Raw genomic sequence first — 576716 nt, forward strand, 5'->3', positions numbered from 1 at the left:
AGTCCTAAAACTCTGGATTATCAGCTAGAATATATTTCTTAATGAAGAAATTATAAAATACTGTATTTGCATGTTTATTTTGAAAACATATCAGGATTTGAAATAAGGAATTGCAGCCAATCAGTGTTGCCTTTAGTTTCTGAATCCTCTTGAGGTTATTTCAGTCAACATGCACAAGTCGTGGGGGTCAGATTGTAATGTATGCATTATTCTTATCAATTAAAAAAATGCAAATACTCTTGATTCTATATTGCTTGTATTCTTTCATGATCACATAATAATTACAGTATTTCTGAAAATATTACATTCACTGTAGAAGGGAAATAATATACATACGGTATGTTCAGTAAATAATGGGTACGAATTACACTTAACACTCATGATGAAGAGGGAGATAGAGGTTCTGTCTTATCCAGAAGCCAGAGGCGATCCTCACCAAGATCTTGACGATTCATTTCCTCACCCACAAGTTCCCGAATCTTTTGGTGATAGTCATTGAGCCACTGCAGCTGGAACAAAACAATTATTTCTTTGTATGCCAAATTAGTTTACAAGATGCATGCAATAGAATGCAATAGAGACTTTCTGAAAGATTGACAGACATTTCCATCATGAATATGAAACTCTGTGGGGCTCTTTCATATGGATTTGACCTGCATCGAGTTACCCAATTGTTCTTCCTCGCGTAACACCATAGCGTTGAAATGCATACCAGTTTCATGACAGGAATATGGACTCTAAACAATCAGTACTGTTCTGGCTATGATGTCACATGTCTCGTAATGTGCTTGCAGTAATATACACTCATGTTCATAAAAACCAGAACACCTTGAAAGACTAGAGGTAGGAAGTTCATATTCACAGGACATGTGAATTAGTATGTTCTGAAGAATTGATTAGCATTTGAACCATGTCGGCTCTCAGGTTCAAGGTCCACATCAATATCTCAGCACACCACCACCGACTGGTAAAATGTGCCTGCAGCTCTCATTGTCGCTATAAACCAAAGGTAATGGATCAGTGTGGCTTGAGCAGATGTACAGGATGCCTCGCAGATCTATGAGAGAACTGTACTGTCAAATGAGTGAGTTTGAAAGAGGGCGCATTATTGGCATGAGAAAGCATGATGCATCCATCCGGGAAATTGCTGCTCATGTGGGACAAAGTGTGTCGGCAATGCAACGGGTGTGTAAAATTTACAATCTCATATGCACATACAGTAGTGTGTCCTCTATGGTCAGCCTTTAATCTTGTGAGAATGATCAGCCCTACTTATATATTATGGATTTGCTAGCAGACTGTTCAACTCTCTCTAGGCTGGTTTGCTTGAATAAACATTTTACACCACATGACACATAGCCATGTTTATTTTTTTCTTTTTTTACAGTTACTCCTATTCGTGTCTCTCTGTCGTTCTTGTTGCACTACTTCTGTAGTAGACATCGCTTAGTATGAACCTTGCCACTTTTCTCTGTACCATCCCTGATTCACTGAAAAGCCTCATTTAATGAGGGTGCCACATGGCTGCTCCATATTCCAGAATTGCTCTCAAAAGAGATAGTTCTTTCACCTTGTTATTTCTGTCCTTCATCACAAACTGCAATGGTTGAAGTGTTCTGTTGGCTGACAACATAATTGCATATGAAATTAGCAACAGGTTAAAACAGCTTCAACCTTTTACAGTTCTGTTCCCCACTATTATGTGACAAAGCTTTCCCAAAAAGCAAAGGTGTCACTTTACAACACCTATTTGCTACCCCTTCTGACTTATGGACTACAAGCTGCAACTCTGACCAGTAGGGAAAACAATTGACTACAAGAAACAGAAATGAAGTTCTTCAGCTTCAGTATACAGAAGATCAGAAAAAAAAATATCAGAAACAAATCAGTCCACCTCCAACTAGGACTACAACAAAGTGTGCTTGATATTTTAGAAGAACCATGACTGAAATTGTTTCTTCTATTAAAGTGGAAGCCATTTTATTTTCAGTTTTGACTTGGTTAACATATAACCTTTAAGATTTTAAGTCTGTCAAAAGTGGTGCATAATTAAGAAAATTCTAGAAAATACCTAGAAAGGAAAACATTTCAATAATAAGAGTATCCATTAGAAATTTGACAGACTGAGAAACTTACAGGTGAAATGGTTTCACCACATTATAATAATATAATGTTATTTTGCTTTACGTCCCACTAAACTACTTTTTACGGCTTTTGGAGATGTCGAGGTATCAGAATTTTGTCCCATAGGAGTTCTTTTCTGTGCCAGTAAATCTATCGACATGAGGCTGACATATTTGAGCACCTTCAAATACCACTGGACTGAGCCAAGCCAGGATAGAACCTGCCAACCATCTGAGCCACTCAGCCCAGCTCACCACACTATAAGAATGGGATCAATAAGAACATGTGCGGAGGAAAGGGAACTAGGGTAGAGTGTTATCCAGGAATTATATTGAGGCAGATGTTGAGGAAAGTAGAAGAGAAGGAAGAGGGAAAGGAGAAGGTGATAGTGTTTCATGTTGGTACTAACAATGTAAGACAAGCAGGTATAAGTACCATCATAGTTGGGGATGTGTGGGATCTGGTAAATGCAGCACGGGTGAAGTTTAAGGAAGCAGAGTACTGTGTAGGAGGGATACTGAGTGGAAGGTGATTGGGGATTTAAATAAGACTATGGAGTGGGTATGTGGGAAACTGGGAGCGAGATTTCTAGATCCTAATGGGTGGGTAGGAGATAGGGATCTGCACTCATATGGCCTTCACTTAAACCGCAGTGGTACATATAAGTTAGTAAATTTGTTTAGAAGGGTTATAGAAAGGTACATTCAGGGAAATGGAGTAGCCTAGGGAGTGGTGATAAGGGTACAGGGAAATGGAAGTCAAGTAGGGATGACATAAAAATGTTAGTGCTGAACTGTAGAAGTACTGTAAAGGAATCAAATTAAGTAATTTAATAGATATATACTTACCAGAAATTGTAATAGGAGTTGAATCATGGCTGAGAAATGATATAATGGATGCAGAAATATTCTCACGGAACTGGTGTATCGTAGATATAGGATAGGAATAGTAGGAGGGGGAGCATTCATTCTGGTGAAAGAAGAATTTGTAAGCTACAAAAAAGTTAAAGATGACAAACATGAAATTCTAGGTGTAAGGCTCTTTTTTTTTTTTTTTTTAGTTGCTTTACATCGCACCGACACAGATAGGTCTTATGGCGACGATGGGACAAGGAAGGGCTAGGAGTGGGAAGGAAGCGGCCATGGCCTTAATTAAGGTATAGCCTCAGCATTTGCCTGGTGTGAAAATGGGAAACCACGGAAAACCATTTTCAGGGCTGCCGATAGTGGGGTTCGAACCTACTATCTCCCGAATACTGGATACTGGCCGCACTTAAGCGACTGCAGCTATCGAGCTCGGTGGTGTAAGGCTCATCTAAAGATAATAGGCAACTTGATGTCTTTGGAGTGTACAGACCAGGAAAAGGTAGCGCTGACACTGATTCAGAATTATTTGATAAGATAATCAGCTATGTTGGAAATGATATGGAAAGGAATGTGATAGTAGCAGGTGATCTCAATTTACCAAATGTGAATTGGGAGGGTAATGCAAATGACAGGAAGCATAAACAACAAATGGCAAATAAGTTAATATGGGAAGGGCAGATGATTCAGAAAGTGATGGAACCAACTAGAGGGAAGAATATTTTGGATGTGGTGCTGGTAAAGAGAAACCAAAGTATTAGATGGTATTAGTGATCACAAAGCTGTTTTTGTCGTAATAAAAAATAAATGCGAAAGAAAGGAAGGTTTTAAAATTAGGACTGTTTGGCAGTACCATATGGCTGATAAAACAGGCATGAGAGAGTTTTAAAAAAGTAACTATGATTGGTGGAAAGCCGTAAATAAAAATGTAAACAGACTCTGGGATTGGTTTAAAGCAATTATTGAGGAATGTAAAAATAGGTTTGTACCTTTAAATGTGGTAAGGAATGGTAAAGTTCCACTATATTATAACAGAAAAGTAAAGAGACTAAGAAGGAGGTACAGGTTGGAAGGATAACATGATGGCAAGCATAATTGGTGGTCATGTAATTTTAGTGAAAAATGGAAGGTTATGTATAGGTACTTTAAGGCAGAAACAGGTTCCAAGAAGGACATTCCAGAATCATTAATGAACAAGGGTTGTGTTTATGCGAGGATCTTCAAAAGGCAGAATTATTCAATCAGAACTATTTAAGATCATTGGTTACAAGGATAATGTCCAGATAGAGGAGGTGACTAATACTAAAGAAGTATTAAAATTTACCTATGATAACAATGCCATTTACAGTAAGATAAAAAAGTTGAAAACTAGAAAAACAGCTGGAATTGATAACGTTAGCGAATTCAAATGGAATATATGATTGTAGAACCACACAAGTTTGGGCATTCCGTCAGAGAGATTTCATGGAGTTACATGTACCCAGGTCCACTGTTAGTGAAGTTATTGTGAAGTGGAAATATCAGGAAAGCACTGAACCCAGTCATCACTCTGGCAGGCTTAAGAAATCAGCTGATAGGGACCGCCAAATTCTAAATTAAAATAACTGCATGAATCAATTTCAGACCTCCTGTTGGGAGGCAAAGGGCCATGCTTCTGCTCAGAAGCCACTGATCACATGAACAAACACATTACATTGTTTAGATTGGTGCAAAGAATGTCATCATTGGGCTGTGGAACAGTGGAAGAAAGTTTTATGAAGTGATGAGTCATGGTATATGCTGTGGCACTCAGTTGGATGTGTGTGGACCTGATGGATACCTGGCGAATGTTATTTACCTGAATGTGTTGTGGTAACAGTGAAATTTGGTGGAGGTGGTGTGGTGATCTGGGGCTGTTTTTCTTTGTTTGGGCTTGGACCATTATTTCTGGTCATTGGAACAATGAATGCAGGTGTTTATGAAAACATTTTAGACAATAGCATGCTGTGACAACATTTTAGGATTGGAGCTTTTCAGAATCAGTATGATAATGCTCCTGTCCACAAAGCAAGGACTTTGCATCATGGTTGGAAGAAAATCAGATAGATATGCTAGACTGGCCTATTCAAAGCCCTGACCTGAACCACATCGTACATCTTTGGGATGCGTGCCAGATCAGTTTGACTAACAACCCAACAACAGCTATTAGTCAGGTGGTGGTGGTGAATTTTTGTTTTAAGAGGAAGTACAACAAGGTAATCATCCTCTCTGAACAAATTAGTGGAAAATAAATTTAAAATAAAAACAAATTTATTCATCAAAGGAATTTGGAAATGCAATACAAAGTAAAACAAAAAATAAATAAATTAGGCCAAAAATTACTAACGAATCAAAAGGGAACGTGTGTTCCCTGAGTAACAGTACACTTGTAATTTATATACCCTTGATTAATCCACTGTCGCACATAAAGTGGATGACGAGATCAGCAGTAGTCGCGTCATTGGCTAGTATGTGTTCGAGTGTTTCCATCTTAGGCCAGAGAGATCGGTGCACTGTGTGAGGATGTGAGCCACGGTGAAGTCGGCACCACAAGAACATACTGGGGGGGGGGGGGTCTTCTCTGTTTAGGAGATAAGAGTGGGTAGATTGTACATGACCTATCCTCAGCCTACACAATACTATGGCCTCTCTCCGTGAAGGCCGGAAAGAGGACTGCCACATGGTAGTTGTCTTCTTAATTGATCTCAGCTTGTTGGGAGTTTGGATAGCTGGCCACTCTGATTCCCAGGACGCCAAGATGGTTCAGCGTAGCTGAGAACAAATATCTTTAGCAGGTACATTGATAGGTCTTGGAGGTAAAAGTACCGCTTCCTTTGCAGCTTCATCCGCAAGTTCGTTTCCTGCAATCCCAACGTGGCTTGGAAGCCACGCAAAAGTGATTCTGGTGCCAGCACTACTTAACTTGGCTAGAAGGTCATGAATCTGCTGCACCAGTGGGTGTTGCGAGAAACAGGCTTCAATAGACTACAGAGAGCTTAACGAGTTGGTACACATAAGAAAGTGGCTTCTTTCGTCACGCAGTGCAAACTGCAGAGCCTCTAAGATGGCGTAAAGCTCCGCAGTATACACGCCACATACACTAGGAAGCAAGATCTTCGTGCTCATATCATCGGTGACGAAAGAGCAACCAACAGCTATTAGTCATGCTTCAGGAAGAATGGAAATAATTCCACCTTCAGTATATCAAAACTTACTGGAAAGCCTTCCGTAAAGATTAAATGCTGTAACAGTAGTAAAAGGAGGTCCTACATGCTATTAGTTACATGGCTAGCATCTTTGGAATGAATAGCAAAGGGTGTACTTTGGATATAATTCAGCAAATTGCTCATGGATGTCAAACAATAATGTCCCAATGACATGTCTGCATATGACTCCTGACATTGTAGCAACGGAGTGTTTGTTTTCTAGTTTTATCCTTTGTATGGAGGTCATTCTATAAGTATACCGTGTGAATATGTGGCATCACTGTAATCGCAGTAAATATATTTGAAGGCCGGCGGCAAAGAATACCGAAATTAACTCTACCCTTTGATAGTAAATTGCGACTGCATGAGAGCTTGGCCATGCTACAAGATGGATCTAAACAGAGTGGAGCAGTGAGCATATGTGAAAAATTGCTTTTCTTGCTGGCAGAAATGCTACTGTGTCATGCAGAACTATGACCACCTGTGGATGATGAGGCATTGCCCTTTTGAACAGTTGCACATTGGGTGGAGGCTTTCTGACATGGACGCACAGCATCGGCAGACTCGCTGCGAAGTTGGCGACCCACGTCTGCCCGTACTGACCTGTCCGTGGCTGTAATTGAACAGTGTTTAACAGAGGACCGATGTTGGACTGTGCAGGAATTAATGTCATGGATGGGTATGTCAAGGGCAACAGTGTTCCACATTTTATGGCAGGACTTGAAGGTGCACAAGAAGTGTTCAAACTAGGTACCACATCAGTTAATAGAGATGCAGAAGTGGAGTGATATGAGATCAGCCGTATCAACCTGTAGCGACTTGAGCAGCAAGGGAATGACATGCTCAGTCGCATTATTGCAATTGATGAAACTTGGGCATGAGCATATGAACCAGAATTGAAGACACAATCAGCAGAATTGCATTATCCAGGTTCACCATGACAACACAAGAAGTGACAGAATCCATCACCCACGAAGGTCATGCTCATTCTGGTGTATGTCAGCCACAATATTCTTGAATGTCACCCTGTTAGGGAGGGCCACACTGTCAATGCCCAATACTACTGCAACTTTCTGCTGTACCATCTGCGACATACACTTCGGCGCAAATGTCCAGCACTGCTGGATAATGCAATCATACTCCATGATAGCACTACAGCACACACTGCAGACATCATCAAGATTTGTGTACAGCAGTGTGGGTGGGAAATCCTACTCCACCCACCCTACTCACCAGTGCTCAGTCCATGCGACTCTGACCTCATTCAACAACTGAAAAAACCATTGCGTAGGAGGCGCTTTGCAAAAACAGGGCAGATATCATCACGGCATATTGGCGACAGGTGACACACACTGTTTAATTTCAACCTTTGCCGTGAGACTCTGTACTGGAACCCTATTTTATGTTGACATTCAGATACACATTGCCTTAGCAGTTCAATGTACATCATGGAATCCCCATGTTGTTGCATTATCGCAAGATATACCACAGTTGTCATGACTTATGGACTGACCCTCGTATATGACCTGATAATAACTCTTGGAACCCCAAAACTTTCCTTTTATCCACCTTGGTTTCTGCTAGTTTTTGGATAAGAATATCAGGTACATTAAAGGCTCTAATTAAATTTATTACAACAGCATCAACATGAACTTCTACGTCAAGCAATTTTCTAATCTCCTGAAAGAGTAACAGCATCTGACACAAAATCCTTCTTTCCTTAGACCATGTTGCTTATCTTTAATTCACACTATTTTCTTGTTCCTTTATGTATTCTGAGTTAAGGTATTCTACCTGTTTGCATATAATAGACATCAGACAAATGTCCTGGAAATACAAAGAACCATGATTTAGATTATTTGATGCAAGTTCCATGTTGCAGAGAATTTGTTGAAGAGAGCTAATGTTTTACAATACCGTAACTGAATAAATGAATAGTAATATTGAGGCTAGAAAGGTTATTCATTGATTCTTCAAAGAAATGCATACTAAAATCATTTTCAAATGTTAAACTAATTTTTAAATAATATTCCTAAAGTGAAAGAAATTAAACATACCTGATGAGGAGTTAAATCAGAAATATTTATCAATTTCCGTTCATATGGAACTAGGGTGACTGGTTCAAAGGTGAAGAATTCTTTTCCTTGATACTGAAATAAGATGGAAACATTGTCAGTTCTTGGTGTTAAAATATGAGTAACCAATATTACTTAAATTAGTAGAATTTAAGCTCACCGTCAGGTTGGCTGAAACAACTGTAACAATATTCTCCAGCCTCATTCCAAAATTGTTGCTCTCATAGTAGCCAGGCTCTGCCAACATGAAACAAGAAAGAGTAATTTACTGTAATGAAACAAAAGCCCTTTTTTGACCTTGTTACTTTACTGATGTCTGCCTCCATAGCGTAACGGTTAGTGTTATTAGCTGCCATCCTTGGAGGCCCGGGATCGATTGCCAGTACTGCCCGAAATTTAAGAATGGTAGGAGAGCTGGTATGTGGTTGAAATGGTACATGCAACTCACCTCCATTTGGGGGTGTGCCTGAAAAGAGCTGCACTACCTCGGGATGAGGACACGAGTTTACTTTACTACTTTACTGATTCAGTAATCTTAGAGAAATATTGTATTATACATAATCTATCTATATATATGTTGTTGTTTGAGTCATCAGTCCATAGACTGGTTTGATGCAGCTCTCCAAGCCACCCTATCCTGTGCTAATCTTTTCATTTCTACGTAACTATTGCATCCTACATCTGCTCTAATCTGCCTGTCATATTCATACCTTGGTCTACCCCTACCGTTCTTACCACCTACACTTCCTTCAAAAACCAACTGAACAAGTCCTGGGTGTCTTAAGATGTGTCCTATCATTCTATCTCTTCTTCTCATCAAATTTAGCCAAATCAATCTCCTCTCACCAATTTGATTCAGTATCTCTTCATTCGTGATTCGATCTATCCATCTCACCTTCAGCATTCTTCTGTAACACCACATTTCAAAAGCTTCTATTCTCTTTCTTTCTGAGCTAGTTATCGTCCATGTTTCACTTCCATACAATGCCATGCTCCACATGAAAGTCTTCAAAAACATCTTTCTAATTCTGATATCAATGTTTGAAGTGAGCAAATTTCTTTTCTTAAGAAAGGTCTTCCTTGCTTGTGCTAGTCTGCATTTTATGTCCTCCTTACTTCTGCCATCGTCAGTTATTTTACTACCCAAGTAACAATATTCATCTACTTCCTTTAAGACTTTGTTTCCTAATCTAATATTTCCTACATCACCTGCCTTCGTTCGACTGCACTCCATTAATTTTGTTTTGGACTTATTTATTTTCATCTTGTACTCCTTACCCAAGACTTCATCCATACCATTCAGCAACTTCGAGATCTTCTGCAGTCTCAGATAAAATAACAATATCATTGGCAAATCTCAAGGTTTTGATTTCCTCTCCTTGGACTGTGATTCCCTTTCCAAATTTCTCTTTGATTTCCTTTACTGCCTGTTCTATGTAAACATTGCAGCTCTTTTCAGGCACACCCCCAAATGGAGGTGAGTTGCATGTACCATTTTAACCACATACCAGCTGTCCTACCATTCTTAAATTTCGGGCAGTACTGGCAATCGATCCCAGGCCTCCAAGGATGGCAGCTAATAACACTAACCGTTATGCTATAAAACACTAATGTGTATGTTTCACAAAACTCAAGCTCTTAAATCAGAAGGAGTTAAAAGGTGCGGTTTGCACCAAAATTTTCCAATTTGTCTCAGTAGTACAGGAAAAACCTTGCATTTCTTGAAAAGACAATAGAAATATATTTATTTAATTCATTTCATTATAAATATTCTATATACATAAAACGCTAACGTGTATGTTTCACAAAACTCAAGGTTTTAATCCAGAGGGAGTTAAAAGGTGCAGTTTGTAATAAAATCTTCCAAATCGTCCCAATAGTACTAGAAAAATCTTGCATTTCTTGAAAAGCCAATGGAAATATAATTATTTTATGTAATTCATCTATACTAATATAATAGAGAGTGCAAATTTTGTGAGTTTGTGTATATCTGGAGGGTAATCTCAGAAACTACTGTACCGATTCTAAAAATTATTTTACTAATGTAAATAAACATTATCCCTGAGGGACATGGGCTGCATTTTATTTTCAAAACAATTTGAGGGGGTTGGGGAGGGGGAGATATAAAAATACTAGGCTACTCTAGGCAAAATACTGTTGTTGTACAAGGACGAGACAAAGCTCATTTTAAGCCCCTTGATGCAAAGAAAACAACTCGGTAAGCCCTATGGGCCTAAAAACCATGTTTTAAGGCCCTAAAACCAACCATTATGGAGATATTGGTCCCACACTAGCCCTGCTCTAGGAATAGGATAAAGAAATGAACTGCTGTAACCATGGCAATGTCAGCTCCAAGATTCTACAGCAGTGAGATTATGTATTTATGTTTGGGCATAGCTGCCAACCAAAATTGGTACACATATGACACCATCTGGAAAAAAATATACTGTTGTGTAAGGCACTCATAGGGCTCCTTTGGGCTGGGAAGGAGAGGGTGTGAAGTATAAAAATAATAGAAAACGACCTGTATTAATGCAGAATCCATAGTTTTTGGGGTCGCTGAGGTGAATAGTCACACTCCAGATATAATTTAAGTCCAAGATCAGCTCCATTGGCATGGTGGTGAGAAGGGGCGCAAAAGAATATGTCCAAAATGATCGAGATTACGGATGAAACTACATATATTCCAGCATAGCTCTCAACCAAACTTGGTACACATACGACTTACTATCTGAAACAAAAAACACTAGCATCCAAATATTAATGTTAAATCCATAGTTTCCAAGGTCCCCGAGAGGAACTGTGACAATCTGGATGCCGTTTAAGTCATAGTTGCCTCAGTTGGAATGTCCAATATGACCAAGATTATGGATGTATGCGTGTATGCTCAAGCATACGTTTTTCATCAAGTCGTAGCAGTCGTACGACTGAGCTTGGCGTGGTCTATCGTGTTGTGTTGAGTGTAATCAGCAGTACGGTAATGTAGTGAGTGCCTCGAAACTTAGCCAGATAGGTTAAGAGGGGAGGACTTGGGTAGGGGGATATGAAAATTCATGGTTCACCTTATTTTCCGACCTGTGATTGAGTGTCCGCGAATATTTGACCGATGCTTGGTTTGGTGCGGTTTGATATTCTTATGGAAATAATGACTTATGTTTGTTTTAACGCATAAGGCATGCATAATAAACCGGGGTAGTTACAGTTAACGATACTACATCACACATTACAAGATATTAGAATCATTCCGTATTGACGGTTTTCACTTTACAAAGGAAATTTAATATGTCCTCCTATTCAATACATACAAATCTCCATCATTAGACAGAGTAATAATAGCCATACATGTTTCAATTCGTTTGAGCCATCTTCAGTGAAAAGAGAAGCTTAATAAGTCAGAAATGAATTCACCCTTTACATGGATGTGGGGAGACAGTGGGGGTCGGAGTGGGGAGGCGGATTTCCACATGCGAGAGTTCTTGCATAGATATGCTAGTAATCATTATTAATTTACTATCAAGAGTATCTTTTTCTGACTGTACATCATGTAATCTCCAATGTAGCTTAAGGCTGTGTACAACTTTTATGTTTACTGATGTTTTCATAGCAAGTGCAGCTGGCAACCTTGATATCACTCCTGATAAACAACCTAAGGTACATACTCTTCAAGAAGAGATTTGAGAAATGAGCAGTTTAAAACAGGGGAAAGCCTATCACACTGTGGAAAAGGTATCTTGCATTTTTCAGAATGGACACAATCAAACACCTGGATTACAACCAAGAAAGGATTTTCAACTTCCCAAAATTTGTTTAGATGGTTTAAGTAATTCACAGTCAATTGTAAATCACCATTTATATGGTATATATAAATAAAATATTCCTTGTTGGGGATACGGGATAGCTGTACGACAGGGGGAATTTTAGAACTAAAAATATTTTTATCCTATAAATACTGTACAAAAATTTGAATGGCATTACAATACATTATGATCACTTTGATGCTGTTACCATATGGAAGCCCTTGTTCTAGGGCAGCTAAACCTTGTGGATCCCTCTTCCCGGATTTCTATATGAATAAGGAGTGGCTGTAAAATCAGGTTTATAGGCTTTGGAAGGAAATTCTGATATTGTTATATACTGAACCCATGACCTTTGTTCCCTAAGAATATTATGCATTAAATTGTCAATGGGATAAGTTCGATTCTTCATAGCATGGAATTGACACGTGGCAAGGGGGTGATTACCTTCGGTCCCACGCTCTGGGATACGTGACGTCAGTCGCACGTGTCAACGGCGGAAAAATCTTAAGTCATTTTTGTGAACTATTTCAAAGCGTGTGTAAATGGCGTGCCCAAGCCAAGTCGAAAATATAGTGCCTATCAAATGAGGTCATTTATCCCACAAATCGAACATGAAATGTCCATGAACACTACTGCCAGAAATGTAGCGAGTATGTAGTCACCTTCAAAACACCTGTAATTACAGTTTAGTTAAGTCAGAAAAGTTATAGATATTTTCTTGGCGGCAAAAGGGAGATGCCCGGAGAGAGGGGGTAGCTGCTATATATAAGAATTGACGCCATGACGAAGCCCCTGCATTTTGTGTTACGAAGCTAACGACAGAGGGTTGAGCTGCTCTGTGAAATCGAACGACAAAAGTAGACTAAGTCCAACCAACATATTTCAGTGATTGTGGCTGGGGTCTTGACTCCATGTGGAGATAGTTTTCTTGAGTGGAAATAATTGTACCAGATAGGACGGTCAAAGTACTGAATAAATTCTTATGTGATAAATAAAGTAATTTGTGTGCGGAAATAATTACAGTCCATCGTGTGCGCTCAACAAGAACAAGTGAAGGGCATTTTCTTTTTTTATGCTTTATTTCCAGGAAAATGGAAGAATAAAATGATCTGTAAAGCCAGAAATGTAAAAATGGGTAAATAAAAATGCCAGGGTCGCAGGTGAGCCCTATGATGAATACTGGTGTGACCACATAAGGTATGTGACTTACCATCTTACTACCTAGTATATCTTGTTTCATGATCTCTAAATATGTGTATTTGAATGGGGTATATACGACGCAGTTGGTCACCCCTATGTGGTTTTTGTAAATGTTAGAATATGACTAAAAAAGGGTAATTTGTTTTATTTTCCACTTGGATAAATTTTTGAAGTCTTGCGAGTGCCGTATCATGTTGTAAAAATTATTAAATAGGGTTTCGAAGTGATATCACGTCCAATGTAGATCGTCATTTCCGTGTGTTTATTGCCTATATTTTGTGATTCCAAATTAAGATGTTCATTCGACGTAAAATTTTTCTGTCTGAAATTTTGACGTAAATAATATAAGAAATCCATAGTTACCCATTGTTAATCGAGTGGAAGCGCGCTGTCGGGTGAGAGTATAGTGTGATGAATTTGGCCACGGAATGAAACGTTTTTCTAGGCCCATTTAAACTGTGTCTGACTGACAATAAAAAAAGATTTAGTAGAATTTTTCAGTCATTTTCGTGAAAATCCAGTTATTAAATTACGATATCATTTTATGCGAAGTTATTCATTATTAAAGCACTAAGCATTATTATTAGACATCGTGGATTCTAGTAAGGATTTTATTCCAGTTCTTTTGTCGGTGATAGTCGTGAGTTGGGAAACAGAGGTTAGTTTTGTCGTGTGAGTCGAGATGAGATTTGTGAATCAGGTTGGAGACCTGTCAATGAAGCTGGGACTTGTGGAAGCCCGAGGAAGATTTTATAATGTTTGGGGATGGAAAATAGAAGTAAGGAATCCATGGCGGTATTAATTTGCGACGTGTATAATTATTGTGGGCATCTTGAAGTATAATCTATGTGCATTTTGTTGGTTAGAATATCGTATTTGTTTAATTATGTCGGCAGAGTTTAAAAGGGAGCATTCTGAGAAGCCAGTCAGGTAGAACGGAACAGATGTATCATATCACTGCCAAGCAGGCTTGGGCGAGAGGCCGTCAGCTGATAGGGGAACACAGCGGGGATAACGGGACATGCAAAATGTTACGCGTGGAATTGAGATTGTATTTCTTGGCAAGGGATAACGTCAAAAGTTGGATTTAGTTGAAATTTTCATCCGGTAATAACCTGAGTGTTATTAGATACTGTAAATTTGTTTAATTGGGGATGTAACGTGCATTTGATACGACGGACTTAGAGTATAATGAACAAGATTAGCCAAATTCAGGGTTGTCCAAAATATAGAGCGATGGTAGTGATGATTGTTTGTCTGTGAAGGGTGCGCAAACTTTATAAAATGTTATGATGAGATATGACATCGTAATTATATGGCGAGTTGCTTTTGGTTTGTACGTAGATTATTAGGGTTATCCAAGTGTTAATAATGGCTAGGGTTAGATTAGATTTAAAGTGTAAGGTCATGAAACAAGATATAAACGGGACATGAATGATGTAATAGTTCTTTTCCAGACATAGAAATCAACAGATAAACATCACAGGATTAAAATTTTGAGTCACAACTGCGTAGAATTTGTGAAGGAACCATTAGTCCGCGGAGATAGAATTTGTTGTTCTTTAAGATTTCATTAAATCATTTAAATTTATTTAATTATTAAATTCAGTGAAACCGCATTTTGGAAATAACCTTAAATCAAACGAATAACTTGGAGATGCATTCTGGAAGTCTTAGTTTGTTTTCTGGGGAATATGTGAATGTTAACGTAACAATTAAGGGGACATATCCGAAGGTAATGGATTTTACTGCCACAAAGTATTGTGAGCATTGCTATTGTTGTATTATTTAACTTTGATTGATTGAGCAGTGAATGTGCTGGGGATAGTAAAGTGGAAACTTTGGTCATCAACCGATGTAATTTAATTGTGTTTAGCCTTCAGCTTAGAAACTTGGATGGTCTTGGGGTCATCAACCTCAGTGACTTAGATTAGGGCCATATGCCACTGTATTGTCATTTTCCTTGCGGTCATCATCCACAATGACTTTAAAGTAACTTAGAAGTTTAGATGTCGGTCCATGACATAGACGCAGGTCACATCGATTCAATTAAGGGTCCATGTCATATCACCACTGTGTGGCACACACTGATTGGACTGCCTTAATTATACCCAGAGTCCAGAGTTCGTGTTACGAGGGCTGGACCATAACGAATCACTATGATGGTACATGTAGTCTCACATGGAAGCCGAATTTAAGGATTTCCAGACTTTCCTTTCTTTAATAAAAAAATGAGACATTGGTTTCTAGTAAGAATGCCCATCAGGCAGACACGTCAAAGGCTCACACCAGTGTTCTGACCTTCTATGTAATAAAAATGATTGTGGTGTCCAGTGGACATGATTAATTTCAATGATACCGTTGACAAATCAGAATGCTTCAGAATTTCATGAATAAATAGGAATCTTTTAATCATACCTTTCATTTGAGTAGATAGATTAGAATTACTGAACCCTACCTTTACCTCAGCAAGTGACGAAGAACCCGATATGACCCAAGAGACAGATCTCATTAACTTTGCTGATAGGTAAGAAAGGTAGGTATCCCTCAATATGGACCAAAAGGGTTCAATACCAAACCGACCGACCGACCGACCGACCGACCGACCCCAGGTGATTATTGTTTTAAGGGGAATACAGCTAGCCAAATAACGTCACGAACACTGTCAGAGGAACAAAATGGGAAAGTTCTGTACATTCAAAGAAGTAATGTTTTTAGTTTCCAAAATAAGGTTGGTATTGTAACAGTTGAACTTGGAGGTTTTCAACATTTGATTTGACAGCATATATTATGTTTCCTTGAGGAGTTTTTTTTTTTCTTTTCAAAATGCTGCAAGGCTAACATTTCTTCTCTAATTCAAACTACTAAACCTACTTATTTAATGTTTTGACTAGATGACTCAGCAATGAGAAATATATTATGTTATAATAGTATTCAGTCAATAAAATTCTGGACATCAGAGGTAGACTATCATAATTGCAAAAACAATGATTTTGAGTTGTCTATTGTATGTGACTTGTTTTGGTCGTGCCTTCTTAGGAGAACACTACTGTATGTGCATGTTTCACAGGAACGAAGATAAGCTATGTGATACTATTGTATGTGCAAGGAGAACCCAATGGTAAACAATGGTAAGTGATCATACAGTAGTTCAACCTTATGCCTTTCACAATGACAACGTTACACATAGAGACTAGCTGGAAAGAATATAAAAAGTAAGGTTATTCAGAAATGTTGATTTGACTTGCCTTAAAGATTCATCTCAGCAGCTACTTTCTGCTCTCCTGTAAAGTTAGTGAAATGTCACTTATTATAGTTTACCTCTGGCATCCAGAATTAAGAGTGTATATCTTAGGGCTGATAGGAGAATTTCCATGCTTGTGTTAGGGCTGATTGGAAAATTTTCATGCTTGTGTTGATATCTGCATATGTGTAGTAAATGATTGGAAATGCAGATTATCTTTGGCATGTTCTATATATCTGTCTGTGTAACATGAATTGAAATGCTGGGTGCTTGTGTTGTGGTGTGTTGGGTGGTTTAAAGCAGAGCTTAAGGTGGGGTGGGATGGCATCTTGTTACATATTAAAATACTTTCAAACCATCCTGCTACTTTTTGATAATGACAATACCATCCCAGAACTTTTTAACATTATTTGTTTCAAAACATACTGAAATTTCTTTTACATGAATGAATACTTAGTAGTTAGTAGAAATATAAAGAAAAAATATTCCAAGTTCATGGCAAATCTTCAAAACGACAAACTGTGATAAAGGAACTCTGAAAAGTGGTGGCAAAAGGGGCTCTGGTTAAGACGCAGCAGGTCGTTATGCTACTTAGGTTCCAAAATGGGTAAAATATAAATATGTAAATAAATTCAATGTTAATTTTAATCTTATACCAGTTGTATAGTATTATAAGAAGTAATTTCACATACCGTACTGTATATGAGTTGACTATGTTTGTAAGATATTATAAGTAGAATTTTGTAAACAATATAAATTTATTAAGGATGATGTGTGTGTTTAATAGAAAAAATTATTAGCGTAAATTGTATAATATTGTATTCTAGGAAAATTTTCTTCGTCTCCTGTTAATTTAAAATTTAGTGCTTGACAATAATGTATTTTAGTGTACCATTTGCCACCGAGGTAGACACCTCATTTGCAAATAAAGAGATTTTGATTTGATTTTGATGTGTGTGTCTAGCCCCCTACTGGTTGGTGACTGAAGGTCAAAGGTCTGCTATCCGAGTACCTAATCTCCCTTTCCTTAGCTTTAAACACCTGTGACAAGGAAATCGCCTGGAAAATATTTTTCAAGACATGCTGCATTTATACATATATTAATATAGGCTATTTTATTAATGCTAGATTTCAGTATATGGTATTTTATGTTTCTGATTGTTGTCCTCATGATATTGAAGTCTATTGCTCCAACATGGCAATTCTTATTTACCATTAGAAACAGTAGAGAAGTCTTACTGTTCTTTGTTCATTTTTACCGTCACTGTGTAATGGACATGAAAATTGAAGAAAAGTCCTTAATATATTCATTTTATGATCTTCTTTCAGCAAGTCTCAGCCTTGATGTTTCTGTACAGTTGACATTACACTGACTGATTGTTGTTATACTTCAACAATAGCGTGATAAACTTCTCTCCCAGTTCCCATACACTTGCAATTGCCTGCGGCAGGCACCAGGGCATCTGGCTGAAACTATAACATGGAGTTCACTAGCTGATTTAGTTGCTAATGCAGTACCTTGTGTTGCATGCCAGAGTTCAGTTAATTTTTAACATTTATGGATCTGTGAATGTTCATATGACATTCCCCTGATTGAAAATAAAGCTTCAGATCTCCACACAGAATATTGTGTATGCATTTTGAACAGTCTGAATCTATTACAAACACCAGCTCACTACTTAAAAACCTCCAGAGTTTTCAATAATAATAGTGATGAATAAATTTTACTTCTATGAGCCTCTTCAAAAAGGCTAGATTTGCCGAGATACCACTCACTTTGACAGTATTAGGTATGGCACTTCGGCAACATAAGGATTATTTTATCCATTGAGCATAACATAAAAACATTTTTAACCTCATTCTCACCAAAAGTGTTTTAACAATATGTCTCAATTTTCACATTTAAGTTTTCATCCATTGAGCTCTAAATATTGGGAAGGTAGCAGCCATGGCCTTAATAACATTGAGTTACAAGAGACATGGTTTTGAAATGGACAAATTCTACTTGGTTGAAAGAAGAATCTCACCTTCCAGTACTTAAATGTTTTCATAGCTGGTTTATAGCTGGTTTTGAAATGGACAAATTCTACTAAGGTTGAAAGAAGAATCCCACCTTCTAGTACTTAAATGTTTTTATAGCTGGTGCATCAAAGTACAAACATAATCCAGCTTAAAGTCTAACCACTTAACTAAAAGATTGATACATGTTTCGTTCCTAAAATGTGGAACATCTTCAGCTAAACATGTAAATGGGAAAATTGACACATATAGTTAAAACAGTTATGATGAGAATGAGGTTGAAAATGTTTTTATGTTATCCTAAAACACATAAAATATGTCATTGTTCAAGTTTATAATAAAATCTACGTCCATGAGTGAGACTTTTTTGTGCAAAGTAGTCATCCATTCTTAAATGCTGGAACTATTGTTGCTTTACATAACTTAAAGCTGACATTAATGGACTTGAGATTTAAAAAAATTTAAGATGAAGACTGGGGAAACTTAGTCAGCTGATGCACAAGGAAAGTCAGCATAACGGGATTGGCAGGGAGACTCCTTTACAGCACCTTACCAACAAGTTTACTCAAGACCTAACTTCAACTTTGGTTTCTCAAGGAGTTTTCCCTTATGTGACTGAGATGGCTGTCATGGACAAAAAGTATAAAGAAATTAGCTACTGGTGAGGGTGAGTACCAAGAATGAACCCACAGTAATACAGTGTGCATACAATCATGTTATCTATTCATTGAAAGTAGAAGTGGAACTGGAGCAGAAGTTCATGCAATGAAGTGAATATCTCGGAAATTTTCCTGAACACTTTCCCTGGGTTTGATCTTAAAAGTTAATTCAGACTTACAGGAACCTTTTAAGCCCATTGAAACTCTAGGTCATCGTTTTAGAAAAAATGGTTTCCCATTGTGCAAAAACTGCTTGCATGCGGAGATAATAGTATGTATACTGTATTTTATTTTCTCCATATCTGGAGCTGAATGTAACATTTGGAATGTGCTTTAAAATGTATAATAATAATATTATTATTATTATTATTATTATTATTATTATTATTATTATTATTATTATTATTATTATTATTATTATTTTGTCCATTTCACTCACTTTGGGGTATGATAGAACAATCAATGGTTAGTGATTTGTGTTTTCCTGTCCTCCCAGTACTTTTTCATCCTTTCAGATCTTGCCTTCCTCTCTTCTTCAGAAAATCTGTACAGTTGTTTGGGCTTCATCCTGTCCTGAAACCTCTGTATTTTATCATTGGTTATTTTCTTTGTGGATCCATCTACAAGCATCTCTTCTGTAATACTTTTTCATTCGTTCTGATCATAATTTTCTCATTGTCTGAAATTGCTATAGCCCTTCTATGTGTCATTTCTGCTGAAAATTTGTGAGTCTTAAGAAGGGTGATAATTTTATTTTTGTTCTCTGGATCTGCTATCTCGAGTCCAACTGCTTTGAGATCTTGCTGAATTTTGTGGTTTCATTGTCCTCCTGTCTCCTTTTCAAGATTTCTTATCTTGTGAAAGAAATATAAGATTCTTTTCTTCTTCATTGTTGGGTCAGTCTCTTGATAGACAGTTTCATTAGGAAGGATTCTCCAGACTCCTTTGACCTGATATTTTTATTTATTTTTGCAAGTTCTGATGACTCTTTTTTCAGTTTTGAGGACCTGATCAGTTCTTTCATTTTCAATAAGGAACATGGTTTCACAAGCATAAGTGGCTTCTGGGAGAGTTATTGTTTTATAATGTTGGATCTTAGTGTCTATTTACAGGCATTTCTTATTATACATTGACCAGGTTAGAAATTGGGCTTTTTTTTTTTGTTAGTTCTATTTACCCATGTTTTCCTCTCATTTAAGTTGTGTATGATGATTTCTCCAAGATATTTAAATTCCAGAACTATGTTAATTTTCTGATCATTTATGAAGATTTTTATTTATGTTCAGGGGTTTCATGGGCATGATCTCAGTTTTTTCAAAGGATATTTATAATCCTATTTTTAGGGCATTTTTTTAGGACTGTGGAGATCTGGGCACAAACTTCTTCCAGGTCAAGGGCTAAGAGAGCTAAATCATCTCCAAATGCCAGTCAATTTGTACTTATTGAGAGTTTTGCTCCAATTTTGATTTTAGATGGGTTTTCCTTTAGGCAAAATTTCATGACTTCATTGAGAGCAATATTGAGAAGCAGAGGAGATAATCTGTCACTTTGTCTGAGACCAATTTTTATTGTAAAAGCTCTTGACATTTCTACCCTGAACTTTACCTTGGAATATGAGTTGGTTAAAGTTATTTTTATTATTTTTATTAATTTAGGATGAAGACCATATGATTTGAGGATTTTTAAGTCTATGGATTCTATCATATGCTTTTCTGAAATCCATGAATGATAAAGAGCTGTTTATTTCTGCACTTGTAATATTCCATTATTAGTTCCAGGCTGAAAATTTAGCCAGGGCAGCTTTTGTATGGGCAAAATTCTTCTTGACATTTATTTGTTTATGTGTTACATTGATAAACAAATTACCTAGGGTGCTGCATAAGAAAGGCTGCAAGTTTGTACAAAAATTGCTCACAAATATAACTTCTTTTGTGTATCATCTTACATTGCAGAGCACAATACTGTGATTAGCTAGCATAGTTAGCTATAAATTTCATCTTGATCCGTGGTGGAGTTATTATATACAACAAATTCCATCTTGTACATTTTGGAAGTTCCACCTTTCCACCACTTTAAAATTTTATGATTTTCTTAGATTAAAATAACATTAATTTATTAAGGTTTTTTTTTTTTTTTTTTTTTGTTGGTACATGTTTCATTTTCCATGGAAGACATCTTCAGCTGTGATCTTGAGTGACAGTTAAAATATTCACAAAAACAACACAAGTAACATATGTAAAACACAATATTAAAAGCAACTTGTCCTTGACTAAATAAAAAGTTTAAATGTCTAAAGAGTCAATGGTTTTCTCATTGTTGTCACTGTTTGGCATCTCTTGATGTAAAAGATATGTTCATGAAAAGTCACTTAAAAACTATCTTAAAATAAAATATCATAAAATTTCTTAATAAATATTAATTAAAACAATTTGGTTTTTGTTAACCCAAAAAACAGTAATTATACAGTTTCAGGTATTTACAGGCTTAATTGTGCTAGTTGAGGATCTGCATACATCAGACAAACCGGGCGAGACTTCGCAACTAGATACATGGAGCATGTAAATGCCAGTAAACACCAAAAATTCTCTGCTACAAGTAGTCACATGGAGGAATCTGGACATGCACATACTTCAATTGAACAAGATCTGGAGGTAATAAAAAGAGTGAAGAAAGGGCGCTTCATGAATACATTTTCCTGAACAAATTCTACAATAATCACAATCTGAATGAAATCACAGAAAATAGGAATCCTTTATTTGATTCAATACCTCCCTTATTAAGTCTATTCAGCATCAGTAGGCTACAGAATGAAGGTTTTTCCTCCACCTAGAAGGAACATTTCCCCTCCCCCTCCTTCTGCAGCTGTTGTTCCCCCTCCCTCCCAGACCATGTGAGCACACACAGATACAACATTAAGAGGAAAGCAGCATTGAGCGCAGTAGGAGGCCTGGTGTGCTGCGATGAGGGGTGTCAGTTGGTGAGTAAACTCAAAATCTTAATAAACATGACAGCTAAATCGCTTTCACTAACAAGCTCCAAAATTTATTCTCCTTTCCAGATTTGGACGCAACCACACCACTAAGAGTTGCTTTCCATCTTGAATACAATTAGGCCTAGTCTATTTCATCAGGCAAAAAAAAAAAAAAAAAAAAATCCCTTTTCCATCACATAAAGGTTGAATGTTACAAGAACTTGCATAGCTACACACTACTATTTTAATTATTTAGTAAGAAATTTTAAGAATCCTTTATTTTAGGACAGTTTTTTAAGTGACTTTTCATGAACACATCTTTTACATCAAGAGGTGCCAAATATTGACAACGAAGGGAAAACTATTGACTCTTTAGGAATTTAAACCTTTTATTTAGTTAAGGAAAGTTGTTTTCAATATTGTGTTTTTGCCTATGTTACTTGTGTTGTTTTTATGTATACTCTAACTATCATTCAAGATCACAGCTGAAGATGTTTTCCATGGAAAATGAAACATGTGTCAACAAAAGAAATTAATAAATTAATGTTGTTGTAATCTAAGGAAATCGTAAGATTTTAAAGTGATGGAAAGGTGGAACTTCCCAAACTCACAAGCTGGAATTTGTTATATAGCATAGCAAGCACTGCTCTGTGGAAGAACTAGTGAAACAGATGAAGTTAGCACACTTTCTTCTCTATAAGCTATGGTTCAACTAACAACATTCAGTCAGTGTAGGTTAATGTCATTGCTGATTAATTTTAGAGACTCTGGAATGCATGTTTTACATGTACAAGTGTAATTTCCTGGAGAACCATTAGAGTTACCAGTACAAAGAAAACAAAATTTTCAGTGCACATGGTGGGATTTATTTTGTGATAGGGCTAACCATTTTTCCATTACTTTGGTCTTTAGCAGATGAGTCACACACAAGATCCATAAATACATACATATTAATGGCTGCCATTTTGAAAAATCAACCGAGTAACAGCGGCTCTACATTTGGGAGGTGGAGGGACTGGTCCCCACTGTTGGCTGTCCTGAGAATGGTTTTCTGTGGTTTCCCATTCTCCTGCACTAAGGAAAATGCCGGAACAATTCCTTTTATAGGCCACAGCCGCTACACTGTCACCTTCTCCACACCTCCAATCACCTCGTCCAATCTCCTTGGTCTGAGAGAGGGCGTTACGCTTTAGGAGGCCCAGCATACCGCTTCAGGGTACGTAAAGAAAGCTTGATTTTTAAAAATGAATTATTGAACAATCAGAATAGGGTTGTATTTGAACTAAATATCTGAGATACATCCATACAGAGTTTCAACTGCCTGTAGTTCATGTGTGATTGAACAAGAAAGAAATGGACACTATCTCATTTTTGGCTATTGCACGATTTTTCTCAAATAATTTCCCAGAGGATATAATTTCAGTTCAATATTTTGAAATAAAACATAGTCATGTGACAGTTCCCTCTGAGATTGTTTGTGCAAAATTTCATTCAATTCCAGCCAGCAGTTTAGACATGTTGTTTCAGACGGTGAATGAAATGATGCCCATTTCATTTTTATACAAAGAGAAGATTATGTACTACTGCCTCTCAACAGAGGTAACCCTGAGGACTCAATATTGTTATTGTAATGATACGTGAAGTACGGTATTTAAATATATGATAAATGAATTCTCTATAATTCATTGAGCACTCAGATGGTGAAATAATGTCTGACATGATCATTGCTCAGGACACAACACAAAAAGAGAAGGATTGTAATCACTATAAATGAAATTTGTACAAATTATAGTCTGCATAAATCCCCTTGTGGATGAAGTCGTAGAACACTACACCTACAGTATCTCCTGCCTGTATAAGAAGGAGATTAAAAGGGACTCTCAATTTGAGAGTGTCTGATCCTTTGAATAATGAAGTTATTGGTAAGAATACAGAATGCCATGAAAATAGAAGACTTCCTAGACCTCACAAACCTAATACTGTTAGGATGGAAGAGAACAAGAGTTGATCAAGGAAGGTTGGATAGGAAAGATTAAAGTGAGAAAACTGGCACAAGTAAGCAGAAGCAATGTCAGACTCATTCATAGTCTTGGCACAATTCCCCTAATTGCTTTGGAATAGCCACAAAATACTTTGATAAAACTAAATATATATTTAAGCTAATCAGTGTAACACTGACGTAAAGTACGCGAACCTTTTCTTGAGCCCTGGTTCTCATTCAGCACTATGGAGCTCAGCGCTCAAGAAAAAGTTCACGTAAAGTACTAAAATTTCATGATGGAGAGAGCTAAGTAATATTCACCTTGAGATCCAAAGAAATTTTTATGATATGTAGTGTTGAAGGCTGTAAACAAAAAACAAAAACAAGTTATTAAAGAATATGTTAGAGGTAAAAGCAGAGTTGCTACTGTTATAAAATGATATATGGCCACTGACCTTCATGAACTCCCAAGAAAGCTCCTATTCCATGTGTGCTTCCATGACCATAGTCCAGACCTTCATAATACAAGGGTTCTCTTATAAGGACTTCTAGCTTGGAGAGAGTCTGACCTTCAGGAAAGCGAGCAGTTACTAAGTCAATACACCCCTTAAGTAATGCCGTGTAAATCTTAATTTGAAAGTCTGTTGGCACACCTAAATGTATAGTTCGAGTCACATCTGTAGTGCCATCTGAAAAAATAAAACATGCATCCTGATTCAGATGCAAAAGGAAATGTTCAATGGCATATTAGGGTTCGTATTATCAAAATCAAGGACAAAGAAACCAGTTATTGTTCTTCTTCTCCAGACCTGGGACAGCTGAAAAAAAGAATACAGAAGCTTAGCTATCTTTGACAGAAGACATTAGTGTAGTTTCCTTGCTAATAAAGATACAAGATGGCATGGAAATGAGGAAGAGCCAGATGTATTCTAAAACTGGGCTAATATTTTCATTTGTGATAAGGATGTCCTTTCTGAATGAATTAGTTTCTGGTGAGGGTGAGTACCGAGAATGAACCCACAGTAATACAGAGTGTATACAATTATGTTATCTATGCAGTGAGAGTAGAAGTGCACCTGGAGCAGAAGTTTGTGCAGTAAAGTAAATAACTCCAAAATTTTCCTCAACACTTTCACTGGGTTTGATCTTAAAGGTAGTTTAGACTTACAGGAACCTTTTAAGCCCATTAAAGCTCTAGGTCATCATTTAAAAAAAAAGTTTCCCATTGTATAAAAACTGCTTGCGCTTGCTGGCCCATCCCTGCTCAAGTGATGATTAGTGTTTTAAGAGGAAGTACTACTGGGCACCCATCTTCTCTTCAGAGGGAGGGAGGAAGAGGTCAGATCTTTTGAATAATGAGATATTGGTAAAAGGAAGAATACAGAATGCCATGAAAATAGAAGACTTCCTAGACCTCACAAACCTAATACTGTTAGGATCGAAGAGAACAAGAGTTGATCAAGGAAGGTTGGATAGGAAAGATTAAAGTGAGAAAACTGGCACAAGTAAGCAGAAGCAATGCCAGACCCAGTCATCAACATACACTCTCAAATTGAGAGTCCCTTTTATCTCTTCTTATACAGGTAGGAGAGACTGTAGGTGTAGTGTTCTATGACTTCATCTACAAGGGGATTTATGCAGACTATAATTTGTACAAATTTCATTTATAGTGATTGCAATCCTTCTCTTTTTGTGTTGTGTCCTGAGCAATGATTACATACTGGTAATTGATTTATTATGCAGGGTAGAGAAGAACAAGATGAAGCTGAATATCATTCTAGATGTTGTAGTCGTCATGAAAAATGCTCTAAACCAAACAAACCAAACTCCATGGCACAATAGCCCCGAAGGGCCATGGACTACCAAGCGACCGCTGCTCAGCCCTAAGGCCTGCATATTATGAGGTATCATGTTCACCACGACGAATCCTCTCAGCCATTGTTCTTGCCTTTCTAGACCGGGGCTGCCATCTCACCATCAGATAGTTCCTCAGTTGTAATCTTGTAGGCTGAGTGGACATCGACCCAGCCCTTAGATCCAGGTAAAATCCCTAAACTGGCCAGAAATCGAGCCCAGGGCCTCTGAGTTAGAGGAAGGCATGCTACCTCTGCACCATGGGCCTGGCTGAAAAATGCTCTATGGTTCCTAAATAGCTACAAAATATTTTATAGAACTTGGTTTTTTTAATAATGCTATTTGTTCGGGGCGTCACCTATAGAGATCTTTTGCCCCTACTTGCTCCATATGATATGAACCTGCATGTAATTGGAATTGCAGAAGTGCAGAGTGTTGAATGTGAGGAAAGGAATATTAAGGACGACACAAACACTCAGTCCCCAGGACAGGGATATTAATCATTTACAATCAAAAACCCTGACTCGGCCGGGAATCGAACCCGGGGCCGCCAGGTGACAGGCAGATGCGTTGCCCCCTACACTGTGGTGCCGGACTGATTCATGGAATAGTTTATGATTTATATTTGGGTATCAGTAACCAATTTGTAGAAATTTTTAGGACACTGTTCAAAGTCAGCAGAACTGTCACAAATGAGTTTTTGTAAACTAAAATTTGAGCAGCAGCAGCAGCAGCAGCAGCAGCAGCAGCAGCAGCAGTAGTAGTAGTAGTAGTAGTAGTAGTAGTAGTAGTAGTAGTAGTTCATAATACAGGATGTCCAAAAGGTACCTGTGCAGTAGAAAATTGTTTTCTCTACAAGAGATGTTGGAAATATCCCCCTACGGCCTGCAGACATGTCTATATATGATGCTGCATATTGCTGAACACTTTTTGGAGGATGCATTTGGAACCAGTCCTTTTGAATCTCACTCTCATTTAGTTGGGTGATGAAAGGTTCTAGAACTTCAGTGGTAACATTCTGCATTGATGGTTTCATCGAACATTGCCTTATAACTTGCTACCCTGTTAAGGTACACTATACCCCGATACTAATCATGTAGAGGCATACTCTTCCAATCATGAGGGTTGTCAGTGTTCCAGATATGAGTCTTCTAACTGTTAACATATCCAGACAGATGAAATTACCATGTCATTCCTAAATTTTCTCTACACGACACTTGGTTTCCCCTACCTGTCGTAAGGGGCGACTAAACAGGGCCCCAGGGGCTCTTTAACTAGAGAGAGAGAGTGGTTTGGAGTGGCAATCGTATTGAGAGGTAAATGGGTCCACAATGTTGAGAACACTTATCATATTAATGACAGAATCCTAATGGTGACAGTAAAAGCCAATCCAGTAGACTTGGTCTTAATACAAGTGTATTTCCCCACTACTAACAGTAAGGATGACGACGTAGAAGATATTTTGAAAACATCGAAGAACTATTTGAAATTGTGGACAAGAACTCCAATGTTATTTTCATGGGTGATTTTAATGCTTCTGTAGGTTCAAATGAAAATGTTAAATACAGTGGTAAATTTGGTCTGGGAGAAACAAATTCAAGAGGCAGCAGACTGTTAGAATTTTGTGAGCACCACGAGAAGGTTATATCAAACACATGTTTTGAGGTTCCCAGAAGAAGATGTTATACTTGGAAGGCTCCTGGAGATACAAGAAGATACCAGATTGACTATATAGTGGTTAAACACAGGTATAGAAATCAAGTGAAATCTGGTCGTAGTTACCCAGGTGCTGAAATCAACAGTGATCATAATCACACTCTTGTTACAACTAAATATGATGTCAGATTCAAGAAGTTCCAAACACTCAGTCAGAAGAAATAGTGTCTAAATAAACTTCGGGATTCTAGTGTGTTACAAACATTCAATGATGCAACCAAAGTGAAGAAAGGTAACTTGGAATGGGATGATATAAAAAGTGGCCAGCTATCTAGACTTATTAAAGAATGGTAATTAGCCATCTTAGCTAAAGGAAATTGGTATTATGACTATGGATGTTGGTATTATACAATATATTAGCTACCTAATTTTAGGCAAAAGTCTGATTCCACTGAAAAGAAGAAAAACTGTAGGCTACATAATATCAAAATTTGCAGAGTAAATAACTTACAAAATTAAAGAAAGTAAGCTTCTACAGTTAGAAATGTGCCATTCAAACAATTAAAATTTGTAACATTTATATGTTAAAGAAATCATTTCCCATAATTATGAATTTATATCCATAGTATTTTAATAGTTTTAATTTATCTCAAATTCAGTGTAGCAGACTGACGGTCAGAAATATGTAAGACCAACGCTACCCCAGAGCAACTCATGTTAGGAAACATGACAATGAAAGCAGAGTGTAGGATGGCAATAATGCCAGCGGGAGATGATAATTGCAGCATGGTTGTGACTATGTGGATGGGGCCAGCATTGAACAAAACAATAGTGCCAGGGAATTGTTGTGGCTCATGATAAGGAAGCTTTATCATAATATTCAATTGATTTATCTGTCATTGTCAAAAACTCTCCAGGTCGCCCAGAAACATATGCCGAGGGCATGTCTGGACGATGTGCTGAACAGTTTGACGTTCAACACCACAATCAAAGCCAATAAAGTCATCTTGGGACTCAACGCGCTTTGGGTTTATGAAGTGACCATTGACATGAGATGATATGTGCTATGGTTGGGTTGTCGAGAAGTTATGCCCCAATGCTCTAGAGCACATCCTGGAGTATGGAGGGTAACGCTAATCAACAAAAAAGTGATACTAGCCCTTAGTGGAGTGGTGGTGATGGCATGACTGGAAGAGCCTATTGAGGATAGCAGCAAAGTGGAATCTGGACTGACAACTACTGAATATGGACTTCACCTAGCGAAGAAGCTTGTATTGGTATGAAGCTGCGTGCCAGTATGAGTTCTGAATGCAACATTGTGGGGCCGATGGATACCCAGCAGGACTGATCGCGGATTATGTGAACTGGTTGATTGTGTGATAACAACAGAGAATGAGGACACACAGAAACAAGGGAAGCAGATGACAAACTTCAGAGGGTGATATCAGACAATGGAAAGATACTTAGAAACAGACCAGTTCCAGAGGCTGATCATGTAGTTCTGGGACATCTTCACGATAATGGGAGGTTACTGCAGGAGGACCGACATGGTGTTCTATTGCATTAACATCGGTGATGCAACCCTTTTCTATCAACCACTCCAGTACCATTGGGTGCCTCTGGCTAGGAGGGATAGACCAGATGCTGAGCGATATGAAGCAGTGTGGGGTAATGGAAGAATCTAACAGTCCATGGTCACCCCCTGTAGTGCTGGTTAAGAAGAACAGCAAGTTTCATTTCTGTATCAATTATTGGAAGCTAAATGACATCACCTAAGCAGGACTGCTTTATGTTGATGACACATTGGACACCTTATCCTCAGCCTATTGGTTTTCAACGCGGGACGTGGAGTCTGGACATTGGCAAGTGAGGCTGCACCTGGAGGATAAGGAGAATATGGCATTCTCTACCAGCCAGGGGTTCTGGCAGTTCACTATTATACTCTGGCCTGTGTAATGCACGTGCGACTTACAAGCAACTGATGGAGACTATATAAAAAGGCCTCACACACAACACCTGCCTAGAAAATTTTCCAGAGACTACATGGTGTTCACCTAAAACCGATCTCTGGGAAGTGCAAACTATTCCAGCAGGAGGTATATTATCCAGGCCACACTGTATCAACAGAGGGAGTAGCCCCCGATCTAGAAATGCTAGATGCTGTTAGAGAGTAGCTAACACTGAAAGACAAGTGAGAGTTGAGGATTTTTCTTGGCCTGTGTACCTAATGCAGGAGGTTCCTTGCTGGCTTCCCCAACATCTCAAAGTCACTCATGCAGTTCATAGAGGAGAAGAGGCTGTTCTAATGATCATCAGATGCAAAGGCCACATTCTAGTCACTCAAGGAGTCTCTGTGGTCAGCACCTATCTCAGGTTATCCCAAGCATGGAGAGAAGTTTGTCGTCAACACCAACGCCAGCAGTGTAGAAATTGGTAGGGTGCTGTCACAGATCCAAGACAGACAGGAAAAGGTGATAGCATACTACAGTGAGTTGTTATCCAAAGGTAAAAGGAATGACTGCGTTACCTACCATGAACTACTGGCCATCATGAAGACGCTGGAGCACCTCCACAAATATTTGTATAATCAGTAGCTCTATCTTCACAATAACTATTATACCTTGACGTGACTCCTGAACTTTAAAAAACTGAATGGACTGACAGCTCAGTGACTGCAATGTCTGCAAGAATATGACTTCACCACCAAATACTGACAAGAAATGAAACACTGCAGTGCTGACATCCTGTCCATGAGACCATGTTTTGGGAACTTCATCCACTGTCAGAAGGTTAAAAGACAGGTACAGTGGACATCCAAGCCATAACAACTGTGACAGTGGAAGGCTGGGATTGTGACACCCTGAGGTAGGAGCAGCCTGAGGATGAGCCTGTTGGACAAATCCTGTGAGAAGTTGAGTTGGAACAATGACCAGCATGGTAGGACATCACCAAGCATAACTCAACTTTCAAGGCATATTGGACTCAGTGGAAGTCCCTAGAGGTTAATGATGGTCTGTTGATGTACACCTATATGGGAGTTGGCCGATGGCAAAAGGAAGGTTACCTAGCCAATAATTCCCTGGGACAAAAGAAGGGAGGTTGTAGCTGAGCTACACAGAGGCACCACTGCAGGCCATCTTGGGGTCATTAAGACCTTGGATCAGGTCCAGCAGCAGCATGACTATTGGGTGCACCTGAAAATGGACATCAAAAAATGGTGTCAAATGTGTGAAACCTGTACAATGACCTGAGGCCCTCATACCGAGACTAGAGGCCAGATGCAGCATTACAACATCAGAGTGTCCTTTAAGAGGATATCTATTGACATCACAGAACCATTTCCCAAGCTTGCTGAAAATCACTACGTACTCACTTCTAGTCATGGCAAAGTGGTCTAAGGTCTACATCATCCCCAATCGATGGTCTACTGTGCATCCACTCTTGAGATAGCAGGCATGACAGCCACCAACATGGTCTTCAGAAGAAAGCTATTCCTGCCATGTGACTTGATTACAAGATATTAGAATCATTCCGTATTGACGGTTTTTACTTTACAAAGGTGAAAAAGTGAGTACTGGTATCCTCCTATTCAATACAATAAATATTCCGTCATTAGACGGAGTAAACAAATTCAAACATGTTTCAGCTTGTTTGAGCCATCTTCAATGAAAAATGAGGGGGGTTTGAAATAATTTACATAATATATGTTGAAAAAAATACTAAAAAACATAATGAAGGAGCAAATGAAAAAACAAACAAAAGAGAGCCTAGATGGAAACAAAATTAGCACAAATATACAATATTTACATCAATATGCGGAGCAAAAAAAACTCACTGCGACAAAATTCAGTGAAAAGGTATTAATTTAAAGTAATAATTGAAAGTAAAAACTGTGTTAACCTAAGAAAACAAAGGAATGAAAAAAACAAATGATGCAGATGGAAATAAACACAGGTTAACACAGTTTTTACTTTCAATTATTACTATAAATTAACACCTTTTCACTGAATTTTGTCGCAGTGAGTTTGTTTTTTGCTCCGCATATTGAGGTAAATATTGTATATTTGTGCTAATTTTGTTTCCGTCTCGGCTCTCTTTTGTTTGTTTTTTCATTTGCTCCTTCATTATGTTTTTTAGCATTTTTTCAACATATATTATGTAAATTATTTCAAACCCTCCTCATTTTTCACTGAAGATGGCTCAAACGAGCCAAAACATGTTTGAATTTGTTTACTCCATCTAATGACGGAATATTTATTGTATTGAATAGGAGGATACTCTCATTTTTCACCTTTGTAATGTGACTTGATGTTCGGGTGACCCTAGAGTAAGAACAACCGGCGACAAACTATGCATGGGAGCTGGTGGAGGGGCTTAGTAACATCCACGAGTATGCCCAATGACGCCTGACTAGAGGAAGGTCTGGTATGACTTGTAGGTGAACTCGAGATTATTCCAGGAAGATGATCGAGTGTGGCTATACCAACCCGTAGTGATAAAGGGAAAGTCACTGAAGCCTGATTTGCTGTGGGAAGGTCCCTACACTGTTATTACCAGGATTAATGATTAATCTGCAGTATTTGCCGGCCTCTCCGAGGGAAAACAAGCCTTGACTGGCTTATGCCTCATCGTGAAGCCACTTGGGGCGAGCAGCTTTAAGGCGGGAGCATTGCGACTATGAAGGAGAAGTGCAGGATGGCCGGCGATAATGTCATTGAGAGATGATGATGGCGATACAGTTGTGACAATGTGGATGGAGCCAGCAGAAAGCATAACAATAGCACCAGCAAATTGTTGAGGCCAGCAATAAAGAAGCTCCTAGAAGAAGCTGGATGCTGATAAACAGTGAACCAGACACTCAGAATGATCCAGATGTGGGAACTACTAGAATCTTTTATGGGCCTTAATAAAGAGCACAACTGGTGCATGCCAGTCAGTCTCAAGTAAATCAGTCATGAATACATCTACCGAAATTGAAAATTAGCAGATGGGCATGAATCCATAACGAGTCATTCATTGGGAGCGAGTCCATCAATCGGTTACGCGGAGTTCAGCAAGGCTTGCTAGCTATGAACTGTTCTGGAATGACACTGTGCTGTGAGAAGCTGTGTGGAGAACAAAATTCCAAAGCACTGGTGTTTGTGCGTGTGCTTGTGACAGTTGTGAGTAAAAGCTGTGTCAAAATGTGAGTGATGTTGTGATTAATTGTAAATAGGTTAATAAATCTAGTGGTTAATAAAAGACACTACCTCTCTGTGAATTATTTTTAGTTTTAAGGATTCTGTAACCTGCGACAATATATTTTCATTTTAAATATCTGTCTGTGATATTCCTGATTAGTGTCATATGGATATACACTGAATTAATTTAGTTTAAGTTCATTGGCCATATGCCAAATTAATAAAATAGCTTAAATTGAACTGCATTTAATATATTCTTAACGTTTTACAGCAGGTTAATAGAAACAAATGCATTTTTGGTCATGATTATGAGGTACCGGTGTAATGTTATAAAACCACAAGGTTACTTGATTTGTTGAGTAGTTGATATTTTCTAATCTCTACAAAATATGTATGTAATACTCACCAAGGTACTGGCCACCTGAGTCTAGCATGAAGACACTAGATGCATTTATTTTCAGATTAGTATCCTGTGTAGGAACATAATGTGGAAGTGCAGCATTAGGTCCAAATGCTGCAATCGTGGAAAAACTAGGTCCTCTATTGAGAACTTGTTTTTTCCTTAGTTCATCCACTGTAGTTGCAACTCTTAATTCATCCCATACTTCATTATCTATCCCCTGAAAACATTAAATGAAATGTTTAAAACTATAAATTAAAAATTGAAATACTATATGAATGTAAGTGTAAAGTGTAATAGGATGAAGATGATCATCATCTCTGCATCTATTCCTGCATTACATCACACTTTTGTCCAGCCAGCTCCATGGATTTTCTGCAGCTCTCCCACTTACCTTTCTGTATACTGTACATTTCCCTTCTTCAGTCATTTTACATTGTCTTGACCATAGATTGCTTAGTAATTTATTTCACTATGCTAGTGCATTCAATAGGTATCTTTACATTCTCTATCTTGCTGACAACATTTCTTATGATAATGGGATTATCTATTTTAAAAAAGTAACCTTGAATTTTTATGTGACTTATGATGAAGATGACAGGGGTGATGATGATGATAATTCCATGTGGCTATTGCTAGCCTGATGCAGTCCTTGTAAGGAAGACTCTCCAATGAGGGTGAGTGGCATCTGCTGTGTATAGGAAACTGTGTGTTATTGTAGTGGAAGATAGTGTTGCGTGTGGTGTGTGAGTTGCAGGGATATTGGGACAATACAAACACCCAGTCCCCAATCCAGATGAAATAACCATTTAAGGTTAAAATTTCCAACCCAGCTGGGAATCAAACTCAGGGTCCTCTGAATTGAAGGCAGCTACTCTGACCATTCAGCCAAGGAGCCAGATAAACTTGTGTCCTCGTCCCGAGGTTGGACAGCTTTTTTCAGGCACACCTCCAATGGAGGTGAGCTGCATGTACCATTTTAACCACATACAAGCCCTCCTGCCATCCTTAAATCTCTGGCAGTACTGGGAATCAAACCCGGGCTTCCAAGGACGGCATCTAATAGCGCTAACTATTACGCTGCAGAGGCAAATACTGTTGATATCATGATCATAGTCAAAGGGCCTTCAGTCTTACATGCTATCTGAACCTCCAAGACATGACTTCTCATTTTTTAAATCCCACAACATTGGTTGAACTGCTGAACTGCACTCTTACTGTCTTGGTAAGAAGCCAGAGACTACTTCACTCAGCTATCATGTCTCAGATAATCTATTTCCTCCCAGCAATGTTTCCTTATGTGTACATGATCATATTCTTACTACAGTCAGTGACATATGGGAAGCTGTTTTCGTTCATTTATATGATGTAAAAGTATTTTGGCCTGGCGCAGCAAGTGATTTTGAATGCAGTGAAATTGTGACGGAGCACAGCACATTGAGTAGGTAGGATAATGCATCAACATGCCAGCCTCTTGATTGGACAATTTTGAGTAACTTCTTGAGCCAAAAACCCTTCCCAGTTGACATAGACTATAGTTGCGTGTATCCATTCTTGATGGGCTGACAGTAGAAATGTCACTGATTTTGTTTGAGCAGTATTTGCTTTTGCTTCTGAACTGGATTTCAAACATGGGTATTGTTGATTGTTACTGTGTTTATAAATTACTGGAATGTAAAATGTATATATTTTTAAGGAGGAGGATTTGGCATACACTGTATGTTCTTCCTGTATGCAAAATGTTATGACCTAGTGAGTTGGCTACACAGTTCAAAGTGTGTAACTGTTAGTTTATATTCAGGAGATGACAAGTTTAAGCCCCACTGTCACCAGACCTGAAGACGATTTTCTGTGGTTTCCATTTTCACGCCACACAAATGCTGGGGTTGTACCTTAGTTAAGGAATGATCGTCTTCTTTCCTCTCCTATCCCATCATTGCCATAAGACCTCTCTGAGTCAGTGCAATGTAAAACAAATAACAAAAGAAATGAAAAAAAATAATATTATGCATTTGAATAGGGTGAACTAATACTTTTGTCCGACTCGTTGGCTGAATGGTCAGCGTACTGGCCTTCGGTTCAGAGGGTTCTGGGTTCGATTCCTGGTCGGGTCGGGGATTTTAACCTTAATTGGTTAATTCCAATGGCTCGGTGGCTGGGTGTGTGTGGCGTATTCAACATTAGAAATCATCCTAGGTAGGGCCCTCATCTTCACAGACATGCAGGTCGCCTAATAGGCTGTCTACTAGAAAAAGACCTGCACCAGGCCTCTCCGGAGGCCATACGCCATTATTATTATACTAATACTTTTAGTCAGGAAAAACTAACTTATCCAGCAACAGGTGTCTATGATACATTATACACTCATGAGCAATTTAATTAGAGGTAGCTGCTATAGTGTGGAAAGAATGCTGTGCTTGGATGAAAGATTAAAAAATAAAAAATAAAAATAAAAAAATTGACACATGCTAACTTCTAATATTTAACAAGATGTAACCCTTCCACCATACAATTAATTTCTACCAAACTGATAGCACTGACAGATTGTACCACATACTATACACGATTCCTTACAGTTGCTTGGTTTGCTGTGACTCCTTACTTAGTTCCATTGTTTGCTATGCTGTTACGTTATGACAAAGGGAATCAATCACAGAATGTGCGGACTCTGACCCTGACTGCCTCCTTCCTTTCTTTATTACCAACTCAGTTTGTTTTGGCTCTTTCATTTGTGTGCTAGTAATTCTCTGTGTAGTGGTGATTGTACCTTTTTGCAACTGTGCATCATGTCAAGAAAGCAGAAACGGGTCGTGATAATGATAGAAGAAAAATTAACAGCAGTTAAAAGAATTAACAATCCTTTGTGTACTGTGGCAGCTGATTTTGATGTTAGTGTTTCCAGTGTTTCTGATTGGCTCAAAATGAGAAAGTAAATGAGGTTGTGATTTTATGATTCATGCTAGAGATTGGCAATGGGCCAGGAGTCTTAACCCAAAACACAAGATCATCATACATATGGGAGAGCTTCATGCTTCACTGTGGAAAATGCTGGAATGGTTATTCAACACTATTATGCTGGTGTATTTGAGCTTGGATACCTAAAAGTCAGGAGTGGCTGTCATGACAGCCCAGTGTTTGTCTTGTTGTCAGTGGATCCAAAACATCAATGGTCTCTTTCCAGATGTGAGCTGGCTATGTGAAGATAATTCTACAAGGTCATTAAATGGCACTGGAAAACAAAGAACAGGTGAAAACAAAACTAAATGAAAATATTTATATTTTACGAAATGAACGTGCCTGATGGCCATGATCGTTAAAACATCAAGTCTATAATGATCTGACACTGTGGTTAGCTGGTTTGAGTCCTGTTGGTTGAAAAGATTTTCACCATTAGAATGTTGATCAGCAGGATAAGAGAGATGGTGGTATAGAAGTCACTAGATTGTGTGCCAAAAGCCTAGATTCAATTTCAAACCTCTTTGCAGTGTTCATACGGAGTGAGGGCATACAGGGATGGTGATGATGATGATGATGTTATTGGCTTTATGTCCCACTAACTACTTTTACAGTTTTCAGAGATGCCGAGGTGCCAGAATTTTGTCCTGCAGGAGTTCTTTTACATGCTAGTAAATCTACCGAATGGAGGCTGACGTATTTCAGTTTTTTCAAATATCACCGGACTGAGTCAGACTTGAACCTGCCAAGTTCGGGTCAGAAGGCCAGCACCTCAACCGTATGAGCCACTCGGCCCGGCACAGCACTGTCGATGGGAATGTTAACCCTTGAGTAGACTCCTTGGTACTATTTGACAGGAGTAGGCTATGTTCTGGTAGCAGGTTTCACCCTCTGCCTTCCTACTACAGTAACATATTCATTTCATCTCATTAACTCCGGTTGACGTCTAGAAGGGCATCTGGTCATAAAATATCACCACAAGGACTCAGTTAATACCTGACCCCGTAGAGAAGCGGGATAAGGGGTGGACAAACAGAACAAAATGTTTCAAATAGATCAAATTCAATTTGGGCAGAGTTTTCCCAAATTGTGGATCCTGCGACAAATAAGTATGTTGGTTATATTCAGTGTATTAATTGATTTACCATATTAACATACAAAAGCAGTTCCACTTTGTCTCTCGGAAGACAACATTTTGAAGGCAATGAATATTGAATTTTCATGACTGCATTGCACTCAAAATAAACTTTCAACGTATTTGCTGTATTTAGTACATACGGTATGCATGGAAGATATGTTAAGTACCAAAAAGAATTTTTAAAATGGCAAACCGGACACCAGTGGGATCTAAATCTACAACCGTATGATTTTGCATCAGATGCTCTTGCAAGTTGTAATATTCTCTCTCTAAAATTATGCAAGTTTCAGCATAATTCTACATTCGTACCTTCTGCTGCCGCTTCTTTCTTCAACTGCTGTGCCGCTGCCTTCACTACGTACTGCCTTGCTTGCCTGCTGCATCTTCTACCCATGGACAGGTGACTGTGATACCACTGTTCTGGAAAACACTGGCTCTCTCTTACCTATGCTTCTAGATTTTTCCATTGTGCTATATAACCCGGGCTCCACAAGTCAGTCTCACTTCATTACAGAGTGGTAGAGCACCAAGGACCTGTGTGCCATATTATTATTTGGCCATTACCATCTTGGCCTTTTTACATTGTGCAACTTGGTGAGCAAGAAAATTAGTGATGTGCGCGAGTGATGCCTGGAATCGCGGTACTCGACACTTTCGAGTCCAGGCTCGGACTCATTTCGCTTGCGAAGACTTCATGACAGCATGACGTCACATGTTCGCTCTCTCGCCTGCTCTTGGATGGATGGAGCATAAATTATTTACAAGTGGTCGCTGAGGTTTTATGGGATTGCGATAGAACGGTATGATGTAAATATTCTTAATGAATGAGCAAAATAAATAATCTGAATTTGATGATGCCATGAGAACGATAATACTACAACTATATATGCATAATAAAGTATGAAAATATCCGTTCACGGCGTCTCTCACCCACTCCACTGAATATGCCATCTATTCTAATATTGATAACATAGCTTACCTGGCCTTCTGAGCCCAACTTCGCAGGTTCGATACTGGTTTAGTCCAGTGGTATTTGAAGGTGCTCAGATACGTCAGCCTCATGTCAGTAAAATTGCTAGCACATAAAATAACTCCTGGGGGACTAAATTCCGGCACCTCGGCATCTCCGAAAACCATAAAAATGTATGTAGTTGGACGTAAAACTCATAACATTATTATTATTATTATTATTATTATTATTATTATTATTATTATTATTATTATTATTATTATTATTATTATTATTTAAAATCACTGTCACGGTATGTATGTTGTAACCATAGCCTATTGGTAACCGCGCCAAAGCCTACAATCGTCCGAGGTGACAGGTGAAAAGTTTATATTTACATCATACCTTCGGCAGATATAATGTAGGGTATTAAGATTAGGCATCTAGAATGTGATGTATGTACACGCAGCAAATCATCAGACAGAACGTTATTCTGTTCTAGCTAAACAGCTGATGGAACGCAACGAACAAAATACACACTCCATTTTGACATTTATCATTGCAACACATGACTGTGCAAAGGAACAAAAACGAGTGTAGTCTTTAGAAGTTGAGTGAAGGTCGAAGAATAGCAGCAGGATGTAAGCAGTACTGTAAACATTAACAATGTCAAGTAGGAAGAGATTGGCTGTATGGGAGTACTTTGATGTCTCTGAAACTGTTCCCAATAAAGCTGCATACAACATACAGTGTGTAATAATACTTTAAGTTAAAACAGAAGTACAAACACCATGAAATGAAATGAAGTGTCGTATGGCTTTTAGTGCCGGGATATCCCAGGACGGGTTCGGCTCGCCAGGTGCAGGTCTTTCTATTTGACGCCCGTAGGCGACCTGCGCGTCGTGATGAGGATGAAATGATGATGAAGACAACACATACACCCAGCCCCCGTGCCATTGGAATTAACCAATTAAGGTTAAAATCCCCGACCCGGCCAGGAATCGAACCCGGGATCCTCTGAACCGAAGGCCAGTACGCTGACTGTTCAGCCAACGAGTCGGACACAAACACCATGCTTAAGTACCTTAATGAAGCACATGAAATCAGTGTGAGAATGCCTGAAGGGCAATTACGTCCCCATCATGGGATTGACAAGAATCATAGTACATACCCACGTAAATACTGTAACATACTTATGTAAACAATGTAAACGTAGGTAGTTTAATAACAGAAAATCAATTTTGTAATGTATTACTTAAACCAAACCAAACCCCATGGCACTGCAGCCCTTGAAGGGCCTTGGCCTACCAAGCGACCGCTGCTCAGCCCGAAGGCCTGCAGATTGCGAGGTGTCGTGTGGTCAACCTGACGAATCCTCTCGGTCGTTATTCTTGGCTTTCTAGACCGAATGTATTACTTACATAAAACAATCTATTACTTAAAATAAATATTTTGTGTACTGCTTTTCTCTAGGTCAATGAATATCAATATTTTTCTTCCTACAGCAACAAAAATATATACTGTAGTTACGTTGCTGGTCAATGGTGATCGAAGCGCTCACAGTTGTAACAGGGTTCTGTAAATACAGCAATTCTCTCTCACAAAGGAAACATGACGTAGAGCAACAATGATCGACACCCACAACCCCAATATTGTCATTTAAAGGTTGATATGAACCCAAACCTTTGTGTGTTGTCTGAAGAAATATACATTACAGTACTTGTTTTTGTTTTTGCTAGTGGCTTTACGTCGCATCGACACAGATAGGTCTTATGGCGACGATGGGATAGGAAAGGCCTAGGAGGTGGAAGGAAGGGGCCGTGGCCCCAGCATTTGTATGCTGTGAAAATGGGAAACCAAGGAAAATCATCTTCAAGGCTGTCGACAGTGGGATTCGAATCCACTATCTCCTGGATGCAAGCTCACATGTGCCATATTATTATTTGGCCATTACCATCTTGGCCTTTTTACAATGTGCAACTTGGTGAGCAAGAAAATTAGTGATGTGCACGAGTGATGCCTGGAATCGTGGTACTCGACACTTTCGAGTCCAGGCTCAGACTCGTTTCGCTTGTGAAGACTCGACGACAGCATGACGTCACACATTCGATCTCTCGCCCGCTCTTGGATGGATGGAGCATAAATTTATTTATATATAAATCAGGTGCCTGATTTTATTTCAAGGTTAAGGCAAGGCGAAACGTACCATTTTAATTAACGTATCAATGTAAATCAACAAAGACAAGACTTATTGTATTGATTAGGTGGTCAAATTAATAAATTAACTTATTGTTATTATTTCATTCAAATATCATCAATACGGATCAAAAATGATATTTATCACATGCAAGCTCACAGCCGCGCACTCCTAACCGAACCGTCAACTCGTCCGGTTTTTCAGGTATTTAAGGGAACACCCCACTTAGCCACTGGTCAGTGAATGTTAATGTGATTTAATCAAATAGCAATCAGGTAAGATTTGCATGTTATTTATGCAGAATGCGTGAATACAATACCAATAAGTGATACGTCTTCTTCTTCTTCTTCTTTTTTTTCTTACGCTTTTCCCACACCTGTGGGGTCGCGGGTGCAAACTGCAGGGCACATGTGGATTTGGCCATGTTTTACGGCCAGATGCCCTTCCTGACGCCAACCCTATATGGAGGGATGTAATCACTATTGCGTGTTTCTGTGGTGATTGGTAGTGTAGTGTGTTGTGTAAATATAAAGAGGAGAATTACAGTAATCAGAACTGATTAAAATCCCCGACCCAGCCGGGAATCGAACCCAGGACCCTCTGAACCGCAGGCCAGTACAGTGATCATTCAGCCAACGAGTCATACAATACCAGTAAGTGATACTATAGCACATATATGTTTCTGAACCCCCTACACATATATCTTTGCAATAAATTTCTCTGGCAGTAATATTGTCATTATTTCACACAATATTATTACACGTTTTCCTACAAGGACGTCGCAGGAATAATATTTCATAACTGTCAACAAATCCCAGGTGTCTACTTCCAGGCTGCACAGTAAAAATAATAATAATAATAATAATAATAATAATAATAATAATAATAATAATAATTGAACGCTGCCGTTATCGACATTAGAAAAGGTGGGGTACACAGTGTGGAAATTGACCCCATCCCCCCGCTCATCTTCGGTCCTACTTGTCTATCTTTCAAGTTGACAGCTTGCTAGTAAGTCATAAATTTTTTGCCTATGATGATAATTATCGTAACAATCAAATTATTGTCGGCCAATGACTCAACAAAACCAATCATCAGCAGCAAACATATTGCAATACACATCACAAAAATATTCTGTGGGTGACCCTGAATGCAGTGCACTCCAGATTATAGTTCTAAGACTTGTCCACAGATAGCAACACTAGTATGCTTGGACTCGAGTCTGGAGTCGAGTATACCGATTCTAGGAGCACATTACTCAATTCTACTTGTAGACCTGGCTTCTTATATACTTTTTCATTCAGTCAGCTAGTATCAGTGTTAACTATCGAGATGCAAGATTTCTCTTTTTTAACTTAAGTGTACTACTGGAACTGTACTCTGAACAGGGGAACATTATTTGTATTCACCTATTTACGTGCTTGTGATACCTACTGGTTGTTCAACACTCGTATTTCTCAAACAAATAAGCTACCCGGCGAAGAATCTCTTCCTCCTAGCATCCATCTTTACTTCTCTCTTCCCCCATTTTCCTCGTATTTTCATCATATCATTCTGCTTCTTTCTTTTTTTCTTTTTTGGAGTTCCTTCACCATTTTGTATATCTTAATTATATCTGTGTCATGACTAAATTTATATTTGCCTATTGGATGTACTCCTACAATCTATGTGATATTTGTAAATGTGGCATATTCTTGCTTTGTAACTACTGATTTCCGAGCTGTTTCTAGTATTTTCATTCCTGGCTTCATTATGTTGGTGTCCTAAATTTAACAAAAACTTATATTTCTTGTTGACCATTAAATATATTTATCTGTTTTGTTAATATTCTGCTTCTCTCTATTCTAACCCTTTTTATTCCTCTGGGGCTCATCACCTTCTCTCTGCATATCATACTTGCTGTGTAGTGTATTTGTTTACCGCACTATTAATCTACTATGTTATGGCACATGCTACTACACAGTTGAGCTATGGTGACAGAGGTCATATTTGTTCTGTTGGAAGGGATCTTACAACAGGTATGTGGATTGACAAATACAGACAATTATATCCCATCAGATAGATGTCAGTTGGGCCTTTCAAAAAATGTGTTTTTCATGGCTAAATTTCTGGAAAATTAGATTAAATGTTAGAGAATAATATTGGAAACCATCATGGCAAGGCTCAATATTCATAAGAATGAACTAGGGAATGTAAAATTAGTCTCAGACCAGTGGGTAGCATTCTCCACTTACTTAAGGCTAGCCTGTTCTGCCCATTGGATCAAACCATTCTACAGCTCATATTTGAACCAAAGAAGGAAAGAAATCAACCAGAAAGTGAGAGCCTTAGAAAGATATATTTGACTATAGAAACATCCAAACACACCTTGACTCGTTTGAAAAAAAAAAAAAAAAAAAAGTGTTATGGTAAAAAAAATTGACTATAGACACGATACATTATAGGCTTTTGGGCTTATGCCGTATCAAGGAAATAAGGTGAAATTCTTTATGATTCGCAGAGAACTGTGCTCTGCACAATGGCAACCGTTTACCAACAAACAGAGATCAGGTAGAATAGCCGTGTTTAAATGTTGGAATCCCTTAATGATCAGTACGATGAAGTACAAATATTACTGTACTAGCCAGCAAATAGAAAGGATCCTTAATGAACGACTTCAACCAAGGTCTTGCCTAATGGGTGCTTTGTTTTCTGAGACTTTTTTTAAATGTTGGGAGAGATATTTCAGAAGGCAACAATTAAATCACATTGCCTGAATAAGATAAAAAAAAATAAAAAAAAATAAAATAAAACTATAACCGTATTAGTATAAATCACATGTTAATGGCAATTTTCAAAATATGACACAGAAGATTCTGACATATCTATAACAGTTAGTTAAAACCTATAGCCATTAACACCACTGTGAGGATGCTGAAAAGAAAAGCACATTATTTCCTACCCCTTAAACTGGAGGTGACAATGACCAACAAAAAGGCAACATTTCTGTAGCCAACTTCCCCTCATTTAAAAATATTGTCATCTGAGGAGAAAGATAACTTCTTTTTTTAAATGTTGGGAGAGATATTTCAGAAGGCAACAATTAAATCATGTTGCCTAAATCTATATATATAAAATAGCTTGTCCTGACTGACTGACTGACTGACTGACTGACTGTCTGATTCATCATCGCCGAGCCAAAACTACTGCACATAAAGAAATGAAATTTTGGGGATATATTCACATTATGATGTAGGTGCTCGCTAAGAAAGGATTTTTGGATATTCCTTCGGTAAGGGGGTGAAAAGGGGGGGTGAAATTTTAAAATGAGTGTATCTATATCTCAAAACTTTAAACGTTTATAGATGTGAAAATTGGTATTTAGAATCTTCTTTAAAAATAAGAAAACACGTATTTTTTTGTTTTCAGAAAATCCCAATAGGAGGAGTGAAAAAGGTTGAAAATGGGGGAAAATAGGTTGAATGCCTTTAATCAGGATACCGGTACTTATATATCAGAAAATGAAGATATTACAGACCTCAAAATTGGTACTTTTGATCTCTTTTAAAAATAAAGAAACACGTATTTTTTTGTTTTTGGAAAATCCAATTAATGGGAGGGTGAAAAGGGGGTGAATTTTTAAAATGAGTGAATCTATATCTCGAAACTTTTAAAGTTTGCTGATGTAAAAATTGGTATTTAGAATCTTCATTAAAAATAAAGAAACACGTATTTTATTGTTTTCGGAAAATCGCAATAGAAGGAGTGAAAAGGGGTTAAAAAGGGGTTGAATGCCTTTAATGAGGCTACTTATATCTCAGAAACTGAAGATATTACAGACCTGAAAATTGGTGTTTGGGATCTCCTTTAAAAATAAAGGACCACTTATTTTTTTGTTTCTGGAAAACCCAATTAAGGGGGGGTGAAAAGGGGGGTAATATTTTAAAATGAGTGTATCTATATCTCAAAACTTTTAAAGGTTATAGATGTAAAAATTGGTATTTAGAATCTCCTTTAAGAATAAAGAAACACGTATTTTTTTTGTTTTCGGAAAATCTCAATAGGAGGAGTGAAAAGGGGTGAAAAATGGGTTGAATGCCTTTAATGAGGCACTTATATTTCAGAACCTGAAGATATTACAGACCTGAAAATTGGTGTTTGGGATCTCCTTTAAAAATAAAGAAACACGTATTTTTTGTTTGTGGAAAATCCAATTAATGGGGGATGAAAAAGGGGGTGATTTTTTAAAATGAGTGCATCTATATCTCAAAACTTTTAAAGTTTATAGATGTAAAAATTGGTATTTAGAATCCTTTAAAAATAAAGAAACACGTATTCTTTTGTTTTCGGAAATTCCCAATAGGAAGGGTGTAAAAGGGTGAAAAATGGGTTGAATGCCTTTAATGAGGCTACTTATATTTCAGAACCTGAAGATATTACAGACCTGAAAATTGGTATTTTGGATCTACTTTAAAAGTAAAGAAACACGTACTTTTTCGTTTTTGGAAAATCCAAATATTGGGGGGTGAAAAGGGGGGGGTGAATTTTTTAAAATGAGTGCGTCTACATCTTAAAACTTTAAAATTTACACATGTAAAAATTGGTAGTTAGAATCTCCTCTACAAATAAAGCAACATGTTTTTTTTTGTTTCCTGTGAATCCTAATAGGAGGAGTGTGAAAGGGGTGAAAAATGGGTTGAATGCCTTTAATGGGTATACATATATCTCAGAAACCAAAGATATTACAGAACTGAAAATTTGTATATGGGATCTTCTTTAAAAATAAAGAAACACGTAATTCTTAGTTTTTGGGAAATCCAATTAATGGCGGTTAAACAGGAGTGACAAATTGGGGTGAATTTTTTGAAAGACTATATCTACAGAATATCTTGGAAACGTAAAATGTTACAGACGTAAAAAGTGGGTGTTTGGAATCTCCTGTAAATGTAAATAAACATAGGTGATTTGTTTTTGGAAACTCCACTTAAGGGGTACTCAAAAGGGGTGAAATTTTAAAATGAGAATTTTTACAGTATATCTAAAAAAAACTTAACATGTTACAGAAGTGAAGTTATTTTTTATCTCTATTTAACATAAAGAAACGTGTGTTTTTAGTTTTCGGAAATACCACTTGGGTGGAGGGGGGTGGTAAAAGTGACTGAAAATGGTGTTGAATTCTTTTAATTAGGCTACTGATATCACAAAAATGAAGACGTTACAGACGTGAAATTTGATATTTGCAATCTGCTTTAAAAGTAAAGAAACACGTATTCTCGGAAAATCCAATAAGGGGGGGGGGGGGAAGAATTGAAAAATTAATTGGCTTAATTGTATGAGAATACATACATCTAATAAAAACTAAAGTTGTTACAGACGTGAAAATTCGTATTTGGATTTCCTTTAAAAACAAAGAAAAGCGCGTTTTGGTGGGGAAACCATCTTGGAGGGCGGGAGTGTAAAGGAGTTGAATTCCTTTCATGAGGACACATAAATCAAAAACTGAAGAAGTTAGAGTCGTGATCATTGGTATTTAAGAAGATCCTTTACTATTAAAGAACAAGTATTTTTTGCGGGGAATTTCAGGTGGGGGGGGGGGGGAGTATTGTGATATGAAGTGCAGAAAGTAAATTATTTTTATTGGGATACTTATATCTCAAAACTGAAAGTAATAGACGTGAACATTGGTGTTTGGAATCTCCCTTAAACATAAAGAAACAAGCATTCTTTAAATTTTTGGGCCGGGCTGAGTGGCTCAGACGGTTAAGGCGCTGGCCTTCTAACCCCAACTTGGCAGGTTCGATCCTGGATCAGTCCGGTGGTATTTGAAGGTGCTCAAATACGACAGCCCCATGTCGGTAGATTTACTGGCACGTAAAAGAACTCCTGCGGGACAAAATTCCGGCACCTCGGCGTCTCCGAAGACCGTAAAAGTAGTTAGTGGGACGTAAAGCAAATAACATTATTATTATTATTATTATTAAATTTTTTGGGGGGGGGGGGGTGGCGGTAAATAAACTTAACGGCGGTGGGGTGTAGAAGTAGGTGAGACCAATTGATTTTAGCTGTTATTAATGTACTTATAAGGATCCTCCATTGCTCAGGCGGCAGCGCGCCGGCCTCTCACAGCTGGGTTCCGTGGTTCAAATCCCGGTCACTCCATGTGACATTCGTGCTGGACAAAACGGTGGCGGGACAGATTTTTCTCCGGATACTCCGGTTTTCCCTGTCATCAGCCATTCCAGCAACACATAATAGTAATAATAATAATAATAATAATAATAATAATAATAATAATAATAATAATAATAATAATAATAATAATAATAATATTCCGGACCGTCGTCAAATGTGCGGACCGCGCTGGAAACGGCTCCTGGACGGGTAATGACTAAGAATGCAGTCCGGCCGCGGGTTCAGTGCCGCCAAGGCACCCAATATGACACCACGCCAGATCTCCTGAAGGATTTTATCCATATTAAAAATGATTATAGGGAAAGATGGCAAAGATTTACGGACCCATCTGACCGGGAGGAATACCTGAGCCTAGCCCGGGAAGTACGAAATCGATTGCTGGAAAGGAAGATTGAAAAATGGGAGGAAACGTGTCGTAAAATAATAGAAAACCAGTCAGATCGGGAATTTTGGTGGATTCTTGCAGAAAACGAGTCAGATCGCGAAATTCGTCGGATTATATATCTAAAACAATAAACATTCAATTATAAATTTCAGTATAATACCGTAGCGAAGCACGGGTATCTTGCTAGTAAGATATAAAAGAATTACAAAACTATAACCGTATTAGTATAAATCACATGTTAGTGGCAGTTTTCAGAAAATGAGACAGAAGAACCGTCAGAGAAATAACATGAAATAACATAAGTACCCAAAATTAGTGATGCTGGCCTAAATAATTTTTCGTATTCCAACCACCAGCACTTCCAGCAAAATAAACTTTAGTAACTGTTGTACAAGAGAGAAGAAACCGTGGATGCCATTCTTATCGTGCACAAATCTGAGTCTGAATCAGTATATTTCAGAACCACTTCCTTTGTGTTTTGGTAACTATGAGCATGGTATTATTGCTTATGATAGTTGCAACATATTGATACGGAAGAGGACTTTAGGTTTCTTACGAAATTAATTCTATTTCCTATATTTGTCAATACTGTACAGTGCTGATATTATTTTTACATTTCCTCAGGTTTAATCATCAGTTTATTTTATATATATTCATCACATAACAACACTTCCTGAATTTAGAGGTTGCCTAAAAGACAAAGTATACTTGATACCAACTGATATTGTGTAACAGAGTAAAATACATAGAAGTCTATTGAGTGTGAAAGCAAATCACCGAAGGAGGTTTCTTAAAATACTTATTGATGATTTCAAAGCAGAAAGTCCAATATCAATACTCAAGGATATTGGCATGTGGAATGCCTTGCAAAACTCAACAAATTTTCTAGGTATCGTGTCCCTACTCCCGATTAGCAAGCCCATGACTCCAATCATTTTTAACTTGGTATTCTTCCTTTAGGTGAAAGTAAATTAAGACAGTACTTATTTTAATAAACCCAAACTACCGTACTCCCTTCTCTCCCTGTTGCATAAGCCAGGGAATGTCAAAAAGCAGCTGATACTCACGCTTGTCAGTATGGTACCTAGGGAAACATTAGCAATGGGTGAGAGTTGCAAGAGTCGCAAGTTGCAATTTTTGTTTGTTTATAATGTCAAATGTAATTCACTTTGTGGAAAGATGTGTTAGAAGTAATACTTTCCTTTGTATTCTTGTATCTATGTGAATCATATGATTGCTTATGATAGATTCAATGTATTGAGTATAATGTATATTTTTCAGAATACAAATAATTTAATTTACTCCATTTAGCAGCAATTTACAGCTCTAAAATATAATCTATACTTTTTTAGGTTATAAATTCACCTGTTCAATTTAGATGTTTGTGTATACAGTTCCGAAGAATAATATATGATTTATTATTTATGGCCTTATATGTAATTCTCTTTGAAGAAGAGAGAGTAGAATAGTGCTTTTGGAGTTAACAGGAATATCATCCATTAAATGAAACTGTCTATTTCACTTGAGTTTCAATTCTTGCTGCCTGAAGCAAACTTCCCTCTGACATGTCCCCTTTGCATTGATTTTTGTTCAGATAGCTCATTCACAATCAGCATTTGGGAGTGCGACTTCCACTCGTTGCTAATGTTTCCCTGGGTGCCGTACTGGCAAGCGTGAGTATCAGCTGCTTTTGACATTCCCTGCTCATGCAACAGGGAGAGAAGGGAGTATGGTAGTTTGAGTGTATTAAAATAAGCATTGTCTTCATTTACTTTTGCCTAAAACATCAAAAAACATTTCTCAACCTCTAAAAATGATGACAGTTTAATTATCATCCAAAATATTTGTAACTGAAACCACCTTTCCCCCTCCACCCAGTTCATTCTGGTTAACAGAGATTCTCCTACACGCACACACGCACACACACACACACACACACACACACACACGCACGCACGCACGCACGCACGCACGCACGCACGCACGCACGCACGCACGCACGCACGCACCCATCTTAAGCGATGGGTCAGAAAACGAGGCTTCTCCACCAGTTGCGGTCCCTGAACTTCTCTCCTTCTTCAATGCTTTCCAAAGTATGTCCTCTCTGTTGAATGTCAATCTTCACCATGTCCTTGTACCTGAGTCTTGGTCGCCCTCTTGGTCTTTTGTCTTCAAGTTTTAGATCGTACATTTTTTTGGTAATCTGTTATCACCCATGCATCGCATATGTCCATACCATCTCAGTCGCTGCACTGTTATTTTGTCCTGCAGTCTTACAACTTGAGTCTGCTTGCGGATTTCCTCATTACGGACTCTGTCCCTCCGTGTTTTGCCGATCATGCTGCGGACAAATTTCATTTCTGCAGAGATTCTCCTATCCAAAATGTTTTTCTTAGATTACCGGTATCAAATAATCAAAAAATAATAATATTTTTGAGTTTTCAAGAAAGGAAATGTTCCCCTTCTCAATGATTATTTTGTTACAGAGACATTTAAAGCTCATTGGGAAAGAAAATGTGAATAAATGCAAACTTACTTCTTCAAGCTTTCTCAGTATCTGACACACAGGAATAGCATCTCGTATGTGAGCATTGCGCATGCCCTCTGCTTCTATATCATTCTTAATATCCTTCATAGTGAGGAGTGGAGAAGGTGTGAAGCTTACTTTCTTTGCTGGCAACTGAAAAAAAGGAAAGTGCAACATATTAAAGGATATTCTAACCCTCCCAGGTACTCTCAGCTTGGTTGGGCCACTATAGTCTGTTTTAGGTTTTACCTAGGCTTTTGAGACCAATACTCTGTCTGATACAACATGCAATTTCCCATCATATAGTCACTGGGATTCAAACCTCAGTCATCAGTGTGGAAAACTTATAACAAAACCATTGAGCACTTCATACTCCCAGGAGCAATCTAGCTACAGTAACTGGAGTAGACCTTACAGCCAGCGACTCAACACCGAGTTTATTATTTTAGCCATTATGGTTTGATTTGAGTTAAATATAATACACCATTGAAAGTCATTGTAAAAAATCCACGTTGGAAGAAAAATAGCTTTGGGCAGAAGAGCTCTTGTAGAAGGGACAGTGCAGGAATACCACTGAAATCCGCAAACAAGACCTCAACAGCATCAAAGGCGGAGAAGATGGGCTGTGGAATGGCAGAAATGGTGGAAGATGCATTCCACTGCTGAGAGGTTAAATATGAGGACAACCTACTGTCTTGCAGGATGGTAGGAGACTAGCAAAGACTAAGGGTATACACATACATACTGCACCCATATGGACATTAGCATATGGTAAAATAATATATATTATTAATTTCATATATTCATTATGTAATATGAATTCTCGGATGTACATTTCCACTTGGAGAGCTGGAGACCACACATTGTGTTAAGGTGATTGATCCCTAGAACTCGCCAAAAGACACAAGTGTTGTTGTCGTAAAATGATAAAGCTTAAGTTTGCTCGCCGCCAAGAGAAATTTCTCTATCTCGTTCGCGTGGGAACATGAACTCAACATAAAGACAATGACATGTCTTTGAAAAGAAAAATGAGATGCACCATAAAGGACAGAGCAATATTCACTGCCCCCAAAATAATAATGGATTCGTCCAAAACGCTCTAACCGAACCAATGAGATTTTGGCATTTGGAGAAGTGCAAACCTGAGCAGCGAGGCTATTGAGTTCTTTCCAGAATACCACGTGATATTACATGCAATTCAGAGGAATTATTACTAAATAAATTATTACATAATTTACGAACAATTAGTATATTCGGGTGTGATCTCAGTGATATTATTTCAAGACTTCTGCTGTAGTGTGATTTGGGTTTGAGATAAGTAACACTCCACAACTATTGACACCCAAAGTCCATGCCTGCATGCATCATCTGGAACAACCCAAGCTCTTATTATAAATTGGAACTATATGATCGAATTTCAAATTTTACTTCAAGTGTGTGAGTGCTGGAAATTTGTGAGCAAGGACACCTGATAGTAATGTGATTAGGCACTGGACATAGGAGAGTGAGCTCTGACAGTTTCTCCTCCCATCATGACTGAAAATAGTGCCAGGTCAAGCTTTATAACCGAGGCAAAGACTAAACCCTTACCCCTGAATTATCAGTCTCGTCAGTCACTTCAAAGTGTATAGCTGTTCCGTCCATCGTGGTGAAGAAGTGTGAATCTGTTGAATACCCACACTGTGGTACTGAGTCACCAACAAGGCAGCAAAAACATTAAGAAGTAAGTTAAACTTCATAAACATTGGTTAAAACTTTGCTACAGTAAATTAGGAGCAAAACAGTTTAGTATTGCACATGTTAACTTTGATAATATCCAACTACAGTATTCATTCTAGATGGTAACAAAGAAGGCAGTAGACAGTTACTTATTGACAATTAGAAAGACATTTATTTTATTCTGCTGAAGTGATGGGAACAGTAATTTAAGTGCTAGTTGAGGAGAAATTCGTTCTCACTAGAAGTAGCCAGCTACGCAAAGAGAGAAAATTCAAGAACATAGTTGAAGAATACCCAGCACACAAGAGGACCAACAGGAATGGAGAAAGGATGAATAATCTGTGCAGAAATTACAACTTAGTCCTCAAATCTACAGCTTTCTAACGCCTTCCTATGAAAGCCATGACTTGGAGATGCCCTAACCCAATGCTCAGATATTCCAAATGGACCATGTAGCCATCAGTAGGAGGAACAGCAAGGAAGTGCTAAATGTCAAAGTATTGAGAAGTGCAAACATTGATTCAGACCACTTTCTTTCTTTGATCAAAACCAATTTCATCCCTATTAAAAGAAGCTGAGAAAACCACTTCATCAAGTCACGAATTCCAAGGTTCAATCCAGCCAAGCTGAAAGATAACAATAACTTCACCGAGACCCTGGCTAGAAACAAAGACAAAAATGATTGGCCCCAACTACAGAAGGCACTAACTGATGCAGCAATAACCACCGGTGGTTAGAAAGAACAAACATCCATGATGGACAACTACTTGTGAAAAAGCAATCAAAGAGAGAAAGCAAGCATGGCTAAAATGGAACAACAGCAAAAGTTTGGATAACCATAAAAACTTTTTAGAAGCTAGGAAAACTGCTACTAAAATGATCAGAAACACCAAGCGGCAATACAATAAAGAGGCCATTGACCAAGCAGAGAGAGATTTTCACAGAAACAACACTAGAGACTTCTGCCAAACTTTAAAATCTCAAATAACATCCTATTCAGCCCCTACACTTGACAGAAAGTTGAAATTGAAAAATGAAGAGTGCACCACAGTTCTAACAGAGTATTTCAACAACCTTCTGAAACCAAAGGAACCCAAGGAGAAACTGCATTTCGAACCTCAGAATGTTATTAAGTCTGCTCGATGGCTGACTTGTCGACGATAACAAATATTTTTAAATGTGAATGGCCCAAATAGAGAGGGAGAAAATATTTGAGTATGTAGTACGATTGCTATCCTAAATAACTGAAATGTAAATCCCCATGTGAGAGGGAACTGAGAAGTCATGTCACGAGATTAGCGGATAAATGCTAAGTCCAATTTGAAATGAAACATTATGGACAAGAAGCATAGCATTTTTCATTTACCTGGTGCATACTGAAATTCTGATCCTGACAGCCCCTCTGTGATCTGAAATCACATTGGTTTTCATTCAACTTACTCTCAACCACTGATTGCACCCTCCATTCCAAAATGCCAGTATGCCTTGCCTGGTATATTGATCAATGAAATACCTTGATAACTGTTGCAATCCTTCCTGTTCCCTTGCTTATATTTTATTTATTTATTTATTTATTTATTTATTTATTTATTTATTTATTTATTTATTTATTTATTTATTTATTATTTTTCTCCAGATCTGCAGTAACAATACCCATTTGATCCTTTAAAAGAGAAAAATAACAATGTCCAGCCTAAGCCAATTCACACTCCATGTACGGTACAGAAAAAGAAAAGAAAATAATACACGTAATGAACAGAAAATGAATAGAACATTTTAGTAAAATAATGATATTCCTTGGACAAGGCATGAATCCCCTCGGATACTTGGGAAACGTGACCCCCAAATAAAGGTCACCACGGTAGTCATCCTTGGCCTCTTTATGTCACGTCCAACTTCTCTCCTGAATATTACTATTGTCTTCCCAGAATATGCAATTTAAGCGATATTATGAATGTCACAGACCTTCATGCCCCTGCAGAGTATACACGCAAACCTTTGAACATTCCACTCCTCCTACATTTCCTCTACTTGACTCCCTCAGGGTTGCTGATTCCATACTTCCATTGCACTCACATTCTGCTACTACGTCTATTCCAGGCCACATTTACTTTAACCGTTACAATACACATACAGACACCATCACTTGAATAAATACCATCTAAACTTCGCTACCTCTCTTATCACCAATACCGTTAAAACTTCGCTACCTCTCTTATCATCCATCCATCATCGTCACCTTTCATACTCAACACTTCAATTCCAGTCCTCATTTAATTTACAATTACAATCATCTAAACTTCGCTACCTCTCTTATCATCCATCATCGAACTCCGCAATCCATCCATCTTATACGTAAAGACACCATCTAAACTTCGCTACCTCTCTTATCATCCATACAATACACATACAGACACCATCACTTGAATAAATACCATCTATACCTCGCTACCTCTCTTATCACCAATACCATTTAAACTTTGCTACCTCTCTTATCATCCTTCCATCATTGTCACCTTTCATAACACTTCAATTCCAGTCCTCATTTACTTTACAATTACAATCATCTAAACTTCACTACCTCTCTAATCATCCATCTATCTAACTCCACAATTCATCCATCTTATACCTAAAGACACCATCAGTTGAATAAATACCATACAATTACAATACACTTAAAAAACACCTTATCACCTCGCCACCTCTCTTATCCTTCATCCTTCATCCAACATACAACACACATGCATACACCATCACTTGAATTTAACCATCATTACATATTCACCGACCCACACATTAAACTTCGCTACCTCTCTTATCATCCATCATAGAATACACATGCAGACACCATCACTAGAATCTAACCATCGTTACATATTTACCGACCCACATATTCTTTCAACCTCCCTTAACGCTTCTATTCCAGGCCACATTTACTTTAACCATTACAATCATCACTTGAATAAATACCATCTAAACTTCGCTACCTCTCTTATCACCAATACCATTTAAACTTCGCTACCTCTCTTATCATCCATCCATCATCGTCACCTTTCATACTTGACACTTCAATTCCAATCCTCATTTACTTTACAATTACAATCATCTAAACGCTACCTCTCTTATCATCCATCATCGAACTCCGCAGTCCATCCATCTTATACCTACAGACACCATCTAAACTTCGCTACCTCTCTTATCATCCAACTATCGAACTCCACAAATCATCCATCTTATGAATAAATACCATACAATTACAAGACAGACACCATCACTTGAATCTAACCATCATTACATATTCACCGACCCACACATTCTTCTAACCTCCCTTAACACTTCTATTCCAGGCCACATTTACTTTAACCCTTACAATCATCACTTGTATAAATACTATCTAAACTTTGCTACCTCTCTTATCACCAATACCATTTAAACTTCGCTACCTCTCTTATCATCCATCCATCATCATCACCTTTCATACTTAACACTTCAATTCCAATCCTCATTTGCTTTACAATTACAATCATCTAAACTTCGCTACCTCTCTTATCATCCATCATTGAACTCCGCAATCCATCCATCTTATACCTAAAGACACCATCTAAATTTCACTACCTCTCTTATCATCCATCTATCGAACTCCACAAATCATCCATCTTATGAATAAATACCATACAATTACAATACACTTAAAAACACCTTATCACCTTGCTACCTCTCTTATCCTTCATCCATCATATAATACACATGCAGACACCATCACTTGAATAAATACCATCTAAACTTCGCTACCTCTCTTATCACCAATACCATTTAAGCAAACCAGGTTACTTACTACTGTTACTTGTCTTTTTACTTCTCGTAATTACTCCTTCTTCCATTTTTCCCTTTTTACCCCATAACTACTTCAAACTCAAGCTTCTCCCTTTAGCCACGGCACTTCTTACTTCTGCTTCCTCCCTCAAACCATTATTTTCGTTCTGATTATGTCCACTTGTCATCCCCCGTGTTTCTTCTTCCATCTTCTCTTCCTGCATCCTGCTTTCTTCTCTAACGCCGAGCTCCGTCACTAGTTCATTCATTAATTTCCTGACTTCTTCCATCCTCCTTGCATTTACTCTTTCCTCAGCTCTTTTTATGATCGCTTTCCAGGAATCCCTTCTGCTCAGTACTCCTCCTTTGATAATATGCACATCAGCACTGCTAGTTTCTTCTTGCCTCAAACTCTCAGCCCTGCTAGTTTCTTCTTGCCTCAAACTCTCATCCATTAATTTCAGTTTCGATACTGTCCACTTTCGGGTCCAATTCCTGTCGCTCACCACAAGTATCTGGCCACTAATATACGCTCTCAACCCCTGAATTTTTGCTTTTACGAAATGCTTCTTAAGAATTTTGAAATTCATACTCTCTTCTCTTCCAAAATCCCTCTTAACTCCAATTTTCTCACACTGTAGATTACCAGCGTTCCTTATCACTATATCTGCCATCAATGAAGATAGCAGCGACACTTTTATGGGCCTGTGCCCTCCCACCTTGCCAACTCTCTCCACATTGTCTATATCGACCTCACTGAAATTAATTTTCATTTTATTTTGTATGACATCTACCACTTTGTAAATAATGTCCACTTTAGATTCTGCCTTTTCTTCCTCCACCCCGTAAATAAATATGGATCTCTTCTTACGCTCCTGTCTGTAGACTGCTATTTCTTTCTTCAGGTTTACCAGCTCCTCTTCCATATTTTTTATTTTCTCTCTTAGTGACACCAGTTCTTTCTCGCTGTCTTCCATCATTGCCTTCATATTTTTCATGTAATCCTGGATCCACTGTCTCGTCTTTTCGTGCTCCTCGACTTGCTCCTGAAGCATCCTTTTTAATTGCTCAAATGGACATAACTCCTGTACTACCTCTTTTACCACTTTCCTCATAACTTCTACGTCTACCCAGCTCATCCTATCTATCTCCTTGCCGTCCACTTGACCCTACCGCTTCCCCACTCCTACTCCACTCCACTCAACAGGCGCACGCCACATGACACGTCTGTCCTTCTTACTGGCTTAAGCTAGACTGCGATCCCTTGCTTATAGATAGGTGCAATTACTGCTTTTGTCCAATCAGAATGTTACTATCATTCTATGCTAATCTTATTACTCCATGAAGCCATTTCATCATTCCTTCCCACTATATTTCAGCATTTCAGATCTGACTTCATCTATTCCTGCTACTTTATGACAATGGAGAGGGAGAAAAGTGAGGAGGATGTAGGTTCTGCAGGCATCAGGGAAGTTATGGGACACCAGGAAATGATGGGATCTAATGAGGAGGGTGGGGTTGAGGCTCTGGTCATGGGTGACTCTATTGTTAGGCATGTGGGGAAAGTGTGTGGAAGAAAAGGAACCAGGGTAGAGTGTTATCCAGGAATTATGTTAAAGCAGATGTTGAGGAAAATAGAAGGGAAGGAGGAGGGGGTGGTAATTTTTCATGTCGGTACCAATAAGGTAAGGCAAGCAGGAATAGGTACTAACAAGTTGGGGATGTGTAGGATCTGGTTACAGCAGCATGGAAGAAGTTTAAGGAAGTAGAGATTGTTATCAGTGGGATACTGACTGGAGGGAAATTGGGAATTTAAATTATACTGAGTCAAAAACACAAATTTACAGTTAATGTACAAGTCAGTTTGAAGTATACCAACATAAAACATGTAAGATCATATTACACATGCCCAGTATTTTCCAATGTCCAATGCACTCGGAGTGGCTTATAGAAGATCCTCCTTTGTGCAAGATGTTGGACATAGAGGGCACTGAGGCATGTGGCTCATGGTTTGTTTTTGTCCACATTCACACCTTGCATCACTTGTGCTAAACCCCCATTTCTTCAAGTTATCCCTGGATCTTCCTCTCCTGATCGTAGCCTGTTCAGGGACTTTCACACTAGCCAGCTTTCATGTCCAAGTGGTAACTGCTCAGCTGCTGGCATCCATCCATGGAGGTGAGGCAACCTCTTCTTCTACAGCTCCAGGCTTGCCTTCTCTGGTGAGACAGAAACCACTTCAGATGTCCTCAGGAAGTTTTTCCGGGATCTCAGCCATTGCTGAGGAGCACTATGTCCATTGGGTGGGTACTGTTCTGTTCCACTTTATGCCTCTCCCTGTTGGCAGTTACTTCTCTACGTACTCAGGATGGCACTATTCCAGCCAGGCAATAAAGCTTATCTCTTGGAGTAGACTTTAAGCAACCTGTGATCAACCTGCAGGGATCATTGAGAGCCGTATCTACCTCTCTGGCATGAGATAAATTGTACCAGACTGGGGAAGCATATTCAGCAGCAGAAAAACACAGTGCCATTGCTGAAGTTCAGATTATTTGAGGATGAGAGCCCCATTTTGACCCTACCAATTTGTGAATAAGATTGTTTCATGTTGAGATTTTCATCTTATTACTCTTACAATGGGTTTTGAACGTAAGAGCTCTATCAAGGGTCACTCCCAGGCATTTTGGTGTGTGACAGCACTGCAATTCGATACCTTACCATCCTAGATGTAACTCACGATGAGCTTCCCTATTCCTTAAATGGAAGACACACACTTGTGTCTTAGAAGGATTGGATCTGAGTTGGTTCTGATTGTAGAACCTTGACAGATTTCTAAGGGTAGTTGTCAGATTTCTGTTCATGGATTCAAAGCTAGAGCCTTGTGTACTAAGGGCTAGATCATCTGTATATGAGAAGCTTCTTGTATTTAGGGTCAACGGCTGGTCAATGAAGAGAACTGGAGCCATGACTCTCCCTTCAGGTAGGCCATTTTTCTGTGCTCATCAACGACTGCAATGACCTTGGAAGTAAAAAAAAACAAAAACCTGCGGTCTTGAAGAAGAGTGCTGATAAGTCTAGTTAGATGGAAGTTCTTGAATAACTTGACATGGAGTAACCGGTGATTGACAGCGTCATACGCTGCTGTTAAATCCACAAAGACCTCCCCTGTCACCTGGTGACTTTCATACCCATCCTCTATGAACTGCGAGAGATTCAAGAGTTGGCCAGTGCAGCTCTTTTTAGGCCTAAATCCTACTTGTTTGGTTATGAGTAGGGGGTTATTTACAGGTATTATTCCATTCAGAATCATACTCAAACAGTCTATAGAGGTGGTTAAGAAGCCTTTTTTTTGCTAGTTGCTTTACGTCGCACCGACACAGATAGTTCTTATGGCGACAATGGGACAGGAAAGGCCTAGGAATGGGAAGGAAGCGGCCGTGGTCTTAATTAAGGTACAGCCCCAGCATTTGCCTGGTGTGAAAATGGGAAACCACGGAAAACCATCTTCAGGGCTGCCGACAGTGGGGTTCAAACCTACTATCTCCTGGATGCAAGCTCACAGCTGCGCGCTCTTAACCGCACAGCCAACTCGCCCGGTGCTAAGAAGACTAATGAGCAAGTAGTTATTGGGATGGTTTCCTTCCCTGCCATGTTTCAGGAGAGCTATCACTCTGCTCTTTTGCCAGATCTTCGGTATTTAGCACGTGCTCATGCAGGTACTGAAAATCTGCAAGATCCATCCTCTTGTTGATGGACCAAAATTCTTAATTTTCTCCATTCAGATGTCATATAATCTGGGTGCTTTACCAGTTTTGCTCTCTTTGATAGCCTTGCCTAGTTCTGTTAACTTGAATGGGATAGTAAATTCACTCCTCTTGTCCTGCAACTCATGTTGAATGTCAGGTACTTTGATTTTGTGACTAACTTTCCCATTCAGGAGCAGCTCATGAGCTATCTAGTCTGCAGTGGATCTGGTTGGGTCGTTATTGAGATACCTCAATAGTCTCCATGCTTTGCGGCTGTTTCTAGTTTCAAGTTCTTCTATATTTTAAATCCAACAGTCCCTTTTTGATGCTGTCAGCAATGTGACGAGTTTAATCCCAGCTGCCAATGTTGCCTAGTTGAGTGGATCTTCTTCAAATAGTGCCTTATACTCTGTAAACCGAGTAGCAATCTCTGAAGTAAGACCAGGGATAGATGATGTACGACAACCACGAGTTACGGCCCTTCTCTTCACAGTCTCAACAAAAGCATCGTATGATTCAGGTGTGGGTTCTATGGTGCAGCATCCAGCATGTCTGTAAACTTTGGCCAGTTGGCTTTCCTGAAATTGAACCTCCTTTGAAACAGAACTCTCTTGTGGCCTGACTGCTGCATATATTTCACACATGATAGGTCTGTGTTGCATATTTGGAATGGAATTACAACTGCTGAGAGATTTTTTTAATTGCTGAATATCAGGTCTGGATTGTAGTCATTTTCCATCTGCCACTGTTAAATGATGCAGGTAGCTTAGGATCATGGATAAGGCTCAGATGATTGACTTCTGCACCTTCTTGCAATGCTGTTCCATTCTCATCATCATGTTCATATCCCCATGTGGTCCTATGGCAGTTACAATTATTATTTGTATGTGTTGATTGTAAAAGTTAGCAGGTACCTTGACTATGAATTCAGTATCTGGTGGCTTGTATATGGATGTGATTGTACAGCCTTTGATTTCCAGATTTCATCAGTGAAGGCTGTTGATATAATCTGTATATCTGATTGGACAAATATAACACTTCCATATTTGTGATGGGGTCTTTTGATAGCCTTTCCTTTCCCATCATTGCCATGTGTCAGTGCAACGTAAATAAAAAGCTTTATTGGAAATATATGATTATATAAAGAATGTAAAGCTGAGAAAACTTTTTGACAGATATGTAGGACATGTGCAGGGAAGTACATTCAGTAAAACAAGGTGGTCTAGCAAGTGGTTATGACACTTTAGGAAGCAGGATGTCAAGTAAGAATGACATAAAACTGCTAGTGTTAAATTGTTGAAATAATGTAAGGAAAGGAATGTAATTTAATACATCAGATATAGTAAAAAGAAATGAATCATGGCTGAGAAGTGATATTATTGATGAGGACATTTTCTCATGAAACTGGAGTGTTTATCATAAAGACAGGTTTGGAACGATAGGAGAGGAAGTATTCATACTGGTGAAAGAAGAATTTGTAAACTATGAAAAAGTTAAGGATAAGAAACACGATATTGTAGGTGTAGACTTATCTCTACAGATAATTGGCAACTCAATGTTTTTGGGATGTACAGACCTGGCAAAGCTAGCATTGATGCTGATGCAAAATTATTTGATAAGATGCTCTGCTGTGTGGGAAATGACACAGAAAGTAATGGTATTGTAACAGGAGATCTGAATTTTATATTACACTAGCAAGATACCCGTGCTTCGCTACATTTTTTTTTTTGCTACTTGCTTTACGTCGCACCGTTGTAGATAGGTCTTATGGCGACGATGGGATAGGAAAGGCATAGGAATGGCAAGGAAGCGGCCATGGCCTTAAATAAGGTACATCCCCAGCATTTGCCTGGTGTGAAAATGGGAAACCACGGAAAACCATCTTCATTCTAGATGTGGCACTGATAAAACCAAATAAGCTATTTCTTGTATTGAATAGGTGGATCTCCATACCTAACAATTTTGAATGTAAATCTCAATTCAATACGGAACCTGAAAATGAAATTTTTGACACTAGATAATCTGTTTTTGTCATAGTTAAAAATAAATGGGATAGAAAAGAATATCGCAAAAGTAGGAGTATTTGGCAATACCATATCATTGATAAGAGAGGCATAGGGAAATGCTTAGAAAGCAATTATGATCAACAGAAAATGTTAAATAATAATGTAAACAGCATATGGGATACGTTTAAAAAAATAGCAGAGGAGAGTTAAAACACGTATGTAACTAACTTTAAAAGAGGTAAGAAATTTAAGTACCTATTACATTATAACAGAGAAATAAAGAGATTAATGAGGTACAGATTAGAAACAAATAGAGTTAGGAATGGTTGCAGGAGTAAAGAGAGATTGAAGGAACTTATTAGGAAATTGAATTTAGCAAAAAAAAAAAAGTCGCCTAAGGATAACATGATAGCAAACATAATTGGTAGCCATATGTTTTTTAGGTAGCAATGGAAGACTGTGTTTTTTTGATGAGTGCTCAGGCCAGAGGCTGGTTTGGACCTTAACAGTTCAGCCACCAGCCGATAGGTGGCCCAGGTGTCACTGAAGAGGCATACTAGGGAAATGAGGAGTGAAGTAGTTTCCCGTTGCTTTCTTCACTGAGCCAGAAGTTGCTATTACATAACAGTCTACCAAGCCCACTGAATGCCCCCATCAACCGACCCTATGAGCAACATTTTCAAACCATTCATAACAGGGACTGGCTGCAGAAGAAATGGCATTACTAGCATCACTCATATCTCGGTCACTTTTGTGTTGTTGAAACCAAGGATGAGACTGAAAATAACAAATTTGTTCTACCATACACCAGAAGACACAGTGCACTGTAAACACTAGATCTTGCCTGCAAAGGCATGAAGAATATGTATACATACTTTAAAGCAGAAATAGGTTCCAGGAAAGACGTCCCAAGGATCATTAATGAACAAGTGGAGTGTATATGCGAGGTCTTGCAGAAGGCAGATGTATTCAGCTTGACGTATGTAAGGGTAGTTGGATAATGTCCAGATAGAGGAGGTGACTAATACTAGCAAATTAATGAAATTTACCTATATGATAATAAGTCATTTCCAAAAATTATAAAAGTTGAAATCTAAAAAAGCAGTTGGGATTGATAAGATTTTTAGGGATATATTAAAGGCAATGGTTTGGGATATAGTGTCATATATGAAATATTTATTTGATTACTATTTGCGTGAAGGAGTGGTACCAAATTAATGGAAAGTTACAATAGTAGCCCCAGAGTATACAAGGGAAGGGTGACAATTATAAAGTGGATAATTACAGGCCAGTCAGCTTGTCATGTGTTATTTGTAAGCTCTGGGAAAGCATTCTTTCAGCTTATATTAGACACATTTGCAAAATTACTAACTGTTTTGATGGAAGGCAGTTTGGGTTGAGGAAAGATTATTCTACTGAGACTCAACTTGTAGGATTCCAGCAAGATATAGCAGATATTTTAGAGTCAGGAGGTCAAATGGACTGTATCACTATTGACCTATCCAAGGCTTTGGATAGGGTAGGTTATGGGTGACTACTGATGAAAATGAACGTCATTGGACTAGGCAAAAAGTGGTTGAAGGGGTAGCTAAATTTCTAGAAAACAGAATTCAGAGAATTAGAGTAAGTGTTATCTGATCCTGCAATGATTAAAGGTGCATAGTGCATGTTGCGGAGGTTTACTTGACCATGATTTGTAAATGTTGCCTCCCCTAAACAAGATTGATAAATCTGGTATATCTTGTCTTAATGCCCATGTACAGAAGTTAACAAGATTCTCAAGATTGTTTCCATGCAGGTCTTGACAGAGGGAGACATGATATGGATGGAACTTACGATGGTGGAGAACGCATAGTACACTTGCTTGACTCATGCCACTTGTAACAACAACAGTTATAACATTAATTTCACCTTTTTCTCCAATCACTCATTTGTTTCTATTCATTTTCTAGGTGTTATACTTCTGGTTTCACGTAAGTTGTTGAAGAGGTTCACAAATCAACACTAGCTGAAATGGGTGACATCTAGTTGGATACCATTTTTTGTACAGAGCATAAGAACAAACAGCATCCTTTATACATTCTCCATAAGCCATTAATATGTCTTTTTCTCAGCATTGGTAAATACCATCCTCCACCACGTCCTACTTCTTGAAATATCACAAAATACCTGACAAGGAAGTTGCAGTGCAATCAGTGTAGGCTACTGTAAGGGAAACAGAACATCATAGTCTTATAACTATGAAGCAAACAATTGTCGTTATTTACAATTTTCAATGTATGATAGCTCATAAACTACCTGTATATGAATCCTGATGAAAAAGAACCCCATCTTTGAGATTCTAATTTACTCTAGTTTTATTTTCTCATTGTCAATAGGCATTGTTCCTTTTGAAAAAAAGTAACTTTCTAAAATAATACACATTCTAATTATTATTAAAATCTGTGTATGGGCTACACTTATGAGCCCTTGGTTACATTTCATTTCTGTGAAAGCAGCACGGCAATAGCATCTTCCATTTCAGAAATATTTTTGGTGCAAATTTTAGGCAATTCATCCTGTATATATTTTTAAAAACCCATAAAAATTCAATAATATTGCCTTGCAGACTCCCTCCTACCCCCAACACACCACCACCATTTAATCATTACATGATCAGATATTCACCTACTCTAATTTTCCTATTTGTTGATAGATGCAGAGTGGGTCTTGGCCCACAAGTGGCCACGGCTGGTCCGTGGTCCCAACAGCTCTGTACTCTGACCGGCCAACCGAGCAGAGGAAGGGTGGCCTCAGCTCTACCATGGCTCTATGCCTTTGTATTTGGGTGACGGGAAAGGGCCGGTACTCCCACTGTCGGCTGTCCTGATAATGGTTTTCCGTGGTTTTCCATTCTCCTGCACTAAGGCGAATGCTGGAACAGTTCCTAGTATAGGCCACAGCTGCCAAACTCCTCACCTTCTCCGAGCATCTCCTTCACCGTAACAAATCTCTCGGCCTGAGAAACGGCATCACTATCTAAGCGGCCCGCCTCCCCCTTCAGGGGAGGAATGAAAATATTTTGGTAGTAGTAGTAGTCTCCTATTTTCTAGAAAATTAGCTACACATTCAATTATCCTTTATTCAAGTCCAACAGACCTCAATTTCATCAGTAGTCTCCCATGAACTACCATATCAAATGCCTTGGTTAGGTCAAAAGTGATGTAGTCAGTTTATCCTCCTGAATCTAAAATACCTGCTATATCGTGCTGACAGGAATCCTGCAAGTGCAACTTCACGAGAATAAATTTTCATATATCCAAACTGCCTTCTGTCAAACCAGTTAGTATGGTAACATGTCTAATATAATCACAAAGAACCCCAGAGTTTTCATGCAATACATGCCAGCTGACTGGCTTATAATTATCTGCTTTATGTTTATCACCCTTTCCTTTGTTCACTAATAAGGCTGCTATAGCAACTCTTCATCCATTTGGTATAATTACTTATGCAAACAGTAATCAAATAAGCATTTGGTATGGTTCTATATCCCAACCTAGCCTTTAGTGTACCAGTATCCCTGGAACTATTATAAATTCCAGCTGTTTTCTTAGCTTTCAACTTTTTATATTTTTAAAAGATATTTATTGTCATAGATAAATTTAATTACTTCACCAGTATTAATCAGCTCCTGTACCTGGACTCTATACATATGTCCAAATTACATACTGCTGACTAAATACTTCTGCCTTATGTAAATCCTCACACATACACTCCCTTTGTTCATTCAAGATTGCTGGAACATGTAGGTACCTATATATACTATTCCAATTAAAAATCATATGACTGCCAATTATCCCTAGATGTCTTTTTTATCAAATTTAATTTCCTTGTAAGTTACTTCAATAACCATTCCTCTTCTCTGTTTCCTTTTAACCCGTCAACCTGAGCTCAGAAGGCCAGCGCTCTACCATCTGAGCTACTCACCTTGGCAGATTACAGTAAAAGTATCTTACTTATAATGGAAAGGAAGAGACAAATGATGAATGAAGTCATTAGTACAAACAGATGATCTACAATATAAATATATATTAGAATAAACACCTCCTACTTAATCTCTTCATTTCTATTATAATTTAATGAGTTTTTACCAATCCTTATTACCTTTAAAGGTACATACCTGTTTTCACATTCCTCATCAAAAGTAAATGAAAATCCACAGCTTGTTTCCAGTCATCCGACCGGGTCAGGAATGGAATGAATGAAGGCCTCATCCAGCGGTGAGGATAGGAAATGTGCTGGCTACCGAAGCCTGTCGCACTCCCCTGGGGCAATGATTAATGAATGACAGATAAAATGAAATGATATTGAAGAGTGTTGCTGGTATGAAAGATGACAGGGAAAACCGGAGTACCCAGAGAAAAACCCGTCCCACCTCTGCTTGGTCCAGGACAAATCTCACAGGGAGTGACCGGGATTTGAACCACGGAACCCAGCGGTGACAGGCTGGTGTGCTGTCACCTGAGCCACAGAGGCTCTTCACATTACTCATCAGCTGCCTTAAACCTATCCAATAGGCTGTTTACATTTTCCACCAATCATAATTACTTTTGAAAACTTCCTCATGACTCTCTTATCAACCAAAAGATACTGCTTAAGAGTTCTACTTTTATAATCTTCCTTTCAATCACATTTATATTTAACTATGACTAAAACAGCTTCGCGGTCATTTGTATCATCTGTCACTTCAGTTTCTCTACAGAACTCATCTGGTTTTATTAGCACTTCATCTAGAATATTCTTCCCTCTATTTGGTTCCATCACTTTCACAGATATGTGACCCGAACCACACCGTGTACATTACTTCTTAGACCGCCTCCGTAGGATAGAAGTTAGCACAATTAGCTTCTGTTCTCAGGGGTCCGGGTTTGATTCCTGGTACTGCCAGAATTTTTTTTGCTAGTTGCTTTACGTCGCACCGACACAGATAGGTCTTATGGCAACGATTAAGCCAGAAATTTAAGAATGGCAGGAGGGCTGATATGTCCTTGGTACATCCAGTTCACCTCCATTGGGACTGTGCCTGAAAAGAGCTGCACCGCCTCAGGATGAGGACATAAGTTTACTTTACTATTACTTCTTTAGCTTTTTGTAGAATATAGTAAGTTATGTAGATTGCATACTGTGGGTTTGAAAGCGCCAACCAAGTTGTGTTCATCTGATGGCTTCTATATCGAGTAGTGGCTTTTCTATTTCACTTCCTAGTTACTTGAGGATCTCCAAATTTCATGATGTCAGGAAGGATCTGGTCTTAAACCCTCTGCCAAAACCAAAATGAGCCTGAGCAGCTCCAGCAAGCCCAGAAATACCTGGGATAAGCTGAAGAAAGTTTTAAAAGTATATGTTATCTCCTATCTCTTTTCTGTTATAAGAAATAAAGAGGCTAGGGTGCTAGTTCAGTTTTCTTTAATGTGGGGTATCTACGCTTTCAAGTTTACAGTTTTTATACTTAGAAACTGATGATTTCATTGCATCCCTCATATGGGTCCATTTCCACTTAACCCCAGAGACAATGAGGTAGACCTTCTAATCTACTTCTTTACTGTCTTACCCCCTGTGTATGGAGGGGGTGTAGAATACAACCATAGTATCCCCTGCCTGTCGTAAGAGGTGACTAAAAGAGACTCGGAGGTTTTCATTTTAAGAGCATGGGTTGGTGACCATAAGTGTCCTAGCTGAGTCTGGCATTGTTTCAACTTACTTGAGTCAAACTCTTTGCCTTCATTTTTCCTATCTGATATCCTATGGTCAATTCTTGCGAGCCTTTCATTTTCACCCCCTTCTTGGCCCTTTCCTTTCTTTTACTGATAGCTTCATTCTTGGAAGTGTCAGACCTCTTCCATTTTCCTTTTGATCAGTGTTCAGTTATCCAGTTGTGCCTCCTCTTAAAACAATAATCACCACCACTCTTTTCTGTCTGACTTTATTAACCTTAGGATGGCCATACCAAAATAGTTTACTGAATATAGAAGAGACAAAAACAGATACTTTTTATTAAATAACCATAGGATGTAAATCAATAGCTGAAGTACATTTTGAGGTGGTTAAGAATAGAACTTATTTAATTGTATTTTTTTTAACAAAACTTTTTAAATCTTAAATTTTAAACGATATACCATTGACTGTTGTACACATTCAAAGACCCGAAGCACATGCTGTAGAGGGTACACAGCTATAAGCACCAGAGCGATGAGCTCTTCCTTGAATTTAATGGAGCCTCATACACTCTTTCGCTCTGCTCTAAATGAACAAAAACATACTGCATATTGTCACAGCACAGACATTGCAGAGTTTCTGATTTTTCCAATCAATAATTCATTCCAGACCCATGATTATTTCCCAAATAAAATGTTTGTTTCTGTCTCTTCTATCATGCCTAGAAGTTGCAGTGTTGAATTTTGATACATGCTGTATTTCTTGTACTTACCAGATGGTATACATAGTAGCTCACTCCTTTTGCATAGCTCATTGGGGAAGGAAGAAGAATTTTTTTAACTGTCTTTGGCATGCTACTCAAGTCATTCCAAAATTCGTCATATAATTTCACCCTGTAAAAAAATTCCAACATTGCTGTTATTATCATGATTTATTTTCAGACTGAAAGACAGCTCATAAGATGTTATGCTTTGTGATCATACAGACTAAAACTACTGATATTAGTTAATCATAATACTCTTTCCATTAAAAATATGGTCATTTGGTAAAGTCCTTCATTACTCTAAGCCATTTGAATTTCTTCAAATATTTATAATAGCCAGATGGTTATACTGTGTTGTAATAAAGGGGTCATATTATCAAGCAGAGCAAGGGGAAAATAGGAAATACGAGAACACAGGCTTCTAGACAAGAACACTGCATTTCATAATCTACAGGATGAGTCTCTCCTCTATTACAAAAATGCAGGGAGGTGACTGGGATAAGAAAAATAGTAAGCCAAGAAGTACAGTCCTAATACTCTACTACTGTTTGTTTATTACAGTTTATCAAAGTTAGAGGAGAACGTGCATCGTGTTCCATTGCCTCTAGCAAGCAAAACAGATCTACTCAACTTCTGCCAACCTTTGTTCATTGTAGTGTGTGTGTGTACTGCCAGTTGTTAATAAAATTTGATCTATATTTGGTCATGAACTGCAGAGGAAGATTTTAAAAGTACATGAAGAGTCTATGGTACATCATCTGCTGACAGCACAAATTGTTGCCATTGATGCTTTCACGGCCCATACTTATAGACATGATATAGGCTTTTGGGCTTATGCCGTGCCAAGAAAATAAGTTCTCTGTGAAACGTAAAGAATTTCATCTTATTTTCTTGACACGGCATAAGCCCAAAAGACTATCATGTCTATAAGCATAAAGTGTATTGATATAATAGCTTCCAAGAACAACAAGAAAAGCTACATAATTGACCCAACCATCTGATTTAGAAAATCATAGAAGATGGCTGAAAAAGTGAATGCTGAGAAAAGGAGGGCATATTCCTACAGTGCTTTTCTACAAGGGTAAGTACCATCTAGAGGATATTGAGATTATTGGGCTAGTACTGTCCATCTTCGTGCAGCTTATCACAGAGACCATCTCAGACATCATGGTAGCTGCCACATGTGGATCAGTGGGAATGGTAAGGGCCACCTACACTCCCAATGAACATAGCAATGATTTTTCTAGCTGGAGTACCCGTCGTTGACGGGACTATCATATATCATGTTCAAAGTTATCTAACTCCCCAGTTACTTTTCACCAATATTCAAACATGCCATTTTACAAAGGATACAGTGGTAATCCCATCTTTCGGGGATGAATGGCAACAGAAGAAACAAATCACGTCACAACAATGGTCAATGTTATGTTATTATTGATCATTTTTATGACTTTTCGATATTGTAGGCATTCACATTTGATTTTCTTCCCACTTTGTGATATTAGGGCATCTAATATAAAGGCAGTCCTTCCTTCTTTCATGACTCCCTCTTGTCTTATTCTTCAAGCAATGCTTCCTTTACAATATTTTTCTCATTGTTTATAATCATCTTCACAATTTTCCTTGTCAATGTGGACCGATGACAAAAACCATTGCCAGTAAACATGATTGAGCAATATATCCATGTTAGCAATGCTCGGTATTGCTATGGACTGAGCAACAAAAGTCTAAATTCATGAATTTATCATTACTCTCAGATACCTTTTTTTGCAAAATATACAGAATGAAAGTAATTATTTTAAAACCCCAAAATAGTACAAATAATTGTTGATGTTTATCAATCAACATGCAAAATGGAAGAATAAAAGTAATATAACTTGCTGAGAAGAGATTTTTGATGTACCGGTACTTTCAATATCATGTGACTATGGAAGCTAAATGCACTAATGTGCACATAGATTAAATGTCACCAGGTTATTGGAATGCTGTGCAGTAAGAAAATCCCACTGCATCTACACAGATTAGTGCAAAATAGGTATAGATATTTTGATAAGCAAATTAAGATGCATTGAAATGTACTGATGTAAACTGAAATTACAGTTATTTTGATACATTATGCAATGATTTTTCAAGTTGTGACAATGATCAGACCGGTAGTTCTTTATGGAACTAAATGCTGGTCTACAACATTAAAACATGAACAGGCACTTCATGCAGTGGAAATATGATCCACTGACTTGAATTGACTAGATTATGTGAGGAATGATAATGTGTGTAAGACATTCAATGTGGGAATCATGCATATGGAGGTAAGGGCATGTACTTCACAGTGCTGATACCTCAGTTACAAAGACTGCTCTTCAACTCAACATTGAGGGTCACTGTTCTCAAGGACAACCACAAACACATTGGCTGGAGGAGGCGAGGGACGATTTTCACCTCGTAAAACTCAACCTTTTGGATGCTATGGATTGTCTGAAGTGGAGAAAAGGATGCAAGAATGCAGACCCTCACATAAGTGAGAAAATGCAAAGACGATGACATGGAACCTTAAAGCAAGTAATGTGTGTCACTCCTACCTTATCATTAGGGTTTGGAAGTTATGACCTAAAGAAGTACTCTTTTTTGGCTTTACATTCCACCAACATAGATAGGTTTTATGGTGATGATGGGATAGTAAAACGGCTAAAATTAGAAGGAAGCAGCCAGGGACATTCCGGTATTTTCCTGGTGTGAAAACGCCCAGAAAACAATTTTCAGGGCTGCTGACAGTGGGGTTTAAACCCACTATTTTCCGGATGCAAGTTCACAGCTCCGTGCCCCTAACTGCACGGTCAACTCGCCCGGTTAAGTAGTACAAAATAGCAAGCAAATATACCCTAAAAACTGGCTAAATATGACCTAAATGTGGTAAAATATCACATGCATTTTAGGGATAGGTAGCAAGTATTAGAGTATTACTAATATTAAGCATCTTAAGTACCCAAAAGTGACTAGTGATAATACAGCAGATTCATAAGATTGTGCAAACTGACAGCTACAGTAGGCCTATGTTAAAACTTTCAACATTCATCATCATAGCCTTGAGGTGCATTTCTCATTCAGTTTTCCTGAAGAAAGGATCAATAAACGAAGTACTAGCATGTATTTTGGTATCTGTCAGCTGTCTGGTATCTGTCTAGTATCTGTCTGCCTAACAGAAAGTTTATTGAGTTCATTATCATATGTACCTCTTAATCTTCTTCTATCAGCATTGCACGCCATGACCATGTGCATTCTCAGGTTGTCAAACAGAAATCTCCTCCAAAGGCCACTCATTATTTCCTTACAATGGGAGAAACTCCTTTCTACATCAAATGATGTCACAGGCACGTATTTAAACATACAGTAGTCAGTTCATTGCTGCTTAGCTCTCAGTCGTATTTGTCTAAGCCCTCTAAAATGACACTAATTCAGCAGATTTTTGCATATGCCTCATTTACACTCAGTACCTTACAGAATTTGTTCTTTACCATAAGTGACATATTATCCCCTTGCTTGTTCTACTTTGGACACCATGCCCTTTACTATTCCCAAACTTTCACATAACTCTAAACCAGTAGTTTCTAGGTGAGAGATTGTTTTCAATAGATTTCTATAATTTTCCTGAGAAATCATTGGAAAACAGTCCCAGTACAACTTTGATTGACAATGCTTCACTAATATCAAAAGCAGAACAATTTCTTGCACAGTTTTATGGTTACTAACAATAAGATTTGTTCTCACTTAACCTCACCATCCCACAAAAGCTTCATGGCATTTTCAAAAGTACTGCAATTGTGAAATGGTTAGCAGCATCTAGAACAGAGTTGCTCAGTTGGACACCCATTGAGGCTAAGCTGGGCTCATTGGTCTGAAATACGGGCAGCTTACGTACCAACTGGATGTCACAGTCAAGCAAGGGAGTGAATGCACTTGTGAGCCACTCTTGTGTGGCTCTTGTTTCTTTCATTGGTTCTGATTCCATTGAATTACTTTCTTTTACTATACCCAGCTGTGACATTTTTTACTCTCTGTAAATAATACTACTTTGTCCTGCTGGATGGCGATCAGATCACTCTTGTGACATACACCTTCTTCACCAAGAGTCTTAGATTTTGGTAGCATTGTTAGCAGACTTGCCTTGTACTTGGATTGTGTATAGTACGCAAACCTTTTCTTGAGCCCTGAGCTCCATAGTGCTGAATGGGAACTAGGGCTCAAGAAGAGTTTTGCATACTACAGTAACATTTTTTGCTTTAATCATTCCCTCTTACTACTATGCTGCTTTCTGGCATAAATGGAGACCTGTAAGTGAAATGTTTGTAATCAGTTAATATGTGCTTTCAATTAATGTTTTCCTAATGAACTTTCTTGAGAGGCCATGATATGTAATTTATAGGTTTCCTTATTTTGGGTGTCTGGTGAGCATTTCTTTCTCTCTCTCTCTCTCTTGTTTGAGCAATCTCTCCATTTGGAATGATGTTTCTGTTTTATTAGTATAATTTTATTTTTTCTTTCTGTGTGTGGCCAGATAGTTCAAGCAACATTTTTGTTTTCATACTACAATAATTAACTTTTCCTTTATATGTTACTAATAATGCAAAGTACCTGAGTATGAGTACTGTGTGAATGTGTTTTTCATCTGTGGTTGAAATTTTGCATATTGGAAGCCTTATTCTATATTGTGGATGATTTGGTAATGCAGTCTATGCATGAACTAAAACTGATTTCTGCTGGTGCAACTTAGTAGAATTCCACATATTCACCGCAGAAGTATTATGTTCTCTCCTACGAAAAGGTAAGTGATTCCTCTTGAGGTGAGGATGAAGAGGTGTCCATTGTGCCAGGTTATGGCACATGATATTATTCTGTCTGCATAAACTGCATTTACTGTGTCCAATGGTGGATAAAGAGGAGTTTTTCAGTGACTTGTCACATTATATTGCTATGCCTCCAGTCCTATCTATACCACGTTGTCTCTGTGTGTATTCATTTTCATACTTCACTTTTATTTGTACCATTTTCTGTTTGGTGTTTGTGTTCTATTCCTCCTTATGCTTATTTCATTTTAAAGTCAAGTTCCTTTATGATGTCAGGCATCCAGAAGGAAAGGTTGAAAATTAACATATATCTTATAAATAAAAGTTGAACTTCTCATGTTATAATACATATCAGGTGTACAGAATTTGAACAGATATTATAATATTTCCTTATAAACCATTCAGAGTATAATTGTAGTTGGGAGATGTACCTTGACTTTGACATCTATGGATCTAACTTTCCCAAGGGTATGCAGATCGACAGAATTTCTGCATGAACAGTAGTTTTGTCTAGCTTCAGCACAGCCTATCTCATTGCACAAGCTTTGGTATTTAAATAGTGAAGAAGTATTACCCAACTACTTTTAACCCTTAATTAGTCGCTTACGGAGATTTCCTCCGGGACGATTACATTTTGCACGGTACTGAACTTCCCAGTTAAACTGTTGGTCTCCCCATCCTTATACCTTTCTCCTTGTTCATTTGGACTCATCCTGTCAGCATTTCAGCGCGATCGTGCATCCTGTGTCCAAGTGTGGGATCATTGTTTTGACGAGTGTCATCGCCTGGACGTTTCCTCCATGTGCGATTAAGTAAATTATCTTATATTTTAGTGCATCATTTTTTATTTTGGAGGTCGATGACCTTGTTGTTTTGATGTTCTAAACTTATTTTAGAAAAATATCATTTCATATTTCATATGATGTGATCGTCGTAGGTAATGGCGAGTCTCATGAATTTAATATCATAAGATCATTCGACATAGTTAAGGTCTACAGTATTCTGCTTTTACATCAAACAAACTGTGTAAAAATAACCTACAAGTACTTAAAAGGGTTTCTTTTGATTATACCAAAGGATACTGCAAACGAATATGCCAAAATAACATCTCAAAGGACGAAAATGACGCGCATTTTTAACCCCGGAGGTTACCTCCGTGCGTGACTAGTAACGTAATAATGTTGCGTGACTGGAGGAGGGTTAAGCATAAGTCATTAGGTGGCATGTCTGAAGGATGAAGGAATTTAAAAAATAAACTTTTTTAAAAGTGTCATCACATTCTGCGGAATCAGTACTAATATAGGTTGCTTTCAAAATGATCAGATCTTATTGGTTGCTTTCAAAAAATTTGAATTCTCACTTGGATCCAAAGAAGAACCGAAATGTAGAAGCCATTCACTGTAAATAGAATCTGCAACTCTTTCATTCTTCTTTAGTTTTAAGACATATTTGGTCAAAACGTTGAATATTTGAAAATTGACTGAACAGAGCTTGGGAATATTCTAGATATAAACTTCATCTGGCTCTGAAGTTTGAACTTGTTTGAAGTGGTTCAAAATTTGTGCACCTAACTTGTCTTTCAGTTTCAGATCCCTGTCATTTATATGTACATTTCTGATTTTGTTTCCTAAGTACGTCCCTTCAATTCTGTTTCAACTTATTTTCATATTTCAGTAAACTCAAATCATGATGTAGAATTCTCATGTTTACTTCAAACTTCACACAATTATATAGACAGCAAACCAGTGGTTAATGTTCTAGTCCAAGCAATATAGTGTATATGTGTGTCCTTTGTCTTTGACTCTGGCAGCACAATGGCAACTCCAACTTCAAAGCATGTGGTAGGTCACAATTCATTTATATGTCCATAGATGATGTTTATGTTGTCACATGCAACAAAATGACAATTTCAACTCGCTGGATGAGAGGCATTTTATCTAAAAAGAAACAAACATGTGAAATTTCTACCTCATCTGATTCACATATCTAGAATGGAAATACATACAACGAAGCATTCACCATCAAAACTTGTAGAGGTCATTCCCCAAACCTCAGTGGTAAGAGTTCCATCTCATGCTTGTAGGTGGAAGTAGTACCATTATATACGGTATGCCAGGATGGTAAAGATTATTAATTCATTTCACTGAAAAAAAGGTATTTTCCACTGGTGGTGAGGGTTGTTCTGCCCGAAGGCAGGTCCGAACCTCTGCAGAGGTGTTCCTGAGCCGGAGTTTACGTGCGGTAGGGTGGCCAGTTCCTTTCCGCTCCTCCATTCCCTTACCCCCCACCAACAGCGCGTGGCAACCCATCCAACTCCTGACCACGCCCAGTGTTGCTTAACTTCGGAGATCTCACGGGATCCGGTGTTTCAACACGGCTACGGCCGTTGGCATTTTCCACTAAACAGCTGAAATATGATGGTCATCATTATATTGTTCTTGTAACCTGTATCTGGTGCCAATATCAGCCTTTCAGACGTTCTCGTTTTCTCAGTATCATAGAATATGAAAGATCTTACGGTTGGGTGTAGTTCAAACTCACGTCTATATGGAACTGTGCACATCAACATGGCAAATATGGCACAATCAATTCTCTGTAAGAAAATAATTTTTCTTTTAAAAGTACCAAAAATCATGGTCCTGAGAAGTTTGCTGTATTTTTAATGTAAATGGGAGGTAAGAATGTACATATCTGGTGCCAATTTCAACTGTTGAAATATTGTTCTTTTCTCAATAATAATAATAATAATAATAATAATAATAATAATAATAATAATAATAATAATAATAATAATAATCGATTTGGTCATGTGGTTTGGGCCGCACAGCTGTGAGCTTGCATTCGGGAGACAGTGGGTTCAAACCCCTCCCTCAGAAGGCCTGAAGTTGGTTTTCTGTGGTTTCCTATTTTTACACCAGGCAAATGCTGGGGCTGTACCTTAATTAAGGCTATGGTCACTTCCTTTCCATTCCTATCTCTTTCCTATCCTATCATCGCCATAAGACCTATCTGTGTTGGTGCAATGTAAAGAAAATTGTAAAAATAATAATAACTTAAGGGCCAATAACCTAGATTTTAGACCTCTTGAAACAACAATGATCATTACCATCCTATACATACAGAGATCTACTGTTCAGGATTCAGTCTACAAGCCTCTCTCAATGAAATATGTGCCTTCACAATCCTCTATTTGCAACTGGATCTGTGGTCTTTGCCATTAGATTATTAAAAACTGAGTATAATCGTTGTAATCTTGGTCTCCCTTTGCTTCTCTTCCCCTCTTTATCTGAACCTGTTATTCTCCTAGTTAACCCCTATAGTTCTTCCAATTGTCTCACAAGTCGCCACCACCAACTACCAAAGCTGGATAATACACACAGCTTTATACACCAAGTTTATGCCTATTATAGCCTTATCTTCTAATTCAACTACTTCCATGTCTATTACTTCCAACTTAAGTCTTTAAACCTGATCCTGGATTAGTGGACAAAGTTTGGCTGACATATATTGAGCAGTTTGCCTGAATTGGATAAATATTCCAAAGAAATACCAAGAAATTGATGTATGGAGAGCAGACCCCTTAAACTTTTCTCAAAACATTCTTTATTGACTTAATGGATATTGCATACTGTATCTCCTTAAACAGAGATAATTCAGTCAATGAAAAAAGAAATGTTTGACCCTAAGATTGTTCAATATCCTTTATTAATTTGAAGTATGCAATAATGTGTGTTATGTTTGATATGCATATACTTACTTGACAGTCTTTGCACTGTCAATATCATGGATGTTGAGATGATCCTTAATTGGTTTTGTAATCTTGTATTTTGGTAAATATAAAGTTGCATAGGAATGGCCTATAATAAGATAGGACCTAAACACTGGTGTGTAAGGCACATCTTCTCCCCTCAAGTTTAGTGCCCAGGCTATTTCATCAAGGGCTGTCACCACCAATACATCTGCATCCTGCTCACTCATGACGGAGCGGACAGTGGTAAGCTTATCTTGCCAGCTTACTCCTGAAAAGTGGAGATAAAATTAATAACATCCAGAATATTAACAAATTGTAATAAAATCAAATTAATCTCCTAGTTATGACAAAATGTTTTCATGGTAAACATAAATCATTATTCTAACTTGCTGCACTTTCAGCCAGTTTGTGATTAATCCTAAGAAGTCTAACATGACTTACAAGACATAATTAAATGAAAACTTTCTGGGCCCCATGCTCTTTTCATTGTGTTCACTGAGCTATCATAGGAGGGGCTACTATATATCAGAATTTTCCAGCAGTAGTTGGCATTATGGCATGCATTGTTTGACTGTATGGGCAATGAGAAAATATGGTAGCAAAACTGAACCTATCAAAACAGGATCAATGTGTTATTGTTCAATTTTTGACAGTCAAAGGCTGTCAACTGAGTGAAACTCAATACTGCATGACTGCTATGTATAGTTATAAATGTCTGTCAAAGATTACAGTGAAGAATTGGGCACACATGTTTTATGCAGGATGTCAGCTACACCCTTTGCTGACACAATGGTGGTTGGAACCATCCAGCAAAGCCACCACTAGGTAATATATGGATATCAGCTCTCCAAAATCCAAGAAATTCAAGGCATAACCTTCTGTTGGTGCAGTGATGATGGCCCTTTTAAAAAAAAAAAAAAAAAAAAAAAAAAAAAAAAAAAAAAAAAAAAAAAAAAACTGTAAAGGGCAGCTATTGATGGAATTTAAAGAGTGTGGCACCACAGTAAATGCTCAGCACTACAATCAGACACTGGACAATTTGTATCAAGCCATCAGGAGGAAGTGTCTTGGCATGCTGTTGCCTGATGTAATTATTCTTCATCACAATGTGCATCCACATGTTGCAAAGGTCATGCAAGAGGTGTTACTATAGAAACAATGGGAGGTTCTTCTTTTACAGCTTCTTCTCTAGAGATCATGGTCATTTCTGAAAGCAGTTGACTTTTCCTGTATTGACAGTAAACACTTTCATGTCTACTGCAACAAAAAAAAAAAGGTATGTTCAGTTCATTCACACAGGTTGTTTGCTTTCCTTTAGCATGACTGCCAAAAATATTTTTAGTATTAATAGCTATTGCAAATCCTTTTTCTAGACCCCCATTCCTTATCTCAGTGCTCTGAATAATGGAAAAGAAGTTTAAAAAGAAAGTGCACAGTCGTGATCGAGAAAGTGGAGAGAGCGGATGTGCTGAGTACAGTGCTGAATATGGGCAATTCACTACTGCAGTACAGGGCAGCTATTTCAATTTTTAATTTCGTGTGGCTATTTCTAGCCGAGTGCAGCCCTTGTGAGGCAGACCCTCCAATAAGGGTGGGCGGCATCTGCCATGTGTAGGTAACTGCGTGTTATTGTGGTGGAGGATAGTATTTTGTATGGTGTGTGAGTTGCAGGGATGTTAGTGTTGGGGACAGCACAAACACCCAGCCCCCGGGCCATTGGAATTAACCAATGAAGGTTAAAATCCCCGACCCGGCCGGGAATCGAACCCAGGACCCTCTGAACAGAAGGCCAGTACGCTGACCATTCAGCCAACGAGTCAGGGCAGCTATAGGAAGGTGGAATGGAGGAGTGAAATGTGAAAAAGTGGGAGGAGAGATGAAAAATGGGCAGCAAATGGGTGTATTGGTAACCTTGTTGGTAGCCGCAGTGATAGCAATCTTATTGGAAATTAGTGGAGTTGAGCTAAACCTGGGGCCTGGACCAGTTGGTGCAATTGGATGGGAAGAATTCAAAATGATTAAGGAACTGATCAAAGAAGTATGTCAGGATGAGCAAACAAGAGACCTAATTAGAGAACAAGCCAAGGAAATAAATAAGGAAATACAAGCGTTAAAACAGTGTGTTAAAGAGGAGATGAAGGTGATAAAAGAGAGAGTGGCTCATAACACGGAGGAAGTAGAATGACTGAAGACCAAAGTCAGGGATTTAGATGAGGAACTGAGTCAAGAGTGGTCTGAAAACAGGAATAACCACCGGGCTCGATAGCTGCAGTTGCTTAAGTGTGGCCAGTATCCAGTATTTGGGAGATAGTGGGTTCGAACCCCACTGTCGGCAGCCCTGAAGATGGATTTCCATGGTTTCCCATTTTCACACCAGGCAAATGCTGGGGCTGTACCTTAATTAAGGCCAGAGATGCTTCCTTCCCATTCCTAGCCCTTTCCTGTCCCATCGTCACCGTAAGACCTATGTGTCAGTGTGACGTAAAGCAAAAAAACAGGAATAACCAAGAGCATAGGAGGGAAAACCTTTTTATTTATGGTGTGCTGGAAGGAGACAACGAAAGCAAGGTGGAAATAGTATTTAAAGTGGTAGAAGTAATAAAAAGTAAAATGAAGATAAACTTTAGTGAGGTGGACATAGATGATGTATATTGAGTGGGGAAAGTGAAAGGTAGGAGACCAATCAAGGTTAAGTTGAGTGGGAAAAGTGAAAGGTAGGAGACAAATCAAGGTTAAGTTAATATCAACCCTAACGGCAGAAATAGTGCTGAGGAATACCAGCAACTTAAAAGGTGAGAAAATTTGGGTGAGAAGGGACATGGACAATGGCATCTTCAAGGAACAAAACATTTTACGCAGGCACCTAGGCAGAAAAAGATTTCAAGGCTTTAAGGCCTACATTAAAGGGCAGCGTTTGATCATTGCAGACGGTCGCTGGTGGCGCATGTGGACACCAGCTCAGCTACAGGAAATAGACGAAAAACACCAACATCAGCAAAGTGTAACGTGTGAGGAAGGAGCAGAAGTGAGCAAGGCAACGCTGATGGAAGTCAGTGATGATGTAGGTGGAAGTGATACGGCAGAAGGAAGAGGAGCGGATACAGGAGCTGCAGTGGTGTATCCTGGGATCAAGGCATGGGCTACCACTAGACTTAGGTTACCCCTTTTCGATGGTTGGTTTAGTGAACGTCAAGCTTGAAGCGTTTTGAGCTGCAGCCAACGGCGAAGTCTGCTGTGTTGTCAAGGCTGCTTCACAAGCTACTTCCCTGGCCTCTGCTACTGCCAATGCTCAACCCCTGATCAGTGGAGATGGTACCCTAAGGTTTAGCAAATCAAAGTCTGGCTTTGCAGCTAAATGGATAGAATGCTTGCCTTTAGTCCGATGGTCACAGTTCAGTTTTTCAGAATCAACCCCCTCATACTGTTAATTCCCCTGGCTTGGGGACTGGGTGTTTATGACGTCTTTGCCATTCATTTTATCCTCATTAGGTCACCACCAAGCCTATACAGATGCCATGCCCCATCATCATCATCATCATCATCATCATCATCATCATCATCATCATCATCATCATCATCATCATCATCATCAAAATTAAAGTAGGCTGGCTATACTGCAGAGTAAGAAGGTGGGCCGTAGTTCCTCGGTGCTTTAGATGTCTTACATATGGGCATCAAGTACGAAACTGTAAAGGAGTGGACAGAAGTAAACTCTGCTTTAAGTGCGGGGAAGCTGGTCACAAGGCAGTAGGATGCAAAACGAATCCATGATGCATAATTTGCACAGATATGGGCGTTGAAGAGTCAAAACGACATCATGCTTTTGGCTCAGGCAAGTGTATTGTGTTTCGTGAAGCGCTAGAAAGGCCAAAAAGCAGTGGTGAATGGTACAGATCCTTCAAGCCAATATACACAGGAGTCGAACTGCCAATGATCTATTGACACAGATGATCTATGAGATAGGAACAGACATCTTGATTCTTAGTGAACAATATCAAGACAGAGATCAACCAGGCTGGTTTTCAGACAATCTAGGGACAGCTGCGATATGGGTATCAGACCTTGGAAAATATTCAGTTATAAATCAAGGATGCGGGGATGGGTTTGTCTGGGTCCAAGTTGAGAAGGTAATTTTTGTCTGCTGTTATTTTACCCCAAATGAGGCTATTTATGACTTCCAGGTAAAACTAGATGGGCTTGAAGATATTCTGCAAGGGATGAACACTAACCTAGTAGTTGCTGGTAATTTTAATGCTCAAGCAGTTGAATGGAACATGCCTCAAACAGATTCTAGAGGGTGGCGTACAACGGAGATGCCGCCAGATTGGGATTAATGGTTATCAATGTTGGTAATGTGACAACTTTTCAGCGACCAGGATGTCAGGGAACTATACCAGATGTAACCTTTACTTCTGAAGACATTGCATCTAGGATAACTGAATGGCGAGTAATTGAAGAATATACTGGAAGCGATCATCAGTATATCACTTTTCGTGTACTTCAAGGGACTCCGCATCTAAGGATTACCACACGCAAGCCAGAAAGATGGAACATAGCCACTATGGATAGAGAAAAATTTCATGAAGTAATACAGAATGGAATGGACTGTATGACGGATACATCTCACGGAGACAAAAGAAGCATAATTGCTAATAAATGCGTGGAACACACCATGAGACTCCTTCAGCAAGCATGTGATGCATCAATGACCATAATCAAACAATGGAGAGGCAAGCGTCCAGCATATTGGTGGAATGAAGAAATTGCTGAGCTGAGAAAACAATGCCTGCGATTCAGACGAAGGACACAAAGAACATGACATAACGATGAAACTCTCTCAGTAGTGTATAAGACTATGAAGAAAAGACTGCAAAATACAATTAAAAAGAGTAAAGCTGACAAGTGGTGGGAAATGTCTAAGGAAGTGGATGAAAATCCATGAGGATTAGGGTATAAAATCGTTATGAAGAAATTCAGGATGCTACCGAGCCCTATAATGGATCCACGCACCATGGAAGAAATAGTACACACACTATTCCTTGATCATGCAGAGAGGATTGATGTGAGGCCGAGAAAGAACTAGATAATGTACCAGCTTTTACAACTGAAGAATTGATAACAGCAATTAATTCCCTAAGAAATAAGAAAGCCCCTGGACCAGATGGTATTCCAACAGAAGTACTAAAGGTGGCAGTTGAATTATGTCCTCAACTGCTGTTGAGAATGTATAATCATTTAAATCTAAGAATTTCATTTTTGTCCGTATTGAACTGAGAATGGAAGATAGGAAACTTAAAAGGGTCCACATTTTCAATACAAATAAATGTTATAGTTTATTTACAACATATATTTACACTTGGAACTAGTTTCGACACTGTTTGGCGTCATCTTCAGCCAAAATGTGGGAAATAGGCTAGCATGTAGACATTTATATTACACAAGGTGTTACATCAGTGTGAATAAATGAGGGAACATGAAGACGCAAAGTACAATGTCAGTTTCAAAGTGGTCATGAAAGGTGAGTCAAAATTGTATAAACATGAGATAACATAATCACTTAAACAATAAACATATAAACATATAAACTGTAACAAAACCATGCGTAGAAACCATGCGTAGAAACCATGCGTAGAAACCATGCGTAGAAACCATGCGTAGCATGGTTTTGTTACAGTTTATATGTTTATATGTTTATTGTTTAAGTGATTATGTTATCTCATGTTTATACAATTTTGACTCACCTTTCATGACCACTTTGAAACTGACAATGTACTTTGCGTCTTCATGTTCCCTCATTTATTCACACTGATGTAACACTTTGTGTAATATAAATGTCTACATGCTAGCCTATTTCCCACATTTTGGCTGAAGATGACGCCAAACAGCGTCGAAACTAGTTCCAAGTGTAAATATATGTTGTAAATAAACTATAACATTTATTTGTATTGAAAATGTGGACCCTTTTAAGTTTCCTATCTTCCAATGTATAATCATTGTTTGAAAGCGGGAATTTTTAGCTTTTGTTGGAAGATAGCTAGATTAGTTCTGATCAGTAAAGGGAAAACTGGGGATTACAGACCTCTATGTATGCTGGACACTGCCGGGAAAGGTTTAGAGAAGCTACTACAGCCGAAAATACTAGCAGCAGTCCGATTAGCTGGTGACCTATCTGACCAACAACATGGATTTCGCAGAGGTCACTCAACGCTAGATGCTGAGAAGGAAGTGGTGAAGACAGCAGAACGAGCCCAAATGGGTAATCATTACTCTAGAAAGCTGACGCTTCTTGTGACTCTAGATGTTAAAAAAGCTTTCAACTTGGCAAGATGGAGTGATATTTAGGAAGCTCTACAAGAAACTTTCAAGCTACCAGAATATCTCATGTATATACTGCGAGACTATTTGAAAGACTGTACATTGTTATACGACATGGAAGATGGTCAGATAAGAAAACGCCTCACACTGGTGCAGTGCAGGGCTCAATTCTTGGACCACACCTCTGGAATATCATGTATGATGGTTTGTTACGGCTGGAGATGCCAGAAGATGTAAAACTTGTGGGTTATCCTGATGATGTGGCTGCTGTGATAGTAACCCGTAATCTAGAGCTGGCTCAATTTAAATTGAATTAGGTGATGTGACGTATTAAAGAATGGATGATAAATCACAAGTTAGAACTCACAGATCATAAAATGGAAATTGTCATCCTGACGAGGAAAAGGATTAATAATACTGTACCGATGCAGATTGGGCAGATAACCATCGAAACGACTAGGAGCACAAAATATCTTGGTGTAACGCTTGATACTAAGCTTACATATTGGGACCACATCCAACGGGTAACAGATAAGGCAGCGAAAACCATGACTGCACTGAGTAGACTCATGAGAAATATCAAGGGGCCGAAATCTGGTAGAAGGCGGCTTCTCATGTCGACTGTCCAATCGATACTGTTATATGGTTCGGAAATTTGGGCTGAATCATTAAAAATTGTGAAATATCGGACAAGAATTGCGGCTGTACAACGGAGAGCAGCTTTACGAATTGCTTGCGCATATCGTACAGTATCAGAACCTGCGATTCTAGTAATAGCAGCAGTAGCTTCTATTGACTTGTTAGCTTTCGAAAGACAAGAAATTTGGCTCACACAAGAAGAGCTAAAAAGGAAAAAGGCAAAGGCTTTGGCTCTTAGTCGCAGAATGCAATGATGGCAAACAAGATGGGAAGGTGATTCTAGGGGGAGATGGACAAAAAGACTGATACCTTCTCTGGGTGTATGGGTTGGCCGAAATCATGGTGAAGTGAACTACTATCTCACACAGTTCTTGACAGGTCATGGATACTTCCAAAAATTTCTTCATAGACTAGGGCTAGCAACTAGTCCGGTGTGCATATACTGTGGTGATATTGATGACGTATTACATACTTTCTTTGTGTGTGTTCATTGGCTGCCACAAAGAAGATGCTTAGAAGTTATGCAGGGAGAATTGACGCCAGAAGGGATCATGTCAGTAATGCTACGAAGTCAAGAATCTTGGGACCAGGTGGCAGTCTACGTAGAAAATATTCTGCGTCAGAAGAAGAAGGACGTGGATGATTACGACAGACAGTAAAGCAGAAGAAGGAAGATGAAGCACAAGATGCATTAAGCACAACATCCGTCCTGAAGTAATGCGAGAGCGGTTTCCAGGGCGGAGATAAACGTCGTGGGAAAAGAGAGTGAGGTTTTTAGTGGGTAAGAATCTCCACACACTTGTTGAGTGTGGACCCTCACAAGCGTCTTATCAAAGATTTTCTACACTCCCTCGCAAAAAAATTATTATTATTATTATTATTATTATTATTATTATTATTATTATTATTATTATTATTATTATTATTATTATTATTATTATTATTAAATAAAATGTTGAATTTGACAGCGGTTGTACCCATCTTTCACTGGTTAATTAGCTTCCTCGGGAGATCAGTGGTGGTGTTTGACCCATGATCACAGGTTCGATTCCAACCAACAAAAGAGAACACTAAACCTGAAAGATGGCATTTCATTTTAGCAGATCTACCAATAAAAAGAAAAACTATATTGCTCCTATAACAGCAGCCCTGCAGTGTCATCCTACAAGGATGTAGAAGTAGGCGGGAGTGAAACAGCAAGTCGCGTGGAGCGAGTAGAGGGGAGAGGGACAAAAGTCTGGGCTTCAATATCAGTCTCCGATGCCTTGCTCTCAGAAATACGTGCGACGTTTTTCTCACTGCTTTCATGTTTTCTAAATGGAACAATGTGTCAGATGATTACATTATAATGTGCTTTAGACTTCCATCATTCTCAATTGAGGTTTGGGTTTCACCGATGACCTTGGTAGCCCTCAGTATATGCCACTTGAGGAGCCGACCAGTCAGCGGCGCACGCGGGAGTGGAGGGCAATGCACTGGAAGACAGCCCTATCAAGCAACACCCAGTGGTCAGCAAGGGGATTGAAGAAAGAAGACGAGAGACAATGGTAAAGGGTAAAAACTTAAGTCTAAAAGATTTATGGGCAAAGAGAAATTAGACTGATAAGGGGGGAAAGAGAATAAGGCAGAAATAGAACAAATGGAAAGATCTAGAATGTCCAAAAATAAGTCAGGGAATTTATAATATAAAAGTAAAATATAACTAGAGTTAAAGGTATCATGTGTTAATATCGAAGGAATATGGAACAAAATAGGTAACGAAGACTTTAAAGAGCTACTGGAAGAAATGGATATTCTTGGACTTGTAGAAACTTGTGCTGATTACAAGAAAGACTTAAAGATAGAAAGCTGTATTGTATGGAGTCAATATGGATCAAGGATATCCAATAGAGGAAGAATATCAGGAGGAATTTCAGTGGTAATCAAAAACAACTTAAAAGATAGGATACAGCTCTTAGAATCTGAGTTTAAGGAATTAATCTGGATAAGAATATTAGATAGGGTCAATTGGAGGAATGAAACATGTATAGCTTTTATATATAATCCACCTTTGAGCTCCCCATTTTCATACAATGAGTTTTTTGAGAATTTAGCGACAGAAATTAGACGAATGAGAAGTACGTATGATCAGGCAAGCATTATTATTATGGGTGATCGTAATGCGAGGATAGGGGACAAGAAGCCAGTTTATAGTCAACATGAGGATGAGGTATTAGTAGTTAATAGAAACAGCCAGGATAAATAATGTAACAGAAATGGAGAAAAACTACTAGAATTATGCGCAGTAGAGGAGCTTTATATATTGAATGAATGGTGGTTCGGAGATGAGCAGGGAAAACTAATCTTTAAAGTAGAAAATTGGGGCAGTACAATTGACCTAGTTGTATGCTGTAGGGATAGTTTGCAAGTTATCAAAGAGATATGCGTTAGGGATTGGGCGGAGGCAAACCATATGCCAGAATCTATAAAACTAATAATTCAAGATATAAGAGTGCAGGAGATAGTTTACGATAGCGTAAAGGAGAGGAAAATACCCAGGTATCATTGGAGAGAAGAATTAGGGAATGAATTTAGAGAGTACTTCAATGGAGAGAATTTTGAGATCTGGAAAATAGGTATTGAGAAAGTGATAGAAGAGAATAGAGTTGAAGAAGCCCTTACCAGGATAGAAAATGTAATTGGAATGGCAGGAATATGTATGAGGCAAAATCCAGGTGCAGATAAAATGCGGATGGTATAATACAGAATGTGCAAAGAAAAAGTCACTGGTTATGAAGGCACTTAGGAGATACAGGGAGGATGGTGCTCAAGTAGCTAGAAACAAATTTTGTAGAAAAAGGAAAGAATACAGAGAATTGTTAAGAAAGACAAAGTCAGAATGGCAACAAAAGATGACTGCAGACATAAATAAAAAGTGTAAGGAAAATGACAGTAGGAAAGTATGGGATAAAATAAATCAGATGACCAAGAAGAAATCAGGTTCAGGGGGGACCAATATAAGTCATAGTACATGGGTCCAGTATTTCTAGAAATTTTTGAATAAAGAAGACAAATGCAGAGCTCATCATGAGGGGATTATTGTCTCGGGGAGCTTGAGTGTCATTCTGCCTGAATTAGATGAGGCTATTTCGACTCAGGAAATAAGGAAGCTGTTGCAAGGAGCTAAAAAGGGAAAATCAGGAGCTATTTCGGGTATCACATATGAATTTTGGAAAGAGGTGAGGAAGAGAAACGGCACGTGGGAAATTTTGACAAGGATATTCAATAACATCTCTGAGAAAGGGGTATTCCCAAAAGCTTGGAAAGAGGGGATAATATGCTCTATATACAAAAAAAAAAGGGGATAGATTAAATCCTGGAAACTATAGTGGAATTATAGACTAAGAAACTGGGCGGAGAGACCTTCAATCCTGTCAAGATTTCAAAGTGGATTCTGAAGAGGGAGAAGAACACTAGATAATGTTTTTATAGTGAGAACTCTTATTGACAAATATGTAAAGAAAAAAAGAGGTAAGCTCTATATAACATCAATAGATTTAGAAAAAGCATCTGATACTGTGAACAGGGGGGCAGTTGTTACTAGATTGAGACAAGTTGGAGTGTCATCTAAAATGATAAGAGCTATAGAAAAGATGTATGCTGAAGTAAAGTGTACTGTGAGAGTGGAAGAAGGTGTAGTAGTAGGAGAGATTATCTCCAAAATGGGTCTGAAACAGGGGTGTAAATTGTCACCGATTTTATTCCTATTGTTCATTAACGATATACTAGAATTTGAAGTCGAGGAAAGATTAGCACTGCCATGTTTAGAAAATCAGGATATTCCTGGTCTTGTCTTCACTGACGACATACTTCTGTTCACACTAACGCCAGTTGCAATGCAAAAAAGTATTGATGGCATCGAGAAGTACAGAAGACTTTTTTTTTTTTTTTTTGCTAGTTGCTTTACGTCGCACCGACACAGATAGGTCTTATGGCGACGATGGGACAGGGAAGGGCTAGGAGTGGTAAGGAAGCGGCGAAAGTAATACATGATAAATTAACCAAAAGAGAATACAGGGGATTTATATGGTGGCTGATGGGAGTTTATAAAAATAAGGCTTTCATAGAAGTGGCAAATACATGTTTATTGTGTGAGAAGGCATTAGGAAATGCAGATTTCTTGAGACAGTGTGAAAGTATAAGAGCATTATGGGTTAAATACTTGGAAGCGGAAGAGGTAAATAAGATGGAAAAAGAAAGTGGCAGAGAGATTATGTGAGTTTTTGGTTTATGTCTTTCCTACCAATGCTTAAAAAAAAGAGTGACTGAATGGGTGGCTATATTTCTAGAAAATATAACTTGGAGAATTAGAGTAGGCGAAGCTTTATCTGACCATGTAATAATTAAGAGGGGAATTCCTCAAGGCAGTATTATTGGACCTTTATGTTTTCTTATATATATCAATGATATGTGTAAAGAAGTGGAATCAGAGATAAGGCTGCTTGCAGATGATGTTATTTTGTACAGAGTAATAAATAAGTTACAAGATTGTGAGCGGTTGCAAGGTGACCTTGATAGTGTTGTGAGTTGGACGGTGGGCAATGGTATGATGATAAACTGGGTTAAAAGTCAGGTTGTGAGTTTCACAAATAGGAAAAGTCCTCTCAGTTTTAATTACTATGCTGATGGAGTAAAAGTTCCTTTCGGGGATCATTGTAAGTACCTAGGTGTTAATATAAGAAAAGACCTTCATTGGGGTAATCACATAAATATGATTGTTAATAAAGGGTACAGATCTCTGTACATGGTTATGAGGGTATTTAGGGGTTGTAGTAAGGATGTAAAGGAGAGGGCATATAAGTCTCTGATAAGAGTATGGTTCCAGTGTATGGGACCCTCACCAGGATTACTTGATTCAAGAACTGGAAAAATCCAAAGAAAAGCAGCTCGATTTGTTCTGGGTGATTTCCGACAAAAGAGTAGCATTACAAAAATGTTGCAAAGTTTGGGCTGGGAAGACTTGGGAGAAAGGAGACGAGCTGCTCGATTAAGTGGTATGTTCCGAGCTGACAGTAGAGAGATTGCGTGGGAGGACATCAGTAGACAAATAAGTTTGAGTGGTGCCTTTAAAAGTAGGAAAGATCACAATATGAAGATAAAGTTGGAATTCAAGAGGACAAATTGGGGCAAATATTCGTTTATAGGAAGGGGAGTTAGGGATTGGAATAACTTACCAAGGGAAATGTTCAATAATTTTCCAATTTCTTTGCAATCATTTAAGAAAAGGCTAGGTAAACAACAGATAGGGAATCTACCACCTGGGCGACTGCCCTAAATGCAGAACATTGATTGATTGATTGATTGATTGATTGATTGATTGATTGATTGATTGATTGATTGATTGATTGATAAATGCAACACTAATTTCAGACACACTTAGTGCAGAATTAGTTCGCTCTCAAGAACATCTCTATGTTGCTTCATATGTTGCAATCATCATCTTAATAAACTTTTATTATCCATGTTGGCATTTGCTAAAACATCTCTGTTAGAAGCACTCCATAAACAATGTTGAAAATTCTCATAAAACCTTCATTTGCTGTGTATCTTCAAGATGGTTGTGGAATATTAACCTTTTCACTCTGGCAAAGTGAGAGTGGATGCACGTGCAAAGCTCCCCATCTTTCTTTTAGATCTGTAGTGTTGGACACAACATTGACAGATTTAAATCCTGCCTGTCTTCATTTTCTTCAAAGCCACTGCCCAGTATGAGAATAAGAGCTTCATCCATGGTACACAGTTGCTCATGAATGATGAAATATGGTACCACAATGTGTTGAAGCTACCTGAATAAGCACTAATACATTGGCAGTGAACAGCAATATTACACGGCAAATGCAAATGACGAGCGTGAAAGTCACTTGCACTCGCTGATTGTTCCTCATATCTTGTGCCTCTACTAGTAACTATAGACTCGCAACACAACCGCTAGATATTGTGACAGTTGAACTTCTCCAGCAGTCTACCATAAAAAACACAAAAAGGCAAACAGCACACAATTGCTACAGCAGTCCACCAGCTACCCGGCACAACTCTCCTCCGATTCCTACAGCAGTCCACTGGAGTGAAAATGTTAAAGGAGAACACAACGCAAAAATCAAGTTGCCTCAGAATCAAAGAGTGTATCGAACAGTGTTCAACTATATATTTGCTTTTGCTGTGCGCCGCTCCATAAGCCGGTGAACTAAGGAAACACGAGTAGCTGTGACGCCACTGCACTGTAAGCGCTGAACGAGCCATCCAGTTTATTATTGCAGTACGCACTCAGCCGCTCTTCCGTTTACTTGAAGTGTTGTTTATTATAATAGTGCGGTGACTGTTTGTCAAAATGCCTTCCTGTAGTGTGTACAGCTGTAACAACACAACGAGTAGAAACCGAAAGTGTAGAGAGAAAGAAATACATTTCCATAGGTTTCCAAATCGAAGTAAGTCGCCTCGAAGGTTTAGCAGTTGGGTACAATTTTGCAAGAGGAAACACTTTTCTCCCGGTAAGGGAGCTACTGTGTGCTCAGTGCATTTCAAAAATACAGACTATGATGAAACACACCTTTTGAAAATGAAGGTGATGCCTACGGAAAGGCTGCAAGCTCCGAAATTGAAGCCAGGGTCTGTTCCTTCAATAAGATGTCTGGCGTCGACAGATGGAGATACTTCTCAGGCAGCAATGCTAATTCATATGGAAGCCACTTCACAAAATACACTGTGGGAGTACTCGTCAGAAACTAAAAAGAGCAGGACCGAAAGGTATGAGGCTAAAAGATGAAGGGAGTTTGTTGACACAGTATTAAACGAAAGTGATAACGATAATGATGTGCACGACATTCAGAATGATATGAGAGAAAATATTTCACCAGACAGACACGAATGTAGTATAGAAATATAGTGTGAGTTAGGAAGTGAAATAGCTAGAAAATACTTCGACGTTGCAACTTCCGGCACAGCCTTGAACAGTGACGTAATGGGAGAACAGTCGAATGACAGTTTCTATGAAGCAGATGAAAGTGACAGTGAAAGTTATATTAGTGATACTGATAATGAACACACTCAGAACGATGTACATATTACAGGTTCATATTTCTTTGTAGCGGGGACAAGTTTGCTCACACTCTTTGAAATTTGTTACATTTGTAAAAGTAAAGTGAAAAACATTTCACATTACATTAAAGGGACTATGTTGTGCGTAAAATCACTTTGTGATTGTGGTAATAAAGTCCGTTGGTATTCTGAACCTATGGAAGGAAAGAAACCGGAAGCAAATGTCCTAATATCATCAGCATTATTGTTGTCAGGCATTCTGTTTGAACCATTTCGGTCACTCTGCAATTCCATTAACTTACATATGATGTCACAAACTGTATATGATAGAATTATTCATAGAGTAACTAATGGAAGGTGCTTGGGATCAAGAAAGGACTAATGTTATTGATTGTTTGAAAAGCAGTGCCAAACACATTTGGTTAGCTGGAGATGGCCAGTATGATTCTCCCGGCTTTTCAGCCAAATATTTAGTGTATTCACTAATGGATATAAATACAGGCAGCATAGCTCATTTGCAACTTGTTCAGAGAGTGATGGTGAAAGGTGATCTTGAAAGGGCTGCATGTGAAATCGCAATGAGGAAGATTGCACAGGAAGAAAATTGTAATATAAAACTCTTCCTTTCCGATAGACACAAAGGAGTAAGGTATTTACTGAGAATGCAGTATCCTGATATTGAACATGAATTTGATGTTTGGCACATATCTAAAAGTCTAATGAAAAAGATGAAAGCTCTAGGTAAAAATCATTCAGAAGTTCAAGCGTGGAAGGCCAGTATAAATAATCATTTATGGTGGGCAGCACAAACATGTAATGGAAACAGTTTTGTGTTAATTGATAAATTTACGTCAATTTTGCACCACTTAAAAATGAGCATAAGTGGTTAGAAAACGGTGAATGGAAATCCTGTGAGCACGATACATTAACGGAGGAGGAAGAGAGAAAGAAAATGTGGATTAAAGGAAATTCAAGTTCATATGAAGCCTTGAAGAAAATAGTTTTAGACAAATCTTTTTTTAAAAGATGTGGAACATATAAAACACAGAAGCCTAGAAAGTTATCACAACCTTCGTTTGAAATATGCTCCTAAAAGAGTTCATTTCTTGTACAGAGGCTTAAAGCTTAGGTCAGTGATTACTGCATTGGACTATAATTGGAACATCAATAAATTGAAAGCTGGTATCAAAACTCAGTACTCAAAATCAACAGGAGCCTGGGTGATAAAACAGAAATATGAAGCGTCAAGCGATAGATGGAAGAAGGCAATAATGAACAAAATAAATCTCTTGCAAACTAACTATAGTAGAGCCTCACCTGAAGATCAAGCAATGGATCTATCACTGCCTAAAAACAACGCTCCAATACCTCAACCTTCCAATGACGACCTGATCAAGAAGCACTTCTCACGATTTCACTCGCAGCAATAAATGAGGTACCGTACTTCATGTCAAAATTATACATTATCTATATTTATCATACAAACAAGCTTAGGAAACTCTTACATAATTCTACTGTTTTAATTTCATTTTTTCATTTACAGCTTGAAGCCCACATAGGTGCCATCGGGTTCCGGAAATGTGTTCCTTATGGTGTTGTCAACACATGATGGTATGCCAACTCTGTTCTTTTTAACAATCGCAGTCCATGAATTTACCCACGAAGTGAACTGTTTGTAACAAATAAAATGCCAAGTTCTATTTGATGGATTTAAAGCTGTCAGTAAACGTTTCCTTGCCATATTCTTTGTTTTTAAGCTCATATTATGCCTTGTCATTGTCAGTACTTCACAGTCTAAAATAAGCCTTGTAAATGAGGGATTTCTTGTTATACACATAAATTTCTCAGATTTCACTGCTTTTACATTGTCTAATTCACAACAGCATACACTTTCTTCATCCGTATCCATGATGGTACACTCATTACATTTACACCAAATTCGCGTGCCGGCACGGCCTGTAGTGTTTAGCATATCCATGTCAAGATCGCTATCTGAATGGACATCAGCAAACGTCGTTTGTTCTGGCTCCTACTGATATGGACGAATTATATTTACATCCATTATAAATAAAAATAATCCCACTAACACTGGCAACAGAAGAACACGGCAGTAGCAGATGGAGTGCGGGAAAAGACTGCGCGAGGTTACTCCCAGCGTCAAGGCCACCAGGTAGACTCTACAGCGCAGTGACATCACGACCAGTTACTACTTCCGCACATAACTTGAGAATGGTTGGACATAGAGGCATCAGATTAATGGCATTGTTATTACATTCCCATAATACATCTTTAGCAATGAATAACGAAATACTTGTTTTTGTGTTGTGTTCTCCTTTAAGAACAGGAGTTAACTGGTATTATGATCAATCAGTCACCACTGATTTACATTTAGGTCTGTTGCCCAGGTGGCAACTTCCATATCAGTTGTTTACCTAGTCTTTTCTTAAATGATCTCAAAGAAGTTGGAACGTTACTGAACATCCCCCTTGGTAAATTATATCAGTCCCTCATTCCTCTTCCTGTAAATGAATATTTGCCCTAAATTGTCTACTTGAATTCCAACTTCATCTTCTTTATATTTCCTACTTTAAACTTATTCATCTACTAATATCATTCCACACCATCTCTCTGCTGAAAGCTCAGAACATACTACTTAGTCAAGCAGCTCCTCTCCTTACTCGCAAGTCTTGCCAGCTCAAAGTTTGCAATATTTTTGTAACACTAGTCTTTTGTCAGAACTCATCTAGAACAAACTGCACTGCTTCCCTCTGGATGATTTTCAATTCTTGAATCAATTAATCCTGATGAGAGTTGCACATTGATTCCTCTGGAGGTGGGGGTGGTAGAATACATCCATGTATTTCCTGCCTGTCATAAGAGGTGACCAAAAGGAGATTTTTATCCTTTGTTTACAACCTCATTTATGTGATTGCCCTAATTAAGATTTTTCGTTATATTGAGGCATAAGTACTTATAGTGATCCCCAGGAGGCATTTCCACACTACCAATATAGTAATTAAAACTGCAGGACTTTTCCTCTTGGTGAAAGTAACAACCTAGATTTTCACTCCATTTACTATTATACCATTGTTTGCTGTCCATCTCACAACAGTGTTGAGGTCTTTTTGTAATCACTCACTATTCTGTAACTTATTTATTACTCTGTACAGTATGACATCATCTGCAAAAAGCCTTCTGTGATTCCAGTTCTTTACTCATATCATTTATACACATCAGATAACACAAAGGTCCAATAACACTGCCCCGAAGGACCTCCCTCTTATTTGTTACAGGATCAGGATTCTCCTACTCTAATTCTCTGAGTTATATTTTCTAGAAATTTAGCCTCCCATTCAACCACTCTTTCATTTATTGTCGCAGCCACCAAGTTAGGCACGTCAGAGAAATTACGCTGTTGCCAAGGTTATGTAGCAACTGGCGAAGAAATATCTAACTGAGCACATCATTACATGTAATAAATATCATTTTTGGTCCGTATTGATGATATTAGATTGAAATAATAACAATAAGTTATTTATTAGACCACCTAATCAATACAAAATCGTCTTGGATGATTTACATAAATTTGTTAGCTAATAGTGGGACATGTTTCGCCTTCCCTGAAGGCATCATCAGCCATAGTCTTAACCTTAAATTAAAAATAAGCGTCTAAATGACATGTAGTAATGAAATGAATTTTAAAATCTTGAAGAGATTTGAAGTAAAATAACATTAAAAATAACAATGATGGTTTGAAAATACAATGTGATGAGATACAATAGTGGAAGTATTAACAAAATTAACATTAGAAGGCTGCTAAAATAAGTACAATGGATAAAACAACAGATTGTTATACAACAAGTAGTAAGATTGCATAAAAGTAAAGTTGATAGTCATGGCGGTTATAATTAGACGATGGCGAAAAATCTTATATAATCAAAGTAAAGAGGAGAGAATAAAAGTCAAAGTTAGTCGAGAGATCCGAAGTTCATCATGATCTTGAAGATAAAAGACGAAAGTCAGATGCATATGGTGAAGTTGTAGAACACGTTGAGGATATGAAGTTGATGAATAGAAGTTGAAGAACAGTTTCAAATAGGATCACTATGGACCATCTCAAAATTTGAAGTGATGTTCAAATGTTGTAAATTGTGAGTTTGTAGATATTCTAGTTGAAAAAGCATATAAAAGTGGAATCATTTGACGGTGACAAAGATAGCTTGTAATATTATGAGTTAGAAGTATTTGCAACAGTAGACTTCTTTCAGAGCACGAGGCAGGTTGTTCTCTCTCAAGCTCCTGATGTTACTTAATACAATGTTTTGAAACAATAATTATACTACAAGCTTCAGAAAAGACTCCTGATTTCAGTGGTATAACTATTTTCCATATAAACCACTTTAAATAATTATTAAAAATAAAATCTTGAACGAGTAAATTTAAATCCGTAGAATCATGTATTGAAAATTTCAGTAAGCGGCCAAATTTTTATTTCTTCAGCCAATAAAATTTAGTCTGGGGGAAAAATGTAAAAAATCGCCTGACTTACATTTTTTATCTGAAACATATTTCTGTGAGTCTTGTAGGTTTCCTGGATAATTGCCCGGAAAGCAATCATGTAAATGACACAGACGATGGCTTCTGACGTGAGTTTTTCTACGTCCTTTATTTTGAATGTCTTGTTCCTCTCTGCCACTTCTCTCTTGACTTGAGCCCAAATTATTTCAATTGGGTGGTACTGACAGTGGTAGGGTGGCAACCTTACTATCTCATGGCCCCAAGAGAGAGCTAATTTATCAAGCTTTCCTTGGAGATGAAAGTATTTTATGGTTGGGTGAATATTTCGCTTCATGAACACATCTCTGGACCAAACGAAAGCTAACATTATACATTGTTGCAGTCAATTCTTGGCTTTTCTTGAAGCTCACAGTCTGCAAAATATTTGAGTCGGCCACTAGCTTCTGCACGTATTGCAATACATTCACAATTACGGATTTTGTCTGGCTGGCTAAATCCTTCTTCTTTAGCCCTTCCAACCGACGACGCTTCAGAGGAGTTCCTTGTTAATTTCTTGCACTTACTTCGTCCTCTTAAGATAATAGACCCGAAGAAACACCAGGCTGAACAAATTCACTATCCATCTTTAACTGCACTTATGGTGCGAGCTCAAGAGCCGCATTACAGGGAACGACTTGGGTAAGGTGGACTGGAGCGGATGGGCTTCAACTAGACAGCACTGCACGATTAGCATTGCCAATCCGTGCTCGGAGGTAAGCGACTCTCGACCATCTGTCGCTTCGCCGTTCCCATATCTGACGACAGTGCAGTTTTCCTCACCCGCCTAATTTGGTGGCCGTGACAATAGTCCAATGGTCCTCATTTCTGTATGTAGTCTCCCCTGATCTACCCAACAAAAGCCTTGGATTGGGCAATAGTGATGTAGTCTATTTGACCTCCTGAATCTAAAATCCCTACTATATATTGCTAGAATCCTACAAGTAGAGCCTCATCTGAATAACCTTTCCTAAACTTGAACTGCCTTCTATCAAACCACTTAGTAATTTCACAAACAAGTCTAAAAATAATAAAAGAGTACTTTCCCAGAGCTTACATGCAACACATGTAAAGTTGACTGCCCTACAATTATCCACTTCATCTTTATCACACTTTTCTTTGTACACAAAAGCTACTATAGCAACTTTCCATTCATTTGGTATAGTTTTTTCAAACAAACAGCAATTATATAAGTACTTCAGATATGGTAGTATATTCCAGCCCAGTATATTTCTAAAACACATATCAATTACAGTTGCTTTTCTAGTTTTCAACTTCTGTATCTTTTTGTAAATATCTTTGTTATCATAGATAAAATAGAACACCAAATAGATAAGGAGTCTAGTGACCTCACTAATAATATCACCTTAGAGGAACTAGAAAAAGCCATAAACAAATCCAAAAATGGCAAGGCTACAGGTCCGGAGCAAGGAAGTAGGTTGTTGATTTTCTAAACAATTGCCTGCAGAGTAAACGGATACCTAAGGTATGAAGGAAGTCTCGAGTGATGGCTATTTTGAAACCAGGTAAGGATCAATTAGATCCTAAGAGCTACAGGCAAATATCATTACTTTGTCACCTGTATAAGATATTTGAGAGGATCCTACTTGAGCGCCTCACATCTAAAGTAGATCAACATCTTATTCCAGAACAGGCGGGCTTTAGATCCAGAAGGAACTGCACTTCACAGGTGCTCAATTTAACTCACCACACAGAGGCTGGGTTTGAAAGATGTAAAATCACAGGAATGCTATTCGTGGACCTTACAGCAGTGTACGACACAGTGCATCTTAGAACTTTGATCACCAAGCTCTATTTAACTTCACCAGAGACTATGGTTTCATGAAGATTGTTGAAACTCTCCTGCAGAATTGCCACTTCTTTGTTGAGTTTCAAGGAAAGTACAGTAGGTGGAGGGATCAACGGAATGGACTACCCCAGGGCAGTGTCCTCTCACCAATCCTCTTTAACATCTACACAAATGACCCGCCGAGGCCTTCCCTATACAAGAAGCTTCATTTATGCCGATGACCTGGCTTTAGTGATCAGTGCGACGACTTTCAAACCACTGAAATGCAGCTCTCAAATGCACTTAAGGAACTTTCAGTGTACTATCAGAAGAACCGGCTACTGCAAAACCCGACTAAGACCCAGGTGTGTGCATTTCATCTTCAAAATCAAGAAGCTACTAGACAGCTGTGCATGATGTGGGAGGGTAAGCAACTGAAGCATTGTTTTACACCAAGGTACCTGGGTGTCACTTTAGACCGGACCTTAACATACAAGAAACACTGTGTTAACTCTGGGCAGAAAGTCTCAGCCCGAAATAACATCCTCTGTAAACTTGGCTCAAGCAAATGGGGAGCCCATCCAACTTTGTTAAGAACCTCAGCTCTTGCTCTGAGTTTCCCTGCAGCTGAGTATGCATGTCCTGTCTGGTTCAGGTCAGCCCATACAAAGCGGGTGGATGCAGCCCTTAATGAAACATATAGAATAGTAACTGGGTGTCTGAAACCTACTCCCACTGACAAACTCTACTGCTTGGCTGGTATTTCTTCTCCAGACATTCGGTGAGAAGTTTTTGCAAGGCAAGAGCGGTCGAAGGTGGATCTCACAAGCAACCACCCGTTATTTGGACATCGACCTTCACCCAGAAGACTGAAGTCCAGGAAAAGTTTCCTCAATGTCTCCAAGGCTCTGGATAAACCAACAAGAACAGCACGTTGTGATATGTGGTGAGCAAAAATGGAGCATCTTTCTGATTGGATGGTGCCTTCTGAATCTCCACCCCCTAGTCATCATTTGGAATGGACAACCTGGAAGGCACTGAATCGTTTGAGGAGTGGAGTAGGTAAATCCAAGGATAACCTAAAAAAAATGGGGTTATCTGAAAGATCAGTCAGACTTCTGCGATTGTGGGGAGCAACAAACTACCTAACACCTGTATGACTGTCAGTCCTGCCCTGTTCGTTGTACACTTCAAGACTTGATTCAAGCCACTGAAGAGGGAATTTCTGTTGCCCATTTCTGGGAAGACATTGTGTGAAACATGTTTTGTGACATAAAATGTACTTTGTTTTGTTTGTATAAAATACCTTATTTATATTTTAAGTTTTTTCAACACTCTGACACGAAATAAATAAATACGTAAATTTCAGCACTTCACTAGTATTAGTCTCTTTCTTTACCTGGACATTATTCTTATATCTATCTATCTCTGTATACCAGTACTGCTGGCTAAATATTTCTACCTATAGTAAATCCTCTCAAGTACACTCCCCATGTTCATTAATGATTCCTGGAACCTATTTCAACCTCAAAGTACCTATACATAACTTACCCTTCTGCTTTTTCCTAAAATTCGTATGACTGCCCATTATGCTTGCCATTGTTATCCTTAGCTCACTTCTTTGCTAAATTCAATTTCCTTGTGACTTCCTTCAATCTCTCTTTACTTCCATACCCATTCCTAACTCTATTTCTTCCTAATATGCACTTCCTTCTTAATCTCTTTATTTCTCTGTTATAATGTAGTGGGTTTTTACCATTCTTTATCATCTTTAAAGGTACATACCATTTTAACACTCCTAAATAATCAGTTTAACCTGTCCCATAGGTTGATTACAATTTTTTTTACCATTTTCCAATGATCATAATTACTTTTTAAAAGCTTTTTCACCCCTGTCTTATCAACCATATGGTACAGCCTAATAGTCCTACTTTTACAACTTTAGTTTCCATCACATATTTAAACTATGACAAAGATAGCTTCATGATCACTTATACCACCTATCACTTCAATTTCCCTATAGATATCACGTGGTTTTATCAGCACCATGTCTAGAACATTCTTCCCTTTAGTTTGCTCCATCACTTTCTGATTCAGCTGTCATTTCCAGATTATTTACCATTTATGGGTCATGCTTCCTGTCATTCATATGACCTCTTGAGTTCTGATAAATTGAGATCACCCACTACAATTCCGTTCCTTTCTGTGTCGTTTCCCAAATAGCTGATTATCTTATCAAATACAGTAATTCAGTGTCAGAGTCACCCTTTCCAGGTCTGTACACCCCAAAAACATAAAGTTGCCTGATATCTTTAGAGATGAGCCTTACACCTAGAATTTCATGTTTCTCATCCTTTCCTTTTTTTTTTTTTTGTAGCATCTTTTTTCACCAGCCTGAATACTCTTCCTTCTATCGACACTGTCCTCTCTATGTTTACCCTCCAGTTCTGAGAGAAAATGTCCACATCCATACTATCACTTCTTAGCCATGATTCAACTCCTATTACAATATCTGGTAAATGTTTGTATACAATTACTTTTGCTCTACAGTTTAACAACTTTATGTCCTCCTTATTTGACTTCCAGCTCCCTGTCTGTTCTTCACCACTCCCTAGTCTACCTCATTTCCCTGAATGTACCTCCCTATAACCCTTCTATTTAAACCTCCTAACTTGTACATATACCTGCAGTTCAAGAGACTGCCATCTAAGCACAGATCTTTATCTCATACCCACCCATTATGATCTACAAATCTCACACGCAGTTTCCTATGTACCCACTCCATAGTCTCGTTTATACCCCTGATCACCTTCCAGTCAGTATCTCTCTTGCACAATATCCCACCACTAACCATCTCTGCTCCCTTAGACATCTCCCTCACTGTCATAACCATATCCCACATATCCTCAACAATAGTGATACCTATTCCTGCTTGTCCTATGTTGTTGATACCTTCTCCTTACTCTTCTCCTTCCCATCTACTTTCCTCAACATCTGCCTTAACCTAATACCTGGATAAAACTCTACTCTGGTTCTCTTTCCTTTGCACACTTTCCCCAAATATCTAACAATACAGTCCCCCATGACTGGAGCCTCACCCTACCCATCTTCACCTCATTACATTCCCTCCATTCATCTCCCTGATCTTCCGTGACAGCTGCAGTACCCACTTCCTTCTCCCTCCTCTCCCTGTCATGACCCTCTTCCACCTCCCTCTTTCTATCTTGTACTCTACATGTCCATTTCTTACCTCTCTCCTTCCTCTTACCATTCTCCTTCTCTGGTATAATTCCCTTTTCCTTATGTTCCCTTTGCTGTTCTGCCTGCAGTGACTCATACCGATTCCTCACTGTTACCTCTTGTGAACTCTCCCCCAGACTAGAGCATCTGACCTTCATTTTCCTTCCACTTAAGACATTATCCCACGGTCTTTCACAACTTCCCCTCACCTTCCTTTTTCCTTCTTCTTGTATACTAACTGTACCCTGTACATTGTTTGAGGGAGACCTACCTTCATTCCTGTCCTCCGTTCTCTCTCTTCCCTCATATTTCTTAATGCCTGCTCATATCCACAGTCCCTACATCTGCATTCCTCAGCCATTCTTTACTGAAATATGAAATATTATGAACATTTTACAAAAATGTGCTCGGTGAATTAAAAAAAAATATAAAAGGCAACAAATGATGTATGCTACACAAGGATTAAATGACAGTAAAGCGAGGAAATACTAACTAATAAAATAACTACCCTGGAGTAGGCCTACTACTCAGGCATATCCTAATTATAAAATAATAGGAATAACAGGGTAACTGAAACTATACAAAAATTGTTTAAACTGAATACATAGATGGATTATTATTATTATTATTATTATTATTATTATTATTATTATTATTATTATTATTATTATTATTATTATTATTATTATTATTAACCTACTATGCTCTAACAGAAATGAAAACTACCATTAAGTTAAATGGTTAGATATCAAAAGGATTACACACCAATACAGCAAGCAAGATACTACCTAATATAAATATATTATTATTATTATTATTATTATTATTATTATTATTATTATTATTATTATTATTATTATTATTATTATTATTATTATTATTATTATTATTATTTTCACTACATTTCTAAATAGCACTTACATGAATCCTAACTATAACTGGTTAACACTCGTGAATGGTTGGTGCCGGGCCCCGAGAATTTTTTTAAAAATGCACCTCAAGTTTTCTTGATTCCTGCCACAATCTCTTGATGAGATTATAAGCTTCAAATGGTGTAGTCATGGAATGGAATGGAATAGAATGGACAGGTACCAATATTTATGATCAATTATGTGCAGACTGGTTATCAGATGTACTGAGTGACAGTGCGTTGGGTATTTGTAACGATGTTAGTGATTCTAAAAGTGATTTTGGAACTTCTACATCAAATCTTGGACTACAATTTCATGTCTTGGAATACAACAGTGACTGATACAGCTGACAAAGATGTAAGCATAGGTAGTGTAGGTCCCTCTTCATAAAGGGTACTGCTTTAAAAGGCATGGCACCGTACAGAATTACTAAGCAACCTAATGAGAATATGTTCCATGTTTGAAGTAGATATCTTGAATACTTTTTGAATTACAATAGTTTGAGTACAGCAGTTTGGAGCCTGTCAACATTGTGTTAGTAGACAAATAATTATTTTTTTACTATGCACAAACAGAAATCAAAATTGCCCTTAAATGCTGAATTATTGGAAGTGCAAAGGGAGTAGTTTAAAACAGTGACTCAATAACTTATCTCAAAACTATGCTGGAGACTTCAACAACAAATATCAAAATTTATGAATTGGCTGATTTACTTGACTGTAAGCTAACAACAGAATATTTGAATACAAAGAGCAACAACAATCACCAACAATGCTAAGACCATTAACCCTAGAATACTAACATGCATAGAATTCACGTGTATACGTCATATAACTGCGCACTGCTCCTTCCCGCATTACCTGCAACAGACCTCCTCCATACAGTGCTTCCACTGATCAATGTGAATGATGTCACTATAGTATTTAGATGCATGTGAGAGGAGCGAATGATTTTTGGTAAGTCACTGCACTTCATTTTTACATATTGTTAGTACTGGTACTGTTCCATTACATTATTCCCAAAATGAAACATCAGTTGATTCCAAATGAGCATGATTACTTAGAGCAGAGTCAAGTAAAATGAATTACTTCATATAAAAACCATAGAAGCTAAGATTGATGCAATGTCGAAGTAGATATAATCATGAGGGCAGTGAAAATAGACAAAACAAGGGAGTCAGATAAAAAAAATAAAAAAAAGGATCCAACACTGCAGAAGACAACTAAATGACTAGCCATCTTAGCGAATAGACATATCATGAATAAGCAGCAGATTGAATCGCAGAAGAGAATTAAAGAAGAAGATTTCTTAAAAGGAGATATCAGATAAAATTCTACGCAGATAAAATGCTAAATCCAGCAATAAAATTATGAAACACCTCAATTACAATTAAAGTATTTACCAATACTTGAAAGTCAACCAGACTAAAGGCTTCAAGGGAATAGAACCCACAAAAGAATTAAGAAATCGCAAGAACGCAATATCATTGCTAGAAGAAATTATAAAACAATCATTTACCACATACATATTTGAGAATTTCGCAGACATATTGGGAGTCTGATATATAAAAACCATAGATTAACCAAAAAAACTCTAAAGGAGGAGATTAATATCTTTTAAATTAGAAGGCTTTGCTTATACTAATATATATCGACTGACTGCATGTATGTTTTGTATTTCCAACATTGAGCAGGATGAGATGATGAATCTTTAAGGAGACGGACCACAGGCTACTCGGAATTACCTGAGTGGAGCTATGATCGACCATCATTGCAGACAACGACCGTATAGCCAGCCGTGCTGTATGGAGATCGTACCCTGACAGCGCAGAATGAACCAAGCATAAATCATCCCAAAGGCAACGGAAAAAGAGATAACTTCCATAAATAAATACGTAGGTTGGAAGAAACATTATATAGATCATTGGTTATCAAAGTGTTGAAATTGTGCTGTTTAATCATAAAAAATAACCTATATCATGTTAGTTTCTCGCAAGAGTTTCTTCATTAGATCGATATAAAGGGAGATAGGTGGCCATCTGCAAAAATAATAAAATCCTAGTTAGATGTACATGTGATGTTTTATCTGGATATGTTATGCCATAGCTGATATGAAGTTCTTTTAAGAAGATAATTTTTGAGTGTTATATAGATTTCAAGTGATAGGTTAAAATATAAATGCAGAAGACATGGTTAGATAATAGGAATAGATGATACGTTTCTATAATAAAGAGAGATGTACTGAAACGTGGAAGTATCAGCTGACAGTAGAAATGATGTTTTAATTCAACAAGATTTAGATCCAATGGGGAGAAAACATGAGAGTAAACTACTTATGCGTCAAAAGGAAGTTATTATATGAAGTGTTGAGAATAGTAAGAAGAGATGAGAGTTGAAATAAGTAAATGAAGGAAATATAGAGAAGTTATAGAAGGAAATATAAGATGAATTGAATAGAAATATGTATGCCACATCAAAATAAAAGAAGAAATGGAATTATTTTGTAAGCAAGAAAGGAGGTAATTGACGCAGACTAGAATCACTTGTGTTTGGGATCTAATAACATTGCATTGGTCAAGAATTCATGTATAATATGAATTGTAACGTATCATAACCTTTTGTAGAATAGGATATTAACACTTGGTCTTCGAAAGATATTCTTTATAAGAATGAATATGCATTATACTTGGACATATTATCTTACGATTTTCTTCTGAAAAGATGCTCTCTCTTAAATTATGCATGACATATGTAGAGTAACATGTAGGGTCATGGCTATTATAAATGAGAATAGAGATGAGTTAATACCGTACTGTATTTCAATGGCATTTCCCTAATGCTGTAATGAATTTACACAAGATCACATAACCATATAAACTAATTTAAGGTTGTAGATACCATTATAGATTTAATGGCTACTTTGTATATATTGGAAGATTATTTTCAAGTATGAATGTGAATGAATAGGTAATTACAATTGATCTAAAGCAGAGTTGTGCTAAATAAAATGAAACGTATAAATTTTTCCCGATGCTTAGGAGGAAGTAGAGTTAAGATATTATGAGATAACCCATTCCTACATAATCCATAGCTGCAGATATACATGCATACATGTAAATAAATCTTAACAAGCAATATTTTATTAATGCATTCTGTAAATACTTAGGAATATTTACAACAAATAGAAGACCTAGCTTCGAGGAATATGACCTCGATATCACAGAAGTCTTCCCATGAACAATTTGCATTTGTTATTAATTTTGTTGGCAAAGACTGTAAATAATATGAAAGTATAGCAAATATCAATAATGAAATTAGGAATCAAGATGAAGAATACAATTGCTAACCGAGAATTTCAGTCAACGAGATAATAGTTAATTAATTGAATATAAATTGTTATTATTATTATTATTATTATTATTATTATTATTATTATTATTATTATTATTATTATTATTATTATTATTATTATTATTATTATTATTATTATTATTATTCCATTTTTCTCTTCCAAGATTTCCCTTGTATCAATAAATCATAGTAATTAAGGTTTATTTGATGTTTATTTATAGCTTGTTGTAGAAGTATAAGGTACCAGTGAGTTAAGGCAATCGAATCTTTGGATATTCATGTGCACCATAGATACGTTGGATGGACACGTCCACTGAATGTACAGGGAGATACAAATAGCACTCGGCGTATCAATTCTCTTTTCTGATACCAAGTAAAACATTTTACCATTCAAAAAACCCTGAGAGAATGGTCAGAATTTCTTTTACGTGACCCAGCCTGGACGCAGGAAGGGCGTAGTACGTAAAACTTACGTATTATTAGTATGTAACAGATACTTGGATGTTGTCGTAGGCGGGTAGGTTGCTCATTCCATTAATAAAGTTATTGGCTGTATGTCCCATGAACTACTTTTACGGTTTTTGGAGATGCCAAGGTGCCAGAATTTTGTCCTGCAGGACTTCTTTTACGTGCCAGTGAATCTACCGACATGAGGCTGATGTATTTGAGCACCTTCAAGTATCACTGGACTGAGCCAGGATCGAACCTGCCAAGTTGGAGTAAGAAGGCCAACACCTCAACTGTCTGAGTCACTCAGCCTGGCTGCTCATTCTGGATGGTCGCTTTATAGTTATTAGGCATGTGGCTTTCCATCAGTACTGCCTGAATTTGACATAAAAGCAGTTCTGGCTTAAAGCAGGGAGGTATTTAGACTGTCTGCAGCATCCTTGTAGCAATGAGAGTGATAACATTATAAGCCAGAATTTTTTAACAGCACTCATAAAAATGTGGTCCGAGTCTGGTGCGATGTCCATGTGGAAACTTCTAGCAGCTGCAGTGACTTAATCTTTCATGTTGATCTGATTATATGTATCATTAAGTACTATTCTATGTACTTGATATCTAAGTTCTTGATGTATTCTTTACACATGTTTGTCATTTCAAACAGAATAAATATTAGAAAAGAACAAATACACATCTTTTGTTTCTATCTCGCAATTCACTTCATTGTTATAAAGTACCATCCGAATGGCTTACCTCTGCTGGTTTTAAAATAGATATTGGGCAAGCTCATACATGTACTCGTTTTGTCTCTTTTCTCTGACATGGTGTGTCGCTCTTGAAGATTGGTAAGAGTGAATGTAACTTCTCTGCATATTAACACATTTCTCTTGACATGTCAGCCCTTGATGTATTTCCTTGCCAAGTGCTTAGAGCTAGGAAGAAGATCAACTGTGTTCACCAGAAAAGCAGAGAATTCATCAACACTTAAAAAACAGTCGTCAAGCATTGCACAGAATCTATTACTCCACAATTTTAACAAATTTTTGTAACTATTAGTACCGCAAGCAATATTTGCTTGGTCTTCAGGTTGATTATTTTTGCCTAACTCAGATTGTCCAGGACTGCGAGAAAATGGTACATGATGGGCTACTGATGTGTCACTATCCATAGAAGCATCTTGACAGTTGAATGGTATATTTGGAGATGATTGCTTGTCGGTGTTCGGCAGGATGGGCTTTACTGACATGAATGTTTAAAGATTTGTACAATTTTCCCCACATGATGCAAGGTTGTCATATTTCTGACTGATTCTTTTGACCAGAAAATTCACTCATATGAGCAGCAGGTATAACTGTTTATCAGTGAGAGAACCAGTTCTAGCAAGATTGTTTATAACCTCCATCTATATACTGTATATAAAGTAAAAGTTTTGTCTGCATAACACTCAAGATTTAAAAAAAAAAATGGTATTTCTGCATTGGCCGTGTCCACAGTAAGAAAATGCCATTTTAAATTGTGTGTGTGTGTGTGTGCGCGCGCGCGCGTGCGTGCGTGCGTGCGTGCGTGCGTGCGTGTGTGTGTGTGGCCTGGCACATCATTTATAATTCATCATTTTGTTAAAGAATTGCTAAGCTTAACATTGGAAACAGCCTGCAGAACGAATGTTCTCAACTCAGCTGCTTGCTACAGGAGTGAGAGAGACAGTGCAACGTCACAGGGCAAGGAACCGGCTGAGTGACGTAATCGCCATGTGCTGTAGACCCACCCATCTGGAATGATCTAGAAACATTTTAATATCTACCAAACAGCTTAAGTTACAAACATATGATCTACACCAGTGTGAAGCCCGCATTCTGAAAGGAAAGTAGCCAAAATTTGAAGTAAATCCATCCAATACTTTCAGAGATATCGAAGTGGAAATGAAACCACTTTTTTTGTCGCTTCGAGCAGCGTGCTGGTCAGCCACAGGTATAAAAGGTCAACGACTCGCCGAGTATAACCAGTTAAAATCTGCAACTCGACCATGTAAGGTGGTGATAATGTTGTTGTGTCGTGCTACGCGAAGTTGAAGTGATAAAATTGTGCCGAAATACTTAGAAGGTTTGCCGTATAAGAACGCGATACTTATAAATTTCAGTTGCTTCGTGGACTTGCAAAAATTTCAAAGTGCATCTAAGTCAAACTTTGCGTAACTTAGGAATTTTCTACCGAGTTGTGGACTTGTAAATTTTCAAGGTGCATTTAAGTGGAACTCAATACAGTGCGAGATTTATAAATTTTTACCGTGTTGTGGACTTGTCGATTTTACAATATGCATTTAATTCGAACTCTGTCATTCTTAGATACAGCATTACGAACATTGAAAGGACTGTGTGTGATAATTTGAACTTGTTATTGTTGATGCATTTCCAAATTTAATGATGTTTCTACGTGTGTTCTCACATTTGAACTATGACTTTGAACTGTTTAAAGCAGGTCCTCTCACACGCCCAAAATCTCACGTGTGCAAACTGAGGCGCAGAGAGTCTGTGCACAGTGCATCGATCCCACTCAGCTCAACTTGGACCAATGCTTCGTCTCTGGGCTACTCGGCTAAGCTCGGCTCAACTCGGCTTGGATTTGGAGTGATACGGAGCAAGTGAGGAAGAAGGAGACAGGCGTGGGGAAAGAGAGAGACAGCGCTATTGCTCCAAATCGAGGACTGGGAGCCTGCACTCTGGTCATCCAAGCAAAGTCGTCTTTTGCACCGTGCACCCAGAGAGGCCCTGGTTTAAAGTGTTATAATAGTCAGAAACTCAATGATCATTAGGATCGAACGTGGACAATTTTCACAGATTTAATTAATCTTTGAACAGTGCTATTAGACAATCGAGTGAAGGACATTTTACATCGTTTATAGGAAGTACGGATTTTAGTAAGGCTAACTTACACTAAAAATTTACTTAAGACATGTGTTTGAGACCTCTAGAGACTGTTGAATGCGTCGTGTATGGACTGAATTTATGCTCGATGTTCCCACGAACTGTGAACTTGACATTTCATTCTGAACTTATTACTATGTGTTCTAAATGTCATGAACTGTGTCCATTATTAATATCTCACTTTATATGAACTGTGCATTTAGAAACACTTGTGATTTAAGAAGTGAGAATATTTTACTGCTAATACTTCAAACGGAGACCTGTGTTTCTAACATTTTAGACTGTGTAAAAAGCCATTATTATTTTGAGTATTACGTTGAATACTGTGTTACGAAGTGCAATTGCAGACTGTGATTTAAGACTCACATAATTCTAAAGTGCAATACTAGTCACCCTTAACTTTCAAACATCCAGTTAACAGATAGTGCTACGTTTTCATTCTACTGTGTCAATTGAGCTTTCTCATGTGTCAATTATATTAGATGACACCGGAAATCTTGACCAAATGTTTAAACCTCGTATTCACTCGAACATCTAATTCAACTTGGGACAGGTTATGACGTTGGAGGAGATAGGTGGTACATCGAGGGATAATTCATGGTACGTCGAGGGATATGGAATATGGTACGTCGTGTTGGCGCTTGGTTTGACCTCATGCTGATCACATAGTGGGAGTTCCAGTTGCCGATCTATGGAGCTGCATTTCATCAGTTCCAGCTTGCAGAACTCAGGTGATATGAGTGCACTTTACAATTTTTACTGTGGTGAATAACTTCAAAATGGTGCATAGACAATCACTGACTCATTGCAAAGGCACTTTTTACAATCATAATTTTGAGTGCTACGTTAGTAAAATACAAGTGCCAAGTTCATGAAAGTTTAATTTTCATGTGAATTTCAATTCTGCAATTTAAATAATCTGTAGGAATTAATTTGGATGAACTGTATGTCTATTTATGAAAAAAAAAGTGAATTTAGATGGACTTTGAGGTTTTCTGAAACGGTGTTTATTTTCTGAAATCTTACTCAATCTGCGAATTTCAATTTAAAGACTGTAGGATTTCACATGAGTGATTTATGAGAATCATTGTTTAATTTTGAACTTTTGAAAACCATATTTAATTTATGATTTATGAAGGATTCATGAAATAAGTGTTTACTTTGAGTCATATTCAATTTATGAATTACAAGTCAAGATTTTCATTGGACTTTAGGAACCAACCTAGGTAAACTGTAGGATTTATTTGAGTGTAATTGTTGAGAATAAGATTTGATTTTCAAGCCTCAGGAAAACATATTCGACGAAAGGATATATTTCTGTTCAACTTTATCTCCATTAAAGAGTTTTGAATTTTAATTTTGAACATGTCAATGAAAGAATATATTTTCAAGATGATTTCAAGAGTTTAAATGTGAGATAGAAGCCAGGTGATTTTCATTCAGATCTTGAATAAACTCGTCAGAAAAAATATCCATTAATTCACCCTGCGAAATTCCTTCTCTGTACTGGCTCCTACGTACCGCACACTACCTGAGACCTTTCCCGTACTCAAGAGCCCAACAACTTTTCCTGGTACAGTATGTATGTATGTATGTATGTATGTATGTATGTATGTATGTATGTATGTATGTATGTATGTATGCATGCATGTCATGAGAAAATGGGTGAAGAGAATGTAATGAAAATGGGTACATAAAGTTGGGGAATAAGGCACTACAATCTAGGCGATAAATAATTTTATTCATGCTGGTTGAAATGGTAGCTTGAGGGAAGGCCTAAAGTTGGGGGATAAGGCACTACAATCTAGGGTATAAATAATTTTATTTAGACTGGTTGAAATGGTAGCTTAAGGGAAAGCCTATAATTTCATTCTCAAATTGTTATTAGTGGTCTTACCAATATAAATGGTCCGTTATTGGACATTATAAATTTTCCAGCTAACTCATTCCCGGTTGCCAGCGTTTTGCCCTCGTGTGCCGGGCTGGGCTCATCAGTTGGTACCTAGCACACCTACCTGCGTAGGCTAATTGTAGCACGGTATGCACTAGCCAGCGTCTTGGTAGGTGTGCTAGGTACCAACTGATGAGCCCAGCCTGGCACACGAGGGTGAAATGCTGGCAACCAGGAATGAGTTAGCTGGAAAATTTATAATGTCCAATAACGGACCATTTATATTGGTATTATAAATTTACTCATTTGGAACAAATATTTCATATTCCCTATGGGAATCAACATCTATATCATTAGTGGTCTTATCGATAAACACTACATATCAACAGAAAAAATAGTTTTCTATCATTTATGTATAATGCAGTCTTACCATACCAGCTATAATAACAGAGATATTCATGAATTTAGACTTTCGTTGCTTAATCCATGTCAATGCTGAGCATTGCTATCATGGAAATATTTTTCAATCATATTAACTGGCCAAGGTAGTGGTTTTTGTCATGATTGTATTAAGGTGAAAACTGTGTGGTCGTTAGCTCATATCAGCAAAGAAAATTTTAAAGACTGTCGAAACTGGAAAAAATTGTGAAGAAACATGAAAGAAAGAAGAATGACTACCTTTATATAGGATATCCTAATACCACAGAGTTGGAAGAAAACTAAATATGAAGGCCTACAATATCAAAAGTCCATAAAATTGATCAACAATAACATTACATTGACTATTGTTTGTTGTCATGCGCTTTGTCTCCTCTTCTCCCACTCATCTCTGATAGATGGCATTACTTCTGCATGTCCAGTAGAACAGCCTACTTGAATAGTGATGGGAAGTAGCTCGGAAGTTAGATAACTTTCATTTTTAGCATGCCATTCCTCTGGTTCATACGTGTTGGTATGTTGGGTATTCAGCCTGAAGGCTGGTTTGATCCTCTGCAGCTCCGCCAACAGGTGTCATAAATAGCCTAGGCACCACTGAAGAGGCGTACTAGGGAAATAAGGAGTGAGGTAGTTTCCCGTTGCTTTCCTCACCGAGCCAGCTGTTGCTATTACATATCAGTCTGCCAAGCCCACTGAAATGCATGCACCAACTGACCCTATGAGCAATATTTTCACACCATTCATAGCAGGGACTGGCTGCATGGTTCATACATGTTCTAATAATTACTGGTATGTGATATACTGGTTCATCATAGTATTCCAGCTATTTTATTCCTGCTATGAGGTGCTGATAGGAATGGGCAGAGTGCATGCTTAACGGAAAACATCAGAGCAGTGTTCATCACTGTCTACGGTGGGGTCATTCCAGCTCTAGAAGTTATCACTGTTTGAACGCCACCAAAGTACTGTTCATTAAAAGGGAGAAACTGTGCTGTTTTTCATTTGATTATCACATTTATGAACTTAGATTTCCCATCTAATCAATACTTGACTTATTTCTGATGTATTCACATTACAAATACATTTAGCAGTACTGGTTTTGGTCTCTATTAGAGGCCACCTTTAGATGATGAAAAACCTTATTTGATAAAACATATACAAAAATATTAAAAACACTACTTATTTTTAAGTTTATATAATACAGTTTGTAATAAACTTATATAAGATTGGAGTTGTAAAGTTTCAGGTCGAAAATAAGTCTAAAAGTTCATTTGCACTGTTCTCGAATAGATTAGATATATTCTATCAAATAATGCTTATATTGGTCATGATCACTAGTATGATAGCATGATGTGTCACTGGTATGGCCTTGTTGCTCTATTTACAAACATTTGCTGAAATATACAGTTCTAACTTATATCAAAACAGGTGCATGTTCTTTACATGTTTTAAATGATGCAAACTTTGGTAAAATGAGTTAAAATCTTCTTATCACTCTAATTAAGTGTTTGTCAACATCAGATTTGTCTTGTGGGTTTAATTGTTCCATGTTTCGAAGTAAAATGGTGAGAAAATCTGAGATGTGTTGGGATGTCTAAAATAAAAGTGAGAGAAAAATGCTTTTGTGTTAAAGAATGTCTATATGATATGCGTTGTGAGCACAAGTATGTTTTGATTTATTCTCCTGTTGTATCCAGCCAGTCGCTTGCGTGCTTGTAGGGAACATGTCGTGTACTGTTCCTTGTGTGGTGAGGACTGGTGTTTGTAACAATGGAGGCGAGAGGGGCAGAGCAGAGGGGAGGGTTTGGGTAGGAAGAGGTGTATTCTGCAGATTCTTGATTGCATGTTTTTGTTTCTGTTTATTAATGTTCTTTAAATAAATATTTTTTAACAGAGGAATAGTGGCATCAAAATGAATGTTGGTTTTGTCCATTATCTCATTGAGGTTAAAGTTCAGATTGGCAAACTGGTCCATGTTGATGTACATTCTTCAAAGATATTGAGCAAAGGGTCATTGGAAATTGTTTTCAGGGTTTCTATGTCATCTTCAATGTTGGAAAATTCATGTTTGGATTCTTCTATGTGTTGCCCTACAGAAGAAAATTTGTTGTATTTAACAGCATTTATATGTTCATTGTAGGGGGTAAAGAAACTTCTGCTAGTTTGTCCAGTATAACTTGCTTCACATTTGGTGCATTTCATTCTGTATACTCCTGAATAGCTGTTTTTATTGTTTTTGTTGACAGCTCTGGTGTTATGTAGAATAGTAGTATAACTTACTTAATACAGGAAGTTTTGAAAGGTATTCTTAAGTTACGTCTTTTGAATATGTTATGAGATGGACATCGGCATTATTGAATTGTAATGGAGTTATAGGATGTACAGTGGCCACATCACAGGAGATGCTCAAAGTGTATACTATGAGCAGCTTTTACTGTGCTGTTTACATTAGATGTCTGCTATTTATTGAGAGGTTAATATTTATGTACACTAGCTCATAACTAACAAGGTCTGGAAAGGCTGCTTCATCACTAAAACATAAAATTAAAATACTGTATTAAAAAAGAGCAAATTAGCTATTTTTACACAATAGCATATTCTTACCTGCATATGCCATATCATGGACAATAATTTCTGCATCTGAGTAAGGTTCCCGGCCCTGATTTTCACCCCAGATCTTGTCCACTAGATTATCTGTGATCAGCTTCAGAGTTATTCCAGATGATGCTGCACACAAAAATATATACTAGTAAAGTTCTTGTCTAACTTTGGAATGATGTAGCCCACATAATGTTCCTTAAAGAGAACACTTTGGCAGACCAGACGAGGAGACAGGTTGACCAGACACATTGTAAGCAATTAAATCTGGAGGGTAATGGGAAAGATAGGAAATGCTGAGAGGTTAAAGGCATGCAAATGTTAAACAGACACATGCTATAAAAGGTCTTGAATTGTGTCTGTCTTTGGAATAACACATAAGATGAGGCTGATGTTGAGGTGAATAGATTAACACAGGGTAAGGTAAGATGGAAGAATACATCATTCAATCTATGTAACCAACAGAAACCAACAAACAAACATGATACTGGTGCAGTACAATATTCCACTCAAGAGATCTTACCTCTTACGGTATTTGATAGTGCTGTAAGGCAATATAGTTGTATTTAAGTGATCACCTAGTGATCTGGTATGAACACTTAACATTAATATATCTACTGAAGTCAAGACATTTATTTCTGCATCACTTTGAAAATGTATGAAGTAAACTCAACAGTTGTTGAAGAAAATATTTGTTTTATAAAGCAAATAAGTTGATGAGATGAGTATAAACAAAGAGATAAGTGGCAGACTATACAGACACTTGCATCTATCCTACAAGTATACAATAATCAGTGATGGGAAAAGTATATGAAAAAAGTAATAGGGGTAATAATTTTGTGTGGCTATTTCTAGCCGGGTGCAGTCCTTTTAAGGCAGACCCTCCGAAGAGGGTGGGTGGCATCTGCCATGTGTAGATAACTGTGTGTTATTGCGGTGGAGGATAGTGTTATGTGTGGTGTGTGAGTTGCAGGGATGTTGGGGACAACACAAACACACAGGCCCCAAGCCATTAGAATTAACCAATGAAGGTTAAAATCCCCGACCCGGATGGGAATTGAACCCGGGGCCCTCTAAACCAAAGGCAAGTATACTGACCATTCAGGCAATGAGTCAGACAGTAATTGGGGTGAATTACAGTTATCTGCAAAATATTTTACTAGGTATTTAAAATTTTGGTTTCTTTGCCATTACAGTTAAAAAACAACTTTTTCAAAAAGTTATCACTAAAATTACAATAACAATTACTGTATGGTACTTCACAGAATACAGATATTAAGAAAATCACTGATATTTCTTTTCACATGGGGTTGAAAAGATATGATAGTTTGCAAGGAAAAGGATATAACTTCATTTTGTGTATTTTCTTTAGCATAAGTACATTAAGCGACTATCATCACTAAGTGAGACTATACATGATACCTTGGAACTTTCAAACCTTTTTTTCTCCATAATATTTATTTTAATTCAAATAAATGTGCCATTTGAGAGGTGGTCATATGGAAACAGAGCAACAAATTTAAAATTAAATTATTTTCCCTTCAGGTCCCTTTTCACGTGACCACTCACAATAATTTTCAAAATACTTCATTCTTAAAATTCTCATCACTTGCAGGATTTTCTGAACAGATGCTTTACAGGGACATGTCAAGGAATACCTGCATTTAATTTTAAGAACATCCCCAGCAGTGATGGATATTGTAGGATATGTTTGATGTCTTAGGAAATACTGGTGAGGTAAGTACCTCCTCATCCAGCACTGGTGAAGCTACAGCTTCTGATTTAGTAGTATTGAAAAGTTACCTTAACCACTTAATTTCTTCCCATTTCTGTTTCAATGGGATGTAGGTAGCAGGTAGGGACCCTTTTCGGAGGCAGTCCTACCCAGGGAGTGGCGCCCCTGCCTATGTGAGTCCCAGAGCACAGTGACCCGGTGTTTAACATCTCGTAAGGGTCCCAGCTCAGGGTTACGAGTGAAGACCTCAACGACTTCTACAGCGGAGAAGGTGGACTTCGGTATGGTGGAGATGGCGTAAGAGGCAGCCCTGTATTCAGGGATTAATAGGAGTACAACCTGCTGCCTTGTAGGTTGAGGTGACTGGACACCAAAGGCTAAGGGAGAAAACCCTGAAAGAAAATCTCCGTCTGTTTTAGGCTCAGCAGGTCAACAGAGGGAATACTGAAGAAGTTGCTTTCAAGAATAATACGAGCCTCGGATGTAGGAATTCACGACGAAGACATCAGTTTGGTATGAATGACGGTTTACAGCCCGATGTTACACCAGCTACCCAAACCAAACGAAGACAAAATATCAGAGTGGGAACATTAAACATCCTGACATTGACAAACAAAACTGAAGAACTGGTCAGTCTCATGGAAAGGAGGAAACTTCTGATCATGGGCCTGAGTGATACAAAGTGGAAGAAAACTGGGAAAATGAATATCAGATTGGACTATAGTCTCTACTGATCTGGAAATGAAGTAGAGTCTAAGAATGGAGTAGGATTTTTAATACATAAAGACATAGATGCTTGTAGTGATGTTGAGTTTATTAGTGAAAGGTTAATTAAGTTATCTGTGAACTTAGGAGGGAAAAAGTACAATGTGATCCAAGTCTATGCACCACAGGTAGGATGCTCAAAAGAGGAAAAGGCCAACTTCCTTAATAACTTGGAAGAACACACTGAGTATGACAATCTAATTGTAATGGGTGATTTTAATTCACAAGCTGGCTCACAACGAACAGGATATGAATCCATACTGGGCCCTCATGGAATGGGAAGCAGAAATGAAGAGGGAGAATATATGCTAGATCTATGCATGAGAAACAACCTGATAGTGAGTAACACTTGATCCAAGTCTATGCACCACAGGTAGGATGCTCAAAAGAGGAAAAGGCCAACTTCCTTAATAACTTGGAAGAACACACTGAGTATGACAATCTAATTGTAATGGGTGATTTTAATTCACAAGTTGGCTCACAACGAACAGTATATGAATCCATACTGGGCCCTCATGGAATGGGAAGCAGAAATGAAGAGGGAGAATATATGCTAGATCTATGCATGAGAAACAACCTGATAGTGAGTAACACTTGGTTCAAGAAAAGGGAATTCCATAAAATCACAAGATATAGCTGGGATGATAAAATAGGTACAGTAATAGATTATATTCTGATAGATCAAAATGTATGGAAAAATGTCAATGATGTTAAGGTCATTCCAAGTAAAGACCTTGATGGAGACCATAGACTGTTGGTTGCAGTTATTGCAGAGGAAAGACCTCCCAAAGTCTGTAACAAAAGAGTCCCAAAAATAAAAACTTGGCGACTAACCGAGCCAAGTGTAAAGGAAGAATTCAGGGAAGGTGTTCGCAGGTTGTTGCCGAGAGAAGAACTGAAATTGGTAGATGAAGAATTGGATACTCTAAAGAAGGTTGTGGTTGGTACAGCAAAAAAAGTATGTGGAGGACAGAGTCAAATAAGGAAACCTAGAGAAACTGTCTGGTGGAATGATGATATTAAAAAGGCTATCAATGACAGAAACCATGCAAGAAGATCCTTGTATTAAGCAAGAACATGGGGAGATCAACATGAAATAGAGGAGAAGCTGTCACTTTACAGAAAGAAAATATTACAGGTCAAACAGTTGGTTGTAGCTGAAAAGCAGAAATGCAAGGAAGATCTGGCTACCAAAATAACGTAGGATGGAAATAAAAAACTGTTATACAGTATTGTTAAGAATAGAAGAACTCAAAATGAATCTATCCAATCTCTAGAACTTCCTAATGGTGAGGTGACTAGGGATAAGACCAAAATATTACAGGAGTTCCAAAGGCACTTTGCTGAACTGTTATTGAAAATGTCACTCCATTAGACGACGAACCTAATGATTCTGAGAGCACAAATACCACTAGTCTGGCATGGTTGGAAGTAGATACAGCAATATCTAAACTGAAAAACAACACATCAACTGGATCAGATGAATTAAGTGTTGAGATGATCAAAGCACTAGGAGAGGTATGACAACAGCGGATGTACAGGGTACTAAATAGAATCTGGAAAGAGAATGTAATACCCAATGACTGGAAGCAAGGAGTCATCATCCCATTGTTGAAAAAAGGTATAGAAAGAAATGTACCAACCACAGAGGTATAACTCTGCTGTCACATGGCCTCAAAATCTATGAATCCATCCTTGAGAGCAGGATTAGAAAATATGTTGAACCTACACTTGAGGAGGAACAACATGGATTTAGACCTCACAGATCAACTATAGACCTCATTTTTGCCACCAGAATGCTCTATGAGAAGTATTGGGAGAAAGGTGAAATACTTGTAACTGTTTCTCTGGACATTGAGATAGTATATGACGATGTACCACGCAGGCATATATGGGAATGTTTGAGACATAAGAAAGTGCCCGATGACATCACAGCACGAGTACAATGATTATATGATGAAACCAAGTGTTGTGTCCAGGTCCAGGATGGAAGATCAGGTTGGTTTGAAACAAAGAGTGGAGTCCAGCAAGGAAGTTGTCTTTCACCACTTCTCTTCATAATCATAATGGATGAAGTTTTAAAAGTGGTCTAGAAAAAGGATCCAACAACTAATGCCCTGGTTTTTGCTGATGATGAAATGGTATGGGATGAGACAGAAGCAGAAGTACAAATTAGACTAGATCTCTGGCATGAAGCTTTTACAACCTTAGGTCTCAAAATCAGCAAAATGAAGACAGTTGGCTTGGTGATGTGTAGAAACTCTCCAACTGTTCATCTAAGAATTGGAGATGAGGAGGTGGATATTGTAGACAACTTCCAGTATTTAGGTAGTGTTCTGTCATCAGACAATACCATACATCAAGAGATTAGTAACAAAATACAGAAAGCTTCCAAATTCGATCATGCTGTACCGTCAAATACTTTGGAAGAAGCATTTTCGTTAGTTTCCAAGATTTGCTTGTACAAAATATATCTAGTACCTATATTGATGTATGGCCTGGAAGCAGCAACACTTACTGGACCAACAAAGAATTGTCTTGAGGCAACAGAAATGAAGTTCCTCCGTTCTTGTCTACAAAAAACAAAAATGGATAAAATAAGGAATGTGGATATCCGACAACAGCTTGGATTGGAAAGAAGCTTGCTGGAGACTCTAGAAGTGAAGAGATTGCAATGGTATGGTCACATGAAAAGAATGAACCCTCACAGGACTCCTCAAACATACTTTGACCACAATGTTCCTGGGAAGAGACCAAGAGGAAGACCTCGTGATGTTTGGGAAAAAACAGATAATGAAAGACCTTGAAATTAGAGATGTGAACTGGTGTCACATATATGAGCAGCATCTGTGGATGGATAGAACAAACTGGAGGAGGCTCGTACACAACCACACCCGGCTTGCTGGAGCGAAGAAATGATGATGATGATGATGATGATGATGATGATGATGATGATGGGATGTACGAGGACAAGTCAGAAAGTACCTGCAATTTTGCTCTAATTGTCTTTAGGTTGGTTCTATAGCATTGTGTGCTCACCAGCCACTAGAAGGCACCGTTGTCTATGTCTGTGGTAGGCTTCAGTGATATCAGATCAGTACAGCTTGCGCTGTTGTGACATAAAGATGGCTGCGCCACTCTCTGTTTGCACCAAGGAAGGAAGAACAGCATTCCGTAATCAGTTTTTTCTGGTCTGAGGGTGCATATGGTTTGCCACGTCATCAACAGTCACTCAATTGTTGTTCAGGATCATATCACGCACTTGTTCAATATTGGCATCAGTTACGACTGCAGATGGACGATATCGATGTTGATTCCCATGGGGAATCTGAAATATTTGTTCCAAATGAGTAAATTTATAATACTAATATAAATGGTCCGTTATTGGACATTATAAATTTTCCAGCTAACTCATTCCTGGTTGCCAGTGTTTCGTCCCTGTGTGCTAGGCTGGGCTCATCAGTTGGTACCTAGCACACCTACCAAGACGCTGGTTAGCGCATACCGTGGAGGCCACTGCGTAGGCTAATTGTAACTACCAGCAGTGCAAATGCACTATGAGAGACTTCAATTGATGCCTGCTTGGCCATCAGATGATATCGATGTTGATTCCCATGGGGAATCTGAAATATTTGTTCCAAATGAGTAAATTTATAATACCAATATAAATGGTCCGTTATTGGACATTATAAATTTTCCAGCTAACTTATTCCTGGTTGCCAGCGTTATTCATTTGGAACAAATATTTCAGATTCCCCATGGGAATCAACATCGATATAATCTCATGGCTAAGCAGGCATCAATTGAAGTCTCTCATAGTACATTGGCACTGCCGGTGGCTACAATTAGCCTACGCAGTGGCCTCCACGGTATGTGCTAACCAGCATCTTGGTAGGTGTGCTAGGTACCAACTGATGAGCCCAGCCTAGCACACGGGGGCGTAACGCTGGCAACCAGGAATGAGTTAGCTGGAAAATTTATAATGTCCAATAATGGACCATTTATATTGGTATTATAAATTTACTCATTTGGAACAAATATTTTAGATTCCCCATGGGAATCAACATCGATATCATCTGATGGCCAAGCAGGCATCAATTGAAGTCTCTCATAGTGCATTGGCACTGCTGGTGGCTACAATTAGCCTACGCAGTGGCTTCCACGGTATGCGCTAACCAGCGTCTTGGTAGGTGTGCTAGGTACCAACTGATGAGCCCAGCCTAGCACATGGGGGTGAAACGCTGGCAACCAGGAATGAGTTAGCTGGAAAATTTATAATGTCCAATAACGGACCAGTTATATTGGTACTGCAGATGGACGCCCAGAGTTTTTCTCATCCTTCACGCTTGTGCGACCTCTTTTGAACTGTTCAATCAATCAATCAATCAATCAATCAATCAATCAATCAATCAATCAATCAATCAATCAATCAATCAATCAATCAATCAATCAATCAATCAATCAATCAATCAATCAATCAATCAATCAATCAATCAATCAATCAATCAATCAATCAATCAATCAATCAATCAATCAATCAATCAATCAATCAATCAATCAATCAATCAATCAATCAATCAATCAATCAATCAATCAATCAATCAATCAATCAATCAATCAATCAATCAATCAATCAATCAATCAATCAATCAATCAATCAATCAATCAATCAATCAATCAATCAATCAATCAATCAATCAATCAATCAATCAATCAATCAATCAATCAATCAATCAATCAATCAATCAATCAATCAATCAATCAATCAATCAATCAATCAATCAATCAATCAATCAATCAATCAATCAATCAATCAATCAATCAATCAATCAATCAATCAATCAATCAATCAATCAATCAATCAATCAATCAATCAATCAATCAATCAATCAATCAATCAATCAATCAATCAATCAATCAATCAATCAATCAATCAATCAATCAATCAATCAATCAATCAATCAATCAATCAATCAATCAATCAATCAATCAATCAATCAATCAATCAATCAATCAATCAATCAATCAATCAATCAATCAATCAATCAATCAATCAATCAATCAATCAATCAATCAATCAATCAATCAATCAATCAATCAATCAATCAATCAATCAATCAATCAATCAATCAATCAATCAATCAATCAATCAATCAATCAATCAATCAATCAATCAATCAATCAATCAATCAATCAATCAATCAATCAATCAATCAATCAATCAATCAATCAATCAATCAATCAATCAATCAATCAATCAATCAATCAATCAATCAATCAATCAATCAATCAATCAATCAATCAATCAATCAATCAATCAATCAATCAATCAATCAATCAATCAATCAATCAATCAATCAATCAATCAATCAATCAATCAATCAATCAATCAATCAATCAATCAATCAATCAATACTGATATGAATTTAGGACAGTCGCCCAGGTGGCAAATTCCCTATCTGTTGTTTTCCTAGCCTTTTCTTAAATGATTTAAAGAAATTGGAAATTTATTGAACATCTCCCTTGGTAAGTACTCCAATCCCTAACTCGCCTTCCTGTAAATTAATATGTGCCCCAATTTGTCCTCTTGAATTCCAACTTTATCTTCATATTGTGATCTTTCCTACTTTTAAAGACGCCACTCAAACTTATTTGTCTACTAATGTCATTCCACGCCATCTCTCCGCTGACAGCTCGGAACATACCACTTATTTGTTGCAAGTGATAAATATCATTATGGATCCATACTGAAGATACTATACTGTAGGATGCTCATTAGTTTATTAATAATACCACCTATTCAATACATTAAATTTTTAAACAATTAGGAATTTATCATTATTACCATATTAATGTGAGACATGTTTCACCTTTCATAGAAGGCATCATCAGTCACTGTACCTCCTCAAGGTTAAATCAGGTTCCTGATTTATATTTAAATTATAATTACTAAGAATTAATATTTACATATTTACAGTAGGAGCAGTCTAATGAGAAAAACATGTTTGGTATTAATATGAATAACAACATATCAGCCATTGGCTGTTGATTACTAGCTGTGTAAGGCATATAACAGCATCATCAGCAGAGGTCTGACTTAAAATTCTGACACTACACTATTTGAAATGTTAGGAAATGTAATTACAAAGATTTATGTTAACATATTTACAAGGGAGCAACTAAGGAAAAAGATACAAGTAATCGGCACTAATGCGTAAAACCACAATATCAGCCATTGGCTGCTGATCATTAGTGGTGACAAAGGTACAATACTTGGTATTAATGTGTATTACAACTTATAAACTAATTAGCATCCTACATACCACTTAGTCGAGCAGCTCGCCTCCTTTCTCCCAGTTTTTCCCAGCCCGAACTTTGCAACATTTTTGTAACGCTACTCTCTTGTCGGAAATCACCCAGAACAAATCAAGCTGCGTTTCTTTCGATTTTTGCCAGTTCTTGAATCAGGTAATCCTGGTGAGGGTCCCATACACTGGAACCATACTCTAGTTGGGGTCTTACCAGAGACTTATATGCCCTCTCCTTTACATCCTTACTACCCTTTATTTACAATCCCATTTATGTGATTACCCCAATGAAGATCTTTCCTTATATTAACACTTAGATACTTACAATGATCCCCAAAAGGAACTTTCACCCCATCAATGCAGTAATTAAAACTGAGAGGACTTTTCCTATGTGTGAAACTCACAACCTGACTTTTAACCTCATTTATCAACATACCATTGCTTGCTGTCCATCTCACAACATTATCGAGGTCACGGTGCAGTTGCTCACAATCTTGTAACTTATTTATTACTCTTTATCATTACAGTTACAAATCACTTTTTCAACAAGTTATCAGTAAAATTACAATAACAATTAGTGTATGGTGCTTCACATAACACTGATATTAAGAAAATCACTGATATTTCTTTTCACATGGGGCTGGAATGATACGATAGTTTGCAAGGAAAAGGATATAACTTCATTTTGTGTAATTTTTTTAGCATAGGTACATTAAGGGACTATCATCACTAAATGTGACTATACATGATACCTTGGAACTTTCAAACTTATTTTTCCCATAATATTTATTTTAATTCAAATAAATTTGCCATTTGAGAGGTGGTCATATGGAAACAGAGCAACAAATTTATAAAAAAAATTATTTTCCTTTCAAATCCCTTTTCACATGACTACTCACAATAATTTTCAAAATACTTCATTCTTAAAATTCTCATCACTTGGAGGATTTTGTGAAAAGATTTTTTAAAAATTTTGTGTGGCTATTTCTAGCCGGGTGCAGCCCTTGTAAGGCAGACCCTCCGATGAGGGTGGGCGGCATTTGCCATGTGTAGGCAACTGCGTGTTATTGTGATGGAGGATAGTGTTATGTGTGGTGTGTGAGTTGCAGGGATGTTGGGACAGCACAAACACCCAGCCCCTGAGCCACTGGAATTAACCAATGAAGGTTAAAATCCCCAATCTGAATTGAGATTGATAAGAGAGCCTATCTATATGAGGACAGCAGTGTATGAAGGTGTGGTGATCGTCCTTCTCCTTTCAAATTTTCATGTTTGTTCTTGTCTCCTTTCCTGTAGTTCCCTCTTCCATGATCATTGTGGCTATGCTATTATGTGTTCTTGTTTTCTTATCTTTCTAAATATGACTTGAAAAGTGAAGAAAATTCAGGATGATAATGGCATTTGGTCTCTGAAGAGGCCTGGTGCAGGTCTTTTTAATTGATGGCCATGAGCAACCTGTGCATCTATGAGGATGCCATAGATGGCCATGGATGTTGATGATGATTTGGAGGGAGAAACCAATGAGGTGCACAAGTATGGTATTTATGACAGGTTTTTGGATATGGTATCCAGATAAGTAACATTGAATAACTTAATTCTCAAAGTTCGATTACAAAGTGATTTCTAACCACAACACTGATAGTGGGCACAGGATATTAAGTTATCTCGAATTCAAAGTTGGAATTAAAGAGGAAAAATTGGGACAGATACTCATTTATAGGAAGAGGAATTAGGGTTTGAGATCATTTACCAAGGGAGATGTTTGATAGATTTCCAGCTTCTTTCAAACTATTTAAGAAAAGACTATGTAAACAACTGATAGGGAATATGCCAACCCTAAATGAAAATCAGTGATGACTGACTGACTGACTGACTGACTGACTGACTGACTGACTGACTGACTGACTGACTGACTGACTGACTGACTGACTGACTGACTGACTGACTGACTGACTGACTGACTGACTGACTGACTGACTGACTGACTGACTGACTGACTGACTGACTGACTGACTGACTGACTGACTGACTGACTGACTGACTGACTGACTGACTGACTGACTGACTGACTGACTGACTGACTGACTGACTGACTGACTGACTGACTGACTGACTGACTGACTGACTGACTGACTGACTGACTGACTGACTGACTGACTGACTGACTGACTGACTGACTGACTGACTGACTGACTGACTGACTGACTGACTGACTGACTGACTGACTGACTGACTGACTGACTGACTGACTGACTGACTGACTGACTGACTGACTGACTGACTGACTGACTGACTGACTGACTGACTGACTGACTGACTGACTGACTGACTGACTGACTGACTGACTGACTGACTGACTGACTGACTGACTGACTGACTGACTGACTGACTGACTGACTGACTGACTGACTGACTGACTGACTGACTGACTGACTGACTGACTGACTGACTGACTGACTGACTGACTGACTGACTGACTGACTGACTGACTGACTGACTGACTGACTGACTGACTGACTGACTGACTGACTGACTGACTGACTGACTGACTGACTGACTGACTGACTGACTGACTGACTGACTGACTGACTGACTGACTGACTGACTGACTGACTGACTGACTGACTGACTGACTGACTGACTGACTGACTGACTGACTGACTGACTGACTGACTGACTGACTGACTGACTGACTGACTGACTGACTGACTGACTGACTGACTGACTGACTGACTGACTGACTGACTGACTGACTGACTGACTGACTGACTGACTGACTGACTGACTGACTGACTGACTGACTGACTGACTGACTGACTGACTGACTGACTGACTGACTGACTGACTGACTGACTGACTGACTGACTGACTGACTGACTGACTGACTGACTGACTGACTGACTGACTGACTGACTGACTGACTGACTGACTGACTGACTGACTGACTGACTGACTGACTGACTGACTGACTGACTGACTGACTGACTGACTGACTGACTGACTGACTGACTGACTGACTGACTGACTGACTGACTGACTGACTGACTGACTGACTGACTGACTGACTGACTGACTGACTGACTGACTGACTGACTGACTGACTGACTGACTGACTGACTGACTGACTGACTGACTGACTGACTGACTGACTGACTGACTGACTGACTGACTGACTGACTGACTGACTGACTGACTGACTGACTGACTGACTGACTGACTGACTGACTGACTGACTGACTGACTGACTGACTGACTGACTGACTGACTGACTGACTGACTGACTGACTGACTGACTGACTGACTGACTGACTGACTGACTGACTGACTGACTGACTGACTGACTGACTGACTGACTGACTGACTGACTGACTGACTGACTGACTGACTGACTGACTGACTGACTGACTGACTGACTGACTGACTGACTGACTGACTGACTGACTGACTGACTGACTGACTGACTGACTGACTGACTGACTGACTGACGTTGAAATATTAAGTTCTGGGAGTCAGTGAAATTGCTTGAAACTCTGGAAATCCTCTCTGGTTTATGACCAGTCTAGAAATGATGGGTTTAAAGAAGCTGTCTGCAAAATTTTTCTAGGCTATCTCAAATAATTTTCAAATAATTACCTTGAATATTCACTACTATTGGTCTTAAGATCAGAAAAGTCAAAGGCAACATTAGGGATTTCCGAATAACTTTCAGTTATTTATTGATCATCATGTTAATCATGATTGGGGGTGTGATTAGCTCAGTAGCTTTTGGTGATCAACCATCCTGCATTTTAAAGGTATTCTGTAAATGTCCTACGTGGAACATCATTTGTCCTGCAATTATTTTGTTTTCTGTTTGAACAAATTTTTGTGTTATTGTCTTCGGTATGAATTTTCACAATATGCAATTGTCTTGCATAGCATAACCATTGGCAACAGTATGATATTTGAGAGGGCAAGGAAGCAGGTTATAGCATCTTTGCAGAAGCATTCCAGATGTAACTTCCGAGTTACCATAGTCCGTAGCATGACCTGTATAGCCATTCTGTAGCATAAAACGCATCAACGTACACATGTTGTATTAACTGGTGTTTTTCCTTAAGTTGTTGTGATTTGTGAAATGGATTCGGCATCGGATAGTGTTGACTGTACTGCTACCTCATCACAAAAAATTGAAAGCCATCATTTAAACCTAAGAAGGCAAAAGGGGAATATAAACACGCATGTGCATAAATAATGAAAAGTGGGAAACTAACACGCCATACTTATCTCCTGAAATTAATGTCCACAAGGCATTTTGTAAACTTTGCAAGAAGATTTTCAGTATATCTCATGGTTGAAGGGTCTTCAACCCACAGAATGGAAAAGAAATTGTACAATAAGATTAAATGTATTTTTCTATGGTATTACTTCACTAAGAGTACTCTTGGTCAAAAAGGGGAGGGAATGTGGCAACACATACTTTTGGAAATGTTAACATTTTTGTTGTTTTAAAATGACTGCTTAAAATGTAGGTGTCCCCCAAAATTGTGGAATGTTTCCCTTTCCTGACTGCTTTGTCCCTCATTCCTGCCTTCAACCTTGGTCACCCTAAACCCAGTCAATCCTGGATTGAGATTTTCATCTCAAAAATCCTATGGTGTGTCAGGAAGGGCATCTGACCATAAAACCCAAGCCAAATCAAACAAATGAGCCTGGGTGGCTCCAGTGAACACAGAAATACCTGGGATAAGCTGAAAAGGATTTTATGTTAATCATGGTTCTATATACAGTAAGGTACTGGTACACAATATAACCTTTGAATACAGAATGTGTACCCTTTGTGGTGGTAGAAAGTGGGAATACAGAATGAACAAAGTATGAAACGTTCTTCATAACATTGCATAATTAAACTAATCATAACACTATGTAATTAAACTAAACATTATTTATGACTATAGTTATGACTACACAATTTATCTGACAAATGTACACTAGAGTAAAATTTGAGATTAATCTTTGTACAGTACTTCCCTTGCAAACTGATATGTATTGCTAAAAAATATACAGTAGATGAAGAATCAAATAAAAATGATATGACTATTCAGAAAACAAAGTCTGTAGAAAATATAGAATGCAAATTTGGAGGTTTTTCAACTTACCAAAGCTGGAATTCCAGGATATCCAGTCAGTGTAAGAGATTATTTTTGGATCAGCAGACACATTATTCCCTCTCCCCAGTTCTGCTGTTATCCATTCCCTAATAGAAGGAACCTGAAAAACATCATTATTAGGCTGTTTCCTGCTTTGGTCACAATACATACTTAGGTTTATCACCAATTTAAGAATGATGGGTTGTTCAAAGAAGCTGTCTGCATATGTTATAAGAAGGTTATCTCCAATAATTACTCCGAACCCCCAAGGCTGTTGGAGAAGATATCCTTGTTAAGATCACATGTCTTGAAGTATCTTTGCTGACATCCATTTTGAAGCATCTTGTAAATTATAATTAAGAATATAATATGGAATTTGGAGTAAAGCTATGTGTGCTCTATATAGAAATGAGATGACAATCTTTGTCTTCCTCAGATAAACAGCCCAGATCTATTGATTGCTGGTAAATCATCTTAAATACTGCTCTCTATTGGTGAACAAAAGGAAATGTGATAATACTATAAGACACAGTACAGTACAATAAAAGATAAGGCTATTGTTGAGTCTCATGAACTATTCTAAGAGCCCTTTTGTCAGTCATTGTTAGAAGTCTGACTAAATCAAAGAATGGGTGCAGATATAGTTAATATACTGGTACTATTCCTTTATAAGCATAGAACTCTGGCACAGTAATGTCTAAAAGTTGTCACAGATGTATTTTCCTGACAGTTTTTATTTTAAAACATCACATCGCAAGACATTACCTCTTGAATATTTTCTGTATCTCAAAGACACTAAACAGACACTTGAAGTACACCTGAACAATTATATGAGAATGTATTGTGTAATATTATTTGGTTGCTTTTTTTTTCTGGTTCTGTATTGACCGAGCTCAATAGCTGCAGTTGCTTAAGTGCGGCCAGTATCCAGCATTCGGGAGATAGTGGGTTCGAACCCCACTGTCGGCAGCCCTGAAGATGGTTTTCCATGGTTTACCATTCTCACACCAGGTAAATGTACCCTAATTAAGGCCACGGTCTCTTCCTTCCCATTCCTAACCCTTTCCTGTCCCATCATCGCCATAACACCTATCTGTGTCGGTGCGACGTAAAGCAACTTGCAGAATAGAATGCAGGTTCTGTATTGGTTATATATCCCTCCTGTTCCTTCCCCTTCCTTTCTCAAATGTAGTCTTGGTGGCTGGCTGCGTCCAGTGTTTCTCCATTATTTTCCCTTTATTTCTCAGACAACTTACTTGTCTAATTAGGAGTTCTTGTCGAACCCAAGGCTGCTGGGCTGTGAGCACTTGGAATGTAAGTCTTGAGTGTATGTTGAGTGAAAGGTTGATTATTGTGGCAGTGAATTGTTATGTAAATGGATAAATGTTTATGATCTTTGTGTGTGCTGTATATATATGCTGGGATCATAGCCCAGAACGGACCCTTGCTCTGATTGCCAGTATGGCTTTATTACTTTAAACTTTGTTCTTGGTTGGGCAAGTATATCCTTTATTCTCTTTATTTTCTGTATGATTTATGTGAGAGAGGTGAAAATATGTTTGCCAGAACATCAACTATGTTGAATAGTATATTCAAAATTAACTTGGTGGTTAGTTGTTATCATACCAATATAAATGTTCCGTTATTGGACATTATAAATTTTCCAGCTCATTCCTGGTTACCAGCGTTTCGCCCCCATGTGCTAAGTTGGACTCATCAGTTGGTACCTAGCACACTCATCAAGACACATGGCTAGTGCATACCATGGAGGCCACTGCGTAGGCTACTTGGAGCCACCGGCAGTGCCAATGCACCATGAAAGACCCCGTCTCACCACCAAAAACTGATGCCTGCCTGGCCATCAGATAATGAGCCAACTGATGAGCCCAACTTAGCACCCGGGGACGAAATGCTGGCAACCAGGAATGAGTTAGCTGGAAAATTTATAATGTCCAATAACGGCCTATTTATATTGGTATTATACATTTAATCATTCAGGACAAATATTTAAGGTTCCCTATGGGAATCAATATCTATATCATAGTTGTGATCAGTCAGAATATGCTCCAGTTGGAGAATTTTCTTTTGGGAACTTTATTGAACATTAACTTACTTGTCTCCACACCTATGTTGGTTCTTTACAAAGTTCAAAGTTTTGGTGCTGTATTGTGTAAATATGAATTACAGATAATAAACTGGTTGTTATACACTTTCGATCCATCTTCACTTCCCCATCTGGTGACTTCCTTTCCCAAGGGCCTTATGCTAGTACCTTCTCAGAGTTCTGGCAAAGAATGACAGAGATTATCAGGGATAATTTATGTGAATGTACATTTCCTTCCTTGCTGAGACTTCTAATATGACAGAAAGAAGTAACTGAAATTAACTTGTTTGAAGATGTACTGAATGTCATTTTTTCACATGAAGAAAGACAAACAAATTAGTTAACAAGGGAACATATTATGCAAATATTCAGCTTGTAAATTTAAATTTCATGGTGAAAGCTCGTAGTGGAGTAATTATTCCTTTTATAATATTCTCAAGTTATTTTTCCATTTTGATCTTCCATACTGTTAGAATTTGGGGTGCCATTTTTAGTCTTTTTTGAGGTAGGACTCTTAGTTAACCTCAAAATAGGACTGCTAACTCTACATACAGTAGTATAATGAAGTCCTCAATTTTATCTGTCTGTGACAGCTAATCTCAAGGACCATTGGATGGATTTTGTAGTGGTTTTCACCATTCTCTCGAGAAAGGTTTGTATATAGAAATATTCATCTATGACCGAAGAAAGCTGAGCCATGATGATTTCAGGGAAGCAAGTTGAAGGAAAAACAACCATCTGTGCAGCTTTTTAGCTTATGCTGCCTAAACCGTTAAAGATATATCTATACTAGGAGGGCAAAAATTGTTCAGCATAACAGGTTCTGCAAAAAAGTTGGTAACAGCATATATCTATGTTTAGAACACTGCCGACTATAAATGTTGCTATGTTATAGTTTACAGAAAAAAACCCCATCAAATTTAGAAAAACTTTTAGAAATTAATCACTTAATCCTTATGAAAACTTGTTTATTCACTTCAAGAACTAACGTAGATTAAAATGTAATTTATAAAACTTTCAACACTATACTTCTCATTCTTGTACACAGTCTCCATTGTTCTCTGTCAGTACAGCAGGTAGCAATAAGTAAGTCAGCTGTGGGAAGGAAGCATAGGATTATGAGCAACTGCAAAATGACTTTGATAATGTTGTGAGATGGACAGTAGGCAATAGTATGATGATAAACAGGGTTTAAAGTCAGTTTGTAAATTTCACAAATAGCAAAAGTCCTCTCAGTTTTAATTACTGCATTGATAGGGTGAAAGTTCCTTTTGGGGATCATTGTAAGTACCAAGGTGTTAATATAGGAAAGATCTTAATTGGAGTAATCACATAAATGTGATGTAAATAAAGGGTACAGATCTCTGCACCTGGTTATGAGGGTATTTAGGGATTGTAGTAAGGATGTAAAGGAGAGGGCATATAAGTCTCTGGTAAGACCCCAACTAGAGTATGGTTACAGTGTGTGGGATCTTCACCAGTATTACTTGATTCAGGAACTGGAAAAAATCCAAAGAAAAGCAGCTTGATTTGTTCCGGGTGATTTACGACAAAAGAGTAGCGTTGCAAAAAATGCTGCAAAGTTTGGGCTGCGAAGACTTGGGAGAAAGGAGACGAGCTGCTTGACTAAGTGGTATGTGATAAAGATGTTGATTCCCATAGGGAACCTGAAATGTTTGTTCCGAATGAGTAAATTTATACCAGCATAGTTGGTCCGTTATTGGACATTATACATTTTCCAACTAAGTCATTCCTGGTTGCCAGCGTTTTGCCTCAGTGTGCTAAGTTGGGGCTCATCAGTTGGTAAATAGCACACCTACCAAGATGCATGGCTAGTGCATACCGTGGAGATGTTTGATAAATTTCCAATTTCTTTGCAATATTTTAAGAAAAGTCTAGGATAACAACAAAGGGAATCTGCCACCTCAGCGACTGCTCTAAATGCACATCAGTAGTGATTGATTGATTGGGATTTTGGACATTACAGTAATCCGCAAAACTTTTAACCTCTTTCAAGAATTATATGGTCCATTTTGTCTAACGACAACATAAGAAATCTCCTTTGATTCACAGCAAGTAGACCGTTGATACGAGGGTCGAGTCATAAGTCGAGGAGACAACACAGAAAATCTAAGATATGCATTTGGAAACGTACGGTATGTACTTGCGTATGATGCCACTAGATGGTGTATGTAAACAACAATATATTCCCACATTTTGAACAGATTTTACATAAGTTCTAAATTCAAGTTGTTTAAAAAGAAGGTATTTTTAAGGTTCAAGACTTTTTTGCTAGTGGCTTTACGTTGCACCGACACAAAGAGGTCTTATGGCGACGATGGGATAGGAAAGGCCTAGGAGTTGGAAGGAAGCAGCTATGGCCTTAAATGAGGTACAGCCCCAGCATTTACCTGGTGTGAAAATGGGAAGCTACGGAAAACCATCTTCAGGGCTGCCGACAGTGGCATTTGAACCCACAATCTCTCGGATGCAAACTCAAAGCCGCGTGCCCCTAACCGCACGGCCAACTTGCCCGGTAAGACTAGTATGAAGAATACAAAGCAACGTGTATAAGTGCAATTTTATTAGTAACGTGTTATTTAAAGAAACAAGAGGTACTACATATCATAAGAAAAATTTAAAATTACAAGACTCATTGACAAGAATAACATGTTTTAATTATGTGTTTGTTGATTGTGTAGTGGTTTTTAGGAACTATTCTTTGTGTTAATTTTAATCTGTACAAAGGGAATTTAGTAGATGATGTCCACGTAAGGCAAAACATGTCTCGCAATTCACGAGAATATAGAAATAATCAAAGGATTATTTGTTGTGGTGAAAAGGTGGATCTGTAACGTAACTTTTTATTTCTAATATTACCACTGATGTGTGCATGGAAATTGTGTTTGTTGAGAATGGAAGTCTGATGGCCCACCAGTACATCGAGGAGATTTTAGTGGATCACATAGTGCCTTTTGCAGCCGTCATTGGCAAGAACTTTATCCTGATGCATGACAATGCTTGCCCACACGTTGCTGTGTACAGTATATGTATACCTGGATGAATTCGGAATTAAGCACATGGTGTGGCCTGTTCATAGTCCTGACCTAAACCTGATATAGCGTGTCTGGGATATGCTTGGGAGGTGTGCTAGGAGTCATTCACCTGACACACTGGCTCAACTTCATGCTGTGCTCCAGGCAGAATGGGAGATCATACCACAAGAGAACATTTGAGATTGCATCATGAGCATACCTGATCCAATCACAGCTGCAACTGCAGCTAGAGGTGGTAATACTTGATACTGTGGCAATGGAAATGTGTTGAAAGGATGTGGACAAATGGACTGCATACAAAACAGTGCAGAGCTCCAGATTTTGACATTTCCAAATTCGTGTTGGTGGACTGTTGTGATTATCAAGATAATAATCTTTATCAATTATTGCATTGGAACTTCTCAAATGGTAGTCCATGATACTTATGATACATTGCCATATTGTTGTAATGTCATAATTTTTTATTTTTACCAGGTTTAAAATGGACTAATTAAATTTTATCTGTAACATATAGTGTTTCACTTTTTTTTGCCAGTGAGTGTATTTAAGAAGACTGCACCTAAAATTTACCAGGTGGTGTGATGAAAAAGCTATATCTCAGCTTACAAAGACTATCCCAAATGACCTGGGCCAAAAAAAACCAGTTACTAGCCCCAATCTTAAAACCCAAAAAAATCCTTTGAGTCTCGCCAAAGAATATATTAATAAGAGCAATCTGCAAATAAAACCTGAACCACTCTGTATGCCAGTCAACCCCATTGAATGTATGCAAATGACTGCAGATCTTACTCTGCTGAAAGAGGCCTGCAAGAAAGACTGTTCACCGTATGATCTAAAACAATAATCTGTACAATAAAAGAAAGATATCCATCTAATCAATTGCTAAAAATATATACAGATGGCTCACAGGACAAGGAAAACAGAACTGGGGCAGGAATAATTTCATCTCTCTTCTCACTCCACTTCCCAGTAGGCCAAAACAAAACAAATTTTGATGTAGAGATAAAAGCAATTTCCCATGCACGACAACAGTTATTAGGCAGAAACAATGATTACTAAAAATTTGTTAGCCTTACAGATTCAAAAGCAGTCATCCAAGCCATCTTGTCAAATAATGTCTCAAAATAAGGAACTGAAAGAAATTCTATGTATGATAGAAACCCTCCAAAGACTCCACAAACAGATCTCATTTCAGTGGATTCCTTCTCATGTTGAAATAACAGGTAAGGAAGAGGCAGACAGATTAGCAAAATAGGTACCACACTACAACAACCTGCCAGTCAGACTGATTTTATGTCAGCATAAAGGATTCTGAAAAATACTATTAAAAACAGGCATGAAGAAATGGCAAAGAAAACAGCAGAAACCAAATTATGGAACGATATTGATGCTAAATGGAATCAGTATAAAATAAAACCAAGAAGAGAAGCTGTAGCCTTCTTCAGACTTAACACTGGCCATGGCTGTCTTGCAGCTCATCTGAAATGAATAAACATCCAGAGATCCGAAAAATGCACACTTTGACATGACCCTGGAAGCAAAATGGATAAGGAACACCTGCTACATTGCAACAAACTTAATTTGACAGCCAGAACTTCAGGAAATCTCACTTAACTATACTGGAATGCAAGAAAGCTGATGGATTGGAATCCAGGCTAGCCATAAGGAACAACAATATTTTGAAAGTTCTATTTGCATAAATCCATAACAAAGGTTGTAATTAACTTACCAACATGATCTTTTTAAAAATAAACTTTTCACATGATATGCAAAATAAAAAATATTTCAAATAAAATCATTTCTTAAAAACATGTTTATTCCATCAACAAAATATTTCCAGCTGGTCTCCTTGGCAATATACCCATTGGCAATATATCATCAGCTGGTCATTTTTTTGCAAGGGCAGCTAGCCCTATAAAAATTAAGAGGAAGTACCACTGGACAATCATCCTCTCTCAACATTATAACCAGAGGTAAAAATGGAAGAGATTCAACACTTTGAAGAATGAGGGTATCGGGGAAAGAAAAGAGAGGGCCACAAAGGGTGCAGAAATGAAAGACACCTTAGGCCTCACAAACCTAATATCATCAGGGTTGAAAAAGAACTAGAGTTGACGAAGGAACATCAGGTATGAAAGATGAAGGTAAGGAGCCTAGCACAAGTAAGTGGAAGTAATGCTATATTCAGCTAGGGGTCTCTTGGTCGTGAACCCATGCTCTGAAGATGGTAGTTCCTATGGGTTACCACCTTTAATTCACCTCTTACGACAGACAGGGTACACTGTAAATGTGTTCTACTGCACCCACCTCTACGAGGAAAATGCTACACCTCATAGAACAGGGATCTGAGATCCTACCTTTCACTACCCATCTCATTCTTTCTTCAAAAGTTCAATGCCCTTCTTTGATGTTATGAGTGACTGATAATTTTGTTACTTTACTCATTATAACAATAAAAGTGCTTCATATGAAGAAACTTTATTTTACAGGCAGATTTAAGGATACACAGTAGTGGGCCACTGATATTACTGTTTCAAGCACTTGACCCAACGGTACACCAAGACATCGGTGATGGAATGGAAAATATCTGCGTCCAGTATCTAAAGCCATGTCATGATGGCATGTTCAACAACCTTATCATTGCTGAATTGCATACCACCGGGTGCTTCTTCATTGGTCCAACGAGATGGAAATCACTGTAGGGACTGTAAGGAGTATGGTTCAGAAGGTTGATTTCTTCACCAGGAGAGCAGTAGGGAACAAGTGCTTGGACAAGAATGGTGACTACATTGAATAGTAACTAGTATCAATGCCCTACTATTGTGTATCATTATATCTGCCTGTAAAATAATGTTTCTTCATACAAACTCTTGTGACGTTATTTTTTGAAGCTACCTTAAACAGTTACCACTTCTTATAACTAATTCTTCGCTGCAAAAAATTTTTTATTTTCTGACTCACCCCGACTACACCATTCTTCATGAGTAGCCAGTTGCAATCCAATTGATTGTCTGCCTGAATATAATACCGGCTATCAGTCCATAAGGCTGCTTTCTCTAATGTGATAACTGCATCTCCAGCACTGCCACTGAATCCAGAGATGTATTCTCGTCGCTTATCATGATTGGCAATGTATTCACTCTGTACAAAAACAATAACAGTTTTGATAGAAATCGCCATGGATAAGAATTTATAATAAAGCATAACATTTCCAACAGAGCTTATATGTCCATATATGTCCATAGATGTATATAATGTTCACTTCATCAGAATCAATATTTGAGAAGTCCAGGTAAATAAAGGATCTAGTGCCAGTCTGAAGAAGCAATGTGTGTCCACAGATTTCTTTATCTTTCAATTAAAACTGTTAACTTGTAGCATAATGCAGTTCTGATGAAATGATCACTGGACCTGTCAAGAACTGGGTAGATTCATGTCTGGAACATGACAATCAGTATTTTCAGCTCAATTTCATTTAAAACTGATTTTTATAATTTATGGCTCATTTATTCTCCTAAAATGGAAATGAAACAGAACTTTCACTGTAAATTTGAAAGTGTTGAAACCTAGAAATTTGACAGTTTGCATTTACATAGTAGTTTCATAATATTTCTACAAGTGGTTTGATACACAATAATAACATCTTCATATTAGCCATCCTCTTGAACAATATCATACTTCTATGAGGGGTGTTCAATTAAGGCTGAGACTGCATGCTTACATATACACATATCTAGATCCTCATTATAGGTTCTTATGCCTTTCAGCACTTTCAGCATTCGATCTGCAAGACTCAGTAAATTGACCAAATGCTGCCACAATCCTGTATTTGTGACTAGCCCTGTGGCCTCTTCTATACCTCTGCATTTCTAATCATTATCTTCATCTCCCTTTACTTCTCTTACCCTCCATGGTTGAGTCTATTATTCTCCTAGGTACCCTGTACTCCTGAATTTGCCTCACATGACTCCATCACTGAAGCCAGTTAATGCTTACAGCTCCATCAGTCCAAAATGTTAAAAATACTATATACCCCAGGTCTAGGCCCCTCCTCCCCCCCCAAAAAAACCTGTCATATGGGCGCCCATGTCTGTACATTGCTCAGAATTTAAAAAGAATGGTATTTCTGTATCGGTCGTGTCCACAGTAACAAGGAAATGCACTTTGCAATTTACCATCATTTCTGTACATACGTGCATCACGAGGAAACGGCTGACGAGAATTTAATGAAAATCATGACGTAAAGTCGGGGAACAAGTTGCTCAAATCTAGGCCATAAATAATTTTGTCCATGCTGAGTGAAATGGTAGTTATGGGGAAGACCTAAAATTTAATTCTCAAATATTTATGTTATTAGTGGTCTTATCGACAAATACTACATAACCAAAGTTATAGTATTAAATTTCCGATCATTTATGTCTTATGCAGGTCTGCCATACCGGCTATGATAACCAAGATATTCATGATTTACACTTTTGTTGTGTAGTGCATATCAACGCCGAGCTACGAGAAAGTTGCTTGATAGAATTTAATAAAATTTGGTGTGTAAAGTTGGGGATAAGGCACTACAGTCTAAGCTATAAATGAGTGAAATGGTAGTTTAGGGGAAGGCCTAACATTCAATTTTCTGGTGAACTTAGATTTTTGTTGCTTAGTCCATATCAACACCGAACTCAGTTAACCCGGAAATGTTGTTAAATCGTTTCAACCGGCGATGATGGTGGTTCCTCTTGTGATTGTCTTAAGGTTAAAAGCTGTGTGGTCATCAGCCCATATTAACAAGAGCAATTGAGAAGATGACTATCAAAATGAGAAAAAAAGTCGTGAAGGAATGATCACTTGAAGAATAAGACAAGAGGAATTCATGAAAGGAGGAAATATTCCCTTTATATTGGATGCCCTGATATCAGAGAGTCGGAAGAACACTAAATGTGAAAGCCTACAATATCAAAAACCCATAAAATTGATCAACAATAACATTAAATTGGCTATTGTTTGTTGCAATGTGCTATTTCTCTTCCGCTGCTGCTCATGTCTGATAGATGACATTGTTGCTGCGGGCCGCGTGAGCGAAGGGAGTTAGCTACCCAAGTAGAATGACCTACCTAAATATTGGTGGGAATTAACTGGGGAGTTAGATAAATTTCTTTTTATACCATGGCATTCCTCTGGTTCATACATGGTCTGATAATTACTGACATGCGGCACACTGGTTCATCACAGTATTCCAGCTATTCTGTCCCTGCTATGTTATAGGAATGGGGAGGTTGCTCACTTAACAGACAGCACTAGAGCAGTGTTCAGCACTGTTTGTGGCTGGATCCTTCCAGTTCTGAAACTTGGCACGATTTGAATGGCAGCGTAGTACAGTGCTCTTCATGAAAAGTGAGAAATTGTGCCATTTTTAACTTGAGCATTTTTATGAGAGCATTGCTTTTAACCGCAACATTCCAGTTGGTTAACATTATATTTTTACAAGAATACTAACGTCATTGTCTTACTTTAGTTGGAATTAGCCTTGGTGTACACTACTTCATTTAGAATTCTGTATACAGTGTAGGATTCTGTAGATAAACATGGGTACATCAGCTAGTATCTAATAAATGTGTGATTATCTAAATAAATACTGTTGTTTAGTAATTTTGTTGTTGGATTGTTTAGTAATTTTTATTCTGTGATCTTTCACAATAAGTTATGTCACTGTGATACCAAAGTTAAAAAATACTGGTCTTCTAGCATCCCATATTTAATAATTCATATTTTATACTCTTGTTTGTTCCATTTTCATTAATCAGAATTGTTGGGTTCCTTTCTATTTCCATATTTTTCCTATGTTCTTCTTTTTTCACTACTTATTTTTAACCCTCTTCTTTTGCTTCCCCTTCCAACCTCAAGAAAGACTCCCTTCAATTAGTGTAGATGAAGCTGGGAAGTTGAAATGCTTGTCAGTGGCTAAGAAAGGTTTGACAGAACTGGGACTGATGAGGGGAGAAGCCATGTATGAAGATGTGAAATTTGTTCTTGTTCCTTTGTGTTTTCATGTTTGTTTTGCTCTCTCCTATCTGTTACTTCCTCTGCCCTCACTAACCTGTCAATATGTTAATATCTTTCAGATTCTCTTGTCTAAAATCATAACCTTTACCTATATTTATGTACCTAATTTTTGTTCCATTTTCATTACAGTTACAGTACCTGGTGTTCGTCACCACTGCTCACAATGTACGCAGAAATATAGTAGTTTCTCATTTCCTGCCGCAGTCTTTCCAGTCTTTGTGATGTCTCCACAGCATAGCGAGAGGGCTTTCCATTAAGACGACATGACGTACGATCTAAAATAGACACAGGCCTGATGGAGCGGACACCAATAGAATGAGTGCCTTGAACTGGAGATACTGCATCTCCAGAGCTCAGATTCAGCACTGGAAAGAAATTCTTTAACATTAATATCCATTGGTAATAACAAAGTGTCAGATTCATATGCCCTAAGAAATGGAAAAAAATATGCATGCACATACCCACTTAAAAACCAGGCTATAGGCACTAAAAATATCAAAATATGCACTATTAAGACTTGAAAAATGTATTTATCTTTATAAATTTGCTATTGTTGATGGAGAAAATATAAACATCCTTTAAAGTTCTATTGAGTTAAGTTCTCATAATTTACACTAAACTGTGGTCTAATAAATATTATAGACTATATATTTTCAGTGCAACACAGTTCCATTATTACTGTGTATGTTACTGTATACACAAGAATATTTGAGACATAACTTTATTTCTGTTGTTGTTGCAATAAACAGCTACTTAAGTTATTTTTCTAAATTCTAAGGCAACAAGCTTTCTTTACAAGAATGATTTTAAGTGACGAGTAGGTCCTTTCAACATCGCAGGTTGTTACAGGATAATATTTGACAAAGGTGGATTAAAGGTCCCTCGTGCTAGTTACTAGATGCTCCACCTGCACCATATGCAAATCGCTTTGGCATACCGGAGCTCGATTGTCTTTTGTTGATAATTCTCAAGAGCTCCACTGTCTTTTGTTGTTGTTGATTTAGATGCTTGACCTCACATCGGCTTGCAACAAGCGGTTTCCAACTGAACTATCCCAGAACTATGGTTATGATACACCATTTCTTTATTAGTTTGCACACTTCCTGACTAGTGACAAAAATCCATTGGTATAACACATCAGGAGTGTTTAGCAGAGAGCCTTTCAAAAAGAGTAAGCCCCCCGCGTAGTGGGTTTTCTGTCTTGTCATCTGTTGGACCACATTCTTTAAGATTTTTTTTCTTGTGCTGCTGCTTTTCTTCAGTGGTCTGCACATGGCCTAGCTAGTGATTAAAAGCCATTCATCTAACATGTCAGGAGTCATTAGCAGAGAGATTCTAAAGGGATGAGGCCCGCTCATGTCAGCCATTGGCCCAGATTGTTTAGGATATTTTTTATTACGGTGGTTAATAATGAAATCTAGCCCTTTCTTTTTTTCTTTTTCTGGAAGTGATGGCATATTCTACCCAATTGCAGTGGTAGTAGCTCCAGAAAATATGGAGGATGATGCATGATTATTGATCTTAGGTTATAAAAGTAAACATACTATCATAGCTGGGTTGGTGGGTCTCTGGCATTAATAAAGAACACATCTCTCCTCCACAAGTAATACAAGGTAAAATTCCCATTATTTAGCTTTGGGATAATGTCATTTATGCTGAGGGACCTTTATTCAACCTCTACCCAATATTTAAGCACCGAAATGAATAATTTTCTTGTGACCAACAGTACATACTGGTGAATTGTTTTTCAATAACAAGTATTTAACTTTGAAAGATATAATGTTAGAAGACAAATTAAGTCATGTACTGAAGAACAGGATGCGGTGGTGATTACTGTTTTAATAGGAAGTACAACTGGGCAACCATCTTCTATTAACACTAACCAGAAGGCAGAAATGGAAGGAGTTGAAAAAATGAAGATATCGGCCAAAGAAAGGCAAGAGAATAAAAATGAAAGACTCCTTCGGATAGGATAGATAAAAGTGAGAAGTCTCGCACAAGTAAGTGGAAGCAATGCCAGGACTCAGCCAAGATCCCCACAGTCACGAACAGATGCTATGACCCCTGTTTAGTTGCCTCTTATGACAGACAGGGGATATCATGGATGTTATTATATCACTCCCACCCACAGGAGGTTGTAGTGTTGTAATTTTCATTTTTCTATGATTTTCTATGAAGTACATAAATGTTTAGGACATGAAAAGGAACACAGAATGACAGGTCAGTGTGGGAAGAGGGAGCAACACAAAGAGAAGAGGACAAACATGAAAACATGAAAGATCAAATACAACCTCTACATCTTCATATACTGTAGGTAGGCTCTCTCCTCATCAATCCCAGTTCTTATATATCCACCGAGTGAGCTGGCTTTGTATTTTGGGACATGTAGCTGTGAGCGTGCATTTGGGAGGTAGTGGGTGCAAATCCCAATGTTGGCAGCCCTGAAGATGCTTCTGTGATGCTTTGGTACCCAGTAGTGGTAGTGATGAATTTTTTTTTAAAGAGGAAGTAGACCTAGATAACCATCATCTCTGAACAAATTAAGTGAAGGATTTTTTAAAAATAATTTAGTAAATGAGGAAATTTGAAACTGTTTAAAAATACTTTTTAGGCCAAAGTTGATGCAAACACATCAGAAGAGAACACAAGTTCCCTGAATAACAGAACACTTGAAATTTATATGTGCTTGATTCACTCTCACATATAAAGTGAATGATGAGATCAGCAGTATTCTCATCATCGGTATTCTCTGCATCTCCTAAAAGCCAAGGTTCCATTTTAAATCAGAGAGATCCACACACTCTGTGGGGATGTGGGACACAGTAAATTTGGCATCACAAGAACACTAAGGGGTTCTTCTTTCTTTAGGAGGTAAGAGTGCGTAGCTCTTCCATGACCTATCCTCAGCCTTCCGTGAAGGCCAGAAAGAGGACCATCACACAACAGTTGTCTTCTTAATTGGTCTCAGCTTGTTGGGAGTTTGGGTACCTAGCAATTCTGATTCCCAGGATGCCAAGATGGATCAAAGTAGCTGAGAACACTATCCCTAGCAAGTATGTTCTTAGGCCCAGACAGTAAATGTACTGCTTCTTTTGCAGCTTGATCTGCAAGTTCATTTCTGGCAATCTCTACATGGCCTGGAAGCCCTATTAAAGAATTCTGGTACCAGCATCACACAATCTGGCCAGAAGGTCATGAATCTACTGCACCAGTGGGTGGGAAACATGTTCTGGTACATATGAGAAAGTGGCCATGTTCGGGCATCTAAGATGGCAAAGAGGTCCACAGTACTCACGCTACAGACACAAGGAAGTGAGATCTTTGTGCTGTCACAATCAAAGACAAATGAGCATCCTACATTCTCCCCTATCTTAGAACTGTCTGTGAAGACAAACTGGACATCCACTGGTGAACAAAGTTCTGGAAATACCTCCGATGAGCAGAGGCAGCTGTGTTCACCTTAGGTCCTCGGACTAGATCTAGCCGTATATCGAGTCACAGAACTAGCCATGGAGGTACCTCACTAGGGGTTAACTCATGACAGCCACCAACAGCCATATCCAATTCATGATACAAGTATCAATTTGAATTCCAACCAGTCGGGTGGCATTCAGCTGGTTTTCACATCTCTGCTGGTATTAGGTATTAAAGAGACATTGGTAACTTGGATGTTGCAGCATTTCATGAATTTTGGCAGTGATGAGGAGTATCTGCTGTCACTTTTTATTGCAAAGATGAACCTCCTGATTCAGAGAGTGGCTGGGATTCGGGTTGGTACGGACAGCTCTGTTTGTCAGTTTAACTTCACTTGGCTTATACTTTTTAAATGGTTCAGCATGATGCTGGGTATGTGGGAAACTGGGAGTGAAATTTCTAGATCCTAATGGGTGGGTAGGAGAAATTGATCTGCGCTCTGATGGCCTTCACTTAAACCGCAGTGGTACGTATAAGTTAGGAAATTTGTTTGGAAGGGTAATAGGGAGGTACATTCAGGGAAACGGGGTGGCCTAGAGAGCGGTGATAAGGGAACAGGGAAATGGAAATCAAGTAGGGATGACATAAAATTGTTAGTGTTGAACTGTAGAAGTATTGTAAAGAAAGGAATAGAATTAAGTAATTTAATAGATATATATTTACCAGATATTGTAATAGGAGTTGAATCATGGCTGAGAAATGATATATGGATGCAGAAATATTCTCACGGCACTGGAGTGTGTAGGCTATCGTAGAGATAGGATAGGAATAGTGGGAGGGGGAGTATTCATTCTGGTGAAAGAAGAATTTGCAAGCTACGATAAAGTTAAAGATGAGACACATGAAATTCTAGGTGTAAGGCTCATTTCTAAAGATAATAGGCAACTTGATATATTTGGAGTGTACAGATCGGGAAAGGGTAGCACTGACGCGGATTCGGAATTATTTGATAGGATAGTCGGCTATGTGGGAAACGACATGGAAAGAAATGTGATTGTAGTGGGAAATCTGAATTTGCCAGATGTCAATTGGGAAGGAAATGCGAACGACAGGAAGCATGACCAACAAATGGCAAATAAGTTAATATGGGAAGGACAGCTGATTCAGAAAGTGATGGAACCAACCAGAGGTAAAAGTATTCTGGACGTGGTGCTGATAAAACCAGATGAGCTCTATAGGGAAACTGAAGTAATAGATGGTATTAGTGATCATGAAGCTGTTTTTGTGGTGGTTAAAAATAAATGTGATAGAAAGGAAGGTCTTAAAAGTAGGACTATTAGGCAGTACCATATGGCTGATAAGGCAGGCATGAGGCAGTTTCTAAAAAGTAACTATGATCGGTGGAAAATGGTAAATAAAAATGTAAACAGTCTCTGGGATGGGTTTAAAGAAATTGTTGAGGAATGCGAAAACAGGTTTGTACCTTTAAGGGTGGTAAGGAATAGTAAAGACCCACCTTATTATAATAGAGAAATAAAGAGACTAAGAAGGAGGTGCAGACTGGAAAGAAATAGAGTTAGAAATGGCTGTGGAAGTAAGGAGAAATTGAAGGTACTAGAAAATTGAATCTAGCAAAGAAGGCAGCTAAGGATAACATGATGGCAAGCATAATTGGCAGTCATACAAATGTTAGTGAAAAATGGAAGGGTATGTATAGGTATTTTAAGGCAGAAACAGGTTCCAAGAAGGACATTCCAGGAATAATTAGTGAACAAGGGGAGTGTGTATGTGAGGATCTTCAAAAGGCAGAAGTATTCAGTCAGCAGTATGTAAAGATTGTTGGTTACAAGGATAATGTCCAGATAGAGGAGGAGACTAATGCTAAAGAAATATTACAACTTACATGTGATAACAATGCCATTTACAATAAGATACAAAAGCTGAAAACTAGAAAAGCGGCTGGAATTGATAAGATTTCTGGGGATATACTAAAGACAATGGGTTGGGATATAGTACCATATCTGAAGTACTTATTTGATTATTGTTTGGTTGAAGGACCTATACCAAATGAATGGAGAGTTGCTATAGTAGCCCCTGTGTATAAAGGAAAGGGTGACAGACATAAAGCTGAAAATTACAGACCAGTAAGTTTGACATGCATTGTATGTAAGCTTTGGGAAAGCATTCTTTCTGATTATATTAGACACTAGCAAATGTACCCGTGCTTCGCTACGGTACTCTACATTGTATACGGATTCCTCCGTAAATTACTGTAAAGGCAGTGAGTAGGCCCGTAACTTGGCAGGGTGGGCTCGCGACCACGGACCCTTAGGTGAGTCTCCAAAGCGACTTCAATTTATTAATATATATATTATATTTCACCCCCTACCGAGGGGTTCTAGGGGCGTCTTGCTCCCACAGTACTTTTTCCACATAGTAGGTTATATTTGTACGCCCCCACCGCAAAGGGGGCTGAAGTTGAACTTTAAAAAATCCGAAGTGTCAGTATTCATGTCAGCGACCCCGAAATCTATGGATTCGACACTATTTTCGATTATTTGTATATATCACTCCCCCCCTCGCCACAAAGGGCGTGAAAATGAAAGGCCTCCACACGTAATACCGTGCGAGTTGAAATAGAACGAAAGTTGACCAAGGGAGGTCGAAAAGGATAGATGAAAGTGAGAAGCCTAGCACAAGGAAACAGAAGCAATGTCAGGACTCAGCTAAGGCCCCGCGATCGCCAACCCATACTCCCTACTTAACAGCCCCTGAGGTTGCTTGTAGTCGCCTCTTATGACACGGCATCATGATAGCACTCGAATTCGACTGCGACTGACAGTAGTAAAGGGAACGTGCCATTATAATGAAAATACCTTCCCTATTTCCAGTCATAGTGTAGTTGGGGAAGTATCATGAAATCGCAGGTGGCCTTGGGTGTTAGCAATCAAAAACGTGATGGAGTTTTACCGTTTTAATGCCAGGCCACCGTGTGTACTTCCAGTCGCTGTCGAGTTGGAGAGTTCCCATTACAATGGGATATCTTGTTTCCTTTTTCCAATGATAATCAGTTGGGGAGTTTTAACTATAATGGCAAGCGGACTTGTCTACCGACAGTATTAGTCCAATTGGGGAGTTCGAGTAGAAGTCAGAGTCGAGTTGGGAGTTTTAATTATAATGACAGTTCTGCTTACTTATTTTTTTGCTATTTGCTTTAGGTCGCACCGACACAGATATGTCTTATGGCGATGAAGGGATAGGAAAGGCCTAGGAAGTGAAAGGAAGCGGCCGTGGCCTTAATTAAGGTACAGCCCCGGCTTTTGCCTGGTGTGAAAATGGGAAACCACGGAAAACCATCTTCAGGGCTGCCGACAGTGAGGCTCGAACCCACTATCCCCCGATTACTGGATACTGGCCGCACCTAAGCGACTGCAGCTATCGAGCTCGGTTGCTTACTTAGTGCCGGTCACAGTCGAGGTGGAGGGTTTCCGTTATTACGGTAGATCATTTTTGCTATTCCCAGTCAGATGAGTTGGAAAGTTTCGGTTAGAAAAGAAGGCCCATTTGTCTACTGTTAGCGAAATGTATTTAGGGTTCTTCAATATAATGGCAGGCCCACTGGTGGGCAGGCGGTCACAATCGAATTTCAAGGTTCCCATTATCATTATAGGTCGTCTTTGCTATCCCCAGTCACTGTTGATTTGCGAAGTTTTCATTGAAATGGCATTTCCGCTTGCCTATGGCCAGTTAGTATCAAGTTGGCGACTTTTCATGACAATGTCAAGCCTTCTTGCCTATTACCAATCAAAAATGTGTTCGGGCGTGTGGGTTATAAAAGTAGGTCCCCTTGCTACTGCCAAACCCAGTCAATTTGGGGGTTCCCATGATAACGGCAGATCTTCTTTCCTATTTCCGGTTATCGTGTTTTGATTATATTGCCAGGCCCCCTTGCGTATTGGCAGTCACAACGAAGTTGGACAGTTTTCATTGTAATATTATTCCAGTTTGTCTACTGCGAAAAACATTGAGTTGAGGAGTTAAAATTATATTGGCAGGCCCCCTTACCTTCTGCCAGTCACAACCGACGTGGGGTATTTTCATTACAGTGGCAGATCCTCTTGCCTATTGCCAGTCACAGTCGAGGTGGAAGGTTCCCTACCGCTACAGACAGTAGATTTGAGCAGCTTTGGTTATGATGACAGCCAACGGCCGTAGCCTTGTTGAAGCACCGGATCCTGTGAGATCTCCGAAGTTAAGCAACACTGGACGTGGTCAAGATTTGGATGGGTTGCCACGCGCTGTTGGGTGGGGTTAAGGGAATGGAGGAGCGGAAAGGGACTGGCCACCCTACCGTACGTAAACTCCGGCTCAGGCACACCTCTACGGAGGTTCGGACCTGCCTTCGGGCAGAATACACCCTTTAGTTATGATGTCAGGCATACTTTCTCTTATTGCCTGTCACAATGGACTTGCGCAGGTTTCATTATAATGGCCGGCCCACTTGCCTATCGATAGCCACAGCCCTCTTTCCTATATTCAGTCATAGTGTAATTGGCGAGGTTTGGTTATAATGGTAGTCCCGCTTGCCTACTGCGAGTCAGAATCGAGTTGAGGAGTTTTAATTATAGTAGCAGTTTCCCTTGCCTACTACCAGTCACATTCAAAATGGGGAGTTTTCATCATCAATGCTGGTAGAGTTTACCAGTGCTAGTCACAGTCGAGTTTGAAGTTGCTATTATAACGGCCGATCTCCTTTCCTATTTCCAGTCATAGTCGAATTGGGAAGGATTTTTATAATAGCAAGCCCCTTACCTACTGCAATTCACAATCGAGTTGAGGAGTTTTAATTATAATAGTACTCCCCCTTGCCTACCACCAGTGTCAATCAAGCTCGAGAGTTTTCATTTTAAGGGCAGACCCCCTTACCTAGGGCCAATCGCAGTCAATTCGGATAATTCCCATTTTAACGTAGGTCTTCTTCCCTATTCCCAGTCAGTGTCGATTTGGCCAGTTTTCATTATGTTGGCATGCCCCCATTTCTACTTCCAGATAATCAACAGTGTGCTTGGAAAAATTAAGTAACACTGATGATCTTCCCATAATTAGGAGTCTATTCGTTTATGGGATCAATTTCATTTAATTTGTCACCAGTACACGTACTGAAGCGAAGGAAGAACAGAGTCATTGAAGAACCTCTTGATAAACAATGTTTCGTGTTTTATTTTCTGGTGCACATATAAACAGGGACTTGCTGCTGCTGACTCGGGAACATGCGACGTACAGTTGCCCGTGGGAAAAGCAGGGTGATCTGAGGTCAAGTCCAGCAATACTCAACGTCTGGCCCTGGGATTTATTAATAGTCATCGCAAAGCAGAGGCTGACTGGAAACTGCAGACGCTTGAACTCAAACGGGTAGTTGGTTGGGATTAGTGGTATCCGCGGGATAAGAACTGACTCTCCTTCACCGCATCCAGTCATGATAGTTGCCTCTATCACATGTTTGTGGAGGGCGTTTACCTGAAGTCTTGTTCCATTGCACAAATTAGGTGGGCTGAGATTGCGCATGAGTATGATTGGTGCGCCGATCTTTAAGGTAATTTTGTGCGATGGAAGCCCCGGAGCCGTTATAGAATTCAGGAACTCAGGAGGATAGTGAACTGCGTCGTCAGAGTTGATTACTTCATTGACAGACGTATAAACTGTCTCCTCGCCGTGGAACATTGTGAGGATAGTCGAATTAATGTACGCCGCTTGTTCATTAGTTGGAGTTAAGATCGCTCTGCAGCAGAGCCATGAGATGGGTTTGCTCCTAATATTTTCTACGTCCGGGTACACCGATGAAATGAGAGCTTCAAGGTTAGAAAGCGACAAACAAAATTCATCAGAAAGAGTAATGATCCCGTTACTGTCTCCCAGTGAGCCGTTCCCAATCGACAACAATATTTCAGTGAATGTATGTATGTTTTCATCACCACCTAGATGTACCCTCATATTCTGTGTCAGAGACAGTTTTTTGATATTTGGCCAAAGTGATGATCTCCTTAATGAAGCGTTCACTTCATCTGCTCTGCTCCCTCTTGGAACAACCGGTAACGTTTGACGAAAATCACCAGAAAAGAGGATAGGGACACCTCCAAAGAAGTTATCACTGTTTCGGATGTCCCGCAGCGTTCGGTCAACTGCTTCAATCGCCTTTCTGTGAGCCATAGTGCATTCATCCCAAATTATAAGACTGCAGTCTTGCAGAACCTTGGATATGTTACTTTGTTTTGTGATGTTACATATTGGTGACTCTGTGCAGTCAAGATCTATAGGCACTTTAAACATCGAGTGATCCCACTATCGGCAGCCCTGAAAATGGTTTTCCGTGGTTTCCCATTTTCACACCAGGCAAATGCTGGGGCTGTACCTTAATTAAGGCCACGGCCGCTTCCTTCCAACTCCTAGGCCTTTCCTATCCCATCGTCGCCATAAGACCTATCTGTGTCGGTGCGACGTAAAGCCTCTAGCAAAAAAAAAACATCGAGTGAGCAGTTTTGCCACCGGGTAAAAGAGTGGCTGCGATCCCCGAAGAGGCTACTGCTACAGCAATCTTACTATCCTGTCTGATCTTAGACAACAGTAAGTTAATCAGGAATGTTTTTCCAGTTCCGCCCGGAGCGTCTAAGAAAAACATTCTACTTTCCTTATTTCTAACACAGTTTAATATTTCCCGATATACTACAGTCTGTTCATCTGTAAGTTTTGGTTCATTTAATAGAACAAAAGACCTTAACGCTTCTTTATTGTAATTTGTTTCCCTGAGATAGTCAGCATTTAACGTTTGTAAGATCTGAGGGGAAGGAAGGCCGTAAATGTTCAAAGGCTGACCGCCAATCGATAGAACGTATTCTTCGAGGTCTTGAAGACATCTGTCTTCCACATGGGCGATCATTTCATGAGCAGTACCGTCGTTACAGGGGGAAAGTTGTCGTAAGAAATCTTCTGCTAGGCTCTCCTTATATTTGTTCCACAGATCCAACGGATCAGAGAGACTGCAAAAGACTAACAATATGCCAAAAAGCCGGCGAAGTTTTGCTGGGCTTTGTGAAACTATCGCCTCCTTCAGTGTCTCTTCCCATTGAGAGTCATCCAGGAGTAATCCATGGGCTTTGCATGCACTCCGATATGTAGGGTGAAGTATGCCATTGACGGTGCGAAGGTCAGTGAAGGATGTTGGTCCCCTGACAGTGAACAGAAGCATGCGTAAATAGAAGCACTCGGAATTATTAGGATGGACTGCATACACTCGGCTAATTACGTGCTGCTTTCTAACGCCCGAAAATGCTACCACAGGTACTCCTTTCTTTCTTCTTACAAATGTACCTTGCTGTTTGTTATACGTATAGTAAGAGGGAACGTCTTCATACAACAGTGTCTTAGCAAAATCATCTGTCTGACATAAGTTAAAGAATGCCATTAAGGTGGTGTTACGTGGATTTTCTACTATGTCATGAGCCGTTTCTGCAGTAAAGACAATTCTTTGAAAATTTTGTAGATGAACATCTAAATGCATTACTGGAGGATACCTTTCATGGATAGGAAATGAAAGAATTCGCCAAACTGCTTCTGAGCTGGATATGTACCTTCCGCTCTGATACTGGCACACTTCATCATTTTTGTCTTGCAAACCTAAGACTGCCTGATCGCTTCCTTTGTTGATGTACTTACAGATGTATTTGATGGACTTAACACTGCTACAGTATTCAACATTGATGTGTGTTTTGAATACCCTAGACAAAACAGGACAGTATGGCACTATCCATCTATTATCCACTTCCATATCCTGTCCATTTATCATAAGGCGTGCAGTGAAGCCACCCATAGAAGGAATCCTGCGCTTGTAGGATGGGTACCCATCGTTCCCTGTGACAGTTTCATTGACGAATGCTCGTGGGTATCGTTTTGAGCATCGTCCACCTTTCATACATGGTGAGCCTACGTTGAAAGATCCGCATGGTCCATGGACCATGTGACATTTAACTATGTTAAAAAGCTGTGGATCTTTATCAGGATCTGGAAATTCAGCACTAATAACCTTATCAATATCGACGGGTCGTATCTTGTCCTCAAGCCATAATAATATGTGGGCGTGAGGCAAGCCACGCTTTTGCCATTCAACAGAGTACATAAAACAAAGAGTTGGCCCAAATATTTGTTCTCTGGTTAGTAAGTCCATGAGAGATTTTAATTTCATGTGAAATACACGTGTAATAATGTCGTGACGATCATTCGCTGACTGACCATTATATACGGCATTACCAATTTCTTCCCATTTTGGATTAGTTGTAGCTGTAATAAAAAGATCTGGACATGAGTATTTTCGCACATAACAGAGTGCATCTTGAGATCGCTCGTGCATATATCGGGGTCCTCCAGTGAAAGTGGACGGTAAAATGACTAACCGTCCCAAATCTGCCATGTTACCCTCGTCCTTCCTCAGGGCGTCTTTAAGGTGAATGTAGCTCCCAGCCCTTAATTCCCTTTGGTGTGTTCTGATATAGACTAACCTTTCAGTCTCTATTTTAGCATACATGTCTACCCAGAACTGATTGGACAGTTGACGGTAACAATGTAAGTAGTTTACCTCGCCTTGTCTTATCATTATACGATAAGAATAAAACTGAAGAGAAGATGTTTTCTTGAGAGGGGTCTTTAGTTCTCCGGTTCGTGGGTCTACGTGGTACAGTAGGAAGTGGTAGCCATCATCTCCACGAGGGAACATCAGGGGATATTGAAGAGCGTCGTATGATCGGTGGGTTTCAGATATTCGTCTCAGGCCCTGGTCTCTTGTCCGAAGCACGATGTCTCGCTTATCACATTCGTGTCCAACCAATATGACAGCTATCTCGTTTGTTGTCGGCTGATTATAACAGCCTCTGTGCTCACCAGCAGGAACTCGGTCGGCGTGGATCACAATCTTGTGGGTGTCACCGTCCGGCATTGTCTCTAGAGTTGTCTTCAGTTCCTTGACATATGGGTTCACATCATGTAACATGCCCTGCAAATCATTAACTAAATGGGTTTTTAAATTTGGTATTATTGCTGTTCTTTGATCTACCTGTGCTTTGTGGTCTGCAATGAAATATATTTGAAGATATTTAGAATTTTCATTGTTTGCAGGGAGAAGTGAACCTATTAAGTGGTATACTTGTCCTTGAATTTTGAATGTTGGCATAAAATTTCCTTCCACTACTTTAGTAGCTCCGAAGCTTGTCATTTGGAATGCGCTGTTGTAGGCTCGCACAAATTGAAGAAAATGGCGAGAGTCAGTATGCGTCCCATTTAACAGAGAAATAAGAAGTTCCGGTAGAGGAGTTAGATGATTTAATTTAATTTTTCCGGAAGAGCAGCACATTCCCTCTGGCTCTTGCTTCCATTTGAGAGCCCTACAGAAAGGGCACACTTTACTCAAAGACCCTATATGGGCTCTTGGATGGTAGTCGATAAGAGGGTTATAAGCAAATGCACTTCGCTGCTTTTCATGCCATGGAATCATATTAGGACACCTAGATTCAATTGACGTTGAATGTAATTCTCTAACATTGGCATGTCTCACTCTATCTTCATCTAACCGTCTGAGATATTCATCAGTGGTCTCTGATGAACGTCTTTCTGCTGCACGTTGTCTTTTCTCTTCCTGCTGGACATTTTGCATTTCGTTTAACGATGCGTAGGTACTTCGTCGTTGTGTTAACGCCTGAGAATATTCCTCCGCAGCTAGGTTTTCGCGTGTGAGGGAATGGTGCTCTCTGTCATGCTCCATTCGAGCCATCCGCTGATCCTCTGATTCTGTTTCTCTTAAACGCATCTGTCTAAATCTTTGCGATCTGAGTATTGCCTCGCGGTCTGAAGCAGTCTCAGAAGCCCTAGATGTGGACTGGCGTGCTCTCTGTGAGCGAAGCCTGGCCTCGCGCTCAGAAGCAGTCTCCGAATCACGGTCAGTGCTCTTCCTCAGTCTGTCTGCATTGAGTCTGGCTTCGCGGTCTGAAGCAGTCTCAGACGCCCTAGATGTGGATTGGCGTGTTCTCTGTGAGCTAAGCCTGGCCTCGCGCTCAGAAGCACTCTCCGAATCACGGTGAGTGCTCTTCCTCAGTCTGTCTGCACTGAGTCTGGCCTCGCGGTCTGAAGCACTCTCAGACGCCCTAGATGTGGACTGGCGTGTTCTCTGTGAGCTAAGCCTGGCCTCGCGCTCAGAAGCACTCTCCGAATCACGGTGAGTGCTCTTCCTCAGTCTGTCTGCACTGAGTCTGGCCTCGCGGTCTGAAGCACTCTCAGACGCCCTAGATGTGGACTGGCGTGTTCTCTGTGAGCTAAGCCTGGCCTCGCGCTCAGAAGCAGTCTCCGAATCACGGTGAGTGATCTTCCTCAGTCTGTCTGCATTGAGTCTGGCCTCGCGCTCAGAAGCACTCTCCGAATCACGGTGAGTGCTCTTCCTCAGTCTGTCTGCACTGAGTCTGGCCTCGCGGTCTGAAGCAGTCTCAGACGCCCTAGATGTGGACTGGCGTGCTCTCTGTGAGCTAAGCCTGGCCTCGCGCTCAGAAGCACTCTCCGAATCACGGTGAGTGCTCTTCCTCAGTCTGTCTGCATTGAGTCTGGCCTCGCGGTCTGAAGCAGTCTCGGAAGCCCTCAATATCTTAACTTTTTTAGCTTTTGATATGGACCGTCCAATGTTAATTCGCTTCCTAGCAGGCATGGTCAAAGGAACAGTCACAAAAGTGTCGAAACCCAATCAGTAACTCTGTAATGGGCAGCAAAGTGCATGTGGTGGTGATTATTTTCTGTTGGTGACGGTGGTGTTGGTGATTATTGTTTTAACAGGACGTACAACGGGGCAACTATCCTCTATTAACACTAATCAGAAGAAAACTGAAAGAGATCCGATACTTCGAAGAATGAAGTTATCGGCAAAATAAAGGGAAGGACCGCAATGAGCTCGAAAATATCAAAAACAGAAACCCCTCCCAGAGCAGAAACTGGGAAGGCAGGAAGTACTAAGGGGTAATAGTCAACAAAATAGAGGTAGTTGTGATTATTGTTTCGAGAGGTAGTACAAATGCGCAACAATCTTCTGTTAACACTAATCAGAACGAAATATGAAGAGATGCGATACTTCGAAGAATGAAGATATCGGAAAAGGAAGATAAAGTCCACAAAGGGGTTAAAAATCGCAATCAGCAACAGAATTGAAATGGCCGTATTGGTGATTGTTTCAAAAGGAAGGACAACTCCTCAACAATCCTGCCTTATCACTAATCAGAACGAAATTGAAAGAGATCCGATACTTCGAAGAATGAAGATATCGGCAAAAGAAAGGGAAAGGCCGCAAAATGCTTCCAAATAACAACCACAAACCCCGCCCAGAAAAGAATTTCAGATGCAGTGGTTCCCAATGAAATTAGAGTATCCGAAAATTTCTAAAGTGGAAATAAATTAACGTACCGTCGCAACACTTCTGAAACAGGAAACAATATTTCAGATATTTTTAAACGCAATAACTGACATGAACACTCACATAGATATGTTAACAATCTCAGTTAGAAAGTAACAATGTAATACAGAGAAGAACTAAGCGCCACCAGTGTGAATACCATTAAGCAGTCAAGTTCCTTTTGCTCAGAGCAATATTGATTTCGGTTACGCTTATCGACATGGATGATATAGACTGCTGAAGCTGACCGAAGTAGCTGTTGCCTGTGACTCACGGGTGGCCCAGATTGGTTGCGCAGTAGTGTCGTAGGACAGGTATCCTAATTAGGATAAAACCTTCAATACTGGTATTTTGAAGGTTTATGATGAGCCGAAATTATTATGTTATTATATTTATGTTTCGTGTCCATGGACGTATAACGTGCGGACGTACGGCACACAGATTTCCAATATGGCGTCAAGGAACAGCACCATTAGATCTCTGATGTAAAACATGTATAAATTCTATGTAGATTGTTTTAGAGAGCGATTGTTTTCTTTTTTGTATTCCGAGAGAGGCACTGAATGTTTTCTTCTATCTGACAGGATAAGTTCGTAGCGATAATAAAGTTGCTTTTAGAATACGTAAAAGTGTTCTCGTGTGATATTTTTATTGCGTAAAATAGAAAATCGCATATAGAGAACGACAGTAGATGTTGGTTTTCCCCACAGGAGCACCGTGACTGTGTAGCACACAACCGCACGTGTATCTTATTTCTTTGTTTATAGCTGTCTCTCTTATAAAGGAAAGATTTCCATGTAACATCTGTACGTAATTTCTTTCCTTATATTGCTGTTGGTGTATATAGTGACCTACTGTATTTTGCGTAGCGTGTGCATCGTAGTTCGTTTCTGTGAACCGCCTGTTGCGTGGTGAAGGTGGGAGGGGGGGGGGGGGAGGAATACATCCGGGTTATTCCCTGCCTGTCGTAACAGGTGACTGAAATCGCCCCAGGGGTCCTTAACTTGGCAGGGTGGGCTCGCGACCACGGACCCTTTTAGGTGCACTTACTTATGCCACGCTCCTCACTTTAGCTATATTATCCGAACTTCCGTGGTCTATTCTTGTTCTTTGCAGACTCCGACGGCATAAGAACATTCGAGGCCTCATTTCCACGCCCTTCGCAGATAACTTAATTTCGGAAGAGTCGGATTCCTCCATTTTTGTCACTGATTACTGTTAATATAGGATGGTTGCCCCGTTGTAGTTCCTCTTGAAACAAAAATCAGCACCATCACCACTCTCTTCTCTCATCCGACTTGTGTTCTTATGTTTGAGAGATCTCGGGAGTTGGCCCAATTTTAAGATCGTATGCCGTTCCTGAGGCCAACCGAATGTGGAGGATTGTATTGAACAATTACGCCTTTCTGCTGGGATTCAATCAATCAATCAATCAATCGATCAATCAATCAATCAATCAATCAATCAATCAATCAACATACATACGGAGTAATTAAGGAAGAAAATAATAGTTAAGAAATCTGACATTAATGGAAAATAGATTATAATAACTGAGGAGAGCCGGATGACGACAAATATGTAAATACCAAGTGAATGTATTGCTCTTACTTATGCCCCTCAATAAATTATGCTGGTGTGAGTTATGGATATAAGAAAGCCGTAACAGAGGAGCAAATTAGGCGCAGGGATTCTTAGGTAAACATATAAGATGACTAATGGTGTTATTACTGAAGCTGTTCGAGAACGGTTATAGGCCTAACCTCCAACGATATTCCGCCATTATCCCGCAGAATGGCCGATTGACACCTCTCTTGTTATTCTACCGCCCCCACCCACAGGGGGACGTTGTCGGTCTGTCGGTCACTCAATGCAGAGCATGGTACCAGCAGAAAATTGTAAATTTCTCCGTCATGTGAAGAGTAAGGTAAATTATGAACATAACGAAAGTTGTTTATAATGAAGAGACGTTTCACGTACGGTAAACGAAGTTTACAGAAAATCAATAGTATAAGAGAAAAAGGAGGAAAACCATTCTGGTTTTCCTATAAACCCCCCATCTATTGTAATATTTTAAAATGATATGCACATAGAAACCTTCCCCGGGATGAGCATACTCTAAATATGAAGTTTGGTTGAGATCTATTTAGCCGTTTCGACGTGATGGCTTTCGTATAAACACCCCGTGTATTGAAAGATTTTAAAATGATATGCATATCGAAACCTTCCCCGGGATAAGTATACTGTAAATATGAAGTTTGGTTGAACAGACAAACAGACAGACAAACAGACAAACAGACAAACAAACAAACAGACACGAAACGTAAAAACCACCGATTCGGTCTTGAGTTGACCTAAAACGGATAAATATCTGAAAAATTGGCAAAACAAAAGAAATTACAGACAGCGGACCCCCTACAATTTTATTTATATAGATAATTTCGCTGCTGTAGAATCCTGGAGCTGACGTTGCCATGGTACGGTATTCTACATTGTATTCGAATATCGAAGTAAATAGTGTACATGCAGTAAATAAGATAGTTTTAAAATTGCATGTCTCTTAGCGTTATCCGAGAAAGAGCATGGGGAGGTCCCCGTACGTTTCCCATGTAAAGTGTTTGTTACGGATTTGTGATATAACGGCAGGCTCACTTGCCTACTGGCATTCACAATCAGGTTGGGAAGTTTACATTATAATTGCAGGCCCCATTGCCTACTATGCGGACAGAATCGATTTGGGGAGTTTTCGTTAAAATGGCAGCCCCCCTTTCCTACCTCCAGACAGATTACAGTTTTTATTATAATGGCAGGCAATTACCCTACTATCACTCGAAATTGAGTTGTGCAGTTATCATTATAATGACAGGCCCCTTTTCCTACTGCCAGCCAGCGTACTGCCAGTCACACCAAGTTGGTGAGTTTCCATCAAAATAGCAGGCCACTATGCCTAATGCCAGTCACATTTTAGATGAGTACATTTCTTTATAATGGCGGGCACCCTTGCCTACTGCCAAACACAATCGGGTAGGGGAGTTTTAAACAAAACTGCATGCTCACTTACCTTCTGCAAGTCAAATCGAGAAGGGAACTATTCATTACAATTGTAGGCCTTCCTTACTAATGACAGTTACACAGGAGTTGGAGAAGGAACCCTTTCCTACTGCCAGTCAAAGTCGGTGTGGGGAGTACTGATTACAATAGCAGACCGACCCTTTCTCGATCGCTAAATCGACATCAGTGAATATATATAGATCGACATACGAAAGTATATGCGTGTTTACAATATTGAAGACCTTCATTTACAGATTAACTGCTACTAAACGTACGTCATATCGACAAAGGATTATACCATAAGACACGCCGGATTTAGTGGCCTAAATGGCTGGTCCAATGATATGTCATCTATTCTTGGGTCAGATTTAGAAACGTGGAACAGGGTAAAGGTTTTGTAAGATCATCTCACATTACATTACTTTTCGGATAATAATGTGACAGCTACATACGTAGCATTTGGCTCACATATGGCTACTGAGTGGGCCAATTTTCGTGAAGAGTTTGATGATTCTGTATTTCATATAAGTAATTGAAAGTATGAATAATGCATGTGAAAATTCCAAATTGACTTAACATCGATTAATAGAGAAAAATCAAACGTAAAAGGGATACAGATACGGCATAAAGTCATAAGACCAAGGTTGTAGATCATTCCAAATTGAACGGAGATTGTGCAATCCGTTACGTGATAGGAATTTCCGAAGGTCTGCACCATCATTAAAATTGCCTGCATATTTCGATATTCTTCGGGGATAAAAAATGAAAAAATTAATGATATAGGATTTTTCATTCGTTACAGGCTAAAACGTATAATTTTGTCAAATTTCAATTATCTTCTTATTCTTCTGGCAGATTATGCTGCAATCTGGATTTTGGGCGAGGCGGGTAAAAATTAGGACTTTCAGGAAATCAAAAATTATGGAGATTGTTATTATTACCCCTTAAACGGAAAGCTGTACGAAAATTTCGCCAAAATAGTCAGTGTAGAGGTACACAGTCGTTACGATTTGATTTATATAGATAAGGAATCTGCTCCATGTAAAACACCTTTTGGGCTATGTCCGCTGGACTTAACCTGCAAAAGTGACCATTCATGATATCTCCCTTATTAATCCTCCTGACGAAAAAATGCACATGAAAAAAAAGGTTTAGAGGTGGAATTCCATCAGGTTTGGTCGATTTCCAGTCAGGTTGGTCTTGTTCTGTATATATTGTGGAAGAGTAAAATCACCATTTCGGTTCCTTATAAACCGCCAGTCCATTCCGGAACATGAAATGTTATTTACGTTTAAAACCTACCTTTGGACAGGTGGATGCTAAATATAAATTTTGTTTCGAATGTCTTCAGTAGTTTTCAAGTTGTAAGGAATACGCTTTACACGCACCCGCTCGTGAGTTAAGTCCGATGGGACTTGTACAGAAAAACGGTCCTTTAATGATATCTCTCTTATTGATCCTCGTATCGAAATGATGCACATGAGAAAAAAAGGTTTAGACATTAATTTCTACCAAGGTAGGTAGACTTCCATAAACTTTTGTTGTGTATATTTTTTGGAAGTGCAAAATCACTGTTTCGGTTTCGTATAAACCCCCAGTTAGTTCAGGGATTTAGAAACAATATTTGCCCTGAAACCTATCAAGGACAGGTGTATTCTAAATACGAATCTTGGTGGAAATGCATCCAGTAGTTTCTAGCATTCACGTACATACGGCGTAATTAAGGAAGAAAATAATACAGTTAAGAATGTTGAAACTAATAGAAAATGGATTATAACTGAGGACAGCCGGATAACGACAAATAAATAAATGCCGTGAGTTATGGATATAATAAAGCGCTAACAGAGGAGAAATTTAGGTTCAGTGATTCTTAGGTAAACAAATATGAAGATGACTAATGGTGTTATTACTTAATCTTTTCGAGGGCGGTTATAACCTCCAACGATATTCCGCCAATATCCCGCAGATGAGCCGATTGATGCCTCTCTTGCCATCTACCCAAGGAACAACCACGAATTTAAAAGCATGATGAGGAAAATGGCAATACGTTACTTCCCTACTGGCATGCAGTCAGAGACGTTGCCATGGTAACCTGTAGGTTCGTTGTCGGTCACTAAATGCAGAGCATGATACCAGCAGAAAATTGTAAATTTCTCCGTCATGTGAAGAGTAAGGTAAATTATGAACATAACGAAAGTTGTTTATAATGAAGAGACGTTTCACGTACGGTAAACGAAGTTTACAGAAAATCAATAGTATAAGAGAAAATAGAGGAAAACCACTGTGGTTTTCCTATAAACACCCCGTCTATTCAAAGATTTTAAAATTATATGCATATCGGAACCTTTCCTGGGATGAGTATACTCTAAATATGAAGTTTGGCTGAGATCTATCCAGCCGTTTCGACGTGATGGTGGGAAAACCACTCTGGTTTTCCTATAAACCCCCCGTCTATTCAAGGATTTTAAAATGATATGCATATCTAAACCTTCCCCGGGATTAGTATACTCTAAATACAATGTTTGGTTGAGATCCATCCAGCCGTTTCGACGTGATGGTGGAAAAACCATTCTGATTTTCCTATAAACCCCCCATATATTCAAATATTTTAAAATGATATGCATATGGAAAACTTCCCCGCGATGAGTATCCTCTAAATATGAAGTTTGGTTGAGATCTATCCAGCCGTTTCGACGTGATGGTGGAAAAACCATTCTGGTTTTCCTATAAACCCCCTGTCTATTCAAGGATTTTAAAATGATATGCATATCAAAACCTTCTCCGGGATGAGTATACCCTAAATATGAAGTTTGGTTGAGATCTATCCAGCCGTTTCGACGTGATGGTGGAACAGACAAACAGAAACAATTTTATTTACATAGATTTTTACACTCGTTCTTCACCCCCTTTCCATCCCCGCCCAAAGGAGTCCTATGAGTGCCTTACACAACAGTATATTTTTTTCCCAGATATTAAGTCTTATTTGTACCTATTTTGGTTGACAGCTATGCCCAAACGTACATGCATAATCTCACTGCTCTAGAATCCTGGAGCTGACGTTGCCATGGTTACGGCAGTTCATTTCTTTATCCGATTCCTAGAGCAGGGGTAGTGTGGTGCCAATATCTCCGTAACGGTTGGTTTTAGGGCCTTAAAACATGGTTTTCGGGCCCGTAGGGCTTACCGAGTTTTGTTCTTTGCGTCAAGAGGATTAAATTGAGCTTTGTCTCGTCCTTATACGACAAATTCGATATTTTGCCTATAATAGTATAAGAGAAAATGGAGGAAAACCGTTTTTCCTATAAAACCCCCGTCTTTTCAAAGATTTTAAAATGATATGCATATCGAAACCTTCCCCGGGGTCAGTATACTCTAAATATGAAGTTTGGTTGAGATCTATCCAGCCGTTTCGACGTGATGGTGGAACAGACAAACAGACAGACAAACAGACAAACAGAAACAATTTTATTTATATAGATTTTTGCAAAATTAATAACTGGTTTTATAGAAGGCAGTTCAGTTTTAGGAAAGGTTATTCCACTGAAGCTCAACTTGTAGGATTCCAGCAAGATATAGCAGATATCTTGGATTCTGGAGGTCAAATGGACTGTATCGCGATTGACCTGTCTAAAGCATTTGATAGGGTGGATCATGGGAGACTACTGGCAAAAATGAGTGCAATTGGACTAGACAAAAGAGTGACTGAATGGGTTGCTATATTTCTAGAAAATAGAGAGAATTAGAGTAGGTGAAGCTTTATCTGACCCTGTAATAATTAAGAGGGGAATTCCTCAAGGCAGTATTATCGAACCTTTATATTTTCTTATATATATATAAATGATATGAGTAAAGGAGTGGAATCGGAGGTAAGGCTTTTTGCGGATGATGTTATTCTGTATAGAGTAATAAATAAGTTACAAGATTGTGAGCAACTGCAAAATGACCTTGATAATGTTGTGAGATGGACGGTGGGCAATGGTATGTTGATAAATGGGGTTAAAAGTCAGGTTGTGAGTTTCACAAATAGGAAAAGTCCTTTCAGTTTTAATTACTGCGTTGATGGGGTGAAAGTTCCTTTTGGGGATCATTGTAAGTATCTAGGTGTTAATATAAGGAAAGATCTTCATTGGGGTAATCACATAAATGGGATTGTAAATAAAGGGTACAGATCTCTTCACATGGTTATGAGTGTGTTTAGGGGTTGTAGTAAGGATGTAAAGGAGAGGGCATATAAGTCTCTGGTAAACCCCAACTAGAGTATGGTTCCTGTGTATGGGATCCTCACCAGGATTACCAGATCAGTATTGATTGATTGATTGATTGATTGATTGATTGATTGATTGACTGATTGATTGATTGATTGATTGATTGATTGATTGTTTGATTGATAAGCCACACTATCATACTCTGTATGGGAAAGAACCATAGCTGTGTAAAAATGAAGCAGCCCCCCCCCCACTGTGCCACTGAAACTTAAGCATGTTAAGTCTCTTCAAGCAAGCAACCTTCAGCTGACAGATGTGAGGTTGCTATGTTAATCTCTTATCAAAACAGAGACTTGTAACATCATAATGTCATTCATTCCACTCACATTTTAAGCAATTTTAATGGTCACTATTTGTTTCAATAGAGATAGTCTTACTGATTATTTTAAAATTGTTAAAATTCGTATTGTATCAATGTATTATTAGACGTTTTTTTGTTATATATACCGGGATCAGGGCCCTGACCTACCTTGGAGTAAGTTATTTCTAGCTGATGATGCTCACTTAGCATGAGCGAAACATATCCTAATTATAATATCTATTAATGGTTTTATCCTAAATACACTGACTGACAGAGCAAATGCAACACCAAGAAGGAGTGGTTCGAAAGGGATGAAAGTTGGGGAAAAAACAGAGACGGCACGGACGAATAATTGACGTTTATTTCAAACCGATATGCAGGTTACACAATGCGCACGGCATCGACTCAGTAGGATGTAGGACCACCGCGAGCGGCGATGCACGCAGAAACACGTCGAGGTACAGAGTCAATAAGAGTGCGGATGGTGTCCTGAGGGATGGTTCTCCATTCTCTGTCAACCATTTGCCACAGTTGGTCGTCCGTACGAGGCTGGGGCAGAGTTTGCAAACGGCGTCCAATGAGATCCCACACGTGTTCGATTGGTGAGAGATCCGGAGAGTACGCTGGCCACGGAAGCATCTGTACACCTCGTAGAGCCTGTTGGGAGATGCGAGCAGTGTGTGGGCGGGCATTATCCTGCTGAAATAGAGCATTGGGCAGCCCCTGAAGGTACGGGAGTGCCACCGGCCGCAGCACATGCTGCACGTAGCGGTGGGCATTTAACGTGCCTTGAATACGCACTAGAGGTGACGTGGAATCATACGCAATAGCGCCCCAAACCATGATGCCGCATTGTCTAGCGGTAGGGCGCTCCACAGTTACTGCCGGATTTGACCTTTCTCCACGCCGACGCCACACTCGTCTGCGGTGACTATCACTGACAGAACAGAAGCGTGACTCATCGGAGAACACGACGTTCCGCCATTCCCTCATCCAAGTCGCTCTAGCCCGGCACCATGCCAGGCGTGCACGTCTATGCTGTGGAGTCAATGGTAGTCTTCTGAGCGGACGCCGGGAGTGCAGGCCTCCTTCAACCAATCGACGGGAAATTGTTCTGGTCGATATTGGAACAGCCAGGGTGTCTTGCACATGCTGAAGAATGGTGGTTGACGTGGCGTGCGGGGCTGCCACCACTTGGCGGCGGATGCGCCGATCCTCGCGTGCTGACGTCACTCGGGCTGCGCCTGGACCCCTCGCACGAGCCACATGTCCCTGCGCCAACCATCTTCGCCACAAGCGCTGCACCGTGGACACATCCCTATGGGTATCGGCTGCGATTTGACGAAGCGACCAACCTGCCCTTCTCAGCCCGATCACCATACCCCTCGTAAAGTCGTCTGTCTGCTGGAAATGCCTCCGTTGAAGGCGGCCTGGCATTCTTAGCTATACACGTGTCCTGTGGCACACGACAACACGTTCTACAATGACTGCCGGCTGAGAAATCACGGTACGAAGTGGGCCATTCGCCAACGCCGTGTCCCATTTATCGTTCGCTACGTGCGCAGCACAGCGGCGCATTTCACATCATGAGCATACCTCAGTGACGTCAGTCTACCCTGCAATTGGCATAAAGTTCTGACCACTCCTTCTTGGTGTTGCATTTGCTCTGTCAGTCAGTGTATAAAGGACTGTCATGTATTGGAAAGGTGGTTTTTATTAATATACAGTAATAACTTTCTTATTGTGAAATCCAATACGGTTTTATAATGAGATTCATAACTTGCAAAGTGGTCTCATTTCCATGGACTATCCAGGGACTGTCCGGGAATTATCCATAGCGGAATCCGTACTCTGCGCAACAGAGGGCTCCATCACTGTCAATGCTCTCCAACAGCTTCCCGACATGTGGCATGTGACTACACTGAGGGAATGTAATGCAATTCTACTAGTTAGTTCATTAAATATTGCTACTACTTTATTTACAGCCCACGTATGTGCAATATATGGATGTTCAATGGTGTAAAAAATCGATCCAAACCTTATTCTCATTTTCTACGGGGCGTGAACAGGTAGGCATATACCTACTTCACGTGCATGATTTTATACTCAACTGACTGATATTGGATTGTATTACATTTTATGCACTTGTGCACTCCTTCTACTGGCTCCTCGGTTTAGGAGTAATGTTACTACTTTTCACTCGGAGGCCCCGGGTTCGATTCCTGGCCAGGTCAGGAATTTTTAGCTCGACCTGAGAGTTGGTTCGAGGTCAACTCAGTCCACGTGATTACAGTTGAGAAGATGTCTAATGATGTAATGCCGACCCCGAGCTAGAAAACCAAGCAAGAACGCCAAGAGGATTTGTTGCATTGATCGTGCCTCACCTCGTGAAATGTAGACCACCTGGCTGAGCAGCGGTCGCTTGGTAGGCCAAGACCCAGCAAGGCCATGGGATTTGGAGTTTGTTTATTTGTTTCCTTTATTTGCTCTTTCAGATGTAAACAGTGAGTAACCTACGGTACATTTATGTTTTGTTGCGTGTCTCTGTAATGATTTGTAGTGTGATGTGTTGTATGTATTTAATTAAACACATGTGTTAAGATGAACACTAACAACTAGCCTCGAGTTCAAGGAATTAATATCAAAATTAAGATCCCAACCCGGCCGGGAATCGAACCCAGGGCCCTCTAAATCGAAGGCCACTAACCTGACCATTCAACAATTCCGACTTTTTCGTATTCGGTGAAGTAACAGCACATTCCGGAAAAACAAAGGCGAGTAGGCCTAGGCCTATTGATTTTACCACTGTAGAAATGAATATTGCCTTCCCGTTACTTTGTGATTATCATTTGAAATTACAGTGAATAAGGTAAGGTAAGGGTTATTCTGCCCGAAGGCAGGTCCGAACCTCCGCAGAGGTGTTCCTGAGCCGGAGTTTATGTGCGGTAGGGTGGCCAGTTCCTTTCCGCTCCTCCATTACCTTACCCCCCACCAACAGCGCGTGGCAACCCATCCAACTCCTGACCACGCCCAATGTTGCTTAACTTCGGAGATCTCACGGGATCCGGTGTTTCAACACGGCTACGGCCGTTGGCACAGTGAATAAAATACGGTATATTTGTAATACCATACCCCTCAGTCCCTTATAATGAAATACCTGTATAACAAGGAAACATATTGTAATTAACATCCGAAAATTGTTATGAAAGAAAGCTTTCAGAAGTTTCCATCACTCCACATCCGATACATGACAGCACCGTCAGTCTTCCACTTTGCTGTGCCTTAACCTATTCGCTTTAACATAGCACTGTCCCGTCTTGTTCTAGTACGAAGTATTTGGCCACAATCCTATCGCTAGGCTCTTTTCTACGGCCGCGGTGCATAATGTCCGCACGGCAAGAAAAGAAAGTCATTCAGTTACTATGCACCATATAATGTGGCGACGTTGGAAAGCCTGTTGAATGCATTGTGAGGTCGTTCGAGCTGCGCCAAGTTGGATCTCTAACCTATGTTTCACGGAAAGGGTACCAAAGCTTTACCGATGGTTTTTCATAGTTTGCCCACTTTCATACATTCATTAAGGCCATGGATACTTCCTTCACAGTCCTAACCCTGCCCAACTTCTATCGTTGCCGTAAAACCTACCGGTATCGAAGTCGGTGCGACGTAAAACTGCTATCGAATGTGGAGTGATGTAAATTTTTTTTTTTTGCTAGTTGTTTTACGTCGCACCGACACAGATAGGTCTTATGGCGACGATGGGATAGGGAAGGGCTAGGAGTGGGAAGGAAGCGGCCGTGGCCTTAATTAAGGTACAGCCCCAGCATTTGCCTGGTGTGAAAATGGGAAACCACGGAAAACCATTTTCAGGGCTGCCGACAGTGGGGTTCGAACCTACTATCTCCCGAATACTGGATACTGGCCGCATTTAAGCGACTGCAGCTATCGAGCTCGGTAATGTAAATTTCTGAAGGCTTTCTATAATGACAATTTTCGGGTGTTAATAATTGCAAAATATTTTAAGTTCTTCAGTCTTGATGAGGGAAGTGTCGCACAAGGGCAAAGCCGGATAAATAGAGATTAAAAAAATAAAAAAAAACCCGAATGCAGAGGGTAAAAGTCTAGGAACATAGGACAAATGCAGAAACAACAGGTCACTGTAATAAATAAAGTAACAAACAAATAACTTGTTTAGAGTGCTCCAGTAAGGTAAAATAAAATGTAAAAATGCAGTAATGAAAACTTGAAAATTTACGGCACAGTAGACTACAATAATTCAGTACGGTACGTACGTACCGGTACATAGGGGCCTACATACATATGTATAAAAGTATGTATAGAAGTAAACCTAAGATTTGATTAGTGTCAATTATTGTCAACTGTGTTATGTGTGTAGAATTTCTTTGCATTAAGCTCTTTCGTTGTTGTACACAATATGTCTTCCAAGAATTGTACCCGTGTTTTATAGGTTTTTGAAGTGCATTCCGAACATTTGGTGACCATGACAGGACCGTTGGACAGGTAGACTACGGTATATAACGATAGAAACACTTTCGCAAGTACCGGTAGCATCGGAAACATAGAAGTTAATATAGCAATGACGAAAAAATCAAGAACTGCATTACGACGGTGAATTTAAACTAAGATCTGTGGAAACTATTAAGTATGAAACCTTGGCACATCCCAGACAATTAGCAGTAAAATAATATTTACGTGTGATTCGAACCACCGTACCCTCGAGCACTGAATAGTATCACATCTGGGACCGCGCCCCTGCCAAGTGAACTATGCAGCGGGCGGTTCATGGTCTGAGTGTGCACTTCCTGTTGTAAGATGTGTGTTCTTCGTATCTATGTTCGTTTTGCGGGTTTTTCAGGGTACCCATAATGTATTAATAGTCGAACTCACGATTCCTGCTGTCTTCTAGCCCGTAAAAACACCTCTCTTTTTATTACCCCGCATTGGAGAGAGTGATCGATGTATTTCAGAACTGTGGTAACATGGCTGGTTGCATAAAACTAGATCGCAAGGAGCGAGTGGACGATTCGGTATGTTTAGGCTTACAGTGAATCTGTCGTGACGTCAGATGGCGGCTGGCATCCTCCGACTTCATTAGCACTAATTCTATTTATACTATTATGTTCGTAGTATTTATACATCGTAAGGCAATATTGTGACATGGCCTTCGATTTGTAACTACTTTCTTTGCCAGACTGATTTCGTGTGCATTCTTATCGGTACCAACTGAGTGCAGTCGTTTGGCCGATTAAATAAATAAATAAATAAATAAATAAATAAATAAATAAATAAATCAATCAATCAATCAATCAATCAATCAATCAATCAATCAATCAATCAATCAATCAATCAATCAATCAATCAATCAATCAATCAATCAATCAATCAAAAAACTAATATGAACCTTTCGTGTGTCCATCGTCTTCAAAGCTCAACTAACCCGTCCAGAGAGCGGAGATTTCGTGCGAGTCCCGAAAGCGGTTAACATTTTCAGTCTTACGTCCTATATTATTATCCTTTTATTTTATAAACTGTCCTATGAGATATGACATATCTTTCTAGATTGTTATGTGATGTTTACCAGAAGATTATAATGGTTGATGTGTTAATATCACACACCAATGCTAGCATGATTTATATGCTGGATTTAAGATAATGCAAGGCCGTATTTTACTGGTAACTCCGATAATAATTTTATCACATGTATGAGACTTCGCTCGGACTAGCCAGCAGATATTCTGATTGCACAATAGAAGCAGAGAGCTATAATTATACAGGACAGATATACTGAGAGACTGCATTGCTGTTGCTTACTATCGAAAACCTGCGTGGCTGTGGTGTTTGTATTAATGAATTCATTTGCGATCGACTGTGGAGATAATTGTGTAGGAAATTGGGCTGAGTGACACTGACAATACAGCGCTGGACTTCTGAGTCCAACATGGAGGGTTCGATCCAGGTTCAGTCCGGTGGTATTTGAAGGTGCTTAAATACGCCAGCACGGCACGTAAGAGAACTACTGAGAGATAAAGTTCCGCTTCCTCGTCGTCTCCGAAATCAAATAAATCAAAAGAGTTATTTCATTCCCTCACCTCATACGAGGAGGGGGCGGGCCATCAGCTCAACTAAGTAGCTCTTCGGCCGTAGAAAGGAAAGAATCCGTGGAGAAGAGAAAACGTAGGGGTATGTGTCGTACATACCAGAGAAAGGAGTGACGTAGTGAACTGGCGTAAGGAGACCGGGACAACAAGCCGGGACTCCGGGGAGACCCGCAAGGCACCCCGCACAGGTAAAACCCCCGCGAATACGAGAAGGATTGGAGAGGAGAAATTTATTTATAGCAACATCTCGGGCGCGCATTCCGAAAGAGACAATGCTACATAGAATGACAGAGAGTTACAGAATTACATTACATATATTGTGTTGGTACAATGAGTGGGGTCGGTAGAAAGTTGGAGGAAGGAGTAGGGTAGTATGGAGATAGGAAGTAATAGAGGGTTGTGGTCATGTTAGTGATGGAAGTAGCGAGTAAACGAAGAAGGTCCAAGATCGGGAGGGGCGGTAGGAAAAAGTTGGGTTGTGGAGTGGGGACGTTAATAGGTGGCGGTGGTGGGGTGGGTGGCGGGACTGGAGGGGGGCAAGGAGAGGGGGTGTTAGGAGAAGAATGACCATGACGGGGCGGGGAGCGGGAATGTTCCACTCTGTAAGACCTTCCGTGGAGACGGACGCCAGTGGTGATCAGCCGGTCGACGTCGGTGACAGGCGAGAGTTGAAGGCGTACCATGAATGTTGGGCCGTGATCGTTGAAGATCCGGAACGCTCGACGGGCCGGGATACCTTCCAGTTGAAGTTCATGGAGGATATCTTGTTCCGTGATGGCCGGGTCAATGCCACGAAGGACACAGCTCAGAGACGATGGGAGTTGCCGCGTTGTGGCGTCGGATGATGGTCCTTGATGAGCAGGTGGAGCCTGAGAGGTGGTAGTCTGGGGATTGGCAGGGGATTGCAAGGAACTCGAAAAAGAGAGAGGGAGGGAGGTGGTGGCAGTAGACATGATAGGAGAAGAGTGGCTAGACGTGGTAATGACGGACTAAGTAGTCAAGGGAGTGGAGGCAGAAGTGGTGAAGGTAGAAGTAGTGGTGGTAGACGTAACGGAGGTGGGAGGCGATGGGGACGGTATGTTGCGAGAAGAACGGGGTTGGACAGTGAGAGGGGGATCAGGAAGGTAGCGCAGGTCATGTAAAAGACACTCTGGAGTAGGCACCACTTCATGGAGTCTGCCGGAGATTAGGGCGCCACTAGTGATGAAACGAGCCACTTCATCTTGCTCTCGGAAGAAGGCCAGGACATCCGGTGAAGTTTGACCAGAGGACTTGTCTTGGAGCCGGACAACTTCCCATATCCCGATGTAGGCACGGTGAAGTTTGAGACAGATGAATTGGTCCGAGAAGGTAGTGTCAACGCCTTTAATGAGACAGGTGTACATGGTGGAATGGGAAGGCGACAGCCAACGAGGCGTCTGCCCGTTAGATTATTCTTGGGCCGACTGAGCTGCAGCAGAGAAGAGCGCCACCCAGCCAAAAAAATCGTGGACATGCGACGTACGAAGAGGATGTCTCCGAAAACCGTAAAAGTAGTTAGTGGGACATAAACCGCATACATTATTATTATTATTATTATTATTATTATTATTATTATTATTATTATTATTATTATTATTATTATTATCGTAACAACAGTGGGACCTCTCCCTGGTGGGAGGCAGCACTTTCAACACCCGAAGCCAGTGTAGTCTCTCGAAGACAGGTAGAACATTATGAAATGCACTTAATTTTCAATTTGATTAATAGATGTCACTACCTTTAATTCTGAGTGTCACGCAGGGGCTTGGAATGTATGAGCATTAGTAGAGTATTGTGCCCATTCGCGGATTGGCACTCGTTAACTTAAGACATTTGTTTCTAAGTTGCCACTACTGTCAGTTCAATTCAAATCAACCAAGTAGCGTCCAGCTCGTCCCTATAAATACTGACAATCTTGGACCTTATCATCGATCTGGATCTTGAATTGTGCGGCGATAAGTGAGGTTCTCCTCACAATGACGGACGAGCTGGGGCAGAGTGTAAGGTAGGCGGCAATATTGGATCTAACTTGTGAACTAATTTGCGTGCGGTGGCTGGAAGACACCAGCGTTCCCCTCTGGCATGTACCAATTAGGGTGTGCCGCATTTACTTTTGTTTTGAATGTAGACTTCTTAAGGGCTGTTAGTTTGCAATATGTAGATTTCTAGGCTGCCTACAGACTGAGTGTCATTACCCAAAGGGGTATTATGTAATTTCATAATGATCTACGAGTGTAGACCCTCATCTCCCTTGTTCACTTTGCTTGTGATGGACAAGTTTCCTATTTTATAAATTTATATCTTGAATTTTGATCTTTAACATTTTCTTTCTTGTCTTAGTCACTAACATAGTCTATGTGTGGCTTATCTTTCAGCCTCATTAGGTTTTATGGCAAGCCACGTTACGGGATTGCTTGAGTTGGCTCAGAATCCTATTCCATTTGGTTCTCAGCTTTTCTATTAACCTTTTGTTTTTCTCCTTCTTGGCCGTTTACTACGAGTAGTATGAGCTTCGGCTCCTGTATTTTTCTGGATTCTTCTGATCCATGGGTTGTGTGTTGCTACTCTCTGAATTAAGAGCAACGAATGTCACGTGGTGTAAAAGGTGCTAAGCGTTTAAGTGTAATAAGAGGTACCGGTATCCTGATGTAGATTCATCGCCCGTTTGGCCATCGAAAGTTGAAGTTGAGGGTTCCAATCCCCTCTGACGTGCGACTTTTGCCCTGGAAGCTTTGGCTTTGTTCCTCCTTATTCATGCAAAATCACAGTTTAAGATTCTATTTCCCTTTGAAGGGAAGCATTTGTTAGTAGAGGCCCAAACCTCTGTATCAAACCAAAGATAGTTTAAGACTATACGTCTTGTAACAAATTGAGCTACTTCTCCCCCGTTAACTATTGTTGATTAAGCTCTAAAGCTTATGACCGTAAATATCCCTTTGTAAATATTGTTATTTTCACTTGTAACTATTTGTGGTCTCTTTGTTCAGCTGCGTAGCCCTACCGGTTCTTCCCCTCTACTTCAACGGAATTCAGTAACAATTATTATTATTATTATTATTATTATTATTATTATTATTATTATTATTATTATTATTATTATTATTATTATTATTATTATTATTATTATTATTATTATTGCAATAAATCTATCGACACGGGGCTGACGTATTTGAGCATCTTCAAATATCACTTGACTGAGCCGCAAAAGAATCTGCCAACTTGGGCTTAGAACAGCGCTTCCACCACTTGAACCACCCAGACCCGTCTTCTTCTTCTCATCATCATTAATAGACAACCGTCGGTTTCTCATCCTTGCGGTAATAATAGGCAAGATTTTGTATGTTTGATACAGCTCATGTGTTGAAACTTGTTTGGAAACCGTAAGGAGAAATGGCAGTTCTTCTAGATGGTAAAATTTTATTTTTAGTGCAATGGGAATATCTTAGTAAACTTATTAACTTACAAGAGGAAGGACTTCATGCTGCAAACAATCTTAGGAAACAGCATGCTGCATTTGATTTCCAGAAAATAAATATAGCTTTATCTGCACAGACTCTTAGTTATTCTTTAGGAATATTATTTTCTATAGAGAGCTATAGGTTTGGAAGAATATTTTGGTTGTGAATATACAATTTTCTTAAGCTGATCAATATTGCATGTGATTTTCTCAGTTCTTGTCGTGCTGTGAGCAAGCGAACTGAATGAACAATTTCGAAGGATAATATGGCTAATGTTACGGTAATAAAAATATTGAATATGTTAATTATTTGAAGATCTTATGTGTTCGTGATGGAATCCATATTTACAAATAAACAAGAAGAATTGGTGTAACTGGCTTCATTTCACATCTAATGAAAGTACACGAGCTTCCTAATTTGTATGTATTGCAGGAATGTCCAATATTGAAATTTATGTTGACCCATAGAATGAGTCAAGATCACCTAGGATTCATCTTTGCTAGTATTAGGAGTAAGGGGCACATTTTAAACAACCCTAATGGACTACAGTTCAGAACGGCATACAGAACATTCTTGGCGAATTTGCTTTGCATCGCACCGACACGGATAGTTCTTATGGCGACGATGGGATAGGAAAGGGAAAGAAGCGGCCTTGGCCTTATTTAAGGTGAGACACCTCATTATGTTTCCCTAATACAGTAAATATTCTTTGAAACAAAATTTCAACTGCAAACTAATATTATTTTAAGGTCAATAAAACCCACCATGTCTTCAATTTTTAAAAATAATAGAAAGCGAAGAACATTATCTGTTCTGAGTTTTTATGACGTAAAGGTTTTTCATACTGCACTGTGTTTATACGAGTATTTTTACTTGTGCCAGGATGTGACTGGTGTGAAAAAGGGAAATCATGGAAAACCATCTTCAGGGCTGCCGACAGCGGGGTTCGAGCCCACATCTCCCGGATGCAAGCTCAAAGTTGCGCACCCATAACCCCACGGTCAACTCGCCCGGTCAGATAATTCTTAACAGACCAGGGGCCTGTTCCACAAAAGTATGGTCTTGTACATTACAAGTAAATTCTCTAGTAACTTGTACAAATACCAGAGTTTCTGTTCCACAAAAGAATTTTCTACAGTTGTACTTTACTACTCCATACTTACAAATTACTAGTGAATTTTTATAGGCATGTTCCACAAAAGTACTAGTACTTGTAACTTACTAGCGAATTGAGAAGAATTCTCTACCAGTGAAAGGACAATAATATATAAATGTACTAGTGCTATTTAAATACGCTTATTTTGGATACATTTTGATAAATATGTGGTCTAGCAGTAGTGATAGTGATGGTGATGAAAATGAAAACTATCGTCTGTACAGGGAAAGAATAAACTTCCAGTTTAACACTGTATTTGAATACAATGAACGTTTTAGGTTAAGCACAATATAGTGGAAGAACTTTTGATAGATATTGGCCATAGCTTAAAATATCCTACGAACAGAAATAAATCTCTCTCTGCTAAACATCATTTACTAACAACATTACATTGGCTAGGAAATGGTGGTCAGTACCATGGTACTGCAGATATAATATGCTTGGGATGGCAAAATCTTCGGTCTGTGGTAGCTGCAATAAATGATATAAAATTTCCTCAAATTGTTTGTTGGCCTGAAAATACTGAAAAAAACATATTCCAAGAAGGACATTCCTGGAATCATTAATGAGCAGAATATCTCTTACATACGTCCAACTTTTCCCCTCAAAAGCTCCATGAGCTTTTCCCAAGTCAAATATTTCCATCCAACCATTTATTTTGTCTTGTTTTTTCAGACTCTCGCTGAATCCACCGAAACGAATATCTTTCCTACCTTCTATTTCCTTCAAAATGAATAACTTTGTTTCTCTTGACATCATTTTAACAATTCATGCAGAGTTTGCAATTTCGTAACAATTAAGTTTGGCGGCCGAATATCGTTATTAGCGGCATCTGATTCCTAATGACAGACCAAGGTAGGTACTGTATGTTGGACTCTCGTAGAACATACGCGAGGATCGCGGAAGAACAGAATGGGTGATAATAACGGAGTAATTTCCTATCATCAAAGAAATAAACTGAAAAATAACATCGTAGCATTAAAAAATTCACAGGAATATTAGTTCTTTCAATCTTTGCTGCATAAGTTACAGTAAAATACGATATACGATAAATGAGGCAAGCATAACCTAATTCAACGAATGGAATACGAAGATAAACAGCTGATTCATGCTATGACGTAGTATGTTTATTGATATGTCGTCACTTGTAAAACTTGTAACAATTCACTGGTAATATACAAGAGACTATCAATCTTTTGTGGAACAGAAATGTACAACTCCATACATTACAAGAACCCACACTAGTAACTTGTAATGTACAAGACCATACTTTTGTGGAATAGGCCCCAGATAGCACCCCCTTCACACTGCACTAATTCAAACAGCGATGACATTGAGATTCTTACACCTGACACGATTCATAGCATAAGTTCAGTAGATTCCAGGATAAATTTAAGTGTTCATGATTATATTCATCCACACAGGTCATTGATTCTACTGTATTTGCTGAGAGTGCAATGCAGTACATGGCAGGGAGTGTTGTACATCAGGTGCCATGAAAACTTAATGTACAGAACTGGTATTAGTTGTCTTGAAAGACTGCTTGCCCCCAAAGATTCAGAAAAGACAGGTCTTATTAAAAGTGAAAGATGTGAAGGACAGTCTCCTCAGTCCATCAGCTTATGTGGTTTTATTTAAACTAGCTGAAATAAACAACAACATCAAGGCACAATGAGCATTAACTGAAATGAAATGGCGTATGGCTTTTAGTGCAACAAGCATCCTCGATTCAGGATTGTGCTTTAGACGTTGTCTCTTGGTCAGTAATACTATTTTTTATGGTTGTTTTTGGGTAGGATCCACTGATTGTTTTACATTCATATCCATCCATTCATCCTTCATGCCATTTTTTATTTTGGTCAGTGGATGATTTGAAACTTTTGTCATTTCATTTTCTACCACCAGGGGCCGATGACCTAGATGTTTGTCCCTTAAAACAACAAGCATCATCATCATCATCATCATCATCATCATCATCATCACATTTAGCCACGGAACCGGACAAGAACTGACCAGGTCATTCAGAAGGGTTCTGTTGAAACTTAACATATCTGCTGCATATGTTGCCATCTAATTTGTTTAGGATTACTGATCACTTGTTCACATCCCTCGAGGTCGGCGAGGCGCCTCATTAGGTTTCCCTAATTCAGTAAATATTCTTTGAATACAAAATTCCAACTGCAGAATTCAATGCCAGTCAAGATCTCTTAAAATGAGAGGGGAAAATGAGATTAAACTTCAGGAAACTAACATTATTTTAAGGTCAGTATAACCTACCATGTGTCAGGTACCGATATTATCCTCTTCAAGGAATTCAAAGTAATTCCCCATTATATAGTCTGTAGGTCTGCTTCCACCCTAACCTAACTAGCATTAATGTTCCAGTTTAAGAATTACAATGTTTAGTTTATAATGTAGATATTGCGAATATTATATAACACTGATTGTGTTATGTATTGTGTGTAACATTTGTAACCTACATGTGCCTTAATATTAACCGCTATACTGACATGCGACAGTGAGAACAGTCTAGTCTATTACAAATTGACCGGGCGAGTTGGCCGTGAGGTTAGGAGCGTGCAGCTATGAGCTCGCATCCAGGAGATAGTGGGTTCGAACCCCACTGTCGGCAGCCCTAAAGATGGCTTTCCGTGGTTTCCCATTTTCACACCAGGAAAATGCCGGGGCTGTACTTTAATTAAGGCAACGGCCGCTGCCTTCCCATTCCTAGGCCTTTCCTGTCCCATCGTCGCCATAAGACCTATCCGTTCGGTGCGACATAAAGCAACTAGAAAAAAATTACAAATTTTCATCCTTTCTGAGACCATGGCTCCCCTGACCAACAACATTCATTCTGCGGCTCCCCTGTGGGATACTCCGTAAAAACTTGACATTTACTCTAAGAATCTGTGGAAAAAAATACTAACCAACGTACAAGTAAAAAAACATCGTATAAACACAGTGCAGTATGAAAAACCTTTACGTTATAAAAAATCAGAACAGATAACGTTCTCTATCTAATATTTTTAAAAATTGAAGACTAAAACTAAAATGAAAGGAACATTATAAAAAGCAAAATATTATAGATAAAGTACATTTTCATCGCGGAAACCTTTATCAGTGTGAAATTTAAGCTTGCTTGTTGTTAGACTGCTCGCCAAATATTGGCACTAATTGAGATACAGATACTCTCATTTCCTTCTCGACACACAGTCTTGATCTGTACATGGTTTTATGATAGCCACTGCTGAAAACCCTCACTCACAGAGAGGGGAGGTTGCAAAAGGAATCAACATTTTCAGTGATCTCTTGCTCAAGCTTGGGAATTCCTATCGTACAGAATACAAACATTTTGGAAATGCCATGCGCGGTAAGCTCACTTTCAGTGAAGAATCTGATGAAAGTTCTATCAGTTTTTTCCCTTCTGCAGTACTAAAGTCCGCAGGAGCATCACAACAGAAATGATTTTGAACCCACTGATACTTCCCCTTTCAGGAAAGTACATTTCAACATAAACACTGAATTGAGATAAGTGTCCAACAATTGTGGAAATAATATCTGCAGTAGAGTCTATTTGATTTTCTGTTATGAAATGCTGCAAACATGGGAAATAGTTCATTTCTCCTCCTTCGCTGATTTTCCCTGTTCCAAAGAAGCAGCTTCTTTTTTGAAGGTCGATACTTTGTCAATAAGCTGAATCAAATGGGTTGCACTCCTTGCAGAGACTTATTCAGAGAGTTCATTTTTACAAAAGGATCACTTAAATACGCGCCCTTCAACAGAAAGTCAGTATCCAGAAACCACTTAGCACTGCCATGGTTTTCTTTTTCTAGATAAGGATAGATCTCCCGCCTAAGTTAAAAAACGCGCAATAATATATTTCCTCTTGAAGGATGAATGCTTAGCCCTCATATCTTGACACACTTTACTAAAAAACTCGCTTTAATCGGTAGAGTTTTAATGAAGTTCACCACATTTATGACAGTTTGCAGGACTTGATTCAAATCAACATTCAAATGCTGTGAAGCAAGTACTTCTCTGTGGATCCAAACTGCTTCAGGAGCTTTGCCATGGATGAGTACTTGTAGGCCACTGTAATAGCCCAACATTGAACGGCCACCATCGGTGCTCACACCAACAGAACGAGTCCGATATATTTCATTTTCAGCCATGAAGTTGTCCACAATTTCCCCCGAACAAATCTTTGCCTGTCGTATCTGCTCTTATCTACCATTTTGTATGTTTTATTGTAAAAAAAAGCTCACATAACATATCAGGCTAAATTAGCATCTCTATTGCAGTCAGTGGCCTCATCAAGCTGCAAACCATAGTCCATGCCCCTCATTTTTCTATAATCTGTTCATGAAGATCCTCTCCTAAATCTTGAATTCGACGGCTGATCTTACTGTCAGACAAAGGAATGGGTGAAAGCTGTTTTTCCCAGTAGCCTATACTGAGGGCTACCAAGGTATCGGTGAAGCCCTAACCTCAAATGAGAACGATGGAAATCTAAATCACATTATATTGTAAGCATCTGGCACATTGTTCCATTTACAGAACTTGATGAGATAAAACGTCGCTCGCATTCCTGAGTGCAAAGCATCGGAGAAAGATATTGCAGCCCAGGCGCTGCGTCCCTCTCCCCTCGACCCACCTCGTACAGCTTGCTGCGGAATGCCCGTTAGGTGCGGGGACCGGGGGGATAGTGTGCTAGGCTTCGGTCCTTGAGATCGCTACTGCCAGGGCGAGTGAAGTATTAAGTGGTGGAACTCTTGTAGTTCAACGTTCCCACCGCAAGGCGGAACTAGTGTTAGTTGGCCTTAAATGCGACTGCAATACTGCATACCGTAACATGAAATAGTTGGAGCTTCTGCACATAAATACATATTAATGTAGTTATTATTGGGAGCACTATATAACGCAGTGAACTACTGTAATGCAGGACACACAATTAAAAATGCTTATCTCTAATTGGAAGAAACTTTCAATACTTTCCTTGCTGCTTTAGAAGATGACATGAACTTCGCCACTATTGATATTTCCCGTACCCGAAAAATAAATCTACACTTAATGTAATGAAATACAATTTTGGGCAAATACACTGACTGACAGAGCAAATGCAACACCAAGAAGGAGTGGTCAGAACTTTATGCCAATTGCAGGGTAGACTGACGTCACTGAGGTATGCTCATGATGTGAAATGCGCTGCTGTGCTGCGCACGTAGCGAACGATAAATGGGACACGGCGTTGGCGAATGGCCCACTTCGTACCGTGATTTCTCAGCCGACAGTCATTGCAGAACGTGTTGTCGTGTGCCACAGACAACGTGTTTAGCTAAGAATGCCAGGCCGCCGTCAACGGAGGCATTTCCAGCAGACAGACGACTTTACGAGGGGTATGGTGATCGAACTGAGAAGGGCAGGTTGGTCGCTTCTTCAAATCGCAGCCGATACCCATAGGGATGTGTCCACGGTGCAGCGCCTGTGGCGAAGATGGTTGGCGCAGGGACATGTGGCACGTGCGAGGGGTCCAGGCGCAGCCCGAGTGACGTCAGCACGCGAGGATCGGCGCATCCGCCGCCAAGCGGTGGCAGCCCCGCACGCCACGTCAACCGCCATTCTTCAGCATGTGCAAGACACCCTGGCTGTTCCAATATCGACCAGAACAATTTCCCGTCGATTGGTTGAAGGAGGCCTGCACTCCCGGCGTCCGTTCAGAAGACTACCATTGACTCCACAGCATAGACGTGCACGCCTGGCATGGTGCCGGGCTAGAGCGACTTGGATGAGGGAATGACGGAACGTCGTGTTCTCCGATGAGTCACGCTTCTGTTCTGTCAGTGATAGTCACCGCAGACGCGTGTGGCGTCGGCGTGGAGAAAGGTCAAATCCGGCCGTAACTGTGGAGCGCCCTACCGCTAGACAACGCGGCATCACGGTTTGGGGCGCTATTGCGTATGATTCCACGTCACCTCTAGTGCGTATTCAAGGCACGTTAAATGCCCACCGCTACGTACAGCATGTGCTGCGGCCGGTGGCACTCCCGTACCTTCAGGGGCTGCCCAATGCTCTGTTTCAGCAGGATGATGCCCGCCCACACACTGCTCGCATCTCCCAACAGGCTCTACGAGGTGTACAGATGCTTCCGTGGCCAGCGTACTCTCCGGATCTCTCACCAATCGAACACGTGTGGGATCTCATTGGACGCCGTTTGCAAACTCTGCCCCAGCCTCGTACGGACGACCAACTGTGGCAAATGGTTGACAGAGAATGGAGAACCATCCCTCAGGACACCATCCGCACTCTTATTGACTCTGTACCTCGACGTGTTTCTGCGTGCATCGCCGCTCGCGGTGGTCCTACATCCTACTGAGTCGATGCCGTGCGCATTGTGTAATCTGCATATCGGTTTGAAATAAACATCAATTATTCGTCCGTGCCGTCTCTGTTTTTTCCCCAACTTTCATCCCTGTCGAACCACTCCTCCTTGGTGTTGCATTTGCTCTGTCAGTCAGTGTATAATAGCAGATGATCCTCTGAGCAGCATGAATTTCGAAACACTGGAAGTTCGTATATCATCTCAACACAGTCTGGAAATATATCACCCCACAACGCGCCTTCTCCTTTCAGCTTTTCTTCCATTGTAGTGTGTACACGTTTCATCACGTCATAGAAGGCTAACGGAGGGTATTTGAAGCATTTAGAGCCACTACCGCCAAAGTCCTGTAATTTGGAAAGAACGCTCACATCACTAAGGACACACTGAGTTTCAGAATCACATTCTAATGATTTCACACACTCACTCCAAGGAACAAGTTTCTTCGCCTCTGTGTGATTCAAGTAGCCACATAATATACGAGATTATCGCCTGCTCTAGGCTGAATTGTTATTATTAACTGACAGACCTATGGAACTGAGGCCTGGTTCAATATCTGTCAGTACAATAGTGTCCCTTATCTGTTCATGAATATTTTCCTTTACCTCCCTACTTGTACGTCTTTCATCTCGTGCCATTGATTTTATATGTTGCGCAAAGGATGACAGCCTGTGGTCAACAACATCCCCACAGATCGTTGTAGGGAAATAATTGCTTTCACTGGAACGTATCGTATAGCCTATAGATTGAAGAGAATGTAGGTGAAAGAAGTATGTAGAGGTGGGATAGTCGTCACTGCTTAAGCCCCGTATAAGACCAAAGTGCCTTTCACCAGGGTCTTGGTTTAATTTTGCTGTTAAAACATACTTACATCCTGAAGACCAAAGGAAGTCAGCCAAATCCAGCGTGCTCTTGAGGGTGATTCGGAGCGATTCTACAGTCACGATAGATGCAAAAAAAATTTCACTGTGTTGGATAACATCGTGGACCTCTTTCAAAGACCGAGTTCGATAGCTGCAGTGGCTTAAGTGCTGTCAGTATGCAGTATTCGGGAGATAGTGTTTTCGAACCCCACTGTCGGCAGCCCTGAGGATGGTTTTCCGTGGTTTCCCATTTTCACACCAGGCAAATGCTAGGGCTGTACCTTAATTAAGGCCACGGTCGCTTCTTTCCCACTCTTATCCCATTCCTGTCCCATCGTCGCCATAAGACCTATCTGTGTCGGTGCGACGTAAAGCAACTTGTGAAAGAAAAACTCTTTCGAAGTGTTTGTGATGTCATTTCTTTGGAGACCCTCGATCGGCAATTTCAAATTCATAGCATCGAAAACATTGTTCATATCACGCGTAAACTTTTCAGTTGCTTGGCTGTTTACGAAGCCAAACACACAAAATTCTCTATAAAAAGCCAGTCCTACCGCAGCCGACCTGCTTAGAAGCTGCGTTGCCAGTTTGACACTTATCTTCTGGAAAACCTTCGGGTTTATCTGAACGGATGTTAAAGGCGGCGTAACTCTCTTGCCGACATTTGAACTGATTTCAGTGGCATAAAACTCCCTGTAATATTCATAATCCGCAGTGTGACCGTTGTGTATTACCTTTCCGTTATGAAAATAATTTCACACATATTCGATCTCATGACAGATATCACCCACAGCAAAGATGTTTCTACTTGCGTCACACGGATTTAACAGGTATAGTTTTTCACATTTCCCACCTGTCCTGAAATGCCAAGTTCCTTACTTGCGTCAGATGGATTTAACAGGTATAGATTTTCACATTTCGCACCTGTCCTGAAATACCAAGTTTCTTCCAAGCCTTTTTATCGGGTTTACTACCGTCTTAGTAAAGGTTACTACCACTGCCTTCGTGATATACAGGCCGTATTGTAGCGAGCGCGGAAAATCAATCAGCTGATCTTTATGGTAAAAGTTTAGCACGTGAGTAACTTGACTTACATTTAAATTCTTCGCTGTTGTATTGAAGTTTTTGTCGTCGGTCACATGTTTATCGGATATACCAGACGGCTTGCGAGCGGCGTACTTTCTACTTATAAATGTCCCGCATGCACAAGTGATGAACGGGATGTCTGCTAACTGATTTTCACAGGGACACTACTACAAGTAGACAGATTACGAGAGAATATGAAGAGATAACAACCGGATGGTCGCTTGCAGCATATTCCTCAGCGCTACCTCTCTAATGCAATCCCTTGCATTAGCAAACCTCGTTTTCAACCGCATAGTACTAGGCTGGTGTATCGTAAAGCAGTACTACATTTGCTGTCTGCATATCGGTAATGGCTGGTGTGTTTAGCAACGACGAATACAAAGACATCATTTTATTCTATGGAGAATCTGGTCGGAATGCAGCAGAAGGTCGCAGACGATATGCACAGCAGTTTCCAAGCAGACGTATGGCCTCTACACACGTATTTCGCCGAGCAGTATTAGTCTTTGTTTCATACAAACAAGTGGAATATCTACACGTGTAGGCCTATACATTAATAAGTTATTAAATTTTCTTTTCTGCATCTTTGACGTATTTACAAATGCACCATGGTATGGAACGTGTGCAGTAAAATGATTGTTATTTGTTTCACAACATCCGAAACACGGCACATTGTAGCGCTCCTTCGAAAACAAGTGATTAGGAATCCCATGCATCACTATTGCATGCAGGACATTTGTAAGTAGAAAGTACGGCGCTAGCGAGCCGCCTGGTATATGAGATAAGTCGTCATTGGCTGCATTATTAAGTAAAAAGTCCTTAATTAGTAAAGAAAACTTAGTATGAGCGTGTATACATGCAGGCTACTCCGTTGGCTATTGGCTGCAGATCAGAACGCTGAGGGATTGAAAGTCACTAAATCAACTATCGAAAAGGCGTAACCTATGTCTAGGGGTAGCCCACGTCTTGATCCCAGCATACGCCACTGGTTTTCTGACGGACTCGCCAAACATAGCAGATACCATATCAATAGTACATTGTAAAACGAGTTCTTCTGCAATCGTATGGGGCTTCTTACATTTAGCTACCCGGTAAGTACCTTACAAGACGCTAGGAGAGCTTTGTTCGAGTTTCTCGCCTGATTAGAAAAGGTCGATTTTTGTTCTTTCATTTCACAATGCTTCCTAGAGAAATATTCTCTTGATTTGCCCACGTCATTCTTATGAACTCTTTCTAATTGGCGCTTTAATTTGCTAGGGAGCATGCATTCCACAGATAGTACTTTGAAACACAAAACGTACTGTGGACACTCTTCATTGTTAACAAGAGCACACGTGAAACCAAAATCTAGGTAACCATAATCGTATTTTCTATACTTGCGTTTCCTGTCCTCATTACCACTTTCCTTGTTATCCTCAATAACGTTTCGCTTTTTACTAGTACTTGCCAATTTACAAAATCTTTTCATGGTTTATAGGGCCTAGTCGAATTCACAACACGATAAAAACTGAAAACAGAAGATCAATATTAGATGTTTTGAATGTTATTAGAGTTCGATTTTCAGGTTATGGATCATGCAGGCTGACTTATAATGAAACTAAACAGCTAGCGGCGGCTCGTAATTAACGCAACAAGTATTTTTAACTTGTAACGGTTAACGCATGCAATCGTTAACGGAGGTGGATCCGTGGTAGAGTGTCGGCATTTGTAAGTAGAAAGTACGGCGCTAGCGAGACCTGAAAACTACTGATTCTGTCATAAGAGCACGTGCATTTTTGTGTGAAGTTTTTGGTGTTATTTATGGGTTTTCAGTGAGTTGACATAATTAAATAGTAGCGTGTGTCATTCCTTGATATCATCACCTCTTAACATGAGGGGAAAGGTATGTGCTGTGTTTGGCTGCAGTTAACTATGAAGTAGAAAAGAATGCGCGGTCGTTCTTCAGGTTCCCTCGTGACAAGAAAATGTAAGTAATATTGTGTTTGCATATATATTCTTCCAGAGACAGGGATTTTTATAGTACTTCATAATCTTCTGACCTGCTTGACCCATATTTTAACTGGCTTAAAATGTAATACGCATATTTTATTGTATAGTGCAGCAGTTAACCTTCAATACCGATGTGTTGTTGCAGGTGTGATCTGTGGGTTTTGAAATGTCACAGAAGTGATTTGGATAGGATGTACAAGAAAGAAGGGACGTTACGCTTATATAAGAATTATAAGATCTGTTCAGATCATTTCCAGGCCAGCGACTTTAAAAATCCTCGACTATACAGCCAAGCGTATGTTACATTTTTACTCTAATTGTACGTAAATATTCCTCAAAGCATCACTATCGACAACATTTTCATACTTTTCTTTCTTTTATCCCTCTTCTCAGATTAAAGCCGGGATTTTATAGATTTTATTTCTGTTAGTAGGCTTCATGTTAACAGGAAAATTGTCCAGCTGTTAAATGCTAATTCATTGCATCATATGTGTAAGAAATGTGCAGATATTTTTATTGACAAGTGTCTTAATGTGATGATACAATGTTTTTAAATGAGAGAAAAGACACATCCGACCGTAAGAGTTCAGGCAGGAATGCTAAAGCTAAAAAAGTAATGCATAAATGAAAGATCAAGCCATTTCACAGCAGTCCATTTCACATCTTGTCTAATGTCTAATTTCAGTCTTTCAATAATATCCTTTTAAATAAATCTTCATTCATTTATCCAGAATTGCTTTAGCAACTTCGAAGTTAATATCTCAATACCACTTTCTTTCTAGACGTAATTTATTTATCCATTTCCGTATATACATTTCCATTGATATTTGAATTTAGCGCGATTTTTTCAGGTCAAGTCACTAGGAGCGCCAGCGTCGAATTGTCTCCTATTTTAACAAGGCTAAATCCGTAAGTGTCGCGTATTGTCTCTACTGTATTTGCTGAGGCCATACGATTATTATTATTATTACCTGTTACTGAAATAACAGCGGCTTGGCAATGTTTGTGTGAACTCGGTTACCAATGGCAGCGGGCGGCTGTAGTTGATACACGCGTGTACGCCGTTCAGGTCTCGCAAGGAAGCCTTGCTGAGCTTAACGTTGCGCTGAGACCGATGTTATTATAATCAGTATGGTTTAATGCTCGTTGTGGGGCTCCAGTGCGTCACCCGAATGCTTGAACTCACTATAAAGCGCGGTCTTATGCTCTTTGTATCATCAAGCGCATAGTGCAGGGAAGCAGCAAGCGTATGTGTATATTAAATAAATTACGTAGTTGAAAGTGCGTTTGTTGTAATACACATGCTAAGACCTTGCTCGGTCACAAATCAACATGCTATGCGGTTCGTTACTTCAGCTAGCCGATGTAACGGGCCAGAGTAGAGTGGAGCAACGCTGCCGAAGGTCTGCGAGGTTTCCGACGCAAGCTCACGAGCGATCCAATTCACACAAACGTGCATTTCCTTGAGAGCAGTCAAAGAAAGAAAATAAAATTGAAGGGAGAAAATACAAAATACAAATATATGACAATCTCACAAAGACCGAAAACAATGTTTTCTTGTCAATTTTCTTCGTAAGTTGACACGCTGCGGTGCTCCGGTTGGAAACCACTTCCGTAATTAGTTATGAAAATAATAACCATCAGTAAGTTACGGTATTTTAAAATATAGATTATGTATTATCTCCTCTCCGTATTTGTAATACAATTAGATTAACAACGTGCAGGCATTGAGTTGATGAGTTGACGGTATCGACTACAGTACGCTCTCGAACCACTGTGCACACATTACGTTGTCACGCCACCTTTCTGCGTGTTTACGGAGAATACCACGGAGGTGCTTTCACGTTTCTAAAAAAAATGGCAGGTCATCCGCCAGTCTATGTAGTATAATATTATACGTTGGGTAATCCAGATGTTTTGCTACTCAATAGAGACACTAATCTTAATAGTTTCCTATTTATTTTTTCTAATTTCGTCACACGACGAATTGATTTAGAAAATATCATTGGACCTTTGTTTTCTTATATATTCAGTGCTTTTGTTCTTTTTTAAAGGGGTACTCTCAGTTTGTAGTCGACAAAACATCACTACTATACAATTCACATTTTAAAATCCAACGAACAGATAAATATAAACATGCATGGCAATGTCTCTGATCTGCTTACAATACTACTTAACGCCATCTCCCCTTGCTTTTTTATTCTCAGTCGCCAGATGTCGTCCTTTCAGAAACCATGAATTTACATAGTCCATAGGTTTAACATTTTTTAATGAAGGGCCAACCAAATTGATGAACATAAGACCTGTGCTCTTGTTGGAGTCATGATCAAATTCATTTGTGAGAAGTAGTGATCGGATAATCGAATACAAAATAATCGCTTATTCGATTATTTCATTTTATTCGACTATTCGATTTTATTTCCCATTCGATTATTTCTCGATTATTTATTCATTCGAATGAATGAGGCAATTGAATAGTGAATGCTTTCGAAATAATCGAATAAAAAGTGATATTAAGACGGTTAATTCACTCATTTAGTTTCAACATTCGAAGATACGTTTGGAAAAATGCGTATTTCATATGAGTTCATCTATTCGCTTATTTCAATCGATTATCCACCCGATACACTTTAAACCGAAAAATTGATTCATGACGCCGCCGAATATTCTATGCCATACAACTGAATGATATTTGAAACTCATTCAATTATTTTATTAGATTATTTAAATAATCGGATGGAGGTTATTCGAATATTAAAAGTATTCGATTATGCCATCACTACAACGGAATGATATTTGAAACTAATTTGATTATTTTATTTTATTGTTTAAATAATCGGGAGGAGGTTATTCGATTATTAAAAGTATTCGATTATCCCGTCACTTGTGTGAAGTCTCGTTCACATTCGCTTGTCGGAATTGGGATGTTGCTCATAGTGTTAATAAGGGGAAGTAGAGACAGTGGGGATTTCTTCTCTGTAATATGCTCTCGGAAGCCTCTTAGGATGTGTCTGTCATGGAGCTTAAAACGTTCACACAAGTTTCTTATTTCTGTAACCCGGTTAGATCAGGATTATCTGGCCAAGTTGTAGCATCCAGAACTATAGCCCATTATGGTATTTGTATTCTTAAGTTAAAAGGCGGTTCTCCATACGCTTGTCCAGACATTCATAGAATTTCACAGCGGCAATGTGAATCCCTTTATTTCTTGTTTCTTTTTCGAGAGTTACACCTTCAAACATTACCTGTGCTTCCACTTCCAAGGCTTCAGTGTAGTATGGTCCATGCTTTGTCTTTGCTTCTTTATATTTTGGTATGGGCAGAGAAATTTGTGACGTCAGACTCCCTAGGCTTCCACTCGCCAGCGCCCGACACCGTCGCCAGCCAGGAATAATAATAATAATAATAATAATAATAATAATAATAATAATAATAATAATAATAATAATAATAATAATAATAATAATAATAATAATAATAATAAGACGGGGCAATTGCGGAACCGCCCGCATCCTCAGGTTCCCAGGCCGGTGTGAGAGGCACCAACAGGACGTGGCCTGTATCCTGTCGAGAAGATACCATTGCCAGGAAGAAGGACACCGCCCCTCCCCCGCACAAGGAGGAAGAAGATGCCGGCCCAGCAGGAGATAGACACCCTGTCGCAACCCACGACTGCACCGACGGAGGGAGTTGCAGGAGGAATCAGCCAGAAGAGGACCACAACACGAAGCAGCAGTCAGGTAAGATCAAAAGTGCCCCCTCCACAGCTCTTGTAGTGTTTATGGTGTATGAGGTGGGGCCACCGCCAGGTTAGCTGTGGGCTTCCGATACGCTGCAATCGCTGTTCTGGTGACTACCCCACAAAGTTTGCATGGCACCTGGGGAGGCGCCGGTATACGTCAACTGCTCAAGGGGGCACCTGGTCTCTCATCTTAGTTGCCCAGAATGCAGGGCCATGGCTCGGGCAGAGAGATAGGAGGGCCGTCGCCGCGTGCATACCCCTCCAGTAGGTCCCCGCCTAAGCGAGCGTGGCCTCGTTCTCCGAGGTCGGAGACTTGGCAGTAGGGACCCCAAAGAGATCTGCTTGTGTCGTAAGATCTCTAGCGGCGTGTCTTGGTAGCCGACAAGGCCCGCGTTAGCTACAGCACTGCCTAGGAGGACTGATCCCCCGAATAACTGGGCCGGAACGGGTTATTGACTTGTGCATGATACTTGTTCCTAACTAAAATTACTTGGACTTTTCCAGCCTATATCCTTACATGTGTTAGCTACAAATGCCAGGTTTTACATGTAGGCACCTTTCTATTTCTGCATATGTGGTATTTTCCCTGTCCCTTACTACCTCATTCCACTGCTATGATACCTCATTACCTCACCTGACCTGGTAGCATGCAGAGAGCGGGAGCAGGCAGATACTTCCTTCAGATTCTTCCTTCAGTACCACTTCTTCCCAATCCTCTCTGCTGTCTCGTTCTCTTCTTAGAAATAACAGCAAGTCGGATGCAATATAGCTTGTGTTTATCGCCACCGAGATCGATAGCTGAAGTCGCTTAAGTGCAGCCAGTATCCAGTATTCGGGAGATAGTGGGTTCGAACCCCAGTGTCGGAGGCCCTGAAGATGGTTTCCGTGGTTTCCAATTTTCACGCAAGGCAAATGCTGGGGCTGTACCTTAATTAAGGCCACGGTTGCTTCATTCACACTCCTAGCCCTTTTCTGTCCCATCGTCGCCATAAGACCTATATGTCTCCATGCGACGTAAAATAACTTGTAAAGAAAAAAGTTGATCGCCACGTGGGTGGTGCGGATTCGGGGGTACCGCGAAAGAAGAAAGGCATCACTGCATTCCATTTTCAAACGGAGTGCCGACTGCTGCTCTCTTCAGCGGTCCATCGCACTAGGGTATCAAGTCTGAGGAGACTGGAGGACTGCTGCGGAGGCCGGCAATTTTTCGGTGAACTGAAGGACGGTCCAGGGCAAAAAGCCCCTCTCCCTCAAAACCGATCACTGACCAGACCGATGGACTCCTCTATGCAGCCTGTGAGGTTAAGCTAGGACTGATAGGTTAAGGTGGGGTAGTTAGGCTACATTAAGACGTTAGAGGTCATTGATGCTGACGATAACTAGCAGTGTAGTAAGTTCAAATCCATATGAATTCATCTCGTGTGTGCTATCAAGGCAAATGAAGTTAGAACCAAATTTTTAAAGCATTTCCCTTTGTGATTCGTTCATAAGAATCAACACGAAGTCCTCTATTTTCAACTGAGGATTCGAGGAAGGAATGCTTTGTGCCTTGTAGAAACGCACTACATCTCCTAGTGTATCCACTTCACGGATCCAGGCTTCGACACTCGTGCAATCATTTCGATGCCGTACTGCCTCAGATTTTAAATTATACTGTTGTTCGATATTAAACAGATCCTTCATGGTGAGAAGATGCATGCGATCTATATTTGAACAGTCTATAGAAAATCGAACATCATCAAGAATTTTATCAAAGGGAATTTTCATAGCTATTTTACTTGCTATATCTTCCCTCTCTAATTTTGTCAGACGACCCAGTTCTGGTTGGTGACCGACATGGGTTTTGCAGAAATTAGCAACTGTTTTTCCTGATGAGCTGAATGTAACATCTATTTTCGATGGACAATGGCCGTTTATTTATTTGTTCCCAAAATTTTATCATGCCGTATGTTCTGCCCCTTAGTCTTAAAATAACCATCGCGATGACAAACAAGACATTTTTGTAGAATCATCAATTTCTCTACATATTTAGAGCGCCATGTGACGTACTCACAGACATGGCCTTTCTCAGTGTTCGCCTTCCAGCTGCAAAACTCCTCACTACTGGAGAATTCCAGAGTCTCGTGTAAAATAGAAATGTCATGATTGTTCGTATAATGTTGCAACGCATCCGTTCTTGAGTCCAGTAACTCTGAACAAATTGGACATCTCACTTTCACTGCTGCACTGTCTGTACGTGGATTTGCGTGCTTCGCACTTAGATGACACTTTCAATTGTATTTATTATGAGTGCTGAAACTGCAGAAGTCACATGTATATTTCACTGCATCACCTGAATGTTTCGTCTGAAAATGACTATTCAAGTTTTTTCTATAATTAAAAGATGTAGAACATACTGTGCACACAAAGTTATTCATGATTACTTTATAATCAGATAATACACTAGCTTAATAATTTCACTCCAAAATTCTCAAAGAAGAAACTTCCATCCACAAACTTCATCTGACTACCGCACGCTACATATTGGGAGCGAGCATCATTTCGCACGGGATCTTCGGGAATGCATACATTACAAGAAAAGAAAGAAAGACTTGTATATAATTATAGGATGTACCGGTAGAACATACTGCACACACTATGTTATTCATCACTATTTTAGAATTAAATTTAATACACTACCTTAATTAATTATTTGTGACGACACGATAGAATTAAATAATACACTAGCTAAATTATTTCACTCAAAGATTCTGGGCAGATTGTGACGAAAGCCTGCAGTCTAATATCTTGGAACTTGAAAATAAGTGCAATGAGTGTGGTATGAAAATTAGCCTCTCGAAGACTAAATTGATGTCAGTAGGTAAGAAATTCAACAGAATTGAATGTCAGATTGGTGATACAAAGCTAGAACAGGTCGATAACTTCAAGTATTTAGGTTGTGTGTTCTCTCAGGATGGTAATATAGTAAGTGAGATTGAGTCAAGGTGTCGTAAAGCGAATGCAGTGAGTTCGCAGTTCCGATCTACAGTATTCTGTAAGAAGGAAGTGAGCTCCCAGACGAAAATCGGTCTGTTTTCAGACCAACTTTGCTTTACGGGAGCGAAAGTTGGGTGGACTCAGGATATCTTATTCATAAGTTAGAAGTAACAAAGTAGCAAGAATGATTGCTGGTACAAACAGGTGAGAATAATGGCAGGAGGGTACTCGGAATGAGAAGATAAAGGCTAATTTAGGAATGAACTCGATGGATGAAGCTGTACGCATAAACCGGCTTCGGGATACCAGAAAATTCATTTTAAATAAGCCAGGTACCTTCTTTAATTAACCCCAACCGGGCGAGTTGGCCGTGCGGTCAGGAGCGCGCAGCTGTGAGCTCGCATCCGGGAGATAGTAGGTTCGAACCCCACTGTCGGCAGCCTTGAAAATGATTTTCCGTGGTTTCCCATTTTCACACCAGGCAAATGTTGGGGCTGTACCTTAATTAAGGCTACGGCCGCTTCCTTCCTATTCCTAGGCCTTTCCTGTTCCATCGTCCCCATAAGACCTATCTGTGTCGGTACGACGTAAAGCAACTAGCAAAAAAAATTAACTCCAGACATATTGAATGGAAAATCATCTGAATAGTCACTTGTGTCAAAGTGTTTTAAATCTTGATTCATACTATCATAAATGCCATATGACCATATTTATTTTTAGATGACCGTAGTAAAACCTACACGTGAGTGGTGGTGGTGATTATTGTTTTAAGAGGAAATACAACTAGGCAACCATCCTCTATATAACACTAATCAGAGAGAAAAAGGGAAGGGGTCCGACACTTCGAAAAATGACGGTGTTGGCCAAAGTAAGACAAGAGCCACGAAGGGCATGAAAATGAAAGACTCCCTAGGCCTCCATACGTAATACCGTCGGGGTCGAAAAAGAACAAGAGTTGACCAAGGGAGGTCCGATAGGATAGATGAAAGTGAGGAGCATGGCACAAGTAAGTTGAAGCAATGTCAGGACTCAGCTAAGGGCCCCATGGTCGCCAACCCACGCTCCAAAGTACAGAACCCCTGGGGCCCCTTTCAGTCGTCTAAGTTTAAGAAAATGAATGTGCTGCGCGCGAAAGATATTTTCGCAACTGAAGTAATAACAGCCCTGTAATATTTAAAATGCCATTCGTATACAGATATGCACGATTATTTAATGCAGGTACCACTGTCAAATACAAGTTATCGATAAAAAATTGATTCGACATACGCGTCAGTGGCACAAATGTAGCAACACTGCAGCCGGACAACATTCTTGATTCTTTTGACAAGACTAATGTATTCAACATTTAAAAATAATAAGGCATAATCTTCAAAACTTGAAATCCAGCCGCCGCGGCCTCACATTTCCACGAATTCTTCAATTACGGCACCATAAAAGGATAAACGTGAATTTCTCTTCATGTCTTTTTCAATGGAGTTAACAGCAATGTCAGACGAACGGTTTTTCAATATCACACTGGCATATTTCGTTGCGATCACCCATTATCATACTGCTACATAAAACTACCTACTAATTTATTTTTCTCGCTGAAAACACTGCACTCTGCATCAACATGCAAGAACAGTTTAAAGACTTAAATATTGTGAATGGAGGGAAAGAAGTATAGGTTCTCGAATGGAGAATAACGGTGTCTTGTGAGACTGTTCATTGCATGCAGACAAGTTTGGAGTTAGAGAGAAAAAAGTCTGCATGTTTCCCCACACCCATCTCGTACCTTTTGCCATGGCTGGTTCCTGTGGCTCATGTAGCAACATGTTCCCAGGCTTTCAGAGGCATCTCGGTGGTCAAGTGCATGCAGACCGTCCACTAACTTGGAGTCTTACTTGCCTGACTGATCTATTCATGGCTGCGGCCTAACCTGAAAATTCTGGATATATGTGAAAAATTATGTAACAAATATATAAATTACAGAGGGTATCTTAGAGCATGCATTGCATTGCTCTAACCAGAGTGGCAAGTGCCCAGAAATTCGGAAGACAGCAGGGTTCGAATCCTCTGCCAACCATTCATGACGGTTTTTCATCGTTTTCCCATTTCAACTCAGGAAATGGTTGTTACCCGAATACAAACGCTCTTTCATTTTCAACATCGTCATAATTAAGACAAATATATACACCAGGAAGGAATACCCAACCTAGGCAGCAAAGGAAGGACCTACGTTCGATTTCCCATCAAGAAGTTAGAGAATTTATGAAGAACTATTCCATTTCTGGAGAGACTCCTTCTACTCCTCCAAGGACCTTCATGGCCTGATTATATATATTACCCTTTCACCCATTCAGAAGATCCCTAAAATCCAAATAAATCTCTAGCATTTCTATTACCGAAAGGCCAAGTGAACAACCGAAGTATCTGGAAGTAGCATAAAAATTACTAAATATGCATGGGGTACGTTGTTTTCGGTCAAAATACTGTACCTTGGTGTTTTTTTTGTGTAAATGATACAATGATTAGAAATAGGCATCAGTAAACAAAGATAAGCAAGAAATCTGGGGTCACTGAATACAAATAACAATCTGGGGTCATTCACAAAATTAAAAAAATAAAAATCTGGGGTCAACCATAAAATGAAAATACGTGATTATTCACCTAAAGCGAAAAATCCAGGGTTACTTTCCAAACGTTAAAATAATCCGGGGTTATATACAAAATTAAAAATCTGGGGTCATTTGTAAAAATATAGGGTAATTTTCCAGAAGGAAGAAAACTTGGATCATTTACAAAACAAATCGCTGGAAAATTAAACAATTTGGCGCATTTATAAGAAATAAAAATCTGGATTGTTGACAAAACTAAAAAATCAGGAGTCATTTACCAAATATTAAAATCTGGGGTCATTTAGCAAATGTGAAAAATCTAGGCCATTTATTAAAATAAAATACGTTGTATCTGGGGCCGTTACATATAAATAATAATCTGTGGCCTGTCACATAAGTAAGAAATCAGGGATCACCCATCGAAATGAAAAAAATCATTCATAAAGTGAATTGAACTTATTGTTAGATCATGAAATCAAGATATATGTCTACTGATGAAGGCCATATTATGCCGTGTAATCCCATTACAACCAGTGTGTCGTGAGTAAATCAAACAAAATTATTAATACTTAATTAGGCCTAATGATGCAGATCCCCATTTCCAAATAAATCACACTCTATAATAGAAAAGTTCACTAATAGTTATAGGCCCTCATCATTTCTTTATTGTTTGTTATTGGTGCAATCGTCATTTTGCAATACGAAAATGATATTCAAGGGTTCATTTTAATATGGATTTTAACTGAGAATAATCTGTAAGATCATACGAGTGTGCCGCGAGATTTTAAGTTACATCTTTCATGTGCCGCAGGTTGAAAAATGTTGGGAAACGCTGATCTATAGATTGCAAAGAAAACTTCTTCATTCACCAAGCTGGTAGATCTAGGTGGCAGTACGTTAGTAACGTCTCTTCGAACAACTGTTGCAGTAAACTGGGTCTGTTACGTTTTAATGTACATTGTAGATTACAGACTGCTCAAAGAATATATTAAACTTACTGAAATTTATAGAAATACACAAAGATGTAAAATATGAATAGAAAAATTGGCTTAAGCCATACATTGTAAAGAATACTAAACGTAGACTGAAAGCAAAAAATTACTCAGAAAAATAATTTTTCAAATTGATTAATAATAGTGAAATGGAGAGCAAGAGGAGAATGTTAGAAACAGTACAAATATTAAAAGTAATAGAAACATACAATTGCTCAAAGATTTTAATTGTAGTCTCTATCAACACAGGAACCAATATTTGGAGAATTTTGTATACTGGGATTTTCAAAGTTACTCACATGTAGTTCCCCCTGTGGGTGGGGGTGGTGGACTAACACCCACGGTATCCCCTGCCTGTCGTAAGAGACGACTGAAAGGGGCCCCAGGCGCTCTGTACTTTGGAGCGTGGGTTGGCGACCATGGGACCCTTAGCTGAGTCCTGACATTGCTTCAACTTACTTGTGCCATGCTCCTCACTTTCATCTATCCTATCGGACCTCCCTTGGTCAACTCTTGTTCTTTTTCGACCCCGACGGTATTACGTATGGAGGCCTAGGGAGTCTTTCATTTTCATGCCCTTCGTGGCTCTTGTCTTACTTTGGCCAACACCGTCATTTTTCGAAGTGTCGGACCCCTTCCCTTTTTTCTCTCTGATTAGTGTTATATAGAGAATGGTTGCCTAGTTGTATTTCCTCTTAAAACAATAATCACCACCACCACTCACGTGTAGGTTTTACTACGGTCATCTAAAATTAAATATGGTCATATGGCATTTATGATAGTATGAAGCAAGATATAAAACACTTTGACACAAGTGACTATTCAGATGATTTTCCATTCAATATGTCTGGAGTTAATTTTTTTTGCTAGTTGCTTTACGTCGTACCGACACAGATAGGTCTTATGGGGACGATGGGACAGGAAAGGCCTAGGAATGGGAAGGAAGCGGCCGTGGCCTTAATTAAGGTACAGCCCCAACATTTGCCTGGTGTGAAAATGGGGAAACCACGGAAAACCATTTTCAAGGCTGCCGACAGTGGGGTTCGAACCTGTTATTTCCCGGATGCGAGCTCACAGCTGCGCGCTCCTGACCGCACGGCCAACTCGCCCGGTTGGAGTTAATTAAAGAAGGTATCTGGCTTATTTAAAATGAATTTTCTGGTATACCTATTAGAGAGTTTTTGACTTAAAAATGTATGTCATTAGGATAGATATTTTTCAAAAGGAATAGGCCTACCTCGAGAAGGTATTAGATATGAATTAATTCATTTTAAAACAGTATGTTACCAATACTATTGACTACTATTGATTAAATTAAAAATAACTTTGTTAACCGATTGATCCTTTATTAAATCACATTAGTAGTATAAGAAAAGCCGTCCTAAGCATCCTCCATTAAAAACAGGAAATTGAATATTCCTTTATATATTGTTTACTATCCACCTCTGTGTGAGTCAGTTTTTATTTAAGATATATTTGGTATTGAGTCTTGACTTTGTTCTAACTCCATGTTAAACATGCTTCTATGTATCTGACAATATACATACAAAAATGTTATAATAATTAAGGAATGGTAAATTAAGCAAGCTTGTCACACGTTAATAATGATTACGATAATTATTTTATTCTATGATGTCCGAAACTGTAGCGATTCATATTGTTTGCAAGGTACTTCTTATCATCACATGGACTGAGGGCTACTGCACTTTTTTAAATCACGTAGATGTGTAGTTTCTTTGACTGCATTCTGTATATCTCTTCTATATTTTGTTGTTTGTTAAATGGGCAGTCTTTGTGGTTATCAAGTTTTATTCGCTCCACATTGCTTTTCTCGATTCATTCACATGCTTTATTTTCTTTAGCATGATTAAATAAAAAGTAACTTTGTTAACAGATTGATCCTTTATTAAATCATATTAGTAGTATAAGAAAAGCCATCCTAAGTATCCTCCATTAAAGAGCAGGAAATTGAATAGGTCCTTTATATATTGCTTACAATCCACCTCTATGTGTCAGTTTTTATTTAAGATATTTGTGGTATTGCAATATTGAATTTGTTCTAGCTCCATGTTTATGCACACATTTTATAAATATTCAATTTCTTATCTTTCATAAATTTGGTGTATGTTGTGGATATCTTCCTCTCTTCCTCTTCGTTTCTCGTATGGGAGTCAGAACGCATCAACGATCACATTTACAGGTTTTAGGTTTTCAAAATATTAATTTTGAACCACTAATATCAACATCCCACCTTGTTTGAGTGAATATTGTATTTGGTTTTGATGTTGTTTTTGATGGCTTAGTCCTCAATCCTTAATCAGTTCTACGTATTTTTTTATAGTCTAGATCCATTTTTTGTTTTGCACTGATATTATGAGCACGTAAGTTATTGAAAAAATGTGTTCTTTATTAATAAAAACTAAATACTGGAAGCATATATTCACATGGCCGATTTAATAGTTCAGTAATATTTACATTCTATCCTATGTTGTAAATCTGTCATTATTATAAACGTTTGCGGGAATGAGGACAGGACAAGATGTATCCTTTATCCTTTCCATCATATATGGCATATAAGAGGATAAAAATAAAGAATCATATAAGGACAACATGACATACGCAGGAAAGGGAAAGAGAGCCTCGTGTGTAGTTAGGTTTTCCTGATGTAGTACCTACGAACCAAATTTTCAAAATATATATTACATCTTTATACACAGATTTTATAAAAATTCAATTTCTTATCTTTCATAAATTTGGTGAAAAAGGCGTGTGTTGTGGACACTTTCATCTCTTCCTCTGTGTTTCTCGTATGGGAGTCGGAACCCATCAATGCTCACATTAACAGGTTGTAGACTTTAAAAATGTTAATTTTGAACCACTAATATCAACATCTCACCTTGTTTGAGTGTTATGTTACTTTTATTTTTTATCCATTGGTTCAATTATATTTTTTGTTGTCTTTGAACTTTTTTATTCTGCTATATACTTTTTTGTTATAGACTAGCTTATGTACCCGTGCTTCGCTACGAAGTTCTACATGTATACAGAATTCTAGGTTAGGTAATGTACACGTTGTGGGTAAGATTGTATTAAATTGCATAGCTCTTACGTTACCCCAGAGACGCGATGGGGAAGTCACCATACGTCTTTTCTCATGTGAAGACTTGGTTAGGGAATTTTCATTGTAATGGTAGGTCCTCTTGCCTATCATCAGTTAACATCAAGTTGGGAAATTTACATTATAATGGCAGACACTCACTCTCCACATGCCTTTTTACATCCTCAGAAAGACTATCTTAGTGGTTTTCCCAACTGAAATTAGCATAGGTCATTACAATGACGTCAGTAGGAATGTCGCGATTAAAAGCAATGCTATCATATGAAATACGCGATCAAATGAAATACCGCACATTTCCTCACTTTAAACGAGCAGTACTATGTTGCCGATCTGACAGTCCAAAGTTCCAGAGCTGGAACGACTAGGCCGCAGACAGCTGTGAACACTCCTCTGCCGTATTCCGTTGTTTGCATGCTGCTCATTGAAATCAACACGTCAGAATAAGGATCGAATTGCCGGAATACTATGATGAACCAGTGTGTTACGTACCAGTAGTATCAGAAAAGTTATGAACCAGAGGAAAGCCATGCTAAAGAAGAAAGTTATCTAACTCCCCGGCTATTTCCCGCCAATATTCAGGCAGGCCGTTATATTCAATAAGCAGCAGTAATCCCATCTATCGGAGATCAGTGGCAACATAAGAGACAAAAAACATCACAGCAAACAATGGTCAATGTAACGTTATTATTGATCAATTTTATGAGTTTTGGGGGTAGGCCTTCACATTTAGTTTTCTCCCGAATAGTCGGTACGGTAAAATCGAATAAAAAAGATCGGAAATTGTACTCTCTGTAACTTCTATTATGTAGTACTTTTCGATAAAACCAATAACATAGGTATTTCAAAATTAAAATATAAGCTCTTTTCCCCGAAAGTACCATTTCCTTCAGGGCGAAAAAATTATTTATAGCCTAGACTGTAGTTTTATACTCACCGACTCAAAATAAATACCGATTTTCATTAAATTCTGTTTACCCATTTTCTCGTGGCTCGGCGTTTATATGGACTTAGCAACAAAAATACAAATTCATGAATATCTCTGTTACCACAGCCGGTACGATAACAATATATGACATAAATTATCGGAAATTTAATTCTATATAACTTTAGTTACGTAGTATTTATCGATAGGACCACTAATAACAAATATTTGAGAATTACATTTTAGGCCTTCCCCTAAACTACCATTTCACTCAAAGTGAATAGAATTATTCGCAGCCTAGATTATAGTAGTTCATTCCCTGACTTACCGATTTTCATTAGATTCTCTTAAGCCGTTTTCTCGTGATGCGTGTACAAACATACGGACAGACAGACAATAATGACGGAAAATTAAAAATATGCATTTCCTTGTCACTGTGGACTCGTTCGATACAGAAATACCATTCATTTTAAATTCTGAGCAATGTACAGACAAAACTCTTATACATAGGCCTAGATGAATCGTCACTGCTTTTTTTTTCATTTGTTGTTTAATTCAAGTTCTCTGTTGTCTAGCACTATTTTGATAAGCCATTTTTTCTGTGTGATTTTATATCAATTGAATTGTCAACTTCATTTGATAATTCAGATAAAAATCGGCAATCCGATATTTTGAATCCATATTGTTAAATCACACAAAAAGCAAACAGCACCAACAGGTACAGTATGATTAAATGAGGGGTGATATAACTTTCCAGTTAATATCTAGTCTCATCGAAAATCTGGAATATTCGTATATGGTCTAATAATGGGAGAGTCTGGAACAGTATTCTAGAAGTTCAGTATTTAAATTGTTTGTTTTACTCAATTTCATATGATATCACGCGCAACTACGTATCACCGCACAAGGACGGGATTGCTCACATTCTCACTACCTTATAGCATTACGTTACCGTACATCAACCGTGTAACGTTACAGTTTTCATTGACAAACAATGAACATTTATTAATCCTTTACAGCTTTAATACAGCAGTTTTGCATTACGTACAATAGTTGTCTGGGCTGTCTGGTCACAAAGAGATGTTAATCACCGCGCGCAGTTGAAATTCTTGTAGGCTATATTCTGAATCGCTTTTGTCGGTGATCGTTAGTAATGTTGCATTAATAGTTTCCATTTTAACTACTACATGGTAAAAGCAGTAACTTTCCAAGGTCTGCATGCTACACGTCTACAATAAAGGCCAGGAGGCCAGCGCCTCAACCGTCTGTGCTACTCAGCTTGGCAATAATAATAATAATAATAATAATAATAATAATAATAATAATAATAATAATAATAATAATAATAATAATAATAATAATAATAATAATAATAATCAGATTCGTTTATAGGAAGAGGAATTAGGGATTGGAAACTTTTACCAAGAGAGATGTTTTTATTAGTTTCCAGTTTCCTTGAAATCATTTCAGACAAGACGAGGTAAACAAAAAACAACTGATAAAGAATCCGTCACCTTAGCGACAGCAGTGTTAACCTCATTGGACAACCTGGAGTGTTTTGACCCTTAGGTGAGGTTATGATGTCATATACTTACGTACCTCACGGGCCACTTTGGAGGAGCCGAGTCAGAAAGGTCACGGACCCCTTTGAAGGAGCCGAATCGATCAGGTGCCCTTCGAGGAGCCGAATCGGTTGGGTTACCTGCAGATGAGGTTAAAGCGTCATTATGACGTGTTAATCTAACCTTGCGCACAAACGCTAACCTAACCTCATACAGGTTCTTTATCAGCGCCCCTTGGAGGAGTCCAATCGATTAGGTGACTGGTAGCTGAGGTTATGACGCCAAAATGACGTGTTAACCTAATCTCGTTACGAGGAACGCTAACCTAACTTCAGACAGGCTATTTACGGGGCTCCCCTTGGAGGAGCCGAAGTGGTGAGGTGACTTGTATGTGTAGTTAACACGTGAGTTAACCTAACCTTGGCCACGAACGTTAACCTAACCTAACACAGGCTCCTTGCCGTCTCCCCTTGGAGGAGTGACGGAGCTGTGACGTAATAAGCGCGGGCGATTTAAAATGCATGCTTATCTTCACATAAACGAACGCGCGGGCCTTCTCCTGACAGGGCTGTTACGTCACAGTGTGGGTGTTTTGAAATGCGGACTGCTGGCTAATGGTGCATGACGTTATAACATAATGTGTGTCCATTCCTTGCCCGTTTCTATACGGTGTCGGGTTTGTGGTGAGATGAATCAATCAAGATGGATTTTTCATAACCGGATGCCCTTCCTGTCGTCAAACTCATCAGGGAAGATAGTAAGATGAAATGAATGACATGATATATGATAGTAGTAAGGGAAAGGGTAAAACCCGGTAGTGGCACATAGCCTTCTCCTATCGAATAGCATCGAGAGGTCTGTTCAAGGCCTTACGTCTCCATCCGACGGACAAATAACCATCAAGAGCGTTCTATGCCCTCACTCCATATGGGCACTACGGAGAGGATTGGAATTTAATCAAGGCTTTTTGGGCACACAATCTAGTGATTAGAAATTGTATACCACCGCCTACCTTACCCCGCCAGGCTGAATGGTTCAGACGGTTGAGACGCTGGCCTTCCACCGCAAACTTTGCAGGTTCGATCATATTTGCATAATGCTGACTGAATACTTCACCCTTCTATGTATTCCCAGAACAAGAAGTTCTTCGGCCTACATTGTCATAAAAATAAAATGGTGACGACTAGGAAAACATTTAATAGGTGTGAGATGGTAAAGAGAATGCAATAAGTAGAATATTTTAAATGAAATATTTGTTGTGTAATTATTTACAAAATTAAACAAACTACTACCGGTTAAACTACATTCTTGATTATGCTGCCGACAAGGTTGCTCAGATGGTTGAGACGCTGGTCTTCCGTCCCAAACTTTGCAGGTTCGATCCTAGCTCAGCTGTGCGGGGGAGGGCAAACATATCAGCGTACTCTCGCGGCGTCTTCGTGAGTTACTGTAAACATATATCTCGCTAGAGACATTACAGTGCACTCCTACGACGAATTTTGTGAGTTACTGTAAACAAATGACTATCACATCCTACTAGAGTTATATCAGTGCGCTCTCGCAGCGACTTCATGAGTTACTGTAAACGAATGACTACTAGATCCCGCTGGAGACAACAGGGGAATGGCTAGTTCGGATGTTCATCAGCATGCGGAGGAAAGAAAATGTGATGATGAGGTACACTCTGACAGCGTGTTTGCAAGTTACTGCAAAACAGATTACTCACGCACTCTGTTAAGCATGGGAGCAAGTAGGGTTGGCGGGGGGTTGGTGCTATCTATCTAAAGAAATGACAAGCAGTTCTCCATCCTTCGGATAGGTGTTGCATGCATGCATGACAGATTACATAGGTGCTAATTTTCAACTTTTGTGTGTATGTCTTTAGAGGCAAGCGGATACTGTGCGGACGAGATCGAAAAGGACAAGAGAGGACTAAGGGAGGTTGGATAAGAGCATGGTAAGAGACGAACAACGGTTGTGGTGTGTTCTTAGTAACAAGACGTGACTTTGTGCCGATAGTGCGATGAGGTGTTTCGTTGTAGGTAGACGCGAGTCTAGGTAGGAGTCCAATCCAACGATAAGAACGTTTTGCTGTAAATTTTCGCCACATCATTGTTTTGAATGTACGGTTGAAGCGTTCTACAACACGTGCCTTGAGATTGTTGTACGTAGAGTAGTGATGAATGCCAAGTAACTTGAGGTAAGAAGAAAAATACTTTTGTAAAACTCTTTACCTTGATCGGTTTGAAGAAGCCTTGAGCAGCGTTGCACTTGTTCAACAATGTGTTTAAAAGCGCCTTTGACTTGAGCTGTCTTAGAACGCACGGATTGTGCAAAAGCAAACTTAGAGTACACATCGATGGCAGTAAGTAGATACTTATACCCCTTATTTCTAGAGGCATATGGAATCATTTATACTAAGTCTGCTTGCCAGAGATCATCTTTTCCGCGTGTAATAATGCGTCTGCGATAGTAGGTGCGACGAACTGGTTTATGTAATTCGTGTGCGATGCTAATCTTTACGGGTGAGGTATTATCTTGACGCCCCATTACTGAAAATACTCGCATGTCCTAATTCTCTATTTCCAGAATTTCTGATTCATGACCTGTGTGACCAGCATCTTGCGAAGCTCTTAGAAGTTGTAATCGTTCTACGAGTAAATTAGGATCATTCCAGTATGTTATGTCTACATGCGGCAACAAAAGCTTGTAGGTAACATTAAGACCACGTGCAATTAGTTGATGTGAAGAAAACAGCTTAGAAATAAACTCTCGATACTTGCGACTCTTATTTGCATTTACAGAGCCTGTCCTCTTGTAATTACGTCGTGTTGCGTCAGTAGCAGAAAGTATTGATTTATATCTTTTAAGATCATCTTGTGAAATTATCCTTGTCAGGCATTCGTGAGAAAAGAAGTTCTAAGAGATATTTAGTACTGCAGGTTTATAGCTAACAGATTTTCGATGAGACTGTTGTCATTAATCTTAACATTTGCATTTCCTGTCCAGAAATAGTCGTCTTCATAGCGAACACCGTAGGTTATGTCAGTTGGTCCTTTAAAGAGTTTTGCTGTATAAGGAGCAAAGAGTGATCCATAGGTATTTTGAATAAAAGTCTTAAACTGATTACGATACTCTGGTGTGATCATAACCTCAGACAAAGGAAGTAGATCTTGTGTTGATATAGTACGTGTTTCAGCAATACCATCTGTAGTTACAAACTTAAATCGCTTAGATGATAAAGTAACATTAAGATCTTCTTCCTCATCCTGTTTTTCATCCCTATCCTGCTTATCCTCTTCCTCATCCTGCTTCTCTTCTTCTTTTCTGCTTCAGCCTTTTCTTTTTATCACTTTTCTTTATCATGAGGTGTTTGCATAGCAATAGAACTTGTTGAAGACTTGGGCAATGAAGTAGAATATAAAATTATTTCAGTGGTGTACTTATGTGATGATATAACTTCTATGGAAGTTAGTTATACGTAATGTATCTAATGAGAACTCTTTGGATGTTTAATGCTCTTTGATTTATTGTTAACCTCGTTCACGTATTACATAACATAGTCTCATACCTATATGCTGAGATTTGTTTAATAAAACCTACGCAAAGGTGAACAGTCATTCCTAATTCATTTCTTCTTATCAATTTATTAAACAAATCTAATGCAACACCACCTGAAACCAACTATACTCGACTTGGATCCAGATTCGTCAACAGCCACAACTCGCTGGAATCATTGGTCCCAAACATTTCAAAACTTCCTAAGAGAATTTCCGGATGCTACAGAAGAGCAAAAGCTCCGTCTGCTAATAAACTATATATCTCCTGCAATCTACGAACACGTAAGTCGTTGCCGTTCTTATAATGATGCAATATCTATTCTTAAGAACTTATATGTCAAGCCGGTAAACGAAATATTCGCTAGACATCAACTATTTACTCGGCGGCAACAACCTAATGAATCAATCGACCGCTATCTAGAATCGCTAAGAATTCTCAGCAGAGATTGCCAGTTTAAAGCTGTGACTGCTGAAACTAATTGTGACGACTGCATACGAGATGCGTTTATCAGAGGATTAGTCAGTCCTGTTATTCGCCAACGCTTATTAGAGAACACGACTCTTACCCTTTCGGATGCTTACACTCAGGCACGGTCTTTAGAACAGGCCCAATTGCATTCTCACTTATACGACAATGCTTCACCCGCAATTAACAGTATTGGAAATACAGATGACATGTGTCGAAAGGTAAATAATCACTCTCCAGTTGAGGAAAATGACATTACTCCTGATTCCACAGCGGCAACATCGCTCCCTAAATGCAACTTTTGTGGTTTACATAGGCATCACAGGAGCAAATGCCCTGCCAAAGATTCCGTTTGCAATTCCTGTGGAAAACGTGGACACTGGGCTGCAGTTTGCAGGTCTACCTCGGTTAAAACTAGCAAATTAAAACAATCTGCCCCATTGTCAGTCATCACTTCGTGCTCCATATCTTCTCAAATATCTAAGGTTAAGACAGGCGTGATAATTAACGGACATTCTATTTCGGGCATGCTCGACTCTGGTAGCGATCTGAGCTTTATAGACAATCGCATTGCTCGAGAACTGAATTTAAAAATTCATCCTACCTCTGTAGAAGTGGGTCTTGCTTCTACCACACATACAGCTAAAATCATTGGTCAATGTACTGTAGATATTAAAATGTGCGGACATCATTATTCAAAAATAGTATTGTCAGTCCTGCCTAACCTCTGTTGTGATCTGATAATTGGTCGTGACTTAATGAAGATGCACTCCTCTGTCCAGTTCGATTTCGGAGGTTCTAAAGCCCCTCTCCATATTTGTGGACTAGCGGCAGCCAAAGTTAAGCCTGCTGTACTATTTTCTAACTTATCGCCTGATTGTAAACCTATAGTTGTTAAATCTCGTCGCTATTCTGATAGTGATTCGCAGTTCATTGCAGCTGAAATTGAAAAACTACTGAAGGAAGGTGTAATTGAGAGTAGTATTTCTCCTTGGAGAGCTCAGGTTCATGTCGTATCGACATCTAATCACAAACGTCGCATGGTAGTCGATTATTCTCGGACTATTAATAAGTTCACCCATTTGGATGCATACCCCCTGCCACAAATCAACGATATAATTACACAGGTGGCAAGATATGAAGTTTTCAGTACCGTTGATTTACGCAGTGCTTACCATCAGGTACCCATCCCTGAGCACGATCGCCCCTTTACCGCTTTCGAGGCTTGTGGAAAATTGTTCCAGTTCACCAGAATACCATTCGGTGTGACAAACGGAGTATCAGCATTCCAGAGAGTAATTGATGAGATCATTCAAGCTGAAGGTCTTACAGATACCTACGCTTACCTAGATGATGTCACAATATGTGGAGCAAATCAAGATGAACACGATGTGAACCTCGATAAATTCCTTAAAGCGGCCCTCAAGTATAATCTAACAATCAACTCTGAGAAAAGCTACTTCTCACAAAAATGCATCAGACTCTTGGGATATACAATCAGTAACAAGACTATTAGGCCTGATCCTGATCGATTGAAGCCGCTCAGAGATTATCCAATTCCATGTGACCACCAGTCTCTTAGGAGAGCGCTTGGCATGTTCTCACATTATTCGCCCTTCGTGTCTAATTTTTCAGCAAAAATTCAACCTCTGTGTCAAGCCTCACTACCTCTATCTGCCACTGCTGTTAAAGCTTTTGAAGATATCAAGTCTGCTATAGAAAATGCCGCTCTTAGTAGCATAGACAACAATGCCCCGTTCACAGTCGAGACTGATGCATCAGATTCTACTATTGCTGCTACCCTCTCCCAAAATAAACGCCCTGTTGCATTTTTCTCTAGAACGCTCTCAAGTTCTGAGCGCCACCATTCAGCAATCGAAAAGGAAGCCTATGCTATTGTGGAAGCCATTCGTAAATGGAGACACTTCCTCATGGGCCGTCATTTCCACCTTATCACTGACCAGCGCTCTGTAACTTTCATGTTTGATTCAAAACATCCCGGGAAAATAAAGAATGAGAAGATAATGCGCTGGCGTTTGGAACTATCCCCTTATTCGTATGACATTGTATATCGACCAGGCAACCATAACCAAGCTACTGATGCACTCTCGAGAGTCGGTTCCATCAATCATAATACAGATTATGAAAAACTACTGTCTCTTCATCAATCTCTTTGTCACCCAGGCATCACAAGAATGGGTCATTGGATACGAATTAAAAATCTTCCCTTCTCAATAGAAGATATCCGGCGTGTCACATCTGCATGCAGGACGTGCGCGGAAGTAAAACCTCAGTTTTTCAGACATCAAGGCTCTCTTATCAAGGCTACAGCCCCTTTTGAACGTTTAAATCTGGACTTCAAAGGACCGTTGCCTACTAAGACTCGAAATCGCTACATTCTCACCGTAATTGACGAATTTTCTCGTTTCCCCTTTGCTTTCGCTTGTCGTGACACGAGTTCCTCGACAGTCATCTCCTGCCTAACTCAACTTTTCAGCATATTTGGAGCCCCATCCTACATACATACGGATCGAGGCTCATCATTTATGTCTCAGGATCTCAAGAACTTTCTCGCTTCGTTTGGAGTGGCCACCAGCCGCACTACACCCTACAATCCACAGGGTAACGGCCAGGTTGAACGCTTTAATGGGACAATCTGGAGAACAATTCAACTTGCCCTTAAAGATAAAGGTTTGTCAATCACCGAGTGGGAATCCGTACTTCAAGAAGCGCTTCACGCCATTCGGTCTCTACTCTGCACAGCCACAAATGCTACTCCTCACGAGCGCATGTTTGGCCACCCACGACGCAGTAGCAATGGCTACTCCACTCCTACATGGCTACTGAAACCTGGAACTGTGCTACTCCGTCGCTTCAATCGCCAATCTAAGTTTGAACCACTGGTTGAAGAAGTTACCCTCCTAAATGGTAATCATGATTATGCCCTAATCCGGTATCCTGACGGCCGAGAGTCTACAGTATCTACTAGGCACCTGGCACCGAGAGGAGAAGACACTCCCACAGCGAATGATGGACCAGCGCCACTCCCTAGTGAATCCACCGCGGGTCATGAGATTTCCAATGAAGGGAGCCCTGCAACTCAGGTCAATATCCCTGTAACTCCTGATAGTCCACTTCGAACCCCGATTCGTACTCAAGACGAAACGCCACTACGTCGCAGCAGTCGCATCCCGCATCCTCCAGCTTATCTGAAGGACTTTGTTCAATTCTGAGGAGGGGGTGAATGTGATGATATAACTTCTATGGAAGTTAGTTATACGTAATGTATCTAATGAGAACTCTTTGGATGTTTAATGCTCTTTGATTTATTGTTAACCTCGTTCACGTATTACATAACATAGTCTCATACCTATATGCTGAGATTTGTTTAATAAAACCTACGCAAAGGTGAACAGTCATTCCTAATTCATTTCTTCTTATCAACTTAGTTGCGTTTTCAAAAATAAATCAGTGTCTGCTTGAATACGTTTAAGCTCTATAAATTTTCGTCGAATATTGTTTCGAGCACGGATTATATGTTGTGTAATCTCTTTGCTGGAAGTTGACATGATGACGGTTTTTGATCAAGTGGAGTTTGTAACTCTGTGTTGATGCATATAAAATGATCAAAATCCATGCGATACCGGTACCTTCCAAAATGAGCATCACTTTCTTTATCAATAACTAATAATCCGTAACGATGCGATGACCAGCATGTGGCATACATATGTTTAAAGTCATTGAATATCATATCAATGTTAACATGATCATCATACACATGTCGCATGTTGCGCTCATCTTGCCGGAAAAGCGCAGTAATATTTGCGTTGTGGCGTATCAACTGCTTAGACAAGCGGGAATAGGTTTGACATAAATAGAAGCAATCTAAATATTTATGACGTCCCATCTTAAAGTATGCGAGAATAACGTTTCGCTGGTCTGTAGCGACATCGTCAAAGATCATAAGAGAATTGGGAAGCACATCATTCGGTGACAGTACGTGCTCATGTGCTCATGTGAAAATGTTTTAAATCAGCTTTAACCAGATTGTGCATTACAATTTGTAGAATAATATATAGTGTTTGATAGAGTGAGTTTGCGAAAATTTAAATATTCTCGAAACGTATGCCATTTAAATAGGTGGGTGTGTGTTGGTAAAAGATTCGTCTTCCCGCACCCGATGGGCCTGTTATAATACATCGAATAGTAAAAGGAAACAATGTTCCATGATGTTCTTGTGTAGTTGTACCAAAACTAGTTCAGAGATGTGACACTATGTCACCGACAGGTAGTGTGTCTTGCTACTTTATAATCTTCATGCTAAGTGAATAATAAAGTAGTCCGTAGTAAAATATATATATCAAATGAAACAACAAGTAACTGTCAGTTCATAAATCGCTCTTGACGAATGAAGTCGTGTACAGAATGGTGAAACAACGATATCCAAACGTTATGAAGAAGAAAACTAAAACTCTTGGATGGAAAAAGGTTGTAAAGGGTGCACAAAAAGCTGTTCGAGGGGTATACAATCCGTGAGTCGTCATTACTAAGGCACTACGTGCAGCAAGAGGAAGAATTTCTTCAAAGAGTAGAGCAATGTTTTTAAACGTGCGCGAATTATTACTGTACCGAAAGAAGGAGGATTTCTTCCAGCGCTGTTTGCTGGACTATCAGCTTTAGGATCTCTGCTGGGTGGTGCTAGTGCTGTAGCAAGAACTGTTTAAGTTGTACAAGAAGCGAAGCAACAGTTGAAAGAAAGTGAACGCCATAAAAAGAGAGAGGAGAAAATTGCATTACGAGGCAAAGGCGTACACATGAGCTAGCACCATACAAAAAAGGCTTGGCATCTACACATCACAAAAACGTGTACTGAATGCACTGCCACATCGAGCTCTAACCCACGAAGTTGCTACGTTTGCTAAACAACTACGCAGTTCATTATTTTCGCGGTGTTTATGTGCCATCAACTACTAAGCATGCCCACGTGAAGGTGAGAGTGCTGTAATTAACTCAGACAACAGTCACGGACATGGAACTCATTACGTTGCTTACGTAAAACGTAAATCTAACGTGTTTTTCGATAGCTATGGAGACTTACCCCCGTCCATTTGAGCTCATACGTTACTTTGGAAGCAGTGCAGACAATGTTCACAATAAAAACCATGTGCAAAAATTCAATACACGCATATGTGGATGATCATGTCTGATGTTCTTATATGAATCCCAGACAGTAGACAAAGAGCATCAGTGTGCACGTGATGACCAACGGTGTAAGAACGTTCGCTGTACGCGGAGAAGGACCTGAAACATCCACCTGCTTTAATCCATCGATCGAAGTCGGTCATCAGTCTCACAGTATTGTACTTGTGTCGTTTGAAAGCTACAATAAAGTCCATAATGTGCGTGATGGCGTAAACAAGTTCTGTTACGATGAGTGTGTACTAACGCTACTGTCAGGCAGTTATTCAGTAGACGATATTCATGACTACATTGAAAGTAATTTAATTGAACAGTTTAGTGATGAGAGTTTTAGTAATAATAATTACAAGTTCTCAATTACTGTGAGCAACATCACACTTAAAAGTGTTATTGAGTCTTCATTCAATATTAACTTCAAATCACAACCTGATTCGATTGTACCATTGCTTGATTTTCACCAAGAGAGCTCATACCAAACGTACGTTATGAGTATGATCAACCTATAACACTTCGATGATCATCATGTAAACATCACTTGTAATATTACTACAGACTTGTACAGCAATCAACAACCTCACACGTCCTGGACGACTTTATTATTACAGAGGAAAGTGGATATACTATTCGTAAGGAACCGTCAGTAGTTCTTTATCATCCTGTGTCTGTAAGCACATTAGTAACATCACTCTTACGCTTGTGAATAAAGATAATCACCTCATTTAGTTTTGTACGTAGCTTGCAAACTTAATCTTAAATCAGTATGAAAAATCTATAAAACACAGTGTACATTCAGGAGACATACCACATGTTTGCGAAGACTCAACGAGTTAACAAATGACCATAAGCAGATTCTCCAAACATTAGGTTATACGCTACTACAACAAAATGGAAAAATGCTGAACGTCATGAACACAGTAGAAACTCATGAAAATGTAGTACGAAGTGAGCTTCATTCCCATCAACCTTTTAGGTTTGGACTCAATAGCAATGATGAAATTCGGTTTATCATTAATCAGTAAGATGTATACACCCTATCACACGAGAGCTATCTCTATATTGAAGGACGCCTAGATAAGGCAGATGGAAGTGGACCAAGCTCACCTTTACTAAACAACCATTGTCTAGCTTTTCTCTTTTGTGAATCGCATTATGAAGTAAATAATGTAGAAATAGATAGATCGAAGAAGGTTGGTAATAAAGCGCAATGAAACTCTACCCTTCTTATAGTGATGAAGAAAGTAATCTTTTACGGATGGCGGAATGGTGTCCGAAAGCTAATACAACTGGATGATTAATCAGGACGGTACTTTTTCTGGTATGTTTTCATTAAAAATTATTCTCGGCTTTGCTGATGATTTTAGATGCTTTATAATGAACGCAAAACAAGAACTAATTCTGATCCGTGATCGAAATGATTACAATTCTCTTTTAAAGCAGCAGAATCACCAGACAACTCATCGTATACTGTGAAGGATTCCATATGGAACATTATCTGATCGAGAAAAATTTGGATTGCTCAAGATTGCAGAAAATGATACACCATTACCAATACGGTTTCGAAGTTGGGAGCTGCAAGAGTATCCTGTGTTACCACCTACACACAAGCTTAGCTGGGCTGTTAAAACGTCACGTTTTACTGAAAAGCCTTTATATATTATTTGTGGATTTCAAGCACAGTCTGATCGGTTGATCACTGTAAATTAAGAAATATTAGAGTATATATCAACGGAATTACGTATCCCTACGAAAACATGGACATTAATTTTGAGAAAAATAAATTTGTGCTGCTCTATGACATGTTTTGTAAATTCCAATCATCGTATTGCCAGAGAGAAGATCGTCCGCTGTTTTTGCCTTAAGAATTTTAAAAAAGCACCGGTAGTTATAGATTGCTCTTACCATGAAGAATCTGTAAAAGACCCTGTCGATATTCGTTCAGAATTTGAAACATCTGAAAATATTCCCGCTAACACAACAGCCTATTGTCTTATCTATATATATATAAAGTAGCTTGTCCTGACTGACTGATTCATCATCGCCGAGCTTAAACTACTGGACATAAAGAGATGAAATTTTGGGGATATATTCATATTATGACGTAGGTGCTCGCTAAGAGAGGATTTTTGGATATTCCTTCGCTAAGGGGGTGAAAACGGGGGTGAAATTTTAAAATGAGTTGCTCTATATCTCAAAACTTTAAAAGTTTACAGATGTAAAAATTGGTATTTAGAATCTTCTTTAAAAATAAGGAAACACGTATTTTTTTGTTTTCAGAAAATCCCAATAGGAGGGGTCAAAAAGGGTGAAAATGGGGAAAAATGGGTTGAATGCCTTTAATCAGGATACCGGTACCTATATCTCAGAAACTGAAGATATTACAGACCTGAAAATTGGTACTTTTGACCTCTTTTAAAAATAAAGAAACACGTATTTTTTTGTTTTTGGAAAATCCAATTAATGGGGGGGTGAAAAGGGGGTGAATTTTTAAAATGAGTGAATCTATATCTCCAAACCTTTAAAGTTTGCAGATGTAAAAATTGGTATTTAGAACCTTCATTAAAAATAAAGGAACACGTATTTTTTTGTTTTCGGAAAATCGCAATAGGAGGAGTGAAAAGGGGCTAAAAAGTGGTTGAATGCCTTTAATGAGGCTACTTATATATCAGAAACTGAAGATATTACAGACCTGAAAATTGGTGTTTGGGATCTCCGTTAAAAATAAAGAAACACGTATTTTTTTGTTTCTGGAAAATCCAACTTAGGGGGGGGGTGAAAAGGGAGTAATATTTTAAAATTAGTGTATCTATCTCAAAATGTTTAAAGGTTATATATGTGAAAATTGGTATTTAGAATCTCCTTTAAAAATAAATAAACACACGTATTTTTTCGTTTTTGGAAAATCCAAATATTGGGGGGTAAAAAGGGGGAGGGTAATTTTTTTAAAATGAGTGTGTATACATCTTAAAACTTTAAAATTTAGAGATGTAAAAATTGGTAGTTAGAATGTCCTCTAAAAATAAAGGAAAATGTATTTTTTGTTTCCTGTAAATCCCAATAGGAGGGGTGTAAAAGGGTGAAAAATGGGTTGAATGCCTTTAATGAGGATACATATATCTCAGAAACGAAAGATATTACAGAACTGAAAATTTGTATATGGGATCTCCTTTAAAAATAAAGAAACATGTATTTTTTAGTTTTGGAAAATCCAATTAATGGCGGTTAAACAGGAGTGACAAATTGGGTGAATTTTTGAAAGACTATATCTACAGAATATCTTGGAAACGTTAAATGTTACAGACGTAAAAAGTAGGTGTTTGTAATCTCCTGTAAATCTAAAGAAACATAGGTGATTTGTGATTTGTGTTTGGAAACTCCACTTAAGGGGAACTCAAAAGGGGTGAAATTTTAAAATGAGAATTTTTACAGTTTATCTCAAAAACTTAACATGTTACAGAAGTGAAAAATGGTTTTTTATCTCTATAAAACACAAAGAAACGTGCATTTTTAGCTTTCGGAAATACCACTTGGGTGGAGGGGGGGGGGGGTAAAAGTGACTGAAAATGGTGTTGAATTCTTTTAATTAGGCTACTGATATCTCAAAAATGAAGATGTTACAGACGTGAAATTTGATATTTGCAATCTGCTTTAAAAATAAAGAAACACGTATTCTCGGAAAATCCAATGAAGGGGGGGGGGTGAAAGAATTCAAAAAATTAATTGAATTAATTGAATGAGAATACATACATCTAATAAAAACTAAAGTTGTTACAGACGTGAAAATTCGTATTTGGATCTCCTTTAAAAACAAAGAAAAACGCGTTTTGGGGGGAAACCATCTTGGAGGGCGGGAGTGTAAAGGAGTTGAATTCCTTTCATGAGGACACATAAATCAAAAACTGAAGAAGTTAGAGTCGTGAAAATTGGTATTTAGAAGATCCTTTACTATTAAAGAAACAAGTATTTTTTGCGGGAAAATTCACTTAGGGGGGGGGAGTAGTGTGAAATGAAGTTAAAAAAGTAAATTATTTTTATGGGGATGCTTATATCTCAAAACTGAAGGTAATAGACGTGAACATTGGTGTTTGAAATCTTCTTTAAACATAAGAAACAAGCCTTCTTTTAATTTTTTTGGGGCGGGGGGGTGCCGGTAAATAAACTTAACGGCGGTGGGGTGTAGAAGGAGGTGAGACCAATTGATTTTACTGTTCTTAATGTACTTATAAGGATCCTCGGCAGCGCGCCGGCCTCTCACAGCTGGGTTCCGTGGTTCAAATCCCATTCACTCCATGTGACATTTGTGCTGGACAAAACGGAGGCGGGACAGGTTTTTCTCCGGATACTCCGGTTTTCCTGTCATCATCCATTCCAGCAACACATAATAATAATAATAATAATAATAATAATAATAATAATAATAATAATAATAATGTTCCGGACCGTCGTCAAATGTGCGGACCTCGCTGGAAACGGCTCCTGGACGGGTAATGACTAAGAATGCAGTCCGACCGCGGGTTCAGTGCCGCCAAGGCACCCAATATGACACCACGCCGGATCTCCTGAAGGATTTTATCCATATTAAAAATGATTATAGGAAAAGATGACAAAGATTTACGGACCCAACTGACCGGGAGGAATACCTGAGCCTAGCCCGGAAAGTACGAAATCGATTGCTGGAAAAGAAGATTGAAAAATGGGAGGAAACATGCCGTAATCTAATAGAAAACGAGTCAGATCGGAAATTTTGGTGGGTTCTCGCAGAAAACGAGTCAGACCGCGAATTTCGGCGGATTATATATCAAAAACAATAAGCATTCAATTATAAATTTCAGTATAATACCGTAGCGAAGCACGGGTATCTTGCTAGTTATTCATATGAGTGATATCACTTACCATACATTATCGAATATTGTTACAAGACTATAATGGATGCCCTTCATCATGATCATTAGTGTATGCTTCTACACCGTATACTATTGAACGGAAAGAAGATAAAGGCTGCATGGTTACAGACAATCGTCTTGATAACAAACAAAACTGTGAATGTGCATCCTGTTTACCTACCAGCGAAATTAATACGCTACATCTTATATACCTCACTCAAGTATATTAAGATGTTCTATAAAGATAGAACCTTATGTCAGATGCCAAAACATCTGATTCAGTGTTTACCACCAGGAGTTTTAGCTACGTACGCTGCTGCTCTTTTAGTAGATGCTTTTTGGAACATCCTACCTCCTCACAGTAAGATGTTAATCGATGTAGCTTCATGCACAGCTGTCGACGTCATTACAAGCATCGAAGTGAAAATCACAACGATTGGGACGGACTTTATCCGAAGATTGTAAACTGTAGACAGTGTATGCATGAATATTTTCCCTTCTTTACAGTACCTGATAATGATTCTGAAAGGAACTAAACGCATGGATGATATCAAGGTAACAACTGCATCAACTTCTTTGCGAATCATAAAATGCATAGGATAAAATATTTTGGAAACTTAATTTCATAAAATATAAATATTCTGTTTAATTTGAATGTTGCAGGGGGCATTACACTTTTACAAGAATGCTACCTCTTCACAGTAAGATGTTAAGGAGTAGAGCAACGTTGTCGGCACCATAACAACGACTTTAGTATAACCGGTAGTAGTTTAATTTTGTAAATAAGTACCCAATCAACATTTCATTAAATTTAAAATGTTCTAATTATATTCCCTTCGCCGCCTTTTACCTATCAAATTTTGTCGTCGCCATTTTATTTTTATTAATATGTAGGCTGAAGAACTTCTAGTTCTCTTTTCATCACGCCTCCTACCATGCCCTTATCCAACCTCCCTTAGTCATCTCTTGTTTTTTCGATGTCGTCCGCACAGTATCCGCTTGCTTCTAAACACATACACACAAAGGTTTAAAATTAGCACCTACGTCATCCGGCATGCATACATGCATGCGACACCTATCCGAAGGATGATCAACTGCTTGTCATTTATTTAGATAGAGCCCTCTCCACTCAATCCTACTTTCTCCCATGCCTAATAGAGTGCGCGAGTAATCTATTTTACAGTAAATTGCAAACTCGCTGTCAGAGTGTACCTCATCACTTTTTCTTTCCTCCGCATGCTGAGAACTAGCTATTCCCCCTGTTGCCTCTAGCGGGATCTAATAATCATTTGTTTACAGTAACTCACAAAGTCACCACGAGAGCGCCCTCTTATGTCTCTAGCGGCATCTGATAGTCGTTTGATTACAGTAACTCACGAAGTCGCTGCGAGAGCGCACTTATATATCTCTAGTGGGATCTGATAGTTATTTGCTTACAGTAACTCACGAAAGTCGTCGTAAGAGCGCACTGTTATGCCTCTAGCGAGATATATGTTTACAGTAACTCACGAAGACGCCGCGAGAGTACGCTGGTATATCTCCTCTCCACCACAGAGCTGAGCCAGGATCGAATCGCAATGTTTACGACGGAAGGCTAGCGTCTCAACCATCTGAGCTACTCAGCCTGGCAGGGTAAGGGAGGTGGTATACAATTTCTAATTACTTGATTGTGTACCAAAAAGCCTCGATTAAACTCCAATCCTATCCGCAGTGCTCATATGGAATGAGGGCATATGACGCTCTTGATGGTTATTTGTCCGTCGGATGGAGACGTAAGGCCTTGAACAGACCCCTCGATGCTATTCGATAGGAGAAGGCTATGTGCCACTACCGGATTTTACCCTTTCCCTTACTACTATCATATATCTTGTCATTCATTTCATCTTACTATCTTCCCTGATGAGTTTGACGTCAGGAAGGGCATCCGGTTATGAAAAATCCATCCTGATTGATTCATCTCACCACAAACCTGACACCGTATAGAAACGGGCAAGGAATGGACACACATTATGTTATAACGTCATGCACCATTAGCCAGCAGTACGCATTTCAAATCACCCATACTGTGACGTAACAGCCCTGTCACGAGAAGGCCCGCGCGTTCGTTTATGTGAAGATAAACATTCATTTTAAATCGCCCGCGCTTATTACGCCACAGCTCCGTCACTCCTCCAAGGGGAGACGGCAAGGAGCCTGTGTTAGGTTAGGTTACCGTTCGTGGCCAAGGTTAGGTTAACACATGTGTTAACTACACCTACAAATCACCTCACCACTTCGGCTCCTCCAAGGGGAACCCCGTAAATAGGCTGTCTGAGGTTAGGTTAGCGTTCCTCGTAGCGAGGGTGTTAGCATGTCATCATGGAGTCATAACCTCAACTACCAGACACCTAACCGATTGGGCTCCTTCAAGGGGAGCCGATGAAGAGCTTGTGTGAGGTTAGGTTTGCGTTCGTGCGCGAGGAATTTTAACACGTTATAATGACGCCTTGTCCTCATCTGCAGTTCACCTAACCAATTTGGCTCCTCCAAGGGCGTCCGATCGATTCGGCTCCTCCAAAGGGGTCCGTGGCTGTTCCGACTCGGCTCCTCCAATGGGACCCGTCTGACCCGGCTCCTCCAAAGTGGCCCGTGAGGTTAGGGTTGCTCTCCTACGTAAGGCTATGACGTCATAACCTCACCTAGAGGTAAAAGGCACCCCAAGTTGGCCAGTGAGGTTAACATTGCCCTCGTACGTATGGGTATGACGTCATAATCTCACCTAGGGTTCAAAGGCACCCCAGATCATTTCCCGACCAATTGGACCACTCCAATGGGCTCTGTGAGGTTAGGCTTGCTCTCGTACGTTATTACGCGTCTTAATCTCACCGAGAGGTCATTGAACCCGAGCAAGAACCGGCATAAGTACACTAGTAGGTCAATGACCTAGAATCATCATAGCTACACTACTCAAAAAGCGTGGGAAACGCTGACGCAGCACCCATTGTTTTAGAACATGCACAGCCCATCTACTCCCGGGGCCTCCGTGTAAGAGGCAGGCACGCTACCCCTACACCGTGGGGCCGGCATATTAATAATAATAATAATAATAATAATAATAATAATAATAATAATAATAATAATAATAATAATAACTAGAAGTGGGAAGGAGGTGACCATGGTCTTAATTAAAGTATTAAAGCATTTTCCTGGTTAAAATAGGACCACGGAAAACCACATTCAGAGGTGGAGCACTGGTCTTCTAACCCCACCTTGACAGCTTCGATCCTTGCCCAGTCCGGTGGTATTTGAAGGTGCTCAAATACGTCAGCTTCGTGTCGGTAGATTTACAGGCACACGAAATGACTCCTGTGAGACAAAATTCCGGCACCTCGGCGTCTCTGAAAACCATGAATGTAGATAGTGGGACGTAAAACTAGTAATATTGTTAGTAATGCCATCTACCGGAGGGGAATCACAGCCGAAGAGACAAAGCACATCTCAGCAACCGTAGTCAATGTAATATTCATGTTGATAAATTGTATGGGCTTTCGATATTGTAGGCCTTCACATTTAGTGTTCTTCCGACTCTGTGATGTTAGGGCATCCGATGTAAAGGGAGTCCTTCTTCCTCGTTTCATGACTCCCACTTGTCTTATTCTTCAAGAGAACGATCCTTCACGATTTTTTCTCATTTTTTTAGTCATCTTCAGAATTGTTATTGTTGAAATGGGCTGATGAGAAAGCTGTTTTTCACCTTAAGACAATCACGACGAAAATGATCACCATTGATAGAATAATATTTCTATCTTAGCTGTGCTCGGCGATGATATGGACTAAGCAGCAGAAGTCTAATATCATTGCTTTTTTTAAGCGGGCGGTAGGCCTACGATAAAACTGGATCAGACATAAATAATATGAAATTTCATTCTCTGTAAATTTTGTAGTACAAAGCAAAGCAAAGTCATCTCCATAAGGCCCTAGGAGGGGTGGAAGGTAAATGCTTCCACTATCCGTAACCTCGGCACTTGATGGGGTAGAGTGGTTAGCTCTACGCCCGGCCGCCTTTGCCCCAGGAATTAACCTGGTACTTATTTTTGGTTTAGGCTGAGTGAACCTCAGGGCCATATGCACCTCCGGATGTGGAAATCTCATTTCTGAAATTTTATGACTACCTGACGGGGATTCGAACCCATGTCCTTCCGGGCGAACTGAGCACGCCTTTAGCGCCTCGTCCAGGCAGCCCCTAAATTTTGTAATACAGTGTACTATTTATTGATAGGACCACTAATGACATAACTTATACGTATAATTGAGAATTCATTGTTAGGCCTTCCTCCTAAACTACCATTTCACCCATCGTGATTTCACTTAAAATTCTCCATCACATACTGATATTCAACAATGCAGGTAATTGTGTTCTTATTTCAGGATCCCCGTGGTCGTTCACTATTTGTAAGCTGATATCTCTCTTGGAGAATGTGACTGCCCTAGATTGCAGTGTCTCACTTTACTGTACATAGCAGTTTTCCAGTGGCGTGCGGTGTACACATTCGTTACCCCAGCTCCATTCTTTTTTACAATTTTCTCCACGTCGCATCGACACAGATACGTCTTTTGAAGACGATGAGATAGGAAAAGGCTAGGAGTGGGAAGGAAGCGCCCGTGGCCTTAATTAAGGTACATCCCTGCATTTGCCTGGTGTGAAAATGGGAGACCACGATAAACCATCTTCAGGGCTGCCGACAGTGGAGTTCGAACCCACTATCTCCCGAATGCAAGATCACAGCTGCGCGACCCTAACCGCACGGCCACTTGCTCTGTACAATTTTTTTAAAGCAATCGCAGCTCCACCTCTCTCTCTAAAGCCAACATTACTATTTTATAAACTCACTCGATAAGTAAGTGAAAATATAACAAGCGAACAGATCACGAAATAAATAAATAAATAAATAAATAAATAAATAAATAAATAAATAAATAAATAAATAAATAAATAAATAAATAAATAAATATATAAATAAATAAATAAATAAATAAATAAATAAATGATTAAGATAATTTTGGGTATTAAAGAACTTATGAAATTTTAACTCACTTGAATAAGAATATTTTCAACCATATACTCGCACACATTTCGAAACTGGTAGGCCTATTCACGGCACCATCATAACTTAAGCTACAGCAGATTTTAAACAATGCACGTACAGTTTCATCCGCTGACGCTTCGTAATAGTTCAGTCATTGCTTTTACAGAAATATACTGAGACTAACTTTTTGTTTTTTTAACTGAAAAAGCCTCACCTAAACAGAATGAGCAAAATTTAGCAGGTATTTTCCCATCGCCGAAGTTTTACAGTTTCACTCGCTTTGGCCCACTGAGTGTAGGTAAAGCAACAACAAACGAGGGAAAATATTCCTCACGACGTTTTGTATTCGCGAAGAATGCCATAGAATTTGCAAAAACTTCACCTATAATCCAAGAGGAACGCTACAAAAAAATCTCAATATTCCACCATTACAGGCAAACCCACTCGAATACAGCAACCAAATACAAAATTCTTGTACTTCGCGCTTGGCTCTGTGTTCATGCAGGGCAACCTTAATATTTTTCCGCGAACATCGAAAAACATACTCTACATATGCCATATATGAATTGCTCCCGGAAACTTCATACATGCCGAAATCCAAAAATAAAATAAATACTTTTATTACAATATTGATTTCATAAAATTGCTATTTTTATTAGCAAGACTATGTGAGGTGGCTATACTGCTTTTTTTTTTTTTTAGCCTCTGGTGTTTGGCGTTGAACACTTCGAATGTTAACTAACATGTACCACAGCTCATTCTACCACCAAGCGACTTGAATTTCACTGGGGTCTCTTTCGCGCCGGCAAAGAAACCCAGCTCGCTGGAGACCTGGACTGCGGTAGAGGGAACAGGTTATCGAGACAGCTGTACTTGCCTTGACTTAGCTGTTTGCAGTTTGTTTAACTTGATAAAGAAACCTTCTAAGGAATAATGAGAAAATGTAAATACAAAATTATTTGCCCCAGCAGCAATGGGGTAGCTAAGGGTTCAGTGCACGCCACTGCAATTTTCATTAAATTTTGTTAAATTCTATTCAGTCATTTTCTCGTGATGCGCGTACGTACATACATACATACATACATACATACATACATACATACATACATACATACATACATAACAGAAATTTTAAAATCGCTTTTCCTTCTTACTGTGGACAAGACCGGTACGGAAATACCATTCTTTTTAATTTTATTTTAAGCAATGTAAAAACAAAACTGTTACTTTGTAATAAACTACAGACAGTCTATAGAAGAATCCACGAAATTTAGCCAAAGTATAACTCAGCGATAAAATGACCAAGGAACATCCCCAGGCTCCACCCCGAAACAGATTTCTGTATGCACGTCCCGTAGGTACATGAAATTAGAGGCGGATCCAGGATTCCCTAAAGGGAGGGGCTAACTTTAAAAAAAACTGTAAAGCAAAAACGAGTAATTCGGGATATTTAAGTTCGTAGAGATGAAGTTTCCCAAGTTTCTTTTAAGGAAGTTGTTACGATATAGTTGAGCTAATTTATTGAGATTTAGTTCACCACAAAATTCCATTAAATAATGTTTAAAGTACATCAACATTACTATGTACAGTTACGTATTACCAGTTAACATCAATGGACATTTCACCAGTTAGAAATATCTAGCCTTCGTGGTTTCGACTTAAGAGTTCTTCAACATTTATTGCTCTTTCCATATGGATGTTGGCTAATGCAATTCTACTTGTAGGTTTTTAGCTTACGCAGGACCAAGAAACTTCTCTCTGCAAAGGCTGCCATGACGGGCAGGATGGCAAATATTTGTAGCAATAGTCTAATATTGGGAAAGAAGTGTTCATTACATAGAGCTCATTATATTCAACCTTCCGATTACGGTGACAATATACGACAATGCCGCTGTTTCCAAACCAATGATAAATTCACCTCTCAAAGCCGCGCAACTGCTTTACTTAACGTCTCATTATCTAGAACTTCTTCTATTTCTTCAAGAAGCCTTACATATAAAATGCATAAAATAAAGCTATAACGTCTTTCTACCTAATGGGTAGGACAAAATGCTTTTTACTTGGTCTTTTTTGACTCATTGATATCAGGTTCACTAATAATACTCTTTGTAGACCAGACATTCTTTTCTGCAGAAGCAGAGACAAACATTGTCACTGATGAGATAAACCCCGAGGCAGACAAATCTCGAAAGTTTAATCAAACTTTTATACTTTTAGATTTTTACATTCAACCAGAAGGGGTGGGGCTAGAGCCCCTCTTATCCCCTTCATGGATCCGCCTCTGCATGAGATAAATCTCCAGTGGTATAATCACATCATGCCCGCTGTATCTACTACCGGAACCAATGCTGCCTCTCACCTTGTTATTGATGAGGTCAGCTTAACGACAGATCAAATCAATGTCAGGAGGTTATAATGAATGCTGTAATGAAGGTTGTGGATCTTCAACTAAATGATGCATTGAAATGTGCATAAGTACTTAATGAATCACAAACCCCAGTTATTCTTGACCTTCGCGCAAACTGCGTGGCGCAGCTCCAGTTGGAAAGTCGTCATGGCACAATCAAAGCCACCGAAATCAGTGTCAAAATGCAAATTTCATGATGAATGGGAAGAACAGTATTTCCGCGTTCTCAAAGGATACAATGGAATAGGATTTTGACTTTTTTGTAAATCCTGCAAAGGTAAGACTGGATTTGTAGCTCGAATTTATATGAGCGGAAAATGATACATTTTTAAACATCTGTACCAAGGCAAAATTGTTGTAAATGTATTGAAACTTTTTAGTTGCTAAGCCCATGAAATTAAGGTTTTCAGCTAAGTTTTTTTGCTATGTTTGCTTCTACTTGTGTGAGGAACTGTTTTCAAAAGTGAACTATACCAAGTCAAAATACACTATAGATTCTGTGTGCCTGATGAACATCGGTTGGCGGAGTTCAAAATAGCTTTAGCTGAAATAAACCCAGGGATTAGTGAAATAATTGCAAATATAAAAGTAAAATCCTGTGATTTATGATTTAATGTAGTCTAAAGTACATAATTATAAACCGTAATCACTATTTATCTGGGAATAATCAATAGCCACTGCACTTCTTTGTGCCACCATCTACTGGTTCTTTCCGAACTGCGTGTTTGCTGTCTTTGGGGGTCGGTGTAGGGGTTGGTTATTAAGCAGTGTAGGGTTTGCCCATGCATGATGTTCCATTATCCAAAAGGCGCCCTCTGAACCAGCGGGACAAACACTCAAATAAAGAGGAAAATATTAATGCGTTTAAACAAAACCCACAACATTATACGGCTAATTATGTTTTAGTGATAATGGAATCTTTACCATAATAATTTGAACATTTGCTCTGGTTTGCAGGAGAAAATAGAGACTAGTTACTTGTAATTACTATCAGTAGGAAATAATTTAAAACGGTAAATAACGTCATTAAGATAATAACTTACCAATTCCTTGAGTGAAAATCATTTGCTTCATTGATAAACTTTTTAAAAACTAGCCTACGTTATTTTAATCACTTTCGGGCTTTAAAGCAATTAATGTCAAAGTACACTGCTGTGCAAAACTTAAGGACGAGATAGATAAACCACCATAGCATGCCAAATACTCGGTAGAAATGAATGAAAGTGCGACAATATGCTGCCACAGGTCTCCCACGAATGCAGCTCTGGTTTCGACTCTCAAAACCTCGCTGTACGTGGACATATCTTCGCAGCAAAACCTCCAGTGTTTTTTTGATCGGCCGGGTGGCTTCACATCTTTAGTAACAGCTCCCGCCGACCCTAATCAGCATATAGGCCGATTCCTACTTGGATGTCAGCCTTCCCACTACGCTTCACCATGACCACCATCACCACTACCACCACAACGACTTCCGCCCTCACCTTTTCCTCCCACTCTATGACGACTATTACGTCATCCCATCCTACACCACTTATGTGCACATTTTTCTCCGTGCCACAATATTTTCCTCAGATCAGTGTACCACCTCCTCACTTTCTGTGTCGCCGTTCACCACCTGTCTCTTCGTCTGCACAGCCACCATCTACGGCACTGTCAACTCCAGCCGCATCAGAATTGGCCGCCCGTCAACCAGCATCACCGCCATCAACATCAGATACCAACACAGTCTTCAGTTGCGTCGTTCGCGGCGTCGACCCACTCATCTCCGTAACAGAAGTCCAACGCCAGCTACGCCTTCACGCCATACCAGTCCGGAGGGCGTTTCGGATCTTCAACTCCGCGGGCACAACATACTTAGTGCGTCTACAGCTAGCCACTGCAACAGCCGTCGACCATCTCATCGCCACCGGTACCCCATCTACGGTCGTCTCCATAAAGTCGAACCCTCTCGTTCCCCTTCACAATCTAGACATCCCCTCACCACACCACGTCGCCGCACCCAGCCTGATCATCCTTCTTTTCAACCACCCCACAACGTCCGTCCACCATCTCCCCCATTTAATATCTCCTTCCCACCGCCGCCAATACTCGAACATCTCCGACAATTCATAACTATACTGTATCATATCGCCTCCATACTTTACCACCTCACCCTTCCCCGCAACTTCCATTTAAGCACTCCCGTATAAACGTCCATTTCTTCCCATCTCCATAACCAAGAGACCCCATCTTCTCTTCTCAATAAATATTCACATCGCTTTACCCATCCTCTTCATTCAGCCACATCGCACTGCTCTCTTCACATCTCCCGGTCCGAGCGAGAGCGTCACTCTCTAGGGGGCCCGTCTAGGGAAATGAAAACATGAAAACAACAAACCACGAGTGCATAGAAACCTGGCGTGAGATCAGCGCGCGACTATATCGCCAAACGGGTCTGGCCCCAAAAATGAGACAGCTGAAGGAACGAGATAAGGCAGAGTGAGCCAATCAGCGAGCTGTTACGGTGCACTGGGGGTGGTGGCCAAGAACAACATTTGGGTGACTTCACACGAGGAGGAAAAATCGGGAAACTGGAAGAAAGACGAAGTATGACGAGTGTAGCCCAGGAGTTTGGTATTGCTCACAGCATTGTTTCACGTACATGGAGAGCATTCCGAACCACAGGCACTGCTGCCCGAAGGAGAAGAGGGGTGGACCACGGTCAACTACAGCAGCAGACGACTGCTACGTTGTGCAACAGGCAAGAAGAGACTCACGTCAAACAGCGGGTGCAATTGCAATCACATTTAGCAGGACTGCAAGGCACCCAATCTCACGCTTCACAGTGGCACGGCGACTATTTGGGGTGGTCAGTTTTCGCGACGACCATTACGTTGTGTTCCGTTGACTCCCGCACATCGGCGTCATCTTTTGCGATGGTTCCGAGAGCATCAGGCCTAGACCGACGAGGAATGGGTCGCATGGCTCTTCTCAGATGAGAGCAGATTCAGTCTGAGTAGTGATTCTTGACGTACCCACATTTGGCGAGAGGAGAGAACACGTAATGCACCCGGGAACATTGTCGAACATGATCATTTTGGTGGTCAAAGTCTTATGGTGTGGGGAGGCATAATGTTATATGGGCGTACCGACCTCCAAATCCTTGAACGGGATAAACTTACCGGTCAACGTTAATGTGGCAGTGTACTCCTTCCCAATGTGCGTATTTTCAAGGGTGAATTCGGTCCTGACTTCAATTTTATGGACGATAATGCACGACCGCATCGAACAGCACAGGTGGAGGAGCTCTTGGAACGAGAGGTTCGGTGAATGGACTGGCCTTCCCGTTCTTCCGACTTAAATACCATCGAGCACCTGTGGGACATGTTGGGCAGACGTATTGCAGCACTTCTATATGCATCAACGACCATCCAGCAGTTGTCAACCACGCTGGTGGAGGAATGGAAGGCCCTACAACAAGAACTCCTTACCAATCTTGTGGTCAGCATGGGAACACGTTACGGAGTATGCATCGCTGTCTGTGGTGATCACACACCATTTTAAGTACCATGTCCCTTCTTTTGTGATGTACAGGGGACCACCATGAGTCGCAGTGACTTACGTGTGATTTATTGTCTCTGTATAAAGTGGCATTTCTGTTCGTTTCGTCGCATATTCCTTTCAGTTGCCTATCATACTATACTGTAGCGGTTCTTCCTATATATGGTTTACGTTTCAACGAGCTATGTTACTTGGCAGTGATACAATATGCGAAAGTTACTTTCGGCCTAAGTTTTGCACAGGAGTGTAGTCAAGATAAACAATACTGCTTCTCACTGCATTATTGCGACCTTATTTGCTTCGCACTACACAACCTGTGAAATCTCAAGCACGTCTCTGTTCACGTTTTTAATCTGAACTGTACATTATCAATAGTATTCGAAATTTCTTCTTATATTTCTTCTTCTACCATCTCCTCATAGATGGCTGGCGATCTTCATGGAGTAAATTTTCATCTCTCGTGTCTCCCGTATCAATGTTGCCGTATCGTGGATGTCAGACCACTGTCGGAGGTTCCATGTTCAAAATAATCTTTTCCGCCCATGCTCGCGTTTCTATTCTGTCTTTCCTTCTATGATCAGTCCTATCAGGCTGTATTTGTCATTTCCGAAGATGTGGCCGAAATAGGAGACTTTCCTACGTTTTGCGATAATTGGATTCGCATGATTTCTCGGCTCTACGGAGTCCCAGAAGCCGATGTAAGCTGGGTACAACTTATATCACAATACAACTAGTGTGGTCTGGAGTCCAGCTGGAATCTACCCGCCTTTTGATATCACCGTGGGTGTACATCAGGACTCGGCTCTATCACCATTATTATTCATCCTCTGCTTGGATGCAGCAACGGCTGACATACAGACATCGTATCCCTGGACCCTTCTTTATGCGGATGATGTGGTACTTGCCTTGGACTCCAACACCACACACAAATTTGGAGCGACAGATTAGCTGAGGATGGTCTGCGCCTCAACACCCAGAAAAACCAGGAAAGATAGGGCTGACCAAGTGGGGAGGGGATCAAAAGAGGTGGGTAGGATTGAGGCTCTGGTCATGGGGGATTCCATCGTTAGACATGTGGGGAAAGTGTGTGGAGGAAAGGGAACCAGGGTAGCGTGTTATCCAGGAATTAGGTTGAGGCAGATGATGAAAAAAGTAGAAGAGAAGGAGGAGGGGAAGGAGAAGGTGGTAGTGTTTCACATTGGTACCAACAACGTAAGGCAAGCTGGTATAAGTACCAGCATAGTTGGGGATGTGTGGGATCGGGTAAATGCAGTACGGGTGTAGTTTAAGGAAGCGCAGATTGTTATCAGTGGAATACTGTGTAGGAGGGATACTGACTGGAGGGTGATTAGGGATTAAAATGAGATTATGGAGTGGGTATGTGGGACACTGGGAGTGAAATTTCTAGATCCTAACGGGTGGGTAGGAGATAGGGATCTGCGCTCAGATAGCCTTCACTTAAACTGCAGTGGTACATATAAGTTAGGAAATTTGTTTGGAAGGGTAATAGGGAGGTACATTCAGAGAAACAGGGTTGTCTAGGGAGTGGTGATAAGGGTACAGAGATCTGGAAATCAAGTAGGGATGACATAAAATAGTGTTGAGCTGTAGAAGTATTGTAAAGAAAGGAATAGAACTAAGTAATTTAATAGATACATATATACCAAATATTGTAATAGGAGTTTAATCATGGCTGAGAAATGATATAATGGATGCAGAAATTTTCTCACGGAACTGGAATGTGTATCGTAGAGATAGGATAGGAATGGTAGGAGGGGGAGTATTCATTCTGGTGAAAGAAGAATTTGTAAGCTACGAAAAAGTTAAAGATCAGAAATGAAATTCTAGGTGTAAGGGTCATTTCTAAATATAATAGGCAACTTCATGTCTTTGGAGTGTACAGACCGGGAAAGGGGAGTGCTGACACGGATTCAGAATTATTTGATAAGATAATCAGCTATGTGGTATACGACATGGAAAGAAATGTGATTGTAGCGGGAGATCTGAATTTACCAAATGTCAGTTGGGAAGGAAATGAGAACGACAGGAAGCATGACCATCGAATGGCACCCGATTCAGAAAATGATGGAACCAACTAGAGGGAGGAATATTCTGGATGTGGTGCTGGTAAAACCAGATGAGCTCTATAGAGAAACCGAAGTAATAGATGGTATTAGTGATCACGAAGCTGTTTTTGTGGTAATTAAAAATAAATGTGAAAGAAAGGAAGAGATTAAAATTAGGATTATATGATTGATAAAACAGGCATGAGGAAGTTTTAAAATAAGTAACTATGATCGGTGGAAAACGCTAAATGTAAACAGACTCTTGGATGGGTTTAAAACAATTGTTGAGGAATGTGAAAACAGGTTTGTACCTTTAAAAGTGGTAAGGAATGGTAAAGACCCACCTTATTGTAATAGAGAAATAAAGAGACTAAGAAGGAGCTGAAGATTGGAAAGAAATAGAGTTAGAAATGACTGTGGAAGTAAGGAGAAATTGAAGGAACTTACTAGGAAATTGAAACTAACAAAGAAGGCAGCTAAGGATAGCATGATGGCAAGCATAATTGGCAGTCATACACATTTTTGTGAAAAATGGAACGGTATGTATAGGTGCTTTAAGGCAGACACAGGTTCCAAGAAGGACATTCCAGGAATAATTAATGAACAAGGAGAGTGTGTATGTGAGGATCTTCAAAAGGCAGACGTATACAGTCAGCAGTATGTAAAGATTGTTGGTTACAAGGATAATGTCCAGGTAGAGGAGGTGACTGATGCTAAAGAAGTATTAAAATTTACGTATTATAACAATGATATTTCCAATAAGATAAAAAAGTTGAAAACTAGAATAGCGGCTGCAATTGATAAGATTACTGGGGATATACTACAGACAATGGGTTGGGATATAGTACCATATCTGAAGTACTTGTTTGATTATTGTTTGGTATAAGGAGTTATACCAAATGAATGGAGAGTTGCTATAGTAGTCCCTGTGTATAAAGGAAAGGGTGATAGAAATAAAGCTGAAAATTACAGGCCAGTAAGTTTGACATGCGTTGCATGTAAGCTTTGGGAAGGCATTCTTTCTTATTATATTAGACATGATTGCGAAATTAATAACTGGTTCGATAGAAGGCAGTTCGGTTTTAGGAAAAGTTATTCCACTGAAGCTCAACTTGTACGATTCCAGGAAGATATAGCGGATATTTTGGATTCAGGAGGTCAAATGGACTGTATCGCGATTGACCTGTCTAAAACATATGATGGGCTGGATCATGGGAGACTCCTGGCAAAAATGAGTGCAATTGAACTAGACAAGAGAGTGACTGAATGGTCTGCTGCATTTCTAGAAAATAGATCTCACAGAATTAGAGTAGGCGAGGCTTTATCTGACCCTGTAATAATTAAGATGAGAATTCCTCAAGGCAGTATTATTGGACCTTTATATTTTCTTATATATATATATGAAAGATATGAATAAGGGAGTGGAATCAGAGGTAAGGCTTTTTCCGGATGATGTTAATCTGTTACAAGATTGTGAGCAACTGCAAAATGACCTTGAAAATGTTGTGAGATGGACAGTAGGCAACGGTATGATGATAAACGGGGTTAAAAGTCAGGTTGTTTCACAAATAGGAAGAGTCCTCTCAGTTTTAATTATTGCGTTGATGGGGTGAAAGTTCCTTTTGGGGATTATTGTAAGTATCTAGGTGTTAATATAAGGAAAGATCTTCATTGGGGTAATCACATAAATGGGATTGTAAATAAAGGATGCAGATCTCTGCACATGGTTATGGGGGTGTTCAGGGGTTGTAGTAAGGATGTAAAGGAGAGGGCATATACATCTCTGGTAAGACCCCAACTAGAGTATGGTTCCATTGTATGGGGCTCTCAGCAGCATTACTTGATTCAAGAACTGGAAAAAATCCAAAGAAAAGCAGCTCGATTTTTCTGGGTGATTCCCGACAAAAGAGTAGCGTTTCAGAATGTTGCAAAGTTTGGGCTAGGAAGAACTGGGAGAAAGAAGACGAGCTGCTTGACTAAGTGATATGTTCCGAGCTGTCAGCGGAGAAATGGCGTGGAATGACATTAGTAGACGAATAAGTTTGAGTGGCGTCTTTAAAAGTATGAATGTAATATTGGAATTCAAGAGGACAAATCGGGCCAAATATTAATTTAATTATAGGAAGGGGAGTTAGGGATTGGAATAATTTACCAAGGGAGATGTTCAATAAATTGCCAATGTCATTGAAATCATTTAAGAAATGTCTAGGAAAACAACAGATTGGGAATGTGCCACCTGGGCGACTGCCCTAAATGCAGATCAGTAGTGATTGATTGCACCGAATACCTAGAATGTGGTCCCCAAACTAGTGGGACCATAAGGATCAATAATCAAGACTTGCAGAAAACCATGCATTTTAAATACCTAGGGTCAATTGTCACTTCGAACTTTGGTGCCACTTTTGATACCCGAGCGCGGATAAATGCATCCTGGCTCAAGTGGAGACAATCACCAGAGTCCTCTGCGATAAAAGATGTCTCACCATCTAAAGGCAAAAAATTACAAGACCGTGGTACGCCCAGCAGCTATTTAGGGGAAGAATGTCGTCCAATGACAGTCCGACTCATTGGCTGAGTGGTCAGTGGTTCATGCGTCCATGAACGTACGATTTGTTGGTAATTTTCCGTATTTTTGGTACCTCTCCTATTTGTCTGAATTTATGTTATATGCTGATCTTACCTTAATTGTTTCGGTCTGATTACTTTTCGTTGATTTATTAGAAGTTCCCTTCGACGTGCAATCATGTCACAGGTCATACGAACACTGCTTGCCTATTTTCTTTCTCTTCTTCGCTGCCTTACGTCTTTTTTCTTCCTTGTTGATTGGTTGTATCACCTTGACATGACTATTTGCGTCACGGCAACTTCCTTTCTAATTGGTACCGAGAGTGTATTCTTCCGCGCTTTTCTATTTTTGTCATTGGTCATTTTTGTTATTTGCCTTTAGCCCTTGTTATATTAATGAATGAATTAATTAATTAATTGGAAATTTTTAATATTCTTTCTGGACTCCGTTTCCCTCATCATTTTGTATTTTTTGTTAAGATTTTCATGTACTGTTGTGTAATTATTTCTGTTAGTCTTACAGCACTATATTGCCTCCTATCTGGACCTTCTACAGCACTATTTAAGGGCTACCTCAATCAAGTCTACAGGAATGCTGCCCTCACTCTCCGGGTCTTACAGGAATCGCCCCCAGTACTCTACGGCAGCTCCTATGCTGCATTTTCATCCTGGCAAGATACCTGTCCGCACGCATTGGCAATAGCGGCTTCTCGCCAACATGTCCTTCACTACATTCTGCTCGAGGTCAATCACCTCGCCTTCCGCTCATGTGATGAGCGCTACAGCATGGCTCGTCAATCAGCGTAGCTGCACTCGTTGTTGCTTGGCTGACCTTTGTATTTTTATTTCAGATATGAAATGAACGCCAGCCTGGGCTTTGGGTTTCTTCGTAGCGAGACATGCGCTAATCTACTGAGATTTTATTGACTATTTTAACCAGTCGTGTCTAATACTTGGCAAGGACACTTTTATTTTATATGTCGGCTGGTTCGTCTATGAAGGTTATTAATTGCAGCTCACTACCGGACAATGAAGCTGCTGGAATAAGGTCTTTTCCAATTTTATTTGAACTTTTTACTCCCTGGCGGAGAATTGAGTGCTGCAAGATTCAACGTAAGATTTTCTGCTCCAAATTGTAACTTTACTGTGTAAACATTTGCTATCGAAATTTCGTACATTTAACTTTGTTAGTCTCTTGATAACTTTATATTTATCTACTTATTCATTTATCGGTCTGGTTTCGACCAGCCTCCAGATTAATGTAACCACTCAGATATTCTAAATTTTCCAGGTGTCGTAAGACAGCAGTCTTACTTATATTAACCTTTTTTATACGCACAGCCGGTGGCTACCTTTTTGCTCAAGGCCATGTGCTCAATATAATAAGTGTGTATTCAATCATTAATTATTGTCAAAATCCCTCTAGTTTTTATATTCATATTTACATTATTAAGATAATAAATGTTGTGACTGCTGATCCCTTATTTCTCATCTCCCGAAAAACTTGGAAACCCTCTCCGGCCATTCCTTGTTTTCCAGTCAGCGTTGAGACCTGCGGATAGGCGGGTCCCAGGTTCGATTCTCGACCGGGTCAGAGATTTTAATCGCCTCTGATTAATTTTCTGGCCCGGGGACTGAGTGTTTGTGTTTGTCCCAACACTTTCCTCTCCATATTCACACAACACACTGCACTACCAACCACCACAGAAACAAGCAATAGTGATTACATCCCTCAATATAGGGTTGGCGTCAGGAAGGGCATCCGGCCGTAAACAGGGCCAAATCTACATGTGCGACACAGATAAAGAACACCCAATGAAAAAAGCATGAGCATACTCTTCATACAATGGAAATGAAGATGCTTCGATGGACTCTTGGACTGACTCGATGTGACCACATAAGAAACGCAGATGTTCGACAGAGGCTTGGCGCCGCTCCAATTGTGGAGAAAGTGAGGGAAGCGCGTCTCCGCTGGTACGGTCACGTTATCAAAAGGCAAGACCGTTCAGTTGCTAAAACAGCTCTCCAAGTTGATCCGGGAGGAATACGACCACGTGCAAGGCCTTTAAAGCCGACATGCAGGACATTGGTTTAAAACCTGAAGATGTCAGCAACAGGACGAAATGGAGGAGATGTAGCAAAACAGCGGACCCCATACTTTAGGATAAACACTAGGAAAGAGAGAGACTGAGTACTCCTCTTTTTGCGATGTGTGGACATTCTGCGATACATCCACATTTCAAAGGTCTGCAATCGGTTCATTGATGAAGGTTTTAGTGTCCATCCTTTGACGCCATAAAGCAGCGTCGGTAACTTCACAACGCATGAACGAGTTTTGAAACATCACTGTATTAATATTCGTATCAACAATATTAATTTCCAATTACCTTGGTAATACAGAGGATCAAATATATGCTGCAGTATTTTAGAATTAGGGGGATGGGTAGACCATATTAAGAGAGCGAAATGGAGAGGGATAGCGGCTCGCTCAGTTGTCAAGATTTTGGAGATCAAATACCCGGGAATAAATTATAGTATTCAAACGATGATGTACACAAGACATTAGTGTTAAGCAGAGTACTCTAAGGAGCTGAATTATGGAGGAAGAAAGGGATACGCTAAATCAGATTACTAGTAAGTTTAGCAAGATGTTGATGCGACTCCCCGTGTGTACAGAAAACGCGGGGACGATAGTAATTTGTGAGGAGTATATGGAAGTGGAAATTGTGAAGAGAATATTGAGTTTCTGGGTGAGATTAAAGAGAGGTGAGGGGTATATATTGCTACAAACTGCTTATCAGCACCAGATTAAAAGTATGTATGGGGAAAGCTGGCTGGTGAAGATCAAAATGTACGTGGAAAGTGTGGGACTGAGATATATTTGGTATGAGGATTTGGATAAATGGGGAAATAGGTTTCCGAGATTGCTTATAAGGAGGGTAAAGGATATCCGAAGGCAACCTCAGATGGAGGAATGCCGAAAGAGAGCGACCTTAAGTATGTTTAATAGGATACGCCAAGTATCGAGGATAAGTATTAGTAATGTAGATATAGCCGCGAGAAGAGGCTTATTATAGTGGATTTTGGGCCTATACAAAAACAAGGGGTGGATTCGGAAAAATGATAATACAGTATGTTTACTGTATGGTAAAGTGTGGGTAGACCTGCACTTGTTAGTAAGATGTAAGGAAGCGAAAAAAGTGGGAGGGAAAATATTGAGAGGTAGCAGGAATTATTAAAGCAGAATGTTAATGATCAGAAAATTATTGGATTTGTGATAAAAGAATGGAATATGTTAAGTAATTTAAATTTGTATTTATGTGCAGTGAGAAAATTATGCATAAATTAAAAAAAGTGGACGTGTGAGTATTGCTCAAGGGACACTTGAACATGTAATTAGGTATAATGATGTATGTAGGAGTTTGATATGATTGTTTTTGTATTGCTAGATTACCTGTGTTTTTGGCTCGATATTTGGATTCTAGGTGAAGAAAATAAGAGGAAATGAGAAACATAAGGCACTGAGACTTAGCAAGATATGGAAGGGAAGGGGATTGAGTCAGCAAGGTCTTAGGTAACGAGGGAGATCTGAACATGGTAGTGTGGCAGCCTGGAGAATGCAGCCTTGTCGAGAATCAGTGAAATATAATTCAAGGACGAGGTTATGCATTGTTCTAGGTCGTGGCCTGCGAGTGTAGGGTTTAGAGTGGATGATAAGACTTGCTGATTCAACCAGGGTTTGACAGGTGGGCCATTATTCTTTGGTTCTTTATTTTTGTTTTGTGTTGCCGTTTGCTGTCTAGTTTTGTTTAATAGTGTTAATTATAATTTGTATCTTTATAGTGTTTTTGTATTTCCCTAGTTTTGTTTTGTTTTGTCTTGACTTGATTTTGTTTTCTTTCTATTTTCTCCGTAAAGTTTAATAGGTTAAAAACTATACAATCTGGAGAAAATATATCTATCTATTTTAGAATTAATTAATCGTATTTTTATGGTTGTAGTCTCTCCTGATTATCATTTCAGAAAATCAGTTCAGAGGTCTATGTATTTTGAGTGTTCTGTTGATTACGGTACAATGTCTTGAAGATGGTGATTATTGCTTTAAGCCTTTCCCCTTCAAATAATTTTCGATTGTTATCTGCCATCCACTAGTATTTTGTTCAGCTCATTCCAGGATTCAACGCTATTAAAACATAAATAAAACAATTTATTTGGTACACATTTAAAAGGGCAATAAAATTAAATATGGATATTGCACGTATAACTTAAAATCACTACGATTCATTTACATTTCTTCACTGTATGTTACAAATTCAGACAAATTCAAGGGTCTTCCACCATGACTTAAAGTCTAGATAGCAAATTGACAAATGATATGCCTTGTTCACCTTATCCGCTATTCAGCAAAGCGAGTAATTAGAGCCTTCGTTTAGAAAGTGGCGAGTCTATCGGAAATCTTAAGAAATGAAAAAAACTGTCTAACACATTATTCAACCCTGCGTCCTTGGCGCTCTTCTACTGTATGGCTTTCTTCTAGTTTGTAATGAGATTGCTATCTAAAAGTGCGCAGAAGAGAAATTGCATATAATATTTCTTTCTTTCTTTCTTTCTTTCTTTCTTTCTGTATAACTTAGTTCATTCACGTACCACATCTAGACTTATTCCCATTTAAAATTTTTCTACATTTTTTACATGGGGTATAAAAAGCAGATATATTAAAACTCCTCAGGACACGAAAAACTAATGTCGTCGAGATAAGTACACACAAAATTAGGACAATAGTCACTGAGCTATATGTTCAGAACTATTCAGAGCAAGGCAAGTTAATATGCCACCAGAACTTCTCTACTGCAGCATAGGGTGTTAACATCGAGGTCATCAGTACCATGACTGAAGACGAAGAAGAAGAAGAAGAAGAAGAAGAAGAAGAATTCCAGTCCCTCGAAAAAGGTGGTTATAGAGAAAAGACTGTTGGAATGCCATCCATGCTTGTATCGATATGCACAGAAACGTTCGTTACAACACGCTGTTCGATAACAGAAATATACTTATCAAGATCACGTTATCGACCATACGGCAAAATTAATATGTATTAATTATAAAATTAAACAGTTTTCATGAAACCATGCATAGAATACCTTTCCTTATAACAAAGAAGTGACGCAAACATGTAATTGAATATTTTTATTTATTACATTTTATTATCCGTCTTTACTCGCTCCTTTTTGAGGAACTTTCACTTACTCCAATTATCGATCTCCGAGAGACTAAGCTCGTGCGTTATTGTTTTAATAATATTACATAACTATTTACAATGTGTTTGTAAATGTTACTGATATTAGTATGTTTAATAGACACTGTTATTTGCATTAACAGTATTTAAATTGCACAAACATATAAACAAAGCATGCAATATACAGTATAAATAAGCTTATTTTTCACATTCTTAAGTTCTCCTTAACGATTGTTTATGATAACTACGATCACGGCAGAGCATACGCATGCGCTATACGGTTGTTGAAAAACACTGTCCATTTACAGCTTTTGACTAAGTAGATCCTCCAAAAACCATATTCTCTGTTGCTGCGGCTGCTGCTGTTGCTGATGGTGGTACAACTGGACATCCATCCTTTCTTTAACACTAATCAGAAAGGAAAAAGGATGTGGTCCGACCCTTCGAAGATGAGGGTATCTGCAAAAGAAAGGGAAGACCATGAAGGTCTCATAAACCTCACACCGTTGGTATGGGAAGAGAACAAGAGTTGACCAACAGAGGTCGGACAGGAAAGATTAAAGTGAGGAGTCGGATACCGCTAGACTCAGTCCCCCCCATTACAAATGATTTTATTTGCCGCAGGTTGTCTTCTGCGGTCTTCCCTTTGCTTTATGTGAATGTTCAACCTTTTTATGAAAAAAAAAAGGATTTTATGGCATGTTGTTCAGTTCACCTCTTTCTGGCTTGTTCGTATAAGCACTGAACATAGCGCACTGTCGGGATTTTCTCTTTATAACCTCCAGCATCCTCAATCTATTTTGGTTACTCCTAGGATTGAAATCACCACACACAAACGTTGTTGCCTTTCTCTGTTTCATACCTAGTACACTGATAAGCACTCTTTGATAAGCGTCACATGCGGGTGCTCCATTTTCTAGAACTGGTTTCGCAAGTAATTGATAATCTAATTCCTTCACCCTGGTACAATCGTTCTTTAAAACCTTGATCAGAAAAGACAATGGTTTGCTCGGTTTAGTAAGTACACTTCGCACATGAATGTCCCCCCCTCTTTTTTTTTTTTGTTCCTTTCATGAATTCCCAGACATGTATACAAGCCATATTCCACAAGTCCGTCTGATGCAATACAGCATTCACAAATTTTCTTTCCTCCCAGTTTTCATTTTGTAGTCAGTGCCCACTTATTCAATACGTTTAAATAGGCTTGTAAAACGTATTATCTTCAAAGCTATGGATTTTTCAGTATGTTATGTGGATTATTCATCTGCAAAGTACTTTCACACCAGCTATTTTCGATATCATTATTCAAGTCGTTGATAACCGCTGTAAACATAAGCGGCCCAAAAAGTCTACCCTCAACGACTCCCGATGTTATAGGCCTAGCACCTTTGTCAGAGTATTACTTTCAACATTATTTTATCATCCAAGTACGACCTGGCAAAAGCTCTTGTATCCACGAATATTTGCGCTAGTTTTCAGATCAGGGTATCACGCTTGAAACTAAGAGCTTTACTGACGTCTAGATACAGTATACAGGGTGAAGCGAAATTCGCGCACTCGGGCGTCGCAGCGCGACTCCTCAATGCCAGCAATAAAAAAAGTATCTTTCAAAAGATTGTCCTGCGAGTATATCCGGCAGAAAAAGAAGGTTGAAGAGTGGCATCTGGCAACACTAACCATATGTAGGGTAACTACCTCTGTCAGCACGTATTAGCCGTACTGTTCAGTTGGTGTAGAGGATAGAGTTTTGGGTTAGCATGGAGGAGGTCGAGGATTCGATCCTGGGTTGAGGCGCTTTTTTTATTTGCTAATTTTCATCGGACATTACATACTGTAATACAGTAAGACACTGTTTCTTAAGTCACATGTATCCTACATTTACAAAATTTAGTAACGCTGAATACGTTGTAACGCACCTAGTAGATGAAGTGGTGCGAATAAATTCACGTCCACACCAGGCAAATGCTGGGGCTGTACCTTAATTAAGGCCACGGCCGCTTCCTTCCAACTCCTAAGCCTTTCCTATCCCATCGTCGCCATAAGACCTATCTGTGTCGGTGCGACGTAAAGCCCCTAGCAAAAAAAAAAAAATCACGTCCACGAAGTGGAAAGGGCGTCTTTCAAAGCTGACCAACGAAAACGAATGTTCGTCCGTTTCTAGGATCGTAGTATGTAAGTGAAAATGGTTTCTCGAGGACCCGCTGCAATCGCTGTTGACGATTAAGATGCCAAATACCATACCACCTGGACTACATTTACGAAATAAAAAGCATACGCCTCAACCCAGGATCGACCCCTCGAACTCCTGCATGCCAACCCAAAACTCTATCCACTGCACCAACAGTACAACACTGTTAATGTGTGCTGACAGAAGTAGTTACCCTACATGTGGTTACAGTGTTGCCAGATTGCCACTCTTCAACGACCTTTTTCTCCCGGATATACTCGCAGGACGAACTTTTGAGACAGACATTTTTTTATTGCTGGCATATGAGGAGTCACGCTGCGACGCCCGAGTGCGCGAATTTCGACTCATCCTGTATATAGGCTATACATTAAATAAGCTTTATTTGTACTTTGGTCAGAATTTAAAAAATGGTACCTCATTTGTGTGTTGGTCACGTCCAAAATAAGAAGGAAAAGCAATTTTTGAAGTTATATTTTCCCCCTCTATCTGTCTGTATCACTGTACGCGCACCACGAGAAAATGGTGAACAGAGTTTAATGAAAATCGATATTTCAGGTTAATGAAAGGGTAAGGGTGTGTTCTGCCCGAAGGCAGGTCCGAACCTCCGCAGAGGTGTGCCTGAGCCTGGGTTTACGTACGGTACGGTGGCCAGTTCCTTTCCGCCCCTCAATTCCCAACAACGACCAACAACGCGTGGCAACCCATCCAAATCTTAACCACGCCCTATATTGCTTAACTTCGGAGAACTCACGGGATCCATTGTTTCAACACGGCTACGGCCGTTGGCTCATGCTAATGAAGAAGGCACTATAATCTACGATATAAATACTTGTATTCACGCTGGGTAAACTAGTAGTTTAGGAAAAGGTCTACAAGTTTCTCAAATCTGCTATCGATAAATGGTACATAAAATATGTTGTAGAAAATAACATTTCCCATCTTATGCGTAGTACAAATTGATCCTACGACAAATAAGAGAAATATTTACGATTTCATATATCTATAAAGAGAGGAAAAGTAGTAAATTCCGATATTTCATGCTGCATACATTTTCATCCTAGTAAAAAACGTTACCTTGAATGGATTTCTGTCCCAAAACGGGCCGTGAGCGGACATTTGCCTGGCACTTGATCTAGGGGAGGTTACCTCGTTGAGTGGAACGGTCCCTCTCCATACTGGATGGGAGGACCTGGGAAGGTAGATAACCTTCTTTTCTTGCCACCAGTACCTGACACACCAGTCTATCACAGAGTTCGAGCTATTCGATCCATGCTATAGAGACGCTGACACGAATGAGGAGTTTACAGCCATGAATCAGATTGCTTTTCGCCATTTACTTGAACCACCCACAAGACAGAACTGTCGAAGACATGTACGGTAGCTAGTCTATTATAATTTTGCCAACTCCTATTTCCGGTAATCTTTGTTTCTTTCTTAATCTGTTTACCCTCCAGGGTACTTACCACTTCAAGGGCAGTGTCCTGGAGCGTGAGACATCGGGGCGGGGATACAACAGGGATGGAGGACCAGTACCTTGCCCAGGCGGCCTCAGCTGCTAAGCTGAACAGGGGCCTTGTTGGGAGATGAGAAGATTGTGAGGGATTGACAAGGAAGAGAGAAGGAAGCGGATGTGGCCTTAAGTTAGGTACCCTTCCGGCATTTGCCTGGAGGAAAAGTGGGAAACCATGGAAAAGCACTTCGAGGATGACTTAGGAGGGAATATAACCCGCCTTTGCTCAGATTCCCGAGGCTGAGTGGACCCCGTTCCAGCCCTCTTATCAGTTTTCAAATTTCGTGGCAGAGCCGGGAATCGAACCCGGCCCTCCGGGATGGCAGCTAATCACACTAACCACTACACCACAGAGTGACATCATCTAACTATATACAACATGCTCTAAACCCATGTTGTTTATCGTTAATTAACGATATTTTCTCTATTATTTCTGATTTCTTTAAAAATCAATATTGCAGTTATCAGGTACATATAGATGAATTAAGTAGTAGTCTGCTTCTAAGTATAATAGGTACTATAGTTTTATACCCTAGTTTCAATATTGTCAGGCTCTATCAAATAGTTATTCTGATGCATTTAAAAAAAATGTCTCGAAATTATATGTTGCTTACTGTATTTGGAAGATAGGACAATCAGTGTTACCATTAAGAGCTGTCATGAGTTTTATTTGTTAAAGATACTGCCATACTAGAGTCTGTGTCAGATAGGAACCTGTTTCCGTTCTGGTCGTTTTTATGAAGTAAACATATTTTTCCCTGGTGCAAGTGATATTTAACACAGCGAAATTTCCCGCGTAGTGCGGGCTGACTGACTGACTGATTCGTCATCGCCGAGCCAAAACTACTGGACATAAAGAAATTAAATTTTGGGGATACATTTATATTAGGGTGTAGGTGCTCACTAATGGAGGATTTTTGGATATTCTGGCACTAAGGGGGGTGAAAAGGGGGGTGGATTTTTAAAATGAGCGTATCTATATCTCAAAAACTTAAAAGTTTACAGACGTAAAAAGTGGTATTTGGAATCTCCTTCAAAAATAAAGAAACTCGTGTTTTTTGGTTTTCAGAAAATCCCATTAAGGGTGCTGAAATGGGGGAAAAGTGGTTGGACACCTTTAATGAGAAGACTAATATCTCAAAAACTGAAGGTGTTACAGACATGAAAATTGGTATTTGGAATCTCCTTTTCAAAATAAAGAAACGCGTATTTTTGTCTTTTTGGATAATCCAATGAATAGGGGGTGAACAGGAGTGACAAACGGGGTGAATTTTTAAAATGACTATATCTGCAAATTATCTCAGACAGGTAACATATTACAGATTTGAAAACTGGTATTTGGAATTTCCTGTAAAACATAAATATTTTTTTCGGAAAATCTACTTAAGGGGAACTGAAAAAGGGGGTGAAATTTTATAATTAGCATATCTATGGTATATCTCAAAAACTTAACATGTTGCAGACGTGAAAATTGGTATTTGGAATCTTCTTTAAAAATAAGGAAACACATATTCTTTTGTTTTCGGAAAAAACCCTTAACGGGGGGGGGGGGCGGTGAAAAATTGAAAAAATAGTTGGATTATTTGTATGAATATACATACCAAAAAATCTAAAGATGGTACAAACGTGAAAACTGGTATTCGAAATCTCCTTTAAAAATAAAGAAACACGCATTGGGGGGGGGGGGATCAACTTGGTAGGGGGCGATGAAAACGGAGATGAATTCCTTTTACGAGGATATATATGCGTAGGTGGATCAAAAGGTAAGTTGCACTAACGCGCCGCAGCAGCGTGCTGTGTGTCGCAAACGTGGGCACAGCAGAGAAAGGGACAGACACTGCCCACACGTCTGTTAGGCAGGTCGCTGTGGTGTCTCGTCTAGTATTGTGTGAATAGCGGCCAAATGCAATGGCGCATCAACTGGACGTTCACTCCAAATATAAGGTGCGTGCGACAATCCGATTCCTATAGGCCAAAAGGAAGAATTGCACGGACATTCATCGTGAAATTAGTGCTGTGTATGGGGAGCGGGCCATTTCCCGGCAAGGTATCGTAAAGTGGTGTCAGCAATTCGAAGCCGGACGCACGGATATCATGGACAACAATCGCGAAGGCAGGCCCGCAACGTCCAGGACGCGTGCAAAGGTCAACCGTGAGAATGCGATCATTAGACAGAACCGGCGCATTAAACTGAGAGAAATCGCGACGCAGCTGAACATGTCTTATGGCAGTGTGTTCGCCATTGTTCACGAGGACCTTGGATATTGTAAGCTGTGTCAAAGATGGGTCCCACGTCTTCTCACCGATGAGTACAAGGGACAACGTTTCCAATCCTCCCTGGCATTTTTGCAACGCTATGCCGCAGACGGCAACGGGTTTCTGCGGCGAATCGTCACAGGCGACGAAACGTGGGTCCACCACTTCACCCCCGAAACGAAGCGAACATCAACGGAATGGGTGCACCCCTCATCACCACAACGAAAGAAGGCCAAGGTTCAAGCTTCAGTCGGTAAGGTTATGGCGACAGTGTTCTTTGATACGGAGGATTTGCTGCAAGTGGAATTCATGACGAAAGGAACGACGATCAACGCGGCGATGTATTGTCAAACGTTGCACCGGTTGCGTAAAGCGATTAAAGAGAAGCGCCGGGGGGGGGGGGGGAATTGAGCGCTGGTGTGATTTTGTTGCACGATGACGCAACGCCTCACAAGGCCCGCCAAACGAGAGAACTGCTGCAGCGTTTCAAGTGGGAGGTCTGGCAACATCCACCCTACAGTCCCAATCTAGCGCCATGTGACTTTCATCTGTTCGGTAAGCTCAAAACGGAGCTCGGTGGTCGACGTTTCCAGACCGATGAGGAGGTGAAGGCCGCTGTCTCCGAGTGGTTGCAGAACGCTGGAGGAAATTTCTATGCATCCGGCACCGACAAGTTGGTTGTGCGTTCGCAGAAATGTTTGAAGTCTCTTGGAAAGTATGTGGAAAAGTGACGTTACAGTGTATGTCGTTAGAGTCGTGTTGCTGTTGTACAGGTAGTGTAATAAATGGCCATAACTGGGAAGTGCAACTTATTTTCTGATCTGCCCTCGTATATATATATCAAAAACGGAATATGTTACAGTCGTGATAATTCGTATTAGGAAGCTATTTTAAAGAAACGGGTACTGTTAATTTGTGGAAAATTCACTTAAGTGGTGAGTGTGAAAGGAAGTGAAATTGAATTCTTTTTCTGGAGAAACTTATATCTCAAAAATTAAGGTTACAGACGTGGAAATTGGTATTTGGAATCTCCTTGAAAAATAAAGAAACAAGCATTTATTTTGGGTGGGGTGAAACTAACTTAACGGGCGGAGGTGGATTGAAAAAGGAGTTGAATTGTTTTCATGAGGATACTTATATCTCAACAACTAAAGGGGGGGGGGGGTGAAAATGGAGTTGAATTACGTTTATGAGGATACTTATATCTCAAAAACTGAAGATGTTACAGACGTGAAAATTAGTATTTGGAATCTCCTTTAAAAATAAATAAACACGCATTTTGGGGGGGGGGGGGGGAAATCGACGTAAGGGGCGTGGTGTTGAAAATAAGTAAATAAGGAGTTGAAATATGTTTATGAGGATACGTTATCTTAGAAACTGAAACTGTTACAAACGTGAGAGTTGGTATTTTGAATTTCCTTTCAAAATAAAGGAACACGTATTTTTTTGTTTTTGGACAGGCCACTTAAGGCGGAAGAGGGGTGGAAAGAAGTGAAGAAGAAGAAGTTGAATTATTTTTATGAGTATACATTTATCTCAAAAACTGAAGGTGTTACAGACGTACAGGCATGAAAACTGGTATTTGGAATCTCCTTTAAAAATAATGAAACACGTATTTTTTTGTTTCCGGAAAATCCAGTTACGGGGCTGAAAGGAATTGGAAAAGCGGGTGAACTTTTAAAATGAATACCGGTATATCTACATTATATGTCAAAAACTTAACATGTTAGAGACAAGAACCTTGGTATTTGGAAAGTTCTTTAAAAATACAGGAACATGAACCTTTTTGTTTTCGGAGAAAGCACGTAACGGGGGGTGAAAAGAAGTGAAAAATAGTTGAATTACTTTTTTTAGGATGATATCTTAAACACTGAAGATGTTACAGACGTGAAAATTGGTATTCGGAATCTCCTTTAAAAATAAAGAAATATGCATTTTTGTTCTAGGAAAATACACTTGAATGGGGGGGGGGCACTGATCAAGGGGTTGAAATCTTTTTATGGGGGTACTTATGCATATCTCAAAAACTGAAGATGGTACAGATGTGGGAATAGGTATTCGGAATCTCTTTTAAAAATAAAGAAACATGTATTTATATTTTCGACTTGAGAGAAGACTGTTTCTCACATGAACAGTCCTATGTCACATGGTCGTCTTAGCCCCAAAACGTAATACCACCACAAACATGGTTTACAAAGAATTTCTGGGGTAAATAAAACTCAGATTTTGGGTGAGATTTTATACTTTAGGAATTTTCAGATAATGTCTTAGTACAATGCCGAGGAACGATTACTTTGATCAAATTACGAATTGCACGGGAGCGAAGCCGCGTTTAATTGCTAGTTATGGATATTTTATTTTCTTTTTTACTCTCCCCCCACCCCCCCGCGCCCAATGTCGGTGGGACTGAACTTAGTCCTAAACGACATCCGAAGTGTCACTATTCATCTCAGCGACCCCGAAAACTGTGAATTCGACATTACTATTTTCGATTATTTTTACATCTGACACCTCCCTCTGTGGATCAGTGGTAGACTGCTGGCTTCCGGATCCCAAGATAGCGGGTTCAAACCCGGCAGAAGTAGTCGGAGTTTTGAAGGATGGAAAAAAGTCCATTCGACACTCCATGTCGGCATGTAAAAGATCCCTGATGACACATTTGGTGTTTGTTGTTGTTTGAGTCATCAGTCCATAGACTGATTTGATGCAGCCTTCCATGCCACCCTATCCTGTGCTAACCTTTTCATCTCTACGTAACTGCTGCATCGTACATCTGCTCTAATCTGCTTGTCATATTCATACCATAGTCTATCCCTACCGTTCTTACCACCTACACTTCCTTCAAAAGCCAGCTGCACAAGTCCTGGCTGTCTTAAGATGTGTCCTATCATTCTGTCTCTCCTTTTGGTCAAATTTAGCCAAATCGATTTCCTCTCACCAATTCGATTCAGTATCTCTTCACTCGTGATTCGATCTATCCATCTCACCTTCAGCATTTTTCTGTAACACCACATTTCGAAAGCTTCCATTCTCTTTCTTTCTGAGCTAGTTATCGTCCATGTTTCACTTCCATACAATGCCACGCTCCACACGAAAGTCTTCAAAAACGTCTTTCGTCTTTCTAATTCCTATACCAATGTTTGAAGTGAGCAAATTTCTTTTCTTAAGAAAGCCCTTCCTTGCTTGTGGTAGTCTGCATTTTATGTCCTCCTTACTTCTGCCATCGTTAGTTATTTTACTACCCAAGTAACAATATTCATCAACTTCCTTTACGACTTCATTTCCTAATTTGATATTAACTGCATCACCTGACTTCGTTCGACTGCACTCCATTACTTTTGCTTTGGATTTATTGATTTTCATCTTGTACTCCTTACCCAAGACAATGTCCATACCATTCAGCAATTTCTCCAGATCTTCTGCAGTCTCAGATAAAATAAGAATATCATCAGCAAATCTCAGGGTTTTGATTTCCTCTCCTTGGATTGTGATTCCCTTCCCAAATTCCTCTTTGATTTCGTTTACTGCCTGTTCTATATAAACATTGAAAAGAAGGGGGAGGGACAAACTTAAACCTTGCCTCACTCCTTTATGGATTGCTGCTTCTTTTTCAGAGTCCTCGATTCGCATTACTGCAGACTGATTTTTATACAGATTGTAGATAATTCTTCGTTCTCGGTAACTGATCCCAGTCACCTTCAGAATCTCGAATAGCTTGGTCCAATCAACATTATCGAACGACTTTTCTAGATATGCGAACGCCATATATGTGGGCTTGTACTTAATTCGATCCTCTAAGATCAGACGTAAAGTCAGGATTGTTTCACATGTTCCGACATTTCTTTTGAAGCCAAACTGATCTTCTCCCAACTCAGTTTCAACTTGTCTTTCCATTCTTCTGTAAATAATACGTGTTAAAATTTTGCAGGCGTGAGATACTAAACTAATGGTGCGGTAGTTTTCACACTTGTCAGCACCGCCTTTCTTGGGAATAGGTGTAACTACATTCTGCCGAAAATCGGATGGCACTTCTCCTGTCTCATGCATCTTACACACTAAATGGAATAATCTCGCCAAGCTGATTTCTCCTAAGGTGATCAGTAATTCAGAGGGAAGATAATCAATTCCAGGTGCTTTGTTCCTATTTAGGTCTCTCAAAGCTCTGTCAAATTCTAACCTAAAAATTGGATCCCCCATTTCAACAGTGTCAACAGCCTCTTCTTGTTCCAGAATCATACCATCTACGTCTTTAGCCTGATACAACTGTTGGATATGTTCCTGCCATCTTTCTGCCTTATATTCTTTCCTTAGAAGTGGTTTTCCATCTGAGCTCTTAATATTCATACACCTGGTTTTCCTATCTCCAAAGGTTTGCTTGATTTTCCTGTATGCAGCATCTGCCTTTCCTAGGACCATACAACCTTCAACATCCTTGCACTTCTTCTTCAGCCATTCTTCCTTGGCTGTCCTGCACTTTCTATCAACTTAATTCTTTAATTGCCTGTATTCCTTTTTGCCCTCTTCATTTTTTGCATTCCTGTACTTTCGTCGTTCATCAATCAGGTCTAGTATCTCCTGAGTTATTAATTGATTCTTCGGTGATCTTTCCTTTCTTCCTATCATTTCTTCAGCAACCTTAGAGACCTTATTCTTCACGACTGTCCATTGTTCCTCTATTGTGTTTCCTTCAGCCTTTTCATTTAGTCCTTGTGCAACATGTTCCTTGAAACAGTCTCTCACACTCTTTTCTTTCAACTTGTCCAGATCATACCTTCTTGCATTCCTTCCTTTCTTCAATTTCTTCAACTTCAGGTGGCATTTCATGACCAACAAATTGTGGCCAGAATCCACGTCTGCTCCTGGGAACGTTTTGTAATCCAACACCTCGTTTCTGAATCTCTGCCTAATCATAACGAAGTCTATTTGATACCTTCCAGTGTCTCCGCGTATACAGGCGTCTTTTGTGGTGTTTGAACCAAGTATTACCAAGGACCAAATTATGTTCGGTGCAAAATTCAACCAGCCGATTTCCTCTTTCATTTCTTTGCCCCAATCCAAATTATCCTACTGTATTACCTTCTCTTCCTTGACCTACCACTGCATTCCAGTCTCCCATCACAATCAGGTTCTCGTCGCCTTGAACATATTGTATTAAATCTTCTCTCTCTTCACATATTCTCTCGATTTCCTCATCACCTGCTGAACTAGTAGGCATATAGACCTGCACTATTGTGGTGGGCACTGGTTTGGTGTCTATCTTGACAACAATAATCCTTTCGCTATGCTGGTCATAGTAGCGTAACTGCTGCCCTTTTCTTATTCATTATTATACCAACTCTTGCATTTCCCCTGTTTGATTTTGTGTTGATCAAAAATCATGCGTTTCCTGCCAACGCACTTTACTTAAACCAACTACATCTACCTTTAGTCTATCCAGTTCCCTTTTCAGATTCTGTAACCTACCACATCGATTCAAATTTCTAACATTCCACGCTCCGACTCGTAGAATGTCAGTGTCCGTCTTCCTGATGATTGCCCCCTCTCGTGTAGTCTCCACCAGGAGATTCGAATGGGGGACTATTTTACCTTCGGAATTTTATCCGGGAGGAAGCCATCATCAGTACATCAGTCATACAGAGAAAGAGCTGCATATCCTCGGGAGTTAGTTACGGCTGTAGTTTCCCGTTGTTTTCAGCCGTGTAGCAGTATCAACACAGCTAAGCCACGTTCAGTATTATTATAAGGCCATAGCAGTAAATCATCTAGATTGCCGCCCTTATAACGTCCGAAAGTCTGCTACCTCCCTTTCGATTAACCATTCGTTAGTCTGGTCTCTCGATAGATACCCATCCGGTATGGTTGCACCTGCGGCTCGGCTATCTGTTTCATTGGGACACGCCAGCCTCCCCACCGCGGCCAGGTCGCATGGTTTGCAGGGGAGGCTTTGTTGTTTAACCTATAAAATTAATTAAATTCTCAGCCACAGATGCCCGAGAGCGATTTTAACCTCAAACGGTTAATTCCCTTGGCTCTAGGACTGGGTGTTCATGCTGTCCCCAACATCCCTACAACTCACACACCACATATAACACAATCTTCCACCACAATAACACGCACTTGCCTACACATGGCAGATGCAACCCACCCTCATCGAAGGGTCTGCCTTACAAGGCCTGCACCCGGCTAGAAATAGCCACACGAAATTATTATTATTACCTCCACAGTATGTTTTTCCAGATAGCAATATGTGTACCAAATTTTGCTGAAATCGGCATGTGGTTTGGAAGAAGACTGTGGAACAAACCCACATCTATATATATCATGTCCTGACTGACTGACTGACTGACTGACTGACTGACTGACTGACTGACTGACTGACTGACTGACTGACTGACTGACTGACTAACTGACTGATTCATCATCGCCGAGCCAAAACTACTGGTGATAAAGAAATGAAATTTTGGGGATACATTTATATTAGAGAATAGGTGCTCACCAAGGGGAATTTTGGATATGTCATCGCTAAGGAGTTAAAAAGGGGGCTGAATTGCTTAAATAAGCATATCTATATCGAAAAACTTAAAAGTTTAGAGACGTGCAAATTGATATTTAGAATCGCCTTTAAAAACAACAAAACATGTATTTTTTATTTTCGGAAAATCCCCTTAAAGGGGGGGGGGGGGGGTTGAAAAAAAGTCGAGAAAGGGGTTGAATAACTTTTATGAGGATTCTTATATCTCAAAAACTGAAGATGTTACAGACATGAACTGCGGTATTTGGAATCTCCTTTAAAAAGAAAGAAATCCGTAATTTTTTTATTACCGAGCTCGATAGCTGTAGTCGCTTAAGTGAGGCCAGTATCCAGTATTCGGGAGATAGTGGGTTCGAACCCCCCTGTCGGCAGCCCTGAGGATGGTTTTCCGTGGTTTCCCCACTTTCACAGCAGGCAAATGCTGGGGCTGTACCTTAATTAAGGCCACGGCCGCTACCTCCCCCCTCCTAGCCCGTTCCTGCCCCATCGTCGCCGTAAGACCTATCTGTGTCGGTGCGACGTAAAGCAAATTGTAAAAAATAAAAATAAAAAAAATCTTGTTTGGAAAATCAAATTATCGAGGGGTGAACCGGAGTGACAAAGGGGGTGAATTTTAAAAAGACTATATCTACAGTATATCTCAGAAACGTAAATTGTTGCTGACGTGAAAATTGGTATTTGGAATCTCATGTAAAAGTAAAGAAACATAGATCATTTAGTTTCGGAAAATCCATTTAAGGGGAACAGGAAAAAGGGCCCAATTTTTAAAATGAAATATCTACAGAACATACATGAACATTATATGTTGCAGACGTGAAACTTGGTATATTTAATTCTTTAAAAATAAAGAAATACGTATTTTTAGTTTTCGGAAAACCACGTAAGGAGGGAGGAGATAAAAAGACTGAAAAAGGGGTTGAATTATTTTTATTAGGATAGTGATATCTCAAACAACGAAGATGTTACAAAGGAGTCTTCTTTAAAAATAAAGAAATAGGTATTTCTTTGTTTTCGGAAAATCCACTTAAGGGGGGGGGATACTTGTATCTCAAAAACTAAAGATGTTGCAAATGTGAAAATTGGAAATTTTTCGCATAAGATATAATAAGCTTTTCTGTATTTATAGGAGTACTTTTCTCCGAAAAATAAATAATAATCATATCGTTCGACTTCTTTCTTTCTTTCTTTCTTCCTTTCTTTCTTTCTTTCTTTCTTTCTTTCTTAATCTGTTTACCCCCCAGGGTTGTTTTTTCTCTCGGGCTCAGTGAGGGATTCCACCTCTACCGCCTCAAGAGCAGTGTCCTGGAGCGTGAGACTTTGAGTCGGGGAATACAACTGGGGAGGAGGACCAGTACCTCACCGAGTTGGCCTCCCCTGCTATGCTGAGCAGGGGCTATGTAGGGGAAGGGGAAGATTGGAAGGGATAGACAACAGGGAAGGAAGCGGCCGTCGCGCATGCGTACCGGCTGTTAGTTATACAGCATGGCGGACATTGACGCGTGAACAGGAGATGAAGATAGTGTTGTTTTATGCGGAAACAAAGAGCGTAGCTCGGACCCAGGAAATGTTTCGTGTTCATTTCCGTACTCGGTGGGCTCCTTGCTGGCAGACGGTATACAGACTGGCCAGGCAATTTGAAACAGAAGGCAACATACCGGAGAGAAAACGGCCCCGCCTCAAGCCGGTCCGCTTACCGGTGAATGTTGCTGCTGTGAGAGCGGCTGTGGCTCGGAGCCCCTCCAAATCCACCAGAACTGCATGTGTTCAGCTGGGCATCTCTCGTCGGTCAATTCAGAGAATACTGCATCTGACCTTGATGTGTTTCCATACAAAATGATAACAGGTCATAAACTAACGGCGCTTGACAAGCAACGGCGAGTACAGTTTGCTGCGTGGGCAATTGCAGAAGGTGATCCCGTATTGCACAGCACATGGTTCAGTGATAAGGCACACGTCTATCTCAATGGTGCAGTGAACAAACAGAATGTCCGGTTTTGGACGAAAGAACGGCCTACTATTGTGCACGAGGTTGAAAGTCATGGTGTGAAAGTGTGTGTGTGGGCTGCAATTTCCAGTCATGGAATTATTGGGCCAATCTTTTTCAATTACACAGTCAATAGTGCGCGTTACTTGGGAATGTTGACAAACAGTTTTCTTCCAGAACTCTTTGCATCACGACTACCAATAGAGGCACAATGGTTCATGCAAGATGGAGCTCGTCCGCACACAGCAAATGTTGTTCTGGACTTCCTGAATGAACATTTCGGGCCCCGTGTGATGTCCCATCGATATCCCGAGCGTTTTCAGAGCTGCTCAATCTGGCCACCGCATAGCCCCGATCTCAATCCCCGCGACTTCTTCCTGTGGGGATATTTGAAGGAGACAATCTACCGCCATAAACCAGAAAATATACAGCAATTGCAAGCGGCCATTGCTACTTTCTTCCGAGGGTTGAGTGAGGACTTTTGTCGTAGAGTGATCACGAACATTCGGGTTCGTCTCGAAGCTGTTGTACATCGAGAATATGGACATATTGAACATGTCCTGCACACGGCCTAACTATGCACATGTCAGTGAATGTTGTAACACCATTTTGTATTCAATATGTTGTATATTACATTTTCTATAAACAATTTCCAGTGTATGACATTTCGTGCGCCACCCGGTACCATCCCGGCATTTGCCTGGAGAAGAAGTGGGAAACCACGGAAAGCCACTTTGAGGATGGCTGAGGTAGGAACGAACGCCTCTCTACTCCGATGACCTCTCGAGGCTGAGTGGACCCCGTTCCAGCCCTTGTACCACTTTTCAAATTTCGTGACAGAGCCGGGAATCGAACCCAGGCCTCCGGAGGTGGCAGCTAATCACTCTAACCACTACACCACAGAGGCGGATATCGTTCGACTCCAAGGCTAAATGGTTAGCGTGCTGGCCTTTGGTTCAAAGGGTCCCGCGTTAGATTCCCGGCCGGGTCGGAGATTTTGACCTTAATTGGTTAATTCCACTACTTGGGGAACTAAATGTGTGTGTCATCTTTAACATTAGCATTTTTCTTACTACTGCTAAATTGTTTTCATTTCTCCCCTAAAGGGTGAGGCGGGCTTCTTTAACGGAGACGCCTTCTCTCTGGCCAGACTTGTGGTTGGGATGGAGATGTGTGGAGAGGGTGAGGGGGTGGTGGCCGTGGCCTATACTAGGTACTGTCCCAGTATTCGCCTTAGTGCAGGAGAATGGAAAACCACGGAAAACCATTCTCAGGATAGCCGACGGTGGGAACCAGCCCCTCTTCGTCTCCCGAATGCAGAGGTATAGAGCCACTGCCACCCACCCTATATTCGGTTGGTCGGTCGGAGTGCAGAGCTGTCGGAGCATGGACCAGCCAAATTCATATATAAGTTCACTTCATCATGTTCAATGGTAATTGGTAGGTAATTACGTAGTATAAGGATAATACAAATATAGGCTGACTGAATGGTAAGACAAAAACAATTCAAAATAATCTCATGACCTCTGCGACTAAGTGGCAAAAAGTCTCCTGAGGCGGTGCTTTTAGGCAATAGGGAACCTGCATGATCCGGGGTTTTAATTTTTTTTTTTTTTTTTTTGCTAGGGGCTTTACGTCGCACCGACACAGATAGGTCTTATGGCGACGATGGGATAGGAAAGGCCTAGGAGTTGGAAGGAAGCGGCCGTGGCCTTAATTAAGGTACAGCCCCAGCATTTGCCTGGTGTGAAAATGGGAAACCACGGAAAACCATCTTCAGGGCTGCCGATAGTGGGATTCGAACCTACTATCTCCCGGATGCAAGCTCACAGCCGCGCGCCTCTACGCGCACGGCCAACTCGCGGGTTTTAATTAAAAAATATGCTAATCTGATTCAAAATTTCACGCAGAATTCAAAAATGTGATCAAAATGTACAAATAATAACTCCAAACATGATAAAAATCTAAATTAAATTACGAAAATGTCACGCCACGCAAGTACGCGATCTCATTGGTCTGACATCATCGTACAGGTTGACTGAATTAGCAGACGAAATAACACATAGTGTGCTGTGAGAAGCAGGATACACTTCGCGTATTTCTACTTTATGTTAGTGTCTGGTTTGGTTAAATTCGAAGTCTATACATTGGATAATAATCTGAGTGGTATATTTTAGACTTTAAATGAATCCTGCGCAGACAGTGAGGCAGAAAACTTATAAATGGTGTATAGTTCCGCAAAGCAATAGCACATCACATACCATCCCAAACAAATTGTTTATAAATGTTCCAAAGACGCTAAAACTAGGGAAAAATGGATTTTGCCGAGCCGGAGAAATGCTGGTGATATATCGGAAAAGTCTACCGTTTATTTTTTTAAAGATCATTTTAACGTAAGTTGAATTTGTTTGAATTTTCAATCGCTTTTCCATGTCAGCTGTTCTAGTGGTAACAATTTGAATTTTAATGCTTTAGTTAAATGCTTCATTTACATTTTGGAATATGAAAGTAATAAACAGTGCATTAATTAATGCTGATTATTAAAGTATTCTCCAAAACTAACCTATGTTTTGGTTGATCCATGTTTAGGTAATAAACCAAACGGGTTATGAACCATATTGACAGCTCTAATTATACCAATTTATCTTGGTATGCGACAGTTACTCCTCACATTTGTAAAGAAATTTAGGCTATAGCTAAATACTCTATAATATAACAAAAATTAGGCGTGTACGTCATGAAAGAAAACAACGTGAATTTAACAAATGTATATCTCTACACAAAACCAATGCTTGTCTGTTGGGGTCTTATAAGTTAACATTGCTCAGTTATAATAATTATCATAATATTAGTGAAATAACATAATTGCACACAGGTGAAAATAGTGATGCTGGTGTTTAAAATATGATCCAACTTAGTCTAAGTTTGAGGTTATACAAGCCAAGTCAATAAACCGAAGGATAAAAATACCGGGCGAGTTGGCCGTGCGGTTAGGAGCACGCAGCTGTGAGCTCGCATCCGGGAGATAGTGGGTTCGAACCCCACTGTCGGCAGCCCTGAAGATGGTTTTCCGTAGTTTCCCATTTTCACACCAGGCAAATGCTGGGGCTGTACGTTAATTAAGGCCACGGCCGCTTCCTTCCCATTCCTAGGCCTTTCCTGCCCCATTATCACCATAAGACCTATCTGTGACTGTGCGATGGAAAAAAAAAAGTAAAAGTCACAGTACCCAAAGACATTCCTGTATTGAACGACTAAAATGTCACCAAGACACTTTTCTTGCGTGATATGCTCAGCTTGTTAAAAGCCAAATGTAATTAATGTTATTGCCATTACGCCCGCTAACTACTTCTACGGTTTTCGGAGACGCCAATGTGCAGGAATGTATTCCTGCAGGAGTTCTTTTACGTGCCAGTAAATCTACAGACACGAGGCTGACGTATTTGAGCACCTTCAACTACCACCGGACTGAACCAGGATCGAAGCTGCCAATTTGGGGTCAGAAGGCCAGCACCTCAACCGTCTGAACCACTCAGCCCGACTTGTGAAAACTAGATGAAGTCATATTTATCTTTATCATGTTTAACTTTTTCCCTCCACCAAGATATTTAATGTTTCTCTTTCATGGGCCCCGGAAGTGCGTAGGCCAGTTGCCCCAACCATAAATATATATATTTTTTCGGGAATGATAGATTATAGACCTATAGTACTATGATCTTTCTTTCTTTCCTTCTTTCTTTCTTTCTTTCTTTCTTTCTTTCTTAATCAGTTTATCCTTCAGGTTTGGTTTTTCCCTCGCACTCAGCGAGGGATTTCACCTCTACCGCTTCAAGGGCAGTGACCTGGAGCGTGAGTCTTTGGGTATGATGATACAACTGGTGAGGAGGGTCATTACCTCGCCCAGGCGGCCTCACGTGCTATGCTCAACAGAGGCCTTGTTGGAGGATGGGAAAATCGGAAGGGATAGACAAGGAAGAGGGAAGGAAACGGCCGTGGCCTTAGGTGCCTGGAGGAGAGGTGGGAAAATACGAGAAACCACTTCGAGGATGGCTGAGGTGGGATTCGAAACCCCTCTACTCGGTTGACCTCCCGAGGCTGAGTAGACACTGATCCAGCCCTCGTACTATTTGTTTTCAACTTATATGGCAGAGCCGGGAATCGAAACCGGGCCTCCGGGGATGGCAGATAATCACATTAACCACTACACCACAGAGACGGACTAGTACTATAATGCTACCTGTATGTTTACTAATGCTGAAAGCCCGAAAATGTAATGTGATTCTTTAATATGGGAATCAGTCTAGAAGGAAATGTTGAAAGTGATGTGATTTATATCCAGGTTCGTTGTTATCCTAATACTATGAGTTACAATACATTGCACGTATATAAAAGATGCCACTTACAAACTTGCTTTTTATCCGCGAATTTCTGCGGCCACAAAAGTCACTATTTTTCAAGAATGATGACATCTACATATGATATATTGTCTGACTGTGCTATTTTGAACCTTTCTTCTGTCATTTTGAAGTTATTCGCGATCACGAATAATAAACTATCGGCTTTTAGTAACGGCTGATGCACAATGGCTGGTAGAGCTGCATGCGGTACTGGATCGTGACGTCACAGTGCGCCGCTTACGTCAGAGGCCGTTTCACTCGCCTTGCGGAAAGGCACTTTTGACCATTTTTTTAATGGTAAAAAACAAGGCAACTTACCTCATTGTAATACGTTTACGTACTATTTCATTGGTGTACTTTTCAAAAAAAATATTTTTGAAAATTATGCATGTTCCCTATTGCATACTACAGTAATTTTGACGTGTTGATTGTGCTACCATCCAGCAGTTAAGCAGCACTCAGCTGGATGGTTCCTAAGACTGAGTTAATTGTTCTGGTCTGACTGGATGCAGAGAACGGCACCAGAAGTCTTTAACATGCTATTATGGACACTCCCGGCACTAAAAGCCATACGCCATTTAATTTCATTTTCATGATATCGAGTGCCGAGATTCTTTTTTCCACTCCTCCATTAGGTACATCACTCCTTATTGGAAGGGACGCTAGAATATATCCACGGTATCCCCTGCCTGTCGTAAAGGCCGACCGAAACGGGGTCTACAGAGGCTCTCAACATGGGAGCACGGGACCCATAGCTGAAACTGGCATTGCTTTCACTTACTTGCGACACGCTCCTCACTTCCAACTTCCATTATTCGGTATTAGGTTTGCGAGGCCTAGGAAGTCTTTCGTTCCTACGCCATTTGTGACCCTTCCCTTTTTTTTCTTTAAAATGATTTTCGTGGCGTCGACCCCTGAAGATCTCTTGCCACTACTGTTACCATATGGTAGGAACCTGCGTGTAAGTGTAGTTGCGGACGTGTTAATGTTGAATGCGAGGAAAGGAACGTTAAGGACGACACAAAACATCCAGTCCGCAGGCCAGGGATATTAATTATTACAATTAAAAACTCCCGACCCGGCCGGGAATCGAATCCGGGACCGCCGGGTGACAGGCGAACGCGTTGCCCCATACTCCGCGGGGGCGGACGACCCTTCCATTTCTTTTTTCCGATTCCTTCATTCTTCCTAGTTTCGGACGTCTTTCTTTTTCCTTTCTGATTAGAGTTAAAATGGGATGGTTATCTAGTTGCACTTCCCGTTAAAGCAATAATCACTACCACCACTACAACTGGATTGAAGCGACAAATTTGGGACGAGTTGGACACTCTTATTTCCATTCTACTGAGGCAGCTTCGTGAACTGGCGATTATACGGCGCTCCTGATACCATTCCTTCACACACAAAGCTCACAGCTGAACTCCAGTAGTGTTGTTCTGGACGTTGATCAAAAGACAGCCAGTTTTTTTTTAAATTTTCTTTTTTATTGGAATGAACGCTAGCTAAGAAGGACACCGATTTCACTTTTCATTGCGGTGCCTACAGTTACGCAAATTGCCAAGTGACAGTTCTTTCTACCTCTGCTCAGACTCGGTAAAAAACGTAATAGCTTTCTATGTAAGTAGTTTTATGATATAACATTGGGAGCATAAGGGCGACAAGGTAGGAAGGTCACCAGACAACCGGCATGGCTCAGCTGGGTGATCATGCCCGATTGGCTGATATTGATTTTAAGGACTTAACATTTAGGTCATCAGCACTATTAATGAAAATAGGAGAGTTTCAATCTCTGAAGCAATTTGTGTGTCGAGTTAGAAAGATCAGGAAATATAAGAGCAATCAACAAAAATTAAGTTATGATTTAATCTCTACACTTCAAATTCCTTTTTATCTCGAAGTAAGTACAATGGCGTCGCAAATTTCATTTTTGTCTGTTTGTTTGTTTGTTTGTTTTTTGTTTGTTTGTTTGTTTGTTTGTTTGTTTGTTTGTTGCGACATGAGGGGAAAACAACTAAACAGAATTTCCCAAAACTCGGTATTTAAGTTCAGCGATAACCGAGTTGTGTACCAGGCTATAGGCCCTACAACATGTTACAGTGGCGTGGCAGTACAGAGGGGGCGAAACAGGAAATGTCATATTTCTCCATTAGTAAGTTGTATTAAAAAAAAAAAAGAACCTGCTTAGTGAAAGTTGTGCATTGTATAATTTTCGATCTTTTACGCTACATCCATTGTAACTAAACTACGAATATCAGAGATATTCAAGACGTTTCACGAACTTCCAAATATTTCTAATAAAAAGTGTTTGTTCATAACAAAAAGTGTACAAAATCCAATTTACAGTCTTTTATAACTGATATATTTTTACTGTGCGCGCCATAATAATAATAATAATAATAATAATAATAATAATAATAATAATAATAATAATAATAATAATAATAATAATAATAATTTGACCTACCGGCTTCTCAACTACTGGAAGAACTGGAAGAACTGGAAGATAGGGACACCATGACTAACAGAAGTGAAGAAAGACATACAGGAACTGAGAGTAACTGAAAACGATATAAAAAAAAACCGAGCACCTCTCAGAAGAATAAGTGCGGGTCCAACTATTGCAGAATACGAGCCGGATTAATCCAAATAAGGAACGGAAAGGCACCAGGAGTCGAAAACATTTCCCCGGACATTCTCAATGTCGATACTGAAACCTCAGTCACCCTACTGAAGCCAATTTTTTTTTTTTTAACAGGTATGGCAGGAAGAGAAATTGCGATGGGACTGGAAAGAGCATTAATCGTACAGATCCCAAAGAAAGGAGATACTGCGGATTGCAACAACTGTAGAGGCATCACAGCGTTGTCTATTTCGTGCAAATTACTGTCAAAAATCATCCACAATGGAATCAAGGACGCAGTCAATCTTATATTACGCAAAGAGCAAACCGGCTTCCGCAAAATCGCAGCTGTAGCGATCCCATAAATACTCTTCGCTCATATTAGAGCAAGCGTGCCCACTGCATCTCACCTTTGTAGATTTTGAAAAAGCATGTGATTCGGTGAACTGGAACGCAATGTGGAAAACACATAATGAATGCGGCATTCCAGGTAAAACCTCCAACGTAATCCGTGAGATATATGATGGATACGAATGTGAAATCATCCACGAATGAAACGAAACCGGGTCTATCACAATCAGCTCAAGTGTTCGCCAAGGTTGCATCCTCAGCCCTGCATTATTCTCACTCACGGTAGATCGAGTTGTGAGGAAGGCAGCGGAGGGGAAAAGTGTAGGTATTCTTTGGGAGGAAGACAGCTTACTTGAAGATCTGAACTTTTCTGATGTCATCTGCCTATTGTCCAAGAACTTTGAAGATATTTACGAATAAAACACTGTATGTTTTTTCAACCTAGTTAATTCTAGGGTGGCCTAAATTAATACACATATACAATTATATTCAGCTGTGAATGGCCACAGTCCGCTAATTGCTATCTGTTTACAAGCCTCTAGTGTTCACACAGAAGACAGTCCGGTTCATTGGTATTACCTGAGACGGACGATAATCCTGATTGACAGCTGCTCTTACTTTCACTTCGTCTCGCAAGTCCAGTCACCGCGCACAACAGCTGCAGACGGACACATACGAACACAGGGCTACTGGTCACCACAACACACGACTGTCCCTTGGCTCGAATCCAAAGAAAGTCCACCGTTCTCACGTCAACACAGTAGTGTTGGCTACTGAATGCATGATTCGAAGCAGTATATCGATTCATTCATGTGTCCGAGTGAATCGATTCACAGGAACGGCGAGCTCACAGCACACGATTCAGCTTACTCCCAGTGGACAGTGCTGAGTGGCGCACTCACAGGACATTGACGTGGAGCCGAGCTTCCGCTGCAGCGAGACAGTGAATCATGGCACCTCGAAAGAATCGTGAACGAGCGCGGCTCAGTGAGACACAAGATACACACGGCTCCTTATCGGCTCACTGGACACTGGCGGAGAGCCGAGCTTCCGCTGCAGCGAGACATACAGTGAGCCATGGCACACCGAAAGAATCGTGAACGAGCACGGCTCAGTGAGACACAAGATACGCACGACTCCTTATCGGCTCACTGGACACTGGCGGAGAGCCGAGCTTCCGCTGCAGCGAGACATACAGTGAGACATGGTACACTGAAAGAATCGTATGCTATAATGGACTCTCGAGCTCAGCTCATTTGAAAATAATACCCATTTGCATTCACTGTCCTCTTCTTACAAGGAGGTTTAAATAATAGATGGATTTATTTGCAGTGTTAAAAAGGCAGTCAAAACATAATTCTGAAGTAGCTAGTAAGTAGGTAGGCTATTAGGTTATACTATTTATTAGTTTAATGAATCATAGTTTTATAACTTAGTTGACATTTGACAATTAAACTCGACTCTAGCCTGCCCTATGACTAGGAGTCATGCTCATGACCACTCAAAAGTACCTGTTTTATATTGGGAAGAACGGCTCAGTATTCTCTCAGTTCATACGTCACATCGTTGCACAAGACTTCAATCATATGTGGACAGACGCAATAACTTCACCAACAGTATGTTGAATCAGAAATCAGCGGGCTACTGTACATCACGGGTAGCCTATACAAAACATGACAATTTAAAAAATCATCAGCTGATAGAAAAATACATATTTTCAAAAATGACTGAGCGAGTTGTCGTGCGGTTAGTATCGCGTAGCTATGCCCTTGCATTCGGGAGATGGTGGGTTCGAATCCCACCGTCGACAGCCGCTAAGATGGTTTTCCGTAGTTTCCCTATTTTCACACCAGGAAATGCTGGGACTGTACCTTAATTCAGGCCATGGCTGCTACCTTCCTAATCCTAACCTTTCCCACCCTGCGTCGCCGGAAACCTTCGATGTATTAGAGTGAGTAGCATTTTTTTCTAAGAAAGGAGTTCGTAGTATGAAGACCAGATGGCAGCTGCGAGCACTGAATGCTGTTGCTGCTGTCTTACCAGCACATACTACACAGATGCAGTAGAAGCGGTGACTAATGTGCCGTGAATCGGATCACTGTATCGATTCAGTAACGTGAACGGAATCAAATGAATCGATTCAGTAAAATGAATCGAATGTCCCATCACTACAACACAGTAAACTATTTAACACTAACAACTAAACAGCGGTTACGCAACAGCAACAACTCAACACTGCTCGCCAGCACTGCTCCAACTACTCACACGAGCTATCCCACACACTGACCTCAAGACAGTCTACAGTCCTCGGTAGTATTCATACGATACTCCCAGGCAGTACACAGACAGCACTCAGCTCAGTACACGACGAGACTCTGATTCCAGTGGGAGACTGATGGCAGCCAGCATTACTGCCGCCACAGTCCAACTCTAACACTGTCTGACTGTTCGCGGCTAGCCTCCTTTTTATATCCTGATGGTGGAGTACTAGAACATTCGGGGTTCGGCTAGCGAGGGACGTTTCTCGTTTCCCATTCCAGAAGGCCCACGAGAAATTCATCCGAAAGCACAATACACGTAAAGACCGGCCATCACTCCAGGGGAGCTCTCCGGTCTAACTCACTATTCCCTTCCAGGAAGTACCGAAGGAGGCTACATCAGGGCTGCCATGTAACAATATGAAGGGATCTTCGCAAAAAAAAAAAAAAAAAAAAGAGAGAAAGCCAAGATCCGACTTTTCAATACTAACGTGTATGCGGCTGTGAATCATGGAAGGTTACTAAATAAATCGTACACCGAGTCCAAGTATTCGTGAATCGCTGTCTACGGCGTATCATCAATGTAAGACGGTCTGAAGTGATCACAAACGAAAACACGTGGAAGAAAACCAACCAGAAAACCATTGATGTAGAAATAAGTAAAAGATAAAATAAGATAAGAAAGCAGGACGGAGCAGTTGAAAAAGTAGATTTTAGAATAGAAATCAAAAGGAAACAGGAAGCGTGGAAGACCTAAGAACACTTGGAGGCGAACAGTTAGAGAGGAACTGATTACCATTGGGAAAACATGGGATGTAAAAGACTTGGCTGCAGAATGTATCGAATGGAGAACTTTCCTGGATGTCCCTTGCTCCACAAGGAGAAATGTGAATTAGAGATAGATACCAGTGTATCGCCAGCACGGTGAGCGTGCCTATCACTTAAACGGAGCCACCATCGCCCAAGTCCTGATTAGGTTCCCGGCCAGTTCAGGGATTTTAATTCTGGATTGAGGTTCACTCAGCCCCGTGAAACAAACTGAAGAGCTGTCTGGTACGAGCGGTAGCGGGCCCGGTCAAGAAAGCCAAGGAATGCAGCTGAGGATGTCGTCACGCATACTACGTGAAAACCTAGTATATTCAGGCCACCTGTTTGGGCAGAAGTCGTCTTGGCAGGCCAAGGTTCTAATGGACTATTGCGCTACGGATTTTTATTTGAATAGACTGTGTAACAGATTTTGCAAATTAAAATGTATGGTTCTTTTATTTTATAAACAATATTTAGAATTGAATATTAGATGGGGAACCTGACTTGGAGGAACTGAACTGATTCCAGGCAATAAGTGACTCTATAAGAGGATATTTTAAATACTCGGAATAAAACAGAGATAAGGTTTTATATTCAGCTAGACCATCCTTGCTTTATACAATTGAAACTTGGGTGGCATTCGAAGCATAATTGAAGCAAAATAAATTTGCTTAGAGCTGCCAAAGGTTGCTCACTCCCAGACAGGACCTAAGGTAAGAATATTAGACAGGATCTACAAACAGCGGTGCCAACTCTATGGGACTCAGGTCTCTTCGGTATCGGGCCCAACTAAAACCAAAGGTGTACACATTCTGCTTCAGGCTTGCTTGCCCCAAGCTACAATGTACAATAGCATGTTAATAAATAACGGAATTCCTGAAATTTACAGACCTCCATTTAGGTGACAAGAGAAAGCCTGAAAGAGTCTTTAAAATAGTAACAGAATTAAATCCCTCCAATTGCGAAGATTATTATAGCTTAAGTACTGTGTAGAGATGAGAAGAATGCAAGAATGAGGAATGAGACCTGGAAGCAGGAACTTCCTGTTCTGCCCAGACATATCGGCTCTTATCTGCTCGTATCTGCTACACGAAAACATTGACTCACACTTTGGAGTTTGCTGAATTACAACTGACAAGAGCGAAGAGCTGTCAGTAGAAAATAATATAAAGCCGCCTGGATAGTAGCGGAGTTGTTATAGTAACCATTGCGTCAATGGCTCTGCTGGTGAGAACCCCTTCGCCCCGTGCCTCACCGGGCATGTGCCTTTTTTTGATCTCCCAACAGTAACTATATCCTAAAGCAAATTTTCGACATAATATTAGTTCCTTTAACTCAGGTGATCAACTGGATACTGACTGAAGGAATTTTTCCAGATTGTTTAAAATTTACAGTCACACTACCTATCTTTAAGAATGGTGATAGATAGGATACACGCAACTATCAACCCATTTCAATTGTTCCAATTATGTCTGTCTGTTAGGTCATCAGCCCAGAGGCTGGTTGGATCCTCAAATAGCATCACCAAAGGCAATGCAGTTATAGGGAAACCACAAAAACCAATGGCAGTACCAAAATGAGGCGTACTAGGCAAGATGAGGAGTGAGGTAGTTTGCCATTGCTTTCCTCACTGGGACAGACAGTGCTATTGTAGCTCAACTAACCCTATGAACAACACCTTTCATGACACTCAGACACACTGGTTGTGCTCCGAATGTCATTAATCAGCACCACCCTTACCCCAGCAGCTTCCATATTGTCACAGCCATGGATGAGACTGGGACTTCAGTGGAAGCTACACTTTGCTCTGGCCTGTGCCAAGAGATGGATGCAAAAGTACTGTAACCATCAAGAAATGACAGCAGGCAGGTTCCAATTATATCTAAAATAATAGAACATTGTATAAAGGAGCAATTATCAAGCATATTTTTAAAAGGAAAATTTATTAAATACCACACAGTTTGGTTTCAGAACTGGTAAATCCACCATTAAAGCTGTAGAAACTGTTGTGTCCGAGGTAATACAGGGTTTTGAGTCTTACCATATAACATGTTCTACATTGTTAGACCTCAGTAAAGCTTTAGATTCCGTACCACATGATATACTAATAAGAAATCTTAACTATTACGGGGTTAAAGATGAAGAATTATTATTAATCACATCCTATCTCAACGACAGACGTCAATTGTACAATTTGAAAACCAAAATCTGTAGCAGCCAAATCAGAAACAGGCGTAGTTCAGGATGTGTTATAGGACCTTTTATCTTCCTCGTGTATATAAATGATATTGTAAATAATTTACCCTGCAGGTCAGTACTGTATGCAGATGATATCACTATCATAACAAGTGGTAAGAACTTAATAATGTGGAAGATAAAAGGTTATAGATGCTACACAAATCATCTAATTGGTTGCAGGCTAATAAACTATTTTTAAATAGTATCAAGACAAAAGTTATTATTTTTTACTTAATTAAATAAACTTTAAATGAGAATGAACATAGTTTTGTCAAATTATTGGGAATACATTTGTAATCTAAGTTAACCTGGTATACTCACACACAAAAGTTATGTAAAAGTCTGTCTAGAGGGTTATTTTTACTTCGAAGACTGAAAGTCAGTTATTAGTAATCAGATGTGTGCATACCATGCTTTCTTCCATTCACATTTACAGTCATGGGAAAATGTATACGTACACCTTGAACGGTAAGCAATGTTGTCGTTTGTAGTTGACAAATTGTCCATAGGCCGCTAGAAATTTCACTACTTTTCTATACTTCGGCATTTCGCGAAACATGAAAAATAATAATTTTTTTTGCTAGGGGCTTTACGTCGCACCGACACAGATAGGTCTTATGGCGACGATGGGATAGGAAAGGCCTAGGAGTTGGAAGGAAGCGGCCGTGGCCTTAATTAAGGTACAGCCCCAGCATTTGCCTGGTGTGAAAATGAATATGAATACGTACCAGAAATAAGAATAGTACTTTAGAAATGTTTGTTTTAACAAACGTATCATCCAATAAGTTCTAAATATAGATGCATAAAAAGTATTCGTGCAGGTGGTTTATCTTCACATCAAAGTCCTTGATGACATCCCTTGCAACGCAGGTAAGCAGTAAAGGTCACGTCTTGTACCAAGTCGATTGTTCTTTAGTCGTTCTAAACAATTAGTGATAGTCACTCAGTAAGATGGGCAGCAAAATGAAATCGCTCTTGGAAATATCGGAACTTGTGAAGAGACCAAGATCTACAATTCAGGAAATTATTGACAGGTATGGTGAGAGAAAAATCTTTCAAAAATGCACGTAGATGTGGACGTCCATGCAAACTACACGATCGGACTAAACGACTGATCCTCAGAAAAGTTAAGAAACATCCTAGAATCAGTGCTGCAAAACTGAGGGCTGAACTAGGAAATGATTTAATACTTAATATCTGTGCTTCCACAATTCAAAAGTTTTTATACTGTGTACGAATAGGTATCATACGGTACAATACTACGGGGGTCCCCCTGTTGGTGGGGGCGGTAGAATAACACCCACGGTATTCCCTGCCTGTCGTAAGAGGCGACTAAAAGGGGCCCCAGGGGCTTTGAACTTTAGAGCATGGGTTGGCGACTACGGAGCCCTCAGCTGAGTCCTGGCATTGCTTCCACTTACTTGTGACAGGCTCCTCACTTTCATCTATCCTATCCGACCTTCCTTGGTCAACACTTGTTATTTTCCAACCTCGACGCTATTAGGTTTCCGAAGGCTCAAGAGTTTTCCATTTTCACGCCCTTCGTGGCCCTTGTCTTTCTTTGACCGATACCTTCATGTTTCGAAGTGTCGGATCCCTTCCATTTTTTCTCTCTGATTAGTGTTATATATAGGATGGTTGCCTAGTTGTACTTCCTCTTAAAACAATAATCATCACCACCACCATACTACGAGGGAAATGGACAGGTGCACAAGGTGTATTTAAGTGGCAAAACAAAAGCCTTAAGATGTATAAAAGGCAAGGCCAATAGGGAGTCATGCAGACCTATGTTTCAAGAATTTTCTATTGAGACTCTACCATTACTATACAATCATAGTAAAAAGTATTCGTACACTTAATACTGAAACAAAAATACTTTACGCAGTACATTCATTGTCATGTACGTTGTATAACATCAATAGGTTAGCTTTCTGTACACTATGTAAAGATATATACATCTATATATATAAAATAAAGAGTTTTGTCTGTACATTGCTCAGAATTTGAAAATAATGGTATTTCTGTATCGGTCATGTCCATAGTAACAAGAAAATGCACTTTTTATTTTTCCGTAATTTCTGTCTGTCTGTCTGTCTGTCTGTCTGTCTGTCTGTCTGTCTGTCTGTCTGTCTGTCTGTCTGTCTGTCTGTCTGTCTGTCTGTCTGTCTGTCTGTCTGTCTGTCTGTCTGTCTGTCTGTCTGTCTGTACACGCATCACGAGAAAACGGTTGAAGAGAATTTAATGAAAATCGGTATGTGAAGTCGGGGGATGAGCCTCTACAATCTAGGCTATAAATCAATTTACTCACGCTGAGTGAAATGGTAGTTTAGGGGAAGGCCTAAAATTGAATTCTCAACTATTTATGTTATTAGTGGTCTAATGAAAATCGGTATGTGAAGTCGGGGGATGAGCCGCTACAATCTAGGCTATAAATCATTTTACTCACGCTGAGTAAAATGGTAGTTTAGGGGAAGGCTTAAAATTGAATTCTCAACTATTTATGTAATTAGTTGTCCTATTTTAAAGAAAACGAGTATGCAAAGTTGGGGGAATAAATTGCTACAATCTAGGCTGTCAATAATTGTATTCACGCTGAGAAAAATGGTAGTTTAGGGGAAGGCCTAAAATTTAACTCTCAAATATTGTTGTTATTAGTAGTCCTATCTTGATGAAAATCGGTATGCAAAGTCATGAAATAAGTCGCTATAGTCTAGGCTGTAAATTATTTTATTCACGCTGAGTGAAATGGTAGTTTAGGGGAAGGCCTAAAATGTAATTCTCAAATATTTCTTATTAGAAGTGTAGTGGATGAATGCTAGATAACTAAGGTTATATAGTATTAAATTTCCTATTATTCATGTCTTATACATTGTTACCGTACTGGCTATGATCACCAAGATATTCATGAATTTGAATTTTTGTTACTAAGTCCATATCAGCGCCGAGTAACGAGAAAATGGGTAAACAGTATTTAATGAAAATCGGTATGTAAAGTCGGAGAATAAGAAACTACAGTTTACGGTATAAAATATTTTACAAATCACAGAGTCGAAAGAAAACTAAATGTGTAGGCCTACAATATAGAAAGCTCATAACACTGATCAACAATAACATTACATTGACCATTGTTTGTCGTGATGTGCTTTGTGTCTTCTGTTGCCCCTCATCTCCGGTAGATAGGATTACTGCTGCGTACAGAGTATTTTTTATTTGATTTCCGTCGCACCGACATAGATAGGTTTTATGGCGACGATGGGATAGGAAAGGGCTAGGAGTGACTTAGGCCGTAATTAAGGTACAGGCCCAACATTTGACTGTTGTGAAAGTGGGAAACCACGGAATACCATCTTCAGCGCTGCCGACAATGGGGTTCGAATCCACTATCTCTCGGATGCAAGCTCACAGCTGCGCACCGCTAACCACACGGTCAACTCGCCCAGTCGGACAGAGTGTAACAGCCTGCCTGAATATTGATGGGAAGTAGCTGGTGAGTTGGATAACTTTCTTCTTTAGCATGCCATTCCCCTGGTTTATAAATTTTCTGATACTACTGGTACGTAACACACTGGATCATCATAGCATTCGGGCTATTCAATCCCTACTCTGAGGTACTGATTGGAATGAACAGTGTGCATATTTAGCGGAATAATGACAGATGAGTGTTAATGGCAATCTGCGGCCTGGTCATCCCAGCTCTGGAACTTTGGACTATTAGATTGGCACCGCAATCTAACCGCAGCACTGTTCGTTAAAAGTGATAAAACGTGCGGCTTTCCATTTGATCGAGTATTTTATATGATCGCATTGCTTTTAATCGCTACATTCATACTACGTTTTTGTAATGACCTATGTTGATTTCAGTTAGGAAAACCACAAAGTCAGTCTTTCTGAGAATCCCGTAGCGAAGCAGGGGTACATCAGCTAGTCATATATAAAATAAGACTTTTGTCTGTACACTGCTCAGAATTCAAAAAGGGTGGCTTTTTTTTTGGTATTGGTCATGTTCATAGTACCAAGGAAATGCACTTTTTAATTTTCCGTAATTTCTGTCTGTCTCTATGTATGTATGTATGTATGTATGTACACGCATCACGAGAAAACGGCTGAAGGGAATTTAATGAAAACCGGTATTAAAGTCCGGTAGTAAGTCGCTACAATCTAGGCTGTAAATAATCTTATTCACGCTGTGAGAAATGGTAGTTTAGGGGTAGGCCTAAAATTTAATTCAGTATTCGGGAGATAGTAGGTTCGAATCCCACTGTCGGCAGCCCTGAAAATGGTTTTCCGTGGTTTCCCATTTTCACACAGGCAAATGCTGGGGCTGTACCTTAATTAAGTCCACGGCCGCTTCCTTCCCACTCCTAGCCCTTTCCTGTCCCATCGTCGCCGTAAGACCTATCTGTGTCGGTGCGACGTAAAATAACTAGCAAAAAAAATTTCTCTAATATTTATGTTATAAGTGCTCCTATCTTAATGAAAATCGGTATGAAAAGTCCGGGAATAAGTGCTATAATCCAGGCCATAAATAATCTTCTTCACGCCGAGAGAAATGGTAGTTTAGGGGAAGGCCTACAATTTAATTCTCAAATATTTGTGTTATTAGTGGTTCTATCGACAAATACTACATAACTAAAGTTTTATACTATTACATTTCCGATCATTTACGTCTTATACAATTTTACCGTACCGGCTATAATAACAGAGGTATTCGTGAATTTTGATTTTTGTTGCTAAGTCCATATCAGCGCCGTCACGAGAAAATGGGTAAACAGATTTTAATGAAAATCGGTACCGGTATGCAAAGTTGGGGAATAAGGAACTACAGTCTACGCTATAAATAATTTTGTAAGACGCCCTTATATCATAGAGAGTCGAAAGAAAATTGAATGTGAAGGCCTATAATACAGAAAGCTCATAACATTGATCAACAATAACATTACACTGACCATTGTTTATTGGGATGTGCTTTGTGTCCCTGTTGCAACTCATCTCCGATAGATGGAATTACTGCTGTATACCGAGATTTTTAATTTGCTTTACGTCGCACCGACACAGATAGGTCTTATGGCGACGATGGGATAGGAAAGGGCTAGGAGTGAGAAGGAAGCGGCCCTGGCCTTACTTACGGTACAGCCCCAACATTTGCCTGGTGTGGAAATGGGAGACCTCGGAAAGCCATCTTCACGACTGTCGACAGTGGGGTTCGAACCTACTACCTCCCGAATGCAAGCTCACAGCTACGCGCCTCTAACCGCACGGCCAACTCACCCGGTCTTATCGAAGCCTGCCTGAATATTGGCGGGAAGTAGCTGGGGAATAACTTTCATCTCTAGCATGCCATTCCTCTGATTCATACATTTGCATGTACTATTGGTACATAACACACTGGTTCATCATAGCATTCGAGCTATTCAATCCCTACTCTGAGGCACCGATTGAATGAACAGTGTGCATATTTAACCGAATAATGACAGAGGAGTGTTCACGGCTGTCTGCGGCCTGGTCATTCCAGCACTGGAACTTTGGACTGTTAGATGGGTATCGTAGTACTGTTCGTTAAAAGTGAGAAAATTTGCTGTTTTTAATTTGATCGAGTATTTTATATGATAACATTGCTTTTAATCGCTACATTCCAACTGACGTTTTTGTTATGGCCTAAGTTGACTTCAGTTAGGAAAACCACGAAGATAAGTCTTTCTGAGAACACCGTAGCGAAGCACGGGTACATCAGCTAGTATACATCATAAAACATAAAATTGATAGACGTCTCTGTCATTAATACATAAATAAATGAAAATACCATTATTTCATACTCATAAAAAGTATTCGTACAGCCCGGTTTTACTTTCATTCCCTGCTGATTTTAAGTGCATATTTACTATTTTGTTGGTCATCCTTTTGATTTTATAAGGACCTCAAGCCGCCTAGGCATTGAATGAACTAGCTTGGAGGTGAAGATGGGCTCAATATTACCCCATTCTTCCAAAGGAGCTATTTTCAAAGCTGGCTGTGATGAAATATTTCTTGTGCTCAGTCTATCTTTAAGATACGCCCACACATGTTCAATCGGATTCATATCTGGGGATTGGGGGGTGTTACCGTATATTTGTGTGTTGTATAAAATCCACAATCGTGTATCAAGGGCCGTATGCTTTGGATCGTTATCCTGCATGAATACGTAGGCCCTAATTACCCAGACGTCCTATTTTTTTCGGCACTAGATGCTAGATGTTTAAAATTTCAATATAGTATTTACGGTCCATCTTTCCATCTATGAATTCTAAGGAATCTACCCCAGCTGAGCTCATGCACCCCGAAACCATTAACAACTTCCACCATGCTTCACTGAAGGAAGCAGATTTTTTTCTTCGAGTTCTGTGTTCGTTTTCCTCCATACCTTTTTGCCATGTTCTTGAAAAACAGTGAATTTACTTTCATCCGTAAATATAACTCGATCCCAGAATTCTAGAGCAGCATATTTTAGTATGTAGCATATTGCAGTCTTTTCTTCCTATTTTCTGGGGTAATTAAAGGTTTTCACCTGGCATTTCTACAATGATACCCATTCACATATAAAAACTTTTGAATTGTTTTAGCACAGATATTAAGTTTTAAATCATTTCCTAGTTAAGACCTCAGTTTGGTAGCACTGATTCTAGGATGTTTCTTAACTTTCGTGAGGATTAGTCTTTTAGTTCGATCGTCTAGTTTGCATGGAAGTCCAGATCTACGTGCATTTTTGAAAGATTTTCTCTCACCATACCTGTCAACAATTCCCTGAATTGTAGATCTTGGTCTCTTCACAAGTTCAGATAGTTCCGAGAGCGATTTACAGGAATTATAAGCCCGGATTACAATTCTTCTCTCTTCTTCTGTTGTTTCTTTCATTTTGCGGCATCATTACTGGGGATGAAACATGGGTTTGTTATGCATCACCTGAGAGTAAACGACAGTCAATGGAGTGGCAACATGCTCATTCACCAACCAAACCAAAAAAAATCAAGACAATTCTGTCCACCAGGAAACTCATGGCAACCGTTTTCTGGGACCGCCGATGTGTACTGCTCATTGATTTTATGGCCCGTGGAGACACAATTAATGCTAATGCGTATTGTGAAACGGCGGGCAATACAAAATCGACGGCGAGGTCTATTGTCTACAGGCGTCATTCTCCTTCATGACAATGCCAGGCCTCATGCAGCTGCGATAACACAGCAACTTTTGCAGCAATTCAAGTGGAAAATCTTCGACCATCCCTCGTATAGCTCGGACTTGACCCCTTCGGATTTTCATCTCTTTACGAAGCTTAAAGACTTTCTGGCGGGAAAAATATTTGACAGCGATGAAGAACTTAAAACGAGCCGTGACTACGTATCTCAATACTCTGGCGGCGGACTATGACGCTGGAATACAAAAACTCGTCCCACGTTAGGACAAATGCCTAAATTTGCTTGGAGATTATGTGGAGAAGTAGTGTAAAGTATGCTCTTTCCAATAAAAATGTGTATATAGGCTTTGAATTTACTTAACGTCGATGAAAACATTAACATACTTAATGGAGCACTCAGTGCACCACGCGAGTGATGAAAAAGAACGCGAGAGCTCGCCATTGTCGCACGTGAGTAATAGCGCGGATTTCTAGCAGCTTGAATGACATTATATTTCCGTGCATTATTGACCTTATTGCTAAGGTGATTAATATCGCGGTCAATATCATTGTTACTGTTTATTTGAAAAGTTTTTAAAGTTTTATTAACATGACACGTAAATCTGTGGTAGTTCCTCCTAATGATCCAATTAGTAACGATGGTGATGCTGATGAAAATGTTTATTTCAATAACGCAGGCTAGGAGTATTAAAGGAGAAATATTTTGCAAAGTTATTAAAATAAAACAGTTCTTTCATCTTAATCCTTCTATTGTTCCCGGAAACCAAAAATGAAAGGGGGTGACTCCCATTTTTAGTAACAATGCTGAAGATTTAAATTCTCACTAGGAAGAGATAGCTCGTCTAACCTGACCCAAGTAAGATTAGGAGTACTCTTGTTTACGTGTGACTACCTTGCCTATGCGTTCTCCAGGTAAGCATGGGCAAGTAAAAAGCGGAATGTGTACATGTCTGACCAAAACTAGACAAGTAAGTGCAGACTATGCTTTCAGAGTTGTTGAAATTCTTTCGACTGGTATGAACTATCCCTATATAAACTTCTACAACATAACAGTAATTTTCGACTCTGAGAAGACTAATCCGAGATCAACAATTACTTAGGCATCCTGCAATCTTAATTGTTGATCGAGAGGAATCTAACTCTTTGGTCATCCATTCTGCAGCTAATGGCTTCATTTCTAAGGTAGACATGGGCCTACGTAAGTCAACTTTAGCTGTAAAAATTAAACTGAATTTTATTTACAGGAAAACAAGCCTATACTTATTATAACAACATAATCCTTCAGTGATGTTGTATGTAATAATTATAAAGCAATTGTAATAAATGGGAAACCTGTTCATTGTCTGTTTACTTCTTTAGGATTTTCCTGGTAATGAGATTGCGGGAATGACGGCAAGGGCCCTCCACTTCAGGACCATCTGTGTTGAAAATCAAGCCTAAGAAAGTGGATAAAATCCGTGCATTCTTGATCCCCCAATATGTTGTTCAAATTATTATTATTATTACTGAAAGCAAAGGAGAGGGCATATAAGTCTCTGGTAAGACCCCAACTAGAGTATGGTTCCAGTGTATGGGATCCTCACCAAGATTACCTGATTCAAGAACTGGAAAAAATCCAAAGAAAAGCAGCTCGATTTGTTCTGGGCGATTTCCGACAAAAGAGTAGCGTTACAAAAATGTTGCAATGTTTGGGTTGGGAAGAATTGAAAGAAGAAGAGCTGGTCGACTAAGTGGTATGTTCCGGGCTGTCAGCGGAGAGATGGCGTGGAATGACATTAGTAGACGAATAAGTTTGAATGGCGTTTATAAAAGTAGGAAAGATCACAATATGAAGATAAAGTTGGAATTCAAGAGGACAAACTGGGGGAATATTCATTTATAGGAAGGGGAGTTAGGGATTGGAATAACTTACCAAGAGAGATGTTCAATAAATTTCCAACTTCTTTGAAATCATTTAGGAAAAGGCTAGGAAAACAACAAATAGGGAATCTGCCACCTGGGTGACTGCCCTAAATGCAGATCAGTATTGATTGATTGATTGATTGATTGATTGATTGAGATGGCGCCGGATGGCTTTAGGCCACCGTGATAACAGAATTTTTAGATAATTGTAATTTAACCCCATAAGCCTGACAAAAGTTTTGGTCTCTACAATAGTAAAGAGTCTAAAGGATCTTCATTTTCCACCCAGACATCAATAATGTTTACATAACATCAATCTGATGCACAAACCATTTAAAAGAACACAATTAGGAAGTACTCTCAATATAAACATAAACAATAAATTGACTCCCCTATCTGCAAATACCAGGTATCCAGAAAATTCTATGCATATATTAACAGAAATGGACTGAGCACAGAGAGAAAAATGGAAATAAGTCGATTCCCAATATGTGCACTTCGGTGTAATAATAATAATAATAATAATAATAATAATAATAATAATAATAATAATAATAATAATAATAATAATAATAATAATGTGTTACTGATGCCGCGGCCCACTAACTACTCTTACGGTTTTCGGAGACGCCGAGGTGCCGCAATTTTGTTCTGCAGGAATTCTTTTTTTTTCGTGCCGGTAAATCTACCGATATGAAGCTGGCACTTTTTATCAACCTAGACAAGAAAGAGAGAATGTGAATGATCCCGTAACCTAATCCATGGAAGAAAATGATGACAATATCAGGGGGCACTTTAATATTATGTATATGCTCATATATAGCATGGCTTATACATTTACATTTTGAAACAGAATTTGTATGTTTCATCTGACCTATCTGTAGACATCTACTTCTACCGTTTTTCTCGCACCCCGGTGGGCTCACGAGTGTGAACTACAGTATGTACCCATTCTATTCGTACGGGCTGCTTGCTTTAGTACCTCAACGCACTGTCAGAAAATAATACTGAAAAGGATTTTATTCACTGAACATATATTCAACAAAGCCTTCAGAAAACATATACCTACTATATCTGTTTCCAATCTTGTTAACAAAACATACAGCTTCTAATAAAGAAAATCTTATACCTTTCCTATTCGTACAAGTAAACTGAACACTTGAAATAAACAAAAAATAAAGGGTTCCTGGAACATGTTGGTATCTAGTGGAATGTCCCCTAGCCTTTTTAACTGCCTGGCATCGTCACCGCATAGAATATACTAATTTCTTGCACATATACGAGTTGATTTTCTGCCATTCCTGATGAATCACACTTTTAAGTTCCTCCTTCGTACGCACACGTTGCCTACGGATATTTCTCTTTAACGCAGCCCAAAGATCGATTGGATTTAAATCCGGAGACTGGGGGAGGTGTTCTAAGCCGCTTAGGAATGTTCCAGATGAACCATGTCTTATTGATGTCAGCACCGTGTTTTGGATCATTATCATGCTGGAACATATAAACAGGTGGCATCCCCATTTCTTCGGCACTCTGCTTTACGTTTCTCTCAGGATTGCATTATAGCCCTCCTTGGTCATTATTCCACCCCACCCCTGGCTGACATACAGCCCCAAAGCTATACACAGTTGGGAGTGTATCTGCCATATTATTGTCCGTACCAATTTTTCTCCATATTCGGTGGATGCCATCTGACCCGAAAGGGTTAATTTTTGCCTCATCAGACCAGATAACACAATTCCAGAATTCGTTCTCCTTATTTACATACTCCTTAGCGAATGTCAGTCTAAGCCGTCTGTTTTTCTACTTACATATGCCCTTTTCGAGGGATTCTTCCATAGTACCCATGTCGATACAGGTTCCGACGGATGGTGGAGTTGCTGATCATCTTTCCTGTTCGTTCCTCCGTGAGTTACCTCAATACTGGTACACTTCATTTGGGATCTGACTTTATCAGCCGAACAACAAACCGTTCTTCCCTTTCAGTTAAACACTTTCTCCAGGGTTTCCTTGGCTGTTCTTAATTGTGTCGTTGTATTTAAGTTTATCAACCACATATTTCACCGTAGAATGTGTTCTATTGACCAACTGTCCAATCTTTCGTAAGGAAAATTCTCTAAGTGCCAGTTTAAGTATAGTGTTCTTCAGCTCCGTACTTAATTCTGCAATCCTACCCAAGTCCACCACCACATAATATACACTAGGAAGGAGACTAAGGCTTCGGCCAGTCGTATGCCGTCACTGAGATTTTGCCGGGCATCGCAAACTAACGGTGCGCATCATCCTGTCCATGTGTACGAATACAACTGGTACACTCGTTTGTTGATGCCGGCACATTAATATCAAATCTTATTGCCTGAATGTAAATAAGTATGATTTTGACTAACGAATTATCATTGGCAAACCATGTTTTTACCCTAATGTACGTTTTATTTCAGTTTTTCAATCGTTAATGTGCATATACGAGACTTGATAAGAAATTGAAGCCTGTACGAATAACAGAGCCACGCATATGAGGACTCGGGCCTATTTTACGGCCGTATTCTCTTCCTGACGCCAAGTCTAGGAGGAGGGATGTTGTCTTTTGCACAGGCCAGAGCAAAACATAGCTTCCACAGAAGTCTCGTCTAATTTACGGTTGAAAGTTATTAAGTTATAAGTGATTTTAGACTTGTTGTAATTCTATTAAGCCGTTTTATTCTCTGGAATGCGTTTCTGATACTTTTGAATCTACTGATTGACAATGTGCCGCGATGTTTTACGAAAATGAAACATTTTCACTCTTCTTTGCACCACAATTTTCTCCAATGTTTACTCTTCGTTTTTGTAGAAATTGTTAGCCGTGCGACAGGACGATTTTAGTACCTCAAGATGACATTACTATTGCATCACCCGATGACATCATACCGAGGTATGTCTCTTGTTGTTAGGTACACTGTATCTTCCTCATTTTTTCTTTACGTCGCACCGACACCAATAGATCTTATGGTGACGATGAGATAGCAAAGGCTTAGGAATGGGAAGAAGGCGGCCGTGGACTTAATTAAGGTACAGCTCCAGCATTTGCCTGGTGTGAAAATGGGAAACCACGGAAGACCATCTTCAGCGCTGCCGACAGTGGGGGTTTGAACCCACTATCTCCCGGATACAAGCTCATAGCTGCGCGCCCCTAACCACATGGCCAACTCGCCCGGTCCTTCCCATTAAAAAAAAGATATTGAATACTGCCATCTTGTAAAATGCTTACCTACCCACGCAGTCTGGGTAGATGCCCAGCGGTGCACGAGATTTGGGGGCGAAAAGAAGGGAGAAATTTTAAATTAAAGCCCCGCGAGTTTCGTGAAATCGCGTTTTTAAATGATCTGTCAATCAAATACAATAATAGGGTCTACCTACTTTTTTTCCCACCGTTGTTAATACAGCCTAATATAGGCCTACATACGCAGCTAATTTAACTTTCCATGGTAGTTGAAACATTAGAATGCACGCATTTATAAACGCATTAAATGTTATAGAATTAACGGAAGGAATAGACAAACCAAGCATTATTATTATTATTATTATTATTATTATTATTATTATTATTATTATTATTATTATTATTATTATTATTATTATTATTATTATTATTATTATTAAACGAAATGGCGTATGGCTTTTAGTGCCGGGAGTGCCCGAGAACATGTTCGGCTCGCCAAGTGCAGGTCTTTAGATTTGACGCCCGTAGGTGACCCACGCGTTGTGATGAGAATGGAATGATGATGAAGACGAGACATACAACCAGCCCTCAGGCCAGCGAAATTAGCCAATGCTGGTTAAAATTCCCGACCCTGTCGGGAATCGAACCCTGGACCCCTGTGACTGAAGGCCAGCACGCTAACCATTTCGCCATGGGTAGGACCTTATTATTATTATTATTATTATTATTATTATTATTATTATTATTATTATTATTATTATTATTATTATTATCAATAACCCACCGGATTAGCTCAGCGGTAGGTCAGCGGGCTACTAATACGAACTTCAGGGCTGCTGACCGTGGGTCGAACGCACTGTCTCCCGGATGCGAGCTCACAGCTGCGCGCCCCTAACCGCACGCCCAACTCACCCGGTATATTAGGCAATTGATTGTATAGACATACAGCACTCTGGCTTTCTACTAACAAGTGCTTTAGTTTTCCGACTCCTCTGAGTTATACTCCCGTCGTCTACGACAAATATTTTATTTATTTATTTATTTATTTATTTATTTATTTATTTATTTAATCGCTTAACCTCAGCTACCTTTTGAAGGTAATTTGATCCGACACCATTTAGGCTGCCTGCGTGTCAATTTCGACGTTCCACTTTACTCTGCTGGTGAGATATAGTGTCAAAAATGCACTATGTCTTCTAGTATGGGCTAGAAAAATAATGTTACTTTCATTGGCCTATCTCAGTCTCAATCTTGGCTTTCTTTTTTCTTTTCTTTCTTTCTTTCTTTCTTTCTTTCTTTCTTAATAGTTTACCCTCCAGGGTTTGTTTTTTCCTCGGACTCAGCGAGGGACCGCACCTGTAGCGCCTCAAGGGCAGTGTTCTAGAGCGTGAGACCTTGGGTCGGGTGATACAACTGGGGAGGAGCCAGGCTTTTGGTTGGTGTGAACATGAAAAACCATCATCAGGGCTGCTGATGGTGGTCCTCGAACCCATTATCATCTTAAAGCTATGCGACTCCTACAACGTGGCCAACTCACTCGGTGTGGGTGAAACTGTTCGTATGAACCAGCCTCGATGATGCGGCCATATGTGGCAAACGTAGGCTAGGTTACCTAGAAGGATAATGGGCTTTGCCTCAGAGAGGGAGACTAAGGATCCTCCTCTTGTTCCTAGTCTTAATCCCAGTTTATTGAAGTCAGCGTGTGATAGGGATTTGTCCAAGTTTTGCGAACGGATGCCTTTCCTGATGCCAACCCTATGTGGAGTTAAAAAAAAAAATATATATTATTCGTTTAACGTCGCACTAATACCTCGGAGGTTTTCAGCGACGAAAGGTTGGGAAAGGGCTAGGATTGGGAATGTAGTGGCCGTGGCCTTAATTAAGATACTACAAGAACATCTCCAGTATTTGCCTGGTGTTTAAATGGGAGACCACGGAAAACCATTTTCAGAGTTGTTAATGATGAGATTCGAGCCCTCCATCTTCCGAATGCAAGCTCACAGCCATGCGCATAGCCAGCATGATTGGTGATAGCATTTGATCAAATAGCGATCGGATTGTCCGCTAACTGTCCGGTAGCTTGACAGATCTGAGCCACGATTAGTAGCGGAATGGTGTAAGAGGTCTGAAAGACTTTGCAAGTGCCCTGTTCTCTATGTATATTAAAATTACTCCTAACAACGAGGCATATCATAATGATCAAACCCGTGACAGAAGGCCAGAGTATTATTACATTACAACATTTTGTGAGTTTTGGACTTGACGAAACTTGACCTACGAGACAGTTTTTCTCAGTTACAATAACATTCTAAATAACAGTCAACAGATTCATTCACAATCTTTTGGTATTTAAAGAAATTGCAGATCACTTACCCAGGACGGCAAAGAGTGTCACAACTGCAGTCTGCATCCTCTGCCAGTCGGTCTGCATACAATCACCAACTGAAGCACACAACACAGGTTTTATAACAGTTAATGCGTGTGAGATTAGCCCGCATGATAGTCGGACTTATCTGTCTGGACTACACGTCAACAATACTGGCTAGTTTCTCTGCTCATACGTAGGAACCTCTGGTGAAAATAGGGCGGAGTCTAATACGACAGTCTGACTGCTCTAACAGGCCACTCTTTTCACTACCGGTGTTAATGTACTTGTAAATTGGTCAACGCTTGTTTGGAAATAAGTGAAATATGTGAAACTTTAGAAATTTCCCTTTATCCACTACGTCGTTCTAGATTATATGTTTGGTATAGGCATTCGACCATAATCGCCCCACTCTTTATCCATTAGTCCGGGCCAAACGACTACTGATAATGACAGACATTCATTCAAGTTCATGCCAAATATCGTAAGCACGAAAAGACAGACTACACATTTTTCAGTATCGAATATGTTTTCTATTGCAGCGTCCGGCTCCATGGCTAAATGGTTAGCGTGCTGGTCTTTGGTCATAGGGGCCCCGGGTTCGATTCCGGGCAGGGTCGGGAATTTTAACCATCTTTGGTGAATTTCGCTGGCACGGGGGTTGGGTCTATGTGTCGTCTTCATCATTATTTAATCCTTCCTCATCACGATGCGCAGGTTGCCTACAGGTGTCAAATCAAAAGACCTGTACCTGGCGAGCCGAACATGTCCTCGGACACTACCGGCACTAAAAACCATACACCATTTCATTTCTATTACAGCCATCTTTTCTGAAGAAGTAATATAGAGGTGTAATATGAAAGATAATGGCTGGACGTGAGTCAGTAAATTGATGCATAATGGCTTACCTTAATTGACCTGATGGTCCCTTTGCTATATTCTGATTAAACATTATTGTTCAGGAACTATTAGTTTGTCTCTTAATAGACCAATCAACTGGCCTACCTCCAGACGTTATCTTTCAAGTTCTGGTAGCTTGTCCTTAAAGCACCAGTCAACTGGCCCAGCTCCAGACATTATTACCTTTCAGGAACTGGTAGTTTGTTCTTAAAGCGCCAATGAACTGTCACAGCTCTAGATATTACTGTATCTTTCAGTAACTGGTAGCCTGCCCTTAAAGCGCCAGTCAACTGTCACACCTCCAAATATATTTCAGTAACTGGTAGCCTGCCCTTAAAGCGCCAGTCAACTGTCACACCTCCAGATATATTTCAGGAACTGGTAGCTTGTCCTTCAAGCGCTAGTCAACTGTTGCAGCTCCAGACATTATCTTTCAGGAACTGGTAGCTTGTCCTTAAGACAATCAACTCACCTACTGTACCTTCAATCATAACCTTTCAGGGAATGGTAAGTTTGCTTTGATAGATCAGTCAACTGACCTCCATCCAACCATTTTCTTTCAGGTACTGGTAGGTTGTTCTTAATACATCAATCAACTTACCTACCTCCAACCATTATCTTTCAGGTACTGGTAGGTTGTTCTTAATACATCAATCAACTTACCTACCTCCAACCATTATCTTTCAGGGACTGGTAGTCTATCCGTTAACTGAGCCCTAATGCCATGTTTCATAACAGGACTGGGAACTACAGTATTCGGGGATACAATGTTCAAATCAGGTTAGTCTATTCTCAGGTCTTCTCATCAATTTTCGGGCAAATTCTAGAGTGTTTGCTGTTCTTCCTGGCCTTTTCTCAATTTATAGGGGTCGGCACTTCATGTGGATTCGTTCCAGTTTTACGCCTGAATTCCCTTCAAGACGCCAGTCGTATGCAGGCAATATTCACTATTGGGTATTAATGTGGTAGTTGGTAGTTTAGGTATTGTATGAAGATGAGTATTTAAGATAAACACAAATACCCAGTCCCCGAGCTAAATGAATTAACCATACGCAGTTGATAGCCCCGATCCAGCCGGGAATCGAAGCTGGGGCCCTCTGAACCGAAAGCCAATACACTGATCGTCAGCTAAGGGTGCAGAAAATGGGGTAGTTTTCTTAAATTATATTTTAGTTAGACACTACTATCCCTGAAACTCACTACATAATGTTCGTTAACATTATACACGCCCTTCTATGTAATGTAGTGTAAATGGCCGATTGGGTAGTAGTAAGTCTCTCACTTCCTGAGCTTAAACTTATGGCATCGAATTCTGCTTCGGTCGTTTAAAATGCCAGACACCTGACAACAGATGTACGTTAAATAATCACACGAGCGGGCGAGTTGGCCGTGCGTTTAGGGCCGCGCAGCTGTGAGCTTGCATCGGGAGATAGTGGGTTCGAACCTCACTGCCGGCAGCCTTGAAGATGGTTTTCCGTGGTTTCTCATTTTCACACCAGGCAAATGCTGGGGCTGTACCTTAATTAAGGCCACGGCTGCTTCCTTCCCGCTCCTAAGCCTGTCCTAACTTATCCCATCGTCACCATAAGACCTAGGCCTATCAGTGTCGGTGCGACGTAAAGCCAATTGTAAAATATATATATAATCACACGTTTGGGGAACAACATTTTGACACTGTAGTGTCTTTTATAATTGACTAGCGAAATACCCGTGCTTCGCTACGGTTTTGAACTGAAAGTTATTATTCAAAGTTTTACGTTTTAGAGAGCCCACTGTCGGGTGAGCCTATAAAATACACCCTCAGTTCATAAGTCAAACGATTCTGGGGGAATTATTATATATTTTATAATCTTAACATTCATTTGAACCCCGTACAGAAGAATTGGAGTGTTTTAAACCCTGTCTTATTTACTATCTAGGACGTAAAAGAGACCAATCTGTGAAATTTTGATTTTGTATGTCGAACAGTAATGGAGGAACGATTGCTCTTTTAGGGGGTATATTTATTAAATATTTATTAACATTTGGGATAAAGAAGACCACCCTTCATGTAAAAATTTAAGTTCGTGCCTGAAACTGTATCGGAAGAATGGATATTGGATTTTTGAGAGACAACAACCGTCTAAACCCCTTAGGGGAGAAATATTTTGAAGTATACAAATTTTACACTTAGGACACATAAAGAAGTAAACTTACAACTTTGAACGTCAAATGGTTTTGGAGGGATGAATAATTTCGTTTCCGGAGCTTACTCCTTTTAACACTTTAGGGGCGGAACGTTTAAAAATATTTCCTATTTCACACCCAGGATTTAAAGTATATACCGCTATTTGGAATGTTGTCTTCGTACGTTAAACCGTTTCGGAGGAAGAAATGAATATATTTGTTTTTGGATCTTAACCCCCATTTAACTCTCTGAGGAATTAAATTTGTTTCAAACCTTCTGTTATTTCACACCTAGGATATCATCTGAAATGTTCACTTCATAATTCATAAAAACGCATATTTTGTCATCATTCCTCAACCCCTCCAGGCAAATGCTGCGGCTGTGCCGTAATTAAGACCAGGGTCGCTTCCTTCCCACTCCTAGCCCGTCCTATCCCAACGTCGCCAAGAGTCCTATCTGTGTCGGTGCGACGTAAAGCAAATTTTAAAAAAAATCGGTATACAACAGTAATCCGATCTATCGGAAAATGAAATGGCGTATGGCTTTTAGTGCCGGGAATGTCCGAGGACATGCTCGGCTCGCCAGGTGCAGGTCTTTTGATTTGACGCCCGTAGGCGACCTGCGCGTCATGATGAGGATGCAATGATGATGAAGACGACACTCACACCCAACCCCCGTGCCAGCGAAATTAACCAATGATGGTTAAAATTCCCGACCCTGCCGGGAATCGAACCCGGGGCCCCTGTGACCAAAGGCCAGCACACTAACTATTTAGCCATGGAGCCGGACGATCTATCGCAGATAAGTGGCAACAGATACACAAAGCACATCACAGCAAACAATGGTTAATGTAATGTAGGCCTTCATATTTAGTTTTTTCGACTTTACATACCGATTTTCATTAAATTCTCTTTACCCATTTTCTCGTGACTCGGCGCTGATATGGAGTTAGCAACAAAAATCCAAATTCATAAATATCTCTGTTATCATAGCCGGAACGGTAAAAATGTATAAGACATAAATGATCGGAAATTTAATACGATATAACTTTAGTTATGTAGTATTTGTTGATAATAACACAAATATTTGAGAATTAAATTTTAGGCCTTCCCCTAAACTACCATTTCACTCAGCGTTAATAAAATTATTTAGAGCTAGATTGTAGCCACTTATTCCCCGACTTTGCATACTGATTTTCATTAATAACAAAAATATTTGAGAATTAAATTTTAGGGCTTCCCCTAAACTACCATTTCTTTCAGCGTGAATAAGATTATTCATGGCCTAGATTGTAACGACTTATTTCCGGACTTTACGTACTGATTTTCATTAAATTCTCTTCAGCTTTTCTCGTGATGCGTGTACATACATACAGACAGACAGACAGACAGACAGACAGACAGACAGACAGACAGACAGACAGACAGACAGAGAGAAATTGCGGAAAATTAAAAAAAAATGCATTTACTTGTTACTATGGACACGATCGATACAGAAATACCATCCCTTTTAAATTCTTAACAATGTACAGACAAAACTCTTATTTTATATATATAGATTGAAATTGATTTTTAGGGTGCAAAATGTATTAAGAACATAAAAAGCAAGCAGTCCGTGCATCTCACCAAAATTATAATTTCCATTTATGTTTTAATTTGTTAACAATATTGCTAACAGCGTGAGTAAAACCAAGGATATTTTTTTGCTAGTGGCTTTACGTCGCACCGACACAGATAAGTCTTATGGGGACGATGGGATAGGAAAGGCCTAGGAATTGAAAGGAAGCGGCCGTGGCCTTAATTAAGGTACAGCCCCAGCATTTGCCTGGCGTGAAAATGGGAAACCACGGAAAACCATGTTCAGGGCTGCCAACAGTGGGTTTCGAACCCACTATCTCCCGGATGCAAGCTCACAGCCGCGCGCCTCTAACTGCACGGCCAACCCGCCCGGTGAAACCAAAGACAAATTGTTCACAATTTTACATCCTGGGGTATACGAAATTCCCTGTACTTGTGGTAAGGTATACACCGGCCAAACATGCCGGTCCATTGGTACCCGTATCAAGGAACATGAACGTAATATTCGTCTCAACCAGCTAAACAAATCGACAATAGCTGAGCACGCTCTATCGTCGGGTCATGATGTCATCTTCCAAGATGCTCGAGCTCTTATCCACACTAGACACTACAGGGCCAGGATTATACGGGAACATGTAGAAATACGTAGAAAACCTAACAATTTCAACAGGGACACTGGCTATCAATTAAGTAATACCTGGTTGCCAGCCATTAAGGATTTACCTAGGTAGTTTCCCTCCCTGTCCCTTCACTTTTGATATTTCGTCTCGGTGTTTTCCAAATTCGTACATTCCTCATCGCCAGATGTTTCATTCCAGGCTTGTGTCAATGTCATACACCTGTCAGTGTCATATGTTACGTACACATGTTACGTGACCCTCTTAGACTGATTCTGATGGTTCGGTCAGCTTCCGCTTCGAACGCTGGCGCTGTGCCACGTCCGGGGAGCCATCTGGTGACGAATGAATGTACCATTTCCACTTCTATTATATCGTATAAATTTCAAAAGCTCATTGTTAAGAAGCCTTTCTTGTGGACAGTCGAGATTTTCTTCTGATGACGCAGAGCACAGTTCTCTGCGAAACGTAAAGAATTTCACCTTATTTTCTGGACACGGCATAAGCCCAAAAGCCTATACAGTATCATGTCTATAACATTCGTTGAGACCGGGTGATATGACCGTGCGGTTAGGAGCGCGCAGCTGTGAGCTTGCATCCGGGAGATAGTCGGTTCGAACCCCACTGTCGGCAGCGCTGAAGATGGTTTTCCGTGGTCTCCCATTTTCACACCAGGAAAATGCTGGGGGCTGTACCTTAAATTAAGGCCACGGACGCTTCCTTCCCACTCCTAGCCCTTCCCTGTCCCATCGTCGCCATAAGACTTATCTGTGTCGGTGCGACGTAAAGCAACTAGAAAAAAAAGACCTGTCGGTGTGACGTACAACAAATAGTAATAAATAAATAAATAAATAAATATTCATAGAGTAACATTTAAAGATGACACAGTTATATAGGTTAAATTATTTTTCGCAAATGCTTGTTTGCATAATATTTCTAATTTATTGTAGGCTATTTCAAAACCCCATATAGGCCTATGCTGTTTACATTTCTCAAGTTCACTTTTATTTCGGAGGGGGTTTGAAGCTCCTAACCTCCCGCCTGGGTACGGCCTCGACCTGTAGCATGCTACTGCCAATCATGATCGCATTGAGCCAATCAGTCTTCGAGCTAGATTTTTAGTCCCTGAATACTAGACACGATAGGTTTATTTTCTTTGGATTTATACCTTTTTTCTTTTACGAAGTGAATTAACGTGCCCTGTTATCCTCGTTTAATATGCTCAGAAACTGACCAATCCCTCCTAAAACCAGCGCCGATAAATAGATTACAACGTGACCCTTCTTACCTTGGCAGTCACCACAGTCTTCTTCGGAACAGTCCTAAATCTGGGTTGGTTGCTTAGTACCCAAGTCTTAACGAAGTCACGCCCGTCTCAAGCAACCTCTACTTCAAGAAATGGTTTACGGTCACTGCTGCTATTATATATAATATGTAGTGTGCCCCTCCAATCGCATTCATCTTTGAATAGCTTTCCGAGTTTTAAGAGTTGACGTCAGCGTCCTGTCAAACAGCAATGACATGCTAGCATTTTGTTCGTTATGAATTTTCATTAGGTTTATTATCTTCTCCTTAGTTGTTTTTATTAAGTGTCTTGCTCATTTAGTTTAATTCTTTACTTTCAGAATCAGAACCTTTATTTTGCAAATGAGGTATTTTCCCCTGTGGCAAAATCACAACAAATATAGAATACATATTTTCACCTACCATACTAACCATAATACTGTCTCCTAATGAGTTCTTACTTTCCTTTTGCCATCACTTCATTCTACATTTGAATGAATGCACATCTTTTGAGAAAGGATTGAAGATGCCTTTTGGTAAGCTGTTCCATTCTCTTTTCCCCCTTCCCACAAATGAATATTTCCCGCAGTTATTGTGCCATTGGTTTAACATTATTTTAAACTCATGATCAACCTTAACCCTTATAAAACCGTTCACTCTTTAATTTCTTTTCAATATCCTCCCAAGCACTTTCCGCTGTATATGCCAGGTACGTAACCTCCACCCAATCTTGCTCTCAACCTCCTTTTTGTTAAACTTTCCCGCCCGAGTTTCCCTAACTCTGCTAGTCATTTGGTGGTCCCCCATAACATAACTAGCTGCTTTCCTCTGTACCTACTCGCTCGAATTCTTTTTGCAAAGAATTTTGATGTTGATCCTATACCCTTGAGGCATACTCCAGTTGAGGTCTTACAAGTGTTAAATACGCCATCTCTTGCAACTTTTAACATCCGTATTACCATGTGCAGTGACCTAAATATCATTTTGATCACTTTCCCTATATGCATTCCCCAGTGAAATTTACTACCCCCTAATGTGAGCCCTAAGTTTATACAATTATCCTCAAAATTTATACTTTCCCCAGCCATTCTGGAATCGCCATCTATGCTGTGTGTCTTGTTTCCAAGGTAACGACGTGACTTTTTTCAACATTAATTGGCATCCCATTTTCCTGAGTCCAGACATGAATTTTATCCAGATCCCCCTGTAATATTTTACATTCATCTAAAGAGCAGAGTGATTTGGGAGTTCAATCCTTCTTGTTGTTTCTAAACAAAATGTATTAATGTGATTGTTAACATGTGTTCAATCCTATCAATCTTCTTCTTCTTCTCCTTCTTCTTCTTCTACAGCTTTTCCCACATCCTGGTGGGGTATCAGGTGCGAAGTGTGGTGCACTTGGTGGATTTCGCCTTGTTTCACTGCCGGATCCTGACACCAAAGCTACGCTTAGGTATGCATTCACTATTACGTGTTTCTGTGATGGTTGGTGGTGTGGTTTGTTGTGTTGTGTGAATTTAAAGAGGAGTGTGTTATGACAATCAATCAATCAATCAATCAATCAATCAATCAATCAATCAATCAATCAATCAATCAATCAATCAATCAATCAATCAATCAATCAATCAATCAATCAATCAATCAATCAATCAATCAATCAATCAATCAATCAATCAATCAATCAATCAATCAATCAATCAATCAATCAATCAATCAATCAATCAATCAATCAATCAATCAATCAATCCATCAATCAATCAATCTCCATTTAGGACTGTCGCACAGGTGGCAGATTCCGTATCAATTGTATACCTAGCCTTTTCTTAAATGATTGCAAAGAAATTGGAAATTTATTGAACAACTCCGTTGGTAAGTTATTCCAATCCCTAACTTCCATTCCTATAAACGAGTATTTTCCCCAATTTGTCCTCTTGAATTCCAACGTTATCTTCATATTGTGATCTTTCCTACTTTTAAAGACACCACTCAGACTTACCGCTCTACTAATGTCATTCCACGCCATCTCTCCGCTGACAGCTCGGAACATACCACTTAGTCGAGGAGTTCGTCTCCTTTCTCCGAAGTCTTCCCAGCCCAAACTTTGCAACATTTTTGTAACACTACTCTTTTATCGGAAATTAACCAGAACAAATCGTGCTGCTTTCCTTTCGATCTATTCCAGTTCTCGAATCTTACCTCTCCTTTACGTCCTTACTGTAACGCCAAAATACAGTACCATCATAATCACGTGAAGGGATTTGTAACCTTTCTTTACAACCTCGCTAATGTGATTACCCCAATGAAGATCATTCCTTATAGTATATTAACACCTAGGTACTTACTGTGATTCGCATGAGGTACCATCACCCCATCAACACAGTATCTAATTAAAACTGAGAGGACTTATCTTCTTTGTGAAAGCATTATCTAGGTCTTTTTGTAGACGTTCACAATCATATAACTTATTTACTATTCTATACAGTCCCGTAGTAAGAGGATAGACAAGATTAAAACCTCCAATCCGACCTGGCATTGAAACTAGGACCCTCTGAACCAAAGGCCTCAATGATGACCATTAAGCCAAGGAGCCGGACTTCAATATTCGTAAATCAATAACCGAAGTCTCAAATGAATTTATGTAACCAGAAAGCAAAACTGCAGGCTAGTTTGTCGTCAGATCAGTGGGAACATGCCTAAAGAAGGACTTTACGCTCTCCAAAACTTAAGGCAACATCACAGTACAAATAATGATAATGTAGTTTGTAAAACCAAGAAAACACTCTAGATTAAAATCAAATGAATGTGCACGTAAGGTCCTTCTGCTGTGGGAATAAGTATATCTATACAGGTTTTCTTTTCCTTAAAAGGATGCGCTGGGCCACATAAACTAACGCCTTCTCTCTGGCCAACAGGGAACTATAAGTAGTAGACACAAAAGTCTAGCGCCAAGGTCGCATCACGAACCGAACATAAATGAGCATGGGTACTATCCATGCCTTCACGCAATGGTGGAAAGTAAAACTATGTGCTACGTGCTGGCCACGTTATTTACCAGTATAAGTGTGATGCATGTTCTTATGAATCCATGCGTGTACTTTACCGTCTATTTTTGATCTTCTCTATACCCAAGTCTTAAGATTTTGTTTCCTTTAGCATGTGTTAGGAAGTATAAATATGATTGTAAATAAAGGGTACAGATCTCTGCATATGGTTATGAGGGTATTTAGGGGTTGTAGTAAGGATGTAAAGGAGAGGGCATATAAGTCTCTGGTAAGACCCCAACTAGAGTATGGTTCCAGTGTATGGGGCCCTCACAACGATTACTTGATTCAAGAAATGAAAAAAAAAATAGCAGCTCGATTTGTTCTGGTTGATTTCCGACAAAAGAGTAGCGTTACACAAATGTTGCAAAGTTTGCGCTGGGAAGAATTGGGAGAAAGGAGATGAGCTGCTCGACTAAGTGGTATGTTCCGAGCTGTCAGCGGAGAGATGGCGTGGAATGACATTAGTAGAGCGATAAGTCTGAGTGGTGTCTTTAAAAGTAGGAAAGATCACAATATGAAGATAACGTTGGAATTCAAGAGGACAAATTGGGGAAAATATTCGTTTATAGGAATGGAAGTTAGGGATTGGAATAACTTACCAACGGAGTTGTTCAATAAATTTCCAATTTCTTTGCAAACATTTAAGAAAACAATTGATACGGAATCTGCCACCTGTGCGACAGTCCTAAATGGAGATTGATTGATTGATTGATTGATTGATTGATTGATTGATAGTAGTTATTCTTCCAAAATACCTTTTTTCAGTGGAGTTATATATGCTCACAGCATGATTTTCTAAAACCCTTGCAGTTTGATATTTTCGTATTCAATTCTCGAGAGAGAAACTATGATGCAAAATGTCCAGTCCATCTGTCATATGGTGTTGGAGGAGCGAGTAATCATGATTTTCACACTTTACCCACTCTACAATCCCATTAGGCGTTGAATTTCTAAATATCTTCTTCCTTTTGGAACACATCATTGTGAGAAATTTCAACCTCGTACGTCAAAGCGGTAGTGGTGGAGTGAATATTTATTTTCTGGCGGAACTTAACTTACAGAACACGATCGCTTATTTCTTATTCTTAACCACAATTTGAAAAAAATACATCACAGGGTTAACACATTTATATTACCAGACAGAATCATATACACTAAAAACAAAGCGCTGTTGATGAAATGAAATGAAATGAAATGAAATGGCGTATGGCTTTTAGTGCCGGGAGTGTCCGAGGACAAGTTCGGCTCGCCAGATGCAGGTCTTTTGATTTGACACTCGTGGGCGACCTGCGCGTCGTGATGAAGATGAAATGATGATGAAGATGACACATACACCCAGCCCCCGTGGTTAAGGTTAAAATTCCCGACCCTGCCGGGAATCGAACCCGTGACCCCTGTGACCAAAGACCAGCACGCTAACCATTTAGCCATGGAGCCGGACAGCGGTGTTGATCACAGTGATCTAGTGCCCTTTCACAAACTAAATGTTTAGTTGATTATAATAGCAAAACTCATCATGTAATAAGTGAAAAAGCTCGATGTTTTACGTAACTGTTGATTTCGTGATCATAGCCGTGGGACCTCCAGTTTTGTGCGAAATCCGAAACATAGAGACGTGATTTCTCCTTCAAAATATCTACATGCATTAGTTGGAATTCGAACCACGGCTGTCTTATTGAGAAATCACCGAAGATGCCTCTCGGTATTAGAGTCATGCATATCCATGGCATTTTCTTAGTTACTTGGGGACAGCAAACAGCTGGATCAGTTTACGCCCGGATGGTCTTGCTGACGCCAAACCTATGTGGCGGGAAGTATTCAGTACTTCATATTTCTGTAATGGTTGGTTGTATGCGAATGGAAAGTGTGTTTTAGGACGAACACAAACGAACAATCAATCCCTGGACCAGAGGAATTAACCAGAATAGCCTGGCTGGGAATCGAACTGTGGGCCCTCTGAACCGAAGGCTGCTACCCTGACCATTTAGCCAACGATCCGGAAATTGAAATCATGCATAAAACATACATGTTCTTTACAGACTGCTATGCATTCCAGCATTGTCCGCAAACCCCAGTCAGATACAATGTCTGGTCTTGTGTACTGACAATAAGGTCCGACTGTCCCGTTACTCTGGTGCTGACTTCAATAAGACGACACTTTGGAAGACAGAAAATCGAAATTCATAATAAAAATTGACTCTGTACCTTCCCCGTTCTACTACATTTCATATTTTCATTTGCAGGTCAGCTTTCAGTACCCTTGTTGTAGGTTTACCAGTTTAGATAACGAAGGCGCAAGTTTGTGGATGGAAATTTGTTGTTCCTTACATGTTGCACTCGGTATTTTTTTGCTCTCTAGGTAGTAGCATATAACAGTTTTTTAGGTAACTCTATTCACATGTTCACTTTAGTTACGAATTAAACATTTTCAGCTTATCCCAGATATTTCTAGCGTCACTGGAACCACCAGGGCTCATTTTGGTTCCAGCCGAGGTTTTTAGCCGGATGCCCTCCCTGATTCATATGCCTTTTGAGAAGAAAATCTCAACCCTGGAAGGGCCGGGGTTCGAATCTCAGACTTCCAGGTGGGAAGCCAGCAGCTAAGCCATTGAGCTAAACACGCCTCATTATAGTTACTACATTCCTATAGGGTCATCTGACCGGAAAACGTATTCTTGCAGCATGTCCCGAATTACGAGAGAAGATATACCGTAGTTATTTTTTGTGGCCTTGAGGCACCTGTGTTCATCAACATGTCCGACAGTATACAGGGCCGTTGTGAGCAATACGTGAGACGTGAAATTGCACATTTTGAACACATGCTGTGCTGACATAGTTAAATGCGTGCTGCTTTCGTCACCTTGCACCTCATAATGACGTATCTTGAGGTTCAGAGCATGTTTGTTAATTCAGTAATGTTTGTTTTGCCGCATACTGCATATGACCGAGTTACTCGGTTCTTTCGGTCGCCAGCATAGCGAATTAGGCCTAAGATGGAAAAGGAGGAACTCCATTTTTGAGGCGACTAATTACCTCGGGTCGAGTCACACTACGTAATTAGAACAACGCCTTTTTCCAACCCGAACGAAGAACGTAATTTAAATTCAACAGGCCGCGGAAGGTTCAACTCAAAGATGTCTGTAATTATGCAGTGCTTTGGGCATGGTTAATATTTCAGTTTAAAGATAATCAGCATAAGGTTACATACAACTTATCATACGTCTGTGTTCGATTTACGCTGTAACCATAGTGAAGTAATGTGCCAGACACCTTGTTAAATGTGTACTGCGTTGCGATCTTAATTAATAATATTGTACTGCCGCTTCATGTGAGCATTTGCTTTCTGGAACCTAATGGATGAATGAATCTAAATAATAATTAATAATAATGAAAGGAAGTGTTTGTCTGTGTGTGTATGTGTGCACGATGCCCAGTCAAATCTACGGCACCCAGAGACCTGCAATTTTGAACATAAGTAGATGGAAGGGAGTCTGAATGCACCCCGAAGCCGGATTTTCCATTTTCGCTTTCGTTGGTGGGTTATGAACGAAAAACCGTCGGAAAACATGTGTTGGGACATGTGGGACAGTCTCAGGGGCTCTGAACTTTGGTGCGTGGCTTGGCGACCACGGGGTCCTCAGCTGAGTCCTGGCATTGCTTCCACTTACTTGTGCCAGGCTCCTCACTTTCATCTATCCTATTCGACCTCCCTTGGTCAACTCTTGTTCTTTTCCGACCCCGACGGTATTACGTATGGAGGCCTAGGGAGTCTTTCATTTTCACGCCCTTCGTGGTCCTTGTCTTCCTTTGGCCGATACCTTCATTTTTCGAAGTGTTGGACACCTTCCATTTTTCTCTCTGATTAGTGTTATTAGTGTTCCTCTTAAAACAATAATAACCACCACTACCACACATGTGGGACATGACAATCCAACGTGCTATCACCAAGATTAAATTCATAGACTCACTGTCGCTAGGCAACGTACATAAAATAGGTAATACAAGTCAAGGAGCCATTTTAAGTCCATGTGTAGGAAGCCATTTTCGGTCCCGGACACGAAGAGCCACATTCAGTCCGTAATATCGGAAGTGTTTAATAATAATAATAATAATAATAATAATAATAATAATAATAATAATAATAATAATAACAATAATTGTTGCATTTGATCTAAACAACACCTCTCTGGTAGCTCACGAAATAATTCAAATTGCACTGAATGAAACCACATGTTTATTGTACACATAGATCACTTAAAACTAACAAATACATTAAGCCACAACACGCGTGTCTACTCGAGCTCCTCCATTTTTACACTCACTCCCATCATGCCACTCTCCTCTTACTCAGAGTCCTTGACCAGTGCTGCCACTGTCCGCATGTCAGGTGAAATAAAAAGCAACCAAACAATAATAATAATAATAATAATAATAATAATAATAATAATAATAATAATAATAATAATAATAATAATAATAATAATAATAATCATCCACGAATCTACTACGCTGTCGTAGCAGGGGGAGAAGTGATACTCTCGCGTGGCGCGGTGGCAGATAGGAGGGTCCTAACCGGCTTGCTGACTTGAGCAAAATTAAAGGTGGCTGACAAGCAGAAGCCGTAGAACAGCCAGAAACCATCTTCAGGCAACCTCTAAGGCTCGTCACCATGGTTGTAACATCGAGATCGACAATTGCGGTCTCCCCATTACTTTTAGCATGATGGAAATGTCAGCTGACAAAGAAACTACCCCAGGCCCTAGTGATTGCATTAGGTTTTCTCGGTCATCGGATTTTGGGGGACCGAGAACATCCATGCGGTAATGTATGGGAGCTTCCCAAATCTCTTCGTCCCAAACGCAAGCATTTTCTTGGCACCATCAACATCAATACACTTAACAAAACTAGCAAATTGAAGCAATTAACAGACATGTTGGACAGACTAAATATCCAAATTTTAGCTCTTCAAGAAACCAGGTATACGGATGAAAATCACTTCGAATCAGGCAACTACAGAAATGTAAACCAGCAGTTCCAGTCCTTAACACACCACTGCAGTTTAGCAGAAGTCCATGGAAGCAATGTCAGGCATGGCTAGGGGCCCTGCGATCTCAAGTTTAGAGCTTAGGGTTACCCCTTTTAGTGGCCTCTTATGACAGGCAGGGGATACCGTAGACATATCCTACGCCCCAAACAGCGGGCACAGGCTGTTGCACAGGTACTCTCAGAAGGTAACAAAAATTACAGTCATAAGTAAAGGAAAACGTAACATCTAATAAACTACAGCAGGAAGAAAATTCACAAATTATAGCACAATTTCAAAAGGCTGCGGTATCTACCAAACCACAGCAATGAACCAGTTAGAGACAGGCAAAATGGCGGGTAACTTCTCTCTCAGAAACTGGAAGTGAGAATGAAATGAAACATAACTTCCTGTAGTGCATGCAACGCGCTAGAATAGCACAGAGAGGTGGGAGCGCTGACTGGCTGAAGTTAATTGTACGAACGTCCGCCATGTTTCCATTGTCACATAAGCAACGGAACGTGGCTCTCGAATGACGAAAAATGTTGAAAATACGCATTGTAGAATCACTGGTGCAAAACTGAAGACCATATGCCGAAAGCGTAGAACATTAATAATAATAGATAGCGAGTACCGCCACTCCATCCATGTTGCGGCGCGAGTTCAATATCACGATCAGCTGATTGTAGGGTAGTTCGAAACGTGTATAAGGAGAATCGTCATACAGTGTCATACGAACTGGCCACGAAATCGGAACAAGAGCGTTACCCTGCTTGGTTATTGTGGTTAAGCTAAATTACAATTAAAAAAGCAAAGCAAAGCAAAGCAAAGTCACCTCCGTACAGGCCATGAGGGCCCTTGGAGGAGTGGAAGGTAAAGGCTTCCACGATTGTTAACCTCGGCACGTGATGGGGGTAGAGTGGTTAGCTCTACGCCCGGCCGTCTTTGCCACCAGGAATTAACCTGGTACTCATTTTTGGTGTAGGCTGAGTGAACCTCAGGGCTATATGCACCTCCGGAAGTGAAAATCTCGTTTCTTAAATTTTACGACTTCCTGACGGGGATTCGAACCCACGTCCTTCCGGGCGAACCGAGGACGCCTTTACCGCCTCGGCCAGGCAGCCCCTATAATTAAAAAATCGTCGACATAAATGAATGTTTATGACGGAAATCCTTGAAACGAAAGGAACCTACTATAGGTTACAGCCTCCACCAAGCGAGTTGACCGTGCGGTTAGGGTCGCGCAACTGTGAGCTTGCATTCGAGAGATAATGGGTTCGAATCCCCCTGACGGCAGCTCTGAAGATGGGTTTCCATGGTTTTCCATTTTCACACCAGGCAAATGCTGGGGTTGTAACTTAATTAAGGCCACGACCGCTATCACTCCAATCCTAGCCCTATCCCAACTCTCCGTCGCCGAAACCTTCGAAGTGTTAGTGCGACATTAATAAAACCTCATTCTGATCATATTTCTAAACGTATTGCATCCCCATTTGTACCACTCTTAATTGTTTAACGTAATGATTTATTATAATATAAGGGACATTTCATTCCTTCCCATTACCTTATCATGACGTTCAATCGTCACGTACAATCTCCCAGTCACCTGATCATATGTTCTCGCGCAAACTCGCTTTCTTTTGACAACTCGAAACATGGCTGCCCTTTATGAACTTGCTGGTGTCAGAATACAGCCTCTCTCTCTCTCTCTCTGTGTGTGTGTGTGTACGATGCCCAACCAAATCTACGGCACGCAGAGATCTGAAATTTTTAACACAGGTAGATGGAAGGAGGTCCAAATGCACCTCGAAGCCGGATTTTTAATTCCGGAAAACGTGTGTTGGGTTTTGGCAATCCAACGTGCTGCCACCAGGATTTAATTTCCCCTGTGGGTGGGGGTGGTAGAATAACACCCACGGTATCCCATGCCTGTCGTAAGAGGCGACTAAAAGGGGCCCCAGGGGCTCTGAACTTTGGAGCGTGGGTTGGCGACCACGGGGCCTTCAGCTGAGTCCTGGCATTGCTTCTACTTACTTGTGCCAGGCTCCTCACTTTAATCTATCCTGTCCGACCTCCCTTGGTCAACTCTTGTTTTTTTCCGACCCCGACCTATTAGGTTTGCGAGGGCTAGGGAGTCTTTCTTTTTCACGCCCATCGTGGCCCTTGTCTGCCTTTGGCCGATATTTTCATTTTTCGAAGTGTCGGATCCCTTCCATTTTTTCCCTCTGATTAGTGTTATATAGAGGATGGTTGCCTAGTTGTACTTCCTCTTAAAACAATAATCTCCACTCCACTCCAGGATTTAATGCATAGATTCACCGTCGCTAGGCAACGTACATAAGATAGGTACCTAATACAAGCCAACGAGCCATTGAAAGTCCTTGGCGTAGGAATCCATCGTTCCCTGACACGATGAGCCAAATTTAGCCCACATATATCCGGAAGTGTTTGTCTGTGTGTATGTGTGCGATGCCCAACCAAATCTACGGCATGCAGAGATCTGAAATTTTTGTCATAGGTGGGTACTGCGTTTCGTCGATCACGCATGGCTCTGTCAAAGAGAAATTCTTGCTCCAAGAAATGTTGTCAACGTCATGAACAAGCGACTTTTACAAAAATTACCTGACATTCTACAAATTTCCAAGTCTATCGACACAACATGTAATACAGATGAGTCTGTCAACTACACGACCGAGTTTCTGAACAACTTGGAGTCACCTGGAGTACCCAGGAACATCTTAGAGTGGACGATTGTGGCACTGATCACTGACCTGCGAATTATCATTCCGATATTGCATGAAGTTTACATAGCGATCTTTTATATTTCGGGCATGCTGATTCCGGAACTGAAGTCAGTTGTCAGTTGTCCCCTATCACATCAGGGTTTTTTTTTGCAAATTCAAAATGAAAATTTGACAAATATGCAGCACACACATGCAAGATTACTATTACCACATGCAAAGAACGCTTCTTATTATTTTCACCCATCTGAACACTCCTGTCTTACACTGGTATACTTTTGAACATAATATAAAGATATGTAGTGTATTGTGTTAACAGATCTGTAGAAAAACATAGCCAAATAGACCAAAATTTACCACGCATTAAGCCTCATAACGTACTGAGAATGGTAAGACTACGGTTTCAATTTTATAATGTCCTACCTTAGTATAAGAAACGTCTTCGCCTTACTTTTCGTGTGTGAGGAGTAGTTGGACCTTCTCTCTCTAGTAACCAGCAGTAATCTGCCAGCATGTTTTTGTTCCATTTCCCTTGATATCTGCGTTCCATTTTCCTGTAGATCCTGATGGAATCTTTCTCCTTGTTCTTCGCTCAGCATTCCTAGGTTCTCAGGGAAATAGTCCAGATGTAAATGTAACATGTGCACTTTCAAGCTTATTTTGCAGCCTAAATCTTGGAAAGAAACATGCAATGTATCCACCATTTGTTTGTAGTCTGAATCCTTTGTTTTTCCAAGAACGTTTTTCACTACATTCCGGAATGCTGTCCATGCCAATCGCTCTGCAGCGGGCATAACGACTCCAAAATTAGCACCAGAAAGAAGTTTTCTGATATCTGGACCTGTGAAAATACCCTCCTTGATTTTGGAATTTCTGATGCCTGGGAATCGATGACACAGGTACTAAAAGCATTCACCTTCATTGTTTAGGACCTTAACGAATTGCTTCATAAGCCCTAGTTTGATATGAAGCGGAGGTAACAGTATTTTGCTCTTGTGAACAAGAGTTTGTTTTATGTTTTTCGACCCTACAATCCATTGTCTACGTGGCCATTCTTTTTGAGTCCAGTCCCACTCACACAGAAAGCAGGGGTGCTTTGTGCAACCTCCTTGTAAACCTAACAGAATACCTATCACTTTGAAATCACCACACACTTGCCACTTGTGTTCCTGGTACTTCAGTTTAGACAACAGCATTTCGAGATTTCCATATGTTTCTCGCATAATAACTGAATGAGCAACGCGAATGGATGCAAGTTTGTTTTCATTGTGAAGAAGGACGCACTTCAAACTACGCTTGGAGGCGTCGATGAAAAGTCTCCAGTCAATAGTGTCATACTGTGGTGCTCCTAATTTTAAGATAACCTCCGGAATGTTGTTGCGGTAAACCAAGGCTCCCTCTTCAGAAAACAAGGGTGTAAATTCTTGTTCGCGATGTCTGTACCAATAGTACGTCGTCCCTGGTGCCAACATGTTCCTTTCACGAAGTCTAGACCCGAGTAACTCGGCAGATTCCTTTGTAAGGCCAAAATCTAGAACGAAGTCAGTTAATGCACTTTGCTCGAACGGTCTCGGTTCTTTTTCAACACATTCAGGGGAAAAATCATAGTCAGAGTTAGTGTCCGCCATTTCTGCTTCAGATCAGAAGAGGGACAATCCTGTAAATGTTCTAGACGCTGTGGTACTGGTGTATCAGGACCATGAGGAACGGGTAAAAATGCAGATCGAATATTGCTTGGATACACAATGTTACCTTTGTTGCTGCTGTTAAATCCCTTTACATTCACAGAACAAAAGTAGCAGTGAGTACTGTGGTCTGGGGGTTCTCGCCACACTATTGGAATACCGAATGGCATCGTAGTTCGCTTACCGTTCACCCATTGCCGTAACTGCTCTATACAGGTTCTGCAAGCCTTATGTGGTGCCCACGGCTTGTCTTGGTCTCCAAGTTTCAAGCCAAAGTAGGCAAAGTAGGCCTTTCTCACGAACTCGGTTATATTGCACCGCTGTCTCATCGGCACGAAACTTCCACATGCATAGCAAAATGTATCTGGAGTGCCCTTGCAGCCACGTCGTGACATGTTGATAGATGTATATTCAATAAAAATATGAACACAGTACGTCACTCACATACAGAATGCTTATGAAGACAAAAATCTCTTTTCACTAGAAAGCGAAACGCAACGCAGACTGTCGCGGACGAAGCACAACGAGAAAATTACGCCACTTAGCCAAAACCGCGCGTTGCTGGCTATATTTTATTGCCGGCTATACACTCTGAGCGTGATAATACAGAACTACGAGATGGCTGGAGGACGTCGAATTAATACCATAATAAAATAAATTAATAAAAAAAATATGGAAATCTAAATTAAAGCAACACTCTTCCCAACAACGTAAGAAGTGCATTAGTGCATGTGATGAAATTAACGTAATATAGGATTCTTGAGAACATGTGATGTGATAAAAATAACATCGGATCATGATTCAGGATGCAGAAGTCATCCTAAAAAAGCAATACAGGATGGCGGCAATGAAACCAGGACAGTGACCCTCCTACTTCCCTCTGCAACGGAATATGACACTCAGTCAAGAAACTGACGCCGAATATTATTGAAGCCACCATCATGACTGGTTATGTCGAGGGTGTAGTATTCATTCCTCGGATTCAAATGATATCTTCGGATATACCGTTTCAATTTAGACATCTGCAGTTCCCACATTTGTTTGAGTTTCGCTATGTGCACAAACAAGGCACAAGGGCAATCGCTTATAGTTGTCGGACTCGATCATCGAAAACGGCGCTTCTCTTACGGTCAATTGTACATGGGTCATTCAAGAGTTGGAAAGGAGAATATACTATACATCTTAGGTCCAAATGGAAGGACAACTAATACAGTTTATACCGAAGCTCTATTATATTGTTTTAATATTATTTTTACCATCCATCCACCCGGTACATCTTAAGCATAGGGGTTACAATATTTTTAAAAAATCATGTAACTGATGTAATTTATGTAAAAACAATTATGTTAATACTGTAAATACACTGACTGACAGAGCAAATGCAACACCAAGAAGGAGTGGTCAGAACTTTATGCCAATTGCAGGGTAGACTGACGTCATTGAGGTATGCTCATGATGTGAAATGCGCCGCTGTGTTGCGCACGTAGCGAACGATAAATGGGATACGGCGTTGGCGAATGGCCCACTTCGTACCGTGATTTCTCAGCCGACAGTCATTGTAGAACGTGTTGTCGTGTGCCACAGGACACGTGTATAGCTAAGAATGCCAGGCCGCCGTCAACGGAGGCATTTCCAGCAGACAGACGACTTTACGAGGGGTATGGTGATCGGGCTGAGAAGGGCAGGTTGGTCGCTTCGTCAAATCGCAGCCGATACCCATAGGGATGTGTCCACGGTGCAGCGCCTGTGGCGAAGATGGTTGGCGCAGGGACATGTGGCACGTGCGAGGGGTCCAGGCGCAGCCCGAGTGACGTCAGCACGCGAGGATCGGCGCATCCGCCGCCAAGTGGTGGCAGCCCCGCACGCCACGTCAACCGCCATTCTTCAGCATGTGCAAGACACCCTGGCTGTTCCAATATCGACCAGAACAATTTCCCGTCCCGTCGATTGGTTGAAGGAGGCCTGCACTCTCGGCGTCCGCTCAGAAGACTACCATTGACTCCACAGCATAGACGTGCACGCCTGGCATGGTGCCGGGCTAGAGCGACTTGGATGAGGGAATGGCGGAACGTCGTGTTCTCCGATGAGTCACGCTTCTGTTCTGTCAGTGATAGTCACCGCAGACGAGTGTGGCGTCGGCGTGGAGAAAGGTCAAATCCGGCAGTAACTGTGGAGCGCCCTACCGCTAGACAACGCGGCATCATGGTTTGGGGCGCTATTGCGTATGATTCCACGTCACCTCTAGTGCGTATTCAAGGCACGTTAAATGCCCACCGTTACGTGCAGCGTGTGCTGCGGCCGGTGGCACTCCCGTACCTTCAGGGGCTGCCCAATGCTCTGTTTCAGCAGGATAATGCCCGCCCACACACTGCTCGCATCTCCCAATAGGCTCTACGAGGTGTACAGATGCTTCCGTGGCCAGCGTACTCTCCGGATCTCTCACCAATCGAACACGTGTGGGATCTCATTGGACGCCGTTTGCAAACTCTGCCCCAGCCTCGTACGGACGACCAACTGTGGCAAATGGTTGACAGAGAATGGAGAACCATCCCTCAGGACACCATCCGCACTCTTATTGACTCTGTACCTCGACGTGTTTCTGCGTGCATCGCCGCTCGCGGTGGTCCTACATCCTACTGAGTCGATGCCGTGCGCATTGTGTAACCTGCATATCGGTTTGAAATAAACATCAATTATTCGTCCGTGCCGTCTCTGTTTTTTCCCCAACTTTCATCCCTTTCGAACCACTCCTTCTTGGTGTTGCATTTGCTCTGTCAGTCAGTGTATTTTTAATCTGCTAAAAGGTTTTAAAAACATCTAGCTGTTGAATTAATAAACGCGGGCGAAGCCGCGGGTATGTCCGCCTCTGTGGTGTAGTGGTTAGTGTGATTAGCTTCCACCCCCGGAGGCCCGGGTTCGATTCCCGGCTCTGCCACGAAATTTGAAAAGTAGTACGAGGGCTGGAACGGGGTCCACTCAGCCTCGGGAGGTCAATTGAGTACAGGTGGATTCGATTCCCACCTCAGCCATCCTGGAAGTGGTTTTCCGTGGTTTCTCACTTCTTCTCCAGTCAAATGCCGGGATTGTACCTAACTTAAGGCCACGACCGCTTCCTTCTCTTTTCCTTGTCTATCCCTACCAGTCTTCCATCCCCCCGCCAGGCCCCTGTTCAGCATAGCAGGTGAGGCCTCCTGGCCGAGGTACTGGTCATCCTCCCCAGTTGTATCCCCGACCCAGAGTCTAAAGCTCCAGGACACTGCCCTTGAGGTGGTAGAGATGGGATCCCTCGCTGAGTCCGAGGGAAAAACCGACCCTGGAGGGTAAAAGAGTAATAATAAGAAGCTATGGGAACATGCAAATAAATAAATAAATAAATAAATAAATAAATAAATAAATAAATAAATAAATAAATGCAAATTTTGCCCTGGATGTTAGGCCTATATGTCGTTTAAGTAGGTACCGTACATAATGAGGCTCCTCCAATCTTCCTGTCTTACTGTCCCTTTTTCCTGCGTTTGCGAGGTACTGTTGGCCTACTGTACATGCACGCAGTTTGACAGGTGGAAGGGAGTGTGTTGTGTAATTTTAATCACACTACAGCGTACCAGCAGTGAAGGGAACGAAGGACTGATTCTGAACGGAATGCCAAATGTGACGGCATTGCAAAGAAACAACAACAACAACAAAACAGAAATTTTACTGTATTTCTCACCTGCGAACACGTGCACAGCTGATCAATTGTTGATCCGTGACTTTACACTGACAACGGAGATTAGATGGTTAATAATGTAATCTTAAGTTCGGCTTAACAATATGTATTATAACAGATTATCACAAGATTACGAAATATTTATGGATGTCCCGTTTTATCTTCAAGGTTGCATGAATGGCATATTTTCCCAACCAACGTATTCTGAAAATATTCTTTCTTTCTTAATCTGCTTACCCTCCAGGGTTGGTTTTTCCCTCGGACCTCTACCGCCTCAAGGGCAGTGTCCTGGAGCGTGAGACATTGGGTCGAGGGCTAGAACTGGGGAGGATGACCAGTACCTCGCCCAGGCGCCCTCGCCTGCTATGCTGAACAGGGGCTTTGGTGGGGGATGGGAAGATCGGAGGGACAGACAAGGAAGAGGGAGGGAAGCGGCCGTGGCCTTAAGTTAGGTACAATCCCGGCATTTGCCTGGAGGAGAAGTGGGAAACCACGGAAAACCATTTACAGAATGGCTGAGGTGGGAATCGAACCCACCTCTACTCAGTTGACCTCCCGAGGCTGGGTGGGCCCCGTTCGAGCCCTCGTACCATTTTTTAAATTTCGTGGCAGGGCCGGGAATCTCGACTCCGGGGGTGGCAGCTAATCACACTAACCACTACACCACAGAAGCGAACATTCTGAAAATACAATAATTAAAAAGTAAGTTCCCCGAATGAAACCCGTAATTTAACCCTAGAACTGGCAACTGTCGAGTATTCGACACTTAGATCCCTGCTGTAGTGACACTGTCGAATATTCGACATGTTCGCATTTCTTCTCGCAATTTCCTCATTTCTTCAACAGATGTCATGACAGTCTACTTCTTGTCGTTCTCGATGTTCACAGCAGCCGTGTTTCATTCATATCCCAAAGAAATGAGTGCAGTTTTCATTCATATCCCAAAGAAATGAGTGCAGTTTTACGTCGATCTGTTCGAGCGCCATTTCTGTAGTGTTGAAAAAACCTTCACGGGCTCTGCTTTGCTATTCTATTTCATTTTATTTCGTAGTTTTCAGTTCGGTGCGAATTATTTAATTCTGTATATATAGTATTATTATTTGATTGATTATACACATTTTTAGTACAGTGTGTGTGTCTACATATGGCATCTTCACATCATTACGAAAAATTAGAATTTAAGTATTGCGAAATTTGTTGGAAGATGAAATTGATTTGTGGTTATTGAGAACGAACCGACATATTCATATTTGGAATATTTATAAGCTATTTCTTCGTTTCTAATATCGGAAAGTGATGACGAACCTCCCATAAATCAACCTATCATAACAACGTGGTCTAAGGTCACGCCTCCAAATGATTGCATGCCAATACATTTTTCCTAATATTCAAGAATATGCCTCCCAGAGTGATGAAACTTTTGCCAGTGCATTGCAGATACATTATTGATAATCTGTATATCTCGGTTTGTTTGTGACATGTTCCAATTTTGTGTACATATCAAACTTTGATTATTATTGTACCGGGAGGTACACCTCTACGCCGCACATTTAAATCTTGCGCCTAAAAGAACTCCTCTACTGGAGAAATCGTGAACTTGAAACTAGTCCTACTTCAACCTTTACTCAGAAGATGTCACTACAGTGAAGTAGACTTATCGTGAAGTTTCATGTATTGTATGAAATTCTACGTGTTTTGTTTACCAGTCATCAGGAAGTTTGTACCTTTTTCAACAGATGTCACTGCTAATAAACTATGATCATGCACCCTGGTGCGAAGTAGAAGAACCCGTTTTGAAGAAGTATTGTATTCATAAGTTATTTTTTTACTAAATTATGTTAATTCATTTTTGGGTTGGCAATATTGATCTTTTCTTTCCGCCAGTTTTTAATTTAGCCAATCATGAATTTCTGTAATTAATTTTCAGCCTATCACAGGCTTCTTCCTCGATTCTGAGTGTCACTTTTGATGTCAACCAATAAAAGTGAGAGGATGTGGCTGGTTTATTCATGAAAGGTCTCGAACTTTCCCCGAGGGTTTATAAACTGCGGATTCTCACGTCTCTTGGCCATTTGATCAACATCTAACTAAGTGTGTGTGTGTGAAGCAGGAGGCGGGAGGCGCCTCTTCCATCAGGCAGCAGTTCTTCAGCAAGGTAATGGCCTAGTAACATCTTTATTTCTGGCTAGCTTTGCGGTTTAACCCGAGAGGGAGGTCCGAAACTTTAACTATGTAACCTACCTTTCTGAAAATGTAATTTCTGCCGGCTTATGTAAAAACTTCATAATATCTTTAACTGTAAATCGGGGATAGAGAGTGAGGTACCCTCTCGAGCTCCCCTTCATATTGATTTGAGGTGACTACGTTTTGTAACTGGTTTTCTTCCTCTCCGTAATGTCTTAAATTTCTTTCTTATACGAGTCATCTCCATAGTTTGGGAATAGCCACTGTTTCATCGGCCTAGTGCCCTTTAGGTTTCTAGAATGCATTTTTAGGAGTGGAAGTACTCGCCTCCATACAATTTGTGTTTCGGGCCATTTACTTAACCTGTTTCTTTCCGTAACGGCCCAATAGGTTGGGTACTAGATACCCCTGTTTCAAATTTGTAAGTTGTGCCTTGATGGCAAGTGATTGTAATTTTCTGATATCGCCTTGCATAGGCTTTCAAAAACTGAGAGCACGTCTGCTCTTTTCTAGTGTTGTAAAAGTGCCTCTGGGAGGCTTAATATTGTGTGTTGGGAGCAAGCGCTCCTGGTATTTTGGGGATTTCTGCCCTTTTGTAAATTTATGCCCTGCTGTAAAGTTTGAGCTGGAAGCTCAAAAATTGTAAAACTGGGGGCTTGTAGCCCAAGTGTGTTAAAGTTTTGAAATCTTGGATTTTTCTTAAGTCTTGTTTCTAAATTGCTATGTCATTGTTATCTCACTTGAAAATATAACCTTCCATTTCAGTTTTAATTCTTTCTTGACATAGTAGTTAGACCCATTCACCCCGGCACCTTCTTTCACCTCTGCTGGTCCACGGGTAACCCCGTAACAATTATTATTATTATTATTATTATTATTATTATTATTATTATTATTATTATTATTATTATTATTATTATTATTATTATTATTATTATTATTATTATTATTATAAAAGGTAAAGGTGTATTCTCTCTGAAGGCAGGTCCGAACCTCCGCAGAGGTGTGCCTGAGCCGGAGTTTACTTACGGCATGGTGGCCTGTTCTTTTCCGCTCCTTCATTCCCTTAGCCCCCGCCAACAGCGCGTGGCAACCTATCCAAATCTTGACCACACCCAATGTTGCTTAACCCCGGAGACCTCACTATTATTATTATTATTATTATTATTATTATTATTATTATTATTATTATTTCGAATTTATGAATTACACTTTTTGAACATACTATACATTTTCTAGTCAAAACATTTATGCAATTTCTAGTCACGACGACATACTTCAGTGTACTAGCTTTACGTAGATATATAAAACGTCGTAGATTTATTTCGTATCTTGCGTATATTTTGTATTTTATTCAGACATGTAAAATCTGCCAAATATGGCTGCCACCACAAGATTTAAGATTGCCAGTTCTAGAGGTAATTAAATGGATTGCAATGGTAAAAATATTCAAGCTCTAGGCGTTTTCAATCATGAAATTACCAGCGTTTCGTTCCAACGAGGCAGTGGACTCATCAACTTGAATGTGTGCTTTTAGCTTGCATTCGGGTTATAGTGAGTGGGTTTGGACCCCACTATCGACAGCGCTGAAGATGGTTTTCCGTGGTTTCCCATTTTCATACGAGGCTGGGGCAGTACCTTAATCAGGGCCACGGTCGATTCCTTCCTATTCCTAGCCCTATCCTGTACCATTGTCACCAGTAGCGGCGACTAAGGGGGGCGAGGGGGGCAGTCGCCCCCCCTTTTTTGTATAGAAAACATTACATCTTTTTTATTCCACTTTAACCGCCTGCAATTAGGAATTATTTAAAAGCAATTTGTGCAAAATTTTAATTATTTAAATTATTATCGAAAATACGCACAAAATGTCGTTTGCCGCGGCTAACCGATTTGTATAGCGCCACAGCAAGTAGTAGAGACTTCGCAAATGCTATGAGGAAGGGTAACCGGGGTATATTTTTTGCCAAGGTCGTAGACACTGAGGTATGGTTCACCTGCTTGCCGCGTGCATTCGTCAGTTAGGCAGTCTCTTTAATATTGTCTGTTAGTTTCTTAGAATGTAGTCAAATACTAAATGATTTCTTAGTTTCATAAACGCGTGGCAACCTATCCAAATCTTGACCACACCCAATGTTGCTTAACCCCGGAGACCTCACTATTATTATTATTATTATTATTATTATTATTATTATTATTATTATTATTATTATTATTATTCTATTTAATTGTAATACGTGTGAAATATTGTTTCTTTGGTGAAAGTATAGTATTGAATCAAAATCTCAAAAAATTATTATTGCCGCACTTAAGTTAGTAAACTGTCACCTTTACCTTTCTGTCGAAATTCGCTCTAAGAGGATCAAGAACTTACCAGTATGTAGCTTTTTTGTTCAGTTTTGATGTGTATATCCTCCCCCCCCCCCGCTATATCTCCCAACCTGGCTACTTTCTGTTGTCTGTATATTTCTTTGCCCCCCCCTCCCCCACTTCTAATCCCCAATCGCCGCTACTGTGTCGCCATAAGGCCTATCGTTCTGTGTCGGTGCGACGTTAAGCAAATTTTGTCACGTGGTGTCTGACAAGGGTGCATCTTGTCCCTTCAAATGTATTACGTCTACGGCGACTATATCATAAGGAAGACACTTGATTGGGTTGGAGGCACCTCAATTAATGAGAACTGAGAGGAAAATGAACAACTTGGAGTTTGCTGATGACACACCCCTGCTTGCCAGCCGGGAGGAAGAGCTTACAGAAATGCTAAAAATTAATGTGTGAAGAATGTTGTGTTTCGAATATGGACTAGAGATAAGCCTAACTAACGAGTAAGTCCAAATCCAGGGTGACTGATGTAGCAGCACGGTTGAGTTCGCAGACAGTTGAAAGAGGTGGAGGTAGTGCAGAACTTTTTGTATACCGTGGATCAACAATCAATGATACGGGAAGTTCCGAAAAAGAGATGAAAAAATCAACTAAGATCTGGCAGAACAGAGGAATAACTAATAATACAAAGATCTCTATCGTTGAAACCCTTGTGCTCTCTGTTTTATCTTATGGCTGTGAGACCTGGAAAGTAAAGGGGTTGTGACAAAAAATGCATCGATGATTTTGAAATGTGGTTCCCTGGAACGCAAGAAGAACTAATGCGTCCACATGTCCATACTTCAGGAACTGAAGATACTAAAACGGCTTTTTTCTCGCTTAACCCTTAGCTGACCAAGGGTGTTTTGCTCCTGCTTTTATACAGTTTTCCATTGAAAATCTATTGAAAATGAATGTCGTATGGCTTTTAGTGCCGGGATATCCCATAACGGGTTCGGCTCGCCAGGTGCAGGTCTTTCTATTTGACTCCCGTAGGCGACCTGCGCGTCATGATGAGGATGAAATGATGATGAAGACAACACATACACCCAGCCCCCATGCCATTGGAATTAACCAATTAAGATTAAAATCCCCGACCCGGCCGGGAATCGAACCCGGGACCCTCTGAACCGAAGGCCAGTACGCTGACCGTTCAGCCAACGAGTCGGACGAAAATCTATTAGAAAGGGGTTACTTAAAGATAATAAAATGTTAAATATTTTTTACTTTTTCTATATTTTTCGTACACGGTACTTGAGAGTACCGTTGGTCCCTATGGAGGCTGGTTCAACATAAGTACTTAAGATATACAGACAGACATGGATAAAAGTACTCATAGCCCAACCCATCCAAGACAAAATGCTTTATTGCTGGACCAATACGGAGTACAGGTCAAAATTACAAACCCAAACGTATACCTTGTACAGCAGTGTACATTAAAAAGCACAAAATAAACTAGAAGTAAATAACAGTACATAACAAAGCAACAAATTCGTACTCCATGACACTACTTGCCTGGACATAAGTATCCATTCCGTATTTCAGAAGAATTCACAACTCAATGAAGAAACAGATATTACCAACTCGATCGGTAGCGCGTTTATTTGCCTTGTGTTTTTAATGTGAGCGGCATGTTGTAAAGTACCCACAAACGAACAATTTTCGCCGTATGTTTGGGGTCATTGTCGTGTTGGAAGTAAAACTCATTAGCAATCCCAAGCTCTTCGGCGCTTTTGCGAACGTTTTCTTTTAGGATGTTCAAATATTGAAATCTGTCCATAAATACCAACTCTCCGACACCTGAAGCGGCCATTGAGCCCCACACCATAATCCCACCCCCGCCGTACTTCACAGTGGTAACGAGGTTCTGCTCATTGAGCTCTGTGTTAGGGCGTCTCCACACTAAAATGCGTCCATCACTTCGGAAAATATTAAGTTTACTCTCATCTGTAAACATCACTGTCGACCAGAACACATTATCTTTCGTCACATATTCTTTTGCAAATTGTAGTCTCTTCCGTCGATTCAATTTCGTTATGTGCGGTTTTTTTTCTTGGGACCCTAGATCGATATCCAGCACGATGAAGGGACCTCTTTAGTGGTTTGTTTGACACTGCATGATGGAAATATTCTACCAGCTGCGATGCTATTGCCGAAGATGTATTGTGTGGTTGTTTTTTAATTGTGGTTACTATGAACCTTTCTTCTCGTGTGGTCAGTTTCTTCGGACGTCCACCTCTTTTCTCGCTCATAAGAATATCCTGTCCTTTTCAACTTTGTATGATTCTTTGCACAGTTGGTTTACTTCTTCCAATGATGTTTTCGATCTCAGAATACGATTTTCCTTGGTGGTGAAGGCGTAGTCCGCCTCTGTGGTGTAGTGGTTAGCGTGATTAGCTGCCACCCCCGGAGGCCCGGGTTCGATTCCTGGCTCTGCCACGAAATTTGAAAAGTGGTACGAGGGCTGGAACGGGGTCCACTCAGCCTCGGGAGGTCAACTGAGTAGAGGTGGGTTCGATTCCCACCTCAACCATCCTGGAAGTGGTTTTCCGTGGTTTCCCACTTCTCCTCCAGGCGAATGCCGGGATGGTACCTAACTTAAGGCCACGGCCGCTTCCTTCCCTCTTCCTTGTCTATCCCTTCCAATCTTCCCATCCCTCCACAAGGCCCCTGTTCAGCATAGCAGGTGAGGCCGCCTGGGCGAGGTACTGGTCATACTCCCCAGTTGTATCCCCCGACCAAGAGTCTGAAGCTCCAGGACACTGCCCTTGAGGCGGTAGAGGTGGGATCCCTCGCTAAGTCCGAGGGAAAAACCGAACCTGGAGGGTAAACAGATGATGATGATGATGATGGTGAAGGCGTAGAATAAGTCGTCTCTCTTCAACAGACGCTTCCTTGGTTTTTCTCGCCATTGGACTAGTACCGTCTATGACCAGCTGATCAGTCCGTCTCTGTCTGCATCTACTACACAACTAATGCCACGGAACAACACATGTTCCTCTTTACTCGTTCAAGTCCCATTTTTACACGTAAGGTATGAATACTTATGTCCAGACAAGTAGTGTCATGGAGTGCACATTTGTTGTTTTGTTATGTACTGTTATTTACTTCCAGTTTATTTTGTGCTTTGTAATGACTACTGCTATACGTTTGGGTTTGTAATTTTGACCTGTGCTCCGTATTGGTCCAGCAAATAAAGCATTTTGTATTGGGTGGGTGGGGGTATGAATACTTTTGTCCATGTCTGTATTTCATGCTGAAAAGCTTTCTGCAAGATACAAAACTAAATGCATTTATCAGTTTGTAGTTAATTTTTCACATTAATAATATTAACGTTGCATCAAAATTAATCCAGGGACAATTTAAATGCACAGTTAGTAAAATTTAATGAATTAACTGATTTTCAAAATTAGAGGAACATTGCAAATTTCAGTTCACAGTGTTATTCCTATTGATTAGCTACATCATGATAGGCATTGAAACAATTATTTTTTTCATTACAACACAAATGTACTTCAGTGACTTCATTTACTGTAGGGACGAGATTGTAAATGGTGGAAACTGCAGAATTCACACCTAGCCCGTAGATTTGTGAAAATAGGCCAATGTACGCCCTTGTTTCCTAGTCTGACGTCTTTTGCGACGGAGAAGCTTTTCCCTCATCTTTTGTTGTTTTTTGGTTGTTTTCAGCACTAAACTTTCTTTTAGGAGTTTTCTTGGGGTCACTGAAAGTCAATAATCCAAGAGCAACATCCCTCCGAAATTGAATAAGTGGAATTTTTTCATGCATTTCACAAACAACACATATGCATTAATGAATGCTATTTCAAGTAGTCCCCAAAAGAGCCTGTGCCATCATTTCTTGCATCTTCTGTCGAGTCCATACACTGTCCTAAGTCTGTCTGCCAAATCAACCCCTCCCATGTGAGAGTTATAATCTGCAACAACTGTTGGGCAGGTCACTTCTTTCCTTGTGCCATCCTTTTCTTTTCTGGAAACAGTGGTAAGTTCTGTACCATGGTAGTTAGATGCAAGAGTTACAGCTTTCTTATGTTTCCACTTGAAATATCCTAGGGCAGTATTTGACATCCTGCAGTCACTCTCACCACGAGACATTTTCTTCTCATCTGCCATATTTTGGAGAATACGTTTTCTGTTTCATGTTATCGTTCCACATGCTAACGTGTTTTCATTCTTTAACCTCTCTAATAGGACAAGCGATGTAAAATAGTTGTCAAAGAAGATCATTCTTCCCTTTCCCCACTCGTCCTTGGTGAGGTGAAGGACTACTCGTAGGAAGCAAACTCTTGTTCAAGATCTTCATCCTTTCCCTGGTAAATCCTAAACTTCTTTACAAACCCTTTCATATGAGCAATGGTACATATTTTAAACCCCCTTTTAAAAGGTTTCCTTGGGTTATACTGCTTCATACCAGAACGACCCTTAAAAGTAACCATGCTCTCATCCACACTAAGCTATCTAGAACCTTCGTATGCAATTTTGAACTTCCTATTATGGCTGTCTATCAGGGGATTGAGCTTATAAAATTTGTCCGTATTTATTTCAGGCATGTTCCCATTGTCATTGACATGCACGTTGTAGAGAATCATGTCAAACCTATTTCTAGACATAGCATTTGAAATCACGACATTGTTAAGATCTGGAGATCCACTCCAATAATCTTTCCATGAAGGAAAAATATTGTACCCCATAACCATATTTATTGCAAGAAATACATTTAGCTCAATAGGAGTCGTGGACAGATTTTCCCCCTTCTGAGTTCCATATAAATTACTTCGATAGACTATGTTATCTAGAGCTTCAGATACCATTTACAGAAAAACATCAGTAGCTGTTTCACAATGAGCAAACACATTCATATTGTAACCGTATCGGTCATACAAATAATTAAATGGCAATTGGTTACGGGAATGGAGGCCTTTGTCGAGCTTCTTTGTCCATGTGGAACTCAAGCTGCATCAGATTGCGCAACACTTCTGACTTGGTGGCGCCGACACAAGTCTGTCATATGTAGCTGGAAGAATCCCAAGAGAAAGAACACTAGCTATGAAAAGGACAAGGAAGAAAGACACATTTTGATAACTCCGCCCACAAAAAATGGCCGAAACACGGTAATGCCAACGTGCGAGCTTGATTTGAGTCGTAATATTTTTTGATAAGCGCACTAATTAGTAAGGGAAACCTCAGCATGTCATATGTTCACATAATAGACCTCTGCCAAAATTATAATAGAATTTCAACTTGTGTAAAATTACGCCACAAGAAGATTATATAAGCATCAGCAGCGTACCCACGCTAACAGTGAACTCAGACTTCGGACGGGGAATCCCTGAAAAGGCATCGTATTTGATTGTAAATATCAGATAAATCGCTGATCGATTTGTTTTCCGAGCATAACCAAATTAATTAGAATTCTGAGCTACACGTTTGACCGCATCACCGATGTAGGAGGACACGTACAACGGGTGATATACAAAATGTGTGTGTGTGTGGGGGGGGGGGGGGGGGGACCGCCCGCCATCCGTTCTTCGTGTCGGGGTGAAATTATATAAGAGACCGCCCTGTTGGGGAAGGAAGGAATTGTCGTGAAATATTGGTGGCAGGCACGCGGACCGGTGGTTTCTCAGCCTTTTCTTTGTGCGGAAGTGCAAGTGAGTATTCGGTCGGTACGCGGTAGTCAGAACTATTTTCAAGTTTAAAGGTGAAATGAAATGACGTATGGCTTTTAGTGCCGGGAGTGTACGGGGACAACTTCGGCTCGCCATTTCCAGGTCTTTCGATTCGACACCCGTAGGTGACCTGCGTGTCGTGATGAGGATGAAATGATGAAGACGTCACACACACCCAGTCCTCGTGCCAGCGAAATTAACCAATTATGGTTAAAATTCCCGACCCTGCCGGGAACCTAACCCGGGACCCCTGTGACCAAAGGCCAGCACGCTAACCATTTAGCCATGGAGCCGGAATAGTTTAAAGATAAAGCAAGATTACTGAAAATATGTCAAAATTCGACTAATAGACCGTTTCTATGTAAAGACGACTGCGGGGCTATATCGCCTTTATAAACTGTGTGGTTGAAAAGTTGATAGATCCCATTACATGTCCTATTCATAAACTGTGACGGTGAAATTATAAATAGAATCCACCGTAATTGGAGTTTCTTTTTTTCTTTTTTTGCTATTTGCTTTACGTCGCACCGACACAGATAGGTCTTATGGCGACGATGGGATAGGAAATGCCTAGGAGTTTGAAGGAAGCGGCCGTGCCTTTAATTAAGGTACAGCCCCAGAATTTGCCTGGTGTGAAAATGGGAAACCACGGGAAACCATCTTCAGGGCTGCCGGCAGTGGGGTCCGAACCCACTATCTCCCGGATGCAGGCTCACAGCTGCGCATCCATAACCGCACGGTCAACTCGCCCGGTAATTGGAGTTTCATAAACTGTGACTGTGAAATTATAAGTAGAATCCACCGTAATTGGAGTTTCATGAACTGTGTTGGTGAAAGACGGGATTTAATTGAACGTCATTTACATTAGCCTTTTTCCCCGAGGACTATGAAGGTGAACAAGATGACCGCAAGAGGATTTGAACCAGTGATCCACGCCAGCGCCACAATGGTTTAAACGTTCACCAGGGGGCTCTCCGAGGTTCAATTCATGGATATCCCAACATAATGATGAGTGCACTGATTTGCAATATTATGTAGTCTTGTAAATGCGGGGTTAATTTCGTGTAAATATGTAAATTATGTAGGATAGGATTGTAAGGGTGAAATGCATCTGTTTTAATCTAGAGAGCAGCTTTGTAGTAGTCTTCGTGTTTTAACTAGAGGGGAAATGAAATTATGGAATAGGAGATAAATATCAAGCATATAGAATTTTTAATCGAGAGCAAAGCATGCGCATGAATTCAAGATTAGATATCGGAAGGTAGAGAGTGCTTTAGATCAAGATGGTAAAGTAAACATTTGTTTTTAATATTTCAAACGGTATAATTAATATATTTTTTGGAATATTAATTTTATATTTTGTAGGGTCATCTAAGATGCCTGTATTGGTATATTAATCATGGGGTAGCAATGCACTCTAATTTCAGTGGCGTATGCTGGGATCAAGAGGCGGGCTACCACTAGACTTTGGTTACCCCTTTTCGATAGTCGGTTTTGTGAATGCCAAGCACTAAGCGTTCTGAGCTGTAGCCAATAGCCAACAGAGTAGCCTGCTGTATTGTCAATGCTGTTTCACGAGCTACTGCCCTAGTCTCTGCTGCTGTCAATAACCAACACCTGATCAATCGAGATAGCAGCCCAAGGTTTAGCAAATTAATGTCCGACCTTGTGGCGAAATGGATAGAATACTTGCTTTTGGTCCGATGGGCCCGGTTCAATTCTCAGAATCAATCCCCTCGTATTCTTAATTTCCCTAGCTTGAGAAAGTGTTTTATCGTGTCTCCACCATTCATTTTATCCTCATTAGGTCACCACCAAGTATATAGATGCCATGCACCATTATCTTTATTATTATTATTATTATTATTATTATTATTATTATTATCTCGTATTATTATTAATATTAAATTGAAATTTTGAATTTTACAGCATTACCAGCAGTTGTACCCACCATTCACTGGTTTATTAGCTTTCTTCTCGGCAGATCAGTGGTTGTTTGCGACCCATGACCACAGGTTCTATTCCAACCAACCAAAGAGAACACTAAACCTGAAAGATTGCACTTCATTTTAGCAGATCTACCTATAAAAAGAAAACTGTATTACTCCTATAACAGTAGCCCTGCAGTGTCTTTCTACAGGGATGCCGGTGCAAAAGAGAGTGAATACCAGCGCTCTGTTATTTGTGTATGAGGTGAGGAAGTATATATGACTAGCTGATGTACCCGTACTTCGCTAGGGGATTCTCAGAAAGACTGACTTGGTGGTTTTCCTAACTGAATTCAACATAGGTCATTACAAAAACGTCAGTAGGAATGTAGCGATTGAAAGCAATGTTATCATATAAAATACTCGATCAAATGAAAAACCGCACACTTTCTCACTTTCAACGATCTAAGAGTCCAAAGTTCCAGAGCTGGAATAACCAGGTCGGAGACTGCCGTGAACACTCCTCTGTCATTATTCCGTTAAATATGCACACTACTCATTCCAATCAGTGCCTCAGAGTAGGGATTGAATAGCTCGAATGCTATGATGAACCAGTGTGTTACGTACCAGTAATATCAGAAAATGTATGAAACAGAGGAATGGCATGCTAAAGAAGAAAGTCATCTTACTCCCCATCTACTTCCCGTCAATATACAGGCAGGCTGTTACAGTCGGTACGACCAGGCGAGTTGGCCGTGTGGTTAGGGGCGCGCAGCTGTGAGCTTGCATCCGGGAGATAGTGGATTCGAACCCCACTGCCGGCAACCCTGAAGATGGTATTCCGTGGTTTTCCATTTTCACACCAGTCACACCAGGCTGTACCTTAAAACCAAGGCAGCTTCCTTCACACCACAATTCATTTCCTATCCCATCGTCGCCATAAGACCTACCTGTGTCGGTGCGACGTCAAGCAAATTAAAAAACCTCGGTACGCTGCAGTAATCCTATCTATCGGGGATGAGAGGAAACAGAAGACAAAAAGCACGTCACAACAAACAATGGTCAATGTAATGTTATTTGTTGATAAAGTTTATGAGCTTTCTATATTGCAGGCCTTCACATTAGTTTTCTTTCGACTCTGTGATATTAGGGTGTCCTAAAAAAATATTTATATCGTAGACTGTAGTTCCTTATTCTCAGACTTTACATACCGATTTTCACTAAATTCTGTTTACCCATTTTCTCGTGACTCGGCGCTGATATGGACTTAGTAACAAACATCCAAATTCATGAATATCTCCGATTATATGCGGTACGGTAACAATGTATAAGACGTAAGTGATCGGAAATTTAATAACTTCTTACATAACTACTACTAACTTACGACATAACTAAAGTTATGTTAGTTATGTAGTATTTATCGATACGACCACTAATAACATAAATAATTTATTTGAGAATTACATTTCAGGCCTTCCCCTAAACTACCATTTCACTCAACGTGAATAAAATAATTTGTAGCCTAGATTGCAGTGGTTCATCACCCGACATTACATACCGATTTTCATTAGATTCTCTTCAGCCGTTTTCTCGTGATGTGTGTACAGACAGACAGACAGACAGACAGACAGACAGACAGACAGACAGACAGACAGACAGACAGACAGACAGACAGACAGACAGACAGACAGACAGACAGACAGACAGACAGACAGACAGACAGACATTACGGAAAAGAAAAAATGCATTTCCTTGTAACTGTGGACATGACAGATACAGAAATATCATTCATTTCAAATTCTGAGCAATGCACAGGCAAAACACTTATTTTATATATAGATTACATTTCAGGCCTTCCCCTAAACTACCATTTCACTCAGTGCGAATAACGTTATTGATAGCCTAGATTATAGCGACCTATTCCCCGACGTTGCATACCAATTTTCGTGAAGATAGGACCACTAATAACATAAATATTTGAGAATTAAATTTCAGGCCTTCCCCTAAACAACCATTTTACTCAGCGGTTCATCACCCGACTTTACATTCCGATATTCATTAAATTATCTTCAGCCGTTTTCTCGTGATGCGTGTACATACATACAGACAGACGGACGGACAGACAGACAGACAGACAGACAGACAGAAATAACGGAAAAGTAAAAAATGCATTTTCTTGTTACTGTGGACATGAGCGATACATGAGCGATACCATTCTTTTCAAATTCTGAGCAATGTACAGACAAAACTCTTATTTTATATATATAGATGAGGAACGCATGTGTCAATTCGAAACTTCGGGAGAACTTCGAGTCTTTGAGCTAATTCTCCTTCGTTAGCAGTGGCGATTTGACCGACCGAAGCCTAGCACACCTATTCACCCCAGTCTCCGCTCCTATCAGGCGTTCAGCGGCAAGCCGTGCGAGGGGAGTGCCTGGGTTGCAATATCTATCTCCGATGCCTTACACTCAGAAATACGAGCGACGAGAGAAGTATTCAGTCAGCAGTATGTGAAGATTGTGATTACAAGGAAAATGTCCAGGTAGAGGAGGTGACTAATGCTAAAGAAGTATTAAAATTTACATATGATAATAATGATATTTACAATAAGATACAAAAGTTGAAAACCAGAAAAGCGGCTGGAATTGATAAGATTTCTGGGGATATACTAAAGACAATGGGTTGGGAAATATTACCATATCTGAAGTACTTATTTGATTATTGTTTGGTTGAAGGAGCTATACCAAATGAATGGAGAGCTGCTATAGTAGCCCCTGTATAAAAAGGAAAGGGTGATAGACATAAAGCTGAAAATTACAGGCCAGTAAGTTTGACATGCGTTGCATGTAAGCTCTGGGAAGGCATTCTTTCTGATTACATTAGACATGATTGCAAAATTAATAACTGGTTCGATAGAAGGCAATTCGGTTTTAGGAAAGGTTATTCCACTGAAGCTCAACTTATAGGATTCCAGCAAGATATAGCAGATATTTTGGATTCTGGAGATTAAATGGACTGTATCGCGATAGACCTGTCTAAAGCATTTGATAGAGTGGATCATGGGAGACTACTGGCAAAAATGAGTGCAATTGGACTAGACAATGACTGAATGGGTTGCTATATTTCTAGAAAATAGATCTCAGAGAGTTAGAGAAGGCGAAGCTTTATCTGACCCTGTAATAATTAAGATGAGAATTCCTCAAGGCAGTATCATTGGACCTTTATGTTTTCTTATATATATATGAATGATATGAGTAAGGGAGTGGAATCAGAGGTAAGGCTTTTTTCGGATAATGTTAATCTGTTACAAGATTGTGAGCAACTGCAAAATGACCTCGATAATGTTGTGAGATGGTATGATGATAAACGGGGTTAAAAGTCACGTTGTGAGTTTCACAAATAGGAAAAGTCCTCTGAGTTTTAATTACTGCGTTGATGGGGTGAAAGTTCCTTTTGGGGATCATTGTAAGTATCTGGGTGTTAATATAAGGAAAGATCTTCATTGGGGTAATCACATAAATGGAATTGTAAATAAAGGATGCAGATCTCTGCACATGGTCATGAGGGTGTTTAGGGGTTGTAGTAAGGATGTAAAGGAGAGGGCTTATAAGTCTCTGTTAAGACCCCAACTAGAGTATGGTTCCAGTGTATGGGACCCTCACCAGGATTACCTGATTCAAGAACTGGAAAAAATCCAAATAAAAGCAGCTCGATTTGTTCTGGATGATTTCGGACAAAAGAGTAGCGTTACAAAAATGTTGCAAAGTTTGGGCTGGGAAGAATTGGGAGAAAAGAGACGAGCTGCTCGACTGAGTGGTACGTTCCGAGCTGTCAGCGGAGAAATGACGTGGAATGACATTAGTAGACGAATAAGTTTGAGTGGCGTCTTTAAAAGTAGGAAAGATCACTATATGAAGGCAATGTTGGAATTCAAGAGGACAAATTGGGGCACATATTCATTTATAGGAAGGGGAGTTAGGGATTGGAATAATTTTTCAAAGGGAGATGGTCTATAAATTTCCAATGTCATTGAAATCATTTAAGAAAAGGCTAGGAAAACAACGGATAGGGAATCTACCACCTGCGCGACTGCCCTAAATGCATATCAGTATTGATTGATTGATTGATTGATTTGCATTGTGTTCGAGATTTGTAAATGGAACACTGTTTTAGATGCTTACATTATAATGTGCTCTAGATTTACATCGTTCTCATTCGAGGTTAGGGCTTCATCGTTAGCCTTGGTAGCCCTCAGTATACGCACTGTCTAATTTTAAAGTAAATTTGCATGATAATAAGATAAAAGATGGCTGTATCAATTTGTATGATGTGAGACATGCCTGGACTCGAGCATACGTCCTCCCATTTTAGATAAGGTTTTTCTTTCCCGTCATCGCCCTGTGGGTGGGGGCGGTAGAATAACACCCACGGTATCCCCTGCCTATCGTAAGAGGTGAGTAATAGGGGCCCCGAGGGATCTGAACTTTTGACGTGGGTTGGCGGCCATGGGGCCCTTAGCTGAGTCCTGGCATTGCTTCCACTTACTTGTGCCAGGCTCCTCACTTTCATCTTTCCTATCCGACCTCCCTTGGTCAACGCTTGTTATTTTCCAACCCCGACGGTATTACGTATGGAGGTCTATGGAATCTTTCATTTTCACGCCCTTCGTGGTCCTTCTCTTCCTTTGGTCTATATCTTCATTTTTCGAAGTGTCGGATCCCTTCCATTTTTTCTCTCTGATTAGTGTTATATAGAGGATGGGTGCTTAGTTGTACTTCCTCTTAAAACAATAATCACCACCACCACCATCTTTCTCGTCAAGAAGTTTATATTTTCTTTATTTAGAATGAAGTTAATGGCTGCGTTCAAGTCCATTTGAAATTTTTGTTTACTTTCAGATTTTAAGAAAACCGTAGGCTGTTCTGTGCGATCGACTAGTCGTGAACCCGGGTCTTCCATGAGTAAAGGATGTGAGAGTGATAAGATGAATAGCTGCTTGACATTATTTAAAGAGAAGTAGATGTACAGAGAGTGTATAAGCAAATGAAGCTGATATGATGATTATGGTTGAAATGGTATTTACCACGATGTTTCTCCAGGAGACTGTATGCCTCGCTTTGAGAGTGCTTAAATAAAAGGTCACCAGTCCAGCACTTAAGAGGCACGGCCATGCGACTACTGATTTATGGTATTGTGAGAGGGTGCAGCCGACCGTTTTTGTAAGAGAGAATTCTGCCAAGATATGTTTCGAGGCTGCAGACCAATACGGAGAAACTTTGTGGTTCACGAATATAAACTCGCATCAGAAGATTCCTTTTAATTCTTTCGTGTTTATTTCTGTAAGGAACATGAGTACCCGGAACGCCAGACTAATATGTTTGTTGATTTTTATGAATAATTTAGAGAGGGATTTTCAGAGACCCAATTTCGGTGACGTCCTGGGGAAATACACCCATGAAATACAGCAAGTCATACTTTGTTTATTGTTTATTTTGAATGCTTTCCAGTGGAGTTTTTGTAGTGTATGTACACATTTCATTTTGCATGTTCTTTGAGGATTATTTTATGTTGTATGTCTGAATTCGAGTGCGGGTTCTGCCCCGTGGCTTTGGTCCTCGTGTTCACTGCGATGTGGGTTTGATTCCGGACCCGACATTTGTTTAATTTTGTAGTTTGTTGTGTCACGTCTTCTAGTGCTAGTTTTATATTTTTTGTCAATCAGGAATGTAGTTAATTAATTAATTAGGCGACCACTTCAAGTTGTCTCCGATTTTGCGGAAGTAGTGTATTTCTTCCGATTGTGAAGAATTAGGGATGACATAAAAATGTTAGTGTACAACTGTAGAAATATTGTAAAGAAAGGAATGGAATTAAGTAATTGAACAGATATATACTCACCAGATATTGTAATAGGATTTGAATCTTGGCTGAGAAATATTATAATGGATGCAGAAATTGTCTCACGGAACTAGAGTGTGTATCGTAGAGTTTGGATTAGGGATGGTACGAATTCGAGTATTCATTCTGGTGAAAGAAGACTTTGTAAGCTACGAAAAAGTTAAAGATGACAAACATGAAATTCTAGGTGTAAGGCTCATCTCTAAAGATAATAGGCAACTTGATGTCTTTGGAGTGAACAGACCGGGAGAGGGTAGCACAGACGCTGATTCAGAATTATTTGATGAGATAATCAGCTATGTGGGAAATGAGAAGGAAAGGAACGTGATTGTAGCAGGTAATCTCAATTTACCAAATGTCAATTGCGAAGGTAATGCGAACGGCACGACGCATGTCCAACAAATGGCAAATAAGTTAATATGAGAAGTGCATCTGATTCAGAAAGTGATGGAACCAAGTAGAGGGAAGAATATTCTAGATGTAAAACCAAGACTCTGGGATGGGTTTAAAGCAATTGTTGAGGAATGTGAAAATAGGTTTGTACCTTTAAAGGTGGTAAGGAATGGTAAAGATCCAATATATTATAACAGAGAAATAAGGAGACTAAGAAGGAAGTGCAGGTTGGAAAGAAAAAGAGTTAGAAATGGCTGTGGAAGTAATGATAAATTGTAGGAACTTACTAGGAATTTGAATCTAGCAAAGAAGTCAGCTAAGGATAACATGATAGCAAGCATAATTGGTGGTCAAACAAATTTTAGTGAAAAATGGAATTGTATGTATAGGTACTTTAAGGCAGAAACAGGTTTCAAAAAGGACATTCCAGGAATCATTAATGAAGAAAAGGAGTGTGTATGCGAGGATTTTCAAAAGGCAGAAGTATTCAGTCAGCATTATGTAAAGGTTGTTGGTTACAAGGATAATGTCCAGATAGAGCAGGTGACTAATGCTAAATAAGAATTAAAACTGGACTATGACAACAATGACATTTACAGTAAGCTACAAAAGTTGAAAACTAGAAAAGCAGCTGGAATTGATAAAGTTTCGGGGGATATACTAAAGACAATGGATTGGCATATAGTACCATATCTGAAATATTTATTTGATTATAGTTTGCATGAAGGAGGTATACCAAACGAATGGAGTAGCCCCTGTATATAAAATAAAGGGTGATAGACATAAAGCTGGAAATTACAGGCCAGTCAGTTTGACATGCATTGCATGTAAGCTTTGGGAAAGCATTCTTTCTGATTATATTAGACATGTTTGCGAAATTAACAACTGGCTTGATAGAAGGCAATTTGGGTTTAGGAAAGGTTATTCCACTGAAGCTCAACTTGTAGGATTCCGGCAAGATATAGCAGATATCCTGGATTCAGGAGGTCAAATGGACTGTATCGCGATTTACCTATCTAAGGCATTTTATAGAGTAGATCATGAGAGACTACTGGTAAAAGTTAGTGCAATTGGACTTGAAAAAAGAGTGACTGAATGGGTGGCTAAGTTTCTAGAAAACCGAACTCAGAATTAGAGTAGGCGAAGGTTTGTCTGACCCTGTAATAATTAAGAGGGGAATTCCTCAAGGAAGTATTATTGGACCTTTAAGTTTTCTTATATATATCAATGATGTGTGTAAAGAAGTGGTATCAGAGATAAGGCTTTTTGCAGATGATGTTATTCTGTACAGAGTAATAAATAAGTTACAAGATTGTGAGCAACTGCAAAAAGACCTCGATAATGTTGTGAGATGGACAGCAGGCAATGGCATGATGATAGTGGGGTTAAAAGTCAGGTTGTGAGTTTTACAAATAGGAAAATTGCTCTGAGTTTTAATTACTGTGTTGATGGGGTGAAAGTTCCTTTTGGGGATCATTGTAAGTACCTATGTATTAATATAAGGAATGATCTTCAATGGGGTAATCACATAAATATGATTGTAAATAAAGAGTACAGGTCTCTGTACATGGTTATGAGGGTATTTAGGGGTTGTAGTAAGGATGTAAAGGAGAGAGAATATAAGTCTCTGGTAAGACCCCAACTAGAGTATGGTTCCCAGTTTATGGGACCCTTACCAGGATTACTTGATTCAAGAACTGGAGGAAATCCAAAGAAAAGCAGCTCGATTTGTTCTGGGTGATTTCCGACAAAAGAGTAGCGTTACAAGAATGTTGCAAAGTTTGGGCTGGGAAGACTTGAGAGAAAGGAGGCGAGCTGCTCCACTAGGTGGTATGTTCCGAGCTGTCAGTGAAGAGATGGCGTGGAATGACATAGGTAAACGAATAAGTTTGAGTGGTGTCTTTGAAATTAGAAAAGATCACAATATGAAGATTAAGTTGAATTCAAGAGGACAAATTGGGGCAAATATTCGTTTATAGGAAGAGTAGTTAGTGATTGGAATAACTTACCAAGGGAGATGTTCAATAAATTTCCAATTTCTTTGCAATCATTTAAGAAATGGCTAGAAAAACGACAGATAGGGAATCTGCAACGTGGTCGACTGCCCTAAATGCATTTCACTAGTGACTGATTGATGAAAGTTTGATGATAAATCGTCGGGTTTACAAGGATATTCCTGTATTAATGTATATTTCATGTTAGTGTGTTTTAAACTTATCAGAGTATTCATCGTCGAGTTATATAGAAAGAACCGATCAAACTGGTATAAAATCGGTTTAACTTGTTAAATGAACGGAGTTATATCTCCAGGATTATGTATTCAATCCATCCGACATTGTACAGTTTTGATTTCATTTTATTGCTACTCAGGGTTACATCAGATAAATTGTGTGTCTTAACAAGAGAGATTAAATTGTGGTAAAAGGGTTTTCTGCTTATCATTTGCCGTAGTCAAATGCATCCTAGTTTTCCTCCGTTCTCTTATGCCGATGAGTTAGTTGTAGTATTTTAGTTAATAGCATGCCGCGAACGAACTATGGTCCTGGGAGGCCGGATGTTGTATTATCGGAACGGAGGGATGTGCGGTCGACACTCGCACGGCCAGAAGAGCGTTTGTTCACTCATCAGTATGGATTTAATTTTTGCTTTCCAGATGAGGTGGCATTTGACTCTAGATTGAAAAGGTCCCATACCATCAGGCGCCGTGGCGTATGATCCCATATGGCTGTGGCCCAGTTTGGGCATTGTTGATGCCACATGGTTCCATGGGTCAAAGGGGCTATGATGGCATGGTTCCAATATTAACACTAGTTGGGCAAATTATATCAGGAATAATTGTGTCCTTCTTTACTTTCTTCCATTTTGTACTTATTCTCCCAATAATGTATGACTTTCCCACTCCCACCAGTATCATTAGCCGGAAAAACGGCACTGACGTTTTAGCTAGTACTCACATCATCAACTGTTCCATTTTCAATCACTGTTACACCACTTCCAGTTTCAACAGGCCTAGATAGGCTGCTAACATAATTATTTTCTGGTTCATTGATTGCTGTTACTTGTCTGACTTTAGCATTTTCAGCACTAAACACGTAATCAAAGAAATCGCGCACACATGTATCCACACGCGGCAACAAATAACTTTTATCTTCGTCTTGCTCACAGTTATTATCCAGTTCAATATCGTTTTCTGAAATTTCTAACAGTTCATTACCACTTAAAAACCTAACCATATTTACAAACAAAGCACTAAAAATTTTAAGTCACTCAACAGTTTATCACGATGTGGTCAGTGATTATCTGAGGTTTTGTTCATATATACATTGCGCCTTCTCACAGACCGCCGGTACTCTGGAGTACACTAACATAAAAGTCACTATTTACACACAAAACAGTTGAAATTCCGTTGAGCAGTATTTAGAACACGAAAAGAAGGTTCGATATTAGTAGTATAATAGGCGGGTTCTGCGGCCGCCTCCACCTCAGGGCTCCCAGAGGCCCCCTCCGCCTCCGCCTCATGGGTGGCCCTCCCAGAGGCCTCCTCCGCCTCCGCCTCCCGAGGGGCCTTCCCAGAGGCCTCCTCCGCCTCCCGCGGGAAATTTGAATTGGTAAACAAAGCCACGTGCTTTTTGACAGCTGTCATCGACAACAACGCATCGCTAACCTCACTGCTGCCATCTTGACGCGCCTAAACCTCAGTGGTACCAACTTAACCTAACTAGCGCGAGATTTGAATAGGTAAACAAATCCACGTGTTTTCTAACAGCCACGTGCTTCTTGACAGACAACAACGCATCGCTAACCTCAGTACTGCCATCTTGACGGGCCTAAACCTCAGTAGTACCAACTTAACCTCACTAGCGCGAGATAAACAAATCCACGTGTTTTTTGACAGCTGTCATCCACCATCTTTAATCCAGAGAGCACCGTGCTGCCCTCTTTATCGCAGTAGCTGCAAATTCGTCACCTGTCATCGGCAGTGCTGCCATCTTGGCGGGCCTAAACCTTAGTGCTGCCAACTTAACCTCACTAGTGCGAGATAAACAAATCCACGTGCTTTTCTGACAGCTGCCATCCGCCATCTTTAATCCATAGAGCACAGTGCTGCCCTCTTTAGCTACTTACCTTTGAAATGTGGTGGCGGATAATTTGAAAAATGCTTTTTGACAACAGCCATCTTTGAGCACCGTGCTGCCCTCTTTAGCTAGATACCTGTTGTGGCAGACAATTCCACGTGACAGCAGCCATCTTTGAGCACAGTGCTGCCCTCTTTGTGGTGGCGGGAAATTCCACGTGCTCTTGTTTGGAAACAAACTCACGTGCTTTTTTCTGACAGCTGTCATCCGCCATCTTGCATCACAAACCTCAGTGCTGCACTCTTTAGCTAGATGCCTTTGAAATGTGGTGGCGGCAATTTGAAAAATTCTACATTCTCTTGTTTGGAAACAAACCTATGCGCTTTTTTTTACAGCTACCATCCGCCATCTTTAATCCAGAGAGCACCGTGCTGCCCTCTTTAGTTGAAATGTGGTGGCGGCAAATTCTGTTTGGAAACAAGCCCATGTGCTTGTCTGACAGCTGTCAACCGCCATCTTTAATCCAGAGAGAACAGTGCTGCACTCTTTAGTTGAAATGTGGTGGCGGCAAATTCTACGTGCTCTTCAGCTGTCATCCACCATTTTTAATCAAGAGAGCACCGTGCTGCCCTCTTTGTGGTGGCGGATAATTTGAAAAATTCTTTTTGACAAGCAGTCATCTTTAATCCAGAGAGAACAGTGCTGCCCTCTTTAGCTACTTACCTTTGAGGCGGTTAATTTGAAAAATTCTATTTGACAAGCTGCCATCTTTAATGAAAAGAGCATCATGCTGCTATCTTGCGGGTAATTTTTACGTCACAGCTGTCATCCACCATCTTGCATTGCTAACCTTAGTGCTGCCCTCTTTAGCTACTTACCTTTGAGGCGGACTATTTGAAAAAAAAATCTATTTGACAAGCTGTCACCCGCCATCTTGCATCGCAAACCTCAGTGCTGCACTCTTTAGTTGAAATGTGGTAGCGGAAAATTCGAAAAAATTCTTTTTTGTCAAGCGGCCATCTTTGAACACCGTGCTGCTATCTTCATCGTAGTAGCGAGCAATTTAAAATCTAGATGCTTTTTTTTCTAACAGCTATCATCCGCCATCTTTAATCTAGAGAGCACCGTGCTGCCCTCTTTGTGGTGGTGGTAAATTCCACGTGCTTTACAAACCCACGTGCTTTTTGTCATCCGCCATCTTTAATCAAGAGAGCGCAGTGCCGCACTCTATGTAGTAGCGGATAATTTGAAAAATTCTTTTTGACAAACAGCCATCTTTATTCAACACAGTTACCGCTATCTTACATCTCTTACCTCGGTGCTACACTCTTTAGTTGAAATGTGGTGGCGGTAAATTCGAACAAGTTTAATCATACATCGGGGGAGCTAGAGTAAGCACGTGCTGCAGTGATGACGTTGTCATGCATGTTTAGACTTGTCCGTTTTCTTAAGAGTAAGTCGGTGTAAAGGAATGTGGTGGCGGTAAATTCGAACAAGTTTAAACATGCATCGGGAAAGCTAGAGTAAGCACGTGCTGCAGTGATGACGTCATTGTGCATGTTTAGACCTGATCGTTTTTCTTAAGAGTAAGTGGTGTAAAGCAATGCAATAAGTACATTTTTGAATGCGGTCAAATATTTATTTACAAATGTACTACAACAGCGTTCGTTTTTGCTGCTGACAAGGTTAGTATGCTTCTTAACAACGTATGCTTCTCAATTGCCTCCTGCAACATTCAAATTAAACAAAAAACATTTAGAAATATATTATACTAAGTATGTTATGCTTTACAGAAAACATATACTTCTTACCTTGTTGTTATTCCTTTTCGGAATCATCATCATCATGAGGTACTAGAGAAAGTTCATTCATACACTGTGTACAGTGTTCAATCCTCGGATTTGGTCCATCCCAATCATCATCACCATTTTCTCCTCGATGCTTGTAATGTCGTTGACAAGTTCTGCATAAAGCTACTTCGATCGACATCTTTTTGTGTAGAGGAAGGATGCTCCAAAAATTATGTACGTAAGAGGCAGCGTACGTAGATAAAAATACTGGTGGTAAGTATTGAATAAGATGTTTCGGCATCGAAGATCTATGTTTATAGAACATCTTAATAGCCTCACTCACTCGTGTAAGATAAATAAGATGTTGCGTATGAGCATGCAAACAGCATGCACATTTGCAGTTTTGTTCCATAGCGTACGATGTCGAAGCACACACTAATGAAAATGATAACGAGCTATTCTTATTTATAGTCTCGTAACAATATTCGTCAGCGGATGGTAAGTAACATCACTCATATGAATAATAAGGCAATAGGCTGCTGTGTTACCAGGAATGTTTTCAGATGTTTCAAATTCTAAACGAATATCAACTGGAGATTCTTTTATAGATTCTTCATGATAAGAGCAGTCTATAACTACAATCGGTGCTTTATTTTTAAATTCTTGAGGTGTAAATAGCGGACGATCTTCTTTCTGATAATACGATGATTGAAATTTACAAAACATGTCATAGAGCATCCCAAACTTATTTTTCTCAAAGTTAATGTCTATGTTTTCGTAGGGATACGTAATTCCGTTGAGATATAGTCTAACGTGTCTTAATGTACAGTGATCAAACAGTGAGCTATCTTTTTCGTGATTGAATTTACGATTAGTTTGAAATCCAAAATAATGTACAAGGGCTTCTCAGTAAAACCTGATGTTTTAACAGCCCAGCTATGCTTGTTTGTAGGTGGTAACACAGGATATTCATGCAGCTCCCAACTTCTAAAACGTATAGGTAATGGTGTATCATTTTCTACAATCTTGAGCAATCGAAGTTTTTCACGATCAGATAAGGTTACATGTGGAATCCTCCACAGTATACGATGCAGTGTTATTTTCGATTATACTGGTGTTTCTACTGCTTTAAGAGAATTGTAATCACTTCGATCACGGATTAGAATAAGCTCTTGTTTTGCGTTGATTATAATACGTGTAAAGTCTTCTGCGAATCCAAAAATATGTTTCAGTGATAACATACCCGTAAAAGTACCATCCTCATTAATCATCCAGTTGTTAGTAGCTTTTGGACACCATCCAGCCATCCGCAAAAGATTACTTTCTTCATCACAGAAAGAAGGGTAGAGTTTCATTGCACTTGTAATACCAACATTCTTCGTTCGATCTATTTCAACATTATTTACTTCATATCGCGCTTCAGAAAAGAGAAAAGCTAGAGCATGGTTGTTTAATTGTGAAGTGCTTGGTCCACTTCCATCCGACTTTTCTAGTCGTCCTTCAATATAGAGGTAGCTTTCGTGTGGTAAGGTGTATACATCTTGCTGATTAATAATAAAATGAATTTCATCATTGTTATTTAATCCAAACGTAAAAGGTTGATAGGAATGAAGCTCACTTCGTACTACACCTTCACGACTTTCTACTGTATTCGTAATGTCTAGCATTTCTTCCATTCTGTTGTAGTAGTGTATATCCTAAATCTTGGAGTATCTGCTTATGGGTATCTGTTAACTCGATGAGTCTCTGCACACATGTAGTATGTCTTCGGAATGTACACCGTGTTTTATAGATTGTTTTCATACTGGTTTAAGATGTAGTTTGTAAGCTACGTACGCGTGCTGATCTAAATGAATAAGCTGATTATGTTTATTTACAAGTCTAAGAGTAATGTTGCTAATGTGTTTTACAGACACAGGATGATAAAGAACTACTGCTGGTTTCTCACAAATAGTATATCCACGTTCCTCTGTAACAATTAAGTCGTGCAGGACGTGCGAAGGTTGTAGATTACTATTCAAGTCTGTAATAATATTACAAGTAATGTTCACATTATAATCATCGAAGAGTTTTATAGGTTGATCAGACTCGTAACGTACGTTCGGTAGGAGCTCCCTCGATGAAAATCCAAGCAGTGGTCCAATCGAATCAGGTTGTGATTTGAAGTCAATCTTAAATGATGATTCAATAACACATTTATGTGTAATGTTGCTTATAGTGATTGAGAACTTGTTATTATGATTACTAAAACTATCTTCCCCAAACTGATCAATTAACGTACTTTCAATATAGTCGTGAATATCGTCTACTGTATAACTACCTGAGGGTAGTGTTAGCACATACTCATCGTAATAGAACTTGTTTACACCATCACGCACATTATAGATTTTATTGTAGCTTTCAAACGATACTAGTCCAAGACTATGCGGCTGATAACCAAGTTCGATTGGTGGATTAAAATAGACGGTTGTTTCAGGTCCTTCTCTACGTACAGCAAACGTTCTTTCACTGTTCGTCATCACGTAGACACTAATGCACTTTCTCTACTGTCTGGGTTTGATATAAGAACATAAGACATAATCGTCCGCACATGCGTGTATTAAAGTTTTGTACACGGTTTTTATTGTAAACAATGTCTGCACTGCTTCCGAAATAACGTATGAGTTCAAAAGGAGGAGGTAAGTCTCCATAGCTATCAAAATACCATACTTTAGATTTACGTTTTACATAAGCAACGTAATGAGTTCCAGGTCCACGACTGTCGTCCAAGTTAATTACGGCAATTTCACGTTCACGTGGGCGCGCTGGTAGTTGATCGCGCATATACACTCCTCGAAAATAATGAATTCCTAGTTGTTTAGCAAACGTAAAAACTTCATCATGCGTTAGAGCTCGATGTGGCAGTGCATTCAGTAGACGTTTTTTGGAGAAATGTAGATACCAAGCCCTTTCTTGTATGGCGCTAGCTTCATGTTCACACCTTTGCCTCGTAACGCAATTGCCTCCATCGTCTTGTTATGACGTTCACTCTCTTTCAACTGTTGTTTCGCTTCTTCTACAGCTTTGACAGTTCTCGCTACAGCACTAGCACCACCTAGCAATGACCCTAAAGCTGCTAAGCCAGCAAACAGCGCAGGAAGAAATCCTCCTCGTTTTGGTACAGGAATAATTCGTGCACGTTTACTAAATATTGCTCTGCACTTTGGAGAAATTCTCGCTCTTGCTGCGCGTAACGCCTTAGTAATAGCTACACGAGGATTGTATTCCCCTCGAATAGCTTTTTGCGCAGCCTTTATAACATCTTTCCATCCAACAGTTTTTACTTTCTTCTTCTTCTTCTTCATGTCGTTTGGATATCGTTGTTTCACCATGCTGTACACGACTTTACTAGTCAAGAGCAAATCATGAACTAACCGTTGCGTCTTGTTTCGTTTAATATACATATCACTATTACGTACTTTATGATTCAGTTATCACGAAGATTATAAAGCAGCAAGACACACTACCTGTTACCGACATCGTACCACATCTCTTACCTAGTTCTAGTACAACTACAAGAAAACGTCATGGAACGTTGTTTCCTTTTACTGTTCGATGTATTATATCAGGTCCGTCGGGATGCGGTAAAAGAAATCTTTTATTCACACTTATTACTTCTGTAAATGGTGTACGCTTCGAGAATATTTACGTTTTCGCAAAGTCACTCTATCAGCCGCTATATACTATTCTACAAACTGTAATGCACGAGCTAGTTAAAGATGGAATAAGATATTTTAAATTTAATTCGCATGAGCAAGTACCATCACCAGACGATGTGCTTCCTAATTCTCTTATGATCTTTGATGATGTCGCAACAGAACAGCAAAACGTTATTCGTGCATTCTTTAGTATGGGTTGGCATAAATATGTTGATTGCATCTATTTGTGCCAAACCTATTCTCGTGTGCCTAAGCAGTTGATACGCGACAACGCAAATGTTATTGTGCTTTTTCGGCAAGATGAGTGCAACATGCGACATGTGTATAACGATCATGTTAACACTGATATGACATTCGATGACTTTAAACGTATGTGTGCTAAATGTTGGTCATTACACCGTTACAGCTTTTTAATTATTGATAAAGAAAGTGATGTACAGCATGGACGATATCGCATGGGTTTCGATCATTTTATATGCATTAACACAGAATTACAGTAACTACTTGATTAAAAACCATCATCATGTTAACATCTAGCAAGGAGATCACGAAACATATCATCCAAGCTCGAAACAATATTCGACGGAAATTTAAAGAGCTTAAACGTATTCAAGCAGACACGGATTTATTTTTAAAAACACAACTAAGTACACCACTCAAAGAAATTTTTAATTCTACTTCATTACCGCAGTCTACTTCAAGTTTTGCTTCTATGCAAACATCATATCATAAAGAGGAGCATGAAGAAGAAAAGCATGAACAATATAAGGAAGAGAAGAAGCAGGATGTAGATCAAGAAGAGGAAGAGGAAGATAAGGAAGAAGAAGAAGAACTTAATGATACATCACCATCTAAGCGTGTTGAGTTTTTAACCACAGATGTTATTGCTGAAACACCTACTACATCGACGCAAAATCTACCATCTTTGTCTGAGGTTATGATTACACCAGAGTATCGCAATCAGTTTAGAACTTTTATTCAAGATACCTAATGATCTCTCTTTGCGCCTTATATAGAAAAACTTTTTACAGGACAAACTGACACTACCTACGGTATTCGCTATGAAGATGACTGTTTCTGGATAGGAAATTCAAATGTTAAGATTAATAACAACAAACTCATTGTAAAAGGTGTTACCTATAAACCTACGAAAGGACTCTTAGAACTTCTTTTCTCACGAATACCTGACAAGGATATAATTTTACAAGATGATCTTAAAAAATATAAAGCAATATTTTTTGCTACTGACGCAACACGACGTAATTACAAGAGAACAGAAGCTGTAAATGCGAATAAGAGTTACAAGTATCGTGAGTTTATTTCTAAGCTGTTTCCGACTGCACGTAGTCTTGATGTTATCTACAAGCCTTTGTTGCCGTATGTGGATGTAAGATACTGGAATGACCCAAACTTACTCGTTGAATGATTACAACTTTTAAGAGCATCGCAAGAGGCTGGTCACACTGGTCACGGATCAGAAATTCTAGAAATAGAAAGAGAACTACGTTATGCCGGTATTATTTTGTAATGGCTCGTCAAGAGAAGATCTCACCTGTAAAGGTAAACATCGCACATGAGTTACATAAACCAGCACGTCGCACCTACTGTCGCAAACGCGTTATTACACGAGGAAAAGATGATCTCTGGCAAGCAGACTTAGTAGAAATGATTCCATATGCCTCTAGTAACAAGGGGTACAAGTATCTACTTACTGTTATCGATGTGTACTCGAAGTTTGCTTTTGCACAACCCGTGCGTTCTAAAACAGCAGCTCAAGTTAAGGAAGCATTTAAACATATTGTTGAAGAATCGAAACGCTGGCCAAGGCTTCTTAAAACTGATCAAGGTAAAGAGTTTTACAACAAGGATTTTTCTATTTACCTCAAGTTACTTGGCATTCAACACTACTCTACGTTCAGTAATCTCAAGGCAAGTGTTGTAGAACGCTTTAATCGTACACTCAAAACAATGATGTGGCGAGAATTTACAGCGCAAGGTTCATATCGTTGGATTGATCTGCTACCTAGACTTTTATCTACCTACAACGATACACCTCATCGCACTATCGGAACAAAGCCACGTCTTGTTACAAAGAATACACCTCGTCTAGATGCTATTCATCTTGTAATTAAAACAGCTGATCCACGTCGCCATCGCTTTAAAGAAGGTGATTTTGTTCGCATCAGCAAACACAAGTCTATCTTTGCAAAAGGATACACACCTAACTGGAGCACTGAAATTTTTCAAATCAGAAGTGTTAAGCTTACTAATCCAGTTACGTATTTACTTCGCGATCTCAGAGGACAGCCTATTGAAGGAGGATTCTACATCGAAGAACTGCAGAAAACAAAATATCCTGATCACTATTTAGTTGAACGTGTTATTCGACGTCGTGGCAATAAACTGTATGTTAAATGGCTTGGTTTTAATAACAGCTTTAATTCATGGATTAATAAAGAGGATGTACTTTAAATCTTATGTGTGTTTTCTTTTAATACTCTACCTCTCCTTTTTTCTAAGTCACTAGGACATGCTGTAGGATTAAACAACATCTGTAATATGTTTTGACAATTCATATTTATTTTAGAATATATATATATACATTTTTATCCTTTGTCTATTTTACGGTCTTTGTCACTCAGTTTTCGTTTTATTGCACCAACAACGACAAGTGCTGCTATCTTCTTCTGAGCAGCTAAATCACTAGGTAATAACACACACACACTCACACACACACACACACACACACACAGAGCATAACTTTACGAAGCAGATTTTAACAGCTACACGACATACACCATGCACGCAGCATGTAACTACGTGTCAGGCGAACGTGTTCTAGGGCCGCCGGGGAGATGAAGCACGAAGAAAAGAAGATCAATCACTCTATTGATGAGTCCACGCCCAACATGCTTCATCATCTTTTTCCCAGCACGTTTCTTCACCTTTTCCTTGTTTACTCTCTCCACAGTCATGACAAGTGTTTATAAGCGAAGACAACTCGTTAGTTTTAGGTCCGTGATACAGTTTAATTAGTTGACATGTACGGCACTGTCTCACAGAAGGTCTTCTACCTAAACTCACGTGTTCATGATGTAAACTACACGTTTGAAGCTCTGACAAAACAGGATCTTGAGTCCACTCACGAGGCACCTTATCCCAAATCTTCTTTACAGCATTCGCAGCTACATTAACCAAAAATGCCTTTGGTAATGCATTTAACTCTTCTTCAGTAAAAGTGTTTAGTTTCTTTTTGCATGCATAAAACTTTACGATCGCCTTTTCAACTGCGTTACAATTAGTATCTGTTAGAAATGACATGATGTCTTTACTCTACAAATGTTTCTTTTACACTAAGGTTATTTCGACACTGCAGTTTACATATGTTGTTCACTTCCCGGCATGCACTGCAACACAACCAATCAAAGAGCATGCATACATGTTGTAAAGACTGTTTACTTGTTTCTCTACTATGCTCTTTCGGAAGAGTTTTAAATGATGGGCACCCCAATTCATGCATGTCGATAATTTCACACGTTGATGGTAGAAAATCACGCAACCATTCTTTCTTTTCACAACCCCTTAAAAGAACAAGATCTGCTCTTGACAAATGTGCATTCATCATTAAAGGTAGAAAACGATAAGGTACTCCTTTTTCTTCCCACTTCAAACCTAAATTGTTTTCAATCCACTGAGTCTGCTTTTTATCTTCATCTGTTTGCAAACAGTAAGGGAACGGTGGGCTAAATACTAAACTAACAAGTTTTGGTGCCCACAACACACTGCAATCTAACACAGCTACCTCTTTAAACACAAATTTGTTTCCGTTTACTTTAAAGCCTTGCACATCAACTATTAATGTTTTCGTCATGTTTGCACTCCACTCTCTATCACTGTTTCTCGAAGACTAAAGCTTTTAGTCAACGAACGGGTTTAAATATGCGCACCTACAATAACGTCATCGCTCCAGCACATGAAAACTCTTGTTTTTATGATGCATACTTATTGCATTCCTTTACACCGACTTACTCTTAAGAAAACGGACAAGTCTAAACATGCATGATGACGCCATCACTGCAGCACGTGCTTACTCTAGCTCCCCTGATGTATGATTAAACTTGTTCGAATTTACCGCCACCACATTTCAACTAAAGAGTGTAGCGCCGAGGTAAGCGATGTAAGATAGCGGTAACTGTGTTGAATAAAGATGGCTGTTTGTCAAAAAGAATTTTTCAAATTATCCGCTACTACATAGAGTGCGGCACTGCGCTCTCTTGATTAAAGATGGCGGATGACAAAAAGCACATGGGTTTGTAAAGCACGTGGAATTTACCACCACCACAAAGAGGGCAGCACGGTGCTCTCTAGATTAAAGATGGCGGATGATAGCTGTTAGAAAAAAAAGCATCTAGATTTTAAATTGCTCGCTACTACGATGAAGATAGCAGCACGGTGTTCAAAGATGGCTGCTTATCAAAAAAGAATTTTTCAAATTATCCGCTACCACATTTCAACTAAAGAGTACAGCACTGAGGTTTGCGATGCAAGATGGCGGGTGACAGCTTGTCAAATAGATTTTTTTTTTCAAATAGTCCGCCTCAAAGGTAAGTAGCTAAAGAGGGCAGCACTAAAGTTAGCAATGCAAGATGGTGGATGACAGCTGTGACGTAAAAATTACCCGCAAGATAGCAGCATGATGCTCTTTTCATTAAAGATGGCAGCTTGTCAAATAGAATTTTTCAAATTAACCGCCTCAAAGGTAAGTAGCTAAAGAGGGCAGCACTGTTCTCTCTGGATTAAAGATGACTGCTTGTCAAAAAGAATTTTTCAAATTATCCGCCACCACAAAGAGGGCAGCACGGTGCTCTCTTGATTAAAAATGGTGGATGACAGCTGAAGAGCACGTAGAATTTGCCGCCACCACATTTCAACTAAAGAGTGCAGCACTGTTCTCTCTGGATTAAAGATGGCGGTTGACAGCTGTCAGACAAGCACATGGGCTTGTTTCCAAACAGAATTTGCCGCCACCACATTTCAACTAAAGAGGGCAGCACGGTGCTCTCTGGATTAAAGATGGCGGATGGTAGCTGTAAAAAAAAAGCGCATAGGTTTGTTTCCAAACAAGAGAATGTAGAATTTTTCAAATTGCCGCCACCACATTTCAAAGGCATCTAGCTAAAGAGTGCAGCACTGAGGTTTGTAATGCAAGATGGCGGATGACAGCTGTCAGAAAAAAGCACGTGAGTTTGTTTCCAAACAAGAGCACGTGGAATTTCCCGCCACCACAAAGAGGGCAGCACTGTGCTCAAGGATGGCTGCTGTCACGTGGAATTGTCTGCCACCACAGGTATCTAGCTAAAGAGGGCAGCACGGTGCTCAAAGATCGCTGTTGTCAAAAAGCATTTTTCAAATTATCCGCCACCACATTTCAAAGGTAAGTAGCTAAAGAGGGCAGCACTGTACTCTATGGATTAAAGATGGCGGATGGCAGCTGTCAGAAAAGCACGTGGATTTGTTTATCTCGCGCTAGTGAGGTTAAGTTGGCAGCACTAAGGTTTAGGCCCGCCAAGATGGCAGCACTGCCGATGACAGGTGACGAATTTGCAGCTACTGCGATAAAGAGGGCAGCACGGTGCTCTCTGGAATAAAGATGGCGGATGACAGCTGTCAAAAAACACGTGGATTTGTTTATCTCGCGCTAGTGAGGTTAAGTTGGTACTACTGAGGTTTAGGCCCGTCAAGATGGCAGTACTGAGGTTAGCGATGCGTTGTTGTCTGTCAAAAAGCACGTGGCTGTCAGAAAACACGTGGATTTGTTTACCTATTCAAATCTCGCGCTAGTTAGGTTTAGTTGGTACCACTGAGGTTTAGGCCCGTCAAGATGGCAGCAGTGAGGTTAGCGATGCGTTGTTGTTGTTGTTGATGACAGCTGTCAAAAAGCACGTGGCTTTGTTTACCAATTCAAATTTCCCGCGGGAGGCGGAGGAGGCCTCTGGGAAGGCCCCTCGGGAGGCGGAGGCGGAGGAGGCCTCTGGGAGGGCCACCCATGAGGCGGAGGCGGAGGGGGCCTCTGGGAGCCCTGAGGCGGAGGCGGCCGCAGAACCCGCCTATTATACTGCTGATATTCACAATAAACACGTTTTCAGAAAGTCTTGTAATGTGAAATATCATTCCGATATCACGAAAGACATTACATGTTCAACAAGGGTCATAGCCATGGCAACAAGTTTTTCTGTTACCAAGGAGATCAAATACAAGCTACCCAACATTAAGTTTTCGTTTTCACGTTTACCTTATAAAATGAAAATACTTTTAGGCTCAAACAACTTCCGGACGCGATATCTGGCCGAACATTACGAGTAATGAGGCAAATTAATAGCTGGTACTTAAAGTACCGTCGGTCAGCTAAGGAAATATAAAACCTACTTCGGTTCTTTGGAGTCATTGCGAGACGACATGGAGAAAATCTAGATAAGTGATCATAGGAAAAGATGAGGGCAGTAGACCGCGGGGAAGGATTGCGAGCAGATGAATGGGATAGGTGAAAACTAGCACCGGCTTGTGTTTCCAGCGTGCCCTGAGGAAAGCTGAAGACGACCCGGGATAGCGACGCTACAGCAGAGCAGAGATGAACATCTGTGGGGTTACGCCACTCAGAAATGAGCACCGGTAAATCGATTGGTGGTGATGATGATGTCATGACCTGAAACATTTTACTAATTACGACAATTGGATATGAATTAGACTTCGATCATGATAATATGTTATTCTCCATCCTTAGAGCATGCCGATAGTGCAGCGAAGTAAACAACTTTCCCTCCCTATTTCATTTCATAAAAAATTGCGGTAGTGTAGATAGTGAGGCAGGCAGTATTATCGCATATGTTAACGCGAGAGTATCCAGCACAGAATACAGGTTGTAAACAATGGCTGCAGAGCCAAGATCATTATCGGTGGTCAAGAGAGAGCAAGAAGAGTCCGACTCCTTGGCTAAATGATCAGCGTACTGGCCTTCGGTTCAGAGTGCCCCGGTTTCGATTTCCGGCCTGAGATTAGTTAATTCCTGTGGTTCTGGGACTGAGTATTTGTGTTCGTCTTAATGCGCATCTTTCTGTACATACAACACATCACACTACTAACCATCACAGAAATCCGCAGAAGTGAATACATCCCTACACCTAGGGTTGGCGCCGGGAATGACGTCCGGGCATAAAATTGGGCTTAATCCACATTAGTGTCGTCCCCAGATGATTGGGATAAGGATAGGAAATAATAATAATAATAATAATAATAATAATAATAATAATAATATGAACAAGAAGAGGAGGAGGATGAGGATGAGGAGGACACTATCAAGATACTGTCAGTCATTGGCAGTTGTTTGTAATTAGACTGGTATTGTTTCCAGGAAAGTACAATGAGATAAGCATATCTTTACTCGCACGATAGACGGAGGATGGATCCGACCTCTCGAAGAAAAAGAAGGACCATGGAAGGCATAAAAATCCCAGCCCTTCGGAGCTATAACCATCCAGTCGCAAGAAAATAACGGCCAAGGAAGATGAAAACAAGGGTTTCATGGTTGTCACCCCACACTCGCATGCTGATAACCCCGGGAAATCACCATTAATGGAGGGTAAGAGACAATAATGTGGAAGGTAACTGCATCGGTTCAGGTTTCCTAATGGTAAATGTTGGTCAACACGCTTTGTACGCCCTCAGTACTGTAGTATCGGTATTATAAACATTTGCTTTGTAATATCTCCTTAACCCATTTGGATCAGTTGCTGCTGCTGCTGCTGCTGCAAGCAATTCTGAGAAGATATTTGAAGTTTTTAAAGCATTCATTAAATCCTCCCAAAAGTGCATAGAGCAAATAGCAAAGCAAAGTCATCTGCGTACAGGCCATAAAGGCCCGTGGAGGGGTGGAAGGTAAAGGCTTCCACTATCCGTAACCTCGGCACTTGATGGGATAGAGTGGTTAGCTTTACGCCAGGCCGCCTTTGCCCCCGGGAATTAACCTGATACTCATTTTTCGTGTAGGCCGAGTGAATCTGAGACGTCTATGTTCACCTCCGGAAGTGGCACAGGGCAAATAATTGCACATAAAATATGCATAGAAAAATGACTAAGGTGTCAGGAAGGACACCTGACCATAAAGCAGGACCAAGTCCACACATACGACACAGTTCGTTACCGCGACCCCACCGAGGTGTCGGAAAAGAAGCAGAAGAAAAACAATTGTAGACACGCCAAAATATCACAAGGCAGTGGAGGGGATATTGTCTGTATGGAGAGATAGACAGAATATTACACACTGTTTGGCTTGATGTTGTATGATCATCATACTACAGAATGTCTATAAAGGACACAAAGGACTGATTCTAGACACAGCGCCAAAATATTATATTACTCGAAACCTTGTACACTCCCTGACGCAAAAAGTGATTAGGTGAACATTTCTAGAAGTCAGTATCCGAGTACAAGCAGAACCACAAGGAAAGAGCACATCATCATACAGGTTTCTTGGCGAGTTGATAGATAGAGGTTTTGCAAATAAACGGGTGCTGGTTTGTAGAATAAGTATACATTCGCAACAAACTGCCCGAAACAATTTTCGTAATTTTCCAAGGTAATGGGATCTGTTATATAGAATCACCGTGTGTCCCTTCTGGTGATTTAGGAGAACTTCGAGACTATCCTACAACCTACTGTGGAACCATTATCAAACATTCATCTTCCTGGATGGCAATCCATGCTTCGATCGTGGCGATATTGTCAGTGTCTTTCTAGACAATGACTTTATCGTCTAACTACAGTGACCTCTTTGCTTTTTAGACATGAATCTAACTGAATATGCCTGTAAATGATTACAGAAAGTTGGTTCTGGTTGTCCGGACAGAACATGCAGTCTGCAAGACCTATACAGAATAACTGTTGAAGAATTGGAGAAGGCCTGATGGGCTGGATTGTCAAGAAGGATTCAGTCATGCATCATGCCAATTGGATGAGTACAAGATGGATATTCTTTAATTTTTTGTTGACGAGCATTAGGTATTTCCCCCATGATGTGTCTACAAGTGTAGCACATACAACCCATTGAGGGCTTGAACTGTCAAGACAACTGCTGCCCAGCCAGATGGTTTTTTGGAGTATCATAACGTGATGACTTCCTCATCCGTGTTGCTTGGCTTTCTTGACAGGGATTTAGTGCTTAGGTAATGCAAAATTGTTCTATCATTATTTAACAAACTTTTGTATGATACTACACTCACTAAATGTATACACAATTACATGTTAATAATGTTATTTCCTTTGAGTTAACAGTTGGTTATGTTTGAGCACTTCTTTTCAGTCTGACAAATAGCCGTAGGCTACTTTCCAATTGGTTTTAAAATGCTGATATAAGGAGTTATTTATATACTGTACTTGGTATTTTTACTTCCTTCATGAAGACATCACTAACACAGCAATCAAAAGGAGTCAACATAGTGTTTTATTTTGTTTATTGTCATGATTTTAAGAAATTTTACTTATTGGTGGCCTTTGTCAGTCCCATCCCGTTATTGTCTATTTTGTGTCATGAAGGTCCGCGGAGGAGCTGATAACTAGCTTCAATTACTTGGAACTTCGGCACTAAGTGGGATACTGTGCTTAGCTTTATGTCCGGCTGACTTTGCCCGCAGGAATTAACGCGGTACTCATTTTCGGTGTAGGCTGAGTGAACCACAGTACCCTTAGTCTCTCCAGAGATAGAAATCTCGTTTCCAAATTTTTCGACTTCCTGACGGGGAATGGAGCCCATGTAGCCCATGTCCTTCCAGTTGAACCGAGAACGCTTTTACCTTTTCAACTACGTAAGTGGTCTCTCATAGGTTAGGCTATATGTACATAAAAACCCAAGGCGTAAGAGCCCCCAAGGCCCGTCCCCCTGTGGAGTGGGGTGTAGTAGAATAACACTCACGGTATCCCCTGCCTGTCGTAAGAGGTGACTAAAATAGGACTCAGGGGCTCTGAACTTGGGAGCGTGAGTTGGCGACCGCGGAACCTTTATCTGAGTCCTGGCATTGCTTCTACTTACTTGTGCCAGGCTCCTCACTTTCATTTATCCTATCAGACCTCACTTGGTCAACTCTTGTTCTTTTCGACCCCGACGGTATTAGGTTTGCGAATCCTACGGAGTCTTTAATTTTCCCGCCCTTCGTGGCCCTTGTCCTCCTTTGGCCGATATCTTCATTTTTTGAAGTATCTGATCCCTTCCTTTTTTCTCTATGATTATTGTAAATAGAGCAAGGTTGCCCAGTTTTACTTCCTCTTAAAACAATAATCATCACCATCACCACCAGAAGGCCCGGGGCGGCTATCTCAATGTCAGATAGTTCCTCAATTATAATCACATAGGCTGAGTGGACCTCAAACCAGCTCTCGTATCCAGGTAAAACTCCCTGGCCTGGCTGGGAATCGAACTCGAGGCCTTCGGGTAAGAGACAGTCACGCTACCCCTTCACCGTGGGGCCGGCTAGGTTAGATTATATGCCTGTATTTGATATACGGTATTCTTATATCCCGTTATTCTCTTTTTAAAATTATAGCATACCGGTATTGCGTCTGTGTGTAGCAACAAACCATAGCTAGATTCAGAAACATCAAATACTAAATCTACAGTCTATCTAGCATATTCAAATTTTCCTCAGATAATACGCTTTCGTCAAAACAAATTTTATACTCACCAATCAACTTCAAACACAGATTAAAAGCAATTGCATTAAAACTTTCAACATAAAATTCAACTTCTGTCTCATAGGAACAGACAACAATTATGGATGGACCACTGAGGCTTAGGAATTGTTAGAAATTTTAGTGTAAACAATACTGCAGTGATCACTCGTATTTACTGTTTTCATGAAGAAAAGGTAGATTTTCATTCATTTTATAAAACAACACTATTAAAACGGTCTGCGGCAAAACAAACGACACTGAAATTATTGCGCATCTACTGTCCACGTTTCACCAGTAACGAAGTATTTATTCATTGTAATCGTTTGACATATTTGATTTCAGCGTTGTGTTAACTTCTGCAATTATGGTTTTCATAATGGAGGAGTAGGTGTTTACCACAATCAATCAATCAATCAATCAATCAATCAATCAATCAATCAATCAATCAATCAATCAATCAATCAATCAATCAATCAATCAATCAATCAATCAATCAATCAATACTGATCTGCATTTAGGGCAGTCGCCCAGGTGGCAGATTCCCTATCTGTTGTTTTCCTAGCCTTTTCTTAAATGATTGCAAAGAAATTGGAAATTTATTGGACGTCTCCCTTGGTAAGTTATTCCAATCCCTAACTCCCCTTCCTATAAACGAATATTTGCCCCAATTTGTCCTCTTGAATTCCAACTTTACCTTCATATTGTGATCTTTCCTACTTTTAAAGACACCATCCAAACTTATTCGCGTACTGATGTCCTCCCACGCCATCTCTCCACTGACAGCTCGGAACATACCACTTAGTCGAGCAGCTCGTCTCCTTTCTCCCAAGTCTTCCCAGCCCAAACTTTGCAACATTTTTGTAACGCTACTCTTTTGTCGGAAATCGCCCAGAACAAATCGAACAAATCGGACATTTCCGGTCCTACACAGTGGGATGTCAGAATGGGCCGAGTTTGCTTCATGTTGAAGAACAGTACGAGAAGCGATTTAATGAAGAGGCAATAAATAACAGAACAATGTTAGCTGCCATTGATAAATTCCATCATACGGGATCAGTCTTATGTCAACGAAGGGGACAACAGAGCACCCACGAATAACGGGCGACTTCTCAAACAGTTGTTAAAGTCCCCAAAGCGTAGCCTACGACGAGCATAGCTGAAACTCTGTTTGAATTGCCATATCTCATTCAAGATGCTTAGCGTCTAACAGAAAGGGATGAGCGAGACCGATTATAGAATTGCAACCGAGTGTTGCACACGATGAATGAGTATCCAGATTTCTTCTGCAACATACGGTTTTCAGATGAAAGTAACATTCACTTGATTGCTACATCAACCAACAAACAAATCGATGTCGTTATACAGAAACCAGTACACAATGCGTGGTTTACTATTTGGTTCGCCTTGTGGGGTCCATCATACAGGATCAGTCTTATGACAACGAAAGGTGCAACAGAGCACCCGAGAATATCGGATGACTTTTCCAATAGGTGTTAACAGCCCCCGAAGCGTAGTCTACGACGAACATCGCTGAAACTCTGTTTGGATTTGCATATCACATTCAAGTTGCTTATCATCGAACAGAAAGTGATGAGCGAGCCCGATTACAGAATTGCAACCGATTGTAGCCCATGACGAATTGTGCTTTTTTTCTACCAACAAGGTAATCTGCCCCAGACTAGCCAGTCGCAGACGTGCTCAGTTTGGAACAACTCAGACTATGAAAATAACTTAAAATTACACCCTGGATTTGATGGGGAACATATATACTATATCATATAGACGAGTTCATCTTGAGGAAATGTACATTTACAAATAAGCAATCGTACGCCGACACACGTACTTAACATTTACACAAAACACAGGTTGTAAACGTTAACACTTCTTAAGAGGCAACTTGGCTAGCGTGCCCACACCACACGCCTGGCTGGTATGTTAATTCTTTCCACTTCAGATGAGTATTCCCTTACCTGCACACTTACCATCGCAGTGTTGGTCCCTAACCTTATACATGTTCTAATTCGCTTCGGGGAGAAAATAACGTTGTCTAGCTGAGTACAAAACTATACACTGAGTGGTAACACATCCTACCAACTTACGACTTGAAAATGGGCAAAAAACAAGACATCAAACTCAACTATGGATCGGGCCATACACCATAAATCACAATAAAAGCAAAAAATATACACTGATCGAAGAGCATCACACGTTGTCATATTTTCCATCCCCATACCAAAGGCATGCAACATCCAAGCAGATCTTACTCATGCAATCTCGATGGAAAGGTACAGTTTAAAAACCAATTCACCACGTATGCAACGTTGATTCTTGCATGACACAAATATTATTTTAGTGGATCTTAGAGTTCAAATATAATTCAACGAGGGCTGCTGGAATAAATCACATGACACAAAATAAAAAAGTAAAAAAGTGGACTTCCACTTCAACTAAAATTCAACGTCGGTCTCTAAAACAAAAGAAATATTTGACACATACAAAGATCCTCAGCGCTGCCATAACATAAGAGACTACTCAAAAGTATACACGTCGCGATATCAAACCCGTCTGCAACAAAATACTGTGATGACATGGAATAAAGACCACCTCGGTGGATACACACTCATCCTCGTCTATCACACAGCGAAATAACATAAAAATGGAGACTCAGACTCCCAAGAAAAGAATAATAATGCAACAAAATCCAAACACAGGATCGAACCCTAAATCAACTGCTGCTCACAAATCTACCCGAGGCAAGCTCCGCAACAATGACAAGATGCAGGTCCTAAATGAGAAAAACGCGTCCCCTTTATCAGCATCTCACAATAATCCTATGTAAAAAGTTAGCTAAACCAGGTATAAAATAGATGAGACCGTCCTGTTTTTCAAGTTTGAAAACCATGCAGCGCTGGTTAAATACACAAATGCACCACGCTCGTTACATTAAACTTTAAACAAAATGCTGTGATACACGGGTAGAAAACGGAAATATATCCAAACTTGGCATGCCTCGTTCATGAAAAACCAGAAAGTAACTGAAATAACTTGCACTTTCAACTTTAGGAAAACGCAATAATAATAATAATAATAATAATAATAATAATAATAATAGCGGTAATAAAATAAAACTTTGAAGGCATGGAATAAAGACCACCTCGGTGGATACACACTCATCCTCGTCTATCACACAGCGAAATAACATAAAAATGGAGACTCATGTACCACATGTACTTTAAAATATTTAAATTACAATGTCATAGCTATCCTACATCTTACTGAAACTTGGGCGTAGTCCGGTAGAGTAAAATACATTAAGCCTAATAAATGACTAAAATTTGAACTTGGGTATGAGATCGCAAAGGCAGAACGAATAACCCACCAAGAAATGTCAACATTTATAACAACGCACATTTGACGCCACAAAAGTAATTCATATATTTACACGCAAACATAAAGATGACACTAAACAGAGGCGTGGATCAGAACCTCAATGGCGTTCACACACTCTCATACTTCATACAAATTACCTGGAAAATGTGACGGCATGTAGACATACCCTTTGAAAACCCGCCATCTAACTAAACCTATCCTTTTATTGAATTGAATTTAATCCTTTTTTAAGTTACAGTTAACCCAAGACGTTCCTTGCGACTTTACTTCAAGAAAGAAAAGTACGAAACAATGATTAAACAGAAAAGAACATTAATAAATAATGCTAACCACTCAGCTATGCAATTATAACAAAAATGGCAAACTATGACTTACTGCATATATTCAAACATGTACTTTAAAATATTTAAATTACAATGTCATAGCTATCCTACATCTTACTGAAACTTGGGCGTAGTCCGGTAGAGTAAAATACATTAAGCCTAATAAATTTACATAGCAAAACCTGTCCTATCCCCTGGGCTACACTAAAACATGTGCTCACACTCATGATTTCATAGGAGAGCTGTTACTCATCTTATTTTGAAGGTACTGCCGTTAACCGCTGGACCAGCCGTCTCCCATTTTTATAGTGACGACCCATTGTCACCGTGATATCTTCAGAATTGATCACGGACACACTGGACATCTCCATCCCTAGTGATGAATGGGGTGCTGATGTCTTCCGCTTCTCTCTTACGTGTAGAATGTCGCTACGACGCACTCCATTCACAGACTGGTACTGGGTCAGGGAATTTTACAATTTACTACTCCTGCCCGTGGTTACCTATGACCGAGAAACCTGTTTTTATTCATCAGCGCGACACACCTCACTGTTTATCTGACACTGGAAACTGTTTATTTTCTTCACCTCTCACTCTATACCGCACCAGTGTTATCCTGCAACCCTACAAACAGAATAGTCCTACAACTGGACCGAAAATTGATCAACCTGACAATGTTCGTATCCCAGCTATAAAATTGGAATAGACAGGCCAAATGTACAAGAAAATGTTAATTCATAAAGTAGCCCATCCAACGTAAGTTTACGACGGTCTGTAACTGTTAAAATTTGCTACAAGTTCATCTCCGCCCGAAACTATTAGTGCCCATGGAACAATCTATACGTGCTGATGTTATTCTTATAGGCCCTATTGTAGCTTTTGTGTTGGCAACTCGCCTGCCACATTTCATTTTGTCATTTCACAGTTGGCAACGCGCTGCCGCATCTTTCATTATAGTCAGACAGAACACAGCGATCGGCAGCAGTAGACGCATATTGGTGTATCTCTAAAGTTATTGAACATATGTGTAAATATGTGGTGTTTATTCATTTATTCATGTGTAATAAATATATTAAATCACCTTCTGAGTCATGTGTTGTGTCTGCTCATATAGGGCAGTCTGGCCCTCCATCTGACTTGTATCAAAATTGATGTGTGCGCCTAAGGAAATGAACTTCGTTATGTTCGTCCGATATGCTGATTCGTCGGTCGCAACATAAAATTTTGGTCCTTCCGTGCCGTGAGGAGAATCATTGTGAACTATGAAGTTAAACGACGTACAGCTGTGATCATTGTGCAAGACACCATAAAATTGTTATCGTAATGAATTGCTGCCTGCAACCGCCATTTGAACATAGCAACGAGCTTGGCGCGAAAAGCATTGGGAACAGTTACTGTATTGTAGCATTGTAGCTACTTCTGTGTCTAGATTTACAAATCTTCACTAATGAAAACATGTGTCCACGTAAAAGTTGATCCGAATGTACTTACAATATGAGCATTAAATGCGTACAATCTAGGAAAACTCTCTCGTGGAAAACGAACATAAAATTCAGTCAAACTGTTTGTGTTTGCAAACCTATCTTTCATCTGAGTATCGCACTGTAAGTCAATCAGTTCTAGCTTCAGTTCTGGTCTAACAGTTTCCACATCCACTGAGAAGGACATAGCGAACACCTGCAGATCATTTTTTAATGCCCGAATATCGTGAAACCTACTCTCGAAATCGTCATATAATGACATTAAAACCTCTTTATATTTTTAAAATGTTTTTTAATGTGACTCAATATTGTATTACATATTAAACATTTTGCTGTGTTATTTTCTTGAACTATTAAATACTCTTCTTCCCAGGAAGGTTTGAAACTTGTTGTTGTCGATGGCCTACGCTGTGCTGCTCTCCCATAGTAAATGCAACATTAACCGACTAGATTTGAACGTCATGTGTTGTGAGGATAAAGATGGAAACACTACTGTCACCTCACATAAGTTCACGCGTATCGTGTCCACTCTAGACTGTCTAGAAAGAAGCTCTATACCTTTGCGCCACTGACCTGCACTACGTACTACGTCATGCACTTCCCCTACTTGCTCGCTAAGCTGCTCTCGTTCCTCGAGAGCGGGGAGCAAACTGGCTCCGAAGGCATTTCGCTCTCGATTGACGATGCCTGTCTTAGATAATGTGAAATGCATAATACTTTCAACTGTATCTCAATACTTTGTAAGTCATTTCAGAATTACTGATGTTCAAACCTTTCAGGGGATAATATTATATCATTAAATTGGTGTGTTTACCAGCTTCCTGGACTGTACACTCATGGTACATGAAAGGGAATAATTCAAAGGTCATTCTGGAAACTGGAAGTACGTTTTATATATTGGCGCGCTGCTTCTTATATTAACGCGAGCAGCGCTGTTCATCCATAACTACAGTACACTAGTGCAGTATGCCATCACCGCCTATTAACTACAAGAGAGCACTCATTTGCTCTTTCCATACGCTATGCTTATATACTAATAAAGTATACTAAAGAAAGAAGTATAATTAATTTAGGAAATGAATCACTTGGCGGCATTTAATGAACAAAGCTACAGATCTTCACAAAGGTTTTACTTGATATTGATATATATTGAAGAACATTACAGGCTTTCGGTCCAAATACATTTTCCCATTACAAAGAGAAAAAATAAAAAAGTATGAACCAAATCTACCATGTGGACGCAAAATAAAAATAAACTAAGTCTTCAATGTGGACCCTCGCATGGGCGGAAAACCGAGCCACCCTTAAAACATAAAAATAAACCATATCTACTATGTGGACGCTGACATGGGCGGGAAACCTATTCACATGTGAGCGCCACCCTTATACACTGACTGACAGAGCAAATGCAACACCAAGAAGGAGTAGTTTGAAAGGGATGAAAGTTGGGGAAAAAACAGAGACGGCACGGACAAATAATTGATGTTTATTTCAAACCGATATGCAGGTTACACAATGCGCACGGCATCGACTCAGTAGGATGTAGGACCACCGCGAGCGGCGATGCACGCAGAAACACGTCGAGGTACAGAGTCAATAAGAGTGCGGATGGTGTCCTGAGGGATGGTTCTCCATTCTCTGTCAACCATTTGCCACAGTTGGTCGTTCGTACGAGGCTGGGGCAGAGTTTGCAAACGGCGTCCAATGAGATCTCACACGTGTTCGATTTGTGAGAGATCCGGAGAGTACGCTGGCCACGGAAGCATCTGTACACCTCGTAGAGCCTGTTGGGAGATACGAGCAGTGTGTGGGCGGGCATTATCCTGCTGAAACAGAGCATTGGGCAGCCCCTGAAGGTACGGGAGTGCCACCGGCCGCAGCACATGCTGCACGTAGCGGTGGGCATTTAACGTGCCTTGAATACGCACTAGAGGTGACGTGGAATCATACGCAATAGCGCCCCAAACCATGATGCCGCGTTGTCTAGCGGTAGGGCGCTCCACAGTTACTGCCGGATTTGACCTTTCTCCACGCCGACGCCACACTCGTCTGCGGTGACTATCACTGACAGAACAGAAGCGTGACTCATCGGAGAACACGACGTTCCGCCATTCCCTCATCCAAGTCGCTCTAGCCCGGCACCATGCCAGGCGTGCACGTCTATGCTGTGGAGTCAATGGTAGTCTTCTGAGCAGACGCCGGGAGTGCAGGCCTACTTCAACCAACCGACGGGAAATTGTTCTTGTCGATATTGGAACAGCCAGGGTGTCTTGCACATGCTGAAGAATGGCGGTTGACGTGGCGTGCGGGGCTGCCACCGCTTGGCGGCGGATGCGCCGATTCTCGCGTGCTGACGTCACTCGGGCTGCGCCTGGACCCCTCGCACGTGCCACATGTCCCTGCGCCAACCATCTTCGCCACAGGCGCTGCACCGTGGACACATCCCTATGGGTATCGGCTGCGATTTGACGAAGCGACCAACCTGCCCTTCTCAGCCCTATCACCATACCCCTCGTAAAGTCGTCTGTCTGCTGGAAATGCCTCCATTGACGGCGGCCTGGCATTCTTAGCTATACACGTGTCCTGTGGCACACGACAACACGTTCTACAATGACGGTCGGCTGAGAAATCACGGTACGAAGTGGGCCATTCGCCAACGCCGTGTCCCATTTATCGTTCGCTACGTGCGCAGCACAGCGGCGCATTTCACATCATGAGCATACCTCAGTGACGTCAGTCTACCCTGCAATTGGCATAAAGTTCTGACCACTCGTTCTTGGTGTTGCATTTGCTCTGTCAGTCAGTGTATCTACCTTACTGACCGGCCGTGGTGAGGAAAAAAAGGAGTCGCCCTCCCTGGAACGATACGTCCGGTCCTCTACACAGTTGACAAAACTGTATCCTCATCATTCCGTTTGATTACAGGCCACCCGCTCGCTGGAATCCAGCACCTCAGGCGCCCCGACTCTCTCTCTCTCCCTCTCGACCTCCATCTATTCTCCTTTGTCAACAAACAGGTTTTACTTGAGACAGGTGAGCACGAAAAATCCTTTCAGTCTCCGAATTACTCACCAAAAGGGTGACAGGAGTGAGAAAATCTAAAGTAATGCATGTTCCATGAAATCTGGGGTCAAGCTTGCCTGCGGGAGCAACATTTTTAATCATGACCTGATCTCCAATTTTTAAGTTGTTGGATTTTCGTCCACGGTCATACTTCATTTTTAATCTCCTATGGGAGGCCTTACGATTATTTCTAGCTTTCTTCCATAGATCTCGGATATTCTCTGGATCTATTGTCTCTAGTAATAGCTCGTTGATCGACCACAAATTAGACATGTAAAACAGATAGATCAAAACAGAACCTACGAAGTAGATTGAAAGTGAAATCCTTAGCAATATCGGAAACAATATACTGACATGGTTCAAAAGATGCAAATATTAAATCGTAGTTTGTGTAGTGGCAAGTCTAGTAGGAAACAGTCATGAAAATCGAGTAAAGCCATCAACACACAAGAACAAGTTTATTCTCGTTCACTTTAGATTGCGGGAAGGTATCCACATAATCGATATACAATCGCTCCTTTGGGCGAGAGGCCTGGTGCGATGAGAAGAGCCCTACTTTGGAGATAATGTGGGCTTGCTAATTAGACAAGTTTTACATGCTTTAACCAATTAATTTCGCCCTCCATTCCTTTTCCAGATGAACAGCTCCCTTATCTTCTGTCTGATTTTAAGGATGCCCAGATGTTCCCCTAATTGGGTCTTTTGGTAATATTTGAAGATCATGGGTACTATAACTGATGGAACAAAAATGTTCATCTTTTTATCGTGCTTTGGTGGGCAACACAGGACCCGTTCGTCAATACATAAGGGACGACATGTTCCCCCAGAAGATAGGGTTTTAATTATGGGGGCCAGCACCGGATCTTCACGTTGGTATTTCGCTACGTCATGGTATAACACAGGAGCATAAATAAGAATGGCACTTTTAGCAGAAGTTGTGGAGAGAGAAGGCGAAAGGTCTTCCTCTGAATAAGAAGAACGTATAGGATCACCGGAAAACATTCTGCTTAATCAGTCTGCGACACATTCTCAGATCCTCGAATGTGTCGAACGTCTAACTGGAATGCCGAAATTCTGATAGCCCAGCAGGCGATGCGCCCGGTACGATGGGGCCTAGCTAGCACCCAACTTAGAGCCTGATTTTCCTGTAGAAGAACCGCAGCGACAGCAGATGAAGACACGTGGGACTGTACAATAAATTTCCTAGAAAACTCCGGCATAGCCAAGACAGGAGCGCTGCAAAGGCCTTATTTGAGATTCTCGAAAGTGGCTTGTTGAAAAGGGCCCATTCAAATTTGACACACTTTCTTGCGAAGACGATTCAGGGTTGCCGCTCAGTTAGCGAAGTTTGGAATAAATTTTCTAAAGAAATTTACCATACCGATGAATCTAACAACACCTTTAACATCTTTGGGAGGCCTGAAATTACAGATAGCTTGAGTTCTAGAATGATCTATCGAAACTCCATCAGGTGAAATGATATGCCTCAAGAAAGATATAGATGGCTTAGCAAAATATACTCTTGACAGCTCAACTGTCAAACCTCCGTTACAAAGGCGTTTTAGTGCTAGATGTTCTTCGAAAGTCTCACTGAAAATAATATCATCTAAATAATGGTAAAGATATTCAATTTTAATATCAGAGAAGACCCTATCTAGCAGCCTAGTAAGAACCACCGCGCCCGTGGAGAGCCCGAAATGCACGCGGTTGTATTCATACAGGTTCCAGTTGGTAGCGAAAGCAGTCAGATATTTCGATTCTTTCGCAAGAGGTAACTGATTATAGGCTTGGTTGAGATCTATGATGGTGAAGAACTTAACCTTACGAAGACAAGAAAAACATGAATGCAAGTCAGGATGGGGTACTGACGGGAGAACAATCTTACTGTTCAATGCCCGGTAATCAACTACTGGCCTGAAGCCGCCTTGTAGTTTTGGTACAAGAGAAATAGGTGAAGAATACGCTGACTTGGAGGATCGAATGATAGCATCGCTCAACATATTGTCGATAATTTCCTTGAGGGCCTTCATCTTAGGCGGAGACAACCTACTGCATGAGGAGTAAATCCTACAGGGATCGAATCCGTAACCTATATCTTGTATTCAGTTAAGTCAGTCGCACCTAGATTTTCCGAAAGAACATCGGAATGTGACTGACAATTTACGAATGCTAGTGGCCTGATCCTTAGGTAGATGCTTAAGGTCTACCGTCATCTCTTCCTGAGGAGGCGAAGTAAGCGAACATGAAGCAGAGTTAGACGTCAAAATAGGCACAAGGAAATTGCTATTAAACTTGAAGGTGCACAATTGCTTTTGAAGATCACGCACCAGACCGGAGTGAGACATGAAATTGATCCCTAATATTAGAGGGCATGACAAATTTGTTGCAGCAAATAACTTAAATTTCCAGGTAAACTTAGAAATGAGTATTTTTGCATGGATGTATTCTAAAATTTCTAAAGGGGAAGAGTTGCCCGAAACACATTCTACACTGGAAGAAACATATTCAGGAAATCTGCAGCGGTACTTTAACTTAGAATACAGTGTCATTCTTCTGAAATGATGGACACAGTACTTCCGGAATGTAAGGGGGTAGTAACAAGTGCGTAGTTTATTTCAATTTTGAGGAAGGGCACACATCCTGGAGCATCGGGGGCAATTTTTAAGCATTCTTTAGGACCTTCAAAGAAAGTTTTAAACGGTCTTCCTTCCCCAGTATGTGAAATAGTATCATCAGATTTAAACTGGACTGAGCCTGGAGACACACCGGAAAGAGGACTCTGCCTGGCATTCTAGTCAAATCCTATTGCTGTTGTTTCCAGAGGTAGAACAAGAAGATGTACTGTTCTGTGAGTTACAATTCTTTGCTAGATGTGTAAATGAACCACATTTGAAACAGTCTGAAGAAGACGACGATTCACTTTTAGAACATTAGGGCACTTATTCCTTAAATGGTCTGCAGACCCACAAGCCTAACATTTGCGGGGAGTGAACGTTTTACAGGGGGTGGCCGAGAAATATTAGAAAAAGTTGGTGGGTCGCGCGCAACTCTCAGTGTGTGGACATATTTCACTCCTTCCGCAGAAACAGACATCGTCTCAAATTCCCTAAACGTTTGAGGACGGGAAGCAAAACACGAATATGAGCAGTATGATGGCAAAATTCTCTCAATAATGGTCTGTTCAATTGTATCTTCAGAATAGTGCAAGAATGAAATCATCTAGCCTTTCCACTTTGAAATAATATTTCTGGATTAATGATGCCATGGTTCTCACAGGGATATACTCAACAAGTTAGCATGGAAGGGTTCAATGGAACTCCTTTCCGATCTAGCCTTAAATATATTTTCTGATAACTGATAAGACACCAACTGTGTAGGGATAGATGTTTTGTAAGATTTGAGAATGTGACAGAGCAAACACCAAAGCATGATCTTGGAATATCACAAGAAATCTTAAGAAAGCAATGACGTCATTAGTGGAGTTGACAAACTCTATGAATCCCTTTAAGAAACATGGTTAAAGGATGGGGTAAGCTGCTAAAGCCTGGGAATACTACCGGAGAGGCAGCCAGGGGGTGAGGTGGTTCGAAAGCGTCATTGCTAATGAAAAACGGTGGAAGGTGTTATGGATTGTCAACAGTACTGGCAACCTGTTCAGAAGGGTAGAAGCTTGTTGTTGCTCAACCGATTCCTCACTATCTGAAGACTTATTCGGGTCCTCTTCCATATTCATACTTAATGAGACAACATAGTCACTCTTTCGACTAACAAACCCATACAACAATTCGTTCTCTTTGCTAGACAGCTCAGAAATATGTTGGCACAAGGAAATAGCCATACTGGAATATTCTTCACTAATATATCCCACACTATATTATAAAAGTGAAACAGTCTAGCCTCAACACGTTTAATTTGGTTACCGGAGGGCTCACCACCATCAAAAAATTAACAACAGATGCCAGGTAAGCAATATTGGTGGTGATCATGGATAAAGCCTCACTAACTTCCTTCTATCCATAAACAGGAATACAAATAGATAGCTCTAAAGAGTCCTTTAATCTGGACGCATCTGTCGCAACCGTACCACCAGACTGAAACTTTCTAGTAGCTAATTCATAAATGATCTCTTCCTTAAGCAAATACCAAGGAGCAAGAAATTCAGTGGGGCCAGACATAATGAATGGATTTCTTACAAAATTTTAAAAATCGGAAAACCAAAAAATGTCTAGTTTTCAATACAAAATGTAGAGAAAACCGTTAAAAGGGGCTTTGTCCAGGCCCATTTAACCACACTCTGCCACAACTTGATACGGGGTTTCCGTCGTTCATAGAGGGATAAGAAGCGTCTGGGTTGAATGGCTGGACAAGGAATTAACTAGAGCAGAACATAACACAACAAATTTGGAAATGTTATTTACTTCCTTTCCTTTCTTCTAGTTTAAAATTGACAGACAGAGAATTCGAATGAAAAACAAATAAATAGAACAGATTATTAATGAGCTCGTCAGCTCTAACAATAACAGGGACTTAGAAGTCTGAAAATCAGGTATAAAACTTGAGATAATTATTACCTCTTGATTTATATAGAGGAGAGTTTTATTGCTCTTGACAGGTACACATATTTTATAAAAGAAGGATTTGCTCCAAGAAGGTACATTCATCATGAGTCTGAACTCTGTTAAAACATAGTCTAGCCTCGCCGAGGCAGTCAGTTTCCATTGATACACTGAAATTACACTAGGAAACCCATCAGGTAACCTCAATTTAGAGATTATCATTTTGAGTGAAAAACATTTAATCAGACTTCTATTATTGATATCTTTCTAGGAGCTGATGTCTACTATGAAATTGTGTATTCTAGTATTTTACATAAGAAAGGTTATCCCGCCTTGTTAGATACTGAATTTGGTTGGGTATTGTAATGCACGTTCCCTCAGTCGTGCATTAAGAATATTGCCAAGGCTCGTCGTACCGACCTTGTAAAATTTGACTCTCTTGACACTGATCTCCAAACGTTCCGGGAGCTTGAAGAACTTAATCAACCAAATCTTACTTCTGAAGGAAAAGCTTGTGAAGAACATTTTGTGAATCACGTTGAAAGGGATTATTCTTGTAGGTTTGTTGTCAAACTTCGTATTCGTCCTGAAGTGTCACCTGTAGCAGAGTCTAAGCATAATGCTGTCAGAAGGCTCAAACAGATTGAAAATTTGCTATACTTCCAGACTTGAAAAGGAAGTTTGCAGATTTCATGCGTGAATACAGTAGAATGGGTCTCATGGAAATTGCACCTCTTGAGACTTCTAACTCATTACGTTTTTACATGCCACATCATTGTGTGCTGAAGGATTCTAGCACTACAACCAAGCTGAAAGTTGTTTTTGACGGAAGTTGTGAATTATCAAATGAGATAGCATTGAATTCTATGTTAATGGTAGGTCCTACTAATCAGCGTGACTTGCTGTCTATTGTTTTAAGGTTCAGAACCTATTTTGTTGCTTTTTCAGCTGATATTGCTAAGAAGTACAGATATGTGCTAATTCATACATTTCCAATTTCATTGCAATAATTTAAGAAAAGGCTAGGAAAACAACTGAAAGGGAATCTTCCACCAGGGCGACTGCCATAAATGCAGACCAGTAGTGATTGATTGATTGATTTATTGATTGATTGATTGATTGATCCTGACCATAGAAGTCTTCAGACAATTGTTTGGTGTGAGTCTACTGATGAAGAGATCAAGGACTACCGTCTTACTACTGTTATATACGGTACAAATTCTGCCCATTTTCTTAGTACGAGATGTTTAGTTCAACTTGCTCATGAATACAGAGAATCTCACCTTATTGTATCATTGTATCTTGTTTTTATGTTGACGACCTGCTGACAGGTACTAGCTCAGTTGAAGTAGCTGAGGAGCTTCAATCAGAAATTTCTTCCGTGCTCAATAGTGCACATTTTCATTTTAGAAAGTGGACGTTAAACTGTTCAGAAGCTCTTGCCAATATCCCTGTTAAGAGATAAATTTTGTCACCTTGTATCCTCACTAAGGATGAAGCTATTAAGACATTAGGTATTGTGTGGCATATTAAATGTGACAAGTTGCAGTTTTAAATAAATTGGAAGAAAGCAGCTAAAGAAGTCACTAAGAGAAGCATTCTCACTATCATTGCTTTCATATTTGATCCCCTTGGATTTTTAGCATGTGCCGTGGTTAAGTGCAAACTTATGTTGCAGTCTCTTTGGCAATTGAAAAGTTGAAAATCGATTGGGATGATCCGTTAGAACTTTCATTTGAAATTATTGAAATTTGGAATGCTATCTATAGTCAGCTTCCCCTGCTTAATGAACTCAGAGTGCAGAGAAATGTAATGCCCTTTGCTAAGAATAAGGTTATTGAAATCCATGGCTTTTCTGACCCTTCAGAAGCTACCTGGGGTGCTTGCGTGTATGTTAGGACAGTAGTTGATAATGATGAGGTATCAGTGATCCTGTTGACTTCCAAATCGAGAGTTGCTCCATTGAAACGGCAATCTATTGCCGGCTTAGAGCTTTGTGCTGCTCTCTTGCTTTCTCACATTATGTGTAAGGTCACTGAATCTCTGAAATTGCGCATTCGTTTCTCCACATACTGCTGGACTGACAGCACTGTAGTTCTGTTTTGGTTACAAAAACACGCCAATTGTTGGAAAACTTTGTTGCCAGTAGAATTGCTGAAATTCAGTCCCTCACTTCAGTCTCAGATTGGAGACATGCACCTACCCACAGCAATCCAGCTGACCACTTGTTTCGAGGTGTTTTACCCTCACAAATATTTTCTCTTGATGTATTGTGGCATGGTCCCTCCTGGTTGCACGAATTGTTCCCAGTGTATCCTGATTTTGTTGCCAGTAGTACAGCATCTGCTCTGAATGCAGAATCGAAACCCTCTTTTAAAGTCCTGCTAGTTAATGTACACCAACCCGAGTTCGAGAAAGTTTCTTCCTTTCTCAAACTCAAGCGAGCTTCTAGCTATGCTCTGAGATATATTACCAATGTCCGCTCCACTAAGGATACTCGTTTCATTGGTCCGCTTACCCCTGAAGAATTGAGGTTTAGTGAAATAAAAAGTCTGATGCAAGCTAGTGAATATGGGAAGGAACTTTATGACTTGATGTCTAATAATGTACGTAGTTGCCTCTTCGAGTGCACTAAAAACTTTGAATCCGTTCCTTGATGATTATGGGTTGTGGAGAGTCGGTAGACGACTCATGAATTCTCAGTTGGAATATAATGAGAAACACACTATCGTTCTTCACCCGAAACACTTTGTTAGTAAATTGATTGTTAAACATGAGCATGAGATACTATTGCATTCCGGCCCTCAGACTGTATTGTTTTCTTTGCGTAACAGATTCTGGATTCCACGTGGGAAGACAGTTATTCGTGGCGTGATCCATTCGTGTTACATGTGCTTCAGAAGCAAACCTCTACTCACCACCTGCATAATGGGTCAGCTACTCTCGTATAGAGTTGAACCGTTTTTATCTTTTGTTAAGGTTGGCCTTGATTATGGTGGCCCAGTTGTCACAATAAGAGAGAGTAAGATAAAGTTTAAAGGATACATTTCTCTCTTTGTTTGTCATGTCACTAAGGCAATACATAATGAAACTCTGAGGAATCTACCAATTCCAGATTTCTTTGTTGCTTTTAGAAGATTTATGGCCCGTAGAGGATTTCCAAATCTCATCTTGAGTGACAATAGCACACATTTTGTTGGAGCCATCAATGAATTGTTAAGATTTATGAAGAATAGCTGTGCTGAAATAGAGGAATATTAATCTAATTTGAATGTGAAATGGAAGTTTATGCTACCCTACAGCCCTCATTTCGGTGGCCTTTGGGAGGCTGGAATAAAGTCCGTAAAATCACTTTTGAAGCAGATAGTAGGAAAATCTATTCTTAATTTTGAAGTGTTGAGTACTTTTTTTTGCATCAAATTGAGTCTGTGTTGAACTTGAGACCTTTCTGTTCAATGACTGACTACCCCAGTGATCAATGCTCTTTGACACCTGGACATTTTCTAGTAGGGAGACGATTAACCGGGGGCCGAAGGGGTAATATGTGGTCCTGTGGGTTCACTTCTGGCTGGTGGAAGTGTACTAATAAAGCACAGGAAATGCCACTTATTCCTACGAAGTCCGATACATGCATGTCCACGCCGTGGCCACTGGGCAAGCGGGTACACTGCGTGTACACGGTTAAGTCATGTAAGGGCTATAAAGCGAGTTCCCGATGCTTAAAATGGGGACCCGCCAGCTAAGGGAGACAACATCGAACTAAAACATCGGCCCTCCAGGATTGCTGGGGGTTGGCGTTGGGCTCACAACCCAATCTGTAAAAATTTCTCGTTACGAAATCTGAAGAAGAAATAGCCGGCCTGACATTTTTACGACGACCTCGCAAACGTGTAAAGGACTTGCGAATTGGTTCGTGGAATGTTGTAACACGTTACCAAGCTGGAAACCCAAGAAAGTTGCTCGATCAGCTGGATGAGTATCGACTAGATATTATTGCTCTTCAAGACGTAAGATGAATTGGTGAAAGAGTGATACAGAGGAAAAATCGCATGGCATTCTACAGCTGCCACATGAAGGATCATATGTTTGGTACTGGCTTTATTGTCAATAAGCAGATAAAACACCTTATCATGGATTTTCGGGCAAAATCGCATAGATTGTGCAGACTTAGAATTAGAGGGAAGTTCTTCAATTACAGTCTTATCTGTGCACATGCTCCAACTGAAGAGAAAAGCGACGAAGGTAAAGAATCATTTTACGATTAATTGGACGAAATTCATGAGTGCCCAAGAGCAGACTGTAAAATAATCTTCGGGGATTTGAATGCGAAGATAGTAAAGGAAGAAGAATACAGACGTTGTATTGGAAAATATAGCTTGCATAATATTTCTAATGTTAATGAAATCAGGCTTATACATTTTGCATCCTCGAGAAATATGGTAGTGGGAAGTACAACTTTTAATCACAAGGACATACGTAAAATGACATGGAAGTCCTTTTAACCAAATTGACCACCTCCTAATAGATGCAAGACACTTCTCTAACTTGATGGATGTTAGAAGTTATAGGGGGGGGGGGAATATCGACTCTGACAACTACCTTGTGGTAGCAGCTATTAGAAGCCGAATATCTAATGCAGGAAAGGTACATGGATCCAATGCAAGAAAATTCAACTATGCTCGGCTGAAGGAACCCGAAACTGTCTCAGATATGCTAGCTTGCTTAATGAAGCCCTGACCGATTTGCCTAATATTGCCTAGTATTGATGAAATCTGGAAGAATCTTAAAGACGCACTATTAACAACTGCAAATGGAGTTTTAGGAAGGGAAGAGAAAGTCTGGTACAACAATTGGTTTGATGAAGTGTGTGCACGAGCAACAACCTTTAAAAATGAAGCATACAAGAAAATGCAACAGAGGAACAACACCCGATAAACAGTGGAAGAGTTTTCGAACTTCCAGAAGAGAAGAAAAGAGATTGAAAAAGAAGAAAAAGAGACAGTATGAGAGGAAAGAATTAGAAGAAATGGAACGGTTGAAAGGGATGACTGATGTGAGAGCTTTTTATCAGAAGTTAAATAAAAGTCGTAAGGATTTCCAGTTTGTGTAGAGATAAAGATGGTATAATACTTGGCAGTGAGGAAGCAATACTAGAAAGATGGGCCGAATATTTTGATGAACTGTTGAATGAAAGTCCAGGTGATAACCAAGTAACCTTACCTCCTGTAAACACAAGAAAATCAGACATAGAATTACCGACACCTACTATTGAAGAAGTTGAGCTTGGCATTAAGAAGTTAAAGAATAACAAAGCCACGGGAATGCATTTAATACAATCAGAGCTTGTGAAAAATGCTGGAAAAGAATTTGTTAAATATTTTCACAAACTAGTGGCCATGATATGGGTAGCTGAAACAATCCCTGATGAATGTAACGTAGGTATCATCTGCCCGATACATAAGAAAGGTGATACCATGATGTGTTCTAATTATAGAGGTATCTGCTTATTATCCATTGATTATAAAATATTGAACCATTTAATTCATGGTCCAATGGTCATGATTTTAGCCCGAGATGTTAGGAATATTCGAGACCACCAAGGAAGTCTTTGTGTACTAGTTTATTATATAAGAGAAGATGAGGGTGAGCATTTCTCGTGGGAATAGAGCAGTTATGTCATTATGAAATTTCTAATCTCATAAAGGGATTTATAGCCCAAGCGACTCTTCCCAATTAAGACAGGGGACGCTCAGCACTTCACGTATGTAGCGGGCCAACAAAGGATTTGGAGGGAAGGAAGAAATTAATTTAATATCTTTGGTTCCAGAAGAGATGCATTGGATCTGATAAGAGATTTGCAACCTCCATAATTTTTGCTAAATTTTGATATGCAACATGAGTATAATTAGAAGTGCACACGGTAAATGAAGTACTCGAAGCGCTTTGTGAAGGAAAGCTTCATGGCGCGAGCGGGATGAAATCGCCGCCAACCCGCGAGCGTGATGACGCCAGCCTCATTATAAATACAGAGCCGCCTAGCGCTGAAGATTCATTCTTTGACTGTACAGCTGCTGGAACGACGTTGTGAGACTGCGAGTCGGCATCAAGAATAGCATCTTATCTTCGAGCTGTATACACATAGCACGATTGACTTGGGAGATGAAGTAAGTAATCAACCTGCACAATTAAGTTGAATTTTGTTACTACATGTGCTAACCTGCCTGTCATAAGAAGATGTGCTGCTTATAATTCGACTGTCTGTCTAATAGCTTCATATTATTTTGAGGACCAATTGTAAGAAAACGAAATGCATGAATTAATAATAGCTCAGAATATTTCTGGTATATAGTAGGTCGGTCAGTATGAGAGGATAACATGATGGTGTTACCGTGTGGGAAGAAGAGAATATTTGAGTATCAAGTCTGTTTTCAGAAAAGGACTTGGCTCAGGGGGGCTTTTAGTGGAAACAGGCATCGAACCCGAACTCTGTGTAATAGATGTCTCTTTACAGTTTTCCCTATATTGACCCAGCGAGGGAGACGACACGCTGACAGCGAGAAAGCAGTACCGGGACTTGAAGAAGACAGGAGCCATCTCGACATCGAGAATCGACGCAGGGACAGCTGAAATACCGGCTCATCACGACACCAAAGGAGACATCTTACAACCCTCTAAGAAGATGCAAGAGAGGTCCTCATCAGCCAGTATGTCTCCAATCACCCGCCTACATCTGCTACAAGTGCTGAAGCCGGTCGTGATGGAATAATTCCCCTGGTCCATATGGGGGCCGCTTCGCTATGTCATCGATACTTTCAGGTTAGATCACCGAGCTCGATATCTGCAGTCGCTTAAGTGCGGCCAGTATCCAGTAATCGGGAGATAGTGGGTTCGAGCCCCACTGTCGGCAGCCCTGAAGATGGTTTTCCGTGGTTTCCCATTTTAACACCAGGCAAATGCCGGGGCTGTACGTTAATTAAGGCCACGGCCACTTCCTTCAACTTCCTAGGCCTCTCCCATCGCCATAAGACATATCTGTGTCGGTGCGACGTAAGGCAAGTAGCAAGTAGCACCAGGTTAGATCTTTCCAGTTTGTAAAAAGCATGTAGACCTAAATTTTACCAGTTAGGATCACGGTTGGCCGTCAGCCAACAGGGATGGTCCTATGTGTCTAAATCTTTGTATAGCATAGCTATGCCCCGGACTCGAACTCAGGATTGTAGTATAGGTTGTAGGTTGTATATTCCTGTTTGTGTGATTTTTCTTTTTCTTATTCAGTTGTATCATGTACGTGTATTTGTTATCTACCTAGTTTATTTTATATCAGATCGTCTTGGTCAAGTTTGCCAGGTCAGACAGATAGATATTGTAGTTTCTGCAGCGTAGGGAATTTTTTCTTTGTGGTCGTACGTCATTCATAGGAAGTTGTGACTTACCTTCTTATACTCACATAGGTTAGCGTGACAGGGGGTGTGTGCCATTATGCTTAAGATATACTGGCATTAAACATATTGCTGACTGTATGTATTGCTATAGAGAGAGAGACTTAGCGCAATAGAATAATGGATTGTTATGATGTGTTTATTATGCCTTACCATGGCCATATGATTGTAGTGCGAGGGGTTTGTGCCCTTGTATACTTACGGATAAGCCCTATAGAGGCGGAAATGAGATGATGATTGAGTTATTTTGATATGGACCTGATGGCACATGGCCCATATATGAGTACGAGAGCGCTAGGGAGTTATATTTACGTGAGAGTATGGTGAGACGAAAGTCGCCCGGCGGGCAGTTCTTTCAGACAAGTCAGCTGGGCTATTCATAATGGCTACCACTTGTCACGTGTTATATGTCTGTAAGGGGAGAGGGATCTGACGTCACAGCCTGGTGTCTGGCCGCATAGCTGTCTACGCTCGTTCAAGTGTTTTGAAGGGGAACGGCGACCTTCATGAGAAGCTGCAAGCAGAGATGCCTTTATGTTAGTTTGGTTTCATTTTCTATGACTTGCCCCTCATATTTTTATCCACAGGAGGATGCATTTGTATTTCTATTATTTTATGGATGCGATTAGGTGTCTTATGTTAGCAGAACGTGTGATTGGCCTTGGGTCCAGGTCTTGTACATAGTAGGTTCACATGCGACAGATCGTGGGTTCGAGGTGCTGAGACATAATATTTTTATGAATAGGAGATGGCTGTTAGACGTTTATCTGTGCAGACATAATTCTTTTTCTTTACCTTTTGACTTATTCCATGATTCCATGCTTGTTACAGCCTGGCTGTTTCGCGATGACTGTGAAATGGAAGTCTGCGGCAACATTTTAAATACCCCATTATGTTTGGAAAGCAAATATTATTTGTAAATAATTTGATTTCTATTCTTGGAATAAATACCATATTGCAAAAATTTTATGAATGCAGCGATGTTTTCTGTTAATTTTTTTGGTAGGTTTTGCTACTACCTTGCACTTATACCTATCCACTTGTACTATATTATTTCGCCCTTAGTTTTACCCTGATCCCCTGAGTCATACTCTACTGTGTTACTGAGTTTGGATACGTATCTCTTGGTAAGCTATGTGCACTAGCCCACTTTAGTGGGAGTTTTGTCACTATGATGTTCTTGGTTCAAGGTCGGCATTCGCCTGACAGGAATCAAAAACATTGTAGGGCACAATATGTTCCAATATATTCTTTAGCAGATTGATGCCTTACGTGGAAAATGCGGTTGGTGGCTATCTCTGCGGATTTCGCCAAGGAAGATCTACTATTGACCAGATCTTCACAGTTCGCCAGATACCTGAAAAATGTAAAGAATTTGGAATTGGTACACATGCTGGCAGGACCTAGTGTTTACAGTGCACTATGTCTTCTGGTATGGGCTAGAGCAATTTTGTTACTTTCATTGATCTGTCTCTGTCTTATCCTTGGCTCTGACAATATGAGAGTGACTGAGGTATGAGCGATGCTAGTAATGCCATTCCTTCTGCAGCCAGTCCCTGCTATAAATGGTGTGAAAATGTTGCTCATAGGGTCGGTTGGTGCATGCATTTCAGTGGGCTTGACAGACCGATATGTAATAACAACTTCTGCCTCGGTGAGGAGGGCAACGGGAAACTACCTCACTCCGCATTTCCATAGTACGCCTCTTCAGTGATGCTTAGGCCATCAATGACAGCTGATGGCAGTGCTGTTGAGGATCCAACCAGCCTTAGGGCTGAAGACTGAACATACATACACACCATCTCTTCATTGACTTCAGATCAGCCTACGACAGCATTGATAGAAAAATGTACCCGGATGATAGAGATCGTAATTTAATCATGATCTGATATGCGAAGGAGAATATGGTACGCATATTGAAATGGAGAGAATCGGGTAACAATATTCTGGCCGAAGGAGTGTGGAAACACGAGCTGGCTGTGCGACTGTGTGGAGCCGTCAGGATTAGTCTGTCACAATGGCCAGAGTAGCTCATCTCAGTAGGGGGCTTATTAATTTACCGACCAGAAGATAAGGATGTCCCCAACTATGCTTCGTACAATAAGAGAAAGGAGAGCCAGAAACAATGGGAAAGGTTACAACATTCGCGCTGCGAAGATGTATTTCTGTCAGTCAGATGATTCCCTGACGTCACGTATTCTCGGAACTGGACAATGGAAAAGAGCAGCGTCTCAGGGCGAATGTTTGTTAAGTTGTCACGGCGGAAAATTCAAATAAAACCGCTTGTTCTAACTCAATCACAAAATTCATTTGGCCAGCCAGGAATACCATCTTGAAAGAGATGAAATGAAATATCAATTATTTCCAAAAGTAATCATTAATCAAATATTGCAATTATATGAATTAAATTAAGGATTTTTTTAGATGTCATGCGTAGAAGAATAAGAAATAATAAGCTGCAAATTTAATAAATTGAAGACTGAAATTCCTGGAACTGGGGCATCTCGAACGCTATTGGCCGAAAGGTGACCACGCCGCGAGAGGCGCTCCTTAACCCGCGAAATATTGAAGAGCGATATCTGCTAATATCTCGGAAATCTGCGATCGTTAGGGGATCAAATTAAGCCAGGTGTATGTTCCAGACTAGGGGATTAATTTGGTATAAATTATAACTTGCTATTCGATTGCCAGTGCCGATTTGAGAAAATCAACCTCCTGCATCAATAAATACGAGTGAAAGGAACAAACCGTACTCTAAATTGTATTCTGATCTCGGGCGAAGTGACTTGTTACTCAGTCAGGTAGTTGCGTCCCAGTCACCCGCGTGTCGAGTGAAGTATAGATCAAGCCAGACCATAGTACGATCTGAGCCTACGATTTGTATATTGTGAATCCAAGTAGAGATGTAGGGTAGCAGGGAGTGATAAGCTGCCTTCTTTTAAAGTAACAGTGAGAGCAGGAATGTTAAACTGTGTGACGGACAGTCAATGGAAGTCGTAGTTAATAATGATAGCAGTCGGTAATTGAGCCTGTACTGTAGGAAGCTGAGATAAACCACGTGGACCGCCATTAATATGAAAAAACCAAGAATGCGGCTTGATAATAATTCGGACGTGCCGTGTCGGGGATCGTGAAACGACACTCCATCATTTGTGTCCCAGTTCATTCTGCGGGAAAGGACAAAGATTAATTAGTGTATATAAAAATTTGGGTCGTAGGTACTTCAGTGTTATCATAGGTTAAAAATAAAATATTAAGGTGTCAGTGTTAAAATATTAAATTATCAGATCAGTGTAGTGTTGTAATGGCGGAACGCCGTGAAATCAAATGTAAATGTGAAATAAAACCAGCCAATAAGGAGGAGTAAGGCGGATGAGGCCCGAATGGACCTCTTGTCCGCAATGCCGGCCAAGGATACCAACCCATAGATGAGTACCCATATGTAAATTATATGGGGATATTACCATGGTTGGGAGGGAAACAGTATTATTTTGATTTGGTTACTTCATGTAACAAATGGATCGCTTCCCGAGTCTATTCTAAATTTAGGATGAACGGACGGAATTAAATTGTGGTAATGTAAATGTCCGGTCAGATTCAATATTTCCTTTGTTGTACACATTTTATCGTAGGTGTGGGGTAGTAATTTAAGTCATGCATGTATTATAATATCAATCTAGTCGAGCTTTTTTCGATATTGATTTTGTATTTAGTGTTCGAACTGATCCAGAGTTTGCTTTTTTTATGTCATTCACTTGATGACAAATTGTGTGATAATTTCTACGGAAATCCAGCCACATGCAATGCCAGAGTTTTCCGTTGTGTTAATTTTTTTGTAAAGTTACGTTGACAAATTTTGTAGGGAAGGTCACGAGCTAATAATAATAATAATAATAATAATAATAATAATAATAATAATAATAATAATAATAATAATAATTCATGAAATATCGTATTCAAATATGAACAGTGTTAAACCTTAAAACTTAAATGGATAATGTGCTAAGATAAACGGGATTCGTTAATGACAGAATAGCTTTTCTAATTGGACTTAAAATATGGTGATAATTAAAATTTGTGAAACAATAATTATGAGTAATAATACCGGTGATAACAAACCCTAAATACTAGTAAACGTGTTGTTTAAATTACGGTTCTAATATATTATAAATAAACGTCAGATATTTAATCTGCAAGTATTGGCAGGACTACGTAGGCCTAATAATTACGTATTCATGATTGTCGAATTTAGGCGAATATAAAGTTAAGCCTTTGCGATAATTTGTGGAGAATGACCTCAGAAATAAATCGCATGTGAAGAGAGACGTTGTAAAAAATCATGCAGTCAGGATATAAATATATCGTACTATGTCGTCGATGAAATATAAGTCAGTTGAAAACTCTGTGATTAATAACTGAATAAAATTATGTTGAGAGAAGAAGAGAGATGAATTCCGTATGTAGACACTTAATGTGTAATGAAGGTGTGTTGAAAGATGACGTGATACGAAGAGATGTATGAAAATAATGATGAACACAGAGAATATGAGTGTACGAATACGGGAATTGTAAACAGAGTAAGATTGAATTACGTAGAGGGCAGGATTCGAACCCGTGGTAGTACGTACGAAATAGATGGACTACGCACGTAGTCATTTGAAATACTACGGACCCAAGGACTAAAGAGGTTCAGATTCCACATAAATGACCGTATGGTGTGATGATTAAGAGTGACGAGTGATGATAATCATGATAATCCTAATAATAATTATCACAGATCTAAATTCGGACCGTGTTAAATGAAGGGACAATGATAAATATGTTAAGGGGAAATAGAACTGATAATTAAAAACCTAATAAAATAATAATACTAACGTTATGACGGTGATAAGTGGTAGTGATAATAATAATTATCGCAATAATAATCATAATAACAATCTTTGGATGTTGCATGTCTGCAAACGCGACCGGTATATTGAGACGTCTACGGACGTGACCAAATTATAACCCTAATAATAATAATAATAATAATAATAATAATAATAATAATAATAATAATGGGGGTCAAAGGGGTAGTATCTGGTCCTGTTGGTGCACTTCTTGCTGATGGGAGTGTACTAGCAAAACACAGGAAATGCCATTTATTCCTACCAAGTCCGATACATGCACGTCCACGCCGTGGCCTCTGGGCAACGGGAACATTCTTCAAGGTACACGGCTAAGTCATGTAAGGGCAGAAAGCGAGTTCCCGACGCTTAAATGGGGACCAATCAGCTAAGAGAGACAACCCTAACAGAAAACATCGGTCCTCCAGGATTGCTGGGGGTTGGAGCAAGGCTAACAACCTCGCTCCAGAAAACCAACTGTTGCGAAGCCCCAGAATATGCCTCGGAATGGTGGATTTAATAGACGACGAGCTAAGCTAAAGGCAATGGACTACGCAATTGGTACATGGAATGTACGCACACTTCTACGAGCAGGAGCACTGAAAGTACCGATGCAGAAACTAGAAGTCAATAAAGTGGACATAGCAGCCATACAAGAAACTAGATGGTCAGGAAGGGATGAGATATGGGACACCAAAACCCCCACAATATTCAGTAGTGAGAAGTCAAGGAATGCACAAGGAGGAGTAGCATTTATAGTACGAAAACAAGCTGAAGATGATGTACTACAGTTTTTGGCAGTAAATGAAAGATTGGCAACACTGCGTGTTAAAATGCGATTCTACAACTTAACAATCGTAAATGTATATGCACCAACGGAAGACAAGGAACAGATAGTCAAGGATCAGTTCTATGCTGAACTGGAACGAGTGCTAGATTCAATCCCATCAAACGATGCTAAGATGATAATAGGTGACCTAAATGCACAAATTGGGAAGGGGGAGATATATCAAGGAATAATATGGATCCATAGTTTACACAACCATACTAATGATAATGGACAGAGATTGCTTGACCTTGCTACCAGCAGAAACATGAAAGTGATGTCAACTTGTTTCCCTCATAAAGAGGTACACAAGCAAACATGGATATCGCCAGATGGAAAGACCTGTAATCAAATAGACCATGTAATGATGGAGAAAAGATGGGCATCCAATATCATGGATGTCAGATCATTCAGAGGAACAAGTTGTGGCTCCGACCACTTTCTAGTTAAGGCAATCTTAAGGTGCCGCATTATGAAAACAAGAAAGGAAGGAATGAGTAGGATAGAAAAGTACAATACTTGTGAACTGAAGAATAAGGAAGTATCAGAAAGATACGGGAAAAGAATGGCAGAAGTGCTGGTAGAGAAATATAATAAGGACCAAACAGCAACGGTCGAGACCAAATGGACTGCTCTGAAGGAAAGCGTTAAGGCCGTGGCAAAGGACACACTAGACATTGTACCCAAAAGGAACACAAAGGAATGGTTTGATGAGGAATGCCAAAAATCCATAGAAGAAAGAGATAAAGCATATAAAGCATACCTAGAGAGACCAACAAGGGTGAAGAAACAAGAGGTTGAAAACCAGAATAAAGAAGTAAGGAATGTATGTCGAAGAAAGAAGAGAAGAAAATTAAATGAGAAAATAGCTAGAATAGTGGAGGAATTTAAAGAAGATAATAGCTGCATGGCTTACAGAGAAGTCAATGAAGTGAAAGAAGGATTCAAGGCAAGAACAAACATGTGTAAGGACAGAAATGGACAGCTTTTGGGAGATAAGGAAGGGATCCAAGATAGATGGAAGGAATATTTCCAACACCTCCTGAACCCAGTAGAAATGAAAGGGAAAATACCAACTACCTCAAGGAATAACACTACGGTAAATGAATCAGAAGTCACAGCACCATCTATGCAAGAAGTGATAGAAGCCATACAGCAACTGAAAAACAATAAAGCACCATGTATCGATGGAATCCCTGCAGAGTTGTGGAAATACGGAGGAACTACACTACAAGAAGCTATACATGATCTAATTGTGAGTGTGTGCAATACAGAAGAAATGCCTAAAGACTGGCGCAAAGGCATCATATGCCCAATATACAAGAAAGGGGATAAGTTAGTATGTAGCAATTATAGAGGGATCACACTGCTGTGTACAGTATATAAGCTGTTCGCCTCCATTCTGAAGAAGAGACTAGAACCCCTGGTGGAAGAAATTCTAGGAGAATACCAGGCAGGGTTCCGGAAGGGAAGATCCACTATTGATCAGATATTTACTGTAAAACAAGTGTTGGAGAAGTGTTGGGAACGGGGCATAGATGTGGTACAGATGTTTATCGACTTTCAACAAGCATACGACTCTATTGACAGGGATAAATTAATGGAGATATTAAGAGAGTTCAAGATACCGGAAAAGCTGGTGCGACTGGTGGAATTGACTATGAGAAATACGATGGTCGGAGTGAAAATTCAGACTGAAGTAGGCAGCTTCTTCGAAGTGAATCAGGGATTGAAGCAAGGAGATGGCTTAGCACAAATTCTATTTAACATGGCACTAGAATCAGTGATTAGAAAGTTAAGGGTGGACACCAGTGGAACACTTCTGTACAAAACAGCTCAACTAGTTCGATATGCTGATGACATAAATTTGATGGGAAGAACAACAAGGACAGTTAAAGAAGCATTTGAAGACTTGAGTAGAGAAGGCAAAGAGATTGGACTTAAGATCAATGAACAAAAGACGAAGGTAATGGTGCAGGCTCGGAGAAGGAAGTATACAAATGACCAACTTGTCCCTGAAGGATCCAAAGTGGAGATGGTGGATGAATTTAAATATCTTGGTGTACATCTGAGCAACAAGAATGAGGAAATAGTGGAAATACAGGCAAGAATTCAAGCTGCCAACAGAGCATACTTTGCAGTACTACCACTTTTCAGAAGTAGAGATATAAACCCGAGCTTAAAAGTTATGCTACACAAAACCCTCATTCGCAGTATAGTGATGTATGGAAGTGATACATGGACCCTCCCAAAGAAAGACGTGGAGAAGATAGATTCCTTCGAAAGGAAAATCCTGAGGAGAATTTATGGACCCATAAGCGTACAAGGGGAATGGAGAATTAGATATAACAATGAACTATATTCCCTGTATGGGAAGGCACCCCTGTCGCATACCATTCGAATGAAGAGACTTAAATGGGCAGGTCATCTAATTAGAATGGAAGAACACCTAATCCCAAAGAAGGTATTCTTAGGAGACTTTGGAGGAGGAAGGCCTGTGGGAAGGCCACGTAACAGATGGGAAGATGGTGTACATCAGGACGCAGCACATATCCTCAAGATCCGGAATTGCACGAGATCGACAAATTTGGCGGAGAGCAACTGGGGAGGCCATGACCCGAAAACGGGCCGTCGCGCCATAGGTAAGGTAAGGTAAGGTAATAATAATAATAATAATAATAATAATAATAATAATAATAATAATAATAATAATAATAATAATAATAATTGTGATAACATTTGTACATTGCGTCCAGTAATAATAATGATAATAATTATACCATGGCAGTTTCAGTACTTAGTAAATAATAATAATAATAATAATAATAATAATAATAATATCCGACCGGATAAGCTTAAGACTTTGAACAATGATAATATTCATATTTCGACCCGTAACAAGACAACTTGTCGGGCGTCAAGTTACTGTAAGACCCGGCTTGTTTATTTTTGCTTGAGGGATGAGAGGAGGGTGTCGTCCGGTATTTCCCGTTGCACATCTTGTTATGTAAGTGAGGCATTGAACTTCCCAGACCAGGCCGTCGATCCTGGCAATAATAACATAATGACTCAATATTTCTAGTGACGAGTTCAAGTTGGCATGGCATCATCTGGATCAATTATACGGTCCGTCCGTGAAATGCTAATCATAGTAGCATTACTCAACCCGATACGCCGACATCGGGAAATGTATATATTTGTCGGAGGTACTCTATTTAAATCGGACCGGGAAGCCAACAATAAATGTGATTTATTCTCGGGCTCTCGAGGAGAAAAAGAGTCGTCTTTGTGGACTGCTTCATCATACGAACGCTGGTTCGATCCCAACGGGATCAGATGGTGAATCACCCCAAATTTGTGTTCTTTTTTTACAGGATGGACATTATAAGTGTATTATCACGACTTGCGGTAAAGCAAGAAATCCTTTAATTTGATTTTTTGTCAAATTAATGTGATAAATTTTATCTAAATTCAGGGCGCCGGATGGCGCAATAAACTGCTCCTTATGGCATTTATTTTCAAAGGAAACCATTCTCATAATCTTTTTATCGTAGATATTATGCCCATAAAATTTTTAAATGTCACTTCCTAGTCCTATCATGGAGTCCTTAAATGCATGTTTATAAGTGAGCAATCCCCCGCTTTATTTTGTATGCCCCGTTCATCCGTGTGTTCACTGATGCCTCTATATTTATGCTGAGATTTTTTATTAGATAACTTAAAATATGAACCGACACCCCTGAGATTAATGCTAGTCTGGGACTCAGAGGGTGGACGGTTGCACTATGTAGCAATGGAAGAGTTTGAGATCCCTAAGAAATTGATCGCCCTTGTGAAAGCTACCATGGGAAATACTCGGAATCAAATTAAGATCCAGAATGTGTTATTAAGTGCTGTAACGACCAACAACGGAGTTAGGCAAGGCGATTCATTATCATGCCTTTTGTTCAGTATAGCTTTGGAGAAAGTCGTTAGAGATGCGAGTATCAACACAAGAGGAACCATCTTATATAAATCAGTTCAAATTTTGGCATATGCATATGATATTGGTTTAATCGCAAGAACACCAAGAGCGTTGAAAGAAGCTTTCACAAGTCTCGAATAGCAGCAAGAAAGATGAATTTACAGATGAATGAATTAAAAACTATGTACATGCCCGTAACCAAGAAAGACTACCCTAGTGGGTCTACATTCATAGAAATTGGCTCGTATAAATTTGATGTTGTTCGTAGCTTTACCTACCTTGGATCAGAATTCCAAGAACAATGTTAGTTATGAAATCCAAAAACGTATACTGTCTGCTAACAAGTGCTATCATGGTCTCAGAAAGCATCTGAGGTCTAAGTTGCTGTTTATGAAAACTAAAGTCCTGATATATAAGTTTTAGTAACGCCTGTATTAACATATGGTGCTGATACCTGGGCACTCTCAAAATCTGATGAAAGACAGCTCGGTATATTTTAAAGAAGGATTTTGAGGCAAATTTTTGGGCCAGTAGAAGAAAATTGTGTCTGGAGAAGAAGATATAATCATGAATTGTATAATTTATATAACGAACCAAACATTGCCAACTGTATAAAGATCAGAAGGTTGGAGTGGGCAGGACATGTGCTGCGTGCTAATGACAGAATGATAAAGAAGATATTTAATGCAGTGCCAGAAGGAATCAGGAAAATTGACAGACCAATGTTAAGGTGGGAAGAAGGGGTGAGAGTGGATGTAAAGATAATTGGAATCAAGAATTGTAGGAACTCTGCACTTAACAGGAAAGAATGGGGAAAACTTCTTCAGAAGGTCAAAGCTCACAAAGGGCTGTCGCGCCAGTGATGATGATGATGATGATGATGATGATGATGATGATGATGATGATGATGAGACGATTGACCTGTGTTTCCTCTTCAGACATGTCGAACAGCTCCTACTCCTGTCTAACTAAATGGAATTCGGTCCAACAGCTATACCAAGTTTTTAGGCAGAGGTGGTCAAAGGAATACATGCAATCACTTCAGCAAAGACATAAATGATCTTCCACACGAAAATGGACTCCAACTGTAGGAGATTTGCTTCTTCTAAGGGAAAACAACCTTCCTCCTCTGGTTTGAAAGACTGGTATAGTCCAGGAGCTCCATCCTGGTTGTAATAATATTAATCGTGTGGTCATTATGAAAACAAAAACTGGTCTCTTTCACCGTGCCATAGTAAAATTGTGCCCATTGCCCAAATATTTTGTATAATTTGTATATGCTGTATGTATCGTTTTTCATTCATTTGTCTGTGACTGAGTGTAAGATACTTGACATTGAATTTGGGTGTTGAGATCCCTCAAAGGGGGAGGGGGGTGTTGCAGCTTTTGAGTTGCCAGCTTGCCTGCCGCATTTCATTTTGTCATTTCACAGTTGGCAACGCGCTGCCGCGTCTTTTACTATAGTCACCCAGAACATGGTGATCGGGAGCAGTAGACGGATACTGGTGTAGGTATCTCTAAAGTTATTGTACGTACGTGTAAATATGAGGTGTTTATTCATTTATTCATGTGTAATAAATATGTTAAATCACTTTCTGAGTGATGTGTTGTGTCTGCTCATGCAGGACAGTCTGTTCCTCCATCTGACTAGTATCAACATTTTATTTGTACGCCTATGGAAGTGAACTTCGTTATGTTCGACCGATATGTTGATTCGTCGGTCGCAATAGGCCCCCATGACTACGAGAATTTATACAGAGCTCGATTACACTGACGTATTTAAGTATCTAAGTCTGAGCACTTCAGCTGAATTTTAAGTTGTCCTAGCACGCGACATAATTTTCAAATACCTTATTTTTCTTCCCCGCGCACACGCACTAAGCGGACACATTTTTCTCTCTTCTTTCTTTCCGTGCGAATAGACAACTTCACTCCTCGAAGACTCCCTCAAAAATTGACAGCTAACCCACGTGCTGGTCATTTTTATTCATTCGCCCCCACAACCGTTACTTACACTCGTTCAGGACACATTCTTCAATCCTGAAATGATGCTACCTTTCCACTGGTACAAATCATAGCGTCAGCTACGCTTACTTTAAGCTCATGTATGATATTCTAGCCTCGTGTCGGGCTTCCGAAATGTAGTCCTTTGGCCTACTCCATTGTATTCCGTTTTTCCCTTGTTCTGAAGCATGTACGTGAAACTCGTATGCTCTTCAGGTAGCAACCCTCCTTCCTTAATTTAGCTTGCAGACAATAGACCGCCAGCGCCAAACAAACTTCCTGTCGAATTGTGAAACATATGCCCTGGCCACTCCAAGTTACCAATGTTCATTATACTCTCAATAAATGACAGTACAGCAATAAAATGAGCACTGTGGGGTCAGTATGAGGATCCAGAGTTATTCTGCAGCATACCGGTACTGCGCCGTATCAGAGCCATGAATTAATGATCCAGACACATACACCAATTTAAAATGTAATTTAACATGTTCTGTACCTGGCGCGCGCGAGTGCGAGAGGGGGACGCTTAAGAACTGATGCCATACAAATTTCCACGTAAGGAGCGAGTGTGATGAAGATAATTGTGCGATGGAAACAGAAGAGGGCAGGTCTGGAGCGCGTACCACGTGTTAATGCCGTGAGGGGAGGGTGGTGGTGGTAAAAATTGCATAGAGCCAACACATCGCACAGAAATTTTATATGGATAGACAGTCTAGATGGACGAAAAAGTTCAGTTACATTAAATTTGCACCTCGATTTACACTGTAATTAGGGCAACAAATGACACTATATGCCTCTTCAGAATTTAGAAGAAAAATTGACCGGAAGGGATGTGCTATATATTCCCGAGTAATGTAAATTACGCAGTTGTGATACTATCACCTAAAGGATGCGTCCCCCTGCGATACAGGAACATATGGCCTGCTACGGGAATTCCCCCCGATTGCTTCAAATGGAGAGGGCGTTTGCAAGAAGTTTACTATCGAATTCGTTTCCGCATACAATCAAGACTCATGAGATCATCTTAGCTACCTCTCGAAAGTATGGCTTTACTGATATTCGTGATATCAGTGGAATAGATTGATATCCTCCCTGGGAGTTTTCTAGGGTCAGCAATATTGTGCCAGTTTTAAATAAATAGGGCAGACAAAATGGCACCCGGGTCAGTCTGGGGATAGTCACAGGGCTCGCTCCACGAGACTCGTCGCGAAAATCAGTCTCTTTGTGCAGTGATAATCTGAGGCAGTAAGCAGAAATACTGTGTTTAGATATATAAAGTCTTATTCAGAAACAGTTCACGACGTATTTGTTTGATATGGCCCGAATTTAGAATAATTCCTTTGACATTTAGAGACGGTTTTGTGATTAATATTATTCTCCCAGATAATCGGGCGTAAATTCGGTGCGGGACGATAGCCTTGATATCACTGTAGAGTGAGATTTGAAGTTGCATGAACGTGTGGCTAATATTCTGTGTTGATGCAACAGCTTTCTTCAGTGGAGAACGAGATTCGAATCATGGACCAGAAAACAACGACTCAGTTCTGGACCCATGATGTTCCAAGGACGATCGCTGCTGTGATGAAATTTTGTTTTCTCAGCATGGGCCTTCCCGAGGTTCGACCAATGCAGTAATCAGGTAAGTGCACAATCCCCATTATAAGTAATTACGAACGCGTAAACTGTAAATAATTCATTATTAGATTAGGATGTCTACTTATCCTATTTAGGGATTTAATATAGGAAGCTTTTGAGTGAGTTAATTAAATTTAGCAAGAAATCATGAAGGGTTCTTTGTAATTACTCAACTTTAATTATTTTTTGCTAGTTGCTTTACGTCGCACCGACACAGATAGGTCTTACGGCAACGATGGGACAGGAAAGGCCTAGGAATGGGAAGCGGCCATGGCCTTAATTAAGGTACAGTGAAAATGGAAAACCACGGAAAACCATCTTAAGGGATGCCGACAGTGGGGTTCGAGCCCACTATCTCCCGGATGCGAGCTCACAGCAGCGCGCTCCTAACCGCACGGCCAACTCGCCCGGTACTTTAATTATTAGTTCACAGTCATCGTGTAGTTCAATTTTTGGGAATGTATTAGATGTAAAGTTCCCGAATAGAACTTTTTAAATTTATATTGTGAGTGCCTTAGTTTGAAGATTAAGGTGTTGGTAAATAATGGTATAATGATTGCATGTAAAGAGTGTCTGCATGTAAATAGTGTCTTATTAGTGTATATGAAGACTGTTGGTGGGATCAGGAATGCACTCGACGTTGTTAGTAGGAGTTTTGTAACATAAGGTCCATGGCTGTAGATTTGCTGTATGGTGTACTATGAACGAAGATGGGATTCGAATCCAAGAATTCCCATTTAGAGTTAGCTTTCCGTAAGGAAGCACTTTCATATTCATTTCCTCTTTTCCCCTGAATTTTAAAGACGTTATTTTTTTTAAATATGACAGGTCATTTGAGTTTAGAGAGTTGTTTTGCTCGGACGTGATCAGGTTATGAAACGCGGTCTATATTTCTTGAGACTGTGTCAGCAGGAATTCGATAGCGAGGAAATCCCTTTTAACGGTATGACTATTACAAGTTGTGATTTTTTTAATCTTTCCAAAGGTATTGACAGCGATATTTGTGCGAGATGAGATTTAAGAGATTATGTTCTCAATAGAATGAGACATTTTAAGTATTGTATGAGGTTTTCATGCAGAATTGATATTTTAAAAAGGTGTTTCGAGTGGTAAAGGACTGCGCCAAAAATGCGAAGGGTGGACCACGGGTGTTATGTGTCAACCCTCAACTGTCAGTGTTAATGAACGGCTTACTTTAGGGGAGTGGCCGGAGTGAGAGAAAGGAAACACATTTGGCCAAGTCTGCATTTCGATTCCAAAAGGGAGGTTTAAATCATTGTTAGGTTTTGTTTTTTAAATACCAGGAAATAGTTCGGCCGTAAGGCCAGGTAATTAATTAATGAATGAATGTAGGTGGTAGGAAAAATTATTTAGGGTTTTCCTTTTCAGTGACCCGCCATAACGGCAGAAAATCTATGATTCGAATATAGGCTAAACCAATGTTAATTCGCCCGGGTTTTTTCTTGTGCTGGACAGAAATATACACACAGCCAGTGGTTGATCTTGTATTGTTTAATTGTTTTGTTTTTACTGTTTGCTGATATGTGTGGTTTTGTTTGTTTGTTGGGAGTAAGATATGGTTTTACTCACGTAATGATTCTGGGTTCGTATTTTCTCGGGCCCAAGTATTGGATCATTCTGTTTAAGTGTAGGCTATAATTTCATTTTATTTGTTTTTCTGGTGTAAATAGTAGGTGGGCATTGGCCACTCAAATAGCTTCAATTGTTATTCTGGTTTAGTTTTAACTTTGTTTCCAGTGTCGAAGGGAATGTAATATAGGGTTCGCTGACGTGTTTGTACTTGTCATTAATGGTTGTCTACTTGTCTGAAACTAATTGAAAATCTTTTCGTCATGGGAGTTTTTTATATCGGAGGGTCACGTACTCCGAAATATAGCCATAATGACCTAAGTAAATACATGTATCAGTTTATGTTACAGTTCTTCTATTTGTCACCAAAGATCATTAAATATTAGTTTGCTCATATTGGGAGAATTTCGTTTGCCGTAGCATACAGCATCCTGAATTTTCCTCCACACCCTTAAGCCTGTAAGCTAGATATAAGTTTTTTACACTGGCTTTACGTCGCACTGACACAGATAGGTCTTATGGCAACGATGGGATAGGAAAGGCCTAGAAGTGGGAAGGAAACGGCCGTGACTTTAATTAAGGTACAGCCCCATCATTTGCCTGGTGTGAAAATGGGAAACCATGGAGAACCATCTTCAGGGCTGCCGAGAGTGAAGTTTGAACCCATTATCTCTCGGATATAAATTTCTAGGCTCGAATAAACCACCCCGAGAGTGCCGGTAATCAAGATCAGGGGTACGGAGAAGTGTGCGTTCGAATTCTGCACAGGCATTGGGCGTTGCCACATCTGTTGTCAAGGATACTTGGCTTAAGCTTTCGCGGTGGCATAGTATCCCAGGCCAGACAAGTTTAATACGGTTTTCAGATGAAAGTCATATTCACCTTGTTTGCTACATCAACCAACACACAACTCGATGTCATTATACAGAAACCAGTACACAATGGGCGGTTTAATATTTATTTCGGCGTGTAGGGTCATAGAATTTTGGGCTCTGAATGCTGCATAGAATCTGGGAACTGTCGACAAGGTAGTCTACAGGGACCTCTTTATTACCCTATTCGTGTAGGATTTGCGTCGTTTTTGGTGGGGGGGGGGGGGAGAGAAACTTACTCCTCCAATGACAATTAATGCAGCAAAGTGGAGTTACAGCCCTTACCGCGGGTGACTGACACCCTTCTGCAACAACACTTTGGAAATCATCTAATTTCTCGTGGAACTCCATTCCGGTGCCCTCTCTGCTCCTAGAATCTCACGATCTCAGATGCCTACATATGAGGCATATTGAAAGAATCAGTTTTCAAGACAGATGAGGAATGACCCAGCTATAAATATTCGCTAACCAGGCGACAATAACGTCATATTGTGTGTCCTTACAGTAACCTTTGTTTATCAACTTGTGCAATAAACTACAGAAAAGTTATCACATGCCATGCAATGGCACACATTTTGAAATCATACACTACCAACAAAATTAAATAACATTTCAGTGTCTTTTTTGCTTTGCCACGTTCGGTATAACGGCAGATAACTGAAGATGAAAATCATTACATTGTGATTTGGAAGAATATAAGTTTTCCTTTTCTCTGATAACAACTTTCAGAAATGGATACTGTCTGCCATCATGTCTCGGGGTTAGTATAGTAACTTCGAACAAATGGGTAGACATGATCAAACAGTAGGTTCCTGCATAGCTCGTCGGCGAGGGATGCTAGCAGGTGTACTAGGGGCCTCATTTCATCCTACGTGAATAGACCCCATACGAGGATAATACAACAACAACAACAACAACCACCACCAGCCTGAACTCTACTGACAAGAGGGCGCCTTTGCCTCATGTGCTTGGGGACGCATTCGTACCCTGCCATCGGCTTGTACTCGACTTCTCTCTCCAGGCGATCTTTTACCATGCTTCAAGTGTCCATTGATGCTGTTCCTTTGCCCATGTTTGTGTTTGTGCCTTGTGAGGGGCAGTGACCATATTTACACTACTGGGATGACGGGTTCTGTACCCCATTGCGAGAAGTTGTTTCTCGATGGTATGGTTGCTGGCCACCATTGAATTAGCGAGTGATCTGATGCACTGCGGCCCGTGTATCCGCTCTTACCATCCCAGCTAGCAGGCGGAAACCCCTGTCATCAACACATTGCATTTTGTGGTAATTGACCCTCGTGGCAGTGATTTTACCTAAATCCACGTACTCAGAGTATACTCTTAACACGTGTGACGTGGAAAGGCCTGTGCCTGCACAACTTTGGAGATCGCATGGCCCATGTTATAACACCGAAAATCTGGCTGCGACCAAATGTATAGAGAACTCCTATCTTACCCATCCTGTGCTCAACTGTTACTCAAGCGGCCAGTACGAGGCCTGATGCCAGCGTAGTCACGTTTCACTCAGACCACACCACGGTTACTAGACTAGACGGTAGGGGCGATCGGCTGGATGCGTAGTAGCATCCTGATGTCACGCGGTGACCAAGTTGGTTACGCGAAGCCGAGCACTGTTAGTGTAGTGATAGTGTAGGAGTTTAATTTTTCTGTGCTGAGCTGACATCGGTTGCTCTAACCACGCTAGACACCAGAAGGACTTGACATTACATGTTATTGCTTTCCGAAGAATTGTGAAATTAAATTAAGGTGGATTGATTTCTGTAATCGGGCTGACTAATTTACTGTTAAGTGTGCTTGTGTGTGCTCTGTACACAAAGCCAATGTATACACAATCCAAACCGACATTTTTCCTTTACCTAAGAATTGGCTAGAAATTATTTCAAGGGGGTCCTTAATGAAACCCGCGGACGAGTGCATTAATTCTTTTATTAAAATGGAAATTTAATTCAGTGCCTTCCATGGAAACTCTATTAAGAAATGTTCAGGAGTTTTTACGTTTTTAAAGGAACAAATATCAGGTGTTTACAACGCTCCTTAAAACAAACAAACCGCTAAAACAACTCTAAAACGATGCATGCCCGTGTTATTGGTCATGTTTCTTTAATTTTTAGTGGATAGGCCCTAGATCTAAAAATAAAACTACACATAAAATCGTTCTCAGAATCACTGGTTGGATAGAAAATACGAAACTGATTCATAAACAATTTACTTGCCAAGCGAAAGGTTATTTAGTACTGGGAAAGCTACTGAAATAGTTCATGTTAAGCACAGTTGTAATATTCTGAAAAATGAATAAATTACGAGTTAATTAGATAAATGGACAGATATATAAATGACAAATATATTTGAAAATTTGTAAAATATTGAGCAAGTGGTTAAAGAAAAACCAGCAAATCATTGATAGAAACGCACAAATGGGCCGTGTACAGTGCCAGCCCACCGGTGTGAGCCAGCTGACGTCACGGATCCTGCGCATGACTCCTACCGTATAGTCAAGTAAGTGTGGACCACACGTCTTTTCACCAAGACGGCAGCTATCTCGAATTCAATTGCTCATCAGTGTAAATGAAAGTTCTCGCGTTCAGTTCATACTGTTTGAAAAATTAAAACCAATATGTGCGTTCACTTTTAAATAGATTCCACAAAAGCGAGACACAGACAGAGGCACTGTGATAATAAACATTCTTATTGTATAAATGATTTACCCTCAAAATAACTCTTAATGTAGGTACATAAATAATGCCCATATTTTTGTGGAACTAGAGGTAGGGAGGGGAAAACGTGCATAACGATACATGTTTAATAACTGGAATTATATTGATCATACATCAATAATATTCAATGTACATTTACAAGAAAATATTTACTCAGAGTCGGGTAATAGAAAATGTAGATACAGATTAATGAATGGCTTTTGTAAAATGGAATGAATAAGAAACCCACAAAACTAGAGCCATTTTCCCAGAGTTGGAGTGACAAAGCTCTGAACTACATAAAATAAAACAAACACCACCAAACAATGTTGCCAAGAACAGGCAGTGCCACGTCCCTTTCATTGTTGAATGAAAGTTGAGACCTTCCTGTGTGCGTCACGTGGTGGTCTTTCGTCACAATCATCGTCAGAAATGTCGTATGTCACGCACTGATTCTCAATTGAATCCGCAAAGACCTCGTTATCATAACGGGAGAATAACCTGCTAGTCCGTGGCGGCCAAGAATTGCTCGCTGGGTGTTCGAGTCAAACTGCAAGTTGTACGCCAGGAGCTACGGTCTGACTCATGCTTTGTGAGGGAGTGACCGATCTCTGTCTCCAGCAAACGGTTGCGGACTTTTATTTTGCAGTATTCAGTAGTGATGGGCAACGCTCTCGCTCGAGAATGACGTCATAGATCTCGAGACTCTCGCGACCGATTCTCCCGTGCTGTGATCCGTGCGACGTCCTTGTAACTACGAGTGCAAACTTGATAGCGTACCATAAGCAGTTATTGCGTGAAATAACGTTCTCATATGGAAACTTGTGAGCCAATAAATTTCGTCAAGAGCCTGGAAAAGTACTGCATATTCAACTATGAACCCCTTAATAGCATTAACGAAAGTGAAAACAGAATGTCAGTATCTTAAAAGTGATTGCGACCTATTCGAGGTGAACATCTTAGATGAATAACCCTGTATAATTTGTGAATAACTGTAGATAGGATGTACACCTACCTGGATACTAGAGGCGCGCTTTATTCGAACTTGAGACGGAGCAAGATGTGCCTTTTGCATATGAAACCACCATTACACATGAGTGGAACGTGTACTAAAATAGCCGAGTTTGCTCCAATTCTTTCGACAGGGCTGATTGGTAACGCTCTCGAGACCAATTCTGTGCTGCGAGCTGTGCGACGTCCCAGTAACTATGAGTGTATAAAAGCTTGTCATATGGAAACGTGTGTGAATACAATTTTCAATCAATCAATACTGATCTGCATTTAGGGCAGTCGCCCGGGTAGCAGATTCCCTATCTGTTGTTTTCCTAGCCTTTTCCTAAAAGATTTCAAAGAAATTGGAACTTTATTGAACATCTCCCTTGGTAAGTTATTCCAATCCCTAACTTCCCTTCCTATAAATTAATATTTGCCCCCAGTTTGTCCTCTTGAATTCCAACTTTATCTTCATACTGTGATCTTTCCTACTTTTATAAACGCCACTCAAACTTAATCGTCTACTAATGTCATTCCACGCAATCTCTCCGCTGACAGCTCGGAACATACCACTTAGTCGGGCAGCTCTTCTTCTTTCTCCCAGTTCTTCCCAGCCCAAACTTTGCAACATTTTTGTAACGCTACTCTTTTGTCGGAAATCACCCAGAACAAATCGAGCTGCTTTTCTTTGGATTTTTTTCCAGTTCTTGAATCAGGTAATCCTGGTGAGGGTGCCATACACTGGAACCATACTCTAGTTGGGGTCTTACCAGAGACTTATATGCCCTCCCTTTTACATCCCTACTACAACCCCTAAACACCGTCATAACCATGTGCAGAGATCTGTATCCTTTATTTACAATCCCATTTATGTGATCACCCCAATGAAGATCTTTCCTTATATTAACACCCAGATACTTACAATAATCCCCAATAGGAACATTCACCCCATCAACGCAGTAATTAAAACTGAGAAGACTTTTCCTATTTGTGAAACTCACAACCTGACTTTTAACCCCGTTTATCAACATACCATTGCCTGCTGTCTATCTCACAACATTATCGAGGTCACGTTGCAGTTGCTCACAACCTTGTAACTTATTTATTACTCTATAGAGAATAACATCATCCGCAAAAAGCCTTACCTCTGATTCCACTTCTTTAATCATATCATTTATATATATAAGAAAACATAAAGGTCTGATAATACTGCCTTGAGGAATTCCCCTCTTATTTATTACAGGGTCATATAAAGCTTCACCTACTCTAATTCTCTGAGTTCTATTTTCTAGAAATATAGCAACCCATTCGGTCACTCTTTTATCTAGTCCAATTGCACTCATTTTTGCCAGTAGTCTCCCATGATCGACCCTATCAAATGCTTTAGACAGGTCAATCGCGATACAGTCCATTTGTCCTCCTGAATCCAAGATATCTGCTATATCTTGCTGGAATCCTATAAGTTGAGCTTCAGCAGAATAACCTTTCCTAAAACCGAACTGCCTTCTATCGAACCAGTTATTAATTTCACAAACATGTCTAATATAATCAGAAAGAATGCCTTCCCAAAGCTTACATACAATGCATGTCAAACTTAATTTCCTGTAATTTTCAGCTTTATATCTATCATCCTTTCCTTTATACACTGGGGCTACTATAGCAACTCTCCATTCATCTGGTATAGCTCCTCCGACCAAACAATAATCAAATAAGTATTTCAGATATTTTGTCAAAAGCGTAGGAAAGCACTGCATGTTGAACTATGAGCTCCGTAATACCATTAACGAAAGTGAAAATAGAATGTCAGTATCTTAAAAGGTTCACGAGTTATTTCAGGAGGACATCTTAGCTGAAAAACCCTTATCATTTGTTAATAACTGTAGACAGGATGTATACCTACCTGGTTATCTCGCAATTATTGTCGACAGGGTAGCTTCCTGTGATGCAGACCGGGCCGGAGTGTTCTGTGACGATTCCCCTTTATTGACATTGTTCTTTTTAAGTACCGGATCATCTCATAAGTATTTCTGCCAATATATTTTACTTCTTTGAACAAACAACACAGTGGACTATGCTATGTGGCATCTCTGCAAAATAACCGATATCCACGACTTACGTTGCGTTTCGGACATCTTTAAGTTATTGCGTACACTTAGACACAATTATGCATTGCACCGTGCCGGGATGAGTGGCTTAGACGATTGAGGCGCTAGCCTTCTGACCCCAACTTGGCAGGTTCGATCCTGGCTCAGTCTGGTGGTATTTGAAGATGCTCAAATACATCAGCCTCGTGTCGGTAGTTTTACTGGCACGTAAAAGAACTCCTGTGAGACTAAATTCTGGCACCTCGGCGTCTCCGAAAACCGTAAAAGCAGTTAGTGGGACGTGAAGCCAATAACATTATTACATTGCCCCATCACATACCGGTACCGAAGTACCTAATTATGACGCGAATACTCTATAACATCGTAAGGAATTATTTCCTTCGTCACCAAAATATCGGCGTGTCGAAAGAATTGGAGCAAACTCAGGCATTTTAGATAACACGTTCCACTGATGCATAATGGTGGTTCCATATGCAGCAAGGCGGATATTGTCCCGTCTCGAGCTCGATAATGCACGTCTCTAATATCCAGCTAGGTGTATCTACAGCACCCGTCACTTTCTGTACTTAGCCTACTCATTCGTGTACTTACCGCTGCATACATTGTCAGAATGCGTATCCTTCATAATTATGTTATACTTATAATCTGTTTTCCCTCCGGGGTCGGTTTTTCCCTCGGACTCAGAGAGGGATCCCACCTCTACCGCCTCAAGGGCAGTGTCCTGGAGCTTCAGACTCTGGATCGGGGAATACAACTGGGGAGGATGACCAGTACCTCGCCCAGGCGACCTCACCTGCTATGCTGAACAGGGGCCTTGTGGAGGGATGGGAAGATTGGATGGGACAGGCAAGGAAGAGGGAAAGAAGCGGCCGTGGCCTTAAATTAGGTACCATCCCGGCGTTTGCCTGGAGGAGAAGTGGGAAACCATGGAAAACCACTTCCAGGATGGCTGAGGTGGGAATCGAACCCACCTCTACTCAGTTGACCTCCCGAGGCTGAGTAGACCCCGTTCCAGCCCTCGTACCACATTTCAAATTTCGTGGCAGAGCCGGGAATCGAACCCGGACCTCCGGGGGTTGCAGCTAATCACGCTAACCACTACACCACAGAGGCGGACCATAATTATGTTATACTGCATTAAATAGGCCTCGGTAGAAATGAACGCCCTAGTCGCTTATTAACACGTATTTACGGAATGGAGAAAATACGTAGTTGGCTATTCGCATACACGGCCTAAACAACATTTAGCGCCGACTACCTGTAGGCCTACGACACGCTGCTCACTACACAATGTGGGGACAATGTCTCGAGATCTCTCGAAATTTCTTGCGATAAATAGTGCCTGCGCTACTCTCGAGACCTCGTCTCCTTTATAATTATGTTATACTGCATCAAATTGCCTGCTGCCATTTCTTGATGGATACAGTACTTTTGTATCCATCTCTTGGCACAGGCCAGAGTAAAGTGTAGCTTCCACCGAAGTCCCAGTCTCATCCATGGCTGTGACAATATGGAAACTGCTGGAGTATGGGTGGTGCTGAGTAATGACATTCAGAGCACGACTAGTGCATATGAGTGTTATGAAAGGCGTTGCTCATAGGGTCAGTCGTGCTGCAATAGCACTTTCTGACCCAGTGAGGAAAGCAATGGCAAACTACCTCACTCCTCGTCTTGCCTAGTACGCCTCATTTTGGAGCTGCCATTGGTTTTTGCGGTTTCCTTATAACCACATAACCTTTGGTGGTGCTATTTGAGGATCAAACCAGCCTCTGGGCTGATGACCTAACAGACAGACAGACACTGCAAAAAAATAGACCTCGGCAGAAATGAACGTTCTAATCGCTCGTTGACACGTATTTACGGAATGGAGAAAGCCCGTGGTTGGCTATTCGCATACACGGCACAAACAACCCCTGGTACGAGCCACTAGTCCTGACGGAATTTGGTTATGAAAAACATAGCGCCGGGCTGAGTGGCTCAGAGGTTAAGGCGCTGGCCTTCTGACCCCAACTTGGCAGGTTCGATCCTGGCTCAGTCCGGTGGTATTTGAAGGTGCTCAAATACGTCATCCTCGTGTCGATAGATTTACTGGCACGTAAAAGAACGCCCGCGGGACTAAATTCCGGCACCTCGGCGTCTCCGAAAAGCGTACAGGAGTTGGGACGTAAAGCAAATAGCATTATTATTATTATTATTATTATTATTATTATTATTATTATTATTATTATTAATTATTATTATTATTATTATTATTATTATTATTATTATCATTATCATTATTATTATTTAAAAACAGAGCAATGGACGACTACCAACGTACGAGTAATAAATTTATGTACATAGTTTTACTTCTTCATTATACCCTATTAAGTAATATAAATACTTTTCACTTTAAGTTGGAAAGGGACAAAATATCAACGTACAGTATATGTAAAAATATTTTATTTTAAATTTCGCTTTATTAAAAAACAGAAAGACTGGACTAGTGATCACGGAGATACTGGCGTCAACATGACGTGGCACATCCACCTTTAATGGCGGCCCAAGATGAGTCCGACCGCAATATTTGGTGGCAACCAGCCTTTTTACTTGCTCTACACAATTAAGAATCAAAAAAGAAATCGTGTCCGAAAGGTTTTGCGTACTCATGTGTCAATACGGCCTGTTCTATCACTAAATTGTGATATGAGTCACGGACTTAAGAAAGCGATAACGGAAACTCCTGCTGATTCTTAGGTAATCAGATAAGATGACTTATGGTGTTGTTATTTAAACCTAAAGAGGCAACGCAGAGACAAGAAATTAAAGCAGTAAACGGAAGTAGAAGAGAAATGCAGTAAAAATTATAGCAAATGCCAGAAAACACCCTGCGGTATAAAATAATGGGCCACACTCCGCGGTACTGTTGAAATATTAACAGCCACCCTTAGCACTATTCGAAGACGATTGTAACCTCCAACGGTATTCCGCAAATATCCTGCAGAATGGCAGCTTGATGTCTCTCTCGGTTTCTACCCAACGAACAACCACGAGTTTACAATGATGACGAAAATGGCAGTACGTTACGTCCCTACTGGTGAGCGGCTACAGACGTTGCCATGGTAAAGGGAAAGTTCGTTGTTGGTCTGCGAAGGTGTCAATCACTCAACTCAGAGCATGAAATTCCCAGAAAATAGTAATTTTCTCCGTCATTTGAAGAGGAAACGAAATTATGTAATTAATAAAAAATATTTAAAATGAAGTGACTACAGATTTTACAGAAAATCAATAGTGCAAGAGAAAAATATCAAGCAACTCGTTTTGATCTCCCTATAAACTCCCAGTCTGTTCCGTGATTTTTAAATCATATGCATATTAAAACCCGCTCCTGGATTAGTATACTCTAAATCAGGGACGTGCGGTGAACATGTTCATCACCCCAGCTGCAAAAAAGTTTTCTTTAATATAAACATTCGTAGCCCCACTACACTCTCTAGAGTCAACATTACCATTTTATAAGGCTGCCCTTTTCGTGGAAAGGTCTACCTGAGAAAGATCTTTCAAGAATATTTTCAACCACAAGCTCGCACATACTTCCAAATTGATATTCACGGCAATGACGACACCATCATAACTAGAGACGAGAATTATAGGCACAAAAAACAGTTAAAATAGGCAGCCACATAGGCTCTTAAATTAGCCAATATAGGCATTTAAACAGGCACTAACGTGTAAAATAGGCAACAAAATAGGCATGAAAAAATACTTATAATTTAATAAGGCACTCAATTAGGCTACTATAAAAGGAATTTACAAGCAACGTTTCAATGTTTTCCGGTAACAATCTTGTTTTCCTCTCAAGCATAATGTTTTTGTACTAAGAGAAAGATCTCTCAACATCACATGAAGTGATTGGAAAAAAACTTCAATGAAGTCGCTCCATCTGGTTTTATTTCGCTGATATCGGCTGCCTTCCCAGAGTTTCGGTCAAAACTTCCCCTGCCTTCTTCCACAATCCTAAATGACTCCAGAGCATGCCATTCTTCTCCAACTTGGTGATTGCTCCCGGCAGCTTGTTGAAATTTGAAGATGCTTCAGTTTATGCAGGGACATATTAGCTCCCAACATTGCAGTGCATAGGTCTGAAGAAAATGGTTGTTGGTCGCTGCCCAAAGTGGATTGGTAGAAAGGCTGCGTTGATACAGATTTATGTACTGGTATCAGATGCATCGCAGTATTTCTAAGTTGATCTATATGGTATTTTTCTCACATTTGATCTGAAAAATAATAAAATTCACATAAATTACGTTGTCCCTATATCTTAAATTTCTACAGTTGGGCTAATTGGCAATGCATATATCATGCATTTGTTTAATAAAAAAAGGACTGTTAGAAATGATGTTTCTAGAAGTACAAAATCTTTTTTTTTTTTTGCTATTTGTTTAATTTCGCACTAACACATCGAAGGTTTTCGGCGACGGAAGGGTGGGAGATTGTGAAGGTAGCGGCCGTGGCCTTCAGTAATGCCTTCAGCATTTGCCTGGTGTGAAAATGGGAAACCACGGATAAACATCTTCAGGGCTCCCGACAGTGGGCTTCGAACCCACTGTCTCCAGAATGCAAGCTCACAGCTGCGCGACCCTAACCGCACGGCCACTTGCTCGGTATACAAAACTTTAAAGTAAGAACAAGGGAATTAGTAATTTACATGGAAGTATGTCCTCAAGGATTTTCACTTATAATTTGGCAGTATCGTGTTGTGTTCACCGGGTGAAAAATATAGTAAAAAAGACGTGAAACGATACCGGAGTTGCGTAGAGAAAAGATCCGTCCTTTTTCCTTGCCAAGGACCCACCAAGCTGGCCCTAGCAGTATTCTTACTTATACAGAGGAATGAAAACGGAAGCACTATAAATCTCAGATTTGTAAACATTTTATTTGTTTCTATTCGCCGGCTTTGGTCAGCCGGGTCAGATGTCTTGAAGACTATTTTCTGTTACCTGCAATAGATTCAGCATCATGTGTGCCCATAAGGCACATTGGATCTGCAACCTGTGTTTCGCGAAGGCTTAGCGGAAGTGTAATAGAATTCACGATTTTTTAAAGGGAGTTTTAAAAATTGCCACCCTCGTTGAAAATTAAAAACCGCGTAATTTGAAATTGTCGTGACATGCGCCCATGACCTTATTTTTGTCACAATTTAGCAAGACTCTAGAGGGGATGCTAGAGGGATGTCAACCTGGGAGCTTATGCCCCTCAGACTCTCTTTGCTTGCCCCCCCCCTCCCCCCAAGCTAAACGGTTAATAACCGGACCTCACCAATCTAGACCAATGGTCTTTTCACTGGCCTGGTTTTGTAAAGATAGTCTTGATAAACTTGTAAAACACGCTGTGGCATCGTCCTAGATGGGCTACATTGGATCTGCAACCTGTGTTTCGCGAAGGCTTAGCGGAAGTGTAATAGAATTCACGATTTTTTAAAGGGAGTTTTAAAAATTGCATTTCAGTTGTAAATCTCTGTTTTCACAGGAAATGAATCACAGTTCAAAATACCGATTTCAATTTCATCCATTCTGTGTCAAGAGACTACCGGCGTTCTAACTCCTCGTTCGGTGATTTAATGATCATTTACATTTTAGCAATATAAATTATTGAAAGTTCACGACTAATACAGCATTGCAACAAAACGACTTGCCACAATACATAAATTAATAGGCCTATATATGCTACAGTGAAATGCGATCATAGTTCTCAATCACGAAAAAAAGATATTTTTTTTGCTATTGGCTTTACGTCGCACCGACGCAGAGATGTCTTATGGCGACGATGGGATAGGAAAGGCCTAGGAATGGGAAGGAATTGGCCGTGGCCTTAATTAAGGTACAGCCCCAGCATTTGCCTAGTGTGATAATGGGAAACCACGGAAAACCATCTTCAGGGCTGCCGATAGTGGGGTTCGAACCCACTATCTCCGGATTACTGGATACCGGCCGCACTTAAGCGACTACAGCTATCGAGCTCGGTAAAAAAAAAGATAAAAGGAACAAACGAACTTACCTCATTACAGCAAGCTTGACAGACTACTCTTCCATCCAGTAGCGGCGATTGGGAATTAGAAGTAGGGGGGCAAAAAATGTAAAGACAACAAAGTACCCGAGTTTGTGTGATATAGCGGGGGGGTGTGTGTATACGTTATACATTAAAACTGGAAAAGAAAGCTACTAAATGGAATTTCGACAGAGAGGTAAATATTCTCAGCCTAACAACTTAACTGTGTTGGTAATATTTATTTGAGATTTTGATTCAATACTATACAATAAAACTTTCACGAGAGGAACAATATTACACATGTATTACAATTAAATAGACGTACGGCGTCATTTAGTATTTGACTAAAAACTAAAAAAAGCTAACAGACATTAAAGAGACCGCCAGACTAACGAATGTACGCGTACCCTTCCTCACAGCACATAAAAAGTCTCCACTGGCGCTATACAAATCGGTTAACCGCGTGAACGACTTTGTTGCGTATTTCCGCTAATACTTTCGTTATTAATTAATTAAAGCAAATAATTAGCTGATAAAACAACAGGGCTTGTACAAATTGCTTGTTTTAATAATTCCTATAATTCCGTGTTTCATCCAGCTAAAATGGAATACAAATGCAAAGTTTTCTCCACAAAGTAGGGGGGCGACTGGCCCCCCTCGCACCCCCCCCCCTAATCACCACTACTGCTTCCATCCGTAGTGAAATTGGGATCCCCTGTGATCCACTGCTTCAGCCACTGTAGGACTTCGACGATTTTTCTCTGGGGCATTGCCGCAAACACACTTCTTTTTCTCCTTCTTCTTCTTCTTCTTCCACTTCACAATAAATCACAACACGTTCTGAACGTAAAGCGTACGCGTACAACAGTTCGCATTGAAAGGGAGGTACAGGGCGTATGGGTTGTGCAACATAGTTCGACGTTGATTGGTTCTCGCATATGTCTTAGGAGGTTGAAGGGGTTGAAGGCTTCGAAGTCAAATTGTTCCTTGTTTTTCTTGATGGAAATTTCCCTAGAACTATTTCTGGTGACTTCTGAAAATTCCCCTTTTTTTTCTTAGGGTAAACAGATATTCAGAAAAGAGAAGATAATTCTGTCGAGCACACTAGCTACAATATAATGCACTGGAAGAAAATCGGCTGTTTTAAAATACAGTCAAAAAAGCATCAAATAGGCAATTATACTCCAAATAGGCACAAACCCCTGAAATAGGCATTTATAGGCACAATAATACCAACGAAATATAGTTAAAAGGCCCTAAAACGGATTTATATCTCAGAAGCCTACATTTCTGAACACAGGAATAAAATAGGCAAATTCCCGTCTCTAATCATAACTTAACCTATAGCAGATTTTAAACAATGTCATCCGGTGACGCTTCGTGGTAGTACAGTCATGGTTTTCACAAAAATACACTGGGACTATTTGTTTTTTACTTAAAAAGCCTAATCTAAACAGCAAAATTCAACTCGTATTTTACCGTCGTTGAAGTTTTGTAGTTTCACTCGCATACTGAGTGTACATGCATCAACGACAAACGAGGGGGAAATATTTTTTTACGACGTATAACGCATGTTAAATTCATGAAGAATGCCACGGAACTCGCGATAAACCTTCACCTATAATCCAAGAGGAACACTACAAAAATTCACTACATACCACCATCACAGACAACCATTCGCGCTTAACTCTGTTCATGCTGGGCAACCTAAATATTTTTCTGTGGCTATCGGAACACATATTCTACACGTGCCATCAATGAATTGCTCAACAAAATTGTACACATGCCGAAACCCAAGACTAAAATATATTCTTCTATATTACAATTGATTTCATATGTATGTGTATGTATGTTGGGTATTCAGCCCGAAGGCTGGCTTGATCCTCTGCAGCTCCGCCAACGGCTGTCATAAATAGCCTAGGCGTCAATGAAGAGGCGTACTAGGGAAATGAGGAGTGAGGCAGTTTCCCGTTGCTTTCCTCACCGAGCCAGCCGTTGCTATTACATATCAGTCTGCCAATCCCACTGAAATGCATGCACCAATCGACCATATGAGCGATATTTTCACACCATTCATAACAGGGACTGGTTGCATAAGCAATGGTATTACTAGCATCACTCATACCTCAGTCACTTTCATATTGTCAAAGCCAAGGATGAGACTGAGACAGGTCAATGAAAGTAACAAATTTGATATAGCCCATATCAGAAGACATAGTGAACTGTAAACACTACATCTCGCCAGCAAAACTGGCTCTATTTTTATTAGCAAGACGATGTGCAAGTGGCTATATTGTTGAGATGTTATTGTTCTTGCAGTCTCTAGTGTGTGGCGCTGAAGACTTCGAGTGTCAAGTAAAAACTAACACCCGTCATCTAAGCTAGCTGACCTGCCGTCGTAAATTGCTGTCGCGGGAGGGGGCACAGCTCCGCCTCGAGGAAGCTTCAAGTGCATCCGTCACCCAAGCGACCTTAAATTTCACTGAATTGGGGTAGTGCGGAAGACTTGGCTTAGATGTTCGCAATTTTTTAAACATTATAAAAAGCGTTCTAAGGAATCATTCGAAAATGTTAATACAAAGTTCTTTACCCCAGCGCTGCTGGGGTAGATGGGGTTCAGTGCACGCCACTGCTCTAAATATGAAATATCTATCCATCCGCTCCGCCGTGATAGTGGAACAGACATACAGATACGCAAGCAGGAACCACTGATACGGTCTTGAGTTGATCTAAATCGGAGAACTATCAATTACAAACAGTGGCCCCCTACAACTTTATTTATATAAGAGCCTCTGGCTCGGAAGCTGATGAGTAAAATAGCTGACATTTGAGTCTTCGAAATACCGGTATTGCTTCATCAGCACATAGTCATGCTCAGTATCCGCATGAAATTTGAGGGCGTTTCTAAGATTTATCACTTTGATTTCGCCAGTGCACTTTGTCTTAAGATACTGATAGTGTTGCTGGTAGTCACTTATTCCACTATCGGTGGAACAGAAACTTTCCTAATATTGGAGAAATTTCAATACCCTCAATACCGTACCAGCGGCAGAGCTCTCATCGTTCCCGTTCTGAGAAGGTTCAGGACGGGAATTAGATGTAAAAAGGCTTCAGTTCGCTTTCTTTCCTGATTTGTGAGCGAAAAGGAATGAGGTACAAAAGCCTGCGGGGCATTACTGCCGCTGGTAGGAAGATTAGCAAGAACTTTGAAGGAGTTTCTAGTAGTGGTGCCGGCCAACAGCTATTTCCTTGGTTTTGAGCTGTCACTGTTTTGACAAGGCTTTACTAAAGATTGTCGGGCCCGCGGTGTAGGAATGGCGTGCCTATCTCCTCCCCAGAGACCCCGGGTTCGATTCCCGGATTCACCTGGATTTGACGGCTGGTTCGAGGTCCACTTAGCCTCGTGATTACAATTGAGGAGCTCTCCGACGGTGAGATGGCGGCTCCAGCCTAGAAAGCCAAGAATAACGGCCGAGAGGATTCGTCGTGCTGACCACACAACACAATAAATGTCCATACTTCAGGTACTAATCTTCAAATTTAACTAGTCATTAACAAGTATTTTAATCACCAGTATAATGAACAATAGTGAAGATAAAAGACATTCAATGTGAAGACATCCTTATAAGATATATTTTTTTTGCTAGGGGCTTTACGTCGCATTTTTTTTGCTAGGGGCTTTACGTCGCACCGACACAGATAGGTCTTATGGCGACGATGGGATAGGAAAGGCCTAGGAGTTGGAAGGAAGCGGCCGTGGCCTTAATTAATTTTCAGGGCTGCCGATAGTGGGGTTCGAACCTACTATCTCCCGGATGCAAGCTCACAGCCGCGCGCCTTTACGCGCACGGCCAACTCGCCCGGTATTATGACCTTTCAATGACCTGTAGCAATATGTCGGCCGGTCATTGAAAGTCATAAGTGAAATGAAATGTGTATCAATGACTTGGAAAAAGGTGTAACGTGTCAATGTGCGGCTTACGCGCATATTTATAAAAGAACCGATACAACTCGTAAGTGTAGAATAGACATAATGGATGAGAGCCGGTGGATCGAACTCAAGACCCCGTGGTATATGTCGAATTACGTCAAGATCAGCTTTATCTACAAGCAAGAGCTCAGTACAATGTCAGCATCAGCTGAGAAGAATGTGGCTAGACATGATATCTAGTTTGAAGTTGTAAAGGGGGCCATGGATTAGCATGAAACTTCATATGGCAAATCATCTAATGGGCCCGTGCTGACGTGTTTCATAGTAAGAAGAAGAACAATAGTGTGTGTTTTCCTTTAGCAACTTCTATGATGAAGATTAGAGTTGTTATTCAGTTCCTCAAATGTCAAAAACACATGTATAGCTAGCATAGGATTTCTCTGCTTATGGAAAGCAACTTATTATTATTGTAAATAATAATGGAAGGAGTTCGTGTTTTACTTACTGATTACTGTATGAAGGAAGATAATTGAAGCAAGCTTAAAGATCTGGTTCTGTAATTGTTAAACATAAAGAATAAGCCCAGATATAAGTTATATAATAGCCAAAATCATTTGCAAACCTCGAATTATATGTTTCCTCAGGCCAGTATCAAACTGGAATAGTGAAGATACAATTAGTGTGAAATTGTATTCCTAATTATATTGTACAAGTTTCAGGTGGCGGCCGGAGATGTTAAATCACTATCTGACCAGGGAATGTAAATGAACAACATGAAGTGCTAAACCAATATAGTGTCCTGGCGGACTCAGGCCTCTGCCGGAATGGACGGAATTACAAAAATGATGATTAAACCGCTGCGGAATTACCATGAAGAAGCCAGATAAGTTATTGTACTTGTCTATCTTTTGCTTTCCTAGAATGCTTTAGTAGCGTTAGTCCTTTTGTCAATGTCACGTAGGTGACAAGGGTGTGTTAACTTGAACGATCTAACAGATTTTCGGTTGTATTTGTCGGGTTGCGATTGATCATACGTGGGTAAATATTGTATGCCGTCAATTACCGTGGATGAGACGTTTTACTGCGTTGTGTCCGTATTATTTATCGCTGTGAAACAAAAATAATATTATTTACTACAGGTAAGTTGCAGTGTGACAGTGTGTGTGAAATATTGGTGCGTGATCTTGGTATAATTCCATGATGTGATATGGATGTTCATTAAGGTGTATTAGGTAATGTTCATGTATAATGTTAATAAGACTCTTCCTTAATATTGCTTGTGCAGTTAGGATGTGATGATTTTGTGCGGTATACAATGAGATGACGAGCGTAGGGTCGTCATAAAGCGTGGCGGACACGAGATAATTTAGGTTGATTTTTATGGTTTGCGTGTCGAATTATATTGAGTTTCGAGACGTGTTAAGTTGTTAATGGTGTTGTTAATAGAATTTCCGCTGCATATTTTGTGAGATGATTGAACAAGCTAGTCCAGCATTAGGCATTGGTATTGAAGAGAGTCATCAAGTACATGAATTAATAAATTAAGATTCGTAGTTGCAAGTAATGAAATGTTGGAATATGCGCACGGTTAGGGTCTTAAAATGCAATTCAGTGATAGTTATGTTTAAGATCAGAGTCACCTATTGCGATCGATGTACATGTAGTAGATGCTTATAGTAGATTCATGCTGTAGTAGCATTTCAGCTGATGGTGAAGGCAGACCTCGACGCAGTCCAGACGGCACCAACTTATATTTTCATGCCAGTAGATAAAGATTCATTTCAGGTGCAGCCCAGCAGCTCGATGGGTGGAAACGACGTGCATTTTACTCATTTATGTGTATTGTGTTGCCATGTGTGATCATTTATAAATGCTGAAATCTGTTGGGGGGTTCAAGTTAACCGATATTTAGTTAGTCAGATAGGAACAATGATAACTATGAAAGGCAAGGCGGAGTGGACAGGTACAATTAACATTTGCGACGGCGAGTGAATGATATAATATGACCCGATAGACTTTGGTATATCCATAAGATTCTACATTTCTGTGAATTTGTGTTAAATAATTATTTCCGGTTTATGATGGACAATGCAAGATGGACTCGGTCCTTATTTAATGTTAATGAATGCATATGATTTATTTTACGTTGTTCATTTCAGTTGTTCATATTCAATCAATTGATTTTTTTTATTAAAATGTGATCCTTCCAATTTCTGTTGCGATTTATTTGAAAACTTTGCCTTAGTGTAGAATTTACATTTTATGATTGGCAGTATCTATAGCTCAGTCGTCGTTATCTGAATGTGACCGAATACTCTTCGAAGGGCCATGCCCTGAGTGGAGTATCATGCGAACCTTCTGAATACTAGTCGGCAAATAATTTGATAGTTCATGGTTATCTACAAACCACGGCGTCCACGAACGGTCACATAGTGAATAAGTGTTTTTGGTCGCCCACCGTTGGGCTGAGTATTGACGAGTGAGCAGGTTAATATATTATATTTTGATTGTCAATCGCGAGGCATTGAACGAAAATAATGATGTATTTTATCCGCTCGATGATGATGCGTATAGTAGGCAACGGAGCGATGATGGTAAAGACTTAGTTTGGCAATGGGAAGTTGGAAGGATAAATTAATCAGGGTCAGATTATTCGTTCATTCATGTGAGTATGGTAATTATTCGGTCATTTCGGTATGAGCTTGGGTTCGTCAGGGCTTAATCAGTGAATTTTGTGGCTGCTAAAGCAATAGTGATAGGTTAGGTGATATTTGAGGAACGTAGGATAAAGACATTTACTGCTTGAATATCAGTGTTATTAGTAATGGCGTCATTAGCGCAAGTAAAGTTACTGCTAGAAGAGTTAGCGGGTAGATTGACGAAAGTGCAGGAATCCCAGGAAACGACCGTTAATGAAATGCGGAAAGAAATTAGAGAGTCGCAGGGAGTCGCATTAAAAGAAATTAGAGAATCGCAGGAAATTGCAGCTATTGAAATGCGAAAGGAGGTTAGAGAGTCACAGGAAGCAGTGGCAAATGAGATGCGAAGAGAAATACGAGAAAGGCAGGAGGAGACCAGTAGAGAGATTAAAGAGAATCAGCGTGTTGTTTCAGAATTAGTCATGCAGAACTCAAGGGTGATGCAGGAAGAAATATCAGCACTAGGGTCGCGAATAGCCGAAATACAGGCGGACATACAGGAGGACATGAAAAGCTTGAGAAGTGAGGTGACAGTAGCAATAAATGAGAATAGAAAAGAGATTAACGAGAGGTTCACCGAACTTCAAGCTGAATTGAAGGTCAACGTGAACGATATTCAAACACAAGTTGACCGTGATATTAATGAATTAAAAGAAGAAGTAATTATTATGCAAGGGAAAATTATCGAATCGGATACTAGTTGGGACGATAAGTTTAGGAAAGTGACTGAAAATATTGAAGAAATCAATAGAGGAGTTCATGAGGAGATGGATACGGCGAAAGAACACATTAATAGTAAATTTCAGTCCATTATTGATGAGACAGATAGAAACAGGACCCAAACGGATCAGCAGATAAAGAAATTAAGTGACGAGTTGGAAAATGTACAGAATAACATCCAGAATATGAGGATTGATTCTGAAACAACCAAGAAACTTGTGTTGACGACTTTGGAGAAACAGTCATCGGTCGATAATGAAAGGAAAACTGAGCTAGACTATCAGTTTGAAATACCGGTATATAACACTGACAGTAGTGAGAGTAGTGTTGCGCATACGGCGAACGGAACCCAAATAATAAATGTAATACGCACAAACGAAGATAGACCAAAAATGTTCACCGGAAATATAAAGTCGGGGATGACTCCTCGAGGGTTCATTCGAGAAATCGAAGAGTATTTCCGCGAGGCAAAAATAATGCCGGAGAGGCAATTAAAGGCAGTGGAACGACATTTGGACGGAGCACCACTGATATGGTACAAAGCGTTCAGGTACATTTTTGAAGACTACGCCGGATTTAAGAGCGCGTTCTTAGAACGTTTTTGGGGAATTGACGTTCAACAAAATGTCAGATTGGAGCTGTATTCAAAAAAATATTCTCTCAGCGGACCGAGTTGTTTCTCGGACTATTTTACCATGCAGTTTCACCGTTTGAAAGAGCTTGACTCACCCCCAACGGAACTCGAAATGGTGCGAGCCATAATTAAACAATTTCCATCTGATGTTCAACGGTTGATGACAACAGCGAACGTACAGTCCGCGGTGCAAGCAGAGGCAATTTTGAGGCAGCTTGACAGCACAAACACGCAAGTCGGAAATAGAATAATAAGGCATGTAGATCCAGTGGTAAACGTCGCAACAACAGTGGAACAGGAAAATGAATGTCGGGGGAATAATCAATGCTACTGCATGAGGAGAGAGAAGCAGGAGAGACATGATAATTCAGAAGACAACCAACGCGACCGGTGATGGACATCATGTCAGAATGGTAATGGAAGATATCCACGGTTTAGAAGAGGAACACGTTGGGGTTACCAACGAGATAGATGGCCGTACCGGAGGAATAGAAGTCAAGGAAGGATAGGATATAGAAGTGAAAATCGAGAAGGAGACGTTGACCAAGAAAAGAGGAAATATGTAGAAGAATTAAAACGCCAACAAGAGACTAAACGTTGGGAAGAAGCGATAAGGAGTCAAGAGATGAACGCAGATTGCATTGGTGCGTCGAGTCTCGAGTATCAGCGGCAACAAAGAAAGGATGCTGCAGACCGGATGCTCAATCCTAATGCAACCTCATTTGATGATAACTCCCACGAGAGGAATGGGGTGAAAAAAAAACGCCAAATTAGAATTTAAGGAGAATAAGATAGATTTCAAGCAGCAACTGAATGAGCAACGTAAAGGGGTGATTGGAAACATAGAATCTTGGGAATTTGAACCCGAAGAGTTGTTGGAAGACCGCCAATTGGGCGAATCTGAAATTAAAAGAGGACTTCCGGTCATATGGGTCACAATATTAGGTATTAAAATTTACTCGTTGTTGGATACAGGCGCCAGTATTAGTATTATTTCAAGGGTATTATTAACAGAACTCCAACGCAGAGCACGAGTCCCCATAATGCCAGTAGCCAACATAAAGATAAGAGGGATTATTCCAGATAAGGTTGCCAATTGTAAGATGCAGACGTTCCTTCCAGTTGATATTGGCAAAGTTACATTCGAACATCCATTTTTGGTAATGGATAGGATTCAACATAATGTAATAATTGGATCAGATTTCATTAGGGAAAATAATATTATTATTGATTTAAATAGAGAAGAAATCCGTATCAGATCTAACGATGGAGAACAAGTACATGTTTCTGCTAGAATCGAGAATAAGAGTGTAGGTGAACTGCACAAAACTATGAACGTCTCGGTAGAGGAAGCCATGCGGATAGCAGATGAAATTATGGAGAAGTACGACCCGGAGGATCTGCAAGAATCGACCTTAGATGATGGAATTGGAGGCACAGCTGAACAGAAGAAAATGATTGTTGATCTGTTGAGGAAGTACGATAGGGCTTTCAAGAAGCAACCTGGAGTAATTAAGAATTTCGAATACAAGATTCTGGTGAACAATTGGGAACCTTTTAAGATGAAACCATATCCAGTACCTGATAAATACATGCCGGAAGCAAGGAAGGTCATCCAGGAAATGGTTGAAAACGGAATCATCTCTAAGACACACTCTCCTTATTGTAGCCCATTAGTGGTGGTAAGAAAAAGCAACGGATCGATACGTTTGTGCTTGGACGCGCGACAATTGAACCTGAGGATAGTCCCTGAATATGATAAGGCTCCGTTGATTAAGGAAATTATCAAGAAATTTAAAGGAATGAGGTATTTTACAATATTAGACCTGACATCTTCGTATTACCACATTGTTCTGGAGGCGAAATCAAAATTGTTTACCGGTTTCTTATTCGACAATCAGGCTTATGTGTTCGAAAGGCTTCCATTCGGTGTCCGGAATTCAGGGGCCGCTTTGATCAGAGCTCTAGACAGGAATTTGGACCCTGCAATTAAAGAATTTATTACTATGTATGTAGATGACATCGTTCTTGCAACCGCAACCTTTAAGGAGCATGTCTGGAAGTTAGAACGGTTATTGGTTAACCTGAATAAGGCAGGCTTCAAAATCAACAGGAATAAATCAAAATTTTGTCAGCCGGAGATCCTATTCGTAGGACACGTGATCGATGGGACTGGTGTAAAACCGAATCCAGTGAAAATTCAAACCATCCGTGACTTTCCTATGCCAAGAAGGATCAAACATGTCAGGCAGTTCCTAGGAATGACAAATTTCTTCGCCAATCATTGCCCAGGGTATACAGATATCGTAGCACCGCTTCAGGACTTGTTAAAGATCAATAATCGGTGGCACTGGGGCGAACGACACAATGACGCGTTTATTAAAACGAAAGAATTGATGATTAACAGCATCAAACTTGGGTATCCTAATTTCAATTTAAAATTTATCATCCAGTCGGATGCATCGCTTGTTGGTGTAGGAGCAGCTTTATTCCAGGAGGATGAAGGCGAGAATGGTGCAAAAACATACTTGGCATTTGTGAGTCGGAAGCTGCGCTCCCACGAAACGAAGTACACAACGACAGAGTTGGAGATGTTGGCAATCATTTATGCTTTACAGACCTGGAAAAAGATCATTTATGGGTACCCTATAGTTGTTAGAACTGACCATAAGGCTTTAACATTTGTGTTGAAATCGTCGTTATCCAGCGAAAGGGTCTCTAGATGGGCATTATACGCTCAACAGTTTGATATGCAAATGGAGTATTGTCCGGGGAAATCAAACATTTTAGCTGACAGTTTGAGTAGAAATCCTCCGGAAGACGCACGAGAAGTGAACGCGATAGAGATGACAACTGAGGACGAAGAGTGCCTGCAAGAATTGAAACACCTATCTGAACTGCAGATGGATGACAGATGTTTAAGATTATTGATCGAACAGTGTCAAAGGGTCGACAACACGCCAGACAATCAGGGAGCAAATACACCAATGGATGAGTATGTTTATGCTGATAACTTGCTGTATAAATTTATAGATAAAGAAAAGAAGAAGTTAAGAGTGGTCGTTCCACGGAAATTAAGATGCAAGTTAATATGGTATATCCACCGCATGATTGCCCATGGAGGAGTCGATAAATTAACAGCAACAATTAGTGAGACGTTCACGTGGGTTGGTTTGAGAAGATCGGTTAGAAAGATCATTAAAACATGCGACATTTGTCAACGCGTGAAACATAGTTCGACCTTGCTCTACCAACAGCCAATTCCCATAATACCTGAAAGTCCCCGGGAAATCTTCGCAATGGATTTGTATGGAATGTTACCTGTTAGTATGCGAGGAAATCGGTTCATTTTGGTAACTTTAGATCTGATGTCAAAGTTCGTATCGTTGCAACCAATTAGGAAGGCTAATTCGAAGACTATCATCAGGGCTTTAGAAAGGCAGATTATACCCGAAATGGGAAAACCAAGGTGCATAATTACTGATCACGGAACCCAATTTACTTCAAAGGAGTTTTCCGAAGCCATTGAAAGATTGAATATACAGCACAGATTTAGCTCAATCAGGCATCCGGAATCGAATGCCGCCGAGAGGATTATGCGCGAGATTGCAAAGTACTGCCGAATTTTCTGTCCGGAACGTCATTGGGCATGGGCGACGTTTCTACCAACAATCGCGGAATGTATTAATGACACTTGGCATGAATCGATTGATAATATCCCCAGCGTTTTGCATCTGAACCGTTATCCTCAACGTCCTTGGAATGAGATTATTAAGAGACCCATGGATGAATTACCCCAGGCTGGAGAAAATGTTCGACGAGCGCGGCTATGCATGGTGAAACAGGCGGAGAAGAGAACGAAGAAAATGAGATACAGAAACTTCCGGAAACCGCTAGAAGTTGGGACTTATGTGTTGATTAAGAAACCTGTTTCTTCTGACCCTAAAGCAAGGTTCTTTTCAAAGTTCGCTCCATTGTATATTGGTCCGTTTAAGGTTATAGAGGATCTGGGCAATAATGCTTATAAGATTCAGAGCTTGAATTCTAGAAATATGTCAATATTCAATTCAGCAAATTTAAGACAATATTATTTCCCTGTTACTGATGATGATGAAGAAGCCAATCTCGTTTTTGAGGACGATATAACAGACGATACCTTGAGTGGAAACGATCTCACGAGCGAGGAAGTAGATGTTCACAAAGCTGATACCAATGCATACTTCTGAAGATGAATGATGAGACGTAGCAAATAAATACACGGGTTTTGATCTGAGTGATAAGCACGAGTTGTTCGGAAATGAGGCTTGGAAGTATTGATATTTTAAGAAAGGAAGGATTTAGCCAGTCAAAGACTGATATAATAAGAAATTTCTCCCCATGTTCGAAATTTCTTCTCCAAGTAGAGGGGAAATATGATCTTTCAATGACCTGTAGCAATATGTCGGCCGGTCATTGAAAGTCATAAGTGAAATGAAATGTGTATCAATGACTTGGAAAAAGGTGTAACGTGTCAATGTGCGGCTTACGCGCATATTTATAAAAGAACCGATACAACTCGTAAGTGTAGAATAGACATAATGGATGAGAGCCGGTGGATCGAACTCAAGACCCCGTGGTATATGTCGAATTACGTCAAGATCAGCTTTATCTACAAGCAAGAGCTCAGTACAATGTCAGCATCAGCTGAGAAGAATGTGGCTAGACATGATATCTAGTTTGAAGTTGTAAAGGGGGCCATGGATTAGCATGAAACTTCATATGGCAAATCATCTAATGGGCCCGTGCTGACGTGTTTCATAGTAAGAAGAAGAACAATAGTGTGTGTTTTCCTTTAGCAACTTCTATGATGAAGGTTAGAGTTGTTATTCAGTTCCTCAAATGTCAAAAACACATGTATAGCTAGCATAGGATTTCTCTGCTTATGGAAAGCAACTTATTATTATTGTAAATAATAATGGAAGGAGTTCGTGTTTTACTTACTGATTACTGTATGAAGGAAGATAATTGAAGCAAGCTTAAAGATCTGGTTCTGTAATTGTTAAACATAAAGAATAAGCCCAGATATAAGTTATATAATAGCCAAAATCATTTGCAAACCTCGAATTATATGTTTCCTCAGGCCAGTATCAAACTGGAATAGTGAAGATACAATTAGTGTGAAATTGTATTCCTAATTATATTGTACAAGTTTCAGGTGGCGGCCGGAGATGTTAAATCACTATCTGACCAGGGAATGTAAATGAACAACATGAAGTGCTAAACCAATATAGTGTCCTGGCGGACTCAGGCCTCTGCCGGAATGGACGGAATTACAAAAATGATGATTAAACCGCTGCGGAATTACCATGAAGAAGCCAGATAAGTTATTGTACTTGTCTATCTTTTGCTTTCCTAGAATGCTTTAGTAGCGTTAGTCCTTTTGTCAATGTCACGTAGGTGACAAGGGTGTGTTAACTTGAACGATCTAACAGATTTTCGGTTGTATTTGTCGGGTTGCGATTGATCATACGTGGGTAAATATTGTATGCCGTCAATTACCGTGGATGAGACGTTTTACTGCGTTGTGTCCGTATTATTTATCGCTGTGAAACAAAAATAATATCATTTAGTACAGGTAAGTTGCAGTGTGACAGTGTGTGTGAAATATTGGTGCGTGATCTTGGTATAATTCCATGATGTGATATGGATGTTCATTAAGGTGTATTAGGTAATGTTCATGTATAATGTTAATAAGACTCTTCCTTAATATTGCTTGTGCAGTTAGGATGTGATGATTTTGTGCGGTATACAATGAGATGACGAGCGTAGGGTCGTCATAAAGCGTGGCGGACACGAGATAATTTAGGTTGATTTTTATGGTTTGCGTGTCGAATTATATTGAGTTTCGAGACGTGTTAAGTTGTTAATGGTGTTGTTAATAGAATTTCCGCTGCATATTTTGTGAGATGATTGAACAAGCTAGTCCAGCGTTAGGCATTGGTATTGAAGAGAGTCATCAAGTACATGAATTGTGAAGTGGAACTGGGAAACGATACAAGTGCCACAAAATGCAAAATGCGTTTTTTTCGCTAAAAGTGATCTATGTGCCGTCGCCAATAATATGGGAAAGGATATAAGTTGAACCAGCCTCCCTTTGTAGTTCAAACTCTCTCCGATAGATGGAGCCTGATACAAGTCCAACGGAATTTTTGTAGGGAGTGATACAAGTGCCAGCGCACTCTGTGGAACTGTTTGCACGCCAACGAGTTGTTTACTTGCAGAAAGTTAGCAAAATGCAAGCTGCGAATGGTGGGACAAAAGCAAAACAACGGATTGTTAACAGAGAACGTCGCATTCATGGACGTCCTTATGTTAATGGCAAAGGTGAAATGCAACCAGGGAAACTTCCGCCTCCATCTACGGTATGTATGATATATTTTTCCATCTGCAGCCATGCATTTAGGTTATGTATACATTCACGACTTCTAACAAAATTAAATTTCATTAAACCTCTTTCCCATTTAAATTCCATTATCGTGATCACGTTATCTAAATTAAGATTTCATGATTATAATCCTCATTAGCTTGTTACAGGCGAGCTGCAAATGTAAATACAAGTGCCGAGACCTGTCGCAGGAGCAGAAAGAACGTCTCTTTTTAGAATTTTACGAGCTTTCTAATGAGCAACAGGGAACATACCTCATGAATCGCATAGACATTGTGAACATTGCTAGAAGGCGACATGGAACTTATTCGGATCCCAGCGAAAGCAAGCAACAAGCGACTATGTGTTATTCAGTTCCGAGTGGAAATGGTCTTGTCCAGGTATGTGCGAAAACATTTAAAGAAATTTTTGGTGTGTCCAACAGAAGGCTACAAACGTTGAATATGAAGAAGAAATTGGGCAACAGTGCCTACAATGATCAAAGAGGAAGAAACCCTTTGTCTCACATCCATAAGGTACAGTATACTGAAGAAGACCATAAGCTCGTTCGCGAGCACATAGAGTCATTTCCGAAAGAAGAGAGCCATTATGGAAGGAATGCTAGTAGCAAGCTGTATCTGAGTGCTGATTTAAATGTCAATCGCATGTATCATGCATTCCAGCTCAAATATCCTGAATCCCATGTGCAGTACAAGTTATCAAGGAGTTTTAAAGAACAATTTTCCGAATGTGTCATTTGGTAAGCCTAAAACTGACACATGCCGTACCTGTGATCATATGCATATTCAACTTAAAGCATCTCCAGCTACAAAGACTGCAATAGAAAAGCAACTTGAATTACATCAACGTAAGGCTGAGAAAGCACTTTCTTTACTAAGTGAAGATAGACATGCATCACAGATGCCTTTAAGTGACATGTTATGTGTATCCATGGACCTGCAGCAAGTTCTTTTCACACCAACCTTAACACATAGTGCAATGTTCTATTCAAGGCAGCTCTCAAATTTCAATTTGTGTGTTAATATTGGCGATACTGATGATAGCTACATGTGCATGTGGCACGAGGGTATAGCAGGTCGCGGAGGCAACGAAATTGCTTCATGTCTCTTCCGTGTTCTCACATCCCATAACACTACTAAGATGAGACTGACACTCTGGTGTGATAACTGCGCCGGACAAAACAAAAATCGAATGATTTTGATGGTACTAGTGTACCTAGCAACACAAAAGCAGTTTGAGTAAATAGATATGAAATTTCTTGTCAGTGGCCACAGTTATATGCCATGTGATCGCGATTTCGGTGTGATCGAGAAACGTAAGAAAGTGTGTAAAGCCATGGTGCCGGAGGATCTCCATAACATTGTTAGGTCGGCCAGGATTAAGAAACCTTTCAAAGTAATAGCTATGCAAAGTAGCGACTTCCTCGATTTTGCTTCTAAGGCCGATGAGTTCTTGAATATTACGAAGGTACAAATAAGTAAGGTTTCATGGATTCAGGTTTCCTCCACTACTCCCACGACTATCAAAACTAGGCGCACATTCAATGCTATGGACGAGTGGACAACACATCAAGTTCTAAAAAAAGGGAAGAAAGTGCAAGACATTTTAACTTTGAAGTTTAGCCCTTCCAATTCTGGCAGCAAAATTTCAACAGAGAAAAAAAAAGATCTTCTGGCAATGCTGGAATATATGGATCCAAAGTATCATGACTTTTATAAAGAACTTTGTAAGTGAGAAATGCTGGGAACCTTTGTGTAAGAAATGTTATGAATGAACGATATTAGACCTACTTTGCTGTCTCATATTTTTGTCAACAGTTGCATAGTATAGTATGTTCTTTAATATATGCCGTTCAACAACGTAATAATATTGTCATTGTCGATATCATGCTCCCTGCTCCTCACACTTGTATCACTTTCTAAAGACATTTTTCATGGCACTTATATCTTTCCCAAAAACTGTACATTTGTTGCACTTCTGTGTCTCAATGAGCAGAACTGTACTACACTGTTCTATATCATTATCTTTCTTTTAACTTAAATGATACCTGGAAATTGTCAAAATGTAGTAAAACATATTAGTTTCAACGTAATATAGTTTTCTTTAATTTCCCACGATTTTTGATTTTGGCACATACATCGTTTCCCAGTTCCACTTCACATATTAATAAATTAAGATTCGTAGTTGCAAGTAATGAAATGTTGGAATATGCGCACGGTTAGGGTCTTAAAATGCAATTCAGTGATAGTTATGTTTAAGATCAGAGTCACCTATTGCGATCGATGTACATGTAGTAGATGCTTATAGTAGATTCATGCTGTAGTAGCATTTCAGCTGATGGTGAAGGCAGACCTCGACGCAGTCCAGACGGCACCAACTTATATTTTCATGCCAGTAGATAAAGATTCATTTCAGGTGCAGCCCAGCAGCTCGATGGGTGGAAACGACGTGCATTTTACTCATTTATGTGTATTGTGTTGCCATGTGTGATCATTTATAAATGCTGAAATCTGTTGGGGGGTTCAAGTTAACCGATATTTAGTTAGTCAGATAGGAACAATGATAACTATGAAAGGCAAGGCGGAGTGGACAGGTACAATTAACATTTGCGACGGCGAGTGAATGATATAATATGACCCGATAGACTTTGGTATATCCATAAGATTCTACATTTCTGTGAATTTGTGTTAAATAATTATTTCCGGTTTATGATGGACAATGCAAGATGGACTCGGTCCTTATTTAATGTTAATGAATGCATATGATTTATTTTACGTTGTTCATTTCAGTTGTTCATATTCAATCAATTGATTTTTTTTTAATTAAAATGTGATCCTTCCAATTTCTGTTGCGATTTATTTGAAAACTTTGCCTTAGTGTAGAATTTACATTTTATGATTGGCAGTATCTATAGCTCAGTCGTCGTTATCTGAATGTGACCGAATACTCTTCGAAGGGCCATGCCCTGAGTGGAGTATCATGCGAACCTTCTGAATACTAGTCGGCAAATAATTTGATAGTTCATGGTTATCTACAAACCACGGCGTCCACGAACGGTCACAGTATATATAAGATATATTTAGACAAATTCGAATGACTAGGGCTCGGAAGTTGAAGATCTATAAGTTGCCTGAAAGAAGACCTATAACTATAAAAAAGACCTAAAACAGCAAAAGGGCGTAAAATGCAATCCAAATTCATTCATAATTTTAGTTTTATTTCATATTTAATGTTAAAAAAATGCAAAGTTCCGTTGGTACCAGTATGAAATACAGTGCAAAAATATATGAGTGAAATACTATCGTAATTCTTTCAGACATATATTCTTAGATTGACATAACAAAAAAGAAAAGGAATTCCATATTTGTTAAAAAAAACCACAGAATTTAGAATAAAATACTTTTTCCACCTAGAATGAATTCAGTGAACGAGCAATGGACATCCTGGAGAAAGAAATTGAAATTAGCATGACTGGAATCATACCGTATTTGGCTTAACCACATTAGGGTTATAGAAGTTGGAATTATAAAACCTTACCTCATTTCACTTTGCGGTATATCACAATAGTCATCTCCAGGTTCTTAGGTGTAAAGGATCGGTTTGCAGACAGCGCATTGCAAAATATCGAGAAACTTCTCTGCACACCAACGGATGTTAAGGGTTCATACTTAAAGCACGCGAGACTTTCCTCTTCAAAAACACTCACATAAAAATTTTCTCCTTTCAATATTTCACTTATCTTGCATATAATTTGATACCCCTGTTTTTTTTTCAAGCACTAGTTTCAATTTTTCATTTAATTTGATTTCCTTTTTCAGATATGGTTCAAGTATACAGGGTTATTCACCTAACATGTTACACGCACATAACTTCTGAACCATTAAAGATATCAGCATTCTGTTTTCATATTCGTAAATGGTACGTAGGGTCTTGTAAAATAATGTGCTACTTAGTCCTGTGAGGTGATTAACAACCGAGATATTGATACTAACTCCATATTTTTAAATGGAACGGCACAAACTCATACAGCTGATTTAAAAGTTCATCTGCGTTCAAGTTGAAATATGTAAGTATTTTCAAAATCGGACAATTACTTTTTGAGATATAAGTAAGAACAGCATGCGCTGTTTTGCACGCCGCATCAGACGGCGTGAAATCGGGCAATGAGATATTGAGGCGCAGGCAGTTTCCTGGGAGTGAGTTCAGCCACAGAATGGATACCAGGCATGTAAGCACCTCGTTCACATGTGATGGGTTTGCAAAGTCTGTATGACAGGCGAACACATGACAGGACAGAAAGGGTTGATGTGTTTAAAAGGAATAAAATAAGTACTTTGCCTTGAAAGGAACATAACGAAAGCTATAACTGTCACTGGTTTTAGTGTACAGTTCATACTACTCTATGAGTTGAGAAATAAACATAACACAAAACACCGGGAGAGCTCCTTCTAGAAAAGCAAATGTTCAGATCTGATCGAGGTGAGATGGCAGCAACACTATTACGGTACTTATGTTTTATTTTACACGCATTAATCTCCGCAGAGCTCCAGCGCGACTGTAGTAGCGTGCATTCGGGAGAGCGTAAGTTCGAGTCCTGCCTCACCCTACCTGAACGTGATTTTCATGGTGTCCCAAGTTCAACACCAGGCAAATACCGGATAGGTACCTGTGTGATAGGCCACGGCCGACTTCTTTTCCAAATCCTTCCTATTCCCATCCGTGAGGAAAAACGCTAAACTGAGCGCAACCTATTACATGTCAAAACAAAACAATGCAACTTTAATCTCCCTTCCCCGTTGTGTGTTCTCCAGTCATACAATAATGTTGCACACCCAGAGTATGTTACGGTACATCACATTATGTTTACAGTACAAGTGATAAGCTTTAACAGCTTCATTTCAAGTAATGTTTACAGTACAAGCCTGGTATCCGTTCTATGGCTGGAATCAAAGCCAGGAAGCAGCTTGCACCTAAATATGTCCTTGCCCGACTTCACGCCGTCTGATGCGGCATGCAAAACCGCGCATGCTGTTCTTATTTATATCTCAAAAAGTAATTGTCCGATTTTAAAAATACTTACGTATTTGAACTTGTACGCAGTTGAACTTTTAGGTCAGCTGTATGAATTTGTGCCGTTCCATTTAAAAATATGGAGTTAGTATCAATATCTCGGTTATTAATCACCCCTTAAGACTAAGCAGCACGTTATTTTACAAGACCCTGGGTACCATTTACGAATATGAAAACAGAATGCCGATATCTTTAATGGTTTAAAAGTTATTTCTGTGTAACATGTTTGGTGAATAACCCTGTATATGTATTTACTACAGACAATATGTTTAAAAGGTGATGGATGAACTAATGACGATTCAAATTTAGAATGAGCAGTAAAATGTAGTCGAAAGAAGGTGAAATTGCAAAAAAAGCCAGCAAGACCTAAAAAAGACCAATAAGCCAAAAAAGGACGAATTTAAAACCCATAATTTTTTGCTCTATAATGTACATATGTATTGTTGGGCCTCGTCTTCGGACACTCAAGAAAAAAAAGGGGTTTCCTCAACTTCCGCGCCCTAATTGAATTGCAGTATAGTTCCCTGTCTTATATACACCGTGATTTCTTCCCTTTGAATCATCAAATACTATGGCAAGAAAGCTTCATTAGAAATTGAAAGAGGTGGTACAATGTTACGGTACTTTGTTTCTGTTTAATTCCATTTGAGATATAAATAAGAACAGCATGCGCGGTTTTGCATGCCGCATCAGACGGCGTGAAGTTGGGCAAGGGCATATTTAGGTGCAAGCTGCTTCCTGGCCTTGGCCATCATGTACAAATTCCATAAGAGAAGATAAAAGATAAGGCAAGCATTTATTCTCAATGAACATAGTAGAGTAACTATTCAGTAAAATAATGTTATAATCGCTATAGATTTTAAAATATGATGAGAGATCTAAATTTTCTTGCGTTGGAGTTCTTTAATGCTCCAGAAGGCAACGATAAGGAGATGTCACATTTAAATGTCCTCATATGCCACAGACCTCAACCAGGATTGAACCTGCTATCTTTGGAACAGAAGGATGATTAACTGACTGCACTACTGAGATTGGATTTAAGTATTTGACTGTTCCATTTCTTTTACTTCTAATTCTTAAATTATTTGTGATTAAAGGCAGAAAAAAGTGTATTTTTAATTCACGAGTTTGAGAATCAAATTTTAGACCTTCCAAAAAGAAAAAAAATCGACAATATCAACGCACACATTGCAATCAATAAATTTGCATTACAGCATAAAAATATTCTGCAATACTGCCTCATAACCTGATATGAGTGTGCAAAATGAAATGTATAATATAAGTTCTAAAATAAATACAAGTCAACTATTGAATTTTCACCACTAGTGCGAGAGGTCTGCTGCAGACAGGAAAACTGAATCTCCTAGAAAGAGAGGTAATACGACAGGAGATATATATTTGTGGCATATCTGAAACACATTGGAAAGATCGAGGTAATTTCCACACGGAACACCACCAGGTAGTACATATCAGGGGGCACAAAATCCGGACAGAATGGAGTTGCGTTCCTTGTCAGCAAGAGAATCACCTGGTCTGTGCAGTCTTATAAACCCATACATGACAGGGTTATGAAGACGACCCTTATAGCCAAAGCAAGGAAACTATATCTGATACAAGTCTACATGCCAACAACGGAAGCCTCTGACGAAGATTTGGAGGCAATCTACAGTGGTGTAGAAAATATATTAAGACAAACTCCATTGAAGGAACTTGGTTTAGTTATTAACGACTTCAATGCCAAAGTAAGGAAAAGTGTATAAGACCACTGAAAGGCACATTTGGAACGTTCGGATTAGGAGTAAGAAATTAACGAGTAGAACGCCTCATTCAGTTTGCAACTGAGAATAATCTTGGCATAATAAATACCATGTTCCAGCACCAATCGTGAAGAACGTTGATCTAGGTCAGTCCAGTAAGCAATATACACTGACTGACAGAGCAAATGCAACACCAAGGAGGAGTGGTTCGAAAGGGATGAAAGTTGGGGAAAAAACAGAGACGGCACGGACGAATAATTGATGTTTATTTCAAACCGATATGCAGGTTACACAATGCGCACGGCATCGACTCAGTAGGATGTAGGACCACCGCGAGCGGCGATGCACGCAGAAACACGTCGAGGTACAGAGTCAATAAGAGTGCGGATGGTGTCCTGAGGGATGGTTCTTCATTCTCTGTCAACCATTTGCCACAGTTGGTCGTCCGTACGAGGCTGGGGCAGAGTTTGCAAACGGCGTCCAATGAGATCCCACACGTGTTCGATTGGTGAGAGATCCGGAGAGTACGCTGGCCACGGAAGCATCTGTACACCTCGTAGAGCCTGTTGGGAGATGCGAGCAGTGTGTGGGCGGGCATTATCCTGCTGAAACAGAGCATTGGGCAGCCCCTGAAGGTACGGGAGTGCCACCGACCGCAGCACATGCTGCACGTAGCGGTGGGCATTTAACGTGCCTTGAATACGCACTAGAGGTGACGTGGAATCATACGCAATAGCGCCCCAAACCATGATGCCGCATTGTCTAGCGGTAGGGCGCTCTACAGTTACTGCCTGATTTGACCTTTCTCCACGCCGACGCCACACTCGTCTGCGGTGACTATCACTGACAGAACAGAAGCGTGACTCATCGGAGAACACGACGTTCCGCCATTCCCTCATCCAAGTCGCTCTAGCCCGGCACCATGCCAGGCGTGCACGTCTATGCTGTGGAGTCAATGGTAGTCTTCTGAGCGGACGCCGGGAGTGCAGGCCTCCTTCAACCAATCGACGGGAAATTGTTCTGGTCGATATTGGAACAGCCAGGGTGTCTTGCACATGCTGAAGAATGGCGGTTGACGTGGCGTGCGGGGCTGCCACCGCTTGGCGGCGGATGCGCCGATCCTCGCGTGCTGACGTCACTCGGGCTGCGCCTGGACCCCTCGCACGTGCCACATGTCCCTGCGCCAACCATCTTCGCCACAGGCGCTGCACCGTGGACACATCCCTATGGGTATCGGCTGCGATTTGACGAAGCGACCAACCTGCCCTTCTCAGCCCGATCACCATACCCCTCGTAAAGTCGTCTGTCTGCTGGAAATGCCTCCGTTGACGGCGGCCTGGCATTCTTAGCTATACACGTGTCCTGTGGCACACGTCAACACGTTCTACAATGACTGTCGGCTGAGAAATCACGGTACGAAGTGGGCCATTCGCCAACGCCGTGTCCCATTTATCGTTCGCTACGTGCGCAGCACAGCGGCGCATTTCACATCATGAGCATACCTCAGTGATGTCAGTCTACCCTGCAATTGGCATAAAGTTCTGACCACTCCTTCTTGGTGTTGCATTTGCTCTGTCAGTCAGTGTAGGTATCAGATATGCTGATCAGGAAGAGATGAAGGACTTCCATGGAGAATGTTAAGGCTAGACCTGGTGTAGACTGTGACTCTGACCACAAACTGCTATAAGGGTCATTCACAATTCCTAAAAAGGAGGAAAATGCAGAAATTAACTGAAGTTCGGAACATACGAACCTTTTCAACAAAACTTCGAGGTTAAGGCTAACTTGTGAATGTTCATCGGCAAAATATCAAGGACTGGGTTGGGAAACTGGTTAGTGCGAGAGGAACAATTCAAGTTAATAAAAAGAAACTCTATATGACAGATGTCACTATACAACTAGTAGAAGGAAGGCATCATGTTAAAAGCAATCCGACTGATTTGGACTATGAGGATTGTCTACATCAGATCAACCTGAAAATCAAATGAGCTTCCTATCAGGACAAAAACTCGTTCCTGAGAAATATTTGCTCAGAGCTTGAGCGCCATATCATACGAAACAAAACCTGTGACTTCAGAATTTGACCATGTAATTCAAACCCCAAACACAGGTAATTGTAGACAAGTGTGGTGTAAAGGTCACAGATCCAGGGGGAAATGCAGAAGTATGGTATGATGAGAGAACTACATGAATTTGTTCAAGGATAATCAAGATCATGCCAACCCACTGGATGGACCTGCTATCTTACAGCCCGAGAAAGAAAAGACCACGAGTCACCTGGGATGGATGGCATAACTGCTGAACTACTGGAAGCCATGGGTGAAATTGGATCAAACAAAATCCTACAGCTATGCAATACCATCTGGAGGAGTGGGAGATGGCCGGATAAATAGTGTCACTCTAATCTTCATTCCCATTTGCAAGAAAGGTTCACCGAATGTATGAGTGGGAATCAAATACAGTATAAACAGGATTTTATTTTTTATTTAAATTCATTTATTGGAAAACACACAACAATTACAATTTACTTTTGCACATATGAGGTGCGGCAATTAAATAATGAAACTACGCCCCTCCTACTCCATGGTCGCATGGTGGGAGGTTGTCATTGGAATGTAGTTGATCTTGATCCTTCCTGAGCAAGCACACTTCGTTTCGTCGTTCTACCTGTTTAGTTTGCTTTTGAGACTTTGTTGTAGCGGACGCTGTTGTGTAGTCGTGCCGCGAACATGGTGGACATAAAACTTAAGCAGCGCATTAACCTGAAATTCCTAGTGAAATTAAAGAAATCACCCACAGAATGTTTTCAAATGATAAAGTAGGTGTTTGGTGACAATGCTGTCACGTGCACGAGTGTTTGAGTGGCACAAACGGTTTTCTGAAGGTCGGGAAGAGGTTGAAGATGATGGACGTCCCGGACGACCTATGACTGTCAGAAGTGAAGAAAACGTCCAGAAAGTCAACGAAATTGTGCGGAAAGACCGACGTCAATACCTACTATAAAGAATTCCTAATCAAGCTAAGGGAAAGAGTAAGGAAGAAAAGACCAGATGCATGGAAGAACGGCTCATGGATTCTTCACCAAGACAACGCACTGTCTGTGAAGCAGTTTTTAGCTGACAAGTGCATTCCTGTGCTAGAATATCCTCCGTATTTGCCTGATCTTGCTCCATGTGACTTTTATCTTTTCCCAAAAGTGAATTGAAGGGAACACATTTTCAGTCTGTGGAACACGTAAAAGTAAAAACGGCAGAGTTGTTGTACAGGGTGACAAATGATGACATACAACATTGCTTCGAACAGTGGAAGGCACGTATGCAACGGTGCATAGATAGGGGAGGGGAGCATGTTGAAGGCGATAAAAGTGCATTGTAACTTTGTTTGCAATAAATCACATTTTTCACATCAGTCTCTTTATTTAATAGCTGCACCTCATAGTTTCCTGCTTTGGAAATGCATTTGTCCCAGCGTATGGGCAGCTTTTTGATGCCCTCATCGAGAAGAACAGGGTCGTGTCGCCAGCCAGTTGCATACAAAGTGTTCCACACTCTCGTCATCTTCAAATTCTTGCCCTCCTAGAGCTTCTTTAAGTGATCCGAACAAATGGAAATCGCAGGGCGATAAGTCCGGGCTGTAAGGGGAATGATCAAGTATAGTCCAGTGCATTTCCTGTAGCTTGGAAACAGAGCTGCAGTATGGGTCTGCACATTGTCGTGGAGGAGGAGGACCTGTCGAATCTTTCGGTTTTGTCTTTTGCGGCAATATGCAACCCTCGCCTTGTTCAACAGCTCGCGGTAGTAAGCAGCATTGATTGTGTGTCGCTCATGCAAAAAATCAATCAGCAAAATGCCTCACCGGTAGAAAAAAAAAAAAAAAAAAAAAAAAAAGGTTGCAAGAACCTTGCCAACTGACAGTCGAGTCTTGGCTTTCACTGGTGCTGCCTCCCCTTTCTTCCGCTACTCCTTACTGGCTTGTTTGGATTCGGGAGTGTAGTGGTGGACCCATGTTTCGTCGCAGGTGACGATCTGACTCAAAAATGCATCACCTTCTTCTGCAAACCTTGCTGTAAGACTAACAGACCTCCAAACGTCTCAACTTCACATTTTCGGTCAAAAGGCACGGAACCCATGTGGAACACACTTTATGGAACTGTAGGTTATTTGTGATGATTGCTTGACAGCTCCCGTAACTGATTCTGACTTGTTCTGCAATTTTTGATACTCTCACCCGTCAATTATCATCAATAATGTCTTCAACCGCACAAACGTTTTCGTCTGCAATGCTGGTCCAAGGACGACAATCGTGTTGCTGATTTTCCACACGTTCTCGTCCTTCCTTGAACTTTTTATGTCAGGCAAACACACGCGTCCTTGACAATCTTTGATCACCGAACTGTGCAGTCAATCTCTGGCAAATTTCCGCCGCTGTAATTCCTTCACGAGCAAGAAATTATACAATTATGCGTTGCGCAGTGGAGGGCTGCACCTGATGCTCCGACATCGTGAGCGTTACTGACGAAACGGCGGGAAATACCTAACAGCAAGCTCTCCCCACTCCTAATGGTCCCGCCTAAGCATAGCAGAAGCGCAGGACCAGTCCTACCAACTGTTGATGTTCAGGAACAAAAATCCCGTTTATATTTGATCGACCTTTGTATGTTCTAACTACAGAACACTAGCTCTCATCCCTCACACAAGCGAGATTCTTCTCCATATCTTTCGTAATAGGATGAAAAACTTTCTACTTCCTGAAGCTGAAGAGCAATGTAGCTTTATCAAAGGAAAAGTCATCCAGGATAAAATTCTGAATGTCTGGCAGATTGTGGAAAAGGCCATAGAGTTCAATGTTTCGACATTTCTATGCTTTGTTGATTACACCAAGGCATCTGAATTGGTGAAATGGACACCTCTTTAGACCATTCATCTAGAAATTGGGGTCCCACAGCACCTGGTGGTCCTTGTACGGAATCTTTCATCAGAGTAACATGGCGACTGTTCGGATTAACCAAGTAATGTCCAGAAGCTTTAAAATGGAAGGTGGTACAAGACAGAGCTGCATTCTCTTGCCCATCCTATTCAATATCTACACTGAGCAAAGAGAGAAAAGTACTCTAGGACTGGGAAGAAGGTATTTCCATTGGGAGTAGGAAGATCAGAAACCTTAGTTATGCTGATGACACGCTGATTCTGACAGCTAGTGCGCAGGAACTACAAGTCCTCATGGAGAAGCTGATGTCTGCAAGTAGGGAATATGGCTTGGAAATTAACAGACTAAAGACGATAATGATTGTCGACAGATAGAAAGCCAACCAACCAAACGTGAGGGAGATAGCTTGCTTCGAGGTCATTCAGAAATATGATCCATGATATCCAATATAAGAGGGTGTTCCAAAGAATTCAAGACAAGAATCAAAACCACCACAAAATTGAATAGGCTATAGAATGACCATATTGCTACAAAGAACACCAAACTGCAACTAGTTCAATTTTTCATATTCCCCATTGCCAGCTGAGATCTGGGCATTCAAACATGCAGATAAGAGGCAAATGGAGAGCTAAGAGACATGGGTTTACCAACGTATTCTCCTAATTTCTTAGAGTGAACACTGAACTAATGCGTCTGTGCTGGAAGAACTAGGCATACAGCCAGACTAAGCTTCGCAAGCGGATCAGCCAGGCCTACCTTCCGGTATGACGGACACATCCCCAGAAGAGCAGGCACCCTGGAGAGGCTTGTGGTGGAGGGGAAGATTAATGGCAAGGAATTGCAAGGAAGACATACAATCAGATATGTGGACCAGCTGCAGCCTCTGGTGGAGAAATCTCTCCATGAGGCAACGCTTATTGCGACAGACTGCCAGACTTGGAGAAATAAAATCAGGTCTGTGAAATCATGAATGCTACAATGCCCCGTCAAGGGTAGAGGATTGAGGAGGAGTTACCCATCCCATATTCAAGTATTACACACCAAGATTTTTACATGATAGCCTTATACACGATCTTTTATTTTAGCTTTCGGGGTGTCTGGGGAGCTTACACGGTAAGGCAATACCACGGTTGGCGGCTCATTTGCCGAGAGATACATTGCTTCATGTCTGGCTGGGGTGATGAACCGAAAAGTTTAGTTTAACATATGTAGTACTGATAGTGCATTCATGATGTGTACATGACAATCAAAATATACAAGTTGGTGACAGCATCAGGACTTCACTTTTATATTTTAATGTCCAAATTTCTTATCCACGTAATCACTTCCGGTGTTACTTCATAGAATTCCTCCACGGAATCAGGAAATGCACATTCTAGAACTAAGTGCTTGATAGACTGCACTTGAGCACCACAGTCACAGCAGGGAGAATCTACCCATCCCCACAGATGTAAGGCTGCACCAGTTCTACCAACAAAACATCAGAACCTGTTCAGGGTTGATCATACAGCATGGGGCAAACTGAAGCCAGTCAATTTTATGCTGGGGTCGGAGATGTCACATAAGCCACAGGGAGACATCCTCCACTCTTCTCTCCAGGCATTCCTGGAATTGAACCGAGGACATGACAGGTCCAAAGCTGTCTTCCACACTGGTTTTCTTGATTTCACCCTAGTTGTAGTGTACTGCTTTATATCTTGATGTATAGGAAGGGCCTCATTCTTCACTATTCTGCACCATAAGCTGGAAAGTGCTTGTTATCTCCTGATATGAGGGGGAGAGATATTACAAAGGAGAGGCAACCATTGTACTGGAGTCGAGTACAGCATGCAGGATACAATATGAATTGCCTGGCGAAGTTGGATATCAATTAGGCTGCACTGAGAGCTATTTAACGTCAACTGCCAGGTCCGTAGGAAGAAATGTCCCGGTGGCCAAAGCATTTTTTCTTCTATGCATGTAGTAAATAAGCAGTACAGCACAATTCGAAGTGATATTTCACTTAAGTGTTCAATGTACATACAAAATACAATAAAAATTCCCAGCACACCAAGGTACCGCCGTGGCCCCACTGAAAAGTTCACTGCATGGTTTTGCCTAGACGCCCAGAGCGATACTAGAAGCTTGCATTGCTTGATAGTACACATTGTAGATAAGAGAGCGTGCCATGATTTGTTTACTAGCGCTTAGGACTACAATCACAAGGCACTCATTATTTTACAGTAGGGTGTGTGTGAAATACTTGCGAGATATTTCTTATTTTACCAGTGAACGGAGAGATTAGTTATAAAAATGAAACGGTTTTCTTCTCGAACTCGGAAGATAATGATGCTAGCCCTTCGGTACGAGAATTCTGGTATGTAGTGTCCATGTCAAACTGATCTATTACGTTTTGCAACACAAACATTTCTTCACCGAATTAAATTTGAAATATATTTATTTCCTCTTTACTCCTTGCCAAATGCTCAATGGTAATGTAAAATGTTGCTATGTTGTCAATTTAGAAAATGCTAATACACTCATGTTTATGCTGTATTTACTGCGATAAGCGTGGAAATCAGCTCAGGTATGGGTGTAACAATTTGGAAGAAATCAGTGTGGCCTATTGATTAGGTAAGCATAAGCTTGGGGTGGAAATGAGAAATCACAGAAAACCATAATCAGGTTTCCCGACTGTAGGATTCAAACCCATAATCTTCAAAATCTTGAGCTTGCGAGTTAGCTAACCCGGCACACCTAAGTGCATGGTTGGACAAATACTCGCATACTGCCAATAAAAGGAGGTTGGATTAATAAAAAATAGACTATTTTGGAAACCAAGCACGCCAGGATTTGCTCCGAGGCCATAGTGGTACACTAGCATAGGGAATTCAACAGCTGAGCAGTCCGCCGGCCCAGCAGAGAAATTCATATAGCAACACCTATCAGAGGTACTTTGTACCGCCGTGGCCTTATGAGACACTCACTCAGCGGTACAATGTACCGCTCTAGCAGCCAACGTGTTAACCATATTCCAGCACAGTACTCAGCTGCAGAGTACACCATGGCCAAGGCAGAAGTTCGCAAAGTATTGGTGTCAGCTCCCCATGAAGTTCCAGCCAACTTTCTCAGCAGGTTATTCTGGGTCTTCAGTTTGGCGGCTGTTTTTTCTACGTGACTTCGATATGTCAGTGATCTGTCTAATGTTACACCTAGGTATTTTGGAGTACTATTGTATTTCAAAAGTTGATTCCTGAACCATATCCTAGGTTGACAATTAGCTTTAAGTTGTTGAGATGGAATGCGGCCACTTCTTTCTTCAAAGGACTTGGTAGAAGTCTCCATTTCCTAAAGTATTCATCCATCACCTGTAGATCTTCAGACAGTATATCCTCTGTCTCCTTGAAAGTAGATCTCTATACTGTTAGGTTTATATCATCAGCATAAATGAATTTCCATGCTGTAATTTCTGGAATATTATGGATGTACAAATTGAACAGTATAGGGGCTAAGACTGAATGCTGTGGTAAGTTGTTGTTCAATTTTTGAAATCTACTCCTGGAATTTTCAGAGAATACCTGGAATAATTGATTACTCAATTCATTCAGTAAAATTCTTTCAAGAATAAAATTCACAGTTTTTAGTGATTCAATTCTACATGAATTACATACACTTTTCAGGTACATGTTTTTCCCTTTTTGGGCATCTTCAGCCTATTGACAATCTTCTGTTTGTAATACTCAATTCATTATCGATGAGAGTAATCACCTTAAGACAAGGTACAATCTTGATGAGCTTCAGGAGGAACCCCTCTCTCCAGACAGTCATAGGCTGTGGACAGATCAAGGAAGACAAACATTTTTACATTTCTTCTCAAAACCAATCTCCAGATATAATGTTAAGGCAAGGACTTGGTCACTACAGACTCGCTTGGGGCAGAACCCAGCTAGCTCTATTGGGATCAGGTGTTCAATTGCAGGAGCTATCATGTTCAGAATTAGCCTTTCCATTAGTCTACTGTATATGTAACACACAGTAACGAAATCAGCCTATAGCTCTGGGGTAGAGAAGCATCCTTTCCTGGCTTCAGTATCGAGATAATTTTGGTTCTCTTGAATAATGGGAGTACATGACCAAAGTGCAGTATACTGCTAAAGGACGCCAACCAGCGTACAGTTGTGGGGCCACAGTTCTTCAGTAGATCTGGATATACACCATCAAATCCAGCTGCTTTACAATTCTGGAGGGAATTCAGGCCATGCTGTACTTTCTCTGGGGAAAATGGTCGAGAGTATATGGTATGAGATTCAGCTTCTTGTTTTAACTGCTTGAGCTCAGATAAAAAAATTTTGCTGTATTTCTTATCTTTCATGGGCCTGGATGAGGAGACAAGGTAGTTGGCAATGTTCTCTAAATTTATAGACGATTGTTTTCTAGTTGGCTTGTTTGAAGAGTCCAATTTTTGGACAAGTGACCAAGCTTTCTGGCTAGAGTGAGTAAAGCTGAGCCTTTCAACAGTTTTATTCCACTTTTCTTTCCTGGCACTGTCCAAGGATGCCAGGAGTTCAGTAGCTTTTTCATGACTGTTGTCTTGTTCATACTCTTTGCATATACGGTTAGTTTCCTCACTCCACCTAGGTATGTAATATTTAAGGAATCCTCTCGGGATACTTCGCTTAACAGCAGCTTTGATTAGTTCCATGAAACTATTGTAGTTCTCAGGAGATGGTATTACCCATCTTATATTAGAATCAGTGTACATGAAGTACATTATCCAGTCAGCTTTCTAACAATTCCACCGAGCTTTAGGTGTTGATCTAATTATTGGGATTTGCAGACCAATTTTGTAGATAATGGGGCTATGTATTAATAGGTGATGTAAACAGTAGAACAGCATGTATTGTGTTATGCTAAGCGAAGCATTCTTCTGTTATAGAGTGCCGCTTTCGATTCATTCGCAAATTTCCTGGCATCCTACCTCCCCATAGTAGTACGGTACATAATTTAGTGAAGAAGTTCCACACCACCAGCTCCATTCTTGACAAGAAAACATGCACAAGACATACTGTTTTAATGCTAGTTGCTTTACGTAGCACTGACACAGATAGGTCTTATGGCGACGATGGGACAAGGAAGGGCTAGGAGTGGGAAGGAAGCGGCCGTGGCCTTAATTAAGGTACAGCCCCAGCATTTGCCTGGTGTGAAAATAGGAAACCACGGAAAACAATTTTCAGGGCTGCCGACAGTGGGGTTTGAACCTACTATCTCCCGAATACTGAATGCACTTAAGCGACTACAGCTATCGAGCTCGGTACTGTTTTAATGCATGACAAGCTCGAAGAAATGGGAGCTCTCCTGGAAAGAACTCCAATTAAAAACCCCTGTTGTCTCTCGCCATACAAGCTAATGCATCATTAACTTCTGCACACAAAGCAACAAAACTGTTAAAAGCCAAAACCTACTGCTGCCCAACATTTAAGAGGACCTGACAATTCAGCTAGGGTCTGGTACTGTAACTGGTTGCTTCAGAGAGTTCATGATGGATATCTTGACCTAGAAATATTTTTTAGTGATGAGGCATGGCTGCAGTTAAGTGGCTATGTAAATAGTCAAAACAATCACTAGTGGAATGAAGAAAATCCACACCAGCTGCATGCGCATCCACTTCACGATGTAAAGATAGGAGTTTGGTGTGCAATAAGTGTTTGCAGAATTATAGGACCTGTATTTTTTAATGAAACAATAATTGCAGACTGATATACAGACTTCATTCTCAGGCCATTCTTTGAAAAGTTGACAGAAGGAGTAATGATTACTTGATGCAAGATAATGCAACGGCACACACTGCTAATAGGTCTATGGTACGCAAGACCAAGTAATGTACAATGAAATATGCCAAAGTACATGCCCTCTTGTGAACTTATCGCCCCATCGTCCTATTACGGGAAGTTTTCAAAAATCGTGTGGTTAACCCCTTGATGCTGACATCCATACGTCGTATAAACTTCCTTTTCTTCACATGCTGCCGACCTGCCGACCTCTATGCGTGATATAGACCCTTGTAGGTCTACCTTCATTTTGTTCTAGCTCATAAAGTTTTATAGTTGTAGAGATGGAAATGGATCTGTGCCTTCCTTGTATGTATGAATCAGCCCAAATTAACATTTCCTTTTTTTCCTTCCAAAGAGTTCGAAATAGTCTGACCTCTTTCTGCTTGAGAGCATATAGACTTAAATTTATGTAACACTACATGAAGTTTCCTTATGTAGATTAATGGTATAAATCATCAACTTTTGACTGATATGCATGTTATCATCTGGTGAGGATTCCTATAAATCTTTCAACACCGGAGTACATGATAACCAAGACCAAGTAATGGACAATGAAATATGCCATAGTACATGCCCTGTTTCTCATGAACTTAATCCCATTAACCTGGGAATTGTGCTAACTGAATCTTTGAACTATTTTTCCTGGTTATTCCACCAACGTTCTTGAGGCAATGATTACCCTAGTTTTCATTGCACTGTGATGTGAAACAACCCATGCAAATACAAGCACAACACTTTCATTCCATATAAAATGTGGAAGGTCTGTTCTCTATTAGTAGACTATAAAGTCAATGAATGTAAACTACATTCTTCTGAGACTACTGTAAACGTTTGAAAATAATCTGAGTTAAATTGTTGTACCAGTGAATTTTTAAAGACATCTCTGCATTTTCTTAGTGCTCATACCTGAATCACCTCTGTGCACTTAAATGATCTGTGTCACTGAGGGGTTACGGGTTAACTATTCTGCTAGATTTCCTGATTTAAATCCCTGTGACTGTTACCTGTGGGATATGTTGAAGGCAAAGTGTATGTGAACAACTCTCACATAAGAGAACATTATACAAGTTATTTTGAACATCACATAGGCTGAGGTTCGCCGAGTGTCTGCAAACCTGTTTATGAGGTGTCAGGCCTGTTTGACAGCTGAGGGACAACATTCTGAAGATCAAGTGCAATGCCAGGTAGGTTTAAGCCCGATAATAGTTTCACCAGAAATAACTTTCTATAAATGTGAATTGCCGCAAAATAGTGGGGAGGAAAGGTGCGCGCTATACTGACTAGCGACTGAGTGTCACTGCGCCAACCATGTTGTGCTCTGAGTGGTGCTGCAACTAAAGCTAAAAAAAAAACTGTACAACCAATAGTAATTTAGCTTAAAATGTCAGATAGGTCCAACAAATTCAAGATCTGAAATGTACCCAGCCCTTTATTATAAAATATTATAATTTTACACATTTGTATGCAAGTTTATTATTTTAAAGGGATTATTCATATGAAGTCTTAAATTAGAAAAGGTAATAATGTTATCACTATCATCATAATTACCGGTTTTATATTCAGATGCCTCTTCTGTTATCAGTTGGTGGTAGTGAGTCAAAACTGGCACTGTACACAGAGCAACTAACAGTAACTGAATCTGGAATACCTTTTCTCAAGAAATATTCTTTTAATATAGACAGGAGAAATTGACTTCTAATCATTTACTACTCATTCAGCCTTTAAAAAAAATTTCAATAGTGGCCTGATAATTTGTCACTATACATCTAAATTTCTCTCACTCCCTGCATCATCATCATCATCATCATCATCATCATCTCACACCCAGACAATGCAGGCCATCCATGGGCAAGCCGAACATGTCCTCAGGCACTCCTGGCACTAAATGCCATATGATAAATATATGTTATTCCATTACAAATACAAACATATTTTCTATTTTTTGTAAAAAGGAAGACCTACCAATAATATGTAGAGCATTAATGTATTTGAAACAAAGTCTGGAGAAAGTGCTAATGATTGTATTCTTGGACCTGGAATACAATGCTGAAATATCAAAAAGAAGAAAATGGTAACTAAATAAAACATCGCACATTAAAAAGGAAAAAAGACAAGAGCATAACAAATTTAATAAGCATACAAGCATCAAAATGCTAGACTTAAAATTACAATGTTCTCCAGCACATTGCTCCTAATTTAGAATTTTTCTTATGAAAAATGTCCTTTAGGAAAAAAATATATTATATTGGAATAAACCTCTGATCATTTCAGTAAAGATGAGAGATCCATGACTATGATACACAGTTCACTATTTCATTCACCACATCAGAGGTATAAACATTGATTACATGTCTATTAGCATGTACTCCACTCAGATTAGCCCTTCATTCCTAAGAGATATTACAGCAAAGTTATTTCCAGTTTTGCTTCCACTGACAATAGAAGTTGTTCTCCACAACAAGAAATTTATGAGAAAGCACAACTTGTTTTTTTTAGTATCTGTTAGAACTCTGTATTTGTGTATGATGAAGGTATTTTCTTTGTATTCATGTAAGTATTTTACTGAAAATTACTACGACTGAGAGGGATCTAATGATTGGCACTGCTTGCTAAATATCACATCCAAGGGCAAAACTTGCTTCCAAATTCAATACCTACTACAAGTAGATATATGCCTTTATTTCAAAATACTGTTATTCTAATTATGATTTTGAAGTTCATTATATTTCAAACAGACCTCCTAAAACAATATTTAGGACACACAACAAGGACTCACTACTAAGTCAAATGCTTTTTAGTGCTTATTTGGAGGAAGGGAGAATTACTGTATGTTCTTGTGTAGAACAAGAACCTGATTACTGGTGTGCTTTTCATGAGTAAACAGGGCATTTAAATCCACCCAAGAAAAGGCTAATATGACCAAAATAGCACTTGGCATTTTACTTTCCCTTCCTACAGGCAAATTCTATTGAAGGCATTCTATTTCTGCCATTTACACCCTGTAAAGAAGGTAAAACAGTCCTTCAGCAGCTGGTGTCATACCATAGCAATGCTACTGAAGTATATTCATTTAGGACTGGAGCTTCATGGCTGCAGCTGGCCTCATTTCAAAGCTTCTACTCAATGTGAGACTTGGTGTGACATAGCAAGTTTGACTTCTTGTTGAATACCTTGCCACATATTGGACAGGTTAAGTTCTTCTCATCATTCTGAAGATGGATCTTTTTGTGCGAATTGAGATACCAATGGAAGTGGTAGCTCTTCCCACAAATATCACAAATGTGTGGTTTATGGTCACTGTGGGACTTGAGATGCTTTTGGAGCATGGCTTTGTCACTGTAGCTCTTGGAACAGATTCCACAGACATGAGGACGATCTCCAGTGTGTGTCCGCTGGTGTTTTATCAGATCAGCACGCCGTCCGAATTCCCTCCCGCATTCTTCACATGGAAACCTCTCACCAGCATGCACCTTCAAGTGAATGTTGAGGTTTGTTTTCCACTTGAATGACTTGCCACAGATATCGCATGTGTACGGAGTATCCTGAAAAAAATAAATTGTTTGTAAATGATTGAAACAACTGGTTTTCTTACAAGGGAAGTCAATGAGATGTTATACTCCAATAAAAATAAAGAGCACTCAATATTAATTCGGGCACATATAGTTTTCACTTTAGGAATACACACTAGCTCAGCTACCTGCATGCAAAATTTGAACAGAACTGGAGTGTAACAGCCTGAAGACTTCTCATTAGTCATACAGGCTAGAATTTTTAAAGATCATTATTATAATAACTTCTTTGAGTTATCAACAAAGTTAGTCTACTACATCATAACAAGAGTGTGCAAATATTACACATGCTCTATGTATAGGTGTTCTGTTACACGTCCCTTCTTAATAATGAACTAGTTTCAATTATACGATAATGATAATAAAACTTGAAAAGTTTCTTGGTCTGTCGATAAATAAATATAACACCTAAATAACTAAGCATCATACCAACTACTGTTATGGTATCTGGAGGTGCTGTAGTGATGGAATTTTGTCCTGCAGGAGTTCCTTTACAAGCTGGTAAATCTACAGACGCTAGTCTGGTGTATCTGAACACCTTCAAATACTATCAGACTGAGCTGTCTGTGATTGAACCCACCAACCTGGACTCCGAAGGGCAGTGCTCTACAGTCTAAACTACTTAGCCCTTTTTCTTTTCTTAGCTGGCAACAGGTTGAAGCCGGTACGTTACTGTTGGTGCTGCTGGTTTTTGGACTTTCATTAATAGTTGGGTGCTGCTCTTTGAACTTTCCACTGTGCTAGAGTCACTGCCACCAAATAAATCTGTAGGGGTATCATGTTCTTGTTCATATGGCAGACATGATCAGAAGACCTAAGTGTCCTCATCTGGATCGCTTCTCCAATAGTTGGCTGGTTATCACACTGTTCCAGATGGTTTAATTGTGAAAGTGGTCATGGAGAGTAAATGCTAAGACTCTGATGGAGGAATTCATCTGGAAGCCTTCCAGCTTCTGAAGATCTTGTTTCAGAACAGTCCATATTTCAGAACAATACTGGTAGAAACAGTATGCAAAAGAGGCACATCTTTTAATCCTGATGCTCTTTCACAAACACTACAATATAATAATAATAATAATAATAATAATAATAATAATAATAATAATAATCTTATTTGTTTTACGTCCCACTAACTACTCTTTTACGGTTTTCGGAGACACTGAGGTGCCGGAATTTAGTCCCACAGGAGTTCTTTTACGTGCCAGTAACTCTACCAACATGAGGCTGACGTATTTGAGCACCTTCAAATACCACCGGACTGAGCCAGCCCGGCACAAACACTACATGATGCGAATGCTGCCACTACCTGTCCAATCTCGATATGTACTTTTGCACTCAGTGACATTTCCTTCTCCTGGATCAGTGTTCTCAAGTATTAGAATTGCTGGATTAGTTCAACTGGCATGCTGCTGATGTGAACCTTAGTCTGAGTACCATCTGCTGTAAGGGTTTTGGTTTTGTCTGCATTTATCTTCAGGCTATATGGCAAGGCAACGTTAGATATAAGTACAGTTGAAACTGGTTAAGACGTCCCTCTCTAGCGCATTTCTCTGGTTATTACATCATTATTTCAAAGTCCCAGTCCATGTCATATTAAATAAAAGTTAAAGAAACCTGGATAGCACATTTACATCACTCTTTAGTATGTTTGTAATTTCCACCATAAGAAATTTAAATTAGCGTTCCCGGCCACGTTGCGCACACGATGTGCCAGCAACGACAGGCCTGGGTGAGGATTTGGTAGAGAACTTAACTTCACGGCCCTAGTATGTCGGCCTACAGCTGCAGGGAGCATTGCTCTCAAGCCAGTCTTTGATGTGGGCGTGTGTGTGTTTGGATCGCGCAACAGTAGCACATGTAACATGTTGGTGCTTAATTTTACGTTTGTTAAGTGCATTGTGTAACAACGTACATAAATTAGCCTACTGTAGGCCTATGTATTATGTATGTATACGTGTTGCTGCTTAATTTTATGTTCGTAAGTGAATTGTGTAACAACGTATATAAATAAGGCCTACTGTACTTACGCATAGTGGTTTGCAGAACAATCAGTTATGGAGAAGAAGAAGAAAGCTAGACAGTTTAAAAATGATGAAAAATTAAAGTTTATTTAGAAAGAGGATGCTAATCCACACATCAAACACGTGCAAATCGTCTCGATGTTGGACATTCCTACAATAACTTTAAACATAATTTTAAGCAACTTGTATAGTTCGTGTCTCTAACGTTTTTCCTTAATGTTTTACTATGTTGTGTTCTTAAAACATATTATTTCTTTATTTAATTAATTATAACTGTAAACACTTGTTTATTTGTTTTCATTATCATTATTTTTATGTTCAAATCTAACCTTAAATTTAACAGTGTAATTGTTTTTCATTTTTTAGCACATTCCCTCTCTAACATTTTTTTTCGGTTTCCACAAAAATGTCCTAACCAGTTTTGGCTTAGGCAACATTATTAGCAAGGATAGCACTGTCATCAGCAAACAAAGTCAGTCAGAAACAAATGTTTCCTGAACTGAACTCCTTATTGCTGTTCTCCTCCTACTTCATTTACCCAACTCCCTGTCGGGGAGGGTAATGGATTGGAGACCTCCATTTCTATCTATTCTTCCACCATTCCTCTCTGAATATTCTTGGCACATCATCAACTCCTCTTCCAATTATTCTTCCTTCACTTTCTGTATCCCTCTTCTCCTTGACTTACCTGTTAGTATTCAATTTAAGCATCCATTCAAGTATTTCTCCAGGAATTCTTTTCTTCCATTCTTCTAACATGGCCAAACTATTTCAGCCTGTTTTCTCTATTCTATTCTGTAGCTTCTCCATTCACAGCCTGTCTCGTGCATCTATTTTCTTTATATGATCTTTACTTGTTTACTGTAGCATGCTTCAAAGAATTAATTTCAATTCAGTGTATTTTTTTCTTTTTGCTTTCCTCACTTGTTACTCATGTTTCTGCTTCATATATGAAAACTAGGACAAAATAGGTTTTGTACAACGTCTTTTCATACTGTCTTGGTAACCATTTTCCACACTCTCTCATTCTCTGATAGAATCTTTTAGTAAATTGCACCATTTAAAAAAAATACATTACAATTGGCTCTACACTGCACTGATGCAGATAGGTCTTATGGCGAGGATGGAACAGGAAAGGGCTACGAGTGGGAAGGAAACAGCTGTAGCCTTAAGGTACAGCCCCAGCATTTGCCTGGTATAAAAATGGGAAACCATGGAAAACCATCTTCAGGGCTGCCGACTGTGGGGTTTAAACCCACTATCTCCCTAATGCAAGCCCACAGCTGCGTGCCCTTAACCGCAAGCCCGACTTGCCCGATTGTACCCTGCTGCTAACCTCCTTGTCTACCCTGAAAATATTTCTCATAATGGCATCCATACTATGTTGGAAAGTGATGGAGAAATAACACTTAGCCTAGCATATAAGACATTTGAGGGGCTTATAAGCCAAGGGGTACAAGTGTCATTCTTACAAAAATTAAGTTAAGTTCAGCGTTGGATAGCTAATGCATAGGAAAAGTTTGTGGCAGAGGGGTATAAGTGAATGCCCATCAGGTGCCGAGATCTAGCGGTAGAAATAAAAGTACTAACTGAATTCGCCGCTTGGCTTAGAAGCCAAGGGGAACAAGTGACACATGTACCCGTTGTGCACCAAACATAAGCACCAACCACTTGCATCACTTGCACATCATGCCGTCTGCTCTGTATTCTAATAGTTTTATCGCTGTAATGTGTCAATATTATTTACTGTTTGTTTAGCACAATAATAGAGTGTCTGTAAGGAAGAATTTCAACATATTTAAACAGTTTGACTTGAATAATATCTACAATAATGGCCAGAGATAGTGATGAATCTCTGCCTAACCTATTCGGAGGTAAGTGTTCAAATGGATTCATTTACAAAGTTTCTGTTAACTATTGTTATAAAACTACTACTCTTTAAGAAACGAGGCTAACATTACTGTACTTTTTTGACAGTGTATCATAAACGTTTTTTAGAATTTTAAACACTGAAGACGTATGAGACTTCTGTATGTTTTATTATGTGAAGTATTGATAACATTAATTTTTAAGCACAATTTTACAATTTTACCAATAAATTTAATTAAATCCCGTAGTACAATTTCCCCTTTCATTTTCCCGTTGTGCCAAAAATTACTTTTACAGAATACTTTAATAACCTAGGCCTAGTTCTCATTGTGTAGGCCACAAAAGCTGAAAAGGTATTTTTTGTTTAGCATAATTTTTTTAATGAGTTTTTTATATAGACGACACCGATGAAGACCCCGATTATGTCAACAAGGATTCCTCGCAATCTGAAAGCATAGATGATGAAGAGGGAAAGTATGTAACCGATCAGACTGTTCCTGTCAGACCCGAAAACAATCAAAATAATGAAGGTATTCAAACTGTCATACTGTAAGCCTCTGATATTTGAAATAAGTACAAAAACAAGCCTGTTGAAACATGAACTATAACACCTCTATAATTCAAATTCTACTAACATCAATCTCTATAGTTCAAACTTCCTCTAATTCGAAATAAATAGGCTATTTCTTGAATTTTCGAATAAGTGAGGTTCTACTGTACTTAATCTACCTCAACCAATACACACAATTTTGAACCTATTTATGGGGTTTTGTTCTACAGATTCTGGACAAGATGAAGCACCACTACAAAAGAGACCCAAACATCCTGGCTGTAAGAAAACAACAAGGAGTCACTTATGGAAAAGAAATGTGGCCAAGAAAAATCGCAACAAGGGTAAAGCATATGTGGATAGGAAAGGACGACAACATGAAGACAGACAGGTCAGACCATGAAACAAAAGGAACAGGCTCAGGCTAGCTACTCAAAGTCTGTCACTTGTGTTCATACTTTTCTTGAAGAAAGAGTATGCAAACAATTTTTCTAAGCACTCTGGATATTTCCAATAAGAGGCTAACTAACGTCATAAGTAAGAAAGTTTCCCAAACTGGTATTAGTACCAAAGACAAAAGAGGGCATAGACCTCCTGGCAACAAACTCCCTCAAGTTAAGGTTGAAAGTGCCAAAGAGCACATCTAAAGTTTTCCTAGATATAGTAGTCATTACTCATATACTGTGCACCAAATCAGAAATACTTAAGTGGTGACTTAAATATTAAGAAGATGTACAGTCTTTACTAAGAGTATTGCCAGGAAAGAAATGTTGAGCCTGTAAAACTAAGTTATTACCGCTACATATTCAATATACAATTTAATTTAAGCTTCCACAAGTAACATGTGTTACTTGTGACAAATTACAGAATGTCATAGCCAATGGGCAGCCACAAGACAAAGAATGAGCTCTTATTGAGAAAGAGTTACACTTACGCAAGGCAGAAATTGCTAGAAAGCAGTTAAAGGATGCTGAAGAAGAGGTTAAAAGAAATAAAACTCACGTAGCAATTTGCTTTGACCTACAAAAAATGCTTCCATCACCAGTGTTGACTTGCTCCAAAGTTTACTACTCTCGACAGTTGTTGATTTACAACTTTTGTGTCCATGACCTAGAGATGTTTTCATGTTTGTATAAATTCGTCAAAACTCTCCCATCTACAGTTAAAAGAATCACAATGTTTAGTGACAATGCAGGGGACTAAAATAAAAGTAGGTTTATAGTCAAGTTCTGGTTGTTTATAGTACAAATACACACACATATTGAACAAGCTGATCATAAGTACCTCCTGTCTGGTGACTCGTACAATGATTGCGATGGAAACTTTGGTGTAATCGAACGATGCCGGAGACAATCCAGCAAAGGCATTTACGTACCCCAAGATTGGATGGATATCATTGCAAAATCATCCAAAAGATTTTTGGTGGCTTGTACGCAAGATGAAGAGTTTCTGTCCCTGGAACCTCTCGAAGACCGTAATGTAAAATTGGTCAAGGGTATCAGAGGAATGTAGTGGCTATGATTTTGCAAGTCTGACCCTTACACAGTTTTCTACAAAACCACTTTCAATGAAGACATGCTAATCTCAACATACACAATGAAGACCAAGTCTGTGCCAGGAAGACCACCAGTTAGACGACTTGTGCTACTCGAGCTGCCATCCAGGTATCAAAGGTAACAGGTTCAAGGATTTGCAAGAACTACTTCATTTCGTGCCACCATGCCACCATGCATTCTACAACACATTATAACATCAAACAGAGCAGCAAGGTGGAAGAATGGAGGGAGGTGAGGATGAAGATGTCAACCAAGAAGCCTTGGAAGAAGAAGCAGACCATATTTTGGACAGTGACGATGATGCATAATGTCATAATATAATGTAATCATACCTAATGTCTATTAAGACACAAGACAATGAGACCTTCCTCAGTTATATTAAAAATTAGCTGACAGTTATATTAAAAACTAGCTGATGTACCCGTGCTTCGCTATGGGGTTCTCAGAAAGACTGACTAGGTGGCTTTCCTTAACTGAAGTCAAAATATATCATTACAGAAACATCAGTAGGAAAGCAATGTTATCATATAAAATACTCAATCAAATGAAAAACCGCATATTTTCTCACTTTTAACAAATAGTACTATGGTGCCAATCTAAAAGTCCAAAGTTCCAAAACTGGAGTGACCAGACCGCAGACAGCCATGAACACTCATCTGCCATTATTCCGTTAAATATGCACACTGCTCATTCCAGTCAGTGCTCAGAGTGGGGATTGAACAGCTCTTATGAGCTTTCTATATTGTACGCCTTCAATTTAGTTTTCTTTCAACTCGGTGATATTAGGGCATCTTATAAAATTATTTATAGCGTAAACTGTAGTTCTTTATTTTCCGACTTTACATACCGATTTTCATTAAATTCTGTTTACTCACTTTCTTGTGACTCGATGCTGATATGGACTTCATAACAAAAATCCAAATTCATGAATATCTCTGTGATCACAGCCGGTACAGTAACAACGTATAAGACATAAATGATAGGAAATTTAATACTATATACCTTTAGTTTTGTAGTATTTATCGATATGACCACTAATAACATAATTATTTGGGAATTAAATTTTAGGCCTTCCCCTAAACTATCATTTCACTCAGCGTGAATCAAATTATTTACTGTATGGCCTAGATTATAGCGACTTATTCCCTGACTTTGCATACCGATTTTCATTAAGGTAGAACCACTAATAACATAAATATCTGAGAATTAAGTTTTAGGCCTTACCCTAAACTACCATTTCAGGCAGTGTGAACAAAATTATTTATGGCCTAGATTGTAGCGACTTATTCCCCGACTTCGCATACCGAGTTTCATTAAATTCTCTTCAGCCGTTTTCTCGTGATGCAGGTACATACATACATACATACATACATACATACAGACAGACATTACGGAAAAGTAAAAAGGGCATTTCCTTGTTACTGTGGACGTGACTGATACAGAAATACCATCCTTTTTAAATTCTGAGCAATGTACAGACAAAACTCTTATTTTATATATATAGATACAGTTTTTGAATCATACACCCTGTTTTTTTTCTAAAAATACAAATCCTTTTAGAAGCCAAGGGGTACAAGTGCGACATGTTAACATTTGAGCGTTAACATAAACCTTTAAAAAATATTTTTTTCTATAGTTTGAAATTTTTCATAGAATTTCATAATCCTGTAGAATCATACTACAAACATTATGTGGTCATAAATGTTTTTGAAAATTTTGAACAGAGTTTTAACTTAAAAGTCCTTTTTCTCAAAACTATAAAAAGAGCACTAGTACCCCTTGGCTTATAAGCTCCTCATTTAATTTTTGTGTTTATGTTGTGGGTGGCTGTTTATAATACACCCAGAAGGTTTGTATGAACTGTATCCCAAGAATGCAACTAGAGACAAAAGAATGGGTAAAAGCCAAAGTTCCAGCAAGAGTGGTTGGCATCTAAAATGTGAGAACTACAATGATACCCAGAAAAATAGAAAGTAAAAGGGCAATAATAGAAGTTTAACGATGAAATTTTAGGAAAAGAGAAACCAGCTGGGGAATGGAGGGAGATATCAGCTCAGATGGCATTTTAAGAGTAAGTGAAACTAGCTAGGAAATGAACTGAGATTTCTAGCCAGATAACATCAGAGTGAGACACAGTAGTTTGGAATAATCAGGAAACAAAAGAGCAGCCAATTTGTTTTGAGGAAAAAGGGGGAGACAGACAAGCTGATGGAACTCTTAATCAAAAAAGAGGTTCGTATCCCACTGTCGGCAGCCCTGAAGATGGTTTTCCGTGGTTTCCCATTTTCACACCAGGCAAATGCTGGGGCTGTACCTTAATTAAGGTCACGGCCGCTTCCTTCCAACTCCTAGGCCTTTCCTACCCCATCGTCGCCATAAGACTTATCTGTGTCGGTGCGACGTAAAGCCCGTAGAAAATAAAAATAAAAAAAGAGAAAATACAATCATGGAAAACTTAAATGTATTAGTAGAGTTGAAGATCCGTCTGGCTCCTTGGCTGAATGGTCCGCGTGCTGGCCTTTAGTTGAGAGGGCTCTCGGTTCAGTTCCCAGCTGGGAGCTCCTCTGGCTCAGGGACTGGATGTTTGTGTTTGTTTTCATACACTTCTCTTCCTACACACACAATACACCACACTACCTACCACCACAGAAACACACAATAATGAATACATCCCTACACATAGGTCTAGCATCAAGAAGGACATCTGGCTGTAAAACTGGGCTACCGGGCGAGTTGGCCGTGCGCGTTGAGGCGCGCGGCTGTGAGCTTGCATCCGGGAGATAGTAGGTTCGAATCCCACTATCGGCAGCCCTGAAGATGGTTTTCCGTGGTTTCCCATTTTCACACCAGGCAAATGCTGGGGCTGTACCTTAATTAAGGCCACGGCCGCTTCCTTCCAACTCCTAGGCCTTTCGTATCCCATTGTCGCCATAAGACCTATCTGTGTCGGTGCGACGTAAAGCCCCTAGCAAAAAAAAAAAAAAAAAAAAAAAAAAAAAAAAAAAAAAAAAAAAAAAAAAACTGGGCTAATCGGGATAAAGAAGTAGACTTGAAAGGTGGACAGGCTGTGTATGCAAATTTAACTTAGGTATATGGTCAACTGGGACATGACTTCCTCCTCTCCTACAATTTTATAACCACTCAAAAACCAGAGTGTGAGATACACACTATCACCATAAACTTCCATCAACATTTGGTTACTGCAGCTTAGATTAACAAGTGTTGGAACTTCCATAAGGCTCTATAGTCCAGAGAAGTTAGTTCCATATTTCAACACCACACATATTGTTTGGACTGAATGAGTAGCAGTTGAAAGCAATACTGTGCAGGCACGACGCACTGTGCGATATTGTTAGGGTGTGAAATGAGTGTAGTTATTAAATGCAGTCAGCATTATGTCAGGCTGTTTTATGTTATAACTAGCAATTAAACGCTGCTTCGCACACGTGGATTTCGTAATTTGATCAAAGTAATCGTTCCTCGACATTGTACTAAGACATTATCTGAAAATTTCTAATAAAATCTCACCTAAAAATTGAGTTTCATTTACCCCCAGAAATTCTTTGTAAACCACGTTTGTGGTTATTACCTTTTGCGGCTAAGACATCCATGCGACATAGAACTGTACATGTGAGAAACAGTCTTCTCTCAAGTCGAAAAAATAAACACGTTTCTTTATTTTTAAAGGAGATTCCGAATACCTATTCCCACATCTGTAACATCTTCAGTTTTTGAGATATGCATAAGTATCCCCATAAAAAGATTTCAACCCCTTGACCAGTCCTTCCTTCCCCCCCCCCCCCAATTCAAGTGTATTTTCCTAGAACAAAAATACATGTTTCTTTATTTTTAAAGGTGATTCCAAATACCAATTTTCACGTCTGTAACATCTTCATTTTTTGAGATATAAGTATCCTCATAAACGTAATTCAACTCCATTTCCACCCCCCTCCCCCCCACTTCCTACCCATTAAGTTGATTCCCCCTCCCCAAAAGGTGCGTGTTTCTTTATTTACCAAGGAGATTCCGAATACCAATTTTTCACGTCTTTAACATCTTTAGTTGTTGAGAAATAAGTATCCTCATACAAAGAATTCAACTACTTTTTCAGTTCATTCATCCCCCTTAAGTAGATTTTCCGAAGACAAAAGAACACTTGTTTCTTTACTTTGAAAGAGGATTCCAAACACAAACGTTCATGTCTGTAACATCTTCAGTTTTTGAGATATAAGTATCCTCATGAAAAGAATTCAACTCCTTTTTCACTCCACCCCCGCCCGTTAAGTTAGTTTTACCTCACCCAAAATAAATGCGTGTTTCTTTAGTTCTCAAAGAGATTCCAAATACCAATTTCCACGTCTGTAACCTTCAGTTTTGAGATATAAGTTTCTCCAGAAAAAGAATTAAATTTTTTTCACGTCCTTTCACACTCCCTACTTAAGTGAATTTTCCAAAAATAAACAGTACGGTATCCGTTTCTTTAAAAGACCTTCCAAATACGAGTTATCACGACTGTAACATCTTCAGTTTTTGAGATATATATATGTATCCTCGTAAAAGGAATTCATCTCCGTTTTCATCGCCCCCTACCAAGTTGATTCCCCCTCCAATGCGTGTTTCTTTATTTTTAAACGAGATTCCAAATACCAGTTTTCACGTTTGTAACATCTTTAGATTTTTTTGGTATATACACACATTGTCATACAAATAATTCAACTAATTTTTTAATTCTTTCAATCCCCCCTCCCCCCCCTGTTAACAGTTTTTTTTCCGAAATCCAAAGAATACGTGTTTCATTATTTTTAAAGGAGATGCCAAATACCAATGTTCACGTCTGCAACTTAAAAAAAAAAAAAAATCTTTACTTTTACAGGAAATTCTAAGTACCCGTTTTCAAATCTGTAATATGTTACCTGTCTGAGATAATTTGCAGGTATTGTCATTTTAAAAATTCACCCCATTTGCCACTCCTGTTCACCCCCTATTCATCGGATTATCCAAAAAGACAAAAATACGAGTTTCTTTATTTTCGCAGGGGATTCCAAATACCAATTTTCATGTTTGTAACACCTTCAGTTTTTGAGATATAAATCTCCTCATTAAAGGAGTTCAACCCCTCTTCCCCCATTTTCCAGCCCCCTTAATGGGATTTTCTGAAAACAAAAAAAAAAGGGGTTTCTTTATTTTTAAAGGAGATTCCAAATACCAATTTTTATGTCCGTAAACTTTTAAGTTTTGAGATATAGATATGCTCATTTTAAAAATTCACCCCCCTTTTCACCCCTGTAATGCCAGAATATCCAAAAATTCTCCCTTAGTGAGCACCTACACCCTAATATAAATGTATCCCCAAAATTTCATTTCTTTATGTCCAGTAGTTTTGGCTCGGCGATGGTCGGTCAATCAGGACATGTTATTTTATATATATAGATGTAAATCCTAAGGCACATCAATCCTAAGGTTTTTCTAAAGATGAATGTTAAGATGGCAATGCAGCTTATTAGCAGGTCAGTTGCAATAGGTCTGGCATTTTATAGAGCATTTAGTGTGAATAGCTTCAAAAACAGAAATACTTGAAATATTTACAAGTGATACGAACAACATTTTCTATGCTATAGATTTGATATTTCCGATTGAGGGGGCTCCAAAACAATGCCGAGCATCAAAACACACTGAAAAAGTTCCACAAAGTTATCATAGTTATAACAGCTGCATTTACGGTAACTCTAGGAGTCACCATCAAGAGCACACTCTAGATTTAGCTGACTTGCTTTTGTCATATATGATTTAATCAGTAACCACCAATTCGTTAGCCTTCTATGATGTGCCAAATTGTGCAGATGCTATAATGGAAAAAAAAAAAAAAAAAAAAAAAAAGGGAGAAATCCGTTGTGGGGTGATATATTTTCAGACTATGTCCGGCCCCGCGGTGTAAGGGGCAACACGTCTGCCTGTCACCTGGTGGCCCCGGGTTCGATTCTCGGCCGGATCAGGGTTTTTTAATTGTAATGATTAACATCCCTGGCCTGGGGACTGGGTGTTTGTAACGTCCTTAATCTTCCTTTCCTCACACACAACATTCCACACTACTGCCATTCCAATTAAACGCAGGTTCATACAATATGGTGCCAGTAGGGGCAAAAGATCCACATGGGTCGATGTCCCGAACAAATAGCACTAAAAAAATATGTGGATATGATGCATGAACTTCCCAGAATTTCAAAATGTGTGCTCTTTAGAAGACCATCTGCTATTATATTTACCTAAACTGGTATTTAATTACATTAATTCCAGATTATATATTTTTTTTTTGGGTGAAGTCCAGGTCATCATCTAAAACAGCAAAAAAAGTATTTTGAGTTTCTTTCCAAGTGGAGATAATCATTTTCAATAATTTTAAACCATTTTTGCTGCAAACAGTATTGCAGTGTGTTATATAGAAAACCCAATAATAGGTGCATTAATCTGCATTTCAATTATGTGCAGAAGTTTAGCAGTATAGCACTGACAGCTCCAGGTTCAACTGCTTCATATTACGTTATGAAGTCGTGCTCTGACAGGCTGACACTACCACAGCATTGTATCCCAAACGACTGCCCGACTGACAAACTGAGAAGACAGACACGAAGTAAACAAGCAGAAGTTCCTGGCATGGCTGAGTGAATTGTATTTGGAATAGTAATAACCAACAACCTGTTGGGCATATGTGTTAGGAAATTTAGCGGCAAAGCATAGGCTGATTCACTATAGTGCTTACTGTTAGCAAGACTACTGGGATTTGGTAAAATCATAAGTCTTCTTATTCTTTACCTGTATGTATGTATGTATGTTGGGTATTCAGCCTGAAGGCTGGATAGATCCTCAACAGGTTCACCATTAGCCTGTCATAGATGGCCTAGGTGTCACTGAAGAGGCATACTAGGGAAATGAGGAGTGATGTAGTTTCCCATTGCTTTCCTCACTGAGCCAGAAGTTGCTACTGCACATCAGTCTGCCAAGCCCACTGAAATGCGTGTATCAACCGACTCTATGAGCGACATTTTCACACCATTCATAGCAGGGACTGGCTGCATAAGGAATGGCATTATTAGCGTCACTCATACCTCAGCCACTTTCATAATGTCAAAGCTAAGTACAAGACTGAGACAGGTCAATGAAAGTTACAATTTTATTCTAGCCCATACCAGAAGACATAGCGCACTGTAAACACTACATCTTGCCAGCAAAGGCCTATTCTCTACCTATACTTCATATAATCTATATATATATAAGATAACATGTCCTGATTGACAGATTCATCATTGCCGAGCCAAAACTACTGGACATAAAGAAATGAAATTTTGGGGATATATTCATATTAACATGTAGATGCTCGCTAAGAGAGGATTTTTGGATATTTCGTCGCTAAAGGGGTGAAAAGGGGGGTGAAATTTTAAAATGAGTATCTATATCTCAAAACTTTTAAAGTTTACAGATGTAAAAATTGGTATTTAGAATCTCCTTTAAAAATAAAGAAACACTTATTTTTTGTTTTCAGAAAATCTCAATAGAAGGGGTGAGAAGGGGATGAAAAAGGGGTTGAATGCCTTTAATGAAGATACATATATCTCAGAAACTGAACATATTACAGACCTGAAAATTGGTATTTTGGATCACCTTTAAAAATAAAGAAACATGTATTGTTTCGTATTTGGAAAATCCAATTAATGGGGGGTGAATTTTTAAAATGAGTATGTATATCTCAAAACTTTTAAAGTTTAGATGTAAAAAATTGGTATTTTGAATCTCCTTTAAAAGTAAAGAAACACATATTTTTTGTTTTCCGAAAATCCCAGTAGGAAGGGTGAAAAAGGGGTTGAATGCCTTTAATGAGGATATATCTCAGAAACTGAAGATATTACAGACCTGAAAATTAGTATTTGGGATCTCGTTTAAAAATAAAGAAACAAGTATTTTTGTTTTGAGAAAATCCAATTATTGCGGTGCAGGGGGGGGGGGTGAGGGGGTTAATTTTTAAAATGAGTGTATATATATCTCAAAACTTTGAAAGTGTACAGATGTAAAAATTGGTATTTAGAATCCCCTTTAAAAATAAAGAAAAACATTTTTTTTGTTTCTGGAAAATCCCAGTAAGAGGGGTGAAAAGGGTGAGGAAGATGTTGAATGCCTTAAATGAGGACTTATATCTCAGAAACTTTTTTTTTTTGCTAGGGGCTTTACGTCGCACCGACACAGATAGGTCTTATGGCGACGATGGGATAGGAAAGGGCTAGGAGTTGGAAGGAAGCGGTCGTGGCCTTAATTAAGGTACAGCCCCAGCATTTGCCTGGTGTGAAAATGGGAAACCACGGAAAACCATCTTCAGGGCTGCCGATAGTGGGATTCGAACCTACTATCTCCCGGATGCAAGCTCTCAGCTGCGCGCCTCTACGCGCACGGCCAAAAAATATCTCAGAAACAGAAGATATTACAGACCTGAAAATTGGTATTTGGGATCTCCTTTGAAAATAAAGAAACACGTATTTTTTTTGTTTTGGAAATCCAATTAATGGGGGTTCAACAGGAGTGACAAATTGTGGAGAATTTTTAGAAAGACTATATCTACAGTATATCTCAGAAACGTAAAATGTTACAGACGTAAAAATTGGTATTTGGAATCTCCCATAAAAGTAAATAAATATAGGTGATTTGTTTTTGGAAACTCCACTTAAGGGGAACTAAAAAAGGGTGAAATTTTAAAATGAACATTTCTACAGTATGTCTCGAAAACTTAACATGTTACCAAAGTGAAAAATAGTATTTTTTTTATCTCTATTAAAGATAATGAAAAATGTACTTTTTGTTTTCGGAAAAATCGCTTGGGTGGAGGGGTAAAAGTGACTGAAAATAGGGTTGAATTCTTATAATTAGGATACTGATATCTCAAAAGCTGAAGATGTTACAGACGTGAAATGTGGTATTTGGAATCTCCTTTAAAAATACAGAACACCTACTTTTTGTTTTGTAGGCCTACACTTAAAGGGGGGAGGAAAATTGAAAAATCAGTTGAATTATTTGTATGAAGATACTATTATCTCAAAAACAAAAGATTTTGCAGATGTGAAAATTAGTATTTGGAATCTGCTTTAAAATTAAAGAAACACGTATTTTAAAAAAATCCAATGACAGGGGGAGGTGAAAGAATTGAAATATTAATTGAATTAATTGTATGAGGATACTTACATCTAATAAACACATAAGTTGTTACAGACGTGAAAATTGGTATTTGGATCTCCCTTAAAAACAAAACAAAAAGCGTTTTTGGGGGAAATTATCTTGGGGGGCTGACGTGAAAAGGAGTTGAATTCCTTTTATGAGGAACTGAAGATGTTAGAGTCATTATAATTGGTATTTAGAAGATCCTTTACTATTAAAGAAACAAGTATTTTTTAACGGGAAATTCACTTAAGGGGAGGAGTGTGAAAGGAAGTGAAAAACAGGTAATTATGTTTATGGGGATTGTTATATCTCAAAACTGAATGTAACAGATGTGAACACTGGTATTTGGAATCTCCTTTTAACATAAGGAAACGCCTCCTTTTTTTGGGAGGCGGGGCTAAATCAACTTAACGGCGGTGGGGTGAAAAAGGAGTTGAGACCAATTGATTTTACTGTTCATAATGTACTTATTCCGATCATAAACTGATCATTTGTAATCTTTCCTGGGTGCGTTTTCAAGAATCATATTTTCCTGTGGAGAACATAAATTTAGATTACAGTAGATTTTCCTGGCATATAAATAAAAATTTAAACACATTTGAAATAAACAATAGGAATGACATTGACCGTGCAATTGTTCACCTCTATAATAAGGACAATAATGCACAGAAGTATATCATTCGTGTCACCAGAAATCTCGCGCACTAGCCTACACGCGACGATAGTGCTGGTCACATTGTCAGCAATCTGACAATGGCTGCAGATGTAATTTACCGCCAAGTGGCGGTCTTGCATCTTGCTGTGGGTTCCAGACCATCAATAATAAATAATAATAATGTTCTGGACTGTCGTAAAAATGTGCGGACCGTGCTGGAAACGGGTCCTGGCCGGCCGCGGGTTCAGTACCGCCAAGGCACCCAAGACCACACCACGCAGGATCTCCTCAAGGATTTGATCCATATTAAAAATGCTTATAGGAAAAGATGGCAAAGATTTAGGGACCCAACTGACCGGGTGGAATACCTGGATCTATCCCGGGAAGTACAAAGTCGATTGCTGGAAAGAAAGATTGAAAAACGGTAGGGAACTTTAACGTGATCTCTCAGAAAATGAGTCAGATCACGAATTTTGGCGGATTCTCTTCTCAGAAAACGAGTTAGATCGCGAATTTCGGCGGATTATATATAAAACGTTAAGCATTCAATTATAAATTTCATTATAATACCGTAGCGAAGCATGGGTATCTTGCTAGTAAATCATATGATAAAGATAAAAGAGACTAAAATACTCAAGATGATTATGTTATTTTTCCTCACAGCTGCTTATATACTGTTTGCTGCTAGAGGGTCCAAATTATCTTTTTCTACAATTTGCTTTATGTTGCACCAACACAGATAGGTCTTATGGCGATGATGGGATAGAAAAGGCCCAGGAGCGGAAAGGCAGCAGCCGTGGCCTTAAGGTACAGGCCCAGCATTTGTCTGGTGTGAAAATGGGAAGCCACGGAAAATCATCTTCAGGGCTGCCGACAGTGTCGTTCAAACCCACTAACTCCAGGATGCAAGCTTTCAGCTGTGCACCCGTAACTGCATGGCCAACTTGCCCAGTACCAAATTATCTTAAGTACTAATTCCTCCCTTTTATGTTGACACATTTATGAGTATAGTGGCTGTGTTTGTGAAATTAATTGTTGCATGAGAATTTAGTCCAATATGTACGGTGAAATTCTTGAGAATACAACTAGTTTAAAAGAAAGACAGTACTCAACAACAGGGTAAATTCAAAGCTATTCCACCAAATTACCAAGAGAAAGTATATTACCTGAGAATGCACCCGCCGATGATCTGAGAGGTGAGATCTCACTCTAAAGCTCCGTCCACACTGAGTACATACAAACGGCCTCTCTCCAGAGTGAGTACGTTGGTGAGACTCTAAGTTCCGTTTGTCTCCAAAAGCCTTCCCACAGGTAGGACAGCCATATGGACGCTCTCCTGTGTGGGTTCGACGGTGGCGCTCCAGTTTGCCCCGCACACTGAATGCTTTGCTACAGAATTCGCACTGAAAGAGCCCAGCATGGATCCTCTGATGAAGCGTCAAGTCCCAGCGGAGCACAAACCTTTTCCCACACTGATCACAAGCATGTGGACGGATCTGAGTATGGACAGCCATGTGAACATTGAGATTTGTACGTCGCATGAATGATTTGCCACATACAGTACAATGGAACGGCTTCACTGGACGCTGTGGAGCGGTATTTTCTTCTACACTAGCAGTTTCCTTGTACCTATTAACATCACAAGCAATTGCCTTTTTACTATAACATTCTCAAGGAATGCACTTGTTAAGAGGTGTTAAAACCACATGTTCAATACAAACTGTGATACAATGGATCACTAAATTAACAAGACATATTAAAAAAATAAGCCATACTAAAACATCTTTCAACACCTTAAGAAAACAAACTCAAAACATTAAATACCACTAGACAGGGTTCCCTTCATGCAGGAGCTCACAAAAGAGTGACTTTTTTTCCAGTCTAGTCTACAGAGCGTTCAATGTCCCTCTTTCTCACAAAAATTTAAAAAAGAAATTAACACTATTTATTATTTATAATAGTTTTAAAAGATGTTTTATTGACAGAATCAAAAACAAAATAAAAAATAAACATTCTAGTAGGTTCATTAGGGAACTCAAAAATGAAAAGAAAAAAAATCTTACTTTCACATACGACAATATTTATCAAATTACAGTACTAATATTTTCAAAAAGCAAAATTTCAACATAGCTTTTAGGGCAAACAATACTGATTCTGCTTTATTTTGCAACACACACAGTGTTAATATTACCAATAAATTCAAGAACTATGGAGTTTATGAACTAGTGTTCTCAATGTTAAGCTGAGACTGGTATGTAGGCCAGACTGGTAGACGTTATACTATCAGATACCAAGAACACCTTAATATAATAGATTTTCTGCCACAAGTGCCCACATGACAGACTTTAACCTTTCTTAATCTTCCTTACATGAAGATCTCAGCGTTTTAAGCATCAAAATCAAAGTCATCCTTTTAAACTTATGAAAATATTTTTATTCACCTTGATCAAAGATTCAACTCAATAGGAAATCTGAATGAAATTTCAGGAAAATACAACATTCTTTTTGATGAATAATTTCAAATCATTAAGAAGCAAGACATTAACTCTAATGCAAATATCACCACGCAAACTTCTACTACCTTACTCTTGCCCCACCTACACCAGCCCATCTCCCCTTTCTCCCTTCACTTTTCCGCAACAAGGCTGCTTACCAACCTTCTATCTTTCTTTGCAGTTCTCGTTTAAATATACCCGTTCCTCTTGTTCTTGTTTAGACTCCTCATTCAAGCCTGGCGAACATCATTTCACAATTACCAGAGTTTAGTCCTTTTAGAACTTGTCCTTTCAACCCGTGCCATTATAACATTCTTCCAGAATGGCATTCACTTTCATTTATGAGAGATGTTCCCCGCTAATCAGAACTCCACATATTTGACTTGTCCACAACCTGCATATTATAAGTTCACACAATAATTGGCTATTTTACTGTGACCTTGACATAACTCCTGCATTATTAACATGAAGTTTATCATATGCAGTTTCTCAAGAAAGGTAAAATAAAGGGAGTGAAGGGTAAGCATGACTTCCGTGCATGTGTCTATCTCAAGTTATAAGGCCTGACAAACATCTGTTCCTTCCATGGCGACTCTTGTGAAATGAGTTGCTGTTGTGAAGTTTCAAAGTGGTAGTGCAATAATGTTTTAGTTACACATCTATATATATATAAAATAAGAGTTTTTTTTTTTTGCGCTATTTGTTTTACGTCGCACCGACACAGATAGGTCTTATGGCGACGATGGGATAGGAAAGGCCTAGGAATGGGAAGGAAGCAGCCATGGCCTTAATTAAGGTACAGCCCCAGCATTTGCCTGGTTTGAAAATGGGAAACCACAGAAAACTATCTTCAGGGGTGCCGACAGTGGGGTTCGAACCCACTATCTCTCGAATACTGGATACTGGCCGCACTTAAGCGACTGCCGCTATCGAGCTCGGTAATAAGGGTTCTGATTGTACATTGCTCAGAATTTATAAAGAATGGTATTTCTGTATCGGTTGTGTCCACAGTAACAAGGAAATGCACTTTTTAATTTCGCGTAATTTCTGTCTGTATGTACATACATCGCGAATCAACGGCTGAAGAGTATTTAATGAAAATCGAAGTTGGGGAATGAGCCACTATAATCTAGGCTATAAATCATTTTATACATGCTGAGCAAAATGGTAGTTTAGGAGAAGGCCTCAAATTGTATTCTCAAATATTTATATTATTAGTAGTCCTATCAATAAATACTGCATAACTAAAGTTATATAGAATTAATAATTAAATTAATGAATTAAATTGTAGGTCTTTCGACAAATGTGACCATTTTCAGTCCCTTAATTGATCTGTATTGACTAGGTTCATATAATATATTGCAGGTGATTGTTTGGTCTGCCCTGTCAATATATTATCAGTTTCTAATTTTGTACAATGTTTCACTTGTACATGTTTCGGAAGCCCCAACTCCCTTCATCAGCGATTTCTGCATCATACATCAATATTTCCCATATCTTAAGATCTAACATTATTCAGTTTTACATGATACATCATCAATATATAACATTATTTTTCACACATACACACAATATGACCATTTCTTGATAATTATTTAATTTAATTTCCGGGTTGAACCGTGCGTGATATGCGTACAAGTACAACACGGTTCAACCCGGAAATTAAATTAAATAATTGTTCACACCGTGGAAGCTTCACTTCTAAGATTTCTTGATAATGTTTTTTGTCATAGAACACTTTAAAAACATAATGGAATACCTTAAAACACTTATAAAAAGTTCAACTGGTTATGGTTATGTTGTATAACACTTTAAAATACGTATTAAGATGTCAGATGGTTGCTTAGAAAATCAGCCAAAGATAAAATGTTTCTTGCTACTGTTTATTCTTTTTTAACATCAAAGATTCCATTATTGGTCCGTATTGAAACGAGATTTACAGTCAAAAATAAGGGTAGGATTTTCCACCTGTTCAATACTATAATATATTATTATTTACATATTTTACGCCCACATTGGAGCACTTAAATCAATACATTTGAGTTAATTTATTCTTTTTCTTCTCCCAGAACTTTCTCATCCTCTCTGACCTGGAAGCCCTTTGTGTGTCCGATATAGTATATTGTTTCCGTTCAACTGTTTTTAGTTTGAGACTTATGCTTTTGTTCTTCAACATCCCCTTCTCTTTCCTGTCTTTGATTTGTTGCCAAGTTATACCCAATTCTTCCAAATCATCCTGAACTTCTTCGAACCAATTATTATTGATTTTATTTTTCAAAAAATAATCAAATAGTTGTTTCAATATCCTGGTGTCTGGTAATCTTGATATGTGACAGAAAAAGGAAATTCTTTTTTACGCATTGTAGATATTATTAATTCACATTCACGATGGCATACCTGCCAACTTTTAGAAACTAAAAATAGGAAGATTTTTAATTCTTGGATTTCATCACATATATTCCACCACAGTCTACGTGGAAAAAGGTCAGGATAAAAGGCAAACATATCTACAGTTACAATGCGAACTGACCATTAAATTTAAAATCTTCAACTAAGAAAATATAAAAATGGTTACATGGTTACACTCTCATTTATGACACTTACATACGAATAATAATATTTGTCACACCGACACACATAACAACATGCATAATACCGTATTTTCTCGCGTAATTAACGCACATATTTGACGAAAAATACAGGCGAAAACTTTGGATGCGTAAATTATTCAAAGAATTCAGATCCTTACCAATTATTTACAATTCATTTACATTTAAAAGACACATCAAATATAATATAAACACAATTGGTTCAACTCATTTGCGGTTATCGTCATATGGAGAAAAATTGTGGCGTGAGATTTTTTCTGAAAAGTCAAATAGGGTACATCAGGTACGTTAGATACGTGGGTTTGAAGTACCAACACTATAAAATATTCTTCTCATTACGAGCTGACAATATGACCTGAATGACATACCGACAAAAAAAAGAAAACTGTCCAACACGAGAAGGGCCGGGCATTGAAGGAGGGACCCTGCTACATTACCCCAAACCGTTCGTATCTAATCTTGTACGAGTGACGTGTCCATCCACCCTTTTTCTTGAATATGAACGTGAATCACTCGTGGAAATTTTGCTTTAGGCATTGTTTTTCGTTTTAGAACAATGTAAGGTGCAAGCTTTCTGCCATCAGCTGTTACAGCAAGCATTGCAGTACCGGTACATCATTGTTTTTTGCTTCCGGTAGCGCGTACGATAACACTATGTTCCTTTTTTATCGATTGTTCGACTTTGTGGCATATGGAAACTGATTGGCGTCTGTCTTGCGGTTCCTGTAAGGGAGACAAAATATTCCTTCACTTTACGCTTCTCAATCACAAAGCGATGAAAATGGTTGAAATCATGCGTCATTTTTTGGCATAATGTTGTTCATCGAAGAGAAAGTCCACTTCTCTTCATAAAATTAATCAAGCCTCGGCTAACCTTCAAATCCGAGACACTGATTCTTGTGCCGCTGGTGTTTCTCATGCTTTACAATACAGCATTTCGTGAGAAACGGGTTATCCAACTTTGCGTAACAAAATCATATATTTAAGCATATAATCCTCTACTTGCGGAAACTTATCCCTTTTTGGTCCACCATGAGTTTGTATGATGCAGTATTACTCCAATACTGTGGACTGACAATTATGAGATCTCAGAATGTCCCGTACCCGAAACAATCCTCGTAAGACTAGTGCAGTAGGATTTCCTGCCGGCTAATAACAGCACGTTGCCCTGTATTTGGAATGCCCGCTTTCTTAATAGGAAGCTTGCTACTTGTTGACATCTTTATTTCGAAATGCAACCAGAGCTGAGTGATGGATGTTCGAAGTTGGGGGTGTATCAAATACGTGAACATTTCTTTTTCTCTACTTTGGACCCAACAATATTGGGATGCGTAAATTATGCAAGGGAGTTAATTACGCGAGAAAATACGGTAGTTTTCTTTTCAGATGGTAAAATGAACGGAAATTTATAGGTATCTCTGAACACTTGAAAATAACGTTTGTTATAATTTTTGGCCATAACGAGAAAAGAAAATGCCAGAAACTGTCACCGACACAACACCCTTAAAAACATTCAACTCATTAAAATTATGCACTTAAATACGCAAAACTACCACATACAAAACAATTCAATTTGTCCCATACATTATTAACATACGACTTTGACAGAGGGGGAAAGCATAGAAATGCAACAAAAAAAACAAGTGACCTACAACTCCGACGAAACTATGCACAGAAATGATGTTAACAGCACGCTAACAACACAATAACAAACTCATTCTTTCGTCCCAATTAACTGAGTCGTTAGCACGCACAAGCCTCTTGCTTGCAGGACAATCGCCGCCCCGAATCCCCAGCTGTGGTGAGCAGGAAACATGATACGAAGCACTCACGAAATTAAGTATCAAATAAACACGCTTGAAAATGAGGTTTCGTAAATTACACAAGCACATAAGAATTTATCCTTTATCCTGGGAGAAGAGTATTGGCCGCATTAGAGGTTATATTAGTAAAAAAATCGGATGAAGTAAAAATAAATCGAAAAATCGGAAAAAGAGTTAAAAACCGGAAAGTTTCCGGGTAAATCGGAAGGGCTGGCAGGTATGCGATAGACAATGTTGTTAGGCAACAATCTCCACTTCCATCAACTTTGTGTTTTTTTTATTAATAATTGTTCTAAGAATTCTTCTATCAGTTTTCTGTAATTTGTCTGTTGTAGATTTTACATTTAATTTGAATGAAGTTTCACTGGCGTACGTTGCCTCTGGTTTAACTATGGAATTATAGTGTTTCAGCTTAGCGTTTATCGAAAGAGATTTTTCTTTAATAGGTTGGCCAGGTAAGTCTTTGTGCTTGTTTAAATTTAGTTGTTCTGTGTTCTATTGCTTCTTTTTCATTTGTGTTCCATGTTATTATTTCTCCAAGATATTTGAATTTCTGAACAATTTTAATCTCTTTATTACTGTTCAGTTGAATAACTGGTAAATCAACTTTAAAAGTTGGCATAATATCTGTTTTTTTTCAAATGAAATTTGTAATCCCATTTTTTTGGCTATAATTTCTAGTTGTTGAATTTGAAATTTAGCCTCTTCTATTGTATTTGCAAGTAATGCTAAATCGTCCGCAAAAGCAAGGTAGTCGAGTTTAATATTTCTACCGATCTTGATAGTTGGTTGGCATTTCTTGTTCCATTCACGCATAACCTTCTCCAATGCACAATTAAATAACAATGGTGTAAGTCCGTCTCCTTGTCGAAGTCCAGTTCTTATAATGGAGTTTTATTTTTTGGGTTAGGGTCAAATTCTAAATGTTACACAGGATCCTCACAATTAAGTAACTCTTTAAAGTATTCTGCAATGATGTTAGCATTATCTTGATTATTGTGTGCACTATAATATATATTATAATACTATTCTGTTATAGCCCACTTAGGCGTAGAAGAATTTATATGAATACAAACTTTCACACTGGAGAATAACTTCTCCACATTTGACAAAAAAATTCACAAACAGGAAAAGGGGGTAGTAATGGGCTCACGGCGTCAGGCATTTTAGCAAACATTTATTTGGATCACCTGGAGTTCAATGAGATAGTAGATAAAATACAAGGGTTGGAGATGTGGCTGAGATATGTGGAGGATGTTTTTGTGATTATTAATGAACAAACACTAAAACCGAAAGAACTACTAACTATTTTAAACATGGACAAAATATTAAATTCACGTTAGTCAGAGAAGAACAAATCCTTCAATTACCTTGATATCTCTTTCAGACCGTGTACGAACAATTGTGCGGGTTCATATTTTATGTACATATGAGTTTATTTGATGTTTTCTTGGTGCTAGACCAGACTGCAGTGCTTGTGCGGGTGACATAGCATGTACTTCAGTTGTTTTTTTATTTAGCGCTTGGCCACCCGGGGGAAGGAAGAAGAGTTTAAAAATACAGTTCATCGGCAAGATGGCGGGAAGCAGTAATGCCTAAAGTATTTATTTACTGCATTCATATTAATCTAGAAGCTTTAATGAATATCAGAATGTAATCAATGAAGTGTGTAAATTGTTTAGCGAACATAAATTGTCGACTGAATATAAAAACTGGGCTAAGAGCCAAAAGCTAAGTTCTGAGATGCACAGAAAAAACATTGACATTTCCACAGTCTTTTATTTTTTCTTCTGAAAAAGCATAAAAAAGTCAGAAGCACTTACATTATGAACATTCATGAAAGGAATATTATTGTTGTAATTACCTCTCTTGTCTGAACATTTTATGATATGAGGTATGTGCCAACCCCTGTTCCATTAAAACCGGGCTAAGTGCCGTTAAAGTATCACAATAATGAAAGGCAAAATTTACAAGAGCAGAGTGAGCAAACAACAGGTATGGATAACATTTTGATAAAGAAAGGAGAAAATCTTTTTAAAATTAATTTTATTCATTAAACAAAAAAACTAAGTACTCAAGTCATAATAATAGTAGACCCTAAGTAAAAAGTAGTATTCTTGAAAACTTTGTTGTAGAAAAAATTAATAATTTGAAAACAATGTAGTGTACAGTATTTTTCTTTAGGCTATAATAATTGTTATACAAATATTAAAATTTTTAATACGTAAACGGTTTTCTTCAAACCATGGATACTGTGTCAGTTCAGTGTAAAAAGGTTTTGTTTTCTTCCTTTAGGTACGGAATCATCTTTTTCAGATCTTCCTTCTTTTCAGGCTTCAATCTTGATGTCATTCCCAATCGTGGCAGTTCAAAGTTTTTTATAGTTTCATTCGTTACCCCTTTTTTAAACTAGTTTGTTGTTGCTCAGAGTTCAAAATCACTGAGTTTTTTTGTGTATACAGTTCCTGGATTTTTCTTGGTTATTTTGACCCAAACAACCTTAGAAATTTCGAAAGTTGTCGTATGAAGGCAACTTTTAGCTGCTGCGCTGAAGTCATAAAAATCTTCTTCATCCATCAAAGTTGTTATAAATTTTTTTTTGGGCAAGCCGTATAGAGAAGTCTGACAACATCCAAGGGAACCTCACATTTCTCAACTCTTTTTCTTCTTTCTACGAAACCAAAGTTGCGGTCGCAGGTTAAGTAGGAGTGGCCTGGGACAACATACTTATGTTGAACCTCATCAACATAGTTGTTAGAAACCAAATATATCCAAAGAAACAATAGCACCTTATTCTTATTTTGGCCCCCCACAGTTGTTGCTCCATACGATCAGTTTTTCCTTGTTTGTCATGTTAATAATGCCTCTGATTACACAACTGGCAATTTCATTGTCACCCTGGCCACTCAAACATAAATCCCCGATTGTTGTCAGACATGTGCAAACCCAGATTAAAACAAGACAATTGTCGTAAGTAATACATTTGGGAGTGGGTTAGTGTTGGTAAAGGAAACACTTGCTGCAAGTCGACTGAAATTGTACAAGTCTTTGTGATTTAGTTTCATCATTTCTCTGGCTCGCTCTGCTTTCCTGTGGTGAATTTCCAGTGAAGTTCAGTATAGTTCGTTGTTCCTCTGGTCATTTTGTATTTCGTTGTGCAACAAATCACAAGTATTACACGTGTCTTTTCTCAGTTTACAAAATCATAGATTTGGAAAGTATTTTCTCACTGTTTCTAAGTAAAACCGGTCCTGAACTGCAGCATTATGTAACTACAAAACCAGTCACACGGCGCTTCGCACATAGCCCGGATTTTGATACATGGTAGGTGGCACTTAGACCCAAGCGAATTCTTGTGGCTAAAGTTGAACTACTTGCAGACTGAATATCACATAGCCTGGTTTTTACTGCACAGGCATAGGCACATAGCCCACGTTTTAGCAATAAAATAGAATTTGATTTTTTTTGGCACTTAGCCCGGTTTTTATATTCGGTCGACAATTGTGAACTTGCAACATCATACCATGAGGTTTTGAATGTTGATTATGCACAATTGTGCGAGCTAGGTTTTCCTACAAGCAATGCATGCAGGAGTGCTGGGTGTTGCCACCGAAAGGACTGTGAAAGCAGAACTCGTACTCTACGCGAGAAATGTAATGTAAAATATTTCAATTGTTTTAAATCCTTCCACACTGTAAAATAGAACATTTGATCATGTACATGTGAATATTCACATGTACTGAGCTGTGCTGTTTTTCAGACGATAGTTCTTATTTTGTAAAATAAACTGTAAACACATGCATTTAAGAGCATTTTAGTAAGTTTTTGACGTACAAACAAAAATCCACACCTCCAGTTTTCTTTTTCGGGTCTCATGGCAAGGTGCTGCCGCAAAAAGGACTGGAAAAGCAAAACTCGGCGTCAGTGTAGAAAATGTAATGTATACTTGTGTTTGAAAAAATAAATTGTTTTAAATTATTCCACACTGTAAAATAGAACATTTGAATGGGTGCTCGCAAAAACGGGCTAACCAACAAATTTGGAAAAAATGAATTATGTGCTGCCATCAATTGCGGAATGTTCAAAGTATCTTCTGTGAGTTGGGCTAACATGAGGCAATCCTGTGTGATGATATACAACACTTTGAATTTTATGCCATTTTATTTAGGCCAATTTTGTTATTGCAAAATCGGGCTAACAGATGTTGACGGAGAAGGCGGTAAAGATGCCATTGCTGTATATGTAGGTTAGCAAACCTTATCCCCATGTATACTAGAGGCTGCAGGTGTTTCTTGTGTTTTTTGTGCCAGATGAATGGAAGGATTTAGCCATTTGAAGTAGTAAAAATGACAAGTGATAAGTTTGTGAGCACTCAACCTTTGCTAGAAAAATTAACCAAGAGAACAGTATCTGTAAATACGCAAACAGTACTAATTAGTTAAGTTTCAGGCATACTATTTATGAAAGATGTACCATTTAAGTATTTTTAAAATATTTATATGGTAATGCTGAGGAATATGATTGTGTTGACCTTTACAAAAGGAACAGTAATGGTGGTCGGCCATCACTTGCTAGTGTTCAGCTGTCACCAAAGTACAGTGTTACAAGGCCAATAAAGCCAGCAAAGCTTAAGGATTTGCTTGAGCTACTTGAATATGTCCCTGCAATATATCACCAGTATTACAGAGAACTGACAGCTGGCAATGGCCAAGAAGTGACTGAGAAACCATTTTCCAATGCATTAGAATATGACCCATATGACTGATGATTGTCCCATGAGGGAAAGTTATGTCATATTTCAAAATAAGTCTGAAGCACCTTTATGTCTAAAAAAACCCACGGCACTTATACCCTTGGAAGGGCTCTGGCCTGCCCAGTGACCGATACCCAGCCCGAAGGCCTGCAGATTACGAGCGGTCGTGTGGTCAGCACGTCGCATCCTCTCGGCCGTTATTCTGGGTTTTCGATACCGGGGCCGCCATCTCACCGTCAGATAGTTCCTCAATTCTAATCACGTAGGCTGAGTGGACCTCGAATCAGCCCGCAGGTCGAGAGAAAAATTCCTGACCTGGCCGGAAATCGAACCCAGGGCCTCCGGGCGAGAGGCAGGCACGCTACCCCTACACCATGGAAGCTGGCATCTTCATGTCTAGTTTACTGTATAAAACACCTTTTTTGTATTGTATGATCATAAAAATAAAGTTTGGTTACGAATCTATGGTAAACTATTAACTATAGCTAGGTCAACGCAGAAGTCAATTTTCTTCCATTTTTTTATATTCCTATTTTTCCAAGCACTTTTCATTTTTAATACAGTTCCAATATATGGTACTGATAATTTAAAGGTACTACATCAAGATAAAATAATGAAACAAATATTATTTTTATGGTATAATTTTTGTTTTTTGACATTTGCAAAAGTTGATTTATCTCTGTTCTGAAAAATGTTGGTTAGCCCATTTTTGCGAGCACCCATTCATTTGATCATGTACATATATGTAGATTCACATTTACTGAGTTGATATTTTTTTGTACGTAGTGAATTAAGTCCTGACATGCACAATTGTGTGGGTGCATTCTTTTAGATGTTAATTTTTATTTTGTAAACTAAACTAAAAATATATGTACTTACGAGCAATTTAGTCTGTTTTTGACGTACAAACAAAAAAATCACACCTCCAGTTTTCTTTCAGGTCTGAAAGGGATATAACAATCTCAAGGCAGAACAACCACTTTGAATACCAAATATACAGAAAGCCAACAAACCAATAGAATAATTAGAAACGATTCCAATCATTCAGGACAACACAAGAAGGCCACTTTTTTCAGTTTAATTAATAGGGCGATAACCATACCAATATCAGAAGGAGGGCGTAAAAAAGAAATGGAACTAATTTACGATATAGCAAAAAGTAATGATTACACAAGAAATTACGTCAATAAAATAAAGAACAAAATCAGCAACAAACCAAAAAGGCTTCTCGAAAAACAGAAATAAAATAAAAATAAAATGTAGTATTCACATATAGGAACAGGCATTTGTATGATCTAACACTTTCAAGAAATTCATTATTGAAATAGTATACCGAAATAATAATAATAATAATAATAATAATAATAATAATAATAATAATTGTTACGGAGTTTTCCGTGGTAGTTAGAGGTGAAAGAAGGTGCGGGGTGGTGAATAGGTCTCAGGCTACGAAATTAAAGTGAATTTAAAATTTAACAAGGTTATATTTTCTTTTCAAAATCAAGAAATAACAAATATGGCAGGTACAGAGTAGCAAGGCAACAAAAGTACAATTACAGTATTTACAGGATTTGGGCTTCGAGCCCCGCGATCACAATCCTTGAGCAATCAGCTCAGTTTTACCCCAAACACAAGTGTCAACAGAGAGGGGAGAACCCCATTCATACCTAGGAGCACTTGCTCCAAAATACACAGTAAGGCCTCCTTGAGGCGCGCAGAAAACAAAATTTTCGGGAAAAGAGCAACTTGCTCTCAAAATTCAGGCCTGTCAAAGGCCACACCTAATTCTACTTTCAAGCTGTCCTCTCAGGACATATACACAGGGGTAAAATACCCAACCTACTGAGGTCTGTTAAATGACAAGAAGGTTAATTACATGACCTCTAAATCAACAATTTGAGAGGAGGCGATTTGCACTCCTAACGTATTTGTTTCAAAACCTAATTTGGCTCTAGGCCACTGATGCAAGGGCTAATCCCATACTAAAGAGGTGACTTTAGAAATTGACAAATTTACATAATGTTAAGGAAGAATAGGTTGAGAAAACAAGTTCACCTCAAAACAATATGAGTGGGAGCTCGAGAGGGTTAAGCACTCTCTATCCCAATATGTAGTTTAAAAGATAGAATAGATACAAGTTCCTTTACATTTAAGGAAGGTTACATAATGGAAAAACTTCGGACCCGCCCCAAGAGTTAAACTGCTGAGCAAGCAAGAAAAGAAGTAATTAATCGGCCATTACCTGGTTGTTGACTGCCGCCGAAGAAAGAGGTGCTTCCCGCCCCCTGCTATGTACTTTACACACGAAAAGATGGAACAGAAGTGGCCCGGAGACCCTAAAATCAGCAGTTTATATACTCTCGCGGAAAGTTCGAGGCGTTAGGGGAATGAGAACACCCTCCCACAAACTCTTTATTGGGTAGGATACAGCAACATATTCAAGTTGGGGGAAGATACATCCGATTGGTCAGAAATTAATAAAAGAAATTCGGGATTGGCTAAATACAAAACAAGGGGAAAGAGAGGGGTATACAGCCAACTTAAACAATAACAGAAAGAAATTTAACAAGAAACAAACTTTTGAAATAAAAATTTCTCCCAAAAAATAGTTCTTTCACGTCGCACTAGGGTGCACCATTGTAGTTTTTCAGTAGTGTCCTCTAGAAGAGAAAGTTCACACTTCTTACTACAAGCAAAACAAAAATACGTCGAAAATGACACAGTTCAAAAACTCCAAAATTTCCAGGTAGTGACATCTTCTGATAAAGTAGAAAATTAATACCGTAGATAAAGTTCAGACTTCCTCCAGCAGAGGAGTATCAAGTGGCGCACATTTTTAAACTAGCGGCGTGGAGGTGTACCGCCCGGTACAGACCTCCCCCCCCAAAAGTTCCTCCAGGGGTGACACTGGCAATTTGTTTGGAAACAAGTTTCAAGTTTTGATGTTGATATGGAGATTAATTGCAGAAGTATTTATAGGATTTTCTTAATGTGGTTTGATTCAGTTTCAAAATTTTTGTTGTGACAGGCGAAGTAAAGTCTTTATGTTTGTAGAAGTTGAATTCAGAAGGAAAACTTTAGTTTTTAAAGTTGAGGAAAATTTTCTAAGTCCACCAAATATTGCAGTAGAATACCCAAGAAAAGGTAGTAAAGTTGATCTGGAATGTCCATATAGTTGATGTTGATTAAGTTGGATGGCCAGACCGGCCGTTGCAGCTTGCGTCCAAAGGCGGCCGCTCGGACCCCACAAGTACCCTGAGATACCGCTTGCCCGCACTATGAGGGGAGCAGTGGTGTTGAAGCACGCCGCGCCCGCGGTGAACATATACAGGCTGCGGGCAAGTAGCAGGTCGTGCGCCGCACATCAGCCTTGGCCGGGAGGAGGGCTCCGGCTCGCCGTGCATATGTCATCCTCGCTGGGGCCGAGGGGGCCCTTCCTCTAACCCAGTCGCGGCACGGCGCCGCGTGGCTGCGGGGGCACTGAAACATTAAAACTAGGCGGCAGAATTTGTTGGACCATCATCTTTTTTTTTCTAGGGCATAGGCTTGTGGAGAGGTTGAGGGGCCAGCGGCGTGCAAATATCCATGGCATTAATTAAGCCACTGTATAGAGCGGAGCAGGAGACGGGAGCGTGGTAATGGCCGTGGCAAGGACAGGATGGCAGTTTAACGGTTCGGGGCAGGTTTCACAAAAATGCTTACATATAAAACAAAATACTATAGAAGGGGCAGAAAGCCTTAAAAGTGAAACTCAAAAAAAAAATATAACCTTCATATTCCTTTCAAGATAATATGAGGCAAGTTAGCACAGAATTTATACAGGTTTCACCTGCGACAAGTGAACCCTAAATATCCTCTCAGTGGCTGGATTGCTTAATAACAACGTAACCGGCGTAAGGAAATCGAGAATGACGCACGGCCCATGGAATCTGGGGGCAAGCTTGCCCGCGGGAACAAAATTCTTGACCATTACTTGGTCACCTACCTTCAAAGGGGTGGGTCTCCGTCCACGATCATACCTTTCCCTAACCTTTTCATGAGACACTTTAAGATTGGCTTTAGCCTTCTTCCAAAGATCTTTAATGTTGTCCGGATCTATTGTCTCGGGTAGAATGTCACTCAGAGACCAGAGGTTAGAGAGCGGCGTGTTGGGAACAAACTTGAACATCAAAGAGGCTGGAGTAAATTTATGTGATTCATAAACCGCCGAATTCAAAGCAAAAGCTAACCAATGCAGGGACGTGTCCCACCTGGAATGATCTTCATGATGATAGGCAATAAGCGCGGACCTGAGATTACGGTTAACCCGTTCAGCCAGAGATGGTTGAGGGTAATAAGCAGAAGTAGTTACATGAGAGATGGACAAGTCAAAACAGAATTTACGAAAAAGATTTGATGTGAACGCCTTAGCATTATCAGACACAATATATTGGCACGGACCAAAAGAAGCAAAAATAGAATTTAGGCAAGTAATGGTGGACTGAGCGGTAGCCAGCTTAGTCGGAAATAACCAGGAAAATCTTGTAAAACCATCTACGCATACAAAGATGAACTTGTTGGCATTTCCCTTTGACTGGGGGAAGGGTCCTACATAATCAATATACAGGCGTTCCATGGGGCGCGACGCTTGATGCGAAGACAAAAGGCCTACCTTGGTGGACATGGTTGGTTTACTAAGCAAACAAGATTTACAAGCTTTTACTAGTTCACGGATTTCACCGTCCATACCTTTCCAGATGAACCTTTCACGAATCTTTTCACGAGTTTTAAAGATTCCAAGATGCCCCCCTAATGGGGTCTCATGATAGTATTTGAAGATCATAGGCACAAGAACAGCTGGAACGACAACCTTCATCATCTTATCATGCCTCGATGGGCAACATAAAACACCATTCCTCAGAACATAAGGGACAACCTGTTCCCCAGAAGAAAGGGTTTCCATTATCGGAGCCAGCGTCGGATCTTCACGTTGGTATTTCTCGATATCCCTAAAGAGCATGGGATCATCTGTTAAGATGGCATTAACATCAGATAGTATGGAGTCGGAAGGTGATGAACTATTACAAGTGATGAAAGATGCCTCAAAGTGAGAGGCGAAACATGTCTCATCTGAATAATGTTTTAAAATAAATGCCAACTTCTTGTAATGTATTGAATAGGTGGAAATAAACAAAAGATATTATCCTATATACAGTTTTAGGTGATGAACTGTCGACCGGTTCATGGGTTTCGACGTCGTTGGAAAACATACGGCTGAGTCCATCAGCAACAACATTTTCGGTGCCTCGGATATGCCTGACATCGAATTGGAAGGCAGAAATACGGATGGCCCAACGGGCTATACGGCCAGTACGATGCGGCCTACCTAAGACCCAGCTTAAGGCTTGATTATCTGTCTCCAGGTCGAATTTGACATGTTCAAGATAGAGACGGAACTTTTCTAAGGCAAATAAGACTGCCAAACCTTCGAGCTCATAGATAGAATACTTGGCTTCTTGAGCCGACAAGGTCCTAGATGCATAGGCGATGGGTCGCCTCCCTAGTTCAATCTCTTGAAGAAGGACTGCAGCTACTGCTGACGACGACGCGTCGGTTTGGACAATGAATTTCTTTGAGAAATCAGGCATAGCAAGTACAGGGGCATTACAGAGAGCTAATTTAAGATCTTCAAAAGCGGCTTGTTGAGAAGGTCCCCACTCGAATTTGATGCCTTTCCTACGGAGAAGGTTTAAGGGCGCCGCTCTATTAGCGAAGTTAGGAATAAACTTCCTGAACAAATTCACCATACCAATGAACCTGGCGATACCTTTAATGTCCTTGGGAGGTTTAAAATCACGGATGGCCTGTGTTCTAGAATGATCGACTGCTACACCATCAGGTGACACAATATGCCCTAGGAATGACATAGAGGGCTTAGCAAAGGCAACCTTGGACAACTTGACAGTTAACCCAGCCTTACGAAGGCGATCGAGAACTTCTCGCAGATGATTTAGATGTTCTTCAAAAGTCTCTGAAAATACGACGACATCATCCAAGTAGTGATATAAGTACTCAAATTTGATGTCGGAGAAGACCCTATCTAGTAGCCTAGTGAGTACAGCTGCTCCCGTGGGGAGCCCAAAAGGCACGCGGTTGTATTCGTATAAGTTCCAGTCCGTGGCAAACGCTGTAAGATGTTTAGACTCTTCGGCAAGGGGAATTTGATTATAGGCCTGATTCAAGTCCAAGATAGTAAAGAACTTGGCCTTACGAAACCATGAAAAACAAGAATGAAGGTCAGGAAGGGGCACGGATTGCAACACCACCTTCCGATTGAGAGCCCTATAATCAATGACAGGCCTGAAGCCCCCCTGGGGTTTCGGGACTAGAAAAATAGGCGACGAATACGCCGACTTAGAGGGCCTAATAATACCATCCTTCAACATCTGATCGATGATTTCTTTCAGAGCCTTCATTTTAGGTGGAGATAGCCTATAAGGTGGAAAACGGACAGGAATCGAATCCGTGACCTCAATTTTGTATTCAATAAGGTCAGTAACACCAAGAGTATCAGAGAACACCTCTGGAAACGACTGACACAACTTACGAATACTATCAGCCTGCTCCTCAGGTAGATGTCTAAGGTCTAACAACATCTCATCCTGGGTAGGCGAAATAGATGAACATGATACAGAATTACACTTTAACAAGGGAATTTTACAATTGGACGCAAATTTGAATGTGCACGACCTGCTCTGGAGATCGAGCACAAGACCAGTGTAGGAAATGAAGTCAGCTCCCAATATAATGGGGCAAGACAAGTGCTTGGCCACAAACAATTTAATTTTCCATGTAAATTTAAAAATACGAATTTTGACATGTAAAGAACCTAGAATTTCTAATGGAGATGAATTAGCCGAAACATATTGAACAGGAGATGAGGCACAGTCAGGTAGTTTACAAACAGATTTCAATTTAGAATACCATTCAGCCGAAATAATCGAACAAACACTGCCTGAATCTAAGAGAGCTGTTACAGGTTCATTATTTAACTCAATCTTAAGAAAAGGAACAGGCGCGGGGGAACCCGCCGCAATCCTAAGACACTCTTTAGGGCATTCAAAAGGCGAATTTGAAGACTGATCGTTCCCTGAATTTACAACCTGTTTACCCGGGGCTGAGTCTCGGGAAGATGGATTAGTTGACTCAGCCGAAGCCACTAGTCACTTTTGATTCTTGTTGGAAGTTGCACCAGAAGTTGAGCAGGAGGGGGTGCTATCTGAATTTGGGCAATTTTTGGCGATATGTGAGAAAGCCCCACATTTAAAACAGCCTTGTGATGAACCAGCCCCATTCCTTGTCCCACTCGACTTGATCAGTGGACACTTATTGCGAAGATGGTCAGGCGACCCGCAAGCATATCATTTACGGGGATTGACTGGTCGGCGAGGTGGAGGCCGAGGATTACTAAAAGAAGGAGGGGGTTCTTTCGCGACACGCAAAGAATCGGCGTATCTAACTCCTTCCGCTGAGACGGCCAATGCTTCAAGTTCAGAGAAAGTTTGCGGGCACGCCGCGAAACACAAATATGACCTATAGGATGGTGAGATACCTTCCACAATGGCTTGTACAATCTGATCCTCAGGGAAGTGAAGAGCAAACACCCTAGTATAAAACTTAATGTCCTGTATGAAATCAGCCAAGTTTTCATCCAAGCGCTGTACACGATAATAGTACTTCTGAATCAGAGATGACCTCGCGCGAGCAGGAATAAAATTTGCAAGCAAGTGTGCGTGAAAATCTTCAATAGATGACTGTTCAGCTATGGCTCTTACTATTTTGTCGGAGAGAATACCAATTGCATAAGGATAGATGATTTGCAAAATTTGACATGGGGAAAGAGAAAACACAAGGGCATGATCCTGAAATTCAACTAGAAATCTTAAAAATGAAATTACTTCGCTGGTGGTATTAACGGAAAACTTCGATATACCTCTGAGCAACATTGCCAATGGATGAGGCAAGCTGCTGAACCCGGGTGACATAGTAGGTAAAGGTTTCAGTGGCAAGGAAGTTAATTCAGAACGTATATTATTCAACGAGTTACGGCGTTCAGACTCGTTGTCCAATGGGGCAGAGATAGTTTGAGCAGCAACGGTTATCCTATTGACTTCTCCCTTAGGAGGCTCTTCCTCGCTACCTACATTCATCGTGACAGGTTGATCAGTTTTGGGAGGAACCTCCCCAGTTAACAATTGAGTGACCTTGCTAGATAATTCAGAAATATTTTCAAGCAGCGTACTAGCTTCCTTCCTCTGAACGTCATTCAACTTTAGAGACAACAGATCGTTAACTCTATTTGAAAAATGAAACAGCCTGGCTTGCACACGTTTGATTTGATTAGGAGAAGGATCATTTTCATCAAAAAAACTAACTACAGATGCTAGCCCAGTAATATTCTCGACGATCGTGGAAAGAGAGTCGTCAATTTCTTTCTCTCCCAAAGCGGGGATGGAAATGGGCAAGTCAAGGGACTCACTAAGCTTGTTGGAGTCTATCGCAACCGTGCCTCCAGATTGCACATTTCTGATAGTTAACTCATGGATCAACTCCTCCTTGCACAAATAGTTAAGATGGAGAACATCGCGAGGGCCGGGCATGATGACAGAACAATTTTGAAAAAGAAAAAATCAAAAAAATTCCAGCAACTGAGAAAATAGTTAAAGTTGTAATCAAAGCAATGTTTAGCCGTCAAAAGGGGCTAAAATGAGACCCATTCAACCACGCTCTGCTACCACTTGTTACGGAGTTTTCCGTGGTAGTTAGAGGTGAAAGAAGGTGCGGGGTGGTGAACAGGTCTCAGGCTACGAAATTAAAGTGAATTTAAAATTTAACAAGGTTATATTTTCTTTTCAAAATCAAGAAATAACAAATATGGCAGGTACAGAGTAGCAAGGCAACAAAAGTACAATTACAGTATTTACAGGATTTGGGCTTCGAGCCCCGCGATCACAATCCTTGAGCAATCAGCTCAGTTTTACCCCAAACACAAGTGTCAACAGAGAGGGGAGAACCCCATTCATACCTAGGAGCACTTGCTCCAAAATACACAGTAAGGCCTCCTTGAGGCGCGCAGAAAACAAAATTTTCGGGAAAAGAGCAACTTGCTCTCAAAATTCAGGCCTGTCAAAGGCCACACCTAATTCTACTTTCAAGCTGTCCTCTCAGGACATATACACAGGGGTAAAATACCCAACCTACTGAGGTCTGTTAAATGACAAGAAGGTTAATTACATGACCTCTAAATCAACAATTTGAGAGGAGGCGATTTGCACTCCTAACGTATTTGTTTCAAAACCTAATTTGGCTCTAGGCCACTGATGCAAGGGCTAATCCCATACTAAAGAGGTGACTTTAGAAATTGACAAATTTACATAATGTTAAGGAAGAATAGGTTGAGAAAACAAGTTCACCTCAAAACAATATGAGTGGGAGCTCGAGAGGGTTAAGCACTCTCTATCCCAATATGTAGTTTAAAAGATAGAATAGATACAAGTTCCTTTACATTTAAGGAAGGTTACATAATGGAAAAACTTCGGACCCGCCCCGAGAGTTAAACTGCTGAGCAAGCAAGAAAAGAAGTAATTAATCGGCCATTACCTGGTTGTTGACTGCCGCCGAAGAAAGAGGGGCTTCCCGCCCCCTGCTATGTACTTTACACACGAAAAGATGGAACAGAAGTGGCCCGGAGACCCTAAAATCAGCAGTTTATATACTCTCGCGGAAAGTTCGAGGCGTTAGGGGAATGAGAACACCCTCCCACAAACTCTTTATTGGGTAGGATACAGCAACATATTCAAGTTGGGGGAAGATACATCCGATTGGTCAGAAATTAATAAAAGAAATTCGGGATTGGCTAAATACAAAACAAGGGGAGAGGGGTATACAGCCAACTTAAACAATAACAGAAAGAAATTTAACAAGAAACAAACTTTTGAAATAAAAATTTCTCCAAAAAAACAGTTCTTTCACGTCGCACTAGGGTGCACCATTGTAGTTTTTCAGTAGTGTCCTCTAGAAGACAAAAGTTCACACTTCTTACTACAAGCAAAACAAAAATACGTCGAAAATTTCCAGGTAGTGACATCTTCTGATAAAGTAGAAAATTAATACCGTAGATAAAGTTCAGACTTCCTCCAGCAGAGGAGTTTCAAGTGGCGCACATTTTTAAACTAGCGGCGTGGAGGTGTACCGCCCGGTACAATAATAATAATAATAATAATAATAATGAGGTTTTTGCAAATTCAAGTAACAACACAATCAATTCAGTAAATCAGGGGTATACGCACTGACATGTCAGAACTGTAACCAAATTTACATTGGACAATCAGGAAGAAATATATCAGATATAAAGAACATATAAATGCAAAAAAGTACAGAAAATATCCAGCCATGTGTGAACATGTGCACAAAAATAATCATTCATTTACCAGCATAGAACAAGACATGAAACTAATACACTCGGCAAATAAAGGGAAATATATGGACGTCCTGGAGAAATTAGAAATCTACTTAGCACAGAAACAAAATATAGACAATAATTTAAATGAACATTTCAAAGAAGAAAATCAGTTATTTAAGTTTGCCAACCAATATGTAAATAGAAAGAAGAGGATAAATAGATAACATCAACTCTAACTCCTTGGCCCACACCCCGCCCCTCTTCTCAGGTGGTCAAAGTTCAGTGTCAAAGCCCTCCCTTATCCACTTGTAGCCTCAGGTTGCTGCAACCATAGGTACTAGAGTAAATGTTTGGCTGATGAGCGGGTAGGCTTCCTCCGCTTCAACATTTTATGTAAGTAAAGTTGCTTTCATAAATACATAGTATTTTTATACTTGTTTTAATCTGCTTAACATAGTTTCTTCATATGTTAGAATAAGAAGAGCAAATACAAGCCACTATTTCAAGGACATGACGGGAGGTTTGATCTGCTCTGTCGAAAGCCCAACACCAATAAAGTACAATTTCGTCTGACCTCATATACTGTAATCAATTACGTTTAGACCTTAAGGAGTCAGATAAATTAAAGGTTAACCAGTTTAGCCAAAAAACGTTTCTAACAATGATAAGGCAAAGATTTTAACTCTGGTAATATAATAGTACACTATGCATTATGCAATATGTAATATAATAGTGCATTATGGAAATTATAAAACTCACTTCGCTTGTTTTACAAACATACTCATGTCTTAACACATTGCTGACCAGATGCTTGAGCTTGTCACATACCCTGTGGACCGGACATTTTTCTACTAAGCATACTAGGGTGCACTTGATTATAAAAATGTACATAAATATTAAACCAGTCAATATTTTATCTTCAAAGTTGGTATGACTACTCTCCAATGCCCCTAGTAGTAGTGGATCTGCCTTTACAAAACCATCTTCAGCGTCAATTCCTAACACATCATTAATGTTTACATCGCTGTCGTCAGAATCACTTGAATAAATAAATACACTAGGTAAATTACGGCCTGTAGATGCTTAAATATCACTTCCACTATCACTCTCACAATCAGTTTCCACTAATTCATTAGACTATTTCCATTTGAAAAATCGTCGGCATATAGTAGTTCTAAAACATCGTCGTCAGCTAACACCGTATTCCGCGGGCGCTCCATCTTGTCATTGACTGAACCGGCAGAAAGAAAGTCGACGTTTCGAAACTAAATCAAAGAATTTTTTTTTTTTTTGCTAGGGGCTTTACGTCGCACTGACACAGATAGGTCTTGTGGCGACGATGGGATGGGAAAGGCCTAGGAGTTGGAAGGAAGCGGCCGTGGCCTTAATTAAGGTACAGCCCCAGCATTTGCCTGGTGTGAAAATGGGAAACCACGGAAAACCATCTTCAGGGCTGCCGATAGTGGGATTCGAACCTACTACCTCCCGGATGCAAGCTCACAGCCGCACGCCTCTACACGCACGGCCAACTCGCCCGGTAAATCAAAGAATAAGAGAGGCCGTGAATAAAAGAAAAGTGGCAGATATACATCTACGATTTATTCTACTCAATGTGCACGTCCGAAATAGTTCAAGATATGGTCAAGAGATGTCACAGGAAGACCAAAAACAATGTCGTGAATAAAACCGAGATGTCTCGGGGCCTGTCACCTACCACTGGCGAGCGTACAAGATTTCTCGGGGCCCGTCACCCATGTGTTAATTATTGCCATTATAGGCAAGTTGCATACGACTGTTTATGCTCGACGGTAATTATAACTATTTTTTAAATATTCATAAATTTCTGTCGAAGTGTCGCTTGACAGTTGAGTTTACAGAACAGAGCATAGAGCATATTTATATTGATTTTCCATGAGTGAATCAGAGACCTTGACAATGTCATATGTTTTCAAAGCCTTGATAGAAGGTTATCATAACCTAGCTTTATTTCAAATACAAATTGTTTATTGTACAGTTGGTGAAGTGAATCTGCGGGACTGTGCCGTGTGGTTGTGGAATATTGGAAGTAGAAGGCGCATTGATATTAACGTGTGTGTCTGACATGTTTGATTTTGGAAACAAGTGCGAAGCTAGTGCGTTGAGTGCAGGTGCGATGCTATTCTTACCTAAACAGTTGTATCATAATGAAAATCTGAACTCTGATTGGTGGAGAACCTGTATCATAATGAAACTTGAACTATAATGAGCCTCATTAAGATTCAGTTTTCTGGCATATAATATTTCGGCATCGTCGAGCATAATAGTTGATGTTTTAATAGGGCTACACTTAAGTGGGCAACAACAGAATAAACAGACGCAAGAAACATTTTATCTTCGGCTGATTTTCTAAGCAACCACCTGACATGTTAATACATATTTTGAAGTGTTATACAACATAAAAAGCACTTGAACTTTTTATAAGTGTTCCATTATGTTTTAAAGTGTTCTATGACAACAAACATTATCAAGAAATGGTCACGTTGTGTGTATGTGTGAAAAATGTTATATATTGACAATGTATCATGTAAAACTGAATAATGTAGATGTCACGATATGGGGAATATTGATGTACGATGTAGAAGTCGCTGATGAATGGAGTTGGGGCTTCCGAAACATGTACGAGTTAAACATTGAACAAAATTAGACATTCATAATATACTGACAGAGCGAGTTAAACATTGTACAAAATTAGAAACTGATAATATATTGACAGGGCGGACCAAATAACCACCCGTTGTATATTATACGAGAACAGCTTCCCTTTTGACTCTGAACAAACCAAGACCTTTATATTTTCGATGGGTGTACATCATTGAGTTGGGAGTATTTATAGGCAGCTGTAAAATTTCTTTCAGTGCTCCTTTGATCATCTTGTCTGTGTCAATAAGGAATGCTTGAGATATTTTTTCCAGATGTGCTGTTGGTAATACATGAATTAAAGAGGGACAAATTGATGAGCTGATTACACTGAACTGCTGGTCAGGATGTAACAGAGGTGAAGATGTCAACAACTCTAATTTAATCTTTAGTCTTGGATAAAAATTGCAGGCATCAGCAAAGTTTTCATTGAGATAGTGGACGTATTCATCATGTAATATAGAAGGTATAATGATGTCAAAGATATTTTTACATGCTCAAGCAATCGTTAGCCTTGTTGGAGCCCCTTCGGTATTACCTGAAAGGGGATGACTAAGCCAGCTCAGGGAACTTCCCAGCCCGCCCAAAGACATGCCAAGGCCCTCCCTCTATTGTTCTCTTTGTCTAATTTCTCCATGCGATTTCTGGAAAATACGATGGGAAAGTTTGATCTCCAGCTAAACCCTGAATGTTCTAGAGGACCAACATTGAGGTATAAATACAGGACTCCTGCGAGCGAGCAGTTGTTGTAGTGTTGGAGAGACCAGGGAGTGTGTAAATGGACGCGACAGAATGAAAGACTGTGTACAGTACTGCCTTAGAGTACTGTGTGTGTGTGTACTTCTGTGGATTGAGGACCGCCATGAATCGGAGATTGAAGCAGCTATCGTGAGTGTGAGGATAATTGGATGTGTGTTAATATTCGCTGTTATGAGTATCATCCTGCTGTTGGATACTGTTGAGCTGTTGCTGATTGTTGTTCACTTCATGTGATTGTGTGAAGTACCAGACTATCATTGGAATTCGAACCAACGAACAGTCGTTGAGTGTTGTATAGCCAGTGACACTGTGTTCAAATCCAGCTATCTATGCACAGCCGCTGTACGAGTTGATTGACTGGACTCGGGGAAGTGAAAGTGAGGCTTAACTCTCTTGGTGCCAGGCGGTAGTGCAAGCACCCGCCCTTTAAATTGCCAGAGATGATCTGGTCGGCCTTTAACAATCCAGTCGGAAGTTGCCAGAGCCAATTACATCGGCCGGCTTAAAATTCTGTGATATACATAATTTTGAGGCAACCTATAGTGATGTGCATACTTTTGTTACAACCTGTAGTAAAGGGGCTACACGTTATTGTGTGCTTGGCCTTGCTTTGGCAGTTCTAAGAGGATGTTATACCTTTCACAAGAGTCGTTTCCTGAGTTTACAAATACCGCTAACCGGTCAGTAAGTGATTGCTCCTTGCAGTGAGTGGATTTGTGACAGGAAAATGGCATGTTGTTCACGTGATATTTTTTCAGCAGGTATTGATGACAATAAATTAATGCAGTATTTGGAACAGTGCAAAGTTAACGCGGATGATTTATCGGATAGCGATAGGGAATTTAGTTCAGAGAGTAGCGACAAAATTATACCGGACACGTCCACGGAATCACCGCAGCTAAAGAAGAGATGTTTAATTGCGTCTAACAGCACTAAAGCTACTCTGAATATAGTGGTAGATGAAACTAGTGATAACAAATATGATGATGATGTCTCTGGAGAACATTCTGTGGAAATTTGTCCCAATGAACCCGACAACATTCCTCAACCTCCTGTCTTCTTCAAGAACGTTCTTGGATCTAAACATGCCCCACCGTCTGATTCTCCGCCCGTATCATACTTCAATTTACTTTTCACTTACTCTCTGCTAAACCTTATAGTCACATATAGTCTTCTATCATTATCTAAATGCCGGTCTCCGCGGGCCAAGTGTAGCATGCCTGCCTATCGCCCGGAGGTCATGGGTTCGATTCCCGCCCAGGTCAAGAATATTCGCCTGGTCCTGAGGGTTGGTTTGAGGTTCACTCAATCTAAGTGACCCTAAGTGATTGCACTTAAGGAGATATCCGAGGTTGAGAGGGCGACCCCGGTCTGGAAAACCAAGAATAATTACTGAGAGGATCCGTCTCACTGACTATGATACACCTCGTAAACTGCAGGTACCGAACTGAGCAGCGGTTGCTTAGTAGATCAAAGCAAATCATGGCTTTAGTGCCATACTTTTCTTAATTTCGTAAATTCTGTTGTATTGTAAAATTATTTTTCTAATATATACTACAACCGAAAATGAGAAACTATTTTTTTTTTTCTGAAAACAAAAAATGAACTATTTTTTACTTATTTAATAATTCAGAATTATTTTAATACTGTGTTGTCTGCATGTAGAAAATTTGTTAGTATTTGCCAAACATCGATACAAACACGCGAATTTTATCGGTGAGTAAAATTGTCTTGTTTTTACTAGCGACATATATTTGAATTTTTATTTTTCTCGTTCAAATTTATTCTATAGAATTGTATTTAGAAATTCATTATACATAATTACGTATATTCTTTTGTATCGTAAATTATTTTTTCAAAGTAGATATTGCGAGAGAAAGTGCAAAAATATTTTTCTCTTCCTAAGAATAAACGTTATCGACAACTGTAAATCAACAATAAAACGTCTTTGACTCTTTATATCACTCCAAACCAGTTTCTTATTCTACGTAGTCGATATGTAGAAAATTTCATGTCGGTATTTGCTATACACCGGTAGATATACGCAAATTTTAAAATACATGTATTTCCACTGAAAACGGCCTGGCACTTTACAGTAGTAGAGTGGAGGCGGAGCTCTGGCCTCTTCCAGCTGATGGGGAGCGGCCGACCAGATCGGCTCTTGGCTCTAAGAGGGTTAAGCGTGCGCAGGTAGACGAACGGGCTAAACCACCTAGTGTGTGCACAGACGAGAGATTTGTAAATTGACTGTAATTAGTGTGGCCATTCATAACTGGTTAGAATTGCTTGTGTTTAATTAAATATGTGCGTGTGCATCCTGAAATAAATTAGAGTAATGAAACAGATGGAGTTTTATATTCGTAACAATATTTAAAGGGTCATTCCGCAATTTTCCTTTTGAAATGCTAATTGCAATGCATTTTTAAAAATGGACTTCTAGACTGATCTCTTTAAAACCTAGGACTGCCGTTCTAGTAAATACAGTGGACAAATTATTTTTAGTCACAATAACGGTGACATCTGCAAAGCCAAGAACTGTAACAGGCCATAAACCTGGAATTACATCGTAGCTGTATTCATCAGTGACTGGTTCCCCAGACAGTTTGTCCACTATATGATCTGTTGCAAAATTGTAAAGTGTATGTGAAAGCAAAGGACCCTGCGATCACATCCGTTTCAATCAAATTGGCTTGGTCGTTTTATGTTTCAACTCAATCTTAGTGAAGTTATGTCCCGGAAGGTTTGATGTTAGATCAGCTAACTTGCTTGGAATAGGAAGGGAATGTACAGTCTTTCGAAGATGTGCATGTCCTACGTTGTTGAATGCTTTTCTTATATCCAAGAATATAATTGTAGTGTTGGTCGTCTTCACTTTGTGTCAACTAGAATCAAACAGTGAATGGCCTTAATTAAGATACAGCCCTAGCATTTGCCTGGTGTGAAAATGGGAAACCACGGAAAACCATCTTCAGGGCTGCCGACAGTGGGATTCAAACCCACCATCTCCCGGATGCAAGGTCACACCAGTGCGACTCTAACCGCACGGCCAACTCGTCCGGTGAATGGATGTATTGACAATCCCTGAATGACACGTACTCCGTAAGGAGACAGTCCAGTAGTCACTCAAATGATTCTTTGCACAATACAGCAGATGGTGATCGGCTGCCAGTTTCCAATATCATCCATATCTCCGTTTTTGTGAACAAGCACAGGGGTTTGAACCCTGAATGTAAGCATACAGCTACACAACCTGTACCATACAGCTAACTTGATAGTGCAAACCTATTTTAATACATCGTTTTAACCCATTCGATGCTAAACCCGTATATATAGGCTACATTATTGAACGTCGTGCCTCGTCCGCCAAACCTGTGTACGTTTTGGTGCAGTGTCTACTTCACTGATCTCGTATAAGAACCGGATATAGTGTCATGTTTTGAATTTCCATGGATATGTTCAAAGAAGTTCTGTAAGGCAGACATACCACTCCATTTTGCGTATTTTGGAAGTGATCTCACATTTTAGTATCATTGGAGTGAAACATCTTTCCTGCTAACGTATAGCCATCATGGTGTCTTGAAGCATGCATTCATCTCTTATTGATGAAGAAATTGAATGTTTCCTCATAAATAGTGATTCCAGAGCGCTATATTTGGATAAGGAAGATGGAGAATATATAAGGGACGATACTGAATAACAAGAAAGTGACAGACAAAGTTACTAATAATGAATCTGCTGTGGAATTGTTACCCCTTCCCCTCTGATATGTTTATTTTTCTTCAAATGTTAATGATTTTGATAATACCAGTTCTTGGATCAACAATTTTTTGTTATATTTCAAATCACTGAGCGGAGTAGACATGTATTAACATGCTATGGCTATGGGGCCACGCTCTGTATTCGGGAGGCGAGTGGGTTCAAACCCCACTGTCAGCTGTCCTGAGAATGGTTTTCTGTGGTTTCCCTTTTTCATGTATATAGACAAGAAAGATGTTCCACCTATCAATACTTTATTTATTGTGAACAGATTCACATCAGTACCAGCTTCAGCTATTAATAGCCTTCATCAGCTGATATATTACAATATTGCAAACCATTAGACACTGGTGTATGTCACAAAGATGTTATTATTGGTTAGAACATCCGGATGTCTAATGGGGTTAGAGATAAAATGTATTGTCATAATGTTTTCGTCTATATGGGGTTGAAATAGTATCTATGACTAATGTGGTAGGGAAAGGCTACAGTAAACTAAAAACTTATCACGTATACAGTAGCTACACAACCTGTACCATACAGCTAACTTGATAGTGCAAACCTATTTTAATACATCGTTTTAACCCATTCGATGCTAAACCCATATATATAGGCTACATTATTGAACATTATTGAACTGAACACATTAAACATATTAAAATACACGGAACATAGTATAAAACACTTGATAAGTTTAAACATACTAAAATATACGGTACATGTATGTTAAAACACTTGTTAAAATTTGAAAGTTCATACTCTGTGGAGTTCCTTCTTCAAGCTTTCTTGTTGTTCTTGCACCTCTGTGTCTATGTTGATTTGGTTGCATAAAATGATCCTTGAAAATGTTCTATTTGGCTAGTATATGTCATGTGTGTTTGTGGCGAAAACCCATATCATAAGATTGTAATGTATATGTAATAAGTTTTTAGTTTACTGTAGCCTTTCACTGCCACACTAGTCATAGATACTATTTCAACCCCATATAGACAAAAACATTACGACAATACATTATATCTCTAACTCCATTAGACACCCGGATGTTCTAACCAATAATAACATCTTTGTGACGTACACTAATATCTAATGGTTTGCAGTTGTAACATATCAGCTGATGATGGCTATTAATAGCCAAAACCGGTACTGATGTGAATCTGTTCACAATAAATAAAGTATTGATAGGTGGAACATCTTTCTTGTCTATATACGTACATCCAATCAATACGGAAAAGAAACTTATAAATAATGATCTCTTTTTCACTCCCAAAAAAATGCTGGGACAGTTCCTATTCATAGGCTACAGCCAATTTCTTCCATTCCTTACTCAGTTTCATTCAACATCATTATCTTCTCAACATAGGTTGGAATCAGGAAGGGCATCTGGCTGTAAAAGCATGCCGTAAAATATCTTCTCACTCCATGCCTGATCCCATCGGGGCTAAGGAGTCGATACGCATTCCATTAATATTATCACTATAAATTGGTAAAAATGCTTCTTCCTTGGCCCAGAGGGTTTGCCTAGTCATCAAAACTCAGCAGTGAAAAGGTTAATTCAGGTAGTTTATCTGAAACTTAAGTCTATGGACAAGAGTGAATACTTTATCATGCTGGGATGATAATTAGAGAGAGAGAGAGAGAGAGAGAGAGAGAGAGAGAGAACATAAGAGAACAGAAAATCTTATTTGGGTAAGTAGCGCTGTAACAACGCTGATGTTACGTGCTGGCTCCACCCAGGCATCCTACAGCACAAAGCATTGTCAGGGCTGCCAAGTGGCGATTCCTTGTGCGAGCCATAGGTTGCTCCTAATCATGTCACTTAGTACGTTTACATGCAGGATTCAGATCGATCTGAGTACACTTCCCGTATTGAAAACGCCATGTAAATGGGGACTCAGTTCGGATCGAGTCTCAAGGTCGATACAGTAAAATTTGGGATCGCACCGTACTCGGTTCGAATTGAGTTCCATGTAAACGCGGATCATACCGAGATCGTATTGAAAACGACTGTGCACACACTCCATGTTTGTTATGACGAAATCATCATCCCATCATCAAAGTTCTGTTGAAATAACATATATAATAAGCCAGTAAATATTCATTTACCTGTATAAATGATCAACAACTGCAATCATAAGACAGCCCTTGTGGTTAACAAAATCACAATAACCTTCTGTTGGGGGTAAAATTGGAATGTGCGTTCCATCTATTGCACCAATTACATTTGGAATACCACACATACTTTCAAAACTGAAAGCTATCTCCGGGGCTTCTACTGCATTTGGCATTTTTAAATTCTAATAGGCGATATAGATTTGACTACAATTCTGCATCGTTCGTATACGTCGATGTTGCCTGGCGGATTCAATACGGTAAGTGTACTCAAATCGATCTCAATCCTCATGTAAACGTACTAACAGTGCTTTCTGTGAATCAGAATCTGACCTGTTGCTAACAGTAACTATCAGGGGTCATTTGGGAAGGGAGGCTATGGCTCCACTAGAGGAGTTACTACTAACCACGATATCTGTCCAAATCACAGTTAGTGCGGTATGCATTCATTATATTGGCAGCCATGTAATACAACTGTCTATCAGCACGCTAGGTGGAGAACAGCAGTGAGGGGAGGGTGAAAGGGAAGATTGTGTGGTGTCAACATTTTTATTACGACAACTACCCTCCTTAACTGAAGACCTGAAATAAATAGGACTAAGTGCCAAAGTTACACATTTTGAGATATTGTGTGAAATAGAATCTACATGCCAAGCCTAACAATGTATAAAAGGCTTGAGCTGCCATGAATGGTGGTGTAGTAACAATATCTATCAACAGATGGCATGTTCTATGCTTCATGCCAGTGCCTTCTATACTTTAAACTCATTTTCCTCAAAACTATTATTTTGGCACTTAGAGTCTTCTTTATTTCGTCTTCAATTTCTCTCAGTTATATCTATGGAACTGTCCTAATAAAATTTGACCACTACCACCATTAATTTTAAAGGATCTAACTTCCAAGTGGAACACTTAATATATTACAGTTTTATGAGGCATGTGTCAGAACAATAGGAGAGACACAAGAGGTGATAAAATTCTTCTCTAAAATATTCTTAACATAAGTAAATTATCTTACTTGTCAGGAGCAATAAAAAGTGTTGTTGCATCATGAGTCATACTGGAGTTTAACACTATTCCTGGCTCTGCTACGTCCTGAGCAGAGAAGGATTTTTCAGGTAATATTTCACTGGTGTTATTAGTTACATTCTGCTCCAAGTTAGGGGGGTATTCAATATCAGCTGATTTATCCTGTAGGTTAGTTTGTTGTTCTGTAGTATACGATAAGACATCGGACTTAATGAGAGCCATCGGCTGTACTGTTCCATTGTACTCAAGAGGATCATCCTTTGTCAGTGCTACTGGTTGAGGTTCTGTGGTATAAACAAGAGTGTGAGTTTTGGATGCAGACAATGTAAGAGGCTCTGTTGTGTAAGCCAGCGCATGTGTCTTTTCATCACCAGATTGTTGTTCGGTGGTTGTATATGCAAACGTGTGGGCTTTGGTGACTGCAATAGGCTGAGTCTCTGTCGTATAAGTTATGGCATGAGATTTAGAAATGATCTGTTGTGGCTCAGTTGTGTAAGCAAGAGTGTACGTCTTCCCTTGAGGCTCCACTGTGTATGCGATGGTTGGTGTTATAGTCTGTTCCTTCCCATGTTGCTGTTGATGTGGTTCTGGAAGATCTTTGTACTTCAGTTCTACCATGAGCAAAATGTCCTGGCATTCCTCCCCACCACGATTCTGACCTTCCCCACTTAACACAATCACACCACCATCATGCTGTACTGTCAAGGTGTTGCTTGCTGAGGTGTGGTGGTCGGCCTTCTCTGATGGCTCCAGAAGTGGAACTACACTCAGGTCGCTGTCTTTGGCAGCTTCACCAGATTCCTGTTAAAGGAAACCATCACATAACATTCTTTGCAACATACTATGAAGATACTCCCAGTAATGGAAGGGAGCAAACAAGTGGCAAGTCATATATAGAAAGATAGGAAAATGAATAGGAACACACAATAGGAAAAACACAATGACAGGACAGTATTGGAAGAGTGAGCATCAAAAAGAGGACACAATGACGAATGTAGAGCGGAAGTGCTAAATGATCTATGACGAATGTACAGTAAAGTGCTAAATGATCTAAATGCCAAAATGCAGTTTTTAAAAGTTTTTCTCCTTGAAGTGATGTGGCAGCGCCAATGAAGTGTTATATGATCCAAGTTCCAATTCTTTTCCTGGTAGTGTAGCTGTAGTAAGCGTCAACAGATGCCCGAACCTGATGTCCAGAGCTCACTTGTATACTACTTTTATCCCATTACTTAAAAACTACTTTTTGGCACTCAGATTATTTAGCACTTTCACTCTACAAAAAACATTTAAGGACAAAGGCAGGTGGTGGTGGTGTTTATTGCTTTAAGAGGAAGTAAAATTGGACAATTAGAGGAAATAATAGACGAGGTCCACCACTTCGAAGAATGAAACGGAGGGCCACGAACACCTTAGACCAAGGGTACTCAATATACGGCCCGTGGGCCGGACTCAGCCCGCAAAGACATTTTATGTGGCCCCCTGGCAAAGTTTTTATGTTTCAGTTTATGTTTTTAAAGAATACATCAGGCAGCATATGATGATATAATAAATACGATGAAGTATTAGGGAAAGAAGAGATTTCAAATCGAATGCAAGTTCTCACTACTAAAAAACAAATGTTCACGAAACAGATCGAGGAAAATATAGCTACAATCTGTGCTAGTTCTAGAGTTGTACATTTATCAGCTGCAAAAGGGAAACCATTTTCTGATGGGGAGTTTGAGAAAGTCTGTATAATTTCTGTAACAGAAGAAATCTGTCCTGAAAAGAAACAACTGATAAATTCAGTTAGCTTATTGCGGAGCATAATGACTAGAACAAAAGCACACTGGGCTAATTTGTGCTCACAAATGCATGAAAAATCAAAATCATTTGAGTGCTTTTCGTTGGCTTTGGACAAAAGTATTGACAACTGTGATACAGCACAACTTTTAATTTTTATTCTTGGCATTGACAAAGCATGTGAAATATCTAAAGAACTGATATGTTTAAGAAGCATCCATGGAACTACAACATGCGAGGGTGTGTTTCTCCAACTGAGTGAAATGTTGAAGGATCTCGATTTATGACAGGATGGATTGGCAGCTATAACAGCAGATGGAGCAAGGAATATGAGTGGTACAAAAACTGGATTTACTGGAAGAATAAGAAACTAAGATACTAAAAGAAATACTGATATGTCTCTTGAATTACACTGCATTATTTCTCAACAAGTTCTATGTGGAAAATTATTAAGTTTACAACATGTGATGAACACAGTGACATCTACAATTAATTATATTCAATCAAGTGTACTCAATCATTGGCAGTTCCAGTCATTTCTGGCTGAAATTGATTGTGGTTACGGCAACGTAATTGATCATAGCGAGGTACGCTGGCTTAGTCGTGATAATATTTTGAAACACTTCTTTCATCTTTGTGAAGAAATACACACATTTATAAACATGAAAACAGAAAGAAGTGGCAGAATTTTGGACTGAAAACTGGATGTAGGATTTAGCAATACTCACAGATTTAATGCAACATTTACATATTTTGAATATGGAACACAAGGGAAAGGCGTGCTTTTTAATAAAGTGTAATGTTATGTGTTAGCGTTCCTACATAAATTGAAATTATTACAACAGCAATTAGAGAAGGGAATGTTCCCACACTTTTCATGTTCTGCTGAGTTTCAAGAAGTAAACTCAAACAGTTCAGTGCCATATTACTGGTTCATTAAGTTGACTGACTTATTGAAGAACGAGTTAGAAGGCAGGTTTATAGATCTTACTGGGAGTGCAGAGAAAATTCATTTGTTCGAAAATCCATTTGAAGTTGATGTCGGTGAAGCAAGTCGAATCAATTGAACTTCACTGTTGTTCCCAATTAAGGGACAAGTTCACAGAGAGAAATCTCCAACTTTTACGGGGCGCTTAGTAATAAAACTTTTCAAGCTTTCTTAAAATTTGTGAGAAAATACTTGTGTATTGACAAATTTTATGGTTAGACCTATATTGATGGAAATGACTTAATTTTCACAAACTTTAGTTTATTCTTCTACCTAATCAATACATAGTTACTTTCAAACAGTACTACTGTGGTTTTGGCCGTACATAGCGGCCATCCTCAGCTATTCATCACAAAAATTGGAATTAGAAGGGCAAAGTGTCATTATAAACAAAAGGTGTTAAAAAACTCCTGAGTTAAAACAACAAAAATATAAACACACAAACTACACTAATGTATACATTTAAAAGTCCAAACAGTAGAAACTTTATAATGGTCAAGTGGATTTGGGATTCCAGAATAAAAACTAGATCACAAGATTAATGAAACTTGAAGTTGACTTTGGTGTAGCTGCATTCAAAACTGCACTTGTGTCAAATAAGGGTGAAGTAAAATGTCATTGTCTATTGATAGTCCCCCCCATAGATCATAATAAAATATACATTAAAAAAACTGTACCATTCATACAAGAGATTTTCACAGTGTTGAAGCAAATAAAACTGGTTAGTTGCTGATGTGCATGTCAATGGCCATATAAATGGAAGGAACAATCTTCTTTGGTTACAATAAGCGAAGAATATCCCGATGTTATTAAAGGAAGTCATATCCGTCTGTAAGGACATTAATGGGGGAATATCTAAAGGAGAAAGAAAATTACTTGACTGAATTGAAACAAAATCGCAGGAATGTGAATGATAAAAGAGAGAAAAGCTTACTTTTTGAGGTTACCGTGGTGCACCCGGCAACAGATGTCAAGTGTCAACAATAGCTTGGAATTTGTCGTGACATAGCAGAGAAGGAAGCAGAAGGAAGGGGGGGGGGGGGGGGGGACCGGAGGGAAGAGAGAGAAACTGAAGTTGGAAGGAGGAAGGTGTGAGACGAGAAGGAGGGGAAGTGTTTGGAGGATCATTTGTGCGACTTGTATTGAATTTTTTAGCATAATACTTGGCTGCTAAGGAAATAATTGACTCGGTGAAGACATCAGTTTTTTGGAAATTTCATTTAAGTTGAAAGCAGAATTAGAAAACTGGTCTAGAGATATTAATAATAATAGTGTTATTTGCTTTATGTTCCACTAACTACTTTTATGGTTTTTGGAGACGCCGCAGTGCCGGAATTTAGTTCCGTTGGAGTTCTTTTACGTGCCAATATGTCTACTGACACAAGGGTGACGTATATGAGCACCTTCAAATAGCACCGGACTGAGCCAGGATCGAACCTGCCAAGTTGGGGTCAGAAGGCCAGCGCCTCAACCGTCTGAGCCACTCAGCCCGGCAGTCTAGAGATGTTAAGTACTCTTCTAGGATATTGAGAAAGAGACCTTTTAGACTGAAATAAAGAATATCCAAATCTTGTTGAATGGTGGAGAAATGATGATTAGCCTCATTAAGATGTAAGCCCAAAGCAGAGAATCTATTATGCTTGACAGTGTTTACATGCTCCAAATACACAGCTTTGAAACTTTTTCCTATTTGATCAATACACATATAGCTGCAATCAGAACATTTCAATTTATACACACCTGAACGTGTAAATTTGTTAACTGGATTCAATGAACTGGAATTGTAAAATGTATGAAAATTATTGTTTGAGGTCCTGAATGCTATTTGAACATTACATTTTTTTAAGTGGTGAATATTATTATATGTGAAAATAGCGTCTGCGGTTTTGATTCTTTAATTAGATATAATTTAGGTTTGTATTTAATCTTATTAGGTACTGTAATAAGTTTATTAATAAAATGCAGGCTGAAACCATTAGCTGAGGCTATCTGCCGAATGATGTTTAATTCTTCTTCATGGTCAGACTGGGACATAAGACTACTGAATGCTTTATTATTAATCCTGTGATATGAAGCATTTTTACGCGAGTTGGGGGTGTACAGAATCTGCCCTGATGGTGGCGGAAATTTGAGTGGGTTTCCTATATATTTTAAATTTGAAATTATTATTAAATCTAGTTATGGTTAGATCAAGGTAATTTAAGGATTTATTAATCTCTTTTTCCAAAGTAAACTTAATGTGAGGATCTACGCTTCTTACAAGATATTAGAATAATTCCATATTGATGGTTTTCACTTTACAAAGGATATTTAACAGATGGCTAAAACGAGTTGAAACATGTATGACTATTATTACTCCATCTAATGATGGAGATGTGTATGTATTGAATAGGAGGACATATTAAAATTTCCTTTGTAAAGGATCTATGCTGTTAAGCAATTGTAATGTTGCTTCACTACCATTCAACTGTTCATCTATCATCACCCAGAACATAGTCTGCATATCTCAACTAACATTCTATGTTAGCTACGCTAGGCCCTACTGTGTACTAAAAATGATCAATATATATCTCCGCTATGATCCCCGAGGCTGGAGAACCCATGGGAAGACCATATAGCTTACAAATGACATCAACGAAAACAAATAATTATTTGTAAGAACAAATTCTAACAAGGGAACATCAGCAATGGTTAAGTCTCTGATCGCGATGAAACTTGGAAAACACATTGAGGTACACGTAAAAAAGATGCCAGCAAAAATTTTAGGTGCCGACATTCATTAGGGCATTAACTAAGGGCCCTAAAAGTTGCGACATTTCAAGTTCTGTGCAAACAGCGATGAAATACCTGCTGGCCTATGCTAAGCCGGCACACTGCCTGCCTAGAGCCACACCTCTGCACCTCCTCCCCTACCCACTCCTTCTAGTTTGCCGCTGCACGTTTCCCTTCTCCCCGTGCCTGCCCATCTGCTTAGCTGTTGAACAGGACCGGCGCTGTACTTTGCGTACTCTATCAGCCTTCCTCATGGCTCTCCTTTGTAATTCCCACATTGTATTTCTCAGTTTACTTTTTCTGAAAGTTTTTACAAAACGTTTGTGATGATTCCTTAAGCGTAATGTCTTTGAGCATGTCAAAAATTATTTTTCATCTTCAAGCAAATCACGGAAGACACGGTGAAGAAGGTCTGCTGAACCTTCGCGAGCTGCAGCTTTATGATGTGACTGAGGGTGTGTTAAGCAGTCAACTGTTTTCAAATAGGTTTTGACGCTCATGGGCTGATGTCACACTGCGTGACATAGGCCGTAATAACGCAGACTGAAGTGTGGTCTTTTGCGCTGCATATAAAATTTTAGGTTTTAGTTTTCAGCACTGTACAGTCCGATATAAAAAAGTAAACTTGTGTCCTCATCCCAAGGTGGTGCAACTCTTTTCAGGCACACCCCCAATGGATATGAGCTGCATGTACCATTTCAACCTCAGACCAGCCCTTCTGCCATTCTTAAACTTCTGGCAGTACCAGAAATCAAACCCGTGCCCCCGGACACCGTCTGATATGTTGATACCGATAACACTCTCATTTTTTTTTAAAACAAACATTTGTGTTTTCTGTTGTTTCGTCAATTAATATACATGTAACAACATGTATTTTAATTATATTTATTTTATTTTATTTTTCAGAGCTATTTTAAAGACATAAAAAGAAAGTCTGGACCTGTAACCAGGTTTTGGCATCCCGAGGTACTGAATCTCAATTCATTCATTGAAATCCTCTACCCGGGCATGTAATTTCTTTAAATAAAAAGTTATTTAATGTTGTTTAAAGGCAGGCAATTTATTTAATGGTGGGTGATTTAATTTAACTAATTTCATATGTATGTCCATTCTAAAGTACACTAATGACAGCTTTAAGGTGGATGTAGAAGTAAAGAATCAATTAGGCATAGGTCGGACGCGGTACCCCATCCCACATTTGACCACACCCGATGGTGCCTAACTCGGGGTTGTACCCATGAATGTGACAACTCACCGGATTTAGCAGAAATGAAAGTATAACGTTTGAATAAAATATGGGTATATTAGTTTATTTATTATCATTATGTGTGAAGAGGAACATTAGGATTTCAATAATTATAGTATGAAAAGAAGCAAAGTATAGCACCGGTCCCGTTCAACAGCTAAGCAGACGGGCAGGCGCGGGGAGAAGGGAAACTTGTGGCGGTGAACCAGAAGGAGTGGATAGGAGAGGAAGTACAGAGGTGTGGCACTAGGCAACCAGTGTGCTGGCTTAGCATTGGCCAGCAGGTATTTATCGCCGTTTGCACAGAACTTGAAATGTCGCAACTTTTACACCCCTTAGTGAACGCCCTAATGAATGTCAACACGCAAAATTGATACAAAAATCTTGTTTACGCGTACCTCAATGTATTTTCCAAGTCTCATCGCGATCAGAGACTTAACCATCTGGAAATTCTAAGTTCCCATGGAGGGAATTAGATATTTTTCCACCAATAGAGCATATCAAAATCAGGTCAAAAATTAGATGATAAGTTCACCTGCATACACCCCAGCATCAGTGGGTAGGGTCTGACACATCCCACTCTGAAGAGTCTAGTGTCAGACCTAAGACGAAATGCTGGTTAATAGAGCGAACGCCTGAAAAGCCATACATCTAATTTTTGACCTGACTTAAACATTGCCAATATTCCCTTGTAAGATATTCATAAATTCTTCTTCAAGGATACTCTAATTCCAATTCTTATGATGAAGAGCTGAGGATGGCTGCTGTGTACGATCGAAACTAGGGTTTTATTTCCTAGTACTATTTGAAAGTAAAACTATGCATTGATTAGGCAGAAGAATAAACTATTGTTAAAAGTAAGTAAAATACTTGTGCGTGTTTGCAAGTACTGAATACCTATATTCCATTCTGAGGATGGCTCTTTTAAATCTATCTCCAAACATTCCAACACTGTCACTTCGAGCGAAGGCCTAGACTTCTCATTAACTGACAAGTTCATCCAAAGTTACAGAGTATTGTTTACTTTCCTCAATTTGCTTTATATTATGTGTTACATTATTATAATGTCCAATAACGGACCATTTATATTGGTGTAATAAATTTACTCATTCAGGACAAATATTTCAGATTCCCTATGGGAATAAACATCTATATCATTGTTTGCATTGTCGAACAGCCATGTGAATCAATCAATCAATCAATCAATCAATCAATCAATCAATCAATCAATCAATCAATCAATCAATCAATCAATATCGATCTGCATTTAGGGCAGTCGCTCAGGTGGCAGATTCCCTATCTATTGTTTTCCTAGCCTTTTCTTAAATGATTTCAAAGAAAGTGGAAATTTATTGACTATCTATCTCCCTTGGTAAGTTGTTCCAATCCTTTACTCTCCTTCCTATAAACGAACATTTGAATCACTTTGTCATCTTGAATTCCAACTTTATCTTTATATTGAGATCTTTCCTACTTTTAAAGACACCGCTCAAACTTATTCGTCTACTATTGTCATTCCATGCCATCTCTCTGCTGACAGCTCGGAACATACCACTTACAAGCAGCCTAAGAATGTATTCTTCACATTCATTGTCAAAACATTTAACAAGAAACCAAGAAGTTTATATTTTCAATCACAACACCACTCAATGTGGTTTTAAACAATCTTATCCAGCTTACATAAAACAATCGGTTTTAAGTCCCATTCGTGATTGACAACACATTCCAAAATGGTTTCATCAAGATTAAGTAAATGATATATGTGGGTCAAATGAGCCCCCGGGTGAATATACTCTTTACCTAAGACCACTGTCATCCTAATGATCCTCAAGTTGGACGAAGAAGATCCATTTTAGTTCTGGGCATTTATAAAAATTAGATAGAATAGGACTGACAAGTTTTAATTGTGTTAAAATACCACTGATTTATTTCACATTTATATATTATTCACATTAGAAAAATATTCTTGTGGCAAGTTAATTTTAAGAGGTTATTACTGTGTAACATTAACGTCCATATTCCACACTATATATGATTAAATAAGGTCCCGGACCTTGACCTTAAGGTTGACTAGAGGCAGAAGATGCCCAAAAAGGGGTGAAACATGTACCTGATAAGTCTATATAAATTCATGTAGATTTAATCCACATTAAACGTGGTATGTATTGAATAGGTGGTTTTATTAAATCATCTTTGAGATATTTTTGCCTAACATTCCACTTAGTCGAGTAGCTTGTCTTCTTTCTCCCAAGTCTTTCCAGCCCTTACTTTGCAACATTTTTGTCACGCCACACTTTTGTCGGAAATCACCTGGAACAAATCGAACTGCTTTTCTTTGGATTTTTTCCAGTTCTTGAATCAAGTAATCCTGGTGAGGGTCCCATACACTGGAACCATACTCTAGTTGGGGTCTTACTAGAGACTTATATGCCCTCTTCTTCACATCCTTACTACAACCCCTAAATACCATCATAACCATGTGCAGAGATCTGTACCCTTTATTTACAATTCCATTCATGTGATTACCCCAATGAAGATCTTTCCTTATATTAACACCTATGTACTTACAGCAATCCCCATAGGGAACTTTCACCCCACCAATGCAGTAATTAAAACTGAGAGAATCTTTCCTATTTGTGAAATTCATAACCTGGCTTTTAACCCAGTTATTCATCATACCATTTGCTTGCTGTCCATATCACAACATTATCAAGATCATTTTGCAGTTGCTCAAAATCTTGTAACTTATTTATTATTCTATACAGAACATCATCATCATAATCTGCAAAAAGCCTTATCTCTGATTCCACTTCTTTACTCGTATCATTTATTTATCATTTATCATTTATAGGGAGCGTGCACGGTACTAGTAACAGAGCGCTCTGGCGGAGTTCCGAGAATTAAAACGGTGAGAGTGCGTTCCGCTGGAAGACTTGCTTCATAGTTACGGCAAAAAATATCGTTGCAACTCGTCAAGATAAATATGAAGTAATACTATGGAAGTTGTAATGATGTACATATAAAAATACATAGTTGTCACAGGGCGAAATTAATAACAATATTGTAACTACCTCATATCTATGAATCTGTGAAAACTCAAATTTCGCAAGTGAGTTTTCCGGTGAAATTGACTGTGCTTTTGACAAGCTATCGACAGGCAGCATCTGGTAAGCGAATAAACAGGAATTCAGTTGGAATAAGTAGATAACACGTCAAGTTCTGATAAGATAGATTTATACCAGTAGGTTATGTTCTTTATTATTGGTGGCAAGAAATTTGCTACCACACAAGCTACGTAAACAATGTCGCTGATATACGGAATATTTTTCAAGATTTTGAAAAATTTCACCCTCTGTATGCATCTTTCAACACTTTCTATATTCTGAGTTTGTAACACTTCATCTTCTGTAAATCTCCCATTGTGAAGAAAAGGCGGCATAACAAGTAAAGAATGAGCTAACTGTGTTTTAAAACCTGGGAATCCTTTGTCGGCTAATATAACGTCCACCGAGCTTGATAGCTGCAGTCGCTTAAGTGCGGCCAGTATCCAGTATTCGGAAGATAGTAGGTTTGAACCCCACAGTCGGCAGCCCTGAAAATGGTTTTTCGTGGTTTCCCATTTTCACACCAGGCAAATCCTGGGCCTGTACCTTAATTAAGGCCACGGCCGCTTCCTTCCCACTCCTAGCCCTTTCCCGACCCCTCGTCGCCATACGACCTATCTGTGTCGGTGCGACGTAAAGCAACTAGCAAAAAAATAAAATATAACATCCCCTTCACTCAAAAGATTTAGGAAGCCTGAATTGCTAACAATAAAGTATCACTAGTTCTTCCAACATAACAAGGGGAAACAAAAACAATAGTTCCGTTTGGGACCACAGCTAATAAAAATTTTATTGTATAACATGACTTGTACGAAGAATACATGTAACATCTCTAATCTATTCTTGCTGGCGTTTCTGATTTCATTTCTGTGCAATTTATTATAACTCGTGCGTCAGGATAAAATATTTTAAAAGCGCGAGGCAAAGTATTTTGCACAGATAGTTTGCTAGGCCAGAAAAAATTAGAAGTGAGTTTCTTGACTACTCCGAAAGGAGTAAAAAAATATTCGCGCAGCAGTAGTCCGATGTATACCAAATATGACTACCAAGGAAGCAAAGGTCCAATTTCATTTTCATTAAAAAGGGTAAACAAACATCATTATTACTTAAATTTATAGACACTTTAGAAACAAATAAAGAAAGTAAAAAACGGAATGTTACAAATTAAACACTTGTTAAATCCTTCAACTGTGCCTCACTTTTTATGCTCTGGTATCCATGAAATCCTCTGCATATGTCCAGGGGGTGTTGGGACCACAACTTTCATCCACCTTCTCCGAAATACTTGGAGGTACTGTGCTTGAGTTGTACTGTGTGCCTACAGCATTCCCACTTCAATCTCAAATGCTGCTTGCACCGACTTGTGTAGTTTTTCACACACTAATTTTTAACAATAAATTCATGAGTTTCCTGATTAGAAGACGTATGTATATATGAGCATTTCATTCGTTTACTCGCTCTTTTTTTTTTTTTTTTTTTTTTTTTTTTTTTTTTTTTTTTTTTTTTTTTTGCTAGGGGCTTTACGTCGCACCGACACAGATAGGTCTTATGGCGACGATGGGATAGGAAAGGCCTAGGAGTTGGAAGGAAGCAGCCGTGGCCTTAATTAAGGTACAGCCCCAGCATTTGCCTGGTGTGAAAATGGGAAACCACGGAAAACCATTTTCAGGGCTGCCGATAGTGGGATTCGAACTTACTCGCTCTTAAAACCGGGATATATCACATTCTCCTTTTGGTTTCTTCTTATAGCTCTCATGAAACACAGATGGTATCTATGATGGATGATTTTCAATATGACTTGGCTTTCCTCCAACAAAGTGTTCACTGCAAATAACGGAGCATTTGGTGGGTTCCGATAGAGTTCCATCTGCACTGAAAAGCAGCAAAACCTTTATTATTATTATTATTATTATTATTATTATTCGGAGTAGTCAAGACACGTGCACGTGGAAGGACATGAATGTAAACATACGAACCTGCTGCAATGCATAATTGAAATGAAATGTACTATTTCAAAGTGTACTTAAATGAACGTGTTCTTGACTTGGCATACCTGGTATGTTTGAAATGTGTGATATGAAATGTGTGATTTACGTCACAAATGAAATAAGGTAGCCTACTGTACTTACTGTATCTTTCCCACAGCCGAAATCCACTTCCTGCATCTGCCCGATTCATATGGACGACCAGGAAATGTGTGAAATGTAATTCCTTTTCCATGCGTGTTTCTTTGTGTGTTGTGGCAGTTCACTGCACAACAGTTTCTATTTGATTTAGGCATTTTGATACACTACTACTACCACCACAATTTCACACCCACAGTTACACAGCCTGGACTGACCGCTCAAGACAAGATCACTGAAACGTTACCGATTTCTTCCGCTAGAGGCGCTGAGAGTGGCCGTGCACGCTCCCTATACCCAGTCTTACCATATATAGTGTTCCAACTTTTGAGGGTCACTGTACTTCCGCTCGAACGAGGGAGCGGTTACAAAACCGGTATCGTGAGGTGTGAGTCATTGTTGGTTGAGCTGCAGAAGTGTACAGTTGTCAGTTTGAAGTTTTCAAGATGGAATGGGGGGAGTATGAGAATCGTGTGGCCATGATAGCGTTACACAAGGTAGTGCAATCACCAGAGGAGATTTTCAAAACCCTCCAGAAGCTGAAATTTAGTAAGAAATTTGTTTACCGCACTATAAATCAATTTGTTGAGGTTGGAACTGTGAGAGATCGCCCGCGGCAAGGAAGACCACGCACAGTACGAACGCCAGAACTCATCAAAGCAGTGGCGGCTCGTGTGCAACGAAATTCGGTAAGGAGACAGTCAGTGATGGCTCGTGAGTTACAGATATCAAAAATGTCAATGTCTCGCACGTTAAGCATTGACCTGGGACTCCATGCTTACAAACGACGCAAAGGACATCTCCTGACAAATGAAGCACCAGAGGCTCCTAAAATCAAAGCGCTTACTTAAGCGTTACGTGGCTAATGGTCATCGTCGAATCCTGTTTACGGATAAAAGATTTTCAGTGTTGAGGAGACTTTTCAACGCCCAAAACAACAGGGTATATGCCCATTCCTCTAGAGAAGATGGTGAAAAGGCTCCAAAGATCCAGAGGGGTCATCATCCCTTATCAGTTATGGTGTGGTGGGGTGCGAGCTTCGAAGGCACAACGGAGCTCCAATTCTATGAAAAGGGAGTGTACTAGGAGACAGTGCTTGAGGGACTGGTCAAGAATCTCAACAACACCCTCTTCCATGGACAGAACTGGAGCTTCCAGCAGGACTCAACCCCAGCGCACAAGGCACGGGCAACACAGCAGTGGTTGGAGCCAAATGTTCCTGATTTCATTTCCACTTCAGACTGGCCGTCTGCAAGTTCAAATTTAAACCCTTTGTACTGCAAAATGTGGTCCACGGTTCAGGAGATGGCTTGCAAGAAAAGACATTCCAATACTGAAAGCTTAAAGCAGTCTCTTCGGAAGGCAGTTGCAGAATTTCCAGTTGATTTGTTGTGTAATGCCATTGATGAGTGGCCACAAAGACTTAAGGCCTGTGTGCGTGCAAATGGTGGCCATTTTGAATAATTATTTGTGTTTATGGTTCATAATTCATCTATGTAACACATGGTGGCCATTTTGAATAATAATTTGTGGTTATGGTTCATAATTCATCTATGTAACACTTGTTATTAGGATATTAAAATATCTATAATCATTTTGTGTCAATTTACTTAAACGTTTGGGACAGTATTTATGGTAAGAGTATGTATATATAGTTTGCCACCGCACGTTTCCCTTCTCCCCGTGCCTGCCCATCTGCTTAGCTGCTGAACGGGACCGACACTATAATTTGCGTACTTTATCAGCCTTCCTCATGGCTCTCCTTTGTAATTCCCACATTGTATTGCTCAGTGTATATATATATCTATATATATAAAATAAGAGTTTTGTCTGTACATTGCTCAGAATGTGAAAAGAATGGTATTTCTGTATTGGTCATGTCCACAGTAACAAGAAAATGCATTTTTTACTTTTCTGTAATTTCTGTCTGTCTGTCTTTATGTACACGTGACACGAGAAAACGGCTGAAGAGAATTTAATGAAAATCGGAATGTAAAATCGTGTGATGAACCGCTACAATCTAGGCTATAAATTATATTAATCACGCTGAGTGAAATGGTAGTTTAGGGGAAAGCCTGAAATTTAATTCTCAAATATTTATGTTATTAGTGGTCGTGTCTTAATGAAAATCGCTAGACAAAGATGGGAAATAAGTCTCTACAATATAAGCTATACACGCTGAGAAAAATGGTAGTTTAGGGGAAGGTCCAAAATTTAATTATCAAATATTTATTTTATTAGTGGCCGTATGTTCACGAAACTTGGTATGCAACGTCGGGGAATAGGTCGCTATAATCTAGGCTATCAATACTGTTATTCACACTGAGTGAAATGGTAGCTTAGTGGAAGGCCTGAAATGTAATCTATACATATATAAAAATAAAGAGTTTTGTCTGTACAATGCTCAGAATTTGAAAAGAATGGTATTTCTGTATTAGTCATGTCCACAGTAACAAGAAAATGCATTTTTTACTTTCCCGTAATTTCTGTCTGTCTGTACACGCATCACGAGAAAACAGCTGAAGAGAATTTAATGAAAATCAATATGTAAAGTCGGGTGATGAACCACTGCAATCTAGGCTACAAATTATTTATTTCACGCTGAGTGAAATGGTAGTTTAGGGGAAGGTCTGAAATGTAATTCTCAAATAAGTTATTTATGTTATTAGTGGTAGTATCGATAAATACTACATATCTAACATAACTTTAGTTATGTGGTAAGTTAGTAGTAGTTATGTAAGAAGTTATTAAATTTCCGATCACTTACGTCTTATACATTGTTACCGTACCGCATATAATCGGAGATATTCATGAATTTGGATGTTTGTTACTAAGTCCATATCAGCGCCGGGTCACGAGAAAATGGGTAAACAGAATTTAGTGAAAATCGGTGTGTAAAGTCTAAGAATAAGGAACTACAGTCTACAATATAAATAATTTTGTAAGACACCCTAATATCACAGAGTCGAAAGAAAACTAATGTGAAGGCCTGCAATATAGAAAGCTCATAAACTTTATCAACAATAACATTATATTGACCATTGTTTGTTGTAAAAATAATAATAATAATAATAATCGTATGGCCTCAGCTACCGTGTGCAGACATTTCAATTTGACGCCATGTGGCTGTCTGCTCGTCAATTTTGACGTTCCGTTTTACTCTAGGCCCCCACTAGATGGCAGACCGAGTAAACTGAAACTCTCTTGGGCGTCTATGGCTGAGATTTAATTAATTTTGTCAGGTAAACACCAAATGTGTCACCAGGAGATCTTTTACATGCCGACATCGTACGACATGGAGTGTCGAATGGACTTTTTTCCGCCCTTCAAAAATCCGACTACCTCTGCCGGGTTTGAACCCGCTATCTTGGGATCCGGAGGCCGACACTCTACCGCTGATCCACAGAGGCAGCTATTGTTTGTTGTGATGTGCTTTTAGTCTTCCGTTTCCTCTCATCCCCGATAGATAGGTTTACTGCAGCGTACTGAGGTTTTTTAAATTTGCTTGACGTCGCACCGACACAGGTAGGTCTTATGGTGATAGGAAATACATAGTGGTGTGAAAGAAGCGGCCTTGGCTTTAAGGTACATCCTGGTGTGACTGGTGTGAAAATGGGAAACCACGGAAAACCATCGTCAGGGCTGCCGACAGTGGGGCTCGAACCCACTATCTCCTGAATACCATATTCAGGGTTGCCGGCAGTGGGGTTCCAATCCACTATCTCCCGGATGCAAGCTCACAGCTGCGTGCCCCTAACCTCACGGCCAACTCGCCTGGTCGTACCGACTGTAACAGCCTGCCTGTATATTGGTGGGAAGTAGCTGGGGTGTAAGATAACTTTCTTCTTTAGCATGCCATTCCTCTGGTTCATACATTTTCTAATATACTGTATCTGGTACGTAACACACTGGTTCATCATAGTATTCGAGCTATACAATCCCTACTCTGAGACTCTGACTGGAATGTGTATTGTGCATATTTAACGGAATAATGACAGAGGAGTGTTCATGGCAGTCGGCACCGTAGTACTGTTCGTTGAAAGTGAGAAAGTGTGCGGTTTTTCATTTGATCGAGTATTTTATATGATAACATTGCTTTCAATGTCCGACTCGTTGGCTGAATGGTCAGCGTACTGGCCTTCGGTTCAGAGGGTCCAGGGTTCGATTCCCGGCCGGGTCGGGGATTTTAACCTTCAGTGGTTAATTCAATGGCCCGGGGCTGGGTGTTTGTGCGGTCTCCAACATTCCTGCAACTCACACACCACACATAACACTATCCTCCACCACAGTAACACACAGTTACCTACATATGGCAGATGCCGCCCACCCTCATCGGAGGATCTGCCTTACAAGGGCTGCACTCGGCTAGAAATAGCCACACGAAATTATTATTATTATTGCTTTCAATCGCTACATTCCTACTGACATTTTTGTAATGACCTATGTTTGAATTCAGTTAGGAAAACCACCAAGTCAGTCTTTCTGAGAATCCCGTAGCGAAGCACGGGTACATCAGCTAGTGTATATATATATAAAGAAAACAAATATCCTTGAGGAATTCTCCTCTTAATTATTACGGGGTCAGATAAAGCTTTGCCTACTCTAATTCTCTGAGGTCTATATTCTAAAAATATAGCAACCCATTCAGTCACTCTTTTGTCAAGTCCAATTGCACTCATTTCTGCCAGTAGTCTCCCATGATCCACCCTATCAAAAGTTAATTGGTTTGAGATTGAAGAAGGGGTCACCTAAGAGTGTGGATGTATTTGTGTACTAGAGAAGGACAGGAGAGAGCGAGAGAGAGAATGAAGTCGCCTACGTTCGTTTAGAAATCTGCCGTTTGGCTCGCCCGTAAAATTAAGTTAGTATCCCTGCCTTAGACCTGGGCCGGATAAATCATAAAAAATTCTAGGAGCCACTAACACTTCCTAGGTGTGAGACATAAAGAAATCAACAGTCTGCTTACTCCTAATATTAACCAATCTGATCTCTCACTTCGTTTTAATCACTCTTATATAACTTTTACTATTATTTATTTATTTATTTATTTGGCTTTAGCAGTGGCGAAGTTAGGGCTCGTGGCCCTCTCTTACACTACTCTAGATACTTCATTTAATGGGCTCAAACCTGAGACTTGGCCACACGGTTAGGGTTGTGTAGGTGTGAGATTGCATTTGGGAGATTATGTGTTCAAATCCCACTGTCAGCAGCCCTGAAGTGGGTTTTCTGTGGTTTCCAATTTTTACACCATGCAAATGCAGAGACTGTACCTTAAGGCCATGGCCTTATTTACATACCCAACAAACTATGTAGGATGCTATGATATTCCTGGTGAATAATCACACTTCATACTCTGCCCTTCCCCTTTTAACACCTGTTAAGAAACTTTATAAACTATATCTTCCCTGTTATCTCCTCAAACACATCCAAATGAATCCTCTTTGCTGACTCAGTCAGTTTTATTATTTTTTTTCCATAAGCCCCACTTATTTGAAAAGATTTGAACCATCACTGAACGGAGTGAAGGACAATACCCAACTATAATATTAAGCCAACTGAGCCACCCTGAAAGCAAATGTCAAACGTTTACTAAACGTTTTTGTTTCTACCATATTCGTCCCGGTTGAGGTCCGACCATAGATCCAACTGAAGCTTGCCTCGAGATTCACTGAGAGTAGTGACGGTCTCCAGTATCTCAAACGAGAGTTATAATAATAATAATAATAATAATAATAATAATAATAATAATAATAATATATTTTGCACAATGTGCATGGAGTAGTTAATTTTCACAGAACTTTCTTAGAGAGGAACCGCGTCGGTTACACCACAGTGCGTGATATCTGTCACATGGCCGTCTGCATAGTTCAAACAGACACTGTATATCCAGGACGTGGAACTTCTTCACACTACAGACTCTATGGTGAAACCCATGAACCACGAAGTGGGTCACTACATGTCACAACTCTTAGTTTCAGTCCATCCAGTTAGATGACATCATTGTGTCGGTTGCATAGAAATCGTCCCATATTTTCTTCAGTTTCTCTTGCAGCTCGTGCAGTAATTGTTGATAGGCCTCAGTAGATGCCAGGTGCAACTGCATGCGGAGTTCTTCAATGTAGTGAATTTTGAGAAATTCATAGCCTTTTTCAAATACCTTGCTTTGACACTTTCTAATAGTTTCAAGTCTTTCTTCTTCAGGTGGTCCCATATACTTTCCAAAGCATACGTCAAGACTGATGTCCCTTTAAGCTTGAATAGGTCCATAGCCGTTTTGAGTGAAAGTTTACTGATATTCTTCAATTCACTCATTGAAGCCACCATCATCTCACCCACAACGCACAGGCCACCCATGGGAATCACACAGAAAGATTTGCAGCAGGTGAGACGAACATGTCCTTGGACACCCCTCTTCAATTTTTCTTTAATAACGTGCGCACTCTTGTATCTTTTCTCTTCAAATATCTTGACTTTTTATTGTTTTTCATCCCATTCACGGTGATGTATCGCACCCAGCAAAATATTTACATTTTCATTGATTTCTGATATTGCATAACCTTGTATACAAGTGTATAACCTGGACAGCAGGAGGGGTCATTTTGACACTTGTGTACAGTATTCCTTATTCCAGCAGTTTGCATTGTCGGACAGCAGTGTGTATCTGGCCATTATTATTAGTACTGTGTTGCTCTTACGGTCAGACGAACCAGGCTGAGTGGCTCAGACGGTTGAGGCGCTGGCCTTCTAACCACAACTTGGCAGGTTCAATCCTGGCTCAGTCCGGTGGTATTTGAAGGTGCTCAGATACATCAGCCTTGTGTCTGTAGATTTACTGGCACGTAAAAGAACTCGCGAGACAAAATTCTGGCACCTCGGCGTCTCCAAAAACTGTAAAATATAGTTAGTGGGGCATAAAGCAAATAACATTATTACTGTCAGATGAGTGCTCCAGTTAGCAGGATTATTGTATTCATCTCATCATTTAGAAAGTGTTGTTCTCAGGCATGTCGTGCAACGATAGTCTTTCTGCTGATGAGGTGTCTCGTATGCTAGAAAAATTCAGACGTTGAGTCTGAAGACTGAATTATCGGATTCAGATGGTGATCTTTTGCTTGAGACAAGAGAGACAAGTGAGGACGAAGATCACAACAGGACAGAGGATGAATTATCCGCAGGAGAAGTTCAAAATGCTAATTTATCTCCGAACTCGCCCCTAATATGTCTGTCTCGTTAAGGTGTTTCATCAGTGAAGATGGTTGCCCGATATGGAACAGAGTGGGAGGTCTTGGATTCGAACTCTTCATCTGGAAGGCGGGCTTCAGCGAACGTCCTGAGGGGGCGGGGAGGTACCACAACATATTCTTACCACCGAGTTTACGACTCTGCCATTAGTGCCTTTCGTCTCCTCTTTGAATCTATGCTTCGTCTAATGAAACGATGCACAGAATCAGATGCTCAGAAAGAACTTCACGGACTGGACCATATCGCTCGAGGAGTTGGAGGCTATGATTGACATCATGTATACCCGCAGTGTCCCGTGTTCGAAAGGTGTGTCTGTGTGGATGAACTATGGTTGCGTTCTTGTGGACAGCAATTCATGAAGGACACAATATCAAGAGATAGATTTTGAGAGCTTCTCAGATTTCTCCATTTCGACAAGTAATCAACCTGAGCTGAGCGCCTGCCAGCTAACAGGTTCGCTCTTGTCTCTGAAATCTGGGACAAATTTGTGGAAAATTGCCTTTACTTTTACCACCCAAGTGAAAATATTACAGTCAATGAACAATTACTTCCCAGCAAAACCAGGTGCAGATTTAACCAATTTATGACAAACAAGCCCGAGTGGTCGACCAAATGTCCCGTAAGTATACCACTAGGGGTGCATGCAGGAGGTGGCCAATGCATGTCTTTTACAATATCCTGGACCTAACAGCTATCAATGCTTGGGTCATGTACAAGCAAGTAACGGATAGTAAGTTCATCCTCCAGCTGGCAAGTGAACTAACAAGGCGGGACGAGCAAGGGCAACAACAACAGCAACAAGAACAAGAGGAGGAGGCTGTGGGATCATGTCCATCTAAAAAGTGGAAGAAGTGCCAAGTTGGTCTGTGTAAAGGCAACAAGTCTAGCGATGCCTGCAGCAAGTTCCTCAAAGCAGTGTGCGGAAAATGTGCACGAAATGTAGAAGTTGTGTGTGCAAAATGTGTTTAGCGTGTTTTGAATTTGCCTAAAGAATTACTGAAAATTTATAATTGTTGCAATGTGGATGACTAAGAAAAGGTGTCCAATTGGTTAATTTTGTGAAAACTCCTTAGAGAAACAGGAACATAGTGCAATTGTTTGTGATTATTCATGTGTCCATCAGTAATATAAAAGGCCCATACACTAATGCCATGTCCTTATGTATAAAATAAAGTTTCGGAAACACAGTCGAAGAAAATACATCTTTTATTGTGTTCTATTCTGAACATTTCCAAGCACTGCTTATGATGCGTCAAAATGACCCCTTACCGCTGTTCCAGGAATGTCAGATTCTCCGCCATTCTAGGGTTAACATCACATCAAAGGTTTTCTGCGGTGCGTGGTATCTTTTTGCTAGTTGCTTTACGTCGCACCGACACAGATAGGTCTTATGGCAACGATGGGACAGGAAAGGGCTAGAAGTGGGAAGGAAGCGGCCTGGTGTGGAAATGGGAAACCACGGAAAACCATTTTCAGGGCTGCCGACAGTGGGGTTCGAACCTACTATCTCCCGAATACGTGCATGGTATCAGCCAAGACCTTAATTAAGGTACAGCCCCAGCATTTGCCTGATGTGAAAATGGGAAACCACAGAAAACCATCCTCAGGGCTGCTAATGGTGGGATTCAAACCCACTATATCCTGAATGCAAGATCACAGCTGCGAGACTAACCATACAGCCACGTCGCTCAGTTCTCCTGTGTTCAAGGTTGCAGGATGAAATTCAGGTTGGTATTTAAGGGTACTTGCATGCAAGATACCCACATAAGACAACATAGGATTTTTTTTTTTGAAAGTTGCTTTTACGTCGTACCCACACAGATAGGTCTTATGGCGACGATAGGACACGAAAGGGCTAGAATTGGGAAGGAAGCGGTCGTGGCCTTATTTAAGATACAGCGTCAGCATTTACCTGGTGTGAAAATGGGAAACCATGGAAAACCATCTTCAGGGCTGCTGACAGTGGGGTTTGAACCCACTATCTTCCAAATACTGGATATTGGCCACACTTAAACGACTGCAGCTATTGAGCTTGGTCAAGATAGGAATAGGGCATAAGATCAATAACAGCTCATAGGTTATTACACATATAAGTTTGGGTAGTTGTAGTAACGTTATTATTTAATATTTTTTTTGCTATTTTGCTTTACGTTGCACCGACACAAATATGTCTTATGGCGACGATGGGATAGGAAAGGCCTAGGAATGGGAAGGAAGCGGCCGTGGCCTAAATTAAGGTACAGCCCCAGCATTTGCCTGGTGTGAAAATGAGAAACCACGGAAAACCATCTTCAGGGCTGCCAACAGCGGGGTTCGAATCCACTATCTCCCGATTACTGGATACTGGCCGCACTTAAGTGACTGCAGCTATCGAGCTCGGTTGTAGTACCTTTAACGTTATGCAAACTTCCCTCTCACTCGTCCTGTTCTCTGCCTGGCATGTTGATGATTGATGGTTTTACATAGCTGCCAATATAACAAAAGCATAACTCAGAGCACCAACTGCATTGTGGATAAACATTACTATTAGACATGAAGCCTCTGCGGTGGCCATAGGTCCCCTAGGGTCCCTTGACAGTTAATATCTGTCACTGGTAGCAATTCAATTGTGGGTACCATATTTTGGAAACAGAAAGTTGACATTTGAAGTAGCAGAGAAGACAGATCCTTCTTTTGTGATTGTCAGGGACTCACCAATATGTCCCTAAAAGTATTCCTAACAATATAACAGAATTAAAATTAGACTGTGTAAATGTGCCAAATTTGGCCAATTTCTGTAAAGCTATTGGCTAGCTGGGATGAAGGCAAGTTTGCTATTGTTTGTGATAGAGCTTGTCTAGCCTCAGGGCTGCCTCATTTGTCTTGTCACTTGCCAAACCTAAAAAACCAATGGTCTATCCAACCCAGACCACTTGCTTAGCAGACCTATGCTCCAGAGCAGTGGGTATTAGAGACCTGTAGTCCACTTCACAGTTCTAAATATTCTCGGTTCAAGAATTGAAAGTACACTGGAGTATATAATGCAACTTACAGCAATGGGTAAACATTTCTTTATCTTCAAGTCAGTCCCTTCCTTTTCCTCGACTTCTAATTTAGTTTTTATTTCCTTTCTATCAATTTTTATAATTTAGCTTTTACTATACGCGCACTATTTCTTGAGCCCAGAGCTCCCTAGTGCTGAATCGGTAGACCTCGGTTATCTTCGACATCCATATCGGCAACCTTTGAAACACAAACTATGAATCGCTTATACATCGCTGTGCGAGATCTGGCGTACACTTTGTAAACTAGTACTGTTGTTGTTTACACAGCAAAGCCAAACTATATCATTCATGGTAGTAACAAGATTCGCATTGAGAAATGTTATATAATGTTAAATAATGTATGTGTGACACAATTGATGACGTAAGATAATAAATGTTTAGTAAATTCATATCGATCGATCATATTATCGATTCAATTCAGATTTCATTTCCATCCAGTTGGCAGTATAACCGGAACTGGCAGCACTCCCTCCTTGCTCCTCACCCCGTAAAAATCGGGCTCAAGAAAAAGTGCGCGTATAGTATATTTACTTCTTGGCAGAAAAGTATACACTACTGGGTGGAAGACTTACAGTCGGCTCCAATGGGAGAGATACATTCACCAGACTGTTTATGCAACCTGATGATCCTGAAATCCATACCCAGAACATCGAAGAATTTTAAAAATCATTGAAAACCAACGGCAACAGAGAGGAATGTGAGGGGCATGTTGGTTATTTATATATTTTAGTTCCTGGATACCAAGGAAATATAATTCCTGAATTTGAATGAATATGATAAATACAAACCTGTATTTGCGGCTGTTCAGTTCCCACTTGTTTCAAACCAGGGTACCGAGATTGTAAAACAGATTCAAACTTAAATTCAGATGCAAGGCATAAGTCCACCAAATCAACACATACTTCAAGTTTGGATGCACAAGTAAAACATACTTGCTTTGGCTTGAAGTCGTCTTCTCGCACCTACAACATATGAAATTCAAGCAAAACATTGTTCATTTCTTTCTGCCAACATTTTTACACTTGTATATTATATACTAGTGCTAGAAATAAGTTTTATATTAAGTCTTCCCAGTGCAGATATTTATAATCACCGAACATATGCTTCAATGGCTTAAGACTCATACTACGGTACGCCTACAGTACAGTTAGGCCCACTACATTTTATGACAAAACAAAGAAGTAAGAAAGAGAATGCATTACTACTAAAACAACCCTAATCCCCTAATAACAAAACAGAATATGATAAAACGGCCATTTAATGTAATCACTACATATTTGGGATAGTTAATAAATGTAGCCTACTAAAAACATTGAAATGTACTAATATCTTGCAAACATATTTGCTGAACATTATCAAAATATACACTTCAGCCACAATTCCAGCACAGATGTGAAAGGTATTTTAAAATACTCTAAACACATAAAATCAAATATACTAAAGTGACAAAATAAAAAAAGAAAACATAAACAGGGTTCCAGATTTGGAAGTACATCTGAGTATCTAAGGTAACTTACAGCAATTGGTAAACATTTCTTAATCTTCAAGTCAATCCTTTCCTTTTCTCCGTCTTTTCCAAATATTGGAATTACTACCTCACTAATATTGGCACACAGCCTGCAGACGTTCAGCGCAAAATTTGGGGCGGTATCACTCCACATTATGACAATGAGAATACAAGGCTCGAATAAGAGGCATTAACACACGTAAAACATTTGAGGCAATTTCCACGGCTCAATGATATATTTCGCCTACTATGCCAATGTTTGTAATGTTTTGTTCTTGTAAACACATCGTTCAGCAAGAATACAAGTTAGATTTACTTTAAGACGCTTAGTTACATAATTTTTCCCACAGTTATTTTTGCGTCGAAATGTCATGTGAAATTTCTCCACGTTGATTCAAACACCAAGTACGATTAGCTTGACAACCAAAGAGCTTGACAACTACTGGGTTTTTAAGAATGAATGGTTGTTGACTAAGAACTACGAAGACTTACAGTCAGAATGCCACAATGCAGAAACGAAAATAAACACTGATTCCTTCTACCTTACTCTATTCTGATGAAAATCGCGAAATATATTTTAATATATTTTGAAGTTTTTCACTTCATGAAAAGCAAATAACAACCAAATTCAGAACGAGAATGAATTTAATTGTTGGTGTCGGAAATGTTCTATGGTCTCAGCTTGAGGTTACAGCTGACATTTGTATGTTGGAATGTTGGCAACAACAGTCAAATGAACGTGCAATAAAATTTGCAAATACAGTAGAGACAATACGCGACACTTCCGGATATAGCCTTGTTAAAATGGGAGACAAGTCGCAAGTGGCGCTCGTAGTGGCTTGACCTGCAATTTCGCGCTAAATTCAAATATCAATGGAAATGTATATACGGAAATGGATAAATAAATTACGTCTAGAAAGAAAGTGTTACTTCAAAATTGCTAAAGCAATTCTGGATAAATGAATGAAGAATTATTTAACAGGTTATTATTTAAAGACTGAAATTAGACATATAATCAAGATGTGAAATGGACTGCGGTGAAAGGGCTTGATCTTTCATTTATGCATTACTTTTTTAGCTTTAGAATTCCTGCCTGAACGTTCACGGCTAGATTTTTCTTTTTTCTAATTTAAAAGCATTGCATCATCATATTAAAACACTTGTCAACAAAAATATCAGCACATTCCTTACACACATGGTTCAATGAATTTACATTTAAGAGCTGGGCAATTTTCCTTTTAGCTTGAAGCCTACTAACAGAAAGAAACTCTATAAATTTAGCCTCAAAAACATTCAAACTTTTCCTATAAGTAGTACTTGCCATAATCCCATTACATTAGGGTAAAGCAAATTTGCAACATCATATTTTTTCAACAAAATATGTTCATTTCTTAAATCACCCATATTTTCTTCAGTGGCATTCCAAATGGGGTAACTTGGAACACAACCAGCCACACTCATGTGCATATGCATTTTCCTGAATTAAATGAAACCTACAGATCACACCTACAACAGCACATCAGTATTGAAGGTTAACTGATGCACAATTCAATAAAATATACGTATTATATTTTAAGCCAGTTAAAATATGGGTCGAGCAGGTCAGAAGATTATGAAGTACTATAAAAATATCTTTGTCACTGGAAGAATATATATGCAAACACAATATTACTTACATTTTCTTGTCACGAGGGAAACGGATGAAACACCGCGCATTCTTCTCTACTTCATAGTTACTGCAGCCAAACACAGCACATACCTTTCCCCTCATGTTGAGAGGAGATATCAAGGAATGACACACGTTACTATTTAATTATGTCAACTCACTGAAAACGCATAAATAACACCAAAACCTTCACACACACAAATACACATGCTCTTATGACAAAATAAGTAATTCCCAGGTCAATCCGCTGGAGAGAGCTCTAATAGCTGTCCCTCGATATCTCGCTTAGTGTCGCGTATTGTCTCTACTGTATTTGGTTTAAGCGTTGGCGAAAGGATGGAAGGAATGTAAAGCGGGAGTGTAAAAGGGATGAAATGTGCGAGAGAAAGAACCTGATCATGGAAACATTGTCCAACAACATAATTAAATGCTCATGAAAGATACATAGGGTCGTAATGGGTAGAAAATCAGTCAGTCAGTAGGTACTGATCTGCATTTAGGGTAGTCGCCCAGTTGGCAGATTCCCTATCTGTTGTTTTCCTAGCCTTTTCTTAAATGATTGCAAAGAAATTGGAAATTTATTGATTAACGGTATCTCCCTTGGTAACTTATTCCAATACCCAACTCCTCTTCCTACAAACGAATATTCGCCCCAATTTGTCCTTTTGAATTCCAACTGTATCTTCATATTGCAGTCTTTCCTACTTTTAAAGACACCACTCAAACTTATTCGTACACTGATATCATTCCATGCCATCTCTCTACTGACAGCTTGGAACATACCACTTATGATATACTAACAATTTGTTGGTTGTTTTGATCCACCTTTTCAATACAAATTACAGTTTGTGTTGCTAAGTTATAATGTTACAACACTAATTTACCGGGACATGTTTCGCTTTTATTCACAAGCATCATCAGCCTATACAATTGCCTCAAGGTTTGTCATATTTGGATTGTTGTTACAAATTTCATTACATTGAATGTAAATCTAATTTCAGTGATAATCATATTTAAAACACAAGAATAATATACACATTAAAAATTATGACAATATGATTTGCAATGTTAAAATGGAGTAACTCTTAATTCTAAAACACATTGACGTCCAAAATACAGTTTTTACTATTTGAAAATTTGGCAAAAAATTGTTTGCAATGTTAAAATAGAATTGATTCAACTATAATTTGGCATTAAAATTTGAGTCATAATATAAATATTGGATGTTAATATATAGGAGCCTTAGTTTCTGAAGTGCGTTGGTTTCTAGAATACAGTAACATTTCAGTACCGTATTGAGAATTTTAGTTAAGAATTGTGCTCTCTAAATAATGTTATTTAAAAAGACTGTAATTTTGCATTATGCGTGATTAGTCATTATAATAATCTAGAACTGAAGTCTTGGGTTCGTTGGAAAATGGCTTCTAGGTTTGATGACGCTTGCTGCTGCAGTTTGGCAATTTGATCAGAGGAAGTGTTGACATATTTAATTCTTGTTTGTAGCGACCAGACTCTCCGTTGGAAGTTGATTGTTTTGATGTAAGTTATGGTTAAAAGGGGCTTCAATCCAAATTTTGAGTATCTGATTATGTTTCTTTCGATTTATAGAATGGAAGAAGCATCTGGAACAAATGGAAATGAACTTAAGTAATATTGTGTGTGTGTTGTGCTTGTAATGTGAGTGTTGATGTTGCATTATCACTTACCCCTTTGTCTGCTGCTACAGAATCTTGTGGACCTTATTTCGTTACTGTGACTATTGTCTGTTGTGGCTCTACTCCTTGTGTTGTACGTATGAAAGAGCTTTTGTGAAGGGCGGATAGGGGGTTGAGGGGAAGAGATGTTGGCGGGGCGTTTGCTATTGACGTGCTATGTGGTAGGGAATTCTTATCTGTTGTCGAGTTGGGGGTAGAGGACGATCCTGCAGGCGGGGCGTTAAGCTTTGGCGTGTTATGTGGAGGGGGACTTTTTTGCGTTGCCGAAATGGTTTCAGTTGTGAGTGTATTTGAATATTTTAAAGAATTTACTTTTATCTGATGTGAGATTTCGTAATAATGTTGGCAACTGCTCTATTAACGGACTTTTTATTTCGACCGCGTCATTCAATATTTTTTCCTTTATTAAAGTATTGATCCAAATAAATATATATGTTTTCGAGTTCTGTCATTAGCTTCCCCTTTTCGATTCTTTTGATTATTGTAAGATCTTTGTCTATTGAGGTGTAATGATGGCTGGTTTCTTTCATATGATTACTCATTGCGGAGTATTTATTGTGTTTTAAGGCGTTAAAGTGTTCCATGTATCTGGTTAGGAAACTGCGTCCATTTTGGCCAACATATGAAGATTTACACTGTGCGCATGTTAGTCTGTATATTCCGGAGCCTTGAAATTTGTTATTGTAGGCATTTACTGTGTTATGGTTAAAAAATAAGTTTTTGTTAGTGTTATATGTTTAAAAGGCTATTTGCATATCCCGTTTTTTGAGTGGGTTTGCTATTTGGTGAATCATTGAACTGGTGTAAGTGAAGGTTGCGTATTTGAATTTTTTGGTCTTTTCCGGTGTGAGGTTTGTGGCTATTTTGAGCTTTACTTTGTTGATGATTCGATTTACTATGTCTACTTTATATCCATTGGCTAGTGCTAGTTCTTTTATAAAATTTATTTCTTTTGTAAAATTCGCGGGTGATAAGGGTATTTTGTAGGCTCTGTAGACCATACTGAAAAAGGTTGCTTGTTTGTGGGATTTGGGGTGGAGTGAGTCATTTCTTATTGTTATTGGCGTTTGTGTTGGTTTTCTGTATATCTGATAATCAAATTTGGATTTTAAGCGTGCTACAGTAACATCTAGATAATTCCATGAGTTGTTTTCTTCGTCTTCTTTGGTAAATTTTACGTATCTATCGATGTTGTTTAAAAATTCAAGGATTTTCGCTGTTATTTCTTGGTTGTCTGTTATTACAAATGTATCGTCAACAAATCTCAGTCAAAGACAGATTCCTTCTATGTTTGGTTTTATTATGCTATGTTCTATGTTATCCATATAAATATCTGCTAATATTCCTGAGCTGGGGTCACCCATGGCTAAACTTAATTGGTGGTAAATTTTATTGTTAAAGGTGAAATAGTTGTTATTTAGTACGAATTTAAGTAGTGTAATAAATTCATCTACTTCTAGCTTACTGAAGTTGCGATATTTGGAAAGGTTTGAGTTAATAATTTCGATCGTTTCTTTAATGGGGATATTTGAATACATATTGGAAATGTCAAACGAGCTTATTCTATGGTGGGGTTGTAAGTTGAAGTTTTTTAATCTTTCGCAAAATTCAATTGAGTTTTTAATTGAGGAGTTACTCTGGAACCTTTTTGAGGAACTGATGTATAAATTTTGATATTTTATATGTTGGGCTATTTCTGCTGTTTATAATTAGTCGAATGGGTGTATTGTTTTTGTGTACTTTAGGTAGTGCCTTTGCCTTGGGTAATGTTGGGTTCATGTTGACCATTTTTTGTTGTTCTTGCTCGTTAATTAAACAAATTGAATTTTTAAGGATTGTTTTTAGATTCCTTTGAATTCTAGAGACCGGGTCTTTATTTACTATAGTGTGAGATTCATTAGAAAAGAATTCTTCGTTTTTTTTATGTAGTCACTTTTATTTACTAGGACTATTGTTTCGCCTTTATCTGCCTTAGTCACGATAATGTCCGTTATCTTTTATTTTTGTCTTTAAATCTTTTATTTGTTTTAGGAGGGTCTGGTCGGAATTAGTTTTCATTTCTTTTACTAAACTTGGGAGTTTCTTTTTTACTTCATATTTATTGTCATTTTGTTTTTCTGCTGGCAGTTTCCCTATATTTGCTTCAGATTCCGCTATTGTGATAATTAATTCTTCCATTTTGTACGGGTTAGGCCAATTGAACTTAATCCCACAAACAAGCAACCTTTTTCAGTATGGTCTACAGAGCCTACAAAATACCCTTATCACCCGCGAATTTTACAAAAGAAATAAATTTTATAAAAGAACTAGCACTAGCCAATGGATATAAAGCAGACATAGTAAATCGAATCGTCAAGAAAGTAAAGCTCAAAATAGCCACAAACCTCACACCGGAAAAGACCAAAAAATTCAAATACGCAACCTTCACTTACACCAGTTCAATGATTAACCAAATAGCAAACCCACTCAAAAAAACGGGATATGCAAATAGCCTTTTAAACATATAACACTAACAAAAACTTATTTTTTAACCATAACACAGTAAATGCCTACAATAACAAATTTCAAGGCTCCGGAATATACAGACTAACATGCGCACAGTGTAAATCTTCATATGTTGGCCAAAATGGACGCAGTTTCCTAACCAGATACATGGAACACTTTAACGCCTTAAAACACAATAAATACTCCGCAATGAGTAATCATATGAAAGAAACCAGCCATCATTACACCTCAATAGACAAAGACCTTACAATAATCAAAAGAAACGAAAAGGGGAAGCTAATGACAGAATTCGAAAACATATATATTTATTTGGATCAATACTTTAATAAAGGAAAAAAAAACTTGAATGACGCGGTCGAAATAAAAAATCCGTTAATAGAGCAGTTGCCAACATTATTACGAAATCTCAAATCAGATAAAAGCAAATTCTTTAAAATATTCAAATACACTCACAACTGAAACCATTTCGGCAACGCAAAAACGTCCCCCTCCACATAACACGCCAAAGCTTAACGCCCCGCCTGTAGGATCGTCCTCTGCCCCCACCTCGACAACAGATAAGAATTCCCTACCACATAGCACGTCAATAGCAAACGCCCCGCCAACATCTCTTCCCCTTAACCCCCTATCCGCCCTTCACAAAAGCTCTTTCATACGTACAACACAAGGAGTAGAGCCACAACAGACAATAGTCACAGTAACGAAATAAGGTCCACACGATTCTGTAGCAGCAGACAAAGGGGTAAGTGATAATGCAACATCAACACTCACATTACAAGCACAACACACACACAATATTACTTAAGTTCATTTCCATTTGTTCCAGATGCTTCTTCCATTCTATAAATCGAAAGAAACATAATCAGATACTCAAAATTTGGATTGAAGCCCCTTTTAACCATAACTTACATCAAAACAATCAACTTCCAACGGAGAGTCTGGTCGCTACAAACAAGAATTAAATATGTCAACACTTCCTCTGATCAAATTGCCAAACTGCAGCAGCAAGCGTCATCAAACCTAGAAGCCATTTTCCAACGAACCCAAGACTTCAGTTCTAGATTATTATAATGACTAATCACGCATAATGCAAAATTACAGTCTTTTTAAATAACATTATTTAGAGAGCACAATTCTTAACTAAAATTCTCAATACGGTACTGAAATGTTACTGTATTCTAGAAACCAACGCACTTCAGAAACTAAGGCTCCTATATATTAACATCCAATATTTATATTTATGACTCAAATTTTAATGCCAAATTATAGTTGAATCAATTTTATTTTAACATTGCAAACAATTTTTGCCAAATTTTCAAATAGTAAAAACTGTATTTTGGACGTCAATGTGTTTTAGAATTAAGAGTTACTCCATTTTAACATTGCAAATCATATTGTCATAATTTTTAATGTGTATATTATTCTTGTGTTTTAAATATGATTATCACTGAAATTAGATTTACATTCAATGTAATGAAATTTGTAACAACAATCCAAATATGACAAACCTTGAGGCAATTGTATAGGCTGATGATGCTTGTGAATAAAAGCGAAACATGTCCTGGTAAATTAGTGTTGTAACATTACAACTTAGCAACACAAACTGTAATTTGTATTGAAAAGGTGGATCAAAACAACCAACAAATTGTTAGTATATCATAGGATAGTTCAATACGGGTCTAATAATGAGATTAGTTAATGTAACATACCACTTAGTCGAGCAGCTCATCTCCTTTCTCCCAAGTCTTCCCAGCCCAAACTTTGAAACATTTTTGTAATGCTACTCTTTTGTCGGAAATCACCCAGAACAAATCGAGCTGCTTTTCTTTGGATTTTTTCCAGTTCTTGAATAAAGTAATCCTGGTGAGGGTCCCATGTGCTGAACCATACTCTAGTTGGGGTCTTACCACTTCTGACCACTTCTCTAGCTCGAGAGCCTTCAGTAGTGGCTTGAAGGGCGATCTAAACTGTTATCTTCATTAAAATTTCCCAAAACTTAGCCCAAACTTGTAACCACTCCTTTGGCTCGTTACTGATTTTTTTAAGTTCGAGAAATGGAAGCCTATAGTAAACGAGACAACATTTGGGACACTTTTCCCCCTGTGAGTGTGGGCGGTAGAATAACACCCGTGGTATCCCCTGCCTGTCGTAAGAGGCGACTAAAAGGGGCCTCAGGGGCTCTTAACTTCAAAACATGGGTGGCGACCACGGGGCCCTCAACTGAGTCCTGGCATTGCTTCCACTTGTGCCAGGTTCTTCACTTCCATCTATCCTATCCAACCTCACTTGGTCAACTCTTCTTCTTTTCCGATCCCCGTGGTATTAGGTTCCCGAGGCCTAGGGAGTCTTTCTTTTTAATGCTCTTCATGGCCCTTGTCTTCCTTTGGTCGATACCTTCATTTTTCAAAGTGTCAGATCCTTTCAACTTTTCCCTCCAGTTAGTGTTATATAGAGGATGGTTGCTTAGTTGTACTTCCTCTTAAAACAATAATCGCCACCACCACCTTTGGGACACTTTCATTGATAATATTTCTCTCTTTTAATTGAACAAAAACCTTCTTCTGAAGATTATTACATTTACAAGCCGACCCCACGGTCTAGGGATAGCGTGCCTGCTTCTCACCCAGAGAACACGGGTTTGATTCCCTGCCATATCAGGGATTGTTGCCTCGGCCTGAGGGTTGGTTCAAGGTCCACTCAACCTGCAGGATTACAATTGAGGAGCTAACTAACGGTGAGACGGTGACCCTGGTCTGGAGCAGTGGTCACTTGGTACTTAACGAAGGAAAAAATTAAATGTATCCTCCTAATTCAATACAAAACGTAATTCCATCATCAGATGGAGCAATTAAAATTCAAACATGTTTCGACTTATTTGAGCTATCTTCAGTAAAATAGGGGGGAGGGGGGTTAAAGTAATCTACATAATACAAGCTAAAAATGTGCCAGAAACATAATGAAGTAACAAATGAAAAACAAAAGAGACAGACGGAAATAAAAAAAATAACAATATACAATATTTACATCACTAGATGGAGCAATAAATAACTCGCGGAGACAAATTCAGTGAAAAAAGGGTTAATATAAAACATATTTGAATCCAAAAAATGTGCTAAACCTAAGAAGAAAATAAAATGAAATAAAAGATAACAGGTTGAAATGAAACTATAGGTGCTAATAGTGAGGCTGTGGACCTCTTAGACTAAGAGTTACAAGATTGTGAGCAACTGCAACGTGACCTAGAAAATATTGTGAGATGGACAGCAGGCAATGGTATGTTGATAAACAGGGCTAAAAGTCAGGTTGTGAGTTTCACAAATAGGAAAAGTCCTCTCAGTTTTCATTACTGCGTTGATGGGGTGAAAGTTCCTTTTGGGGATCATTGTAAGTATCTAGGTGTTAATCTAAGGAAAGATCTTCACTGAGGTAATCACATAAATGGGATTGTAAATAAAGGGTACCGATCTCTGCACATGGTTATGAGGGTGTTTAGGGGTTGTAGTAAGGATGTAAAGGAGAGTGCATATACGTCTCTGGTAAGACCCCAACTAGAGTATGGTTCCAGTGTATGGGACCCTCACCAGGATTACCTGATTCAAGAACTGGAAAAAATCCAAAGAAAAGCAGCTCGATTTGTTCTGAGTGATTTCCGACAAAAGAGTAGCGTTACAAAAATGTTGCAATGTTTGGGTTGGGAAGAATTGAGAGAAAGAAGAAGAGCTGCTCGACTAAGTGGTATGTTCCGAGCTGTCAGCGGAGAGATGGCGTGGAATGACATTAGTAGACGAATAGGTTTGAATGGCGTCTATAAAAGTAGGAAAGATCACAATATGAAGATAAAGTTCGAATTCAAGAGGACAAACTGGGGCAAATATTAATTTATAGGAAGGGGAGTTAGGGATTGGAATAACTTACCAAGGGAGATGTTCAATAAATTTCCAATTTCTTTGAAATCATTTCGAAAAAGGCTAGGAAAGCAACAGATTGGGAATCTGCCACCTGGGCGACTGCCCTAAATGCAGATCAGTATTGATTGATTGATTGATTTTAATTTTTTTTTAGTTTGATAACAATTCAAAAACAGGATGAAGTCACTGTGTTGAAAATTCAGGCTGACAGTCTGTCTTTGTAGAAACACCATCTCACGAATGGCTAGGAGGGGAGCAAAGAAGTGTGAAAAACCAAGTTTGAGAGGAAACAATGTGCCGGGTGAAATGTACGTAATACGTGATGGAAAAATGCCGATGAATTTCAAATTTTAGAGTAGCAGCATTCTTAATTTCTTCTCAGTTCAGTGGTCCCCTTCTCAAACATTATTTCCAATGTTGGCTGGGTGTGTTTGCTTTATTTTAAATGGGCAAGAGGACAGCAGCAAAATTAAGAAGCCCAAATGAGACCATTAACTTTGAGAAGGCCAAACCAGTTCGAGAGAACAACCACCTTTTAAGTACCATTGGAACTTCATTGACGGTTTCCACTTACAGTTTACCATGCAACTGTTACTTCTCTAACACAGCTTCTCAATTTCCTTGCTGTCCTCCCGTCCATTTCAAATAAGGCAAACACACCTACCCAACATTGGAAATAATCTTTGAGAACGGGACCTCTAAATTGAGAAGAAATTGAGAATGCTGCTATTCTAAAATTTTTAATTCATCGGCGTTTTTCATCACTTATTACGTACATTTCACCTGGCACATTGTCTGCTCTCAAACTTAGTTTCTGAAGCTTTTTCGCTGCACTCCAAGCTATTCGTTGGATGGTGTTTCTTCAAAGACAGACTGTCATCCTGAATTTTCAACACAGTGATTTCGTCCTGTTTTTGAATTGTTGTCAAACTAAAACCATTTCAGTCTAAGAGCTCCACAACCTTACTATTAGCACTTATTGTTTAATTTCCGTCTGTTATCTTTAATTTTTTTATTTTCTTAGGTTCAGCACATATTTTTAGATTCAGTTATGTTTTATATTAACCCTTCTTTCATTGAATTTGTCTCAACGAGTTATTTATTGCTCCATCTAGTGATGTAAATATTGTATATTGTTATTGTTTTTATTTCCATCTGTCTCTTTTGTTTTTCATTTGTTCCTTCATAACGTTATTAGCACATTTTTAGCTTGTATTATGTAGATTACTTTAACTCCCCCTATTTCTCTGAAGATGGCTCAAACAAATCGAAACATGTTTGAATTTTAATTGCTCCATCTAATGATGGAATTATGTTTTATATTGAATTAGGAGGATACTTTTCTTTTATCCTTTGTAAAGTGAAAACCATCAGTACGGAATGATTCTAATATCTTGTAATGGCCGCTTGGTAGGCGAAGGCCCGTCAGGGCTGTAGTGTCATGGAATTTGTTTGTTTATGAAATTTACAAGCTATATCATCAGTGGCACTACCTCGTTCTATAAGTTATCCTTATCCACATCTTGCTCTAACATCAAATCGCATATCTTATGGTCCAGTACTCTTAGGCCTTCCTTTTTTTCATGAAGTAAGTCAAAGTCCACTTCCGTTGCAACAGGATCCGGTTCTTCACTTTCTAATTTGTCGACTATCTTGTTGTAAATCCTGATATAAGCATGTTGATGTACCGCAGGAACTTTCATCACCTTACTTACTTACCGTATGGCTTTTATGCCTAGTTTATACGATGTCAGGTGATGAGACAATTGTCAGAAGACAATTAATGGCAACGTGTGAACACTTCGGTCCAGTTGTCTAGACGATTGCCCTCAAAATTGCCCAGGCAATCGAGTGTCACCAGCAGTAGACTGAGAACAACCAACTGGGCCCAGGTGTAACCTCCACCACCCAGAACTCAGCATTGTCGGGACAGTTGGCGCCATGTGAACGTGACAGGCCAGTAGCTGTATATTTATTTTGTGCCAGTTCGCTTGTGTCAACTGAGAGGTGCAGTCGACTGCGTAGTCTTGATAATTTAAATACTTTCATTTTAAAATTATTTGTGAGCTGTTCACGTAATTATGGCTCCAGAATAGGGTGACGATACTGTACTAATGTAAAATTCGCTGAGCTGTATTGGGAACGATGATGTTTATGGGGCCAGCACGAAGACAAAAATGCTCGTCAAGCGGCACTTTCTGAGATTACCGTTAAAATTAATGTTCAAGGATTCCGTGTGACTGAGGTCAAAACTCAGCATGATTCAGCAATTAGTTCCCAGCACATATAATTACAAAATAATTGTAATTCCTTACGGGATACTACAGACACTGTGCACTGAGCCATTTCTCATCATTACTGGCGTGGCAATGGCTTCCTCGTGAGAACGGGTTCTCATTCAACTGGACTGGCCAGTGATTGTCTCGCAATGTTAGAGGGCAACTGTCGCCAACAATAAATTCTCTCATCAACTGGCATAGTGTAAACTAGGCATTAGTGCCGGGAGTATTCGAGGACATGATTGGTTCGCCTGGTGGAGATCTTTCTATTTGAAACCCATGTGCGACCTGCGTGTCTGAAAGTGTGGTGGTGGTGATGGTGATGATGATGATGATGATGATGATGATGATAATGAGGTAGGGTCAGGGTGAAATCAGACGGTGGCACGTAGCCTTCTCTTGTCGAATAACACCAAGGGGTCTGTCTCCATCTGATGGATAAATCACCATGAACCACGAGCAGGGTCATATGCCTTCACTCCATATAAACACTACAGAGAGGTTTGGAATTGAATGCAGAATTTTGGCACGCAATATAGTGATTAGAAATTGTATAGCACCATCTCTCCTACCCTGCCGGTCAACATTCTGATGGTGAAAATGTTTTCGAGCAATGGGACTCGACCATGGTGCCAGACCATTATAGACTTGAAGCTTTAATGATCATGGCCATCATGTGGGCATCACCTTATCCATTGCTAATTTTAATCCAGTCTTGTCACGGTCACCAAATTTTGGAAAATTACAATTACTGGTATTAAATTTCTAATAAACACTTCCTATAACTTTATTAACTTGTAGTCCAGTACTCTTAGGTCTGCCTTTTTCTCCTGAAGTAAGTTAAAGTCCACTTCCATAGCAACATGATCCGATTCTTCTCTTTCATTTCTGAATTGTACAGTATTTACATCATCTAATTAGGGCACACATCCACCATTTTGATGTGTGCTTTAGTGATGGGATTATTCGAGATCAAAATGTCAAAGAATTCGATTCTTACAAGTTCTCGAGATATCTCGAGCCCTGATTAATGTATTTGAATACTTCCGCTTGAGGTATTCACTAATGATAATCACAAGCTGAAAACACATTGGTCTATTTTTATGCAGTTTCTGAGAACAGTGAGGATAGTAGCATCATCTCTGGACGTAACTCAGAACTACCTCTGTATTCATAATGGGGGTAAAGAGAGTTTTCCTAAGATGTATTTGAATGCTTCTCTCTGACGGTATAACGAGAAGTTCTCGATGCATTTGAATACTTCTGTCAGATGGAAGAACGAGAAGTTCTCGATGTATTCGAATGCCTCTCTCAGACTGAAGAACGAGAAGTTCATGAATAGAATACACAAGTTGTAATGATGGTTATAGGTCACTATCTGAAAAACAAATCACTCACAATCAATTGTTCGCTTTCTTTATACTTCCTATAAGGAGAAATGAAATGTTTTTAAATTTATTTTTTCAGAATTTGCTTTACTTCACACTGACACGCATAAGTCTTAGGGAGACGATGGGATAGGAAATGGCTAGGAGCGAGAAGAAAGGGGTTGTGGCCTTAATTAAGACACAGCCAAATATTTTCCTGGTGTGAAAATTGGAAACCGTGGAAAACCTGCCTGCCGACAGTGGGATTCAAACTCACTCTCTCCCGAATACAAACTGACAGCTTCGTGTCCTGACCCACGCAGCACTCTCTTGGTGAAATAAAATGTTAGTCAACACAAATGGTATGTAATGTATACATATTACATGAACGAAGATACACAGTACAGTAATAAGAGAATTAAGAGAGGGATTGAGAGAATGAAAATATACATTTTGACAACAATCAATGGCATAATATCAAACTTATATAAAATAGTTGCAATTTCAAATTTCTTGTATGTTCATCAAATAATAATAATACTACTAAAATGTTTTCATTCTTCCCCTGAAGGGGGAGGCAGGCCTCTTAGACAGTGACGCCGTCTTTCAGACCGGGAGATTTATTACAGTGAAGGTGATGCTCAGAGAACGTGAGGGGGTTGGCGGCTGTGGCCTATACTAGGAACTGTCCCAGCATTCGCCTTAGTGCAGGAGAATGGAAAACCACAGAAATCATTCTCAGGACAGCTGATGGTTGGCGCCAGCCATGAGGACCAGCCCTGTCCCGTCTCCCGAATACAGAGGCGTAGAACCACGGTAGAGCCGTGGCCACTCCTTCTCTGCTTGGCCGGTCAGAGTGCAGAGTTGTTGCACCACGGACCAGCCATGGTCTCTAATGGGCCGAGACCCACTCTGCATCTACCGACTTAATATATACACCGTACAAGGATAGCCTTTATTAAAGCACTTCCTGGACACGAATTGTTCTTGATGTCCTGAGTTCGATTACATTTCAATTACTTGAGTTATGTAAGATTCGAGAACTTGATTTCGAATGCAAGCTTTGATTCTAAAATGTTCTATGATGCACAGTAATCGATTCTGGAAAGTATTTCTGCCCATCACTAGTGTGGTTTCTGTTTCAAAGATAAATCAGAGCCCCCAAAACAAAGTTGGTAGATACACTCAGTAAGATCTACACTGGGATTTTTTGGCAAAAATAATTATGAAATGGGCAGAAGATTACTCTATACTCTCAGTGTACAGTCAGGATTTAGGAAAGAAATGAAAACCACAGATAATATATTATGATTACAAAGTAATAGATAAATATTTAAAGAGGAAAGGAGGTAGTTTATATATTGCAGCAATAGACCTTCAAAAAGCTTTTGTTTTGGTGAGCAGGTGAAACTAGCTAGGATATAGATGTCAAATAAAATGATTAAAGCCATAGAAGAACCATATGCAGAAGTGATATACTCTATTAAAGTAAAGGAAAATTTAATGGTAGGAAGGATACATTCTAATATTGGACTTAAGCATGGATGAAAATTATCACAATATTGTTTTTTGTACCTTTTGTTAATGATGTAATGGTCTGCCAAGGGAAGGTGGATAGGACAAATCGCTGCTTAAACAAGAAAGAAATTGCTGGCCTAGTTTCTGCAGACAACATCCTTCTGCTCTCACTAAACAGTCAGTATGCTACACAGTCTTAAGAAAACTGCTGAATATTGCAGAAGATGGAATTTGAAAATCAATATAAAGAAAAGAAAACTAATGGCTTACAAAAGAGGAAATAAATTAAAGAAAAATGAAAGGCACTGGTGGTTAGAAAATGTAGAATTAGATGTTGTTAATAAATTAGAATATTTATGAATTATAATAACATAGAATGGGATGTGGAAGGAACAAATAAGACATGCTAAAATGAAAGGTTTGGCCACTTTATCAAGCTCAAGATCTTTGGAGAGTAAGATGACAAAGTACTGAATACAAGCTACACAAAAAGATTTTAAATGCACTTGTGATATCAAGAATACTGTATGGAGCAGAAATATGGGGAGTCAAAGTAGACAAAAGAGAATTAGATGTAACAAGTAATAAATTCTGTAAAATAATAACATTCGTGATCGAAACAGCGTACAGTGTAGATGTGTCAGTGGAAACAAGGAGTGAGTGATGGGAATAACAGTGCAGCAGTACAGAGTAAGGATAGGATGTTGGCAAGGAGCAAGGTGGTGCTGGAGGGAGGGTGGAGTGGAAGGAGTGAGGGATAAAAGCAACACTAAGGGGTTGCTCGAAATTACGTTGTGTGCGGTGGTGATAGCATTGCTATTAGTGGTGGGAGGAGCAGAGAAGAACCCAGGACCCAATTTTGGACTATTTGTGTGGGAGGAATTTGAAGAAATAAAGAGAGTGGTGAAGGAAGTAAGTAAGGGAGAAGAGATTAAAGAAATGCTGCAGGAACACTGCTCTACACAAATAAGAGAGATGAAGGACCTAAAAATTTTTATAAAAGAAGAAATTTGTGGTGTGAACAATAAGAAAGCAGACTTAGAAGAGGAAATGGGAGGTTTGAGCTAGAAAGTGGTTGCATTGGAAGAGGAACTGGCAGAAATGAAGAAAGAAACAAGGCTGGCGATGCAGGAGTCAACAAGGAAGAATGTTTTTGTGTATGGAGTACCAGAGGATAAAAAGCAAATTGAAAGTAGAGTTGGTACTGAAAGTGGTAGATATAATTGCAAATAAGATGAAAATGAACTTCTCTGAAGTGGACATTGATGATTTGTATAGAGTAAGAAGGAACAATGGGAATAAGCCTGATGGCGGACATATTATTACGAAATGCAGGGAATTTGAAAGGCTCGAACATATATTTGAGTTTAATAAGGCTGAAAGGAAACAGGTGGAAATATTAAAGAGGCATATGTGGAAGGCGAGAGCACAGGGCCTACGAGTGAGGATAGTAGGGAAGTGTTTGGTTACTGCAGGCAGGAAATGGTCGTGAACTTGGACCCCGGAGAAACTGCTGAGACTGGAAACAGGAAGAGAAGAAGGAAGTTGCAGTGACCAAGCACAGGACATCACTAGAGGGGAAAATGTAGACAGAGTACTCAGCTGTTGGTGAATGCAGACACCTTGGTGAGTCAAAGCAGCACAGGTATAAATGAAATGAGAAGAGAGACAGTAGTGGATATGAGTATGGAGTGAACAGGAGGTGAAGGAGAGGGAAAAGACATAATTAGTCAGGAAAGTGATCCAGCTTCCCTGATGAAGGGGAATATAGATAGGAGTGTGGAGAGAAAACAGGCATTGAATATGGGAAGATCGATAAGTCTGAAAGATTTATGGGGGTGGGGGGTAGAAAGAGTTCCGGCTCGAAGAAGAGGAAGGAGGGAGGGGACAAAACAGACAAGGAAGATGAGAGGGCTGAGGAAGGCCCACAAGCAAGAATTATGAGAAGCAAAGCAGGCAGTGAAGAAACACATAAGCCGAGAGGGGGGGAGGAGAAAATAAATAACTATATATGTCGATAGGGATGCTGAACATTGAGGGGATAATGGGAAATTTGGGAAACAGAGAAATTATGGAATTAGTAAAAAATTTTGAGATAATTGTCCTAGCAGAGTCTTGGTTAGGGCAAAGTGTAGAAATTGAATGGGACGGATATAGAGTAGTAAATGTGATAAGAAAAATAAATAGGGAAGATGGGGAGGAACCCAGGGGGAATACTAGTTTTAATACGAAAAGAGGTAGCCGAGAGAGTGGAGATACTACATAGTGAGGCAGATGGGGTAGTATGGTTTAGAATAAAAATGGGAAGAGGGGCTCATGAGGCAATCTGTTTGGCCCTCCTATACAACCATCCCAAAAATTCATTATATGCAAATAAATATTCTTTTGAGGAACTGATTGGGGAAATAAACACGATTAAAGGGTTGTATGAAGAAGACAGAATGATATGAATGGGTAATTGGAATGCTAGGGTTAGTAATAGAGTACTGGATTATGGAAGAGATGATACGGAATTTAGGGGGTGCCAAAGAAGAAGTAAAGATAAAAGTTTAAATAGCTATGGGGAAAGGTTGCTGGAGTTATGTGCACTAGAAGATTTATATAATTTAAATGGGTGGATGAAAGGAGATCATAATGGAGACTTGACATACATAATAATGAATGGGGAGAGCATAGTGGATATAGGAATAAGTTCGGAGAGAGCTTTAAGGAGAGTAATAAGTTTTGAAGTGTTAGGGTGTGGGGTGACAGAACACATGCCAATAAAGATAAAATTAAGATGTGAGGTAGAGGAAGAGAAGGGAGAGTGAGAAAAAGAAGAGGGGGAGTTCAAGGTTGAGGGGTGGAAGTATGTTTGGAATGATACAACGAGAGAGAAACTGAGGTTTGAGCTCAGGGAGAGGGGAGAAATATTAAGGGCAAGAATCATAAAAGTTTTGGAAGGAAATGACATAGATAGGGTGTTAGAATTAATAGAATTCCCAGTGCAGAGTGTGAGAAGGAAAGTTAAGGGATGTGGAAGGAAGAATAGAGAGAGACTGGCTGGTTTGATGAGGACTATAGTAGGAAAAGAGAGGCTGTAATGAGAGCCCTAATGGGGTACAGGAAGGTAGGGGAACAAGGGAAGAGAGAGGAATATTGTAAATTAAGATAATACAAGGGGGTATTAAATGAAAAAATAAAGAGGGTGGAAGGAGGCTGAAGCAAAATGAAAAAATGGATGCTGTAGGGAAAATAGAATAGAAAGGATCTGGGAGTGAGACCAATGGAGAAGGGGATAACCATAAGGGAGGAAGATTGGGTGGAATATTTTAAGAGGCTTTTAGGAGGAGAAGACAACTGGTATAGAGAAATTGGGAAAACATATATAGGAAGAGAATTAGAAGTAGGAAATCCAATATTAGATGAGAAGATAACAGGGCAGGAAGTAATTATGATATTAAGTAATGCAAGACCCAAGGCAGCAGGGAGTGTAAATGGCATTACTAACAGTGTGTGGAGGGAAGTAGCAGCCAACGAAGCAATGTTGAGAGGGATGGTAAAATTCTTTAATAGACTGTTTGAAACTGTTAAATAACCAAGTGAATGGAGAAAGAGGGTATTATGCCCAATTTTTAAGAATAGAGGGGTTAGAAGTGATCCAAATAATTATAGAGGGATAACACTCCTAGATGCCTTGTCAAAAGTGTATATAGGGATCTTGGCTAATAGGATAAAGAATTGGGCGGAGCAGTATGGGAGGATATCAGAGTTTCAGAATGGATTTAAGAAAAGAAGAAATGCGGTCAATAATGTGTGGATACTGGACACACTGATTACGAAATATGTGAGGATTGCAGGACTCAAATTATACGTTGCAGCGTCTGATTAAAAAAAATGACAGGGGCAATCGAAATAATGTATGAGAAGGTATTTGTGATGATCAAATTGCAAGGAGGGGGTTGAGTAATTGTATTGAGTAGAAGATATGTGTGAAACAAGGATGTAAGCTATCCCTGATATTATTTATATTATTTATAAATAATATATTAGAGAGCCATGGAGGAGAGAGATGGCAATGTCCTTGGATTGAGAAGAGGGAAGTACTGGTGTTGCTATTTGCAGATAATTTATTGGATCTAGCATTGGTGGCAAGGGGTTTCCAAAGAGGGTTAGATGAGGTAGTAGATTATACCAGAAGATGGTCTCTTAGAGTAAACATGTGAAACACACAGATAATGGTATGTAGGAAAAGGAAAGATTGGAAGGTAGATCATGAGAAAATTAAACCAGTAGATAAAAAGAATATTTAGGAGTAATAATAAGTAATAAGTGGTCATAGGAAGAACAGTGTAAGAGGGCCAAATTAAGGGGAAGAGGATCACTTGCAGCAGTAAAGATATAAAATACATTCCCAGATATAAAATACAAAATCTAGGAACTGGTGTTTCAATCACTGGTTAAGAGTAAAGTATTATTTGGGGTGGAAGTATTGGGTTTGGAAGAGGATAGGATATAATTTTTTTGCTAGTTGCTTTACATTGCACTGACACAGATAGGTCTTATAGTGATGATGGGGTAGGAAAGGGCAAGGAGTGGGAAGAAAGGGGCCATGGCCTCAATTAAAGTACAGCCAGCATTTGCCTGGTGTGAAAATGGGAAACCACGGAAAACCATCTTCAGGGCTGCAGACAGTGGGGTTCGAACCCACTATCTACTGGATGCAAGCTCATAGCTGCGCACCCCTTAGCACACAGCCAAGTAGTGGCAAAATTCAGTAAGAACATGATGGCTCTACCAAACTGCACGGCAAATGCTGGAGGTAGATTAGTTTGCAAAGAGTGTATGGAGGTTGAAATTGTAAAGAGGGTGGTAAAGTATTGAATAAGATTGGAGGAAGGGAAGGGAGGGGAATTATTACAGGAAATTATAGATTTCAGAAAAATGTGGAGAATGAAGGATATTGGGTGAATAAGTGTATGAAAAGGTTGCAAAACTAGATTGGGGGAGTATATGAGTGTTATAGGGGGGGGGGGGGGGAAGGGGAAAGAATGTATATGGAAAAATATAAAGGTGAGAATATTAGATATAGAGAGTTTAATAATGGATTGTATAAATAGAGACTCTCTTTCAGTGTTAAACAAATTGACTGAAGTAACCAACCCATAAACAGACTTTGAGGGGAGAAATGCAAAGAGAGGCTTGTATTGGTGGGTGTTAGGTGTACCGAGAAATAGGGGGTTGGTAGGAAGATAAAATAAGAATAGGTGTGTATTGTGTGGGGAGGGGTGGTTGGATTTACATATATTCAACCACTGCAAAGTCTTGGCTGAGGTGAAAAGGAAATTGCTTAATAAAAAGGAAGAGGAGAAGTTAGATAAAGATTACAAGATGACATCATGGTTGTATAGAGAGTGGGAGAGAGGAGCAAATATTTCAAAATTTTTAAACGTGGTTAGAACAAGATTTATAAAGAAATTGAGAGATTAAAAGAAGGAGATAAGGGAGTGAGAGTAGAGAGAGATAGGTAATTGTTTCATTTAGGAAAGATTATAGAACTTAGGTGGAATGTAAGAACAAAAGTTTGTAATAAGTAGTAATAGTATAAGGCAAGCTGTGGTGTAGGGGTAGCATGCCTGCCTGTTGCCCAGAGGCCCCGGGTTCAATTCCTGGCCAGGTCAGGGATTTTTCTCTCTACCTGAGGGCTGGTTCGAGGTCCACTCAGCCTACGTGATTAGAATTGAGGAGCTATCTGATGGTGAGACGGCGGCCCAGTCTCGAAAGCCCAGAATAACGGCTGAGAGGATGCGTGATGAATTGTTGTATGTGTGTAGGGAAGTCGATGTTCAATATAGGGACGGGGTAGATGAGAATGAGATGTGAAGGACAAGGGTGATAAATTATGTATTGTTAAGGTATATGTATTAAGAGGAGAGTTGACTGAATGATGAATTGTTTGTATGTGTGTAGGGGAAGTATACATAGAATATAGTGATGTGAGTAAAAGAGAATGAGATGTGAAAGTTGGATTGTCTGTATGTGTGCAGTGTAGTCTAGTGGAGTGCACTTACAAAGGTGAGGAATTATATATTGTTAAGAATATGTATTAAGAGGAGAGCGCACACACACACACACACACACACACACACACACACACACACACACACACACACACACACATACTATACAGAGTGAAGTGAAATTCACGTATCGGGCGTCGCAGCGCGACTCCTCACATGCCACCAATAAAAAATGTCTCTCACAAAACTTCGTGGTTAAAATGCCAGATACCATACCACCTGGACTACATTTATGAAATAAAAAACACACGCCTCAGTCCAGGATCGACCCCTCGACCTCCTGCTTGCTAACCCAAAACTCTATCCACTGCACCACCTGTACAGAACGACGGATATGTGCTGACAGAGGTAAGTTCTCTACATGTGGTTACACTGTTGCCAGATTGCCACTTATCAACGTCCTTTTCCTGCCGGATATACTCGCAGGACGAACTTTTGTGAGAGACATTTTTTGATTGCTGGCACGCGAGGAGTCGCGCTGCGATGCCTGAGTGCACAAATTTCGCTTCACCCTGTATAATCGGATTAAAGTACAACTTGATCAAGAGTTAGGTGAATACCAGGGAGGCTTCAGATGTTGGAGAAGCTGCTCTGAACAAATAATAACTTTGAAGAAAACAAAACAAGCCCCTTTCAATAACATTTATAGATTTCAAGAAAGCTTACGACTCCATCCACAGACCATCATTATTAAAAATTTTAAGACATTTTGGACTTCACCCAAAGCTAATGAAGATTGAACTTACTCTAACTAATACAATTTCTAAAATTAAGTTCAGAGAAAAACTTTCTGAACCATTCTTGGTAACAACTGGTTTAAGACAGGGTGATGTATTGTCACCTCTTCTTTTTAACTGTGCATTAGAGTACGTTATGAGGGAATGGAACAAGAACAACTTGAAAAATATAAAAATTGGAACCCAGAAGGATAACATGCATTTGAACTGTCTAGGATTTGCTGATGATCTAGCTCTTCTGGCCAACGATATTCAGGAAACAAAACAACAAATAAAATCTTTACAGGAAATAGCTCAAAATATTGGTTTTATAATTCCTTTTGAAAAAAACTGAAATTATGCTAACTCAACTTTCGTTTGCAAACAAAATTAAGCTGGGAGACCGAGAAATAAAAATTGTAGAAAAATTTAAATATTTAGGTGAAATAATCACCTACAACCTGAATGAGAAACCAGCTTGGCAAAATAGAATAGATAAACTGGTTACAGCACAGCATGTTACCAAGATTACATATAATAAAAAGTGTGTCTCAATAGCAACCAAATTGAAACACTACAAAACAGTCACCCAGCCACAAATTACATATGCATATGAAACATTATTCAAAACAACAAACACAGTTGCAATAGATAGAGTACTCAAGTTAGAAAGGAGAATACTGAGAACCTGTTTACATAAAAATTATCAAGTAAACGGAGTCTGGAGACTAGCTTCCAATAAGACAGTTTATAAAGAAATAGTACCTGTGACTAGCACAATGAAAAAGAAATTCTAGGGCATCTAATACGGTCACCAGAAAATAGAATCAGTAGAAAAATAATAGAAAAATTATGGAAGAGTAAGGGTAAGAATAATATTAGATGGATCACATAACTTAAAGGAGACATGAGAGTGTTGCATATTGCAATAGAAGATTTAGAATACAAAACATATACACTCAACATATTGAAAGATAAACACACTAGACTACAGACAAAAATCACAAGCAGAGAATAGGAAGAATGATTCCAGAGGCAGAAAGAAAATTGTGTTCAGAAAGGATGAAATGGTATTGGGCTAACAAAAAGAAGAAAAACCTCCATAACGTGACTAAGTAGTCCTATGTTGGCTAAAAAATTAAAATAAATAGATATAGAACTGATGTGAAATGCAAGAACGAAAGTCTGTAATAGGTAGTAATATTATAAAGGCAGTGTGACAGGCTTTGGCAGCCGGCACATTTCCTATCATCGCCGCTAGATGGCGGCTTCATTCATTCCATTCCTAACCCAGTTGATTGACTGGAAACAGGCTGTGGATTTTCATTTTTCATGATAAAGGCAATAGTGTAAAAAATGAAGAGTGAGACAGTGTGGGAAGAACAACGAAAAGAAAGAGTGAATGGAGTAGAGATTGGAATGACAAACTGTGTAAGTTTGTGTAGATTATAGGGAATAAGTAGAAATAGGATAAAGGTATAGTGTAATAATAAAGAGGGAGGTAGTGTGGGAAGAACTATGAAAATAAAGAGTGAACAGAGTAGAGATTAAAATGATGCACTGTTGTGTATGTGTGTGGAAGTTTATGCAGATTATAGTGAAGGGAGTAACAGAGGATGAGATTTGAAGGATGGACTGTGTGTAAGAAAAAAGCAGGAGCCTGGATGTGTGGTTAGTTTTTGTTAAGTGTAGAGTTAGCATCTTGCTATAGGGACTGGCTGTCCACCCAAGGCGAGATGCTTCTTGTGAGTTGATGGAGTGTATTTGTCAATTGTAGAGTTAGCATCTTGCTATAGGGACTAGCAATCTGTCCAAGGCGAGATGCTTCATGTGAGTTGATGGAGTGTATGACGTCAGTGGCGATAGGGAGGGTTAGGTCTGACCTATCCCAAAGAGTGATGACTAAGATGTCTGCATGGGGAGTGAGAGTAGGTGAGAGGAAACATGCTGTCAGTGCGATAGTATGTGAGCCAAGATGGTTGCCATCTTGGCTGGAGAAGATAGTGTGGCAGGCCGTGTGTTGATCTGGTTTCTGCTCACATGCGGCCTGTTACATAAGGTTTGATGAGGAGTATGAGTTGACAGCAGTAGGGGTATCTGGGGGGCTGGTTGGGGCGTCATGGGAAGGATGGACTGTTCCTCATCAGGGGTGATGCCACAACCAGTCAGTTTAGAATAGATAGTATGTAGTTAATTTGTTAGTTTATTGAGTTGTAGTGGTAGTGTCTTACACGTGGAGCTGGCTATCCGCTCATGTGTGAGATGCTGTTTAGTAGATTAGTAGTAGTTAGTTCTAGACTTAGTGGGTTAAGTAGTGGTCAATTTTTTCTTTATTACTGTATACCGATAGTGTATATACTAGGGTTGTTAATAAAGAATGTAATGTAATGTAATGCAAAACAATAATGGGTCTACCAGAATGTACAGCAAATAGTGGAGCTAGAAGACTATGCGCGGATATCAGCATCCAAGCAGATATAACTAGGAAAGTAGTAAAATATTGGTTGAAATGAAATGGCATATGGCTTTCAACGCCAGATGCAGGTCTTTTGATTTGACGTCCGTAGGCGACCTGCGTGTCTTGATGAGAATGAAATGATGATAAAGATGATGCATGCACCCAGCCCCCGTGCCAGAGAAATGAACCAATCATGCTTAAAATTCCTGACCCTGCCGGGAGTCAAACCCAGCACCCCTGTAATCAAAGGCCAGCACGCTAACCATTTAGCCACGGAGCCGGACAAAATATTGGTTAAGAAGGGGAGATGGGAGGGAAATATTGAATCTGGCATACCAACACCAGATGAAACATCTAGATGATGATTATTGGCTGACGAAAGTGAGAAGCATGCTAGACAGAATAGGAATGGGAGAATACTGGGATAAATTGAGGCAGAGAAAGAGAAGAGATTCATCAAGAAAGTAATGATCAGAGTGAAGGACAGTGAGAAGCAGATGATTAAGGCAGAATGTGAGTCTACAAGAACATTATCAGAATTTTGTGAAATTATCAAAAATGCGTCAATAAGGAAAGAAAGGCTCCCAAATAGCGAACTAAGAGGTTTGGTGTGGTGGCTAAGGGAAATATATAAAAATAAGGGGCTAAGAGAGAAACATAATGAAAATCATTGTTTATTCTGTGGAGAAATAATGGAAGATGCTCACCTATTGAGAGTATGTAGGGAAGCTGATGCACTTAGAATTAAATATTTGGGTGGTAAATATAAATCAAAAATAGAAAGAGAGGAAGAATTCTATACAATTGCTAAATTGTTAAACAAAGAATGAATCACACCAGGACAAATAGCAAAGTTTTAAAAATATATTTTACGAAGTACGTGGCAAAATAAAATTAGTTGGTAGATGCAGAGTGGGTCTCAGCTCGTAAGTGGCCATGGCTGGTCTGTGGTCCAACAGCTCTGCACTCTGACCAACCAACCGAGCAGAGAAGGGGTGGTCTCGGCTGTACCGTAGCTCTACGCCTCTGCATTCGGGAGATGGGACAGGGCTGGACCTCACGGCTGGTCCCAACTGTCGGCTGTCCTGAGAATGGTTTTCTGTGGTTACCATTCTCCTGCACTAAGGCGAATGCCGGGATAGTTCCTAGTATAGGCCATGGCCACCAACCCCCTCACCTTCTCCAAGCATCTCCTTCACCCTAACAAATTTCCCGCCCTGAGAAACGGCATCGCTGTCTGAGAAGCCTGCCTCCCTCTTCAGGGGAGGAATGAAAAGATTTTAGTAATAGTAAAAGGAAATGAAAAAAGAATAGCACTAACTAAATGTATGAAAAGATACCAAGAAAAAAGTAAATGTTTAGAATCATGGTTGTATTGTTATCACTGTTACTGTGTTAAATTGCATGTGAATCTGCTTAGTTTACAATAGATGAAATGTTTCTTCCTCAGCTGCTGGAATTCCATAGCTGTAGGTTGAGAATTCATAATGTCTATTATAAGCTAAGGAAAAATGGTTTGGACTCATAACAAAACAAATACTCACGCCAATTAATAATAATAGTAAGATACATGTTGTTCTAGACAATGAAACACTGTTAATGCCCAAGACAAAACTAAATATATTTTTTAAAAACTACTATTTCGAGATTAGGTGGAAATAGTAATTACGTATAAGTGTAATGTTTAAGGTAGTAGTAGAAAAGCATTCATGTATCAGAATAAAATTAGTTGCAATAAATGATTATTCTCTCCTCAGTTTCAGATGATCTGGAACTAGAGGATGATTCTATTACTGTTTATCTGCCTTAGATATGGGAAGAAAAATATTCGAGATCATGAAGTTTACATTTCCAGGTTGTGTATCTGTGATACAACAAACACCATTCTGTAACTTTGTTATTACATTGCACCTTGATATTCCAAACTTTTTTGTGGTGCATATGTGTGGAAAGTACTTGTCAAGGAATATGAATTTACAATTACTGTATATTTCACTAAAATCATTTTCAAATAAGTTTTCAGAATAACTGGTCATTTATCCTAAGAAATGAAATGTTTCTTCCTCAGCTGCTGGAATTCCATAGCTGTAGGTCGAGAATTCACAATGTCTATTTTAAGCTAATGGTAAGATACATGTTGTTCTAGACAATAAAACACTGTTCATACATTTTTAGTAGGTGTTTATTATATCACTTTCAAGAAACACTGTATGAACTGTAAACAAAAATTTTCCATGCAGAATAACTTGTTGTGCAAACTGGTTGGATCGAATTTGGGTAGTCAACCACAAACTATCCGCACATCAGCAATGGCCCTTTATTACTCTGTTGCAGAGTGAACATGTCCAGTTGGTACTCATTATATCCTGCCAAACAGGTGTATTGTGGCCCTCAATGAGACCTGTCATTTGGTGATAGGCTGTTTAAATCTAAATCCGGTCGACACGCTCTATCAACTTGCAGGGATTTCACTGTCACACATTTCAAGAGAAGTGGCTGTGAACAAGGAGAAGATATGAGTTGGACAAGAAAGTGCTTATCAACTAGATGTTCATGTACCTCCAGCTCAGAGACTGAAGTCCAGGAACAGTTTTCTATGAACATTTCAGGAACTAATCGGTCAGCCGTAAAAGCAAGATTACAGCCATGCAAAACATGGTCTCTAAACATCTCTAGACAAATAGCAGTACCACATGGCCACAAAGAGAATTGGAAATCGTTGAGTAGGTTGAGATCACGTGTGGGCAGATCCAATGTGACCTTAGCGAGGTGGGGTTACATCGATGCTAACAAAATCAAGTGTGAATGCACAATGCTTCATTGTCTGCTGTGCTCATCCTCCTGTAGAGAAGATGAACTCTTTCATGGCACACTTGATGTTACAAAGTTTTGATTGAAATGTGTGTAATGCAGTATGACTAAGTATAATTTTAACTGTGTATTGTAGATGTTTTTGGTGCAAGCATAATAATTGCAGGAAATAATGAAAGCCATCTTGTTTTACTTTGGCTCAGATGTTTTCTGTACTCTTTGTCTACTAAGTCACAAAATTCCATCAGAAGTTCAGTATGAACAGTGTAATCATGAAAGTAATTGAATATCTATAAAAAGTCTACATTTAAGTGTCAGCTGCCTGTTGAATGCAATTACTAATTACATGCACAGGACATCCTATACCAATCAATGTCTTGTTAATTTTTTTTTTAGGTATGAATACAAATTCCTTCCTTCCTTCCTTCCTTCCTTCCTTCCTTCCTTCCTTCCTTCCTTCCTTCCTTCCTTCCTTCCTCCCTTACTTCCTAGAAACAGCCGCAAACACCGTATTACAATTGCTACTGCCAAAAGTGATGAACTTTGAAGACAAGTAAAATTGATATAGGCCCCTAATGTTTCTTTCATATATTCAGCTATTGCTTCTGAAGTTTCATTTTGTTTACTTGCAAATATTAATTTTGTTTCCAGGGCCTCCTAGGCCTTTCCTATCTCATCATCGCCATAAGACCAATCTGTGTAAGTGCGACGTAAAGCAAATTAAAAAAATAAAGTGCTGATGGCTTGATACACTTATTACTGTTCGAATTTTAATAAGTGTATCAATATACAGTAACTGTCATTGATCTGTGGTGTCTGCTGCATGAAAAATGCAGCTATGAATCATGCTTAAAATAATTCAGGGTCATCTGGGTTAATGCGCTTAGATTGTTGAAGTATGCAAAGACACATGCACGAAGTACAGGTCATTTCTGTAACTAAGATGTTATTCTACAAAGTAGAGAATACCAATGAGCTAGAAAAAAAAAATTATCGAGTGGGTATGGTGATGAAGCAAATACAGGCTGCAGGAATAAAGACCATTTGTCAGTTTTCTTAATTAGGAAAGCATTCAAAGGTGCATAAAAGGGCATGAAAATACAAGATGTACATACTTACATATTGCATATAAAAGGAAAATTAATTACATTTAGCCCCACTTATGGAGGATGAATATATAGAACAGAAAACCTTGAATAAGATAATATTATCCTCGGGTTACCTGCGTCTGTGAGGATGGTATCAAAGGACCCTACCTATGAGACAATATGTTATGCTGAAGATAGCACAAATACCTGGTCCCTGAGCCAGAAGGATTATCTCCCTGTGGGTGGGGGAAGTAGAATAACTCCCACAGGATCAGCTGCCTGTCGTAAGAGTTGACTAAATGGGGCACAAAGGGCTCTAAACTTGGGAGAGTTGGTTGGTGACAACAGGGCGCTAGCTGAATCATGGCATTGCTTCCACTTACTTGTGCCAGGCTCATCATTTTCATTTCTCCTATCCGACTTCCCTTGGTCAATTCTTATCCTTTTTGACCCCGATGGTATTAGGTTTGTGAATCCTATGGAGTCTTTCATTTTCACGCCCTTCGTGGCCCTTGTTTTTCTTTGGTCGATATCTTTACTTCCTCTCAAAACAATAATCACCACCACCACCACCATTAACCAATTGATGTTAAAATCCCCAAACCAGCCAGGAATCGAACTCGGGCAAAAGGCCAATATGCCATGGAGCCTGTCATAATAATAATGACAGTTCTTTCTGACCTTTTCCCTGTTATCCGGGTTCGGCATTTTGTATGGAATAAGCCAAGTTTTACGGCCGGATGCCTTTCCTGACGCCAACCCTATTTGGAGGGATGAATTCACTATTGCGTGTTTCTGTGGTAGTATGTAGTATGCTGTGTGTAGATGAAGATGGTTATTGAGACAAACATAAAACCCCCAGTCCCCAATCCAGAGAAATTAACTGTAGACTTCGCAGTTAAAATCCCAACCTGGTCGAATCTGAAGCCCTCTGAATAGAGAGCCAGCATGCTGATTATTCATCCAAAGAGCCGGACATTAAGAAATAATAATAATAATAATATTTCAGAAAAGAACGTTCTCAACTTGAAGTCAATACTAATGCAAGTTAAACTAGCAGGCAAGAAGTATGTAGTCACCTTTGTTGACTTTACGAAAGCATACGACTCAGTAGACAGAACTACCCTCATGAGAATTCTGCAGGAAATGGGCCTCGACCAGAAGACCCACAGCCTTATCCAAAATACGCTGAATAATACGTGATCACGAGTGAAGTTCAGAGGAACACTTTCCGAAAGTGTTGAAATAAAAACCAGAGTTAGACAGGGAGACAGACTTCTCTTCAACTGTTCATTGGACAAGGTCATCAGAGAGTGGCAGAAAGAACTGGAAGAACAAAAGATACCAAGTGGTATTTACCTGGGACAAAAATGGAAGGGGCTACTAGTTGACTGTTTGGCATTTGCAGATGATGTGGCACTTCTGGTGAACTCTATAGAAGTAGCAGTGAAACAACTCAATGCACTTAAACACCAGGCTGCCAAGATGGGATGACAGGTATCTCTAGAAAAGACAAAATACTTCACCAATATCAGTGATACTTCTAGAAAATTACAGTTGGAACAGGGCCAGATTGAGGAAGTCAACAATACCTGGGAGAATGGTTGGAACCCAGTATGACAGAAGGGGTAGCGGTAACAACCCAGATTAACAAACTAGAGTTAGCATACTGATTGACCAAGATTATTTATAACAAGAAATGTCTCTCCCGTAACACCAAATTGAGGCACTACCAGACAGTTATCCACCCAGAAGACCTATAAGCTGAACAGAAAAGGATTGTTGGACAAACTGGAGGTCCAGGGGAGGAAGATCTTGAGAAAAATACTAGAACCGATAAAAGTAGATGGTGAGTACAGAAGACGACCAAATCAGGAGATATACAGTTATACTGAAAAAATTACAGACAGAAGTACACTGACTGACAGAGCAAATGCAACACCAAGAAGGAGTGGTTCGAAAGGGATGAAAGTTGGGGAAAAAACAGAGACGGCACGGACGAATAATTGATGTTTATTTCAAACCGATATGCAGGTTACACAATGCGCACAGCATCGACTCAGTAGGATGTAGGACCACCGCGAGCGGCGATGCACGCAGAAACACGTCGAGGTACAGAGTCAATAAGAGTGCGGATGGTGTCCTGAGGGATGGTTCTCCATTCTCTGTCAACCATTTGCCACAGTTGGTCGTCCGTACGAGGCTGGGGCAAAGTTTGCAAACGGCGTCCAATGAGATCCCACACGTGTTCGATTGGTGAGAGATCCGGAGAGTACGCTGGCCACGGAAGCATCTGTACACCTCGTAGAGCCTGTTGGGAGATGCGAGCAGTGTGTGGGCGGGCATTATCCTGCTGAAACAGAGCATTGGGCAGCTCCTGAAGGTACGGGAGTGCCACCGGCCGCAGCACATGCTGCACGTAGCGGTGGGCATTTAACGTGCCTTGAATACGCACTAGAGGTGACGTGGAATCATACGCAATAGCGCCCCAAACCATGATGCCGCGTTGTCTAGCGGTAGGGCGCTCCACAGTTACTGCCGGATTTGACCTTTCTCCACGCCGACGCCACACTCGTCTGCGGTGACTATCACTGACAGAACAGAAGCGTGACTCATCGGAGAACACGACGTTCCGTCATTCCCTCATCCAAGTCGCTCTAGCCCGGCACCATGCCAGGCGTGCACGTCTATGCTGTGGAGTCAATGGTAGTCTTCTGAGCGGACGCCGGGAGTGCAGGCCTCCTTCAACCAATCGACGGGAAATTGTTCTGGTCGATATTGGAACAGCCAGGGTATCTTGCACATGCTGAAGAATGGCGGTTGACGTGGCGTGCGGGGCTACCACCGCTTGGCGGCGGATGCTCCGATTCTCGCGTGCTGACGTCACTCGGGCTGCGCCTGGACCCCTCGCACGTGCCACATGTCCCTGCGCCAACCATCTTCGCCACAGGCGCTGCACCGTGGACACATCCCTATGGGTATCGGCTGCGATTTGACGAAGCGTCAACCTGCCCTTCTCAGCCCGATCACCATACCCCTCGTAAAGTCGTCTGTCTGCTGGAAATGCCTCCGTTGACGGCGGCCTGGCATTCTTAGCTATACACGTGTCCTGTGGCACACGACAACACGTTCTACAATGACTGTCGGCTGAGAAATCACGGTACGAAGTGGGCCATTCGCCAACGCCGTGTCCCGTTTATCGTTCGCTACGTGCGCAGCACAGCGGCGCATTTCACATCATGAGCATACCTCAGTGACGTCAGTCTACCCTGCAATTGGCATAAAGTTCTGACCACTCCTTCTTGGTGTTGCATTTGCTCTGTCAGTCAGTGTATATCTTGATAGAGAGTCTATTCTTGTTTGTTTGTTGAAATATGGTAGACCCTAGTCTTGATAGTGTTTTCCAAGTAGTCCAAGTCTGGGCTGTAGTGACCAGGGTTGACGGCAAGAGCAGCCACCGCTTCCAATGACAGGATGGGGTTGCCCGGAACCCCAACGTATCCTGAGATACCATCCTCCCGGTATATTGAGGTCTGCAGCCAAGGTAATGGCAGCCAAGTGCCAAGTAGCAATGTCCAGTCCAAGTATACAGTGGGAAGTTGAGTCCAGCCTCCGTGCACCTGCCAATGATGACAGTCTCCCATTGGAGGCAGTTTATATGGAGTTTAGGCTGGAACGTGGTGGGCCCATACCCCACGCTGGTATCTCTCCCAGATTGACATGGCGTTGCCTTGGACAAAAGTAGGGTACTGTAACATTTAATTTTGGGGCAACAGTAACTGTTTCTGAGAAGGGGCAACATTATGGTGTAGATAAGTTTGGCAACTTTGGAGGAGGAGCACACCGAGTTTCTGATTCAGGTTTGGAGGCAGGGGCCTAAATGGAAGAATGACATAGAAAGAAAGGTTTTTAAAATCTATTTTAACAACAAACCAAGGTTATGCATCCAAAATAACATTAATCACCCTGACAGAAAACTTAAGATGGGGCAACATAGTCACTCTTCCCACTAACAAACCCAGACAACAACTGGTTCACTTTGCTGGCACAAGGAGTTAGCCACACTAGAATGTTCTTCTCTAAGCTTGAGAGACAATACTGTAGATTCCTACTCTATTATAAAAATGAAAGAGTCTAGCCTGAACACATTTAAGCTGGTTACCGGAAGGCTCACCTCCTTCAAAAAAAACTCACAACAGATGCAAGATTGGCAATATTGGTGGTGATTGTGGATAAAATCTCACCTACTTCTTCTATCCATAAACAGGAATACAAATGGATAACTCTAAAGAATCTTTGTGTCTAGATGTATGGTAATGAGTAGAGACAGAATTTTGCCTATTTGCCTATTTTATTCCTGTGTTCAGAAACGTAGGCTTTTGAGATATAAATCCGTTTTAGGGTCTTTTTAGCTATATTTCATTGGTTTTATTGTGCCTATTTCAGGGGTTCGTGCCTATTTGGAGTATAATTGCCTATTTTATGCCTTTTGACTGTATTTAAAAAAAGCTAGTGTACCTGACAGACTTTATTTTTAAAAAGCCGATTTTCTTCCAGTGCATTATATTGTAGCTAGTGTACCCGACAGAATTATCTTCTCTTTTCTCAATACCTGTTTATCCCACGAACAAAAATGGGAATTATCAGAAGTAGGCCTAAGTCACCAGAAACAGTTCTAGGGAAATTTCCATCAGGAGAAACAAGGAACAATTTGACCTCAAAGACTTCAACACCTCCAACCATGCGAGAACCAGTCAACGTTGAACTACTATATGTTGCACAATCCATATGACCTGTACCTCCCTTTTGATGCGAACTGTTGTACGTGCACGCTTTATGTTCAGAACGTGTTGTGATTTATTGTGAAGAAGAAGAAAAAGAAGTGTGTTTGCAGCAATGCCCAAAGAAAAATCGCCAAAGTCCTACTGGCTGAAGCCGTGGATCAAAGGCTATCCCAATTTCACTACGGATGGAAGGGTAGTCTGTCAAGCTTGCTGTAATGAGGTTAGCTTGTTCCTTTTATCTTTTTTGTGATTGAGAACTACGATCGCATTTCATTCTAGCATTTATAGGCCTATTCCCGGTCTTGGAAGCCAAGAATAATGGCCGAGAGGATTCGTCGTGCTGACCATACGGCACCTCGTAATCTGCAGGCCTTGTGGTAATGTAGGGCAGGCGTTTCAATGAAGAATGTATTCACTTTTGCCAAGTCGCATTCCAAAGCGCGTTCACCATCTTCGTTGCGCACTCCAAACTCGAATCCATCATTCATTCGAAACCATCCCTTGGGTAGTCAAGATAGTTGTTGAGTTCTCCATCGATTGTCCGCCGGCGGCGATAGAGTGGCTGTATGATTCCAGTTTTATCCAAAATCCGTCTTGTTCCTCTATTGGGCATCCTACCTGTGGCGTATAACAAGAGACGATGCGTACTATTGCTGACCCGTTGACAACTCGGATGCCAATCAAGCGATCGTATATACGGTCTACGTAGGTGATATTGTCTCACAGTCTTCCGGAGACGGCAATTGTCACGCTATTTCAGGATGTTGTGTCATAGTATAAGAGCTTGTATATTTCACCAATGTCACAGACTTTCGCACCTTTTCACTCTGTCTACTCGATACAGGTATTGTTTACCCGTCATAACCTGAGTGACTCGGCCAAGTTGCGGCTGCATCCAGTCATTGTCCCAATGCTGATAATCGCAAATCGGGTAATTTGGCCTCGCTTCTTTAATCTCCTCCGGCCTTGGGTATGTAGCCCTCGCACATTTCTCACGCCGATCGGGCGGCATCGGATTTCTGAAGGTTACAAAATAAAATCCTCGGTACTCCATGTCGTACGACGTCGGCATGTTAAAGATCTCTATTAGCACATTTGGTGTCTACCGAACAAACCTAATTAAAAACTCAGCTATAGGTCACACAGCAGAGTTTTGGTTCACTATTGTGATCTGGCGGAGTAAAACGGAAAGTCTAAATTGACACGCAGGCAGCCTAGATGACCTCACTTCAATATTTCGGTACCTGGGGGCTGAGGCCTTTAGATTATTCTTTTATTTGAAATTTGTCACTAGGGATAATACCTCTATTTGCAAATAAAGCATACTGATTGACTAATTAATTGATTTACTTTCTGGTGCCTGGAAGTACTTTTAAACACTTTCAAAGTGTAAGATCATTACATTTTGGGATTGCTCCGGTCCCCTCCTGCCATATTTTCATACCCACTAGGGGTAAAGTTCGAAGTCTACCTCCGCTCCCACCCCTCCCCCAACATAACTGTTCCCTGGTTTCGCCCCTGTACAGGATGAGATGTACATGAATTGGTATTAAGTGTCATATCCGAAGCTGAAGAATGTTTTTATAATACTTCGGATAGTATCTGACAACCACAAAATAAACGTTAGGATGATGGGGCACACAGGTGGAGACTCATTCTGATGGGAACGTTAAGACTTGAGCAGATCCCTTGGTGTTATTCGACAAGGGTAAGCTGTACCGGCACAGGCTTCACCTTCTCCCTATTATATATATCCAAACCAACCAAACCCCATGGCACTACAACCCTTGAAGGGTCTTGGCCTCCCAAGTGACCGCTGCTCAGCCCGAAGGCCTGCAGATTACGAGGTGTCATGTGGTCAGCACGAAGCATCCTCTCGGCCGTTATTCTTGGCTTTCTAGACCGGGGCCGCTATCTCACTGTCAGATAGCTCCTCAATTGTAATCACGTAGGCTGAGTGGACCTCGAGCCAGCTCTCAGGTCCAGGTAAAAATCCCTGACCCGGCCGGTCATCGAACCCGGGGCCTCCGGGTAAGAGGCAGGCACGCTACCCCTACACCACTGGGCCGGCTTATTATATATATTACGTCATTAATTTTATTTCATTAACCCATTGATGGGGTTGATGTCAGGAAGGGCATCTGGTCGTAAAACTTGCTGCGAAGATTCGTCTTACTTCACAACTAACCCCTTGGGGAAACGGTATAAGGTTTAGACTTACACTGTACAGGCTACAAAAAGTGATTCTGTGAAACCAGTGAGGTATTTTACACAAACCCACATCGAGTATAAGTAGAAATTATTTCTTGTTGCTATTATATGACAACTATGAGTTTTTAGTAGAATCTCAAGGAGAGATATTTTTAAAATCGCCAATAGACTAAGTTCTGCACAAATAAACCAGAATGTAGTGAATTTCTGGAAACGTTATGGAATTCGGCTCACCATTCCACTCTTCTAAATTCCTGCCACAAGATTTATGTGAATCCTGTATTATCATACTTGAGTTTAAGGTGAGTGTGATGCTCTTTGAATCAATTGGTATTTTAAGTTGTATATTTATTTTTTCCCTTCAATTTTAATGTTCCTATTCTCAAACCATTGCGATGTATCCAACACTAGCCGGAAATTCCTTTATCTGCATGATCATAGGATAGCAGCGCCAAGGGACGCTTTAGAAAGGTATGTATAAAAGCGAAGCTTCGCAAAATCTAGTCGGCCGTGGTGCTAACTCTGCGAACGACTATGCGATAGATGCCGCACAATGATTGCAAACGAAGAATAACATCTCCAACAAAGTTCTATGGAAGTGAAATGTAATCATATGGTCCCTCCTATGCGCGTGGTGAGCTACTTCCTATTATTAAATTAATACGTCCTCAGAAGTAAACGGTCTCCGAGCTGTTCAGTTATTGTGCAACTAGGTGAATCTGGTAGTAGATATCTGAACTACAGTGTTATCCACATAGACGTGACATTTCTAAACACGGAGATAACGTGTCTGAACAATGTTCTTCCATGAAATTCCACTTTTCGCCCATGCAAGGTTATGATATTCAGTTATGACGATGATTGTTAACTATAATTGAAATTAAAGTAGTCAATACCAGTTGTAAACATGTAAATACATCTGTTCGGGTTCAGTGTCATTTAATGTATTACTAAAACTCGAGTGTTGTAAATAAAGGGTGGAGAGTAACGAAAATAGTGGAGTGAATGAAATGTGAAACTTACTACACTTTTAATACTTTACCAAAAGTTACAGCAGGTGGCAAGAAAAAATAAAATAAAATGGGTGAAATTCTTCAAAACTGGCTCGCTACGAGACTAGGCATCATTCTTGATATGAAACCAAGTATACTGGGGAGGCATATGCAAGATGGAGTGTTATTTGCTAAGTTACTGCACAGTTATAATGTGATTGATGCAGAATTACTGAAGGAAATTATTCCCACTAAAGACGCTGAAATGCAGTTAAAGAATATGATGAAACTGAAAATCTGGTTCCATTACATTGGTATAAAATGCGATGATAGTGTTTTCGAGGATATATCTGAAGGAAAAGGTGATACGGCTAAGAAATTAATATATCATATGTTTCTGTGTTTGGAGAATAAGGACAAAATACACTTTATTTCTCAAACATATCATAGAGGGGCAGCATCAGATTCGCGTTTTGAAGTGAAAAAGGTGCCAGAATCCGTATTTTCAGAATCAAGATCGAATGAACAGGCTGACTCGAAGAAACTTCAGGAAGATGAATATTTAACGGAATTCTTTAGTAAGAAGTATCAAGAAATTCTCAACCAGTGTACCTTATATCGTGTAGATTCCAGGAGGGAAGTTGAAAATGAAATTGAGGGAATATTCAGAAAAGGAATGAAAGCAACGACTGTTTTTGATGCGAAGGCTTTGAAGGATGTTGAACCAAACTTAAGGAAAGGTTTAGAGGAGAAAAAGAGTGCTCATTCGTTAGAAGAGGAAAAAACATCAATAGCAAGCTCAGAGAGCAGTTCAGAAGAACCAATTATACCAGATGGTTTTATTAAGTTTACGCCGATGCAGAAGGTCGATAAAAAGGCGGAGCAAGTATATGCTGAGCGAATAAACAAGTTAATTCTTTCAGAATTGTGGCGTAAGATTATGAATTTGCAAGAAAAACAAGTGGATAATATGATAGCAAAGAAACTCGTCAAACAATCACAGTACGAAAAACAAATTGCAACTAAACTAATGCTCATTAGAAATGAAAAGAAAATTATGGCAGAAAATAGGCAATTTGTTGAAAAACTCATATTAGAAAAGCGAGAAGAGGAATACAACTATGCTGTAACTCTTTGCAGTGAACTTGAAAAAGGAAGAGGAGGGGGACAGTTCGAGAATGAAAGGACATTGGAACTTCATGCAAGGATAGATTCGGCAAAGAAGAGATCTGATTACGAGAAGAACTGTTTAATGAGCAAGGATATCATGGAGGCAATCGCTGATATAGCAATACAAATTTCCGAATATAAAAAGGCAAATGAAGATATTATTCCATCAAAAGTGATACGTGAATGGAAAGCTCTGTTCTTCAAAAGCCAACCTATTTACGAAAAAATAGATGTAGAAGACATCATTATGCCAGGACAATTAACAGACGAATATGAGGCAGCGAAAGTGGAAGCTGAAACCGAACGGCAAAACGTTATTAATGATCATAATTTACAGGAATATTTGGACTTGGAAGGACCATGGGATTTGGAACACCTAAGTCCCGACTTACAATGCACTGAAGGATCTCAGATGGTTTTAGGATATATAGTACACAGATTGTTAGAACTTAAGTATCCTTACCCTCCTCCCCCTGTACCTGCAGATTTGCCAGAAGTATCAGTAGCTGCTGTATTAATTGGAGCGTCAGAACCTAAAGTAGTAACCTGCCTCAAAGAGTTATTAGCAAAACGAGCAATTCAAGTAATATCTATGGAAAATATCATCAGTGACTATGTGGAAACCTACAAGCAAGAGTCACTGCCCGCTAGACCAGAGGAATCGGCCGGGCTGTCAGCCGTTGACGATATTAATGTGAAGAAAGTAGAAAAAAGGGGTTCTTCTAGGAAAAGTGGAATAAAATCAAAAAAGTCTTCTGTCGATAAGAAGAAGACGAGCTTAAAAGAAGGATTGGAAGAGGAAGAATCAATGAATAAAGATGTGCAAACTCAGACTCCTGCAGTCATACCTGAAGGGGAAGAGCCACCACTGAGTCTCTCCCCAAAGGGAGAACTAGGTAAACGAGCATTCGAGTATCTCAGTGAAGGAAAAGTAATTAGTGACAATGACTTGATTGACATGATAATTGGATACTTAAAGGAGCAGAAGGATATGGGTGGTTGGATTATTTTGGACTATCCTTACACGTATGAGCAATCGAGGTTATTTGAGGAAAAGATATCAGGAAAAGAAATGCCTGTAGTTGAGGAAAAAGGGGATAAGATGGAGATAGTTAAGTTTGAGGACCGGTCTTTGGAAAGTAAGCGTGCAGCAGAACTGGAAATGAAGAAAAGGACATCCAGATTGGTGCCAAATCCTATAAAAAGACCAGAAAAGGAACCGTTTGTAACTTGTCTTACAGCCTATATTAATGCGCGGAAGAAAGAAATGGAGTACTTCACGAAAATAGATGACGATTTTGAAATTTGTGACGATGATACTTCTCCGTTAGATTACATATATGCAGATCAGGGTGTAAATTACAGTTTTTATTACAAATCGTTCGATTTTCCAACCATTAAGAGGCTAGCCAGAATTATTATCGGAGATATGGAGCTACCTCCAAAACCATCGCATGAACTTTTTGGAGATTCATTTGAAGATATAGAAAGACACTTATTTCCGGAAACGAAAAAGAAGCCTTCTACTATTAAGAGAAGAATAACTCCTCATAAGTTAAAATCTATTTCGGAGTCAGATATGCGCTCAGAGGCAACGACGGCTGAGCCAAAAGAGCTTGTAATATCTCCGGAGAGCTCAGTAGAAGACATGAAGAAACAAAAAGGCCGTAAACAAAAGGGAAAGAAAGCTGATAGTGTAACTGGATCTACTAAAGATGAGGTTGGAAAGAAGGGAAAAAAGGCTTTCCAAGAACAAGAAGATGAGAATAAAGGAGAAACCAATAAAGATGATGAAACTGAAGCGAAAGGTAAAGAAAATAAGAAGCGTAAACAATCCGAAGAAAAAGATACACTACCAGAGGTTCCGAAATATAAACCTGGTGAGGAGGGTTGGGAGTACCTGAGTCTCAGTCTTCAAGAAGGAATGGATATTGCACTAGCTGAGCTGTGGGAAAACGTCGAGGAGGTATACACTAAAGATTTCAAGGAAATATTTTTCTTAAAGAGAATTCAAGAGAGTATTGTGATACCCTACGTTAATTTTGTAAAAGATTCCATTCAAAAATTTATAAATCGTCCCGATAATAAACAAGAGATTCTGACAGACTTTCAAATACAGTATAATGGAATGGATGAGGATTTGAGGCAAGATGTCGAGGTAAAGAATGAGCTCCATTGTAGAGTATCAGAATTAAGGAATATATTATGGGATATATGTGATTCACGAAAAGTGGAGGCAGAAAATGAAAGAAAGCGAATTATAAGTGAGCAGTGGTTAATGTACGAAATGACGTCTTTAGTGAATCTCTATGTTGCATCCGTACAACTGGAAATTGATCGTTGTGCTGACACGTTACAGATGCTTAATGATTATTACATATCTATGCTTAACAAAATTCCACCCCCCGTACGACTTGAAAAATGTCTGCTTCCTAGGCTGGAGTTGGGTGATAGGGAATTTTCAGACACTGGGGAGGTTCTGGAAGTTAAAGTGGATCTTAAACAGGAGCATAAGTCGGAAGGAAGGACAGCAAAACGAGTTAGAAGTGACTTTGGTGGTAGTTCAATACGACCATCAGCTATGCGCGAAGCTGTCACTAAGTTGCTTACAACAGAACAGGACACTATTCTTCTTCTACCTTTCAACACATTCATAAATGACACTAACCGACTGGCAACAACACAGGTTGAAGGATATAACGCGAATTCTCGGGACGTTATTGCCAAAGAAAACGATACCACGGGAGGAAAGAAGTCCCTTGGAAGGGCTAAAAGAGCATCGTCTAAAGGTAAGAAGAGTGTCTCAGTGGCGTTAATGTCAAGTGAGGCGAAGGATCAGCTCGAGACCAACAGACTTTTAATAGAAGAATGGACTGCAGCAGCCCAAGGTGAGGTCTCGAGGGTGCTCTTCCGGCTACAGCTACTGAAAGCACGCATTGTGGCGGACCTCACTGAATTGCAGAACAAAGTACAAGAAATATTTTATCGGATGCACAAGGCAATTGGAATAAGGTGAGTTCGAATTCAAAGTTAGGGCCTGTACCCTGGGGATTACTACAAGTGAGAGGTGCTTGGATCCAACATTACTTCCTCCTGTATTGTCCGGCTCCATGGCTAAATGGTTAGCGTGCTAGCCTTTGGTCACAGGGGTGCCGGGTTCGATTCCCGGCAGGGTCGGGAATTTTAACCATCATTGGTTAATTTCGCTGGCACGGGGGCTGGGTGCATGTATCGTCTTCATCATCATTTCATCCTCATCACGACGCGCAGGTCGCCTACGGGAGTCAAATCAAAAGACCTGCACCTGGCGAGCCGAACTTGTCCTCGGACACTCTCAGCACTAAGAGCCATACGCCATTTATTTCCTCCTTATTCATTCTTGTTCGATTTTACTTGGTTGAATGTTTTTCACTTCTGGCACTGATAGTATTACGTCATCAAATGCCTGGATTATAATTCATTTTATTATTGTTCATCATCATCTTTATACCACGCACCCTGATATCTTTCTTCAAAATATCTGATTGTAGGTCTTCCACTTACTATCTTGGCGCTGATATTTACATCAGTGGTCGCAAAATGCGCACTCGCAAGTTCCTCTGCTTCAGTAAGCTCCCCCCTCTACAGAGAGGAAAGGCTTGCACCTTTAGCAGTGGCAGCACCTTTACCCTCTCACTCTTGCTCGGTATTGTGCTACTTACAGCATTTACTGCTGAGTGATGACTCTTTATAGATGCTTGTTTCAAAGCTTAAGTAGAAAAGAAATCTACGAAAACGTGCATTTCTGTCGGAATGAGAGAACACATATTTGTTTTGAGTCAGGGACAAAATGTTTGTTGCAAAAAATATTCTAAACTATGGCATTCTTCCACATGCCAAGAAGAGTTACAACTTAATAAGTAAATATGCTATTTAATGAATAAAATATTTTTACTAGTGGTTTAACGTTGTATTTACACCTCGAAGATTCTCGGCTACGTAAGGAAAGGGGAGGGTTAGGATTGAGAATGTAGAGACCCAAGTCTTACTTAAGGTGCATCCCGCAGCATTTGCCTGGTGTGAAAATGGAAAACCACGGTAAAATATCTTCAGGGCTACCGACTGTAAGATTCGAACCCACTATCTCCCGAATGCATGCTGATAGTTATGCGATCCTAACCACGTACCCAACCCGCTCGGTCATATACTAATAATTTTAATCTGGAAAGAATGTTTTATTCGTGCCAAAAACACAAACCACAGATATAACCTTCAAATATGTCTGATTTCCCGTGACCTTTGAATATGTTGGATTACTTATTTACGTAGGTACTTGCAGTACATGCATAAATGATTAAATTGTATATTGGTATTAAAAATATTTATCTCCTTAAATATCCATGTTACATAAAATTGTTAGACTCGGAGTTGTGGTTGAGTCTAGTTATATTTGCGAGCAGTTTTTACGAGCGAATACATTAACATCGCGAAAAAGAACCTGCTTAATAGACACCAATTTGTTTTGCTCACTTAATTGTTGCTGAGTAGATTACAAGTGACAGAAATGCGTTTTTTTGTGAAGGATCTTAGGTAAAACGAGGAGGGACAAGATGAGAAATGAAAAACCCGAAACACGCTACAGATCAACCCCCTAAAAATAAACTATGGAGAGAAATAGGCTGAAATTGTCCGGCCAAGTTTAAAGAATGGGACAAGAAAGATTACCAAGAAGAACTCTTGAATGGACAGAACATGGAAGAAGACCAACTGGAAGACTACGAACAAGATGGAGGGATCAGGTGGAGGATGACGTAAACCAGGTAGGACTACAATGGGAGACATCGATGTACGATGTGGGAAAAAAGACTGCATGAGGCTCTGTGAACGACCTGCATAAGCAGAAACGTTTCAGTAAGAAGAAGAAGAATAAGAATAATAAGAAGAAGAAGATTTGCTGCTGCATATGATTTAACCTGTAATTGTGATATCTTTGCATTGCATAATAATATAAATGCAACTAGTAAGTGCTATTGGACGGTATTTTCAGGTCTCTGATCCGACTTTCCAGGTTTAAGAAGGGCGAGCACCTTTGACCGTTTGAACTGATTTGGCAGGTTGTTGGTCTGAAGGATATAAGTAAAAAGAGAAGTGATCCACTTTATGCTATTTGAACCCATATTTCGAAGAAATTCGTTATAGATATTATCTGGCCTAGCAGCCTTACCGGATTTCAGCATTTTGTAGCAGCTTCAACTTCCCGAGTAGGGAATGGCCCAGACAGTTCCTCATTCTTCTGTGTTCCATGTTTGAGCTCGGTGAGCTTACGTTTCACAGTTTCCGTACGGCATTTATCTCTCTTGGTTCGGGTGACTTCAACCATTCTATCTGCAATGGGATCTGGGCTCAAATTGGTGCACTGCTTTTTAGAGTAATGTTTTCCAGTAAGTCGATTTAAGACTCTCCAAGTTTTTTCTGTTCGATTTTATAAAGTCCATGTCTCTCACTGTTGCTTCCCACTTTTCTCTCCTGTTCTTGTCTAATGACCGTAGAAGCTGTGAACCTACTTCATGGCTGCCTGTTGTTTGATATTCTTCATACAGAACCTCACTCTCTGGATTCCAACCGGCACATAATATTTTCTGAAACCATTCGGAATGTTCGGTTTGACAGCTGAAATGACTAATCATAGTTACTGGCAGGTGGTTATAGATTTATATCAGACAGCTTCTGATCAAGATCTTTAGAGAGTTTATCCCAGTTTGCACGATAAAAATTCCACCTGGGTAAAGGTGCTGAGGTCACCAGGGGTATCTTCATACCTGCTTCCAACAGGACTGGTCGATGATGGCTGTTTGGGAAACTCGACAATATTGTACGTGCAATACTGAGAGGTTGATCAGAGCAATCCTTGGACCCAAATGTTAGGTCAGAGTTGTAGTCTGTTCTACAGCGAGCAGAATGGGAAGTGCCCTTGTCTTTCGCATCAAAAACTAGGTGCAGAGCGGATATTTCAGCCCACTGAGTTAATGCCTTACCATCGGCAATAACTGTGTCATATCGCCAGTTGTATGATGGAGGTTAAAATCTCCAGTGTAAGTAAATGCAGGGATGGCTGAAGTTTTGCAAAATGCTAGGATGCTAAGAGGCGTATACACGTTAACAACTGTTACGTTATTAACCTGTGTTACTATAGGGAAAATAAGATCCTTGACACTTGGCTCAACAACTTGAACTCCTGTAAGACTTGGCATAGGTGGCAGTCCCATACTGCTGATGGTGGAGAGTGTCGACTAAGGTATAAGTCTCCTGAATGTTGACGACAAGGGCGCCCATACCCGGGGGCAAGGGGAGGCCGCGGCCCCCCTCTAGCTCTCAGGGAAAGGCAAAAATCTAACGTAGTCAGGTGTTTTTCTTTTAAGAAAATGATTTAAAAGTCGGTATTACGGAGAAGTGGTAGTACCGCACCCCACCAACAGGCAGAGGATAACGTGGGTGTTATTCTTCTGCAGAATACAAGTCACCATTCATCTTCCAAAATATTTAAAACTAGCTGATGTACCCGTGCTTCGCTACGGGATTCGCAGAAAGACTGACTTGGTGGTTTTCCTGACTGAATTCAACATAGGTCATTACAAAAACGCCAGTAGGAATGTAGCGATTGAAAGCAATGTTATGATATAAAATACTCGATCAAATGAAAAACCGCACACTTTCTCACTTTCAACGAACAGTACTACGGTGCCGATCTAAGTGTCCAAAGTTCCAGAGCTGGAATAACCAGGTCGCAGAATGCCTTGAAGACTCCTCTGTCATTATTCCGTTAAATATGCACACTACTCATTCCAATCAGTGGCTCAGAGTAGGGATTGTATAGCTCGAATACTATGGTGAACCAGTGTGTTACGTACCAGATATATCAGAAAATGAATGAACCAGAGGAATGGCATGCTAAAGAATAAAATTATCTTACACCCCAGCTACTTCCCACCAATATACAGGCAGGCTGTTACAGTCGGTACGCCCCGGCGAGTTGGCCGTGTGGTTAGGGGCGCGCAGCTGTGAGCTTGCATCCGGGAGATAGTGGATTCGAACCCCAATGCCAGCAACACTGAAGATGGTATTCGGGAGATGGTGGGTTCGAGCCCCACTGTCGGCAGCCCTGACGATGGTTTTCCGTGGTTTCCCATTTTCACACCAGGCAAATGCCGGGACTGTACCTTAATTAAAGCCACGGCTGCTTCCTTCCACTTCCTAGACATTTCCTATCCCATCGTCGCCATAAGACATATCTGTGTCGGTGCGACGTTAAGAAAAAAAAGATGGTATTCCGTGGTTTCCCATTTTCACACCAGTCACACCAGGCTGTACCTTAAAGCCAAGGCAGCTTCCTTCACACCACTATTCATTTCCTATCCCATCGTCGCCATAAGATCTACCTGTGTCGGTGCGACGTCAAGCAAATTTAAAAAAAAAAAAACCTCGGTACGCTGCAGTAATCTTATCTATCGGAGATGAAAGGAAACAGAAGACAAACAGCACATCACAACAAACAATGGTCAATGTAGTGTTATTGTTGATAAAGTTTATGAGCCTTCTATATTGCAGGCCTTCACATTAGTTTTCTTTCGACTCTGTGATATTAGGGTGTCTTACAAAATTATTTATATCGTAGACTGTAGTTCCTTATTCTCAGACTTTACACACCGATTTTCACTAAATTCTCTTTACCCATTTTCTCGTGACTCGGCGCTGATATGGACTTAGTAACAAAAATCCAAATTCATAAATATCTCCGATTATATGCGGTACGGTAACAATGTATAAGACATATTAAGTGATCGCAAATTTAATAACTTCTTACATAACTACTACTAACTTACGACATAACTAAAGTTAGGTTGGTTATGTAGTATTTATCGATACGACCACTAATAACATAAATAACTTATTTGAGAATTACATTTCAGACCTTCCCCTAAACTACAGTTTCACTCAGCGTGAATAAAATAATTTGTAGCCTAGATTGCAGTGGTTCATCACCCGTCATTACATACCGATTTTCATTAAATTCTCTTCAGCCGTTTTATCGTGATGCGTGTACATACATAAATACAGACAGACAGAAATTACGGGAAAGTAAAAAATGCATTTCGTTGTCACTGTGGACATGACCGATACAGAAATACCATTCTTTTCAAATTCTCAGTAATGTACAGACAAAACTCTTATTTTATATACAGTATATAGATTTATCGATACGACCACTAATAACATAAATAACTTATTTGAGAATTACATTTCAGGCCTTCCCCTAAACTACCATTTCACTCAGCGTGAATAAAATAATTTATAGCCGAGCTTGTAGTGGTTCATCACCCGACATTACATACCAATTTTCATTAAATGCTCTTCAGCCGTTTTCTATTTATGCGTGTACAATCATACAGACAGACAGACAGACAGACAGACAGACAGACAGACAGACAGACAGACAGACAGACAGACAGACAGACAGACAGACAGACAGACAGACAGACAGACAGACAGACAGACAGACAGACAGACAGACAGACAGACAGACAGACAGACAGACAGACAGACAGACAGACAGACAGACAGACAGACAGACAGACAGACAGACAGACATTACGGAAAAGTAAAACATGCATTTTCTTGTTACTGTAGACATGACCGATACAGAAATACCATTCTTTTCAAATTCTAAGCAATGTACAGACAAAACTCTTATTTTATATATATAGATACTACACACCCCCAGGTCAGGCCCCCCTCTAAAAACTGTCATATGGGCACCCATGGTTGACGATATCAACGACGAGGTTGTTCAGCTGTTTTCTAAGATATCCACACTTGGCACGACTTAAGCCTTCAATATTTAGTTGGAAAATACGAATTGAAGTTCCATTGTCTATTGTTGAGTGATTATTTCCAAAAGTTTGAGACATTATGCCGTTCAATTGTATCACCTTATGCCACTGTTGGTCGCTTAGTACCACCCGGGGGACATGTTGCAGGGCAATCAATCGGTAAAATTCTGCGGACTTGAGCAACGGTTATCTCCCAAGAAAACTATGGTGTCGCCTCAACAGACTGAGAACTGGGCATGGACGCTGCAATTTGTTACGCCATAAATAGGGTTGGATAGATTCTCCAAAGCGTGAATGCAGTGAAGAGGAGCAGACCCTGGACCATGACATTCTGCCAGCCCTCTTCATGCTTACTCCGAAAGCCCCAGCGACATGTTTCATCTTTCAGAAAGTGCTGTAGAGTGGCTGAAAAACTTGGACCTGGACTTATGAATTAAATAAACAAATAATGACAATAGCCTATATATAGACCCTGATATGTATGATAATATTATTTTTACATTCGGGGGATGGTGGGTTAGGACACTGTCGCCAGCAAAAGTTAACAAGTCCTGGCGGAAAATGAAATCCCAACACCAAGGGGACATTAGTTTAGACGAATACTATTTAGGCTATGCAATTGTCTGGGTAATATATTTATTTGAATAAAGTTTTCGTGTCACAGGTTCAAGCCCTTCTGTGGATGGGGGTGGTAGAATAACACCCAAAGTATCCCCTGCCTGTCGTAAGAGGCGACTAAAAGGGGCCCGAGCGGCTCTTAAATTGAGAGCGTGGGTTGGCGAGCCCATTACTGAGTTCTGGCATTGCTTCCACTTACTTGTGCTGAGCTCCTCACTTTCATCTGTCCTATCTGACCTCTCTTAATCAATTCCTGTTCCTTTCCGACTCCGACTGTATTACGTGTGTAGGCCTAGGGAGTTTCTCAATTTCGCGCCCTTCGTAGCCCTTGTCTTTCTTTGGCCGATATTTTCATTTTTCGAAGTGTCGCACACCTTCCATTTTTTTTTCATCTGATCATTTCTATGCGATTTTTTCTGATTTTATCTGATTTTTTCTATTTGGTTGAGCAGTCGTACTTCCTCTTAAAACACTAAACATCACCATCACCTCACTGGTTCAAGTATGCGCGAGAAGACGTGTGACATGGTGGTACATTAATAACCGCTGTATTGAATGTAAGCATGCATGCATTGTGTCGTACAAGTGCCATATGTAATTTTGTGGGATGGAGTTCCACACCTGTTGTACTCGTACTTGGTCAGTCAAATCAGCAACGTTAATGCTGGTATTGGATGACGCTGGATTTGTCATCCCATAATGTCCCATACATGCTCAATTAGCGAAAGGTCTAATGATCTCGCAGGCCAAGGCAACTGGTCGACACTCTGTGCAGCACGTTGGGTGACAGCAGTGTTATGCGGACGAGCATTATCCTGTTCGAAAACACCCCTTGAATACTGCGAATTCATGGCAGCGCAACCATTCCAATCACCATTCTGACGTCCGGCTCCATGGCTAAATGATTAGCATGCTGGCCTTTGGTCACAGGAGTCCCGGGTTTGATTCCCGAAAGGGTCGGGAATTTTAACCATAATTGGTTAATTTCGCTGGCACGGGAGCTGGGTGTATGTCTCGTCTTCACAATCATTTCATCCTCATCAAGACGCACAGGTCGCCTACGGGAGTCAAACCAAAAAGACCTGCATCTGGTGAGACGAACTTGTCCTCAGACACTCCTGGCACTAAAAGCCATACGCCATTTCCATTTTTTACCATTTTGACGTACAAATCCGCTCCCCCTGTGGGTGTGGGCGGTAGAATAACACCCACGGTAACCCCTGCATGTCGTAAGAGGCGACTAAAAGGTCCCGGGCTTTTAACTTGGGAGCGTGAGTAGGCGACCACAGGGCCCTTAGCTGAGTCCTGGCATTGCTTCCACTTGTGCCAGGCTCCTCACTTTCGTCTATCCTATCTGACTTCCTTCGATCAACTCTTGTTCTTTTCCAATTTCGACGCTATTAGGTTTCGAAGGCTACGGTGTCTTTAATTTCACGCCTTTCTTGGCCCTTGTCTTTCTTTGGCCGATATCTTCATTTTTCGTTGAGTCGAACCCCTTCAGTTCTTTCCTCTGATGAGTGTTAATAGAGGATGGTTGCCCAGTTTTACTTCCTCTCAAAACAGTAATCATCACCACCACCTCACCGTACAAACCCGTTGTCAAGGTTCTTGGGATAACGAGGAGTGTGCTCTTGCTGTCAGAGGAAATCACTCTCCAGATCATAACTCCTGGTGTACGTCTAGTGTGTCGATCCCGCAGTCAGCTTGGTTCCAAGCGCTCATCTAGCCTTCTTCTTACCAACCTACAGCCATCATTGGCACCGAGACAGAAACGGTTTTCGTATGAGAACAGAACAGATCTCCACTCCGCCCTCCAATGAACTCTACCTTGACACTACTGAATTCGCAGATGGCAGTGATTTGGAGTTGGTGGCATGAATGCTACAGGACGTCTGGCTCGGAGCTTTCGCTCAAGTAATCAATTTGTTACAGTTCACTGTAACACTATGTTGCCAACTGAAGCTCTAATGGCTGGTGCAGATGCAGTACGATCCACAGCAGCTATGCGGCGAATACGGTTGTCTTGCCTCTCCGTAGTGGCCCGTGTGCGACCGGTCTTCTTGAGATAGTTCCTGACCGTGACCATTTTTGCCAACACCAATGCACTGTGGATACATCTCAGCCAAGTCTTTCTGCAATATCACGGAAAGAACATCCGCCTTTTCGTAGGCCTATTATTGCGGCCTCGTTCAACCTCAGTAAGTTGCTGATATTACCTTCTTCGTCTCCTTAAAGATAGGCCTATGTTTGACTCCCACCTACCTCATTACGTCAACACCGGGTGATAATTAGCGCTCAGGAAGTGTACAGCGCGTATTTAAAACAAACTTGCTTTGCAAGGCTATAGTGGTACTCCTAGTACTATTATTCCTCAACTAGAGCGCAAGTCTGAGTAAGCGTCATGTTTCAGATGATTGTGCAAACACGCCTCCCGAATTTCGTTTGTCTACCACAAATACTTCTTGGTGCTGGAGTTTCATTTTCCACCAGTGTATGTCCTGTCAATGTATATCTTCTTCGGTTAAGCTATTCTTCTTTCATCAAATTAATTTAGTATTTCTTGATTTCTGATACGATCTACGCACTTTCATTTCAATATTTTTCTGTATCACTACTCCATCATACTAAGTCTTGGAATTTCCGTTGTGTATTCTGTTAACGGTGGTACGGTTGCACTAGTTTGCATTAGTCACTGGCTGTTATTTTAGTTAGATAAAATGGTGCTTAAAGTTACGTTCTGCACATCCATTTATCGGATATTTGTCCAACAGATGTGTTGAAAGGACATGGTGCTTCACTCCAAGGCAATGTTTATAATAACCTTTGCTGAAAAATAATTGTTTGGGGCTTTCAGTGAGTCGACCATAGCACGCTTTCAATAGGTTCGTTCACACTGTGCCTGCTATTTTTAAAGTAGTATTTGTTTCTGTCACAAATACCTCCATGTTTGTCTAAATTGGATCGGATTGTCCTAAGAATGTCTTATGTGGTTGAAGTCACACAACATTTCTCAGTCGACGAGCGACAGTTTCCAGCTAGCCATGTGTGTTTGAGAAGCTATATGTGGAAATGGTTTTTCCTATTGGGGAGCCATACTGTAATGCAGGGTCTTGTTTTTAGCTCGTTCCGCAGCACCACTCACAGCACGGCACGGCTGGCGCAATGACACTCCGTCGCCAGCCGGTATAACGCGCGCTTTTCCTCCCCACTACTCACGGCAATCCACACTTATTTCTAGTGAAAATATTAGTCTAAAACCTACCTGCCATTACATTTGATGTTCAAAGTGTTGTCCCTCAGCTGTCAAACAGTCTGACACCTCGTAAATATGTTTGCAAAAGGGCGAGTTGGCCGTGCGGTTGGGGGCGTGCAGTTGTGAGCTCACATCCGGGAGATAGTGGGTTCGAATCCCACTGCCGGCAGCCCTGAAGATGGTTTTCCGTGTTTTCCCATTTTCACACCAGGAAAATACTGGGGCTGTACCTTAATTAAGGCCACGGCCGCTTCCTTCCCATTCCTAGGCCTTCCCTGTCCCATCGTCGCCATAAGACCTATCTGTGTCGGTGCGACGTAAAGCAACTAGCAAAAAAAGCAATAGGTTTGCAGACACACGGCGAATCTCAGTCCGTATGATGTCCTAAATAACTTGTGCAATGTTCTCTTGTAGTTCTCCTGTGTGAGGGTTGTTGACATACACCTTTCCCTTTAACATCCCCACAGGTAATAATCACAGGTATTTAAATCAGGAGATCTAGGGGGATAATTAACCACGCGATCTTCGAAAACTTCCCATATTACCTCCACAGACCGATTAGCAGTGTGTGCCGTCGCATTATCTTGCATGAAGTAACAATTTCTCCTTTCTTCTTCCGTCAGCTCTTGAAAGAATGGTCTGAGAATGAGGTCTATATATCGATCAGCATTTTTTGTTTCACGGAAAAATGCAGGCCCTATAATTCTGCGAGCACTTACTGCACACCAAACTCCTATCTTTACATCATGAAGTGGACGGACATGCAGCTGGTGGGGATTTTCTGCACATCAGTAGCGATTGTTTTGACTATTTACATAGCCACTTAAGTGTATCCATGCTTCATTACTATAAAATAAAAGTTCTGGGTCAACATATCCATCGTGATTTGACTGAAGCAACCAGTCACAATAACGAGCCCTAGTGAAACTGTCAGGTCCTCTTAAATATTGGGCAGGAGTGGGTTTGTACGGTTTTGCTTTTAACAGTTTTCTTGCTTTGTGGGCAGAAGATAATGCCACATTAGCTTGTACTGCGAGACGCGGCAGGAATTTTGTTGGAGTTCTTTCCAAGAGAGCTACTATTTCGTCAAGCTTTTTCTCTGTCAAAACGGTTTGTCTCCTGCGTGATTTCTTGTTAAGAATGGATCCGGTGGCGCGGAACATCTTTACTAATTTACGTACCGTACTCCTATGGGGAGGGAGGATGCCAGGAAATTTGCGAATGAATAGAAAGCGGCACTCTGTATAAGAAGAATGCTTCGCATAGCACAGCACAATGAATACACGCTGTTTAAACACACGATTACTTTAGTAATTCCTACAGAAACTATGCTATTTTAAAGCGAACACATTGAAAACGCTATCAATACCACAGATGTTAAACTAAACTATTGCTGTGAAGCAATATATCTCTCGGCAAATGAGTCATCCGGCCGCACTATCGCCTTCCGTGCGTATTCTCCTGACTCACGGAGCGAGCTACAAAAAAAAGGACCCTGTATCAACCTTATTACTGGTTATACTTAGTGGAATGTAACGTTCAACTACATATTCATTACAATTGACGCGTTTTAAAAATCACAGCCATAGTCCAAAGTTTTCAAGAGAGCAACAATCTTTCTGTATTCTATAAATAGTTGTTCCAAGTCTTGGAATTTACCGTCAATTATTCTATGAACGCTGCTATGTGTGTGCTAGTTAGAATTACTCACTGGTTATTGTGGAAGTGAGATAAACTGGAACTTAAGGACTATGGAAGTTCCTGTAAACAACTGACAGGACTGTAAAACATACCTAATGCAATACAATGCAATGAAATGAATTCTTATGAACCTGAGCATTGTATTCAATGGAATATAAGGATTCACAATTTACAAAATTCAAGTTTCTCTATATTTCTCCACTGCTGTTTCCATCCTTGTCTTTAACATCTTAGGCAGCCTGGACATCAATATTTGAGGCAAAAGTTTAAGGTAGTATTCCTTGTTGGTGAGATTTTGTAAGAACGCAGCTAGTCTCTGCACATCTTGAAGTATGGCCGACGCTAGTATTAAAGCCTATTCATAATTATGCTAAAAAATAAATATGGAAGGGAATTTTGTTCTGATTTGTAATGTACAGTAGATGCCCTCCCATGGATCAGCAAGGGAATGGCGTGCCTTCACGAATATAATAGTTATTTTATATTTATATCCTTCTTACTCCGTTTAGATTGGCGGTTTTGATCTTCGTGAACAAGTCTCTGAACTGATAAAATTTCAGTAATGAATGGCAGAGGACTATGGCTCCTTTCTTACGAAACGATTTGGTCAGATGATACTCAGAAGGTAGCAGCAGCAACAACACAATCGCATGTAGCCTAATAAATTTTTCTGGACTATACCTGTTCTTGTGAAAAATCACTTCAGTTGTAAAGCCTAGGTAGAAACTAATGTTTGAGAAAGTTGCTGCCCTTATTGCTCTTCGTTGATCAGGTAGGGGGGGGGGGGGGGCTCTTTTATGTAGACCTAATCGTTTGAGAAATAAATTCACTGTAGATCCAGCGAGGCATATTATTAAACGACTGTCTTTATCACGTGGAATTTATGCTTCCCTTACCATCACACGAAGTTCAACAACGGGTATGCTTTTGATCAATTTTCAAAAAGCACGGATGAGTATTCCCCTGTTTTTTAAAATCGATAGAAATTCAATTATAGTCGTCAAATGACACAACTATAACAAATACTGGCATTAAAGTCGAAGGTCCAATATGTAACATCTGTTACTTAGATTAAACAACATCTGTCACATATAAGGAATGGCCTCACTAAAATATTGTAAATTCTGTTTCTTATGTACAGCAGGTGCTCTCCCACGGATCAGTACATGTATGGCATGCCTTCACAGACACATAGGTATTTGATATTTCTATAATTCTTTCGGAAATGTCGACTCCATCGTTACAAGGCTAGTACAGAAAACGACTACCAATGCGGCACCTCGGAACATGTAATCAATGAGAGCTTTATGGATGCAGGGGTGGGTGAGGAACGGAGAAAGGTGAGCAAAGAGCTTTAAACTTCACTCCTCAGTCAGATTTTTTAAAAATTTGTCACCGCCGCCTTTTCTACTTTATGATGGGATCACGGGTGCATTGAGTGTCACATATGTGAACTTGGCCCAGTTTTACTATCAGATGCCCTTTCTGATGCCAACCTTATGAGGAAGAAAATACTACAAACTCGTTTATTCGAATTAGATGGGAAACGGCCTGCTTCAGATAATCCAGAATTAATTTAATGAGTACACTGCATGTTAAACATGTAATACACACGAGGAATGTTGTTAATATGGCACATTAACAATAAGCAACAAAACCGCATTCTACTATACTGGAACTCTGAAAAGTGGTGGCAAAAGGGGCTCTGGTTAAGACGCAGCAGGTCGTTATGCTACTTACGTTCCAAAATGGGTAAAATATAAATATGTAAATAAATTCAATGTTAATTTTAATCTTATACCAGTTGTATAGTATTATTAGAAGTAATTTCACATACCGTACTGTATATGAGTTGACTATGTTTGTAAGATATTATAAGTAGAATTTTGTAAACAATATAAATTTATTAAGGATGATGTGTGTGTTTAATAGAAAAACAAATTATTACCGGGCGAGTTGGCCGTGCGCATAGAGGCGTGCGGCTGTGAGCTTGCATCCGGGAGATAGTAGGTTCGAATCCCACTATCGGCAGCCCTGAAGATGGTTTTCCGTGGTTTCCCATTTTCACACCAGGCAAATGCTGGGGCTGTACCTTAATTGAGGCCACGGCCGCTTCCTTCCAACCCCTAGGCCTTTCCTATCCCATCGTCGCCATAAGACCTATCTGTGTCGGTGCGACGTAAAGTCCCTAACAAAAAAAAAATATATATATATATTAGCGTAAATTGTATAATATTGTATTCTAGGAAAATTTTCTTCGTCTCCTATTAATTTAAAATTTAGTGCTTGACAATAATGTATTTTAGTGTACCATTTGCCACCGAGGTAGACACCTCATTTGCAAATAAAGAGAATTTTGAATTTTGAACTCAGGAACAGCTCTATTGTCTGTTGAAGTAATAATTTATATAGTAGTATTTTTCCTAAGCTTTGAAGTTCTTTTACTGTCTTCACGATCTCGGAGTCGTTGCATTGTTAGTAGTTCTGCAGTTCATCTTGATGCTGCAAGTACGACAATAGTTCTTCAAACATTGATGTTGCCGCATGATTGATTATCATTTTCTTTTCCACGTAATCGTCATCGTTAGATCTTCCGTCCTTGCTGTGCTTTTCTGAGTATTGGGCAACAATTTCGTCATTTGACAAATGCTGGAATGTCTAGGATCGTCTTTCTCGAATTCAGCCACTCAGATACGTCTTCTTTAATTGTGCGCGCCCTTCAGTTCCTTTGAATAATTCTACACATTCCGAAGTTTCAAGTGTTTCTTCATTGTCGTTGGCAATTTCTTAATTTTCGACTGGCATTTCTGGCCGTAGATCTTTCCAGGAGTTGCTTCAGGTTTTCCGTATGACATCTTCCCAAGCATTGCAAACATGTAAATCATACTCTTAAAGTTAATTTCCTTTAACCTTGTCATTATGTCCTTTTCATCACTTTCATTAATTCTCCTCTGCTAAGTTTCTGCGTTTCAAAGCTTCATTTGGGACCTGGTCCATTGGCTGGATAAGAGACGGGATGTATGGAGGTATAAACGTCACAAGAATATCCCCACTTTTAAAATCATCCTCTACTGAAATGTGAAATGTCGTATGGCTTTTAGTGCCGGGATATCCCAGAACGGGTTCGGCTCGCCAGATGCAGGTCTTTCTATTTGACACCCGTAGGTGACCTGCGCGTCGTGATGAGGATGAAATGATGATGAAGACAACACATACACCCAGCCCCCGTGCCATTGGAATTGACCAATTAAAGTTAAAACTCCGACCCGGCCGGGAATCGAACCCGGGACCCTCTGAACCGAAGGCCAGTACGCTGACCGTTCAGCCAACGAGTCGGACATCCTCTACTAAATGGATGGGAACATTGTATAGCAATAACAGGGCTTTGTGAGATAGTCATTTCTTAAACTGGTCTTGAACAGAAGGAACAAACTGAACAAAAAACAATTCTATAAAAATTTCCGCCGACATCCACACTTTTTTGATAACTTTAATACAGGGATCGAGTTTAAATTTACATGTTTTAAAAACCTTGTTTCGCTTATTTCCATATAATAAATTTTTTGCTAGGGGCTTTACGTCGCACCGACACAGATAGGTCTTATGGCGACGATGGGATAGGAAAGGCCTAGGAGTTGGAAGGAAGCGGCCGTGGCCTTAATTAAGGTACAGCCCCAGCATTTGCCTGGTGTGAAAATGGGAAACCACGGAAAACCATTTTCAGGGCTGCCGATAGTGGGACTCGAACCTACTATCTCCCGGATGCAAGCTCACAGCCGCGCGCCTCTACGCGCACGGCCAACTCGCCCGGTCATATAATAAATTACTACCCAGTTTTTATTTAAGCCTAACGACTTTTCTTGGATAACACACAAAAACAGACAGTATTTCATTTTTCACCTTCCTACCTGTACTTCTATGCTTTTGCTGACAGGACCTAGTGTTTACAGTGCACTATGTCTTCTGCTTTGGGCTAGAGCAATTTTGTTACTTTTCTCGATATGTCTCAGTCTTATCCTTGGCTTTGACAATATGAAAGTGACTGAGGTATGAGCGATGCCAGTAATGCCATTCCTTGTGTAGCCAGTCCCTGCTATGAATGGTGTGAAAATGTTGCTCATAGGGTCGGTTGATGCATGCATTTCAGTGGGCTTGGCAGACTGATATGTAATAGCAACTTCTGGCTCGGTGAGGAAAGCAACGGGAAAGTACTTCACTCCTCATTTCCCTAGTACGCCTCTTCAGTGATGCCAAGGCCATCTATGACAGCTGATGGCAGAGCTGTTGAGGATCCAACCAGCCTTAGGGCTGAAGGCTGAACATACATACACCTGTACTTCTATTTCCCACACTGTATTTAGTGGATATTTTAGCACAGAAATCTTCAAGTTTTGTTTATGCTTAGTTATATCTTTAAATTTTGATTTTCTTTGAATTATGTACCAATTGTTATGTTAGCTAGCACCCTCACTTTTTAATTCCTTTTTTGTTCATTGAATAACAACCACATGCGAATATGTTGGTGTGTTAACACAAAATATTACTCAAGACAATCATTACAGGTTAAAATAAACTTTAACAGTTTTCATGGTATTGTTTATTATACAGGGCGAGTCACCTAACTTCTTTACCACCGGCAATATTTCTTAAACAAAGATGAATTTTGAAAAATAATTTTCACCGACAAAACGTTGGGAAGAGAGCTCTTGAAGGCTATACGGAAGTATAATTGTCAACACAAATATATATTTTAAATGGAACCCCCTATTATATTTAGAATAATTGACAGTAGGAAAAAGTTATTAATAATGTCGTTTGTTGCAATGTAATACGTTAATCCAATCCCAAGCTTAATGTGAATATGGCCACCCCCCCCACCCTCCGGGCACTTAACGCCCTTGAAAGGGCTTTGGCCTGCCCAGCGACCACTGCTCAGCCCGAAGGCCTGCAGATTGCGAGGGGCCGTATGGTCAGCAGGAGGCATCCTCTCGGTCGTTATTCTGGGCTTTCGAGACCGGGGCCGCTATCTCACCGTCAGATAGCTCCTCAATTCTAATCACGTAGGCTCTCAGGTCGAGAGAAAAATCCCTGACCTGGCCGGGAATCGAACTCGGGGCCTCCGGGCGAGAGGCAGGCTCGCTACCCCTACACCACGGATGGCCATTTTAAAATAATTTATAAATCGAAACAATTCCTTTGACACAAAATTGTGAACTAAATTCTTTATTCTTTCATTTCAAATTTTCTGAATATAAATACTTAGTATTATTCACAGTCTATTGTGCTTGATTCACTTATCAAACATTTGTGAATACATACCTATAAAGTACTAAGTTCGTTAAGAAATCAGATCACACAACATTTTAAAAGTCAAAACCTGTTTGCACCCTGCATTGGTGGTTTGAAATACGAGGAAAATAAAATTAAATCTACGTTTTCAAAATATTCTGGAACGTTGAAGCCCAGATTTCATTATATTATTCAAATGCGTTAAAGATTAAATTGAGCACCAAGAAACGAATTATGTAGATGTCTTTCAATACATTATGGTAGAAAAATGTATATTGCAATCTGCGCGCAAAGCTAAAATGTTTTTATACTAATTTGAAACAAAACAGAACAAAACAATAAACGCATGATTTCACAAATGCTACAAGTTCAGAAGTAGGTGGAAGGAGGTTGAGGTTCTAATATCTGAACAAAAACAAGTGGGCGATTGCCAGCTCACAGCTGGGATGGGCTTTTCACGACTATTTCTGTCTCTACCTGGGAGACCGGGTTGCCGAGTACAGCGGATGCGGTAAAAGGTGCAGTGAGGTCTATGACCTTCATTCTATACAAAGGGCATTCCACTTGTATTAAAAGCAGATGTGATACCGAGAAGCAGTTTTGTGAACACTAGTTCGCATTCGGTAAGTTGAAGATATTTTACACAGCTATAGCTGTCGTCAAACCACCGAAATTGACCGAAATATGACCTTTCTACGAAAATAACTACAAATACAAATATTATATATAATAAAAGTGCATTTAACTTGAAAAATATGAAATATCTGCATTTAAAATGGAAAATCTGAATATCTGCATTTAACTTGAAAATCTGAAAATTAACATTCATTAAATAAAATACACACTCGTCGAACCTTGTACTCACACTTACTTGTTACCTGCTTACTTACACATACGTTATTTGAAGGGCGCCAGCTGTCACTCAGTACAGCAATAATAGAATGAGACTCTTGGCTATCTCTAGGGTATGGGGTAATAAGCTTACTTTTGACAACATACCATATAAGTTCTGGGAAAAGGAGATTGGCGTTCGATTTCCCCATTAATTTTAAGGTTAAGATATTTTACTGTTAATGAAATAAAACTATGAATTCGTTTGATAGAACAATATATATTCTTTAAATAATATATCAAAAAATAGTGAGTCTTGTTGCGATAAAACAGATGAAAATATGAAATTATGACATTGCAACTGAAAGAAACTAGGCATGAATTTGGATTCTTCTTGACCGGACATTTAACAATTTATACGAAATATTTCCCTCACTGATTCACTTGACTGTACCTTCAACACTTTTAGTGTAATTACGACGTGATCCATTGCTCTGGTGTTTACTGTAGATGTGTCACGCCTAACTTGGTGATACATCCTTGTGACTGCTTCTTCTCCATCTCATCTGACTTCTTTGTAAGTCAATATGGTATGACCTCTTGGCAGGTCCAGGGTTGCCCTCTCTGACTCCATGGTAAGCCCTTGCGTCCGTGTCTTCCACTAAGTGACGGACCAACCATTTGGTCTCACTCTCTCAATGACCAATAATGGCTCACTGAGTCTTCACCATCTCTCGTTCACACTGGTTGACTGACCAACTAAGGCCTCTTGATCTAGTAGACTACTTCACTGTACTGCATCCGTATAAGTAATGACTGACGCTACAATATGCACCCACCTTATATAGACGTTGGTTGACACAACTACGTAATCTCCAGAAATAACAATGACATACTCCCACCTACGCGACAAATATTACATACAGTGGTGAAATAGCCCCGCGGCGACTGAGTCCGTGCGCGCATTGCTAAATAAATACGATGACATAGCCATGGAGTGGCGATGACTTGGCAGAATCGCCAGTGGTCTAGCAATATAACAACGTCACTTCCAATCTCTGATATATACAACAATTCTCACTGTACAGGTGTTTAATGATAATCTACACATACGTATATATGCATACATCTAAGTGCAATCTTGCAAGCAACAGGCAATTGCAAAATTGAATAAAACGGATAATTACAATAATAGTAACAATATCACAGATAAAATAATAATACTGACATAATAATAATAATAATAATAATAATAATAATAATAATAATAATAATAATAATACAGATAAAATCATACAATAATAAAAATACAGATATCATCTTGTAACGGGATTTGAACCGTTACAGTAGTAATTAAAACTGAGAGGACTTTTCCTATTTGTGAAACTCACAACCTGACTTTTAACCCCGTCTATCATCATACCATTGCCTACTGTCCATCTCACAACATTATCAAGGTCATTTTGCAGTTGCTCACAATCTTGTAACTTATTTATTACTCTATACAGAATAACATCATCCGCAAAAAAGTTTATCTCTGGTTGCACCTTTTTACTTATATCAAAACATAAAGGACCAATAACATCGCCTTGAGGAATTCCCCTCTTAATTATTACTGGGTCAGATAAAGCTTCGCCTAATCTATTTTTCTGATATCTATTTTCTAGAAATATAGCAACCCATTCAGTCACTCGTTTGTCTAATCCAGTTGCTCTCATTTTTGCCCTTGGTCTCCCATGATCCACCCTATCGAATGCTTTAGACAGGTCAATCGCAATACTGTCCATTTGATCACTTGAATCCAAGATATCTTCTATATCTTGCTGGGATCCTACAAGTTGAGCTTCAGTGGAATAACCTTTCCTAAACCAGTTATTAATTTCGCAAACATGTCTAATACAATAAGAAAGAATACTTTCCCAAAGCTTACATGCAATGCATGTCAAACAGACCGCCCTGTAATTCACAGCTTAATGTCTATCAACCTTTCCTTTATACATAGGGGCTACTATAAAACTCTTCATTCATATGGTATAGCTCCTTCATGCAAACGATAATCAAATAAGTACTTCAGATATGGTACTATATCTCAACTAAATTGTCTTTATTATATCCCCAGAAATACTATCAATTCCAGCAGCTTTTCTAGTTTTCAAATCAGTGTTTTATTGTAAATGTCGTTTATATCATAAAATTTTAATACCGGTACTTCTTTAGTATTAGTCACCTCCTCTATCTGGACATTATCATTGTAGCCAGCAATATTTACATACTTCTGACTGTTTTTTTCTGCATTTTAAAGGTTTTGGCATACACACTCACCTTGTTTATTAACGATTCTTGGAATGTCCTTCTTGGAACCTGTTTCTGCCTTAAAGTACCTGTACCGGTACATATCCTTTCCTTGTATGACTGCCAATTATGCTTGCCATCATGTTATCCTTAGCTGACTTCTTTGCTAGATTCACTTTCCTAATAAGTTCCTTCAATTTCTCCTTACTTTCACAGCCGTTTCTAACTCTTTCTTTCCAGTCTGCACCTCCTTCCTAGTCTCTTTACCTCTCTGCTATAATATAGTTGGTCTTTACCATTCCTTACAACCTTTAAAGGTACAAACCTTTTTTTACATTTCAAAACAATTGCTATAAACCCATCCCATACTATGTTTACACTTTTATTTAGTGTTTTCCACCGATCACATTTACATTTTTAGAACCCCCTCATGCCCAGTTTGTCAGCCATGTGGTACTGTCTATATGGCCTACTTTTAAGACCTTGCTTTCTATCGCATTTATTTTTAACTACCTACGGCAAAAACAGCTTCATGATCACTAATACTATCTATCACATCGGCTGCTCTATAGAGCTCATCTGGTATTACCAGCACCACGCCCAGAACATTTTCCCCTCTGGTTGGTCCCATCACTTCCCGAATGAGATGTCCTGCCTATATTAACTTATTTGCCATTTGTTGATCATGTTCCTGTCGTTCGCATACATTCCCAATTAACATTGGTAAATTGGGATCACCCGCTACAATCACGTCCTTTTCATATCGTCTCCCTAATAGCTGCTTGTCTTATCAAATAATTCCGAATCAGCTTCAGCGCTACCCTTTGCCTCTCTGTACACTCCAAGGGAATCAAATTGCCTATTTTCTTTAGAGATGAGCCTTACACATTCAATTTCATGTGTGTCATCTTTAACTTTTTCGTAGCTTACACATTCTTCTTTCAACTGAATGAATACTCCCCCTCCTACCATTCCTATCCTCTCTCTACGATACGCACTCCAGTTCGGTGAGAAAATTTCTGCATCCATTATATCATTTCTCAGCTTGATTTAGCTCCTTTAACAATATCTGGTGAGTATATTATCTTAATCTACTTGCCCTCCAGGGTTGGTTTTTCCCTCGGACTCAGTGAGGGATCCCACCTCTACCGCCTCAAGGACAGTGTCTTGGAGCGTGAGACATTGGGTCGGAGAATGTAACTGGGGAGGAGGACAAGTACCTAACCCAGGCGGCCTCACCTCCTATGCTGAACAGAGGCCTTGGTGGGAGATGAAAAGGTTGGAGGGGATAGGCAAGGAAGAGGGATGGAGCGGCCGTGGCCTTAAGTTAGGTACCATCTCAGCATTTGCCAGGAGGAGAAGTGGGAAACCACGGAAAACCACTTCCAGGATGGCTGAGGTGTGATTCGAACCCACCTCTACTCAGTTGACCTCCCGAGACTGAGTGGACCACTTTCCATCCCTCGTACCACTTTCCATATTCCGTGGCAGAGCCGGGAATCGCACCCGGGCCTCCGAGGGTGGCAGCTAATGACACTAACCAATACACCATAGAGGCGAACGTACCCGTGGCCGCTTCACCTCGAAAGTTAACATACGTGTCAAAGTCTTCAATGAAGGTTTAGAGCAGGACCTCTCAGGGTGCATGCGTCTGGTACATGCACTGTGCACGGTGCAAAAGACGACTTCGCTTGGTTGCCCAGAGTGCAGACTCCCACTCCTCGATTTGGAGCAATAGCGCTGTCTCTCTCTTTCCCCACGCCTGTCTCCCTCTTCCTCACTAGCTCCGTAGCTCCAAATCCGAGCCGAGTTGAGCCGAGCCGAATGGTACCGATGCACTGTGCACAGGAACTCTGCGCCTCAATTTGCACGCGTGAGATTTTGGGCGTTTGAAAAGCCCTGGTTTAGAGTGTTCATTTAACTTCCTTACGTTAGAGAGCACGTGGCATAACCTATTAATTCGATCGTATTACGGGTACCTATTTTATTTCAAGGCGCAATAAATCATATGTTTGCAGAATGGTCCTTAGTATTTGACGTGGAATTGTGCATAGTAGTTTTTCCTTTGCTAGGTCCATGGATCAATTTACAGTGATGACGATGGCACACAGGTCGGGGAGAGCCTGAATGACTATAAGGAGAAATTTGGTGTTCATAAAACCAAATTATAAGGATCTTAAGCTCATACGCGTTGCTTGGTTCGCCTGTCTCCAAAAAAATGAGGGGCTGTTGAACCACCCGGTATAGCGCAATAGAGGGAAGGTACTAAAACAGATGACGAGGCAGTAAACGTTCGAGCGTAAATCGTCATAATGACGTAAACATGTGACGTAGCAAAGAGCTGAGTGGCGACAGGCAAAGCAGTCGTAAGCGACGGGCAGGAGCGGTGGCAGCAAGACGGGTAGTGAAGGTAGGTTAACAAATATGCTGGGAAATGCAAGGGGCTCGTAATAATTAAATTACTTAATTCTATTCCTTTCTTTACAATACTTCTACAGTTCAACACTAACATCTTTTCGTCTTCCCTACTTGACTTCCAGATCCCTGTACCCTTATTACCGCTCACTAGACCACCCCGTTTCCATGAATGTACCTCCTTATAACCCTTCTAAACAAATTTACTAACTTATACGCACCACTGCGGTTTATGTAAAGGCCATCTGAGTGAAGATCCCTATTTCCTACCCACCCATCACAATCTAGAAATCGCATTCCCAGTTTCCCACATACCCACTCCATAGTCTCATTTAAATCCCCAATCACCTTCCAGTCAGTATTTTCCTATGCAGTATTCCACTGATAACAATCTCCGCTTCCTTAAACGTCACCCGTGCTGCATTTACCAGATTCCGCACATCCCCAACTATGTTGGCACTTATACATGCTTGCCTTACGTTGTTGGTAAACGTAGAACACTACGACCTTCTACATTCACTCCTCCTTCTCCTCTACTTTCCTCAACATCTACCTAAACCTAATTCCTGGATAACACTCTACCCTGGTTCCTTTTTTTCCACACACTTTCTCCCGCATGTCTAACATTGGAATCTCCCATGACCAGAGCCTCAACCCTACCCACCTCATTTGATCTTCTCCCCACTTGGTCAGCCCTATCTTTTCTGACGGCTGCAGAAGCTGCTTCCTCCTCCCTTTCCTCCCTCTCATGACCCTCTTCCAGCTGTCTTTCCCTATCTTCTACTCTACATTTCCCTTTCCTACCTTTTCTCTTCCTCCTACTTCCACACTTCTCAGCAACAGTTCTCTGTTCGTCATCTTCCCTCTGTTGTTCTACCTGCAGTGACTCGTACCGATTTCTCACAGTCACCTGTCCTGAATTCTGATCCTGAATAGGGCCCTTAGTCTGCAGTATCCTTCCCCTTAAAACATTAATCCATCTGTCTTCTACATTTGCCCCTTTTCCTTCCCATCCCTCTTTTACACCTACTGTATCCTGTACATTGTTTGAGGGAGGCCTACTTTTCTTCCGGTCCGCTGACAGAATTCTATTTATTTATTTAGCGTATGGCTTTACAGAGACAACATACAATGATTTGAAGAACAGACTATATATTTATATCCAGGTTATTTATATAGCTAACTGTCTCTGGAAGCGATGAGCAAAGTCACTGATATCGCCACTGCACTTTATTTTTGCACATTCGCTGATAATGTGCAGGATGGTCTGCTTGGAGGCACCACAGTCGCAGTTAGGCGTAGGAATTATTTTCCACTTGTAGTGGAAATCTGCGCAGTTACCATGGCCCGATCGTATCCTGTTAAAAGTAGACCAGTTTTCCGAGGAAGCTCAAATCCAGGTGGCAGTGACAGTCCTATGTGTGGCAAAGTTGACTCAGGCCTAGTATCTTGTCTTCCCTGCCATTCCTTTGTAATATTGAAGTTGGTATTCTTCAGTTCTATTGCAGTTCTTATTGGTGGATTTCGGGACCTTAGACGATTCAGATGAAAATCGGCGATGTCGTCATGTATTGGTAATTCGGGATTATTTATTCATTTCTTAAATTCCCTGAGGAGAGCGCTTTTTCGTCGAAGATCTGACAGAATTCTAATTATCTCCCTCAAACTCTTCAACTCCTCCCTCGTACTCCTTAATGCCTGGCCGCTCTCACAATTCCTACGCTTGCACTCCTTAGGCATTCTTTGCGGAATAATAAAATAATAAATAAAATAACCTATTCTGTACACACAAAAAATATGAAAGGAAATAATTATTGTCTAGGTTAGTACACGAAAATCACAAGACAATAAGTAATAAATATAGTACCACACATATATTTATCCTACACCATCGTAACTGGATGAAGACAGCCGTTGATTTCTGAATACCGAAAGGAATACACAAGAATTGCACAATTCTAAACTGCAGTTTAGCTTACCCTAATTAGGTACAACAACAGAATTGTAATATGAAAGTGTCTACAGTTGCTTCTACTACACAAATATTTCGCAAAAATAGAATAAGCACGCTCATTTCTACTACAGTACACTACAATAATTTTTAAACTACGTCCAGACGTACCTATCCTAATTACAATAGGTTATTACTAACCACAAGCAGAAATGAACATTTGCAATTAAAATTTGAAATTCGCAAGAACTATTCAAGGATTACCAACGAAGTTAAATGCATACAGATAATTATTAGCACAGTACTATTCTATCCTACTATGCTTTAATAGAAACCTATGCCATTTGATTAGCACTCTCCCTCTCTTTAGCTCATTAATTTTTGACTGTCATTTATTTAGATTAACCTCATGGAGACCACACTGAACTACGAATCTCTAACAGCTGTAATCTAAAAACGCGCCCGCTATGTAAACATATTTTCTTGTGCCACCTATGACTCAACCATGTGACAGCTTCCAATAGAGGACGTTTTCAGTATTTTCAAGATGTTTTAACAGGAAGCACTAATGAAACATTTTAACATGATACAACGGATCTAAGGTTTTTAGATCTCTCTAAGAGCCTTATTTTAATTTCATCTTATATTTTACGTGTTGTGCACATAGTTCATTTTAGGATCTCCTGAGGCTTTTAATACGTTTTAATGTTATTTGTGTATGTTTGTACATTTGTTTTAGTTATTAGATGTGTTTGACAGTTTTGTATTATGGCTGATGATGGCCTGCCAAGGATGAACCTATACTAGACTTAACTAAAGTTGGCGTCTGACTGGTAAGGTTGGAGGGAGGATCACTGCACGTGCCATTTCACGATGTTGCCACATTCCAGCATTCCTTTCTACATACTCTTACCCCTCGCTTTCGGCTCACTTATTCCCTCCTTCATTCTGACCGCTGTGATCTGCTGTAGACTACATGGCCAGGCGGTGTCGTCCCATTTGCGATCACTCTTATACAATCAGGTTCTCATCAGTGACAGTGACAGGTTTGGCAACTCCCAGCAAGACGAGTTGCCCTGAAGTTTTATCTCCATGGCAACCGCAGTCGCCCCACCCTCGTTTCCATGGCAACCACACAGCCACTCCCTTTATCCCGCCTCGGCAGGCAGTAAACGGACCTCCCTCTAAGAAATGTCGGATACCAACTCTTATTATTAGCAGTATAGTTCCTCAACTAAAATGTAATGTAAACATTACGCAGTATTGAAAAGCTTGACAATTACGACATAAGTTTAGTTATTATTGTGATCACAATTCAATACGATCGAAAACATAAAGTTTTTATCCTATGATTTATTTGAACAGTTTTTGATTTAATTTCGTTCGTGTATTTTTCTGTGTTGTAATCGAATTAATTATTATAACTGGGATTTCGTTATCGCTTACAGAGTATAGCTACCGAGCAAGTGGCCGTTGCGGTTAGGGTTGCACATCTGTGAGCTTGCATTCGGGGGATAGTGGGTTCGAACCCCACTGTCGGCAGCCCTGAAGATGGTTTACCGTGGTTTCCCCATTTTCACACCAGGCAAATGCTGAGACTGTACCTTAATTAAGGCCACGGTTACCTCCTTCCAACTTCTAGCCCTTTCCTATCCCATCGTCGCCATAAGACCTATCTGTGTCGGTGTGACGTAAAGCTAATTAAAAAAGAAAACTGTAAAATGAATTACTGAACCCTTAAACTTGCCATTCCATCGTTGGTCGGCCACAGCTGCTGCAGTAGAGCAATGTAGAACTTTTAAATCTTGGGGTCGTAGCGGGAATATTTCGGTCACGATCTTGACCAAACGATGGGGTTCAGAAGAGAGCCTAACTACTTGAAATGAGGAGCAAATATGTGCTTACTAACTTTTATTGATTTAGTTAAATGCAAAAATATATTTTTATAAAATCATTCGTCAAAAACAAAATTAATTATTTAATGTTTCAAACGCAGTCACATTGCATTGCGTGAGTTTTATTAGTTACATTTATCGAGAACTTTCTTCGGAGAAAAGTAGAAATAACACAGATTAGTGGACAGCGAAAACTAGAAAAATGAAAAGAAAACCTGAAAATCGGGCACCTATTGTTCCAAACGATAACTGAGAATTAATCCACACGATCCGTGGAAAATCTGACCTTCAACAAGTAGAGTTCCAGATTTACATTTATTTAAAGTTATCCACCAGTCAAATACCCTGTCGGATATGGGAACACCCGCCGAATGGACCTTTAATCGAACCAAATTGACTATCAGTTGCTTTGGATAGGTTGCGAGATACTACTGGAAAGCATGGTGTTCACTACAAGTTAACAGCAGCAGTCATAATAAAAAATAAAATTACATCATGTATTGTCATCTCGTGACACCCTTAAGTTATAAAATAATCCCGATGCTGAAACGTGCATCACCCAAACAACTGTTCAGAAGGAACCAACAACAATTCGATCCAAGAGGATCTTACGTTACGTCGTTCTGAAGGAACAAAACTGCGAAATGCAGGAAACACTTATTCATCATGCATTTAGAAGAAATGCCAAACACTGAAAAGGAAGAAAGTGGAAAATCAATTGAAAAATATTCTTATAAAACCAACTTTCAGGTTATAAACGGTCACGTTACGTTTAATAAACTTACAAGTCGACATGATAAAATAAAATCCAAAATACCCAGACAATCTAGGGAATTCCTTCCTTTACAACTGCGACTACCATTACAGATCCATCTACTTATTGTTTGTCCCAACAAACTAAGTATTATCCGCACACTTTATCTTGGTACATTTACACCCTAGTGTTGAATTGGTCGACCTTAGCGATCTTCGAGTTTCGTACTGCCAACCTTTGAAACACAAACTATGAATCGCTTAAGCATCGTTGTGCGACATCTGGCGTACACTTTACGTACTAGTACTGTTGTTGTTTACACAACAAAGCCAAAGTATAGAATTCATGCTAGGAACAAGATTCGCATCGTGAAATGTTTTATAATGTGTATGTGACATAATTGTTGGCTTAAGATGATAACGGTTTAGAAATTTCATATCGATCGATCATATTCTCGATTCAATTCAGATTTCATTTTCATTCAGTTGGCAGCACCAGGCAGCACTATCGATACCGGGACAGCTCCCTCCTTACTCCTCACCCCCGTACACAAATGCACCAAGATAAAGTGTGCGGATAATACAAAGTTATTGATTGACCACAATCAACTATTATAAAGATGAAAGAACGAAAAAATTGAAAGTAAAATCTACTCCCAGCTGACGAATCGAACCCGAATGTAACTCAAGACTCACATAAATAAGCTAAGTGTCAACTTGCACACTAACAAAACAATCGGACGTGTGAACGACAAAACAATTAAGACCGTAAATAAATTACAGTACTGAAGTTCAATGAACTCAAATGCGCGTCGCAAACAGCAGTAATACTCAATCACCATTAGCTAAGTATCCCATGTTGGACAACCCTCACGTTCATGCCACTAGTGGTTCCATAATCTTATGTAAACACCTTCCAGCTGGTAAGGGCTGTGCCGAAACATGGCCTCAATATTACTTTGCTAACACTCTTCGTATTGCATACACTACTGCAGACACTACCATCGTTCAAGTCACTTCGCAAAAACACCTAACCTAAGACTTGAATATATACAGACGACACCCTAAACCTATCGTCACCGAGCTCGATAGCTGCAGTCGCTTAAGTGCGGCCAGTATCCAGTATTCGGGAGATAGTAGGTTCGAACTCCACTGTCGGCAGCCCTGAAAATGGTTTTCCGTGGTTTACCATTTTCACACCAGGCATGTGCTGGGGCTGTACCTTAATTAAGGCCACGGCCGCTTCCTTCCCACTCCTAGCCTTTCCTATCCCATCGTCGCCATAAGACCTATCTGTGTCGTGCGACGTAAAGCAACTAGCCAAAAAAACCTATCGTCGGGTCTACCTAATGTCTACACACCCTAACACTAACATCTATGTACACACACACACACCTTCCTAAACCTATCATTGAGCGTAAATGGGGATGTCTACTCTTCCATATACTCCTATGATACGCGAAACGTCCTAAATCTATCGCCGAGCGTAAACTGGGATGTCTACTCTTCCATATACTACTATGATACGCGTAACGTCCTAAATCTATTGTCGAGCGGAAACTGGGATTTCTATGCATCCTCTAGAATGTCAGACGAAATAGTAACTTCGAACACACTCTTAGATATTTAGCTGGAAACCTTGTCGAAACTATAGCACACAAATCTTTCCACAGACTGAACGCAAGTCTGAAAATGCAACTAAGTCCCTATCTTATCAATAAAACGTGAAATTGAAAATAAATAACGCGTGGCAAGCAATCCACAACTCAAACACGATCTCGATATACGCAATGAAGTTTGGAAAAATAATAATAAATTCCAGCACACGTCTAACATTACGTGAATATCGCCAAAACAGTAATCATCACCACCGCAAAAATCCACACTGTAATTCTAGGGTGAGGCCCAAAATCGCCTACCATCTCAATATTCCAAATATTCATATCCATAAACTATCCAGTGAAGTGAAATTCAATGAATCTACACAGCCAAACCATCACTTTAATAACGTCCAATATCTCGTCCCACGATGTTTCCGAATTAATGATAATTTATCGTCTCGTAATATATAAATTTGTTATAACAGGCAAATAACACCAACCGTGTATTCAGAATGCTCTTCTATTCTTGAGATCGCGTACTATACAGTAAGATTCATTATGCTGACTTTAAATAAATCGTCATTTGGACTTAACTGCCAAGAGCTACAATCTTCTACAGAAATTGTTTTCACTGGGAGATCTTGACTTGAAATCATAATGTGCGTCACAAAGCACTCGCTTCGAACCAAACTTCACCCGGTCAGCTGTTACGGATTGATAACGGAATCTCAATACAGCCTGCCTCGGAAATATCACATTTAATATACAGCCTGTTTCAAAAATTCTTCGCCATCGACAAATATAGCCTGTCTCAAAAATTCATCTCCATCGTCTATCACGGCGGCATTACTCATGAAATATATGCTTCCTATGCCTTCAACATCTACATAACCATTAACTCCACATATCGTTCGGCACAATCCATTTCTTCTCGTTTCAAAACCTTTCAAACCTCAATACTCCCGTGACGAACAATTTTATAAGAATCCTTTTCATTCTATTATTACAACTTTCGGATTTCAAGAACACAATAACACACCGTGATTTCCTATATCACCGACATACACGATGTCACAAAAATTACCTTCCCATGAATAAGTAGAACTTTATCAGACTTCACTGGATTTCTAGACAAACGTAAATCTTACTCAACATATCTGTTAAATACACGTTTAACATAGAAATTGTATCTGGCTGTAATTATTATTATTATTATTTCGACAAAAATTTTCTGAACTCATACGATACTCAAAATTATTGCATTTACCACGACTACATTATCGTTATCACCTTTCTAACTTAATCAGTTTGAACAATATCTCAAAATATGTTAACACATTATTTAAACTTCGCATTTTCCAGTTCCTCGACGTGAATTTTACTGCCCTGAAGAGTTTCACACGACGATCAGAAATATAACACCTTAACCTGATCATTATTAATTATTAATTCGACACACGCACTGAAAATTTTATTGGGACAAACAAATTCTATTCTACAACATTAATACAAAATATAGACACAGACCTGTAATAGTAGTCATCCTGGAGATTTCGGTCACATTTAGCTAGCTGCCCTCTTATTTAGCCGTTCATGGCTACAATAGACATCATCTTCTAATACATATAACTTAAAATACACAGATTTTACACTCGTTATCGATTAACAGCGCAAATGACGCACTTTCTTCGCGTTTTAACATGCGACGAGCATCCTTCTCTACTGGCGACTGCCACTGTTTTCCCAGGACTCTGCTTTAGTTCACCCTCACGTTTATGCCAGGTGTTTCAATAGATAATAAAAATCAGACTTCACTAGCTAGCCTCCAGACTTCCCTTTGACAATATCAACCACACACAATTGTAATACGGAGAGAAATCAGCTAAGTATTTTAAACATATATCTATGCCTTCACAGTTTTCGTAGACGGAAGCTCAGGAAAATTTCTATCACCTTCCATTTAATACTCTACTTGAACCATTGACACGAATACATAACAAGTTATTTTGATAACTAAACCCCGCACTTTCTTGCAGACGAGCGACGTGTGTTTCACCATACAGACCTTCAGATAGAATGAATAAAAGTAGGTGGAGGGGATTACTTTTATACCCTCTGAGAGGACGCCTCCCTCACCATGAAGCTTGGGTGTGCAATCTGCTAATTCCACATCCATTGGACCAATTTTCTTGAAATTTGTTCCACCAATTCAGACAGACTTATAATTCATTATGGTGTTAATTTTGTATTTCCCCCATACTTGCAACGGGCGTAATAAATTTATTTCTGACACGTAGTTTCGCGGTCTTTCTTCAGAAATGACCTCGACACATGTCGCAAATCCGCGAGTATGACGCCAACTTTCCTCCAAGCTTAATTGCATTTAAATTCACCCTGGGGTTTCTATCTTCACGTAAGGTTTATTAATAATTTAGATACTTTATTCCTGGATTTACCATGTCGCCAAAATCTCTCGTAATGAAGGATTTTCCGAAATTGATAAATTAGTCAGTAGTCGATGTCGACCGAAGTGTTCCGGCATTTCACGAGATTGAAGCTCGCTTGGCACGGTGAGTTCTGTTCCCACGAGAGAGCGAGGCTCTTGAAATAAAAAACTGGCTACTTTCAAAAAGTTATTTGTAGCTGAAATAAATATCTGGAATTATTTTTCATGGTAGAATTACTGGTTCAGTACGAATATATAAGTGCTGTGCGGTTGCGTTGGCGGTTGAGCAGGTTAGCATTGAAACCACAGAGGCAGTAAAATAAATCCTATTACCACATTATTTTAAGATAATCTTACAGTAATATAATTTGACAGTATATTGCATCAGTCCTATTTGCTGTAATTATTCGTAGGTTTTACGTTTCATTTGAGGGGGCCCTAAATTTTATTTTAGCAGGAGGGACCGTATCACATTCGTCACGCCCCTGTGTCTAGTCAAATAGCCCTCATATTCGTCAGAAATCTCTCATGATCTATCCTATCAAAAGCCTTGGATAAGTCAATAGCGATACAGCGCATTTGACCTCCTCAGTCTCAAATATTTGTAATATATTGCTGGAATCCTACAAGTTGAGCCTCGCCTGAATAACCTTTCCAAAAACCGAACTGCCTTCTATGAAACCAGTTAGTAATTTCGATAACGTGTCTAATATAATCACAAAGAATGCTTTCCCAGGGCTTACGAACAACACATGTAACGTTGACTGGCCTTTAATTATCCATTTTATGTTTGTCACCCTTTCCCGTGTATACTGGGGCTACTACTGCAACTTTCCATTCCTATGTATTTCAGATATGGCACTAGGGTAAACCACGTAGTGATTGCCCACCATACAGTGATTGGCTACCTCCCGTGTCTTTCGCATTCCAAACACACTGAAGTAAAGCTTCCACCGAAACATTCCGGCAGATGGCATGCTTGTGTATTGCTCTTCACCAAGTCAAGTCACGAATGCTACTAATGGAGCCACCATATTGGGTCTTTAAGCGAGCGTAACGAAAGGCAAGTGTATTCGAATTTAGAGGATTGCGGTACCGTACATTGAAATAAAAATACCAACTATTTTTCATAAAGAATTTTTTTTTTGAGAAACAAGAATCAACAGAAAAGCTCATGTCCTACTCTTTTACTTCCTTACAACTTGGTCTTACTGTGTTTCTTATTAATATCATCTGTCAAATACGTAATCTTATTGACAGAAACATAGAGATCTGTACAATACCTGTGTCATATTATGATTACCGGTACATGAAATACTGAACTTGAAGTATTGTACTTAAAGTACTAAAAGACAGTTGTAATAACTTACCTTCAGCGTTTCCTTTATTAAGAAAGTAATTACCGATAGTGCGTTTCTAAAAGGTTACCCCAGTATGTTGACAAACACTGAATGCCTCTTGAGTTGAGTGCATTAAATTATGTATGGTAACTGTTATTATCCATTCACGTGGTATTTATTGGGTTCTAAGGCGAAACTACTCTGCACATATGCAAAAAGAGTGATCTACTTAGCTACTCTTAACTAGTTTATTGATAACCCATGCAGCTATATAGTACAAAGTGGTTGTGGTGATTATTGTTTAAGAGGAAGTACAACTGGGCAACCATCCTCTATAAACACTAATCAGAAGAAAGCAAATGGAAGGGGTCCAACACTTCGAAAAATGAAGGTATCGGCAAAAGAAAGACGAAAGCCACAAAGTGCGTGGAAATGAAAAACTTCCTAGGCCTCGAATGCGCTAATGCCTTCGCGGTCGCAAAAGAACAAGTGTTGACCAGGGGAGGTCGGATGGGCTAGAATAGGTGAGAGCCTGACACAAGTAGGTGAAACCAATGCCAAGACTAAGCTAAGGGCCTCGTAGTCACAATCCAAAATAGATTCCCCCTGTGGGTGGGGGAATAGAATAAAACCCATGGTATCCCCTGCCTGTCATAAGAGACGACTGAAAGGAGCGTTAGGAGCTCCTAATTAGGGAGCTTGGGTTGGCTACCACGGAGCTCTTAGCCGAGTCCTAACAAATAATAATAATAATAATAATAATAATAATAATAATAATAATAATAATAATAATAATAATAATAATGGTTAAGAAAATTAAAGCCATTGGTAGACACGATTCCATAAGAAATAGAAATTCAGTCACTATTAAGTTGAGTTGACCTAGGTTAGGCTATTTTAGGGATTGCATTAGGATATTATGTTAGGCTACGGTACGTTAAATTACAATAGTTGGTTAGTGCGAGTGAAGCGAGTGTTGATCTTTAAGTATTTGTCCAGCCATATAATGTAATCTAGAGAGCATTTAAGATGAATGAAAATTAGCTGTAAATAATAGCTTCAGTACCGTATAAGACTGCTATTACGTAACAATATTGTTGTAATGATGGCAAGCTGAACACAAATTGTTGGTTTGTAGTGATAGGCCTATTGTTTGTTGTGATTGTAATTGGTAAATGAACAGGAACAAGCATTTCAAATATGCATGATAGTGTATCGGCTTTTGGGCTTATGCCGTGTCAAGAAAATAAGGTGAAATTCTTTACGTTTCGCAGAGGCCTTTTTCTTGGACAGTCAAGATTACTTCTGAGGACGCAGAGCAAGCACATTTCTCTGCGAAACGTAAAGAATTTCACCTTATTACCTTGACACGGCATAAGCCCAAAATCCGATACAGTATCATGTTTATAAGTACGGGCCGTGAAAGCATCAATGGCAAGCATTTCAAATATCTGTGAAACATTTCTACATTGCATGTAGGGTTAGAAAGATACTGTCTGTAGTTTATATGAAAAGGAATGGAATAAAATGGTGCATGGCTTTTAGACACGGGAGCGTCCGAGGACAAGTTAGGCTCGCCAGGTGCAGGTCTTTTGATTTGACGTCCGTAGGCGACCTGCGCGTCGTTATGAGAATGAAATGATGAACACGACACATACACCCAGCCCCCTTGCCAACGAAATTAACCAATTATGGTTAAAATTTCCGACCCTGCCGGGAATCGAACCCGTGAGCCCTGTGGCCAAAGGACAGCACACTAACCATTTAGCCATGGAGACATATCCTGTTACTTTTTTTGCTTGTTTTGAAATACAATTCTCTTTATTTGGGAGGTTACCTATTATATGTCAAAGACTTGGGTGGATTAGGAACGTTGAAAACTGTTGGGATGGAATTCCACTTGAGTAGTTTCCGTCCATCTGCCCTCTTTCGTTCAAATTGCGATTCTTCAAAATGATGCTAGAAGGAAATACATAATAAGACCTATAAATATAAAACATCGTTCATATAAACATATTATTATTCAGGAATAATGCGAATGTATAACTTCACTAACCTCGCACAAGATGGAATTATCTGTAGGTTGCCATTTGTCACGCCTACAGTTTTGTACCCACTGAGCTCTCCTTTGCTTATCTCTTGGGAAACGAAACACTCTAATTCCGTCAGTTGTCTTATTTTGACAATTTGGTGCGGCTCAGTATCCCATTTTTCTTCAAAATACAAGTAATAACTCACATCATTACATCGGGGACGCCCACATAACGATATTTGACTCAATATGGCCGCCACCGCAAAGGATTGTGGTAGCATGACCAGACCACCCTAGACAGACCTTGCTTTTCTCTCTTGGTTACTGTTCTCTTCGCCAGAATCGCCATCATTGAGTAATGACGGATTGGGTTCATGCATGTCAAGCTGCTTCTCCAATTTCAGGTGAGTCTTACGAAAACTGCTAAGCATCATGTATAATTATGAAGTTACTCAGAACTAAATTATTATCAACTGAACAATCAATTATGCTTTAATGTGTTCTTAGAGGACAAGGCATGCTTTAGAAACAGTTATTTTGTAATTAGTTCTAAGCGTAGGCTGAATAATGTGGTGGCCAATAACTGTAATCACAAAATTACAAAATTACACTGAATGGCCTAGTGGCCAATCACTGTCCTACTTGGTGGCCAATAGCTAAGCACTACTTTATATGCAGGTATCTAGCTTCACATTAAGATATGCCCAAGCTTTCCAAGCAAACTTATGAAGCTGAAGCAATGGAAGAACTGTACTTCACGTGCAGGCAAGTGGTGGTTCTATATGTGCTGCAGCAAGACTTTTTGGAGTATCAAAAATCCAGCCTACAATTCAGAATTAAAAATCCAGGGCATAAGGATACACTGGGGCCCAGAACGATTCTAACAGATGATGAAGAGAGAACTTTAGTCAGGTAAGCCTAAGTTGCAATTGAAATAATTATGTAAGAGACATAAAAACATAGTGAAACTTTTAAATTTTAAATTTATGATGTATCTCCTATATTTTCAATAATCTCTATTTCAGATGGATAAAAGACCCAACCAGAAAAGGATTTCCGAGGAAGAAGGATGATTTGAAAACAAGTGTACAGGAATGTTCATCCTCATCCTAATTTATTTAAAGACAGTCGTCCTGGTAATGGGTTGAAGGTAAGCCTGCTTTCCGGAGTATACGTATCAATGGAGACACAGTACTATTCTTAACGTTTAAAAAGTCACAAACACAAATTGCTAACAAATGGTTCTTGTTTACAGGCATTTCTAAGACGTCACCCTAAAATAACAGGGAGGAAGGGTGAAGGAGTGACAGTTGCAAGCGCTTGTGTTACTGAGAAGGGCATTCGGGGATGGTTTACGGAGATTCAGGAGTATATAAAGGTCTATAATTTAGAAGAAACAATGTATGACCTGTCACGCGTATTCAGTGCCGACGAGACGAATTTTCAGGTATGTCCAACCACTGGAAAAGTACTCGCACCCTAAGGTTGCAAGAATCTCTACTCGGTGGAGCATGGTGGTAGTAAGGACAGCCTGGCTGTCATGTTCACATTTTCTGCTGATGGGATGGTTTGCTGTCCGATGATAGTGTATGCCTATAAACGAATACTGAGAAAGTGGCTAATTCTGTTCAGTATGGTTGGGGTATAGGAAGAAGTGACACTGGTTGAATGACATCGGAAGTTTTTTCTGAATGTACTGCATAAGCAATGTTTTTCATCCTTCCCTCCTAGAAAAGCAAGTTAAGTTTCCAGTCGTTCTGTTTGTGGATGGACACAGGACACACCTGACGTACGGTACCAAGTTAGTAAGTTGTGTTCTGAACTAACAATAAGGATTGAGCTCATTGCCCTATATCTCAATGCTACACGAATTCTTTAGCCAGCAGATGTAGCAGCACTCCATCCACTGAAAGCAGCATGGAGAAAGGCAGTTAGGGAATGGCAAGTGAAGAATCCTGGTGATATGGTTATGAACAAATCACATTTGCCAACGTGTTAAAGGACGTAGTATAGACCAGTATCAAACGTGAATCATGAATTAATGGATTTCGTGTCTGTGGACTTCAGCCCTTCAATCCTGATATCGTGGATTACTCTAAATGCCTGCCTTCGCCGAGGATAGAAAGTGAGCCAGCATCATCAGTGAAACAAAATGCGTTTATAACATACACATATTTTGTTGCTATAGTTGGAGAACAAAGATTGAAAAAAATTGAATACATGAAGGAAATTCTAGATGGAGAAACACATAATGATGATTTTCTCCTACTGTTCAGGCTATGAACTAAGTTTCATGAAAACACCTGGGATACAGATGAGGTAGCAGTATGTTCACTTGATTCACAATCCTGTGCGGTAGTTGCCACACGTATAGACCCACCCAGTGCTAATGCACCAGTTACCGTGCCAGAAGAGACTGTTCAAGAAACTGATGGAAGTTTAAGCACTAACACATTTGAAGTACCTTTAAGCAACAAATCAGAAAACACACCAACTGGACCTACAAAGGAACAAAGTTCATCAGTTGTAAAATCGTCCAAAAATGATAGCTTGGGAAAATGTCTTTGTATGGCTTGAAAGTTTGAAAAGTAAGGGAAAACGTGTGGCAGACAGACATCCGTTTGTAATTTTGCAATAATCTCACAAAAATACAAGTTAAATGTTCCAGAGAAAGCAAGAGGAGAAACAAAAATCTGAAAAAGAGAAAGAGAAAAGAAAGAGAAAACGTGAACAGGGCAACATGGTGTCTAAACCACGTAAGAAATTAAATCTCGATAAGAACACATGCAGAAAAGATACCATTTTATCAAAGAACAAATATGACGAGGCAAATTTGTGTGATATGGCAGGAAATGTTTCTCCTTCTTCGCTGAAAACCGACAATGTAACCAGTAAGACAGTCACCTGTAATCATAAAAATCCACAACACGACAACGAACATAGGCCCAGACCTACACCAAGAAACCTATTTTCACAGCCTTCAACTTCCTTAAAGACTGAATGTTGTGCCTGTAAGGGAGAAGCAGGCCTAGTTTTTAAAGAAGGAAGCCTTATTACTTGTGACAACTGCAAGAAATCATTCCGCAAGAAATGCATTCCTAAATCATACACCGAATTTATTCCAGAGAGTGATGAGGAATTTCTTTGCCGTAAGTGTTATAAGCTGGACGACTCAGATGATTTCAATAGTTCCTTTAGTTGAGATGTTTTATCAGACGACGAACTTTTTAAATTGTGCTGTTTTAGGCCTGCAAAATGAATAATGCAAACATCAGGTATAAGACAGTATTATTATGTTAGTTGATATACAATAACAGGTTTAACTTTTAAGATTTTTAATTTGGAATAAGTTATAGCATGGAGTGTACAGTTTCAGTGAAATAAATTACATTTTGTTAAACCTTTCACTGTCATTAAAAGTGTTGTTATTGACTTTAACCAAGTGTGCAGTCACTGTCCTGATGGTGGCCAATCACTATAAAAGATGTCCAATTACTGTATATGGGAACACATTTTTATAGTTTTTTTAGATAAAACCTGAAAAAATACCAGAAATCAAGTAGGTATCCATCATGATTCGAGACGTATCATAGATATTCAGAAGCATAATGAAAATTTGGAAATCATATTATTTACGTCCCCTGTTAATTGTGAAGATAAAAAAATCCTTTAGTGGCCAATCACTATACTCTTTACCCTATATCCCAAACCATAGACTTTAATATATCCGAGGAATCCTATCAATTCCAGCTGCCTTCCTGGCTTTCAACTTTTGTATCTTTTTGTAAATGTCTTTATTATCATAAGTAATTCGCCACTATTAGTACCCTCCTCTATCTGGATATTATCTTTATATCTAACTACCTCTACATACTGCTGACTGAATACTTCTGCTTTCTGTCCTTCCTGGAACCTATTTCTACATTAAAGTATCTAGACATATCCTTTCATCAATCAGGAATTTCTTTGCCAATTATGTTTGTCACCATGTTGTCGTTAACGGATGTTTTCGCTAAATTCAATTTCCTAGTAAATAATCTCTCCTTACTTAATGTGTTCTTAGAGGATAAAGGGGCTTGGTGTAGGTCTGGGCCTATGTTCGTTGTCGTGTTGTGGATTTTTATGATTACAGGTGACTGTCTTACTGGTTACATTGTCGGTTTTCAGCGAAGAAGGAGAAACATTTCCTGCCATATCACACAAATTTGCCTCGTCATATTTGTTCTTTGATAAAAGGGGCTTTTCAGTCTCAGTGGCATGTAAATCATGATCAATAAATTCAAATTCAAATTCAAATTCAAATTCAATTCAAACATTCCTAACTATATTTCTTTCTAATCTGCACCTCCTATTTCATCTCTTTACTTTCCTGTTATGATATAATGGATCCTAACCTTTTCTTACTAATTTTAAAGGCATATACTGTTATCAACTATATAATATTGCCTAACAGTCCTACTTTTACGACATTCCTTTCTAACACATTTATTTTTTACTACGACAAAATCGTCATGATTACTTACAGCTCATCTGGCTTTATCAGGACCACGTCTAGAATAGTTTGCACTCTAGTTGGTTCCATCACTTTCTGATTCATCTGTTCTTGCGATATTAACATTCGCAGCATTTCGGTCATGCCTTCTGTCGTTCGCATTCCCTTCGAAGTTAAAATTTGGTAAGGTCAGATCACCCGTTACAACAACGTTCCTTTCTGTGCCATTCCCCACATAATAATACCACATCAGCGTCAGCGCCAGCCTTGCCATGTCTGTACACACCTAAAACATCAAGTTGCTTATTATCTTTAGAAATAAGTCTTACACCTAGAATTTCAGGTTTCTCATCCTTTAGTTTTCTGTAGCTTACAAATTCTTCCTTCAAAAGTATGACTTCCCCCCCCCAACCATTCCCATCTTGTCTCAACGGTAAACATTCCAGTTCCGTGAGAAAATTTCTGCAACCACAATACAAGTTCTCACCCATGAATCAATTCCTATCTATCAAATTACTCAATTCTGTTCCTTTTTCAGTACTTCTACAGTTACATACTAACAATTTTATGTTATCGTATTAGGTTTGCGAATCCTAGGGAGTCTTTTATTTTCACGCCCTTCACGGTACTGTCTTTCTTTGGCCGATACCTTCATTTTTCAAAGTATCGGATTCCTTCATACTTCTATGCTATCATCACCGCTCCCTAGTCCACCCCTTTTCCTTGATTGTACCTGCCTGTATCTCTTCAAAACAAATTTCGTATCTTATATGCACCACTGCGTTCAAGAGAAGGCCATAATAGCGTAGATCCCTATGTCTTACCCATTCATTAGGATCTACAAACACCACCCCCAATTTCCTACGTACAATCGCGATCACAAGAATTCCGGGTTGAAAAGGAAACAGGTAACGTTTGAGCGAATATTTTGGCCAACCATGAGGATGAAGGAGACGTAATCAAGGCTACGTCACATGTGTTCGCCTTCCAGGAGGTGTGGCTTGCCACGTTGTGCACTCAGAGGCCACTCCCAACCCCATTTTTTCGGGAACTGATTAAGATGTTTCTATGGTTAAACATCCTGGCTATAAGGAAAAGGAAAACAATCAATTAACCGTATTTTAATTGCGATGAAGTGTGCACAATGTAATCCCACCCCAATATATGGCATTTAATTGTCTGATCAGTGCTGACAATAACTTCATAGGAACGGTTTTCCAAACGCCCTTGCGTCCCTGATAATTATTTAATGCCAGGTTATTTTTACTTTGGTTTTAGAGGATAATAATAATGATTATTATTAGTTGTAGTAGTATTTAACAGGGCCTATATTTGCGAAGATAAGGGTCATTTTTTCTTACAATGGTTGAGTGCGATGCCATTTGATAATGAAGTTATAGTCGAGACCGCTAAAATTTCAGCCAGACCTCGCACACACGAATTACAAAGGAACTGGAGAATTTGACCCTCAATGAGTTGACATAAACAATACGTCTGTTGCCTTGAAGGAGGCGTGTGGTTCCTCCCTTCATTCTCCTCTTCCTTCATTGTCGAGCCAGTAAGACGTGTGAGCAGGCGGGGAAGCAAGTACCTTCCCCTCCGCGTACGTTTCGTTCATGCTAGATATCTTCGTACTTCGTTTTCTCCAGCCCCCCCACTCACTCTTCAGATGTGTGCATTTGTTAACGCGTCTAATGGTTGTGACCAATGAGCAATGAGAGAGAGTGTGGAAACAGGTACTGGGTGGTTCTGAGGGCTGTACTGATTTCTTACCTGAAATGAATATTTTTGGACTCGAGATACTAATGATTTCGAGTGTACCGTTCCATAGCCCCATTTAAATCCCAAATCACCCTCCAGTCAATAACCCTCCTAAAACGCATCCCACTGATAATTTCTGCTTCCTTAAAATTTTCTTGTGCTTTCTTATCCAAATCCCACACATCCCCAATTATGTTATGTAGTACCTAGTCCTGCTTGCTATACGTTGTTGGTACCAACGTGCAAAATTACCACCTTCTACTTACAATCTTCCTTCCCTTCTGTTTTCATTAACATCTACCTTAACATTATTCCTGGACAACATTCTACTCTGGTTCCCTTTTCTCCACACACTTTTCCCACGTTCCCAACAATTGAGTCTCCCGTGACCAAAGCCTCAGTCCCACCCACTCCGTTAAATCCCCTCCTCTCATGGTCTACTTTAACTTCCATGACGCCTTCAGAACCCACTTCCTCCTCCATTTCCTCCCTCACACTATCGTATTTCACCTCCACATCTTTGGGCCCTTTCTACTTTTCCTTTTTCTACCGATCCCTTTCTTCTTGCCCCGCCCTCGTCTGTAACACTTCCCTCATCTCCATCTTCCCGCTGTTGATCTACGTGCAGTGACTCATGATACCTTTTCTGAGGAAAACCCTTAGTCTTCGTCTTCCTTAACCTTAAAAGAGTAGCCCACCTCTCTTCTACAAATTCCCCCCCTTCCTTCCACTCCCTCTTGCCTACCTACCGTTTTCTGTACATGGATTGAGGGCGACCTATCTTCATTCCTGTCCTCCATTACAAGTCTAATTATCTCCCTCAAACTTGTTCTGTCTTCCCTCATCTTCCTTAGTTCCTACGCACACCCACAGGCCTTATACCTGCCTCTCTCAGCCGTTCTTTTGTCACTTCAAAGAAGTGTGAAATAATTTGGAAATGTCAACAGGAATAAAATTGCATATTCTATGTATAGTGTGAGTGTTCCTAACTCTCTTACTAAATTTAAAAATATAAAACTGCATTTATAATGAAAAATATGAAAATTAATATTCATTAAATAAAATACACAATCGTCGGACCTTGTACTCACACTTAGTTCTTACCTGCTTACTTACACATACGTTATTTGAAGGGAGCCAGCTACAACTCAGTGTAGCAATAAGAGAATGGGATTCTTGAATATCTCTAGGGTGTGGGGTAATAAGCTTACGTGTGACAACATATCATATAAGTTCTGGCAAAACGAGATTGGCGTTCGGTTTCCCCATTAAATTTGAGGTTAAGAAATTTTACTGTTTAAATAAAACGATAAATAATAATAATAATCGTATGGCCTCAGCTACCGTGTGCAGACATTTCAATTTGACGCCATCTGGCTGTCTGCTCGTCAATTTCGACGTTCCGTTTTTCTCTAGGCCCCCACTAGGTGGCAGACCGAGTAAACCGAAACTCTCTTGGGCGTCTATGGCTGAGATTTAATTAATTTTGTCGGGTAAACACCAAATGTGTCACCAGAGATCTTTTACATGCCGACATCGTACGACATGGAGTGTCGAATGGACTTTTTCCGCCCTTCAAAAATCCGACTACCTCTGCCGGGTTTGAACCCGCTATCTTGGGATCCGGAGGCCGACACTCTACCGCTGATCCACAGAGGCAGCTAAAAAAACGATGAATTAATTTGATAGAACAAAATAGATTCTTGAAATAATTTCAATAAAAATAGTGAGAACTGCTGCGATTAAAACAGATGAGAATATAAAATTATGCAATTGCAACTGAAATAAACTAGGCATGAATTTGAATTCTTCTTGACCGGACATTAAAGAATTATACACGAAATTTATCCCTCACTGGTTCACTTGACTATACCTTCAACACTTTGAGTGTAATTACGACGTATTCCTTTGATCTGGTGTTTCCTGTAGATGTATCAAGCCTAATTTGGTGATGTATCTTTTTCTGTTTCATTGACGACTACTGTAAGTATCCATGAGACTGCTTCTTCTCCATCGAGAGGACTTCTTTGTAAGTCTGTCCTGTATGCCTTCTATGACTTCGTGGTAAACCTTCCCGTCCGTATCTTCAACTAAGTGACTGACCAACTGTGGCCTCACTCTCTCAATGACCAATGACTAATGACTCACTGAGTCCTCTCCTTGCCGTAGACTCCCGTTGAGTTAATGACCGACTAGGGCCTCTCCATCTCGTTCACTCTCCGACCAACAGTGCTTCCAATTGAACAATGACTGACGCTTAATATACAGCCACCTTATATAGACTTTAGTTGACACACCAGAAATAAATATGATTTACTTCCCACCTCGCAACTAATATTACACACAATGGTGAAACCGCCGGCGGCACCCTAGGTATGTCCCATGAAGTGAGCTCACCGTTAAATACACACGATCACGTAGCGATGACGTAGCGATGACTTGGCAGTAACGCCAGCAGTATTGCACAATGTAGCATTGTCATATCCACATCTGATATACAGCAACTCTTACTGTACATGTTTTAGTGTTAATTTACACACACGTATATATACACGTAACAATTTGACTACAATCATGCAAGCGACAAGCATTGCAGAGATGAAATAATAATAATAATAATAATAATAATAATAATAATAATAATAATAATAATAATAATAATAATAATAATAATACAGATATCACCTTGTAACGGGATTTAAACCGTTACAATTCGCCTCCCTCATAAATAAATTGAAGAACAAAGAATCTATTGATTTATGAACAACATAATATATATATAACACATATAAACACTTTAAATGAGTATACAACAATAATTTTCTTTTTCAACATCCATACATTTTGTAAAATATCATAGATATGAGAATTTTTCTCGCATATTGTCATCATAGATAACTGTTCAGTGTCCCATTCTCTCTCTCTCATACAATTCACAAGAGTATAGCACTTAATTTAACACATGCAAATAATTTTAAATTATTATACAACATTCTTCTTTTTTAACATATCAAAACTTTTTATGAAATATCACTTGTATGAGAACTTTTCTCGCATATGGCTATCGTAGATAACTGTCCAATGTCTCGTTCTCCGCTTTGTCATACAATACATACAACGTAGCACTTATTCTTCCAATACGACACTTGGTTCACACGCAAATTCACAAATGTTAGTTTTATTTTGCCAGTTTCTTAGAAAAATAAATCCTCATTTTTTTCAACAAATCTCACGTGAAGTACTTCTTTACATATATAATACTATAAATATCGCCAATATACCCTTCCTGATCTTTTAAAGAATATGCACACTCCCCGATACGGTTCACAATACTGAAATACCCCTGATACAAGAGAAAGAATTTAGACTTTCGTACCCACTATATGAGGAACATCACAGGATAGTACGAGTCCCATTTCCCGCATCTGCAGATGATGAAAATGGAACTCTGAGTAGCACTCTGTCACTCAAACTGAATCAATTTTGCCCTTATTAACTTACATATCTCAATAAATCACATCCTTCTTGGCAACAACAATTAAAGAATCAATACTATGGCTACAAGATGGTTCAATTATTCCGCAATCCAGCATAATGTTTATTTGTTCTTCTACGTCACTAGCATTCTTAAGTGGAATGGAGTACTTACCTCCCACAATGATGAATGGTCTTGCACAACAAATTTGTGTTCATATACGTGTTCTACCTTGCTTATCACTAAATACATCTCGATTCTTACCTAACATCGAACACAATTACTCCTCCTGTAATTCACTCAAATTACCTCACGTCACTACCTCATACCGACTATCCCTTGGATCTTGGTCGTATAGACACGCGACACACATCAAAACATTTCCTCTCACTAGGAACACCTTCACTCACCTCTCTTATATTTAATAGAACACACGTCACCAACACACTTACCTTAGACCATCATAATTAACACGTACTACTTTGCTAGTTTGCTCTCAGAACAAACACACACTACCTAAATCATAGTGTACTCTACTTCCATGTTTTGCAACCAAGTCAGCTCCCAAAATAACTGAATACACAAGTTTTGGTACAACAAGGCATGGCTGAAAGTTACAATTATATTCAATCGTGATTGGTACCGCTATAATTTTATTTACTCACTGTGACTTACCCAACAGCTGTTATAATATCTAACAGTACCTTAACTTTCCTTCTCCATATCATAATTTCCACTGTTGGAGTTACTACCTCACTACTTACAGTATATTCTCAGTATTATAAGTAGTTACATCACTTAACAGAACACTTCTTACGTCTAATTTACTACTACCATTAATTACTTCATTATCTACGACTACGTCATTACTTAAATATCTCACTTAACATTACTTAGGTCACAATCACACTGTTCTCTTAAATCTACTTTCACTACATAACTACTTATACTACATACCTATTCAACTTCTACCTTCTGCCTGTTCACTTAACTTACTTTATCCGATTCCCCGTACGTCTGAAATAATCTGGCTCGATAACGACACCTTGATAACATTCATATTAAGACTATCGTTAAGACTATCATTGGGGTAATCACATAAATGGGATTGTAAATAAAGGGTACATATCTCTGCACATGGTTATGAGGGCGTTTAGGGGTTGTAGTAAGGATGTAAAGGAGAGTGCATATAAGTCTCTGGTAAGACCCCAACTAGAGTATGGTTCCAGTGTATGGGACCCTCACCAGGATTACCTGATTCAAGAACGGGAAAAAATCCAAAGAAATGCAGCTCGATTTGTTCTGGGTGATTTCCGACAAAAGTGTAGCGTTACAAAAATGTTGCAAAGTTTGGGTTGGGAAGAATTGAGAGAAAGAAGAAGAGCTGCTCGACTAAGTGGTATGTTCCGAGCTGTCAGCGAAGAGATGGCGTGGAATGACATTAGTAGACGAATAAGTTTGAATGGCGTTTTCAAAAGTAGGGAAGATCACAATATGAAGATAAAGTTGGAATTCAAGAGGACAAATTGGGGCAAATATTCATTTATAGGAAGGGGAGTTAGGGATTGGAATAACTTACCAAGGGAGATGTTCAATAAATTTCCAATTTATTTGAAATCATTTAGGAAAAGGCTAGGAAAGCAACAGATAGGGAATCTGCCACCTGGGCGACTGCCCTAAATGCAGATCAGTATTGATTGATTGAGTATTGATTGATTGATCGTAGTCTCTCTGATAACTAAAATCCACACGCCTGCCATTTTCCGATTCTCTCTGGTTACTCCTCTGACCTCTATCACCATCGGCATAACTCTTAATCCTCTGCTCATCAGGATTACTACTTCTCCTCTGATACTCGGCTAACATTTCCCCCCCTCTCTCTACTATCCTACTTTTACCAGGCATCATGCGCTCTCTCTCGCGCCCTAGCACGCATTCCTCCCAAAGCCTGTCAATGAACTTCTCTTTAAATTCTCCTAAATTAGACATATTATCCCAGTATACTCGAAACT

At 39.8% G+C, this 576716-nt stretch overlaps 2 protein-coding genes across 2 annotated transcripts; both read right to left on the bottom strand.

Moving 5' to 3' along the window:
* Positions 1-236: 236 nt before the first annotated feature.
* On the bottom strand, positions 237-280095 carry LOC136877025 (xaa-Pro aminopeptidase 1). The gene is made up of 15 exons (XM_067150827.2): positions 279999-280095; positions 273458-273526; positions 137356-137582; positions 134125-134304; positions 126013-126124; positions 112073-112195; positions 75909-76170; positions 67320-67440; positions 49579-49722; positions 33254-33467; positions 24613-24846; positions 24479-24520; positions 8447-8523; positions 8269-8361; positions 237-509 (listed from the first exon to the last, which is right to left on the bottom strand). Exons 2-15 carry the CDS (start codon positions 273513-273515, stop codon positions 378-380), a joined length of 2019 nt encoding a protein of 672 aa, XP_067006928.2. The 5' UTR covers positions 273516-273526; positions 279999-280095; the 3' UTR covers positions 237-377.
* Positions 280096-416882: 136787 nt separating this feature from the next.
* Positions 416883-490868, bottom strand: LOC136877034 (zinc finger protein 84). The gene is made up of 5 exons (XM_067150839.2): positions 490456-490868; positions 489727-489900; positions 466627-467438; positions 435354-435816; positions 416883-418311 (listed from the first exon to the last, which is right to left on the bottom strand). The coding sequence occupies exons 1-5, from the start codon at positions 490597-490599 to the stop codon at positions 417886-417888; spliced, it is 2019 nt and encodes a 672-aa protein (XP_067006940.2). The 5' UTR covers positions 490600-490868; the 3' UTR covers positions 416883-417885.
* Between the last annotated feature and the right edge of the window lie 85848 nt (positions 490869-576716).

This window comes from Anabrus simplex, chromosome 1 (genome assembly GCF_040414725.1).
Source record: "Anabrus simplex isolate iqAnaSimp1 chromosome 1, ASM4041472v1, whole genome shotgun sequence".
In the NCBI taxonomy this organism is placed as follows: Eukaryota; Metazoa; Arthropoda; class Insecta; order Orthoptera; family Tettigoniidae; genus Anabrus; species Anabrus simplex.

Coding starts and splice junctions, on each gene's coding strand:
- LOC136877025 (XM_067150827.2), bottom strand. CDS start 273,515: ATGCAGACCGACTGGCAGAGGATGCAGACTGCAGTTGTGACACTCTTT. Junction 8,524..24,478: donor AAATTTCTTTGGATCTCAAG/GTGAATATTACT, acceptor TCATGTTGGCAG/AGCCTGGCTACTATGAGAGC. Junction 510..8,268: donor CTGATTTAACTCCTCATCAG/GTATGTTTAATT, acceptor GTTTTGTTCCAG/CTGCAGTGGCTCAATGACTA.
- LOC136877034 (XM_067150839.2), bottom strand. CDS start 490,599: ATGTGGAGTGATACCGCCCCAAATTTTGCGCTGAACGTCTGCAGGCTG. Junction 489,901..490,455: donor AGAAATGTTTACCAATTGCT/GTAAGTTACCTT, acceptor CATATGTTGTAG/GTGCGAGAAGACGACTTCAA. Junction 467,439..489,726: donor CTGAACAGCCGCAAATACAG/GTTTGTATTTAT, acceptor TTCCTTTAACAG/GAATCTGGTGAAGCTGCCAA.